This window comes from Balaenoptera acutorostrata, chromosome 15 (genome assembly GCF_949987535.1).
Source record: "Balaenoptera acutorostrata chromosome 15, mBalAcu1.1, whole genome shotgun sequence".
NCBI lineage: Eukaryota > Metazoa > Chordata > Mammalia > Artiodactyla > Balaenopteridae > Balaenoptera > Balaenoptera acutorostrata.
The window spans coordinates 30,630,142-31,206,857 of NC_080078.1; the positions used below are offsets into that span (position 1 = coordinate 30,630,142).

The window sequence follows — 576,716 nt, forward strand, 5'->3', positions numbered from 1 at the left end:
TCCTCTCTGTCTGGACCCCTCCTCCTTCCTTGTGTACTCTGCAAACTCTACTCACCCTTTAAGGTGTTGCTCAAAGATCCTCTCCTCCTTGACACCTTTCTGATTTTCCCAGAAAGAGTGAATTGCAGAGTCTTTTGTGCTTTCAGCTTCTTGGACACAGCTCTGGGATTCGTGGTTACCTTGTAACTTATTGATCTAAATGTCTCCCTGTTCATTTATCTGTCTGTCTGTCCCTTGACCTGTGGCTTCTCAGCTCAACTGTAAAATGTCCTGAAGGGTTTGTTAAAAAAAAAAAAAATACAGCCTTCCCCACTGGATTTGGACATAAAAGATTTCAGAGGAAGCTCACATCCTTATCCTTTTTATTGAGGCCCGATGATGTACCATCTCAATAATTCAAGAATAGTCTTCCGACACCTCCTGCACACAAACCCTAGGCCAGGTGTTGGGTATGAAGTGATGGACTAAACAGGTGTGATTCCTGCCCTCATGGGGCTTTCCCTGTAGTGGAGGAGAGAGAAGAAACGTACCAAACATATCATGGAATTAAGAATTAAGATAAGTTCTGAGAGAAACCAAGATAAAGGATAAGACCCAAGCTGTCTTAAGCTGGGTTCCTCAGAAACAGAGTCTGAGCTGTGGATTCCTGTGTAAGTGGTGTGCTGTGGGGATGCTCTCAGGAGGAACGGCAGGGAAGGAGCTGGGTGAACATGTGGTTTCAGGAGAAGTCCAGCTGTGACCTGATCCCAGGGGAGCTCTGGGGTGGGACCTGCCTCACAGACACTGTCCTGCCCAGAGACAAGGGGGCTGGGGCTCCCTGTCCCCCATCAATCATCACTGGCCATGGGAAGGCAAGGAATCTTGCCTGTTGGATCGTGGGGAATCCAGTCAAAAGATGGGCTAGGGATTTTGGAGAAGATTCCTTGCCTTTCTGTTGGTTATATAAACTCTCAGGGATTTCCAGGTGAGGCAGCTCTCTTCAGCCAAGGATACTCCTCTGGAGAAGGGAGTGGGTCTGAGCCAGGAATAGCTAATATCCTCAGCATCAGGGAGACGGTCCAGTGGACTGGTAACAGGGATGTGGAGCGGGGGGCACCAATACCGCTTATTCCCTAGTGGTCACGGAAGGGCTTCGAGGTGGTGGCATGTAAGGAGAGACGTGAGGGTGTGGAAGGTCTGCTGAGAGAAAGCCTGGTGGCATGGGGCGGGAGGCGGGGGAGTGGGGGTGGAGAAAAGAAAATTAGTGCTGCTGGAGGAATGAACTTGTATGGCTGGAATTTTCTGAGCCAAGGCAAGATTGGCCCAACATGAGGTCCCAGCATTGCCAGGGCCACATGAGCCACCGTGAAGAGTCTGGATTTTATGCTTCGGGCAACGGGAAGCCTTTAGAGGGGTTTTAGGTGAGCAAATGCCAAGACCTAATTTATGTTTCAAGATCTTTCTGGCTGCTGAGCAGAAAATGCATTAGGGTGGGGCAACAATGGAAACCTGCTGTGCTAAACACCTGGTAGGCATTCTTGCACATCCCACAATTGAGCCCCATTTTACAGAGGTGGTAACTGAGACCCAGAGAGGGTAAGCAAGCTGCCGAGAGGCACACAGTTAGCAAGTTGGCAGAGCTGGGATTTGATTCTAGGTGGTGTTGATGCAGTCTCCTACTGTAGGAGCATACTGTCTCCTTAGGGTCTGCCTCGTTCTTTATCCTGTCCCGGCGATGTTCAGCTCCATAAATGTTTGTGGAGTGGAAGAGTGTAGGAGTGACTGAATCTGAACAGGAAGGGAAAGAACAGCGGGAGTATGCTAGGTCAGAAGAGTTGAGAAGGTGGTGGTCATCAAAATTCTATGCTCCCAGGAGACATGCAAGACCCTAGAAAAGATGCTGGACTTAGCGAGTGGGAGTCATTAGTGGCTTGGGCAGGTTTGGGTGGCCCAGGGAGGAAGCCAGATTGCAGTGGATTAAGGAGTGAGGGAGCAGGGGTACTGGTCTCCTGATTCAGCCTCAGCAGTCAGGGCTCCCCTCCCACAGGTGCCGGCCCACAGGAACGAGTGCACCCACGTGGGCCACTGCATGCAGGTGGGAGGAAGAGGTGGCGGGGTAGGACGGAGGCCTCGGGCAGCATCAGGAGTGCACAGCCTGAAATGGAGGGCAAAGCAGTGTGGGCTGCCAAAGGACCAGGTGTGCTGACATCCACCCGGCTTGTGTGGTGGGAGTGGAACAGCGTGCAGGGGGCTCACTTGGGGGCAGGGATGCTCCTCTTCAGAGATGGCCGTGAGAAAGAGGGAGTGAAGGGAGGGAGGAAATGGTCAGCGGGGCAAAGGGGCCAGCCCCGTGGGGTTTTCCACAAGGTTGTAGAAGTAGTGATGCATAAAAGCTAATGTTTATTGAGGGGCTGCTACGTGCCAAGCACTGTGCAAACTGCTTCGTCTTCCTGATACCCTCAGCCTTAAGAGGAACGTATAAATAGTATTATCCTCATGTTGTAGGTGGGGAACTGAGGCCCAGGTTAAGTCACTCACTTGACCACGTCAGTTCATCGTGGTGCTAATGTGGAAGCCGGGATTGGCAGGCTCAAAGCTCATGCCCCAACCTCTTTTTGGTGCTGCTGCCTTCATCAAAACTTTCTTGTTCAAGTACAAACACCTTCCCAGGAGGGGGTGCTCTGTGGAGCAGATGGTGGTGGTTGTCATGATGCTCTGGCTTCTGCCCCAAACAGAAGGGCCCAGAAATCTCAGCACAAAGATGTTGGATTGTGGGGAATCCAATCAAAAGATGGGCTGGGGATTTTGGAGAAGATTCCTTGCCTTTCCGTTGGTTATATCAAAGACACAGTGGCTCAGAGAGGTTAAGTAACCTGCCTGAAGTCACAGAGGTAATTGTTGATGAGGCCAGGATTTGAACCTGGACAATTGTATTCTGGCACCTATAACCTTCACCAGTAGGCTGCTGGAGTGAGCAGACACTTCTGGTTAAAATGCAAACATCAACCCTGGGAGAAATAATGCACAGAGCTGTTCATAGCTGTTGCATGCATTTCAGGGTAAGAAGGGCACTTAGTGATCATTTAGGTGTGTGGAACCTGAAGATCAGAGAGGAGATATTCTTGCCCAAGGTTACCCAGCTAGGCAGCCAGGGAGCTGGCTGGGTTAGGAGCCTGAGGACAGATGTCTCTAAAGGGTATGACAGTGTCTCCAGCATGGGGCTCATTTCAGGTGGCCCTTGTCAGCTGATCACCCTGGTTCCGTCAGCCACGCTGGCTATACACAGAAGCCGGTCTTTATGGGCACGGACATTTTTATGTCCTTTATTCAGGCAAAACTCATTCCAGAATTTGAGTAACTTTGCACCTGGGGACACGCTTCATGGAGCCCCGGGCAGCTGAGTTGGTTCTCGCTGGGTGACGATGACTCACTTTTATTGCCCCATGGCTTTCGAGCCTGTGCCCGCTGCAGATAACCTTGCAGGAGGCTGCAGCTGCCCTGGAAGGTAGCCGCTCCCCGACGCTCTCCCTCACCCCCTCTGCAGCAAAGGTGGCATCCAGTCTTCTTATCCTGTGCCCCCCTCAACCTGTCTTCTACCCACCTCTATGGTGTCTGCAATCTGTCCCCTTGGGGAAGAAAACTTGCCACCATTTGGGCCCAGGATGAGTAATTGGTACTTAGAAGGAAAATAAAGATGCTAAACATGTCCACACATTTGTCTGGGTTACACCTGTGTTTCTTCAGAGCCTGATTTCACGTGGCCCAGAGTGTTCCCACTTGCTTTCTCAAGCACCATTTCCCACACTCCTCCGTGGGTTGGATATGGCTGGGAGCAGGAGAGACCCAAATTTGGCTTTAAGGCGCCAGATGATGAAGCTAACCAGACAGAAGGAAAGGTGACCCCCACAGATGGTGAAGACATGACCCAGATTTTGGGAGGCAGCCTTGCTTTCAGCCCTCCTCGGGGCATCTCATTTGTCAGAGTCGCGTTGGTTGGGATCTAGTTCTCATAGTGCAGTCGTCACCTGTGGTTGCTTATTCGTTTGACAAACAGGTAATGAGAACTCCAGCTTGTTGCTGGCGATGCTGCCGGGGACGGGACGCACAAGGTGCCAGCTGTCATGGAGCTTACGGTCCGGTGGGGGGGATGATTCTTAGTTGATAATACCAATTGTTACTGAATTACACCTGTGACTGGTGCTATGCAGAAGAGTGGGGATATATAAAAAGGGGGGGCAACCCAAGTTGGGGGGTCTTTAGGGAGTGTGTCCCCTTCCCAACTCACCGTCCTCTGTGGACTGCTCTGGGTGGCTCCCTGACCCTGCTTCCTTCGCAATGGAGGCAGATGGAGATGAGTCCACAGAGTGAAGGCGGCTGTGGTGGTTTCACCAGTCAGACCTGCTCCCCAGCAGCTATTTGCTGTGGGTTAACCTGGTAAGTGAGCGCATTTTCTCTATGCAAGTTCTTGTAACCCTATTCGGGCTGTGCTTGGTACTCAAGTAGAATGTGTCCCAGTTATAACTGATGACTGATGGCACTGGTGTTGTCTGTGTTTTTCTATCTGTCTGTCTATCCGTCTGTCCATCCATCCACCCACCCACCCATCACTACCCTCTCCCCCTACTTTTAAAAAATTTTTTATATAAATCAAACCTGAATGCTGGTAGACTATAGGCCAGGGTTATTCAGACTTGGCACTATTGATATCTTGGGCCAGGTAATGCTTTGTTATCCAGGGAGGCTGTTCTGTGCATTGTAGGATTTCGAGCCACATTCCTGACCTCCACCCACTAGATGCCAGTAACACCCTGCCTCCTCCCCCAGCTGTGACAACCAAAAAATGTTTTCAGATATTGCCAAGTGTCCCCCGGGAGGCACAATTGACCCCTGCTTGAGGACCCCTGCTGTAGGTTATTAACACACACCCCCCACTGCCACCCCAGACCACCAGTCTCACACTTGACCTCCTTTCCCAGTGGTTACCCCAGCTGTCGCTTCCTTACCTAGTCACAAACCTTCTTGTTCACACGAGGACCCTGGGCCTCCAAATGGGTGTCATCTTCCGCTGGGTTAGGGACAGAGCCAAGCCTGGTGCCTGGGGCCAAACCGACCGCTGGGTTGGCCTGACTCATCTGCACACGCGGCCTCCTGTCCTGGACCATGTTCCTGCGGATGTCCCCTGGGATTTCTGTGCCTCTGAGGCTTTCTCCCAGCTGCTCTTCTCCCCAAGCCCGTGCCCCTCTCCCAACTCTCCTTCTCCAGGGAGTTGTCATTTCCCCCACCTTCCTGGTAATGTTTTTCAGAAACGGATGTGGCTCTGGAGGATTTCACCTCCGGAAACTTTAAAGGGAGTTTATGTGACCGCATGGAGTTCTCAACAGAGAATTAGTGGTTCTATTAGAATTACAGTCATAGAACTCAATGGGACTGAGGGAAGAAACCCATATTTCATGGTGGAGGATACCTCTGCTTGGGGCCTCATTTAACCTTTAGCTCAATTCCTTCCAAGTCCTCTGGATGATATCCAGACTATCATCCCCTGATCCCCCAAACCCCTCCTTGAACACACAATTATTTACTAAACTAGATGACCACCTGCCAGGCTCTGCTCTCAGTGCTGGGAGTCAAAGGTATCCTTGCATTCCTGATACTTAAAGTCTACTGGAGGGGCTTCCCTGGTGGCGCAGCGGTTGAGAATCTGCCTGCCAATGCAGGGGACACGGGTTCGGGCCCTGGTCTGGGAAGATCCCACATGCCGCGGAGCAACTAAGCCCGTGAGCCACAACTACTGAGCTTGCGCGTCTGGAGCCTGTGCTCCGCAACGAGAGGCTGCGATAGTGAGAGGCCTGCGCACCGCGATGAAGAGTAGCCCCAGCTTGCCACAACTAGAGAAAGCCCTCGCACAGAAACGAAAACCCAACACAGCCAAAAAATAAAGTGAAATTCTTTAAAAAAAAAAATTTACTTAAAGTCTACTGGATTTTCTTGATTCTAAAATGCTCTTTATAAGATGCACCACTAATTTAAGAGTGGCCTTTTGGTGGTAAGAGGAAAGTAAGGAGTGAAGGAAGGAATAAAGGAAGGAAGATAGTCTATATTAAATGTACATACTTGAGGTGAGACGTTTCAGAAACATGAAAATATGCTAAGCTTTGATTTATTTGGGGGGGGGTGCTGAAGAAATATGCCTATAGTTGCAAAAATACAACTTATTTAGTAATAATATCCCCCAAAGTCCAGTAGATAGGGCTTCATGAAAGTAGGTGTATTATTTTGCTAGGGCTGCCATAACAAAGTACAACAAAGTGGGTGGCTTAAAACAAGAGAAATGTATTGTCTTGCGTGTGTTTCTGGAGGTTGGAGGTCTGAGATCAAGGCGCCTGCAGCACCATGCTCCCCTGAAACCTGGTGCAGAATCCTTCGTTGACTCTTCCTAGCTTCTGGTGGTTGCTGACAATATTTGACTTTTCTTGGTTTGTGGCTAACTCCAACTTCTGCCTTTGTCATCACATGGCACTCTCCCTGTGTGTGTTTCTGTGTCCACCTTGCCCTCCTCTTATAAGGACAACAGTCATATTGGATTAGGTGCCCACCCTACTGCAGTAGGACTTCATATTAACTGACTATGTCTACAATGACCCTATTTCCAAAGAAGGTCACATTCAGAGGTACTGTGGATTAGGATTTCAACATATTTTTTGGGGGGGAGAACACAATTCAATCCCCATAACAGTAGGTAGCTACTGTACTCTGTTTTTATTCTGTTTGTGATGGTATCTCTCTGTATCTGTCTTCTCTCTTCACATTTCCTCTTGCATGAGTGTATTACAGACCTGATATATCTTTTTATTTGCTCTTTTGTGAAGTACAGTTTTATCTTTAAGATTCCCATTGTACTATTTTCCTATGGCCGCTGTAACAAATTAACACAAACTTAGTGGCTTAAAACAACACAAGTTTATTAACAATTCTCGTCAAAAGTCCAAAATGAGTCTCATGGGGGCTAAAATCAAGGTGTCAGCAGGGCTGTGTTCCTTCCAGAGGCTCCAGGGAACAATCTATTTCCTTGTTTTTCCACCTTCTAGAGGCTTCGTGCATTCCTTGGCTCATGGCCCCTTCCTCCATCTTCAAAGTGCATCACTCCAGCCTCTGCCTCCTTCATCCCATCTCCTTTTTCTAACCTTCCCCTTCCTCTTATAAGGACCCTTTTGATTACATTGTGTCCACCTGGATAATCCAGGCTAATCTCCCTATCTCAAGATCCTTACTTAACTACATTTGCTAAATCCGTTTGCCATGTAAGGTAACATATTTACAGGTTCCAGGGATTAGGATGTGAACATCTTGGAGGGGAGCATTAGTCTGTTATTGGCGGCACCACACCCATGATGAAAAAATTTTTTACACGTACTCAAAATATCTCTTGCTGGAGAGGCAGGTCTCTCATACAAAAGATGGGAATAGGATAGGAATAAATACCAAACTAGGAGTTGGGATATCAACCTGTAATTGCTAAGGGGATTATAGATTTTGAACCAAGAATCAGGGCATAAGGTCTAACAATAAAACATTGCATTCAGAATAGGAAGGTCCTCAAATATCTAGGACATCTGGCACCATTGTTCAGCCACATCTTGTCAGTTCTTTCTTTAAACATTTTCCAATTTTCCCACTTCTTTCCATCGCTATGGCTACCCACCTGTCCCAGGCACCACTGAGCCTCACCTGGATGACTTCAGTGGTCTCCTAACAGGTCTCTGCAGCCACCCAGCAGTCCAAGGGGTCTTTCTTAAGCACACATTGCTCATGTTAGCTCTCTACTGACAGTCTCCAATAGGGCTTCATTGCTGTCAGGATAGTATTCAAATGTGTAAGCATGGCCCCCAGAGTCCTACATGATCTGGCTGCTAACCTAAGTCTTCTCTGCCACTACTGTCCCGATCAGCAGGTGCTCCAGGTGACCCCTGTCTCTAGCCTCTCTGTCTTTCCCCAACACTTCCTCTGCCAGAGACTATCAGGCTAACCCCCTCCTCATCAAGGACACCTTCCTGGACCACCAGAGAGGTTCTGCCTATCACAACGCAGACCCAACTTTGCTGTTAATTGCTCCTTTCAATCTGTCTACCTTGCTGGGCTTTAAGCTCCATGAGGGCAGGCCTTGTCTCTAGCACCTAGTTCAGTGGCTGACACTTAGCAGACCCTCAACACACAGTCACTGAATATGAGACCAGTGAGTTCTGATTTCAGCTTGACTGTGTGACTTAGAGCAAGTTTTATTCAACCTCTAGGAACTTGAGCTGCATCATCTAGAAAGGTGGGTGTAGAGATATGTTTTACATTCATCACAGGTATTTTCAGTTTACTATCTATCTATCTATCTATCTATCACTCTACCTATCTCTATCCCCTCTCTTACCTATTAATCTATCTCTATCCATCCATTGTTGAGAAGCACAGGTGAATGGATTGAGAAGCCTGGCTTTGAATCATGATTCTGCAGTTTTACTCTGTGTGACCTAGGGGTAGTTACTTAACCTATCTGAGCCTCACTTTACTCATCTGTAAGAATGGTGATACTTCTAGTACCAGCAGAGTTAAATGGAATGTGTATGTAAAGGGAAGGGCCAGGACAGAGTAGCTGCTTTAATTAGCAATTAGTATTACTGTTTTATTAAAAACATTTGACATGATAAAGTCCATTACAAATACTTTTCCTCTTTCAGAGACCTGTTGATGGGCCAGGCAATGTGGTTTACTTCCTATTACCCAAAACTCCATCTCTTCATCAGTTCCCTATGCCTCAGCACTTGTTCTGTTCCGGAAACTTGGCAGGTAGTGTGTGCAGTTATTTTCAGAAGAACGAGTGGGTAAAATCGGCAGCATTTCCCCCGGAGTGTCTGTGCCCAGGGAGTATGAGTTTATGGTGCATCTGCTTTGTGTATAAAAGCCTTGTCCTCCCCCAGCAACCCCTTCCCCCAGAGGCAGAGCAACTGGGGACCCAGGCTATTCCTTCATTCCCATTCCCTGCCAGGGGAGGGCTTGCTGACCAGCCTGCATAGTTGGAGGGAGGGCAACATCAAGGATGGCTTTGCTTCAAGGCTTTCTGGGTGAGCAGAGGAAAGAGGTCACCACTGGGGAGGGTCAGAGGCTTTGGAGAGACTTGAGAGCAGAGTTCAGGAGATTCTTCAACCTGAGATGATGATGAAAATGATAACGATGATGACATCGGATAATGATAATGGGATGGTGTGGTATCCACTCTTACTGATGGAGCTCACAATACCCAAGTGGGATCACTTTAATGCATCATATATGGGTGGGGGAAGGGAGTGTCTTCCTTGCTGCGCTGCTAGGTGTCCATAGGTTGCCTTGGTCTCATGGTTGTCAGGGGCTGGGGAGGCATGCTCTTGCAGCATCTACACTGAGCGAGAATGAAGACTTTGACCATGGGGCAGATGCCTGTCCTGCCCTAGAGGATCAGCTGAGGAGGGGTGGTCAGCAAGAGAGCCTCTGGTCTAGCAGAGGTCTTGGGCACCCAAGGGGTCTCTCTTGGCTTCTCACCTGGCATTTCCTGGGCATTGGTCCCACTCAAAACCATGCTTGGTTCGGGGCGTCTGGTCCTGGATCTTCTCTCTCCTCTCTGCCTCTCCTTCCTGCCCCACGCCTTTCACCTCCACACCCCGAGCCTGCCTGCCAGACTGTTTCGCACAGTAGCCTTTACGGCAGATCAGGAGGATCCTCTCTGACCGTTAACAGCAGAGTCTACATACTGTTAGCCATAGAAAGTTCCTCTTTCCTTAAGTGCAGGGAGGGCTCAATCTTCACAAAACACAAATCTTCTGATTTCTACTTTTGGTACTCCAGAGCTGAGTTTTCATAATTAAACGGGTCAATTCATCACCTGAACCTTTATTCTAGTCTACTCTTTTCATTTTGCAGGAGAGAAATCCAAGGCTCAGAGAGGGAAATAACTTGTCCAAGTCGGCATGTGGTTACTAACCAGCCAAGTCAGGATCTGAAGGTTGGCATTCCGACGCCAGAGGCTGTTGGTTTAACCACTGTACTTTCCCCCGTCCTTAGTGGCCTTGCTAACCAGCCTCTCTAACCTCTGGTTGCCTTACTGTTCCATGAGATAACACCTATCTTGCAGGGCAGTAATAATAGCAATGGTTGTAGTAGTGATGATGATGGTGATGATGGCCAACACTTACATATTGTTTCCTATTCGCCCCCTTCTAAGCATCTTTTATGTGCTGACACAATAGTCCTCTGCATGGGTACACTGATTGCAGGATTACAGATGATGAGTACAAAGCAATTAAAACAGGGCCTGACACACAGTGGGCTATAAATTGTGGGTCTTATTATTATTGTTATTAATAGAGACAGGACGTGAAGCTCGTCTTGGGTCTGAGAGGTCTCATGAAATCACTGCCTTCATCAACCCCAGCACCTACGTTTTGGAAGCTTTTCGAGCATATTCTCTCCAGTTTGGCTGTTGCATTCTCTTGGCACCTTCCAAAAGATAGGTATTCCCAGACAGTTAGCAGAGAGAAATTATTTTTCTCTTCAAAGAATTCCACTCTCCCCTTTGGCCACCATTTCCCTCCCTGTGTTGGGGAACAGAGCCTCTGATGGCAGCATGAATCTGGGGCAGGGCCAAAACATCACTGCTTCCCATACTGAAGGACCCAGGCGCTTCTTGATGGAAGAACCAGGAGGAATTAACCCCTGGGAGAGAGGAGCATCCTGAGTGGTCCAGCCTCCTCCTCCGGGCCCCACAGCTGTGAACACGTGAGCAACATGTCTCTTTCCCTTGGAGCTGCCTCGGCCTCCTGAGGCGAGGTGCAGGCCCCCTTCTGCAGGGGAGAAATCTGGCGCTGGGGAGGCAGCAGCCCACTGGTCTCTGAGAGCCAGCTGGCACACTGGGACCAGCTACAGAATTGAGTTCTGTTTTCTTAGGATCGGGTGGGAGGGAATCTGGGCCTCCAAGGCGATGGGAATAATAATAGTGATGTTGACAAGGACAATGGTAATAACAGCAGCTACCATTTAATGAGTGTTAGGCTCTTTGTTAGGCACTTTACATTCATTGTCAGATTTAACCCTTAAAACAACCCTGTGAGGTGGGCATCCTTCCCCCATTTTACAGATGGGGAAATAGAAGCTTACATGGCTTAACAGATGGTGTGCCCGAGATCATACAGACACCAAGTAGCCAAGTGAGGATTCCAACCCAGGTTTAATTATGACAAGCTGGGGTTCTCACTGTTAAACTATGTGGGTTTTGAGGGTATAGTGCCCCCCAATCTGTGGCAGCCGCTAAAGAGCATGGGCTCTGCTTCCTACCACCTGGGTTCAAATCAGGTTTCTCCTAGTCTAGCTGTGTCACTGTGGGTGGTTTGCGTAACTGAGCCTCAGTTTTCTCATTTGGAAAATGGGGGCAATGATGGTAATAATAGGGCCTCACTCATAAATCATCATCATGAGATTAAATGAGAGCATACTTGTAATACTTGGTGTCTTGGAACATAACTGGGTTTCTCAACCTCGACACTATTGACATCTAGGGTTGGATCATTCTTCATTGTGGGGACCTGTCCTGTGCATGTAGGATGTCGAGCAGCATCCCTGGTCTCTACCCACTCAGTGCCAGTAGCACCTCCCACTCTCTGTTGTGACAACTCACACCATCTCCAGACATTGACAGATGTCCACTATGGGGGGAGAAATTGCCCTTATTTGAGAATCACTGGCACATAGTACATGCCCAATACGGGATAGACATTTGATGATGATTATTCTGACTGGACGTTAAGCTACTGCCAATCTGGTCTGCTGGAGAGGTCCTTAACCACTTTCACAGCCAGGAAGCTGCTTCTTGAGGAAATTGGGAGCTGCTCCCTGGCTGGGACTGTCAGAAGGGAAAACCATCCCAGACAAAGAGCTGTGCTTTCTCTTTGGTGATAACAAGCAGTTTTTGCTCCCAGTTCGTTTTGGGGGGACCATTTAAAAGTACCTGGGTCTTCTGTAGCACCGTGGTAACACATAGGGACTTCCTTTAAAGTAGTTTGGGTTTCCTGTCATTTTACTAAATTAGGCTGCAATAAATGAGCACCTCTTGTATGCCAGACTCTTGCAATATAAAGAGGAATAGCTAGTACTTAGTAGGGCCTTAAAGTGTGCCAAGCACTGCTGAGTTTCCTGTGCATGTCATTACAGTTCATCCTCAAAACATCCCTATCATTATCCTCATCTTGCAGATGAGGACAATGAGACACAGACAAGCTAAAGCATCTTGTCTATGATTACACAGCCAGCAAGTCATGGAACAGCAGTTTATACTCAGGTGGGTCTGCCTCCAGGGCCACTTTAATTATCTGAATTGGACAAAATGTCCTATCCTGAGGGAGCTCCCAGCCTGGAAGGGAAGCCTTAAAGGTAAACTCCGGATACGATGGAAACCTGAGGGTAGAGGGAAGTATCTTAATCACTGTGGTCAGGAAAAGCATCCCCCAAAAGGCAGACTGCGTTTCAGCCTCAGGAGACTAGGTGATGAGTGGGACAAAGACATTCTAGCTGCAGGGACAGAATGTCCAAAAGTCCAGAGACACAGAACAACATAACATATGTGTCGTCAACTACAAACGTGCTGGATCCAAGAGTGTGGGGCAGGGAGTGTTGGCAGATGAGATGGTCCAGGGCCAGAGGGCACCAAGTGGAGGAACTAGATCGTCAGAGGAACCCATTACTCTCTGAAAAATATCCACGATGAACCAGGTTTGCAGAAACTGATAAAAGGACGGCAAGTACATGTTGGTTAAATTGAAAGGATGAAAAAAGCCAATGCCTTTAAAAATGTTGACCAAAAAACTTAGCACGAACAGAATTATACTGAGTTCGCGGGCCTGAGTTATCTGGGTCACTGGGTCAGGATTGCTGGATCATACAGCTTCAGGGGGCGCCTTCCACATTGCAGTCCGTGTCAGTGGTGCCCTCTGGAGCAGCACCGTCCACCAGCACTTTCCGCAGTGATGGAACTGTTCTATGTACTGTCCGTTATGGTGGCCGCTGAGCATTTGAAATGTGGCTCACGTGGCTGAGAAACTTGCGTTTTGAATTGTTTTTAATTTTAATGACATTTTATTTAATTTTAATTAAAGTTAAATTTCATTAGTGGCTACCATTTGGACAGCACAACACGAGTCTTACAATGCCCAGCATATGTGGCTCTATGTCATGGCTTTGATTTATATGTTTCTTGGGCAAACCACTTGACTTTCAGAACACTGTTATTTTCCTTTCTCTCATTGGGAATTCTAAAACATGCAATGGAACAAATTAATAGGCATTTCAAAGATAATTAATGGCTTGAATGATATAAAAAAGCCAAAACAAACCAACCAACAAAATCAAACAACAAACAAACTCACATGGCCAGTCATCAAGAAACATGGCACGCTTGATACCCACAGAACAAAAAGTATTGTCTGAAAGGCATTGGTGGAGGTGGACGTGGAGGTGGTGGAGGTGTGGGAATCTGTCGCTAACCACAAAGGATGACCTGCTAAGTCACAGTCTCCATTTCAGACCAATTGCAAGCATCTATTAACTAGGATCGACCACTGGAAATGAAATTAATGGCCCCAGTTCTTCACACTTTTTGACATGTGCCTTTGTATCCCCTCCCATTGAAGAATCAGAATTGTTCCCTGATTTGGGGTTTCGTCATGTGATTCACTTTAGACATGTGTGATGCCACCAGTAGGCTTTCAAAGTAATTGCATGATGGGATTTGCCATCTTGCACCTCTCTCTTGGCCGTGAGAAGAACTTGGATGGGCCCTCACCCACCGGAGAGGGTGAGAAGCAAGTGGAACAGTGCCACTGCAGCTGCCCTGTCCCAGTTCAGCCTCGGTCATCCAGACCCAGCCAGCCCCGAGGTACACAAGTGAGCTCAGCCTGGATCCGCCAGCCCCAGCCAACTCAGACGTGTGGGTTAAATGAATGACTTTTGTCATATGTCACCAAGGTTTTGAAGTTGTCCTCCAGAAAGGGCAGTTTATAGCCCTAGCAGCAGAATAGGAGAGGGCTCGGTGTTTGTAATTTATAAGGGCACGTTGGGGAAATTTGAGAGCAGCCAGATTGGGACTGGCATCTCTTTGAGTTTGTGGCTTGCACAGGACCATCAACTTGGCATCATGGGGAACCCCGTTAAATGTGGCATTGAGGGAACCCCAATACCCTTGACCTGCTTGATTGCCTCTAGCTGTGTAATTTCTGGCTGAGCTTGGGTAGTGCTGTTTAGAAAAGACAGATACATCTGCATTTTTAAAGTGCAGGGGGTGTGCCCAGCAGATGTCGTCTTTGTTGATAGCACGTGCCTCTATGGACCATCCCTGTCACCTGAGGGAAAACTCCAGCTCCATCACTTTGTAACTTTGAGACTCTGCCAGTCTACTTACTCTCTTGAAGCCCAGGTTTCCTCATCAGTAAAATGAAGGTAAAGCTGCAATTTAAACTGGCAAATCATCTAGCAAAGGGATTGAAATGTAGAAGGTACTCTACATATATTAATTTTGTCCTTTTTTTCTAAAGAGGAACAAGGCCTGAGGTGAGGTGGGAAATGGTTGCCAATTCAGTCATTTCCATACTGGTTCTTTGATTCTTGTATATCCCGGATGAAGTTTCACAGAATGTGATTAAATGAAAAATAATGTATAGGCAAATATATATATGTGTGTGTGTGTATATATACACACACACATCTGTATATATATATAGGTGTATATATATACATCTGTATATATATATATAAAGGTTTGTCCTTTATTATGAGATAATGTACTTTTGATTTATTATTTATTATTTTTTAGAGCTTAAAATCCTTTCTTAAGTGAAATATAGAATTTTGCTCTGGTAATGGCCAAGTAAGTGCTGGTTGAACTGATCTTGCCACATATAACGAATATAAACTCTGGATAAAATATTAAAAACCCAACTACCGGGCTTCCCTGGTGGCGCAGTGGTTGAGAATCTGCCTGCCAATGCAGGGGACACGGGTTCGAGCCCTGGTCTGGGAAGATCCCACATGCCGCGGAGCAACTAAGCCCGTGAGCCACAATTACTGAGCCTGCGCGTCTGGAGCCTGTGCTCCGCAACAAGAGAGGCCGCGACAGTGAGAGGCCCGCGCACCGCGATGAAGAGTGGCCCCCGCTTGCCGCAACTGGAGAGGGCCCTCGCACAGAAACGAAGACCCAACACAGCCATAAATAAATAAATAAATAAATAAATAAAAAATTTAAAAAAAAAAACCCAACTACCTGCAGGGTGATGGTAGTGGCTGAAACCCCAATAGAAAACCTGTACCCGAAGACCCAGAGGAAGAGTTATGGACAATTGCTCTCACAGGAAGAGAGTCAGAGATGGGGAGCCTCAGATCTGTAGATAAATTCTGCCCAAATCTGGCTGACTTTTGAAGCATCTTTGCACACAGCAAACCCTAAGGAGCCCAGCTGAGGCTAAAAGAGACGAACGGAGAACTGGGCTGCTTCCCAACTCGTAGAGTTTGCAATTTGGTTCCAACCAAGTTAATTGCCTCCTAAAACAAATTTTAAAAAATCAACACTCTTTGGGGGAGAAATAGAACAGAATCCAGAGTCTCCACAACATAACATTCAAAATATTTAGGATACAATCCAAAAATTACTTGAAATGCAAACAAATAGGAAAATGTGACCCATTCTCAAACGAAAAGACAGTCTGTCGGAGGCTGAGCCCAAGATGACCCAGGCGTTGGAATTAGCAGACAAGGATTTTTAAAGTAACTGTTGTAACTATGCTCCGCGATGTAAAGGAAGATCTGCTCATGATAAGTGAAACGTTAAGAAATCTCAGCCAAAAACAGAAAGGATAAGAAAGAAACAAATGGAGATTCTAGCTCTAGAACAAACAATATCCAAAATAAAACAACCAAGCAAAGGGTTCACAGCAAGAGGTTAACAGAGTAATGATGACAGAGGAAAGAGTCGGTGAATTTGAAAATTGATCAACAGTATTTTTGAAATCTGAATTGATGTACTTTCTCTTCATTTTCCATTCTCTCTCCATGCCCCTTACCCCAGTCTAGACAGATGGCTGGGCTATTTCCTAGGGGGAGGGAGAAAAATATATATGGGACAGTGTAAAGAAGAAAGTCTGCAAGTGCTTGACTTTAGTGTTCAAACATCTTGGCCTCTAGGATAATTAACAGGATTCAGAAGAATTTCCAAATGGTTGGAATAACTGGAGTTTAAGATGAGTGAGTCTTCTCCCTAGATTGAGGGGAGGGGAGGAGAGAGAAGAGGGAAGTTAAACAGAAATAATGGTGTATCCTGGGGAAAGACCAAGGTAAAGAGAGCTGAGGAAGGTCTTACATTGTCATTTAAATGCCCCAGTTCAGAGGTGACACATATCACTCATCTCACAACTCCTTGTGTGGAACTAGTCACCTTGCCCCACTCAACCATAAAGGGTTCAGGAGGTATTATCCCACCATGAGCTAGGGAGGCGGAAACTGAAAACATCTGGCAGAACAGTGCTGATGATCACCACAGTAGGTGTCTTGGGACCCAAATCTTCTCCCACTGGAGTTATTATAAATACATAAATAATAAATACATAAATCTCCCTGCCCCAGAATCTCCTGACTTTCGAACATTTTCCATCCAATCATCTTTCCCCAACATAGACTATTTCAGAAAGTTATCATCATGGGAGAAAACTAGATGATTCAAAGTGACTCAAGTTGACCTAAACTTGTTTGGGTTTTGTTGGGATCTCTACTTCTGAGGCAAGTGTGTTGCCTGATCTTGCTGGCACAGACCCATGGAGACCTGCAATTCATTAGAGTAGCTAGCTGTTCCCTCGTTCTGTATCTTTTTCCTTCTTGGCACATGGAAGATTTCTCACAAGATTCTTCCCTTATCTCAAGAGACCTTGGAAAACAAACCCACTCTTTCCTTCATCACCCAAAGATGCAGATGGGACAGTAAGTGTAGGGAGCTGTCTAGCTGGCAGGGAAAACAGTGGTGATGGAAAATCCCATCCAGGCCTCGCATCTCCCTGCTTCTTTTACCCTGTCCTATGCCTTTTCTCCATGTGCACATTATTCTTTTGGCACACTGAATGATGTATGACTTCTCAAATGCACCAAGGCTTACTGACTTTGCATATGCTCCTAGCTGCGCTGGGAATGTCCTTCTCCTCTCTCTTCCACGTAGGCTCCCACTGACTTATTCACTAACGAAGATTTATTGAACATCTACTATGTGCTATGCTACACAGCACCCTAGGTACTGAGGATACAACAGTGAAGAAGACATAGTCCTGCCCTCATGAGCTGATAGTCTAGTGGGGAGAGCCAGGCATGAAACAGAGAATATCCAGAGTAAGTGCTAAGAATGATGAAGATAGGATACTTGGAGAGAGAACTGATTTGGATGGGAGTGGGTTAAGGAATGAATGCTTGGCTGAGCAAGAGGCATTTAAGCTGAAACCTGGAACATGGACAGAAATTAGCCAGGTAAAGAATGGAGAAGAGCTTCCCAGAAATAGGGAACAGCATCTATGAGAGGCTTGAATCAGAAGGAGCTTTGTGCTTTTAAGGAAAAATCAGAGCATTCTGAACAAAGCAAAGGCCAGCATATCAAGGCTCAGCTCAAATAGGCTCTCTTCTGGGGAACCTTCTCTGACTCCTCTCTGCTCTCACAGAACTTGGGACATCCTTTATGCACTGTTAGGTCAGTATCACTTGTTTATGCCATCCAAATGCCAATCAGGGCTCCCTTGTCCCTTAGAAGCTCATTTTGTCACTCAACAAGTGTTTACTGAGCATCTACTATGTGCTGGATTCTGTAGACACATTGGTAAATAAGATAAGGTCCCTGCCTTCATGAGGCTTATGTTCTGGGGATAGAGAGATAATATACAAGTGATCACATGAACCAATAGTGCAAGTGCAGAGGATGGCAAATGTTCTGAAGAAACTGATACAGAATTGTGTGGTATAGATTGAGGGGGAGGTGCTAAAATACACAGAATGGTAAGGAAAGACTTGAGTAAGGAGGTGATAGTTGAGATGAGAACTGAATGATGAGAAGCACCTAGCCCTGGGAAGATCTGGGGGTTGAGAGAGTGGTCTAGGCAGAGCAGATAGCCAGTGCAAGGGTTCTGGGGTGGTGGCAAGATGGATCTGTTCAAGGAACAGAAAGAAGGATCTTATAGGGTCATGAAGGCCAGGATAAGAACTCTGGATTTTTTTTCTAAATGCAATGGGAAGCCATCAGAGGGTTTTAAACAGAGGCGTGACATGACCTGGACTCAGGGACTTCATAAATTTAGATGTCAAGACCTAGTTGCAGTTTAAAAGTTCATTCTGGCTGCTGGTGGGGAATTGACAGTGTAGGAGGGGGCAGACATAGAAGCAGGAGACCACTTAGGAGGCTACTGCCATCTTCCTGGTGGGCAGTGGTGGCAGCTTTCAAACTTGCCCCAAATGTTCCTGATTCCATGGCCTCAGATGGTTCAGAGCCCTCCCCATGATTGCTCAAGGGCTTAGTTCCTCGTGGTCTCTTCCACTCCCAGCCCCTGCATCTGCATGCTGGTTTGCTAACTTGCTGGAGATGAGAGGCATCATGTAACGCACCACACTGCTCCTGGCGCCCCCTCCATGCCTGGCATGCTCCTTCATTCTCTGCTCTGGGGAGCAGACACATCCCTCTCATCGTCTCATGCAGGGCAGTTTCATCCTCTTCTCTTCAGGTCTTGGCACCAGCAGCACTCATGCCCGTAGGTAATCAATTTTGCCCCCAGTGAATTTATTAAGACATCCTTCCAAACAAATATAGCACTTTCTCCAAAAGGAATCCTGGCAAATCAAGCGTTTTCAAGTTTGTGGTATGTCAGCCTCTCCAGTTAGCTGGACAGCTCCTTGAGGGCAGGGACTGTGTAAGAATAATATTTGTGTCCTTGGTCAAGTTCTCCCAGAATCGGACCCTGGGATGCAGATGCATTGCACGTGATTCATTAGGAAAGTACTCCGAGGAGAAAACTGACAGCAAGGGGATGGGGAAGCAGGATAGGGAAAGGAAAGTAGCCAAAGATGAGATTTCAGACCAAGTCTAGCCATAGCCTGATCCTGCAGGGAGCTCTGGAGGGTAAATGGTTTCTTAGAGTCTGACCCACCTCAAGTCAAGGCGGGCTGGGCTTATACACTCCTGCCCCCGTGAGTCATTGGGGATGTCAACTCACAGGCACTTCTACAGCTCTGAGATACGAGTGACAGGGATCCTGCAGCTCAAAGACAGTCCTTCCAAGAAGGTAGTGGGAGTGAACGGGGCACGTAGAAGCTGGGGAATGAGCACAAGAGAACTAGTAGAAGCGGTGGGTGGGGCACCAGTGGTGTCCGCTACACTCTCTAGCCTCAGTTCCCAGACCCTGAAGCAAGATGGGTGCTCCATGGTGTTGGCTGAATGAATAAGTGAATTCGTGTCCAGGGTTTCAGGCGGGTGTGGATTGTACTGGGTGCAAGGTGACTAGAAAGGCAGAAAACTCTTAGTGAAGAAGGCTCTTCCAAGCTTCAGGGACAGGATGTGGATGGGCAGGGCCTGGAATTCCAGTGACAGCGGCAGGTGAGGTTCAAATGCCATCATGATGCCATGCCCTATTCTCTGAGAATGTTCCAGTAGCAATCATTATGTTTGTGTGTTGTTTTGACATGTATGACTTGCTTTTCCATTTAATTTTCTCATTGGGCCCTTAAAACATGCTCATGAAAGAGATGCTTCATTTTGGATGAGACAGCTGAGGCTCAGAGAACCCACTAAGTTTCAAATACTGGAGGAGTGACAGAGCTGGGGCTTGGACCTGTCACTACAGGTGGTTGACAGTAACTAGCTTCCTAAGGATGCTTAAGACGATTATTTAATGAAGTTGCTCTTTCTCTGGGGTAGCTCAGTGTAAGGTAGAGGTTGTAAAATTGGTGGCCCACATTCTAATTCTCCGATGTGTTCTGGGTAGCACGATGCTGTGGTCTTAACCCTCTTAGTTGGGATTGTGGCAGCTGTCCCCTTTAGATGGATCATCCCATCTCCAGTTTTTAAACATTCCCCACCACTCCCTATAGCTGCGCTATCCAGTGAGGTAGTCAATTAGCCACATGTGCAATGTGACGAGTCCAAATTGAGATGTCCTCCTGAAAATTTTAATTTATAAATCTGGCTCCCATTGGATTTGTATTGGATAGTGCTGGCCTAGAATCTCCCACATCAGGCCAGCATCTTGCATTTTCACTGCCTGCCTGACTCTGTAGGCACATGAATTTGTAATCCCTGCTGAATGAGAAGGAAGTATAACCTGGAGGAGACTAGAGTTCAAGTCTTGGCTGTAACACTTGCTGTGTGATTTGGGGAAATTACCTTCCCTCTCTGTGCTTGGTTTCCTCATTTCATGATGAAGACTTTGGACGTAATTTCTAACTTTCTACAACTGAAACTTCCTCTCCCACACACCTCTGAATTTACCCTTTTGTGGTGGGATGCTGCCTGCCAGCTTTGAGCTGAGCTTTCCCTGCTGGCAGCCCCTCCTCTTGCCCTGATTCCCAGCACTCCGGCTGCTTCTACATCTTTGGGGAGCCCTGTTTCTATCAGGGGCCTCCCTCCTCACTCCACAGGGGGTTGAATCCTGGATCATTCCTGCTTGGCTTGTTGTTTACAAAATGAGAGGTTGACCATGTTTCTCTTTTTTGGTTAATAACTGCAATTTGCCCTCATTTAATTCACATATCTTAGCTACTAGTTTGCTCACCTTCAACAATTATTTTCATGCACCCTTGGGCTCATAAACCATTGCTCCAAGTGGTGTGTTGCCTATTTTAAGAACTTAATTTGTTTGTAATGTGCACATCAGCTGCATGATTTGTTTCTTGCTTGTAATTAACTTTTAAGCTGATGCCATTCCCCCACCAAAAATGAAACTCAAGGTAAAGTTGGTAAGATTAATCATGCTAGCTGCATCCAAATCTTCCAACATCTTCATCAGACTCAGCAAGTTTGGGGGAAATGATATTTTTTCCTTCCACTTCCATCTGTTACCCTGCCGATCTTGGAGCCAATCCATCCATTAGCGGGCTTGAGTGTCAGAGTTGGAATCTGACACTTTCCAGTTTCTGTACCAAGAAACTCCCTCCAAACCCTCTTACCCTGCAACTTGAACTCATCTCCTCCTTCCTGAGAGCGTCCCCAGACGCATGGGCACTGATGAATCATGAAACCCATTACTGGGTTGTGTAATACCTCCCCAGTTTCTCTTATTGCTGTTGCTGATTTCCATGGTCTTCTGCAATGATGTAAATCAGCAATGTCTTGGATTCATAATCTGCACTGCTGGGGGTAGTGATTGGGTTGGACAGAGCCAGCTTTATTAATCTTTCCATTTAATGACACCCTATCTGTGGGTCATGTGTGAAATCTATATTCCAGGCAACTTTCTTCTGTGGCTGAGCAAATTTAGAAATTAGGTTGTACTAGATTCATGCTTCTCAAGCCTTAATGTGCATATGGGTCCCTGAGAGATCTTGCTAAAATACAGATTCTGATTTAGTAGGTCTAGAGTGGGCCCTGAGAATCTGCATTTTAGCAAGCTCCCACAGAAGCCAATGCTGCTAGTCTAGGACCACACTCTGAGATGTGGGCACTGGACTGCAAGCCTGTGAAGACTGGAATCGTATCACTGGCACATGGAAGGTCTCCACTGTTTGCAGACTGAACGAGTGAATGAATGAACTACACTCAGGAATACAGATTACTCTCTACCAGATCGATCTAATTGGAATGAGATGTGTTCCTTCCTTATTGCCACACTAGCAAAAAAAAAAAAAAAAAAAGGTAGCAATTTTATATATGTCCCAACTTAGGAAGGGCTAAGTGTCATATGCCCATTTATCTCCTCCATATATGTGGTATTTATGTGTGTGCACACGCATATGTTTGGCTTTTGGCAGTGAATTTATAGTAACAGAACTGCTCTTCGCCATGCGTCTCTTTCTAAGTATAGCCTGACTGCCTTCATCTGAAAGGGCCTGCTTCCAGAGAGCCCTGCAAACTGAGAAATCCTTGTTCCTGTTTTTAAGATTCTTCGGAGAGCTGCCTGGTTCTCCCTCTGAAGCCCTGGCTTTTCCAACGTCCTTCCAGCTCTCTGATGACATCAGTGGAGGAGCTTCAGTTAAGTGCTGACTCTCTGTAATCCTTCTCTTGAATATCCTGAAGCTTCTATTATTTGTTAGCTACTACGGATGGGTTAATTTTTTTCTTGAGGCCAAGGTTGTAAATCCATTTATATACACACCGAGACTACTTTTTTGAAAGTGGGGGTCAGGACGTAAGATGGGATGAGGGTACTCATTTAAACAGACAAGAGGGCAGAACGCTTTAAATGGGATCCATTTCCTAATGCACCCGATTTTACATTTAGAATTTCGTATTCGCTTTCTTCAGGAGGTCCTCTAAAATGTTTCGGCTTTAGGATCCACCTGAATCTCTTCCTCCAAGACAGGCTGTGGGTTCTCCTGGATTTTCCCACCAGCCTCCCTGGACAGTTTTGGGCCCCTGAGGTTTCCTGACTTGACCTCCCCTGTGGGATGTGGGAGAAAGTCAAAAGGAGGAACTCAGAAGTTGTTATTTGCCCAAAGCCTCATGACTGTGAGACAGTAGAGACATTCCACAGACTCAGGCAGTCTGACCCAGAGCCAGCAGTCTTGCCTATAATGCTCCGCTGTTGTGCTTCTCAAATTTAATGTGCCAAGGACTCTCATGGGGACCTTGTTAAAATGCAAGGTGTGATTTGACAGGTCTGGGGTGGGGCCTGAGAGTCTACAGTTCTAACACGCTCCCAGGTGATGCTGATGCTGTTGATCTGTGACCCACACTCTGAGAACCATGATCTAGTGGTCTCACTCCTGAATGCACATTGAGATTTAAAAAAAAAAAAAAAAGGCCACCCAGAAATTCTGATTTAATTGGTTTGGGGTGCAGCAGTCTGAGCATGATGAGTTTAAACGTTTCCTGGATGAATCCAGTGTGTAGCAGGGCTGAGAAGCACTGTTTTGGCCTTTTGTTGAGACTTCATCGGTTCCAGGACCCTTCTCCCCCACCCCCAAGACCTCCACCCATCTGTTCTCCTACAGAACAGTGCAGTACCCCACCTCCGGGGCAGGGGAGACCGGACTGGGGCAGACTTGGGGCCTCCTCCCCAGCCCTTGTCCTGCCCTGGGCTGGTTGGTTGCACTGGAGATGCTCTGGGTACCATGGCAGTGGGGAGTGGGCAGGTGTTAGGCTAAGTCTGACCAGGTACACGACAAGGAGGGGAACAGAGGTCTCCCCTGGGGAGCCAGGAGACACTTCCAAGTTGTTCCTTGCTGAAATATTCATCTGCTTAGCTGAAAATAACTTCCTCATTGCTGAGGAGGCTACCAGGGGTTCCCCTCCTGCCAGAAAGGGGGGCAGTAGGGGCTCTGGAATTCCAGGAAAGTTGATACCACCAGACCAGGATGTGTCAGCAAGCCCTGGAATACTCACTGCCTAGGAGGCAGCTGTGTGGGGGCCTTAGAGCATCTCAGCCCCATCATGGATCCAGGTGATGAAGGTCACCTAGCCCAGCTGTTTTTCAGTGATCTAGATCTTTACAGGAGATGCATCAGGGGGTTTATTAATTTCCTATGGCTGTTGTAACAAATTAACTCAAACTGAGTGGCTTACAAAAAACACAAATTTACCTTACAGTCCTGGAGGTCAGAAGTCTGGTGCAGGTCTCACTCAGCTAAAATCAAGGTATTCTTCTTGAAACCTCCAGGGGAGAATCTGTTTCCTCATCCTTTTCAGCTTCTAGAGGCTGCCTGCCTTTGTCGACTCATGGCTCTTGCCTCCGTCTTCAGTGCCAGCAGCGGCAGGTTGAGTTCTTCACACACATCATCACTCTGACCTCTTCTACCTCCCTCTTCCACTTTTAAGGACTCCTGATTAATTGGACCCACCTGGATAATCCAGACTACACTCCCTATTTTAAAGTTAGTTAACAACATTTAATTTCACCTGAAACCTCAATTTCCCACTGCAGTGTAACAGAATACATTCACAAGTTCCGGGGATTAGGATATGATATCTTTGGGGGGCCATGATTCTGCCTAACAGGGGGTTGGGGGTCAGTCTGAGTGTGAGATCCCTGTTTCCGATCCCTTACTTCAACCAGACCATTTTTTTTTGGCTGCACCGCACGGCATGTGGGATCTTAGTTCCCCCCGACCAGGGATTGAACCCATGCCCCCTGCAGTGGAAGCATGGAGTCTTTACCACTGGACCACCAGGGAAGTCCCAGCCAGACCAGTTTTGTTAAATATGCAACCACGCAAAATTTTCTTTCAAGAGAGTATTCCAAGGCTAACAAGTTTTTTCAACCAGTGGTCAGGTCCCTCCCTGCTCCAAACAGGATCCCTGGATAAGCAGCTGGATATCACCTGGTAGCTTGTTAGAAATTCAGAACCTCAGGCCCTGCTCCAGACCTGCTGAACCAGAAACTACATTTTCGCCCAGACCTAGGGCAATGTGTGTGCACACTGAAGTTAGAGAAGGCCTGGGTTAGTCCCCTGTAACCATAGCTGCTCACTGAAACAACCTAGAGAGTTTTAAAACACACTGATGCCTGGGGTCCACCTGATTCATGGCCTGGGGTGTGGCCTGGGCACTGGGATTTTTCACATCTCCCAGGGACTGAGATTCTGCGAGTCCAATCTGGGAACACCTGGACTAGCCCAGTTTCCTCTGTGGGCAGAAGAGGCCATTTCCCGGAGAGGGAAGGTGACTTGCCCAGGGTCACTGCCCATCCCAGGAGAGGACTCACACTCTTGACTTTATGGATTGAGGATTTCTGCCCCTACTAAGAAAACAAAAACAGTAGCAACAATATCAGTGTCATTTTGGGTGGGAAGGGAGGAGGATCCTTTTATTTTTTCCTGCCTATATCCTTCTTTAGAGTTTGAATTATGTTGGAGTATATAAAAATGCTAAAGACTGGCTAAGAGACAAATCATAATGAAAACTCAGGGCTCTAATAGTGGTGACCATTTTTGGAAAACCCACCATGTACCAGGAAATTTGTACACATTTTTTCATTTAATCCTCATTGTGCCTTGGCGGAGTGGGAGGTAATTGCCCCATTTTGCACATTTTTGTGTAACCTCTAGAGTTCTGTCGATTAGGCACTGGAACCTAGCGGACAGCTGACCCCTTGGATGACCCACAGTTAGCTCTTGGCTTGGCCCCTGTTACAAGGCAGGAGGTTTGGGTGTGCAGTAGCCCCCAAAGATCTTGTCCTAATTTCCTGTCTCAGGAAGTTCTCCCAACTCATCTGTCGTGTGCTTTGTGGGTCACTGTTCTTTGACCATCAGCATCGGACCAGAAACAAGTTTCTGTGTGTCCCCTGCCCATCTCCTTTTTTTCTTTTCTTTTTCCTCTTGTCTGAGTGGAGGCATCAAGAAACCATCTGCCTTTGCCTTTATTAATTTGGTTCCCAAATAGCCTCATGGCACAACCATACATTACAGAGGAAACACTAGGAAATCTTAATTATTGTTATTATTAACTTTTTGAAGTTCACACCCAATGCATATCATTTACCTGCTTTACTGGGTTAGTCATGAGGATGATAATGTAACAATAAATAGCTAACACTTAGTGAGGCTTACTCCTTGCCAAGTTTTGTTCTTTACCTGTTTAAGCTCATTTAAATCTCACAAGCCGGGGAGACAGTACAATCATAGCCCCATTTTACAGACAAGAATATCAAGGCTCAGAGGAAATGGGCTGATGCTTGGAAATGGCCCAGTCCGTGGCCACAGGCAAGTGTGCAGTCATGGGTTTCCCCTCCCTCTCCCTCCCCTTCTCTCTCTCTCTCTTTCCGTCTCTCTCTCTCTCTCTCTCTCTCTCTCTCTCTCTCTCTCTCTCTCTCTCTCTTTCTCTCTCTCTCCCTGACAACAGTCTGGTCAAATCCCAGAGCTTCCTCAGAGGACACCCTGTTGAGGGTCCTTACTCTGGGAGACGTCAGCCCACTCTCTTCACCTCAGTTTCTCCTCCTAGGCTCTGACTTTCTCTCCGAGGTGCTGGGAGGATTCTGTAAATAGTTCCTTCGAGGTGCTGGAAGCACTGGGTGGAGAAACTCACTATAAATACCCGGCATTTATAATTAGTCTTTGTGGCGGCACAGTTCTGCATGTGGGGGAGGCAAGCACCTGCAGGGGCGGAAAGTCAAAACGCAGGGCCTGGGGCTCCTGAGAGCTGGCTCCATAGTGCCACCTGTGCTGGAGAGGACCCATGGGAGTGAAGCCTCCCAGACAGGAGCACGGCGGCAGGGCCCCCCTGCAGCCTCAGACAAGAGCAGCGGGGGCTGCTAAGGGCTCCCAGCTCCATTGCTCCCTGTCTGTGAGACCTCCTGCAAATTATTTTGCTCATTTGAGCCTCAGTTTCTACATCTGTAAGATGGGAATGATCATTCCTATTGTGAAGAGTTAAAGATAATGTGTATAAAGCTCCCAGTACTGGTGCATGCAGTAGGTGCTTAATACATGTCAGATTCTTCTTGTTCCTTTGTGTGCACAGCTAGGCAGACACCATCTCACTTGCATATCAGATGGGTTTCTCCTGCTTGAAGACTTTCTGAGACTCTCTATTGGCGGCAAAGGCCCCCCATGCTGCATCTTATCCCCGTGGTCCTCCTCTGAGCTGAGACTCACTTGCTCACAGCTGTCCACCTCAAGACTGTGTCCAGCATCTTCTGCTTTCTTCCCTGGGGCCTTTTCAGATGTTGCCAGAACCTGCTCAACCTATGCAAAAGTGCAGAAGTGCAGAGAAAAGAGCCAAGGGAACAACCATCAACCAATGGGGAAGGGAGCTGGTGGATAAATATGCTACCCTCCCTCCTTTAGGAGGAAATTTCTGGGAGGCTCCCTGCTTGCCTCTCAGAAGTCCTGGCAGCATCAAGGAACACCAGCAGTCATCTTGATGGTGAACATGTATCCATGGCTTTCCCTACCAAATCTTTCCACAACCTCATTCCTATTTCTTGAAATCATCTCCCATATAAACCACCTGCACTAAATCCTTGTCTCAAGCTCTGCTTTTGGAGAACCCAACTCATGACATCATCACACCTGGAATAAGATCCAAACTCCTCACTGTGACTGCAGGGTCCAACATTTTCATCATTCCTTCCTCATCTCCCATCTCTCTCCCTGTTTCCCACTGCCTTCCAGTCATGCCAGCCTTCCATCACCTTCCTTAAACTTACCAAGCATTCCCTCCTCAGGGTCTTTGCACATGCTGTTCCCTCCGACTGGAATGCCCTTCCCCTAACTCTTCGTCTGTGTCAGTCCTTCAGGTTTCAGCTTAAACATCAGTCCCTTAGAGAGTGTCACTCCCTCTTGGCCTCATCTCCTGCAGGTTCTAACCCCCTTTATTCTCTCTCACAACAGCCTGTTTCCTTTCACATATATGGATTTGAAATTGTATATTTATTTGAATATTAATTGTTACCTGTCTCCCCTACTAGGCTGTAAATCCCATGTAAATATGGATGGGCTCTGCCTAGTCCCATGGACTCTATAGCATCTGGCACAGCTCTTGACACAGGGGGTATAGTTAATAAATATTTATTGAATGAAGATGGAATGCAGGTTGGTCGGTTCCCCCTCCAACCCAAGCTTTCTCTATCTGTCAGACTGCGGGATGTTGGCAGAGGGCTTTTATGGGGAGTGGTAAGGAGTCAGGAAAATACAGTCTCCATCCTCACCTCCCTCGCTCCCACTTTGCCAAGAGCAGGGTCAGTGGTGACTGAAAGACACTCTCCAGTCTGGACTCAGGCTTCAGGAGGACATATCCAAGTGCTTCCTCCATGAACAGGAGATTTCTTACACAACTGACCCTGTTCCCATCTGGAGCATGGCTGGGTGTGACTTCAGGGGGCCGGAAGGTTGATCTTCACTGTCAGCCTCTGTAAGGATAGGGCCAACTTGCAGCTGGTCTGTGTAACTCTATGCTTATCTCCAGAGACACTGGAACCATGGACTTGGCCAAGAAGGGATGGGATGTATTAACCAGTGATTTATAGTGTGCTGTCCAAAGTCCAAAACCTCCTGGAGGTGCCGTGTACGAACTTGCTGCACAGTTTGTTGGAAAAATGTAGATGAATGGTGTGCACCTGGTTTCAGTTTATTATGCCAGTTACTCAGCCCAGTTTTGGCTGTGTGACCGGAGGGAGGCAAAACGAACAAATGTCTCATGGAAACTTATGCCTTGGCATCCCTGAGGCTGAGATCTCCCACATACAGTTAGGTGGTTCGTGGTCCGGAGACCAGGCTAGTTCTGTGTGACCAAGAGGGGCATTATGGATCTTCCTAAAGTTGCTCTGAGTTTCCTTTCTCTTATTTTCTGCATCCTTTGCTTGTAACGAAGTCTTTTCATGACTCTTGCTTTGCTGGAGTCTTGTGAGTCCTTTCAGTGATCTGACCCAGCATAGTTGCTGCAGCCTCTCTGGTATGCTGGGCCTTAGTTCCTGGTAATTTCCTCTCTTGACACTGAAATTGGAGAATCCTGGGATGTTTCATCTGGGAGGGCTCTGAGGGCTTTGGGACTGGCATCTGTTTCTTATGGATGAGAAGATGGAGCCGTGGAGACCCAACCTACATCTCATGGAGAAGAGAGAGCATCAGAAACCCAACCTGAAGGTGTGAATTGCCCATAATCACCAAGCAAGTTATACTCAGAGGAAAGGAATGTTACCTATAATCCCATCATCCAGAGACAACAGTGGCTAACATTTTAATACCTTATCTTTTAGTCTTTTTTCCTTTCATATATATAATTAAACATAATTGACATATATTGAATAAGCCATTTTACCCTTTGCCTCAATATTACATTATGAGCATTAGTTGACGATCTTATAAAGACTCAATTTCTTCATTTGTAAAATGGGAATAACAATAATAATGATAATAATACCTGTACCTATATTATAGGGTTGTTGTGGGGATTAAATGAGAAAATGCATGTAAAAGCTTTTAGCCCAGTGTGTGGTATATACTAAGTGCTCAGTAAAAATTATTATTATAATGAAATATTTAAAATCACAAATGGCTGCAGAGTAGTCTATTGAGTATGTCATTATTCACGTAACTATTCCTTTATTGAACCCACAGGTGATAGTTAAGAATCAGGTAATCAAGTTATTTCTCAACTTTGTTTTTTCTATGCAGCACTGTTACCTTCGAGAAAAGCAAAAAGTCAAGGCAGAGGCCACTGGAGCCCATGTGTTGCTGATAATGATGATCACAGCTGCAAAAAAAAATAAGGGGTGCCCTGAGCTACTAGACCCTCTGATGATGGGGAGACTGTCTCAGTTGGAAGTATCTTGGAGCTTAATGCAGAGCAAGTGCACAAAATCACTGTGACAGTGGGATGGGATGGGATTGACCGTGCAGATGCCCCATAGATGTTGGACAGAACAGGAGACCCAGGATCAAGTGGCCTGGGGGAGAGGTCAGCAAGGGTGTCTTGGAGCAGGTACAGCGGTGTTGTCACTATAGATTTATGTCCTGGTGGAAGCTCCTCTGAAAGCTCAACCTGAGACAAGGACATGGGTGCTGGTGTTTTATTTGGGAGAGGACCCCAGGAGGCAGGAGGGAGAGAGTAGGGGGTGTGTCCTGGGAGGGAGGAAGCCAATAAAAGGTGTGTTATAGAACTATGGACACCTGGTCCTTGGGGCCTTTGGGACCCTTCGAGGAGCCACTAGAATGTACTTCAGAATTGTCCCTCCAGAGCACGGGATCCTGGGCATTTATCCATGATGGTTGATGGTTGCCTCCGGGTGTAACTCCTCTGCAATTCCAGGCTGCCCTGTGCATGGAGACACAAGGGGCTGAACGTCTGTAGTTCTGCAAAAAGACCTGAGACAGAAACATGGAGGGATGTGGGAGCCTAGGAGGGATGGTGTCAGGTGCATGGGATCCAGACACGCAGCTGCCACTGAAGCTGGTGGGTCAAGAGAAGCTAGAGGGACGAGGGATTTGCTTCAGAAATGAGGATGACACGGTGCTTCAGTGCCCTCGCCCTGCAATTCCATGCCTTCCACTGTAGTCAGGAAATTCTCCCTTGTGTCCACCGTGAATCTCTCTTGCTGTGGTTTTTTCCTGTTTCCCTTTGTTTTAGCCTAAAAGGAGATGCAGAGCAGCTGGCTGTGGTCAGATGGCAATGCTAGAAAAGCTACAGATTCTTGGCAGCCCACCCCTCCAGGTTCACTTCGGGCTAGACCAGTGCCCCCAGAGGACCCCTCTCTCCTTTCCTGTTCTCTTTCTTAATCCACTTACACAGGATGTGAGCACCGAATGTGGCCTAATTGTTTGCTCCATTGGGTGGTCCAGATGCTAACGTCTCCCCTTTAATGATAGCTACAGCTGACATTAGTTATTTACTGTAAAGCAGGCCCTGTGCTAGGTGCTTCCCTCATCTCAACTCTGAACTGCCCCTGTGCTAGGTTCTGTTAATACCCCGTGGTGTGGACGAGGAGGCTGAGGCCCAGAGGGGTAGACGTTTCAAGCATGAGGTGGGACAGGGCTTCCAGCCATAACCACGCCAGCTGCTCCCCTCCCTTGGAGCAGGTGTTCATTCACCTCTTTGTAACATGCTGTGTGCTCAGATGCTCAAGGGGGCACCTTGGGGGCACTTTGTGTACCTGCCTGGTCTTGAGTAGGAAACAACTCTTAGCACTTGGGAAAGTGATAATCGAAGTAACATTAATAGTTACTGTACATTGAGTAACATATGCCTGTTACCTCTGCACCTGTCCAACCCCCATTGGACAGATGAGGAAACTGAGGCTCTGGGAAGTGGGGATTTACCCAAAGCCACACAGGTGGTAAGCGTGGGAACCAGGTATCAAACTCAGCCTGTTTGATTGCAAAGCCCGTGAGATTCCCCACTAGCATTTGCAGGGTGCCTTCCATAGGGGGGCCATAAAGTCCACAAACGAAGGTGAGAATGCATAACGAATGATTTATTGATATTAAAACACACACCCAAATAACTTCTGGTGCCGGTCCTTATGGCGTCCTTGTAAGGGCCTGGTGGGGGAGGGATTGAAACTGACTAATGGCCGTAGGTAACTTTGTCATAAGCACTGGGTGGTGAAAATGATGTTGAGGGGCAGAGGAAGTCTGTACCAAAGTGCCAGCTGGATCCAAGCTGAGAGAGAGGGTGGGGGTGGATGGAGGGTGATGCAAACTTGTTTCCTTTACAACAAGAAATGTGCCGGTTAGAGAACACTTGGCTCAGAGGACCTGAGATGATCTAGCTCCTCTGGCACTTTGAGGATGGGGCAACGGAGGCCGGGATAGAGGAAATGAACGTCTGAGACCCCACTGCTTCTCAGGGCCACGCCCACTGAATCCCGGCTCTCACGGCGCAAGCTCGCCACGCTGCCTGTGCCCCGCCTCCCGGATCAACTGAGGATGCGAGGGGATCTCTGGTGACCTGTGGGTCCTTCACTCCGTGGCTTCCTTGCCCCACTCCAGGGCTGCAGCCTCTTCCTGCTCCTTCCTCCCTCTCTCTGACTAAGAGAAGCCCTGAGGCCCCCCCTTCTGCCAACCGCCCCCTCTCCTCTGGAGCCCCCGGGCCGTGAGCGGCGGCTCCATGGAGAAGCAGGGCCGTGGGCGGGGCGAGCGGGATAATTATAATCTTGGAAGATTTGAATCTCAGGCGTAGAAGCAGGGAGGCAGTTCTTCCTGCCCGATTTGGGAGCTGGGTCTGAGTCAGAAAATGTCTCCCACAGCCCAGCCCCCTCAGAGGCTGATCTCACCTTGCCCTCCATACTGGAGCCAGACCTTGAGTCAGTTCATTCATTTACGTGTGCATTCATTCATTTACAAAATGCTGGTTATGTACTTATCACATGCCCCGCACTGCATGGACCCTTGAGATACAGATTGGAAGGGGGCCAGGGGCATGTCGCCTGGTGGTTACCAGTGTGTTGTCCGTCAAACTCCACAGTTTGCAATCCTGCCTCCACCATTTAGAAGCAGTAGAATTTTTTATGCATTGTTTAAGCTCTCTGTGCCTTACTTTTCTCATCCGAGAAATGGGTATTATAAATATCTCCCTTGTAAGGATTAAAGGAGAGAATACGCATAAACCACTGAGTACAGTGCCTGAAGCATGTTAAAAGCATACAAAATGTTAGTTATTGTTGTTGATATTTTTAAAATTTTTATTAAAGTGTTGAATAATGTACAGTTCCTATTCTGGAAAACTTCATAGTCTAGAGTAGAGATGGCAAAGAGGCTCACATTGTCAACTCTGATGGATTGATAGAGGGTGCTTGGAATACTGTATTAAGAAAGATTATGAGGATCAGTTAAGACCCATCAGAAAAAAGAGCATGATTGATTACCAATGCCCGCAACAGGTTTTAGATAAGGGCACATATGCCTAGTATCAGCTATCTCTGTTACTGAGTTAGTCCTGGAGAGGAGAAGGGAAGGGAGTGGCAGGGGTAGTAAGAAATTTAGAGGAGGATACAGTCAGACCTTACCAGGTATTTGAAGCAAATGTTGGAGGGGCCAAGGCTGTCTAAGAGCTGTTCCTATGCGGATATTCCTGAGCGTGCACAAGAGATGTGGATTCTTCCTGCTGCAGTGTGCCAAGAGCTTTTTGTCACAATATCCAGGTTTGAATCCTGGCTCTGGTACTCACAGGGTGTGTGGCCTTGGGCAAGCATTGGATCTATCCTGTGTCTCAACTTCCCCATCTGGAAGATGGGGAGAATGACCCACCTCTCACCACCCTTCTTGGATTTTGGTGAGGATTAAATGAGATAATACATGTTAAGAATTTAGAACAGTGCCTGACACATAATAGATACTCAAAACCCTCGTGATTAGCCATTGATATTTTGTTTGCCTTAAAGAACTGGGGGATAGGGAGGAGCTTTCTTTCCTTTATAATCCATTATCAGTCAAATAGTTCTACTCTAAGTGCTGGAAACGAGGATTAGTTGGAACAGTCAAGTTATTTAAAAATAGAGGATTAATAGGAAAAAGCTGAACATGTCAAACAACTGGTGAGTTGTTCAAATAAATTATGGTAGGTTATACAGCATTATATAAAATATGATTCCACTTTTTTGAAAAAGTATTAATTCATATATGACCAGGAAAAGATTTGGAAATCTGAACACCATAGAGTTAATAATGACTACCCCTGAGTAGGTGGATTGTGGGTGTTGATGAAAAAATTAATCAATAGTCGATCTAAAGAAGAAATAGAGAATTTTATTCAAGCCAACCTGAGGATTATAACCTCGGAGAGAGTCTTTCAGAAAATTCTGAAGACTGTTTCACTTGTTAGAAATCGTTATATACGTTTACACAGTTATTATCAAGACAAAGGATCATACATCAAAATGGCACACTGACATTTGACATAAAGTTCACCAAAGATACGTAGTCCAGATAAGCATGTATGAAGCAAGCAACTGGTCACCACGACTCCTTACAGGATTGGGAAAGGAATGTTAACTTCTAAGGAGTTATGTTGCTGGCATATGAAGAAGGGTAACGTTGATCTTTATAGTTGAGCAGGCATTCCTGCCTTGAAGAGGTCTGGTTAATGTATAATTCAGATGCACATTGCACGTTAGGGAGGGCTCAATATGGGCAGGGAGTATGTTATGCTTAAATTTTCTTGTCCTGCCTCAAAACATAAATTTTATTCCATCATAGGTTACCATAGGTACCCATTGGAGTTCTTAACAGAAGCCAACCTGGGCTAAATAAGCAGAAAAGGAATTTGTTAAAAGTATGTTGGGAGCCCCAATCCTCAGGTGAATGTCTCAGCTTTCAGGGGCATGACCTGAACTTGTCTGGTTGGCTTGCCCAGACCCCTGTGTGGATACCAGGAACTTGACCCTGCAACCACCATGATTCCTGAATGTAATTAACTCAACTCTGAACCCTAGGGGTGGCCAAAAATAATAATCTTTAAGACTAAATGGTCATTAGCTCAGAAGAACGTACAAGGTCCTTCTCTTCAACTCTGAGTCTTATGTTCCAACTCATGGAGTCCTCAGGTGGGCAGTTCCTCAATCTAGTTCACTTGGTCTCTGCTCCCTGGTGGGCAGGTACTTCCAGTTGAATTTCTGAGGCTTCCCAGTATTGTCAAGTCTCTTCATAGTCATGAAGGAGTAAAGTCCCCCAGCCCTTGATCACCCCTTTGGATTGGACCCTTTCTCTCTTCTCCTTGGAATAGGCCATTTGCCTTTCAAGCCCAATGAGTATCAAGACCATCAGACCCTTCTTCTACATTGTAGCACTTTTCAGTGTGAAAGGATTTTGGGGAGAGGGTTTATGGGAGAGATGGCCATTGGTCAGGAAGGATCTAGACATCCTCATGGAGGAGGAGGCTTCTGAAATGAACCTCAGGGGATAGCTGTGATATTCCAGGCAGGGATGAGATGGAGAGAGGGCAGTGCAGGCTAGAAGAGGGAAGCATGTGATTTGGGGAAAAGTGATTTTTTTGAAAACAGCTGAGTCGACACAGTCGTTGGTCTTGTTTTCTGTTGTATCAATAATGCCCAAGTGTATTGCTTGACACTCAGTAGGCATTTCATGAATATTAGATAAAGTAATGAATGAATGAATGAATGAATGACTAATCACAGGGATGGGGGAGGGGGAGATCTAAAGCCCAGCTGGGTGGTCATGGTTTAAATTCCCAAGGTGGGTTGTCATTGACTTTGGGCAACAACATGGTTATAATTCCCCAGTTGAGTCCTAAGTGATGCCAGCTCCTAGCAGTGGGAGGAAGGGGAGGAAGGAGCGCGCCCCGCTCTTGCCCCACCCAAGGCCGGAGTGAGAGACCTCCAACCAGCTAGTCCTTGTCTCTTTAACAGCCTCCAAGAGGCCAGGTTCTAATGCACAAGCCCTTAGGCAACTGGCTCTTGCCTCCCTCTCCAGGTTTACCTTCCTCTGTTCTTCACCTTGAACCTTTCTGAGAAGAAGAAAAGGAGCCCCTGATAGCTGGGAGGTGGCCTGGTATTCTCCTATGGAAGAGAAATGATTTCACAGATCACCAGCACCAGACAAGGTCACCTTGGCTGTGATGGGTTGAGACCGCTCTGCAGTTATGTCCGAACCACAGAAGTGACCAAACAGTCCCCATCCTGGCTAATATGAGTGACCGTTGAGCATCTTCTTCAGTTACTGTTGTAGCCTTCCTTCCCTGCTTTCTAGATAACATTAAGATACCCAATTATAGACACAATATTCTTTCGGTTAGTAGCAAGTCACCAACCCTAGTGGCACTCAAGAGAGGGTATTATACAGGGCGAAACACCAAGGGGTGGAGATCACGGGGGACATCTGAGAATTCTGCCTGCTGTGGCAAATCATTAAACCTTCATTTTAATGAGCCTACTCCCGCTGTGCCCCCAATGATTCAGGCAGGTGGAAGGGGAAGACCTATAAGGAGACAGTGTAACGGGGTGGAAACCCTTTCATATGGGTCCAAGTCCTCCATATGGGACTTGGGGCAAGTTACTTAAACTTTAAAAGTTTTAATATCCCCATTTAAAAAATAGGAGTCATCCTAATAAATGATAACAATAAAAACTACTTCATAGGGCTGTTTCGAAGGCTGAGAAAACACGTAAAGACTAGCTGGAGCAGAGTAAGCAATCAGTACATGTTAGGTGTCATCCTGTTGTGCAGTACTTTCTCCCAGCCCAGACTGGAAGGAAGGTTTTCAGTCCTTCCCGGCTAGATCGGGTGTCCCTGTTTGGGACTTCCACGGCCCCTTTGCCCTCTACCAACACAGCTCTTCTCTGTTTATCATGTCTTCCCCATTGGACCCAGAGTGCATTAAGGCAAGGTCCTGTGTCAGTTTTCCATAAGCTAGCTTTTGCTGCAGTAACAAACGACCCCCAAAGCTCAGCGGCCTCCAAATGAAAAAGTTTCCTTCTCACATTGCATGTCCATCGCGGGTTGGCAGTGGCTCTGCTCCATGTCATCTTCACACTGGGACCTGGCAGATGGAAGAAACTCTATGTGGAACAGTGCCAGTCTCATGGCAGAGGAAAAGAAAAGACATAGTGAATAATGTGTCAGCTCTTAAATCTGCTGGGAAGTGACACGTGTCAATTCCATCTGCACATGGGTGGCCAAACAAAGTCACATGGTCATTACTGAGTTTGATAGGATGGGGATGTAAAAATCTTCTTGTGGGAGGTAATCCCGAATCTTTGGCAAATAGTGTTAAAATCCACCATGTAAATCTTATAAAATTCATTTTATGAACAATAACATTACTAATAGCAGCAAAGTACTGGCTGCGTTTCCAAGTTCTTTACATAAATTAACCCACTGAACACTCATAACAACCCTGTGAGGAAGGGGCTATTGTTATTCCCATTTTATGGATGGGGAAACTGAGGCACTGAGCAGTTAAAGTCCCACACCCAAGGTTGCAGAGTTAGGTGGAACACCCCGGGTTGGGTAGGGAGAACCTCCAGGGTTCCCTCCAGGCTGGGAACCAAGTGGAGGACCAGGAAGGAGCCATAAGACAGAATTCCCAGATCCAGCTGGGGAAATGTGAGGCTCCTTCCTCCTCTCGCTGCTTCTCAGTGACCTGCCTTTGCACCAGGCTGCATGGGGCCCCATCCCTTCCAATAGCTCACATGCAGCTCCCCAGATGAAATTCTGTATTTAGGACCTGCTGAACACTGTAAAAATGTCAGTTAAGTTGATTTTAAAATGCTCCCAGTCTCATTAACAACAAACTATTAGTGTCGGTGCAGGCAGTCAGGGCTAAGAATAAATAATATAAATATTAAAAGGTTTCTGGTGTCATTAATTATCAATAATAAATTATACCCCACCCCCACCCTCTCTCTGGCTGCCAGGGATCCCAGGAAGAGTTATTACTAGAAGTCTGACATTTGGCTTATTCATCTGCTGTAGAGAAGGAATGCAGGCATTGAAGACTCAGGCCCCAGGAATCACTGCTCTCGTGACCAGTAGTCTGATGAATTTAAGTTGTTAGCAGTCCTGCAGTAGACCGTAATCACAGTGTGGGCCATAAGCCAGCTCTGACCCCGGTCAGGTGCCCTATCATTGTCTGGTGAATGACTAAATGAATGAAATTAAAGTTTTGAGCTTATAGTTGTACCTCTGAGCATGCATTTGGGCTCTGCTCCTTCCTGGCTGTGTGACCCTGAATGAGTCACTTCACTTCTCTGTGTCAGTTTCTTCTGCTGTGAAATAGAGTTGATAATACTAGCAGCTACTTCACAGGTTGCAAAGATGAAAACAGAATATGCGTGTTAAAGCTCCAGGCACATAATAAGTGCTCAATGAATATTAGCCATCATCATTATCTTCATCTTCATCATCATCATCATTTTAATTATAATTGCAACTCTGTGCTGGAGGAACTTAAAAGTTTTCTGGTTCATCCCCTCAAAGAAACATTCTGTAGCCATTAAAAATGATGTTTGCAGGGACTTCTCTGGTGGTCCAGTGGTTAAGACTCCAAGCTCTCAATGCAGGGGGCACAGGTTTGATCCCTGCTTCGGGAACGAAGATCCTGAATGCCTCATGGCATGGCTAAAAAAAAAAAAAAGATATTTGCAAAGACATTTTAACGACAAGGAAATAATGCTTACTTTAAGTTTAAAAAAAGCAGACTGCAGAATTTTATATGCTTTGTGATTGTGGTGATTTTAAACACAGACAAAAACAGGATGGAGATACATCAAAACATTATTGGTGATATTTTTCTAGGTAGCGAGTCTGGGTAGTTATTTTATTTTCTTCAGTATATTTTATGTAGGTTTTAATTTTTACAATAAGCATATCTTGTTTATTATGAAAATTTCCCAACTTACACAAAAGTAGACTAGTATTATGAACACCCATAAACCCATCACTTAGATTTAGTGATAGTTAACATTTTGCCATATTTGCTTAATCTTTTTTTTCTTTTGGATGAAATATTTTAAAGACACTGACATCATGATATTTTATCCCTAAATATTTCAGTGTGTATCTCTAAAAAAATGTTTTAAAATTTTCCTACCTAACCACAATACCATGACCACATTTGGCAAACTTAGGAATAATTCTTTCATGTTATCTAATACAGGCTTACATTGTTTCATTGCACTTCACTTTATTGTGCTTCACAGATATTGCATATTTTACAAATTGAAGGTTTGTGGCCACCCTACATCAAGCAAGTCTTTTGGCACCATTTCTCCAACAGCTTTTGCTCACTTCACGTCTCTGTGTCACATTGTGATAATTCTTGCAGTAGTTCACTTTTTCATTATTATTATATTTGTTATGGTGATCTGTGATCTGTGATATTTGATGTTACTACTATGACTCGCTGAAGGCTCAGATAATGATTAGCATATTTTAGCAATAAAGTATTTTTTAGTTAATGTATGTACATTGTTTTTTTAGACATAATGCTATTGCACACTTAATAGACTACAGTATAGTGTAAACATAACTTCTATATGCATCGGGAAACCAAGAAATTAGTGTGACTTACTTTATTGCAATATTTGCTTTATTTCAGTGGAACCAAACCAGCAATATCTCCTTGGTCTGCCTGTACATAATCCATATGCAAATTTCCCCAATTGTTCTTCAAAAAAAATTTTTTTAACAATAGATTTGTTTGAATCAGGATCCAATTAAGGGCCATACATTACATTTGGTTGTCATGTCTCTAATTCTTTGTAAATGGAGCATAACGTAGCCCTGCCTTTGTATCCATCATATTGACCCACACAGTTATTCTGTTGAAGGTCCCAACTTGTGTATTTACCTTTTCTTTGTGGTTGCATTGCTTTTGTAATATGAAAACAATGTGATTAAAAAGAAAAATACTCCCCTCTGTAGTTTCTAGCCATGCTCCCAACTGTGTAAGCAATAGTAATAACTACATTTTCCTTGTGCCAGGCATGGTAGTCAGCACTTTATACTATACTATTTATACTATCTTATTTAATTCTCATAATAAACTTGTGACATAAATACTCTTTTTATCAATCCCATTATATAAATGATGAAAATGAGGCGCACAAGTAAAATAACTTGCCAAGGCCCAGTTGTCAAGCAGACCAGCTCTCAAGCCAGCAAGCTTAACTGCCATGCGGTATTAAAAGAACTGAAAGAGGGACTCCCCTGGTGGTCCAGTGGTTAAGACTCCATGCTCCCAATGCAGGGGGGCCTGGGTTCGACCCCTGGTCAGGGAACTAGATCACGTGTGCCGCAACTAAAGATCCGATGCAGCCAAATAAATAAGTATTAAAAAAAAAGAAAAGAACTGAAAGAGATGCTGCAAACTAAGAAGGAAGGCAGGGAAACCAACTCTGCCTCCCTTGGGGATGCTGCGTGGCGACTGGGAAGCAGATTCCCCATGATGCTCAGGGACAGGTCTGCAGGGAGGCGATGGAGTAGTGTCTGCAATGATTAAATCTGTTCTTCTGTCAGAACTTGGAGCTGCTCTGGGCATCTCTAGGGTTTCCTTCTGCTTCCTTTTCTTCCATTCTTAGCAGATTGGAAGGGTCCTAGGAAGTTGTGCTGTTCCTTTTCTGGGCTTGAGAGTCCCTGGGTCTGTTATTTATAGGCAAGGAGACACCAGACCCAGAAAGCAGCCCTCAAAAGGGAGGCTCCACAGCTACCAGGGTAAAGGACCTGTGGATTCACCAACTATTCCATTCCTGGGTCTTCATTCATGAGTATTCTGGAAAATCAGGCAAAGTACATAGTGTGTTTTAGGAAAGAACAGTGGAAGGGGACATTCAAGCACCTGGGTCCTTAGGAAGATTTGCCTCTTCCATGGACAGGCTGTGTGTCTTTGTCTGTGCCACCCAGATTCCCTGAGCCCAAGTGTCCTGTATTATATCTGATTTAAAGCTGTCAGTTCGATTTGCATTGTGAGGTTGGTGTAAGGACTGTGTGAGGATAAGAGTGGGGGTAACGACGGAGAGCTCCTCTCCAGGGTGTACTGCAGGGGTTGCAAATTCAGATGTGCACACTGTCTAGGTAGGTAGCATGTGGTTCCCAGGAAAGCTGTCATGTTCCATCAGGACCCCAAAGCCATGGTTGACTGATTGATCAAGGCCTTGGCAACGGACCTAGGCTGCCCTGGGATATTTGGACTTGGGAAAAGAGGGTGGTGAGTCATTCTTTCCTGTGGGTTTAGGTCCAGACTAGGAACAGGGGGCATTGATATGAATGCTCTCTCACTATGAGGAAGACAGTTTGGTGAGGAAGGTGAATACAGTGAGCAAGTGAGAGGGAGAGAGACACGTGACACCCAGCTTCCAGTTGTTCTTGGGATCTGACTGCATCCCTGAGGTTTGACTGTTCAACCATTTTTGGCTTCTCTGAGCCAACCATTCCTCCTTTTCTTGGCTTAGTGGTTTTTGAGATTGTTTCAGAGGAGAAAGCTAGAATGTACAGGAGCTTGGAGACCATCTCCTGGTCCCTCTACCTCATTTCACAGCTAATGTGCAGCTTTGTTAACCACCTTGCCTCAGGTATCTGAGCAAGTGAGTAGCAAAACCAATACAAGAATCCAGGTCTCCTGACTTCCATCTGAGGGCCTCCCCCACCTCTCCACTCTGCCTCTTTTCTATCTGGGCAGCACATCGTAATGACACATGTTAAAAAACAGTAAGTCTTACTATTTATTGAGTATATACTAAGTTCTTCCCTGTGCTCAGTGATTCTCATGCATTATCTTAATAGCAACCCAGTGAAGAAGCTATTATTTTTCTCATTTTGCATAGTGGAACACTGAAGTTCAGAAAGGTTAAGCAGCTTGCCCAAAGACACACAGGTAGTATTCAAACTCAAGTTCTCGTGCTTAATCATGGTGCCCTGCCCTGTCTTTGGCTTCCTGCTCTACTGAGTGGCAGTGGCCACACACTCCTTAGAGCCGGTCCCTTGCTGAGTCTATGACTGTGCCTGAGCAGATCCAAGAGATCTGTCATTTCCTGTATCCTGTGGCCACTGGCATGGGAGTTCTTGGACTTGTATTATTTACCTAAGAATTTTCAAGGCTGCTTCCTGCTTAGGTAACAAATACATCTGAAAATATGGATGGAAAATTGGCTTTGCTTACCCAAAAGTGGGGAGAGCTCTAGGCATTCTTGGGAAATGTTGGTGCAAACATATGTGTGTGCAAAAGAGGCCCAGGTCTTTCTCATCAACCCCATGGTAGAGAAGGGAATTCTTGATGTCTCCCTGCTAAGGTGGCTTTGGTGCAGATCAACAGAAGTATGCCCTGTGGCGGACAGGGATGGCTCACTAAGGTAATTTCCAAGTTCACAGAGATGACAAAGGGCAATCTATCCCAAAGTTTCAACTTCTGATCATCAAGAACCACCTGGGAGGGACTTCCTTGGCACTATAGTGGTTGAGACTTCGCCTTACATTGCAGGGGGTGTGGGTTTGATCCCTGGTCAGAAAGCTAAGATCCCACATGCCTTGCGGCCAAAAAACCAAACATGAAAAAGAAGCAATATTGTAACAAATTCAATAAAGACTTAAAAAAAAACCACTTGGGAGGCTTGTCAAAAATGCAGTGTATCAGTTTTCTATTGCTGTGTAACACACTGCCCCAAATCTTAGTGGCTTAAAACAACAACAATTAGTTTGCTGAGGAATCTGCGACTAGGGCAGGGTTCAGCAGTCATGGCTTGTCTTTGCTGGGGCAGCTCAGCTGGGGACTGGAGGATCCACTTATTTTTTTTTAATAGCACCTTTAAGTAATTAATTAATTAATTAATTAATTATTTGGCTGTGTTGGGTCTTCGTTTCTGTGCGAGGGCTTCCTCTAGTTGCGGCAAGCGGGGACCACTCTTCATCGCGGTGCGCGGGCCTCTCAGTATCGTGGCCTCTCTTGTTGCGGAGCACAGGCTCCAGACGCGCAGGCTCAGTAGTTGTGGCTCACGGGCCTTGTTGCTCCGCGGCATGTAGGATCTTCCCAGACCAGGGCTCGAACCCGTGTCCCCTGCATTGGCAGGCAGATTCTCAACCACTGCGCCACCAGGGAAGCCCTGGAGGATCCACTTTTAAGATGACTCATGCACCTGGCTGGCAGGTTGGTGTGCTTGTTGGCAGGAAACCCTGCTAGGGTCGTGGGCTGCGGGCCTTGGTTCCTCTCTGTGTCAGGCTCTCCCTTGGATGCTTGGGCATGGTGACTGGGTTCCAAGAGTGAATGTCCCAAGAGAACAAGATGGAATTACACTGCATTTTTATCTAGCCTCAGAAGTCACTTAGCAACACCTCTGCTGTTCTGTATTGGTCAAGGGCGTAAAAAAGGCCACCTAGTTTCAAGGGTTCATAAACTCCACCTCTTGATGGGGAAGTGGAAATAGTGGTTGCCTCCAGGGAGGGAAGCTAGGTGGCTGGCGGGAGAGAAGAGAGGGAGGAGAGAAGGGGACAGTAGAGAGAGACAGATGAGAGAAGGGGGATTATGTCCCACTGCAGGGTTTTGGCATGCACATACATTACCTTTTGTTTACAACATGAATAAAAGGGCTGAGGTGGCAGGAAGTAGTGGGTGGTTATGTTGATGTGTGAGCATGTGTGTTTCTGTGCTCAGTCTGGGCAGGTATGGGTGACACAGTTAGAGCAACAGCTCCAGTGGGAAGCAAAGGAGAGTATTCCTTCCTGGCCAAAGCAGGGCCCCAGGCTCCAGGGTGCCAGTACCCTTAATCCCAGAGATACACTAGGCTTGACCTGGTCCATCTCTTCAAATGGAAAGAGATCCAGCTGTCCCCCAGGGGCTGCGAGTCCCCCTCTCCCGCCCCAGTGACAGCAGAAACACATCCATAGGCAGAAATCACAAAAATCCTTTACCCTTTCACTAAGAGCAAAACAAAACAAAACTCCAAACAGACAAAACAAAACAAAACCAAAACAAAACCTCCAAACCTCACAAATAACCTCATTCAAGAAAGAAAGCTGGGAAGTATAATACCCACTATTTATTAAAGACCCCACATGTGCCAGATGCTTTACCTAATTTAATTCTCACACAACCGTGGTTTTGCAGAAGAGGAAAGAAACTGAGGCTCAGGCCGGCAGAGTGACCTGCCCACACTCGCACAACTAGAGGCAGGTGCAGAAGTGTGGTTCCTGCCAGGTCCCTTGGCGCCCGGGTCTGGTTGGTGAACGTCAGTCTTTCCTCCTCTCCCTGTAGCCCAGATCCTTGGCTTTGCCTAATGAAGAGGAATGTTCTTTATGTAATTTGGATCTGACCGCTGGACTTGGCGACAATTTATTTTGTGACTTCCCAGTAAAAATGGAGTTCTTTTTTAGGAACAGTGACTCTCGGAGGGCAGAGCCAGGAATTTTAATTGGGTGAGAGGCAGCAGCGAGTGCTGGAGCGGGGAGTCGGGAAACACCTATTCCAGTCCTGCCTGTGTGACCTTGGGCAACAATACTAATGCTCATTAATAGTAATAACACCCTCTACTTATTGATCTCTTATTATGTACCAGGTGCTGTGCTGAGCAACTCAGTATCACCTGATTTAATCTTCGCAGCAGTCCTGACGGAGGGAGGTATAAATATCATCCCCATTTCGTAGGTGAGGAAACTGAGGCTTCAGGCGTTGAGCAACTTGCCCAAGGCCACCCAAATAGAAGGGTTACATCGGAGATTTGGGTCTGGGCAGAGGGCTTCCGGAGTCTGTGCTTTTACCATTGTGCTATCATATTGATACACATAGGAATACAATACAGACACTGATAGTGGCTAACATTATTGAACATTTCCACGTGGCCATACACTTTTCCAGTCACTGAATACAATATATCATTCAACCCCTAAAAGGACTCTGTGAAGTCGAAATTATTATCATCTCTATTTTTTCAGATGAAGAAACTGACTTCTCACGTGTTTAGTGAAGGGTTGGTTTTTCTCCTTCCGCCACATGGTGGTTGTCTAAGAGCTGTCACTTTCAGACAAAGGGTTAAGCTAGGCATGGACTCAGGTCATGTCAGGTGGAGGCTGGCCTCTGACGAAGGCCCTCCCTCTCCCTGTCAGAGAGAAGCTGGGGGGGGCGGTTTGCAGAGGAGGTTGGGCAGGTGCTGCTGGACCAATGGCTCACCTGTACCTTCTCTGGAGGCTTGGAGGCACAGGCCGCTCCCGGGGCTCACCTGGGCCTGGCTTCCAGCAGTCTGGGATGGGCAGCTGGTCTCCTTGGCAGAGCGGGCTACAGCCCGAGGCTCCTGGGCCCCACGTGGCTTGGTGAACTGTGCAAGGAAGGGAGGATCTGCCAGCGCGTCACCAGCCAGCTCCCCGCCGGGCACCATCTGGGATGCACTGAGCTGGAGAGCAGGGCGGCCAATGGCTGCCTCCTCTACCCTGCGGGCCTCACCTCCCCAGCACACAGCCCAGGGAAGGTGTCAGGATGTCAGGAGACAGAACATCCCAGGGGAACTTCTTGCTTAGTCCCAGAGGGCCCTATCTGACACGATAAACGAACATTTGTCAAACCTTTCCTGTGGCCGGCACTATGCTAAGTGCTTTGTGTGCATTGTCTCATTTAATGTACTCTTTACGCACCCCCATATTTACGTACTATGATTAGCCCCATTTTATAGGTGAGGAAGCTAAGGCACAGAAAGGCTGAGGGACTTAGCCAGGGTCCTGCAGCTGGTAAGTTTCAGAGCCAGGGTTCTGAGTCCACTTTTTAAAGCCTGGCTGGCTCCTGAGTCTTGGATTCTGATCTTCGCTCAGTCTCTTACCGTTGAGTAATTCTGTTCAGTCCCCTGCTCTTCGTGGGTCTTCAGTTTCTTCTTCTGTGTGTTGCAGGGTTGGACCACATTTTCACAGTGTGTTCATCAGCCAAGTCCCAGGGTTCTGTCAGGAGCTATGGTGTGGGTGTGGGTGGGGTTGGGGAGGGGATGAGGAGAAGCTGAGGATGAGCGTCAGACCCTCAGCATCTTCCCGCTTTTAACCTGAGAGCAAACGCCACTTTCCGCTGCTCTCTCGGTCAGGATTGTGTGGGAGAGGTGGCTACAGAAGGGGTTATGATAAGTTTGAATACTAGCAATTGCTGATCTGACATTCTTGTACCCCACGAGAGGAGGAAAATAAACCTCAGAGAGGGTAAAAGACCTGTATCTAAAGAGGACCAGCAAGCTAGTGACTTGCTGAAAGTGCAGGTTCTGGAGCCAGACACAAATGGTTCAAGTCCTAGCTCTGCCTATTACTAGTGGTGTCCTTGGGCAGAGTCAGTTCTCGACTGCTAGACAATCCTGTTTTACTACCACGAACTGCTCCAAGAGGGATCGTTGAGGCCCTGAGTTATTTCACTGATGGAAGAACTCAGCAACTGGGTCATCTTTCTTTTAACTCTTCACCCCCAACCCCACCTGCCAGCTCAAAGGGCCCAGGGCACCCAGACGCCTTTGGACCTGACCAGTTTATGATGCAGATAGCGGGGGTCCCCAAGGACTGTCCCCCCACCCTCCACAAAGGAATGATTTGTAGTGACTTTATATCTGGCAACCTCTACTGGAATTCACGCCCAACAGAGTTCATGGATAGGGAAAGGGCTGGGCTTGGGAGAAGAAGACATAATAAGAGGCTGTGTGTGACCCTTAGTTTTGATAATCCTTCAACCAATGAAGGATGAGGAGGTGGATGAGTCCCCTGATTCCTTGCCACCAAGTGGGATAATTAGGGGGCATAGTCTTCACGGTCTCTTAGCCGGTTTTCAGCTAGATTGGGACTTAGTTGAGCCCAGGTGCCACCCTCCCATTAACACACCCTTGATTGGCTTCTTTTCCCACTTCCTCCTGGGCTTCCTGGATCACCTCCCAAATAGATCAAGGAGGTTCTTAGCTCCTATCTCAGGGTCTGCTTGTGATACTGTGATTTATAACAAGACATATATATTTGGTCTTTGTTGTTTCTGGCACAGAGCTCCTAAAACCCTTGGAATTTCCTAAGTGAAGAGATTAGAAAGGTGTCTTTTGTTGGGTTAATGAGGCGACTTTCGGAAAGCATCTAAGGATGGGCTGGTTGCATGCCAGTGGAGCCAACCACGTGATTAGAGGGTTGGCTATCAGGGGAGGGCAGAGGGCCTGGAGATTGAATTCAGTCACCAGTGGCCAGTGATTTAATCTCTCATGCCTATGTAAGGAAGCTTCCATAAAACCCAAAGGCACTGCTACTAGGTCGGTGAACACGTGGAGTTGTGGGGAGAGCGGTGTGCCTGGAGACGGCATGGAAACTCCTCGCCCTTTCCCTATACCTTGTCTTATGTATGTCTTCATCTGACTATTGATTCATATCCTTTAATATTCTTTGTAATTGATGGGTAAATATAGTGAGTAAACTGGTTTCCTGAGTTTTGTGAGACACTTTAGCAAATTAACCAAACCCAAGGAGGGGGTCATGAGAACCTCTGATGTATAACCGGTTGGTCTGAAGCACAGATAACAACCTGAACTTGCCATTGGCATCTGCAGTAGAGGGCAGTCTTGGGGTTCAGAGACCTTAACCTGTGGAATCTGATGCTGTCTCCAGGTAGATAGTGCCAGAATTGATTTGAATCGTAGGACACCCAGCTGGTGTCTGAGAATTGCTTGGTAGTGTGGGAACTACCCCCTCTTGCCTCGCACTGGAATTGGTGCAGAACCTTTACTGCTCTTGGAGGGATCCGCATTAAGACATAGCCTTTCACGAACTTCACTACAGTGCTGGGGGAGGTAGGGTGATTTTACTCCCATTTTACTGATGAAGAAACTGAAGCCTGGAGAGGTTAATGACTTTTCCCAAAATGGTAGATTATAGGACTCCTGACTCCTAACTCAGTATCCTTTTCTCAGTGGTATACCTTGGTGCCTCCTAGCCACCTCTGATATAAGGGAGGACACTGGGTTGCTTTGCATAAAGATCAACAAGGAATGGAATCTTTTGCTGCTTTCTTCATTTTAGTTCTCAAGACTAGCAGTAGATTTGTTTAGAAAAAGCCTTGCCCTTTGATTAGAACTATTTTCCTTAATGGGTTATGGGAGCAGAGAGGGAAGTTCAGCCTTTTGGTTAAGATATTATGGAAGGGTTAACAAGTGCCTTGGTTGATCTCAGGGTAAAGACCTTCAAGAAAAGACACAGAATCATAAAATGTCAAATGTGGAAGGCAGCTTTGAGGTCATCCTGGCTAATCTATGCCTTTCTTTTATAAATGGGAGAACTGAGGTCTAAAGAGGAGAAAGTCCTTAGGGTCACCAGGTAACATGGAGATTAGGATCTGAGAGAAAGTAAAGGAAATACAGGGAATCAGAGTCAGGTTGTGCAAAAATCAGGACTCTCTGGGAACTTGCTAAGTTAGAAATGGCAAATTGGAGTCAACTTTATTCAGTGGATGGGGCTACCCAGAACACCTTGAACTGAGCAAGCTTGTGAAGGTCAATCTAAACTTTGAGAGAACCACTTGAAGAATTGGTTAGTGTTGTCTGCCTTGGCACGGGACATCTGCCACTACAAAAAAGACAAGGTCAAGAAGGCTGGGACCGTGGTTAGCTCAAGTGTTGGCACCCATAGGCTGGAATTTGGAGGGATGGTGAAGGTAGATCACCAGTGGCAAAACAATGCCTAAAGGTGGTGGCTAGTCTGGAGTTTAGGTTACTTCACTCCCCCACCCCCCAAATATTTTTTTGCTCTATCCTTCTCTCTCATACTGCTTTGATCCCAATAACCTTGTAGAATGCAAACACACACACACACACACACTCACTCACACATTTTATTTTACACAGCAGACAATTAAAGCAAAAATTCTGGACCCTGCTCCAAATTTTGTCTTTTAGCATTTTGTCTCTCCTAGTACTGAAGTCCCACTTGAGTCTCAGTTTCCCCATATGCAAAATAAAGGTGTTGGGCCAGCTCACTGATTCTCAGAAAGTATTCAAAGAAACAGTATTCCTGCGGGATGGTAGCAGCTATTACGTGTGATAGTTTTCCATGATTAATTTCTTTTAGAATATTGCCAGATTAATAAAAACATTTTTTAAACTGCAAAACATCTCAGATCTTTAATAAGAATTCACCTTAAAGTTACTCAGGTAGGCAGATTTCCCCAGACTTACTTGAAAACAGAAAATACACCATACACGATAGTCTTTAAAGGTCTTTCAGCTTCAAAATGCTATAATTCTTTACCGAGTTCCTCTGAGATGCATAATCAATGATTGGCTTGTTTTAGTTCTCTCCCATAGATACGATACGGTGGTTGATTTTTTAAAAATGTTTAAATTTTTTTTTATTAAAAAAAATTTTTTTAACATCTTTATTGGAGTATAATTGCTTTACAATGGTGTGTTATGGTGGTTGATTTTTAACCACATGTTTAAGTGGCTCAAAGCAAATGGCAACCCTGGGGGTCATTTCTTTAGTTGAGCATTCGAAGATAAATCAATTGAATTGAGAGCAACTGAAACAATTTGTTCCTTAAGACCAGACTAGGTTAGTTCAGTTACTTTAATGATGTAAATAATGTGATAAGAGCAAATGGCAAAATTGACTGCAGAGCATTGTTGACTAGGGGTCCTTTACTGGGGACATAGCCTTTGTCAGCATAGCTGCTATGAAGGTTTTCCATCTGAAAGTCTCAAGTAGCAAAATCCTACTCAACATCCTAAGCTGTGTGGTGGGTTTAGCTTTTCATCACAGCACAGGATAAAGTGGTCATGATGACATATACACTGTTACAGTCTCCATCCACAATGTGATGGAGTTCTAGGTACCTGACCCTAAGTGGTTCTCCACACTGGGGAGATGTCCAGCCTGGGGCGACTCCTGTTGCCTGTTCCTTAGACTGTTCCTTCAAATGAAGGGCTGGGTTCTTTCTCTGTTCAAAAGAGGTCACACCTGTTTGATCTACCTTTCTGCAAGTCTGGTCACTAATAACTTCAAACTCTCCATATCAGCAGTTTTCATCAAAGACTATTTCAGAGTCAGCACTGATATACAAGGATGGAAAGCACGGTGGTTAATAACCGGGGCATCATCAGACTCATCTATGGAATTAAAACAAATAAACATGCTTGGCCCCACCTGTGGAGATTGTAATAGAGAAGCTCTGAAGTGGGTGCAGGCATCAATATTTTAAAAAGCTCCACATATACCAACCCACATGTCCATCAATAGGAGACTGGATACACAAAGTGTGGTGTATTCATACAATGGAAGCTACTCAGCAATAAAAAGGAAAATGCTGTTGTTACGTGCAGCAACACGGATGGATCTCCCAGACATTAGGTTAAGTGAAAAAAGTCAGTCACCAAAAAATATACAATGCAAATTCCATTTATATGAAGCTCGAAAATAAGCAAAGCTAGTACATGGTGTAAGAAATCATATTGGTGGTTTCTACTGGGAGGAAGTGGAATTAACAACAAAGGGACACAAGGGCACTTTCTGGGGGTAATGAAAATATTCTATCCCTTGTTTTTGGTGATGGTCTACACAGATGCATACAACTTCAAAATTTGAACTGAATCCTTAAGAGATATGCATTTTATTGTATATAATTTATACCTCATTTAAATAGAAAAAGCCTAACTTCCCTGTAAGTCCCCAAATTAGGGTCCTGTACCTGTGCCAAAGTTCAAGAAATGATCATCTCCACCCAAGGGATGGGCCTAACCCAGCTCAGCCCAGTTACAGCCTAAAGAACTGGAACACTTTCCTATTCTCTGTCTTATATCACACAACTCCCCATTCTAATTTACCCTCCAGTATTTCTCCCATCCTTTCTCTGTCTTTTGGATGATAAAACTCTAGAGAACTCAACATACAACCACCAGCTTAGTAATAAACACATAGGTCTCCAGGAACTGTGCTTCTTTGCTATTTCCATTTCAGTAGCCACATCTGCATTCCTGGAAGTCCCTTCCCTCTCAGGCCACCTTGTAGTTTATTGGGCACCTACTATGTGCTGGACCTTGGTGGCTCCTTTACCAAGAGCTACCTCATTTTCTTTTCAAAATAACCCTGAGAAGTTGATCCTTTTTATTGTCCTCCCCATTTTCCGGATTAGCAATCAGGCTGATTAAGTGGAGGATGCAGGGTTAGAACAGTGATTGCAAAACCCCTTACAATTGAAGGCCTCTTTCCTTCCAGGGCCTGAGGGGAGAAAAGCAGAGTGTTGGAAGGAGAAATACAATTGAGTTTAAAAGGGGCAAAGGTCCTTACTTGGCATTGCTTTTCATGCCCAGTTACCAGAATTCAAGCCAGCCAGGCCCCACGCACCCAGGCAGTCCCGTGCTCTCTGGCTTGCCCCTGCTGGTAGCTTGAAAGTGACAGCCTCAGGGCGACTTTGGTTTGGTATAACTTAGAAAGCAAGAAAGAAGCAAGTGGAGGATACAGAGCTGTCTTTAGTTGTAGGGTCCGGGCTCCCTGAGATCAGAGGAGTGGGTTCCTGTCCGGGGGTGGCGAGGCACAGGGAGAAGCACTGGAGCAGATTGTGTGTGTGTGTGTGCGTGTGCGTGTGTGTGTGTGCATGTGCGTGTGTGTGTGTGTCGGCGCGCCTGTGCGTGGAGGGGGATCGCTGTACCCAGCGCGAGGCACTGGGGGAGGAGGAAGCGGTAGCGAAGATCTGAATAATTGATTCCTCAGCCGCCGCACCAGACACCCAGAGCGGGCGGAGAGCGTGGTTTCAGCACGACGGACAGCGGCGCGCGCCTCCGCAGGCGCCCCCGCCTCCAGCCAGCCGCCTCTCCTGGCCTTAACGCCGCCGCGCGCTCCGGGAGCTGGTGGCCGCTCTCTGCGCCGCTGCCGGGGGACTGCGAGGTCTGCCTCCGCCGGCCTCCGGGGAGGGCGGCTGCGGACGGGAGCCTCTTTGGCCCGCCTGAGCTCCAAGCCTGTCGGGCTTTCGCGGGGGCTGCTGCGTCTCGCCGACTGAGCAAGTCCCCAAGTTGGCGTGGGGGCGCCCCTGCCTTGCTCCTCCTCCTCTTCCTCTGAGGCGACCGCAGCAGAAGCACGCGTCGGGAGCCCGGTTTGCCAGTGCTCTGAACCAGGGTGGCCAGGAGCTCTCCGGACTCCCGCCGGGGAGTGGGAAGCTGAACGACTGGCGCGGAGCTGGCCTCGCAGCTAAGGGCTGGAGAGAGCCGCCTTCCCCCGCGCGCACCTCTCTCAGCCGGGGACCGCGGGGATCCCCGGCCACACGCGCGCGCGCGCTCCCACATCCACTCGCACACACACTCGCCCTCACACACGCACCAGCCCGGAGCCTGGGCTGCGGAGAGGGCTCTCGGGCGCGCTCAGAGGATCGGGCAGCTACTGTCCGTTGTGGGGCAGGAAGCCGAGCTCAGGCTCTTGGAGGGAGGCGCCGAGGGCTTAGCCGGAGCATGGCGTCGGGTGAGCGCTGAGAGTCGCGGCCGCAGCCATCAGCCCTGGAGATGACCAGGGGCGGCCACTGCTGAGAACTATGTGGAGAGAGGCTGCGGTGAGTGCCGGAGCGGGACGCGGGGCCTGGGCGGCCCCTTTAGGAAGAGGACGGTGGGAGGCCTTGATAGGAGGGGGCGGCAGGACCGCAAGAGGGTCGTTGCGTGGGAAAGATCGCACCTCCCTCGGGGATCCGGTACCGCGGGAGCCGGAGTCCTTCCCTCCCCCTCTCCTCCTGCCGGCACATCGCAAACTCAGCCAGCCCCCCCCACTCAACCCCCATTCCCTCCTCTTTCTCTCCCTACCACCCCTTGCTCAGCAGCTCCTGGCCGCACAACTCCCAGCAGCCGGCGCCGGGGAGGTGGCAGGGGCTGAGGGTGGAGGTGCCGTGTTAGCTTCTCGAGGGTGGCCAACCTGGGGCTCGGGTTCTCCTGTGCGCCCCAGAGTGGAGCTCTCCATTTCGGCCACAGGGTCTTAGGATCCGCACTGGGGGCGTCTCGGGCACGGAGCTTCAGCTTCGCATCTCCGGTCGAGACTCCTGTGCGCACAGAGGGACTGTGAGCATTGCAGACTGCAGCCTGTCCCCCGATCCTTCTCCCCCCGCCCGTGGGCTGACCCTGCCTCCCGTCTCTTCTCCGCCCTGGTAGAGCCCTGATGCAGAGCCTCCGGCTGGGATAGCCGCCCCCCGTGGGGGCGATGCGGACAGCGCGGGACAGCCAGTGGAGCGCGCGGGGGCCGCAGCATGCGGGAACCCGCTAAACCCGGTGGCTGCTGAGGCGGCCGAGATGCTCGTGCGTGCAGCGCGCCCCACTGCGTCCTCGACCTTCTCCGGCTACAGGTACGTCCCAGCGGGAGACCTGGGCTCGGCGGGCCAGGGAGAAGGAAGACTCGACCGGAGGAAGAGCGGGAGAAAGATTGGGGAAAGAGGGAGAGAGAAAGCGGGAGAGGGAGCACCGGTAGCGAGGCGCGGGAGGAGCACCAGGGGGCGCTGCGGCTCCGCGCTCGCGGTGCTCAGCCGAAGACCGCCGAGGCCGGTGCGAGTTCGCCCTAACTTCCCTTGGTTTCAGCAGCGCCCGGCCCGAGGGGCGCGCGCCTGTGCACGCGTGCACGACTGTGCTGGTATTTGCAGACAGGCGCGGCTGTGCACCTGGCGCGGTACATGTATGTGCATTGGCTGAGGACGTGTGCGGACTCCGGATGGCCGTGGGCTCCCCTATTGCGGCCTGCGGATGTGCACAGAAATGCGCGCGTGCCTGTAAGGGTGTGCAGCCCACTGCCCACGTGCACCTAAGTCTTGGTAACAGAACCTGAAGTGGAAAGCCTGGGGTGGTGGGTGGGGGAGCGCTGTACAGTTCACGTCCGCCGGAGAGCTTCTTGGGAGACAAGCTTCCCCCGCCCCTCCGCCCCCCCCCCCACGCACGTTCTTTGCCAGCTCCCACGCGTCGGTCCGCTGGGGGAACGTGCTTCCTCTCCGGAATTCTGCATTGCACATGGCGCGCGTGAGACAGAGTGTGTGTGTGTGTGTGTGCGCGTATGCGCGCGTGTAGGGGGCTGGTCCTAGGGCTGCTTGCACATGAGTGAAAATCGCTTCATGGCCCCTCTGCGCAAGGTGGGGCGGACCCTAAGTTTCCCCCAGGCACCCGGGATTCTCGGGCGCACAAGCGAGCGTCCTCACTCCCATGCGCTTAGGGTGTACCCTGCAGGAGAGGTGCGGGGTCTGCTGCGGGTGCCGAGTGGAGCAGGTGGGTGCTGAACCTCGCGGGTTCGCAGGGGGCGGGGTCAGCCAACTCGCTTAGAGCGGGAGCAGGGTTGCGGAGTCGCTCTGCAGCCTCCCCACGCAGGGGCTGGCTTGTAGTTTGCTCTCAGTAAGCAGGGGGCGGGGTGTGAGCTTACTTTCAGAGGCAGTGATCCAAGTGGTCCCACTTGGCGGGTGCCGTGGGAGATGTAGGTAGAGTCGGAGATGGAGAGGAGGCTGAATGCGAAGATGGATTTGGGGACAGATACGGAGAATTAGCTCGGATTGGAGTTGTGGATAGAGTTGAAGATGGGTCAAGGGACGTGGATGGCTTCGAGGATGGGGAATGGAGTCAGTGACTCCAACAGCTCTTGCTCGGGTGCTTTCTATACCTGGCTGCTAGAGCAAGGGGCTGGGTCGGAAAATCCTTCCGTCTAGAACCCTCGCACACCGCGGCCCTGACTCTTCCTCTCCACCTTGCAGGGACCGTAAGTGGCGACTATGGGCAGACTGGGTTATTGGACCCTGCTGGTGCTGCCGGCCCTTCTGGTCTGGCGCGGTCCGGCGCAGGGCTCGGCGGCGGAGAAGGGTCCCCCGGCGCTGAACATCGCAGTGCTGCTAGGTCACAGCCACGACGTGACGGAGCGTGAACTGCGAAACCTCTGGGGCCCCGAGCAGGCAGCCGAGCTGCCCCTGGACCTGAACGTGGTAGCACTGCTGATGAACCGCACGGACCCGAAGAGCCTCATCACGCACGTGTGTGACCTCATGTCAGGGGCGCGCATCCACGGCCTGGTGTTTGGGGACGATACTGACCAGGAGGCCGTGGCCCAGATGCTGGATTTTATCTCCTCACAGACTTTCATCCCCATCCTGGGCATCCACGGGGGCGCATCTATGATCATGGCTGACAAGGTAAGGCTGGGAGGTGATGGGCTGCCAGGACTGGAGCATGTGCCAATCATATGGTGGCCACCGCAGGTCTTCGGGAGCCCCTGGCCTCTGTCTTAATCTGAAAGGGGGTTGTGACCACTGACCCTGGTGAGAACCCAGGTCCTGCCTCTTCAACCTGGAATTGAATGGAAATGCTTTTTGCCTTGCTTCTGAAAGTTGGGTACTCAGAGACACCTTGGGTGTGCCAGGAAGAACTCAGGAAGTGCAAAAGTATGATGGGGAGGTGGAATGCTTGGAGATTTCCAGATAGTGCACAGAGATGAGCCGGGGAGCACATGAAACAATAAGGCTTATATTCCTGTAATATCAATTTTACCTGATTGTGTCGTGGAAAATGTCTGTTTTTTCCCCTCTATGGTGGTAAGCAACTAAAACTATTTTTAAAGGATCAAATGTGGGAATGTTGTAGAATAAAATGCAAAGTTTTTAGGTAAAGCAGAAAAAGGCAGAGAAATGTCATGTTTCCATAGACCTCTACAATTAGGGGAAATAAGGTGGAGAGTTTGAGAAGCCCTGGGCTAGAGGCACACAGGACCGTGTCTCTCCAGGGGAGTGGCTGTGAGTGGGGAGAACTGACTGCAGACCCAGAGCATGGAGGGTCTGGTGTTTTCCTACATGTTCCTTGGGAGGGACTGACAGGGGCTCCAAGGCCCTCAGCTGGAGGGGTTGGCTCCCAAGGATGGGTTTTGATAAGGTAGTCAGAGGGTGTCAGAATGAAGGAAAGTATGTCCAGATCTCTTGGCTTAGAGTGAGAGGGAGGGTCTTTCTGTGGACCAGCTGGGAGTGTTGCTGTGGAGAAGAGGGGAGAGAGGTTTGAAGATTTGAGTGAGATGTTTTGAGGGCCCAGTTTGAGAATTGTGCAGAAGTGCAGGTGGGAAAGGAGAAGCAAGGTGAAGAATGAGAAAAAAGGGAAGGGTTGGTGTTGTGGGTGCCCTGTGCCTCTATCTAAGCCCTGGGAAAGAAATGGGGGGGATCAGGAAGAGAAGGGTGAGTGTACTTGTGTGCCGTGGTCCCCAGACCTGAGACCTTCTTGTAGCATGTTCCTTAGATAGCAGGAGACATCCTAATGGAGCAAGCAGACATTTGTCATAGCACTTTTCTTCTGACACTCTCAAAGCACTTTTACATTCATCAGATCAGATTCTGCTTCTGCCTTAGCAATTCCCACCAGCTCCTTTGGGAACCATATTAATTCTTTCAGGTTTCCTGGGCTGCAGCACATTCAGCCGAAGTACACAACTGATGCAATATCTTATTAAACATTCATTTTAAATGGTTTGCATCCTAGCAGAATTCTATGTGTGGTTGAGTATTTTCCCAGCCATCTCTCAGTTTGGGGGGCTCCATTCTGGGATGAAAAAAGTAGGGAACAGCCATGTCTTGCCACTGATAAATGACCATTTCAGAACTGGCAAGGCCATTAGAGCATCCTGTAACTTTCAGATGAAGAGACTGAGGCATAGAGCAGTTAAAGGCTTAGCTAAGACCACCTGGTGTGTGATGGAACTAGATGTCTGGTTTTCTGGTCCTCTGGTTTCTGATGAAGGCCTGAAGAAGGAGAGGAATAGCATTGTCCAGCAGCGTTTTGGAGTGTGATTTTGGGATTTAAATATTACCACCAATTCCGTCTCCTTTCTGAAGTTTTGACGGAAGGAGCAACAGCCTCCAAAAAACAGTAGCCAATTTGAAAGTGAAATTTCTGAATAGACTAGGGCCCAGCACAATCATTGGAGAAATATGGTAAAAAATGAATTGGAGAAGTGACTTGAGGCTTAGGCTGAGCTGGCAGGTGTGGGGCTCAGGCTCTTACCTGACTTAGCCATCCAACTGTAGGCAAAGAAGCAGGAAAAGAAGTGGACTCATAGTTGAGCATCCCCTTCATATGTAGTGACCCTGTCCATGTCAGGCTCTGACTGACTAGACCAGCAGCTGCTCCTCCTTTGAAGGGGGTACTAGGAAGGGAGTTTTGAGAAGTCCAGGGGGTATGGGTGGAAGCATCTTCCCCTCCTGTAGAATGAAACTGCCTTATGGGGATTGGACAAGAGTGTGACCCCACTTAAGAGAAAAGAAGAAAAAGGGAATCAGGAAAGGGCAAGAGGAAGATGAGAAAGGACATTTTCAGAGAGGTCAAGATTAGAGAGGGATTTAAGAGGGGATGGAGAGGAGAGGAATGAAAGGGTCCATTGGCTCAAAAATGGTGAAAGGAACTGCATATTCCTCGTTATTGTTGGGGCTTTCCACGTTGGTCTTGATGGCAGGGAATCAAAGAAGTCAGTGGGATAACATTGGGTGTATGTTGGGTCCCATGTGTGGGATGTACAGGTGATGTTGAGAGGAGTTGGGTTAAAGAGTGGTATTCTGAGAAACCTGGTTGTGTTAAAAAAGGAAAGAGATTGTCTGAGATATGAACAGCCCTTCCTTCCATTAGTAACACATTGAGTTGGCTTGTGCCTTTGCCACCTGTTTCTTGCGGAGCTGAATGCTGAGTGCAGTTTGTTTGGCTCTGAAGGAGCGTCGTGGGCATTGCCTAAAACTCCCGTCTTGTTTGGTTGGATGTGCCGATGGTGTTATGACCACAGAATCTGAATCTCCCCAAACCGATAAGATCTCTCTGTCCCCTCTTAAGATGATGCTCATTCGGTAAAGCCCAGAACATACCTGTGTTGTTTGCACCCCTAAATTGGTAACATGATAGTGTCCCTGTGGATTAGAATGACAGTTAATTTGATTGTCAGTTAAAATGAGCCTCTCCCCCCAATTTTTACCTTTTCCTCAGTCTTCTTGACCCTTGAAAAAAAGAACAAAGCTTTGTAATAATTGAAAATGTGCTAAGTGGCAGATTTTTATGGTTTAATTTAATTTACAACGGAGATGTTAATTTTTGCTTTTATCACTGGGTGGTCTTGAAATATAATTAATTTAGAGGTGAGAATAACGCTTAATGTAGATAAAGTTCTAATCTTATCTTGGTTTGGCCATTTTGATCCCGTCCACATGAAATGCACTCTGGTTGTAGTAACAGCCCCTAGTAAATCAAGTGTAGATACTAGACCCGTACATTTCTGCTCAGTGTCCTCGCCTCCTCCTCCCCTTCCCCCCTTATTCCTAATGCTTCATGCAGAAAAGGTAAGGCTTACATTTTAGCTACATCCATCCATGTCAGTTACTGTGTGGGTTTTGCTTTATATATGATTTCTGTACATACCTCATCTCCTCTACTGGAGTGTAAGTTCCTTGAGGAAAAGATTTTTTAAAAAAGTGAATATGTATATATGTATATTTGAAATAATGATATTCCTCCAACACAGACAGTTTATAAAAATAATGTTTTTTCATTATAGAGCACTTAGAAAGTATATTAAAGCTTAAAGAAGAAAATAAAAATCTCCCTTTAAATCTTATCACCAGGGGTAACCACTGTGGACACTTGGGTCTATTTCCTTTTAAGCTCTATGTATTTAGTTTTAAGTTCAGGATTGTATTGTATGTACATATTGTTTTGTTTATTGTGCATTGAATCCTTTGGGCTTTCTTAGAAGATCCAGATTTTTCTTGAATTCTGGAAGAATCTCAGCCATTATCTGTTGGATGTTTCCTCTCTAACATTCTCTCTTTTCTCTGTCTGTGTAGTTTCTCAGTCAATTCTGCATGTATCTTAAACATTTTTTTAAGTTCTCTGTCTCTCTGTGCTATGTTTGTGCTATGTTTCCTCAATTCTATATTCCGGTTAGCCAGCTCTTTTCATTTGTGTCTGGTTTATTATTTTGCCTATCTGTGGAGTTTTAAATTTCAACAATGGTTCGCTTTATTTCTAAGATACATAATGGTCCCTTTTCATACCTTCCTGCTTTTGTTTTGTTTTGTTTTATGAAAAACTCTTTTCACTTTGTGGTTGTAAATCCCTTCTCTGTCCCTTTGAGGATTTAAAAAATACTTATTATGAAGTCTTTCTCTGATTGCTCTAGCATCTTCGCTTCTTCCGGTATGAATTCTTCCATTTTGTAGAGTCTGATCATTGGATATCCTCATATGTTCTCTAATTTTTGTTTGTGAACTTATTTTCGAGACAGTTTTATGGCTTCTTCTGCCCTATATCTGTAAGCGTGTGTGCTTGTAAACCAGAGCTCCTGTCAACAGCTCAGCTCAGAGCTCTCTTTCTGCTCTATATACTCTGTGATGCAGGCTTAGGTCCTCGTCTCATGCAGGTGATTTCATTTTGGCCCCGTGCATACAGGGGCATCCTTGTGGCTGTGACTTGTGGTGGATGGTGCAGACGTTCCATCCTCATTCACAGCTAGCAGCATGGTTCTCCGTCCAGTTCTGCCCCTTCTCCCCTGGGTGGGTGTTGGGACCTCTGCTCCCGTGGCTCATATCAGACCCATTCCCCCACGGACTTTGATTCCTCCTGAAATTGTAGAGCCTCATCTTCTGATTCATTTATTTTTAGGGAGTCCCCTCCATTTTTGATCTGTGATTCCCTTATTTTCAAGCAGCACTATATAAGTTGTGACATATCTAAAGATTTATCTATAAATTCTATGTCTTAGGAGCAGAAGAGGGGGGTTACTGAATGTGTTCACTCTGATTTTGACCCAGTTATATTTCACAACCTGCTTTTATTTTTTTTCAAACTTGATTATGTATTCTTGGAATTTTCCCTTATCATTAAATAAACTTCTCAAACATGATTTTAAATGGCTGCAGAATGTTCTGTTTATACCACAGTTATTTGAACTATTCTTCTATTTTTTTCTGCCTTTAGTAAGGTTGATTTCTGGTCCACATGTATGTTCTTTTTGGCACCTTGCACTGGTCTTGCTTTTTGCATTTGTTTCTTGGTAAATATTTGGTGATTGAATGAATCAAGTCATTGGTTTCGATGCCAGCTTACTGCATATTCTGGAAGAACTCACCATGCTGTGGGTCAGGGCTTTCCATGCAGTGTTTGTTCCCAAATGCTGACTGATTTCATAGGTGTGTGCCAAGTCTCCTCTTCTCTCTAGTGGGCAGATGATCACTAGCTGTCCTGGGGATTAGCAGAAACTGGGGGCTTCCGTACAAAAGGCCCGTGCAGCCCTGCTGCGTAGCAGCTCGTCTGCAGGAGGTCGGTGCTCTCGTAACCTGGCGGCTCTGAGCTTGGATGTGAGTGACGGGCCTTCCCATTAGACACAGAAAGCTCATGGAAAGTGGAGACCTGCACATCAGAATGTTGGTGGGGCCCGCTCCGCTCCTGCCCTAAAGGCATCAGATAGTTCCTGGGAGACCGTGGGGAGGCGTGTCAGATGCAGTCATCCACTCCTCCTCACAGAAGGCATTGGAGAGCAACAGGCATCACCCCGAGAGGCATGATTACCTTCCCACATGGCCCTCGGGGGTCACTGACAATCACTTGGACCCTTGATAGATGTGGTCTGGTGGGGTTGGAGGGTTCATCTTCTCTTTGGCAGCCTCAGATGGAAAGTGCTTCTCTAGGTAGGGCAAGGGGGAGAAAGAGAGAGAAAATGAGAGCGAGAGGGTGGAAAATCTCAGGTTTGTAATAGGGTGTTGGTGGCTTCTGATAAGGCCATCATGAAAAGGAACAGTTGTAATGTTGTTAACTAGTGTGTTTGGTTTGTTCTGCACTCCCCCTTAATTATTTAAATTTGAATTAGTTGCCAGCATTTTAAAGTTAGGTGATATCACATTTTTAAAAAAATCCAAATTTCATGCCTCTTTGGAAAAATCAGAAGGCCTGGTAACATTGGGTTACTTCTCCCCATGGTGATAGTTTGCTGGAGATGAATAGCGTCCGTCCCTCCTTAGATGGGGCTGGTGCTCTTCCTTTCTTCAGGCTCCAACTTGCCCACTTCACTCATTTATGTTACGGACTTGGTCCTGAAGGCACTGGGGTTTGAGACCCCTGATGTTGGTGAAGAAAGTAGGTGGTCTTTGTTAAGAGGGCCTTTCCCGATCATTCTCCTTGTCTCCCAGGACTGCTCCTTGGGAGGTGGCAAATTTGGGGTGTGCACGTGGCCGTGCTGCTACTTTCATGGCCACCATCACTGACCTACTGTAGCATTTTGTCCTTTTTGGCCACAGGCCTTAAACCCTTCTCATCACGGTCCTCTAGGAAGCCGCTATCAACCAACTCAAGTCAGAAGACCCCAGAATACCTTGGACAACAAGTCTGAGGACCTAAATTCCATTTCCAAACAGCAGCGTGACCTTGAGAAAGGCTCTTCAGCCTTCTCTACCTCAGCTTCTCCTTCTGTGAAATGAGAGTTTAGGGAGATATTATCTCTAAGCCTCTTTCTAGCTCTGAAAATTTTATCACCTTCAAGAAAAGACTGGGAAGAAACATACCAAAATGTGAGCCGTGGTTATCTTTGAGGGGTAGATTCATGGCTGTTTTCATCTTTTAAAAAATGGCATTATAGCATGGTTAATATTATAAGTTGGACCTTGAGTTAGAATGTCTGGGTTTAAATTCAGGTGCCGGGTGCTCACGGGGAAGTTCCTTAATGTCTCTGAGCCTCAGTGTCTTCATCTTTAAAATGGGGACAGTAATAGCACCTGCTTTTTAGAGTTGTGAGATTTAAATGAGATATTGGATACAAAATACGTAGCTTAGTGTTTGGCTCATAATAAATACTTACTATAGGAATGCTGCTGTTATTGTGTGGTTTTTGTTTTTCTCCAAAGTACATGTGCTTTTTAATAACCAGAAGGGTTATTATAATAAAATGATAATAGTATTATAACAGCCTGAAGGGTGATGTGGTGATGTGAGGGTATTCCCTGCAAGAAACTGGGAATGAATCTCATAGAACTCTTAGAAATGGAGAGTCCAACATGAAATGATTCATATTTTCTTAACTGGGACAACCAGAAGCTTTTTTTGAGTTCTTAAGACTTGCTATGAGCTTTATCCTGGCAAACGGAAGACTAAGTGTGGCCAGTGTGAAAGTGACTGTGAGAGGAGACCGTCTCAGTGACCTTTACCATAAATAACTACACCAATTGGAACACATGTTTGCACTGGGCTTAGGGCTTTAGGGTGTGGACATATATAGTTTCTCATTTTCTCTCTGCCAAGGAGAGATTAAGTGGCTCTGAGATAGCCTGAGGACCCTGGCAGCCCCAAAGATATTTGATTAAAGAATCCTTGTGATCTTATTCTTTTGCTCTTATTTTGTTATCCTTTCAAGGTAATGATTGCAAATCCAGTTGGTTTAGGGAAGGGGCTTAGATTCAAGAGGGCAATAGATTTTGATGGTAATGATCTGATTGCCTTAATTGAAATGATTACGGTGTTGGATGATGGAATTAAAATTCAAAACTGTCTTTCCAGAATGAAATGATGAAACCATACTACAGACTGCACTGAAGGGTTTAAGAAGGATGTACATTCTTACAGGCAGGGGGAGATGTGACTTTCCAACTCACTTGAGATTGATTTTTGTAAGGGTCATGAACCGGTGGACTGCCTGCTGAATGTGGCTCATAGATGCATTAGTATTTTATTTCACCAGCATAGTATTTTAAAATGCTTGAACTTTACTGTCTTTGGAAGAGGTATGCATTTTCAAGTTCCCTACAGCCCTCCTTGCTCCCTGTTATCTCACATCTAGCCAGATTCACATATTTATGTTAACTGCATGGTCTCTGCAAGCATTTGAAATTGTGATCCTCAATTACAGGGTTTTTGTTTAGTTGCTCATTTGTTTTGCATTGACCAGCTGCTCAGGAGATCCCAAGGAGTGATAGGGCTCTTAAAAAAGTAAAGGCCACATCTCCAGAAATATAATGTTCAAATCCAAAGAGGTAATATTTCCATTATACCTTCTCTGTTGTTAGGAGTGCCTTCTGCTCCAAGTCGCAGAATATTTGACCAACGCTGGCTTAAACTATTAAGACATTTAGTTTTATTGTTTAACAAGGAGCCCCAGGTCTAGTTTAGTATCGCAGTAACCCATCAAGGGCTCCGGTCCTTTCCATTCTTCTACTTTGCCTTCCTCAGCTGCTGGTTCCTCTTGGTCACAAGATGGCTGCTTCTGTTCTAGCCATCACATCTTCACATACCAGCATTCATAAAAGGAAGAAAAGAGGGAGAAAAGAAGTTTTCTTCTAGGCCCTCTATCCTTTCAGCAGAGCAGACTTCCTCTTACATTTCTTTGGCTAGAACTGGGTCATGTGCTACCCCTTGAACATCACTGATAGAGATTAATAATAAAGATTCTTCTCCAAGAATGGATAATTGCCACTGGAGCAAAATTTGCTTCTGCTAGCAGAGGTGTAGGAGCAGTGGCTAACTGGTACACCAGATGCTGTCTCCAGCAACACTAACACCATTATCTGTAGACTTGACTTAGTTCTTGGGGGTAATATTTGATGATGAATGTTGAAAAACTTCAGTGTGCCCAGAGGAAGAGCCTCCAGGGTTTTGTAGTATCTAAATAACATATGATAAGAGTCTCAGAAGAAATATTTAGGAAAGTTCAGCCTGGAGAAGAGAAATCTCAGAGAGGACGTGAGAGATGTGCTCAAATACCCCATGGGCTGTTACAAGGGTTATTACAACCCCCTTACAAATTAGGAAGGTTAAGTCTTATATTTAAAAAATTTTTTTGTTCTGGGGAAAGAACTGATTCCAGAGGATGAAATTATAAGGTTGTTATGAAGAATAAGCTTTGGCAATTAGGTCTCTAATAGAAGACTGTGATGTTTCATAGAATAATGTATCTGTTGGACCTGACTGAGCTGAGAATGACTGCCCATCTGTCAGGAGCAGGATAGAGAGTCAGACTCACATTGGCGAGATTGGATTGGGCCACCTCTTAAAATCCCCAAATCCTGGTACTTGAGGGCCTTGGATTTGGCTGAAAACCAACATCCTCACTTTCTGTAAGTGTGTGAGTAATCAGTATAAATGTGCCTGGCATGGGGGAGGAATTTATGATCCCTGCATCATCACCTCAAATCCCCAAAGGACTTTACATCATCCTGAAGGGTAGACCATATTTGAAAAGCAGAAAACCTATGTATATATCAACACACACACATATATAAATATAAACATGAGTAGGTCAGCTGACGTCATATTTACTAGTGGAAATGTTTTTGGCTAAGAAGCCTATCTCAGAAGACGATGTTTAGAATAATTGCCGGGCTTCCCTGGTGGCGCAGTGGTTGAGAGTCTGCCTGCCAATGCAGGGGGCACGGGTTCGAGCCCTGGTCTGGGAAGATCCCACATGCCGCGGAGCAACTGGGCCCGTGAGCCACAATTACTGAGCCTGCGCGTCTGGAGCCTGTGCTCCACAACAAGAGAGGCCACGATGGTGAGAGGCCCGCGCACCGCGATGAGGAGTGGCCCCCGCTTGCCGCAACGAGAGAAAGCCCTCGCACAGAAACAAAGACCCAATGCAGCCATAAATAAATAAATAAATAAAAATTTAAAAAAGAACAAAAAAAAAAACAATTTAGAATAATTGCCAATGATCTTGAAAAGGGAAGTTTTCGCAGTTGCATTCGGTTAGTCATAATTATTTATTAAAGTATATTCATGTTTTTGCACCTGTTACTGTGGTAATACTTTTGTACCCTAAAGAGATAGCCAGACCTCTCTCTGATTTTTCAGTTGCGTAATTATCCTTTTTTGTCTGTTGTACTCCCCTGTGTTTTGAACATTTGCTTATGGCAGAAATTGCTCTGGGTACTATTCCATTGTTTATCCGCTTTTTCTGTTTTCCCCTCACATCTCCCAAGGAAGAAACACAACCCCAAATTCTTTCCAAATGGTTTGCCTTTCCGTTCAAATTTTACAACTTTCCATGAGATGGGAATGGATATGTTTTCTTTCTAATTATTCATTTATTAGAAACAGGTACTCACGTGCAGAGTAAAAAAAAAATCCGAATAATACAGTGCAGCATTCAGAGAAAGAATATTTGCTTAATGAATGCACGGCAGATCCTCAGTTGCCCTATTTTCTCCATGGAGGTGATCCTGTTACCAATTCAAAGAGGAAAAACATTAATTGGAATGGTAGTTTGTTTCCCTTTGTACTTTTTTGCTGAAGTTGGTATGTTACAAGGATCCTTTCCTCCTTTAAATCTCACTGACTTGAAAGAGGTTAGTCATTTTCCATTGGTCCCCAACTGTGCCTATTTTTCCCAAGCAAAATAAAAACTCACGCTCAAAGCTAGGCCTACCTACTCACCCAAGGAATTTAAGATAATGTGGAGTGATTTTGGTGGGGGGGGGCATCATGATCACTTTATAGGCTAATGAGAGTTATGGGCCCTCCTCAGAGAAATGCATATTCAAGAGCATGCGTTCGGTATTCTGTGCAGTTTCAGGGGCACACACACCCTCAGAAGCCCATTCATAGGCTCCTTGGAATTGATTTACTTACTGCTTTATGAACATGTTCATTCTTCAAACATTTTTTGAGCCTGTAAACCTGGGCTCAAATGTTCTGTAGATATATCTGTGATCACATTATTTGCTTTGATGTATTAATAACTCAGAATCTAGTTGGAGGAGACTTGTAGTTAAAGCCCATAGTGATGCACTGATGACTGGGACAGTTCGGCCGCTGTGAGAATATATAGAAGAGCACCTCATTCAGAGGGCTGAGGGTGGGGGTTTGTCAGGGAAGATGCCCTAGAGGGCTGTGGTCTAGAGTCAAAGTCAACAACTATTGATCCAGGAGAGGCCGTGACCCACGTGCCTGCCCTGCAGGTCATCATCCAGCGCGGCAGAGGATGAGCCATGGAGTTGAGGAGGCCGCTTCCCTCCTCTTAACGTGGCCTTCAAGGCTGCCAGGCTCCAGTGATGCTTTGACAACTCCTGAATTCTCTTCTGGACGGCAGTTCTCACAATCAAAACATTGAGCTTTTTGCCGATTTCTATTCTGTTGTCACAAACAGCAAAATGTCTCCTGCTTTATCTTGTCTCTTCCACATTAGGAAATTCTTGCCAGGAAGAGTGAGTGGCATTTGAAATCCATATTGTTTTGTACGTCTATAGTCTTAAGGCTGAAGGAAAAAAAATCCCTTATTTTCCAAGTGAATTGTTCTAAAGCTATTTGTGGGGCTGAGGAAATGTTGTGTTGGTTGATGAGTGAACAGAGCCAGAACTATGGGAAGACGGTGTGAACTGTAGAGAATGATAAGATTGGTGTGGCTCTAGTGCCAGCCGATGGGCATGGCTTCCACCAACGGGATTTTGAAAATGGCAGGCTTGGGTGAAGACCCAAGCTTTAAGGTCAAATTGCACTTTAGTTAATTGCTGTTGGTTTTCGTCTTGGGTAGTGGTTACTCTTTTTTTTTTTCTCCTTAGTTACTCTTCTTTTTTTTTTTGTTTTAAGTTGAAGCATAATTGACATAACATTATGTTAGTTTCAGGTGAACAATGTAATGATTTGATATTTGTATATATTGCAAAATGAGCACCACAGTAAGTCCAGTTAACATTGGTCACCACACATGGTTACAAAGTGTTTTTCTTTTTTTCTTGTAAAGCTGTTCTCTTGAGGTGTTGCTTTTAATAGCAACAAATAGGAGGAAATCTAAATTATCAAATAAATCAGGATGTGTCCATAGAATAGAAAATGTAGCAGATAAAAATGGTTACAAATAATTTGTTATGCTAATTACATACTAATTACATGATACAATGTTAAGTAAATTAAAAGCTATGTATGAAGTTGTATAATCAATATGTATATTTTATATGTGTGTTTGTATATAAAGTATAGAAAGAAAGACCAGAAGGGTATGTATCAGAGAATTAATAGCAGCTGTTTGTGGATGATGAGGATGTGGATGTGATGATCAAAGGTGACTTTTATTTTCTTTATACTTCTCTGAATCTCACAAATCCTCTAACATGTGCATTTATTAGATTACTTTTATATCAGCTGTGGTTATTTTTTTAAAGTCCTTTACTGCTAATTGGTTTCCAGAAAGATTGGACCACTGACATTTCCAGTAGCTATGGTAAAGTATCTCTGTCACCTAACTCTGGCCAGCACTTGAAACAAAAATTTTTCTAATTGGCTCGGTGAAAATGTTATCTCATTGTTTTAATTTGCATGTCTTTTATGACACCTGCTGTGAAATATATTTAATTTAGTCACGTCACATTTTTATATTCCCTAGGTGCTGCACATCTTAACCTCTTTGATGTTTCTCATTGTGTAAATGGAAAACCTCAGAAAATGATGGATTCCAATATAAAGTACAGTGAAATAATTTGAATTTCTAAAAAATAATAAATATTTTGAAGACTGGCAGGGAGTTCTATGATTATTCATTCTTAGTCACCAGGCATTGCTCAACCGGTGTGTCTGTATCAATGTTGTTTCAAGAATTGCTTTAAAATGTAAAATTTCTCAGCAGAAAATCATTTTTTGGGACTTGACTGTTAAGATTTGGCAGGAGGTGAGGTACAGAACTATGTCCTAGTTGGCTGGAGATGTGCTCATGTCATAGGCTTTGTGGTGCACGGTGGGGATGTGAAGCCACGGTTTGTTCTTTTCTCTAGAAAAGTGAAGGCAGAGTAAGGACAGTAAGTGCCCTGCAATCTGAAAGGGATATTGCATGGGTGGCAGGGAATAGATGTTCTCTGTTTCCATGGCAGGGGTGGGTGCAGTGAAATGAATTTTAAATGAAAGTAAGAGGGATTTAGGGTTGATATTAACAGGTGTGGAGGATCTTCAAAGTATTTAACCACTAGTACAGCATGATCATTCTTGTGAACTGAATGTTTGCATCCCTCCAAAATTCCTATGTTGAAACCTAACCCCCAGTGTATTAGGAGGTATGGCCTTTGGGAGGTGATTAGGTCATAAGGGTGGAGCCCTCATGAATGGGATTAGCACCCTTATAAAAGAGACCCCAGAGAGCTCCCTGATCCCCTTCTGCCATGTGAGGACACAGTGAGAAGAGTTATGTCTGTGAATCAAGAAGCAGGTCCTCACTAGACTCTGAATCTGCTGGTGCCTTGATCTTGGACTTCCAGCCTCCAGAACTGTGAGAAAGAAATATCTGTTTATAAGCCACCCAGTCTCTGGTATTTTGTTATAGCAGCCTGAATGGATTAGGACAGTCAGTGTCGAATCAGAGCAGACTCCCCCTTCATGAGATCCTGGAGCTCTTGTTGTGCCAGGCATTAGTCCTCTAGTGACTGATTATGAGAAGGTGGGGGTGGGCGCGGTTCCTGAGGGAGGGGCTGAGTAGCAGAGGGACTTGAAGTCCCTGAAGGCTGTGGCAATCAGAACCCAGGCATTTCAGTATTTTAATAACCATCTCGGTTGTACCCGTATGTATCAGCTTGATATCACACTAGAGTAGTAGTGAGATCTCTTATGTCTTTTATGCCAAAGCGTGTGCAGTGGTTTTCCAGGACAGGAAAGAGGATGGCCGTCTCCTCTGCCGTATGTCAAGCCATGCCCTGAAATGGGGAGATGGGGCTGAAAACATTTCGAAGTTCCCTTTCTTGAAATATGGGTAGAAATGTGCTTTCTTCTTACTTGTACCTCCTAGCCCAGTGCTCTTCCCTTCTCTCCTGTGAGTTAATTGTCCACCTGTACTCCACAGGCATGCCTCCCTCCCATGGTAAGAGGCAGGCATGGGAGCTGAAGCCAGCTTTGCTTCCAGCACCCACCTCCCACCCCCTTGCTCCTTGTCTTCCAGGGCAAGACCTTCCCAAGCAACTCCTGTTTTCATTGGCATTAAATGAAAGGATCTGTTTCCGTCTCTGGTTTTGGGGTGTGATGTGGTTGCTTGCAGAAACACAAAAATAAACTTGTAGCCTACTGGAAATAGTCCAAGCGTAAGTGAGCTTTGTTAAAGACCAGCTTTCAGAAGATGGCCGTGGATGTGCCTTAGTGGGATCGTGTCCTTGATTGGCGTAGAGTCCGCGGCGCTCCTCCCTCCTCTAGAATGGGAAATTCTCCTTCCCCATCCTGGTGCGTAGAGGTTTTCAAATCCTAATGCTTTCCAGGGAAATGAGGCATGTCTCTGGCTTCATCTGAGGGTAGGAGGAACCTGGGATATTTTGGAGTTTATTGTGTGAGAGTGTTATGGGCTCAGTTGTGTCCCCCTAAAAACTATATGTTGAAGTCCTAACCCCCGGTACCTCAGAATGTGACTGTATTTGGAGATGGGGTGTTTAAAGAGGTAAGTAAGGTACAATGAGGTCATATTCAGGTTAAAATGGGTTCTAATACAATGTGACTCATGTCGTTACAAGAAGAGGAGATTAGGACACAGACATGCACAGAGGAAAGACTGTATAAAGACACAGGGAGAAGATGGCCATCTGCAAGGCAAGGAGAGAGGCCTCAGAAGAAACCCACCCTGCTGACACCTTGATCTCAGACTTGTAGCCTCCAGAACTGTGAGAAGATAAATTTCTCTTGTTGAAGCCACCTAGTCTATGGCACTTTGTTATGGCAGGCCTAGCAAACCAATACAGAGAGGTTGGGTGGTACTTCAAGCTTAATTCCAAGCCTCCTTAGTGCTCTAATTCTACTCCCGAACTGGGAGGGAGTTAAGATGTCCAGCTCAGAGCCCAGACCCCCATCTTCTCTAAGACTGACTTTGTTCTTCTCATTGTAAGGTTTCTGTCCTGGCAGCGGGGCTCCTGCATTGAGGAACTGAGTCCTTGTCTTGGGATCCTTCCTAGAACACCTCTAGGACGTCAGTGCTTCCTAAATAGTTTTACTCTAATAGCCTCAGGGAATGTGGCACACAGAAGAGCGGTCCCCCAAAGATGTCCTAATCTCTGGAAACTGTGAATACATTACCTTTATGGCAAAAGGCACTTTGCAAATATGATTAAGTTAAGGATCTTCAAGGGGGGATATTCTTCTGGATTATCTGGTGGGTCCAATGTAATTACAAGGATTCTTATACGAGGGAGACTGGGGTGAGAGATGAGATAGGATGACAGAAGCAGAGATTGGAGTGATTTCCTTTGAAGGTGGAGGCAGGGGCCATGAGCCAAGGAACGCAGGCAGCCTTAAGCAGCTGGGAAAGGCCAGGGGACAGATCCTCCTATAGAGCCTCCAGAAGGAACACAATCCTACTGATACCTTGATTTTATTTTTATATTTTTTTCCTTTTTTTTTTTAACATCTTTATTGGAGTATAATTGGTTTACAGTGGTGTGTTAGTTTCTGCTATATAACAAAGTGAATCATCTATACATATGTATGTATCCCCATATCTCCTCCCTCTTGCGTCTCCCTCCCACCCTCCCTTATCCCACCCCTCTAGGTGGTCACAAAGCACCGAGCTGATCTCCCTGTGCTATGCGGCTGCTTCCCACTAGCTATCTGTTTTACATTTGGTAGTGTGTATATGTCCATGCCACTCTCTCACTTCGTCCCAGCTTACCCTTCCCCCTCCCCTCATCCTCAAGTCCATTCTCTATGTCTGCGTCTTTATTAGTGTCCTGCCCCAGGTTCTTCATAACCATTTATTTTTGATTCCATATATATGTGTTAGCATACGATATTTGTTTTTCTCTTTCTGACTTACCTCACTCTGTAGGACAGTCTCTAGGTCCATCCACCTCACTACAAATAACTCAATTTCGTTTCTTTTTATGGCTGAGTAATATTCCATTGTATGTATGTGCCACATCTTCTTTATCCATTCATCTGTCGATGGACACCTAGGTTGCTTCCATGTCCTGGCTATTGTAAATAGAGCTGCAATGAACATTGTGGTACATGACTCTGAATTATGCTTTTCTCAGGGTATATGCTCAGTAGTGGGATTGCTGGGTCATATGGTAGTTCATTTTTAGTTTTTTAAGGAACCTCCATACTGTTCTCCATAGTGGCTATATCAGTTTACATTCCCACCAACAGTGCAAGAGTGTTCCCTTTCCTCCACACCCTCTCCAGCATTTATTATTTGTAGATTTTTTGATGATGGCCATTCTGACTGACACCTTGATTTTAGTCTAGTGAGACCCATTTCAGGCTTTGGACCTCTAGAGCTGTAAGAGAACAAATTTGTGTTGCTTCAAGCCACTAAGTTTGTGGTAATTTTTTCCAGCAGCCTTAGGAAACCAATACAGGGGGAAAGTCTGGTAAACATACCCTGGAGGGCAGGCTGTGCCCCAAATGCCTTCTCTCTGTGCTTTATCTTAGAAATTCATGGGGGTTATGCAGCCCATCTCATAATGTAACTATGATGTTATTAAAGCCAAAATAATTGTAAAGTGACTTGTCAGATAGATGTGTCAGTTTTTCCCTTCACCAAGGAGTCATGAGAAAGTGATGCTCTGGGAAATTCTACTGTATTTATTCTCTCTGTGTGTGTACTGCTGGGCCATGCATCCCTCTGTTGGAGAATCCTGCGAGAGTATGTGCTTTGAATCCAGACAGCTCAAAACCTGGCTCCTCAGCTTACTAGCTCTGTGTCCTTGGGCAAGTCACTTAACTATCCTAAGCCTCAACTTCCTTATATATAAAATACATGAATAGTAATACCAATCTTGCAAGGTTGTTGTGAAGATCAGTAATTACCTGTGAAAAGTGTATAGCACCTTGCTTGGCACATAAAGTAGAACCTGCTATGCTAACAGTAATATATCCTACATATTAACACTTCACATCCTCACAACAGCACGATGAAGTAGGTTTCATTATCATCCCCATTTTACAGATGAAGAAATTGAGGCCCAGAGAACTTAAGGTGTGTGTCTGAACGCACACAGGTGGTTAAGTGGTAGAGCCAGGATTTGAACCCAGTTCTAGTTTGGCTCTCGGGCAGAGTTTCTCAGCCTCGGCACTACTGATGTGGTGGCTGGAGTGTGTGTGGGGGGCTGTCCTGTGCATTGTAGGCTGTTTAGCAGCATCCCTGGGCTCTCCCACTCGATTCCGGTAGTGGGATCCTGCAGCCCCAGTTGTGACAAACCAAAATGTCTCCAGACCTGCTAAATGTTCCCTGGGTGAGAACCCTGGTTCTGGGTTTTGAGGTCTGCTCACTGTGCAATACCATCTACACAGTAGGTGCTTAACAAGTGAAGTCTTCATTACACTTTGGGCCCTATGTTTCACAAAACCTTCGAAGCTCTAAGTAGACAAGTGTCAGTTGATGTTCCTGCCTCTTTATCTAGCCAGCATCCAGTGGAATCTGTTCTTCTGTTTGGGGGTTGGTGTCCAGCCCTGGCAGAACTTTGTGTGCGAGAATGTTAATACTTTTCCATTGGCTTCCCTGGCAGCTGAGGAGTGCTGCGGCAGACTGAGTAAGGGCACTGAGCAGATTGCAAAAGGCATGGACGCTTGTGCACATAGGCGCTTAATACTCTTTTGAGAGGGATGATTCATGTAGCTCACACATGGCCTTACGGGGAGTTGCCTGAACAATTAATGTGCCTCTGCCAGATTCTTCACGAACAGAGTTTTCCCCATCGCTCTTGGACCTGGATGGGAAAAAAGAGTTAAGAAATTCAGGATACTTGGGGAAGAGAAAAGAGGAAGAACGAATTAATAATGAGCTCTCTGGTAATTTGAGCATTTCTCCAAAATACATTGAGATCAACTTTTATCTCGTAAACGAATCTATTAACTTTTATGGTTGATTTGGGTTAGGGTAATTGGTTGAAAGAACTCATTAAAGCAGCCAAAATCTATGGTTCAACTGCATGTAGGAAAGATTCTGTTCCCTTACCATACCTCTGCCTCTAAGTAGTGGTATCAAAAATACAAACTGTCAGCCACACAGCCATGACATGAGATCTAGATCATCCATGTTGTAGCATGTATCGGTACTTTATTCCCTTTTATGTCTGAATAATATTCCACTGTGGATAAACACACTTTGTTTAGCCATTCATCGATTGATGGACATTTGTGTTGTTTTCACCTTTTGACTATTATGAATAGTGCTGCTGTGAGCATTTGTGTACAGTTTTTTGTTGTTGAACACCTGTTTTCAATTCTTTCAACCTGTTTTGTTGTTGAACACCTGTATATACCGAACAGATTGCTGGGTCACATGGTAATGCTACATTTAACTTATTGAAGATTGACCTTTTTTTTTTTTTACTTTTTTTCCTACAGTGCTTTTCTTTACATCTTAAAATAAATTTTAAAAGGAAATGCTATAGCAATACAAAAAATAGAAACCAGTTTCCTCTGCCATAAATAGATGGCAACAGTAAACTAACAAACAAAATCTCTCTCTTACACACACACACACACACAAACTTAAAAGAAAAATAAAAAAGAGGAAACACAGAAGTGCTATTAAATATAACTAGGTGCTATTTCCTACTAAGGCTTAACATTTTAAAAGGGCATTAGAAAGTGTTAGAAAGGTGTTGAAGATCTATTAGCACCGAAATGAGACTTTCTCATCAACTAATTAGAACGACTGAAAGAGAATCAGGGTTTTATCCTATGTGCTTTAATGTTATTTTGTGCCTTGCTTGTGTAAGACAAAACCATCTCTGGTACCACATCTGGTCCTCTGGATCTGTCCATTCCTTAACTACCTGACTCTAGGTGACCACCTTCCTCTCTGTGTCACTGGGTCCCAATCACCTTTCACTGGGACTCTTGACTCCAGTCTTCGTGCCCATATGCTCACTATCAACCACCGCTCACACCACCAAAGGGGAGCTTTGAGCATATTAATCTCCACTCTCGAAGCTTTGATGATATTGCCATTATTTCCAGGGTAAAATTTAAACCCTTAGCCAGGCACCTGAGAATCGCCGCAATCTGCTCCTCATCCCCTTCCCGCTCTTCTGTCTCCCGTACTGTACTCATCAGGTGAACTCGGGAATCTTGCTCTTCCTTCCACATTCCCCCTCGTTCTGACGCTGTCACTGAGTTCTTCCCTCCCTCCTCCACCCTCACCTGTGTTGATGGACCTCTCAGTGTTCTTACCAAGATCAAATGTGATAAGCCTATGGAAACCCTGAAAACTCTAAAAAGAAATACAAATGCAAAACAGGTCATTGCTAGTCCTGCTTTGTCTTAGGTCCTTTAAATTTTGAGTGTGAAGGTGCGTTTTCCACTTCTCAGTTTGGAGGCAGTTACCTTCCTCTGCCTCCTGTGCCCCACAGACAGAACATCCTCCCATACGGCTGAACGTCTTCCTCTCTTTGTCCTTGCTGTAGCCACTTCCGTCTCCCCCCAGCCCCCACCCAGTGCCTGGTATATGTGGTTCGAAAGAGCAAATCTGTGTCCACCGGCCCGAGAGGCTGTCTTGCCAGCGTAGACCAGCAGTGAGAAAGCTGTAGCTGCACTGGCTCCAACAAATATACTTTCTTTCCTTATTTTTCTTCCCTTATTAGTTGCATCTTTGAATATTCTTTGTCTAATAAGAAGTGACAGTTTAATCGTTTGGGTTTTTTAAATTGATACTCTGCTACACAGCTGACCACACGTGATAAGGCAGGCAGCTCAGCCTCATGGCGTGATCCCCTCCCTCTTGCTCTTTGCATCAGAAGATTTGGGTGGAGCCATGGAACAGTTAATTCTATGAGTGACAAGAGTGTTGAAAACCACTGTAAGGCACAGGAGCTTCCCTGAGGAGAAGGGAGACAGGTGTGTGTGCAGGAACCGAAAGCACACAGTTCTCCCGGCCTCAAGGCTGCACCATCCCTTTTATTGTCCAGGGTCCCTCTGCCACTTACAGCAGACTTTCTGCGTGATTATTCACTGTCTTGTGAAATCTTTTGAGCCTTTGGAAAGAAGGTACCTTAGACACCCAACATCATAATCGTTGACAGCATCAAAGTCGCATAATTGAACAAAATAATCGACAGAAGGGATGTATTTAACTCAAGCCATTAAGCAGATGTGGAAGATGCGGCTCAGAGTGGTTCAAGGACTTGCTGAGGGCACCCTCCCTCCTGACTCCCGGTTCAGGTGTCTCCTGGTCCGTCAGATGGTGCTGTTGAAAGGACCAGCAAGGACATCCTTTTTCTGTGATGGGGGATCCTCAGTGCAAACTTGTCACTTACACCACATTGCCCTCAGATGAAATGTAAAACTACTGGCCGTACAAACCCTCTTACCCTGATTTCTGATCTCTGGCCACCTCTCTAACCTCCAGCCTCCATTCACTCCCCCCTTTTCAATTTCCTCTAGTCCTGCATTTCCCAGAGAGAGTTCATTAAAGCAGCCAACATCTATGGTTCCACTGCATGTAGGAAAGGTTCTGTTCCCTGACCATACCTCTGCCTCTAAGTAGTGGTATCAAAAATACAAAATTAGTTCCGGGAGGTGTTCCCTCCAGAGAAGAGTTTGAGCCAAAACAAGTTTAGAAGATGTTGAACATCAGGAAACCCTCGGATATTTACAACACATGTTATCCCATTCAAGGCTTTGAGAAGTCCTGCCCTATAGACTTCTTTTAAAATGTGTTTAAATTGTTTCCTAAATCGATTAAATCACAAAACTCCGCTTTTGTTTTTTATACAATGCTTGTCCTTGTTGGCTTGATAAAATATAATGAAAATAGTGCTCCAGTTGTTTCAATACGCCTGGCTTCTTGCCCGTGCTGCGGCCCTGCCTCTCTTTGGAACCCTTCAAAACTCATCTCAGAAGTCATCCCTCTGGGAGAACTTGCACCATTGCCCTCCATGGGATTAGGTGCCTTTCCTGTGCTTTTGCAGCTTCGGCATTCTGAAGCTGAGGATATTTTTGTTGAGAATAGGAACCATTCTTACCTATTTCCGTTCGTGTGTTCATTGAGTCATTCCATAAATATGTACTGCGCCTCCTGTGTCCTTTTGAAGGCACTGGGGATCCTGGGTGAATAGAACAAGCCCCTGCCCTCAGAGAGCTTACATTCAAGAGGATGGGGACAAAATATGAACTTGTGACACATATGTAATGTTAGATTGTGGTAAGCGCTAGGATAAAAGCAGGGTAAAGAGGCTGAGAGTGACAGGAGCTGCCCTTCAGCGTAGGGTTTTCAGAAAACCTGCATCAACTAGGATGGGTTAGGTTATGCTGCATAAACAATAACCCCTGCATCTTAATGGCTTATAACAATGGGGGCTTATTTCTCATTCATGCAACATACCCATCCAGGGGTCAACTCGGGGCTCTGCTCCACATCCCTCCACCTGGAGACCCAGGTGGACAGGGCCTGTGGCACATGGAGTGTGGCTGATTGTCATGGGCAGGAGAGAAGGGGTGTGATGAGTCAGGTACGAGCTCTTAAAGGCTTCAGCACACATCTGTTTGGCTACAGGTAACTCAGGGGGAGAGGAAGGTGCTCTCCTGCCTTGTGCCTGGAAAGAGGGGAGCTGGAGTGGTTGGTGGGCAGCATGAATGAATACACAGAACCTCTCTCTGATGCAAGGACATGTGAGCAGACACCTTAATGCGAGAGGAAAGGAGCCATGTGGATATGGGGGAGGGGCACTTGGGGTGGAGGAAACAGCACGTGCGAAGACCCTTCAGCACTCAGCACAGGGTTTCGCATCCAGTAGGTAACCAGGCGGTGTTCGTTGAATGTAACATCTTGAATCCCAGGACATTGTGCATTTGTGGGGTCTTTCTATTCCAGTTGCCCAAGTGGCAGATTTAGGCAAGTGTACCTCTGTAGGAACAGAACATATCTAACCAGCCCAAATAAGGGTTGTTTGATACTGGAGTCTCTCAGTTAAAGAACTTAGAGTCAGTTTACTGAACTTATCTCTGGCTACATGATTTATTTTGACCTGTCCTTTGTTTGAGGGCTTTTCCCTCAAGGATCTTATGTTCCAGCCACAAAACAAGATAGAAACAAGTAAGTCACTCTAACCATACAATGTTTATAAAATTCATATAAAGAGGAAAACAAGTGTTTACCCATGTGTGTACCTCATGGCTTTATCATACTTGAAATGATTTTATCACCGTCCTGATTCCCTGGTACACTTCAAGAAGGCAGGGGCAGGTCTATCTACTTAGTATCCCTAGCACGTAGAATAGTGCCTGGCAAGTGATGGCTGGCCAGTACATCCAATACTTGTGGACTGGTTGACCAAGGAAAGGGAAGGCTGCACATCTTTTAGAGTTTGGCTGTGGAGAGAGTGCTGACTTCAGCGCAATTGCCTGCCAAGAAGATGAAATGGATTTAACTAAAGGAAGAGTGAGTTTATCTGGTAAAGGCAGTGGTGAACTGAACACCCAGCCAAGAAGGATGATAAGGTAGAGAACAGTTTGCTGAGACCACAGGGAAATGAATCAGATCAGAGTGAGTGCTGGTGAGGAGGAAGAACAGGCTTGATGGATGAGAAAGATTTCAGTTGTGGAGCTGGGAGAAAGATTGCCACATGGTATCCATGGCGTTTAACCATAATTATGTCCATATTAAATGCTAACTTTGGCAAAAATAAGCAATTTGCCTGGGCTTATCCAGCCAGAGAGAACAGCATGAGTAAAGATGTAGGCGGCCAAGTACACGGTGTGTATGGGGAGCCATATGTAGATGGTGTGGTTGGAGCGTGGGGTGTTTGCATTTAAACCCTAACTCTTCGTGACTTTGATGCTAATTTGGGGCAAATGGAAATGGCACCAGCCACGTTCTTGGATCTGCCAGGTGTCTTGATTTTCCGGTAACGGCTTGCTCAGTCCGGTGGTCTTCCCTACTCAGACCACCACTGTACCAGCTTTCCTGGTGGCCACTGCCGGGGAGAAGATGTCTGAGATGGGCCGGCTCAGGCACGCTCAGTGACTCCTTCTCAGGATGAGTGACAAGTTCAGCATCTCTGTTGGCATGATGCGAAGTCAGCAGAAGGTTCTGAGTGTGCAGGCTCGGCATTTATCTTCCTGTTGGCTTGAATGAATGTCTCACCTGCAGCTGCCTCGATAAAAGCTGCAGTCTCTGATGAGGAGGGTTGGGGGTCAGTAGAGGCTGGGCTGCTTTCATGACTTTGACGGTTTTTGTTTGTTTGTTTGTTTTTAACAGGTTGGTATGTCCACCTGAAGAACCTGTAATGCCTTGAACTCAGAGGCTTTGGGGGAGCATGTATGTTAATGTTCCTTGAAAAGCTGAAATTACTGGACAAACACAAGATGGTAATGTCTGTGATAGTAATTATGATAAAGGCAGGAGGAAACTTTTAAGTTGGCTGGCTTGATTTCATTTTAAGGAAGCAAAAATGGAGGCTGATGATGTTGGCCAAACATTGATCTTGCAGAAAATGCCCTGTTTTCCTGTAGATAAGAGATGTTCTAGGGAAATAGCTCTGTGATTTTTGAATTGAGTCCCTAGGGAGTCCCAGAATTTTGGGGTAACATATCTGTACCTTGAAGGAACATTTGATTTTCATGCCCCATCATTTCCTTTTGTGTCATGCTTCAGTGCCTTGGTTACAAGTTGTTACCTGCATCTAGAAGGCCCCTCCCCACCCACTGGTAAAGTCAGGAACAGTTATTCACTTATAGGCCCCAGACACATTCTCTGGCCAGGAAAAGAGAGGGGAGCTCATAAGATTGAGAGGCTGAAGGAGCAGGGCCAAGGCAAGTCCTGGAGTTAGGGGAACAGAAACTACTCACAGTTCTTGGCAGGAACATGCTGTTTGAAACTAAAAAGGCTGTGGGACCCACTTTACATCCTGTGTCTCAGATCTTGACCAGGGGAAGCCATTTAATAGATTCACCAAGATGGTAGATGGCAACAAGGACCTACTGTATAGCATAGGGAACTCTACTCAGTACTCTGTAATAACCTATATAGGAAAAGAATCTGAAAAAGTAGATATATGATATGTATAACTGAATCACTTTGCCGTACATCTGAAACTAACACAACATTGTAAATCAAATATATTTCAATATAAAAAATTTAAAAAAAAGATGGTGGATGGCAAGAGTAAGGATTCCCCAAAGGCATTTATGGTAGTGGTGGTTGCTATGCCAGCAAAGAAATGAACATATGTACATTTCATGCCTCAGCTCAGTGGTCATCCCCTCTTGGGAGCTTTCTCTGACTTCTTTGTTCACTTAGCATATAACATTCAACAGATATTTGAGCATCTCCTATGTGCCGGGCATGTTCAAGGCAACCAGGTGCAGTGATAAACAAGATAGATAAGGTCCCTGCCAACAGGGAATTTACTTTCTAGTGGGGATGACAGATAATAAAAGAATGAATCACCATATAAGATAAATTCAGGTAGCCATCAGTGGTAGGCAAGGAAATAGAACAGAGTAAGGTGAGAGACTGGGGGTGGGTGAGCTGGCATATTTTCGACAGACTGACCAGAGAAGGTCTCTCTGAGTTAAGTAAGGGAGTGAGTTGTGTGGAGGATGGGCAGAGGGTGACAGCAAGTGTGTGGACCCTGGGGTAGGGGTGGGCAGGCTTAGCATGTTTGGGGAACAGACCAGGGTGGCTTGAGCAGACAGATAGATGGAAAGTGAGAGGAGACAGTTTCTGAGAGGTGGGCAGATGCAGCTCCCACAGGATTTGTGGGCTATGAAAAGAAGTTTGGATTTTATTCCAAAGTGTGATGGGAAATCATTGAAGGGGCTTAAACAAAGAAGTGATACGACCTTATTTATGTTTAAAAAAAATCACTGCGGCTGCTCTGTTGATAGAAGAAGGGAGTGAGGAGGGGAAAAGAGGGCACCTGGGAAGCCTCGTTGCAATAATCCAGGTGGGAGACAAGCCAGGAGAGCTTCTTGGGCTAGGAGGTGTTGGTGGAAGTGGTGAGAATGATCAGGTTTGGGATATGCTTGGAAGGTAGACCACTCTTACTTGCTGACTGATTGGATATGAGGAGTGAGAGAAAGAGAAGTCAAGAATGAGAGAGAAAGAGTGACTCCTAGGGTTTTTACTTACTAAACTTTTGCATTTGGGGATAATTTTAGATTTATAGAAAAGTTGCAAAGATAATACAGGGAATTTCAGTACATTCTTCACACAATTTGCCCGAACAGGTAGAACCCTAGAGTTCTAATGTGGTTAACAAGGTGGATGGAAGTCACTATTTGTTGAGATGGGGAAGACGAAGCGGGGGCGGGGGGGGAATGCCTCTAGCTCTGCTTTGGCCACATTATCATGTCATTTTACATCCAAGTGAAGATAGATGTCGATTAAGTTGGCTGGATAAGTTAATCTGGAACTCGGGGGAGAGCCTGGGCTGGAGATGCTGTTCCCTGCATGTGCATGGCATTTAATGTCATAGAACTTTCTACTTTTGTATATTTGGTAATTTCTACAGTGAAAAAGTCATTATACCTATGACTGATTCACTTTGCTGTACAGCCAGAAACAAATACAACATTGTAAAGCAACAGTACTCCAATAAAAATGAGTAAAAAAATAGTTAAACAAAAAGAATGATTAAATACAATAATAATTAGGTTAGGTGTCAGCATACTTTTCTGTAGGGACCAGTCAGAAAATATTTTAGGCTTTGTGGGCCATGTGGTCTCTGTTTCAACAACTCAACTCTGCCAGTATAGAGAGAAAGCAGTCTGGATGATACGTAAATGAATGAGCATGACTGAGTTCTAGTGAAACTTTATTTACAAAAACTGGGCAGTGGACTGGATCTGGCTCACAGGTTGCCAACTCCTGACATCTTTAGTGTGAGGTCAGGAGGATGAGGAAGAAGCAGCAAGGAGGCTGAGAGGGGGCCTCCAGGAGGGTAGCAGGAAAACCAGGGCAGCGTGGTGCCTAGGAAGGCAAGGAAAGGAGGGATGTGCGGCGTCCAGTGTTGAGTAATATGAGGACTGAGAATTGGCCAGCGGATCTGCCTGAGTGGAGAGACCTTCACGAAGCCCTTCAGCAGCGCAGCGGTGGCCACACCTGCCTGCAGCTGGAGAAGTAGAGGATGGTAAATGAAGAAGTGGAGGTGGCCATTATAGATGACTCTTGGATCATTTTTGCTATGAAAGGGAACAAAGAAATGGAGAATTATCTAGAGGAGTTATGGGGGTCAAATAAGGATTTTCATTTCTGCTTTTAAGGCAGGAGCTGTGTTTATATTTCAGAGTTGATCTCTTCCTTTTGCTGCAGTTGTACCTGCACACACTTCTATAATTACATCTTTCACACGGTCATTTGTTTAAAATCTGTTTCTTCTAGGAGAACAGGGTTTCTCAAGCTTGATGCTTTTATATTTGGGGCTGGATAATTCTTTGCTGTGGGAGGCCATCCTGTGTACTGTAGAATGTTTAGAAGTACCCTTGGCCTCTACCCACTAGATGCCAACAGCACCCCTTCCCCTGGCTGTGATAACCACACATGTCTGTAGACACGGCCATGTATCTTCTGGTAATATTATTGCTCCTAGATGAGAACCACTGATTTACAATGTGAGCTCCTAGAGGGCAGGGACTAAATGGACTCTTCTCAGTCTCTCTGGTTCCTAATACTGTGCCTGGTGCATATTAAGGGCTTAATAAGTATTCTGTTGAGTGAGGGGTGTTTGATTACCTAATGACAAAGCCACATCATACCTGGGTGACCCAATGGGGAAGGAAGGGAGGTGTCTAGGGAAGACTTCAGCATGCCTGATCTTTGTTGAGGGTCTAGGGTTTGCAGTTGCACTTGAGAGGGGTGTGTGGTTGTCCTCATGAGGACGACCACATACAGCTGTCATTTCTCATGCAGTTTCTGGACTGTCGAGGTCTCTCACCTCTTGCCTCCATCAGCAGCTTGGGAATGTCACTGTCATGTGGTTTCTCCACAAGCAAGTGGACACCAGCGATGGGGAACTCTTTATCTCAAGTGTGGCTATGAACTGTGGATTCTGTGATTCAGGCTAGTGCTTAGAAACCCCTGGAATCACCTCCCCAGCTCCTCTCCTTCACCTCTAGACAGAAACCCAAAGGTGAGTGGACTTCCAGAGTCAGAACAGTAATATGAATAACACTCACTCGGAAATAGCGCTACCAATTTACACTCTGTCTGGGAGCCTTCATTCTCCCACTGGCTCAGCACAACCAAGGGGTGTGTGTGTGTGAGCTGGTCTCAGCAGGAGCTGCAGATGACAAGGAATCACCATCCCCTGATGTGGGCTGACATGATGTCCTCCTCCTGAGGATCTTATAAAATGTTGTTGAATGAATGGAAGAGTGATATGCTTTTCTGCTCCCACCTCATCCCTGACTTCCTCGTTTCTGTGTCTCTGTTGCGTCTCTTATTATCCCAAAAGAGGGAATCTCAGGGTTCCAAGAGTTGAGTACTTCTCTCCCTCTTACAGACCTTCCTATATTGCCATCTCATGGTCTTTGCCATATCAGTGTATTATCTACCTCAGGGGTCTACAAACTATATAACCCATCCCCTGATTTTGTAAATAAAGTTTTACTGGAACATAACTGCACCCGTTCATGTACAGACTGTCTGTGGCTGCCTTCTTGCTACATCAGCAGAATTGAGTAGTTGTCACAGAGACTGTAGGACCCCAAAGCCTAAAATACTTAGCATTTGGCCCTTTACAGAAAAGTGTGCTGACCCCAACCTACATTTATTATTCAACCAAATATTTTAAATTAACTCAATTTTAAAATTATGATGATGAAAATGATCAAACATACAAGGATAGAGTGAAAATATAATGAACCCTCATGGACCCTTAATTTAGCTTCAACTCACAGTCAGTCTTGTTTTCTTAATACTCTCCTCCTTTATACCCACCCCCTTGATTATTTTAAAATGCATTGCAGGGATTGTATCATTTTATGATAAAATTTCAGTAAGTATCTTAAAAGAGAAAGACTCCATTTATTGAACATAAACATAATTTTGCTATTACATTTAAAAAAGTAATAATTCTTTCATATCATCAATTGCCCATAAATTGACTCAATGTTTTTAAACATAAATACCTACTTAAGTTTCATTCCGGGCAACAATTTGTTTGAAATTATGGTTTGGAAATGCTATTTATATTTTTTCTCATACATATTAGAATAACTACTGAATTATTAAAAGCTTTGAAGGAAAATGTGTCCATGTACCCTTGCCTTGGAACACACCGTGTTAAGGAGGCCCTCGGCAGAAAGTTCTGACGACTTGCTTTTCTGTTCGTGTGAAGGGTCTTGGCGTGTCCTCGTGTTACCATTTCGGCAGAGCCAGTCAGAGCCTGGAGCGAACACTGGGAACTCGCAAACCAACCATGAAATCTGAAGGAACAGCCACTTTATAGTCACCTTCACCAGCTCAACACAATTTATAATACAATTAAGACTGACAGATATAATTGAATAAACAGAAAATAGAATTAAGGTAATCTATCCTAAGTGTACCAAATTCCTATAATGAGTTGCTTTCAGCAGTTGTGGAAACATATAATTACCAAACAAATTACATGTTATTTTTATCCAAGAAGCTAATTAAGTGTTCTGTGTAAATGATGATGTGGTGGCACAAGGATCTTGATGTATTAAGTACCTAATTGGAAAAGGGACGGGACCTGAGAATTTTACATGGGAATACAGTTGAGTGAGATCATAGCAAGGGTGCCTGATTCTGAGGCAGGGGTTGTGCGAAGTAGGGAGGGATCTGGAGAGGTTTGGACGCCTACGGTTTGTTGAACTGATTGAATATGAGCCTGGGTGGCTGAAGTAAGTCAGGGCTCTTGCCTTGATGGAACCCTGGATCCTTGTTATTTGTTTGTTTTAAAAACTTACTCCCTTTTCTGAACTTGAGCAGTGGAGCTCCATTTGTTCCAGCTTGACTCTGACCCTGGGCTCTGCCTTCTTTGTAGCACTTTGCTGTCGTTTCCTTGAGACTCAGTAGATCTTGCAGTAGCTCCTTGCGGGGCTTGTGCCCTTTTGCTCTCTGGAATGTGAGGAAATGGGCATTTTGGGTTGTACACTTCTTCTTTCCCATATCTCAGAATAAGTAGCCTGGAAGAATTTTGCAGTGGAGCTTGGAGCTGGAGCCAGGTCCCCTGAACGCATCCCTGTTGAGTGTTACAGGAGAGGAGGACGCATCTAGGTGGAGGCGGGGAGGAGCGGGTGGAAAGCCCTCTGAACCAGAGTCGTAAGACTAGATTTATTGTCCCTGTCCTGCCGTTGGTGAGCTGTGTGGCCTTCTGCAAGGCATCGCTCCCCTCTGAGCCCTGGTATCTCATCTGTAAAGTGTGGAAAATAGCCCGTGGCCTGCTTAACCTCACAGAGGTGCTTTGAAGATGACACACTGTAATGCAAATGAACATTATATGTAAAGTCTAAATCTCAGCACAAAAAGAATCTGGTTTTGCGGCTACCAAGTCAGACAAGGTGAGTGATGTAACTGAAAATACCAGGAGTAGTCTTCGAGCCTGGCTAAATCCAGGAGTCATTGGTCTCTCCCATATCTCAGCTTGGGTTTTCTCTGTATTAGCTTCATTTTCAGGGGACATCCCCTCATCCCAATTCCCAGTGGGGCAAGATGGCCACCAGAAGCTCTTGTCCTTCATTCTGACAGTTAAATGACCCAGAGAAACTAGAGTGAGTGCAGAGTTTCCTTCCTGGTAGCTCCACCAAAAGACCCAGGGCTAATCCTGTCTGGACTCCTCTGGATCATGTGCCCATAACTGAGCCAATCACTGTGGCCGAGGGACGGAGTATACTGATTGGCTGTGGATGTCTGATTACAGGTCAGAGTTCCAGTTCTGCCAGGCCTTTTGAAATATTCAACGGCAGCCACAGATCCCTATTTCTCATCTGCTGGACCCCAGGAAGTTACAAATGGTTGCCTGCAGATGTGTTTGTTTTGCTCTTGCAGGAGCCTTAAAAAACATGAAGGTAGTTCACTGAAAAGTCTGAATCTAGAGTTCCTGCTAAAAAATCAAAAGCTCTAGAAACATGCAGCCTGAATTCCCTCATGGCAACATCTCATTTGAGCAGAAAAGTAGCTGCCTCCTTTCGCTGAGGTGGGCCATTCCAAGTTTACTACAGTCCCCACTACATCCTATTGTTACCTGGATGGTTTAGATCATTCATATCACCCATCTTGGTTCTGGGGCATTTGAATTTGCTATACCTGACACAGACCAAATCAGTGTTTTCTAAATCTCCCTCATGTTAAAAATAACCAGGGATTGCTTTTTAAACATACAACTTCTGGGGTATCCCTCTGACCTTCCATAACCACCACTCATTTTGACTCAGTGGGTTTGTTCAAGCCTGGATATTTGCCTTTTTAACAAGGTACTCCCAGGTAATTCTCATAAAGGCAGTCTGGAAACACTGGACTAATGTCTAAGCCTTGGTATTCAAAGTGTGGCCATTGGATCAGCAGGGTCTGTATTTCCTGGGGTATCTTGTTTAAATGGAAAATGTCAGTCCTGCCCCAGACAGACAATCAGAATCTGTACTTGAATAATATATCAGATTGGCTTTTGATTTGACCTCTCTTCTGTTTTCCTTTCAGTAAGTTTTCTCACCTACCCTCCTTTCCCCAGGCCTTTTCAGAAGAGCCAGTGTCCCCTGCCTCTCCCCACCTGGGAGAGCATTATGGAGACCTGTCCCATCCCTGGGGGATGCTCACCCCGACCTCCCATCACTGATAGATAACATGGAAAGATGCTCTGCGAATCTAAAGAGAAGTCTAAGCAGCTGGAGATCTTGCCTCTTGAGAGCAGGCAACCTTGACCCCCAGGTCCACTGGCCTCTGCAGATTCCAGGCCCCCAGGCCTGTCTCATGATCTCAGTTTTGACTCAGGCCGATCTGTGTTTTCTCCATCAAGTGTTAGAGGTATTTCACACACAACTGGGCTTAGACAATTTAGCCAAGCCTGTTCTATTTTCTTTCAGTTTTCTTAATTTTGAGGCTTTTTGTTTCCCCAGTGGAGAACTTCCATATGAAGAATTCTGAAATCCAGGCACTGCCAAGACTTAGCTGATGATGTTCTTTTCTCAGCATTCATTCATTCAGCAAACTGTCCTTAAGCACATCTATATTCAAAGCATTCTGATAATGATGGCATATTAAATATAAAAATAGTTGGCATGTACTGAAAATTCATTATGTGCCGGGCATTGTGCCAAGTGCTTTAAATATCTCATTTAATCCTCACGCTAACTCTGTGATGCTTTGGGTATTCTTAGCCCCATTTGGCAGATGAGAAAACTGAGGCTCATTGAAGTGAAACAAAGTACCCAAACAGCTGGTAAGTGATTGGACCTGGATTCAAACCCAGCTCTCTCTGACTTCTGAATCTGCATTATTAACCATGATAAGTCTAACTAACATGAGTTAGACTTGATGAAAGGAAGGCACTGTTCATGAAACGTTATCTACAGAGTTTTTAATTTTTATTACTGCCATGAGGAAGGGGCTGTGTCCACTTTGGTAATGACAAACCTGAGGTCTTGGAGTAGATTGGTCAAGCATTGACAGAGACCAGATTTGGGCTCTGGCTTGTTGCTCTTAATCCAAGGCTCTTCCCACCACCTCAGGCTGTACAAGCCACAGTCTCAAGGAGCTGGCCCCTCAGAGAGGGGCGAAGTCCTGTCTAGTACCTGGGAGTTTGTGACAAGTATTATGTGGCTCTGACAGGCAGATCCCAGGCTCTGAGGATGAAACAAATGACTTTTGGTTGAGCTGTGATGATAATACAAGTTCGCATTGATTCAGCAAGTACTTTGTGCTAAGCACAATACTCTCTCATTTAATCCTTTCAACAACCATGTGATTATCCCCATTTCATAGAGGAGGAAACTAGAGTGTATGTAGTGTCTCACACAGAATAGACAAAAGGCTCTTCCATAGGTCTTTTCTAGATAATACCCTCTATCCCTGGCTTCTGCTTACCAGAGGCTGGGGGGTGGGGTGGAGAAAAAGGAGAGATATTGATCTTTCAGTTATAAGATGAATAATTCTTGAGATCTAATGTACAGCATGGTGACTGTAGTTAGCGTATTATATACTTGAAATTTGGTAAGAGAGTAACATCTCAAGTGTTCTCAACCACACACACACACACACACACACACAAACACACAAATAGTAACTATGTGAGGTGACGGATAGATTTATTTGATTGAGGTAATCATTTCACAGTGTATACATTTACCAAAATATCACATTGTGTACCTTAAATGTGTATAACTTTTATTTGTCAAAAATAGACGTCAACGGATGTAGAAAACGAACTTAGGGTTACCAGGGGATAAGTGGGGGAGGGATAAATTAGGAGATTGGGGTTGACATATACACACTACTATATATAAAATAGATAACTAATAAGAACCTGCTTTATAGCACAGGGAACTCTACTCAATGCTCTGTAATGGCCTATATGGGAAAAAGAATCTAAAAAAAAAAGAGAGTGGATATATGTATATGTATAACTGATTTACTTTGCTATACACCTGAAACTAGCACAACATTGTAAATCAACTATACTCCAGTAAAAATTTTTTTTAAAATTGAGAAAAATAATGGACATCAAAAAAAGAAAAGAAATGCCCCATTTTCCCTTCTTCCCAGCCCCAGACAACCACTCCTCTACTCTTTGATTCTATGAGTTTTTGACTATTTTAGATTTCTCATAAAAGCGGAATCATGTAGTACTTGTCCTTCTGTGACTGGCTTATTTCACTTAATATTACATCCTCAAGGTTCATTCATGTTGTCACATACAGCAGAATTTCCTTTTTAAAGGCTGAATAGTATCCTGTTGCATGTATATACCAGTTTCTTTATTTATTCATCTGTAGATAGACATTTAGGTTGTTTTCACATTCGGCTATTGTGAATAGTGCTTCAGAGAACATAGGAGTGCTAATATCTCTTTGAGATCCTAATTTCCATTCTTTGGGTAAATACCCAGAAATGGGATTGCTAGATCATATGGTAGTTTTATTTTTAATTCTTAAAGAAACCCCTCCATTCTGTTCCATAGTGGCTGCACCATTCTGCATTCCCACGAACGGTGTGCAAGTGTTCCGATGTCTTCATATCCTCACCAACACAAAAGTGTTTTAGATAATCACCATCTTGGCAAATGTGAGGTAATGTCTCACTGTGGCTTTGATTTGCATCTCCCTGATGATTAGTGACATTGAGCATTTTTCACATATCTGTCGGCAATTTGTATGTTTTCTTTTCAGATAGACCTGATTTTATTCTAGCTCCATCATTTCTGCAAGTTACTTTATCCTCTTTGAGCCTCAATTTTTTTCTAAAATGGGACTAATACAACCTACTTACTAGGTTGTGTAGCATGCGCTGCTGGTGCTTGCTTTCCCATATCCCCGCAGTCCTCATGTCTGTATATCAAAGGCTGTTGACTATGAACACACGTGACTATCTGTGAGGTCTTTTCTGACTCTGGAAGTAGTTTTGGCCCACCTGCAGGGTGAGTGAAGGTGCTGGAAGCAGCCAGTGATAGATGGGGAGTTGTGGATAACTACTACAGTCCCTTGCCTCTTAGGTGCAACAACTATAATGTAAATATTTTATGCTAGGTTCCCGATGTCCCCAGGGATAATAAGGTTCAGTCGCCCACAGTTGTAGCTTGCTTAAAAATGCACCATTTACTTTTTCCTTTTCCTTCCCTGTCTCATTTCTCTTTTTCCCTACCAGTGTTTCCTGCGATCATTTCTCAGATAGGTGACTGGAAATTCAAATCTTTGTCTCAGTGTCTCCTGCTGGGACAACTCAAAGTATGACAGGTTATCATCATGTTCAAATTAAATACTGTATGTAAAGTGTTTAGTGCAGTCACCTGGCACGAGGTAAGTCCCAGTAAAGGGTAGCTGCTGTCATCATCACCGTCATCCTCATCGTCATCCTCATCATAATCACCACCATCACCATCACCATCACCATCACCATCACCACCACCACCATCACCACCACCACCACCACCATCACCATCACCATCACCATCACCACCACCACCACCACCACCACCATCACCATCACCATCGCCATCACCATCATCACATCATCATCAGTCATCATCATTCTGAAGGTAGAATGAATTCATTCTTTCAAGACATTTACTGACAGATTAAGTTCATCCAAAATTATGAAGAAAAATGTGAAACAAAAGGTCACCTGGAATGTGTGCAGCAGAAGTATTGAAATAGTTTCTTTTTTTAAGGAGATAGTTTATTAATCAGTGTTTTTAACCTTCAGTCCTTGTCTAACAGCATGGATAGGATAACAGGTCTACAGTTGGCTATGGTTAGTCAAGTGCCTCTTGCATCTTTTTTTTTTTTTTTTTTTTTAAATGTATTTATTTATTTATTTTTGGCTATGTTGGGTCTTCGTTTGTGTGCCAGGGCTCCCCCTAGTTGCGGCGAGCGGGGGCCACTCTTCATCGCGGTGCGCAGACCTCTCACTGTCGCGGCCTCTCCCGTTGCGGAGCACAGGCTCCAGACGCGCAGGCTCAGCAATTGTGGCTCACGGGCCCAGTTGCTCTGCGGCATGTGGGATCCTCCCAGACCAGGGCTCGAACCCGTGTCTCCTGCATTGGCAGGCAGATTCTCAACCACTGCGCCACCAGGGAAGCCCCCTCTTGCATCTTAATTTGGTTATTCTGAGTTATCCATTTTGCTTTTCTTGGAAGAAGAACTGGTTTCGTTAGAATCTAGTTGCAAGTGAACCTCACCTTTGAAGTTTTTTATTGATATGTGAGCTTGGTTTCCTAGTTGTGCGCTAGAGAGAGAATTATTCTTGGATTCTTATTGTTTTAGCCTTCATCTTTTGGAGAGGCGGGATTATAGGGTCTGTGCTGTGGATTATTAGGCTCCAGTGTTTACAGTATTGGCTTCCCAAAGTGTTGATGATGGACTCACTGAAGGGAAGGACAACAGAGAGCCTGCAGAATCAGTGGGGTTGGGTGGTGGAGCAGGAGGGGAAGGGGAGAGAGACGAAAAGTAATGATGAAAGGATAAGCCCATTTACTTATAAACTTACTCATTTGACTTATGTGTTCTTACTCTGGACCTGGGACATGGGACCTGGGGGAGGGGATATAGAAATGCATGAGAGGCTGTCTTGAGTGTTAGGAATGTAGCATGATAATGTATCGCACCTGTGTTGGTCAGTCTTATTCGTCAATTTAGTTAGGCTACATTTGCCAGTTATTCAGTCAAACACTAATCCAGGTGTGGTTGTGAAGTTGTTTTGTAGCTGTGACTAAAGTCTGTAATCAGCTGGCTTTAAGGGAGATTATTTTAGGTAGTCTGAGTGGGCTTGTCAATCGGTTGAAGGCGTTAAGAGTGCAGCTTAAGAGGCTTCCCTAAAGAAGAAATTCCACCTGAGGCTAGAAGCTTTGGCTCATGCCCAAGAATTCCAGCCTGTCCTACAGATATCAGACGTGTCTAGCTATTCCCCACAGTTATGTAAGCAAATTCCTTGTAATAAGTTTCTTAATATATATCTCCTACTGATCTGTTTCTCTGATTGAACCCTGACTTACACGGATTTTGGTGCCAGGAGTGGGGTGCTGCTGCAACAAATACCTACAAGAGTGGAAGTGGCCTTGGAATTGGGCAGTGGGCAGAGGCTGGGAGAATTTTAAGACACATCATAGAAAAAGGCTCGATTTTCTTGAACACATTGTTAGTAGAGATATGAATGCTAACACCTCTGCCACTGAGGACTCTGAGGAAGTGAGAAGTGTCGTAGAGAAAACATATGTCATCGTAGGGAACGCCTGAATCATTATCAACAGACTGTTGGTAGAAATATAAATGTTAAAGGTACTACCAGTGAGGGATAGCTAAGACGGAAATGAGGGATATGTTATTAGGAGCTGGAGAAAGGGAATCCTTAGGATAACGTGGCAGGAAGTTTAGCTGAATTGTGTTCTACAGGTGTGTGGAAACCTGAAGTTGTAAGCGGTGAGCTTGGATAGTTAGCTGAGGAAATTTTCAAGCAAAGTGTGGAAGGTACAGCTTGGTTTCTTCTTTCTACCTTTAGTAAAATGCTAGAGGAAAGAGATAGATTGAGGGAAGGACTGTTAAGCAAAAAGGATGACTTGGGAAATTCCCAGCCTATCCAAATTGTAAAAGATACTAAAAGTAGGAGACACAGTCAGGAAAGCTGCTCTGGAGAGAAAGCCAAGGATGTGACTGGATAACCTTTTATTAGTGCCTGGAAATGATCAGAATGTCACAGTATTTGATCATACTGTGGGATCTTTAAACAGATTAGGTGTGTGACTCTCAGCCATCTAAACAGAAGCCAGGGATAGAGTGGATTATTTAGAAAAGGTCTGTGGAAGAGCCTCTTGTCTAATGGAATGAATCCCTATGAAATACACAGGAGACCCACAAGGTTCTTGAAATTTCATACTAGTGGGAACATTGCCAGTTTGGTCTGAAGGAAACAGAGAGAGGATGAAATGAAAGAAGACCACACTCCCAAAATTCTACAGGCAAGAAACATACTGCTAAACTACTAGGCTGCAAACACATGCTACCTCGCGGGGGAAAAAGGAAGGATTACTCTGAAGGCAGTCATGAAACACAGAGGATTATCTCCACACTTGAAACCGAATGTTTGTTTGCCTAGCTGGATTTCAGAATTACTTGGGTGTGGTAACTAGGTTTTTTCTTTCCATTGTTTGTTTCCCTTTTAGATCAGGAATGGCTATAACTGGTATCCTATGCCTCTCCCACAACTGTAATTTGAGAGCAGATAATTTGTTTTCTAGTTTTACAGGGCCACAGATGGAGAGAAATTTTGCCCCAGGATGGATTATACCTGATTTAGATGATTGAGATGATAAGATTTGGGATTTCTGAGCTGATGAGGTTTAGATGAAAGGTTTGGATTTTGAGTTGTTGCTGTAACAGGTTGAAACTGTGGGAGATAGGGTGACGGTACTTTGCCCGTGGGACAGATGTGAATCTTTGGGGGCCAGAGAGTGGATTATGGTAGGGAGAATAAAGGCCCAGCAAAGATACCCACCTTCTAATCTCTGGAACCTGAGAATATGTTATCTTTTGTGGCACAGGGACTTCGAAGATGTGATTAAGTTAAAACTCTTCCCATCTTGGGGTGGGAAGCTTATCCTGGATTATTTGGGTGGGTCCAGTGTAACCACAAGGGTACTTAGAGGGAAGCCGGAGTGTGAGAGTCAAAGAAGGAGACGTGACAGTGGACACAGAGCTTAGGGTGCTGTGGCTATGAGCCAAGGAATGCAGGCCACCTCTAGAAGTTGGAAAGGCAAGGTTCTCCCCTAGGGCTGGGAAGGGAGTTCTGGGAAGCCCTGCTGACCCATTTTAGACTTCTGCTCTCCGGAACTCTAAGATAGTGCATTTACAGGGTTTTAAGCCACTGTGTTTGTGGTAACTTGTTCCAGAAGCAATAGGAAACTAATACAGTCTGCGGGCCAGCCTTCTGCTACACTCTTTAAATATATTATGTTGTTTAATTTTTTAAGCAGTCCTTCAGGATGTAGATATTATTATCCCCATGTTGTGATTGTGACAACTGAGGCATTAAAAGTTCAGATAGCTTGCCTAAAATGATAGAGCTAGTAAGTAGTAAGTCTGGGATTTACCCATGTCCAGCTGGTTCCAGTGTTTATGGACTCTTGAATGATAAATGCTGAAGGATGTGAAGTGGGCAAATGGGTAGGTTGGAAAGCCATGAAGACATAGTTCAATGTGAAGCTTTGCTGCATATGGTACGTGTGATGACCTAGTGGAAAATGGTATAGCAGATATTTAGATGCACTGGGGTCATATTACCTGGGCTCAAATCCAGCTTTGCCACTTTTGCTGGCTGTGTGACTGTGGGCAAGTTATTTCACCTCTCTGGACCTCAGTTTCCTCACCTATAAATGGAGATCATAGTGGCATCTTTCTTATAGGGACGTGGGGCTAAAAAGAGGATAATGTAGGTAAAATGCTTAGCATGGTGCCTGGCACATACTAAGTGCTCATAAATAAAATAATGATAACAGTAGTAGTAGTAACAACAAAACATCAAAATACTAATAACAATGATGAATTACTCTTCCTGTTATAGAACGCTAGGCAAAGTGATATCGGGGGGAGGAACACAGGATCCATGGCAGATAAGGGGCACAAGCACGTTACAAGCAAAGGGAAGAGCAGATTCTCCAAGCCTTTGCATACACCATGTTCCCCATGTGGACCTCTCTTCTCTGCCTCTTAAATTGGCTACCCTCTTATGATTCCTCATTTCCTGTTCAAAAGCCACTTCTCCTGGGAAGTCTTCCCTGATCTCGGCTGGAATGAATGCTCTTCCTCTGTGGGGTTATAACATGAGGTATTTTCCTATTCCAGTATGCTTGTTGCCCCCCCTAGGGGCCTGGAAACTCCCTGAGGGTAGAGGTCCCCTCAGTCTTTCTCTTATTTATTGCTCTGTCCTGGGGACCTCTCTCTCTCTCTCCCCCCCTCCCCCTCTCCCCCTCCCCCTCTCCCTCCCCCTCCCTCTCTCCCTCCCGTCCCCCTCCTCCCTCCCTCCCTTCCCTCTCCTTCCTCCCTCCCTCCCTTCCTTCCTTCCTTTCCTTTTTTTTTTGATTGAATGAACCACAATTCATGATGAGATTGGAGCAGTAGACCTGAGCCATGCCAGGGAGGGCTCCCTCAGCTTCCAACGTCCCCATGAATTTCCCCTGAGTTGGTTTGCTTTCTTTCTTTTTTTTTAAACTAATTAATTTATTTTTTGCTGCATTGGGTCTTTGTTGCTGTGCGCGGGCTACTCTTCGTTGTGGTGCGTGGGCTTCTCATTGTGCTGGCCTCTCCTGTTGTGGAGCACTGGCTCTAGGCATGTGGGCTCTAGAGCGCAGGCTCAGTAGTTGTGGCACACGGGCTTAGTTGCTCCATGGCAAGTGGGACCTTCCTGGACCAGGGCTTGAACCCGTGTCCCCTGCATTGGCAGGCGGATTCTTAACCACTGAGCCACCAGGGAAGCCCTGCTTTCTTTTTGTAACTGAGAACACCCCAGGGAGAGTCAAGGACACAGGACCTGCAGAGATGAGGCTGGTTGCCTAGCGTCTCCATGGCCCTTCACCATGGCAGCCCACTCTATACGCTGTTTCTGGTCTCATTAAAACCTGTTCTCCAGCAGGCTCTGTGTTTAGTATTTACTGATCGCCTACAGCATGCAAGCTGGTCAGTAAGTGTATTCAGGAGCCTCACTGCATGCCTTCTTGATCGGCTCCTGCCATCATCCCAGCTCTTGCAGTCTCATAGACGTGACTTTTTTTTTATCAGCACCTTTCTAACGAAGGTCTCAGCTTCGGAGATGCAGTAGCTGAAGTTCCATTTCATGTGCTTCTCCAGCCTCGAGGGCATTGGTTTTTATAAAGCTGCCTCCTTTCCTCTTACTCCTTAGTCCCCACACTTCTTCTCGGGATTGCTGAAGGGGAAGAAGAGCCCATGATTGGCTCTGAGTTCCAGCTGCCTGGTAGCTATGCCAGTGTTAATAGCATCTCTATTAGCATAATAGACTCCCCCAGCTGTTTGCTTTCTCGGGGATCTGCCTGAGCCACGCCAGCCACTTCTGAGCTTCCTTAATGAAGATATGACAGTGGGTGGCTGGAGACAGGAAGGTGGAGGAGAAGGGAGAAGGGGAGAGTCCCCTGGGTTATCTCCTTGTTACTCAATATTGTTGAATTGGATCCTCAACATTCCATCACGTGATGTTTGGATGCTGGGAGGGGAGTTAAATATAGAATTCCTCCTTTTGGCATTTCAGAAGGTTTATATAATGTCCTGTTTCTTTTGACACTGGGGAGGAAGCAGAAAGGATGGTTTGGACGATGGGTCTGTGTCCAGAGCTCCATTCAAAGCAAAGGCTACTCAGCAGCCTGACCCATCTGCCTACTCAGGGAATGTTCTGTGAATCATGTATGCAAAGATGCAGGTGTCCTTTTGAACCTAAGGATCTGCTTAGCTCAAAAATTCTATTAATTCTGTGATTCTACAAGTAGCCTTCACAGGAGTGGATGCTGAAAATAGATCAGCTGTGTGGCATGCCCTGAATTTGCCTGGGACTGATGTGATTTTTCCTTCAACTCTTGTCTGAACCAGGCTTGGAAATTCAGCTTGCTTTGTCATTTGGAGTCCCAGGGACCAGCATTCAAACCTTGCCTCCACCATGTCCCAGCTGTGTGGCTTTTCTGAGTTTCGTTTTCTCACCTTTAGCGTATCCCCAAATCTGTGCCTCCTTCTACCTTTCCTATCTTAGTAAATGACCCCACTTTCCATTTAGCTGTTCAAACTACAAACCTAGGAGTCATCTTTGATTTCTCTCTTTCTCTTAACTGCTATGTCCAAATCATCAGCAAGTGCCGCTAGCTCTGCCTTCAAAACGTAGCCATAAAATATTTCTCCATCTCCACCGTGACTCCCTATGTGAACCACTGTCAGTGGCAGCAACAACTTCCAAAGTGGTCTCTGTTTCCAGCCTTGATATCCTACAGTCAGTGCATGACCTAGCTGCCTGAGTGATTAAGAACGACAACAAAACCCATAAATCTAATCACATTCATCCTTACTAAAACCTTCCTACAGCTTTCCATTTTACCAAGAATTAAAATCAGTTTTTTGCCATGGCCTAAAAGGCTTGCCCTAATCTTCTGATCACATCTCAGACCAAATCCTGGTCTCCTTTTCTTTGGTCCCTTCTTTCTCTTCCTGGAGCAATCCTGAGCACCACCTCAGGACCTTTGCATTTGCTGTCCCCTCTGCCTGGGATTTTCTTCCCCCAGATCTTCCAATGGTTGGCTTCTTCTCATGATTCAAGTTTTATCTCCGTGTTGCTGCCTTTCACAGGCCTTTCACTCAAGTTCAGGTGGCCTCCATGCTCAACATTACTATATTGTCAGCTCTATTTTCTTCTGTAGCATAGGTCTATCTAAACATTATTTTGTTTATGTTTTATCTGACTCCTTCCATTGGGACACAATGTGTGTCCATTCAGAGCAGGGAACTTACTAGTCTTGGTCACCCCTGTATCTTATATCCTAAGAAGAGAGTTGTTCACATAATGGGTGCTTAGTAAATATCTGTTAAATGAATGGATAAAGAGTGGCCATGGACGGAACACATACACACTTATATATGCTTTGAAAATGACATGGTAAGAAATGCTGTGTTACAAGCTGGGAGCCAGACTTTCCATAGCTCTCCAGTTGCCTTGGGCAGCCTTGATCATATTTATGCTCCCAAGAAACTTTTTCTGCCTCTCGTTGAATAAAAATTCTTTAACTTTTCAGCTACCTCATGGGCCTTTGCATCTGTTCTGCATCTGTTTCTTAACAGACTAGCTTGGCACATGGTGCTTTTTAGAGACATTTAGCATGTAAAGATATTTATAAAGAAGGAATTCTCTTCTATTTTTGCCCAGTCATCTGTCGGAGAGAGGGGGAGCAGCAAGCAGGCACTCATGATTCATTCTCTTCCCTGGAGAGCGCTGCCATCTCCATCCTGGAGGGGTGGGACAGTGGAGAGGAGCGTGCTGCACTCCACGCTGCTTTTCATGAATGAGGCATCCACAGTGATGGCTTTGCCAGTCTTGACATTCCATACATCGGGCCTGTCCTTTATGGTTCACATTTTCCAGGTGAGTTCTTATTACAGCCACTGCCCTCAGAGTGTCTTTAAGAGAGAGGAACTGTGAGGTTGAGGGAGTACAGTCCACAAAACCACCCTCATATCTGGTATCAGTTGCAAATGTTGGGTTCCGCAAGACCACCCTCAGTGTCGATAATTCACTAGAAACTTACAGAACTCACTGGAAGCTGTAATATGGTTTATTACAGTGAAGGATGCAGACTAAAAGCGACCAAGGGAGGCACATAGGGCAGAGTCTGGGAAAGTTCCAAACGTGGAAACTTCCAGTTGTCTTCTTCCCGTGGAGTCATGGACGGTGCTACTTTCCCAGCAGGGATGTGTGACAACAGCGTGCAGTACTGGCAACCAGGGAAGCTTGCCAAGCCTTGATGCTCCGAGTATTGGGGTCTGTGGTTGACTGCCCACATGAGTGATTTCAGTCCCCAGTTGAGCTGATATATGTAACTCAAAGCCCCCACCGTAAATCCCATTGTTAGACTATATCCAGTGTTAGTCAAGTCCCCTGTGCAAACAAAAACATTCCGAGGGCTTACTGAGAAGCCAAAGGAAAACCCAGCCCTCTTTTGGGGAAAGGTTTAATTCTTCACTGTATAAGAGCTAAATACTCTTATGCATACTTCTGGTATGGACCTTTGTAGATAGCGATGGGGCTAACCCTTTTCTTATTCTAACACTTGAAATGATCCATTGATTCCACAAATATGTACTGATTGTGAGCCATGAGCCTGGTTCTGTGCTCATTGCTGGGGATGCAGTGGTGAAAGACACAGTTCAAGCCTTCAAGGGCCGGGGAGACAGGTAAACAGGCAATTACACATAATTATACAATTGTGCTAGAAATGATACTAAGGGTTCTTGGTGGAGGGGTGCCTATTCCAGCCTGACTGCTGGTGAAGAGGGGGTGATGGTTAAGCTGAGATTGGAAAGATGATTAGAAGTTGGCCAACCTGGGTGGCGTATGGAAGTGGGGAGGTGTTGTTTAGGTAGAGGAAGGTCACCTGCAAAAGGTATGGGGGTGAGAAAGCATATGCTGAGCATGAAGAGCTCCATGTTTCTTCAGATGCCACAGCTCACAGGTGATTCGCATTGAGCGTGTAGTCAATAAACACCATCGAGGACCCCTCCGTTTTGTACCAGTGCAGTCAGGTTTTGATATGAAGTTTCTGTGAGGGATGCTTGGCACCTGTTGCTGTCAGGAAGTCTTTTAGACTAAAAGGAATGGAGGTGAATGAAAGGGGTTGAGTGGGGCGGACGAATGTGAGCTTTGGTGTTTATAGTGACTGAGGGCATCTCCAAACCATCAAGAGACTGTCCTTTGTTTACGGTGACCTCAGCACTTCAGAGTGTGACTCAGAAGTTTCCCAAATCTGGTCACGGCCTCTACACAGGCAGAAAAAGAGTAGATTGATGCCGAAGGTTTGGTTTATAAATGGTGTGGTTTATAAAAGCAAAGGATTTCTGAGACATTTTTGGGCACGTGAGCAGGTGATTCACGGAGATTCTAGAAACCCTATTTCAAAGGCAGAGAATATTTTTGGCAGAATTAGATGGCTGCTTTGTGGTCCTTTCAGAGAATTCAAGAAATGCCATAAAAATTGATAGAAACCAGCCAGTGGGAGGGGAAAAATTTGGCAATGTTTGTCACAGGGTTAATATCGTTCATATAAAAAGATTACTTTCAAATTAAGAAAAAGGCAAATGCACCAGAAGAAAAACTGACCAGGAAAATTAGCAAGTGGTTAGAGGAGAAAAACACAAAGGTCAGTAAACCCCCGAGAAAATGTTGAAACCCACTAATAACACAAAATATTAAAAATAAAATAACCAAGACAATCAGAGAACCCAGAAGTGTTAAGAGAGACTCCAAATTACTTTTATAATTAAGGAAAGCAAAATCACAGGTAAGGAAGCAAAACAGGGCACTTGGAAGGGGCTTTCTCAGAGGCCTCCTACTTCATTTTAGTGGGAATCATGGGGTGGCAGGGGGAAGGGAGGTCTGGGCCCCTCCCTTCTGCGATTTGGCTGCTTCCTTGTCCGTATTTTGTCCTCACCCCGGCTCCCCTGCAGGTATGAATGTGTCAGACCTCCTCTGTTCTGAGTATGAGAGAACTCGCTGTTACCTAGTGAGCTGAGGACAGGGAAAGACTGGCCTCAAGCCTCCTGCTACCCCATCTCCTGCCCCCTCCTGCAGCATGCCTAGATTCCTGGCAGAGGAAGAAGGTACCCTCCCTCTCCTGTCCCTGGGTGTCTGAATCATCCCTGTAGTTGGTAAGGCATCTCTTTTGCTCTTGGCCACTCAGCCTTGTGTAGACAGACTTAGCTAAACAGTTGGGGACCAGGGGACTCGGGGAGCCGTGCTTCCTGGCTGCTCGCGGCATGGGGATTATAATTTAGCTCTCTTGCTTTGCTCTCGGCTTTCAGATTCACTGGAGGAGAATTTCTGCCTCTCCCTGTCCTGTCTTGGATTTGTGTAATTGAGGGAGGCTGCCGGGGGCAATTTCTGTCTGGGATGTACTTATTCCTTAGGAGCGCAGAGCCCGAGGTGGAGGGACAGGCTGGGCAGTAGTGTGTTTACTCAGCACTGTCTCTGGAGGCTCTGACTTCTCCTAACAAGGGTTTGGGGTGTCTCTATCCAGTGCCTCCTGGTACTTGCAGATAAAGCCGCATGTTCTTTGCTTCCCCTGCACGTTTGGCAATGAATCCAAAAGGCTTTAAGAAATTCCACACTGGGGTGGTGTCCCCAGGGTCAAAGACCTTCAATCTCTAGTAGGAAGCAGAAGGCTTTCAGAAGTCAAGTCCTGACCCCATGGTCTCAAGCCACCGTGGGGCTTGATTCCCTCAGTGTTCAATCTAGGGTTTGTAGGACAGATGTGTGGCATCCCCTGTTTATTGGCATCCCATGGTCTTTGGAATGACATCCAGTATCCTCACTGCCAGGCCCTGCGTGATTTGGCTGCCACCTGCTTTTCTTGCCTTCATTTTCTACCATTCTCCTCCTCCTTGTTTCTAACCCCAGAGCCTTTTCACTCACGGTTCCCTCTGCCGAGAATGCTCTTCCACTGCTCTGCACCTGATTGCCTTTTTCTTATCCTTCAAAACTCAGATTAAATATCTTTTTTCGGAGAGGCCTTCTGTGAAATCCTGTTAACTGCTCTCTTAGGAGCGTACCCTTCAGGAGCCTTACACAGCTCTAACTTTTATCTGTTCATTTATGTGATTCTGTCTCCTCCATGAGGTGGGCACTCCTTGAGGGTGGGGCCTCTGTCTGGGTCACCACTGAATGTCTAGTAGAGCAGCTGACACATGGGCCAACTTCACAATATTGTGGGCCACATGGAAAAACCTGTTGCATCCAGTAACTTCAATCCCCTGTATCTAAGGCCACGGAAAAGCTCTGCACCCAAGCACTGAGCAATCTTGTCCTCATTTATCATTCATTTCAGGTTAGCAAATAGCTTCTGTTCTCCTGGATGATCAAAGCATTATCCAGACTAAGTTGCCAGTTATGTTGGTTTCCTCTCCTGCTTGTCATTGTGCGTATGGAATTTTGATGGTAACATAATAATAACAGCTTCCATTTATCGAGTGCCTGCTGCATGTGGGGCAGGCACTTTGCATACGTTATCCCTGATCCACACAGCATCCCTGTACGGTAGGTTTTATTATCCCCATTTACAGATGAGTAAATAGAGGCTGTCAGAGACGAATTTGCGCACTGTGTTGCCTGATTCCAAAACCCACATTCTTTTTCCACCATACAACATGGTCTGGCTTTTGGAAAACATGCACACACAGCCCTTCTCAAACTGTAATGGTAGAATGAGCTGACAAGACCTTACTTGTTAAAAAGACTAAGCTGGTAGTTTGCACTGTGAGGGTCAGAAACTTTCAATTTCATATTCTCTGTGTCTGGGGACTCTCCTGAGTTTCCTCTGGCCGGGAGGGAGGTGGACCCAAGGGACCTGTGAGAGGAAACCACAGCAGCAAGAGCTCACATCTTGGCTGTTTGTTACGTGCCACGTGCTGTGCTCAGAGCCTTACGCCTCCTGCTGCATTTAATCCTCATGGCAACTCGATTTTTGCTGTTATTTTGCATACCATTCTGCAAATGAGGAAACTGAGGCACAAGGAAAGTTAGAAAGGGTATATAGCAGAGACTGGCGATAAACCCAGGTAATATGACTTCAGAGCTTGAGGGCTCAACCACCACGTATCTACTAACTGGTTAAGTAAAGCTTTCTCAGGCCCTCACTATTCAAGGTGTGGTCCGGGAACCAGCAGCTTCGGCATCCCCTGGGAGCTTGTTAGAAATACCTATGCTCGGGCCCCCGCCCCGGACTGACTGGGTCAGAATCTACATTATAACAAAGTCTCCCAGTGATTTGAGTCTGTGGTAAAGTTTGAGACATGCTGCTCCAGAAGCTGTGTGGTTGTGAAATAAGTGTGATATTCCCAAAGTCAAAAGCTGGAGATTTAGGGCATGTGGATTCTCGGAGACAACCTGCAGTTTCAATATCTTACAAATTATGGCATTAACGAGCCATTGCCTCCTTTGCTGGGGGGATGACTGATGACAAATTAATTTAGTACCTTCAACAAAAATAAAAGCAAATTGAGCTTACAAAGTTGATCCAGGGCTTTAAAAAATAATAATAAAAAGAGGTAGCTGCTGTCTGCAGGACACTATTGCCATAGTATTACATCTAAGTGACCAGGGAGCCCCTGAGCTAGGATGGCTGAAGGTGTCCATATTGCAGGTGAAGTTTTGGCAAATAACATCTCTACAGATGGGGGAGGTAATGACCGCATTAGGTCTGCCTGTGACTCACACATCTGCAAATATGGTGAGGACAAAAGGGGCCTTTGATCCAAGAGAAACTGGCTCCATCTTATTGTGTTGGGGGAAATACTTTGATTTCCTTCTTTGATTCGAAACACTGGCATTGTGAGCTATATATATGTTTAATCATTGTCACTCACTGGGCAGTTATTCAGCTCTACTTCTTTATCTCACTGAGTCCTTGTAGATGTTCCCTTAGACAGCTGAATCCTTACAGACAAGGAGAGGTGGGTTTTTTTGGTTTTGTTTTAACCTTTCGGGATCTATAAACGCCCCAAGGGCCACAGGAAGCTTACGTGGGGTTTACCAATGATGTAAGTGGTTGTGTTCGAGTCAAAGGCTGAGCGGTGGTGTAGAAGATGATTGACGTCGTGTACCCCTGAGGCGCCTCATTTTCGGGGAGGGGATATGCTGCCCGTGCGTCGTCCATCTAGCAGCGGACCCCAAGAAAGCCGGCGCCGTCTTCACCTTTGCTGTTCCCTTTCATCTCGCCAAGCTACATCTAGCAGGTTATTCATCTAATTCCTTTAAAAACATTTTTAATGCTCTTCATTTTTTTCTTTTGAGGGACAAAAAGAGCCTTTTAGGAAATAAGCATCAGGAAACTAATCAAAGCATAAACTTTCTGGGAGGAATCTGACAGCAGCATGTCTTTAATGACCTTCAAGAAGATCACATGCTCCAGGCAATTACAGGATCTGGGAGAAAATAGCTCCTTCTGAGTAGCCTAACCTGCTGCAGTGTTCCTGCACTTTGCAGCCGTCCCCTCCCACCCCCCTCTTATAGCTTCCTTACTAAGAGTCTCCTGAAAGAGATTTCACTTGGATTAATACTCCTCCAGCTTTAACAAACTGCCAAGGGGACAGCTGATGCTAAAAAGGGACCTTTTACAGGGTGCCAAGGTTTCTTCTGAGCTTTTTGGCTCTGGCTACAGGAGGTGTATAACACATTCTGACTTGGGGCCAAGTATTATTAGGGGATTTTGCTGCTTAAGCTCTCGAGTATGGGTGCAGTTGGAAAAATAACATGTTTGTCAATAGTTTACCCATTTCACAGCTGGTAGCGTCCAAAAGAAAGGGCATTGAATGAACTCCAGCTGGACTGGACTGAGGCTCGTCTAACATGAAGTTTTTCTGAAAAGGGTTTCCAGGAGCCTAGAAGCAACCTTTTACTTTATTTTAATTAAACCATGTTTCCCTCTTGTTTTTAGGGTTATGTGAGATGTTATGCACATTCTGCTTTTTTCACCTCTCTTTTTGCCTGACAGTATTCCCATTATTTGAAATCTTTCATACTGAGTAAAATTCACCAAGGCTGGTGTTGTATTCAAGGGTCGAAAGTTTCAGCATTTGCTCTCCCTCCTCTCCCAGGGAGAACAGGTTTCTCGTCGTGTCTGCCTGTGTGCTTTGCTATGAGCCATAGTTTAGAGAGACCCCCACATTCCTGTGCAATGAAAGAAACAGCATAATGATTTCAACTCAGGCAGAGTGGCCTGGAAACCCCGCCAAGTGCGGCTGGACCCAGCTGTGACCGCGCTTGCGTTGGAAGCCTCTTGCATTGGTGATATAGCAATGGATGAGCTTCTGCCTTTGTGTTCCAGGGTTTCTTGAGAGCTGCCTGATTTCCAGAGTCACAGGGATCCAGAACGAGACGTGTGGGCCCTGCTGGATGCTGTTGTTGTGAGCGATTCCAGGGGAGGAAGCTATCTGTGGGGTAATCTAAATGTTATTCTTAAAAGCCCCATCTCCTTCCCCTTCACAGCTGCTGAGACTGAGGACCAAGAGTTGGGATCCTCTAAAAAAGTATTCCCAGACAAGGTGGGCGACCGTCCCTCAGCAGGGATGCAAGCCCATACAAGGGGCAAAATGATTAGGTGACCTCTTGGGGCCTTGGAGGTAGTTTCATCCTGCTGGTAGCTCAGTTTAACTCCACGGTTGTCATCACTTGGGACAAAGGGTAGGAGCATGTGAGAGAGAGTGTACCAGGGAGGCCAGTTGTCATGGTTGCCAGCTCATAGCCCCTGCTTCCTGAGACTCCGCCCCTTCTTCCTATGCAGGGCTGGTTTGACCAGGATTTTGCACTAATTGAAGTGCAGTCAATCCACAGACTGTCTGATGACTGATGACTTTTGTGGCTGGGCTTGAAAAGAACTTGAGTGTGGGGTTTTGTGTTAGAAATCGGATAGGATTTTCCCGTTAGCCTAGTTGATACGGGAGCTGAAGGGATGCGGCCAGAAGCTGATCAAGGGAAGTCTGTGGGTGGGGACAGTAGGGTGAAGACTCCAGAGGGAGGCAGAAATAAGAGACCATGGAGAGGGGGAGACAGACAGAGACAGAGAGAGGATAAGAATACAGAGGTTTTCCAGTGGCAGTCTGCATGTGTCCTTACAAATAAACAGGTTTTGGTTTTTTTTTTTCCTTGAACTAACTGGGTTGGGTCTCTTTCTTTGGCAACCCAAAACACCTGCATAGGAAGAGGGAGAAAAAAAAGAGAGATCATGGGTGTATCTCAGATAGGAGATCTGTTTTCCCATGTGTTTAAATGTGGAGTCTTTCTGGTCTGCTCACCTCCCACCCATCCACCCACCTACATACACACTCTCTCTCTCTCACTTAATGAATTAAAAAAGAGAGAACTTTAATCAGGAGGCAAAATTCTAAGACACATCCAGAAAATTAATGTTTCATGAATTAGGAAGCTGAGAAAAGTGTCCACTGGCATCAGGACCCAGCAGAGTTTAGTAAGAGGAGGCCAGAAAAAGCGATGAAGTGATTAATTGATCAAGTTGGGGATGTGACCTCAGGTTACACCAGGGCTTTTCACCCTCAGTACTATGGACATTTTGAACAGGAAATTCTTCGTTGTGGGGGCTGTACTGTGTACTGTAGGAGGTTTTCCAGCATCTGTAGCCTCCACCCTCTAGACGCCAGTAATAATCCCCAGTTGTGACACCAAAAATGTCTCCAGGCATTGCCAAATGTCCTCTGTGGTGAAATGGCCCCTAGCACTGGGTTAGTCAAAAAGAAAGCCTTCCTTCCTTCCTTGAACAAGTTATTTCCTTTCCTGTTAAATCTACTATTTGTGAAATGTGTGGAAGCTATAGAAATGAATAAAGCACAGACTCTGACTTGTAGGCATTAACAGATTCCTGGAAAATACTAATGAGAACAGCTTATCAAATAAAGCTGGAACATCCCTTCCTCTTGGTTTTGAAGAACAGCAAAGATATCCATTTGTGAGGAATGGGTGAAGCACATTCTAATTCAAAGTACGTAAAGATAATGGTAGAGGCTTTATTAAAAATACCCCAGAATTTCAGTGGTTTAACACAGTAAAAGTTTGTTTCTTGTTCATGTAACAGTCTTCCTGATTGGTGAACGGCTTTCCTCCACATGGTGATTCAGGGACCCAGGCTTCTGCCACATTGTGGCTCTTCCAATCCCCAAGATCTCACTGTCCTCTGTTACCAGTCAGCAGAAGAAAGAATAAGGAGAAGGCATGCCCTCTTCTTAAGAGCCTCGGCCTGGATATCACTTTATTTATGCTCACTTCCCATTGAAAATTAGAATCCTGATGGTTTCTGATCAGACAGAATGAATCGATATTGAATTGCTCATCTTGACTCAAACTCTGTGATACTCTCTGGTCACGAAAATTCCCTAGGAGCCTGTTCATGTAGAGTTCTTTCTTCAACGTGGGGGGAGTCTTGCATAGAGTCCTCCTCTGTGTGCAGTTTGAGCGGGAGCTGGGGTAAGAAGCCAGGTCTCTGTGTTCAGCAGTCTGTCTCTCTTTGCACTTCTTCTCTCCTCTACCAGGATTGGAGACATGGATGGTGCATAGTTAATTTCTCTATCCCCAGTACCTAGCCCAGGGTTGGGCACATATAAAGCATTCAGTAAATGTCTGCAGAGGGCATGAAAGAATGAGCAATATTGTTCACACCTTTAGAAGCACACATTCAAACAAGGTTTTACTTGTTAACCTGAAAATTACAACATATGTGCTCGTAAAACTGTATCCCCAGCTCTACGCTGATGTCAGGGCAGGACGAATTCCAAGTACTGCATTGGGGGTGATCATACTTTATTAGCCAGGGATCTAACTGTCAGAAGTCCAACTCAGAGAGCTTTAAGATAAAAAGAGATATTTATTTGATCATATAACTAAAACGTTCAGGGTATTTGGTCTCCAGCAGGGCTGAATACAGATGCTCGACAATGTGATCAGGAACCTCTTTTTCTCAGTTTCTTGGTTCCGCTTTCCTCTATGTCAGACATTCTTTGGCGGACACTCTTCCAAGTGATGGCAAAGATGTCACCGGCAGGGGCAGACATTCATCCTTCAACTGAGCCACCTCAGGGAGAAGGGCTCCAGAGAATGTCCCAGGGTTGAGTTTCATTGGCCAATCTGATGTCATGTGCACATCCTTGCACCAGTCACCATAGCCTGCCTCTCATTGGCTGGACCAGGTCACATGTGCATTGATGGAACGAGGGGTTCCCAATGCACATGGATTGAGAGGTAGAGAGGGACAGTTCTTTAGGGAAACCTGGAAAGCTGTTGCAAAAAGCTTTGTAATCCCTGGAAAGTAGTTCTGGATGGGCAGAGATACCCGATGTCCGCTCTATTTCCAGTCCTCTTATACAGTGGAACCCTATATTTTGCACCTCACACTCTTGAACATTCTTCTGGCAATTGTATCTGATTAACCTCTTTTAAGTCCATTCCTGCTGTGGCCCCTGAGCTTCTTGTGGAGATTTCCCCCAGTTCAGAAGTGGAGCATATGGCTCAGGCCTGGGCCACTGGGGTGATTATATTCCCCTGGTCACAGTGAATAGTTCAGGGATGGTTAAGTGGCCCAGGAATAGCCGATGAGATGAAATCAGACTTTAGCTCAAACTTGAGTGAAAGAGATCCTTTTTTCAAAATTAACTTCTTATTATAAAAACTTTCCAGCATACACAAAAATAGAGGTAACAGTATAATAATACACAGAGGAAACTCATGTATCCACCACCCAGCTTCAGCATTTATTAACTTATGGACAATCTTGATTTATTATATCACCAACCACAGTGGATTATTTTGGAGCAGATTCTCAACATTGTATCATTTCATCTATATATTTTTCAGTATGTATCTCTAAAGGTAAGTGCTCTTGGGGGAAAAGATGGTATTTCCAATTAATACGGGAATCTAAAAAGATGTAGGGAATAAAGTTACTGTCGCCATCTTCCTTCCACTTTGAGGCAGTGACTGGAGCCAACCAGAAGATGGCAGAGTAGAAAGAAGAGCACCTAAGTCCTGATGACAGATTTTGGGCCCTGAATTCAGCTGTGCACGAAGTCAGTTTTACCACTGTTTTTTTTAAGTTGGGTGAGCCAGAATATCCCTTTTAGCTGTGTTGTTGGTGCCCTGCCCATAATGTCTTGGCCCACCCTGAGGGTCATATGAAGCTTAGGTGGACAGTTCCCAAAACAATGATGGCTCCTTACCGTGAGCATGGGTACCTCTGTGCCTAAGGGCTTTCTCTGGCCATAGGATTGTGCTTGGCTCCTGCATATGGCAGACCAGAAGTGGAAGGGACTAAATGCTCCCCAGAGCCACCCTCAACCATGGGGAGCAGAAGGTGGTGTATAGATATCTTGGCTTCCTCGTGGCTCAAGGAGACAATACTGAGGCATGTTCTCCACTGAGTGTCAGAAGGTCCCCTGTGGGATTGAGTCCCAGTTGCCCCAGCAGTAACCCTCCCATTAATGCACCTGTGTTGGCTTCCTTCCCCTTCCTGTCTTACTTTTCCTACTACATCACCTGTGGTCACCTCCCAACTAAACCACATTCCCATGATTTCTCATCTCAGGGTCTGCTTTAGAGAAAACCTAAACAGAGACATTCCCCTTTCCTCCAGTCACTCTCAAAAAAGGCAAAAAAGAGTCCTAAGTATTTATGCCCCATGTTTCCCACCCTCAATATTTGCTTGGAATATGAAATAATGGATACTTTTGGGAAACTGTGTCTCCCCTCAATGCCCATGGCCCAATATTAACAGAAGACGTTTCCAGTCTTAGGATCCAGTTGCAGAAGTCAGGCCTCAGGAATACCAGGTATGCAGTGAATTTCACCTGCAGCATAATAAAATCAAGGTGCTGTTGACCTGGGCACAACTGCCAGACTATGGTAGTTAATATGGATACCCCAGCAGCTTTGCCTGATGGTTCAGATGATGATTTACAGGGGGAGCTGGTCCCTGGGTGTGCACGTGGCAGGATGCTCTGTTTATCCTCCTTAAGATAGATTTCTGGCATTTTTGATGGGGGAACACAAAGAAGAGCTACTGTCTCTGTGAGACATTTTCAAGTGTCTTTCCTACTACCTACAAATTAAAACACATATGCAAACAAATACTAAGTTGGTGATAAAACAAGTAGCTTCAATAAAGAGACTTGGCAGGGTTTCTGGAGACCAGTTGTCTAGCATCTTGAACCTATAAGGAAATCACAAAGTAAGCTGAGAAAAAAAAAATCTTAGATCATCCAAACAACAGTCTCAAAGTCTATGTGCTTTATTCAAAGGAAAATCCTCTTAGACTCTCACTCAGGGCTGGGCTACTCTTCCTTTGCACACAATTCCAACAGAGGATTGGAAGCCCCACATTTGAAGCAGAAGGGAACATCAATAGTAGGGGCTGCAAACTCAAAAAATTAAAGGAACCAGCTGAGAATTATAAATAAGTGAAAAAAGGCAAGTGAACTGATTAACGCTACCTGGAAATGTGGGTCCATTGTTTGTCAGCTTGTCCAATTTTTCAGGGAAAACTGGAAATTGGGATTTTTTAAATGAAAATAACCCCCTTTTATATAAGAAATATTTTAACAAAAAAGTTTTAAAAACAATGTGCAGGTTTGATGCATGGGCGGGGCGGGGGCTGACTTTGCCCCATCAAATGAAGCATGAATTCTCCATTTTGCCACTGTTGCTTCTTCTTGGCTCCTGTAGGACACTTTAATTTGTGATTCCTGGGTGAGATCACTAGAGGTTTGAGCACAGGGTCTAGATTAGGCTTTGGAAATACTTGTTGGAGGAATCAGTGGATGCATAACTGTTTGCAGAAGTCATTCTTATTTTGGTTGAGTGGGCAGTGTTCTTAACTTCCCAAGACAAACTAGCTGTGGACATCCTGGGATCCATGTGGCAGGTGCCTGGGGACTGCTGGGGACACAGGATACATCTTCCTCTTCCCTCTCCCGTGTTTACACAATTGGCTTTCAAAGGTCATGATTCCTCTGTGGGCGATGGGCCGGCAGCCTCCGCTCTCTGCTTGGCTTGATTTGGTTCATTTCATCCAGGCTGGAACCTCCACGTCTGGAGTTTTCTCGGCTTTGCACAGCCATACCCCATTGGGCAAATGGAAAACAACCCCTTCAACTCTCTCTCAAGTAGCCAAGCAGTTCCCCTGTGGGGCTTTCCTGAGAGCGTATTTCAGCATCGGCATTGCAAAGCACAGTCCCATGAAGTCCTGGGGTGTAGTTTGATGATTGAACCAATTCTCCTTCTTAAGGTGTTCTTCATTCTTCAAGACTGTACTCTTCAGGGTCATGAGATGGTCTTTTAAAAATTTAAAAATAGGGACTTCCCTGGTGGCCAAGTGGTTGAGAATCCGCCTGCCAATGCAGGGGATACAGGTTCGAGCCCTGGTCTGGGAAGATCCCACATGCCACGGAGCAACTAAGCCCATGTGCCACAACTACTGAAGCCTGTGCGCCTAGAGCCCGTGCTCTGCAATGAGAAGCCACAGCAAGGAGAAGCCTGCGCACCACAACGAAGAGTAGCCCCTGCTCGCCACAGCTAGAGAAAGCCCGTGTGCACAGCAAAGAAGACCGAACACAGCCAAAAATAAATAAATAAATAAATAAAACCCCAAAAAACGAATCTTCTTTTAAAAAAATTTTTTGAAAATAATCTTTGTTGTATTTATTTTTATCTGATCCCAAGACTGTTATATGCCCATTGTTTTGGGAATATAGAATAACATTAAAATTATCAATAATCTTGTCACATGTATTAAACCCAAAAGTATTTTTCCTTCAGTTTTCTTCTATGTATGTGTACATTTGTGTGTGTATATATGTGCTTTAGTCTCTTCAACCTGCTATGACAGAAATACCATAAACTGCCTGACTTATAAACAACAAACATTTATTTCACACAGTTTTGGAGGCTGGGAAGTCCAAGATCATAGCACCGGTAGATCTGGTGTCTCCTGAGGTCAAGCCTCCTTATTCATGGTGCTGTATTCCCTGTGTCCTCACAAGGCAGAACCGGGAAGGATCTCTCTGGGATCTCTTGTATAAGGGCACTAATCCCATTCATGAGGGCTCCACCCTTATGACCTAATCACCTGCCAAAGGCCCCACCTCCTAATACCATCACCTTGTGTGTTAGGTTTTCAACATATGAATTCTGGGGGGACAGAAACATTCAGTCCATAGCAGTGTGTATATGTATGTATGCGTGTGTGTGTGTTTATGTACACACATACAGAAACATAAATATCAATAAATGTATATTGATAATTGAGAAAAATTTGAACATGAAGTTCGTGTCTGCTTTTTTTTTTTATCAAATTCTCTGTAAGCATCATTTTTAATGCCTTAATAAGATCATATCATCATGGTGCTTATTTAACTACTTATCCAATGTTGGATATTTTGGTTGTTTTCATGGAAAGTTTTACTAATATAAATAACATGGTGATAAACATCTTTGTGCATAAATTTTTATATTTCTCATGATTTTCTCAGCATAGGTTCCTCTTTGAAACAATTAAACTCACCTCTTGAGAGCCCCCAAACTGGCTAATGTCCAATAAATTTAATTAATTCTTTTAAGAGCTGAAGGAAGAGTACTCTTATTTCCACTTAATTGGTCAAGCCAGTAAACTAGCTTTTCTTGATTTCTTTCTGGATTAAAAGGTTAAGAAAGTTACTGTAACATACAAACCCTCAAATATCAGGGACTTAATGCAGTAGAAATTTATTTCTTACTCACCTGAAGTGTAATGTGGATGTTTGTGTTCAGAGGGCAGTTTTTTGCCAAGTGGCAATTTAGGGGTTTGGTTTCTTTTATCTTCTGGCTCTGCCATCTTCAATATGTGGACTCTAAGGCCACTGGGCACATCTGTATTGAGCTATAGAAGGGGAGGAGCCTAGGAGATTTTGTATGGACCATGTGTGCCTCAGAAGAAAATGGAGTGGGTTTTGTGATCACGTATCCAGACCCTGCTACATAATTTCACCTTACCTCATACATCTAGTCCCTCAGCAAATCCTGTTGGTTTTGTCTTCAAAATATTCGTTGACTTATCCACCTCAGCCTACATTCATGGGATTAACCCACTTGGTTATGATGCATTGCCTTTTGACATATTTTTAGATTTGATCTGCTAATATTTTACAGGGCATTTTTGCATCTATGTTCATGAAGGATATTGGTTTATAGTTTTCTTTTCTTATGATGGCTTTGCCTGGCTTTGGAATCAGGGTAATACTAGCCTCATAAAATGAGTTGGGAAATGTTCTCTCCTCATCTGGTTTATGAAATAATTTGTATAGGATTGGGTTTTTTTTTTTCCCCCTTAAATGTTTGATAGAATTCACCAGGGAAGGCATCTGGGATTGAGGTTTTCTTTGTGGGAAGGTTTTAAATTATAAATTCAATTTCTTTAACTGATACAGGGCTGTTCAGGTTTTCTATTCTATTATTTTTGGTAATTTGTGTCTTTGATATCATGATTTATGATGAGAAATATATAATTGGTCTTCCACTTTCTGGCATAGTGCTCATAAAACCCTTGGAATTTCCTAAATGTTGAGAGTGATAAAGGTATCTTTTGTTATGTTAATGAGGTGACTTTTGGAAAGCACTTAAGAATAGGCTGGTTGCCAGTGGAGCCAACCATGTGATTAGAGGGTTGGAACTTTCTGTCTCATCTCCAGACCTCCAGGAAGGGGAGAGGGGCTAGAGGTTGAATCAGTTGCCAATGGCCAGTGATTTAATCAATTTTGCCTATGTAATGAAACCTCTATAAAAATATCAAAAGGATGGGGTTTAGAGAGCTTCTGCATGGAGATTCGGGGAGAGTGGTGTGTTTGGAGAGGGCATGGAAGCTCTGTACTCCTTCTCCATACATTGCCTTGTGCATGTCTTCCATCTGACTGTTCCTGAATTATCTGCTTTGTAATAAACTGGTAATCTAGTAAGTGAAATGTTTCTGTGTGTTCTATAAACAGGTCTAGGAAATTAATCGAACCTCAGGAGAGGGGTGGTCATGGGAACCTCTGATTTATAGCCAGTCTGTCAGAAGTACAGGTAACAACCTGGGCTTGTAACTGGTGTCTGAAGGTGGGGGTGGGGGCAGTCTTGTGAGACTGGACCCTTTATCCATGGAATCTGATGGTACCTTTGGGTAGATAATATCAGAATTGAACTGAACTGAGTTGAAACCCTCCTGGCGTATGAGAGAATTGCTTGTTGGAGTAGCAGGCTTCCCCCCATTGAAACTGGTCTCAAAACACCAAAGAGTGTCTTTCAAGGAATTTGTCCATTTCATCTATGTTATCTAAATATTCTAAGTGGTTCATTATATTTCTTTATTATTTTTTAATATCTGAAAGGTCTGTAGTGATGCCCTCTATTTTATTTCTGCTATTGTCTCCTCTCTTTCTTGACCAATCTGTCTAAATTTATCAGTTTTACTGATATTGTTTTCAAAGAGCCATCTTTTGGTTTTATTGTTTTTTCTCTATTATTTTTCAGGAAGTTCTCAGCCTAAATGTCTTCTCAGGAGTTTGTTTCCGTTCTAGCTAAAGTGGCTTCCCCTATCTCTTGCCCCCCATTATTTATTTTCTATTTCAGGCACACATGTAATTATTTTATTTATTATTTGCTGATTATTTGTTTGTCACGTGCCTTCTTTGCTGTTATATAATTTTCAGATATTGGTGATCAGTAATTGGTCTACCTAATATGCTAACATGCTTTGGGAATTTCCAAGAAGGACACATATGGCAGTTTCCAATGTTGGATAGTACTATCTATAGTGGTTAAGAGGGCAGGCTCTAGAGTTGGCCAGTCTGAACTTGAATCCTGGCTCCACCATTCACTAGATGTGCGACCCTGGACAATTTTGTCAACCTCTTTGGGCCTCAGTTTTTGCATTTGTAGAATGGAAATGTAATGGTGCTTATCTTATCTCACAGTTAAAATGTGTAAAGTGTTCGGCACAGTGCCTGGTACCCAGTAAGAGCTTAATAAATGCAAGCTGCCTTTTTTTAGTTCTTTGAGAAGCATCTTGCAGAATAAAATTCTGTGGAGAACATTTTGGAAAACCGATTTATGCACTGGATGTTCACGATTTTGACATAAATGGCATGGGATCATCTGAACCATTGCTGCTAAGAGCTTGTGACTGAGGGAGCCTGGATGAACACCCAGAACATGCCAACTTGATGTGCGTTGGGGATCTCATGTGATTCCCCTGACAAGCCACAGGTATTTATTCCCAGCTTACAGAATGCTGATGCCAAGGATTCCACGCTACGATGAGGGTCACAAGTATCGTGAATCACAAAACCCTCTCTCAAATGAATGCTGATTCCTTTAGAGATGAGGGCTGTGTGTGCAGTGGCTGAGGGTCCCAGCTCTGTGATCTGGAGGCCTGGGTTTGATTTCTGGCTCTCCCACTTGGCAACTGTGACAGTGGACGGGTTGGATGAGGCATGCATGAGAAGGACCTAGCCCAGGGTGTGTCTGTTGCAGGTGGAGCGCTCCCTGAAACTCTAGTATTATCCCCAAGGACATCAGCTCTTCCCACCAGGAGGATGTTACCATGGCAGGCACTTTGCGTGTTCTGTTCACCTGTATCCTCACCACCTAGGCCAGTGTGGTCAGATAGCAGGCAGTTCAAAATACTTGTGAAATCGATTCTTCTTCTTCTTGTTTATTAAATCTGTGCCTCTGACTTCAGTGCCCTGAAGCGCAGCAGGAAAACAATACCCTCAATAATCTAGCCCTTGGTTATCTCAGCTGGCACCTGCTCATCTCACATGAGCTGCTAATTTTCCTCTCAGGAATCTTCTGGACTGCCAGGATCCCCGGGGAGGGACAGGGCTTTCAGGGATCTTCTGAACTCTGGAGAAAATAACAGTTCTTGTTCACAGACGCATGCCACCTTCCTTTGGCTCTGGTTTGCAAATTCCAGAGATGGTGCTGGGCTGCTGGCTAAGCTGGGCTGGCAGGAGTGTGGGCATTTAGTCAAAGGCTACAGGACACAGGCAGACTCAGCAGGACCCCATGAGTACTCCCCGGGCAACACCCTGCAGTGAATTTAAAGTTGGCTCATGGTAGTTTCCATACCAGAGTTGCATGAAAGAGGTTGTACGGATCATGTTCTCTGGGGGCTGCTGTCGTTGTTTATGCCCCTTGGTTTCCTTTGGTGCAAGCAGATCCACCTTTCTTTTCTTCTCCATCTTCTGACATGAACTTGTCCTGTTATGTACTGATGAAGCAGGGGATAGTCAAGGCCATAGGCTCGTGCTGAGATTTCCTGCCTGGCTCTTCCCAATACAGAGAGAACTTCCCTCTGTGTGGTTAGGATTGAAGTACACAGGCTTGTACTTCAACATCCCTTCAATAAGAAAGTCTGGTCCCCACCTCCTGCCACCCCACGCCATGCTCGCTAGCTTCTCAAAGTCCCTTTAGGGGTAGACTTTTCTGAGTTCGAAGCCAACTGACCTGTTTTCAAATCTCCACATGTCCATTTGTGAATGTTATGTTTTTAGTCCTGTTCCTTTGTCTTAATTTCTTTACCTGAAAATGGAAATGAAGGCAGTGTCTACCTTGGGAGGTTCCGAGGAGGAAAGAGTGATGCACAGGTTTAGCTCTCCATACACGGCCCATCTTTCCTACCTTCTTCTTCTCCCCTCAGGAGTGCCCCCATCTCCACTCTGCCCATTGCATTGCTGTTCACAAGAGTATTTTGCATTCCTGCTTCATTCTCCTTCTTTCTCCGGAAGTGAAGGAGCTAACTTCCCAACATTTCTTGGAATGCCCTTTTACTTTGTTAAAAAATTCCATTTCTTCCTGTGCCTTCACATTTGTTCATCTAACAAACATCATCTGAGCACCTTTTTTTTTTTTTTTTTTTTTACATTTTATTCATTATTTTTGGCTGCATTGGGTCTTCCTTACTGCACGCGGGCTTTCTCTAGTTGGTGGTGAGCGGGGGCTACTCTTCAGTGCAGTACGTGGGCTTCTCATTGTGATGGCTTCTCTTGTTGCAGAGCATGGGCTCTAGGCGTGCAGGCTTCACTAGTTGTGGCGCGTGGGCTCAGTAGTTGTGGCACATGGGCTTAGTTGCTTGGCAGCATGTGGGATCTTCCCGGACCAGGGATGAAACCCAAGTCCCCTGCATTGGCAGGCGGATTCTTAACCGCTGTGCCACCAGGGAAGTCCCCATCTGAGTACCTTTTAGGTGTCGGGCTACTTCCAGGCAGCAGGAATTCAGAGACAAACTAGTCATGCTCCCTGCCCTCAAGGAACTTAGCATCAGCCACAGAGCAGGAGGCTATAGCAATGCCATGTGTGATGGTGGGGTCAGCATGGTGGTGTTAAGGTGCTGGTATTTGGAGGTTTTTTCTTATTTTTAAATAAAAATTATTTTAACCGGAAAAAAATTTTTTTAATTAAAAATTAAAAAAAAAAACTTTCAAAAAGTTTTAAAAAGCCCCCAAATCAAAAAAACCTCTTCCACTAATTTCTTTCCCTACAGTGTTCATCATCTTGCATATTTCAGATGGGGATTTATGCATGCCTCATTTTATCTATGCTGTCTAGAGAGCTTGGGGGTACAAGTCTTTTTCCATACATAATTCCATATATAATAGGTGCCAAAAATTTTAACATAATGGCTGGTTATTTTGCTTTATTTATTTAGAATGTCATAAGGAATTCCTATGTCCTTAAAATTATTTATGTTTATAATGGCTGCCAAATGCTCTATCATATAACTTGTTTCACATGCATCTAAACCCTCCCATGGTGATTTTCAAACGTGGTTTCCTTATGTTTGTATATTTTTAATATCTCTATTAATGTTGGGTCAGCTGGTCTTAGTGCCCAGGCTTGAAAGCTCTCCTGGCCCTGATATGACCTTTAGATTTCCCCTCTCATTTTTCTGTGTCTGCAGAAAGACAGAGTACAAACTGTTAACTTTGGAGGTTTTTGGCAGCTTCACTAAAGGGCAAGGCTTTTTTTCTCTGGGGAATTGGCTTCAAGCTTTAACTGCCGTGGTCAGCATCGTTGGGTAAAGACCCTTAGGCCTTCTGTCGGAGTTTCAGAACCTTCTCACTTCCACTAAACTCTTTCTCTGGGCTTCCATCCATGGAAAAGATTCAGGATGAACTCTGGCTCCTCTGGGACCACGACTACAGGCACCAGACCCAGAGCAGCACTGCCTTAATCTTGGCAGAGAAGACCAAAGACTTTTTTGGCAACTAATTAAAAGTTTACTTTAGGCTTCTTTTATTTTATGCCTCTTCTGTGCCCCGTTGACACTTAGCAGGTGCCTCTGTTATATCGTTTATCACATTGTATTGTCTTTTTATTTTATCTTATTTTGGCTTGCTCATCAGTCTTACTTACAGACTCTGATCTCATGAAGGATGCGGAAATCTGATCCGTTTCTCTTCCTGGCACCTAGTGGAGCACCTGAATATACAGTGCTGTCTAAAATGTTGACTTGATTGGGACCCAGGGATCATTGTATTGATTTTTAAGGCTGGGCATTTATTTATTTATGGGTAGTCCTTGCACTTTTCCACTAGGGAATCAGGACTCAGTGTAGAAACTTGGCATTGTCATGTGGGTGCCCCAAAGAATCCAGTAATTGGAAAAAAATATATATATCACCATTCCTCCTTACAGCTTGGTAAAATCACACTCATGTATGCTCCCCAAACAAAGGAATACATTTAACCAAATGGAAAGCCAGTGGCAGAGCAGAATTAATGTAACTTACATATTTATTATTTAATTACTTCATCAAATCATTTATTCCGGTAGTTTTTTATTGGATTCCCACGAACTTTGGGGATACAAAGTTGAAAAGACTTTGTTCTCATCCTTATGCAGTGCTTACATCTGAAATTCTTTTAGCAAATATTTATTGAGTATCTATTGCTGTTTGAGGTGCTGGAGATACATCAGTAAACAAAACAGACAAAACTATTGAGTCTCATCCACAATGGGAGTACAGAATGATGAAGGCATGAGTGGTACTGTCATGCCAGGTACTTGGCAAATGAACAAAACAAAACACAAGTTCTACAACAAAAGTCCAAACAAACATTGTGTTGTGGGTTCTCTTCCCACTTTGCCCTTCCTTGTATTTTCCTTCTTACCCATCTCTTATTCTCTTTCTTTCTGGGGATTGGAAGAGGATGAGGAAAGAGAATTTCTTTAGGAGCTCTGAAAAATGAACGTTATATTTGGTGAGATTCCTTTGAGAGTCTAAAGTTGAAATATAAATAGTTCACACCATGTCTGAATCACTAATCAAGGCTGTGTCTGTCTATATACTTAAGCTGGTTAAAAGGAAAAGTTTAAACTCAAACTTCCTTACCCAGTTTTTGTACTCCAGCAGAACCATTTTTTTCCTTCCAGTTTTATTGAGATATAATTGAGATATACAGCATTATGTAAGTTTAAGGTGTTCAGAATAATGATATGATTTACATACATTTTGAAGTGATTATCACAATAACTTGAGTGAACATCCATCATTTCATATAGATACAAAATTAAAGAAATAGGAAAAAATTTTTTCTTTTCTTGTGATGAGAACTCTTAGGATTTACTCTCTTAGTAACTTTTATATATAACGTACAGCAGTGTTAATTATTTATCATGTACATTACATCCCTAGTAGTTATTTATAAGTGGAAGTTTGTACCTTTTCAGCAGAACCATTTTTGATGGAATTCAATCACACTTTTTTTCCTTGTCAACATCTGCCATGTATGGCTGTCAAAATACAGCCATATCTGTATTTTCTGACTTTGCACCCCTAGTTATCCTTTTATTGATCACCTGTTTTGTACAGTGCAGGGTGCTAGCAATGAGGGATGTGTAGGAATGCAAGACAGGTATAGTCTCAGGCTTTATTAACTTACAGTCTCATTGGACAAAAACACCAAATAATGAGTGAGGCATCAAATTATATTATTATAATTGCCAAAATTGCAATGACTGCTAATTAGAGGCTGCTATCAGAGGGGCCCTCAGGGTGGGGGCAGTGCTCAAGGAAGGCTTCTTTAAGATAGTAATCATTTCTAAAAGGTAATGAGGAGTTAGCTAGGTGAAGACAGACAGGAGAGAGTGGCAGAGAAGCAGAGCATTCTAGCATGTGCAAAGGCCCTGTGGTTGGAAGGACTATGGCCTCTTTAAAGAACTGGAGGAAGGCCAGAATGATTATATACTAAAGATCCAGGAATGGGAGTAGAGGAATGGAATGATGGTGGTGTTGTTAGAAGAGGTGGTGTCAGAAGAGGCCATGCAGGGGAAAATAGGCTACTTTGGGGAGATCCTTGAAGGGTTTTATTTAGGTAGTAAATAGACATGATCAGGTTTTTGTTTTTTTAAGAGAACTCTGGCTGCTGGATGGGGAATGAATTACAGGAGGCAACAATGGAAGCAGGAGGAAAGGCTAAGACGTTATTGAACTTGTCCAGGTAAGAGATTACAGGGAGTTAGGCCAGGAGAGAAAACAGAATAGTGGATGGATATAAATAATGTATCAGAGGTAGAGTGACCAGGCATAGGGTGTGAGGGAAAGGAAGGTGGCAAGAATGCCAGAGTTTCAGCTTGGACATCTCAGAGGGTAGTGGTGCCAGGCACCGGAGGGGAGCGTTAGTCTGAAGAGGGATAAGTAATGAGTTTTTTTAAAACACATTGGGTTGGAGGAGGCTGCAGGTCCTCCTGATGGAGATGTCAGGGAAGCAGTCTAGAGCTGGGTGGCAGGTGAGTATTTGGGAAGCTTCAGCCTTGAAGATAGATAAGATCACCCTGGGAGAGATAAAACTGTGGGAAGAGAAGAGGGCCATGGACTGAGCCTTGACTGATTGCTAAAGGGTAAGAATTGAGTTTATTTACCATTATATGCCCAGCCTTTCTCGTAGGCCATAGTTTTAGAATCAGCACAGATCTGTGAAATGAATGAACAAATGAATGAATGATGAATTTAATAGTTTTTTCAAACTAGTTTGTGTTAAGAGAACTGTAGTTTATAATTTTGCTTGGTTCCAGAGAGGGGGAAAAATTCCTTTGCTTCTGCCTAACATATTATGGTTTTTAAAGCCATCTCACAAATATTTTTATCATTAGCTATGCTCACTTCTGGGTTCCATATTTTAAGAAGGATGTTCATAAACTGGGCTTGTTAAGAGGAAGATGACTAGGGGAGGTGCAGGCTGCTGGAAATGGTTCACTAAGAATATCAATGGAAGGATAAGTGTGTGTGTTTCTGGGAGTAGAGAAAAATGGGGAAGGGAAATGATTTGGTAGCTTGCTGTATACAGTTATTTGAAGGGCTTCCATGTTGAACACGGAGCAGATATCTTCCATGTTGCTCTAGAATCTAAAGAAAGAGGTAGAGTCCGGAGGAGACAGAATCTGTCTCCAAAAAGAATAAGGAAGAACAATGGGTGGACTCATTAGGTTTGAGTTTTTTGTCATTGGAGGGTCATCAGGCAGGTTAAGCATATGTCACAGAGAATCCAGCAGGGATGCTTGCACTAGGCTTGATGGGTGTGTACGAACTTTCTTGTCCTTCAGATTCTGTGAGGTTATTAGGACTTCTGGCAATAGTCCCATGATATAGATAGGTATCTCTTCAGCTGCCTAAACTAGCATCTCCTTATACCCTCTCCCAATTCTAGAACCATGGCCATTGAATTTTTTTTTTAATTAATTAATTAATTAATTAATTTATTTTTGTCTGCGTTGGGTCTTTGTAACCGCGCGTGTGCTTTTCTCTCTAGTTGTGGCAAGTGGGGCTACTCTTTGTTGCAGCGTGTGGGCTTCTCATTGCGGTAGCTTCTCTCCTTGCGGAGCACAGGCTCTAGGCGCTCAGGCTTCAGTAGTTGCAGCTTGCAGGCTCAGTAGTTGTGGCTTGCGGGCTCTAGAGCTCAGGCTCAGTAGTAGCACACGGGCTTAGTTGCTCCGCGGCATGTGGGATCTTCCGGGATCAGTGATTGAACCCATGTCTCCTGCACTGGCAGGTGGATTCTTAACCACTGTGCCACCAGGGAAGTCCCTTGGCCATCGAATTTTAAGAAGAAATATTCTGGAGGTTAGTTAACACCCTGTTAGAATTGACTGTTAGAATTCTCTGCGGCTGTGATTCTCTTTGTATCTATTCTGGTCTCACTTATAATGGCTGAAATGATTGATCACTGCCCTTCAGATACTCATACATTTTCTGCTCTGAAAAATGTCTGCAAATTGCATCCTGATTGGTGCGAGTGTGTATTTTCTTGTCTCCATTTGATTTCTTTTAGCCTGAGACCCACACTGATTTTCAAGGCAAGGAGAGGTAAAGTGGACTGACATCCCTGGGTTTTCCTTGCTGGAAGATTAGGCTCTTGTCCCGGGTTTATAATTGGTATCCAAAATAATGGATTGAGATGTGCTGGCCAGAAGGAGAGGAGAACAGGCTAAATCACAGGCCCGAATGACCCCTGGGATTCCGGCCAAAGCCAGGGAGCAATCTTTCTTGGAACCCCAACATCCGCTCTTATTCAGAAAGCTTCCTGGTAATTTGAGACACCTTAATTAGACCATTCTCTTTCATAGCTCTTGGAGTTTTTAATCCTTTGAGACAGCAAACAGCTCTGAGTTGCTTAACTTATCTCTGTTTCTTTTATATGCTGCTTCAGGTAGTAGCTTTTAGTTCCTCTTCTCTCCAAGGTGTGCCTGTTGGACCCTCCAGGAAGCCGAGAGACTCAAGAGTGCAAGAGGTTTTAGGGAGCAGGGAGAGGGAGTGTAAATGCCTGTGGAAAATAAAATGAGGGAGGGAGGAAGCAGGATCGGGCAAGTGACAGTCTCAGACCACAGTGCACAGATAGTGAAACCCCACATTGGGCAGAAATGGCCAGGCCCCAGTACCTCCACCATGCTCAGTCACTGGCTGGGCATCACCTGGGAAGAGCGTGGCCTCAGGTCCAAAGCTGAACCCGATCCGGAAGGCTATAGTTGGAAGCTGTCAGTGACGTGTGTTTTTAGTGGCTGAACGATATGTTCTTTCTTGAAGGAAGATTCCACGGAGTGGTACCTCCTGGAGACCAGCACGTCTGTGATGGATACAAACTCAAATGATTAGGGAGCCTAGCTGAGTGCCATCAGCTGGGCCATTCAAGTTGGTTCTGTCCACAAATATTTATTTACACTTTCTGGATGCTGGTCACGCTGCTCAGCAATCTACTTTGCAATGAGGTGAATCCAGTAGGGACCATCCCTTCAAGGAACAGAAGGCCTTGCAGATGAAATGAGAATGTGGACAATCATTTCAAAAGATAAAAATGGACAAGGGTCTTAGGGGAGGTGCAGAGAAGATCGTGATTATAACAATAGCTGTCATTTATCGAATCCTCATGATGGGCCAGGTGCTTTCCATGTGTCCTCTCATTTCATTAAGGGGTGTGGGCATTATTATTCCCATTTCACAGATGAGGAAGTGGAGGTTCAGAGAGTGGAAGTGACTTGGCCGACATCATACAACCAGTAGAAATCCTCTGCATCTCCACTGTCACCTCTGTGCCCAGCACTCAGCATCTCTCGCCAGGACAACCGCAGGTCCTCAGGCTGCCCTCCTGCACGCATCTCAGCTCCTCTCTCAAACCTGTTCTCTCCACTGAAGCCCATGGGATCTTTCCAAATACAATCTGTGTCTCTCCCCTGCTGAAACCCCTTTGCTGGCTTCCTTTGCTATGGTGGTTAGAATAAAAATTGTCTCTATGATCGTCGAGGCTCTGCTTGACTGACCTCAGCTACTTCTCCTCCTGCCTCTCTTATCTGCCCCCCACTCACTGCACAAGTCCCGTGGGCCTTCTTGCAGTTCCCCACATGCTTGTCTGCTTCTTTCTGATGCAGGCCCTTAACACTTGCGACAGTTTGTGTCTATTTGCTTCTGTGATTATTTGACTAACTCCTGTCTCCCTGACTCCAAGCTCCGTAAGGGTAGAGAATTATCCATTTGTCTTCACCACTGTATCTCCAGCTCCCAGCACAGTGCCTCACCCATAGTAGGTACTCAAGAACTTTGTTGAAAAAGCAGTTGTTCCCATGTGGGTGTTTTGTTTTGTTTTGTTTTGTGTTTTTAACATCTTTACTGGAGTATAATTGCTTTACAATGGTGTGTTAGTTTCTACTTTATAACAAAGTGAATCAGCTGTACATATACATACATCCCCATATCTCCTCCCTCTTGTGTCTCTCTCCCACCATCCCTATCCCACCCTTCTAGGTGGTCACAAAGCACCGGCTGATCTCCCCCCATGCAGGTGTTTGAACTGAGAACGTACTGACTTCACTGCCATAGGCAAGCAGAGTTCCTTCTAACTGGTAGTGGGGGAGGGTCCTAATGGCATCCTGGGGGAAGTCGCATTGGAATCCACCCCTTGAAGCAAGTTACTTCTCTTCTCTCTCTTGGCCCCAGTAAACAAGCCAGCAAATCAAAACCTTAGAGATAGAAGGACTGGGTCAAAGAGTAGGAACAGATCTCTTCTGACCCATCCTACTCTTGGAAGAAAGCAGCTCCAGATAGTATCAGCCTTGTGAAAGAGGACTTCCACATTCTTTTGAGCCAGGGGAGCCTTGGTTAGCTGAGGAGGAGGGTGGGAGGGAGGTAGAACAACATCCTATTTCCTCTTCTGAGTTTTTTGTTTCCCCTAGTGCTGTATCTAGGTGCTCAGGAGACAGGGCCCTGAATTTGGAGCTCTGGTGCTTTGCATTTAATTACTGAGAATGTTCCTCTCCTTTAAAATTGTAATGTTGCTTGCAACATTAGGAGAAGTTCCTATTGGAATGAAAACACCGAAAGCTTTAGAGTAAGTATCTTTTATACTGAATATCATCTCAAAATAGGTAGTTGACTTTCATAATGGTTTTGCAATTACCCATAACGATGCCCTTTATAAGTCTTTAAGGTCAAGGAGGAAATCTTTGGTCAGATGCACAAGGAATTTTAGAAATCTCTTTGCTTTGATCCAAATTCCTGTGGATGGGGGAGTTTAAGAAGGAAAGTGCAGCTTAAGGATCTAACCACGTTTATCAGCCATCTCCTGTCTCCACTGCTGCCCATGTTTGGCTCCACAGAATCCAGAATCTTCCCACAGCGGCGGACTTGGTCAGGGTCCCTTTCTAGCCCCTGAGTTTCAGAAAGATTTCATGGGCCAGAAGGAAGGGCGAAAGCTGGTTCTGCTGGCCCCTCTGTTGGACCTAGTGTTCCAGTTTGGCTGGAGGCTCTGTTCCTTCCCTGATGCCTCATAGATTTGATCATGGAGGATGCAGTCTCCAAGATGCCAAGATGATATGTGTGATGTGAAAATTTCACAGGGAAGAGGCCCGAGTCCTCCTCCTCTAAGATTTCCAACTTCAAACATCTCCTCTACGATTATTTGTTTAATGTGTGTTTTAAATCACTCCCTTTTAAATTTAAGTACATTTGTTTTAAAAAAGCAACTTGGCATCAGAACCATAAATGGAAAACCAGTATCACTTCCCACAAATAGAAAGTAAGTGCAAAAATAAATACAGAGAAGACCAAACAGTGCTTTTTATTTCTAGCTGGAGACTGCTGCCTGCCTAAGGCTCTGAGCCCCAGGCCTGATCTCTTAAAAAGGGAGATTAGCAAGTGTTGTATGGTGTTTGGGACATTTTCCTTGACTTTTCAGAAGGGTTGAAACAGACTTGAAAGGGAGCCGCTTTCTCACCATGTGATTTGATGTTATTTAATTTTGTATCCTTGTACCAACCACCTAAAAATCATCACAGTTAGCACCACTATTACAGCCTCACACTTGGGAAAGAGTTTTAGTCTTTTCTAGTAGATGCCCTTGAATTAGTTAATTTTGTAGATTGGTTATTTCTTTCCAGGCTCCGGGGGCCTGGCATGAGAGTGATGTAGGAGAGAGGGGTTAGTTCAGTGAGTTAGCGGTGGTGGCAGCAGGGCTGTGCATGGGGTGCTAACCTGCAGGAGAAGTAAAGGAGTATCTGGCAAGGATGGGAGGATATCGGGCGTGGGTTGGCAGAGTGGAGGTAAAATCCACAATTTCACTGTTGTTCCTGGACTTTGTCCTTTGGGGACATTTAGGGAAGGTGATCTCGGGCTTGATGTCTACACCAATTTAAAACTTTTCTGAGTTCCTTTCTCTCTTCTCATTGGGTCTAGACCTTTGCTATTCAGAGTGTGGTCTGCAGACCAGCAGCATCAGCATCACTTTGGAGCCCGTTAGAAGTGCAGAATCTGGGAGGTCCCTACCCATACTGTGCATTTTAACACTATTCATAGGTGATTTGTATACATATTAAAACTGAAGTTGCTTACTCAGGATCCTGGCAGCATTACTTACAGTAGCCAAGAGGTGGAAACAACCCAGGTGTCCATCCATGGATGAATGGATAAACAAAATGTGGTCTATACAGACAGTGGAATATTATTCAGCCTTAAAAAAGGAAGGAAATCCTGTCCCATGCTACAACATGGATAAACCTTGAGGACATTATGCTAAGTGAAATAATCCAATCACAAAAAGGCAAATACTGTATGATCACACATGTATGAGGTCATCAAGTTCATAGAAACAGAAAGTAGAATGGTGGTTGCCAGGGGCTACAGGGAGAGGGAGATGGGAAGTTGTTTAATGGGTATAGAGTTTCCATTTTGCAAGGTGAAAATGGAGATCCATTGCAACAACAATGTAAATATACTTAACACTACTGAATTGTACATTTAAAAATGGTTAAGATAATAAATTTTGTTACTTTTTTTATTTTACCACAATTAAAAATAAACTAAAAATGAAAAGAGAAACACTATTAGTCACTTTCAAATAATTGAGAAGCAGTGTAGACTGTGGGTCTCAAACTTTAGTGGGCATAGCAGCCCACTTGAAGGCTTGTTAAAACACAGTTGCTGGCCTTCCACCAGAGTGTCTGATTCATTTTGTCTGGATGAGGCCCAAGGGTTTCCACTTATAACAGCTTCCCAGGTGATGCTGCTGCTGGTTGGGGATGTGTTGTGAGCTGTACTGCACTGGACTATTCACGCTGGTGCTCACCAGTTCAGAGAATGTCAGAATATAATTTTCTTCTAAGACCCATAGGAGTTCTCAGCCCAAGAAGCACGTTAGAATAACCTGAGGGGCTTAAACAACAAAAATAAAAACAAATACATGGGTGCCTGGGCTCCACACCTAGTGAATCTGATTTTATTAGTCTGAGATGGGACCTGGACCCGTATACTTTTTTAAACTGTATATTTAGATGTAGGTCAAGTTTATAGAAAGTCACATAGCAGGTGAGTGACGGAACTGAGCCTACAGCCCTTACCTCCTGACTCCCAGTTCTGTGCTTTTTAAGACCTAAACCCTGCTATCCCCTAACTGTTTCACGTGAAGTGTCTCATTGTTTCAGGGGTCTGACTCATTCACCCCATCACAGGTTAATGTGGCAAGGGCTGTGGGGGAGATGCCAATCAAGAGCATGACTGGGTCCCTGATTATAATGTGCCCCCTGCATCACACTTGTCACAGTGCTGAGCAGCGGGTATCTTCTTGTTATGGGCTGAATTGTGCCCCATCCAAATTCGTGTGTTGAAATCCTAATCCCCAGGACTTCAGAATGTGACGGTATTTGGAGATAGGGTCTTTAAAGAGGTAATTAAGTTCAAATGAAGTCCTCAGGGTTGGCCCTCATCTATCCTGACTGGTATCCTCAGAAGAGAGGATTAGGACACAGAGGTGTACGGAGAGAAGAGCATGTGAAGACACAGCCAGCAGGCAGCCATCTGCAAGGCAAGGAGAGAGGCCTCAGAATAACCCAACCTGGCTGACCCCTTGATCTTGGACTTTGAGCCCCCAGGACTGTGAGAAAAGAAATTTCTGTTGTTTAAGCCTCCCAGGCTGTGGTACTTTGTTATGGCAGCTCAAGCAAACTAATACACTATTCAGTAAGATCTTGACTTTTCAGATTATTTGACTGACATCTGGGCCTCAGATCTTGGGGATCTGGGCTAGGAAGACAGGAGACTTAGGTTTCCACCACACCTCTAGCACTCACTCACTGGGCAACACATCTGTCCTCCTCTTTAGGCCACATTTCTCATTTATAAAAGGAGAGAGGCCAAAATACATGAGCTGTGTGGTCAGAGGGCCCCAGGACCATCCCCTCCCTGGAGTCTTGGGCCCCCTAGGCAAAAGCCACATTGTAACAAAGTGTATCAGTTAACTATTACTGTGTAACAAACCACCCTAAAATTCAGAGGCTAAAAACAATAATTATCTGTTATCACGCACACACCTGTGGGTTGGCGGGAGTCGGCAGATCTTGGCTGGGCAGGCTCCTTGACGTTTCAAGTATGGGAATGGCTGGCTTAGCTCCTCCTTGAGCTTTGGGCTCAGTTCTGCTCTGGTGTGTTTGTTCTGTGACTTCGGCTGAGAAGGCAGCAGCTATCAGGGGAGGTTCCTCTTGTGATAATAATCCTGGCTTAAGAGAACAAGCAGAAACATATGAGGTCTCTTGAGGCCTAGGCTCTGAACCGGTCCACTGTCACTCCTGCCTCACTTTATTTATCAAACCAAGTCACGTGACCAAATGAAAGGAAAGAGGAGGGGAAATATGCTGTTTGCTCCTTCCATGGAAGGGACCCCAGAATCACATGATAAGGGATACAGTAAGGAGTGAAGAATTGGGACGGGGCTGCAATCTCCCACAAAAGACTCCCCCCATTTTTTTGGTTGTTAGGGTATCCCCTAAAATAGCCAGAGACTGTAGATCTTAAATATAAAGCCCGTTGATGCCTCTTAATTATATTATAGTCACTTGAGCTCAGGTGTCAGTGCTCTATGGCAAAAGGAGGAATGACACTGAATTTTAGCTGTGTGCCCAGCCCCTTCCACAAGTCAGGACTGAACTCAGTGGTCCAGTAGATGGGGAGGCCTGATGAGAAATAGGAGACACACCTGCAGCATGCCTCTGATACTTGAGATCTTCTGACAGAGAGGCTGTTCTTTTCAGGACCAGGCAAGACAAAAGGATACAGTTTCCTTTGGGACCTGCAGGCTGCTAGAACAACTGTATCCCACCGCCATCTGCCATTATGACACAGATACTGCCTGCGGTGGAAAGAAACTGTAACTCTTAGCTCCTTGCTTTTCTTCCTCTCAGGGTCTCAGAAGGGTGGGAGATGGCATTAAAATTTACTTCTCTTTTCCCCAAACCTTGCTATTTGGTGCCTTTGAGTACAAGAGGAAGAGGGCTTGAGAGAAGGGACTCTAAAGTTATCTGAAAAAAAAAAAAAGGAAAAGTTACCTGCTTTATTTGAATCCTAACTCCATTATACTAACTTGCTGTGGGATCTTGGGCAAGTCACTTAACCTCTCTGTGCTCGTTTCCTCATCTCTAAAAGGGGAATAAAAAAGAACTGACCTCATAGGATTGTTATGAGCATTAAATTAGTTAAGACACAAGTGCTTAGAACAGTGCCTGGCACATGGTAAGCAGTTCCTAACAGTTAGTTATTATTGAAGGCCAAATTATTGAGAGAAAAAATTGCCCATTTCTACTTCTCCCTTTGGTGCTCGGAAGCTATTATTTTATCAGACAAAGGAGAGTTCCTTCTGTTCTGACGTTCTAGAGAAGTGAAGACATGACAGTCTCCATCTACTGCTGCCTCATTTCCCTGGAGGCACAGGAGGCGCTGCTGTCCCTGGGTGGCCTAACTGCTAACGCAGGAAGGTCTCACAGGACAGTTCCTTTCTGCTGAGATGCAAATTTATTATTCAGCATGAAGACCGATTTTCCCTGGACTGTAAAAAGACTCCCTTTCTAGAATTGAAGAGATTAAAAATATATGTGTGTAGATATTATGCTGACACTATTGTGCTGTTTGTGTCACTTTTTTTTTTTTTTAACTCTTCCTAAATATTGCTTGGGCAGGATTATTCAGAGAGAAAGAGGTTAGAACCTCTCCAACTTCAAACACCACGCCTCTGACCAAACTCTTCTACCTCTTGTTGAAAGGACCAGGTTGGTGGTACAGTGTTTGTATGTGACTAGACTATTGGGTGGGCTGGTGGGGGCATAATTACTTTATTTTGACAGCTTTATTGATCCATAATTTACAAATCATAAAATTTACTTGTAAATTCAATTATTTTTTAGTAAATATGCAGATTTGCAACCATCACCACAAGACAGTTTTAGAACGTTTTTTATCACTCCTACAAAATTCCCTCAAGCCTGTTTGTAGTCAGTTATCTCTTCCACTCCCAGCCCCAGGCAACAACTGATCAGCTTTCTCTGTAGATTTGCCTTTTCTGGACATTTCACATAAATGGGGTCATACAATATATGACCTCCCGAGTCTGGCTTCATTCACGTAGCATAATGTTTTTGAGGTTAACCCATGTTGGAGCATGTATCAATGTTTCATACCTTTCTATTGCTAAATAGTATTCCATTGTATGGATATACAGCATTTTGTTTACCATTCACCAGCTGATGGGCATTTGAGTTGCTTCCACTTTTTGTCTGTCATAAGTAATACTCCTATGAACATTCATGTACAAGAATTTGTGTGGACATACGTTTTAATTTCTCTTGGGTAGATACCCAAGAGTAGGAGCTGCCAATCTGTCTTCCAAAGTGGCTGTTACCCTTTCACATTTCCAGCACAGCAATGTATGAGAGTTTCAGTTTTTCTATATCCTTGCCAATACTTGCCTTTTTTTTTTTTTTAATTTATTTATTTTTGGCTGCGTTGGGTCTTCGTTGCTGCACGCGGGCTTTCTCTAGTTGTGGCGAGCGGGGGCTACTCTTCGTTGCAGTGCGCAGGCTTCTCATTGCAGTGGCTTCTCTTGTTGCAGAGCATGGGCTCTAGGCACGCGTGCTTCAGTAGTTGTGGCACGTGGGCTCAGTAGTTGTGGCTCGCAGGCTGTAGAGCGCAGGCTCGGTAGTTGTGGCACACGGGCTTAGTTGCTCCGCGGCATGTGGGATCTTCCTGGACCAGGGCTCGAACCCGTGTCCCCTGCATCGGCAGGTGGATTCTTAACCACTGTGCCACCAGGGAAGCCCTACTTGTCCTTTTAATTAAGCCATTCTACTAAGTATATAAGTGATATCTCATTGTTTTAATTTTCATTTCTTTAATGACTAATGATGTTGCACCTTGTCACGTACTTATTAGCCATTTGTAGGTCATCTTTGGTGAAATATCTATTAAGCCTTTTAACCATCTTTTAACTGAGTTGTTTGTTTTCTTATCATAGAATTGTAAGAGTTCTTTATGTATTTCTTAATATATATGTCCTTTATCATATAAATGATTTGAAAATATTTTTTTCCAGTCTGTGGCTTGTCTTTTCATTTTCTTCTTGTGTATTTTGGAATGCAAAAGCTTTTAATTTTAATAAAGTCTTATTTACCCATTTCCCCTTTTATGCTCATAAAAAAATGGTGCTGTGTCTACGAACTCTTTGCCTAACCCAAGGTCATGAAGATTTTCTCTAACCTTTTTTTTTTTTTAAAGATTTATAGTTTCAACACAACGTTTTGAGTTAATATTCGTGCGTGATTTGAAATAAGAATTTGTGTTCACTTCTTTACCTATGGATTTAAAATTTTCCCAGCATCATTTGTTGAAAAGATTAACCTTTCCCTATTGAACTGTCTTGTTATCTTTGTCAGAAATTAATTGACATAATATAAGGGTTTATTTCTGAACCTTTAGTTAATGTTCCATCGATCTATATGTTTGTCCTTACTTTAATATCTCACTCTCTTGATTACTGTAGCTTTATAAAAAGTTTGAAACTGGGTAGTGTAAGTCCTCCAACATTGTTATTCTATTTCAGAATTATTTTGGCTATTTCATATCCTTTGTATTTGCATACAACTTCTAGAATCAGGTTGTCAAATTTTACAAGAAACCCTGCTGCTGGAATGTTGATGGAGATTGTATTGAATCTAATGGTCTTCCAATCCATGAACATAGTGTCTCTCATTTTATTCAGATTTTCTCTAATTCTTTTGGAGAATGTTTTGTAGTTGTCAGGGTACAAATCTTCTGCTTCTTTTGTTACATTTATTCCTAAGTATTTTATTCCTTTTGATGCTAATGTGAATGGACTTTTCTAAATATAGTTTATAGTATTTGTTCATTAGTTCAATTAGTGTTTTATGGATTCTTTAGGATTTTCTACATATAGGATTATGTCACCTATGAATAAAGAAAGTTTTACTTCCTTTCCCACCTGGATTGGATGGCTTTAGTTAATAAACTAATTAATCAAGTCATTTATGTTTATTTACTAAATCTCACTGACTAGAATCTCTAGCACAGTATTGAATAGAAATGGTAAAAGTGAACACCCTTGCTCTGTTCTTGGTCTTAGGGGGAAAGCAGTGTCTTTTACCATTGAGTGTGATGTTAGCTGTGGGTTTTCAGTAGAAGCCTTATATCAGGTTGAGGATGTTTCCATCTCTTCAAAATTCCAATGGCATTTTTCACAGAAATAGAAAAAACAATCTAAAATTCTTGCAGAACCACGAATCCAATGTGAGCCCCAAAGTTCTGCTACAGAGAAAAGGTGACTTGCTGGTGCTACAGGGCCTCTTCCATCTCATCGAGAGCATGGTGTTCCCTACTAAGCTGCCTTTATTTTTACTTGAATGCTTCCCCTGCTGTTTACTTTAATCTTATTTGGTGCAGCAATTGGAGACCATTCCCCCCAGTGTCTGTTGAGGGTTGGGGGTGGGTGTGGGTAGAGTACAGTGATATTTGATGTGACCCCAGAGAGTCTATGGTGGCAGTTTCCATGCTGAAGCTTAGAGAACCTACTTCAGGATAGTAAGATGAGTTTCTCAACCTGGGCACCTCTGCCCAGGGGCTGTGAGCGTTGGATGTGTAAACTACCTGTAGGTGGATGCATAGTTGTGTCTGTGTGTGCATGCACACATTTCTCAAGGGAGAGGGTGAAAGCGTTCATCAGCTTCTCAACGAGGTACGTGATGTCTCCAAACGGTGAGAGCCAGTGATGATGATATTGATACTAGTAATAATAAATAAACTTTACTTGAATGCTTAGGAAATGCTAGATATGTGTTAAGTGTATTATACAGATGCTCTCGTCTAATCCTGGTATCAGTTGGTGTTTAAGCTTTTTTATGTTGCAGTAACAAACAACCCCCAAATCTCAATGGCTCGCAAAACAAAGGTTTATTTCTTGCTCATAGGTCACGTTAGGTTAGTTGTGGCTCTGCTTCATCTCTTGGAGCCAGGACTCAGGCTGAAGCAGCAGCCTCTATCTGGGTCATTGCTGTCTCATGGCAGAGATAAAGAGAAAGGTGTAGACCGTGAGATGGGTCTTAAGGTTCTTCTTGGAAGTGGCATACCTCACTTCCACTCACATTCCACTGGCTCTGAGCCTGGCATCAGTGGGGACTCCAGTTGCCCAATGGGGAGGGATCCTGCAGAGAGGGGCAGTGAATATTTGAACAATAATGTAATCTACTAAATTTTTTATAAAAATCAATGAGGTAGATGGTGGTGATTATTATTATTGTTCCCTTTGCACAGATGAGGAGACTGAGGCTCAGAGAGATTAAATTTCCCCCTAGTGCTACATAATTATTAAGTGGTGGATCCAGGATTTAAGTGGACTCAATCTGGCTCCAGAGCCTGTGGCTTTAACCCCTGCATGATGCTGACCTCCAGGGCTATAGGAGCAGCAGGCTTCTTCTCTCCTCCCTCCCCACGCCTCAATCCCTGGCAATCCAAACACACCAATCTCTTAAAGCTTCATCACTCTCTGACAATGCTCAAGAGAAAACCACTTCCCTAGCTGGGTTCCCTGTTTCCCTAGGCCCCAGCCTTGGGACTCAATCTGGAGCGTCCAGCTAGGCATTTGTTTGGCAGGATTCCTGTCCGCTAAGAGCTTACCACTCATGCCACGTTGGGAATGTGCTGAGTATTTTTAGAGCTCGGCAGCCTTGCGGTGCTGCTTGCTCTTCCCCGCGGCCCGTGGATTAACCCAGGAGTGGCATATGCCCACGCTTTGCCCGCCTGGTCCTGGTACACAGTCCTCTGTTGCTGTTGAGAAAACAGATTGTCCCAGGTAGATACGCAGCCAGAATTTTTTTCTCTGCTTCCCTCCTTTTCTGAGCCACTCCTCCCCTTTGCATGGTGTAGCTTCTCTTGGGGACCCACCATGACTTGGCAGCTGCTTCTGAGCCAGCGAGGATGGTGGGATTTGCTCACTTGCAGTTAAGTCTGGCCAGGAAGCTGCTCGTTCTTGCCACAGATGTCTTATGTGTTTGTAGCTTTGCCTACTCTCCTGGGCAGTGTAATAAGAGGATTCAGAGGGCTCAAGAAGCAGTGATTTCTTTTGGCATCACTGCTCCTCCAAACTCATTATTCACATGTACCAAACACTCATGGCCCAGAAACTGGTGGCACTGCCACTGTAAGGCATGGTGGCTTTGATTTGCTTACTTTCAAAAGCTCCCGGTAAGGGTCAGCAATGTTGCAATTTGTTACAGAGCTGTAGTGAATCTCCTTGGGAAGGAAAGCTGGGGATTTGCATGAAACGGTACTTAGAGTATCCGGAAACATTAACTCAGGTGTGTTTCAATTCAACAAATACTTCCTGAGCACCTACTGTGTGCAAGGCATAGGATTTTGCTTCATGTAGAGGTTACAACCTTCCAGGACATACCTGGGCAGCAGATGAGCATACCCCCCAGTATAACCCTAGACTTTACATTGACAGGACATTAACATTTTTCATTCATTCATTCATTCGTTTGTTCATTCTTTTGTTCATTCTAGTGTTGTGGTTAAAAGCATAAACTTTGGAGCCTGACTGCCTGAGTTTGAATCCTTGCTCTGTAGCTCACTGGCTGCATGACAGGACAAGTAACTGATATGCTCCATACGTCAGCTTCTTCCTTTCTAATACAGGTCTAATGACAGTACCCAACTCACAACGTTGGTGTATGGATTGAATGAGTTACCACACATAAGGCTCTCAGAACGGGTCTTGGTGCATAGGAAGCGCTATCAAAGCATTGGTTACTCCACCTCTCATTCATTCAACAGATATTTATTGAGTGTCTACTATATGCCAAGTACTGACTTAGGCCCTAGTTACAGAGCAATGAGCCAAACCCAAATCCTTGCCCTTGTGGAGCTTATGTTTCAGAGGATGGAGACATAAAACAAACAAACAAATATATCATGCATCAGCTGGTGATGAAGTCCTGGAAGAAAAGTGCACAAGAGTCAGATTCTAGAGAAGTCAGATGAGGAGAGGTTAATTCCTAATGAGCAGAGATTATGAAAACTTCCCCAGAGGAGATGACATCCGCTGAGATGAAGATGTGGTTGTGTGAAGCATGCACACGATGTCCAATTCCAAAACAAGATTTTGCCGGGACATTGAAATATTCTCCTCAGGAGGCGTGTTTGTCACATCTCCCTTTTTCTTGCTTCCTTTAAATAGGGATTCCAAGTGAGGTCAGAAGCCAGGGCTTATTTCTGGTCTTAATGACCTGGGTGTTAGGTTCAGGGTTCCAGGAAGGCTTTTGTCCCACTGACAGATTCCAGGAGGGGACTCATGTCCTTGCTAGACTGGTATGAAAAGGGGCTTGCCCTATGGGAGGGACTGTACCAAGGCCCACTCTTAAGGCGCTGGGGAAAAGGTCAGGGACTGTGCCTGTTTTGCACTCTATCTGCTCACACAACTTTCGGTACTGAGTAGGTGCTCAGCAAACAACAGAAATATTCACTGGGTTCTTATGTGCCGATGACATGTTGCCAGGTTCTAAAGCACTTGATGTATGTTAACTTATTTAATTTTTACAACCAAAGTTCTGCTTTTATCCCCGTTGATCAGATAAAGAGACTGAGCTCAGGCTCTCCTGGGATATCTAACACACCATAGGAAGAGTCAGAGAAGGCTGCCTGGAGGCAGTGACTTTGAAGCATATCTTGAAAGACAAACAGTAGCTGTCCAGGTAGGAAAGGGGGTGCAGAGAAGCAACTTAAAGAGAGAGTTTGGTGAGTCGGCAGTACAGAATGCAGATTGGGGAATCGTGAAAGATGAGGGTGGAGAGGAGGGCACGGTGGACAGCATAAGGGGCTATGTACACCTTGTTCAGTAATTTAGATTTTTATCTTAATGGCATTGGGTAACCATGCTAGTAATTTCTGAAAGGGAAGTGTCCCATGATCAAACTGGCTTTACATAAAGGTTACCACTTAAACCCAGCAACCAACAGTTTAGCACTTAATTAAATACTGTCTTGCAACGTTTAATCCCATCTCCCAGCAGCCAGGCATGTCTTCTCATTCTCACGTGCACTAGCACCTGTTTGGGGTCTGGGATGGTGGGAATTAACACAGGGATTGTTGTGCCCTGCACACCTGTCAGAGATTTGCACACCCAGAACTAACTCCCTTTTGCATCATCTCTCCTCCAGCTCCTGCAAATGCCAAATAGTGGGAGTTTCTTCTTGGCTGAAGTTGTTGTTTTTTTAGGTTTGAGACTCAAACGTCTCCTTTGAAAAGACGGGTTTTTTTTTTTCCCTCATAGAGCAACTTGTTCCTCCTATGCCGGCAGAGTCCTCTTTTCCTTAGCACTTGGAAGCTTATCTAATCATGCTGTGATCATGTCAGCCCAGGGTGCCCATGGAGGCCTTTAATTTTCAAAAAGTGAATGACAGGCAAAGGAAATGGGCCAGTTAGGTTTTGAAGTCTTTTCTGGTTTATTATTATTAAAGGAGGCCCACATGGTAGGATGTCTAGTGCTAGTTCCTCATTTAGCTACCACTGACATCACCCCCACCTTGACCTCTTTAGGAATTGTTGGTTCTTGGCTTGTATATTAGCTGTGTAATGAATTACCCACAGATTAGTGACTAACACCTACTTATTATTTCACAGATTTTGTGGGTCAGGATTCCGAGTGTGGCTTAGCTGCATTCTCTACTCAGGGTCTCACAAGGTTGCCATCCAGGTGTCAGCTGTGGCTGGGGTCTCATCTGGGGCTCAGGGGCTCTTCCAAGGTCACGTGGTTGTTGACAGGACGCATGTCCTCGAGGCTGTAGAACTCACAGAGCCTTCCTTGTTCAAAACCAGCAATGGAGGGAGGGAGGGAGGGAGGGGGAGAGAGAGCGAGAAAGAGACTGACTCTCACTGCTTCCAGTCCCTGAGCACAGGGTAGGTCTCAGCCCACTTTTAAAGCTCTCACCTGATGAGGCCAGGCCCACCCAGGATAATCTCTCTTTTGATTAACTCAGTGTCAACTGATTAGGGACCTCACTGACACGTGAAAACCTCTTTGCTGTTATTGCATGGTGTAATATAACCACAGGAGTGATGTCCCATCATATTCACAGATTCCACCCATACTCAAGGGGAGGAGATCATACAAGGGTATGGGTCATTGGTGGTCATCTTAGAATCCTGCCTGCTGTGGCTGGTGACCCAAATCCAAGTGAGAGATTCTGTACTGTTCTTCCTGGTCTTTGGATTCAGCTTATGGGCTTGGAGAACAGCTGTTTTCCAAAGCCCTCTTATAATTTCATTTAAGAGGAGGTGGGTGTGACCATATGACATTTTGGATGTTTCAAGTCTGCGGAAGTGGAGCCACTGGATACAGGAGAAGCATCCCTTGTTTGCAGAGGCAGGTAAAAGCCACCTATTTCTAGGTGGGCTTTGTCAGAACTGATTTCTCTACTGGATAAAATAGACCAGCAGATTCGTAGCTCTGTGGAAAAGTAAGGTTTCTGGACGTTGACAAGTTCTGGAAGTGATGCTAACCTTAGACCTTCTGACTCCAGGTCCTCTTCTTTCATTTTCTTTCTTTTTTTTCCCCTTTCAGTTTTATTGAGGTAATTGACATACAGCAATGTATAAGTTTAAGGTGTACGGCATAATGATATGACTTACATATATTGCAAAGTGATTACCACAATTCGTTAACATTTGTCATCTCATAGGTACCAAAAAAAAAAAAAAAGAAAGAAAGAAAAAATGTTTTTTTCCTTGTGATGAGAGCTTTTAGGATTTCCTGTCTTAGCAACTTTCAAATATACCACCCAGCAGTGTACACCCCCCAGTACCTCTTTATCTCATAACTGGAAGTTTGTACCTTTTACCACCTTCCTCCAATTTCCCCCCACCCCTGGTAACCACAAATCTTATCCCTTTTTCTATGACTTCAAGTTGTGTTTTTTTTTTTAAGATTCCACATATAAGTGAGATCATATAGTATTTGTCTTTCTCTGACTTATGTCACTGGGCATAATGCCCTCAAGGTCCATCCATGTTGTTGCAAGCTATTTTCTGTCCAGAGGTCTTAGCTTCCCAATCTGAAAAATGAAGGAGTAGGGTCAGAGAGTCTCTGAGGTTCCCAGTCGTCTTAATATCAGTTCCACAGTATGACTCAGATCCAGGGAACATCACATTTGGAGTGTGCGCCGTTTAAGAAACAGGCAGGTGTGGGGAGAGATTCTTAAGCACATCTGAAGTATGTTCCCCTTCCAAAATAACCAGTTCCGGCTAGACGCTTTGTCGTCTTCTGCCTTCTGGGCAGAGAGAAGTTCTATTTGTATTTATAACTGTCCTCAGTTGTATTTGAAAATGGAAGAATGTGGGGCTTAAGGGCCCCCTGGGTTCACGGTGCTTGCTTTCTTAATGCCTCGATCATACTTTTAATCAGAACACATTTTGAGCATTAATCTTCAGTGCTTGTGCCTGCCATTTCCAGCCACTCGACACTTTTTCATAAATAAAGTTACAGTTTGATTGAATATGGTTTTTAATTAACTTGCCTTCACTTGGAGCAACTTTCTGGGAGCATATGTAAGGAGCAGAACTTCAGAAAGTGTGAGCTGAGGCTGACTTCTGAGAAACATCTCCAGGCAGTTCAGGAAGAACAAAGGAAGCCAGGCGAGCGGAATTAACCAGGTGCCAGGAACGCGGGGCGACAGCTCTCATTCCATCCCCACTCCCTGTCCCTTGTAATAAGTGTGCAAAGGCTCAGCAGTGGGTCCCGTTGCCTCATGGTGAACTCAGAGCTTGTGAAATCTGAGGAAATTGCTCCACAGCGGCTATTTATATTATTGGCGTTTAAACTGTTTATGGCATGTCACTCTCTTTCACAGTTGGGACTTTGCAAAAACAAAATGAAATAAGACCTCTGTAATTCTGCCTTCAGGCACAGCTCAGAGTTTTATGAGCAAGGGTGAATTCTGCAATACAAGATCTTCCAAGATCTTAGATGTAATAGAGACAAAGAAATTCGTGGGGACGGAATACACAAGATAGGAATTGATGAATGGGCTGCCCAAGCTTGGAGGGTGGAGAGGAGGCTGGGAACCACTTTACAAGCTCTTCAAAGGGCTGTTCAAATATGACAGGGGACAATATGTCAAAGGACAGCGTTTGACCTCCTTGAAGTGGGAGTTTGCATGGTGAGAGGGTCCCAGCGTTATCATCTGGGTACGATGCAAAGATGCAGGTGGGGGTGATAATGTTTTAAGTAACATCAAGTCAGAAGCCCATCCCTCCTTTCACGTTCTGTGTTCTGTGGTCTAGAGATGTACCCTGATAAATAGCTGCCGCCATGGAGAAATCCATCAAGCATGACTCATCTCCCTGTGGCAGGCACGGCGCTCAGCTTCCAAGAATAGCCTAGCCTGAGGGATCCAAGCTCGGAATCCCTTCCAACTTTCAGGGCTCTGAAATTCGGCGCCTACAGAGGTCTGTGCTTAGGTAACGGGGTGCAGATGGCTTGGTGTTTGCAGAGACAGTGGTTAATAGTCACCTCCCTTCCACCTTTCTTTTCTGCAAAATTCCAGGAACATAAAATTCCAGGCGGGATCACATTGCTTACAAAGGAAACCTAATCCTAAGGAGCCCTGACGGTGCATTTCAGTGGCCCAGAGACAAGGGGATCAGGAAGCCCACTCATTCATTTATTTGTTCATTCAACAAATATTTGCTGACTGCCTTGTGAGTGAGAACCCCAGCAAGAAACGCAACGCGGGATCTTGCAGAGGCGAATCTGATCTAAATGCTCAGCCCTGAATGTACTCTTCGCTGCTGAATCCTGGTAACCAGGCAGGGGAATGATTAAAAATAATAGCTGACATTTATCGAGCACTTACTATATGCTGTGTCTTAAGCACTTCACGTGAATCAACTAGACGAATCTTCCCAGTCATTCCATGAGTTAGATTCCGTAATCACCCTCGTTTGTGAGCAGTATGGCACAGAGAGCAGCCTTCTCAAGCTCATACAAGCCGGTAGGTAGCTGTGGCAGGAGCTGAACCTGATATGAACACACTTAAAAATCACAGTGCTACCCAGTGACCTTCTGTCACCTCCTCCCAGAATGTGCCAAGCTCTTTCCTCCCTGTGGGCTTTGCACTTCCCTCTGCCTGAAACATGATTGCCTTGGCTCTTTCTCATCCTTCAGGTCTCAGCGTAACGGCCAGCTCTTTCAGAGGCTTTTGCTGTCCACCCAGTAAGTTCTCTCCTCTGTTCTCTAGCCCAACACTTCATTTCCTTCACGGTCCTTATCATATTGTGACATTACCATGTCTGTCTGTCTGCTTTTATCCATATGCCCCTCCCCGCGGATCCCCTCTAGAATTTAAGCTCCTCAAGCCATGAAACTTGTATGTCTTATTTGCCTCCTTGTCTGCAGCCCTAAGACAGAGCCTGGCACCTGGCAAGTCCTCCGTAGATATTCGCTGGGTGGTCAGAGGAGGCACACAGGTGCAGAATATCCCTGATGCCTCCTTGTTAGAATGGATGAAGCCATGAGTGCAAGGCTGTGTGGTTACTGTTATTACTGTCATTACCGTGGCTGGTGAAGAGGAAAGACACCGGAGATGCAGAACGCACAACTTAACACTTGTGATTGCAATGCACCCTCGACCTGAGAGTCGCTCAGCGCCGGCCCCTTTCAGGGGCTCTGTTTCGGGAGGTTTCTGCATGGGTAACAGAGGCATCAGCTCCCGGACAGCTCCCCTGGCCCACCCCAGTCCCCTCTGTCGGCTGGAGGGGGCTGTGCCCTTTGTTCCCCGCAGCTGCTGCAGGCAGAGAAAGGGAGCAGATCCGGACCTGGGGCGGTGCCTCTGCCGGGCAGTAGTAACTGAGCAGGGAGTTGAGGACGCAGGCTGCCACCTCCTCGGGCACATCCCTGTGGCCCAACGTCCCCTCCTCCCAGGAACTCAGAGAATTCCCTTGTGCTGTAGGCTGTCTCCCTCTCAGGGCCTCCTTTTGCCTCCCCTTCGATTTGCTTTCTTCTCCTCTGCCTGGCTTCACCTGCCACTAGTGCATGCTTGTTCTAGAACATTCTACCTACGTGGAGTCTGAGTCTCACTTTGTTCCTATGTGAAATTGGGATTACACTGACTGATGGGGTGGTCAGGAGGATTAGATGGGGCTGTCATTTCCCCGGCACAGTTCCCAACACTTGACAGGTGAAACTCTGCTGTGCTGGCCCCATCCCACTAGTGAAAATAAACCAAAAATATCTTACATTTAATGAAGATGCTTCAGGCGTTAGACTAAGCACTTTATAATTATTATTGCCATTGTTGTTGTTACTAAAATGTGCATTTTTACAGCTTTATTGAGACCTAATTGACATTGCAATAAACCGCACTTAAGTACTGACATATGCATAAACTGATGAAGCCATCACCACAGTTTTATTCAGTTCTTACCACATCCCCATTTTACAGATGAGGAGACAGAGGCTTAGAGACATAAATACCTTATCCTGGATCACAAGGACAGCCAAAGGCAGAGCTGTCTGATCTGGGCCTGAGCTCCTAGCCTCTGTTCCACTGCAGCGGACGTTTCCCTGCTCAGGGATGTTGGAGGAGGCCTGACTGCTCACACTTTGGAGGTTTGCAGAGCTAAGGAGCCAGACAACCTGAGCTGTGTTAACTGGTCAGCTCACCAGCAGTGAAACTCTTGCCCTGCCCCCTCCACGTGTGAAACCATATCACGAAGCTCACTTGACGACGGGATGGGCAGCTCTGTGAGGGTAGAAGGTAGCTCACCAAGATGGACAGCACCCAGTTTTCCAGAGGGTGATCCACGTGCTGGATGCATCCACAACCCAGAGACCAAAGCCAGTCCCCTCAACTCAGGGCCACGTGGGAACGTTTTGGAAAATCTCACGGATGTTATTAGATACAGTGTCCCAGTCCTCAGAGACCCGGAATGCTGGACATGGGCGGGGGTCCTGGAAGCTGCAAAGGCACGAGACCTGGGCCCCGTCCACGGTGAGCTCCCCCCTCCCCAAAATCTCCTGGCTGTACTTCGGCTCCTTCAAACCCTTGCTATTTTTTGGAGGCTTTCCTTAGACTCCATGTGTTTGCTTAGATTGTTCTCTTCTCCACAGTATCTTTTCTCCATCTCCTCGACCTGTTTCATCCATGGAGTCAAGCTGCCTGGTTTAATTCCCTGCCTGCTGCTTACCAGCTGCATGATCTTGAACAAGTTACCTAGTCTCTGGGCTCTGCATTTCATCCATCATGTGTGTGTGTTACGTGCATTAAATGAGACAGCACATGACGAACGCCTAGCAAGATGCCAAGGCCAGAGCAAAGCACCCAGGAGATAGTGCTGCTGTCACTGTTGCTATTGGTGGTTGTTTTTCTTATTAACACCACACTTTGCCTAGCTGGTCCCTTTTCTTAGACTGACCTGTCCTTTCGTCCTCTCTTTCTCCTCCTCCTCTACCATATGACTATCTTATTGCTTGCCCTTCAAGGTATTACCTTCTCCAAAAGCCATCTCTGATATTGTTGCAGGAAGGGGGGACCCCTTCCAGGGCCGGGGAATGGGCTCTTGTCTAACACTCGGAAATGAATTGTTGGAGGAGACACACGTGCTGACAAAGCAAGAGACTTTATTGGGAAGGGGTGCCCGGGTGGTGAGCTGTGGAGTAAGGGGACCCAGGAGAACTGCTCTGCCACGTGGCTCGCAGTCTTGGGTTTTATGGTGATGGGGTTAGTTTCCGGATTGTCTCTGGCCAATCATTCTGACTCAGGGTCCTTACTGGTGGCGCACACATCGCTCAGCCAAGATGGATTCCAGTGAGAAGGATTCTGGGAGGTTGGTAGGACATATGGACTGGTGTCTCCTGTCTCCTTTTGACCTTTACCGAATTATTCCAGTTGGTGGTAGCTTGTTAGTTCTGCGTTCCTTACGAGGACCTCCTGTTGTGAGATAACTCATGCAAGTGGTTACTATCAGGCCTGGCCAGGGCGGGTGGTTTCGGTTAGTGGTTCCCCTAGCAACGTGACCAACCCTTTGGTTTAAGACCTCCTCTTCTGAGGCCCATTTATTCCTTCCTCCAATACGTATTTATTGAACAACTGCTGTGTGCTGGGGAGATGAACAAAGTGGACAGAAATCCCTGCTGTTATGAGTAGGAGGAGCGGAAGAGGCAGATGATAAATAAGATGTATGAGTAAAATATGTAGTTTAAAAGTAGCAGGTGCTATGGAGAAAAATAAATCAGGGAAAGAGGGTTTGGGGTCTGTCCCAGTTTAAATCTGCTATTTCAGGGTAATTACTGATAGTTTCAAAACCATCTCAGTTTGGACAATAATATGTTCACCTTGGAGACAAGGAATGTCAAGGATGAGGCTGTAGCTTTAAGTACGATGTCAAGGAAGGCCTCACTGAAGAGATGATATCTGAATAAAGGCCCAAAACAGGCGAGGGAATGGACCATTCATGTGCAAAGGCCCTGAGGTAGGGGCATTTGGGGTGTGTCTGAGGAACACTACAGAGTCAAAGACGGCTGGGGAAGGAAAGGAGCTGATGGCAGAAAGGTGACTGGAGGCTGGCTGGACTGTGAAGGGCCTTGCAGGACAGAGTAAGGTCTTGCCTGGGAAATCATTGCAGGGTTTTGGGTAAATAAGGGAGGCGGACTAACAGGGTTGCTGTGCTGGCCTCTGTGTTGATACTGAAGTGTAAGGAGGCACAAGTGGAACTGGGGACAGTCATCCAAGGGAGAGGGAACAGTGGCATGGACAGGCTGCTGGTGGCGGTGGTGAGAGTGGGGTGGATTTGCTGACGGATGGGATTCCAGGCGTGAGCGGGAGAGAGGAGTCAGAGGTGCCTCCAAAGTGCCTGGGCTGAGCACCTGGAACTGCTATTGACCGAGACGGATGGTAGATTTGAGATGCTCGTCAGATGTTGTGTTAGTTTTCTACTGCTGCCCTAAGAAATGTCCACAAACTTAGTGGCCTGAAATATTTCATCTCTTATCTCCCAGTTTTGAAGGCCAGACGTCTGACCCAGGTCTCGCTGGGCTAAAGTCGAGGTGTCAGCAGGGCTGTGTTCTTTCTGGATGCTCTGGGGAGAGCCTTTTCCAGCTCCTGGAGTCCGCCTGCCTCCCTTGGCTTGTGGCCCCTTCCTCCGCTTCCAAAGCCAGCAACATCGCATCTCTCTGTGCCTTTCTTCTGCAGTCACGTCTCCCTCACACCAAAGCTGGGAGAGGTCTTCTGCTTGTAGGAACCCTTTGCTTGTGATTATATTGGGCCCATCAGGATCATCCAGGATAATCTTCCCATCATAAGAGCTTTAACTTAATCGCAGCTGCAACTTCCCCTTTGCCACGTAAGGTAACAAACTCACAGGTTTCAGGGATTAGGGCCTGTCTGGGAGGCTTTCCTCTGCCATCCAGCACATACATCCAGCTGGAGGCATTAAGAGGCAGTTGGATGTTTACATCTGGATTTAGCGGGGAGCCCACAGTCCTCTTGACTCTTCCAGACTCACACTTTGTGTTTGTTCAGTCCCACGGCTCTTTCTCCTGCAGCCTCTGAGCCCTGGGAGGCCAGAACCTTTTTCCTCTTTGTATTTCTCAGAGCCACACCCCAAAGAGTTCTGGATAGTCTGTGACATGAATATAGTTTGAAACCAAATTTAAACCAAACTCATCTCTTACGCAAGGACCATGACATAGATCCTTGCTCTCAGGATGTCCACTGACCTCTGTTCTCCGCCCTGCCTTGCGTTGGTGGCCGGCCTCATCATAGCTGACGGCAGACCGTGAGCCCCCACCCCGAACTCCTTCCTGTTGCAGCTTCCAGGTCCCCACCTCCGTCACTCTGGGTGTGAACTTGGTACGTGGTTTGGGGTTCTGTGGGCTGGAGGCAGCAGATCTTGCTGCGTAGAACATTCTCCTGTGGATGGTTTTTGGGTCAAGGTCCAGTTCCGCAGGCCCCTGGATCCCAGAGTGAGTCAGTTTGCAAAGCTTAGCAGTGCCTAATGCAGCAGAGAGGGGAAACAAGCCCAGGCAGCAAGGAGAAACTTCCTGCCGGTGACTCGGAGGAAGGCCTGTGTGGTGGGATCCTCCACCCACTTTGCTTACTCACATCCCAGGTGCGGGGCTGGGAGAAAGGTCTGGTCAGTTCTATGTCTGAACGCGAGCAACATTCTCATTTTTCTGTGCCTTCTCATGGGCAGCTCAATGGGCACATTTCTTACTTTTGCAGATGGGTCTCAGAATGGACTCTGTCGGAACAAATGGGGGAAAAGGGGATGGCTTGAATTTCCTCACTGTCCTTCTAGGAGCCTAGAGACTTCGTCTGGTTCATAGCCCAGCTACAGGACCTCAGACAGCTCGTCTCTCTGGGTCTCAGTTTCCTGATCTGATGGTGTGTGATTGTGAAAATCACAATAGTCAACATCCTAGGTGCTTACTGTGTGCCAGGCGCAAGGTACGATTATTTTCCCCAGTATATGGAAAAGGATACTGAGGTGCAGCGACGTGAAATGACCGAGGTAAAGCCCCCAGCCAGCAAGGTCAGGGCTGAGATTTTTTTTTTTTTTTTTTTTTTTTAAAGCAGTGGTATTTTTTTTTTTTTTTTTTTTTTAATGAGGATCTTGAATCAGATGCGTATGTTTGATTGATTGATTGATTGATTGATTTTGGCTGTGTTGGGTCTTCGTTTCTGTGCGAGGGCTTTCTCCAGTTGTGGCAAGCGGGGGCCACTCTTCATCGCGATGCGCGGGCCTCTCTCGTTGCGGAGCACAGGCTCCAGACGCGCAGGCTCAGCAGTTGTGGCTCACGGGCCCAGCCGCTCTGCGGCATGTGGGATCTTCCCAGGCCAGGGCTCGAACCCGTGTCCCCTGCATTAGCAGGCAGATTCTCAACCACTGCGCCACCAGGGAAGCCCCATGAGATTTTTTTTTTTTTTTTTTTGCCCAGTTTTTTGTTGTGGTAAAATGCGCATAACATAAAATTTACCATCTTAACCACTTTTTTTTTTAAATTTTTTTTATAGCTACTTTATTTATTTATTTATTTATTTTTGGCTGTGTTGGGTCTTCGGTTCGTGCGAGGGCTTTCTCTGGTTACGGCAAGTGGGGGCCACTCTTCATCGCGGTGCGGGGACCGCTCTTCATCGCGGTGCGCGGGCCTTTCACTATCGCGGCCCCTCCCGTTGCGGGGCACAGGCTCCAGACGCGCAGGCTCAGTAGCTGTGGCTCACGGGCCCAGCTGCTCCGTGGCATGTGGGATCTTCCCAGACCAGGGCTCGAACCCGTGTCCCCTGCATTAGCAGGCAGATTCTCAACCACTGCGCCACCAGGGAAGCCCTTAACCACTTTTTAAGTGTATAATTCAGTGTTATTAAGTACATTCATTTTGCTGTGCAGCCGTCAACACCATCCATCCACAGAACTCTTTTGTTCTTGCAAAATGGAAACTCTGTACCCATTAAACACTAACTTCCCATGACCCCCTCCCTCTAACCCCTGGCAACTACCATTTTTTTCTTTCTTTTTAAACAATCTTCCCTTTCCCCTCACACCCTTGCCTCTGGTAACCACCATTCTACTCTCTATTACTATAAGTTTGGCTTTTGTTATTATTATTATTATTATTTTTTTTTAGATTCTGCCTGTAAGTGAGATAATGAAATATTTGTCCCTCTCTGTCTGGCTTATTTCACTCAGCATAGTGTCTTCCAAGTTCATCTATGTTGTCACAAATGGCAGGATTTCTTTCTTTTTTAGGCTGAATAATATACCATTTTTAAATCCATTCATCCATTGACAGACATTTAGATTGTTTCCATATCTTGGCTCTGGGGAATAGTGCTGAAGAGAACATGGGGTTGCAGACATCTCTTCGAGATGCTGATGTTATGAGATGTGAACCCAGGCGGCGTGGCTCCAGAGCAGGCGCTTCAGAGGATTCTGTCATGAGTGAAACACGATGTTTGCTATATGTATAGCGCTTAGCCCAGATAGCTAGTATCTTTTTAATGTTTTAAAAACTTTTCTTAAAAATCTTTAATTAAGACATAATTCCCATAACATAAAGTATCCCATTTTAAAGTTTTTAATCCAGTGGTTTTTTATTATATTCACCATATTGTACAGCTGTCACTGCTGTCTAATTCCAGAACGTTTCCAAAAACTCCCAAAGAAACTTTGTACCTATTAGCACTCATTCCCTGTTCCTCCCCGTACACCCCTGCCCCAGCCCCTGGAACTCACTAATCTACTTTCCGTCTCTTGGATTTTCCTATTCTGGAAATTTCGTATAAATGGAATCATACAATATGTGGACTTCTTTCACACAGCATGTTTTCAAGGTTCATCTACCTTGTAGCGTGTATCAGCACTTCATTCTTTTTTATGGACTAATAATACTCCACTGTTTGGACATAACCCATTTTGTTTATCCATTCATCATCCATTCATGAGTTGATGGACATTTGGGTTGCTTTCACCTTTTGGCTATTGTGAATAATTCTGCTATAAACCATTCATGTGCAAGTTTTTGTGTGGACACATGTTTTCAGTTCTTTCGGGTATATACCTAGGAGTGGGATTGCTAGGTCATATAATAATTCTATGTTTAGATTTTGAGGAACTGCCAGACTATTTTCCACACCAGCTGCACCATTTTATATTTCCACCAGCAGTGCACAAGGGTTCCTTTTTCTCCACATCCTCATCAACATGTATTATTTTCCATTCTGCTAATTTTACCTATTACAGTGAGTGTGAAGTTGCATCTTATTGTGGTTTTGATCTGCATTTCCCTAATCACCAATGATGTTGAGCATCTTTTCATGTGCTTAATGGCTATTATTTATATGTCATCTTTTGAGAAATGTCTATTGAAGTCCTTTGCTTGTTATTTAATTGCGTTATTTGTCTTTTCCTTGTTGAGTTGTAAGAGTTCTTTTTATGTTCTGGATAGTAGACCCTTATCAGATATGGTTTTCAAATATGTTCTGCCATTCTGTGGGTTATCTTTTCACTTTTTGAGAGTGTTTTTTTAATGCGGAAAGTTTTTAATTCTGATGAAGCATGCCTAGCATTATTGTTTATGATCCATTTCCCCCTCTAGCCCACATTTTTTTTTTTTTTTAAATTTTATAGCTACTTTATTTATTTATTTATTTTTATTTTTGGCTGTGTTGGGTCTTCGGTTCGTGTGAGGGCTTTCTCTAGTTGCGGCAAGTGGGGGCCACTCTTCATCGCGGTGCGGGGACCGCTCTTCATCGCGGTGCGCGGGCCTTTCACTATCGCGGCCCCTCCCGTTGCGGGGCACAGGCTCCAGACGCGCAGGCTCAGTAGTTGTGGCTCACGGGCCCAGGTGCTCCGTGGCATGTGGGATCTTCCCAGACCAGGGCTCGAACCCGTGTCCCCTGCATTAGCAGGCAGATTCTCAACCACTGCGCCACCAGGGAAGCCCAAGCCCACATTTTTATCCTCAGCCATCACAGTGGCTTAGGAATTTGTTAGTGCCGTGCTGGTTCTGGGGGTGGGGAAGAACAGACCAGCCTTCTGTGCTTTGTCAGACCCCAGACTCAGGGTGAGAGGGGAGGAGGGACAAGGACCGTCAAGCAGTCAGTCGAGGCTGGTGATCACTCTGGTGGTCACCATCACTGCCCCCGGCTTCAGGATCCCTTTCCCAGACCACCTCTACTTGACCTCAGAGTGTGATGAAACAGCCCATTTGAATCTTTAGAGGCAACAGTCTATAAATTTTTTTCTGTCTCCCCTGGGCCTTGCCTACAAGAACCTTCCACCTCTCTCTAGGTGTCAGGAATGCTCAAGAATTATGGGGTCTTGTCCCCGAGTTCCCTGAGCCTGCCTCTGCCTCTATCTTAGCTCATTTTTCCTCCTGCTTCTCCACAGCCGCCTTGATGAGAACCAGCTGCAGGCTCTGACAACACCCAATTCTGGAAGGTCCCAAACTTCAGAGTGTCTCGGAACCACCCAGGAAGCGTGCTATTAAACATGAGGATTCCTGGGCCATTCCCCAGTAACACTGAATCTGAATTTCTGGGGGTAGGACCCAGGGATGTGCATTTTTAACCAGATCTCCAGATGATTCAGGTGTTGGGGGTCCACAGACCACATCTTGAGAGGCACTGCCCTATTCTAGAAGCCTTCCCGCCCAAATCTGAGATCCCAGCGGTTCTCAAACTTGACTGCATATTAGAATCACCTGGGGAAACTTAAAACCTCTCCACATCCAGGTCATACCATGGACCAGTCAAATCAGAATCTCTGAGCCTGGGACCCAGGCATCAGTCGGTAGTATTTAAAGCTCCCCAGGTGGTTCCAAGGTGCAGCTAAGGCTAGAGCGAGAGGTTATATAACTACCTGGGACTGGAGGCCATCGCATTGCATGTGCTGTTTCCCTTTGCTGAGCCCTCTAACCCATCAGGTCAGCTGGATTTGGTAGTTTACTCCCTTCTCTTTCCCCCGCTGCAATTTATTTTTATTCTCTTGCTGCACACTGAGGGCACAGAATTGGAAGAGTGGAAATGTGCACACATCTCCAAGTTTGCTACAGTGGGGGTTGGCTGACCACACAGGACACAGACTGAGGCATCTTTGCTCACTCTCATGATGATGCTGGATTGACCTGGACTTATTGAGGGAGCCATTGATGTCACAGGCCCCCCAGATAAAGGGACTGTCACCTTCTGATCATGAACCTGTAGCACCAGGGTCTTTCTGGAAAAGGTTGTCCTACGAAGTGGTCAAGAGTGTGGGCTTTGGATCAGGTGGCTTGGTTTGAATTTTAGCTCTACCACTTGGGTGGGTGAGCTGCTGGTCCTCCCTGAGCTTCTCTTTCCTCATCAGTGCAATGGGAATATGTAAAAGTCTGAAGGGGACTTCCCTGGTGGTCCAGTGGTTAAGACTCTGCGCTTCCACTGCACGGGGCTCGGGTTTGATTCCTGGTCGGGGAACTAAGGTCCCACATGCCATGCGGTGTGGCCAAAAGATAAAAAATAAAAAACACATAAAAGTACTGAAGAATTATCTTAAGCAGATGAATGGATAAAGAAAATCTGGTGTATACATACAGCCTTAAAAAATAAAGAAGGAAATTCTGCAATATGGGACAACATGGATGAACCTGGAGGATGTTATCTTAAGTGAAATAAGCCGGACACAGAATGACAAATAATGCTTGATTCCACTTATATGAGGAATCTAAAATAGTCAAATTCTGAGCCTAGAGAGTGGAAGGGTGGTTGCCGGGGGCTGGGGGAGGAGGAAATGAAGAGTCACTAATCAGCGGGCATAAAGTTTCAGTTGAGCAAGATGAATAAGCTCTGGAGGCCTGCTGTACAGCGTTGTACCTACAATCAGAGTCCTGTATCGTGCACTTAAAATGTGTTAGGAGAGTAAATCTCATGTTAGGTGTTCTTCCCACAATAAAATAAAATTAAACATAAATAAATAAATGTGACTGAGCTTTCAGAAAGAAAGAAAATCGTGTTAAGAATTAAGATGATCCATGTAAGATATTTAAGCTCCACGGCTGGTGTCAGCTCCCCTCTCCTTCTCCTATAGGACTGCCTTCCAAGCAGCAAGACTGACAGGCAGGGCAGGGGCTTGGGACCATCTCAGCTACAGAAACGACGGCCAGGCGCCTTGTCCCCAGTGTTCCCCCGCACGCAGGCTCAGCCTCCCCACCCCTGTTCCACCCCAGCCCTGCCCTCAGAGACCTCATCGTTTGTTCTCTACACGACACCTGCCCAAACTCCCCGTCACTTCCTCTCCGAAGGCACAGACGTGATCACACCACGGAGCCCCATCCTGGTCGCCTCATGCACTTGAAGGTTTGCTCAGTATAATGTCTCAGTGTGCGGAGGGGCCTTTCTGGGTGTCAGGGCACCCAGAAGAGATACACGCCCATCTTCTTAGCAAGACCCATGCCTCGCCCCGTTCACACCAGGAGTGGTGTGAACTCTCCTGCTTGACTCTTCTTGCACTTGTAGGGTGTAGACTCTTTACTGTTCCCCCCAACCTCTCCTGGATCTGCATCCAAGTGACTGACAGTGAGGCATTCTCCTCAAGCCAATAAATACACTACATTGTATTTCTACTGACGTGATTTTTACAGCATTTCCAAGTTTATAATTTTCCAAGTCTGCATGATTATGTTGGGTTGGCCAAAAAGTTCATTCGGGTTTTTCCATAAGATGTTTTTGGCCAACCCAATACTTTTACAAAACGTCTGACCACACCCCCCAAGTTCTCATGCAACAGTATTCAACGTTCAGCCATGTGTGAGGCATGGTTGTTTTATGTATGTATTATTTAGACGGACTTCCCAGTTTCAATACCCTAAATTTTCCCTTCTGATCAACACCACCCATCGCTGGCCAGGGAAGTGTTGGATAGATGACAGTCGTTACTCTGGGAGGGTGCAGAGTCCTGTGATCTCCAGGGCAGGGCTCCCAAGTAGTTGCCATGTGGATGCTAGCTGCTCTCCCAAACACAGAGGAGTGGGGAGAGGAGGAGAAAAAAGGAAACCAGAACAGGCAAAGGGAGCCGACTCCTTGGAGAGGAAAGTGCCCCTGAGAAAAGCAGACAAGGGAGAGGGGAGCACTTGGAACACGTCTCTCCTGTAAACCGTCGGGTCCAGATGAGCTGTGTATGAGGTGGCCTGCAGAGCTGGCTAATAACCCCGCTGCCGAGTGATTTACAGCCAGTTCACAACATCTGAAAGAGGAGCCACAGAGCTCCAGTCAGGAGTGGAGGGAGAAGAAGTGCCTGCCTGAAATTTACTGCCCAGAAAATCTGATGAGCGGTGGTCACGGAACACGAAGGGGAAGAATTCACAAGTATCTCAGTGCCACCAGGATCTCGGGCCCCAGGGGGTGCTTGAAGTTTACGAACAAGTCATCTCAGGCCACGCCGGTAGCATTTTTTTTTTTTTTACTGTAATTACAAAAAATTACCATACAGGAATGTTATGGCGGGCTGCCTTCTGAGCTGTAGACCCCTGTTTCTCAAACCTTCATGTGCACGTGAATCACCTTGGACATGGTTCAAATGTAGATTCTGGTTCAGCAGAGTGGAGGGGCAGCCTGAGACTCTGCATTTCTAAGAAGCTCCCAGGAGAGGCAGCTGCTGCTGGTTATGGACCACACTGTGAGCGGTGGGGCTAGAGGAGCGCTTGGTAAACAGATGTAGGGGGGCCTGAGTGGAGGTGCCTCCTGGTGGCGTGGAAGCTGCTGGGGTGTCGAGAAAGCACTGCCGGCATCTCTGGGGCCTGTGTCCAGGGGAGGGCTTGGGGCTCCCCCTAGGTGACAGCCTTTCTGTCTGCCTCTCAGGTAGAGAAGAGAAAGATTGCCATTACGAACCTTGTCATTGAGCTTTGAGAAAGGGAGGAGGCGGGGTGGGGGGTGGACAGGCAGGAGGGAACCCACAGGTATTGAGTGTTTCTTGACTGTTTTTCCTCTGCTTCCTGCCCCTGTCTCCTCCCAAATCTTTCTCTCCTTAATAGTTGTACCCACCAGCCACCCCACTGCTTAAGCCTGGGAGCTGGGAGCTGTCCTTAGATTTTCCCTGTTGGGAAAGGCAGTTGTATGCAGCTTGCGTAACCCCTGCATGGCTGCTTAAGAGCAGCCTTGGGCCTCGAATGTTTTCCTGCAAAGAGATAACAAGACCTCGCAGCCTGTGCTGGACATATGTACTTGCTTGGGCATATCTTTCCCTGCTCTGAGCTTGATGTGGACTTCCTTGTTTTGCTTAAGCCTGTGTGTTGTATTGGCACCTGGCCAGCCCCCGCCGCTGTATCTGTTCCCGGCGGGGAGAGATTGGGATCTTTCCACTGCAGCACGAAGTGGGGTTCATGCGGCCACACCACTGCGTGGACTTCGGGGTGGATCCCGGACCATGGGGCACCAACCTATTGCATGGGATTGGATCTTGTGTGTTCTCACTCCTCTTCTGCAAGTAAGCGCTGGACCACACGAGCCCTGTGTGTGTGTTGCCTGTTCCCAGTGACCTCGAATCATGCACTGATCTCTTCCCTGAGTGTCACTTATCTGTCTTTCAACCTTGACTGCACAGCCTGACCCTCATGGAGCAGTGGACCATTCCTTTCTCTCTTCCCACATACCCAGCCTAGTGCAGTTTATAATCATTCTCCTTCAAATGCTTCCCCACCTCCACTGCCACCACCGTCTCCCGCCTGCACCTCTGGAACAGCCTTCTAACTGGTCTTCCTGCTTCCACCTTCATCCCTCTCCAATCCATCCTTCCCACTGTAGCTGGGTCACTTCTCTCCTTAACAGCCGTCAAGGAGACATCTCATGACATCTCGGCTAGAACCCAGGTACCTTCTCAGGATCTGCAAGGCCCTGCCTTTTTCATCCCTCTCCCCTCTGCCAGCTGAGTGCCACCAGGCTGCCTGTTCTGACACACCCCACGTATTCTGAGTCTTTGCATATTCTGTTCCCTCTTCCTGGCACCACCCTTCCCCCACCCCCAAATAAACCCTCCTTTTTCATTGCTTCCAGGAGGGCAGGGATCCTGCCTTTCTTCTCTACTGCTGAATACCCAGTGCCCGGGTCCAGGCTCATAGTACACATACAACGCATATTAGTTCAAGAATCGAGTGAATTAAAGAATAAATAAGCTTCAGGAAAGCAGAGGGCAGAGAGGAGTGCGTAAAAGAGGCTAACATTCACTGAAGCACGTGCTGTGTGCATTGCACACCTATCCTCTCATTTGCTCTATCCCACTGATTGCTACAAGATTAACCTTGCAGCTCAGAGATTTGGATTCACCTGCTCCAGTTACACAGCCACTGAGTAGCGGGCTTGCACCCTACTCGAGCTTAGCCTAGGGTTTCTTGACCTTGGCGTTATGAATTTGTTGTTGTGTAATGGAGGGGGGGCTGTCTTGGGCACTGTAGGGCATTTAGCAGTGTCCCTGGCCTCTACCCTCTCAATGCTCGTAGCGCCCTCCCAACTTCTGGCAACCAGAATGTGTCCAGACACTGCCAGATGTTCCTTGGGGACCAAGCCAGCCTCCAGGTAAGACCCGCTGGCTTGGCCCGTGGGTAATTTCAGCCTCCCCTGTGCTCCTCTACTTCGATCCCCGCCCTCCCAGTCCTCTCGGAGAGCTGCTGTTTTCTCGTGGACTCTCCCTCACCCCATCATTTCCCACAGGCCTCCTTGTGCATCACTCTGGCAATGAAGCAAACGGATGGTGAAGTTCCGAGTGTTGCAACAAACATTCGCTTTCCTGGTTTATTTAGTGTCAGCCCCGTGTTTCAGATGCTTGTGTCACTGGCATGGATGCTCACAGGCTATCTAGAAAATGTGCAATATATTTTTTCCCTTTGCCGAAATAGCACGTCTGAATGTTTAGCGTGAGATAAACTAGTATGTTTATGAGGAGATAACTTGTCAAAACAGACTCGTGGCTCCACCGCTGGAACAGCCTGGCCTCCTAGCCTTTCTTCATTCAGAGACAGAGTGCGCATTTTTCTTGGGTGTTTTATGTGGATTTAAAGTAAAAATTTACTTCCCGCCTTTTTTTTGACAGAGAAAAAACCCCAAATGCAAGTGTCTTTTTAAGCACAAGGGATGAAGAGAGAGAAAGGAATAGAAGAGGCATGTGTACATTAGAGAAAAAAAAATCCGAGTGAGTTCCTAGCCAGGAGACCCACTTAGAGGTAGGGCTCCCTTTTTGGCTTATTCATCCACCCACCCATTCCCTCCATCCGTCCTCCCAGCCACTCATCCATTCACCCACTTATCCATCCACTCATCCCCCCACTCACCCATGACCCCATCCACTCATCCATCCATCCATCTGTCCACGCACCCATCTATCCATCTACCCATCCACCCATCCTTTCATCCACCCAACTATCCACCCACCCACCCACCCATCCATCCGTCCATCTGCTCATCCAGCTGTCTTTCCATCCAGCATATTATGAGCTAGGATGTGTGCTGGTGCTGGGGGCTGGGCACAGATTTGTTCCCACTCTCTAGGTGTTTTTGTGGAAGACACACAAATCAGCAATCATTACATTACAACACAGGGTGTCATGTGCTGGCACAGAGGGAAACACAGGGGCTAGAGTAGCCAGAGGAAGACCACTTGGCCCAGTATTGTGGAGGGGTGGTAATCAGGGAGAACTTCCTGGAAGGGGTGAGCCAGGGATTCCATAGCAATCCTCTTTCTTCCTTCTAGCCACAGCAAATGCATTTGAGTGGAGAGTTGTTCACTTCCAGGAGGCAACTTAGAAGAGGGCAGAGGTTGAGCTGCATGTGCTTGCTGCGACCATTGCTAGTTTCTTCAGAGCCTCCCGTGTGCTCTGCATGCTCGTGGGTGGTCTCACTCAGCCCTTACAGCTGCCCTGTGAGGTCAGCGCTATTCAGAGGACGCTGAGGCCCAGGGAGGTGGGGGATGGCTGTACTTAACCTTTTAAGGTTGTTATAGCAATTCGGGGTAATGTATTTGAAGTTTCTGCTACCTGGCACTTGCTCCATATCATTGTTACCCACGCGGATCTCTCCTGCTAACGTAGCGACAGTTCCTTGGTTTTGGGCAAAGCCGGTTTCGGCCTCCATCCTCCTCTTCCTCCTCTGAAGAGGGAAGTGCCTCTCCTTACGCCCCTCATGAATCAGCCTGAGGATCCCTAGGCTAGAGTTTGGGGTTGTAGTTGATTTGCTTGGGTGGGGCCTGAGCCATCCCAGTAAGCATTCAATGGTGGTCATCAGTTTCAGAATACACCACCTCTCCAGCTTTGACTGTGGTCTGCATCCCCCAATCATGACCTTAGGTATCTGCATCTTTTCTGGTTTTCTGAGTGAGTATTTTGGTGAGGGCCACGTTCCCATTGCTTTAGAGCTCAAAGTGGATGATGAGGAGAGAGCCCTGATGCTTCCCCTGTCCCCCGGTTCCCTGCCAAAGTCTAGGGGTTGTTTCAGACTCCTTGGACTTCCCCGCTTTTTAACCATTTAAATATCTTGTAAGTGCACTACTCAGTGGCATTAAGTACAATCACATCATTCTGCAGCCTTTAACATCACCCATCTTCAGAACTTTTTCATCTCACAGAACAAAATTCCATATCCATTAAACTGCAACTCCCCCTTCCCTGCTCTCCGAGGCCCCTGGGGACCTCCATTCTACTTTCCGTCTCTGTGAATCTGACTCTGTTAGGTACGTCCACTAAGTGAAACCATACAGTATTTGTCCTTTTGTGACTGGTTTACTTCACTTTGTGTGATGCCCTCCAGGTTCATCCGTTTTGTAGCATGTGGCCAGATTTCCTTCCTTTTTAAGGCTGAATAATATAATACTCCATTGTACGGATGGTCCACATTTTGTGTATCCATTCACCTGCTGATGGACATTTGGGTTCTTTCCACCTTTTGACTCTTGTGGGTAGTGCTGCTGTGATGGGCTGGCCTTGTAAATCGGTATCAAAGCCGACAGCTACTAAGTGCCTACTGTGTGGCCGGCACTGTGGTGGACACTGCACGCACATTCTCTCGTGTAATTGTCTCAGTCCCGTGTGAGGTTGGCCTCTGACCACGTGTAACAGACATTGGGAAGGGGGGCTTCACACGGTTCAGTCACTTGTCCCAGGGTCTCCGAGTGATGGATCCTGGGTAAGAACACCTGTCCCTGGGAGGCTCATCATTTTATAAACAGAGTAAGTGATTGTGAGTGAGGTCTTATTCAGTGAGGAAAATGAGAAGGCCCACAGTTTGTCTCTGCTGTGATACCCCTGTATTTGCATGGCACTCCTTCAGCACAGCTGCCTTCAACAGGCCATTTGTACTGCACAAACATTGGCTAACCTTGAAACTCTCTGCTGCTCCTTCCCTCTCTCCTTTTTATGACAGAGAGATAAATAAGTAGGTGATCTCTCCAGAAGAAGGACATAATGAGACAGACAGGATCCAAGTCTGGGAAAGACCCTGGGGGCTGCTTCGTGAGCCAGTGCACAGCTAGCCCTCCCCAGAAGTGCAGTGCAGCAGAAGTAAAGACCCCCGAGAGGCAGAGAGGGGGACACATCCCAAACTTCAAAGGCTGTCAGGCTTCTGCTTTGATGCCGGGAGAGATGAAGTCCTGTGTCAGGACAGAGCAGCGTCTGCTTTCTAAAGCCTGAAGGGCGCTTCCACTTAGCTCCTAATACGGGGCTGCGGTGTGAGTGGCTGGGGTGTGAGGTGTCAGGAGGACAGGAGGAATGATTTCTGCTTATTGAAGCCATGATGTCTAAATCCATTTCCCAAAGCTCTCTCTCAAGGAAGAACCTTTAAGATATGGGCAGGTAACTTGCAGTGTGCTATTAGTTTAGTCTTGGTTTGGGATGGGGCTCGAGTAAACGATGTAGCCATCGTTCTTCCAGCTTAGCATTCTACCTGGTGGCCATTGAGATCTTCCACAATTATTAGCACTACTGAAGACCTGCTACATTCCAGGCTCCATGCTGGGTGTTTTATATCCATGATCTCATTGAATCCTTTAAAAGCCCAGTGAGGTAGGAGCTATTATTGGCCCCGTTTTACAGATGAGGAAACTGAGGTTGAGTAACTTGTGCAAGGTCACACAGGGAGCAAATGACAGCAATCTAAACATACATTAAATGCCCTTTGGGGGTGGGTGGCTCCTCGAGGCACCTTGGAGAGATGGGTAGTGATTAGCCTGAAGTAGAGAGACCTCTGTGACATTCGTATTAAATTGTCATAGATGGGGAAAGAAAACTCTGGCTTTAACAAGGAGCCCTAAATAGAAAGTCATAAATAAGGGTAGATACTCTGAGTTTCAGGCTCATTATTGTGCTGACAAGTTGTTTCTCATGTGGGTACCTCCACACAGTGAGTGGGCTCCTAGGTGGGTGGCAGAAGGGACATATTTATATAATGATGGTTAATAATTCTCCAAACTAATGCCAGGCAGGTGGGTTACATTAAAGTAAAGCACAGAACTCATTGGCATCTATGAATTCACAATTGCACCAGAGATTTATTAAATTCCTACTTTGTATGAGATGCAAAGTGTGAGATGCTGTGTGGAGAGCCTTCTTATATGTTATCACCAGACTTTGATGAATTTACATGTAATTTTTTGCATGGTCTCCACCCTTCTCGTTCATTTAAATTATTATGGAATTTCCAATTTATGTTACCTTCTGGTCTCTGAAGGTAAGTGATATTCAAAAAGTTTAGCAATTGGTCAGGTGTAGGTGCTGGTCAGTCTGAATGGATGGATGCCAGCCATCAGCTACTGGCTGGATGTCAATCGTGCTGTGAGGTATTGGAGGTTCCCCCTGGTTTAGTCCAAGGGATCAAATAGTAATTTGTGTTTCACCAAAGTGTGTGGAGTCCAAACAGAGACTGAGCCAGCTAGAGTCAGAGATTAGCATGTGAAGCAAAGATTTTCTTTTGAGACATGTGTATAATATTCCTGGAGTGGTGATAGCAGGGCCCACTGAACAGTGACATGACTTGATATGTTTTAGCTGCAATATTAACTCATCTCAAAATTTGAAGTACCATTAGAGGAAAATGCAAGTTTAAAAATGTGTATCAAGCTAAATGGGTAATGGAAAGGCAATATATACATACAATGGAATATTATTCAACCCTAAAAATGAAGTCTTGTCATTTGTGATGACATAGATGAACCTGGAGGACATTAGGCTCAGTGAAGTAAGCCAGTGGTAGAGGGACAGATACGGCATGGTGAATTTTTTGCAGGACAAATTTTATGCAAGGCACCTAAAATTGTCAAACTCATAGAAGCAGAGAATAGAGCCGTGGTTGCCAGGGGCCAAGGGGAGGGTGAAATGGGACTTGTTCAATTGGTATGAGTTTCAGTTGTGTAAGATGACTTCATTTAGAAGTCTGCTGTATAGGGTAGTGCCTCTAGTCAACAATTCTGTATTGTGCTAAACATTTAAGAGGGTAGATCTTATTTTAAGCGTTCTTACTATAAACAAAACAAAACAACACACACGAAACCACAAGGAAACTTTTGGAGGTGACAGACATGTGTGTTCCCTTGATATTGTGGTGATGGCATCATGAGTGTATGCATGTTTCCAAACTTATCAAATTGTATACATTCAATATGTACAGTTTATTGTATATTACTTATATCTCAGTAAAGCTGATTAAAAAATGTGTATCAAGGAGGCATGGGTTATAAAAGCTTGAGAAGGACTAATGTAAAGGCATGAGCAGAAGTAAGCATTGGTTCAGAGTTGCTTTTGGAATATTATGGAGCAAAACTGTTCATCTTTCTCTGGTCGATAAATAAGGTCCTCACTGAAGATGTTTGAGGATCTCTGTTTCTGGGCTTTGGGAATCTGGCCAGCTGTCAGTCCCCAGAAAGTGAGAATGCGGAGGGGCCAGGGTTGATGGTGTTCTGATGCATCAAAATGGGCAGAGATGGGGAAGTGCCTGGGACACACTAACCAGTATTCATGGAGTGTCTGCAGGTGCAGGGCTCCTGCACGGTGTTGGGGCTAGTGGGGGGTTGTTTGGAAAATAGAAAAGTCAGCCCCAGCTTCTCAAGGCATTTCTGTTCTAGCAGGAGAAACAAGACACTCACCAGTGAAGTCAGTTCAGTTCCACAGGTATTGATTGAGAGCCTACCATGGGTAAGAAAAACAGTCTGCTTGAGAAGTAACTTGAGAATCATTGCAAGATAACACATCAGTGTGAATCGAATGAAATAGGACAGAACAGTCCTATACATTTCGCTGTGAGATGCAAACCCCCAGAACGCTAGGCCTGCTCTGATTAGGCAAGGCTTCGAGGAAGAGGTGACTGTGGGTCATGGATATGGTGGCTGCCTCCTGGGGGAGCCTGAGAAGTGGGCTTTTGCTCCATTACCAGCTAGGCTTTGGGCAATGTGAGAAATGAAGGCTACCATATGTATAGAAGTTTCTAATGTTTTCACCACCTAATGTGGTTCTTTTTATTAGTTTGGCCCCTACGGACACTGTGTTTGGAAGAATTGTTTCTACTAGTCAAATCTACCTGTAACTTGAGACCCAGATCTTATATGCTTGCAACTAATGTATTCATTCAAAAAATATTCACTGGACGCCGAACCAGTTGATTTAGGTTTGGTAGTTTATGGCAGAAAACTCAAATTAACAATGGCTTAAGTGAGACAGAATTTTATTTCACTCTCATATAAAAGAAGCCTGGCAGAGGACAACTCAATGCCTGTAAGGTGGCTACACAATGAAAGGACACAATTTCTATGCACCCCTGGTCACCTCATGGTTCAGTATGGTTGCTGGAGCTCCAGCCATTATGGCTATATTTCGGACAGCTGGACAGAGAAAAGGGGAGAAAGAGGCAATAGGTGTGTATAAGCTGTCTTTTAATGGAGGTCCCCAGGAGCTGCCACATATACTTATCTTACATCTCACTGGTCAAAATTTAGTTACATGGCTAAACTTAGCTGCAAGTGTGCCTGAAAAGTATAGAATGGAGGCTTTGTTCTGGGTAGCCATAAGTCCAACTGAGACTTGGGATTGTATAATGAGGAAGAAGAAGAGAACAGATTTTGGGGTGGGAAGCTAGTAGTTGCTGTCAAAGGCGCCTACTAGGAGCCACACACCAGACCATGTACTAGAAGTGGTATGTGAGACAGTGATTTGCTCTGCTTCTAGCTCAGTGGTTTTTGAACTTTAGTGTCTGTCAGAATCACCTGGAGGGCTTGTGAAAATAGGTTTCTAGATGTCACCCCAGAGATTTCTGATTCATTAGGTTTGGAGGTAGGAGACTGAGAATTTGCATTTCTAGCAAGTTCTAGATGCTGCTGATGTTGCTGGTCTGGGGACCACGTGGATACAATGCCTTAGGTAAGGGGGTAGCAACCCATGGCCCATGGGTCAAATCCAGCTGAGTAGTTTCAAAAGAGACCCTGTAGCCTGCAAACCCAAGGTATTTATTATCTGACCCTTTATGGAAAAGTTTACCAACCCCTGCCTTAGATAAAAGCTGATTCTAAACAATCCCTAAGGAAGTGTGTATGGGACCCAGATTCCCATCCCATCCCAGCCACTAATTTTGTGTGTGCCTTTGGGAATCAACTTCCATTACCCTGTCTGAGACTCAGGCGCCTCACTTTATAATGGGGGCATTGGGAAATGATTTCAGAAGCTCCTTCTAGCACTTCTCTGATGCCAGCAGATAAGCTGATTTCACAGCTTTGCAAAATGGCAGGCACTAGCTGAATACATTCCATTTTGCTGCCGAGCTGGAGTTACCTTTGTGTTGTTTGTGAAGGTTTCCCCTTCACTACTTTTGGAGGAAACACATGCCTTTCTTCACTTTTGATTGACAGTTGACATTTGTCGGAGCCGACATTCATTAGTTCTTACTTTCCTCAGCCAGCTTCCAACATGTTCTGTTCATCACCGTGACTTTTTGGTGCCTTTGCCACTACTAGCCTTCTCAGAGTCAGAAAAGAGGCACTTAGAGTTTATAATGACATATCTCACACCACCTCTCTCTGCTCCAGAGTTATTTCACTGGATTTGAGAGTCTTTTTCAGAAACAACAAGGGAGAAAAGTCTCCTTTTGATGGCACCTAGTCAACCAAAGTGAGGCACACAGTCGACTGTGTTTAAACAGGAGTGAATGAGTGGAAATGAGTATATAGAGGAATCTATATTCATTTGGATTTTCGTAAGCATTGTGAACCAGTTTCTGCATTGTTTAGGAATTGTGTTTGCCAGTAGACAGGTCTGGAAATCAGTTGCTAAAGCAAAATAGAAGTTTATTTCCTCCTGGGCTAAAGCAGTCTGCGTGTGTGTGGTTCAGGCTGGCAGAGTGGCTTCACGGTGTCATCATAGATCTAGATTCCTCTGTACGCTGTTTTGTTCCTAACACACGGTTTGCATCATCGAAGTTGCTTCATGGTCCAAAGGAGCTGCTGGAGCTCCACAGCCTTTTGTCAGGACAGTGTATAAAATTTTATTTAATTCTGTGACTCTTTATTAGCTACAGGAGAAAGTCAGAAGTCCTTTCTCTGTTATTCAGGACCCTACATGGTCTGTTGTGTAAGCTCCTTCCTAAAATTATTACTACTGAACTTTAGACAGTCTTAGAATAAATTTTTTTCTGTCTTGCCCATTATCTCCAAAAGATATCTTCAAACTGCCCACCACGACTGCAAGCTGGGAAATGAGTGCTTCCTTAATTTTTGTACCCTAGATACCTCACCCTAACCCAGCCCTGACCCAAGTCACCATTGCCTCTCACTTGGGTGAATGCCCTGGCCTCTAAGCTGGTTGCTTCTGCCAACGATCTTTTCCTCTACAATCCATTCTCCACTCAGTGTCCAAGGAAATCTCTTAAAACAATGTAATCAGATCCTGTTATTCCCCTGCTTAAGCTGCCTCAGTACAGCCCCCTGGACTTAAAGTGCGACCCCAGCGACCCCCCAGGGTCTGTGAGGTCCAACATAACCTGGCAGCTGCCCCATCTTTGCTTTCATCTTCTACCTCTGCAAGCTCCTCTCTGGTCATAGGGCCTTTGTGTTCTGAATTTTCTGCATTGTGGTTCCCCAGGCTCTTGCGTGGCTTGCTTCCCATGGATTGTCACGCCAAGGGTACCTCCCCTCTCCCAACCACGTTTATTTATTTCTTTATTTGTTTGTTTGTTTATTTATTTTTGGCTGCGTTGGGTCTTTGTTGCTGCACGCGGGCTTTTGTCTAGTTGCGGCGAGCGGGGACTACTCTTCGTTGCGGTGCGTGGGCTTCTCACAGCGGTGGCTTCTCTTGTTGCAGGGCATGGGCTCTAGGCGCACGGGCTTCAGTAGTTGTGGCTCGCGGGCTCTAGAGCGCAGGCTCAGTAGTTGTGGCGCACGGGCTTAGTTGCTGTGCGGCATGTGGGATCTTCCCGGACCAGGGATGAAAGCCAGGCCCTCTGCATTGGCAGGCGGATTCTTAACCACTGCGCCACCAGGGGAGTCCCCTAATTTATCTCTACCATATAGCCCTGTGGACTCCCTTCCTGGCAGTTATCTCAATCTGTAACTGTCTTGTTTATTTACCTGCTTCCTGACTATTCCTGCCCACTAGAATATAAGCTCACGAGGGCAGAGACCACATCTGTCTTTTTGCCCCAGTGTGTTCCTAGCACTTACCACATTGTCAGGTGTGTCATAAGCACTCAGGATTTGGGGAACGAATGAGGGAATAAATGAATGAATCAGTGTATAAAGACTTAAGCACATAAATTAGGAGTTCTTATCCTGAGGTTCATGGGCCCTCAAAGGGTCTGTGGAAAGAATTCAGTGGTCTGTAAACTTGAAAGTGGGAAAATTACCTAGTTTTACTCACCCATAACTGAAAATTTTATTTCCTTTAATTTTGAATGGTAGCAACAAACCACGCTAATTTGAGCAGTTCTCTGATTTTTTTCACCAAGAGAAGTCACTTATATTTTCATATCACATTACCATGGTTGCAGATATCTTAGAATTATTGTTTACTTTCATCAAATTAACTTTGAAATGACAGTAGTTAGTAAACATAGTATAGATCTTGTTATCTAACATTTTAATGGGAACTTATATGCATATCACAAGTTTGTTTAAAAATATTGTTATGACTGTATTTTGATATAATTGGTTTCCTTTGTAGTTCGGCAGATTTTCAGTCATTTAACAGCTTTGTCTGGGAAGGAATCTGAAGGCTTCACCAGCCTGCCAAAGCGGTCCTTGGCACAAAAATGTCAAGATCTCTTGGAATGAATGAATGACCTCTGTATTTTTGTTTATTGAGAACCATTCTAAATGTAGACCCCTACCCCCGCTCCCTCGCCAAGCACCAATTACTTAAATCCCAATTATCCAATAAGCCTTTGAAGCCTGCACTGGGCTCCTACTGCTCTGAGAGTGTGTAGTGTTTACTCATTTATTTGGCAAACCCAGTAAATCCCTTATCCTGCATTAAGCCCCTTTGGGAGGTGATGTTTCACTTCTATGAGCCTTCCCAACCATAATTAGTGCCTTGGCCCCTGCAGTGTTATAGTCTTCTTCACAGAACTGAGTTTTATCCTTTGTGGAATTTAGCACAACTTATAAATACATATTTATTTGTATGATTATTTGTTTAATGTCCATGTATACACTGGGGAAGAGACTGCTCACCACCTAGTGGAGGCTTCAGAACTTCTATATTGAAGGGCCTAAGAGCCACTACTAGGTTGTGGGTGGCAGGGATGGCTTGGGAGCTTGCCTTGAAGCTCAATTTTCTCAGCAAGCCCATTGTGTTTATTTAGATTATATTTATACTTGGAGTCTGGTGATATTAATGGAGATATTAGCATGCATGGGAGGCAAAACCCATGACATTTTGCTACTGCCATTGTTACCATTGTATACCTAGCACTCAGAACCATGCCTGGCACGTAGACTCTAAATAAACCATGGATGGATGGAATGAATGGTTGATGAGGTGGATTCTTGGAGGGTTGGTTAGTTGGAAGGTTTACCCATTGGGGCTTGGAGAGGTGGAGAGGAGTGGTTGGTGGGAAGAGTTTCGTAGGGCTGCCAAAACAAAGTACTGCAAATTTGGTGGCTTAAAACAGCAGAAATTTGTTTTACCAGAGTTCTGGAGGTAGGAAGTCCAAAATCAAGGTATTGGCAGGGCTGTATTCTTTCTGAGGACTCTAGGGAAGGATCCTTCCTTGCCTCTTCTAGCTCCTGGTGGTTGCCAGCAATTCTTAGCCTTCCTTGACTTGTAGATGCATCATTCTAATCTCTGACATCGTTAGATGGCATTCTGCTGTGTATGTGTGTCTGTGTTTTCTCCTCTTATAAGGGCACCAGTCATTGAAATAAGGCCCACTCTCATTCAGTATGACCTCATCTTAACTTAGCTAACTACATCTGCAAAGATCCTATTTCCAAATAAATAGGTCATATTCTGAGGTTCTAGGTGGACATGAATTTTGGGGGAACACTATTCAACCCAGTACAGGTGCTTAGAGAGTTGACAAGATGGATGTGTGGAGCAATAGAAGGTAGTTGAGTAGGTGAATGGAGAGTTGGAAGGGAGGATCAAGGTCGTTGGAAGTGTGGAAGAGTGGATGGGTGAAGGGTTGTTGTATGGATGAGTGGAAAGATGTAGGATTGAAGGGATAGAGGGTGGAAAGTTGGATGGGAGGAAAGGTGAGTGGAGGGATGGATGATTGGCTGGTTGGATAAATGTATAGGTGAATTGATTAGATTATAAACATCATAGTAGAATTCGTGGCATATATGTTTATCTTCTCTTTATTACCTAGTATGGCAGTTTGCATTTAGGAAGTGCTTGTTAAATATTTGTTATCTGGTTTTCTCTGCACAGAATTTCTGTTCATCGGAATGACTACTGACAGCTGTCTTAGGCTGTGAACGTCCAGGGGAGAAGGGTATATGTGTGAATTTTCTTGATGCACCGTCCAGTCTGGATCTATGTCCAGCCTAGAATGTGCTTCTGGTGCCTGAAACAACTCTAAGAAAGAAATAACATGTTGGGTATAATTCCCGCTGTTCAGGAATAAAAAGTATATAAACACCACTATTTCTCAGTATATTTTAAAATCTTAAATATGATGTCAGATAAATATGCCTTAGGCATGCACAATTGCTTTCATTTTTTCAGATTGGATGGGGTAATGTTGCAGTGTTGGTGATTCTAAAGTTTGGGTATTGATTTCTGTTGAAGGTTTTATTTTGTCTAGGGAAGGGCTTAGTTGAATTGCAAGGCAGTGATTCTGGTTTTGTCTATTTAAGTGATTGAGTTTGCCAGTGCTCTTTTAATAAGAGGTTTGCAGGTTGGTGCCAGATGGATTCACTTCATCAGATGCCAGAGATCTTCTCAGATGCTCTGTCTGCTCAGAGCATTCATTAGCGTTGGTCCAGATATCTATGATGAACTCAGAAGTCTCAGAGGAGTCATATCATTGTGGTTGAAAACTTTTCTTTGTCCTTTAAAAGAAAAGATCTATAAATGCTAGAATATCTCAGACGTACAGAGAAGCAAAGAAAATAAAATAACAAACACCCATGTACCAACCATTCAGATTTAACAAATGTTAACACTTTTATCACGTGTATTTCAGATTTTTAAAATGTAAATAAAGGTGTTGTCAAATCCTGCTACCTTGGTTCCATTCCCTTCTCTCTCTCATCAGAGGGAACCACTAAGCGGAAGCTGACAAACGTGTTTTTCCATATGTGCATGCAAACCTAAAGAGTATATTGTATTCGTATTTTCAAGCTCTTTATAAACCATACTACATTGTATATATTCTTCGGCAATTATTTTTTTATTTAATTGTATCTTATTGAGATTCATCTATATTTAAAAATATAGCTCTAGTTTATAGCATACATTGTACAGATGTATACAATTTTTACTTACCCTTAAACTGAATGTTGGGTACCTATTTTTTGTTTTTTTAAACAAGAAACAGTGAAGCAATGAACATCCTTAAACATATGAGAGGTTTTCTTAAGAATGTATCCCTGTAAGTGGGGTTTCTGAGTCATAGGATGTGGGCATCTTCAGTATCACTAGAGATTGCCAGTATGTTCTGCAAAATGACTGAGCTAGTTTATGTGCTCCCACAGCCAAGAAGGAAAGACCCAGCTTTCTCATATTTTTTTCAAATCTTGGTATTATTAATCTTGTCCATTTTCGCTTATACGATAGGTGTGAAATGGAATCTTATTATTGTTTTCAATTTGCATTTATCTTATTACTTGGGAAGTTGAGCATATTTTCATGTCTATTGGCCATTTGGGTCTTCGTTTCTATTGGGGTGATAATTTTTTTCTTATTGATCTGAATGTATTTTTTTATATGTCATGGATACTAATTTTTGAATCTATTAAAAGTATTGCAGAATTTTTTTACAATCTCAGCTTTCAGTTTGTCTTCCAATTTTATGTATTGGGTCTCATAATTTAAAAAATTAAGAATTTTAACAGATACGAATTTATTGAACTTTTTCTTAATAGATTTTGCTTTTTGCATTTTAAAAAATATATATTCCCTACCCCAATGACATAAAGATAGACACTTCAGAATGTAAAGTTTTGCCTTTTACATTTAGATATTTATTCCACCTGGAATATATTTTGTATGTGTTGTGAAATAAGGATTTAATTTTATTTACTTTTCATGTGGAGAGCCAATGATTTCAGCACTATTTGTGGAATATCTCACCATTTTCTCCCAATTTTCAATGACTCCTCAGTGATATAATTCTTTCTGGATTCTCTGCTTTGTTCCATTGGATTATTTATCCTCATACCTTTTTCATACTGGTTGGGTTTTTTTGCATTAATGTAGCTTTATAATAAGATGATTTCTGAGAGGATAAGTCCTTCTGTCTTGTTTGTTTTAATCATAATTTCCTTTTCTCTTCATAGGCCTTTATCCTTAGCTATAAATTTTGCACTCAGTTTGTCATAGTCTATAAAAAATTCTATTGATTACATTCATTAATTAATGTGGTATTGAACTTATAGATTAATATAGAGCAAATCAGCATTTGATAGGAAATCTTCCTATTCATGGACATGGTGTACAGCCTTTTCACTTGTTTGGGACATATTTTAAGTCATTTAGTGAAGTTTTAAAACTTCATAACTGTCTCACATATTTTTGACATTCCTGAGTGCTTTATAATTTTTTAAAAAGTATTTTCAGTGTGATAGATAGCTCTAGCCATAGATAAAACATTTTCTATTTGATAGTTACTGGTGTGTAGGCACATTATTGTTTTCTGTATATGGAGGTTGTTTTGAAAATATTCTGAATTTATTATTAGTTCTCATTATTTACCTGTAAATTATCCTAGATATTTCCATGTAGGCAACCATATTGTCTGTGAATGTTAATATTTTCTTATCTTTCTAATGTTCTTATTTCTTAAATAATCTTTCTTGACTGATTACACAGACAAGGCCTGCCAGTTCAGTGTTAAGTAGAAGTAAAATATAAGGACTTTATGTGCATCATCTGATTTAATCCTCACTATTGTCCTATGAGATGTGTCCATTTTACAGATGGGATAAATGAGACTTGGACTGATTATGTGAATAGCCTAAGGTTACCCAAATAGTAGGTAGGCTTATGGCAGCCTGGCCCCAGAGCCTTGGTTCCTAACTACTATGTAACACTGCTTAAAAAAAAATAGCTTTATGGGGAACTTCCCTGGGTCCAGTGGTTAAGACTTCACCTTCCAATGCAGGGGATGCAGGCTCGATCCCTGGTCTGGGAGCTAAGATCTCACATGCCTTGTGGCCAAAAAAAAACAAAAACAAAAAACCAAAAAAAAACCCCAAACATAAAACAGAAGCAATATTGTAACAAATTCAATAAAGATTTTAAAACAGTCCACATCAAAGAAATCTTTAAAAAAGCTTTATTTAAGTGTAATTTATATATAAAAACTGTCCATATTTAATGTACACAATTTGATGAGTTTGGAAATATGCATACAACTGTGAAACCACTACCACAATCAAGGTAATAAACATATCCATCACCTTCAAGAGTGTCCTTGTTCTCCCCTTTTTGTGTGCAACGCTGCCTTGTAGTCTTCTCCTTGGTACCCCTAACCCTATGCAGCGTGCTCACCCCAGAGTAAGAGCTCAGTCCACCATGGCTGAGTCAGGAGATCTGGGTTTGAGTTGTTTCTGTGTCATTTAGCCAAGTACCTTTTGTCATTTGACCACTTTTGACTCATTTTCCTCCTCAGTTACCAAATGTGCAAGAAAATCCTTGCCCTTTCAACTTGACGGTCTCAGTTCTACCTACAGAATTAGTCCATGTGTCTTCATCCGCACTGCCGGCTGCCCTACACCGGGCTGCCATCATCTCTTACCTGGACTGCTGCCACAGGGGCTAACTGATCCTTGTGTTCTCTCTGCTCACCCCAAGTTCATCCTCCACCCCTGCTGAAGGGAACACGAAGCTTTTCTCAGGCAGCTGCACCCCGGGACCGTGTACATCAGGCCGCTCACCTCTCTACCCCTGTTCTCAGACGTTGCTGCATAAGCAATTACGTTCTCTTTAGAATTCTAGGTGATGCAAAGACTAGCATAGCATACAGGCAAACAGGTGACCTGGCTCAGAGCTTAGATTAGAACACCATTTGTCTTTTAAGGGCATGAGGTTGAGGTTTTTACCTGGAACTCTTTGAGGAGACCTCTGGCTCCACTCCTTCCTGGCCCTGATCAGCACCACAGGAGGTACGATTTAGATGAGGTGAAGGGGTCTGGTCTTGGCTCCATTCTCTCCCCAGGCCAATCCAACTTAACACAAGTTTTGGTCTCTTAAAATTCCCTGTGAACTTGTTGCTTTGCCTGCTCCAAAGACATCAGTGACTCTGCTCTGCTTGTGGCTTAGAGTCCACAGGAGAGATGGGATATAGCAGGAAAAATATAGGCTTTAGAGGTGCAAACGTTCAGACTCTGATCCCAGTTCTTCTCTTATTAGCTGTCTGTCTCTGGGCAAATTAAATGAAAATGGGAGATCCTTATAGGACTTTTGTGAATATTAAAGTGATATATGCAAAATGCCTAGAGAGTCTGATATGCAGCAGATGCTCAATAAATACACATTACCTTCGTTTTAGCCTGACATGTAAAGTCCTTTAGGTCAAATGAGCCCTTCAGTGGTATCCTCTGCTACTCAACTATGGAAACCACCTGACCCAGTCCAACTGATTTTCTTGAATTTGGAAAGTTCCAGGTGAAATGCCTCCACCCCACCCGTCCCCATCTCCTCTTTCTGCAAGCGTGGCCCTGAACTGTATCACAATCACCTGTGGGGCTTGTTCAACGTGCAGATTCTCAGGGTTCACCCAGACCCACTGTCTGATTTTACTGGAAATGGGACCCAGTGTCTGCATTTAGTAGAAGCTCCCAGGTGGAGACTTGCTGCCTTGACAAATCCTTCTTTACATCTAGCACGTGGCCCACGTCTTCCAGGAGGTCCTCCCCACCAGCCAGCCCTGGGTGACCTTGCCCTCCCCTCCAGCTGTGAGACAGATTGTGTCTTTGCCCACTCCTCTCCCAGGCAAGCCAGTGTCATTCCTGTCCCCTCAGGCAGATGGTGAGCCGGCTGAGCCGGTGTCTTGTTTCCAACTTGACTCTTCCCATTGGACAATAAGTAGAACTTAGCAAGAGCATGGCAGGGAGCACAGGCTTCGTACTTATCCAGGTTCAAGTTCCAGCTCTGATCTGATACACCTGGCTCAGCCTCCTCAGTCTGATTATTATTTTTTTAAGTTTATTTTTATTGAGGAATAATTAACATATAACTTTGTGTAAGTTTGACGTATACAACATGTTCATTTGCTACCTTTATATATTGCAATATTGATTATCACCGTAGTGTGAGCTAACACCTCTGTCACTCACATAATTATCATTTCTTTTCTGTGGTGGGAACAATAAGACCTAGTCTGTTAGCAACTTAGAAGTTTATAATACAGCATTGTTGTCTATAATCCTATGCTGTGCGTTATATCTCCAGGACTTATTTATGTACTGGTTCCAAGTTTGTATCCTTAAACAACATCTCCCCAATCCCCACCCCCACTTCTGGTAACCACCATAGTACTCTCTGTTTTTATGAGTTTGGCTTTTTTAGGTTCCACTTGTAAATGATATCATACAGTGTTTGTCTTTCACTGTCTGACTTACCTCACTTATCATAATGCCCTCAAGATTCATCAATGTTGTAGCAAATGGCAGGATTTCCCTTTTCTCCGTGGCTGAATAAGAGTCCACTGTGTGGATAAACTACATTCTGTGTATCCAGTCATCTGTTGATGGACACTTAGGTTGTTTCCACATCTTGGCTATTGTGAATAATGCTACATTAAGCATGGGAGAGCATGTATCTCTTCAATACACTGTTTTCATTTCCTTTGGATAAATACCCAGAAGTGGGATTGCTGGATGATATGGTAGTTCTGCTTTTAATTTTCTGAGGAACCTCCACACTGTTTTCCATAGTGGATCCTCAGTCTTAACTTTAAAGTGGTGTTAGCTTTGTCTACCTTGCAGGTCTTGAGGGGAAGATTAAATGTAATAGGTTCTTTGAAAAGTAGTTTCCTTTTCTCTTCTATTCCATATGCGGAATAGCTTAGATCATCACGAGAATACATCTATCATTAGGATTATATTTGTGTTATTTTCCTCCACAGTAAGATTTAATAGCCTCACAAATTTCCTGACAACATTGTTTTTGGTGTGCTTGATGTTGTCTTCTGGCCTCAATTCTTGTCCTTTAGGGACTTATCTTTTCAGTCCATTATGATTCTGCAGTTTTCCTACTGAAGTCATCAGTAAAACAGGTAGCTTGGGATCTCTCAGCACAAATGAAAGAGGTTTTGTTTTGTTTTGTTTTGTTTTTAGCATTTGATGGTGATCTGAGAAATGAAAATGCATCGTTATGATGTCCACATTGCTGCAAATGCAGTCTTTATAAGATATCCATCTAACTATGTCACCCCTCTGCAATGTAGACAGGTTTTGGGAAACAAAAACCCTACAAGGTTGAAGTGAAGAGGGGAAGTGAGGAGAGAAAGCCTTTATGGATTGAGATATTTTGGGCCACTTAGAGCACCAGCCCAAAGGGGGATGGACTATTGCCTGCCCATTCCATAACCTGGGGAACGCTCGTTTCTGCAGGGCACAGTGCTGGGGTATGTCAGCATTTGGGACACTGATGTCTCAGTCTGTTTCCCAGGACAGAGGGACTATTCAGCAGGTGAGGATCTATCCAGGTACATTTTTTGAGTATTAATTCAAGTTCAGAAATCCAGGCAGTTTGCAAGCAACACATCCCCAAATATGTCTTCACCAACGAAGGCTGGGCTTGTGCTTGGGGCAAGTGGGAGAAGCTTCCTTCTTGCTTTTGTTGACTGTGTTTGGAAATTGGTGGGCAACCGAAACTTATTCCTGCAGGAAAGTTCTAGGAATCAATGCAAAATACATGCCTGAGAATGATCCCTACTGAGGAATGAGGTAGCTGGGCTATTTATACTCCCGTGCCCATTAGTCATCAGTTAAAGGCTGTTCCAGGGTGGAGTATGCGTGGTGGATCAGAAGTGTCCAGGCAAAGAGGGGCCTAACATCTGCAGAGTTGCTCTCTAACAAAGATGCAGGTGTTGGTTCTTGGAAGTCAAGCTGGCCTTGCTGAAATGGTAAGAAGATCTGAGGGCATTTCAGTGGAGAACCAACAGCATCTACATCAGGTGTGGGACTCAAGTCTGTAAAACTATGGAACAAAGTGAGGAAGGCTAACAGGAACTAAGGTCCTAATTCCTAAAACCAGATAATAATCTTTGAACCAGGAACACAGTAATAAGCAAAGCTAACATGTATTAAGTACTAATGGTATGCCACGCATTTTGTTAGGCTTTTTGCACTCATTATCTTATTTAAGTCTGAAGATGCTCCAGAGAGGTAGGCTTTCTCATCCCCATTTTCTGGATGAGGAAGCTGAGATTGAGACAGTAATGCCCCCAGGCAAGTAGAGAGGGGAGCCTACATTTGAATCTAAATCTATGATCTATTTGCTACCTAATAATGGTTATGATAGTTTTACAGTTTAAAAATAAATGATTGTTTATGTAAGAATGTAAATTCCTTAAAGTCATGGAATAAATCTTTTCATCTGTATGTCCCCATTGTCTACACAAGTGTTTTTCAATGAGGGGCAATTTTGTCCTTCCGGGATGAATGTCCCCCCTTTGGCAGTGTCTGGAGACATTTCTGGTTGTCATGACTGGCCAGGCATGCTGCTAAATATCTTGCAGTGCACAGGATAGACCCCACAACACAGAATTGCCCAGCACAGAATGTCAAGAGTGCCGAGGTTGGGAACCTGATCTACACACGCTGAATATTTATTGTCCATCTTAGTGGAATGTCTGACTGTTGGGTGGTGACTGTAGATGTGCCGCTCTTCAAAGGGTGGAAGGGGCTGAAAATGAAATGATACTCGTGAAGACTTTAGAGTTCACCAAGCATTTTCATATGCACTATCTCATTTGATCATCATAAAATCCCAAAGTGCAGAATTGATGGGATTACAGTTGTAAAGATGAGGGAAATTAAGTGACTTCTGAAGATGCCAGAGCTGTGTGTATGAACTGCTGCTTGAACTTAGCGCTGTCTGACTCAGAATCCAGGGCTCCTTATCCCACACAGCTTTTCAGTGCATTTAAGGGTGATGTTTTGATCTACTTATGAGTGAGAGAGGCAAAGTGGGTGGTTATGGAGAAGACAGAAAGATGTATCAGTTAGGATGATTGTGGCTGCAAGTAATGAAATCCCAACTCAGATATGTTTCATTAATAAGGACATTGTTATCTCATGTAACAAAAATCTTGCGGTATGGCGGCCCTTGGGTTGGTTAAGTTACATTGGGGAGCCATGACTTAAAAAAATTTTTTTTCATCTTCTTCATCCCTTTTGTTGGCTGGCATCCTCGGGGTGTTTATAAGATGTGTGCTACAGTACCAGGTGTCAGATCTAGACATGTCAGCAACCAGAAAAAGAAGAGGGGCCTTCTATTTCATAGCTTCTTAAGAGTGAAAAAACATTTCTTAGAAGCCCTCAAGGTGCCTTTCCCTGTGTCTCATTGGTCAGGACTGGATTACATGCTTACATCTAAACCAACCAATCACTGGCTAAGGCAATGGGGCTACCATGTTGGTTTAGAGCAGTGGTTCTCCATGGGGGCAGTTTTGTCTCCCTCTACCCTAAGGACAATGTCTGGAGATATTTTTCATTGTCACAACTAGGTGTGTGTGTGTGGATGTTGCTACTAGTATCTAGCATGCAGGGGCCAGGGATACTGCAAAATATCCTACAATGCACAGGAGAGTCCTCACAGAAAAGAATTATCTGGTTCAAAATATCAGTGGTGCAGAGGTGGAGAAACCCTAGTGTAAGGCAAAAAGGATTTATTCCCGAGCTTCATGGAGGAGAGGTAGACATCTGAACAAAATGGAAGCTCCATCAACATGGAAGACGCAGGGGCATAGAACTTGGAAGGACCACTAAGATGATCTGCTGCAGAAGGACTTTTTGCACATTTTTTGTGACTAATGTCATAGGAGACACGTGCAGTTCTTTTCTGCAAAACATCTCTGGATGCCTCTGCCAGACAGTGCTGTGGCCTGAACGGGCCATTGGTCTGACCCAGTCTGGCGTTGCTTATCTCCCTCAGGCTTGCTGCCAAACCCTGAGGATAGGATGTCACCTCTGGCAGGAGATCAGTCAGGATTAATTGATGGTGAAGCTGTGCCCCACTTTGAACCTCTCTCTTCTGCAGCCTGAGCTGTGCAGACCAGTTTCCAGGAGGCCTGAGATGAAACCTGTGATGCAAAACGATGTGAACTAGCCAGAGACCCCTGGTGAACGTAAGGGAAGGAGGAATGTCTTTAACTTGCTTCTTTTGGGTGGAAAGAAATAATTTCCTAGGAGAGGGTATCTATATTATTATTATTATTATTATTACTATTACTGGTGTCTGTAGTTTTAAAAATGCCCCTTTGTCATATTGAACTCCTGGGATACATTTTCATAGGCCAAACCTTATCAGAAATCCCTGAGTCAGGTCTGCAACCTTGCAATGCAAGGCCCCAAGGGAAGCTTTGGCCAGTTGGCAAGGAGCTGTTGCCAACTTGAAGAAGACTATGACATCAACTAATGGTGCCCCAAAAATGTTTTTCAAAAGAGTTATTTTTGTACCATTTTCTGCCAGGTGATTATGTATAGTAAATGTTTAATTCAAGACCAGTTTCTTTGCATTGCTCAATAATTCATTGGTCGTTAATTGAGGAATGGGTAACCCATTTAATGCTTAACTAAACATAACAGTTGTCACACATTTTGTGCAAATATTTAAATGCTTGCCTTGAGGTTAGAGACACAATGGTGAAAAGAATCCATTCCTTGCTCTTGGAAACTCACAGTCCAAAAGAGAAGACAATTTCAAACATACTGTTGCATTGTAGTGGGCTGAGACCTGTGATAACTGTTACAGAAACACAGCAGACACTGGGTATCATTTGAATCAAAAATGTATTCATCCATTTCATCAAGATTTATTTGGAGAACAGTATAGAGGTGCCTTAAAAAAACTAAAAATAGAATTACCATATGACCCAGCAATCCCACTACCTGGCATATACCGAGAGAAAACCATAATTCAAAAAGACACATGCACCCCAAAGTTCATTGCTATTTACAATAGCCAGGTCATGGAAGCAACCTAAATGCCCACCAACAGATGAATGGATAAAGAAGATTTGGTACATATATACAATGGAATATTACTCAGCCATAAAAAGGAACGAAATTGGGTCATTTGTAGAGACGTGGATGGACCTAGAGACTGTCATACAGAGTGAAGTAAGTCAGAAAGAGAAAAATAAATATCATATATTAACACATATATGTGGAATCTGGAAAAATGGTACAGATGAACCAGTTTGCAAGGCAGAAATAGGGACACAGATGTAGAGAACAAACGTATGGATACCAAGGGAGGAAAGCGGGGCAAGGGTGGGGGTGGGATGAATTGGGAGATTGGGATTGACATATATACACTAATATGTATAAAATAGATAAGTAATAAGAACCTGCTGTATAGCACAGGGAACTCCATTTCACTGTACAGTAGAAACTAACACAACATTGTAAAACAACTATACCTCAAAAAAAAAAAAAAAGATTTATTGAGCTTCTACTAATACCAACTGTTGGTACTTGGGAATTGAAAGTATGTGATTTTTTACGTACCTGATTCCCCAAGAGCTTTTCAGGAGCAGATAATCATAAAGCAGTAAGTTTCCTGTTTTATTAAAGGTATATACAGAACACAATGATAGTCTAAAAGCAGAGTGACTTAATTTGGGGGTTTTGAGATTTTGTTAAGAAAGACTTCACAAAGATTGAGCAAAGGCATGAAGGAAAGAAGAGGTATAAAAGCAGGCAGGCAGGTCAAACTTGCCAATGCAGCAAAAAGCCATATCGACATGATTTCAAAAATAATATTGCAGCCCCTTCCTGTTGATCAGACAAGATGAAACTGTATATTAGGCACCCACATTATGCCTAATACTTTGATACCTAGATTCAGGAGCTGAGCAAGAGAAGAATTTGGCACAGGGATTTGATCTTAAGAAGCAGACAGCTGGGCTGATGGGGGCAGGTTAGGATGCTTGAAACAATTTGAAAACCCTTTAGCATTAAACTGTATGTTTCCGGTTATCAATGCAGTAGGGGTTCAGAGCAGGGAGCCTACACCATGGGCTAGAATGGTTGCAGAAGTGTTCCCAGCTGACATAAGTGAAGGTTGGTGGTGCCTTTGTATTCAGAAATAATACCTTATACAGTGAGAAGTGGAAAATCACATCAGGACCTGTCCAGCCTTGGAAGGCTACAGGGCGGAAGGCGATGCATGGCTCTGCAAAGCTAAGGAGTTAGCATTTCAGGTTTGGACTTGCCGCTCAGGTAGTCCTGGCTGCCTTCCTGAGTGAATCTTGGGGCGCTATCTCAGCATGACATTTTCGTTGTCAGCGTGGTGTGTTGGAAAGAATGTGGACTTAAAGAGTTCAACAGGCATGTACTGAATCCAATCTCTCACTAGCTCTGTGACCTGAGACAAATTATTCAACTGCTTTGAGCTTCAATTTCCTCATTTTTAAAATAGGGATGAGAATACCCAAATTGTTGGATCCTGGAGAGATTAGAAATCATCTGCAGGAGGTGTCATAGATAGTGCTTAATGTAAAATACAGGTAGCCCATTAAATGTAACTCTTTGAATGAGTTGGGATGTGTTTACCTACAAGTAAGAGAACTTTGACTCAAAGTAGTTTATACAGTGTATAAGTTTATTATCTCACATGACCAGAAACTCTGAAGTAGATCAGGCTTTGGAACTGGTAGATGCAGTGGTTCAGTGTCATCGTCAAGAACACAGCTGCTTACTTTCTCCACCCTACCATCCTTGCTTTTGGCTTCACTCCTAGGCTGGTACCAGAATGATTTCTGAGGTTTGGGGCATCACATCCAGCCACAAATGTCTGGTAGCACAAGAGAGACTTTGTCTTCCTCTGGCCCCCTTAGGAGTGAGTAAGTAAGCCTTCCCTAGAACCCACCTCTCCCTTAGCCGCTTCCTCTCACTGTACAGCTTTCCAGGATTGGATGAAATTCCTGAACCATGTACTGATGGAGGGTATTAGTTAACTATTGGTGTATAATAAATTATCTCCAAACTTACCATTTTGAAACAAGCACCTTTATTTCACAGATTCGGTGGGTCAGGAATTCAGGAGCAACTTAGTCGGGGGATTCTGGTTTGGGGTCTTTCACAGGTTGCAGTTATATAAAGACTGGACTGAGGCTGGAAGACCTGTGACCAAGATGGCTCAGTCCAGTGGCAGTGGGCAGGAGGCCTCATTGATTCGCTTTGAGAACCTCTCCATGGGTCTACTTGAGTGTCCTCATGTTCATGGCAGCTGGGTCCCTCCAGAGTGAGTGATCCAAGAGAGACAGATGGAAGCCACAGTGCTTTTGTTGATTTCATCTCAGAAACCACCTACTTTCACTTCTGCCGCATTCCATTCATTAGAAATGAATCACTGAGTGCACAGGAGGGGATCAGGCCCCACCTTTTGAAGGGAGAGGAGTGTAAAAAATTTGTGGACATATTTAAAAACTACCAAATGAGTACTGCAACAGAAATTCCATATTGTCTGAGAACAGTTTTCTCAGGTCAGGGGTAGAATGCATGTTGGGGAACCAACCACAGGTCTGCCATGCTATTACTGTTACTAACATAAACAACCCACTGGAGCGCCCACTGTGTGCATCTCATTGTTCTGGGTGCTGAGGCGCACACAGGGATGAGTTAGACATGGACCCTGGTAATTATGGTACAGAGGGAGTATAAGATGTGCTGGAATGACATTACAATACAGAAGCTAAATGGGCCCCAGGAGAGGGACAGATAAAGTGCCAGAAGGTGGGTGTAGATCACAGGCGGAAATGGTTTACTTCCAGTGAGCACATTCGTGGAGAGACTTCATGGAGGAGGTGTGATCTGAACTGAGCTCCACGGAAAAGGTCAGAGTTACACATTCAGCGATGGGGATTGAGATTGGGGAAGAGCATGATCATACCAAAGGTGTCAGCTAGCATTTATTGAGCACCTAATAGGTACCACATGCTGTGTGTGTGTGTGCGTGTGTGTGTGTGTGTGTGTGTGTATCTTTTAACCCTTATAACACTCCTGGGAGGCAGGCAATATTATCCCCATTTTCCAGATGAAGAAACAAGCTCAGAGATGTTAAAAGTGATCCCCCAGAGGACCTGTAGGTAGTAAGAGGCCCCACTCAGGTGCTTGCCTGAGGGATAATTGTGTTTCAGAGAACTTGGGGAACAATGTCTTGCCTTAAGAAACTTGGCTATCTTGTTCAAAGTCAGGCTTTTACATGATAATTTAGCTTTAGGGAGTAGATACAGCAGAGTGAGTAATCTCTTTATAAAAGAATTTGTCATTTTATTGAACCTTTACTGAAGATTCTCCGTAATTGTCAGGCCACACCCCACCCAGTGCTTTGAAAATATGATTCAAAATTTATTAAGATTAACTTTGCATACCTCTCCCCCTGGAATTCCTACTCTGCATTATACCTTTTGTAGGCTGGGTTGTTGGAACAATTAGCTTGTAAAAATTCACTTGTAAAACTGGGATAGTCTCATGAAAGAAGTGAGGTCTTTAAATTTGCTTTTTGTTTATTATAAAAGTGATAAGTTTTATTGAAGTAAAAATTAATTGTTGTTAATTAACACCTGGAACTCCTCCCACTCAGATAAGCACTGTGTAGGGGAAGTGCACATTGGAGGGAGAGGGGAATGAGTCAGCCGTGGTTACTTTGTCAGGATGGTTTGGTGTCAGGTAGAGGCTGGGAAGGGCTTACAGGAAGCACAGAGAAAACTCCCCTCCCCAAACCTGAGACGTAAGGGAACGTTACGGCCTGAGATTGCTCCTGCCAAACAGAGTCAGGATGCCTCACCAGGGGCACTGTGGGACCTCCCAGTCTCCCCCCCCATCCACAGCTGCATCCTTCCACAGCGCCATCCCACCACAGCTGCATCCCCTCCACAGCTGCATCCTCCCCACAGCTGCATCCCCCCCACAGCTGCATCTCCCCACAGCTGCATCCCCCCCCACAGCTGCATCTCCCCACAGCTGCATCTCCCCACAGCTGCATCTCCCCACAGCTGCATCTCCCCACAGCTGCATCCTCCCCACAGCTGCATCTCCCCACAGCTACATCCTCCCCACAGCTGCATCCCCCCCACAGCTGCATCCCCCCCACAGCTACATCTCCCCACAGCTGCATGCCCCCCACAGCTGCATCTCCCCACAGCTACATCTCCCCACAGCTGCATCCTCCCCACAGCTGCATCTCCCCACAGCTGCATCCTCCCCACAGCTGCATCTCCCCACAGCTGCATCTCCCCACAGCTGCATCCTCCCCACAGCTACATCTCCCCCACAGCTGCATCCTCCCCACAGTTGCATCTCCCCCACAGCTGCATCCCTCCCACAGCTGCATCTCCCCACAGCTGCATCCCCCCCACAGCTGCATCCCCCCACAGCTGCATCCCCCCACAGCTGCATCCTCCCCACAGCTGCATCCCTCCCACAGCTGTATCCCCCCCACAGCTGCATCCCCCCCACAGCTACATCTCCCCACAGCTGCATCCCCCCCACAGCTGCATCCTCCCACAGCTGCATCCCCCCACAGCTGCATCCTCCCACAGCTGCATCCCCCCACAGCTGCATCCCCCCACAGCTGCATCCCCCCACAGCTGCATCCTCCCACAGCTGCATCCCTCCCACAGCTGTATCCCCCCACAGCTGCATCCTCCCCACAGCTGCATCCCTCCCACAGCTGTATCCCCCCACAGCTGCATCCCTCCCACAGCTGCATCCTCCCCACAGCTGCATCCTTCCCACAGCTGCATCCCCCCCACAGCTGCATCCTCCCCACAGCTGCATCTTAGTCTCCAGAATGGCTTTTTGAGGAACAGAGGCAGATGTAAAGAGAATTAGAGGCACAAATGTATGAGTGTGTTGTATGTGTATCTGTGTGAGTGTGTGTGCAAGAATGTGTCGTGTTTTGCCTGTGATATGTGTTTATGTATGCGTCATGTGTGTGGTGTGAATGTGTGTGTTTGTGTGTGAGTGTGTGTGTATTTGTGAGTCTGTGAGTTTGTGTATACGCTGTAGGTAGGTGTGTGTGGTGTGAATGTGTGTGTTTGTATGTGGGGGGAGCGCATATGGTTTGCCTATGGTGTATGTGTTTGTGTATGTGTAGTGGGTGTGTGGGTGGTGTGAATGTGTGTGAGTTTGTATGTGTGCTGTGAGTGTGTGGCCTGTGGAGCAAGGGCTTCTTTCTCCTTCAGCCCAGCTCCTCGGCAGCTGAGAGAAGAGACTGATTTCTGTCTGGCGCCGGGTTCTCAGAGCTCTTGGCAGAGACGTTCTCCTCCCGCTGGCCAAGGAACCAGGAGCTGGGCCCTTGCGCTGACCCCTGGCCCTTCTTCTGGAGGTGCCCCTCCCCTGTCCCTCCAGCCTCTTCCCTCTGCTGCGCTCGGCTTTAGGGGCCCCAGTGCTCTGTAGGTGGCAGCGTTGGTAAGCCTGGCTCCCATCCTTGCTTCTGGGACCATTAGCTTTAGCAAATGTCTTTAAGACTTAAGCTTTCTTGCCTTAAAAAAAAAAAAAAAGTCTATCTTTTAAGGTTTAAAAAAGAAAGAAAATAGAAACCTAGAGAGTGTGGTTTTAACAAAACAACATCTGAGACCCCGGGGATGGAGAGTGGATTTGGTGCCAGGCTGGAGCGTGAGTCATATATGCTCCTTCTATGTTTGTACATTCTTATTCATATTCACCTTTGAGTGGTGAGTGTGAGAACAGCTGAGAAAACATGCTGGATTCAGGGAAACCTCTTTAAGTCCCGGCCCCAGGGGGCAGGACCACCCTCTTCCTGTCTCTTTTCCACTCACTTGCTTTTTCATTTACTTGATCCACAAACAGAATGGGAGCCCCCCTCCCAGGCAGGCCCTGTGCTAGCACCAGAGGCACATAATAGAAGTAGACGTGGTCCAGGCTGATTTGGGGGAGACCCAAAGTAAACGCACAGTGAATTTGCACTGTGAGCGATGTGGTAAAACATGGACATTGCACCATGGAACCTGGAGGAGGGGCCAGAGAGCCTCCTGGAGGCTCTGCCCTGAGTTTTAAAGGACCAGTTGGAATTATCTAGGCCAGGGGACATTTGGCAATGTCTAGGGACATTTTTGGTTATCAAAACTGGAGGTGGGGAGGAATTTCTACTAACACCTAGTGGGTAGAGGCCGGGGAGGCTGCCCACCACCCTGCAGGGCACACACAGCCCTGCGCAAGGCAGGACTATCCCAACCCCGAATGATAGCGGTGCCCTGGTCCAGGCAGAGCAGGAGGGAGAGGCATTCCAGGGAGTGTGGTGGGGACTGAGAAAAGCTGCAGGATGCTGGGCTTGCCTGGGAGGACGGCTAGGTGGCGGGTGAACTAAGAAATGGGAATTGAGACATTGTCATGTGCAGAATAATGAAGACCCTTGAATGCCCTGCTGAGGAGTTTGGACAAGGGGGAGCATTAAAGCGTTTTAAGTGGGGGAGTGCCATGGTCAGATGAGCTTTTTAGAAAGACCAGGCTGCAGACTGAGAGGCAGGTGAGATGGTGCGGGGCAGATGAGATGGTGCGGGGCAGGTGAGATGGTGCGGGCAGGTGAGATGGAGCGGGGCAGGGCTGGGCCTGCGGGGAGGCAGGGAGTGGAGGCTGTTAATGCAGCCAGCCAGCGGAGAGGCCATCACTGTGTTTCCATAGAAGAGCTTCAAATCCGTTTAGTTAACTCAGTGCGGTGGAATGTGGTTATGTAACAGGGTTGTTTTTATATTTCATGAAGAAAGCTACGGGAAGAAAAGCCTTGGTGAGATGTGTGTCCAGCGTTTCTCATGGCTACCAGTGCCTTTTCATTTAAATTACCTGCCAGGTCAGTGCATTGCATAATGACATGAGCCATTCACTTTTGCTCACCAGAGCAGAATTCTCCAGCAGCCCAAATTCTGATGCTTGGATTGGTGACGAGGGACATCTATGAGATGATGTGTCATCAAGGCAAGTGAGTTGTTTTTCTCCACAGTATGCATCCTCCAGGGATCAGAGGTTACCTGACAGGGTGTCAAGAGTTGCACTGTGTCCCCCTCCCAAATATATGTAGAAGTCCTTAACCCCCAGGACCTCAGAATGACCTCATATGGAGATAGAGTCTTTACAGAGGTGATCAAGTTAAAATAGAGTCATCAGGATGGACCCTAATCCAAAATGAATGGTGTCCTTATAAAAAGGGGAAACTTGGACACAGAGTCAGACACATACACAGAGAAGATGATGTGGAGACACTTACAATTTTTTAAATATAGTAAGTGCTAATGTTTTTATTATGGCATAAATGGGAGAGTGCTATCTGCAAGCCAAGGGACACCGGAGGCTACCAGAAGCTGGGAAAGAGGTATGGAAGAGATTTTTCCTCATAGCTCTCAGAAGGAACCAACCCTGCCAACACTGTGATTTTGGACTTTTCACCTCCAGAGCTATGAGAGAATAAAATTCTTCTGTTTAAACCACTCAGTTTGTGGTTCTTTGCCACATCAGTCCTAGGAACTGTTTACAATCAGAGTAAGCAGAGTGATTAAAAAGGAGGAGGGCCTCCTGTATTTCAGAGAGACTCTTGATCTCAGTAACACAAGGGAGGGGTTATTAGTGGGGAACCTAACAACCATTCAGTCACCACTTTCACCTGAAGCAGGAGGCAGAAAGGAAATTAAATTCCACAGAAATCTGTGGATTGCCTAATGCAGTCGTCCTCAAAGTGTGGTCCCCAGACCAGCAGCATCAGCATCACCTGGCAGGTGGCGCTGAGGGACACTCAAATCTGAGAGTCACTGGCTTAGGTGTGGCAGACCCTGGAGAAGGCAGGGGGTGCTTCGTGGGGGAGGCAACACCTGAGATGTGCCTTGAAGGATGGGTAGGGCTTCGGGAGGAGCCGGGGAAGGACATTTCGGATGGAGCAGAGGCAGGGAGGTGTGGAAGCATGAGGCTTATTTAGGGGAAATGGAGCAATCTGGTTTGCCCAAGGGGTAGAGTACGTGTACGAAGAGGAGTGTGAGGAAAAGTAAGTACAGACACACAGTGGGAAGTGAGGAGGAAGCCAAAGGTGTTATGTTGTATGGGATATGAAAGCCAGGATGAGTTGATGCCTAATGCGGAGACCTGGCAGGAGTTTCAGGACAGTTACTAGAATGATGCATCCATGTGTGATTTGTATGCGTGACACTCAAATTGGCTGAACCTTGTTAGGATGCTCCCAGCCAGCAAATCACTGAATACTCGACCAGTATTTCTCAAAGTGTGGGCTGCACACTGGTGCTTCTTGAGATGAATGGAGGGGTCACACCAACACCAGGTTAAATGGACTGAATCACAGACCCCCTTTTTAGTTATCTTCCAGTTTTCCAGGTTATGTCAAGGGGAGAGTCTTAGCTGGAGGTATCATTTCTCCAGCACCAGCTTTTCTCCCTTCTTAACAAAATCTCTAAGTAAGTCTCTGGCTAAAGGTTTTCTTCAGGCTCCTGTCCCCGCTAGAATTCACCAGCATTATTTTGTAATTCATTGTATTTATTTTTGTAGCTGCCTTTATGTCATGATGAATGACACTGGTTTTACGTTTATGGTGCTACAAATAAAGTTATATTTCAAATAAATTAAGTGAAAACTAACTTAATTTTTAAAATATTAAGTTACTAATAACAGAGGTGGCTCGCAGATAAGGCAAAAATCACAAAGATGGTTTTGGAATGATGGAAGCCGGGAAAACACCAGTGTAGAATATGAAAAGAAAAGTGTAAGTGTTAAAGAAGGGCATGGTTGTATGTAAGGAGGGTAAGGTCAAATTATAAGGGTTTTAGGGTTAGGGTAAGTTTATTCTTCATGCGGAACCACTGAAGATTTTTTTAGAGTGAATGTGATGTGATATCAGCAGTACATACGTGCGTCAATGTGTACATTTGTGTGTGTCTCTCTCTACACATATATGTGTGAATGTGTCTCTGTGTCTATACATCTGTATATCTCTATATATTTACATGTTTACATATGTGTCTATGTAAGTCTCTTATATACATATACATGCATATATACATACATGTTCATGTCTATATATATGCACATCTGTATGTGTAACTATATGTGTGTAAGTATATGCATATATATATGTGCCTATATATGTATATAAAATTTATGTGTGTATGCATATGTTGGGGATACCTCGAACTTGGGGCTCTTTAAGAATGCCAAGGGCCAACAAATCTCCTGAACAGATATTTCAGTTTTCTCTCACCTGGGGCTGTTAAAAGACAAGTGACTCCTTTATCTCTTGACCTTGCGCATTAGCCAGCAAGTCATGCTTCTTCTCCCCAGAGCCTGGTTCCGTCATCTCTGAGCCAGTTTTGACCCAAGTTGCTAAGCTCCCCTGATCACCAACCCAGCCTGAAGGCAGAGAATGATGGGCCGTTGCCTCTGGGAGCAGTATGACTTGGTCAGATAGCATGTAGAACTGTGTGCCCTTTACTCCAATAATCTCGGCTCTCATGGCAGCCTGGCTTCGGGAAGCCATCCACCTATGCCGAGGTTCTGGCCCATCCTGCAAGCGCTTCCGGCCAGTGTTGGTTGTTGTGCCTGGGGCAAGAGGAAAAAATAAAAAAGGGGCAGAAAGTGGACCCATCTGCCTCTGTCTCCTCTCTGCTCAGTGACCCGGCAAGGTGGGAGGAGGAAGATGCCTCCCGTCTGCCTTCCTCATGGTTGGCCGCTGGGCTGGACAGGGCTGCAGGATGTGCCTGTCTTGGGGGGCAGTGAACAGGCGTGGACTCAGCGCACAGAAGGCTGCGTCAGGAGGAATGGGGGGTGGGGGGGGACGGAGCTCTGGGGAGGACTGACGGTGGTATCCCCTTAATGCTGGTGGCACATGCCTTCATGTGGCCTGTCTCCCCTCCTGGACTGCACATGATGTCTTGTTTACATTTGCATACCTAGCACCTGGCTTAACAAAAGCAGAGCTTTCATTTCTGAGCAGTTTACATATGGAGTAGATATGACCATCCCCATTCATGGATTTGAAAACTGTAGCTTGGAGGGGTTAGGAGACTTGCCCAAAGGCATGAAACCTGTCAGGGGCAGATCACGGTCCTGGTTTAAAGGCCTCTCCAACCCTCTAGTCTCAGTTTTATCCTACCATATCTCCCTATTTATTTTCGTCATTGAATGTGTAGCGCAATTGCCAATTTTCTTACGTGTTTAGTGTCTTAGTGTCTGGCTGTCCACCCAGGCTCTGAGTGCCCCTGTCTCTTGGGTTCACCTTGTATCCCGAGTGCATGAGCGGCCCCATCACAGAGCCAGGGCTCCACAATATTTGTTAGCAGAATGAATGAATGAGTGAATGAATGAATGAGTAAGTGAATGATTTGAACCCAGGCCTGTCTGACTAAAGCTTTACTCTGCTGCTCTCTGCAGAGTTCCATGTGGTAGAATCTTGGTAAATGCTGATGGAATTGACTTACAGCCCAAAGTTGGCATGTCAGGTGAGGGCACCAGGTATATGCACCTGAGAAGGTCACCAGAACTCATCCATTACAGGTATAAAGATATGCCCAGGAGTGCAGGGAAAACTGCACCCATAGGTGCAGCCCAGCTGGGGCTTCGTGTGTCCTGGGAGCCTGGTGTGCTGGAGGGCATGACGTGATGATGGGTTCAAGGGACTCCTCACTGGGCAAGGACACTGGATATTGGTCTCTTTCATGCAGGTGGAGGCCTGATGTTCAGAGTTTCAGCTGGGAGTCAGCAGAACATGTGACGAAATCTTTCTAGGCCTCAGTTTCCTCATTTGTCATTTGTGTGTGACTTTACCGCTGCTGCAGGATGGTTCAGAGCATGGACTGGAGTTAGAATGCCTGGGTTCACACTCGGAGTTCACCACTTTCTAGTTGTGTGTCTACTGGGAAGTCCTCTTTCTCCTCCATGCCTCAGTTTCCCCATCTGTACAATGGGGAGACTGATAGGTTGCCAGGGATGAATGTGTTAATTTATATAAAGTACTTAAAATACACAGTAAATGCCCAACTTGCTGGTTTGATGAGAAGATCCTGTGAGATACTGACTTTTTTTTTGAATTTTTGAATTTTATTTTATTTATTTTTTTATACAGCAGGTTCTTATTAGTTATCCATTTTATACATATTAGTGTACATATGTCAATCCCAATCTCCCAAGATACTGACTTTTAATAGTGCAAAAGGCTACTAAAGAAACTCAGCAGACATGGTATCTGGATTAAAATGTCTGTGGAAGGTTTCGAATTCAATGGATCAGATGAGAGACCTAGAGGTGGGCAGGCCCGAGTACTTAAACAACCACTTAATTTGTACAGATTGTGCGCATTTCTATTTACGAAGCATCATCATAATTTATCTCATGGAGGCCTTCCATCCCTATGCTGTAGCTGTCATTGCCCGAGGCTCAGAAAGCTTTAAGTAGCTTATTTGAAAGTCATGTTCATTTAGTTATTTGTTCACGTATTTCTTGAAAACCTTCTGTGTGCTAGGCTCTGAGAGTAAAAATAAGAGTAAAAACTATGCTTTCTCTGCTCACCTGGAGCGTATAGTCTAGAGGGGGAGGGGCAGATATGAAAAAAGTGTCACCCCCATAAATATCCAATACCCTGTATTCAGTACTGTAAAAGCACGAGGACTATGAGAGCAGATGCTGGGGGTTTGGCCCACTCAGGGAGGCCAGAGAGATTGCCTGAGGATGTGGACTGAAACTTTGATATGAAGACTCAGAGAGGGTGACTGGGAGAGAGAAGAGTGTTCCAGAAGGTGGGAACAGCCTGGGCAAAGGCTCTGTGGCAGGAGGGACTGGAGCAAATGAAGGTCTGAGCAAATGCTGGAGATTCTGGAGGTTGGAGGGTGAGGATAAAGGTGGCAGGTGTGAGAGCGTACAGGGACTTGCAGACCATGTTGGGGAGTTGCATCATTATCTTAAGATCAGAGAGAAAGCAATGAAGATTTCCAAACTGTGGTGGGAGGCGGTGGTGAGCATCTGATTTACCTTCCAGAAGCCTCTTCTGACGGCCACATGGAAGACTGACTGGAGGGGAGCAGAGTGTGTGCAGTAAGTTACAGCTGCTGGGTGGCATTCATCATTCAGCCTGAGATAGCTGGTGCTCTATTGGAGGAAGACAGACGGCAGAGACAATCAGATGCATAGAGACTGTGTCGCGGAACAGTGTGGGCTGAGAAGAAGCACTGAAAGCAGGTGTCTCAGTCCGTTCAGGCTGCTCTAACAAATGGACTGGGCGGCCTGAACAACAAACATGTATTTCTTACAGCTCTGGAGGCGGGAAGTCCACGATCAGAGTGTCAGCAGATTCAGTTCCTGGAGGACCCTCTTCTTGGCTTGCAGATGCCTGTTTTCTTGCTGTGTCCTCACATGGGGGGGGGGAAGAGCAAGAGAGAGAGAGCAGGAGAAAGCTCTCTAATGTCTTTTAATGTATACTTTTTTTTTTTTACATTTTATTTATTTATTTATTTATTTATGGCTGTGTTGGGTCTTCGTTTCTGTGCGAGGGCTTTCTCTAGTTGCGGCCAAGTGGGGGCCACTCTTCATCGCGGTGCGGGGGCCTCTCACTATCGCGGCCTCTCTTGTTGCGGAGCACAGGCTCCAGACGCGCAGGCTCAGTAATTGTGGCTCACGGGCCTAGTTGCTCCGCGGCATGTGGGATCTTCCCAGACCAGGGCTTGAACCCGTGTCCCCTGCATTGGCAGGCAGATTCTCAACCACTGCGCCACCAGGGAAGCCCCTCTAATGTCTTTTTATAAGGGCACTAATCTCATTAATGAGGGCTCTACCCTCATGACCTAATTACCTCCCAAATGCCCCGCCTCTTAATATCATCACATTGGGGGTTGGGACTTTAACATATGACTGTCCCCCAGGACATGCAGTCTATAGCATCAGGGCAAAGAATAGAAAGTATTGGCTGCCGTTTAGATAGGAAAGACCTCTTGAAGTGAGGGTGGCAGCCATGTGAATGTCTAGGGGAAGAGCAGTCAGGTGGAGGGCACAGCATGTTCAAAGGCCCTGAGGTGGGAACAGACTCTGTGTCTTTGAAGAACAGCAGAGAAGCCAGTGGGCTGGAGAGAAGGAATAGAGGATATATTCAGCGAAGTAGCGGAAGCGGCTCATGTGGGGTCTTGAAGGCCACGTTGAGATTTCAGATTTTATTCAGGGAGTGACGAGAGGCCATTGGAAGCTGGAGAGCTGGGAAATGATGTGAACTGAGTGGCAGAAGAAATCTTTTCCTCTAATCCCAGGGACCCAAACCACCTTCCCAAGTTCAGATGTCTCCCTGGCCTCATGAATGTTAGCATATTTTTATGTCAGCAGCCACTGTTGTAGAGCCCCCCCCCCCGAACAGTGCATGAGACATAAAACCAAAGAGGCTTTACTTAAAAAAAATTTTTGGAGACAAATTATAAACTTGTTTATTGTCTTTCCTACTAGAATGTAGGTACCTTGATGGCATCGACTGTGTTTTGCTCACTGCTAACTCCCTTGAGGCTTAAACAGTATCTGAGATTGTAGATGTCAATAACTGCTTGCTGAGTTAATAGATGATCACCCTGCACTTAAGTTTCTAAGTAATGTCTCTTGGCCTGAGAGCAGAGAATCAGTGAAGAAAGAGGAGGGGGAAGGCTAGAAAGAAGAGAAAGATGGGAGAGGCCCTTCTGTAATTCACCAGTATAAAAGGCCAAAAGGAAAAATGTCTGATGCTTAAGACAGAATGCAAGTAGAAAGTATCCATGACGAAAACCTTTCCGTCTGAAAATGCCAGGTCCTGTGCAGGACCTTCCCAGGATGTGGATTTCCAGGTGCCAGCTCAATTACCCACGGTAGGAGAAAGTGCAGGCAGGAGACCACAACTAATACCCTCTGGGTTTCACCCCCCGACCCCCACCCCGTCCCCATGGCAATGGCGAGGCCTGAGCACATCGCTGTGGAGAGCTGTGGCCACACCACTTCAGTGCCTCCCAAAAAGGCAGCATCTCAGTTGTAAAGATGCTGCTCATGCAGTCACATCACTGTCTGGAGCAGAGGAGGGGGAAGGAAACCCAGAACGTGTCTATTACACTTTCTGCCAGAACTGACAGTAATATTGAGCGACAAGAGAAGTGCCATTGTATAATATTTAATGGTTAAAGAAATTCACCCAAGAACGTGAAAATGACTTGGAAAGTGTCTGAAATGGTTTCCTCTTGTCCGGCATAGCACCTTGCCCACGATCCGTTTCCACAACCAACAGTAAACTCCTAGAACTCAGCAGCCTCTGTGGAATTTCTACTTTGACTGGCTGCATTATGCAAACAATGAAAAAAACCATTGCATGAATAAGGCAGGGAACCTTTTAATCACAGATGTGGTGAGACATATGCTTCATCCCCAAAATAAATGTTGGGGCATTAACTTTTAAGTGTTGCATTGGGTTTTTCTATTTAATGTTTTATTCAGCATTTCTGTCCTCTTTTTAAAATTCTGTTTTTCATTTGAATCTACATGACTGCAGCCTTTGGGAAGATGTGTGATTAGGCTAGGAAATGTCCTCCTCAGGACTCCCCCTTCTGATTTTACACAGGCAGTAAAGCCCGTGGCCTGGATCCATGGCCCGCTCGGGCTTTGGGAAGGGAAGATGGGGTTGGGACCGGGAGATCCCTTCCTGTGTGTACGGTCATGGATGATCGGGGGACCAATGAGGACTGTTTATCATCGTTCCACTCTTCTCCCCCATGTTACTTGATTAACATTAGCTACAATGACAGATACTCAGCCACCCCCAATTTCAAAGGGTTTACCAGACTACAGCCCAGGGCCAAGTCTGGCTGGCTGTCTGTTTTATTTGTAAATAAAGTTTTGTTGGAACACAGCTACATTTGTTTGTTTACAGATTGCCTAAGGAAGCTTTCATGCTACAAGGGCAGAGCTGGGTCATTGTGACAGAGACTATATGAACCGAACCGTAAAGCTGACCATATTTGCTGTCTAGCCCTTTATACAAAAAGTTGGTTGACCTCTGACTTAGCAGTAAAGCTTATTTCTCACTCATCCAATGGTCCAATGCAGATCAGCAAGCAGTTTTTCACTGTGGGGCAGTGAAAGACCCAGTCCCTACCATCTGGGGCTCTGCCATCCTCTAGACTGTTCTACCGCCAGCCAGTGGAGGCAGAGGCGGGAAGGAGAGGAGAAGACTTCTCACCTCCTAAAAATGTTGGCTCACATCCTATTGGTTAGAACTAGTCACATGGCCACACCCAGCAAGGGGTGCTGGGAAATGTAGTCCTTGTCTGGGCAGCTGCCTCCCAGTGATAGCACCACACTATTTTTGTAAAGGGGAGCACACGTTTATTTTGGACAGATAGCTGTCATCTCTTTTCCTTCTATGCTGGATGCCTAGCTTTGGATCATCACTCTGACACTTGTTTACTGTGAAACTTCGGGGAATTTAATTAAACATCCTGCCTCAATTTTCTCGTCTCTGAGGTGGGTATGACACTAGTGCCTGCCTCATAAAGTTGTTGCGAGGAGTGAGTGGTACTACATGCTGTAGTCCATAGCACAGGTGTGGCGTGGGGCATACAGAGGACAAATGCCAGTCACCAGCTATGATGATGGCTTTCCAGTGACTCCACAGACAACCAGAAAATCAGCAAGATCCTTTAGTAATAGTTCCCAACCACCTGCGCTTCTCTGGGGGAAGCTGAGTGGATGTGAAAGGGGATGCCTCCTGGAGAGATTTGTCCAGGCCAAGGCCGTGGGGACAGGCAGAGGGTGGAAAAGGTCCTCTGTTCAAGGCACAATGCCTGGGAGGAGGGAGGAGAGAACAAGCAGACAGAGTGTTTTGTTCATGGGTGCAGCAGCATCTCTGGTTCTGTTCTTTACTAAGAGACGGCATCCCTTGCTTGTGACTCGTGGTGGCGAGTGTCTGAATGGGAAGGCACAGAGGCGCTGGGCCAGCCCCCACTGGAACTTCAGCACTTCCAGTAACACACCACAAGGGCCCCTCCTGTCTCATGAGGTACCCCTTTCACCACGGAAGCCAAAATAGTCTACTGATGCTCAGAGCAGCTCTGGTTGGTGGTAAGGGCGGGATTTATTGTTCCATTTTAGAGGTGGCAAGGTGGAATTACTGAGGGACAGGCCAACCTCGCACAGCTAATCAGTGCAGACCCAGGACTGGAAGCCATGCTCCTACCCTGCTCTTGTGATTATGGAGGTTGTTTCCGAGACAAGGCAAGATAGAACATTCCTTGGAGAGGAAATTCATTATATTCTAACATTGATATTCTAACACTGGTGTTCTTGCCGGCTGAACTGCTAAACTTTGCTGAGAAATCTTGGACAAGTCTCTTCTCTCTGGGTCTCGGTTTTCTTATCTGTAATATGGACAGCTTCTTTTTTTGTTTTTTTAATTAATTAATTAATTAATTAATATTTATTTTTGGCTGTGTTGGGTCTTCATTTCTGTGTGAGGGCTTTCTCCAGTTGCGGCGAGCGGGGGCCACTCTTCATCGCTGTGCACGGGCCTCTCACTATCGCGACCTCTCTTGTTGCGAAGCACAGGCTCCAGACGCGCAGGCTCAGTATTTGTGGCTCACAGGCCTAGTCGCTCCGCAGCATGTGGGATCTTCCCAGACCAGGGCTCGAACCCGTGTCCCCTGCATTGGCAGGCAGATTCTCAACCACTGCGCCGCCAGGGAAGCCCCTGGACAACTTCTTTTTAATATCCCTTACACCTTCATGCATATGCCAGGGGTTGGGGGCAGATATGAGCAACTCATTCTTTCATGTAACAAATACTATTTGAGAGACTTCTATAGGCTGTGAATGCTGTGAATACAGCAGTCAACAAAACAGGCAAAACCTTCTGTCTTCTTTGTGGCTACAATCTAGTGTGTGAAGTGGAGAGACAAAGTATTGATATGTAATATGTCAGCTGGTGATAAGCCCTAGGAAAAAACAGAGCAGGGAAGGGCAAAATAGAGGGTTAGGGTAGTGGTGCAATGGGGCTTCAATTTTAAATAGAGTCATAAGAGGGTTTCACCGAGAAGGAGCCATTTGAGAACAGACCAATCACATAGGAGAGGGTCTGATCCCCGCCAGGAACCTGAGGAAGAGCATCGTAAGTGAGGGAACAGCATGTGCAAAGGTCTGGAGATTCTTGCAGCTGATATGGAGAACCTGAAATGACCTGCTTTCACAGTTCTGCAATTTTTTTGGTGGGAGGAGGGAAGAGAGAGAAGAACAGATGTGGTTATTTTTCAACATGTCTCTAACTGAGTGGAGTTGGTGGTTTTTCCTGGGATCATTGTTAAGAGCTGTCATGGCCCATGTCTGCTGGGGGTGCTCTGCTTTCTGTGTTCGCTGCAGTCCCTCCCGGCGTGCCCGTGTGCTGAGTGGAGCATCACCAGTGTCTTCGGTTGACAGAAAGGGAGAGTCGGAGACTGGTCGTAGTGCTCTTCTTGGATCGGGGGACAAAGTGATCTGAAGATAGAATTTAGGAAGGTTTTGTTGTTTTTTTTGCCCCAAACCGCCTGGAAAAATCCTTCTGGCTGTGCTGGGTACATTGCACAGATCACATTCAAATGCAGAGAAAAAAGATAGAATCCACCCAAATAACAATAATAAATAATAGCAATAGCTTCCTGTACATGGTAGACAGTGCATCAAGGGTTTTATTTTATTTTTTCACATGTTGTTACTTCTGCCATGCTGGTGAGGTTCAGGAAGGTGAAGCGACTTGCCCCAAATCATTCAAGTAGTGAGAACCTAAGTCTGGATTTGAACCCTGCTCTCAATCACCAAGCAGTCCTTTGTCCTAGTGGCTGCCATTGGGTGGGGGATTCTGGAAGTCTTCTTTGCATCCTTCTGCCTTTGCGTATTTTTTCTGAGGTGGGTGTACAGAGCTTCTATAACCAGGAAGAAGGTTGGACTGAGAACAGTGATGATGTGGAACCAGACAGGGTTGTGTGAGGCGGAGAGGCTGCTGAGGGTTGACTCCAGGACTCTGGCAGCCAAGCTTGCTTTGCCGGACTTGCTTAAGCCACTTGCCTCCCTTTTTCCTTTGGAGGAAACTTCCACTGCCTTGGATACATAACATCATTGCAACTCTGTCCAAAGCCCTAGTCTGGAAGCCTCCAGGGTTTGCAGCAAGATTTCTCTGAAGCAAGGCTGTATCTCCGCCTGTGAGCCTGTGCATTCCTTAGCCTGCCTCTCACTGCAGGGTGACACGCTGGGAGGATGGCTCTTGTCAGTACTCTTGGGTGGACCTTTCCCAGGAGGCTTGTGTGTTTATTTTCACCCCTGGCGCTAATTGTTTTCCTGGAGTCAAATAAGAAGGCACGCTGACCTCCTTGCTTTAACACATTCCAGGAGTCCTGCTGCTTCCCCAGTCTGGCAGGTTTGAGACATAACACCTTTTGTTAAACCCTAGAGCCATGAGTTTCCTATAGACATGAAAGTTTTATGATTCAGCTGTACCTTTCCTTCTTAGCCCCTCTAATTCTCTGCATATCTCTCAATTTCCTCCTCCACTCTCTCTCCCTAGTCTCCTCCCTTCTCTCCATAACCTCCCATTTCTCTTTCTACCCCTCTCCCCTCCTCATTCCCTCTCCTCTTCCTCCTCTCAGTTCCTCCCCCCAGCCATATCTCTTGGCTTCCCCAGCCTCTCTCCACCTCATCTGTCATCTCCTGAAACTCATGGCTCATTCACTCTTGGATTATTTTGTGGGAGACTGTGTTTGAATTAAAAGCTCATTTCATTTCTTCAGAAAATGAGCAACCAACCAACCATATAGCTCTTCTGTGTCTACAGGTGGTCTCTCATGCCACTCAGTGACACCTACTTGACATAAAGTCATCGCTAAGCAGGGGGAGCTACTGTGCCTGCCTTCAGTGAGTGAGGAGTGGGGGGTAATGCTTGAGCGAGGGTCTTGCCACTGTTGTTTACTGTCCTCATCTTGATACCACTCTAACTCTGTGGCTTGAATGGGATTGCAAAGTGAGAGTCTGAACACCGCAGCATATTATGTGATTTCCAACAGGAAATAGGAGGCAGAGAAGAGGCAGTGAGGACATAGGCTATCTGAGTCTGAAGCACATCTTTGCTTTGAACTGTGTATGGCATCAGCAAAGTCTTCACAAGAGTCTATAATGAGTGACAAGTCCAAATGAATGGACAGGTATCTGATGGGAATCTGATGGGCTTAGTGTGAGCCCTTGTCTGTCCTGGGGAGAAGCTGGATGCCGTGGTGGTTGAGAGCAGGCCCTTGGGTTCGAATTATGGCTCTGATGACCTGCCATATGACCTTGGGTAAGTCATTTAACTTCTCTGAGCCCAAGCTGCTCTTCTGAGCAATGAGCACCATGACAGCTTCACACGAGTGAATTAAATGGCGTAGTGTGCAAAGTGCCTGGCATAAGGCCCGTGCTTAATAAATATGTCATCACTGTTTTCACTGTTTTGGGATCTCATTTGCTTTGTATGTAAAATTACACCAGTGCTCACTCCCAGGGCCGTTGGGGGATTAACTGAGATGCCATATGTTGATGACCTCTTTGGAAGGCCTATGGAAATGAGTGGATCTGTTGCCACTTGTATTATTTCTGTCTGCAGGTTTAACTAGCAAGACAAGAATGCCCATTTATATCAACATAACACTGAAAACTTTCATCTCACGAGAGGTCATTGAACCAGGGCAGGAGGAAGTACCAGAAGGCTCTTTTTGGACCTTTAATTCCACCATACCTATTTCTTTTATCAATAGTTATTGAGGACTTTTCAATTCTCACCATCAGTGGTAATAGTAGCAAATGGGCTCATGTTGGTGTTCCGATCCTGGTATGCCCCCTTACTGGTTTTAAGATTTGTGCCAGATTTCTAAGTAAATCTCAGCCTTAGTTTCTCATCTATCAAGTTGTAATCATAATACTGACTTTGAGGAGTCATTATGAAAACCATACTTATATGGACCCAGATAAACACAGACACAAGTGCCATAGAAAATTGCCAGTAGACCATGTGACATCTGTCCAATATATTCTGCTTGGCTTCTCGTGGTGTTTATGGAGCCAATGCCTTAGTTGGCTGAATTACTCCTGATTTGGAAATACCTCATTCTGTAGCTTTGGAATGCAACTGGAATACCAGGAGCATCTGGCAATCATCATTTTGTTTGTTTACAGTGTGGTATAAGGTTAGCTTGGGAGAACTCAGTTGGAATCTACCATCTCAGTGTCTTGTGGTGGTTCTTTCTGCAGCAGATTGCTGAGGTGAGAATCCTGGCTTCTCCTCTTACCAACTGCTGGGATTTGGGGCCAACTTTTTGGACCTCATTTTCCTCTTCTCTAAAATGGGGATAATAATAGATCTTACCTTATAGGATCATCCAGAAGGGCTTCTAGGAGGGCAGAGCCTGACATACAATGGGTGCTCAATAAATGTTGACCATTGTTTTAATGAGTACACTCACTTGCCTTTTGTTGTACCTCTCCCACAAGATTAAGCTCAGTGAGGGCTATCTCCAGCACCTAGGACAGTGCCTGAAATATAGTAGATGCTCAATAAATATGTGTTGAATGGATCCATGCTTGGTCAGTCTGTTCATGTGATCCGTCTTTCAATGCCTACATACCTTAGAGCTGGGAAGGCACAGGTTTCTTAGAGGACCCGACTCTAGTCTCCCTTCCCCCACCCACTTAGTGACTGGTCCCCATAGGCTGTGGGTATGCTTCTGTGAGGATTCTGGCAGCCACCTGCCCCTTGGTGGACTTCTTCCAGAGACTAGGCTGTTGAATCACAGCCAATTAGGACTGATTAGATGTTAATGAGTCTGAAGCTGCTTGGTAAGCTGTTCAGCACATACTCAGAGGTAAGAGGGAGAAGCTCATGGGACGTAGTGGCATCATGCACAGGCTACAGAAGCGCAGGGGCCTGACCGAGACCCACCGTAGCTCAGTGATGTGTCTGGACTCTGCAGCTGTGGTCCTCTGTGCTGGGGCTGATACAGGTATGATTCCTGCTATACCTGGCATGAGAGTAGCAAGGATAATAATGATGATGATTATGAGAGAAAAATAATGCTATTTACTGAACATTTAATAGAGGTCAAGCACTATGCATGGTGCTTTATATGTACTTAATTTTATTTCATCCTTAAAACATCATGGGTTACACTGTAATTATTTACCCTCATTTTGCAACTGAGTATTGGAATACTTAATTAATTGGCCTTACATCAAATAGCTAGTAAGCACATTTGATCTCTTGGCTCCAGAGTCCATGTTCTCCTTGGCTATTCAGAAACTCAATATGGAAAACTCTAATCTTACATTACTGAGCAGCTACTCTGTGCCTACACATTAAACTCCTACTTTGTACTGAAATCATAATATGCAGACCTTGAATTTTATATTTATTGGTCACCTACACCGTGAAAGGTGTTTTCTGCATAATTGATTTCTGGACTTCCTGGAAAAATAATGCAGGGCAGGTATGAGGATTCCCATTTTCTGGATGAGGAAACTGAGCCCAGAGAGCTTCAGTGAGCATGGAAGTGCATACAGTAAATGAAGGCTAGAGCCTGGGTTTCAGTGGAGGGCCACCTGACTTCAAGGTTGGTCCTGCTTCACTACACCAGTGCTTCTAAAACAACAGCAGTGGTGGGATCCACTTTTAAAAAACCTAATCCTTTATTGTCAGGTACTTTTGTAAAATACAATAAAAATATTTATTAGAAAAAATGATCTTATAATACCTGGACATTGCAGCAATGCCAGATTGCTATAAACATGTCTAGACAGTTAACTCTCAATTTCTGTTCCTCTTGTCATGGACCCATAATAACAGGTCCATGGACCACACTCTGAGTAGCTAACACTCCTTGAGACACACACACTGCTTCTCCACTACATCCTCTTTCTCTTGCCCTGCGGTTGCCACCCCTACACACACATCGCATCCCCAGAAAGTTCTCTGAATTAATTGTTCTGAGGTGGGCCCTATGCATCTGAATTTTTTAAAAGTACGGTACGTGGTACTAACATGTAGCCAGGGTTGAGGTGGCCTTTGAGTGTCTATGTCCATTATTTCACTTGAAACCTTTTTTTAAAGGATGCACGTGGGGATGATTCCCTATTTTTTCCATTTCTTACTGACTGAGAGCTGAGGGCCAGAGAGATTGGGTTCACAGTGGAGCCAGATCTAGTACTAGTGTCTCGAGTCCCAGCTCAGGACTCTTTCTGTTCTTCTGGTACCCCAGAGAAAGCCCCCTCCTTCCTACGAGACCCTGGAAGCCCATCTGCTTAAGGCCTGATTCAATGGGAGTCCTCATGCACTCCCAAGACCCCTGGCTGGATGGTGGTAAATGGAAAAGAATGAGGAAGTCGGTGCCCGGGCAGGAAGAAAATGTCTGAGCAGCTCGTTGAGGCTGAAGCTGCATCTGAAATTGTAGGGAAGTTTGTATACATCCTAAGTGACTGGAAGGGAAGCAGGGCTTGGACCAAGCAGCCTGTGGAGGGTTTTGTGATTACAGCATCACTGAGCTCAGCAGCCTGGCTGGCATGAGTCTGCTTCTCTCTCTTCTCCTCTTTACTTACACGCTACGGCAAACACGTAGAAAAATACAGAGAACTGTTTTACAACACTGACCGGCCTATCTCCTAGACTGAGCATTTACCCTTTTCTGGCCCAAAGTAGAGTCTATTAAAGTTTCCTTTAAGATCGGAGACTAAATGTTCTGAACCAGCCACCCATGGGGAAAAAGTACAATTTGTGGTTTCGGCTTGTGAGCCCAGAGCTAGCGAGGCTTTTGCTTTCTGCAAGGTGATTTCCAGCTCGGCCTGGAAGTCAGTGCGGGGTAGATGCAGGAGCCACTACGCCCGATGCCTGTAGTGCTGAGTCCTTTCTGGCCGGGGCTGAGGTTGCCCTGGCTGCAGTCTCAGAAGAAAACATTTGCCAAGCAAATGAGTAACAAAAAGGGAATTGGGGCATGGGGTGGGGGTGGTTTAATCCACTTGAGAGCAAATTCTTTTCTTGCCTTGGATAGATAAATTGTTTATATGCAAATAATGCTGATTAGAAATGTGTTTTATATTTACATTAAAGTGTGCCCAGGGATTTCTGCTTAGAAATAGTATTTTAGCTTTCCTCTTTGAAATGCCTCGCAGATTTTACCATTTCCTCTAGGCCATCTTTATGACAATATCTACCATTTACTGTGCTCCTGCCACGTGCCAGACTGTGATGGATGCTTTACATGCGTGATCTAATTCTAATCCTTACAACCAAATAATAATAATAATAATAATGACAGCAATGATTATAAAATGATAACAAACAATAGCTCTCATATATTGAATACTTGTCATATGCCAGGCATTGTGCTGAATGCTTGCTTTACCTACACTATATCTCATTTTATTCTCATACCTGCTACACAGGAAAGGACTGTTAGTCTCCCTGTTTTACCCATAAGGTATCAGCAGTGGGGTGATTCCCCTCTTTTTATTGTTGGGGCAACTGAGACACATAATCTGGCAATTTGTTCAAGATCACAAGCTTAAATTGGGATCCAGGTCTTTCTCAGAGATCCGTGCTTCCTTGGCCTTATCGGAGAATGGACCATCCCCATCTCATTGGATCTTGTTAAAAACATGTTTTCTTAAAAATGGAATTTTTTTGTTGGGACTTGGAGGGACTTGGGAGAAAAAGTGGGCCCTGAGCCTTGGTATAGTCCACAGTCACTGAATGCAGGCCCCAGCCAGTGCCCAGACCAAGCGTTTGGAGCTGTAGCTCTGGATGTATTCTCATTTGTGACAATCAGGGTTTCCAAAGCGTCTGTGCTTCCGAGTCTGGGACCTGGACAGTCAGAGCAGCCCAGAGATGAGAGGCGAGTTTCTTTCCTGCTCATCTTCACGGTGCCGCACAGAGCTGGGTACGCTGTTTACGGGCGAATGCAGTGACAGGTCGGCCGAGCGGAGTGCCGCAGCGCCAGCACAGCCACCTCCCTGGCTGAGTTCCCCTCGTGCAGCCTCGGCACTAGCGGGCCCGGAGGCTCCCCACTCCCTCTGTGAAAGTGTCCCCCAGGTGAACAGCCTGAAGAGCCTCCAGGATCCTCTCGCCTGTCTGCAAGCAAGTCTGGCTGCAGAGCGGAGCTGAGACCTGGGCCACCACAGTGTACAAGCGCTGGCTGTCCCTGCCATATGTAGGAGAGCTGTCCTCCAGGGGCTGGAAGGCATGTCAGCTATGACGGGATTGGTACCTGGCTGTGTGCCTTCTCGTGCTGCCCCCCAAACCCCACTTTCTTCTCTTCTGACTCTTTCTGGAAAACACCAGCCTCCCTTTCTCTCCCCTTGATCAGAATTCTTATAACATCCACCCATGTTTCACTTAGCAGGTACTTTATCATGTGCTGTTTTATGGTTTTGTAATTGAAATGGCCCACATGTTTTGCTTTGCTTCCCAAGCTGATTGAAGTGCCTCCTGATCAAGTCTCCTTTTAACAATTCATCTCTTTAAAATTGTCATCTTACCTTTTTATCTAATTATAAATGTGACATATACTCATAGTATAATAGAAAAATTTGGAAGAAATGCATCAGGGTCAGGACTGAGCTGGTGAGGCACTCGCCTTGGGTACAGAATTCAAGGGGGCGCCAAAAACTGTTATCAAAATAAATGCTATTTTAATGCAATACTTAAAAGGGCAGAAATTAATGTAAATAATTCTATGATGAGCTATATATTGAATTTTTAAATAAAAAGAGGATCCAACAGGACCAGGACTCAGTGCCAGCCAGGCAGATCAGGCAAGTGCAGGGCCAAATTCTGTCATTATTTCAAATTCTGATATTTCTTTCATCATGGATTTTCCTGCGTTTATTTTGATTTGTAAAAATGTGGCATTAAACTCTTATCTTTAGTGCTGAGTCTTTTGACACCTTAAATTTTGTACCCAAAGCAAGAATCTCATTCACTTTGCCCTGGTCCCAGCCCTGGTAATAATTAATGGCCAATGTTTACCGAGCACCCACGGGGTCCCAAGCTTGTTCTCATGCCTTGTATGTGCTCAGTCCACACAACAACCCCATGAACTAGGAGTTGATACCGTTCACGTTTCTCAGAGTAATCGTAGTAACTTGCTACTAACGCAGTTTGAAAGAGGCAGAACCAAGGTGCTAACCTAGGCTTATTTGGCTCTAGACCATTCACTTGGGTGATCATACCCTGCGCAGAAGTAATTTCTAGTCCTGCCGTCAGGCGTTGTCTCCCCCAGGTAGCTTCTGTGACCCCCAGACTCATCAGGTGCCCTGTGATGGGCATCCCAGCCCTTCCAACAGCGTGTGATCATTATCTGTTTACTTGTCTGTCTTCCTCATGGAGCCTCTTAAAGATGGCCATTTTTTCATCTTCCCCTGGTTACTTTGTGGCCAAAAGAGGAGAAGTTCATGGCATGCTTTGGGCTTGCTTACGTGCTCATGATTGGCTCTGGACTCAACCTCATTTGCCCCTATGGAAACACCTCTGCGAGGACAGAAAGAGTCATCTTCCTGCATTTGTGTTCATCCATCATGGTCCATTAACCAACGGTGGGCTGGGGCCATTTTCCAATATGACTGATGATATTTGAAGACTCAGCAGAGGAGGTGTGGAAGGCTCGTCTGGCAGACCAGCTCCATCCTGCCGCCTTGTGTAAGGGACACTGGTGGGGTCCGGGGTGGTTCTGGTTGAGTCAGAGATGCATAAGCCTACGTTGCCCTAATGTGGCGGAGAGCAACATAATCACTCAAAGGGGGGAGAGAAATTACTGCAAAACTGCAGCTCAGCTAAACTCCCAGCCTCTTGGTTATCCATTCCTCTCATAGTCGCTATGCCAGACACTCTGGCCCCAGCAGCGACCAGGGAGGAGAGGGCTCCCTGCCTTCATAAGGTGCATGATTTGTTGACTGCCGTCTGCATTGTGCACTGAAATGGGTTTGTGATTGGTGCACAGCTGTAGCCCCTTACAAGTACTAGATGCAGCGCATCCATGGAGCAAGAGTCCTTTGCTTTCCCATGCATGTGTGGAAATACAGTGTGCAGGAAGTAGAGGTCTGAACCTGTCCTGTCAGGCTGTGTGCTGAGCATTGCATGGGGTGATTGGAGGGAACACTCACCGTGAGAAGCCCACCGTCCAGTTGAGAAGCTGAACAACTCTCAAATATCCAAAGTGTCTTTCCTGACTGTCCCCTACCCTATCATAGGCTGGATTAGGTACCCCTGTGACCCCCTGGGCTTCCTTTTCCCAGGGCATGCCCACCATGTTACTGAGTGAGGGTCTGCATGGGCGCTCATTTCCTCCATCGACCATGAGCTTCCTCAGAGCAGTGACAGAGTTGTTTTACCTCCCCGTCCCCTGCGGTGACCAGGGCCTGGTAAACAGTATGTGCTCAGTAAATGTTTGTTGAAGGAATATAGTGAATGGATGATTGAGCAGGTGAAAACACTTGAGAGTAAGCTTATGCTGCAATGTTAAATGCATACAAATTAATCCAGTGCAAACTGCGTACGCAGGGCAAAGCAACTTCCCAAATGTAAGTATACTCGAAATTTGAAGTGCTTTCAGAATCAGCAGGGAGTCTTTTTTTTTTTTTTTCTTAAGTAAGCTAGTCATTACTAATTCGTCACTACTAATTTGAAGTAAGTCACCTGGAAGTAGGTCTCTGGTGGCATGCCACAGGTCTCTATACTTGGGTCTGTTTTATAAACATTGTGGATCGTTCAGGTCTATGGCTCTCTCTACATCTTCCCTCCTACCCTTTATAAGACTCCAATTATTTCTCATTTGGGCTGTTATAACACCCTTTGAAATGCCCTCTTACCTTTCTATCCGTGCATCTTCCCATAGATACTAGAATTTTTTTCTGAAATGCAAATGTCATGCTCCTATTAATAATCCATTACTCGTGGTTAAAATCCGTGTCACTTAATCTGCTGCCCAACTCCCTCCATTCATAGCCTTCTAGGCTTGTCTCTCTTCACTTTCACCTATGTTTCAACCACTTGAAATACTTGCCACTTTTTGAGACACCTTCAGGCCTTTGTAATGCTTTTCCATTTGTCTGGGGCTCCTGTCCCGTTCTCACCAGTTAACCCCTGCTATTCCCACAAAACCCAGCTTTCTTTAATAATAGCACTTAACACTTGGTTACACGGTCATCTATTTATGTCTCTGTCTCTCTTACTAGATTGTGAGTGTTTTAAGGGCAGGGGTCATGCTTTATTCACTTGCTTATCTTCAGCTGCCCTTTGGGCTTGGCTCACAGTAGCCACTCAGGCTGTGCTTGTTGACTGAATGAAGACCCAAGGTTTTCTTAACAAATTAGTAAATGCCAAAGCCAGGAGGAAAGAACATATAAAGGCCAGTGAAATCAAGCTTCAAATATAGGTCACTGGCCTAGAATGTGGAATAAAGTTGTCATTCAAGTGACATAAGTACTGAAGTCTTGCATATCATTTACAAAATTTATTCCACAAATGCTAGGTTGAAAAGGTGGTGGTATTCATCCATGAAAAAATGATCAAATGATGCTAGTAGGCCGAAACTTCCATTTCTGTTAATAATAAGGCAGAATATTGACAAGTTAGATTCTCCCACACATTCACCCACCCACCCATTTATTAGCTGGACTAGGCACCAGGGGGGATGATGAGCAAACATAGGTTTAGACCCTACCCCCCCAGAGTTTATCATCTAGTGGGGGTCACAGACATTAAACGGCTAGCCATAGTAACCGTGCATACTTACAGAGAGAGTGTTCTAGAGGAAAAGGGCATTCAGCAAAAGAGTTTGACCCAGATTTGTAGCCGGTCAGGGAGGGCTTCTTTGAGGAAGTGGTGCTTGAGCAAGATTCGAGGGATGAGTAGAAGTTGACTCAAGAGCTTGATAATTTCCAGAAGGAGAAGGAGGCTGGAGGGGGTGGTATGCCAAACCACATAGGGGTCACTTTGAGTGATTTTCTCTTTGCTGGACAAAATGTCTTTACCTAGGAAAAGATTGAAAAATTTGAAGCATAGTTTATATTATCTGCATTTGAGAAGATACAGAAGAGAGGCTGCCATGGTTTTGAGTCCTTGTATATGGCCTTTATTATGTTGAGCTAAGTTCCCTCTATGCCTACTTTCTGGAGGGTTTTTATCATAAATGGGTGTTGAATTTTGTCAAAAGCTTTTCTGCATCTATTGAGATGATCATATGGTTTTTATTCTTCAGTTTGTTAATATGGTGTATCACATTGATTGATTTGCGTATATTGAAGAATCCTTGCATCACTGGGATGAACCCCACTTGATCATGGAGTATGATTCTTTTAATGTGCTGTTGGATTCTGTTTGCTAGTATTTTGTTGAGGATTTTTGCATCTATGTTCATCAGTGATATTGGCCTGTAGTTTTCTTTTTTTGTGACATCTTTGTCTGGTTTTGGTATCAGGGTGATGGTAGCCTTGTAGAATGAGTTTGGGAGTGTTCCTCCCTCTGCTATGTTTTGGAAGAGTTTGAGAAGGATAGGTGTTAGCTCTTCTCTAAATGTTTGATAGAATTCGCCTGGGAAGCCATCTGGTCCTGAGCTTTTCTTTGTTGAAAGATTTTTAATCACAGTTTCAATTACAGTGCTTGTGATTGGTCAGTTTATATTTTCTATTTCTTCCCAGTTCAGTCTCAGAAGGTTGTGCTTTTCTAAGAATTTGTCCATTTCTTCCAGGTTGTCCATTTTATTGGCATATAGTTGCTTGTAGTAATCTCTCATGATCCTTTGTATTTCTGCAGTGCCAACTGTTACTTCTCCTTTTTCATTTCTAATTCTATTGATTGAGTCTTCTCCCTTTTCTTCTTGATGAGTCTGGCTAATGGTTTATCAATTTTGTTTATCTTCTCAAAGACCCAGCTTGTAGTTTTATTGATCTTTGCTATCTTTTCCTTCATTTTCATTTATTTCTGATCTGATCTTTATGATTTCTTTCCTTCTGCTAACTTTGGGGTTTTTTGGTTCTTCTTTCTCTAATTGCTTTAGGTGTAAGGTTAGGTTGTTTATTTTGAGATGTTTCTTGTTTCTTTTTTTTTTTCCATGTAAATTTGTGTTTATTTTTATATGATTGAATGAGTTTTGTATGAAAGTGAGAAGTTGTCTATAGCTAATGCCTATAAACAACCTGAAGACTTGTGAAATTCACGTTTCTTTTTTTTTTTTTTTAATCCATGTTTCCAGGGCATGAACCAGACATGGGCACAAACCAAAAGCCAAGCTGGGATAAACAAGGAGTTACTTTGTCCCTGGCTGATATGAGACAAGCACCACCAACCAGGCGCCACTCTACCCAGGCTAGGGACATCACGTTTCTTTTTTAAAAAACAATTTTCAAGGTTCTTTTTTACAATGAACATTTTTGATTTAAAATCTATTGTTTGTATACTTTCAGAGACTTTACTTACTTCATGATTAGTACCACCAAACAGCTGTACGAAGAATTGTTTCTTTTGTTAATAAGAGAAAAAGTGAATAGTGTTCATTATGTATGTGGAGTGTTGTTTTATGTGTTCGATTATAGCAAAGCAATCAGTCAGTGTTTTTTCTTTCTTTTTTTTTTCTTTTTTTTTGGGGGGGTTATTTTATTTTTGATTTATTAAACTCCTTTCCTAGTTTAAATCTATATTGCTTTCTTTTCTTCTTTAATTTCCTTTAAAGCAACCCCTTTGCATTTGTTTTTTCTCTGCTGCATATTAGATTTTAATCTTATTCATTTAAAAAGGTAGTTTGTTTTTCTTAGAAACTTTTTTATATTCATGTTTCTAAAGCGATAATAGAGGCAAGTATATAACTGAAATGTCACATTATCAGATATTAAGGTGTAAGGTTAGGTTGTTTATTTTGAGATGTTTCTTGTTTCTTGAGGTAGGATTGTATTGCTATAAACTTCCCTCTTAGAACTACTTTTGCTGCATCCCATAGGTTTTGGGTCATTGTGTTTTCATTGTCATTTGTTTCTAGTTTTTTTGATTTCCTCTTTGAGTTCTTCAGTGATCTCTTGATTATTTAGTAGTGTTTTGGTTAGCCTCCATATGTTTGTAGTTTTTACAGATTTTTTCCTGTAATTGATATCTAGTCTCATAACGTTGTGGTCGGGAAAGATACTTGATACAATTTCATTTTTCTTAAATTTACCAAGGCTTGATTTGTGACCTAAGATATGATCTATCCTGGAGAATGTTCTATGAGCACTTGAGGAGAAAGTGTATTCTGCTGTTTTTGGATGGAATGTCCTGTAAATATCAATTAAATCCATCTTGTTTAATGTATCATTTAAAGCTTGTGTTTCCTTATTTATTTTCATTTTGGATGATCTGTCCATTGGTGAAAGTGGGGTGTTAAAAGTCCCCTACTATTATTGTGTTACTATCAGTTTCCCCTTTTATGGCTGTTAACATTTGCCTTATGTATTGAGGTGCTCCTGTGTTAGGTGCATAAGTATTTACAATTGTTATATCTTCTTCTTGGATGATCCCTTGATCATTATGTAGTGTCCTTCTTTGTCTCTTGTAATAGTCTTTATTTTAAAGTCTATTTTGTCTAATATGAGAATTGCTATTCCAGCTTTCTTTTGATTTCCATTTGCATAGAATATCATTTTCCATCCCCTCAGTTTCAGTCTGTATGTGTCCCTAGGTCTGAAGTGGGTCTGTTGTAGACAGCATATATATGGGTCTTGTTTTTGTATCCATTCAGCTAGTCTATGTGTTTTGGTTGGAGCATTTAATCCATTTACATTTAAGGTAGTTATCAATATGTGTGTTCCTATTACTATTTTCTTAATTGTTTTGGTTTGTTATTGTAGGTCTTTTCCTTCTCTTGTGTTTCCTGCCTAGTGAAGTTCCTTTAGCATTTGTTGTAAAGCTGGTTTGGTGGTGCTGAATTCTCTTAGCTTTTGCTTGTCTGTAAAGGTTTTAATTTCTCCGTCGAATCTGAATGAGATCCTTGCTGGATAGAGTAATCTTGGTTGTAAGTTTTTCCCTTTCATCACTTTAAATATGTCCGGACACTCCCTTCTGGCTTGCAGAGTTTCTGCTGAAAGATCAGCTGTTAACCTTATGGGGATTCCCTTGTGTGTTATTTGTTGCTTTTCCCTTGCTGCTTTTAATATTTTTTCTTTGTATTTAATTTTTGATAGTTTGAGTAATGTGTGTCTTGGAGTGTTTCTCCTTGTATTTATCCTGTATGGGACTCTCTGCACTTCCTGGACTTGATTGACTATTTCCTTTCCCGTATTAGGGAAGTTTTCAACTATAACCTCTGCAAATATTTTCTCAGTCCCTTTTTTTTCTCTTCTTCTTCTGGGACCCCTATAATTCGAATGTTGGTGCAGTTAATGTTGTCCCAGAGGTCTCTGAGACTGTCATCAATTCTTTTCATTCTTTTTTCTTTATTCTGCTCTGTGGTAGTTATTTCCACTATTTTATCTTCCAGGTCACTTATCCATTCTGTTGCCTCAGTTATTCTGCTATTGATTCCTTCTAGAGAATTTTAAATTTCATTTATTGTGTTGTTCATCATTGTTTGTTTGCTCTTTAGTTCTTCTAGGTTCTTGTTAAATGTTTGTTGTATTTTTTCCATTCTATTTCCAAGATTTTGGATCATCTTCACTATCATTACTCTGAATTCTTTTTCAGGTAGACTGCCTATTTCCTCTTCATTTGTTTGGTCTGGTGGGTTTTTACCTTGCTCCTTCATCTGCTGTGTATTTCTCTGTCTTCTCATTTTGCTCAACTTACTGTGTTTGGGGTCTCCTTTTCGCAGCCTGCAGGTTCGTAGTTCCCGTTGTTTTTGGTGTCTTCTCCCAGTGGGTAAGGTTGGTTCAGTGGGTTGTGTAGGCTTCCTGGTGGACGGGACTGGTGCCTGTGTTCTGGTGGATGGAGCTAGATCTTGTCTTTCTGGTGGACAGGAACACGTCCGGTGGTGTGTCTTGGGGTGTCTGTGAACTTATTATGATTTTAGACTGCCTCTCTTCTAATGGGTGGGGTTGTGTTCCTGTCTTGATAGTTGTTTGACATAGGGTTTCCAGCACTGTAATTTGCTGGTTATTGAGTGGAGCTGGGTCTTAGCGTTGAGATGGAGATCTCTGGGAGAGCTTTTGCCATTTGATATTACGTGGGGCTGGGAGGTCTCTGGTGGACCAATGTCCTGAACTTGGCTCTCCCACCTCAGAGGCTCAGGCCTGACCCCTGACCAGAGCACCAAGACCCTGAAGACTAGGTTCACCTCTTGGTGGGTGTTGAGCCAGTAGACATAATCAAGCCAAAGAGCGGGAGGAGGAAAGATTTATTACTTGCAGCAAGTGATCTGTGTTGCTGTTTTGAGTAGATACTGCCTAATTGTTTCAGTGGATGCCCAGAGAGGAATCCCCATTCTCATGGGCTGGGTATTTGATCTTTCGGTTGTTACTGCTGGAAACAACCCACCCACTTTCTTGGCTCTACAGAACACAGGGAGGGGGGTGTTATTGCGCACTGTTAAAGCTTCTAGAAGTCTATCTTGCTAACCCCTGGGGTCACTGGCAGTCCGTTCCTTGTGTGCTAACCTGCTACATTTGTATTAGAAGATGGATTTCTCAGCATGATACAACCTAATTAGTTCTCCCGTCGGAAGCCAGCATAGGATGCTAGTTGGGGCACAGCTGCAGCATAGGCAGGAGACAACAAAACGTGGGAGTGGGGAGACACGGCCATGAAATCAGTCTCTCTTAGGAGCGGGAGCTGTCAGGGCTCAAGAGATCCGTTTTCCTCCATTACCTGCAGCCCCTGCCTCCTCTCGTAGAGTTCTTACAATCCTGCTCCCCAACCTGTTCAGGTTCAGCTCCCTTTCACAGAGTGCTTACTGTATGTCAGATGCTTCTGCCCAGGGTCAAGTTGAACTTTCTGAAGAGTCCAAGAACATTAGCTGCATCTCAGAGAGGGTGCAACAGAGGCTCAGAGAGGTGGAATGACTTGCAGAGAAGCTTTTTAAAAATGTAAATAAGACTAAGTCACTTCCAGCTTAAGACCTGCCAACGTAAAGCCTTCTGACGTTCTCACCTGGCCTCTGCCCATAGCTCCAGTTTAATCCTAATCCCTGTCTCTTCCTCTCATCTCAATCCAGGAACCATAGCCTTCTTTCTGCCTCTTAAATATACAGGCTCATTGCTAACCCTGGGCCTTTGCATTTCTACTTCCCTCAGTCAAGAACATTTAGCCCCGAAGTGATAGGCAGTTGGTTTCTTCTGGTCACAGCACAGATGTCACCTCCTCACGGGTGCCACATCTTTCTTGCCTGTCCCTTGCATCACACTCCCTCTCATTGCCCTGTGTTTTCCTGCACACAGCTCTTCCCACGATCTGAAAACATTGTTTTTGTTGCTCACATGTTTTATTTGTTGATGTGGACTTTGGGGTTGCTTTTTAAAAAACTGTGTTTTAAAATCTGGGTAAAATATTTATTTGTAGTTCCATGCAAGCCTTGACCTTAGCCTGGGAGGATGTGACCAGTGACCTCTCTGGTTCCAGTTGGAATGGTGTCCCAGGTTCCTGGGACCTTTTTGCTTAGATTGTACACTGAGGCTGGTTACACTGCATTTAGAGGGCTTGTCTTCTCTCACAGGAAGGAGGTAATTATTGCAACAACCTGCAGCCCTACATAGATCTTCACTGAAGGGGAAACAATTTGATGCTGGCCAAAGCTGTAAGATGAGGTTAAAAGCTATCCTTCAAGAACTTACGGTTTGAAAAATAATTCATTCACACAATCATAGTTTTGTGTAGGTGTGTATATGTAGGTGTGCACATGAAATAAACAAATTCAATACAAATACAACCATATCATGCCACTGAGTGAAACCTTCCCCTTTTTGTTCTCAGGTTGTAAAGTCAAAAGTACTTAACAGAACTTACAATGGAGTTTGCAAGGTGTCAAGTCACAGGTTTCATGAGCTTTATTTGGCCTACATAGTGTCCTGATTTAGCACCCAACATTCTAAATCTGAAATACTAGGTGAAATTCTGGATTTTTGGCTTCTCTTAAAAATTTAAAAGTTCTGGTGATACTGCATTTTGAAACAGCAATAGTGAGACAGATGTGAGTAGTGGCTTCTTTATCTAGGAAGGGTCTGTACCCTTCAGGTTGCCACTTTTCCCATCTGAACCACTTCAGTCACTTAAGTCACAGGATGGGAAATAGCAGGTAATGTGACTAATAAAAAATGATATATCCATGTTTGTTAATTCATGTAATTGCCCAAGTTTACCAGTAAAAATCTCTCTCTGAGAGAGAGAGAGAGAGAGAAGGTGAGGAGTCAACATTTTGAGATTACATTGGCTCAGAATAGTAGTAGCTTTTGATATCTAAATATTTCCTGCTACTTTATGCATCAAGATTTATTTAAAATAAGTGCTTGCACAGAAGTAATTACTTGAAATGATTACTTTAAGTGATGCACGTTGCTGGCTGTGATTTTTTTCAAATGATTATTTTCATTGGTTAGTGCTTATAACCTACATACTGGCCAATGTCCCTTGTGGTCCAGCCTCAGAACCGTGTCAAATTCAGAGACACAGAGTTAACAGTTATTAAAAAGAAATTCTCCTCTTATTTGTATCTTTCCAACAACATTAATGGGGATCTAGTTTATAATGCACTTTAAGTAACAATTCTTAAAATTACCTTTCCTCTGCACTTCTGCTCTCTTGCCCCATGTTGTAGGCTGGATAATAACTCACTAAGATATCCATGTCATGATCTCTGGACTCTGTAAATATGTGAATATATTACCTTATATGGAAAAAAGGACTTTGCAGATTGACTAAACTAAAGATTTTTAGATAGGAAGATTATCCTGGATTATTCAGAGGGTCCCAATGATATAATCACAAATATCCTTATGGGGAAAACAGAGGGAGCAGGAGAAGATGAAGGCATTTGATGGCTGAAGGAAAATGCTGTGCTTCTTGATTTGAAGATAGAGGAAGAAGCCATGAGCCAAGGGATGCATTGACTACAGCTCTAGGAGCTAGAGATGGATTTAGGGAATGGATTTCCCCCCAGAGCCTCCAGAGAGAGTACACCCCTGCTGACAGCTTGATTTCAGCCCAGTGCAACTGACTTAGGACTTCTGACATCCAGAACTGTAAGGGAATACATATGTGTTATTTTAAGCCATCAAGTTTGTGGTAATTTGTTATGGCAGCCAGAAGAAACTAATACATCCCAGAACTGGCCTCTTCCCTTGTATAGTCACAGGTCTCTCCATGAAACTTTTCCAGCTTCACTTTGATTCCCTTTTATGGGCAACAGTGAGGCAGCACACACAGGGAACTAGGACAGGAAACCACCTTCTTTCCCCTTTCCATGGTTTCTTCCCAGGAGGGACACAGAAAAATGGATCAGATGAGGCAGTGGAGATTGTGACCACATGATCTGTTATCCAGAAGGACTTGACCAAAATCAATGGGAGAACCGACAAGTCAGTAGAACTCAAAATCTTTCTCAAGAATTTATCCCTTTTATTAATAACTCATTTTCTTAATTCATAACTCAATTTCTTTGCTTTAATGACCTCATTCTTTGCTGCACAAGCCCACTCAAACTATTCCCTAGACTTTCCTCTGACATGGCCTTATCTAGACTACATGTGGCTCTTCCTTTAATTACTGTGTGCTTCATTTGCATGGGGTTTTACTCACTCTGATGTCATTAGTATAAAGTAGGAGTCTCATTGCTAAGGCAACCAGAAGTGGGAGCATGTACAATTTCAGCCTTGTCCAAGAACTCAGATCTGCTTGGTATACTCCCACTGTCTTCTTGGTTCTCCTGTCTTCTGTAGCCAAAATAATGCAAACCATTCCATGGCCATTCCTGTTCATATTTTCTCTTTTTGTTAATGGTTTGGAAAGTCTATACAGTCTTTCCCGAGTTCACAAACTTAGTTCTTTAACTTCTCCTAGCTAATTCTGATGTCTTTTCCTTTTCTTGTAACAAATTTCCTATCTGAAATCCCTCTATGATAATTATTACTGTCTATACCTTCCTCATGGGCTTTTCTCTTTCTTCCACTCTGTTCCTGATCACTCCATGCCTCCAGCATTGGAATTAGAAGCCAGTATTTCTGGTTTTGCACTACATCTTGACTGGAGCGCTCATAAGTGTATGGAGGATCAGGGGCTCCATACTCCCCGTACAGAAACACAGATGGAGGCCTCCAGAAATGTGGTCCTCATTTACTGGACTGCTTTGTATTCTCTTTCCCCTCAAACAGGCACCAAGAGCTATTTTGGGTCCTAATGTCCATAACTGTTAGTCACCACAGCTACACACTCACTCACTGGCAATATGCCAGATATTTCTAATAGTTATTGCTTAAAAGTTTGTTACATTTTACAAAATGTTGGTGAATTTTGACATGAATGAAAGGCCTCATGGTGTTCCGTAGAGAAATAACCTTTCTCAGAGAGGCCACAAAATGGTGGGCCCATTGGGCAATTCTGGTTCACAAATGGGTTGTCTTTGACCTACACAAGATCTTAAGTGTGAGTTTCCAACTTTTAAAATAGGAATACTTCACACAAAACCCTGACTTCTAGATTATTTTGAAATATGGAAAGATCTGGCAACATTAAGGTTGTTTTTTGTTTCTTATGGCCGCAGACAGCTGGCGTTGAGTAGTGGCTGCCCCTGGGGGTGAGGCGGCAATCTCTGGTTCATCTTGGTCTGGTACTTAAATCAACCCTACTTTGCTCAGTTTTGTTACCTGCCTGATTTTGGTGGGCATCTGAGTTTACAACTTCTCTCGTGGAGTTCCAGGCTCACAGGAAGAAGGTGCTGTATAGACGGCTACACTGACACCTCCATTACCCACCTGATTTGTAAATGTCTCTTTTCTATGTCTTGATACTGGTTATTTGGTCTCCAGAGATGAAGTGTTCATTGCCTTCCCACATAAGTATTCCTTCTGTAATCAGCTCTCCCTGGAAGAAAATTCTTCCACAGATTGAAGTAATGTTCTCATTTCTTACGTCATCCCACCCCTTGGTTGGAGTTATACTTGTGGGGCATCTATTTGGATTATTCTACTCCTCCCAAACTTGATTTCCACTGAATTCCCAAGGGCTTGGACCTACTAAGGGCTGTCAGTTCAACGTTTGTACAGTGCTCCTTGTAAAGCACCAAGAACCCTGATCCCTCCTCATCCTATAACATTCTTTATCTGGTTATTTGATGCCATTTGTAAGCTCATCTGATATGTGAGGCCATCTGAGAGATTTCTCAAGGCTCACTTGGGAAGACCCAAAGGAAGATATGTTAATTTTATAGTGATAATAATATTGATAACAATGTTGATAATAGTAGCTACCTTTTATTGGAAAACGGCTGCCAGGGTAAATCATATGCCAGGAAAAATGATTAATAAGCATCATTGTATCTAATCTTAATTAAAGGTAGGTGTTATCCTAGTTTACAGATGAGTAAACTGAGGCTCAGAGAGGTTAAATATATTCTCAAAGGCCAGATGTCTCCCCCAGATTCTTCCTCTGTCTTTTGGTAATTGCCATAGTTTTCCTTTGGGTTTCCACCCCTACCCCATGTGTTCATGTCCTTTGGAAAAGGCAGGCCATGTAACTCAGGCTTAAACCAATCAGAACAATTCCCATTCACTGGCCACAGCAATTGGTTTATTGATTAGTATGAGTCACAGTTAAGAAGAATGAGATTGGAGAATATTTGGTTGGGGGAGCTTCTGAGAACCTTCTGAATAGACCCTCTTCTTATTACCAAGGACACAGAAGAGCATGCATGTTGCTCTTGGAATGATTGACATGTTCCTATCTTGTGTCCATAGGGTGGTTTTAACAGGGAATGCAGAACGGAGTGTTGGAAAGGACAAAATCTTGATGGCATCATTGGTCCAACGACTCAAAAGAATCCTGAAGCCATCTTTGTCACCAATCATTCTAGTCGCATTAGCTGATAATATCTCTTTTGAAAATTAAAAAAAAAATTTTAATTTAATTTTTATTTTTTCAATTTACTTTATTGAAGTATAGTTGGTTTATAGTGTTGTGTTAATTTCTGCTGTACAGCAAAGTGATTCATTTATACATAGATTTGCATTCTTTTTCATGTCCTTTTCCACTATGGTTTATCACAGGATATTGAGTACAGTTCCCTGTGCTAAACAGTAGGACCTTGTTGTTTACCCATTCTATATATAATAGTTTGCATCTGCTAATCCCAGATAATATCTTCTCTATTGTTTAAGATAGTTTGAATTTTCTGTCATTTGCAACCAGGTGAATCCTAACTGGTAGATACACTCAGATAGTAAGTAATGAGGCCATGATTCAAACCCAGGGCTGTCTGGTTCCAAAGTCTATGCCATTTCTGCTCTTCTACGCTTGATTTAGATAGACCTTCTTTTGATAGAATCACGATCTCAGAGCTGGAAGAGACCCATGAGATCATAACACTCAGCCTCTGATCTTACAGACAAGGAAATTGAGGCCAAAAAAGGAAAAGTAACTTGTCCAAGTAAAGTGAGGTTCAAGTCTAAGGTGGGCTGACCCCAGTGCACTGCTCTTCACATCACAGCAACTTTATTCCTTTTTCTGTTAAATGGATTTTTCTCAGGGATTCAGATCCCTTGCCTGCAGATCATGGATACAGCAGGTGATGGGACAAACTTCTGGGGCCAACAGGAGTTTGGAGGTCACTTGTGAAGTCTGCCTTTTGTGTTGCAACTAAGACTAGGATCAAAGCCATTGGGATGAAAAGCTGAAGATACCCAGTATTGCATCCATTTCTGGAGAAAGAGAGAGAAGGGAGTGAGCAAGGGCAGCAGGGAAGGGAAAGAGTAGAAAAGGAGAGAGAAAGAGGAAAAAAGTGCTCATGAGATGCTGTCCAAAACATAGGAAGCATGATAAAGGAGAATAATCTTTGCCTTTCTCCTCAACAAAATGAAATCTGTGTAGATAAGATTGTCCACCATATCCAGAATGCTGCTTCTCTCTTCCCTGTTTCTCTCGATATTCCATGCCAAAGTACCTTCAAGGACTTTAGGGTCACTTAATAGAGCTTTAGGAACATAACTCAGTGCTTGATACTTCAAACAAGTGGCCCATTGGTGGAAAAGGAAAGAGATGTTGTATCAAGTAATTTTAGAGGAATTCTAATGAAAGGATATTGGATTTTTACCTTCTCTCTTGATAGCTGAGCCATGAATGCTTCTCATTTTCCTTTTAGGAGGACAAGAAATTTTCTTCTTCTGTACTAGTAGGAGTAGAAAAGAAGCAGCAGCAGCTAACACATGAGTCTTACCACATGTGGTCGGCAGAATAATGGCTTCCCAAAGATGTCCATGTCCTAATCCTCAGAATCTGTGCATGTGTTATTGCACATGGCAAAAGGGAGTTGGCAGGTGTGATTCAATTAAGGATCTTGAGATGGAGAGATTATCCTGGATTCTTCAGGGGGGGCCCAATGTCATCACAAGGGTCCTCAGAAGTGAAGGAAGGAGGCATCAGGGTCAGAGACAGAGGAGGAGATGTGATGACAGAGGCAGAAGGAGCAGAGTCGGAGTAATGAGATTGCTGGGAGGAGACGTGTCCCAAAGGATGTGGTAAATCCTAGAAGCTGGAGAAAATCAAGGAAATGGATTCTCCCCTAGAGCATCCAGAGGAACACAGCCCTGTGGACACTTTGATTTTAGCCCAGTGAAGCCCATTTAGAACCTATGACCTCCAGAATTGCAGGATAATAAATGTGTGTTGTCTCAAGCCACTAAAGTTATGGTAATTTGTTACAGCAGCAGATGGAAAGTAGTACGTCTTGTGACAGGACCTGTGCTCATTGTATTGCATATATTATTGCTTAATTTTGATCAATCCTTCATTTGTAAAGACGACAAAATACTGCTCAGAGAGGTAAGTTAATATACGTAGGGTCACTTCATTAGTTAAGCGGTTGAGTCAGGATCTGAACCTAGGCAGTTGGATACCTGAACCTGGGCCTTTAACCACTGCTCTCTGCTACCTCCCTAACATGGCTGGGAAGTAGTAGACATAAAAACGTCCTTCCTGGACCGTCAGGTGCCTGGGAGGCTGTCTTAAGTGTAAAGTTCTGTGCTGTTCTGAGGGAAGTACTCAACTCGTATCATAGGAATTGTGATACATTGGAATCGCTAACTTAACTTTGGTTGTTCTGTGGATGTAGTGCTTCCACTGGCTCTGACCCGACTACAGGGATAAGGATTCCAGGCATCCTTACGCTCAGCACCGCCCCCCCCCCCTAGTATTTTTGTGTTCCTCAGGTAGCCATCTAGGAATTCATCCCTGAGCAGCAGGAAGGGGAAAGCCATGCATGTCATTGGAACGGATACAACACCTGAATTTGGGGGCGCAATTGCGGGAGTATTGGTGACTATCATCAGAAGCATTCGTGGAGTTGGAGAGGAAGGTCGGAAGGGGTTCCCCACAATCCTGAAAAGGAAATAGAGCCTCGAGAGGGCAGGGTGGGAGCAAGGGAGAGAGGAGGAGGAGAGAGAACGAGGAGGGAGAAGGGCCGAGAGAGGGAGGGAGAGAGACGGATACTGAAATAAATTGAGGATGAGACAGAGAAAGAGATACACTACAAATAATACAAACACAGAGAAAAGAAGTAAGGTTTGGCAGGGCAATTTGCTGTTCTTTATTAAAATCAAAAGAGCGTCTACTCTGCGATTCATCAGGTCTACATTTGTTTTATTTCAGTAAAATACCCATAATGTAAAGTTTACTACTTTAACTACTTTTAAAGTGTGTACACTTCTGTGGCACTAAGTACATTCACCATGTTGTGCAGCCATCACCATTATCTAGTTCCAGAACTTTTTTTTTATCACCCAAATGGAAACCCCATACTTATTAAGCAGGCACTCAACATTCCCCCCTCCCCCAGCCGCTAGCAACCATCAATCTGCATTCCCTCTATATGGATTTACCTATTCTGGCCATTTCACAAATGGAATCATTCAGCGTTGTGTAAGGATTCTTTCATTTAGCATGTTTTTGAGGTTCATCCGTGGTGTGGCATGTAGCAGTGGCAACAAAAATAACCAAACATGTAGGTCCATAACTCACCTGTACCATGAGAAAAAAGAACTCAATAGAACAAAATAGGGTCTTATACTGATGTGGAGCGTTTTCTAAGACGTTGTTTTGGGTGAAAACAGCTAGTTATAGAACAAAAAGCATATCTGGTTATTTATGTAAAAAGTTATGAAACAGGGTGATATAATTCTATATATAAATATAGGCTCATAAATGCACAGGCAGAGGTTTGGATGGGAACACAACAAATTTATAACACTGCAGCAGTTGCTGTGGGATTAGGGGTGATGGTCAAGAGATCAGTGTTTGGATTTGCCAAAGGAGAATATGTTCATATATTGAGTGTGTACGTATAAATGGATGGAATTGAAAGAAAACAAGAAAAAGAGTGAAAGAGAGAAAGAGACCAACAATGCTGAGAAAAAGGCACAGGGAGAAGGCCACAGTGAGGCAGAGAGGCCCTGGGGTGGAATTTGGGTGAAATTGTTCATCACACCATTAACTCTACTCTTTGGAGCGTTCTGAACAGCATGTGTGGGGAGTGTTGAAGAGTGATGGCTTTCAGACTCCGTCTTCTCCCCATTGTGATAAACCGAATTTAACCATAACATCTCAAACGCTGGTGATTATTGGTTTGTTCCAGTGTTAGGACGTCTTAGAGGCCAGTTCAGGATGAAGCTACTGTGTTGGGTCTTACTCGGCAATCAGTGTTTCGATTTTAGAGAAAGTTTTTCAAGCTTAATCAAGTTGTTCTTTCTTTGTTGTCAGTATGATAAATTTTGAAGACGGTGGTGATAAAAAAAAAATTGTGATTTGCTTAAAAGAATGCAAGAGCATAGCTTAAGGAATTGTGTAAAGATTGGTGTCTTTTGCTTGAAACTTCATAGCAGTTAACTATTCAATGCATGAGAAATCATTTTATGAGTAAAAAAAAAAACCTGGTGGAGGAATTAGACCAGAAAAATGAGCAGTATTTTTTTCCTTATTAAGAACTGTGAATTCTGGTTTGGGATCCTCACCCCCCCATTCATTTACCCATTCTTCAGAATTACGATTATTTTTTATTGAAGTATACTTGATTTACAATGTTGTGTTAATTTCTCCTGTACAGCAAAGTGATTCAGTTATACATATATATATATATTTCAGATTATTTTCCATTATAGGTTATTATAAGATATTGAATATAATTCCCTGTGTTATAGTAAATCCTTGTTGCTTACCTATTTTATGTATAGTAGTTTGTATCTGTTAATTCCATACTTCTAATTTATCCCTGCCCCCCACCCCTTTCCCCTTTGGTAACAATAAGTTTGTTTTCTATGTCTGTGAGTCTGTTTCTGTTTTGTATATAGATTCATTTCTATTAATCTTTAGACTCCACATGTAAGTGATATCATATAATATTTGTCTTTCTTTGCTTGACTTACTTTACTTACTATGATATTCTCTAGGTCTATCCATCAGAATTATTTAATGAGTGGTTATTATGCACCAAATGCTAGGGAATTAAAAAATAGGCATGGCCTGTTCCCATGGATGGAGTTTATAGTGCACTGGGGGAGACAGATATTCAACAACAACCAAAACAATTATGTATATGTGATGACAGATCCTGACAAAGGAAATTCTGTGTAGACAAAAGAATTTGGAAAGTTACTTACAGGTGTGCCCACCAAAATCCACTCAGGGACTGATCACTTGGGAGAAGATGTCTAGTTGGATTTCCACACTGTGGCCTCAGGCAATTAATTTTCTCTCTTAATGATTATGGTAATGGGTAGTAGCAGGTCTTCTGAAGTTCAGTTTGCATTTAGTTGAACTCAGTTTCCTTGTGTGCCTCAGTCTGAAAGAATCTCCGTTTGGGAGAGCACAGGGAGTGTGCATCATAGCAGTGGGAGCAGAAGTGCTTTCACACAGTGCAACATTGTGGAAGAGACTGAGGCTAGCTCCTTCTGCAGCTGAGTCATCAAGGCAGAAAGAAGCAAGTGATGACGCAGTTGAATGTAATTGTTGGAGAGGACCTTCCACCTTGCATCACTGCCATTTTCTTGGTCGCCTTGCTTCTTCCCTTTCTGGCATCCTTGTCTTCCATCCTTTTATTACTTTATTTCCACACTTGTGTCTCCTTTCTTTCCTTTCTAAACCCTCCTTTCTCATTCTGTTTTCTTCTGTTCTCTTCCTTCCTTGTCTCAACCCTCTTACTCCTTGCTCTCTCTTGGTCCCTCCTGTTAGTCTGTTATTTTACCTCCTTAGTCGATTATTTTACCTCTTTGCTCACTCTTCAATGTACTTCCAACTCTCCTTGTTTCTTTTATTTCTCTACCTCCCTACAAGCCCCTCCCCCATTATATCTTAGATCCATTGAAGGTGCCAGGAGAATTCTACACACATCACTCCCTTATCCCTCTGTAAATGGCAGTTAGGGTCATAGGGACCACTACCTCTTGCACCGAAAAGGCATTCTGAGGATATAGGATTGGGGGAACCACTCAAAGGAAATTGACTGGGAGATGTAGAATGCAAGAATCATTAACTTTATAAGCACAGTGTATGGAGTGTGTGTGTGTGTGTATGTGTGTTGGAGGTGGGGAGACAAGGAAGTGGGAAGTGTTGATATCAGATGACGAGGACCTTGGGTGCGTTTATCTGTTTGGGAGATTTCATTCTGGGTCAGACTGGTTTGAAGCCCTCCTTCATTTGCTCACATCATTTCAAACTTTTCCCCCCTTGAATCGGTGCCAGTGTGTTTGGAAAGAGTGAGACTTCCTCACGATATCTCAGCCAAAACAACGACAACAAAATTCTAGTCTTTATTGAACCTCCTGAGGGGTCAACACCTAGAAAGTCTTTAAACAATCCTAGTTCCTCATTTTCTCTTCCGTAAACCTGCTTAAAAATCTCTCGTCTTTTGTTTGTTCCTCAGATTCTCTGGACTGTTTCTTTATCACCTACATCAGCTTAGCCTTACTTTCCCTTGTCCCTTCCCCAACCCTCCCCAAGTCTTCACATGCCCAGTTTCTTCTTATCATTTGGGTCCTCGGAGTGGCCTTGTCATGATTCTCCCTTGCAGTTATTTCTAACCTTTTGTAAGGTGGAAAAGATACCTTGGAGAATTTGTTGAAAACCAAGGACTCTCTTCACAGGAACATGCACATACATATAATAGTTTTCATTTTCTCCAATCTCAGGAGATTTTTTAGCTCCCTGAAGCCCATCTCTCGACCTTTTGGACATCTGTACTGCCAGCTCAGTCCCCGGTGGTGTCCCTCCTTTGTCACACACTATCATGTCAGCTTACGTTTATTTGCTTCTTACAAAACTAGCTGAAATTAGGTTGTTTGTTTGCTTATTTATTGTCATCAAGATCTTGGCCAAGAGCACCTCCATTACCACAGCAACTGGAGGCAATAGGAAACATTTTCAGGATAAAGACAATCCAATGACATGCAGATGTTGAGCCTAGAATGTGGCTTAATTTTTTTTTTGTGCTGTGGTGATGTAGGTGCCCCTGGCCTGAAACTTCATCCAGAAACTCTCGATGTTATACATGGTGGTTTCCATTTGTATTCAAATCCTTCCCTGTCTGTGGTCTTCTCTTCTATTTGCTCTCTGTCTATTTTGATAGAAGTCAATAGTCCCCTCTTCTTGCCCCTGCATTTAGATAAGCGAATTAACTCTCTAGTCTCCCCACTCCTTTGACACACAAAGGCTATCCTTTTGGGGACGTCAATCCTTGGGACAGAACTTAGTTAAGACAATGTTTTCTTCCTAATTGATTGGATCCCGTAGCTGAGACCCTCTCATTCCACCTCTCACCTGGGATTGTGGAGGGCTCCACCGTCCCCTGAACAATGACATTTTCCTTTATTGCCTCGGAGAGAAGGAGATAGAAAGCATGGGCACAGGCGAGATGAGACAGGTAACTCAAGTTACCTCCTCAAATAACAGAAAGAAACTCTCCAGGAGCTGATAAATGGGTTTTGTATTCTGACAGGGGCAAGGCTCTCTTCAGCAGTTTGCCTTGGGAATTGGAAAAAAATGAATCTCGTCATTGAAGAGCGAGAGTTTTCTTTTTTTTTTTTAATTAATTAATTAAATTATTTTTGGCTGCATTAGGTCTTCGTTGCTGCGCGCAGGCTTTCTCTAGTTGTGGTGAGTGGGGGCTACTCCTCGTTGCGGTGTGCGGGCTTCTCACTGAGGTGGCTTCTCTTGTTGCAGAGCACGGGCTCTAGGCATGCGGGCTTCAGTAGTTGTGGCTTGCAGGCTCTAGAGTGCAGCCTCAGTAGTTGTGGCGCACGGGCTTAGTTGCTCCACAGCATGTGGGATCTTCCTGGGCCAAGGACCAGGGCTCGAACCCGTGTCCCCGGCATTGGCAGACGGATTCTTAACCACTGAACCACCAGGGAAGTCCCTTCATTTTGTTTTTTTAAGTGGGAAAGGAGGAGTTTCACAGCATTACCCTTATTGCTGAGTATTTGTGCCAAAGATGTGAGATGATAGCACACAGGATCATATTCCGTATGGTGAATTTCTTCTTCCCTTGCTCCAGAGTGTTCAAGAATAAGTATCCATCTGCAATTCCTGTAAGATAGCAAATGGCTCTTTGCAAGTGAGTCGACATGAGCATGCAGCAGAACCAAGAGATTGCAGTGATGCTTCTGAAATCTGGGACAGTAGTGAGAACAACTACTGAACCCTTTCCTTCCACAAGCATCTACACTGACTCATGATGTACCTTGAGGTTTCTTGCCCCTGTTGACCTGGTACCTGGGGTCTTTACCAGGGGGTGGGAGTGGCGATGGGGCAGATTTAGGTTTTGGCCTTAGCTCTCCCTTTTGGCAGAGTGATTGGGTGCCTTTGAGGAGGTCAGCCAGTTACGCTGTGTCTTTGGCTCCCCACCTTCCATGCGGCATGGAGACACAGCCCACGTACAGGGGAGATTTGAAATGGAAGGGTCTCAATTCTTAGGGAAAACAAAGTAATTTTTTTAAAACTATGAGAGTTTATCATCATTACTTACTGAAGGAAAATATAGTGTTGGAAGCAAGACTGAAAGGAGATGTATTCGGGCTCGAGAATAGCTCCTGTTGTATTTCCTATTATGTCCTGTCACTCAGTCGAGCATTGCCTCTCTGTCTCAGATTTGTTCACTATCAACATTTCCCTGTGAACGGCATTTCACGTGGTTGCTTTGATTCCTCTTTGGCCTGATTTATTAGGCTTGGTTGATGCAAAGCTAACCTCTGTATGAAATCAAGAACAATTTATAACCTTCCCCATCAGCAAATATCCAGAACATTATTCACAATAAATGAGTTAGTTGGTCCTTTTCTTTGCCTCTGGTTGAAGAGGCTAAAGCAGGGCAGGTTATTTTAGCCATAGATACCTCTCCCTAACTTCAGGCACTGAGAAATATATTGACCTGTTTCTTACCTTTGATGGCTTAAAGAAATGGGACGCAAACAGTTTGCAGTCAACTGGCAGAGTGCAGCTGGCCCTTTTTCTGCTGAGCAAATAGAATATCTCATCCCTATTCCATCTTCACATGGGAACATAAACTCCCAGAGCTTCTAGATAGATTAATCCCTCTCTTCACTTCTTCCAGCTTTCTTTGTAAGCTGTCTTATCATCTGAGAGGCCTTCACATTAAGAACCATGATTACAATTTGAAATCACATCATTTATTTTACCAGTTGGATCATTTAGTAATTCAGAGCTAGACTTTGGGGTCAGATGACCAAGATTAAATTGTTTCTCCACCTTGGGGACGTCATTTCCTCTTTGGGAAGTATTTTCCTAATCTGAAAACTGAGTTAATAGTACCTGATATTAGATTATTGGGAGCATTAAATCTGATAACTCTTGTAACGTGCTGAGTGCAGTGCCTCATTAAGAAATGCCAGGCATTTGCTTTTATTCTATTTTCTTTTTAATGAGGACATTGGCATCTTATAAATATCAGGTCATTTGTTAAAACAAGAAAACTGTATTATCCAAAAACTACCTTACGAGCTCTGTTAGCCCAAATTTCCCTTACACTTGACCTTTATGAGAAAGAGACAGGTAAAAGAAATACCAATAGAAAGAACATTTTCAAAATTCTACCGCTAGGCAGAATCTACGATCAGCACTCATCTTTATCTCAACCCTATAATTTTGATCTTTGGGCAAAGATTATTGATGTTCAGGGTGATGGTACCAAAACCCTGCCAAGGTCAGCATCACACATCAAGATTCAACACGTATCAAGATATCATCTCCTTATTAAGGCAGAGAAATGGACCAACATATTAAGTTTTCAACATTGACTTGAAGGGAAAATATTGGTTAGTTATAGGATGAAAACTGTTAGCTAGATAGGTCTATTGATTATACCTTTCTTCCTTCTCATCTTTCTGGTTGACAACATTGGATTCTTGTTGATCTTGGGCTACATTATATCAAAAGTTGGAGTACTGTGGGGCTCTGTGGTGTTGTGTAAAGTGTTCTTTATTCTTTGTCCTTGTTAAAAATGTGTGTGTGTGTGTGTGTGAGAGAGAGAGAGAGAGAGAGAGAGAGAGAGAGGGAGAGAGAGAGAGGGAGAGGAGATAGAAGATAACCATTAGGGGTAATAGACTTGGAGGGAGGTTTCTGGTGATGTTCTGTACCTTGATTTGGTAAGTGGTTACATGGGTATGTTCAAATTGTAAAACATTAATTGAGTGGTAATCCATAATGATTTGTCCACTGTTCTTATGTCTTAAAATTTTACTAAAAATGTATCTGTGAGACATGCATGCACACAAATACATATTTACAACAAGGGCCTCTTTTTTTCCGTGTCTAGTGGAGACACAGTCCCAAAACATCTTGGCATCTCCTTCCTTCCATGTTGATTCTTGCTGCCGACAGGCCCATATTTCTCCTTGCACCTGGTATTCTTCCATTGCCTCCGTCAGGTGGTGCAGTGGGAGACATGCAGACTTCAGAAGCAGAGAAACCAGTGTTTGCATCTTGGGTGTATTTTTTTTATAAGCCTCAGATTTCTTGTCTGCAAAATGGTTGCTGTGAGGATTAGAGATGATTCAGGTAAACCGTTCTTAGTATTAGCCTTGCACTTTTTGGATTCATCTCTTGGGCAGACACAACTCCTTTTCAGCCCCCAGTCTGAAAAGACATTGACTTTTGTAGAGCAACCTTTTGATAGTTAGGAAATCGGTTCCATGCTTGGGAATTACCCCTTCTAGAATGGTTGTATCTACCCAACCTAGATCTGAGTTCACCAGGATCCTCCTAGAACTATTTAAGACCATTATCTCTGAACTGGGTAAGCAGAGTAAACAGATATCATGTAAGTGAGAACTTCTCTTTCTTTGCTTTTATTTAAGCCAAATGTATGCAACTTGAATGTCTAGTCATTTGCTTCTATTTGGGGTCATTGGTTTTATTTTCTCAGCTTAGCTCAAAGCGGGGGTGACTAGATATTTTTAGTATGCTGCTTTTTAAATATGTGTGGGCATATTTGTTTACTTTCATATGCCCTCATTTATTTTTGCTGCATTTGGCCAAGGTATAAAGTAGCCATTATCAGGTAGATACTATTCTTAGTGAATAGGCGGAATTCCACAGGAGTGCCTAATGATATACAAAGAAAATGACATTATTCTAGTTGCTTTTTTTCTTCTGAATTACAGATGGAAGTGAGTAGGCTATGATACGCAACCACATAACGAATATTTTAAAAAAAGGAAGAGGTAGCATGTGTTTGGGTCATCTTTATTGTTCTTTCACCAGTAAAGTTTTGAGAGCTCTGGGACAAGCCATGGCTGTTTTTTCCATAATTAGTAACCTGGTGGCAGGCACCAAATTATGTGCCCAGTGAAAAGTCAAGTCCCCAATACAATGTCTCCGAGTGGGGTCCATGGAACAACTGCACCAGTAACACCAGACATGCTGGTTCAAAATACAGATTCCTGGGCACCATATCCAGAGATCCTGATTCAGTGGGGCTGGAGTGGAACTCGGGTATATGCCTTTAAAAAGCTCATTTAGGTGATTCTGATGCTCACCAAATTATCAAATTACTGCCTCCCGCACTCTAAAAGTTTGGAGCACGGAAAATCCCTATGTGAGATTGTAGGGATTCTGGAAGAGGAAGAGTGATATCTAGATCTTGCAAGATAAACCGACAGAACTAGCATATTGGGGGATGGACTGGGAGTTTGGGATTAGCAGATGCAGACTGGTGTATATAGAGTGGAAGAACAGCAAGGTCCTGCTGTACAGCACAGGGAACCATACTCAGTATCCTGTGATAAACCACAACAGAAAAGAATATGAAAAAGAATGTATATATGTGTATAACCGAGTCACTTTGCTGTACAGCAGAAATTAACACAATATTGTAAATCCACTATACTTCAATTAAAAAATCTAGCACATTTTATTTCTTTAAAAAATCTTTTGGTTGTTTAAAATAGAAAATACTATGAAATGTAATAGAAAAAGATCACTTGTAATCCCATCACTACCATAATATTTTGTTTTTCAATGTATAGTTTTTCAACTTATTTTTTTCCTCATGAGTATCTTTTACGGTCGTCTTGTGCATGTTTGTGTCCTGCTTTTATTCACCCAGTGTCTAAACCTAAACATTTCCCATGTTATTACAACGTCTCCATAAACGCTTTTTTCTTGGTTGTAGAATATTCTATCTTTCTTATCAGTGTATCTTGGTACCCAGGTAGAATAGTGGTGTTGATGATTTCTATTTCCAAAGAAAGATGAACGCTGCTATTTTTCCTTCAAAGTTGTTACTCCGGCCAAATGATTAAGAACCCTCCATTTGCCAGAATCTACATGATGGTGATTACCTATGGTTTTAGCCAGATAATGACCTCATTCCAATGTATTTTCCTTTTAAAACACTAATAATCACTTCTGACGATGAAGACAGATAGGAACCAGAGGATAAATTGAAGTTTCTTCCCTTTCCATATGGAGAACCATATAGAAATGAACATGTAAATTATTTGGCCCCATAGCTGGATGTTGTAATAACACCATTTGGTTTATTCTTATTGATGGCAAGGGACTCGAGCTATCCAACTTAACTGAGGAGCATACTCAGAATTGGGCAAATCAGGCAACTTTTGCCAATAATTTAGTTTCTGGCAGAACCTCATGGAGAGTCAGGTTACTCTTTAGAGTGTGTGTGTGTGTGTGTGTGTGTGAACACATGAGTGTACATGTGAGGGAAGGCACACATACTGGTGTGTGTGCATTTGTAGCTGAAAGAATGTCTCATCAAGAATAAGCCTATCAGGGAAATCCTGGTGCTCCTTGGCTTGTGGAAGCATCACCCTGAGCTGTCTCTTCCTTCATCTTCACGTGGTGTTCTCCCTGTGTGTGTCTGTTTCCAAACTCCCTCTTTTCATAAGGACAGCAGCCATATTGGATTAGGGCCACCCTAATGACCTCACTTTAAACTTGATTTCCTCTGTAAAAACTCTGTCTCCAAATACGGTCACATTCTGAGGTAAGAGAGGTTAGGACTAAACATATGGATTCTGTGGGTGTGGTGGGGGATACAGTTCAACCTATAAAGAGGCATATTATTTAACAATAACCCTCAAAATATAAAGATAAATCATCCTACATATGAAAATATACACTGAATAATGGTACTGAAAAAATAAGAGAATTACACAGTGAAAGAGTCTTTGCCTGCCTACCTATCTATCTATCTATCTACACACACACACACACACACACACACACACACACACCCCTTGTATATGTATGTATAATGTAGTGGCTGCCTATGAAAGAAGGAAGAAATAGGATACAGTGGAGTAGAAGCTAGACTTCTTTGAATGTATACTATTTTTATAGATTTGATTTTAGAAATATTTAAATATTTATCTAATTATGAGAAATGAAATAAAAAGCAATTCCTAAGTATTAAAAGTAAAGTAAAACAAGTAAATCTAATTTTTGCAATAACCACACAGAAAAGAACTATTCCAAATGACTTTAAAACAGAACTTTGTATATACGACGTGGAATAATGCATCCTAAGGACAAAAGGAATAGCAAAAAATCTTGTTTTCAGTATTTTCAGGGATAGTAATAATAATATTGTTTTTCTGAGACTTGTATGCGTATAGTGTGGGATAAAGAAATATAGTAATTATGTTGATGGCATGGAGAATGAGCCTGTTGTCATAAGAGAAAGAAGAGACCTGTGAGATTGAATCCTGAACTTGAATAAAAAGTATCAGGATGAACTTATGATGTATTTTAACTTAAAATATGTATACTCTGGAATACTAGTCAACCTCGTAACAATAAGCGCCTCTAGAATCAGATTTTGGTTTCAAATACTATTTTGCATTGAGAGAAACCACTGGGAAAGTAGCTCTTTCAAGGTGTGGGGGCTGATCCTTCCTAGAGCATCATTTCAGAGCAGAGACCAAAGCAGTTAGAAAGACTGAAGGTCAAAAGAACCCAGAAGCCAACCCGAAGTCCCCAATGGCCAGAGATGGAACAATTTGGGCATTAATAAGGATACTAACATCAATATCAGATTTCACTTTCTATGTGTGCGTGTGTGTGTATTCATATACATACATATATGTATATCAAATGTCTCTATGTATACAGAACTTTATAGTTCCCAAGTGTGTTTGAATACATTCATTCATTCAGTGACTATTTATTGACTGCTTAGATGGCTGGTACTGCACCAGATGATGAGGATACAGTATGAAAAGACCCCAGCTTCAGACACCGATATACAGGAGAAAAAACTAATGATAGATTTTAAAAAGTGCTATGGAGGAAGAAATAAAAGCAGAGAGCCATGGTAAAGACTAATGGGCAAAGACCCTTCTCTAGAAAAGGAAGATGGCTCAGTGCAGGTGACACTTAAGTTGAAATCCGAAAGATGAAAAGGAGCCACTGAAGATGGGAAGAGTCAGGGGAAAAGCATTCCAGGATGAAGGAACAGCAAGTGCAAAGACGCTGAGGCCAGAAAAAGCTGATCACGGTCTGGAAACTGTCGAGGTCTGTTGTGGTTAGGGAACAGTGAGTGAGAGGGAGAGTGGCCCAAGGAATTCGATCTAATTTGGCTTTCAGAATAACCGTGTCGTCTGTCCTTATTGTTCCTCTCATTTCATAGATGGGAGAACCAAGGCAGCCCTCTTGTGTCATTGCTAGTAAGTCACGGAACAGAAGCTCGGATTCTTTTCATCAGACTGCAGAACTGGTGTTCCTCCAAGCAGATAAACTAAAACCTGTTATAGTCGAATGAGAGTGGTGAGAGTGGACATCCTTGTCTTGTTCCTGATCTTAGTGGAAATGCTTTCAGTTTTTCACCATTGAGTATGATGTTTGCTGTGGGTTTGTCATATATGGCCTTTATTATGTTGAGGTAGGTTTCCTCTATGCCCATTTTCTGGAGAGTTTTTATCATAAATGGGTGTTGAATTTTGTCAAAAGCTTTTTCTGCATCTATTGAGATGATCATATGGTTTTTATTCCTTAATTTGTTGATATGGTTTATCACATTGATTGATTTGCATATATTGAAGAATCCTTGCATCCCTGGGATAAACCCCACTTGATCATGGTTTATGATCCTTTTAATATGTTGTTGGATTCTGTTTGCTAGTATTTTGTTCAGGATTTTTGCATCTATGTTCATCAGTGATATTGGTCTGTAATTTTCTTTTTTCGTGATATCTTTGTCTGGTTTTGGTATCAGGGTGATGGTGGTCTCATAGAATGAGTTTGGGAGTGTTCCTTCCTCTGCAATTTTTTGGAAGAGTTTGAGAAGGATGGGTGTTAGCTCTTGTCAAAATGTTTGATAGAATTCACCTGTGAAGCCATCTGGTCCTGGACTTTTTTGTTTGTTGGAAGATTTTTAATTACAGTTTCAATTTCATTACTTGTGATAGGTCTGTTTATATTTTCTTTTTTTTTTTTTTTTTTTTTTTTTTTAATTATTTATTTATTTATTTTTGGCTGTGTTGGGTCTTCGTTTCTGTGCGAGGGCTTTCTCTGGTTGCGGCAAGCGGGGGCCACTCTTCATCGCGGTGCGCGGGCCTCTCACTATCGCGGCCTCTCTTGTTGTGGAGCCCAGGCTCCAGACGCGCAGGCTCAGTAATTGTGGCTCACGGGCCTCGTTGCTCCGCGGCATGTGGGATCCTCCCAGACCAGGGCTCGAACCCCTGTCCCCTGCATTGGCAGGCAGACTCTCAACCACTGCGCCACCAGGGAAGCCCTGTTTATATTTTCTAATTCTTCCTGGTTGAGTCTTGGAAAATTGTACCTTTCCAAGAATTTGTCCATTTCTTCGTGGTTGTCCATTTTATTGGCATAGAGTTGTTTGTAGTAGTCTCTTATAAACCTTTGTATTTAAACCTGTTCATAGTCTTAGTCTCCTCTTACCTCACTCTTCTTACAACCAGAGAGGTCAGTTTACGCTGTGCACGGCATGACCAGCGGGAGGGTCTTGTGTTGAAAAAAGAAGTGAGATTCCATATGCTTCTCAAACCAATGTCAGCGTTACTTCACAGGTTTTGCTGTAGGAGTAGGAAATGTGGGTACAACTTTTTAAATGTCTTACAAGTGTCTGTGGGTACATAGCAGAATCCACTGTCACATCCTGCTGCTCTCCCTCTGTCTTGCTGAGTAACCTGCCATTTGAGATGGAGAACCAGAGCCACGTCATGCCATCAGAACAGAGATTAAGACATCACTGGTTCCGGTGGAGCATCGGCTCGGCAGCTCAGAATACGAAGCGAGTTGCTTTCATCTTCTGAGAGACGCCTACTCTTGATTCCCTGTTTTCTCTTCTCCAAAGAGCAAAGTAATGAAAAGCCTTCTGGAGGAATGTTCCGACTGGCACAGTTGTTTTCATGGTGAACTTGACCCAGGTCACAGAGTGGGAGAAATTTGATGTTGTCACTGAGGATAGATCTTTTCTTTGGGAGGAGAAGGAGGAGGAGGGGAAGGAGGAAAAGGAGGGGGAGAAGACCTGTGGAGCACTATGCATACTCACGATAATCCTTACAAAAGCCCAGCCAGGCTAGGAATTGCCAGGCTAGGAATTATAACCACCTTTCTACAAATAAGCACACTGAGGCTAAGTGAGGTTAGAAGACCTGCTCAAGTTCACACAGACAAGAAGCTGAACCAGGCCTGTGCAGCCCCCATTCCCTGAATCACACAGCTTCTCCATGGATGCTTTGAAATGTGAGTGGTTGGTGCTTTGCAGTGTTCTAGAAATGTAGCATCCAAAAAATGTAGCATCCAATTGTTTCATGTTGCACAGAAGAGGCTCAGAAAGGTGAAGAATGTGTCCAAGCTCACGCAGCTAATAAGCAGCAGAGCCAGGATCCAAATTCTAACTCCAAGTCCACTGCCTTCTCAAACCATTGCTGCCTTGTTCTTGCCAAAGCTCTTTTTTCTTCGATACCTCTGTGGTCAAGGTCCAGGATCAGCATAATTGAGAACCTCCTTCTTTTGTGAATTAGAAAGGATTTTCAGTTTGCTTATAGTTGGGACTGAGGTTATAAGAGGTATATATTCACCAAAGTCTACTTCCCTGGGGAAAGTCAACAGATTGAACTGAAGTGTGTGTGTGCGCGCACATGCGTGTGAGGAGGGATAGAGGGAGGACTGGGAACATTTACATATGTGCCAGTGTTGGGGAAGGAAAAATTCTCCTCTGCTCTTTCTAGGTTCTTCGGGCTGGTCTAAGAATTAAATTGACATGAGACACATTAACAACAGAAAACCAGATTTAATTGCTTATGTACGGGGGCTCCATAAGAATACAGGACCCAAGGACTAGTCAGGCAGTTGAGGCTTATATGTTATCTGCGAGGAGAAGAGGATAGGGGTTTGGGACTTCAAAAGAGAGGAAGGCAATTTACAGGAAGATGCAAACGAGCAAATGTTTGCTGGGCCACCTACAGACAGAGCGAGGACTTTGATCAAACCAGCCTTGCTAGGTTCCTCCCTGTCTACTACACCGAGTTCATATACTGCCATACACCGAGTTCATAATTATCTGTTGTAATAGTTCTTTCTGGAACAGGTCCTCTATCTAAATCCTTTTAGGCAGTTAGGAGGAAGGTCAAAGGTTCTTCCCGAATCTTTGGGCCTTGATTGCTTTAGCTCGAAGCAATTCGCATGCCAAAGAGGCACGTTTTGGGGCGGCAAATTTTGCTCTGCTACAATAGTTAAAATTCAGTGGCAGAGTTGCCCAAACATGTGCTTGAGCTCTGCCTTCAACTCTCAACCGTGGAGTGGGTGGTACGCTATACACTGAGCAGCTAGACGTGCACACAGCTCTTCTTTACAGCCTGCACACCTGCTCCAGGACACGTAAAGGGCTTTACGCAATACCTGGCAGATGGCATGCCGTGAATGCTATTAATTTTTATTATAATTTGCTCACTTAGAATGAGGTAAATAATATTTCCTCAGTTTTACAGATTAAAAAATTATTTAGAGATTTAACTAACTTCCTAAAATCAATCAATTAGCAAATACCCAAGGACTCAAATCCAGATCTGTTTACGGCTTGAACCCGGGGTCTTGCAGGCCGGCTTCATGTTGAATGGGTGCCATGTAACACACTGGTCGATTAGGGGTTAATCACCGTGCTCCATTAGGGAATGCAGAGAGTTAACTTCCTCTTTGTTGTTGGAAGCAGAGGCAAGACTGGACGAAGTTCATATACAGCAATGAGCGGAGCCTAGGCAAGATAAACTATTCTGTATTCCACTAATGTGGCAGCCTTTCCCTGATAACACATGGATTTCGAGATCTCATTCCTCACCCAGTGTGCTGCCAGGCCGGCCACCTGATGGATAGTGGCTTCCCTCCGAGGGATGAATTAGCAAGTCATGCCCGCTGAACAGCTTCAGAGGACCTGCATCCTTTGTGAGGTGGGGGGATGTAGGGGCACCTGCCTGAGATTCCATTACTGGAATTGGAGCGCTCCCTCCCAGTTTTCTGTAAATCTGCTGATGACATCAGTCGTGTTGGACAAACAGACGTGGCTCTGAGTATTCCTGGATGCTGATTGCTCTCGGCACACTGGTCTGGGTCCAGGTCTTAATTTATAATGATGACTGATGGATGACGTGGGAATGCCAGTGCCATTGAAAGAAAACTTTCATGTTATTCATGGTTCTCCTGAAACGAGAGGCACAGCAGGGCCAAGGGAGGAGAGCTACCTGGTTTGGGTCGGGAAGCGGAAGCTGGGAGGAGGGAAAATTTCAGGACAGACCTTTTATTGGGGTTTCCAAGGGAAAGGCAAGACAGTGTAAACAGCTTGGGACTAGCTACTTTGAATAATTTTGGCGGGCTCTACACTATAGGGGTGTTGTGTAGTTGCCCAGCACCTGGTCCTTGGGTGATTAAGGCAGTATTGCCTCCTGGAATTTATGGGCCAGATGGAGGCTGTGTGGCTCCAGATGGGTTTGTTTGCATCAGGGGGCGCTCCCGAGTCCTTGCGGTATCGAAGAATTGGAGCGCCCCAGAGGGTGCGGTTTCTCCCACTAAAAACTCAGAAAGTCTGTTAAGGATGTCAAAACGTCATACTATATAGAAAATTTAAAATATGTATAATATACACATGTAACTCTGAGTTGGTTCAGGATTTTGGACCTTTGGGTTTTCTGTTGGGTTCTAGCAAAGGATCAGAAGATGGGGTGTCTGATAGTCCCTTGTTTTGTGACACGAGACCAGTTAGTCTCCCTTGCACATATGAGAGAGTTGGGTTGCATCAGTGTTTCCCAGAATGTGGGATGCGTCAGGTGAATAAGATGCTTTTAGGTAGTGTAGCCCCAGCATGAAAGAACGGGGACTCACAGAGTGGGCGTGCACTAATGCTGGGATATAAGAATATGGTTTGTTTTATTTTTATGGTGAGAACTTATGTAAGTGACAGTTTCCTATTTATGCTAGCTATAAAATTTCCCTTAAAATAGCTTAATTACATTTTAAAAGTTGAGTTGATTTATAGACAAATAATAAGTAATCCCAAATATCTGTGATTGAAGGGAAACTGTGATTATGGAGTTGTCTGTTTCTCCCTTTCGTACTTCGTATGTTTGGGGATTCTATTATTAAGTGCATACACATTTATGAATATTCCATCTTCCTGATGAATTGACCTTTTATCATTATGAAATGTCCCTGTGGTAAATATTCTGTGTCTTGAAGTCTGTTTTATCTGATGCTACTACGGACGCTCCAGCCTTCTAACGCTTACTGGCTGTGTGGTATATCTTTCTCCATTAATTCACTTTCAATTTGCCTGTCTTTATATTTAAAGTACATCTCTTAAAGATAGCAAATAGTTGGTCTTGCTTTTTCTAACCCATTCTGATAATCTCTGCCCTTTAGTCCAGTACCACTAAATGTGACTGTGGATGTGTATGGATTAGGTATACCATTTTATTACTTTGTCTTCTGTATTTCTCCCGTTTTTTATTCTTCTCTCTTCTGTATTGGCTTTCTATTGTTGCTATAACAAATGACCACAGACTTAAGGGTTGCAGGACTGAGGTTTGCATTTCCTTGCTGTCTGTGGGTTGGGGGCTGGTCTTTGCTCCCAGAGGCACCCACTTTCCTTCTCAGGCTTCCCATGTGTCCCCCTCCAGCAATGGCTGGTCTTGTCCCTCTCACCCTTTGACTCAGTGAATCTGACTCCTCTGCCCCATCTCTCTGATTTCAGCTGGAGAAAGTTCTCTGCTTTTAAGGATATGTGATACATTGGGCTCAGTGGGCTAATCTCCTTTTTTTAATGTCCTTAACTACTTCTGCAATCTTTTTTTTTTCATGTAATGATATATTCATAGGATCTAAAGATTAGAGCATGGGCATCTTTGGGGACTATTCTGCCGGCCACACCTACCTTAAACATTTTTTTTAGGATATTTTAGAATTCCATTTTAATTTACTTGTTGGTTTTAGCTATGTTTCTTGCCTTTTTAAAGCGATTGCCCTGGGGATTACATGAAACATTCTTAGCTTTTCACAGGCTATGTCAGTTTATATTGTACCACTTAAGGTAAAATGCAGAAATCTTTTACTGGATGTACCCATTTACCACCGCTCAACATCCTTTAGGCTGTGGTGTGATGTCCACAGAATCTATATACATTAAAACTTGCAGGAGACAATGTAAGAAATTTTGCTTTACACAGCCATATGCATATGTATTTTTTAAATTAAGAGGAAAAATAAACTTCTACACTTACCCAGATATTTACTGTTTCTAATGCTCTTCATTTGTTCCTGAAAGAATCTGGGTTTCCCTCTGGTATTATTTCCCCTCAGCGTGAAGAACTTCCTTCAGCATTTCCTGAAGTATTGGTCTATTGGCAATGAATTCTCTTAGTTTTCTTTTATTTAAAAAGTCTTTAACTTGCTTTCATTCTTTTTTATTTTTCAAAACCTAGGACTCATTTTATTTTATTTATTTTAAATTTTTATTAGAGTATAGTTGATCTACAATGTTGCATTAGTTTCTGCTGTACAGCAAAGTTTATCAGTTATACATATACATATATCCACTCTTTTTACTTACTTCATTCTTGAGAGGCGTTTTCACCCAATACAGAATTCAGGAGTTTTCTTTCAGCACTTTAAAGATGTTATTCCACTGTGTCCTGGACTCTACTGTTTCTGTTAAACCTGTGAAACTTTTGAGTCATCGTTTTCTGTATATAATATGTCATTTTTTTCTTCCTAATTTCAAGATTTTATTTTTCTTCTGATTTTCATTAGTTTGACTATGATGTGCATGGTTTTCTTCACATATATTCTGTTTGGGGTTTGCAGAGCTTTTTGAATTTGTAAATTTAGGCTTTTCACCAAATTTGGGGAGCTTTTAGCCGTCATTCTTCAATATTTTTTTCTATCCCATTTTCTCTCTTTCAGAGACCTTGCTCTGCTAATTTTTTAAAATGTCTCTCATTCATATTGAGTCATTTCTACTGATCTATCTTGAAGTTCTCTGATTCTTTCTAATGTCATCTCCATTCTCATATTAAGTCCACCCAGTAAATTCTTTATTTCAGATACTTTCTATTGGCCACACAGTCATGAGGCCAACTAGATTCAAGAGGAGGAGAAAGGACCCATCTGCCATTGGTGAGGTGGGGGTGGGGGCTGGCAAGGAATGTGTAGCCACCTTTAATTCACCCCACTTGACCCTGCCCGCCCCTCTCTATCCTTGCCACCATGTTGTTTGTTCATGCCCTCATCATCTCCTTACAGGACCTCTGAAATAGCTTCTAACTTGTCCCCTCCTTCCTCCAGTGTCCCTCCAGTCTTGCCTCTCTCAAAGGTCTATCTGCACAACTCCTTGCCTTCTTGAGAAAGCCTTCCTCTGTCTCCCAGAGGGAGTGACCTTTCCATCTCCATACTTTAGTATTTACCACATCGTCCTGCAATTGTAAGATCTGTTTGTCTTCCTCATCACCTAGTCTTGAGTTTCTCAGGGGAAGGGACCATATTTGATACATCCAATGTTTCTCCCATTGAGAGTTCACTGGCTGTGACCTCCCTAAGGTTGGAGACATTGACTGCTTTGTTTACTATATCCCCAGAGCCTAGCCTCGTGCCTGGCTCATCAAGGATGCTTAATACATATTCCTGAGCTAGAATGATTTTTTTTTTTTTTTAATTTCACACAGTTAAGGCAGAACCAGAACTGGATTCCAAATTTGTTTTCCCTCTAGGTTAATTCTTTTTAGGGCTCGCCAGCAGCTGAGTGAAATTCAGCAATCCTCAAAGCCTCTTTTCCTTAGTATATCCAGCTTATATCTTTATCCACATATCCCGAGATCACTTTCTTTCATGTTTTAAAATATAAACTGAGTTTAACAGGGTGAAAAGGGTTGAGGATTTTCCTGCATTGGTCTCTGCTCCAGTCTCTCTAATGGGCAATGCACCAAGCACTGCTCTGTTTATTAGTTTCAAACTTGAAGAAATCCACTCTGAACTCCAGGAATAAGAAGCATACTGTATCATATACTTGTTGCTTTGGACCATGAACTTTATAGGTTAATTTCTTCTGGAATAGTGTAATAAAGGGAGAAAAGAGTTAAATGATTCACCTGGGGGCCCAGGAGGTTGGATCCTGAAGGCTGAAGTCATGTGCTCACTCAAACTTTGAATTTGAACTTCTTTTTCTGTATCAACTATTCTGTTGCTTGACACAGAACAAGAACTCAGTGGATGTCTTTGGCATTAAAGTTGTCTCTACCTAGAGCAATGATTCTCAAACTTTAATGTACGTAACAGTCACCTGGTGAGCTTGTTAAAACACTGATTCTGGGCCCCACTTTAGAGATTCTAGTTCAGTAGGTCTGGGTCCAAGAAGATGCATGTTTATTAGGCTCCCATACGATGCTGATGCAGCTGGTCCCTGGCCACTCTTTGAGTGGAAAGGCTTTAAAGCAGTGTTTCTCAACAGTGGAACTCGACATTTTGGACTGGATAATTCTTTTTTTGTTGTTATTATGGTAGGAACACATAACAAGAGATCTAGCCTCTTAACAAAATTTTAAGTCTACAATACAGTGTTATTAACTATAAGCATTATGTTATAGGCAGATCTTTAGAACTTATTGATCTTGCATAACTGAATATACCCATTGAACAGCAACTCCCCATTTCCCCTCCCCCAACTCCTGGCAACCACTGTTCTACCCTCTGCTTCTGTGAGTTTGACTATTTTAGATTTCTCATTTAAGTGGTATATCATGTAGTATTTGTCCTGTTATGTAGCTTATTTCACTTAGTGTAACGTCCTCCAGGTTCATCCATGTTGTCACAAATGGCAGAATTTCCTTTTTTAAGGCTGAATAGTATTCTGCTGTATGTATATGCCATATTTTCTCTACCCATTTATCTGGTAATGGACATTTGGGTTGTCAACATATCATGGATATTGCAAATAAATGCTGCAGTGAACATGGGAGTGCAGAGATATGTCTTTGAGATCCTGATTTCAATAACTTTGTTCAGTTTCCAAGAAGTGGGATTGCAAAACCTGCATACTGTTTTCCATAGTGGCTGCCTCAATTTACATTCCCATCAACAGTGCACCAGAGTTCCCTTTTCTCTACATCCTTGTCAACACTTGGTATCCTTTGTTTTTTCGATGACAGGCATCCTAACAGGTGTGAGGTGATATCTCATTGTGGTTTTGATTTGCATTTCCCTGATGACTAGTGATGTTGAGCATCTTTTCATGTGCCTGTTGGCCTTTGCAGAAATGTCTGTTGAAGTCCTTTGCCCATTTTTAAATCAGGTTATTTAGGATTGTAGGATTTTCTTATATATTTTGGAAATTAACCATTTATCAGATATAGGGTTGGGAAATATTTTCTCCCATTCTGGAGGTTGCCTTTTCACTCTTGATTTTTTCCTTTGCTATGCACAGGCTTTTTAGACTGATGTAGTCCTATCTATGTTTGTGTTCATTGCCTGTGCTTTGGTGTCATATCCAAGAAATCACTGCCAAGACCAATGTCATGAAGCTTTCCCTCTATGTCTTCTTCTGGAGTTTTACAGTTTGGGGTCTTAGATTTAAGCCTTTTATTCCATTTTAAGTTGATTTTTGTGAATGGTATAAGATAAAGATCCAATTTCACTGGATAACTCTTTGTTGTGGGGAGTTTTCTTGTGCACTGTAGGATGTTTAATAGTATCTCTGGTCTTTACCCATTAGATGTCAGTATCATTCTCTCCTCTGAAGCTGTGACAACTAAATATGTCTTCAGACATTGCCTAATGTCCCCCCAGGGGGGAAATCACCCCCTGTTTAGAACCATTGCTCTAGGGTTTTTGGTCTGGATGGCCCATAGATTAATGTATCATTCACTGAACAGGTTCAGGTGGTGGATTATAAGGCTAGTTTTAGAGTCTGTTGAATTCAAGTGGCTTATATGGTACCTTGAATGCCCAGTCATTTGTATACAGAAGCCAAATGGAATGATCAGGCCTAGAAATATGGATTTGAGATCCATCAGCATATAGTTAAAATCATAAAGAGTGTATAAAATTTCCAAGTAAATGATGCACTGAGAGAGGATAGAAAACAGAACCTTCGGGAACACCAACTCTTGAAGAGTTAAGTGAAGGAAGAGGTGCCCATAAGAAGGAATGATCAGGAATGTAGGAGAAGGACAAGGAGAAGGAAGTGTCTCGGAAAACAATGGAGGAGAGTGGGCAAGGAGAAAAAGAGAGGTAACAGTCAGCAGAAGAAAGATTCACTAACACCAGGTCTGAAAGACTGCTGGGCTATGTCCCGGGCTAGGTCTACCAGACATAGACTCCTGGGCTGTGTCTACCAGAAGGTCATCTTGAACACAGAGACCCGTGCTGTCACTGACCACAGGTGGCTACTGAGCAGAGTAAATGCAGCTAGACCGAGCTGAGGTGTGCTGTGAATGTAAAATTCACACTGGATTTCAGCTTGCTTTACTGTGAAAAAGAAAGAATGTAAAATATCTCATTAATCGTTTTTATAGTGATTACACCTTGAAATGATAATATTTTGGATCTGTTGGGTTAAATAAGATACCTTATTAGAATTGATTCCACCTGTTTGTACAATAAAATGTGAAATTACCTATGTGGCTTGCATTGTATTTTATCGGACAGTGTGACACGGAACAGAATTTCCGTGGAGGAGGACGGACTAGGAAGAGCTGATAGTTGAGGAGGGCGTGGGAGGGGAGGAGGCACAGTGGGAGAGTGGACTGCTCTTTGGGCAAAAGGGAGGACAGGTGGTCACATTGGAGAGTGTGGATTGCTTGCCCTCGGGCAGAAAAAGGGAAGATGAGAGATGGCATTGTTATCTAGGAGAAGACACAGTGCCTCAAAGGGTGTATTTTTAGGAAGGGAGAGACTTGGACAGGTTTGAGGCCAAGTGCAAGAGAGTCAGTAGAGGAGAAAAGGTGGTAGATAAGGAGAGAAAAGAAAGAACAAAGCAAGACAGGGCTTAGAGAGATTGTCCTTGAACCAGGTGAGTGCAGTGGAGGGAGGAGGAACTTGTCTCTGTTTTTAACCCCCTGAGCCTCATTCTCCTAAAAAATGGGGGCGAGGATTATGTCATAATAATGCCTCCCCACAGGGGTGTTCTGGGGTCTAAATGAGATAGTAGATGGGGAATCAACTTTGTAGGTGATGAAACACCATAGAAAGTATTTCAGCCACAGTCACCAAGTGCCTTTCTCTCTGACAGCTTGCTTCCTTGGCCTCCTAATGCATTCACAGTTCATATTCTTTATTGCCACAGCGTTGCAGGAAGAATTCATTCCAAATTTCCAAACGTGGGACATACTCAACCCAGAATCTACTGCTAACATGTGGAGCACGAGTGACTTCTCAACAGTGATGGGCGTTGGGTAGCCCTTGTGCAGTGGTTCTCCACGTGTGTCCCTTGGACCAGCAACATCAGCGTCACTTGGGGACGTGCCTAGGAAGTGGACGCGCTCAGTCCCCTGCCAGCCCTGCTGCGTCAGAAACTCTCGGGGCAGGGCCTGACAATCTGTGTCTTTAACCAACTTTTGGGGTGATTCTGGTTCAATCTAAACATTTAGAACACTGCCCTAGTGAAATCAAGTCACTACCCTTTTAGTGCAAGGATTCTCAAACTTTGGGAAACTAGTTAAAATTCAGATCCTGGGCCTAGGAAGCTGCATATAAAAGATCCCAGGATTATTCTGAGGAGCTACCATATATATTGTAAAGCAGGGGTCAGTAAACATTTTCTGTAAAAGGCCAGTTAGTAAATATTTTAGGTTTGGCAGACAAGGAGGCCGCATGCTCTGCGCTTGTAGTAGAAAAACAGCCACAGACAATACTTTAAGGAATGAGTGTGGCTGTGTTTCTGGGGCCATATAAAATGGGCTGCTTGGTGGATTTGGCCAGTGGGCCATAGATTGTCAACCCCTGCTTTAGAATCTAAGTATCACCCTTGGTTGTGATACTGGTTTGCTCATCTTCCCATCAGTCATTCTCTTTCCATTCAATCAATCATTCATTCATTCATTCATTCTTTAACACTTCTTACTGGATCCTGACTGTGTGCCAGACACTTACCTAGGACTGGGAGATTGACAGCTGATTTCCGTGCTCTCATGGAGCGGGCAGTCTCACCTACTGTGGGGGGATGTTAAACAGTGTCAAAATCTATGCAGTGTCTGGTTAAAATGGGGGAGAAAGTTTACTAGCCATCCAAAGAACTTCTATTCCATAGCCCCAGTCCAACATACTTTATGTTTAGTTTTCTGGCTTTCTAGCTGCCCAACTTTGAATAAAGTTGAGGCAACCTTTGGGATCATTTTTGGTTCCACCCCACCAGTTGCTAGGAGTTCTTTGCAAATGATTTACAGAACACTGATCACCCAGCACCAGGTGACAGCCGTTTATGAGCCAGACTAGACCAGCTGGTTGATATGACACAGAGGGATAGGAGAGGAATATCTTCTAGCTGTTGGTATGGAAGTGCTGAAACATCATGCAGTGTTTGTTCTGCCAGCATACGAGCATGCAACAGATAGTGTTTAGTGAGAAAGTTTTTATTAGAAACTTTTGCCCAAATGGGAACTCTAGATTTGTGTATCTTTTGGAGCAGTTCCTTAAGACCTGAGCATTCTCAGGATTTACAACTGATTTGGTTCAGACTTGCATGCCTCCTGACCCCAGAGGCTCTGGCATTTTCTTCTCATATTCCTTTGAATCTGCTGTAATAATAACAATAGTAATATCATAGTAAGTAACCATTCCTAGGCACGTATTGTAAGCCAGGCATTGTGCCAAGTAATGACGTGTGTGTGGACAGAAAACCAGCTCCCCAAAGATGTCCACATCCTAACGTCTGTGAATATGTTACTTTAATGGCAAAAGGGACTTGGCCATTGTGAGTAAGGTTAAGGACCTTGAGGTGGAGAGATTATTCTGGATTATCCAGACGGTCTCAGTTTAATCACATGAATCTTTAAAAGTGGGGATGGGCTTCCCTGGTGGCGCAGTGGTTGAGAATCTGCCTGCGAATGCAGGGGACACGGGTTCGTGCCCTGGTCTGGGAAGATCCCACATGCCGCGGAGCGACTGGGCCCGTGAGCCACAACTACTGAGCCTGCGCGTCTGGAGCCTGTGCTCCGAAACAAGAGAGGCCGCGATACTGAGAGGCCCGCGCACCGCGATGAAGAGTAGCCCCCGCTTGCCGCAACTAGAGAAAGCCCTAGCACAGAAACGAAGACCCAACATAACAACCAATCAATCAATTAAATAAATAAAAAATCTTAAAAAAAAAAAAAAAAAAAAAGTGGGGAACCTTTCCAGGCTGTGGCCAGATGTGAAGACAGAAGAATGGTCAGAGAGATGCTACCCTACTGGCTTTGAAGGTGGAGGAAGGAGGAGCCATGAGCCAAGGAATGCAGGTGGCCTCTGGAAGCTTAGAAGCTGGAAGAGGGCGCGGATTTCCCCCTAGAGCCTCCAGAAAGGAATGCAACCCTGCTGGCACTTTGATTTTAGCTCAGAGAGACCCTTTTTCTTGGACTCTGACCTCCAAAACTCTAACATAATAAACTTGTATTATTTAAGCCACCAAGTTTGTGGTCATTTGTTACAGCAGCAAAAGGAAGTTAATACACTATGATCTCATTAAATCCTCAAAACTATTCAGTTACCTACTAAGGATTAGTCACATTTTGGGGAGGAAGAGGAATCCAAGGCTGAGTAATTGCACAAAGTCACATATTTATGGAGTGGTAGAGCCAGGATTGGACCGTTGGTTCTAGAGCCACAGACTTCACGTCAGCTCCACAGTATCAAACCCTACGTGGATCTCGGAGCATCCCCTGACATTTCATGCAGCTCCACTTTTGCACCCATGCCTTTGAGGATGCTCTCGCCTCCTCCCAGCATCCACCTGGGAGCTCTGCCATGTCTTTCAACTCTCAGGCTGTGTGTGTCTCCAAATTCACAGTCAGGCCCCAGGGCCCCTTCCTCCTGTGCATCAGCAGCACCAGAGAAGTCCACACACCCCATCTCAGCACTTACCACACAGCATGGTACCGACGGCATCCGTCTTCCCACCAGACTGTGAGTTTTCTCAGTTTCTGCATCACACTACCTCTCTTTTGTTGCAGGAAGGGGAACCCCTTCCAAGACCCGAGAGTGGGCTCTTGTCTAACACTTGGAAATGAATTGTCTGAGGAGACACACGTGCTGACAAAGCAAGAGACTTTACTGGGAAGGGGCGCCCGAGCGGAGAGCAGAAGGGTAAGGGAACCCGGGAGAACTGCTCTGCCACGTGGCCTGCAGTCTCAGGTTTTATGGTGATGGGGTTAATTTCCGGGTTGTCTCTGGCCAGTCATCTTGCTTGGCCCATAGTTGGTGGCTCAGGGTCCTTCCTGGTGGCACATGCACCTCTCAACCAAGATGGATTCCAGCGAGAAGGGCTCTGGGAGGTTGGTCATCTCCTCCCTCTTTTGGCCCCTCCCGAATTCTCCCAGCTAGTTTTCGGTGGCAGCACCACATTCCTTATCAGGTCCTCCTGTTGTGAGACAACTCAGGCAAGCGGTTATCGCCATGCCTGGCCAAGGTGGGTGGTTTCGGTCAGTGGTTCCCTAACACTTTCACCAGGACGTAACACTGTGTCTGGCCCGTAGCCTACTGAAATGCAAGCCCCATGAAAGCAGGGAGATTTGTCCATGATTGCTGTGTTCCAGTGCCTAACACAGTGCCTGGCACATAGTAGTTACACAATAAATATCTGTTTAAATGGATGAATTAATGAATAGCAGGTGCCCAATAAACATATAGAGACTGAGAGTTAATAAACCTGCAGTAATTGTTTGAGTCTTTTATTTTTTCCAACAGTACTTTATGGAGGTATATATGGAGGTATAACTTACGTATAATATAATGCACAAATCTTACATGTACAACTCAATGAATTTTTACATGTGTTTCCAACTGTGAAATCACCACACAGATCAAGATGTAGAACATTTCCAGTGCCCCAGAAAGTCCTCTTTTGCTCCCTTCCCATCAACCCCCAAATGAACACCTCTCTGAATTCAGTCACTGTAGATTAGCTTTGACTGCTCTTGAACTTTATATAAAATTTCTGTTCTGTTCTGTTGTTACGTTATAAGAGGGATTGTATAGTATGCCTTCTTTTGTGGCTGGCTTTTTTCACTTAGCATAATGTTTCTGAAGTTCATCCATAATGTTGAGTGTAGAAAGTTCTTTACTGCTGCATTTCACCTGTGACTCCCGTATCATTAGATGAGTTCCCAGCCTGGAGGGTGGGCCTCCAATGGATGATGGTTCCTTATTGACATCTGAATGGTATCTGGTGATTCGGGCTTGGAATGCCTTCCTCATGGTCTACAGCTTCAGTGAGAAAGTGGTTCTTTGTACATAGTAGAGAATTAATGAAGAACTATTAAGTAAATGAGTTCATGACAAGTGCTTCTCCACCTAACATATGTTGGGGGTTTACTATATAGAAGGCACTACAGAGCTGAGCATTTTGCATTCATTATCTTATGTAAATGAAAACAACAGCGGCAGCAACTCACTTGAATGGTAGATATTATTATCTCTAGTATATAAATCAGGAAATTGAGACCCAGAGACTTACATATTGGGTCCAAGTCATACGTCATATGATTAAAAAGTGATAGATTAGTTGATTCCAACAAATACATTCCCCTCACTTCTCTGGGCTATATTTAAAGTTAATTGATTTTTCCTTTAAAAAATAAACACAGAAGTTAATTACAGAAAATTTGAGAAAAACAGAAAAGCCGAAGGAAGAAAACATAAAGGCATCCACGTGCCACCACCCCAGGACAGTCACTATTAATCTTTTTTAGGTTTATTATCTTCTTTTATTATTTTCTATGTATAGTGTATTATTTGTTTGTTTAATATAGTTATGATCACGGTACACCTGCAAAATGATATCTTACTTTTTCACGTAACTTCTTTTTCCGGCTTGTTATAAACTCAGTGGTTGTGATGATTTCATTCAGTATTCATTCAACTGATGTTTATGAATTACTTGCTGTGTGACATTGTTTGTTGAGCCTCTCCTGTGTTCAGGGCACTATAAAGCTTGTGTTCCTTATCATTAGGGTCTACTGTCTCCTACCTGAGCCAGGTTAGTTGGGTCCCAACCAGGAAGCCACACTGTTGCCCTCTTAGAGTATTGACACTGCTGGGTTATGTGCCTTTAATAAATTCCTAAGTTTGCTGCTTTGTGCTACTTTTCTAATTAATAAAAGAAGAAAACCACAAGAACACCGTCCACAATTCCCTGCAGATTCCCTGGGCTCCTTGCTTTAGCACAGCAGGAATCCTGCTACAGATTGGAGCAGGGACCACACTGGAATACATATCACAGGAGAGAAGTTCGGATATCACATACCGAGAGCTCTGGTTGCATATTTAAATACTAAGGAGGCTTGCTCTGCAAATAGATTGAAGGGATTCCAAAAACTGAGTGCCATAACTTGATTTTCAGAATCAGGTGGAACCTGCAAGCCTGTTAAGAGCTCTTACTGGGGGAGGTGCAGGGCGTGAGGAATTGAAATAGGAAGAGGAGGTACAATGTCAGGTAATTTCACCCCACGTTCAGAGATGAGAGCTGGGGGGTGGGTCAGGGATGGGCAAATGAAGCCAGATTGTATATCTCTTGGGATGTTTTCTAGAAGGCTGTGAATTATTTGAGGCAGATTTCAGAGTGCTGCAACAGATGAATGCAAATCCAGCCTTTTTCTGTGGTCCAGATGGTTACTCATCCTTGTGATGCTCAAAATCAAACATTTGAATGGAAACAGTACTTATGGGGCAGCACAGAGCCAGACCACACTGCTCCTAGCAGTGTTTCAGCGGCCTGATGGAAAGATAATTATAAAAATGCATGCTGTGGGGCATAGGTTGAACATTTGTCTGTATGAACATAAATTAGCACTGATTCTTTTCTTTTTGTGCCTTTTCAGTACCAACTCCTCTGTGTTCGTTCATTCATTCAGCAAAATCTATCGATCGCCTCCTGTACGTCCACGCAGGTGATACAACAGTGGGCAAGGCCATGCCTGTATGGACTTTATAGTCTGTTGGGGGAGTTTATGCTTTAGATATTTGCTGAGAACCTACTCTATGTGGCTTGGGAAGAGGTGGTACTATGAGCTATTCAAGTTCTAAGTTCTGCCCTCATGTAGCTTGTAATCTGAAATGAAAGTTAAGATATGCAACAGATACCTAATACATAGCAAATATTCGTCCCCCGACTCACTGTAATTCTTGATAGTTCATTTTGGCAAAATACTTCCATTCCTTGGGTCTGTCCTAGGGCCAATTTGAGGACCAGGTGACTCAGAATCTGCTTAAAAAATACAGATTCCTGTACCACACCTCAGGCAGTGCACCAGATAAAATCTCTGGGAATAGGGCCCTAGACGACCATGGGTAAAATCATGGAGCTGGGCGGGGAGGAGGCGTGGAATTGAACTAATATGTGTGTGTGCACATGTGCATGTGTGCATGTGTTTGCGTGTGAGTGTGTGTGTGGTCATTGATAGGTGTGAGGGGTCATCGATAATAAGTTTGGCAACTTACAGTCTGGTTTGCCAGTAAAAATGGATTTAGAAGCCCAACATTGCCCAGTTTGGCAAGGGGGAGCCATAGTCCTGTGGCAAGCCAGCTTTCAAGGAGGGTGTGTTTGGTAGTAAGTTCAAGGTGGGCTGGATGACATATAATGGCAATTTCAGTTACAACTAAATGTACTGGGAGCTCATTGCATGCCAGCTGCTTTCACATCATCACCACCTTTAATACTTGTAGTCTCTTATGCAGAAGGTACAGTTGTTATCTTCATTAACAGAGGAGGAATCCAAGACACAGAGAGGCTAAGCAACTTGCCCAAAGTCGCCCAGCTTGGAGATAGCAGAGCTGGAATCCTAATGTAGTTTATCACCGCTCTTCCTTCCCAGTATAACTGAGAGGAAAGACTAGACAAGAAGCACGCACCATCACTATGAAAATTGAGCTCACCTGGCCTTCGGGGAGGATCTTCATCTCCTTGGCAGATGTTGCTCATGACGGTGACCCATGTCACCCTCTGGACCCTAAGAGTGTGGTTGCTGGAACCTCCCGGGAGAGGTTCAGGTGATGTTCTCCTGCCCAGGTGTACAGACGGTTCTCAGATGAGGCTCAGAGAGGCCCAGGGGCCACCTCTCTGAGCCACCTGGCCCTTCAGAGTTGTCACTGGTCATCGTTGGGTTGTTAAATCATTCAGTTAACGAGTTGGGATTGCCCCATCCCTTGCCCCCTTTCCTGTGGTTGAGAATTCTGGCCCCATCTCTAGGTATGATGTGATTGTATCATCGTAGTAATCTCCTTCGGTCTAGGAACTGCTCTCAGGGTGTTTATTTGCTTCATTTCTCCTATTCCGGCTGCCCAGTGTAAGTAGAGTACAGTTGTGGATTGCAATTTTGTTCCTGATAATGTCTTACAAGGTGAAGTGGAGTTTCACAAGGGGAGGCATGAAAAAGAAGGTTCCTTGAAGGAAACCACAGTGTCTGAACCCAAACGCTGAGGAGTGCTTTTAGAAGTGAAAGACCTTGTTTCTTTTTGGGTGACCCATGGGGCAAGCAGTGGCCGCATGGTGCAGCAAAAGCAGCCCTGGGTTTGCAGTTCAATCCTGGATCCACCGTTTATGAGCTGACCCTGGGCAGTCTTTTTTATTTTTTTTTATTTTTATATTTATGGCTGTGTTGGGTCTTCGTTTCTGTGCGAGGGCTTTCTCTAGTTGTGGCAAGCGGGGGCCACTCTTCATCGCGGTGCGCGGGCCTCTCACTGTCGCGGCCTCTCTTGTTGCGGAGCACAGGCTCCAGACGCACAGGCTCAGTAATTGTGGCTCACGGGCCTAGTTGCTCCGCGGCATGTGGGATCCTCCCAGACCAGGGCTCGAACCCGTGTCCCCTGCATTGGCAGGCAGACTCCCAACCACTGCGCCACCAGGGAAGCCCCCTGGGCAGTCTTTTTAACTCATCTTCCCCATGAACAAAATGAGAGTCTGGTGCCAGGTAGTCCTGGTCCCCTGAGCTGAGAACAGGCCGAGGCAAGGAGCACACAGGGCCAGAGTGACAGGCCAATGGTATTCCCAGGGTGGAGGAAGTTAAGAGCATTTTGTGATCACAGAGAAGCAGAGGAGTGCTAATAAGGTAATTAGCACCTTTCCTCTGATTAGCAGCCAGGGAATTATTGAAAGAGATTAAATAGAAACTGTGAAAAGATCCCTGGGCAACTGAGAGGTAAGAGAAAGGTAATAGCCTGTTATATGTATAAAGGGATAAAAATATGTTTTATAAGCAGGGAAGGGGTCTTTCCCACCCTCACCCTGATGTCTTCCATTGAGACCATCACACTTGCTTCCTACCACAGGGCCTTTGCACATGAAGCTCCCTCTTCACGAGAGGCACTCTTCCTTCTCCTCTTTGCTTAGGTCACTCCTACTCCAGCATCCCTTCCTCAGGGAAATCTCTGACCATCTAGATTGTTCAGTTTCCTTCATTGTGGGTTCTTAAAGCACCATAAACTTTTCCTTCAAAACCTGAATGTCAGTAGCAATTTTACATTCATGTAACAGTTTGATTTATGCTCGTCTCCTGTCTGGACCATAAGCTCTGTAGGTGCAGGTCCCATGGCTGTTTTTATTCACCATTGGATCCCCAGCCTTCAGCACAGTGCCTGGTACAGAGATGAATAAATAGTAGGATGAATGAACAAATGAATTAAAGAAAGACACAGTTAAGTGATACTTGGCATCTGGTCCTTTGTAAATAAAGTTCTAGGAAGTTGGTAAAACTGGCACTATTTGTTATTCCCATGAAGAAACTGAGGCTCTGAGGACCAGTGAACTGAAGTGACTTTTCCAAGACACACACCCCAGAAACCAGGATTTATATAGAACCCTTGAGAATCCAAAATTTTATTCATCTTTGCTTTAAATGTGGGCATTATGTTGCATATTGGTAAAAGTAGTTTAAAAATTTTAGAAATTAAAATGAGCAAAAATCAACAACAAAAACAAAAATGAAAGACAGACAACAAAGCCCATGGGACAATGGACTCCAGCATCAGATTTGTTTGAAGAATGTCCACCTGTTGCATTTAACTTGCCTGGCACATACCTCTGTGTTTGCCTGATTCCAGCCCCTGGGAATAGTTCTGCATCTTGATCACCACTTGGAGCAAGAAAACCTTCAGAAAAACTTTCCCAGGATGACACAGACAACGTTAAGGAAAGTTGTGGAAGTGATGGTAGGAACAAGCTCTCAGTGCCTGTCTGAGAGCTGTCAGTGTGATACATAAGCTGCCCAGCATTTCTGCCCAAAGGTCGTGCAGCCTACTAAGCTTCCTGGCTTGTTGAAGTTGGAGGTGGAGATAGAATCTGAATCAGCAGTGTCTTCCTCGGTGCTGTGTGACTCAAGGACCTAATTCACGTGGACACACCTGGGCAAGACTCCTGACCTCATTCAAAAGAAGCCAGTAAACCAAAACAAAGCCAAAAATTGAATCAGGCTTCTCTGTGTGCTAGGGATACAGTGATTAGTAAAACAAAGGAGAAAAAAATAAAATAAAATATCACACACAGTTCCTGCCTTTATGGAGCGAATGTTGCAGTGGGGGACACACACACTCAAAAAAGCCTATGAATACATATTACAACCATATTAGTGCTATGAAAATGCAAGAAAGAGCAGAGAAGAGAGGAAATTTACCTAACCGAGGTGATGAGGGAAAGCATCCCTTGAAAAAATGATGATCTGGCAATGAAATATGAAGGATGAGGAAGAGATTGAGAAGGAGGGAGCATCCCAAGGGAGATGGACCAGCACAAGCAAAGGCCCTGTGGTGAGCATAATGGGGCTGAGAAGTCAATGAAGAGGGAGGGGAGGAAGCAAGCCCACGCGTGGCCTGATTCGAGCCTGCAGAGGCAACAGGGCCCAGGCTCTTCTGGAATCTACAGGCCACGCTGTGTTCTGTGTTGTTTGTCCTAGGAGCCATTTGATGCTGAGTGGTCAGTGCCAGAGTGGAGATAAACTCCGGGTATTGAGAGGGTGAAACCATCTTCTGACTCAGGCAATTGGCTGTAAGGATTTATTGAGTGCCCACAGGGATGACACCAAACTCACCCCCAATCCCAGCCAGCCAGCCTGCAGAATGAGTGCATTGTGATCCCGGGTGAGGGAAACCACACTGTCACAGTCACTATTTGCATAATAACCATGGAACAAATCTACTACCACTTGCTACAAAGTTACCACTCATTGCCAAGGTGAGCAAACCGGACACTGGCCTGGAAGAAGGAGGGCTTGGACTATTAGCAAATCCTGGGGCTCGTCCCACAGTCTGTCTTGCTTCATGGATGCATCTCACCTGAGTGTGGAGAGAACTTGCATGTTGGGCAGATAGATTCATTTAGAGGCAGAAGGCTCATTAAAATCCCAACTTTTTTGTACCTGCAGTGCCTCTGTTTTTCTAATTTGTACCCTGAAAGTCTTGCTTGGCAAGGGATTTTTAAAAATGAAGAGTTGGCATTTTTATGCCAGGACCGGCCGATCACTGTGTCATATGAACTTTAGAAAAAGAAGCACCTTTGTGGGTTGTTAACAAGCTGAGTGCTCAGTAGGCCCTCGGTACTCTGTTCTCTGTGTCCCGTTCAATGAGAGCGTGCTGGAATCACCCCCAGAAGAAGGCAACAGAAAGGCACGCGGAGTGTGTGAGTTGCAAAGAGCAGCCTTCTCGACTCCAGAGAGTGTCCGCGTGGCTGTCTGTCTCAATCTGCTGACTGTGCTCAACCTTCACTTCCTTTATGTTCTTGGGAGGAGGACTCAGCTTTATGGGTTCTCTGCAGAGAAGGGGCATCCAGGGTGAAGAGCTGAGGGGCCCCGTTCTTCAGCATTGCAGGTCTCTCACAAGCATGCACTTTGGAATTATACACAAAGGAAGACATTCAGTTATCATTATTTAGCATGCAGGAAGTTATTTGGGGACTTTCTGTGTTGTCCAGTGTTTCTTTGTCCCACATGGGAGGAAAGGTGTGGAGGACCTGGTGGATGGGAAAAGAGAAGAAGGCAGAGGGAAGGGCCCCCTGACCCCACGTTGAATCCCGGCATCAAGGGGATTCTCCTCTTGGCCTCAAAATATCTTTGTGCTGAAAAGAAGCATTGTTTGCTTAGAAAGTGTTGTGCTTCTTCCACTGTCTCCTTCACTCCTGTGGATGGCTCTGAGGTCTGGCTTCTACTCCCTCCTTTCACTCTAGAGCCCCCAGTGACCCTCTCCCGGCCCTGTGCAGCCATCCAGTTCAGTCTTTGTCCTCCTGGACACTTTAGAGGCCCCCCACCCCTCCCTCCATCATCAAGCTCTCTACCCTCTTGGCTTCTAAGACTTAAAACTCCCCTGCTTTCTCCTTGTACCTCACCTGCATGCCCACTCGGTCTCCTTTCCGTGTATCTCTCTTTCTGCTAGCTCACGCTATCTGATTTTCTCCTAAAGTCCTCAAGGCTCTTCTCTTTCTGCATGTGTTAGGAGATGTCAACACAGCTGTCAACCCCCTGCAGATGGACGATTCCCGAATCTCACACCCCAGCCCTAACCTCTTTCCTGATCTGCCTGCGTATCCCGCTGCCTGCTGGGCTTCCCGACATGGAAGTCTCACACGCATCCAGTCCCTCACCGCATTCCGTGTCTGGTTCCCCCTTCTCCTCCTGGTGCCTGCTTGTCTACCTTGCTCACTCGTTCATTCAGCAAACATTTACTGAGCCACTACTCTATGTCAGGCATGGTGCTGGGAGGCAGGGATACAACTGTGTGGAAGAAAGCAAGGTCCCTCACCAGTTCCCCACCTTTGTAAGTGACATCTCATTCACCTGGCCCTCCTCCTCACGTCCTCCCTCTCCTCCACACCCCCGGCCCCACCAGTCCCATCAGTTTGTTGCCAAAGCCAACAGGATCTGTCTCCTAAACATCTCTTGAATCTTTCTCCTCCTTTTAATCTCCACTGCCACTATCCAAGTTCAGGTCTTTCTCTCCTTTTCTGGGATTGCTTCTGTGGCTTCTTGACCTGCTCTTCCTGCCTCTATTCTTTCCTCCCTCCAAGGCGTTCTTCATGCTGTAGCCAGGGTGGTCCTTTCAGAAGACAAAAATCTGATCATGTCACATCTCTGCTTAAAATTCTTCAGTGGATTCTTCTCATCAACCGCAGAAACCCTTAGCTCCTCATCTCTTTTTTTTTCACTCCATTTCTGTGTCACTCCATCCTCCCTTCCTCGCTTCTTCCCTTCCTCCCTCCCTCCCTCCCTCCCTTCCTCCCTCCCTCCCTCAATCTGCTGGCCATTACTTCCTTTATGTTCTTAGGAGCAGGCCACAATTAAATTTTATTTGTTCTCTGTAAAGAAAAAGGGAAGTCCAGAGGGAAGAACTGAGGATCCCCATTCTTCAGCATTGGAGGTATATCACGAGCATGGCGCTCTCTCTCTCTCTGAGTGAGTCTAGGAGGTCAGTGAGCCTCCCCTGCCCCAAGCCTCAATTTTCTTATATATAAAATGGGAAGAAAGAACTGTCTTCTGATTTCTCATGGTTTCCACGAAGGTTGCAGAAAGTATCAGATACATGGGGGTGAAGGGCTGGGCGGTCAGTGGGCGAAGTGTGTCAGGGCTTCCCTTGCCTTTGGGACCCTGAAACAGGAGTCTCTTTTGTGTTCAGTGATGTTGGAGAGGACAGACCTCCCTGAGCGTGAAGAGCTGACTTGGGGTCCTGTGGAACCTGCACTGGTTGTAGCTGGGAGGCGCCAGGGCTGAGCAGGAACGCAAATGGACCATCATCAGTTGTGTACAGTAATTTGGAACCCTTTTCAGAAGCTGACATTCAATTTTCCCTTTTATGTCACTTCTCCAGAGAACACTCAACCTATCAATTTTTCTGTTAAAATATCTCCCTTCTCACCCCTTGTTTCCGTTCCTAATTCCTTTTGTGCTTGGAGTTCAACTGTGATGATGAACTCTGGTCGCATTAATTCATACTCTTTTTTTGAGCTTCAAATAGGTCTTGACTTAGCCCTTGTCAGGAGGGAACAAACAAATGTTAGCTTTTTGTCGTGTGCCTCTACATAACGGTGCACGGGAGAATTTAGCATTGCCCTGTTAAAGAGGCCTCTGGTATTCTGTGTTTGGTCCGCTGGTCTCCAAGGGTATGAGAGATGAATAAGCCTGATGCTCTTAAGATGCCTAGGTCTACATACAGTCCAGGAAACTCTGTATTCTGTTAGCTTCACAGGGAAGTGATTAGTAAGCAGAATATTATACCCAAGTAAAGTGGGGTAGATAGGGTTGCTAAATAATTTGGCATTAGTTCAGGGCTCATACATCTGCTGTGGAAACATTACTTCTAGAGGAAGAAGCCAGCAGTGACCAGCACTGTGCTGAGAAGGGGTGATCTTTAGGCAATAGTTGAATGTATGCCACAGGAGCTTGCCTTGGGTCGAGGAAAGAAAGCAAACATTGATGAAGAGGAAGGTGCACATTGCCGGCGGTGGAGAGCAAGGGCTTTGGAATCCAGCAGAATTCAAATTAACTCACTTCGACATTAATACCGCCAACTCCCTGGGCTTGTGCTAATGATTAAATCAGTTAATGTGGGGAAAGGGACTAGCATGGAATAAATTAACCAGTAGATAGCGGCCACTGTGGGTCAGGTGCTGTGCTGACAGGTCTGCGTACATGACCTCATCTAATCCACCAGGGAGGTGGCAATTGCTTTTCCCATCTCACAGTGGAGGAAATGGAGGCTTAATGATGCTGAGTCGGTTTCTCAAGGCCACAGAGCTGGTCAGCTGCAGAATGGAGGTTTGAACGCAGTGTGTCTCATGCCCCAAACCTGTGTGCCGTCCACTGCAGCAGGTCACCTCCTGCAATTCTACCGGGTCTGTACTCTTGCAAAACAATTATACCATCCTGCTTGAGTGTGTTAAAGAACAGGAAGAACCAAGCCTGCTTGCTAGCCCTGTCTAGAGAAGGCTGTTGTCACAGCCACTGAAGCGTATGCTCCGTGACGTCGGGGGTGACGGATGACCACAAGGCTGCTGGGGGATTTCGGATACCCGGGAAGAGCAGGAACGTGTGGATGGCCGCCTGCGCCCTACTAGACTCCCAGGAGGCCCTTCCTTCCAGCTGGGCCAGTGCCTCAAGCGACTGTGAGGTCCGAGGGCTCCCTAAGGGACCCCCTCACACCAGCTGCAAGATTGAAGGGACCTAGGAGAAGCATCCAGCCTCAGCTGCAGGCCCTGCTTGCCTGCTTTATTAGTTTGTCTTGGTATTTTTAAAAATGGTGGTAAAATACATATAACAAGATTTACCATTGTAATTCTGTTAAAGTGTGCAATTCCGTGGCACAGCTACCTGCACAGTGTTACACAACCACTGTCTATTTCCAGAACTGTTCATCACCCCAAACGGAAACCCCACGCACATTAGCAGTCCCTCCCCATTCCTCTCTGTCCCCAGCTCCTGGCAACCACTCACCTGCCTTCTGTCTCTCTGGACTTGCCTGCTGTGGACGTGCCGTGTAAATGGAGTCGCACAGGAGGTTGCCTTTGGTGTCTGGCTTCTTCTGCTGAAGGTCTGTGACGGCGGAGAGGGCAGAAAAGGGGGCTTGGGAGTGAGGTAGGGATTGGGAAGGGAAACAGGGCGTTCCTGGGTTTGGATAGAGAGGGTTATCATTTTGTCTGAACCTGTTTGGTTCCTGAGTTCTGGAGAGCAAGTAGCAGGAGTTCAGACAACATGAATACCAGCCCAATCCCCCAGCCCCAATTTGTTTTCTGCCTTCAGATCATGAGAGTTCGGGTAGCAGAGGATTCCTGTACTTCAGACACTCAGATTTGCCTCCCAGCTCCCTCATCTCACCCCCCCTTTCCAGCAGGACCCACTTAAACCCCGCCTCCCAACTCCATGCCCATGCCCATGAGTGAGCCACTCTTTCTCACTGAATATTCATTCATTCCTTCCTTCCCTCTCTCTTACCCACAACCCCCTTCCTTCCTTCCTTCCTTCCACCTTCCCTCCTTCCCACCCCCCGCTGACTTACACCTTCAGCTAACGTGTTGTGTTCTGAGCCCCACTGTGTACAGGAGCTGGCCTGGTGCTGTTCCTGCAGAGAGGAATTGGCATTAATCTAGTTGCGTGGAGACAGATATTTAAATAGACACTCTGAATACCTGGTGACGAGATCAACAGTTGAGGCCTGGACAGTGTGTTCTGGGAGCACCGTGGGGGTGAAGGGGGAGGAGGGGAGAGAGGAGGCGGCAGGGGCTCGCTCTCTACCCACGGGTGGCACACCTGTCCCCACCCTGCAGTTCACAGAGCTCCTGTGAGTCACCACGTCATGGATGGCCGGGCACCCCTCCAGGGAACCAGAGTCCCACTAGGTCCATTTTATAGGTGGAAACACGGAGGCTCAGAGGGACTCAGCCACTCACTGTAGTGTGAGAGCAGCAGGGCCAGTGTGCAGGAGGGGGCGCTGCATTCCCGGGGAGTTGGTTCCCACCAGTAGGTGGGCGTGGGCAGCGCCCGAATGGTAGCGACCTCTCTGTGCTCGCCTGGTTTGGGGTGGCCCCAGCTCTCCTGGGAGGGGGGTGCTTCGCCCGGCGCCTCCCCTCTAACTCTTTCCCGCACAGCAAGCTCTGACTCACAGCCTCTGCCTGAAAGTGCTTTGTCGGGATAAGATGATGGGACTGACAGGCTGTGACATGTGGCTGTCTCAGCTGGGGAGGCCGATGGAAACACACGGGGGTGAGGATGTCAGACAACAGACACCGTCTTGCATCCCTCCCCACTGTTCCCTGGAAGACAGAGGCCGCCTGGCATCATGGCTGAAGCCTGCTATGAGGTCAGACCTGTAGGTCTGAACCTCTGCTCTGCCAGCCCCTGGGGGACCATGGGCCAGCAGCATCAGTGTCACCTGGGAGCTTGTTAGCAATGCCCCGTCTGTAACCACTGAGCCCAAGTCTGCAGCGGAGCAGGAGCCCCCAGTGGTTCCTACGCTCATTAAAGTAAAGAAGCATCTCTCTGTATCCTCAACTTCCTCAACTGCAAAATGGGAACAGGAATATTAATACCTTTCCTGAAAGGTTAGTGTGAGGATTAAATGCACTAAAAGCTCTCTGCGTGGCTGAGGAGTCATCCTGATTTGCCCAGGACCTAAGGGCCTCCAGGGATGGTGGGACTTTCAGTTTTAACACTGGGATGAGCTGTCACCTGCTCTCAGCTCATGCCTGGTGCACAGTAAGAGCTCCTTTGAAGGGGTGGTGTCATTATTAGGACGTTTAGGAAACGTGGGAAAGAGCCACAGGGGAACTGTTTGTATTCTCATTAATGCTGTGCTCGTGGGTTGTAGCGTCTTGGGGCTTGGCTTTCATTGTCATCACTGTGGTTGGTTTTTTCCTGATGACAACGGCCACAGTAATCCCAGCTCTCATTCATCAAGCTCTTGGTATGTGCTGAGAGCTATACGTGCATTACCTCAATCACAACAACCTCTTTCAAGTAGGGACTAAAATTCCCTCCATTTTGAAAATGAGAAAATGGAGGCTCGAAGATAGGACATGTTTTGCCCAAGACCCTGACATTAGCAAGAAGAACCAAGACTTGAACCCTTGGTCTATTTGGCGTCAATGTCTGTGCGTTTAATAACATGCACATCCAGATTACCAAAGGAAGAAGCAATTTCTTCTTGAAGCTCAGCTTTCAGAGTTGTTCATAGACATTTCTTAGGGAACAGTGGGGCATTTTGAAGAGGACATTTCTACTATAATGTTTACCTCCAGGGCCTGCCCCTACCAAGTGTTATGGGAAAACCTGAGATTCTCCTTTTTCCAAAAATAAAGTTGCCTCCTTCAGTCCCCTCTGTGTGTGACAGCCAGAGACGGGAACTTAATGAAAGGGACCTGTTTGCTTTTTCTCCTCGCTGGAACGGCTTAATGACAAGTGATTATTATTGGTGGCAACTTGTCATGTCTTTCATCTGGGTCATGGCAGCGTGGCTGTCAGACTCTCTGAGAGGAAACCAATCTCAGCAGCATATGAAAGAAAAATGAAACGAAACAAAATACCCCCAAAATAAAGGAATGATGAATAGCCCATGCAAGGAAGGGAGAGATACGTGGAGAGAGGCAGCTGCCCTGGGGAAAAAACAGGATCAGAAAAGAGAAGGATGGTGAAGGGAAACGCTCCACCCTGTAGCTTGGATGCTTCTGATTTAAATTCAGAAGATGAGTGAAGAATGAATCACGTTATTCTCCATTTTTTTCCCTAGCTAAAGTGACGTCAGAAATCTTTGGTTGCCAGTGACAGAAAAACTAATTCAGATTGGCTTAAGTAAAATGAGGTAGTTAATTGGCAATTAATTGGGACATACAGTGACAGCAAGGGTATTGGCTTCAGGTATGTCTTGAACAAGGTGCTCAACAATGATGTCAGGACTTGGTAACTCTCCTCCTTTCACCTTTGCCTTTGGCTCTGATGACTTCCTTCTCAGGATGGTGTATGGTGGCAGGATGGCTGCCAGAAACTCTGGCTGAACATCCTTCCAGGTTCAAATCTAACAATAAGGGAAACTGTCTTTTCCTAGTCACTTTTCGCACAAATCCTAAGAATCACTCTGATTGTACCAGTTAGGACATGTTCCTACCCCTGAACTAATTGATGGCACTACGAGAATTGGACGGGCCAATGGGTTTGACTGAGAAAGGGGAAGGGATGCCTCCCCATGGAAACTCACTACGACCAGTAAAGGAAGAACAGATGCTCAGTGGCCAGAATGGCGCATGCCCATGATGTGGCTCAGGGAGGCTGCTTGTTCTTCGTTAAGAAAAGGAATCTGAAAAAAAATAGCTTCAGGTGCACAGAGAAAGTTCAGTAGCCCGGTTACAGTTGGGACCTCCAAAAAAAGATGCTCTCATGTACTTGGGTTCATCAGCTCCTTGGAGACCTGCCTCAATGATCTGATCAGGTAGAATTTCCCTCTGGCTTCCTCTGTGAGGATGGCTGGACCTAGCCTCAGACAATCTATAATCGCTAATGACCCTGTTTGGAAGCCTTGAGTCAGATGCTCACCCGCAGTTTGACAGAACCCCAGGTGAAGCCAGCTTGGGCCTTTGCTGTGTCCTCGCATAGAAATAAGGGCCTGAATCTCAGCAGGTGTCTCCTCTTGGCCAGCCCTGCTAATGATCTAGAAAGCAGGACTGGGTCAAAGAGCAGCAATCGCCATGTGGTTCTGATGAATGTAGAGTATGTTGGGCTGTCCTAAGCTAGTTGCAGCTGGAATCAAGGAATACATCTCTCCGTGCATGTGTGTATTCTCTCCTCCAGCATTGCGATATATGTTAGAGGGAGGGCTTGACTCTGGATGATGAACTGGGACAAGCTCTGGAAGGCCCAGGCAGACGTGGGAGTCCTAGCCACACTATTCAAGGTTAGGGTACCAGTTGACTAAACAATATAGCAAGCATTTATGCACCTTACTGCATCTTCAAGGGAGGCTCCCCTCTTGGCACAGATCAGAATTCCAAAGGGAAGAACAGGGCTAGCTCACATGAAATTCCAACGTCCCCAAAGTCCCAGATCCTCTCCCAGCTGCCCTGCTGGGAGATACTAATGGTGCATTTAGCAGAGGAATTGTTTGGAACAATATTACTCAGCCATAAAAAGAAACGAAATTGAGTTATTTGTAGTGAGGTGGATGGACCTAGAGACTGTCATACAGAGCGAAGTAAGTCAGAAAGAGAAAAACAAATAATGTATGCTAACACATATATATGAAATCTAAGAAAAAAAAATGGTCATGAAGAACCTAGGGGCAAGACGGGAATAAAGATGCAGACCTACTAGAGAATGGACTTGAGGATATGGGGAGGGGGGAAGGGTAAGCTGGGACAAAGTGAGAGAGTGGCATGGACATATATACACTACCAAACGTAAAATAGACAGCTAGTGGGAAGCAGCTGCATAGCACAGGGAGATCAGCTCGGTGCTTTGTGACCACCTAGAGGGGTGGGATAGGGAGGGTGGGAGGGAGACGCAAGAGGGAAGAGATATGGGAACATACGTATATGTATAACTGATTCACTTTGTTATAAAGCAGAAACTAACACACCATTGTAAAGCAATTATACTCCAATAAAGATGTTTTAAAAAAAAATTGATGTAGGAATTAAATCCAGACCCCTTGCCATGATCTTCAGAGCGCTCACTGTGTGATGTGGCCTCTGCTTCCTGTCCTAACTCACCTCACCACCCTCTCCTTTGCTGATTAAACTGCAGCTGTTCTGATCTTCCTTCTGTTCGGGAGCCTGCCAAACCCTTTCCTACCTTTGTGCACGAGGCTCCTTCTGCTTGGAGGGCTCTCCTTGCCCCCACCTCACTCCTCAGCTTTGTCTGGCTGACAACTCCTCCTTCACGTTCTTTTGATCAGCTCTGATGTGTCAGACCAGATGATCGGAAGGGGTGCTTCTCTCCACTCCACCCCTGAACTGTTGCATCATCTGATTTCCTTGAAATCATCCTACTGATTTCCTTCTTCCTTGTCTATCTCCTCCCATAAGAATGTAAACTTCGTAAAAGTGGGGATCTTCACTTGGGTCGCCTCCTTCCCTAGATTCCCTTCCCTAGAACAATGCCTGGCACACAGTGGGAGTTTGTTATAGTGACCAAATGAATGAAAGGCAATTAATAGATGAATGCCTCTTCCTAGAGCAGAAGTTCTGGCAAGTCAAATACTTAAATACTTAAAGTACTAGTCTCCCTTTCTGCCCACTGGCAGCCTTGCAGACTCCGAATGCTACTCCCAGTTTCATTCCCAGAGCTGTGGCTCAGTGCCATGCAAGGTGTTGAGGAGGACTCAGAAGGGCGTGGGGTCCTGCCCTCAAGAATTCTAGTCTGAAGGGCAGGCGAGATGCATGCTTCTCAGCAACTAGGCAACCACACACAGTCAGGGCTGAGGGCTGGGCTGTAAAGATCAAGGTGCCGGAAACTCAGAAGGTTAGGAATATGTAGGAAGTGGGATAGTAAGGAACCCGTAGTGGATGTGAGACTTGAGGCTTGACATTCAAGGCTACCATCTCCACCACTAACACCAACTCACCTTGACTGAGCCCCTCCTATGTGCCAAGTGCTTTATGTACATTACCTCTCAAAATATGCACAGCAACCCTTTAAGGTGGTGACTGTTACTATCATTCCCATTTTTCAGATGGGGAAATAGAGGCTTAGGTTAAAATACCCACTTCCAGTAAGAAGCAGATCCCAGGCAAGCTGTCAGCAAAGCCATGTTCCTCCTGCACATTCCCCATCCTTTGTGGGTTCACTTTGCAGAAAACGCTTCACACACGATGGCATCAAGACACAGCAAAGAGAGCACCAAATTAGGAGGTGAGAGACCCACCATGTCTGTTACTGATGTCCCACTGATTTACGTGAAATTTGGAACAAGTCATCCAAGATTCTGGAGCCTCAGTTTCCTCACCTTGAAAATAGGGGAGTTGGACTTGGCAGTACCAAGTCTTGCTGTTCATCAGCACTTTCAGGGGCAAATGCATAACCTCGGGCTCCTCAGCGGAGATTCTGATTCAGTGGACATGGCTTGGAGCCTGGAAATCTAAAGGTACAAAAAATTCCCCAGGTGAGCTGATACATAGATACAGGGTTGGATACTGAAGGCTTGGATTAGTGTTTTCAATCTTGGCTGCACATTAGACTTACCCAGGGAATTAGAAATATCCTGGATTCCATCTCAGACCAACTGGATTGGCATCTTTAGGGGTAGGACTGGTAGGGGTGGGAGAGCATAAGCTTTAAAGTTTAAAGACTTTGGGGCTCTTAAAATGTGGTTAGTGTCACTGAGAAGCCAAATATTTAATTGTATTTCATATTTTAAATTTCAGTGTAAATAGTCGTATGTGACCAGTAGGTGCTGTATTGGAAACCCAGGACAGAATGAGGTTGAAGGCTTGGTCGCTCTGTGTGGCTCATTCCTTGCTCCACCCCAAATCATAGTGCTCTTCTTTGTAATTGTCTTGCCTAGTACCCATCCTTCCCACTCTAGTCTAAGAGACTATTGCACGGACTCTGAGTTAAGCCTGTGTTTATTAACTCACGTGTTCTCCTGGTCTCTGAATCAAAGCACTTCAGCTACCTTGGACAGCTCCCCTACCTAGGGACCCAATAGTCACCAGAAACCGAAGATTAAACTTCTCATTTGAAGAGAGAGGAGGATAGAGCGGAGAAAGATGTTGTTAGGTTACTTCAGACGAATGCCAGTGGATTTGCTCCTGAGAGAAGCAAAATGGGAAGTAGAACACAAATCATAAAATGGTCCAATGAGTGGAGGTTGCTTGGAGTGGAATTTTGTGTTTGTGGGTGGTGGAACTGATGTGCTTTTGGGGAATGGCACCTGGGTATGACTTCCCCACTCTGTTCCCGTCTCCTGATAGACAGTTGATGTGAGATCATTGCTACTGGTTGCCCATTTCTGAGGGATTTTCTTTTCTAGTTGGGTGCCTCAAGAAAGATTAAGTGGTGATATTCATCACACACACACACACACACACACACACACACACACACACACACACACACACACATACTTCTTCCTGTTCTGCATACCTGGAATCAGTATTTCCCAGTAGCTAAGCAACCAGATTTTGGATTTGGATCGCCTAGTCTTGGATCCTCCCGCTGCCATGTACTAGCTATGTGGGTTGGGCAAGTTACAGTCTCTGAGCGTGTGTTTTTAATCTGTAATACAGGGGTCATAATAATACTTCCTACTGTATGCCACATTGTGCTACATATAGAATAGACCAAATTAATATTAATTTTGATAGTGACCATGATGATGGTGATGATGAGGAGGAGGAGGAGGATGGGTGGATATGATGGCTGTGATGATCATGGATGGTGATGATGGTGATGGTGATGATGATGGTGATGATGATGATGGTGATGATGATGATGATGATGATGATGATGATGGTGATGATGATGGTGATGATGATGAGGAGGAGGAGGAGGAGGAGGAGGATGGGTGGATATGATGGCTGTGATGATCATGGATGGTGGTGATGGTGATGATGATGGTGATGATGATGGTGATGATGATGATGATGGTGATGATGATGATGATGGTGATGATGATGATGAGGAGGAGGATGGGTGGATGTGATGGCTGTGATGATCATGGATGGTGATGATGGTGATAGTGATGATGATGATGATGATGGTGATGAGGAGGAGGAGGAGGAGGATGGGTGGATATGATGGCTGTGATGATCATGGATGGTGATGATGGTGATGGTGATGATGATGATGATGATGATGATGGAGGAGGCGGAGGATGGCTGATGAGGGGATAAAGATCCTCTAGTGAAACAGATCCAGCTTATATGTATGTATATGAGAATGCTATTCATGTGAATCCTCAGGCTCATCAAGTTTGACACTTTTACTTTTCCTCTCATCCATGGAAAATGAAATAAAATATGTTTAAAAGCTCAGTTAATACACAATAAGAGTAGCAGAAAGTACCTCGGGGCTTAGCAGGGCAAAAAGCAAATTCCCAAGGAGTCCTTCAAGATCTTTGTCGGGCCCCTTGCAAGATTGTCCTTTTTTTGGTGCTCACCCTGACAGGCAGAGGAAAATAAGCTAAAATAAGGGTGCAGGGTTGACAGCAGCAGCCAGTTTTCTCTTGCTTCCTGGGGATGAGTTTCCTGCTCATTTATTTTCTCACCCAATATTTCCTGGGCCCCTACTGTGTGTCAGACATGGTGCTAGACTTTGAAGATACTAACTTGAATAACGCTCATCCTGCTGTTGAGAGGAGACAGAGAAAAACAAATAAATCAGCTTTGGAGTCCATATACTCAGGTCACAGAAATTCAGTTTCAGTTGGACTGGCATGGAGCACGAGCCTTGGTGTTTTTTTTGTAACTCTCCAAGGGATTCTGTTGTGCAGCCAGGAATGAAAGCTACTGGTGTGTGCAAAGGAACCTTGGATGGCATCTTGCAGTAACTGAGCTGTTGTCGCGTGGGGCCGTGTGGATTTTAAGGAAATCATTCAACCTCTCTTCCTGTGTCTTCATGAGAAATACCGTCCAGAGGGTTATAACCACCGGCAGCGCCTCATCTCTTAGGTGGTTGGAGTTAAAGGGATAATGAGCGTGGGTGTCCTTTAGAGCTTTATAAATGGGCAAGTGAAATTAAAGTTGGTTTTAGACTCTTTTAAACATCAGACCTTGATACCCCTGCAGTCAGGTCTCACCCTGGGGACTCAGCAAGGTCTGGAAAATTCTAGAACCTCACTGATCCCGGGACTGGAACACAGAGTTGAAAGCAGACACCCAGAATCCCACACCTGCCTTCCTCCCTGACTCTGTGTTTAAAACAGTTTGTTCTGCTTCTGCAGAGCGGTGAGCTTGGGGAGGGCACTGCTTTTGCTTCAGAACCAAAGTGGGTGTCTGAAATCTGTTCCTCTCCCCCGGCTGCACACTGCCAAGGAAGCCGGTGCCAGAGGTGGTCAGACTGATCTGTGGAACCCGAAAGGGCGGGCTGTCATGGCGGGAGGAGGTAAGTGCGGGAGGGTCAGCCTCTGCTATCCAGCTAAGAACCGGGAAGAACGTGCAGGACCTTGAAACAAAGGGCCATTTGGCGTGTCAGATGCCAGGTCCTGGGAGTGCGGCCAAACACCCCCATCACCCCCTGCCAGTCCCTAAAACCACCTTAGAAAATCCCAAAGCTAAACGTGAGCCTCTTCAGTGCCTCGCTGTGCAGTTATGTTTTGCAAATAACTACTTGCTTTCATCCCTCCGAGGGGTATACAGTAGACACCACAGTGGTTTTGGAAGCTTAGGTTTCAGATGCCAATGGAAGTGAAAGTGGTGTAGGGTGACTGCATGAGGTCCATAAAGGACATTGGCGATGGTTTCTCTCCAAAGTGTGACTCATCACTTCCTTTTCCTCATGCAGCTCCCTTGGGCTCAGGATGAATGGGCTGGTTTGAGGAGGGAGGAGGGAATGTGAAATTAGCATGTCAGTAGATCTGGAGATACCATTTTTTAAATAGGATAAGGATCCGATCCCCTTAGGTTTCTGGCAGTGTCCATGTGGTCTAGAGGACAGAGGATGAGAGGGGTCCCTAAACTGTTGGAGTCAGACATGGATCAATGAGCCTTTTACTCCTTCTGGTTCATCCTATCCTCACAGCAACCCTATGGGATGGTGCTCACGATGCCCATTCCATAAGCAAAGAAACTCAGATCCAGAGAGTTTAGGTAATTACCCATGGTCACACGGCTAGTTAATGCAGAACCAGGACGTGAGCTCAGGTCTGATAGACCCCAGAGCCCGTGTTATTCCAACTATGAAGTTTGACTGGTGTGCATGGAGGGGTAAACTAGAGAGTCTGAACTGAATGTGATAGGTCTGGGGGAGCCACTGATGACTATAGAGGAGAGGAGTGGTGTGATTAAAGCTGTGCTTTAGGGATTTCAGTCAGGCAGCCGTGAACAAGGCGAGTTGTTGAGATGCTCAAGTCAGGAGTGAACTGCGTCTTTTAGAGGGACAGGTATCATAAACCCCTGATGTGAGACACCAGAACTCCTGACCCAGGGCGAAAATATTGAATAATAGTGGGTGAAAATAATAGTGACTACATTTGTAGAGCACATGATATTTGATGGGTACTGCACTGGGTGATTTTATACAGAGAGATCATTTAATTCTTACAACTTGATGAGGAAGTGCTATCATTGGCAATAGGTTAGTGAGGGGTGAAAAGCTTGGAATCTTTCAGGCAGGCAAACCTGCCTGAAAGATTCATTACCTGTGTGATTCTGAAAAAATCATTCTACCTCTGAGTCTACTTATTCATTTGTAAAATGGGGATAATACTAGTACCAGTTCAGCAAGATTGTTGGGGGTGGGATTAAATGAGATACGACATAGAAAGTGTTGAGCCACATGACTCTTACAAAGTACTCCTGGCATGTTAGCTGGTATAATTATTACCATTGCCATACCCATTGTACAGATGTGGAAACTGAGGCTTGGAAAGGTGAGGTGATTCTTCACAAGGCTACACAATTTGGATTGGTACCTGGGCAGTCTGATCCCAGAAGTTACACTGCTATCCGTTCTGGGGGGAAGAGATTAATGGGGATCAGAAGAGGGTAACAGGAGAGATTCAGCTTGGGCAGGACAGTGGGGATGGCACAGGGCAAGAGGTTTGTACATACTCTTTCACAGGGGGCTTGTGCCAAGCCAGCTCTTGGCTATTGAATGGCTATCCCTATAATTATCTATCTGCTTTCTGAAGTTTAATGTGTAGCCATGTCCTCCTTTCTCTACGTAGAGAGCCAGATAAGGCTGCATTTGCTTACAGCTCTGCTCTGTGCTCATGGGTACACGTACATGGATATAATAATGTCTAACTCATAGTACATAGAGCAGGGGTGTTGGAGCATCCCAAACACCATCAACTCCCACATCTAGCATGTTTGACCTCCACCTCTTCACCAATACCAGTTATGCCAAAGAAATGGGATAACTGGTAATAGGTTGTCTCAGAGATCCTTTTTATTGGGTTCCAACTGTGCCCTTAGCATATGTCCGCCTGAGAACTTTCTCCGTTCCTCACGTGCTCAGGGCAAGATGCTGATTCCATCGCCTTTTGCAGTCATAATGTAAGTCTGGTGACCGGCTTCCTCAGAGGCATCCTTGCTGCATGGGAATTATTACATTTCTTTTGTAAGTAAGCTTGGAACTTTTCAGTCCATCCCAGGAGACACCTGACGGTGCTTGAGGTTGATGACTCTGATTGTCTGGAGACTGCACTTCCGTGCCGCCTCCTGCTCGTGGATTCTTTATGTTGTTGCCTTTCGGGGTATTTCATGAGGCTCTATGGGCAGCTGTTGAGGCTCACAGGACTTATATATTCTCCTCCTTATCAATAAAGGACACACTAAAGATATCTGGGCCTTGGATGGTGACGTGGTTCCTCAGGATAGTGGGATGATAATGTTGAAAGTTTTTATTTTTCGGACATGACATTCGAGAGCCATGTAAAAAAAATACAGCCTTGGATACTGAATTCTCCCCTTTCACTTTGTGTTTACACCAAGGACATTTCTCTTGAGCTTCACTCACACATTCATTCACTCATGCACTCCCTCACCATCTCCAGACGGGTCGTGTGCCAAGGCTTCTGCCAGGTTCTGGGGACAGAGAGTTGAGGCCAGCAAAATCCCTGCCCTTAAGCAGTTCACCGCCTTGTTGAGGCGTGATTTAAAGTGATTAATCAATCCAAGAATATTGGATTTCTCCAAAAGCTACTGTAGGGGAAAAGATAGTTATCCCAAGTCTTTAAATGTTACCCCATTTAATTGATTTAATTAGGTAAAATTCATAGAACTGTAATGTTGGAAGGGGCCCAGAAGGCATTTATTCCTGTTTTTTCTCTCTGCCTTCAGGCCATGCTGCACTCAAATTATCCCCCAAACTCCATGCACTTTAGAAAAGGGGGGTGTTTCTAAGAACTATAGCTTTAGCCCTTTCAGATAAAACTTCCTAGTCAGTGAGCATCCACAGGGAAGATTATGCAGACTTGTTGAAAGACTTGACATGCACAGCTACTAAGTATCGTTCTGAAAGACATGAATGGAATCATCCACTCTTCACGTACACACGCACACACACACGAAATGGAATCCCCATATTTGTACAATTGAGGGTGTATTAAATGCACGTGGTACATACAGAATGCAGAATGCAAGCATGGCTGCAATATGATAAGGACCCTTTGAGAATTCTTTCAGTTCCCAGAAAAAAATATATCTCTGCATTTGTCAAATCCTGTTTTGCCATAATACAGAGCCATACTTTCTGTTTAGTTGGCATTTTTGCACCATGCCAGTGGGTCCACGACATGGTTTAAGCGCCTACTCTATGCAGATCTTCAGTGATCCCAGGAAGGCTGTGGTGGTATGTTGGGAAAGGGGCTGGAAGTGGAACCAGAACCTGAGTTTGGATGCTGACTAGCCATGGACCATTCTGAGCCTCATTTTCCCCAACCAGCAATACCAACTTCATAGGATCATCACGGGATTTGACGAGTTAAGGAGTGTGCAGGTAGTTTGGAAATGGTGCAACTGTGGGCACCACCCACTTTTTTTTCTAAATGGAAGTTTGTTCTCATGATCAGATCATGACTTGGGGAGATGTTAGGACTATTAGAGACCCTTTAACCCAACACAAGTAGCCATGTCACTTCCCAGTGTAAGAACATTTGGCATCTTGCCCTGATGCTCAGAATAAGGTCTAACATAGCCTCTGAGGCTGTACGTGGTGGGGTTTTTGCCAAGCTCTTCAACATCATCTCACCCCCACATCACAGGCCATCATGCATTTACCTCCAGTTCCTGGAACAGTCAAGATGTATCTTCAGGGCTTCTCTGACTATACTGTCCACTGGTTTCCCCTCTTCTGTACCTGATATTCCTTCAACACCCCCTCATGCCTCTCTCGGCTCCCAGCCCATAGACGTTGCTCTTCACTTCCCTTCCACGTCTGTGAAGGCAGAGGCCGTGTCTGTCTGTCTTATAAATCATCATTTCCGAAAGCTCTAACATGTTGTTGCCATGTAATTAGGCGTTCAACAAATATGTATTGATTGAACAGAGAGATATCCACCTAGCATTTATCATACTCTATATTACACAGGAATCTAGAGTTCAAGTGACAGAAACTCTCCTAAAATTGGCTTAAATGCACATGGAACTTGTGCCTTACATAACCAACAGGTCCAGAGTAAATGGCTCCAGGCGCGACTGACTCCAGATGCCCCAAGTATGTCATCAGGAACCTCCTTCTATTTCCTGATGTTGTTTTATTTCTATCGGCTTCATTTTCCAGTCATGAGCTTGGGGGCCAGATAGAGTTCATTCTGTTGGACCCTTCTGAACCCAGAGGGGTGGTGGTGGGATGAACTAGAGGAAAATGAAGCTGGCAGAATAACAGATGTCCTTCACTGTTCCGGGCTGTGGGCTCCAAGTTCAGGGACCTCTCTCATCCCTGTGTTTCTAGTATCTGTTCCAGAGCCTGGCATACGGTAGGTGCTCAGGAATGTTTGTGAATGAACAGATGTGGGATTTATTTTCCCTCACTTCTAGGAAGGAGCTTCTTTAAGCCAACAAAGACAGTTGGTTGTGCATAAACTGCCTTCGGCCTCATCCTCTGTTTTGCTTTCTTTTTACCTGTTGGCAGGATCCAACGTCTACCTTCTTCCAGTTTGGAGCGTCCATCCAGCAGCAAGCCACCGTCATGCTGAAGATCATGCAGGATTATGACTGGCATGTTTTCTCCCTGGTGACCACCATCTTCCCTGGCTACAGGGACTTCATCAGCTTCATCAAGACCACGGTGGACAACAGCTTTGTGGGCTGGGACATGCAGAACGTGATCACACTGGACACGTCCTTCGAGGATGCAAAGACACAAGTCCAGTTGAAGAAGATCCACTCCTCTGTCATCTTGCTCTACTGTTCCAAAGACGAGGCCGTCCTCATCCTGAGTGAGGCCCGCTCCCTCGGCCTCACCGGGTACGATTTCTTCTGGATCGTCCCCAGCTTGGTCTCAGGGAATACGGAGCTCATCCCCAAAGAGTTTCCATCGGGACTCATTTCCGTCTCCTACGATGACTGGGACTACAGCCTGGAGGCAAGGGTGAGGGACGGCCTGGGCGTCCTGAGCACCGCTGCATCTTCCATGGTGGACAAGTTCTCCTACATCCCCGAGGCCAAGGCCAGCTGCTACGGGCAGATGGAGAAGCCGGAGGCCCCACTGCACACGCTGCACCAGTAAGCGGGGCTCTTTGCTTGTCCCCCAAAGTGGCATCAGAGTTTTCTCGTTGTTGTTTGTTTAAATACTAAAAACGATATGAACTCATTGCTGAAAATGTGCACTGAAAATAGAGAATGTTGTGTGTGTGCCTGTGGGATTTGTTGGTTTGTTCTCCTCTCCCCTCTTCCTCTTGTCTCATCTCCTTTTGTTTTTAGTAACATCATCCTTGGTTTTCTGCAACTTACTTTTTTTACTCAACAATATACCCTGGAAACTTACACTTGAGATCTGTTTGTCTGTCTGTCTGTCTATCTATCTGTCCTCTATCTATAGCTATATCTTAAGTATGTGTGTATATATAGATATATGTATGTATATACATGCCTATCTATATACACATGTATGAATATATGCAGATGTAGGTATACATACATGTGCATGTGAATGTGCACAGATATATGTAGATATACATATGTATGTGTATATATAGATACGTATGTATGAATATCTATGTTCTTTGTAAACTGCACATTGCATTCCTCAATAGGGATATACCATGATTTATTTATCCAATCTTCATAATAATAGAAATTTATGTTGTTTCAGATTTTTTTCCATTAGAAACTAAACTGCAGTGATAATCATCCTTACCTGTCTCTTTGTGCACACGTGCAAGTGTTTTTCTAGGGTTGATTCTAAGAAGTAGAGTTTTGTGGTCACGGAACAAGTGCATTTTAAAATTTAAGTGTCTATTGCCAAATTGTCCCACAAAGTAACTATATGTTTTATGTTCACACTAGCATTTTGTGAAATCACTCGACTTCCCACATCCTCACCAACACGTTACATGTTGGGGAAAGTGCCCACACTGGTGCTCCTAGTCTCAGAGTTTGCATCTGAATGTCCTTCCTTCATATGGCCTAAGTGTTTTTGTAGGCTGTTGGAAATCTTGGCAAACATCACTTTTAAATCTGCATTGTATTCCATCATATGGCTGTATCATAATTTAGTTAACTACTCCCATCTTGGTGGACATTTAAGTTAAATTTTATGTTTCCGAGAAGTGTCATTGTTCTTTGTGGGCCGTCATTCTGGCTCAGCTGTTGAGATTTAGAATGATCACTCCTACACCCATTTTGCATGTGTTTGCCTGATGTTTGCTGATTTAATCCATGCTCATTCTTCAGATAATGAGCAGTGTAGCACCATGATTAAGGGACTGGGCTGTGGAGTTGGACTTGTTAGGGTTCAAACCTTGTCTTGTCCACTTTCCATGTGACTTGGACAATCATTTTACCTTTCTGGGCCTCAGTTGTTCATTGCAAAATGGTGGGGTGTTTTTGTTTCTTCTTTTTTTTGTAATTTTTATTTATTTTTGGCTGCTTTGGGTTTTCGTTGCTGCGTGCAGGCTTTCTCTGGTTGCGGCCAGTGGGGACTACTCTTTGTTGCGGTGTGCAGGCTTCTCATTGCGGTGGCTTCTCCCGTTGTGGAGCACGGGCTCTAGGCATGTGGGCTCAGTAGTTGTGGCACGTGGGCTCAGTAGTTGTGGCTCACGGGCTTAGTTGCTCTGCGGCATGTAGGATTTTCCTGGACCAGGGATCACCTAGGCGGTGGTTCTCTCACTTCAACATGCATGAGAGTCACTGGGAGGGCTTGATAAAACAAGACTGCTGGGCCCCATGCTCAGAGTTGCTAATTCAGTAGCTCTGGAGTGGGCTCTAAGAATTTGCAATTCTAGCAAGTTCCTGGGTGATGCCGATGTTGCTGGTCTGGGGAACATGCATTGAGAACCAATGTTCTAGGGGTTGTCCTGAGTATGAAATGAGGTGATGCATGAAAAGTGCCGCTTAGCATGGGTGCCTAGCACCTGGCAATTATTTAATGACTGTCAGAGTGAGCAGTGAAGTTGTTTTGGTCATCAGAAATTATAGTCAGCAGACCAGGTGAGTTTGTTATCAGTAGAATAACATGTCACTCTAAAATGTCTCTGGAAGGTTTTAGGACTCTGAATCTACTGCAGTTCAGGGATAATCTCTGGTCTGCGGCTAGTGGGGTGTGTGTGTGTGTGTGTGATGGAGGAGGTTTAAAGATTTTACCTGAAATTGACATTTATCTGAAAAATGAACTCTTAGGTTAGGAAATCATGGTCCTTTGAAATTTTCCCTTCCTCTCTCCTCTTTCCCTCTTTAATGATCTTGTTTCTACGTCGCTACTTTCAGCATTTTTAATAATTGTCCAGGTATCAGGAAGGAACTCGGATAAATTGGTATGAGTCACGGGAGTGTCTTACAGAGGCAGGATTGCTGCCAGCCCAAAGACAAGGGCTGCACTAATGAATTCTTACTTCCCATAATAAGTGCCCTGCAGCTGGAATATTCGTATAATTCTGATGGAAACATAACTCAATTGTAGGGCAATTGAAATATACTATATACAAGAAGAGGAATTTGAGAAGGATAATTGGCAAGACATTCAGATCTCTTTCCAGTGACCACCCTGAATTCCACTCCTTAAAAAAAAAAATCCTACTGCTGTGAAATCCTGGTGTGCTATTTCCGGGAGTTACGCTTTGAATGCAGCAATGTTGTAGGTGGTATTGCAGCCCCAGAGAAGTAATGCATTAAGCGTGGTAAGCCGTCATCCACCGCCTGGTTTTAATGAAACATCTCTCCACCCTTGGAGCACTGGTGGCGCTCAGCCACAGTGTGTAGGGCTCAACCAGTGTGTGGGTTCCTTGCCACGCTTCCCCACTAGCACAGGGTTCCTTAAGCCCACCCAGGAAAGAGTGGGACCTTGCGAAGCAAGACAAGGACCAGGAGCTGGAGAAAGCCCCAAGAAGGCAGTTTTTAAGAGAAAAGGATTAAGGGCACTATATCTCTATCCTCCATCCATCACTCCTTCTATCCAGTGAGCCCTGTGCTAGCCTCTGGAATCATACATGAATTAACATATAACTTCTCAAAGAATGTACAGTCTGATGAAGATGGGGGAAATTCGTCTAAAGACAAACTCAGGTAACGAGGACTTTTTTAACATAGAAAAAAAAAATAGTACAAAAAGTGGAGTCTAGCAAGAGGGAGGAGATATGGGGATATATGTGTACGTATAGCTGATTCACTTTGTTATAAAGCAGAAACCAGCACACCATTGTAAAGCATTTATACTCCGATAAAGATGTTAAAAAAAAAAAGTACAGAGTCTGATGAAACACCCACCCCCATACTCACCCCAGAGAACAAAGTGAACATGTCATATTTGTTTCAAATTTTTAAAAGAAATAAAACATTACTGCTAATGTAGAAGTCCTGATTATACCTCTCCCCAGCCCCACTCTTCTCCCTTTCTCTCCTTGAGAGAGAAAAACACCACAGTGAATTTGGTATGTATCTAAATCCATGTGCATGTTTTGTACTTTTGATACAGATACAGTGCGACCTTAGACCCAATGGGTAGTTCTTTTTAATATCATAAGTGGTATCTAATGTGCTGGAATTTCCTTTACCTCAACCTATGACTCAAGCATGATCTATGAGGACACATATAAAACTAGTGTATTCATCTTAGTTGCTTTTTTGTATTCTGTTGTATGTGTTCTATCTTCTATTTAATCACCCCCCTTTGATGGACATTTAGGTTGTTGACAGTAAGGAATCTTCAGTCCGGGTAGCTGAAGGCAGAGAACACATGTGTCTGCAACCTGATTCGGACCCATCAGCTTGAGTTAGGAGTTCTCACTTAAAGCTTTAAAAAGTTACATTTTCAGCTGGTTTAAAAAGTCTCATTTTGCAAAGCATCTGTAAACAGATAGCTCTCATCGCTCCCACTCTGCAGTAGGGAGGATGCAAATAGCTTCAGAAGAGGTTCAGATGAAGTCACACCTGATGGTTTCATGGTGAGTTGCTGAGGGATCGGGGGTCCTGCTTTGACTGGTTGAGTTCTACATCTTGGGGCTAACTAGGTGTGTCCCTCAGTGGCCCTCATGGACGTTACTTGTAATCTTACACACAGAGTTTGTATAGTTAAAATATTGTCACAGTGGTTTACTGCTCACAGTGATGGACCAGGTACAAAGGGTCTGCTTGCTGGGTTAATGATCCTACCATGGACCTGTGTCTGTTCTTGTTTCAGAAAAAAAAAAGTGGGGAAAAGGGGAAATGTTCTTTATGTTTAATATTCTGGTTTTACAGAAGGCACTTTGAAAAGAGCAGTCAGCGTTTTCCAAAGTTCAAAAATAGCTCAGCCATGTTATGTAACCGCCTCCTTGCTACTGCTGAGTTATTAAACATCTGTTCCTTCACCAAGCACAGAGCACATCGCTGGCAACTCCTGGATCTGTGAAGGTAAACCATTACCTGTTTTGTTGGCATGGAACCTAGGCTGCTCTGTCCAGTTCTGTCCCAAGAACGTCTCCGGTTCACTAGCGGATGGGGCCCCTCCGGAGGCAGCACGACATCATGGTTAACAGTGTGGGTACTTGGGAGTTCCCTGGCCGTGCAGTGGTTAGCACCACGTGCTGTCACTGCTGAGGGCCCGGGTTTGATCCCTGGTCAGCGAACTAAGATGCCACAAGCCGTGGGGTGCAGCCAAAAAAAATTTGATGAAAAAAAAGTGTGGGCACTGGAGGCAGGCTGCCTTGTTTGAATCCCTGATCTGAACTCTCCTAGTTCCAAGACTTTGGGCAAGTCACTTGATTCCTCCAAGTCTGCTCCCTCAGATGTAACATGGGGATAAGAAAACTGTTGTCCTGTAGGCTAGAGCCTGGCATATGGAAAGCAATTTATAAATGGTTCCCATTGTTGATAAAATGTGTGTGCACATTTGTGTGATTCCTCTTCCACTTTTACATTTATTAAGGAGGAGGTCATAGAAGGGAGAAGGTGGATGTTTTTAAGACCTAAACGCTCTTGCCAAAGGATTAGCTTGGGAGCAGCGTGGCTAGTGGGAAGAAGGGTAGAGAAAAGAGTGGAGAAAAGTTCACAGGCTGAGTGCCAGCTTGGTTTTGAATTAGCCACATACTTACCAAGTATAAGTTACTAACCACTCCGAACTCAGGCTTTTTTTCTAAACTGCCCGTGTGTGTGTGTGTGTGTGTGTGTGAGCGTGTGAGCGAGAGAGAGAGAAAGAGAGTCATTTCTTCATACTGTAGGAGAATTAATTGAAAGTATATATGTAAAACACTTATCACTGTGCCTGGCATGTAGTAGGCATTACACAAACAACTGTGAAGTCATTCTTCTTTTTTTTTTTTTTTTAAAGGCCTTAAAGATTTTTATTTATTTATTTATTTTTGGCTGTGTTAGGTCTTCGTTTCTGCGCGAGGGCTTTCTCCAGTTGCGGCAAGCGGGGGCCACTCTTCATCGCGGTGCGCGGGCCTCTCACTATCGCGGCCTCTCCCGTTGCAGAGCACAGGCTCCAGATGCGCAGGCTCAGTAGCTGTGGCTCACGGGCCTAGTTGCTCCGCGGCATGTGGGATTTTCCCAGACCAGGGCTCGAACCCGTGTCCCCTGCATTGGCAGGCAGATTCTTAACCACTGCGCCACCAGGGAAGCCCGAAGTCATTATTCTTATGATGATGATTATCATCATTATTATTACTTTATACCTGTTATACTGCAAGCTGTACACAGACAGGGAAGTGAGAGATGGAGGTATATTTCAATCTTGTTTGTTACCGATTGAATTGTGACTCTGTGTCCTGTGGCTCGGCTCCCCTTTCAGTTGTGGAGGAGGATGTAGAAGTCACTGCGCTGGAAGTCAAACAGAAGTGCTCAGGTAGATCTACAGCCCCAACCAGGGGAAAAAGGACATCTTCTTTGGGAGAGCTATGAATTAGTATTAAAGGGAAGTTATTTGGTTTTAATTGATGATACCTGGCTTGACCATTTATGTGTTCTACATTAACTTCTTGATTTATAAAGTCCGGCTTCTGCTTTAAGAAGCAACAGCATTGTAAATTATCACCCTGACAGGAAGGGAAATGGAAGGAAGATAGATAAGTGAGAGAGAATTTAATTCATATCCAATTTACATTGATACTTTTTTCAATCTTCCTTTCTGAAATATCCATAGGAAAATTTCCTGGTTCAATGACCCATTAAGAGACTGATCTGAACCTGGTTGGCATATTTTTATTTGATAATCAGAATTATCACTGTTGGTTTCTTTTTTAATGCCAATAAAGAAGCCTGCTCAGTTACAATTCTCTGAGTTATAACTTCCCTGGGTGAATGTGATAACTCTATGCAAATATTTATCTGTGGGGTCAGCATATGCTCGGCAAACATTTCTGGCGATGACACCAGGTACCCAGGAGACCAAGCCATACTCTGGGCCTGTGCTGTAAATCTGACTGGGGGTCTGGACTCAGGAAAGGGGGAAAAGACTGAGTCTCAAAGAGACATGTAGTGAGAGAATCCAGCGGCCTGTACCAAATTAAGAACCCAAAGCATATTCCACAAGGCTGTGTGACTTTGTGGAATGTGGTTTTGGATAGTGCTTTGTTCAAACCCTCTCATTATCTGGGTTATCCTGGGCAAGTTACTTCTTTGAGCCTCCATTTCCTTGATTATATACAGAGATAATTCCAACCATACAGGATTATGGTGACACTTAAATGCACATAATATACTTAGCCAAGCATCTAGGATGTAGTTGGCACCCTGCAGATGTTAATTCTCCCCCTTCCCTTGTCCAGATGCACAGCTTGATCTGACACCTCTTGTGTCCTGATGGACCCACGAGAGGTGGGCTGTGCTCCCTGGGTGTTCAGCCTGAGAGTGAAGTCAACAGCCTCTCTTCAGCATCATCTCTGTTTGTGGCATCTCTCCTGGAACACCACCGTCTCTTTTTTGGCTGGAAGTCAAGAGCACCGTATGCCAACCCTGCGATGCAAGTCAATCATTTCCAATTGGCATCCAATGAATAGCTCGACAAATGGTGGAAACCCAATGCTGGCAACTTGAAAGGGTCAGAAATTGTCCGTGCCTTTACCTTGAAGGAAAGGTGGTTTGGGTTGTTTTGGGGTCACACATAAAGCATAAATATTGTTCAAATTTGCCTTAGGCCAGATGCAAATCTTTGGATTTTGGAACCAGCATGCCAACAAAAATATGTATTGATCTTTTTCCTCCAGGGTTGAATACTAGGGAAGCTTTCATTTTGAAAACTTGTTAATTTGGTGATATATACTAATGATTTGCTGCAGCTTTCTTCTGTGAAAGGATTATGCAAAGAAAAGCACCATCTTCACTACTCTGGTGCCTGCTAACAGAGAGTATATTGGGAGCAAGGGGTCTTAATGTGTAAGCACAGGGACCAGTTAGGAGATTAAGACCTAAATCTGTGTAAGGCTATAGATTCAGAGAGAAGTGGGTGGGCTTATGCATGTTTTGGAAGTAAAATTAACAAAACGTGATGGATGGATAGGAAATGATAGAAGAGATTGAATAATACTTCTTCACTTGTACAGCTGAATAGATGGCGGTACCTTGCACAAAATTGGAGAAGAAACAAATTGGGGGAGAGTGAGACAGGAACAGCATCTAATTTCAAGCATGTTCAGTTGAACATACTTTGTAGACATCCAAGTGGAAATCTCATGTAGGCAATTGGAGAAAAGAGTCTGAGTTCAGGCTGAAAATCTAACACACAGGTTTTGAGCTTACTGATGCCAGTTAAAACCTCAGGATTGGGTGAGATCACCTAGCGGAGAATGAAGACTCAGAAGAGTGACCAGGTTCCAACCTTAAGGAACTTCGACATTAATTGGTAAATAGTCCCTGAGGGGAAGGAGAATACTGGAGAAGACGAGTTGGGCTGTGAATTTCGGCTGCCTTTTCCCCCTTGGAGACTCTCTATTCTCAGCCTTGATTTGTTGTGGAGCCTGGTGGGTGTCTGTACAATGTCTGTTACATGCTAGACATCGTGACAGGGGCTATGGACCTTCCAAAGATCTATAATCTACAAGCATTGTTAATCTATCTGGGCTTAGTGCAACCTAGGAGAGTTAAATAATCTGACCAGAAGTTTTAACCAATATGTGGAAGAAGTAAAATTTTATCACATGATGAACTGCCAAGCAAATCATCAGAGCAGTGAATGCTTTGAGTTAAAGGAAACCAATACCATACTGGGCTGGATCCATGACATAGGTGGTGAGCCAAGCTTTGGGTCTGAAGAGATGAGGAGGTCATACTCAGGGAGGGGGAAAAAACCTCTGACTTTGTCTCATTCTTGACATGATCTGGAAAACATCTGATGCTGCACCGAAGTTAAAAATCCTTTCCACCACAAGGGAGGAGCATATGGCAGAGTGTGAAGGGCCAGTTCATTTATAAGCTGTCCTTTGTTTGCTTTCCTGGAAGGGTGTCTGTCTATGCCCCTCCTCCTCGTATGTAGGACAGAAGCCCTCCTTGTCATTCCTTCCAGGTGGGAGCTAGACAGCCAGAACGGGCCTCTCCACCTGTTCTTTGCCTTTGTCCTCTTGCTTTCCTGCTCCCCCCTTCTCCTGCCTCCGTGTGGATGCTGCCTGCCTGCAGGTGTGACTGAGCCCCCGTGCAGGCTCTTGGTGCCTCAAAGCCTGGCATGGATCCCAGGGACGGAGGAGTCGCTGTCAGCTTGGTGTTGCTAGCTGGGTTCTGCGCGGGCAGGGGAGGCCAGCCACATGTCTACACAGGCCCGGAAGTTTGGTGAATGGACTGGCTGATCTGCTGATGTCTGGTTTACCCTTGGCCAGATCCCCGTAGCCAGCTCCTGAGGGTTTGCATCGTCTGATTAAAGCCTACCCGAACACAAGGAATAAACATGTATCGCTGTTTCCTGCACAGTGGAGGACAGCTGTCCTGAGACACGTGCTCATTTCCTTTTCATTTCCATGCCTGTTAATAAAAGGAAGTTTCAACAATTTAATTAATACATCATTACGTGTTGGGAGGGAAGGGAAACTTCAAGTTTCATAAGTTACATTATGGAAGCATATATATATATATATATATATATATATATATATATATATATAGAAGTATAGTTGATTCACGATGTGTTAGTTTCTGGTGTACAGCAAAGTGATTCTGTTTTATACATATAATATATATATAAAATACATATATTCTTTTTCAGATTCTTTTCCATTATAGCTTATTACAAGATATTGAATATAGTTCCCTGTGCTATACAGTGGACCTTGTTGTTTAATTTGCAGCAACATTGGATGGACCTAGAAATTATTATAGTAAGTGAAGTAAGTCAGAGAAAGACAAATATCATATGATATCACTTACATGTGGAATCTAAAAAAGTGATACAAATGAAACTATTTACACAACAAATAGATCCACAGACATAGAAAACTTATGGTTACCAAAGGGGAGAGGGGAGGAGGTATAAGTTGGAATCATATATATTTTAAAATTGGATGTAATGGAAATGTTAAAATACTCTAATGATACAACCTACCATGTATTAAGTCCCTCCTATGTGCCAGTCACTTTAAATACATTATCTTTTATCCTTAGGTAAGAGTTAGGATGTTTTTGTTGCAGGTAGTAATCAACTAAATTCAGTTACGTGATTGAGTTATTTGATTGGAATTCTAGAGACAGGGTGGACTTCAGATGCAGTATGCTCAAGGTTCTGGTTCTTTCCCCTGTGATCTCTTGACTCTGCTCTTTTTTTTTCAAGATGAATTAATGTCAGAATAATTTATTTAAAATCCATATGCAATCACACAGCTAAACTTCCATAATTATCTCTTCTGGGATAATAATAAAGAATTTGTCCAGTTAAACTCTTCCCTTTGGTAGTTTAGAATCTAACATCCTCTTATTGGATGCTTAGGTAATTAAATGACAGCTTCAAATATAAGATCTTATCATAAACATATTTAAATTTGGTTTCAATTAATGAAATGCAAATGTGTAATTTGGGATTCGGATGAAATGCAAACATTTGTAATTTGGGATTTAGGACAATTCAACTCACGGAAATATTTTTTAAAAACTTCACACTCTGTATTTTATTATGTGAAAAATTAAACAATTTATCACAACATACAATACTTTAAAAGTGTTTCATGCCTACAGAATACTAGAGGTTAGTAAGAATCCTCTTCCTACATAAGGAGACCTCTAAAATGGCTTTATATTTTTCTACTTAGGATATGAACTTGACTCTGCCCTTTGAGGAGTATAGTCCTTGTTCTCAGACTGCTTCCTTCATGACCTTAAGTTTGCTGTCAGCAACACCTCAGATGACTTCTTTGTTCGTGGCCAAATTAGGTCATGTGCCCATCTTTGGGCCAATAATAACCATTTTGAAAATGCCATGTACTGACCGGCTTAAATCTGGACAGCTGACCCAATCCCTGAGAAGGCAAATAGGATTAAGTTACACCAAACCAGACCTACTCTTAGAACTGAGATGGGGTGAGCTTCCATTCCTCCAAATCCCATGGATTCTTATAGGAAACATGAAGTCTCAACAAATGTGATTTCTATTAAGAATGAGGAAGAGGGAAATGGATGCTGGATAGATTACCAGAAGGGCAATTATAAATCATAACTCATATTACAGGTGAGGAAATCGGGGACTAGAGAAGTTACATAACTTGACCAAAGCCACACAGCTAATACAAAATAAAGCCAGACTTCAAATCCAGTTTTGTTTGGATCTAAACTCCACTACACTACTTTAAAAACTTGCAAGTTGACTTGAAGTTGTGGTATTTCTTTTTTGACTTGAATGTTTTTACTGTTTTCAGAAGTTGAATAAATCCCAACATTTAAAACTTGTAAGATTTCACAAAAAATTATATGTTTAGCTAATCATGAAAAATATGAAAAGCTGATAATGATAATCTGACATTCCTATCTGGAAGTCTTAAAAGTTGGGGCTCTAGATGTTGGGTCCAAACCTTCACTCTTCAGGGAGAAGCTGGAAGTTGTAAGTTCCCTCCTGATTGTATATTGCTGTGCTGGGGGTAGAGTATATGGCGAGAATGTGTCTCAGCCTTTCCTACACATTTGGATGTGGGTATTTTGTTGTTCATTTGATGTGTAGCTCGCTCAGCTAGTTTCTGGATTTCTTTCAGAAAGAATTGCTTCATAGCTGTAGATTCAGTGTACCCATGGGAGGAAGTGAGTTTGAGAGCGTCCTATGCTGCCATCTTGTACCAGAACCTTCCTCCTACCTGGGGATGGTCAACTGGACATGGGAAATGACCTTTAGATCAAGAAGGGCCTGCCCAATTCACCTTAGTCCCCACCTGGACTACTTATTCATATTACCTCCATAGTCTCTTTCAGTGTTTTATTTTATCATAAGATCAGTATTTATTACTTTTATCATAATCATCATTATTTATAAGCATTGCCAAAACAAGACCTTGATGAACCTTAAGACTGGTAGATATTCAAATGAGTGATGACAGGAAGTTTCGATATCTCACATACAAGGATCACCTCCGGGACTAAGTGGTCTTTTTTGATGGCCCTAGATCATAAACCTACTTCTCTGTTCAACTTAACAGGTGAGAATTTGAGTTATTTGTGCCAAGTGGCTTGCCCAAAGGCAAGAACTGATTGAATTACCTAAAGAGAGTTCCCACTCATCAGGTTGGATTAATTTGTAGATGTTCCTCTAAAACTAGAAGAAAACATTTGTTCTGGTAGGGGGTGGGGGTAGGTGTCCAGCTTTTCTACAATATCCTGAAATTTGTCAAATAAACAGTAAACGAGGGAGTCTGATAGAACCCACGCTACTTGTGAAGGATCGTTGCTGAAAATGTCAGTGTATCATCTAAACCTCGTGAAGTCTATGGTTCGAATCTGATTTTTCTTTTCTATGGCTCAGATTCATAAAATATATTATTAGTTGTAACAAATTATTTTCAACTGGTGTTATAACATTAAAATGTACATTACTTCTCTATGCTTTATTACAGATGAGGAAAGTGAGGCCTGGAAGACACAGGGTTCATTTTTCATTAATGAGAGACTGGCTAATGGCAAAGACATGCTAAGCCTAAGTTTTCTTTGTCCCAGACCCAGATGTGTTGCTCTACTGAATCAGTCCTCTTTCCTTCTAGGTCCTCTGTGATTAATGATAATAATGTGGTGATGAGGATGATGATGATGGTGACAATGAACTCCAGGGACCTTGTCCATTTTATCTGTGTACACCAGTACCCAGCATAGTGTAGACACTTAAATACGTGTTGAATGAGTGAATCATATAATTGCTAACACAGCGCTTGCTCTGATCTAAGAATTTTTACGCATTATCTTGTATTCTCACAGCTCCATTTTTGCTAGAGAAAAAAAAATCTCAGAGAGAAGATTGACTTTTCCAGTGTCACTTAATGGTAGAATCAGGATCAAGATTGCCTCTCTGACTTTAGCATCTGATCCTCTGATTCTCTGGCCTCTCAGGGAAAGAGGACATCCTAGGTGTGCTTTCATGAGTCCCTAGAGGTCTTCCATTGCCGTAAAGTGCGTACAAAGATCCTCCCGTTGTGGGCGGGAGTCATTTTGCTTTTCTTAGAAATTAATTTATCACAAAAATGTGATGCATGGGATTTCATTTTGTAAACCACAAAACCTTCCTGAAAGTGTTAATAATATCCTCACCATCAATATCAGTTATTATTATTGTCATTATCATAGAGATTGATATTTGGCATTGCCAAGAATAAAGCAAGTGGAGATCAAAGGGGAGAAGCTGATCTTTCTTGGGAGAATTTTTGAGAATAGTCAAAAGCTCAATTGCAGAGTCATCAACTCTCTTTAAATTAGTTCTAGAATGAGTCCCTTCAGATTTTGTGCCTCCCTGAGGAATGCCAGTAAATATTAATTGGATGCAAAGAACTGAGCAAAAATGTCAGCAAGGGAATCTCAGTAATTCTGACTAGGCAGAAGGAAGGAAGTAAAAGGTAGAAAGGGAGAGGGAAGCCAATATTTAATTTTGACACTGGGTGCATGCCAGGTCATAATGGGATTATCTGCCTTGATTTTTTTTTTAAATAATCTTATTTGTAATAGGATCCAATTTTTTAAAATAAATTTATTTATTTTTGGCTGCATTGGGTCTTTGTTGCTGGGCACAGGCTTTCTCTAGTTGCGTCGAGCGGGCGCTACTCTTAGTTGCGGTGCGTGGGCTTCTCATTGCGGAGCGTGGGCTCTAGGCGCATGGGCTCAGTAGTTGTGGCTCATGGGTTCTAGAGCGCAGGCTCAGTAGTTGTGGCGCACCAGCTTAGTAGCTCTGCAGCATGTGGGATCTTCCTGGATGACCAGGGCTTGAACCCGTGTCCCCTGCATTGGCAGGCGGATTCTTTTTTTTTGTTTTGGAAAGCAAAAGGGTTTTTCTTAACATCTTTATTGGAGTATAATTGCTTTACAATGGTGTGTTAGTTTCTGCTTTATAACGAAGTGAATCAGCTATACATATACATATACCCCCATATCTCCTCCCTCTTGCGTCTCCCTCCCTCCCACCCTCCCTATCCCACCCCTCTAGGTGGTCACAAAGCACTGAGCTGATCTCCCTGTGCTATGCGGCTGCTTCCCACTAGCTATCTGTTTTACATTTGGTAGTATATATAAGTCCATGCCACTCTCTCACTTTGTCCCAGCTTACCCTTCCCCCTCCCTGTGTCCTCAACTCCATTCTCTACGTCTGTGTCTTTATTCCTGTCCTGCCCCTAGGTTCTTCAGAACCTTTTTTTTTTTTTTTTTAGATTCCATATATATGTGTTAGCATACAGTATTTGTTTTTCTCTTTCTGACTTACTTCGCTCTGTATGACAGACTCTAGGTCCATCCACCTCACTACAAATAACTCAATTTTGTTTCTTTTTATGGCTGAGTAATATTCCATTGTATATATGTGCCACGTCTTCTTTATCTATTCATCTGTCAATGAACACTTAGGTTGCTTCCATGTCCTGGCTGTTGTAAATAGAGTTGCAATGAACATTGTGGTACCTGACTCTTTTTGAATTTTGGTTTTCTCAGGGTATATGACCAGGAGTGGGATTGCTGGGTCATATGGTAATTCTATTTTTAGTTTTTTAAGGAACCTCCATACTGTTCTCCATAATGGCTATATCAATTTACATTCCCACCAACAGTGCAAGAGGGTTCCCTTTTCTCCACACCCTCTCCAGCATTTATTGTTTGCAGATTTTTTGGTGATGGCCAGTCTGACCGGTGTGAGGTGATACCTCATTGTAGTTTTGATTTGCATTTCTCTAATGATTAGTGATGCTGAGCATTCTTTCATGTGTTTGTTGGCAATCTGTATATCTCCTTTGGAGAAATGTCTATTTAGGCCTTCTGCCCATTTTTGGATTGGGTTGTTTGTTTTTTTAATATTGAGCTGCATGAGCTGGCAGGCGGATTCTTAACCACTTCGCCACCAGGGAAGCCCTGCCGTGATTTTTTTTAAATGTTCTATTCACATATATGCAGGAAGGCTAAACCATTGGCAAACATCTTCCGCTCAGTATAGGAGATGGGGAGGAAGCCATCATGCCTGCCTCTAAACCATTTACAGATCTTGAGTTTAATAAATCTTATGCTTTCAAAGCAGAGCATTTCTTAAATAGACTCTGAGCACTGAACATAGGACTGGGAGAAAGTGTCTTCAGCCAACTAGGTGAAAACAAAACAAGAAAACAAAGAGAATAAAAACAATTCCCTGGCATCAGTTACCCATGTTCATCTACTGATTGCCTGGATCTCATTTTTTCATTCATTCATTTCATGCATACATGCATTTGTTTTCATTCATTTACCCTTTCATGTATGCAACACTTAATATCTGTCTCAGTCCCACAGTATGTGTGTCATATAGCGTCATACAGTGGTGAACAAAACAGGCAAAGGCTCCCCACCTAAATCTCCTATTCTAGAGGGGAGACCAAAAATGAGTGAATAAACACATAATATCAAGTTGGTATTGACATGAGATGGGAAGAAAAATAAGGTAGGGTAAGGGGATAGAGGTAGACCAAGTTCTGTAAGATCTTAGGCCATGGTGAAGGTTTCGGGTTTTGTTTCAAGCATTATGGGAAGCCCTTGGAGAGTTTTAGCAGGGCAGTGAGGTAGATGGCTGCAGTGGCCCCTGAGCTGGCACAGGTCATATCTGGAGCCTCATTTGCTTTTTCTTTGCCCTGTGCCATTTCATTTCCTATTACTAACAAGCTTTGCTTAGTGTGGAGCGTAGGTGATCTCTCAGATTCCTTTCCTCTCTTCCCCCGTTATGAAGGCTGTGGTGGGTGAGTCCTATTTGGCCACAGCCAATTTGAAAAAAATCCCATCCATCTCATTATAGCAGTTGGTTCTGGAATGGACATGTGATCTAAGTTGGTCTAACAGAGAGAACTTTAGGACTATTTGTTGTATGGTCATTGTTCAGATGTGAGGCCTGGAATTTCTGCTGCCGGTTTTTTACCATGGAAGAAATCAGGCTGAGAATAATGGTGACTCATACATGGGCCTGAACTAGAGAAGTATGGTATGGAGAACAAGCCAGAGCCATGATCTAAGCGTACGTGAAGTCCACCCTATCACTGATCCTTTCAGATATTAACCACCAGACTTCCTTAGTGGTTTAAGTTGGTTCAAGTTGGCTTCTGCTAATTACAACCAAAAGAACTTTGATGAATATGCATATTTGGCAGCTAATCCGTAATTTTAAGCTAAATAGTTGATGCATTATACCCTTTAATGTGGTTGCCTTTCTAAAGCTGAATTTGACCAACAAGGGGATATTATAAATAAAAATCTTAGAAAGATTGTTTTACCCAGACAACTATGACTCTTTACTTCCATACAGAAAACTCCTTGATGGGCATAATTTGTGCTTGGTATATGTTTGTAGTCTTTGGAGGATTCCAGTCTGATAAATCCCACAGAATTTGGAATCAAATTCTAGATTTTTCTGCCACTTATTAGCTGTGGAACACTGAAGAAGTAACTAAGTCCATCTAGACCTCATTTTCGTCATCTGTAAAATGGAGATAATGCTGGTTCCCACTCAGTGGGGCGTCTGTAAGAATTAAATAAAGCATGGAAAGCATGTGGCTCAATGCATGGGACATTTTAGTTCTTGTAGAATAATATAATTCTCAGAATGACCAAGAAAGTGGAACAAAAATGCCACCTAGATGGCAGGATTGCTCTGCATATAATAATGAAGTGAGTTTCATTATTCTAACTCCCTGGGGCTTTTGAAAGAAAAACAGATTTTTAAAAATTTAGAAAGGCATTCTTATTAACTAATAGACCAGGGGGGAGCAGTCCTTAGAGAGGAAATGAGAGGGAGGCAGTGGTGAAATTGTGGAATAGAATGCATTAGTATTGCTGCTGACTTGCTCCTAAACAGTAAATAGACACAGAGAGCCACATAGCCATGTCTTTCTAGAGGATTTTTTTTTCTAATATAAGAAGAACTTGAGTCCTACATAAGAGTGAGATGTTACCATATTTTATATAATCTACGACTCCAACAATTATAAAAGATCTTTATTTTAAAAAGGATAAAATGCAAAAGTCGGGCCTCTTAAAACTGATGCAGAAGAGTAACGGTGCCTGCCACTTCCAGCACTCTAACTACTTACAAGGCAGGTGAGATCCTCATATTACGTATGAGAAAATGGGGACTCCGGAAGGTTAAGTGACATTTCAAAGTCATATCATTAATGGGCAAGAGTCACAGTTGCATTTGTCCATTCATTTGAAGCATTTATCTAGTGTTCAGTGTCAATCCCTGCAGGGGATACACCAGTAAATACAGGAGTGTGGTCCCAGTCTTCATGAGGTTGCAGTCTAATAGGGAGTGTAGACAAAAATGAGAAGGGAATCAAATAAATAAAATGATTACACTTTATTATGGCTGCTGAGAAGGAAAGATAGTAGGCACTGAGATGGAACGCATCAAGGTTGGCAGGAGCACCTCTGTAAACAGCGTGGAGAGAGCATGCATCTCATAGAGGATGAAGAACTAGACATGCAAAGAGCCAGCGGAAGTCATGCCAGGCAAAGGCATGAACAGAGTGTGCCAAGCCCCTGAGATGGGATGAAGTTTATATGGAAATGAGAAAAAAATGGTATCCTGGTGGACTCAGTTTCAGGTCTTTCTGACCACTAGGTCACACCACCCCTGAAGAACAGGCCATTGAGGATTCGAAGGGCAAGAAAGACCATGGAGCAGTGGCTGTCCAAGGGATACTGACCACCTCCTCACACCAATGACTTAATCCTCCAGAAGAGAATCCTTTCGAACATTATCTGACCAACCCCATCCCTGTCCTGTTAAAGCTGGAGGAGATATTTGAAGAGCTTCCATACGAGACGTGTGGGGGAGGGAGAACCACCTTCATGATATTGCAAAAGGGACGCTGATGGAAGAAGAGCTGGGGGTGGACAATGCTTGTTGACTTGAGCCATGCCCTGGTCAGAGTTGCGTCACGGGCCGGCTCTCCCTGGGACACTAGGTGTCTCTGTTAATCCACATAGCGGAAGGCACATTGCTCTTGTCCTGCTATGGCAGCAGCTCTTAAAGTTGTGCCTTTTTGTCCTGAATGGCTTCACCTTAGAACCTTCCTTTCCACCAGGAGGTGATGAAAATAAGGGAAGGATGAGAGAAACCTCCATTTACAAATGCCTGCAAGTCTAGGGTGCATGAAGTGCTCCCACTCTCAGCCTCTTTGTCCCCATGAGAAGTTGGGTGGCACTTTAACGTAACATTCCATTTTTCTTTTTCCAAGGACTTGCCATGAAGCTTTGGTCTCTGTGGGAGGATTTATGGCTAATAGGACCATCATTTTGCTTGGTTCCCCTTCAACATGGACATAATGAATAGTTATTACAATAGTATTGTATAGACGTTTTTAGATTCAAACACAAAATGTCCTTTAATCCTCATAACAATCCTATGAGTCACGTGAGATTATTCTCATTTAACAGATAAGGATAATAAAGCTCATAGAGGTGATGTGATATAATCAAATCACACAAAGCCATTGACCTAATTCTTATGCCTCCCAGATCCAGAAGATAAAGGTAGCTGAGGATTAGAAGATGTGATGCTCTTCTACCTTTCTCAATCTCAGGGAGGAAGTGAAGATGTTGATTAATAACTAGTTCTCCAACAGTTAGCATTTATCGAGTGCCTGGAGCATGCCTGGCACACTGTGCTAGGTTCTTTCTGTTTATCAACCAATTTAACCCTCACAACAACTTCATGGAGTAGGTGCTGTTATTATCTCCATTTAGCAGATGAGGAAGTTGAGGCTCAAAGAGGTGAAGTAACCACTTACCCCAGTTTACCTAACCAGAAGGTTGCAGGGAGAGTCCACAAACCCTAGCAGTTTAACTCCAAATCCAGTACTTGTCATCACCACTTAAGTTGCCTCTAGTGGTGACATACTTCTGTTTTAAAGGAGTCACACAAATTTGTCGCATTGAGCACACTTCTGCTGTGACTCTTAGTAAAAAAAAAAAAAAAAAAAAGTAAAAGTTTTAGGAACAGGATGCCATTATGCTGTCTCTTACCACATAGGCAAAGACAAGCAAGTAATTGGAGCAGTTGCCTTGATAAATAATCAGACTGTAAAGCTGCCATCATAGAAAAATTTGTTCATGTGTATTTTCTACTTTAATCAGAATGTTTGGATGGTTGCCTGGGTCCATGCCATTCTTCCTAAGGAAGGGTGTTGCTGTTATTAAGGATAGTAGACTCCGTTCCAGCTTCCCAATTTTGATGTGTTTCTTAACCAGTTGATTCCTATTTTCCTGACTCGTGTTTTGCTGTCAGTTTCAGCTTCTTCCACTGGCCTTATTAAGAATTCTGCATAGTCAATAGGATGCAAATAAATGGAAACATATGCACCTCCCTGCATGTGGGAAATGCCGCTGTTGGCTGTCCTGCTGCTTAGCTGCCTTTGCAGTGTGATGCTTCAGCTTCCAATTGAGGCTCTGCATCTTTGGGGGCTGATCTGACTGCTACCGACAGATCCAGGTGATGGAGCTAATACGGCATTCACGGCAAGTTCAGTTCACAGGCCCCTCCCTCAGCTTTGGATCTGAAAGCCCCTTAGGCTCCAGTTCCTTTCACTCTGGGCCCACTTATACATCTTCAGTGAACCTGACTTCTGTGCCACAGCTGATCGTATGCTCTGGAGCTGGTTGCTGAGCTTGTAGGTGGGGAAAAGGTTCTACTGTGTTTACCATGGTGGGGACGGGGTCAGACTGTGCTGCTCAGAAGCCAGGTCTGATATTGAAGGCAGGTGCAGACCTGTCAGCCACACAGCTGGGTGAGTTAGCTCTAGTAGACAGTGTTGGACAATTCTGTTGTCTGAAATAGAAACCAGTATGGTGGCAGGCTGTCCATTTGCCAAATGGTGCCCCTGCTGGGCTGGTTTAAGTCTGCCTTTCTTGTTGGTGCATCTGCTGGGTTTGGCTGCCAGCATGTTGGAAACTGGCAGTTCTGTAAAGTTTTATTTTCTTTCTAGGTGTTTCTGTCAAGGAGAGAAATACTAAAATTTGCCATTTTTAAATGATGATTTGGCATTTTTGATTCCTGGCTCTACTTCAACTGGAAGAAATTAATCTCTGTTATTATGTTAATATTGGAAGTGCATTATCTTTTGGACTAAGAACGATTTTCTACTTTTCTTACAAATCATAGATTCTCAGGAGCCTCTGTTCTAAATTGTTTCCACACACTTGGTTCCAATGCCCCCACAGCATGGATTTTTGTAATTTTTTTCCTTTCTTTTTTTCTTTTGAAAATCAGCTGCAAGTAGAAAGGACCCCAGTGGATGAAATACAGTAGCCCTCCCAGAGAGGAGATGGAGAAAATGTTTTCTCAAACTTCAAGCCCACACCGATGTGATGGGCCTTCTGCAGGTTCAGCAGGCTTTGAGGACTGAGATGGGAAATGCAAACGTAACCTCTTAGTTAAAGGCAAAGCTAAAACAAAGGAGCTCTTACCAAAGAGCGTTTCTATGACTGAAGTGCAAATGAAGCGTAGAATAGAGCTCCTTTATGGGATATGAGACCCAGTTTCTGAAACATGTGAACACTCTCTTGACTGATGGTATTAGCTGCTTCGTTGGGGTATGAAATGCAGTGACTTACGTTCAACACGCAGCACTGTGCCTGGCACATGTTGAACTCCCAGTTTAATACCATCATTAATAATTCCCAGGTAGAGGGGAAACATAAAGAAACTGGTTTCGATTACTTCTTTGACTTGAAATACAGGATTGCCTACCTCATTGTAGTGAATGCCTGTCAATCTTTACATAAAGCTTCCTGGGATAGGATCTCCTTCTGAACATATTCTGAAAATCCCACATTCTGTCTGGAGAAAAGAGCGAAGAATCTACAGGTGTGCTTTTGAATGGAAAGGAGTCTTTGTGTCTAATATACATGAGCAATGGCTGAAGAATCCTCCGAAGGGACTTTCAAGGGAGACACAATACTTGTCTTCAGAGTTTTAAAGTTTTTTTAGTCTCCTTTGCTTACAGTGGAGAATTAGAGCCAGCAGGTTGAAGTTCCAAGGAAATAATTCTGGTTCAGTGGAAGGAAGTCTTTGCTAAACACTTAGTTGGAGCTGTCGGTGAAAGGGACCCTCCTAGGAAGTGGGGAGGTAGCACTCAGACACTGGGACCCGCCCAACAGTTGGGCAGCTGTCTGTCAGGAAGGGGTTCGGCAGTGTGCTGGGGTCAAGTGTGAAGGCAGGCAGTTCTGTCAGTTTAGATAAATAACCTTAAAACCCTTCTATGTGGAGACCGTTTGGATCCGTTGATTTCTTTGCCTTAGAGTGTTCCACCCACTTGTGCTGAATGTTCCACCCACAGCCATTGCTGCCCTGTAGGTGTGGAATTCAGTAGCCTTTGCCCCTTGGCTCAGATTCCCCCTTTAATTGTGCCTGTTAATACCAGTGATAACTAATATTTATTCTTCAGTTACTATGTTTCAGGATCTGCACGAAGTGCTTTGTGTGCATTGCCCTTTAAGACGCCATATGAGATGAGTATTATTTTAATTGAGGTGTAATTGACGTATTACATTGTATTAGTTTCAGGTGTACAACGAAAGGATCCGATGTTTGTGTATATTGCAAAATGATCACCATAATAAGTCTAGTTAGTATCTGTCACCATACATAGTTATGAAATTTTTCTTCTTGTGACGAGAATGTTTAGGATTTACCTCTTAGCAACTTTCAAGTATGCAGTACAGTGTTATTAACTATAGTCATTGTGCTGTACATTACATCCTCATAACTTATTTATCTTATCACTGGAAATTTGTACCTGTTGACCCCTTCACCCATTTTGCCCACTACCCACCGCATGCCTCTGACAACTACCAATCTGTTCTCTGTATCTATGGGCTTGGTTTTCTTTAGGTTACACGTGTAAGTGAGGTCATACGATATTTGTCTTTCTCTGTGTGGCTTAATTCACTTAGCATAATACCCCAAGGGCCATCCCTATTGTCACAAATGGTAGAATTTCCTTCTTTCTTATGACTGAATAATATTCCATTGTGCATGCGTGTTATGTGTGTGTGTGTGTTTAAATTTCACATTTAAAAAAATCCATTCATCTGTAGATGGACACTTAGGTTGTTTCCATGTCTTGGCTATTGTGAATAATGCTGCAAAGAACATGGGAGTGCCGATACCTCGTCCAGATCCTTTTTCCTTAGGATTTAACCCAGAAGTGGGATTGTTGTACCAATTTACATTCCCATAAACAGTGCACCAGGGTTCCCTTTTCTCCACATCATTGCCAATACTTGTTATCTCTTGCCTTTTTGTCTTTTTGATAATAGCCATTCTAACAGGTATATGGTGATATCTCTTTGTGGTTTTGATTTGCATTTCCCTGATGATTAGTGATGTTGAGCATCTTTTCATGTACCTGTTGACCCTTTGTCTTCTTTGGAAAAACATCTGTTCAAGTCCTTTGTGCATTTACAAATCAGATTATTAGTCTTTTTGCTATTGAGCTGTGTGAGTTTCTTATTTTTTTTGATATTAACCCCTTATCTGGTATATAGTTTTCAAAGATTTTTCTCCCATTCCATAGGTTGCCTCTTCATTTTGTTGATCTTTTTTTGTTGTTGTTGCTGTGAAGAAGCTTTCTGTTTAATGCAGTCCCACTTATTTATTCTTGTGCTTTTGGTGTCTAGGCTGACCTTTCTGCCAGAGTGATTGTAGAAATGATTCTTGGATAGAAGCTTAGATCTAAAAAACTCTGGGATCTCTGATAAACCTCATATCCCAATTCAGACTACTTATTGTATCTTTTGAATTAGCTCAGTCTCTATTCAGCCAACTACTTATTTTCTTTGTTACTTTTTTAAAACCAGTTTTTTTTATCATGTTAAAATACATATAACACAAGATTGATCATTTTAAACTGTACAATTCAGTGGTAATAAGTACATTCACAGTGTTGTTCAAACATCACTACTATCTAGTTCCAGATAGTGGTTCCACAGATAACTAGTTCCTCTATCTTTTTCATTACCCCAAACAATTCCTCTCCCAGTTATATACCCCAAAGTATTAAAAACGATATTCAAACAAAAACTCGTACACGAATGTCGATAGCACCACTATTCACGATAACCAAAAGGTGTAAACAAATGTCCCTCAACAGATGAATGGATAAGCTTAATCTGTATATCCATAGAATGGAATAATATTCAGCCATAAAGGAATGAAATACCGATACACGCACCAACATGGATGAACCTTGAAGACATGATACTAAGTGAAAGAAGCCAGACACAAAAGGCCACACACCATATGATTCCATTTATATGAATATGTTTATTACTTTTTTCATAACTCTAAACCCTCTGTGATATTTTTCACATAGTACTTTTTATTTACATTGATTTACTTTTTTAGAGATAAAATTTCACTATAGTTTCTTCCTAAGCAATGATATCTATGAAATAATGTGTCTGATTTGGTAGTTCCACTTTCAAATATATCTTAAAAGAAACAAATTTAATCCTACAAATAAAGTTAACCTATGCACCATCGAAATGAATCTGTGTGCCACCTGAAACGTACACTTATGACATTTCGGAAAACAGCCTTTTGGTTCGTCTTGGCAATCAGTTCCTTCTTCTGCAGTGTCAGTTGTTACTTCTCCTTTTTCATTTCTAATTCTATTGATTTGAGTCTTCTTCCTTTTTTTCTTGATGAGTCTGGCTAATGGTTTATCAATTTTGTCTATCTTCTCAAAGAACCAGCTTTTAGTTTTATTGATCTTTGCTATTGTTTCCTTCATTTCTTTTTCATTTATTTCTGATCTGATCTTTATGATTTCTTTCCTTCTGCTAACTTTGGGGGTTTTTTTTGTTCTTCTTTCTCTAATTGCTTTAGGTGCAAGGTTAGGTTGTTTATTTGAGATGTTTCCTGTTTCTTGAGGTAGGCTTGTATTGCTATAAACTTCCGTCTTAGAACTGCTTTTGCTGCATCCCATAGGTTTTGGGTCCTTGTGTCTCCATTGTCATTTGTTTCTAGGTATTTTTTGATTTCCCTTTTGATTTCTTCAGTGATCACTTCGTTATTAAGTAGTGTGTTGTTTAGCCCCCATGTGTTTGTATTTTTTACAGATCTTTTCCTGTAATTGATATCTAGTCTCATAGCGTTGTGGTTGGAAAAGATACTTGATACGATTTCAGTTTTCTTAAATTTACCAAGGCTTGATTTGTGACCCAAGAACGATCTATCCTGGAGAATGTTCCATGAGCATTTGAGAAAAATGTGTATTCTGTTGTTTTTGGGTGGAATGTCCTATAAATATCAATTAAATCCATCTTGTTTAATGTATCATTTAAAGCTTGTGTTTCCTTATTTATTTTCATTTTGGATGATCTGTCCATTGGTGAAAGTGGGGTGTTAAAGTCCCCACTATGATTGTGTTACTGTCGATTTCCCCTTTTATGGCTGTTAGTACTTGCCTTATGTATTGAGGTGCTCCTATGTTGGGTGCATAAATATTTACAATTGTTATATCTTCTTCTTGGATCGATCCCTTGATGATTATATAGTGTCCTTCTTTGTCTCTTGTAATAGTCCTTATTTTAAAGTCTATTTTGTCTGATATGAGAATTGCTGCTCCAGCTTTCTTTTGGTTTCCATTTGCATGGAATATCTTTTTCCATCCCCTCACTTTCAGTCTGTATGTGTCCCTAGGTCTGAAGTGGGTCTCTTGTAGACAGCATATATACGGGTCTTGTTTTTGTATCCATTCAGCCAGTCTCTGTCTTTTGGTGGGAGCATTTAATCCATTTACATTTAAGGTAATTATCAATATGTATGTTCCTATTCCCATTTTCTTAAATGTTTTGGATTTGTTATCGTAGGTGTTTTCCTTCTCTTGTGTTTCTTGCCTAGAGAAGTTCCTTTAGCATTTGTTGTAAAGCTGGTTTGGTGGTGCTGAACTCTCTCAGCTTTTGCTTGTCTGTAAAGGTTTTAATTTCTCCATCAAATCTGAATGAGATCCTTGCTGGGTAGAGTAGTCTTGGTTGTAGGTTTTTCTCCTTCATCACTTTAAATATGTCCTGCCACTCCCTTCTGGCTTGCAGAGTTTCTGCTGAAAGATCAGCTGTTAACCTTATGGGGATTCCCTTGTGTGTTATTTGTTGTTTTTCCCTTGCTGCTTTTAATATGTTTTCTTTATATTTAATTTTTGATAGTTTGATTAATATGTGTCTTGGCATGTTTCTCCTTGGATTTATCATGTATGGGACTCTCTGTGCTTCCAGGACTTGATTAACTATTTCCTTTCCCATATTAGGGAAGTTTTCAACTATAATCTCTTCAAATATTTTCTCAGTCCCTTTCTTTTTCTCTTCTTCTTCTGGGACCCCTATAATTCAAACGTTGATGCGTTTAGTGTTGTCCCAGAGGTCTCTGAGACTGTCCTCAGTTCTTTTCATTCTTTTTTCTTTATTCTGCTCTGCAGTAGTTATTTCCACTATTTTATCTTCCAGGTTACTTATCCATTCTCCTGAATCAGTTCCTTCTTGAATGTGATCCACACAGCTTTCAGACTCGAGCTGTCCAACATGGCAGCCACTAGCCATATGTGGCTATTTAAATTTAAATTCATTAAAATAAAATAAAATGGAAAATTCAGTAGATCAGTCACACTCTCCACATTTCAAGAGCTCAGTAGCCCTAGGTGACGAGCAACTACCGTAACGGACATCACAGATGTATGAATTTCTATCCTTGGGAAAAATCTATTGGATGGTGCTGTCTAGAATTGGCTTTCATTCTTCCCGTTGCACTAGGGAGGTGCCCCATCTCCCAGGTCCTGTGCGTAGGTCGACCTCTCACTCAGCATCCGCACTTCCCACCACTGTTCCTGGCTGACCATTCATCCCCAGCCAGCTCTGAAACTGACCTACTTTTCCAGTGTCACCAGGGAGGGCTCGTTGCCAAACCACAGCATGGGACCTCTTCCCACTGGTCCCCTTCCTGCTTGCTGCATGACCAGCTCTGGACTACCTCCATCTTGCCTCTCTCCCTTTCCCTCTCTCTCTTGCCCATCCTACTGCTGTGAGGATCTCCTCCCACAGAGTGCTTTCCAGCTTTCCTGAAGGGCCCTGCTCTGCTTCAAACTCCATTTTGTTTTATTATTCTAGTGGGAGAAAACATCACCCCTCCTTTTCCCAGGCTTCTTTCTCCACTCCTTTCCCTGTCTACCTTTCTCTCCCTTCCCCCCACTTTTCCTTCTCTCTAACTTCTCTTCCTTCTTTTTCTCCTTACTACTCTTTTGTTTCATCTTTTTCTTCTTCCTACTCTCCCCACAATTATTTCCCAGTAGTTGTAAAATTAATCCTTTAAAGTGATGTGGAAAACAAATAGGAAGAGGAGTTATAAAAAAAAGAGCTGTATTCTTTCTATTATTTATTTTAAAAACCCAGCCATCATTGATCTAGCAGTTCTTCTTTGCTCTTTAGGAAATAATTACATTATTTTCTTTCCCATGAAGAAAGTGATCTAGCAGTTATGGGAGAAGATAGGACTATCAGGGCAGGGCAAGATTGCAGAGCTGAGTCTTCTGGGGGGCAGATTTCCACACCAGAAATCCATGGCAGGATGTGAAACATTATTACTGCTGAATTTACACAGGGCTGTCAAGTTTCATTATGAGACTGGGGAGCCTTTAGACTGCTGTTCAGGCCAGGACATATTTAACTCTGTCCTCATGGTTCTGAGGTGTCATCCAGCACACCGGGACATTCTCTGTGCTGCTGAGGCCTCCAGCTCTGGCCAGATGAAAATCTGATCTTGTTCATTCAGCACATGGTCACTGATCACCTACCATATGCTGGACGCTGTGCTCAGGGTGCAGGGCGTGTGGCACCAACGCAGACAAGGCCCATGATGCCCAGGAGTTTACCCTCCAGCAAAGGAGATGATGTGTAAGTGTGTGAAAAACTCTGCAACAAGGTAGAAAGGGAGCTGCAGAGGAAGTGATGAGAGTTCCAAGGAGGGAGATGAGGCTGGAAGCTCAGTGAACATTCTGGAAAGAGGTGAACTCTGTGCTCAGTTTTGGGGAGTCTGAATATGTGAATATTCAGGGGAGAAAAATCTTTGTATTCATTGAGACTTTTATGATATTAAATTATAGAAAACCAATTCTCAGTAAGTTAAGAAAAAACAAAACAAAAACAAAAGGATGTATTGGTCTATTCAACTGGAAAGGCATATATGGGGTGTATGTCTTATCTCCATATCTTGATCCAGGTGCAAATGATGTCTTCAAATCCCTCTCTCTCTCTCACTTTTTCCCTTTCTCTCTCATGTTTCTCTCTGTTGTGGCTCACTGTTTCATCCCATTGAGATGGGAAAGAGCATCATTTAAATAGGTGTGGGTTCACATACTTTTGTCACGGTATCTCCTTAAGTCAAGAGAGGCAGTATTCTCTCTAGCTGTGACAGAAAATTCCCAGAGAAGGATTCTGATTGGATGAACTTGAGTCATGTGCCCATCTCTGAACCAATCACTGTGGCCAGAGATACTCCTATTGGCCAGGTAGGGGAAGATCTATCATCAAGAAATGGTCATAGCAAGAAACATCAGCTTTTACTGTTTTCCCAGTGGAAGAAAACGTAGGAACAGATAGCCAAGAAGTGGGAAATCACAAGGACACCATGAGTGTTTGGGTCTGCTCCAATGCAGGGTATGTAAAGAGCAGTTTTAGAAAGTAAGGTTGAAAGTTAAAGTTGGCTAAGGAGCATGGATTTTAGCTTTGGACATTAGGGAGCCATTTCAAGCTTTTGAGTAGAGGTGTACATAATTGGAACTGAGGTTTAGGAACATTTATCTGGCAGGCAGGCTTCAAATGAGTGTAAGGGATGATATACAGCGAGTCTAGAGACCAGGTAAGATCTTTTAACAGCCCAGGTAAAATGTATTATTTAAAGTATTTAGGTAGTAAGTAACAGAAATTAACTCTCACTAGCTTAATTAAACAAAAGGAGGTAATGAAGAAGGAATGATAGAAAACACATTGGGACTTTACTGGGGGTATCTTGAAAAATCGAAGTAAATATTAAGCAGCCAAGGTTTGGAAAGGTCAGAAGGTGAGGCAACATTTACTGATGAAGGAAATTTACTATCACCTTGGTCCTGATCAAATAATTTCTGGTCTCTGTCTCAACCATCAAGTTTCAAATTCCAGAAGAGAGAATCTGATGGTTCCAGCTTGGGAGAGGTGCACTTCCCTCTCCCACTGGATCTATTTTTTATGGCCAAAGTAGAGGAGAAGAATAGATGTTCAGGTGTATATAGTGGTTGGAGGGGGGGGGGGGGTTGATGCTTTTCCAAATAAGGGAACTTATTGTGTGTCAGTAAGCCACCCTACAAAGATGCAATCTTTTTTTTTTTATTGGAGTATAGTTGCTTTACAATGTTGTGTTAGTTTCTGCTGTACAGCAAAGTGAATCAGCCACACATATACATATATCCCTTCTTCCTTGGATTTCCTTCCCATTTAGGTCACCAAAGAGCAATGAATAGAGTTCCCTGTGCTATACAGTCTGTTCTCAATAGTTATCTATTTTATACATAGTAGTGTATATACGTCAATCCCAATCTCCCAATCCATCCCACCGCTCCTTCCCCCCTTGGTATCCATACGTCTGTTCTCTACGTCTGTCTCTGTTTCTGCTTTGCAAATAAGTTCATCTGTACCATTTTTTTTAATTCCACATATATGTGTTAATATATGATATTTGTTTTTCTCTTTCTGACTTACTTCACTCTGTATGACAGTCTCTAGGTCCATCCACGTCACTACAAATTACCCAATTACGTTCCTTTTTATGGCTGAGTAATATTCCATTGTATATATTTACCACATCTTCTTTATCCATTCCTCTGTTGATGGACATTTAGGTTGCTTCCATGTCCTGGCTACTGTAAATAGTGCTGCTATGAACATAGGGGTGCATGTATCTTTTCGAATTATAGTTTTGTCTGGGTATATGTCCGGGAGAGGGATTTTTGGGTCATATGGTAGTTCTATTTTTAGTTTCTTAAGGAACCTCCATACTGTTCTCCATAGTAGCTGTATCAATTTACATTCCCACCAACAGTGTAAGAGGGTTCCCTTTTCTCCACATCCTCTCCAGCATTTATTGTTTGTAGATTTCTTAATGATGGCCATTCTGACTGGTGTGAGGTGATATCTCATTGTAGTTTTGATTTGCATTTCTCTAATGATTAGTGATGTTGAGCATCTTTTCATGTGTTTGTTGGCCACCTGTATGTCTTCTCTGGAGAAATGTCTATTTAGGTCTTCTGCGCATCTTTTGATTGGGTTGTTTGTTTTTTTGTTATTGAGCTGCATGAGCTGTTTGTATATTTTGGAGATTAATCCCTTGTCGATTGCTTCATTTGCAAATATTTTCTCCCATTCTGAGGGTTGTCTTTTCATCTTGTTTATGGTTTCCTTTGCTGTGCAAAAGCTTTTAAGTTCCATTAGGTCCAAGGGATGCAATCTTGTGAGCTATGTGGGCATAGAAGGAAGCAGGGTTTTTGCTGGAGGAAGGAATATGAATATTCCTAAGTTTGAATTTAGAACAGAGAATTCAAATGAGTGGTTAGTAGATGTGCTACATTTCATTTACAGTATTATTTTAAAATTAATTTACTGAATACCTTTAGCTGGGGTTTTCATCATTCTCTATAATCTTGTATCTGGTCTTTTTCAGCCCTTGATGTTATCTGTCCTGTCTCATACCTGGAAAGCGTGAGAGTTTTTGATTCCTTCCAAGAACTCAACTTGGTATTTGCCCAGAAAAAAAGCAAGTAGAAATGGAGCAATGGAAGACTAATCAGTATTCTGATAGATTCGGTCCCCCTGCTAATGTTCCTATAGCATCAGGGACTTTAGTTGCAAATATATTACCATTTATTGGAGTTATTATATAAAACCTGTTTTCTCCCTAAACTGTAAGTGACTTCAAGGGAAGGAACACAAGTTTTTTACCTCCCATTTTATCTCCTGCATGTTGCTGGCATATAGTATAGGTACTCAATTAATATTTATTTGAATTGAGGATGTGTTTGATAAGAAATAAATTTGAGGCCTTTCGATAGATGTGCTTTTGAGGTGTTGCTTACTGGACCAAACTCTTAATTTATGGTCCATAACTTATGATCTTGGTTTTAGCACTGAATGTTCCATGCCCCAGGAAATCCCTCAGTTCTGGGAAAACTGAGATAGTTGTTCATACTACCTACAGATGTCAATCCTACTTCTTAGCCCTAGCACCGCAAAACTTCTCATTAACGCTGTGTGGTTGTTAGGCACTGAATGTTTGCATTCTCCCAAAATTCACATGCTGAAGCTCTAATTCCCAGTGTGATGTTATTTGGAGGTGAGGTCTTCGGGAAGTTGTTATGGTTAGATGAGGTCATGAGGGTGGGGCCCTCATGATGGAATTAGTGTCCTTAAAAAAGAGGAAGAGACTAGAGGTCTGACTCTTTGGCCATGTGAGGACACAGCAGGATAGTGTGTAAACCAGGAAGAGAATCCTCACCAGGATTCGAATCTGCCCAGGCATGACCTAGGACTTCCAGTCTCCAGAACTGTGACATATAAGTGCCTGTTGTTTAAGTCACCCAATCTATGGTGTTTTGTAACAGCAGCCTGAGCAGACTAAGACAGTGGTGTTTTACCCCATTGACATAGGAGTGAGGTGAGACTCAGAGGAGTTGGATGATTTGCTTAAAGGCACAGCGTCAATAATGGAGGGTTTAAAACTCAACTCTAGCTTGCAAATCCCTAATCTGCTCTTCTCTCTACCTGACAGTGTTCCTAGAGTTAAAAGTACTGAGTTATGTACTCTTGTCCTCAAGTACCTTGTAACCCGGCAGAGGTGATATAGTTGTACAGGTTATGAATAACACGGAGGGGACCCCTTTGCATCGTATTCACTGCAGATTTGTGTTTTATTTTCACAGTTCCTCTGGCAGTTGGTAGTATCAGATTGTATTAGTCAGGGTTCTCCAGAGGAACAGAAGTAGTAAAATATTTATATAGAGAAAGACATTTACTACGAGAGATTAGCTCACATGATTATGGAGGCTGAGAAGCCCCACGATCTGCCATCTCCTGGGCCCCAACCTTTCTCCTCTGCCTTAGTTACCTCTTCGGGTCCCCAGAGACCCACCGAGCACAGGTGAACACGCTCTGGACAGATAGAGAAAGTGGGGCTCATTGTCAGAGGGCTAGAGAATACGATAGAGACCTGAGACTTTTCCTTCCCTCAGTAAATATGTACTGAGCAGCTTCTCTCTGCCAGGCACTGTTCCAGGTTCTGGAAAGGGGGTACAGCCGAAAACAAGATAGACAAATCCCCTCTTCTCATGGGGCCTAAGGTTCCAGGATGGGGGGATACCCAGCGATTCTTGGATAAAGTTGCACTTTCAATTGATTCACATCATCTCATTCTGCACATTTGGGGAAGGTGAGAAGTCAACATCCATGTACATCTGCCTGTTTGAGATCCTGAATAATTTGACAGCATAGACACAGGTGATCCAGGGAGTTCATAGAAACTGCTTGTCATGTTGCCTACTTTTTTCCAGCTCTCTTGGAATAGATGCTCATTGCAGGGGATGAATCCATTGACCCCTGTGCCAGCCAGTTCCAATGGTTAGGTGAGGCAGAGCCATTAGAGGTTCATGGTGATATGTTCAGTACTATTTTGATAGTGTTACAAAATACTATCCAGAATTTTAAGAATTTCCACGTCCCCCATCATGTTCCTGAAAAAACCACACATATAAGGAGCAAGAGATCCTGAGAACCGCTTTATTAACGGACACTCAGGCTTCCAATAATTCCTGATAAAGTAGAATTAGGGCATGCATCTTAGATCCTACTCTATAGATCCTGTTCCCACTGCAAACCTTTGGCCAAATGGGTCAAGCATGTTGTCTAGTGATGGGGTAGATAGAATGGTCACACTTACAGAGAAAGCTTTGCCCTAACTTACTCCATGTTTTAGACTTAGAAATTGTATTACAAAAGATAGTCGGTGGGGCATGTCCTCAGAGGGTCACCTTTGGCTCAGGTGTGCTCACCAAGCAGAGAGGGGAAGCCCAGGAGTCGTGAAGGGCAGGCTGGTACCTGGGTCAGCACTCTTGCACCATAGCCTGGTCCAGGGGTACCTGGGGCTCTGAGTAATCAGATTAGCTTGGGGTAGGGGCCTACAGGGTTCATTGCCTCCCTTGGAAAACTGGGATTAGCAGTCAAAATGATCCTCGAGCATCTAAGAGAAAGCCTTTTAATTTCAAATTTTAGAAGGAAAAAAGATAAATATGTGAAACCATGACACCTACTACTACCCCCGCTGCCATCATTTACCAGATACCATTATGTGCCAACATTCTGCTGGCCACATTACATACCTCTCCCATTAAATGTCATCTAATGTGATCCCTATAATTACACAGAGATGTGGCTATCATAACTTGACTTTTACAGAAGAGGAAATGGATGCCCTGAGAATTTAGGAGACTTACCGGGGATTTGAAGCCACAGAGCTGCATGCTAACCCAGGCTTTCTGATTCCTAAACTAAACAGTCGTCTTGCAGAATTGCTTCTCTACAGTTGTTGCACAGGAAATAAATGTTGAATGAACAAGATCCCAGCAGCCTATGCCTGCTCATTCATTTGTTCATTTATTCAACAAATACTTTTAAGCTCGTACTGCAGGACGCTCTTTTAGGTGTTTTAGAATCGCAGTGATCAAAAGAAAGATCCCTGCCTTTTTGGAGCTTACCACTCCTGTTCTAATTTTTTTAAATTAGTATTGCTTAGCCAAGACAACTAACATTATTATTATCATTTTTTAATTGGCCACAATGGAATTTGAGAAAGAGTAAATACTCCCCTCTCTTTTTTTAACCCAGTTTTGTTTCTTTGTTTTGGGGTGTTTTTTTTTCTTCTTTTTCATTATGCTGTAGTTACTGAGTCCGTTTTGAATTATGCTGGCCTGGATTATGCAGATCTATGTGTTGGAGTTATTACATTTCTGTCCTGACATTTAAGTCTCAGCTCTGCGGTCATGCCTTTGGTAATCATTCAGGGGAAATGAGAAACCACCAATGAATATACGAAATTAAGAACCGGGGCAAAGAGGAAAGTACACTCATTAAGAGACTTGCTGAAAAGAAATGGTGTGAGGGCGTATTCGGGGAAGGGGTGGTGCAGGAGTTGGGAGTCAAAAAACCATGAGTTTGCTCTAAAGAGAGGATTCGTGCCCAAAAGGGAATGGTTAATGGAGGATGAGAGGGTGCTGAGAAAGACATCAAAGTGGAAGGGATTTCAAACCACCAAGAGGAAGATGGAAAGAGCCAAACTATTTTGTAAAAATGAGAATGTCTTGAGAACTGAAAAAGGGTAAAAAAAAGTGACTCTGTTTTCAAAAACATGTAAATTAAATGACAAATGAAAAAAATGGTGACACCAAAGCAGTTTGAGGAGGCATTTAAGGGATAGTGCGATTCAGGAAAAGGCCTGGGGAACATGAGAAATAGCAAAGCCGATGGAAAATTAACTGAAAATTGAGACACACTGAATGGGTTCTGGTGGCATTTATGAAACAGTAAGAGAATTAAAGTCTGAAGGGAAATAGTGAATAATAATATGTCTAGAGAACATTACAAATAATCAGATTTGGGAAGTTAAAGGAGACTTACGAGGCAAAAGAGAGAAGAAAATAGGAATCTGGAGGAATGAGACACTTTAAGTAATAGTTAAAAGAGCTTATGCAGCCCATATACGGTTGGCCTTTGACAAAAAGAAAGAAGGATCCTGGCAATGAGTACCCAGAATGGCCGCAATAAGCATGGCTTTAAAAGGGTGAGGTTGCATTTGGGGTGGGGTGTTAAGAGATATGACAGGGTGGGGAAAAAAATACATGGAAACTTTCTGTAAAGGTTAACTACTATTTAAGCAGCAGCTGTGTACCAGGCACTGGGCCAGCCATTTTATATGCACTATTGCTAATTCCACCCACACACCTGGGAGTGAGGGATCTGCTAGGTTAGACCACATGAAACCGTCATGGTTACTTGCTACGGTTTAACCTGATCTGTTTTTACAAAGAAGGAGATGGAAGCTCAGAGAATTTTAAACATATGACCCCAAGTGGCACAGCTGGGGCATAGCAGAGGCAGGCTTTGATCCCAACAATTGCCAGCGATAGCAGTTCATTCTCTTATTCACTCTGCGCCTATTTATTTTAGCACCAGCCATGTGCCAGGCACTCTGTTTGGCGCTAAAAATACAATACAGAACAAGGCATAAGAGGTCCTTGCCTTCATGATGCACACCGTCCATCTGCTGGTTAGAAAACAAAATGAAACACCAAAGATGGTCCAGAACAGCTGTCCAGTAGAAATATAATGTAGTCACTTACCTCAAATTATCTGGCCACACAATGAACAAGTAAAAAGAAGATGAAATTAGTTTTAATAATGTATCCTACTGCGACCAAAATGTCTAAAATTTTTCAACATGAAATGAGTATAAAATTGTCGATGAGCTCTTTTACACTATTTTTTCATACAAAGTCTTCCAAATCCAGTATGTCGTGCCCTTATGGCGCATTTCTATTCAGACTAACCACGTTTCAAGTACTCCGTAGCCACCGGTTGTTGGTGGCTTCCATATTAGAGCAGACCTAGAAAGAACTTGATAGTTCTGGCCCAATTTCTTTGCAGTCATAATAGAGGGAAAACAGTCCACCTGTTTTTCCATGTTATTTCTGATCCCCATACACCAACAATTCACAGGGCACAAAATGCAAGCAGTAGAGAAATGTTTCTTTCACCTGGACTTCAGCTTCATACACCTGAGGCTGTAGATACCAAAGGAAATTTGTAGGTATGTGCCTCACATAATTTACATATTTTCTGTTATGTATTTCACTGATTAAAAAAACAACAACAACTTGACACTTTACCATCAATGGACGATAATAACACATAAGTGGAACCTCTGCAAACCATCAGAGCCTCCGCCATGTCCACGTTTTGCCAGCATGTCTTCATGTGTTTGTTACTCCTGATGGAAACATCGAAGATGTAATTCGAAGCTTAACAGCAGCCAGAATTTCTGATATTTTATCTGATCACTAAAAGTTTTGTAATCAATTTTCAAGAGATAAACAAAACAGTGATAAGATTTTACTGTTTAATACAAGTGCCCAGCAGGTGTTAATGGGGACCAAGCAGTGGGGTGTATAATGGTTTTTCCCTGGGTAAAGAATTCTGCTCTGGAGTAAGTTTAAGTGGGAAGAAAGCCTGTGGAAATACAGATCATCCTTCCTAGAAATTCGATTGGGGAATTGAAGGTAATGGGTACTTGCTCCCTGCCAGCTTCATAATGAAATTACTGTTCAGCAAATATTCCTGTTAGAGGTGTTTTTTTTTTTTTTCCTTCCCAGGGGACTGAAGACTTTTAATGGGAAGGAAGAAAGAAAGAAGGAAAGAAAAGAAAGAAGGAAAGAAGGAAGGAAAGGAAGGAAGGAAGAAGGGAGAGAGGAAAAGAAGGAAGGAAGGAAATAGACAATGTTAACATAGAGTATGTAGACTCATTGGTCCAGAATACTGATTCTTAAAGGAACAAAGAAGAATGTGGAGTGTGAGAATTTCCATATAGTTGTTTCCATATAATCTGAAGAAGATGGATTGCATCTAAATAATGTCCCTGCTAACTCCATCTGATTTCACTACAAAATGGGAGAAAAGGAAATGAGCAGGGGAAACAGAGATGGGGAATTAAAGAAGAGGGAGATTTAAGTAGATTCAACTGGCATATCAGAAGAAGACTGGGTGCTCAACAGGGCATGCTAGCTCCTAGATTAAAATGGTGACCGTGACATCGGTTCACACCACATAACCCTGTGAATGGCTCTCCCTCGGGCCAGGGGTCCAAGTCAAACCCAAAGCATTTGTCCTCTGGTCTGCCGTTTCCAAACACATATCAAATTGGATATTTTCAAACCTCTTGCTAATGGACTAAATTTTTCAGTTTCACCCACATTTGGGGTGTTAGATTGACCCAACCTGAACTCTGTTCACTTCAAATTATTTGTATAATCAAAAGTTGGCTTGAGAGCTTATTGGATTCAACAAAAAACAACAAACAAACAAACTAAAACCCTCAATGAATCAGCTGGCCTAACTATGAGTTTTGGACTGCAGATCCAGAGTGACTTGGTTACAGATTTCCTACCAGCCCAGGTAAAGTCCACTGGTGGGCTTTGTCTGCAATTTTTATGCTGAAATTCCATGGACAGTGTTCCATCGTGACATTTCATGGGTCTGTGCCCTTGGCCTTGCAGTTTCCTCCATGCGGTGAATCACTCCTCTACTTAAAACCTTTCGTGATCCTCATGGCCTTCTGAACAAAATCCAGACACTTTAGGTCCCTTATGATCTAGCTTAAGGGATGCTCTCCAGACAAATCCCACTGCCTGTCAGCTGTACTAAGCTATTTCCCCTAGCGTGTCACTTCCTTTGCTGACTCTTGTTTGTTTAAGATGACTCCTCTGCTCTGAATGCTCTTCTCCGCCTCTCCTCAACCCCTTTACTCTTGAAGATTCCCAGGAAGTCCTCCCTACGTTGCAGAGATTGCGTTAGGGTCCCTTCCTCTACGTTCTCATGACTTATACTTCCTGTGCATTGGCGCACAAGTGGCCTTCTATGTACTGTCATTGTTTATGTGTCTGTGTCACTGAATTGTGAGGATGTAAGATGGGGCACAGGCACTGTGTTTTTTATTTCTGTATTTGTGGGACTCACCATAGGCCTGACACACAATAGACATTCAGTAAATTGTTGTTGAATCGGTAAATTATCTTCCTAGGAGATGATCAGCAATGCCTCAGATGCACCAAATAGAATCGTGATTACCCTTTGCTTCTTCTAGAATAGCAGTGTTTGATTTTTCTGTTTTTAAACAAACAGTATTTTGTTAAAAATAAAAGCTATTTGCAGAAAATTTGGAGAATACAAAGATACACAAAAGAAAATGGGAAGTACCTGGGATCCTTCCATGCATAGACAAACCCTATTTTTATCCTCTTTTCTGCTTGTTTAACATTAAATAGCAAGCATTATCTTCATGCCATTAACTTGTCTCAAAAACATGATTTTTTAAGGACTCAAACAGTCCATTCAGTGGATACACAAAAATGTTCTTTGCCTTTTCCCCAATTTCTTTTTTTTTTTTTAAGATTTTTAGAAATTTCATGTAATGTCTGAAACATTTATATTAACATATTTCCATACAAATAACCCAAAGAAAGTTTAGTATTAGTTGTTTTTTTGTTTGTTTGTTTGTTTGTTTGTACTGCAGGTTCTTATCAGTCATCAATTTTATACACATCTGTGTATACATGTCAATCCCAATCGCCCAATTCATCCCACCACCACCCCCCACCACTTTCCCCCCTTGGTGTCCATACGTTTGTTCTCTACATCTGTGTCTCAACTTCCGCCCTGCAAACCAGTTCATCTGTACCATTTTTCTAGGTTCCACATAACATGCGTTAATATTCGATATTTGTTTTTCTCTTTCTGACTGACTTCACTCTGTATGACAGTCTCTAGATCCATCCACGTCTCAACAAATGACTCAATTTCATTCCTTTTTATGGCTGAGTAATATTCCATTGTATATATGTACCACAACTTCTTTATCCATTTGTCTGTCGATGGGCATTTAGGTTGCTTCCATGACCTGGCTATTGTAAATAGTGCTGCAATGAACATTGGGGTGCATGTGTCTTTTTGAATTACGGTTTTCTCTGGGTTCCCCAATTTCTTAACCTTGTCCTTGGAGACCTGATTCTTCCCCCATAGGACACAGTCAGGTCTTCTGCACTGTGGCTGCCCAGGGGCAGACATGTGACCAGTTGGGCCAATCTCTCTTTTTGGAATTATTTTTGTAATCTAGTCCTCTTCCTTAATATTTTACCTCTTTAGCTACTTTTGTTGTTAAAGGAATATAATGCAAGAAAATGCTATGACTTTGAGGTACCCTGTCTTTCTGGGGAGGTCTCTGAATGCTTCTAACCACCATACTATATTTACTGAGTGTCCGTGAAGTGGTGTGTTTTCTTGGACGTCTTTAACAACATCATATTTTTCTCACGCTGCAAAGAGATGTGAACCCCTGAGAACCCTCCCTCCCAAATCCTGGGAAATGAGCTCTGTCTTGCTCTGCATCAGAGCCGAGCCTGACTACAGGCGAGGTGGTTTTGAGGCGGGGGTGTGGGAGGTAGAGATAAGAGTATTGTAAGACAGACAGACATCACCTGTGATGAAGACAACTGCACAGTTGTTGTATGGGGCAGACATCGAGGAGCCATCCTTGATGCCTCTCTCTCCCCCACCCTCATATCTAACCCATCACTAAATACCTGCTAAATATTTCTCCACTTGGTCCTACGTGTTGCTGCCCCTACTCTTCCTTCTCCTCCTCTTTTGGGGCCACAGTGGGACCAAAGCCGACATTATCTCTCACCTGAATAATAAGAGCACTGTGACTAACCCCCCTCTACCTACTGTTGTCCCCTGCAAACCTATTCTCTACACAACATTTAAGTCATATTATATTGATAGAAGAAAAGTCTGATTATATCACCTCCTTGATTAAAATCTTCAGTGTCTTTCTATTGTTTTAAAACAAAGATAAAACTCCTTAACATGGCCTGAAAAGCTTTGCACTGTCTGCCCCTATTTACCTTCTCACCCACACCACACCCCACATTTCCCTGTCTCTCTTTGCTTTGGCCTCACTGGTTTGCACTCAGTCCTTCATAAGCACTACCACAGGACCTTTGTACATGCTGTCCCCTTTGCCTGGAATGTGCTTACATCTTTTCTTATCTACTTAATGCTGACTCATCCTTCAGGTCAAGCTGCACTTCCTTATAGAAGCCTTGCCTGACCCCTGTTTCACTTTCACATAGCACACCCCGCCCCCTCTATTGTAGCACTTGTCATAGTTCGGTGATTAACCAATTAATACCTGTCCTCTCCCTTAGACTATAAGCTTTAAGAGGGCAGAGATCATGTCTGTTTCTTCTTTATTGCCAACCAACTAGCTGAGTCCTGACATGTAGCAAATATTTAATAAATATTAGTTGAATGAATAATGAATGAATGGGATATCATTTCTTTGACATTGTATACCATGTGGTTTATGAGCAAGCAGTTTCCTTTAGGGAAGCTTGTTAAAACATGCTTTCAGATCCTCCTGTAAGAAGATCATTTGAACAAAAGTCTATAGTCTGGCAGGACAAATATGTTCCATCCCCTGTGCTTTCTGCAATAAATTACTAATGCCTATACAGGATTGGGGATTTTGGGAGTGATTACAGGCTCATGAAAAAGAGTGCATGGAAATTAGCAGAGCCTGTGTGGGTACTGATGCTTCCACAGATAGAGGCTACTTGTGATGAGTTTACACCTTCTCAGTGTTATACTGATGGTGGCATCCACTTATTTGTTTGAAACCTTTTTAATTCTTCCCTAAACATTTGTTTTTCTCTTCCTCTCTCTAGATTTATGGTCAATGTGACATGGGATGGCAAAGACTTGTCCTTCACTGAGGAAGGCTATCAGGTGCACCCCAGGCTGGTGGTCATCGTGCTGAACAAGGACCGCGAATGGGAAAAGGTGAGCATCCTTCTGTGTGCCGAATACAGGGGAGGCAGGAAAGGTGTGGGCAGCAAGGGAGCTCAAACTACTCCTTTTCCCAAAGTATTTCCCTCTGAGCAGCTCCACATGTCATTCCATGACCCTTGATGGAACAAGGCAAACAGATACTGTAAGATGGAGATGCTTTCCCTGGGTGAACTGTGGCAGTTGTGTGCTGTTCTTTGTGTTGGGTTCTCAAATCTGAGTAGGAAGTGTCCTTGAAAGACTTAAGGTAATTTAAAAGCAGTGAAGTTTGGTTCACATCATTGCAGTAGCAAGTGTTCATTATCTGGCAGTGATCACACCAGTTTGCCTAAACCTCATAATGGGGTACCATATTCACACATTTTGCCCTATGAATGAACCCCTTGTATTTTCATGTACTTAGTCTTTTGCTTTGAATCAACTCATTTCCAAAACTTAAATGTATCACTTCTGCAAATCATGGATTGGAGAGGGTTGTATTTCTTGTAAAGCACATTTCCTAGAACATATATAATAACTATAAAAAATATTAAAAATCAATGTGCAGGAAAAACTCATCTGATGTACCACACAAGCCATATACTGAGTCAGAGAGGAGAGATTTCACAGGGAATTTGTAGATGATCCCATGCATACAATGGCAGTATCTATCCCAGTGGCATACCCCCTCTCCCATAATTCAGCCCTCAAATTAGTCCGCATAATATCATACAGAAAGCAGAATAAGAGGACTGAAAAGGAAAAGGACTATATTGTTATTGTGTCTTTCTGGGCAAGCAATGCATGGTCTCTAAACTACTTCAGCAGCTCGAAGTTTATTTTCATTTTGCACATCAGATGGAGGCCTGAGAGACTTAGGGGTAGGAAGATACAGGATATAGTGTGGAAGTCATATTATAATTAAATAGGATCAGAAGACAGTACTGTGCAAACGGAAGCATTGACTTTGGGACAGGGGGTCAGTGACAGATTCCTAGAAGGGACTTCTGAAGTAGAAGCTTCACAGATTTTTCTGCTACATCCAGCAGCCACAAAATATACTTCCTTCAAGTACACTTGAAAAATTCACCAAAGTAGACTATATTCTGGAGCCTAAAATGAGTCTCAGTATATTTAAAAGGATTAAAATATGCACAATGCATTCTTTGACCATAACAGCATTAAAATAAAAAGTAATGACAAAAATATATATAGAAAATACCCAGATGTTTGGAAATTAGGTAACATGCTTCTAAATAACCTATGGGTCAAAGAAGAAATCAGAAAAACATTAGGGAATATTTTTAATGGAATGACAATGAAAACACAACATATCAAAATTTGAAGAATAAATTTGATGATGTGCTAAGAGGGAAATCCATAGCTTTCAATGCTTATAATAAAAAAAAGAAAAAAGGAAAGTGTAAAGTCAATGATTTAAGCTTCTACATTAAGAAGCTAGAAAGAATAGAGCAAAGTAAACCCAAATGAAGTAGGGGAAGGAAATAAATATGAGTAAAAATCAACACAGAAGAATACAAAATATAGAGAAAATCGACAAAGCCAAAAGCTAGTTCTTAAAAAGATTAATAAAATTTCTAATTCCTAGCAAGAGTGATCACACAAAAGAAAGAAGACACAAATACTAATAATCAATCCTAAAAATGCAAGAGGGGATATCACAACAGACATTCCAGAGTCTACAGACATTAATATGATTTTAAAAATTATGAAAAATTTATGCCAACAAATTTGATGATGTAGACAAAATGGGCAAATTTCTTGAAGAACCACAGTTTCCCAAAACTGTCAGAAAAAGAGATAGACAATCTGAATAGCTCTAAATTTGCTTGAGAAACTGAATTCATAACTAAAAGCCTTCCCATTTAAAAAACAAGAAAAACTTTGGGCATAGATGGCTTCATTGTGAAGTCTATCAAATATTTTAAAAAGAAATTATACCAATCTACACAGAGATTTTCAATATATTAGTAATCATAGTTCAGCAATATATTGGAAAAGGATACTACATCATGGATAGGTGGGCTTTATTCTAGGAATGCAAGATTCGTTTAACATTCTAAAAATAAATCAATGTAATTTACCATATTGACATAATAAGGAGAAAATTATATGGTCATCTCAATAGATGCAGAAAAAGTATTTGACAAAATCCAATATTCATTCTTGATAAACAAGGGCAATTTCTCAATCTGATAAAAGTTATCTATGAAAATCCTATAACTAACATCTTGAATAATGATGAAATAATGAAAATAGGCTCACAAATATGTATTCAAATGATTTTTGATGAATAATTATAACAATGGGAGAAAGCAGAGCCTTTTAAATAAATGGCGTTAGATCAACTGGATAGTCTTACTGAAAAAAAAAAAAAAAAACAACCCTTGACCCGTAGCTCACACTATACACAAAAAATAACTTAAAATAAATTTCAGACTTAAATATAAAAGCTAAAACTACAAAGTTTCTATAAGAAAATATAGGAGGATAATTTTGAGATCTGAGAAAGCATGCAGTAAAAGTAATAAACCAGACTCCATCAAAATTTAAATCTTTGCCCATATAGAGACACTGTTGGAAACTGAAAAAGAGAAGCCACAAATCCAGAAAAAATATTTTTTAAAATATATCTCAATCAAAGGACTCATATCCAGAATATATAAAGAACTCCTATAAATCAATAATAAAAACAACACACAATTAAAACAGGAAATTGACTTAGAAATTTCACAAAAAATTTTACTCAGATAGTCAATAAGTATATGAAAACATGTTTAACATTGATGATAATCAGAGACATGCAAATTAAAACCACAACGAGCTACCACTTCATACCCTCTGAATGGCTCAAATGAAAAGGACCAACAATACCAAGTGCTGGTAAGGACATGGAGCAACTGAATCTCTTACATATTGTTGACGGGGGTGTAAAATTCCAGCCACTGTGGAAAACTGTTTGGCAGTTTCTTATAAAGTTAAACATACACCAACCTTATGATCCAGCAATTCCACTCCTAGGTATTTACTGCAAAGAAATTTAAACATATACCCAAAAAGTAATATTTATATAAGACATTCATAATAGCAAAACATCAGAAAGAACTCAAAGGTTCATCAACAAGGATATGGGTAAATACATTACATATACTCATAAAAGGGATTGCTACACATTAATAAGGAATGAGGGGGCTTCCCTGGTGGCGCAGTGGTTGAGAATCTGCCTGCCAATGCAGGGGACACCGGTTCGAGCACTGGTCTGGGAAGATCCCACATGCCGGGGAGCAACTAGGCCCGTGAGCCACAATTACTGAGCCTGCGCGTCTGGAGCCTGTGCTCCGCAACAAGAGAGGCCGCGATAGTGAAAGGCCCGTGCACGGCGATGAAGAGTGGCCCCCACTTGCCGCAAACAGAGAAGGCCCTCGCACAGAAACGAAGACCCAACACAGCCATAAATATAAATAAATAAATAAATAAATAAATAAATAAGGAATGAATTGGTAATACCCACAACAGTGCGGATGAATTGCAAAAACATTATGTTGAACAAAAGAAGCCAGACACAGAAGATTATAGTGTATGATTCCATTTTTATGAAGTTCAAGAAGAGGCAAAACTAGTCTATGGGGTTAGATATCAGAATGATGGTTGCTTTTTTGGAGGAGGGCGATTAATAGGAAAGGGGCACAGGGGACTTTCTAGAGTTATGGCAATATTCCTTGTCTTGAACATTTGTCAAAATGCATCAGACTATCACACAAGATTTGTTTGTTTCATTGCATGCCATTGTATCTTAATTAAAAGATATATTTTGAAACTGTTCAAATTGAGATACCCTGCACAATTAATTACCAATGTTTACAGAGTTTTCATGCTTAACTCCCTGACATGAGTACTAGTTTTGACAACAATAGCCATTGTTTATTGAACGCTTACTTGATTTTTTCTTTAGGCGGTACACCCAAGCTCTGAGTGACGACTTGGTTTATTCATTCATTCCACAAATGTTTATTCAGTGCCTGCTATGTGCCAGGCACTAGTCTTAATGCTTGGAATCTATCAGTGAACAGGAGAGACCAAACAACAATTTCTGATTCATGGAACTTAGACTCTGGTGTGTGTGTGGAGAGGGATGGGTTGGGATTTTGTGCACTTTTGTGATGCTTGAGGAAAGCATTGGATTCTGTCCCCAGGTGTTACCTCCGCTCTTCCCTCTGGTATACCCTGTAGCCCACTGTCCTACGTGGCTCACATCTCCATGTCTCAGCTGGTTCCTTTATGTATCTGGGACTTTGAACATGCTTTTTTTCTTTCTTTCCTGTAATGCTTCCCTGTATCCTTACCTTACTTTCTTTTATTCATCCTTCAAATTCTGGCTTCTCTCTCCTCTTGCAAATGGAAAGTCAAAATGCAAGTTATTTTTTCCTTGCCCATAATAAGAGGTAGAGAACTTGAGCCTTTCTGCCTTTTGTTATTACATTTGGAGTTACTTTTCCACCTTTTGAAGTTACACACTCTGAGGATCACTTTTGCAGCTGTAAAATCATTCTCGTTGGTTGGATTTAACCAGTCCTGGGTCAGGCTTGGCTCACATCTGTGAATTTTCTGTGCTGCCTTTGGACCTATCTCATTTGCCAGGGAGCCTGTGTACAGGGAGGCCACTGTAGTGCAGGTGATAACATTGCATAAAAGAAGGCAGCCCTTGATAGGCTCCGTTTCCACATACAGAAAATACCCTTTTAATACTTTGTGTGTCCTCCTTCAAATTTCTGTTGAAATATAGCAATTTCCCAAAAAGGCAGCTCGGGGAATTGCTGCCGAGTTGAGCTTAGAATGTACAAATGCTTCCTGTAGTTGGTCTATTCTCTCAGCGCTCAGGGGATCCAGTGCTTCAGAAATAACTCCTTGTGCTTCTGTCTCGAAGAAAGAGGAAGCCAGTGGAGCAGGTAGATACCAGTCATGTTATCCTTAAAGCCGTCCCCCAGCAGCACATGCTGGTACAGCCGGTCAGCAGAGGGGAAGGTCTGCAGAAGGAGGGAGCTGTTGTTCTGGGACTCAGAGGAGATTTCTCTTCATCTCTGAGGTCACTCAGTGGAGTCACTGGAAGCAGCATGTAGTGAGGGTGTCTTGGAAAACGTGACAAGCCCTTAGAGGGACGTGTGCTTTCTGCTGGGCCTTTGTGTGCAGCTGGCGTGGATTATTCCAGTGCTGTGCACAGTGCCCGCTTGTGTTCAGCAGACACAGAACTCAGGTCTGAGCAGACTTTCCTCTTGTAAATTGGGACTTCCATGCCCTCTGCCTCTCCTTTTTTTTTTTTCGATGGCTTTGCTCTGCACTGGAGCTTAGTGGGTCCAAGCCTTCCCAGAGATGCTTGAAAATAATACCCTGGTTACAAGCCAATTGGCAGCCCAGGCCAATACAATAAACACCCTCTGTGGGCCAACTCTATGGCCAACATTCCATCTGCACCAGAGTGAGGCAAGGATGAATAGGATACCACCCCTCTCCTCAAGTAGCTCATTACTGAGCCATGTCTGGGGAGAGAGGGGTGGACTTGACTTGGTCAAATGGGTAACATTTGACCAAGGGTGGGGACACTGAGTAGAAGATTGGATTTCTCCATGTTGAATCATCTTATTAACTACTTGAAAAAATGCTTTGGGAATAATTCTATTTACCATTTTAGGGTTACACCAGTTTAAAATGAAAAAAATATGTGTGTATATGCACGTGCATATAACATACATACAGACTAGCTTTAAAAAGCATATATATTTAGAGAGAAAGAAAGAGGGAGAAAGAGAGAGGGGGAGGGAGAGAGATTTAAAGAAAGGTTTTTAAAGCAGTTTTGACTTCAAGCATGAATGGGACAAAAATCATAAATATTAAAATAAAACCACCCTCTTCTTTTCTAGAGAAACGCTAATTAAAGATGGTAGAGATGCCCCAGAAGACAAAAGGGAGACCCCATCATTACGTCTTCCTGAATGAAGGGTCCCATTCCCGTCTCTCTGATGCGTCTGCTTCCGTCTTTATTCTCACCACTCTGTTTGCATTCTCTTTGGTGCCCTTGATCTCAGTTGCTTTCCACACTGTGATGACTCCCAGATCCCTCTCTCCAGCCCAGATCTCCTGATCTCCAGACTTGGCACCGGGACTCCCTTACACGGACAGCCCATAGACCTCCACTTCATCTTGTCCAAAGCCAAAGTCACCATCTTCTTCTCTCAAATATGGTTATTCTCCTGTGTCCCAGCACAGAAAGCTTCATTCTTATCCTCCCAATGTCCTCCAAGCCCTCATAGTCACTTGTCGTCTGCTCATTCTCTGTCTCAGTTCCTGTCTCTTTGAACACTTTCCTCTTTTTGCCAAGGGCACCCCTTCCATTGATTCTACATCTGGATAATCCAAATCAGGCTGTGTCCTTTCCACTTTGTACAGACCTGTATACTAACTCCTAAGAGTGTCAGCAGCTTGCATTATAATTATTTGCTTGCACGTTCATCTTCACTTCGACTGTGAGCCCCATCAGGGAAAGGTCTGTTCCTTCCACATGCTTCTTTGGCTGCACCACAAGGTGCTATTTCTAATGCCTAGAAGGGCCTCTATACAATCTGCTGGTAATGCTGACTTCAATCACCATTTACTAAGAGCTACTCTATACCAAGAACTATGCTGAGAGTTTTATGTCCATGAGCTCATTTAGTCATTTCAACAACTCATCTACAGTAGGTATTCTTATCCTTGCCTCATAAATGGATATTCAGGTTCAGAGAGGCCAGGGACCTGCCTCAGATCCTGCATGTGGTAGAAGCAGGATGTGAATGGAGGACTGCCTGACCCCACAGGCTGCATTCCTAATTCCTACATCGTACTGAATTACAGCTGGTGGGAAAGCAATATTTTAGAGGAGAAATTAAGGGAGTTCCTCCTATCCTTAGAGTGACACCCACCTCCTTATTCTCACTGGATGCAGCAGATTTCACTGAAACCCAACCAGTTGGAACTTGGGGTATAAGCATTTATCACGTCTCACAGGCCGTCTTTTTTGTTCTACAGAAGTTCCACCTTCCAATCTGGCTAACTGAAGAAGGGGTTGTACCCTGTTCCTGTGTCTTGTGCATAATGAAGCAGATGCCAGTTAAAGAATTCCTAGTACAGATACGATAAAGGAGATCTTAGAAAAAGCTAAGATTGATCCCCATTTCTGGCTGTGGCATATCAGTGTGTTACCAGATCTATCGAGGCTTTCACCCACAATGGTGTATGCATGGGGTGCAGTTTTCCTATGGTGGGGTCTCTAATTAGAGAATGTCATAACTCTCTCGCTTCTAAATCATTGTATTTTAACTACCCCTCCATCACTTTCCCACCACATTTAACCTAGGTGGCTTGGTGAGTCTCAAGAACTCATGTGCAGAAGATTTCTAGTGTGTGTGTTTGCTTGTGTGTATGTGTGTGTGTATATCCGTTATCTGCCAAAAGGTTCATCCTGCTAAAAGATGGAAGTATTTATGCAAACAGTATACTTGGCATCTGCATACACATACTCCAATGATTACGTTGAAGAAATCACGGAGGAAAATTATAATTGAGAGGACACCAGTAAGTTACAATTGATAGAACAGTTGTGCGAATTGCTAAAACTGAAGTGCATTGTTTATACGTCCTACAAGCAGCTGGAAATATATTATGGCTTCTACTATGTGCTCGCTTTACTTAGAAGAACGATGGCAGTGCATTGATGAAGCCATGAATTCTGGCTATGACTAGCACTGAGAGAATACTGTTTGTTTTCAGGTTTTCACTTTTTCCTTTACCACTGTATCTCTGGTGCTCAATAGCTGTGACTCAATAAATATTTATAGAATGGATACAAGAATGAAAGGATTTTTTTTCACGAACTTCCCCAAAGGAGGAACATCTTTTAGTGTGGTCATTTTACATGTGTGGTCCTGTGGGCTACTCATATCAGAGTAATCATGGGAAAGATGTAAAGGTGCTAAGACTTTTGCGGTACTAGCACTACCTCAAACCTACAGAATAATCATTTCTGATTCTGCTTTTTCATAAGCTCCCCTAGCAATGCCCATTAAAGATACAGAACTACTGCTTTAGGACATGGATTTACTCTTTGTTATCTTGAAAAAATGGTTTCATCTAGGTCATCCTGGCTATCAAGATTTCCTGCTTCCTGTCTTTGTGCCTCTTTCTTCCTTTGGAATACACAGCTTAGTGGCAATGCTTAAGAGCAGTGGTACAGGAGAAAAGGAAATAAGGAAATTGGAGTCCTGTAGCACCTAGAGTAATCTCTGCTGAATGAGACAGTAACAGTGCCAAGTGAAACGTTGTTTATGGATGTAGTATAGTTCCTATCACCTGGTGTGGCCTCAACAAATATTGAGTTATTAAATAACTGATATTTTAGTTAAATCTGTCCCCCTTAAGCAGAGATGGTTGAATTTGGGGTATATAACCCTAATTTATTCACACTTTTATTCTGTCAAGCAAAATTTCCTGAGTACCTACTATGTGCAAGCCATTGTTGAGGGTTGCAATGAGACATGGACCTGCCTTAGAGTGTCATAGGGCATGAGGAGATGGTCGTAATTGCAAGACAGTATGAAATGTGCCACAGAAGGTGCTCTGATAAAAGTCTATGATGTTTGGAGAAGGGATATATTACATGTAGGCTGGCTGATCAAGGGCATCTATACAGAGGACTTCTAATTTGAGCAGGGTCTCAGATGAGACCTTCTGAACATGTGTGGGGAGGCCATTCCATGCAGAAGAACCATTGAAAGCCAAAGTCCAGAAGTAAGCGTGCTCAAGGCTCATTTGAGAAAGAGTTCAATGTGTTTGAAACATAGCTTGTATGGTAGGCAGAATTCTAAGAATGACCCCCAGTGACCCTCACTCTTCTATAATCCTTTCTTCTAGGAGGATGACCTGTGAATATGACGAGATATGCCTTCTGTGATTGTTACGTTAGATAGCAAAAGGAGTTTTTCAGTTGACTTTGAGTTAATCAAAAGGAGTGGTATCAGGCTGGGCCTAACCTAATCACATGGGCCTTTTTTTTGGGGGGGTGTATAGTTGTTTTACAATATTGTGTTAGTTTCTACTGTACAACAAAGTGAAGTAGAGTTCCCTATGCTATATAGCAGGTTTTCATTAGTTATCTATTTTATACATGTTAGCTAGTATATATATGTCAATCCCAATCTCCCAATTCATCCCACCCCCCCTTTTCCCCCTTGATGTCCATAGGTTTGTTCTCTACACACGGGCCTTTTAAAAGTAGAGAGTTTTCTGAAACTAGTAGCAGAAGAGGAAGTCAGAGAGATTTGAGCATAAGCAGGAATTGTCTGACTGCTGGATTGGAGGATTGAGAAGGCCACATGACAGGGAAGCAGGTGGCCACTAGGAGATGAGTTTAGTCTCTGGCCAACAGCCAGCAAGGAAACAAGGACTTCAGTCCTACAACCTCCAGGAACTGAACTCTGCCAACAACCCGAATGAGTCTGCAAGTGGATTCTTCCCAGATCCTGCAGCTATGAGCCCAGCTGAGTGACAGCTTGGTTTTGGCCTCATGTGACCCTGAGCAGAGAACCCAGCTGAGCCCTGCTGGACTTCTGACCTACAGAACTGTGAGGTCATAAGGGAGCATTGTTTCAAGTGGCTATGTTTGAGGCCATTTGTTACATGGCAATAGAAGACGAAAGCAGATTGTTTAAAGGGCAATTATGGGCATGAAGGACCATACTGGAATTTGAATTATAGACTGTGGGATTTTATTCAGTCACCTTTGGGGTACTGTTGAAGAGCTTGAGATGGGAGAACAACATAAAAATAATAATAGTAATAGCTAATACTCGTTTAGTATTGATAATACACCATGCAGGGTGCTAAGTGTTCAAATATATAAACTTATCTAATGCTCACATGAACACTGTGATGCAGATACTACTATTGCCCTCTTTTACATATGTAGGGGATAAGGCCCAGAGAAATTCAATAACTTGCTCAAGATGACAGAGCTAATAAGTTGCAAAGCCAGGATAAGAACCCCATAGCCTGTTCTCTTAGATAAAAACTAAACAACTACTTCAAAAATAAAATGGTGATTGGCATGGATCTTGGGGAAATTTTCTAAGGGGCTATTTAAGTAGCTCAGGTTAAAGGGAATGTAGGTGTAAACTAGAACAGTGGCAATGGCATCTGAGAAATTTCAGCAACAGAACTGAAAGCACATGGCACTGACTGTATGATTTGCTGAGAGATTCATGAAAGAGAGAAGTCAGAAAGATTTTAAAAAAAATTTTTTTTCGGCATGGGTTTGTGTTTAGGCATTTCTGGACTGAGTACTTCCAGAAGAAATTTGTCATGCCTGTAAACGACGTGGTTCATCTCTCATCCCTTCCTCTCCCCCTCTTTCCCTTTCTCTCTGTTTCCTTTATTCTCCAAAATCCACAGCTAAAATCAAGTGCCCTTTTGTAAAATGGGTTTGGTAATATCACCACCTTAGCAGAAGCTGTGTGAAATTTAATTTGTTTCCTTATATAATGATCATTAAGTTTCTCAAATGATGTAAGCCACAAAGAGGGAAAATTAAGCCATTACAAAAGATTTAAAATTATCCTCTGACTTCCCTAGAGTCACGCATGGTGACTGTTTTAAATACCTACACGGTAGAATTTGTTAGGTCACAGTGGGGAAAGTACAATAGGTCTATAGCAAATTAACACATCAAACTGAAATGAGTGATGCCACCTCCTTGTATGTGTGTGTGTGTCTGTGTGTGTGTATGTGTGTCTGTGTGTGTGTATGTGTATCTGTTTCTGTCTTGCATGGTTCTTTTTTTCTTTCTTCCTTTCCTTCTTTCCTTCCTTTCTTTCTTTCTTCCTTCCTTCCTTCCTTCTTTCTTTCTTTCTTTCTTTCTTCCTTCCTTCCTTCCTTCCTTCCTTTCTTTCTTTCCTTCCTTCCTTCCTTCCTTCCTCCCTCCCTCCCTCCCTCCCTCCCTTCCTTCCTTCCTTCCTTCTTTCTTTCTTTCTCTTTCTCTCTTTCTTTCCTTCCTTCCTTCCTTCCTCCCCCCTCCCTCCCTTCCTTCCTTCCTTCCCTTCTTGCAGTTGTAATACAAACCTAACTCCAAAAAGAACAGCAGTTGAATCATGCTTTTCTGCAAGGCAATAGTCTGTTAATAGTTTTCTAGATTTCTGAAATTTAAAAAAAGCAGTTCATAGAAAAGACATCTCTATGGGAACATGCCTTGATGGGAATGTTGATGATAAAGATGATTGATGGCGATGATGATGATGGTGCTGTTGATTGACGGTGGGTCATGATGGCAGCAGCTGCCATTTTTTACACTCCTGTTATATGCCGGACACCAAGCAGAGTGTTTTCAATACATTATCTCCCTTAAATATCACAGTATTCGCTGCACTTTCTCATATATAAAAGGGAGGTAATAATAGTACTTACCTCATAGGGTTGTTGGGAAAATTAAACAAAATATTATGTCCAGTGCTTAGAACACTGACTGGCACATAGTAGATGATCAGTAAATGCCAGCTCCAGTTATCATTAGAGCTCCATATTATAGGAGAGAAATTGAAAGCTACATGGAATGAATGACTTGCCCAAGGTCATATAATGGTGAAGGCAGAATTTGAACGTAAGCAGTATTACAATAGAACCAGAATCAACCAGTATGTCATCTGGAGTATCCATCTTTACCCAACTCACAAACCCAGTTTGATAAGGAAGCTGTCTGAGAGTGAAGGGGCATAATTAAGCTGACAGATGGTATAAATGTAAGACAAAAGCTAAAGCCTTGACAGCTTGCCTTGCCATCAATTATGAAAATGAGTGAATAGATTATTGAAATGATCTCAGATGAGTAAATTATTCAGAGAGCCTCTCAGTTGGAAGTATTTCTAGAAAGTCCTGAACAGACAGATGAAAACCATTTTTTTTTTCTGACTGGGTCATCAACTCTTCTGTGTTGTAAGTGAATGCAAAGCCCTGAGCTCCTGTGATAGAGGGGAAAGAGAGGGAGGGAGGAAGGGAGGAAAGGAGAGAATGAGAGGATGAACACCAGGCTTTGGTCTCAGTGCTGCAGAACATAGAACAGACTTCCTCCGTTATCTAAGAGAAAGTTTTTTTTTCTAACTATGTTCCCTGGAATGCTAGCTTCTTTCATAGTGCCACAGGGGTCTCTGACTGGATAGGGATTAATGAGACAAGATCCAGCTATAGCCAGAGATGGTAAAGCTTCATCTGATTGGTATATTGGTGCTCCAAGCAAGCTTTCTTTTGGGGAAAAGATACAAAATTTCTAAAATAAGTTTGAAAATGAGTAGAGTAAGGGGATTGAATTTAGACATCCTCTGAATATAAGGCAAATAAATGGTAAGCATTTGTTGAGCACCTATTATAAGCCAAACCTTACAACATTGGCTTTATATTTATTATTTCACTTCGGCTACAGTGATAACCCTATGATGTAGGTGGTATTCTCTGATTGTTGAGTAGGGAAGACCTGGAGATATTCAGTGACATTTTTTCAATAGCTGAGAAAATATTCAAATTTAGGTCTTGTGAGTCTCCCAGGCCAATGCTCATTCCGCCACTTGACACAGTTTCTAGGATGAATGATGGGAATTTTCATAAAGGACCTAGAGATTCTTGTGAATATTATCTTCCTTGGAGGTTGAGTGGAGGGAATGAATGACAATACCTAGCCCTTTATGTAGACGCAAATCTTACTCTTTAGGATACATTAATTATTAACAATGAATGTCCCATGTGATTGATCTATATGTTTATTTATCTGTCCACCCAGCCAATCATCCAATGATCAGTCATCTATATGATAAACCATCAGTCCGTTCATCCATCCATCAACCCATCTGACCAACCAACTTTCAACCATCCACCTGGTCAGCCACTCTCGACCCCCCACCCAATTACCCACTGCTGATCTGTTTGCCATGTACCTACTCTGTGCCAGGCTGGGGGTAGGTGTGGGTGAAGCCAAAATGAATAATACAATGTCCCTGCCCTCAGGAAGGTCACAGTCTAGTGGGAGAGACAGAGAAATGAACTTTCAGTTGCAACATAGATGGGTGTTGATAGTAGAGGTAAGCCCAGGGCACTGCAGGACACCTACCCAGCCTGGGTATTAGGAAAGGGATGAGAAAAGGCTTCCTCGAAAGAGCTAACATATGTCCTGAGTCCTAAAGGATGAAGAAGAGTTATCCAAAGGGTGAAGATCATTTGGCCCATTTTATTAACTGAATCACAAACATTTGAAGCCCCTTATTATTTTTTCCTCATTTCACAATTTATCCAGTTAGCTAGCTGCAGCTGGATTGCTTCCCACCCACCTACAACCACCAGACCTCCATGATTTGCTGTCTGGACCTGCTCTCTACTTTCTTAGCATTGTGTCTGTCATGTTTGTTATTTCCCTCGTTTACATGCTGATGGTGCAGACAGGAATGACATTTGTCTGTAAGAAAAGAGGCAGAACAGTGAAGAGTACTACCCCAGCAATCTGCTGCTGGCTACAAGTGGCTGTGTCAGGCTGCCTTCTGTAGCTGCAGTTTGGTTTTCTCATCTGTGCTATTGGCAGCAGAAGCTGCACTTCCCACTACGCTGTTTTTCTTGGCTTTGGAGCCTGGGTTGGGCCAGAGAGAAAGGCAGATAGAAAAAGATTGAATATTCTGAGTGTTGATCTCTAAACTGTGAAAGACTTACTGTGCTTTCTAGATGCTGAAAACGAGAAAATTGGCTATCTGATACCTTGATATATTTCCCCACATTTTAAAAATAATTAATAATAAAAAATAATAATTTCTGTGTCATAGTTATAGCCTAGGGGCTTTATATTCATTACTTTGACCCCTTTTAAACAGATATTGACATGAGTACTATCATCCCTTCCCCAGTTTATATATAAAGAAAATGAGGCTCTGAGAAGATTGATGACTGGCCCAAGGTTACAGAAGCAAGTAAGTAGCAACTTCTAGATTCCAGCTCAGGTCTGTCAGATGATAAAGTCAATTTTATTTTGATGACACCATATGGTAGAGTTGGGGGTTCATTGTATATTGATAGTGAAGGTTGTGATTGCTTTAATTATGGAAACCTACCTTGGGAGCCCCCATCCCTGCATGGTGGACATGCTGTCAGTATTTGCAAGATGGGCTGTTAGAGGTACAAGATTCCCCACTGAACCAGGCATCTCTTCCTGATCTTAGCCCAAAACATTCTAATGAGTTGCCCATTTGTGAAAATCTGCCACATAATCAGTCTCTCACATCTTTGTGCAAAACCAGTCAGCATTCCTCTGTAAACTTAAAGCTGTCAATCGCCCTCCACTTCTGCAATATGCTGTGTGTTCATTCCTCATTACACCGTCATACGTTCATTATCTGTAGCCGTTGTCTTTTGAAAATGTGTTTTAAAACTCATTGCAATCATATCTATAGAGTTCTTGGAGTCTATTTTCCTTTCCTTCCATTTGAATTATAATTCTGCAAATTAGAAAGATGGAATGGACCTGTTTGAGAAGGAAGGAGGTAGGGGCGGAACCATCTTGATTTCTCTCAGTGTGCAAATAAAGACTCCATTGGAAATGCATATGAGGAAAAAATCCTGAAGTTGGGAAAAGACAAGAGAATCAATTCTCATTCCCTTGAAGGGAGTTGTAAAATGACTTGAAGAAAACAATGTCGCCTTGATTATGCTGTGTTTAACTTTAAAGTTGAAACAGACAGTCTGAGTTGGAAGAAACCTGATTCTTCGTATCATTCCCCACCATACTGGTCTCTGTGTGCACAGCAGATTATAGTTGATGGCATATTTTTTCTTTCCACGATTAAAGTGTGTTTGAAGAAAACAGGACAGGCAGGTACGAGGTAGAAAAGGAGAGCAAGAATTGGATTTGGATAAGAGATCCTGACAACCACCCCTCCTAGAGGAAAAGCAGGAACGTTTACCTTGTTTTAACAAGTGAGGAGCTGAGATTCAGACAGAGTAAGAAACTTGACCAGGGTTCCTTGTCAGGGACTGTACACATCTCTCTCCACAGATGCTTTCGAGTTGGTGCCTCGAATCAACACAGAAGGATTTGAGTTTCATTACCAAAATGACACCCTGACCTTTGCATTCAGAAATTGTCACCTTGTTGACAATGGATGAGGATTCAAAAATGTGGGACACCCATCCAGTTATACTATAAATCAATCAGGACAGAAGTTGGAGACAAAGATGTGTCTAATCCAGAGCCCAAATCCCAAATCAGTGTCCAAAGATAAGGGAGTGGTACATGCAGGCAAAGCCAGGTCAGCACCATGGTCAGCAGAAATGGGCTGATGCCCTCGTTCCCGCTTCATTGAGCCTGGCACTGGTTAGTAGCTGAGACATTTAGGAGAGAGAGAGGTGTTTGATCAATTTCATAGGCGTTGATAGTTCTGAGACCCAAGTCAACCCTGAAAAGTTGCCATTCTTTGTATTTCTCAGATAATCAGTGTCTCCATCAGTAAAACGGAGCCAATGGTAATACCTACCCTGTGGGGTTTCTGTAAGGATATTAATCCTACCATTTATTAAATGCTTCCTGTATGTCAGAAAGAGCTTTAGATACATGATCTCTCTTAATTCACACAAAGTCTTATGAGATTGGTACTATTATTATCCCCATTCTATAAATGAGGAAACTAAAGAATACAAAGAACTGGTTAGTTTCCAAGATCTGAACCGAGTTTTGAACCCCCATTTTTCTGATTCTGAAACCCATGCTTTGACCACTAAGTTCTGTTATCTTCCTCAATCAAGTTCTGAAATGCAGGGGACATCACCCAGTGCTGTGGGAGGTAGAGGATACAAGTGAGAAAAGCACGCAGTTTGTTTTTCTGATATATAATAATTCCAAATAGTGGAAACAAAGAGCCTAACAATTTCTGAGCATTGACTGTGCCACAGGCCCTGAGCCAAACATATTACATACATTATCTCATTTTATGTTCGCCAGAACCCTAAATGGTAGATTTCATAATTATTTTTATTTTACAGATGAGAAAACTGAGGCTGGAGAAGTGAATTAATTGCAACACGGTCACCCAGCCACTTCATAACTTGGGGGGTTATAAATAACATGTAAAATATCCAGCAAAGGGCCTGGTACATAGTAGAAAAACTTTAACAAATGGGAGCCATTATGCACAGTACAGTATGGATTTTTTAATGACAATTATCAAGAGTTTTTTTCTTGTTGTTGTTGTTTGTTTGTTTCTGCATTTTGAGTGGGTTTCTGGAAGCCTACTGCTGGCATTCTCTTTTCTCAGAGGAGTTGGGCTTCAAGTTTAAAGATGAACATACTAAACAATCATTGCATTTGTTTTCTCTTTGAGTCCCATTTAAGGAGTTGAATACTGAAATATAGGCAATTAAGCAAGTCCTGGGCCAGCAGTCAGAAAACTGTCTCTAGTTCTTTCACCTATTTGCTCTCCTTATCTGGTCCACGTTACTTGAATGAACATTAGTTTACTGCTCTGAAAAATTGTAATAATATCTCCACCTTTATGTGACTCTCTGCAATGAAGGCCAAATGAAGTGAGATAATAAATAGCAACTTGTAACCCACAAAGGGCTATATAAATTCTGGGGATTTTATATTATTAACCTCATAATGACATTTAGCACTCTGGCCAGGATGATTCTTCCAAATGTGTCTTGGAAATGTATCTGAAATTTCCTTTTTCTACTTCTTTTCTTTTTTCCCACAGTACAGCTTCTTAACCAGTTGAGAACTCAAAAGTACATTCATAAGGTTTCATTTTGGGGCATAAAGATCCAAGAAAGCTTGGGTTACATTTATAGTTATGAAATTAATAGTATGCATTAATTGTACATAACCTCAAGCCAGCAAATGGAATTAAAAATAATTGTCAGGCCTTTGGATTTATTGATAGAGCTAACATAACACCAGGCTGCTTTTGGCAAGACCTTCTCTGTGTGCAGAATTATATTAATAGGCACTATCAGTTCTATCAAAAATGGAGAGAGTAAGTGAAGAATTTATCTGTCTCCCTTTGGGGGAAAAAAGCAAGTGTATTTCCTAAATGACATCTTGGTATATAAGACCTGGGCTTGGAGTTTTGATAAAATTAATGCCTTGCTCTCTCCTGTTCTGGAGATAGTCTGTGCCCTACATTTAGAGTTTAACTTCAATCTCAAGAGGACCTGCACATTGTAGATGGGATGGAATTAACCTTGACTGAATACCTACTATGGGCCAGGCTGGGCGTTTCACATAAAGGAATTAATGTAATTCTTACAAGAGCCCTGAATATAATAAAACACCCAATATTGGTTGAGCAATGGTGACCATGTGGCAAACAGAGTAATAACTGCTTTGTAGGCATGATTTTATTTAATTCTCACAGCAATCATGTGATATGATTACTCTTATCATACCCACTTTACTGGGTGAAAGAAGAAACTAAGGCCCATGAAGGAAACAGTAAACGTAGCCAAGTTGCACAGCTAGTAAGCATAAGAGCTGATATTCAGGCTCGAGTTCGGCCAACTCTGAAATCCACATTTTTTTCAGTACATATTACCAGAAGAAGACAAATAAAGTTGTGATTACAGGAGGATAATAGTTATGGCAGTCATGTTGGTATATTGATCTATTCAGTTGTTTACTTACTAAACGTTTATGTGTTTACTCTGTGAGGGGCGCTGGGCTGGGTGTAAGGGATGATAAGAGCACAGCCCCCACCCTCAGGGAGCCCGCTGGGGCGGACAGGACGGTGTTTGGGTACTTATGGTACTTGATGAGATAAGCAAAGAGGAGGTCACCCAGCCAGTTTTGTGGGGTCATCAGGGACTGCTTCCCAGAAGAGCTCTTCTCTAGGCTGAGCTCTGAAGTGCAGGTAGGAGGGTGCCAGGCAGAGAGTGGGAAAGGGTTTTCTGTGCAGCGGGGGCGGGAGCGTGTATGGATGCCTGCCACTGAGAGGGGAGCTCAGCGTTCTGAGAAGGCTGTGATCAGTGCTGGGGGATTCCTGAGTCCCTGTATGGGGGGCAGGGGTAGAACAGGGATTTGGCTGTCAGAAATGAGGCTGACGTGAATGCAGAGAGCTAGAGATGCCTGGGAATGAGATAGATCATTTAGGCTACGGTCAGGCATGTTCACTTGATTCCAAGTGTAGTGAGAAACCATCCAAAGGCTTTAAGGGGGAGCGTGGAATGATCACATATGCAGAGCTATTTAGAGTGACAGCTTGGGCTGCAGCTTGGAGGATAGGCTGGGAGGAATGCTATCTGGGGCAGGGGGACAAGTCTTGAGGTGATGGCAGAAACCAGTGACAGGTGAGGACCAGGACTGAGTGGTGGTCTGACTTAAGGAAGAAGTGGACAAGGAAAAATCAAATATTAGAACTATCAAGGCTTGGCAATTGATGGAATATAAATGAGGGTGGAGGGAGAGGGGTGAACTAAGGAATATTTCCAAGGCTGAGATTTCAAGAAGTCATATTGGCACATGGGAGAATAATTGTGCATTTTTTTTAAAAATTGAAGGTAAGATGATGAGTTCTGCTCTGAGCCTGTTGAGTTTGAGGTTTCCTGGAGGCAGTAGAGAGGAGCTGGTGAAAGACAACCATGTCTGAGAATGGTCAACATAGAGATGATAACAGAAGAGTGAGTAGTCAATGCCTGAGCATGGAGGTCTGAGGGCAGGAGGGAGGGTCAGGACATGTAAAACGTGTGCAGAAAAAGAGGAGCTTGCATTTTGGCGGAGCTAGAGAAGTCAAAGAGGTGGGAACTAGCCTGGAAAGGGTAGGATCATGACTGTCTAGGGCAGAGAGACTCAAGGAAGATGGGAGTGGGTCTCAGTGTCAAATAGATGCACCCGTTAGCTTTAGTGATGAGAGGGCCCCTGGCGATCTTGTTGAGGCCAGTTTTAGAGGAGAGGTTGGTGCAGAAGAGGACTGTGCCCTGCTCCCAGATGACGGGATTAGTGGAGAGAGGCCTCTGTCAGCAGTGGAGGAGGGGAGGAGGAAGATGTGTGCCAAGGCAGGTAAGTTTGTAGGTATGCAGGTTGTCCATAGACCATGAAATCAGAGGCAGATTCATCAGCTGGAAGTGAGGATGGAGCTGGCAGAGTTGCACTTTCTTATGGGCAGATGTGAAAGTTTGAAATACTTCCTAGGGAATGTAAGGTGGCCAATCAGGAAAAGGGAAAAGAATTTTTGGTCAGAGACGGGGTCCTCACATTCAAAAGAGTATTCATCTATGCGGTTACGTGATGCTGTCCACCTATACTCGGTGGTTTTCAGGTGAGGAAGTGGTTGGATTGACTGAGTTGGCAGAAGGTGGTACCAGGGAGGTGTGACAGGAGGACAGAGTGGGGGCAGGATAGTTGTGGATATGGCAGGACATGTACTGATGTGGTAGATGGAGAGGTCTGGGTTGGAATGGGGAAGAGGTGAAGGCTTGAATGAACAGATCAACTGGGAGGAAAGAGAGGGCCCTGGGACCGTGGCCAAAATGATGTTGGAGAAGAGACATGCGAATAGCAGTGTGAGAGCACTGTGGGTCTTTCTAAATTGAGAATCATTGAATCAAGCAATTCTAAGTGCATTTCTCCTCATGGGAGTGAGTGGCTGAAGTGGGCTGGAGATGGCCTATGGAGAGGAAAGGTCAATAAACTGACCTCTCACTTTATCCAGATAGTCTGGCAAATGTGAATGTATTCATGAAGGAAATGATACAATCATTTGATAATAGGACAATTCCAAAAGATGTGGGAGCTGATAAATACCAACCATACATGTATGAAGTCACTAGTATTATCCCCAAGTGCTAAGTCATCAAGGGATCCCAAGGCCAATTGCCAGTTTGAACTCAAATGCAACCAAATTGCAATGTGCACATAGCAATTTCAGCTTACTATCCAGGGGCTTCTATAATCTTGTCCCACTGTATCCCTTTATTCCTCTTTCTCTCTCATCCCCTTTGTACATTGTGTATTTCATCCAATTTGGGCAAATTCCTAGTCCACAAACATGTCCCTTAAGCTCAACTGCTATGCTTTTGTCCACACTATTCGTTCAACTTAGAAGTCTCTTCTCTCCACACTGATTTTCCAACTCCTCTGCCTGTTCTACAGCTTCCCTCAATTGCCGTTCCTCTCGTAAGGTCTCCCCTCTCTCACCAGATCTCCTCTTCCACTTCTGATGCTCCCTTGCATCTACTTCAGTTTCTGTTTTATTTTATAACTAATTCTGAGAGCATTGTATTTTATTTTCCCTATTAGTTGGTGGGTTGCTTACACACAGAGACTTAGATCAGGGCTTGGTAAACATTTTATAAAAAAGACAGCTAGTAAATATTTTAGGCTTGGCGGGCCATACCGTCTGGATGGAAAGTACTCAAATTCTGCTGTTTTTAGTGTGAAAGCAACCGTAAACAGCATATAAGGAAATGAGCATGGCTGTGTTCCAATCAAACTTTATTTATGGACATGGAAATTCAAATATCGTATCATTTTCACATGTCACAAAATATTATTCTTTCCATTGTTTTCAACCATTTAAAAATATAAGATCCACCCTTAGCTCATGGGCTGTATAAAAACCACTGGCCCTTGGGACAGAGTTTTCCAGTCCCCAGCTTGGAGTCAATTTACTGCTGTATCACCAGTGCTAGGACAGTGTATGGCACGTAGTAAGCACTCAATAAACATTTGTTGAGTAGATTAACCAAAGAGTCAATGTAATCCAACCTTATCTGACCGAAAACCTAGAGAATAGCTTAATAGCTTTGCTTATTGGTCGTTAACACTCAGAATCAACAGGAATCTTGGGCTTCCACCTTTGGCTATACTTTGTGTGAATCTGAAAAGTTTTAATTTAACTAAGGTGACATAGCTCATAGGCATCATCACTGAACTTGAATTTGAGTCTTCTGACTCCAAGTCTAGGGTTCTTTTGAACTATGAGTTTGCCAGTATGATTCAGTAAGAAATGCCGAGTAGCTCCCTGGATGGTCACCAAGATTTTCATTTCATCCGAGTAATTCTATGGGGCTCTGGCATTGTTAATTAGTGTCCAAGATGAGGATAATCAGTTTGGATGAAATTGGATTGACAGTGGAGGGCTACTTAGGCTCAGTTTTCTGAAATAGCAAGTCTTATCTGGCCCATCCCAAGGGGATCCTTGTCTCCTACACCACCTTGTAATAATCATGTTTCTAACAGTGGGCAAAGCTGTGGTTAAGCTTATTACTGTTCCCTCACCATTAAATCTTCTGTTGGCTTTAGTGTTTCAAAGGATCCTCTCACTGGAATACTTTAGGACTCAGACAAGCCTGGAGCAAAGTAGTTTGGGGCCCGAGCTGAGCAAAGAAAAACGACTGTCAAAATACCATCTTATTTAAGGAGAATTGAAATTCTGATCCGGGTGCATTTCATCACAGGGATGGATTTCACCCACGCACAAGTGCTTTCGTTAGCATCTTTGTAATAACCAACAGGGCCTCAGGCACCAACCCCTGGCTCGCCCTTTCATTTAGAAGGAGGAAAACGTCCATCTCAAAGACTTAAATGTATTATTTTGCCCCAGATATGAAAGAATAAATGCCCATCAGAGACCTGACACCAAGTGTTCCAAACCCTTCAACTTTCACAACCCAATAACTTTTCACGGTCGAGAGGATTAAATACTTTGCAACTGATCAATACCCCCAGGTGTTATAACCTTATTTTAAAACTCTGCAGACACTGTCAATGAGGTTAACTTTGAATGTTCAGGCTGAGATCCAAATGGAATTGGCTTTTTTACATAATGCTGAGTGAGGAAATCCACGAGCCTTTGGCCCGTTCTATCCCTTAAGTCAGGTTTGATGCATTGAAGTCTCCTTCTTCCTTAGTCTGTAATTTAATTACCTGGAACTTATCTCCTTTTATAAATTGTTACACACTCAGCCCCCAGTTTTTTTTTACCACTTTGCAAGGTTTTCATGGAAAAAAAAAAGTTGCCCAAGAGTAAGAGGAGGAGTCACACCTGTATTCATATCCAGCTTTGTCATGATCTTCGGGCTGGTAAGAATGACTTGATAATCCCAATGAACGAAGGGCCCTCTCAGCTATCAGCCCAGCTCTGGAGGGCTCCTGACTACCTCCTAACTCTTACCAACTCTGCCAAGGAAGCAAAGAGCTGCTAAATATCCTTCAAGTAAATATTCAAGAAAGAGCTATTTACTCTGCCAGATTGCAAATGGTATTTCATTTATCTTACAAGTAGAAACTACACTGATCTTTGAAATTTACTCAGAAAAGTACATTAGAAGGTCAAAAGAAAAACCTTTTCCGTATTTCTAAATTGTCTTTGCAAAGGTGTTAAAAAAAAATAATCGTGGTTATCACTACTATTATAATAGAGAGTCCTTAGGTCAAGTTCTCGTCCAATAATAGGTGCTTATCCTCCCCCACTCCAGGTCCTGTGTTTGTCCCATTTTCCTTCACACCTCCTCCTGAAGTGTTTTTGCAGACCTATAGGCATCCTGGTTTTCTTCGCCAAGGCAACAGCCTTTTCAGGAGTTCAACTAAGTTTAAGTCCAAATTTTGATGATAACAGATGCAGCAATGTAAACAGAGTCACATCGTCTTGGCCGTCAGCATCTCAGGTACAACGTGTGACAGAGGCAAGATGGAATCCTCCCTTCTAAGGCCCCTTACGTAATGGATGGAGATTACCACAGAGGCGAAGAAAAAGTCTAATCAGCTATTAGAGCCCTAAATTACATTCCTCTTGGTTGAAATCCCCAAATTACCTAATTGTCACGCAGTTCACATTTGAGCGGCTGATTTTTTCCCTGATCTATTATTCTAATCGCCTTTTGGATGTCGATGTTAGCAACCTCAAGCCTGCAAGGGCTCACTGCAGCGCTGCTGTCAGAGACATGAAGCAGGGTGGAATTCAAGGTCCTTAGAAGAATCAAGTCACAGGTACACTGAGGAAATAACTGGCAAACATGAAAGAAAACCACATGATAGCCACGTCTGGCTGTTCTCTCTCCTCCTCCTGTATTTCACAGGGAGAGAGCACTTGCCCCTCTCCAAAGGGGACAGGCCATGCATCTGGGGAGGCTGAGCTCAGGTATCCCAGCTCCTCGGGGCATCGCTACTCGCAGCGGGGTCTTTCCAGTTGATCCGTAGAATGTTCCCTCATTTCCCTTGTTTGCCTTGATATTTCCCAGAGCAAATCTGATGGCAACCTTGGGAATATCAAACAGTGGTGATGACCCCAGTCTCTCAAGTCAGATGGCCTGAGCTCAGCCTCCAGATGCTCTCTCTTCCTTTTTTGATCTTGGGCAAGTCACGTCAGCTCCCAGTTTCCCAATCTATAAAATGAGGGTAACGATGACCTTTTCCTTACAGGGATGTGAGGGTAAAATGAGAAAGTGCATGTTGGGGTGGTCACAGTGTCTCAAGACATGCCAGTTGTTATACTTATTCATTATTTAATAATTATTACAGCCCATTGGAGGGCTGACTGATACAGAAGTTACATAATGAAGGACTCCCAGGAGAGGGTTCAAAAATTAATTAGTAATTGTGAGAGGGCTCCTTTTTATTTTTTGCTGATTTTTCAAGTCTCTAACGTTAAATGATTCCAACATGGAGCCAAAGGAGAGAAAGAAAACACTATTAACTGTTTAGCTAAAGACCGGGACACATCACTTTTTAAGATCATGTAAATAATTAAAAATAAACCAAAGAAACAGAACTTCTCTCCATCCCCAGGGACCTGGGAACAGAGGAACTTTGTAGAACTGGAGATAATAAATGAACTTTTGAAGAAAATGGAAGCTCATTGTTCCAGAGACTTTCACTTTTAAATCTGAGCTTGAACGAGCATTGGGCTCTTCTCGTGTTGAATGAACCTCAAGAGGAGAATGGAAGCAATAGGCAGGTTGTTCGAGGAAATAACGGTGATCAAAACACGTCTCCATGAATTACCAGATCAGTGCTGAGTCCTAAGACAGCCAATGCCGTTATCCATAAAGACATTAGATTATCCTGAGAGCAGTTATTATAGGAGGAAAAAAATCAACTGCTCCAATGTGAGCTGTATAACAATCAGGCAATTCTGAAATTTCAACTGAGAGGAATTTAATTAAGGCTCTAATAGCTGATTCAGCTCATTTAGATCTGCTGGCAATTGCTACTGGTTACATAAGAAACTCAGGAAGAAAGATTCCCATCTTTTCCTTCTGCTGTGTTTAATCCTGCTGGTAGCCATACGTGTGACCCTTTAGGTGCTCCTCTTAGATCACCCAGAACAGAATGAGCTGGGATCCTGGTTAAAAAGTTAGGTTCCCAAGCCTCATCCCACATTTACTGATGCATACACTCCAGCGGTCTAGGAGTCTGCATTCATTCACTCATTCATTTATTTTAATTGAAGTATAGTTGATTTACAATATTGTGTTAGTTCTAGGTATATAGCAAAGTGATTCAGTTATTTATATATGTGTATTTTTAGATTCTTTTCCATTATAGGTTATTACAAAATATTGACCTATAGTTCCCTGTGCTGTACAGTAAATCACTGTTGTTTATCTATTTTATGTATAATGGTGTGTATCTGTTAATCCCATACTCCTAATTTATCCCTCCGCCCTCTTTCCCCTTGGAGTCTGCATTCTTAATCAACCCGCAAGGAGAGGTTCTTATTCCTGCTAAAGTCTCATAATCCCACTACCTTCAGTAACTGCATTTAAGACAGTGCATTCAAAGGAAGCAGGTGCTTTACTTTAACACCTGAAAAGCAATTCTTAGTTTCACTCTGCCAGTGGCCATCTGAGACCCCAAGGCACTGAAGACAAAGTAGGTTTGGTCCACACCTGCTTTTCAGCAGTTTTGTTGTAGAAGCTTGTTTGAATATACCATGCAGGGGAAATCTGGGGTGCAATGTGACATCTGGTTTCAGCAGACTCTAGCTGTCTTGAACGAACTTTAGATTAGGTCTTGATTCACAAAAAATCACTAGACTCAACTGCAAACTACTCCAGATAGAGCACATTTCAACTTAATATCAAGTCAGGGTTGTGTCTCAGACATCTTTGTAGTAGTTTCCAGGTCAATCAAATTCAGATCTACTTTTGGATTCGAGCAGCAACCGAAGACACAAAATTACTCATGTGTAAACCTGCTGTTAGCTCTGCGTTTGCATGCAGAGGCGTGGAAGTGATGCTAACCGGTGATGCTATTTATGCTAAATATGGACTTTAAGTCATTTTAAATTTCCTTCATGGACATTTATCTTATGTCCTTTAGAAGACTTTATATTTCAGGTGGAGAGAAATTGGCCTCCTGTTTGCTTTGTTTTTCTCCTGAAATTCATCTTCCTGAAGAGTTAATTACTCACATTTTCTCCAGCTTGGGAGTAAATCCCTGCTTATTATCTGGAGTGAGATGTTTTCCGGTGTTTTGCACATGTGAAGTGTTTGTTTTAAGACCTGTTTCCCCCTTGGTTATGAAATCACTCGGTGAGCTAACCAGGGCCAGCCAAGCTGGAGCACAGGCAGCGTGAACTCTGCTTTCACTGTCGGTTTTAATAAATTTCATCTCTGATTTTTAATTTTGCAATCCCTATTGTCTTGTCTCCAAGGAGAGAATCTGAGTAAACAGGCGACTCTCCTCTTTTAACTTTGAATTCTGAGTAAAAATTGATGCCGTGCTGCCATCTGAATCGAGTTCAGTTCAGCAAATATTTATTGAACTGGAATGTGGTGAACACTGTACTACAGCCGATGTGGGTCATGTTGTGTGAAAGGCTGGCCAGGCCAGAGATTCTATAATACAGGGCAAACTGAGCCCTTAATCCCCACCCCCGTACAGTTACACAGTCGGTCTCTAAGTTGTATTGATTCCACCACTTTGGGATCCTGTGAGTTCATGCCCCCTCCCCATGCGGCCCTATGCCAGACTCATCCAGATTAATGCAGCTGCCTCCTGACCCATCACTCTGCCTTCAGAATCTTTTAGGCACAAACCCTTTCTCTGCACTGCACTGGGAAGAAGTGTCCTAATACGTCAGACTGATTGTATCCCTCCTCTGATTAAAAATCTTCAATAATCCCCATCCCCATCCCTCTACACAAGTCCATTGCCCTGTGAACAAAGATAGAACTCCGGAGCAAGCCACACACCAGCTCTGCTGGTCAGTTCCTTTAGAAGCATCTTTGGTTTCCTTGCAGAGCAGGAAGCTCTCTGCTCCAGTAGTATCCTGTGCGCACCCCAGCATGGCAGTTACCGCATTTATTATCTCATGTTATCTCATGGCCAGTGTGCTTTAACTCCTCTTCTCTAACCAGACTGGAAAGTCTGAGCACTGGGACCAGCCTGCACTGTTCACAATTGTACCCCAGAGCCTCCTGCAGTGCCTGGCACAGTGTAAAGCCCTGGACGCATGTGTATTGAGCTCATGAATGAACAAGCGAGAGAATTCAAGGGAAAAAGAGAATGCTCAAAACCGCATTCCAGCTGGAGTATTAAGCTGCAGGGGAGAGACGGTATTTGAGCTGTGCCTGGAAAGAATGGGTAGGATTTCAGTCAGTGGAGATGAGAAGGAGAGGAATTTCACGTAGAAGTAGTGCAGGCAAAGGCGGGGAAACGGGTGTCATTCAGGGTGTGTGTGGTGAGAGTGAAAAGTGTATGCGTCTGGGCTTCCCTGGTGGCGCAGTGGTTGAGAATCTGCCTGCTAATGCAGGGGACACGGGTTCGAGCCCTGGCCTGGGAAGATCCCACATGCCGCAGAGCGGCTGGGCCCGTGAGCCACAACTGCTGAGCCTGCGCGTCTGGAGCCTGTGCTCCGCAACGAGAGAGGCCCGCGCATCGCGATGAAGAGTGGCCCCCGCTTGCCACAACTGGAGAAAGCCCTCGCACAGAAACGAAGACCCAACACAGCCAAAATCAATCAATCAATCAATCAATCAAAACATACGCATCTGATTCAAGATCCTCATTAAAAAAAAAAAAAAAAAAAAAAAAAGTGTATGCGTCATTGTGGCTTAGTATTGTGCGTGTGTGTAGAGGTGTGAGTGTAGGTGTGTGTTAGGCATGTGTGTATGTGTAGTTGTACGTGTGTGGAGGTGAGTGTATGTGTGTATTGTGAATTCAGGTAGGTATGAGTGTAGCTGTGTGTTTATGTATAGATGTATAAATATATGATATATATATGTGTGCATGTGTATGGGTTTGAATCCACTTATATGTGGATTTTTTTCAGTAGTAAATACTGCAGTACTACATGATCCCCCGTGGGTTGAATCTGCAGATATGGAGGAACCATGGTTATGGAGGACCAACTATATCTTATACACGAATTTTTGACTGCACGAAGGGTCAGTGCTCTTAAACCCCACGTTGCTCAAGGGTTAACTGTATACAGATATGCATATACATATATACGTACACACATGTGTGAGTATGTGTAGGTGTAAGCGTATGTGTGTTTGAAGGTGTAGATGTATATGTTTTAGTGTGAGGGTGTGTATAGGGTGTACAAAAGAGAAGTCAAAAAAGGGATAGAAAGAGAGAGAGGAGAGAGTGTTTTGAGGTTGATGGGACCTATACTGTAGGGTCCATTAATGTAAGAGGAGTCTGATTGGTTCTGTGAGCAGTATGAGTCATGGAAGGATTTGAGTAGAGGTGGATCTATGATCTTGGTGTTTAGATACACGCTTTTAGGGAGTGGCTTGGGAGAGAACAGTTGTGAGGTGATTTTAACTGTCTTTTGTAAGCATTTCATGAATAGATCAAATACGATCAAGCACTCATACCTCTTTGAAAGGAGAGTCACAAACATCTATTAACCTCATTTCTTCCAGCCTCTTGCAGCCTCTGTGACATCGCTATGGATTTAACCAGACCTTAAGGGATGAATATTAACTTACGACAGTTTCTGGAGATGAAATTATCTTTGCTCTGAGAAAATATTGGCTGAACGTTTTGATAAGTAATCACTGCGCTGTCACAAAACACTTCCTAGGAGCTGAAGAGGAATTAGCTTTCTAAAAGCACAGCATTTAAATTTTATTAATAAGAACAGATAAAAAAATCATTGCAAAGTTAATTTCCCCTTTCTACATTTCTTTTAACAAAATCACTTTTCTCCATTAGCGGTCAATTATTTTTCTTTGTCCTCAAAACTTCAGTTTATTTGCTGAAAACATTTAAAGGTTTATCACCAAAATTCAGTTTATTTTTCATTTTTTTTTTTTTTATAAATTTATTTTATTTATTTATTTATTTTTGGCTGTGTTGGGTCTTCGTTTCTGTGCGAGGGCTTCCTCTAGTTGCGGCAAGCAAGGGCCACTCTTCATCGCGGTGCGCGGGCCTCTCACTATCGCGGCCTCTCTTATTGCGGAGCACAGGCTCCAGACGCACAGGCTCAGTAATCGTGGCTCACGGGCCTAGTTGCTCCGCGGCATGTGGGATCCTCCCAGACCAGGGCTCGAACCCATGTCCCCTGCATTGGCAGGCAGATTCTCAACCACTGCGCCACCAGGGAAGCCCCCAGTTTATTTTGAAGGTAAAGTTTTTTTTCTTCTCCCACACAACCTAGTTGGGGGAATTTGGGACTGTTTTCAAGTCCAAAATTCATGATAGAGATAAAAATCATCTGCCCACACCTTCTTCTTGTGTATAGGGTGTTTATAAGAATTAAAATAGTGCTAAGAATAGTGCCTAATAATCTTTGGACCTAGAGATTATCGTACTAAATGAAGTCAAGTCAGACAGAGAAAGACAAATATATGATTTCACTTATATGTGGAATCTAAAAAAACATGATACAAATGAACTTATTTACAAGACAGAAATAGACTCACAGACATAGAAAAGAAATTTATGGTTACCCAAAGGGAAAGAGAGGGAGGGATAAATTAGGAGTTTGGGATTAGCAGATACAAACCACTGTCATCTAATGTTACATACTCTGCTAAGTGTGGTGTGTTCGTTCATTCCATCAATACCTATCCAGCTGTACCAGGCCCTGAGTGAGAAGCTGTGGGCATAGAAACCAACTAATATACATATATATTAATATATATAATATAATATATATATATATATATCCCTGCTAGACTGAGGAATCACAATCTAATGAGTGAAACATATACACAAACACATAGGTTGTTGAGGTATAATATTGTTAAGCAAATGAAAATCAGGTATTTAAATCAAATCAAGGATTTGTGAATGAAATGTTATGATGTCTGAGATTTCCTTCAGTATAATATGGGAGGAGTGGTTGGGAGCATAAATGAAACAAGATTGGCCATGAGTTAGTCATTAATGAAGCTAGATAATGGGAAAATGGAGATACATTCTAGTATTTTACTTTTGTATGAGTTAACATTTTTCCATAATAAAAAAAGAAAAAAAAAAGAATGGAGGGGGCAAGAATCTTCCACTTTTGGGCAAGTTATATATGGACCCATGTTCATGATGATTTCTTCATTTCTTTTTCCATTCTGGATAACGGACTAGATTAACTCTTAACGGCAAATCTCAGCTCCTTAACTGGACCTGCAAGGCTTTGCATCCTCTGGCCCCTGCCAGCCTGCAGGGCTCTTCCTTCCTCTGTTCCCTCTATCCCCTCATCCACTCATCTTGGATTTCCAGTCTCAGCTTAAGTGCCACCTCTTGGGGAAGACTTCTGTGATTTCTTTCCCCCTTTTTCCAGTCTTAGACCCGTATTTTATTTCTTCCTCCCAGTTTGTATGATGTATATTTTTATGTGGTTATTTGACTCATGTTTGTCTTCCCAATTAGCATAAAAATTCCTTGCAAGTAAAAATTGTGCTGCTTGCACTACAGTACCCTTAGTGCCTAGCACAGTGCTTGGCACCTGGTAGCCACTCAGTAAATATTTATGGAGTAAACGAATCTCTATTAAGCCTGTCTACAGACTCCAGACTCAGTAATAGTGCTTTGTAAATAGGAACATAGGAGGGGAAAGCGAAGGATGTCTGTTTCTCCCCTATCTGGTATATAAAATCCTGGAGTTGAGATTTTTGGCGTTTGGAACAGGAGCCTATCAGCCTCAGAGAAGGAGGTAAGAGCTCTCAGGATCTAGGGCAATGTTTACACAGAAGCTTCAGCTCCTAATCAAGTTTTCCCACCCACCACTTGCTTCCACCCTCCTTGGCTGACCCATGGGTGCTTACTTAGACATGTTGGGAAGGGAGAGAGGAACTTAGAGGAGATTTAGGAAATTATTGCACTCTGGGAACTCATAAACCTTTGCAGCCTCTCTCTCCATGAGTCAGCCTTGGGCTGGAACCTTTGCCTGCCTCCCATGGTGTAGGGTATGTGACATGGTCAGTGACATCACCAAAGATTCTGCTGGCTAAACGGGCTTTGCCTCTATTTATGTTACCTTAGGACTTTAGGAGCTGTCTCCACAAGGAAGAAAGGGTCTTGGAGCAATAACATGATTACTGCAGATCAATTAATAGAAACACTAGTCGGAAAGCACCTTTGGATTCACATAGTTCCATGGTATAGCTCTGGATCCACCACTTACTAGCTGTGCAAGTTTGGGCAGTTTACATAATCTCTCTGTGCTTCAGTTTGCTGAACTGTGATGCTGGAATAATAATCCTTACCACGTGGAATTTGTAAGATTAAACTAAGTGGTAATATTGGCACATTTCCTGACTACACAGACATGCTCAAAAGTGACATTGTTATAAGTATAGCATCAAATGCTGTGGTGGAGATGGGAACAAAGTTCTCTATTACCAGGGAAGACAGGAATGCTTTTACAGATTAGGTGATATTTGAGCTATATCTTAAATGCTACCTACAATAATAAAATAATAGCAGCTGCCATGTATGTTACATGTTAAGTTCTGTGCTCAATGCTTCAAGGACATTTTTGGCTCATTCAAATCTCACTACAGTTCTGAAAGCATATCCTGTTGCAATCCACATTTTACAGACAGAGAAAGCAAAGCTCAGAGAAGTTAAGCAACTTTCCCAAGGCTGCTCAGCTAATGGGTGAAGCCAGGATTAGCACTTAGTTCTATGTGACTCCAAAAGCCATTGTCTTACCCACTGAACTGCCCAGGCTCTTTTGAAGGCTATGTTTGAGTTTTCTAAGGGAGATGAAAAAGAAAGAGATGGGTATAACATGTTCCAAAAGGAAGAGCTTGGATATCTCTTTATTTTTTGCATGTTTATTATTATTGGCTTGGTCTTTGTCCGGCAGCCGACTGATGGTTACAACAAGGCAGGAATCATTCTGTTTTATCCCTCATTGTTCCTGGGCTGGTGTCAGCACGCACATAGCTGGTGTTCAATAAATCTATGTTGAATGAATTAAGAATTTGATGGGCTCCACATTCTCTCCAGCCTGTGTTACATCACAGCATGAGGAGATGAACGTGTTTGCTTGACCAAATTACTCTACTGCCCTTCCTAACTTAAAAAGGAAGGTATCAGTGAAGCTGGACAGTTTTGTAATTGGCCACACGGCATGTTTCTCTACAAGCAGCAAACATTTTCCAGTCCGAATGATGATGTCATCTTCCAGAGCACTGATTGCCTTCTCTCCCGCCACCTATCACCTCTCCTGGTGTCCAGCGTGTCTGAATTCTCTTTAAGGGCCTGAGATTCATTTCTGGTGACACTTACATTACAGGAGGAGAGGTGAGTTGGTCACATCAACACAGACAAGGCTGGACTTGGCACTTAGGTCTTCAGACGAGGTATTTTCCTTGAGGTTTGTGTTACAAATAAAGCGCTGACCTGTGGTGTCAAGCAGTCGCACGTGGGAGCAGGAGGAGGAAGCAGAAAGTGCAATGCTGGGGGCAGCTTTCTCCCCGTGTGTACGCGAAGAGTGCCAATAAGCTGTCAAATAAAATTAAGGTTCAAAACATACAGCCTTCAATTTGATTTCACTGAGATGCCGACAGCTGCTCAGAGGGAACACAATCGATTCTGTTTCGACAGGTCTTGATGTACAGTAAGCAGTAAAAGTCTCCACTCTGTGCTGGATTAATAAAAATTCACCTGAATTTCAACTTAAACAGAACCGTGTCTGAGCTTGAAGGGAGCGTCTCGTCTGCTCGCCCGCTCTCCCCCCCGTGTTTGTCTCTCCCGCCAGCCCTCCCTCTTTTCTGCTCTTGTTCTTCATCTTCCTCTCCCCTTGCCTCTTTTTCTCTTTCTTAGCACTTTTTAAATCTCTCTCCCTCTCACTGACTCTCTTCTATACTTAAAAGGGAGAGTTTGGAGTCCTTACTACGTGCTGGGCACTGCCCTGTATGCTTTTCTCGAATTGCCTTCTTTAATTCCTACGACATCCTTATAAAGTAGGTGGAACTGTGTCTATTTACAGATGAGAAAACAGATGTTCATGGTGATTAAAAGCCTGCCTGGGGCTGTACAGCTAGTAAGTGGCAGATGTGGGGATTCAAGCCTAGACCTCTGATTCTAAAAGTCCTTGCTCTTTTCATGACATTAGTGGTCCTGAGCTCTGGCAGAACATCACACTCACTTGGGGATCTCCAGCGGCATCAGTGCTTAGGCACCACCCCCATATTTATTAGTCTGGGGAGAGCCCAGGGCATGGGAACTGCCCAGTATTCTGCTTTCCCTTTGTCCCCATCTTTCTTAGCATATAAACAGAAGTGTACACCGAGGTAGGTAGCAGAAAAGCCCTGAAGGTGATGGGGTTCCTCTCCCATACCTCTTACGGGGGAGGACTCACCTTTCTGGAAGCCAGTGGTGCAGGAAAGCACAGGTGTGTCTTTCTCTTTATACTGCAGGTGGGCAAGTGGGAGAACCAGACCCTGAGCCTGAGGCACGCCGTGTGGCCCAGGTACAAGTCCTTTTCGGACTGTGAGCCAGACGACAACCATCTGAGCATCGTCACGCTGGAGGAGGCCCCCTTTGTCATCGTGGAAGACATAGACCCGCTGACTGAGACGTGTGTGAGGAACACTGTGCCGTGTCGGAAGTTCATCAAAATCAAGTGAGTCCAGGGATGCTGTCGGTTGAATGTGCCCAATCCTTTACAACAATAGCCTGTATCACTGATGACAGTGGTATCTCTACAATAATAATAGAATGTAGTATAAAATATACTCTATTATAATAGGTGCGTATAAAAATAGATTTTTTAAAAGACCTGGAACTACACCAGGTGGTTTGCATTCATTTGATTCCAGCAACGGCAATACGAGGTGCATGGTTTTGCCCTTTTTTTTTTTTTTTTAGAAATTCACGTTCTTTTATTTATTTATTTATGACTGTATTGGGTCTTCGTTTCTGTGCGAGGGCTTTCTCTAGTTGTGGCAAGTGGGGACCACTCTTCATCGCGGTGCGCAGGCCTCTCACCATCACAGCCTCTCTTGTGGAGCACAGGCTCCAGACGCGCAGGCTCAGTAATTGTGGCTCACGGGCCCAGTTGCTCCGTGGCATGTGGGATCTTCCCAGACCAGGGCTCGAACCCGTGTCCCCTGCATTGGCAGGCAGATTCTCAACCACTGCGCCACCAGGGAAGCCCCGGTTTTGCCCATTTTAAACATGATAAAAACTGAGTTATGAGAAGATTAAGAAGCACGTTCAAAGCCACTCAGCTAGTAGATGGAAGAGGCAGAACTCAAACACTTGTCCATCTGACTCCACCACCATATTCTTAACCAGTATGGTGAATCAACCCTCCCCTTCAATCTTTCCTAGAATAATTATTTCTTTTGTATTTTTCTGGTTACTCCCTCCCCCAAACCATATCTACCACTTCCTTCCACCTCTTTTCTATTTCCAAGATCCAAACTTTTCAGAATTTTCAAAGCTTCTCTCCATTTCGGGGTCAACATCCACCTTACAAGTGACTTTCTGATGTGCTTAAGGTGGAGCTGATCTCCTGGGGATCTCCTAGGTCACCAGCAATAAACCAGCATTGCATCTAAGTCATTTCCTCTTTTATTACTATTGAAGAGGAACTGACATTTTTTATCAGATCCCCTGGTGAAGGGTTCTCCCTAATCTATAAACCCTTTGGAGATACATAAAGCTTCATGGCCAAGTCCAAGGCCCTGAATTTTGTCTTTGTAATGCAAACATAAACACAAATACCACCCTTGTGGAGGATTCACAAAAGGAAAAAGCCTACCGTTGGATGGAAATCTTTTTTTTTTCTGAGTATTTTCTGATTGCCTCCTTTCACCTGTACAATTCTTGCTTGCCCTTTAAGTCTTAAGCACTCCCTCCCCAAGCTAGGTTAGCTCTCCCTACTTCCACAGTACCCTGGCTGTGTCTCTATGTCTTAATCCGCTCAGGCTGCTATAACAAATTACCATGAGTGGGTGGCTTAAACAACAGACATTTATTCCTCACAGTTCTGGAGGCTGGGAAGTCCACGATCAAGGTGCTGGCAAATCTGGTGTCTGATGGAGACCCTCTGGTTTGCAGACGGCTGTCTTCTCCTCACCTGGTAGAGAGCAGAGGGAGAGGAAGCAAGCTGTCCTGCTCCATCTTATAAGGGCACTACTTCCATTTAGGAGGGTTCCACCCTCATGACCTAATTACCTCTCCAAATACCCTCACACTGGGGATTAGGGTTTCAACATATGAATTTGAGAGGAACATAAACATTCAGTCCATGGCACTCTCTAGCTATCTTTCTCACTTGTTTTTATGGCTTACAGTTTGTCTGTATTTCCCCCAGAGTATTATCTGCCTAAATATAGGGAACGTGGCTTATTAATCTTTGTGTCCTCAGGGACAAACACAGAATATGACACCCCAATGTTGATGACACTTGAACGGAGGGTGAATGGATACTTTTCCTCCCATGTTCCAAATTCCAACCTAAGTTCTTATTATACAAGATGCAAATCCCCATGGCTCAGTGCTTTGGATAAAGATAATTTTTTAAGAATATGATTGCTAAATGTATTATGAAGGTGCATTTCGGTTTGGAGAAATTTTTGTATCAATAAGCAGCATTTTTGGAGTTGAAATTCTGATGGATTATTCAGTAAATAATCATCAGCTTTTTTTGGAGTCATCAGCCTCTTTGGGGTTGAAATTCTGAATAGATTAGTCAATAAATAAATACACATGAAGCATAGTTTCTGTGTTAGTCACAGTGCTGGGCATGGGGGATGCATCAATGAACCGGGAAGGATCTTGCAGCCAAGGGGTGCACATGGTTAAAAAACTACTCAACCAATAAGGGAACAGGGCAGCTCCACATTAGGATAAACCCTGTGAAGGATCTGAATAAGATGGTGTGATAAGGGAGTCACTTGAGGTATGCGGGGCTCCTGCAGCTCACAAAGGTAAGATTTAAGGTGACATGTAAAAGAGGAAAAGGAGCCAAACATGTGAAGAACTGGGGAAGAGCCACCCAGCTAGAGGAGCAGGTGCAAAGGCCCTGAGGGAGGAAAGAGATTGGCGAGTTTGGGAAACAGAAGGAAACCTAGTGCAGTACTTGGAAGTGATGAGCTGGGGGAATGACAGAAGGGGTAATGTGGGAAAGTTGTCAAAGGAGGTTTTGACTTGGGTGGTGTTCTTTGAGCAGAACTTGGTCAGATGAAGAAAGCAGAGTGGCTGGCACAAAGCAAAGAGTATAACCCCACTGGGGCACCTCCTTTATGATAACAATATCTTCTCTGATTCAATAGGGCCAATCAAGTAGGGCATCTTACGCTTCACACTCAGTCATTGGAGATTAAAGTCTTTAAAATCCAAAGACTTGGAGCTGAAAACAATAGATCACCAAGTCCTGAGTCACAATGGTCTGGAGGAAATGAACCTCCAAATAAATTACTGTCTTTAAAAGAATTGACTTTTCAACTGAAGAATAGAAACAGATTAACAAGTTCAAATTCACGATTTGGGTTCCTGTGGGAGGGGGTGGCTTGCAATTTTCCTTTTCCCACTTGGGGACATGAGAATCGTACTGTGCTTCTAGGTGAAATTAAAGTCTTTGATTTACCTGAAAGCAATAGAAAATTACTAGGATCCAGTAATCCCAACATTAACACAGATTAGATCAACTGCATTTCCTAAAGGTAACATCTTTGAGGCAGGCTGATTGGTTCCAAAAAGGATTCCTGTTGGACAACATGATTGTGTTTGTTTTCTTGGTGATATTCTTTCAGGGAAAACCCTTTGTCTCTCACTTCTGGTAAATGGTGGGGTCTTGAGGGCACACATCAGTCTTCTAAAAAATCAGGTAGTCGGAAATGAGCTGAGAAATCAGACTTTTCTTCTAACCTGTTAGTTGAGTGTTAAGACGTGAAGAGAAAATTGAGGAAAACTTACCTGTTTTGATATGTAGGGATAAATGGCTATACTGCCAGTTAATCCCCTAAACTGTCAAATCGTTGGTGAAAAGAGAGGAAATATATTTTTAAGTACCTATGTGAGAGGTGCTTTAGATACCTTATTTAATATTTCCAACTATCCTGCAAGGTAAGTATCAGCCTTCTCAATGCACGAATAAGTAAACTAAGGTCTGTGAATGAAGAGACCCATCCGAGTTTCCATGCTTGTCAAGGGCAGACCCAGGATTTGAAAGCAGCTCTGTCTGACTTGCAAGGCACATCCACTGGCCACACTGGGAAATTATAGAGCCAGAGAATTGATGATTTATTGGATCCCTTTCCCCATATTTGTTTTTATGAGTCTCCCTTTCTTTTGGGTGATGGTGGAGAGCAGAGAGATTACATGGGCACCATTTCTCAGATGCTTGGGTAGTTGTCATAACCCCTCCTACACACACACACGCACACACGCACACGCGCACACACACACTCACACACGTGCACGCACACACACACACACACACAAGGTTTGTGATAACAACCAACAAAAGTTCCCAGTATGGTCTGTGTTTCCATAATGCCCATGATAAATTCAACTAGTTCACTTTCTTCTTGTCTTTTTCATCCTGTGTCCCCAGCGTCTAAATCCATGTCTTACACAGAGTAGCTGCTCAGTGGGTGCTTGTTGGGTGAAAATGCATCAATGACAACTGGTTAACTAGAATACACCTAGTATTAGGGGACATGGGGGGAATAATTAACTCATAAACTGGCTGAGGTTCCAATGAGGTCAAAGAAGCAGATAGGTCACTATATGGCTATGACCCTGAATCTTAAACCTGGGGTATTTGTTAACTCCTTTCCACACTCTCCCAGGAATCTTGACCAGGTGAAGGAAGAGGCTGTAATAGAAGAAGGGAAGGAGCAGACAGTGAAATAGCTGCAAATGGAAAGAGGTGGTAAAGAGGCATCGATGCATGGCCTATGGTGGCCAAAAAGAAAAAGAGAGACTTTGATTTGGGCACATTTTTCAAAGAGCCACAGATACCAAGAAGAAAATCATATTTGGACATGCCATTAATTTAATGTACTTAGGACATATTTCTATCATGTTTATGGCAGTTATAACTCCACCTTGACCCTTTCTGCTCTGGGAAACTGGTGGAGAGAGGGAAGGTCCGTACTTCCTGTTGTACTACAGAGTTAAGTCCACCAGTCATCATCTGTAAATGCATGCGGATGTGGCCTTCCACAGCCCCCCAGACTGAGGGCAGCAGAGTCTGAGCAGGTTGTCCAGCTGCAAGGCTGGAGAGTGAAGTCTCCATCGTGGTCCTGGCTGGCAGATGCAGGTTGGTTGAGCAGAGCTCAGAGACAGGATAGGAGAGAGCAATGGTGAAGACAGTGATTCAGGATAGGTGATCTGTGATCCTGAGATAAAGAAAGCATGAAAAAAGGTATCATTCTGCAACCTACTTCCATTACTCAAAGTTATATTGTCAAATCTATCCATATTCTTGGATATAGATATATACCAATGGTGCTTAATGTGTGTGTGTGTTTATCCAATTATATATGTAGTATATACTCACTGCAGATAATTTTGGGGGAAAAAAACCTAAAAATATGAAAAAGATAAAAAACCATTTCTTACCATTCAAAAATAGCTATGCTTCATATTTCATTGTTTTTCCATCCAGATACTTCGTAAGCTCATCTGTTTTTATATAGCTATGACTACTCTGTATGTATCACTATGTAACCTACTTTTATCATAAGATATGGAAATGTAAGTATTTTCCTATTATCCTGTTAGATTTCCATAAACATCATTTTAGTGCTTAGATAACAATTCAGTATGTAGATGTGTCAACAATGGAATATTGAGGCAGCACATGTCCTATGAAATACGTGACTCAGCGTCTGAGCATGGTACTAATGGATGCCCCAGGGCAAGGTGGAACCAAGTGCATTGCCCAGAGAGGTCTTGATCTTCCTGTAGCAGTTGTTTAAATAGTTTTTGTTATCACTTGGGAAGACCCCTGTTTCCTTCCCTTTTAAAAGAATTTCTGGTTTTTCTGAGTGTCCTTTGAGTATGACTTTGTCAAGTAAATAAAGCAAAGTGGCTGGCACAAAGCAACGAATGTAACCTTGGTAGATTATGATAGGTTTTAAGACAGCAATGCCCTCTGTATTTTAATAGGGGTTTTTCCTGATCAAGGACATTGCTATTTAACAGTGTCACCTTTTACACTTCCTCCACGTAGGTAGGGAGGGAAAATGTTATGAATGAGCCTTCATTTGCAAGATGACTCGATCAAGAGACATTAAGTCCACAGACTCAGGCACAGAGTAGACCCCAGGTCTCCTGATTTTTAGCTGATAATTCTTAGTTTTCCTCAGCAAGGAGAGTATCTTTCCTAAGTAAGTAAGGCATCCTTTCTTCTTCCCTTTGGTTGCCAACCTCTATTTTCAGTGAAAGGATAAAGCAAAACTCTCCTTGCTCTGAGAATTTCACATCTTCCTCTCCTCCATTTTCCAATAAGTTTTTATAATTCAGTTTAGATTAGATGACTAAACTCTGATCTAAAGAGGTTGTATGTGTTATAAGCTTTAAAAAAATAAGAGGTAGTAACTCTCATCTGCATAATGGGGATGTGAATACTACCTAATTTAGAAAAATGTTGTGAAGATTAATCCAACAATTAGTATAAAGCATTTATCACAGTGCATAGCAAATAGTAGTTACTCAAGAAATGTTACCTGTTGTCATGATTACTGTCATAATTAAGAACACTTTCTACTTTTGCTGTCATAAACTCACTGAACGTCCTTGTAAAAGCCGCTTCCACATTTGGGGCCTCAATTTCCCATGTGAAAAAATAATAGAAGAGTGTAGATAATGACTATGAACACATTTTCCAGTACTAATACTCTACCATCTTGGGATTTTCTCTACAGCAATTCAACCAATGAGGGCATGAATGTTAAAAAATGCTGCAAGGGGTTCTGCATCGATATCCTAAAGAAGCTTTCGAGAACAGTGAAGTTTACCTATGACCTTTACCTGGTGACTAATGGGAAGCATGGCAAGAAAGTTAACAATGTGTGGAATGGAATGATTGGTGAGGTAAGTTATCTTTTCATCCCAAGGGGCCTCATTCAGACTTAGGGCCCAAGGTCCTCAGGGATGGTGGGAAGGATAAGTAAAGGGATGGTTCTTTTTTTTTTGCCTTGTGTCCAGGTGGTGTATCAACGGGCAGTCATGGCAGTTGGCTCACTCACCATCAACGAGGAACGTTCTGAAGTGGTGGACTTCTCTGTGCCCTTTGTGGAGACGGGAATCAGTGTCATGGTTTCAAGAAGCAATGGCACTGTATCACCTTCTGCTTTTCTAGGTATGTGAACTTCGCAGTCACTATTGCTTTCCTACGAGGAATTATAGGTATTTTGTCTTGTTTGCTCGAAAGACAGGACCAGATAGGACCTAGTTCAGTTCCAGGTAACCACGTCAGCATATTGAAAGCATGTTGCATTTGAATTACCCCAATTTTCCCCCAGTTAACATCTTTCATTTATCTTTAACTTGGAAATAGCTGCTAAAAATACAATCACATATTCAGATACCGCCCTTGGTAGTGTAGAATATAGATTAGTAGATATATTGCTTAGAGCCTTGAAAGCATTTAAAAAATAAACCTGTCTGTCCACAGTTAATTTAAATCAGCTCGTAAACTTTTATTCAGCAGCCACGTACCCATCCTCCGTCCCTCACTAGAATGACAGTCATTTATTTACTGGATGTAAGAGTAAAAATAATGATGACTGTGCAGTGATTTATACCAGTACTCTGATAAACAACACAGAAGCAGTCTGAAGAGGATACACTGTTTTAAAATTAATGGAATCATATTTTAAATGTGACTATCCTTTAAGCTGAATGGTTTATAAGAGAAGAAATTCTTCTTACTCTCCTTTTAACTGTTTCCTAGATTTATGCTTTTACACAAAAGGTTTTTATTTTTCAAAGCCAGGTAGTTCTGTTTTTTTCTATCATCTGGTTTTCTTGAGCACCTATGCATTAGGTAGCTTGGCTGGTGTAGCTGAAACTGCATGGAACATAGCCAAGCATTTTTCATTTTTTCTTTAAAGGAAATCATTGTGTTGAGCATTTTGTCATCATAAATAGTTTTTGATAGTGACTGTCTTGAAGATCATGGGATTCAGATTAACTTGCCCTTGGCATTCCCATGTCAGTGGGTTTGTCCCAAATTGGGAAGGTTAAGACAAACATTGACCCCTAGAAGGAAACCGCAGGAGAGAGTGAAAACAGTTAGATTAGGGTCAACTGAATTTCTTACATTTTTCCAAAGACAAAAAAACTTTGTTTATTAGAGAACTAAAACTGCAGACTAGGGCCCATCTGTGGATGCCAGCTCCAAGCCCATAGCCTTACTCTTCCACTGTCTTCATTTATACGTGGTGTTAGCATCCAGTGAAGCGTTCTATGCTTCATTCTCATGAGTGAAATGTTGACTAACAGGATTTTGGATACCGCCTTACTCACAGAGACGTATGGATGTACTGTTTTCATTTTCGATAATCCATTTAAGCTGTTGAAGTGCTTACGACTCACTGGATTTGATTTTGCACTCGCTTCAATTTTTGTAACCTTTGTTGGAGTAACATGGACCTTGACAAAGACACACCTCACTATGTTCCTTCTGTGCCTGTGTCTGATATGGATAATGATGCCCGTATCTTAATAAGGGAGCCTCACTGGATCATGAAAAATACTGCTTACTGATATTGACAACACAAGCAGAATGTTAATAATTATTGGATATACTCTCACTCATAGTCACTCCTAATCGTCTTTTTCCCCATTCCCTATTGGAACCTTTAACAGAGATCTTTGGTCCTAGAGGTTGGAGGAAGGGAGTTCGTGGAAGAAATGGAAAGAGAAAGTTGTCCACTTATCTTCTTAGTGAGCTAGAGAGAACTTTTCGTCCAGTTCAATCAAAGAGGAAAAATATATCCATTGACTTGTCTCATAAATATGAGTCACTGATACTGAATCTGGCCTCAACCCAGTTTCCCTAGATTTTTATCTTATCTGCCTTAGTAGAACATTTCCATAAAAGTCAAGTAGTTTTGCTAAATTTAGCTAAACCTCTTTCCCCCTACTCTTCCTACTGTATCTTTAAGAATAAAATAAATTGTAGCCAGAGGGAGCTATTTTCAAAGCTGTTTTTACACAGAAGGCTTAATATTTTTCCTGGTCACTAAATTACATCCCTATTCGAATGACTGTGCACCCCCTATTTACGGTCATTATCTGCAGGTTTTGAAAGTCATAATGAACCATGCTAAGCTACATTTTTCCATTCACTGGCTCAGTCATCTGGAAGAGCCAGACATTCAAAATCTGATTGCATTGCTCTTCATTATTTCCTATTCTCTCTCCTTCGCAAAATCCATGAACTCACATCGGAAACACTTGCAGGTAGTGCCTCTGAGCTTTTGTGTAAAAATGTAACCAGTGATTCTTCAAGGACAGAGATGATGTCTCTGGCAACGTTTCCATTCAGTTAATTCTTAAGACTTTCCAAGTAGGTTGGAGTCTTTGATCCAAAAAAATGCTGAGCTGGAGTCTCTTCTAGATTAAAGTTCCTTCATGGACAGATGTTGAATCTGTTGAATCTGTCCAGTAGAGGATGTAATCCAGAGCTATCTAAAATATTTCTGGGTCACATCTTAGACACTACAGACAGTAGCTCTTCATTGTTCTAATGACTTTCTTTGTTGTGGGGTGTGTGTGTGTGTGTGTGTGTGTGTGTGTGTGTGGTGTCTGGGAATAGCCATCCTTCATGGCACTCATAGGTACCTAACTTAACTAAAACCAGAATACTACAGCAGAATGTCTCTGCCATTCTCACAAGTCAAGGGACAGATGTTGTCACTTTGAAGTGAGAAAACATCTGGGATCAGTTTCTTGATCAGTTCCATCTGATTTTCTGACCAGTTAAGTGACTAGGACACATCAAGTGCCCAGTGAAGTCCACTGAAGGCTTACAGATTCTGACATGTGAGTACAAGAATTCAGTAAGGATTTCCCCTAATATTTTTAATAATGTCATCATAACCTGCAGGGAAAAGGAGTTATCAGATTAATAAGTGTGCATCTTTTAAACTAGGATGCCTTTTTCAGGACCCTGGACAGCACACCACCACCACCAATTCTGGCTTTAACCAGGGAACCAAGCAGCTGTTCCATTTAATTTATTATGTGTATGCAGTGTGCAAAGCACACCACCGAATACTTTACATGTGTATGCTCCTTTACTCATTACAATGATCCTCCTCTGCTGAGACACACTATGCCATCAGCACATCCAACTTGGAGAATTACTTTAACATCTCTATTTTTGAATATTAAGTAATTTTTAATCTCCTAATTATTCATTTCTTTCTCCTGGATACACCTTATTACCAAATTGCTGTGATTTCAGGGACACGATATTGTTTGTACTCAAGTTAAATTTAACTAAGATAGATTTCAGTTTTAGTCTCATTGGTTTCTTTGAGCTCATCTTGGCTTATTTAAGTCAAGTAAGTTGTCTTGGTACCTGTTGCTTCTTAAAGTATTTGCACTATCAAAACTGCATTACAAAGTATTCCTTCAGGTTTTAGAATTATCCAATATCGTTAAAGCTTCAGACATATTAGTTTCTTATTATATATTAAGCTCATTACATTGGAATTTGTGCTGAACTCTAGCTGTGTTAGGTAGTCACAGACTTTAATAAAAAGGTGGCCTGCTATCAGCCTAGTTCTTTATTATTATTACTAGCTTCATCAGAAAACAAAACAATTTAAAAATAATAAAATGTGTACTATTCGAGAGGTATTATTGGGCTTCTTATATTTTATTCTTAGAAAATGTTTGCTCATGATGAAAAGGATTATAAGTTCATTGGTGTCCAAGCGCAGTTTCTTCCCAATGATGCAATCAGGTGGAGCTATGTTCATTTTAAAAATTTTAGTCTCTGTTGATTTTCTAGCAAATCTATGTCATACATGGATAAAATGTCTCCTTTCGGCTCACTTTCATGTCCTCAATCAGTTTGAATAAAAATGTTAATTTGTTTTACATAGTATCTCTTACCTTTCTAAAGTGATCTAAGATTTAGAACCTTGTGTCTTGGCCTGCCCTTCTGAGACACCCACATGAAAATGAACTGATGAAAACTGTTTTTAGGGGAAATAACCATCTATCCATCTACTACTTCATTGCCTCTATCTTTAAACGATGCGTTTTCATTGAATTCTCGTGTGAATGTAATATCCTCAAATGACTTTTCAATTGCGTTTAACCATTACCAACCTCAACCAGATTTTTAAATTGTAGAGATCTCATCTGTCTGAAGCAGGAGGTGAAATGGAGAGAGTGGTAGTATTTGGGGGCAGACTATGACATTCCAATATTCCTGTCAATCCCACGATTTTACGATCCTTCTCTACCAGGTTATAATTCTCCCTTTACTTCTAGAATTCCTGCACGTCCTCCCTCCAGCATGTTAAGATGAAAATGAAAATAAAACTAAAACTCATGCTGATTTGCAGGTGCCTTATGTTTGACTCTTTGAATCTAGTCTTGTTTCTCTTTAGCTTTGGTCCCCTGGATGATTCTGTAATTCCAGAGGACCCTGTAGCCTCTTTGTTTGCATTTTAACTTTCTCCCTTGGTCTTATCATTATATTTTGTTTTTATTATCCTTGACGTGATTTGTCAAGTGTCATATGCTTTTCTCTGTTTTTATCCTATGATGTGCATTCTTATAAAATACCTCAAATATTTTGTAGAAGAGAGAATGATTTAAACGTAGGAATAAACAATGAGTAGCTTCTTTTGAATGATCAGAGTCACATCAGAGTGGGTCTCTCAGTGAGCCTGCAAATGGACCTCCGGGCTCCCTGCTGGCCCTGGTTGTGAGCGGGCGCTGACTGACCGCGCTTCCGCCCTCTGGCTGTTTCTCCGCAGAGCCCTTCAGCGCCTCCGTCTGGGTGATGATGTTTGTAATGCTGCTCCTCGTCTCCGCCGTAGCTGTCTTCGTGTTTGAGTACTTCAGTCCTGTTGGATACAGCAGGAACTTAGCCGAAGGGAAAGGTGAGGCTGGCTTCGTAAGCATCATTCAGAGTCAGTGCTATTTAATGTACTCTCAATGAAGAGTTCAGATCTAGAACACATTCTCCTATATCGCCTTGCTATACCATCGTCTAAATCACGCTGGTCATTGATATTACTTGCAGTGCCATACAAGTATGGGTTATTCCCTTCTACTGAAAAGAAGGATAAAACTTAAAAATGAGACATTTTAATCTTGCCATAATGTGGAGTCAATAGTTAAGTGAAAAACTACTGATATTTGCTGAGAAAGCATATTTGAAAAAGTTTTCTGGCAGTTTTCAAAATGTGCATCAAAACGAATGTTAAAACTACTAGTGAGTCTCAGCTTCAGTCTATGCAAAGAAAATGGTTTTATAGAATCTAGGTTAAGAACATTCTCCAAACTACCGAATCATGCTCACATTGGTTTGATGATAAATATAATGATAAAATGGTGACTTTCCCCAAACAGTTACATTTTCCTCTTGACAGTGCCTGACCTTAGTGCATTGTACTTGATAAAGTGGCAATCAGTAAGTAGAAAATTGAATTGAGATGCATTCATTGGCCATAAGTTTTTAAGAGGCTCCCACACGAACCACATACATAAACACATTACACAATTTTGAGTGAATTTTTCTCAATGCACAACACATTCTAAGTAGAGGGTATCAGAAGGGTGCCAGGACGAAATCTCTTTCCTGAAAAGTGACTTTAGATGGTGGAAGACGGCAGATCTTCAAGGTACAGTTATTCAAAAACAAGGCACTTTAATTTGCCATATGTTCTTTCTGCTTGGAAGATTCAATATTGGAAAGAGCCAGCAGGTCATGGGGATCTATTGGGAACTTAGTTTTACTGAAACCCTCCTGCTTCTTAACCACTGAAGAGCGGTGGTTACCACATAAACCACCTGCCGTCAACCAAATGTAGTTAAAATGCCACAAGTAATCATGTTGTGCTTAAGTGGGAGAGTTGCCAGCATTTCACTAAATGGGTAATGTAATTAACTAGTAAGAAGCTTTCCAACAGCGTGGGTCCTGAGGCAATGTTCTATGGGTGATCATACCGCAGGAGAGTAGATATTTACGTTTGCAAAACCAGAGTTTGTGTTGTTTGTGAATTCGTGCGTTTATTTGATGAATATTTCCGGAGTACCTGGTACCGGAGCAGGGGTTTAACGTGGTAAATGGGATGGAGATTTCCTCATCCTTGGGCAACTGAGAATTTAGTTGTGGAGACAACACGTAAACATATAAATGAATAATCGCAGATTGTAATAAATCTCAAGAAGAAGGGAGAAAAGCCAAAGTGAAGTGATGGGATATGGGCGCTTCTTAAGTATGATGGTCAAGCAGGGAAGGGCTTTAGGAAGAGATGATGCTTGAGTTGAGACCTGAAGGATGAGAAGGATTCAGTCCTATGAAGAACTGAGGGAGGAGCATTCCACGCAGAGGGAACAGCAGATACAAAGGCCTTGGCATGGGATCAATCTTGATATGCTCAAGAAACAGAAAAGTTATGAGTAAGTGAGGTAGACAGTGGTATAAGATGAAGTCAGAGGGATAGGCTGTCGACCGTGGTAAGCATTTCAGATTTTCTTCAAAATACAATGGCAGGGAAGAGGCAAAATACAAACCTGTACTGTGTGGAAAGGTCACTTTCTATCTATCTATCAAGACGATGGGAGGGGTGGCAGCAGTGGAAGGAGGCAGACCAGTTAGGAAGGTGGTACAGTTTTCCAAGAGAAAGAATTGCAGTGGTTTGGACTTGGATGGAGAGAATGGAGATGGAAAGAAGTGGATACATTTGAAATATATCTTGGAAGATAAAAAACTATCCAAAGGCCACCACGTGCAATAATTTCTCCTTTGGCTGAAGCACACGCTATTGTGCAGGAAGGAACCTAGCACGCAAACTCCTTCCATCACCTGGAGGCTTTTTGTTTTCTGCTCATCCGCATGTAGAAACCCTCAGGAAATGACAGCTACTTATTTCCTTGTACAAAATAGCTTTCTGTTACATCTCATTGTCCTTTATGGGGAAAATTATATGACCCAGTAATAGTCTTCATGAATCAGGAATTCCCAAACATCTTGGACAGCTCCCTGCAACTGCCCATTTCTGATTCCCAAATAGCTGTCACTTCTGATCAACATGCATCCCTAATAAAATTAAGTAGTTCATGAAGTTTACTGGATTGACTCCAATTATTTTTTACTAAGAATTCTCAGCCTCTTGGGAATAAGCCCAGAAGATCATAAAATTAGGCAAAGAAGAAGAGGAGAGCTTGAGACTGAGAATAATAGAATTAGTTGCCTTCTCTCTAATGTGTTGTATATGGATATTGTAAGTATTGCGATAGCCTGAGTTTGGCCTCCCATGTGCGGAAAGCTTGCTTCCCAGCTAGGCTCTCTGCCCAGAACTTCATAACTTCCATCAATCTGGATTCACTGCTGCCACTTTATTTATTGCCCACTCTGTGTGCATCGCCAACTGAAGTCTAAGTAGATCATTTTTTCATATCTTCATTTACTTAAATGACATAAAAACCTTCTGTTAAAGGAAGACCCTTTTTCCCATGAAATGAGGGCATAAATTGATTTTTTTCCCCTTGCACAAAAACAGACTTGAAAGCTCTAACGTGTGTGTCTTACAGCCTGCATATTCTCCTGCCCAATACATTTTGGCATATTGTTCTGCCTCTTTAGTTAAGTCTGTTGCAAGGAACACTTAAGAATCTTAAAAAAAAAAAGAATCTTAAGAATATGCTAAGGGAGAAAAAGTGCTGTGATATCAGAGTTCATTTTCCATGACCCTGCAACCAAATGTCTTCCATCTGTGAAGTGTTAGAAGAATTAAGCTCTATTGTTCTGTTCCTTAATGTCTCCATTTGGAGAGTGTTTTAGTTTGGTTTAATTCCTACATTGTGCACATCTTACATCTGAGTTTGAACAGGAGCCATTGCTAGGAACAATCAGATTAGAATATCAAGCATCAGTCCCTCTGAATTGCATGGTTCTTATACGAAAGCACATCTGACGAATACTGAAGCAGCCCCCATGCACATGTTTTTGTAAGGCTCTGCTTCCCCAAATGGAAATCAAATCCACATTTAAAACAGGTCATAACACTACTTCTAATTCAAACCCATGTTTTGCATAACCATTTTCTTCCTTCCTCCCTCCCTCCCTCCCTTCCTTCCTTCTTTTTTCCCTTTCTTTCTCTTTCTTTCTTTCTTCCTTTCTTTCTTCCTTCCTTTCTTTCTTTCTTTCTTCCTCCCTCCTTCCCTCCCTCTCTCTCTCTTCCTTTCTTTCTTTGTCTTTTTAGAAATGTGGCAAAAAGCCAGGTATATAGAAGTGTGGGGAGAACGCTAGTTTTTGAAGAAAAAAGGGCTCATGGTGGCGTGGTTCTGGGGCAGTGGCGGGCCGCGCTCTAAGTCCGTCTTCTGGCAGCCGTCAGCGTTGCTGGAACCACTGCGTAGTATCAAACACTCACAAGTGTGCATTTTGAGGAGGCGCTGACAATGTCCTTCCTGTCATTTGCAGCACCCCATGGGCCTTCTTTTACGATTGGAAAAGCTATATGGCTCCTTTGGGGCCTGGTGTTTAACAACTCCGTGCCTGTCCAGAATCCTAAAGGGACCACCAGCAAGATCATGGTGTCCGTGTGGGCCTTCTTTGCCGTCATATTCCTGGCCAGCTACACGGCCAATCTGGCTGCTTTCATGATCCAGGAGGAGTTTGTGGACCAAGTGACTGGCCTCAGTGACAAAAAGGTAAGGTCACTTTGCTTTCATCTCTGCCTGAGGGGTTGATCTTAAACGTTCTCCCCTCAGAGGAAGTAAATTAGGCTCCTATCATCCAAACCCATCAACTCGAAGGCACAAAGCCAGAGGATTTTTTTTTCCCTCTTAACTCAAATGGGCATATTTCTAAAAGCTTCAGGAACGGAAACTTAAGCTTAGCTCTCCTAAGTCTTAAACTGTCCAGATCTAATTTGGAAACGTAGTTTCCCCCGGTGGTTGTTTCTCATATTTATATGATTGTGTTGATGATGCTTACTGAGGTCTGTGACTCATGTTACAGCTTAGGCTGGAGCTCATCTTGCCAAGGAGAGTATGGTGTTGAGGAAGATCCATTAGCCTTGGATCAGGAGAGACTTGGGGTGAAGTGGGATGCTCTCGGCTGTAGGTACCTCCTAGTTTTGTGACTTTGTATGAGTCTCTTACATGCTCCATGCCTTGGATTCTCTGACTTGAAAACAAAAGTCCTCTGTAAGCCCTACCCAGAGACAAAACTGACAGCTCCTTTATACTAGGTAGCCAATCAGCCCCTTCACCAGCACTCCTGACTCACCGGAAATTTCTTCAAGGGACGCAAAAGGAGCAGGGAGGTTTTTCCTTTCCCTCCGGTTCCTTTTACTCAGACTCGCCTTCAATCCTGCCTCCTGGGGCTGTGCTTCCCACATCAGGGAGATGGGAGTGGTAACACCTGCTTTCTCCATTCTCCTTTGCCATGTAATGAAGTTTGCAGGGTGTGAGAAGCTATTCAGAAACGTACAGGGAGGAAGAGGTAAACTGGGTATATCCTTCTATTGACATTTTAGTTTCAGGAAACAAACTCTGACTTGCTAAGCTCAGCAGTGTGGGGACTGCAGCACTGCAAAGATTTTCTGTCTTGTATGTGGGGATAATTTGTCTCTTTATAAATTCTCACTATCATGTCTTATTGGCATGAGTCTACATATATCCTTTCAGCATTCATCAACAGACTGCTGAATAGAAAATCAGCCCATGAAAAGACCTAACAGCTTATCCGTGACTTACACGGTGGTTGAAAGAGGTACAGAGAGGCCTGTCATCAGAGAGCAGGTGAGGGGCTGTGGTGAGTCACCATCACAAAAGCGCCACCAACCTTATGAGCAGTTGGCCTCTGATGGCTCCTCCTTGGAAATGCCACTTAAGTAAATGCCACTCTCTGCAACATGGCGACAAAGCCCTGTATTATCTGGCCCATCCCCCCATGTCCCCTCCCTCTCGCTTGCTGAGGTCCTCTCTCTGTTCCTTAGACACTCCAAGTGTATTTCTACCACAGTGCGCTTGCACTTGCCATGTCCTCTGCCTGGAATGTTCTTCCCCCTTTATTCTCATGGCCGGCTTCTCCTTGACTTTCAGGTTTTAGGGAAACTATCACCTCTTGGGAGAGTCTTCCTGGTCACCATGGTGAACTTGGCAGCCTGAGCTTGTGCTCCCATGAAACTTAAATTCCAGTAGGAAGAAATAAACAACACACAAGTAAATGCAATGGAGAAGAAAATTCCAGGCAGGAATAAGTGCTGTAAAGGAGATAAAACTGATGAGATTAAAATTGACTTGGGGGAAGGGGATGTCAGGGTTATCTGGCACTTAGTAGATGCTCAGTGCACACTTGTTGATTGAACGAGAAATGCATGGTGTGTTGGATGCTGCGGGCACCCCGCCTGGGGCCTAGGATCCCTTTCTCAGTTCTGTGTGCCCAGCCTCACCTTTGCTGGCAAAGGTTCATACCAGGGACCTTCAGAGGATGATTACCTTGGGGCACTGAAATGGTAAATGCCTGGATTTTTTTTTTTTTTTTTTTGGCCTGGATATTTTTATGTCCCCCAAATCTTGCAGTTGCCTGTAACCAGTGGCTAACCAGTGTGAGAGTACAAAAGCCCAGCTGTTCTGTTGCTTCTAGGCAAACTCAGAGGTGCAGTTTACTCCCCAGAGCTCCCTGCAGGATCAGGCTGAGGCTGAGACTTTGCTCATGGTCACACCCTTGGTTGGCTTCCTCACCTTCCCTAACCTTCTTCCCCCATGTCCTTCCTGGTTTCTCCTGGAGCCCTTCCTTAATAAATCATGCTCACCCAATTCCTTGGCTCACCTAAAGCACATGGCATCTGGGAGGCAGCAGAGAAAGCCCTACACTCAGAGTCAGGAAAGTTGGGTTCCTTTTCCTCTCTGCCACATACTAGCTGTGTGATGCCTTTATTGTTGTGTAACCTTGCTGTGCCCCCTAGTTCCTCTCTGAACATTTGGGAATCATCGTTGTGGTAAGGATGGAAGGAGGCTGCACATGTGACTGTGCCCGGTAGCCTGTAACTGTTATGTGATTCCATCACGTCATGGGAGCAAATGTACAGTTCCTAGAATAAGTGACCAGAGGTACATGGGAAGCAGTGGGAAACCAAGTTTTGGATGAGAAGATTCTTCAAGAAAGTAGTTGGCAGCATATTTTGCTTTTTGTTGCTATTTTCAATAGCAAGGGGGAAAAATCCCTTGCTACCTAGTTTTGGGTCTAATAACATGACTGCTTGTGGGAAAACTAATTAGAAACACTAATAGTTAGACTGACCTTCTCTGACTTGGAAACATCTAGTAACAGATACCATATCCTCATGAGATGCAGCTCAGTTTCCATGCTCAGAGTGTTAGCAGCAAGCAGATAGCTCTTAATTAAATGTTTGATACAATTAGATAAACAGCAAAATTCCTAGAGTAAATAAGCTAAATGCTCCCAGAAGATTAATGGCAGATACACCAAGAAAGTCTGCAAAATAAAAATCTATATTGAATCAATTTATTTTAATATGTACACAAGTGTTCTTTTTTCTTTCTTTCTTTCTTTTTGTCATGAATACCTATGTAACAACTCAGGTTTATAATACTTCCAAGCCATTTGGATACTTGCTGTGAAAGAAGCCCACGGTGTGCTCAGATGAGCTTGGGGTTAAATTGTACGTAGGTGAATTCATGGGTAGATGCTCCCCTAGGAATTATTAAAGAAGTTGGAATGTTGGTGGCAACCCTTCCCAAAATGTTGGGTGTTACTGTGGTTGGTGAAATCCATCCCTGGGAGGCAGGCTAATGTAGTGGAAAAAGCAACACCATAGGGGTCAGATGGATCTGGATTCAAATCCTGACCTTGCCATATAGTAGTTGTATGGCCTTCAGTGTGGCAGTATCCCCACAGCTTAATTTCCTGATAGAGGGGGTTTAATACCATTCTGGCGAGGTTGATATGAGGATTAGGAATAATCCTCACACTGTGCCTGGCACATGGTAGATAATCCTACTATAAATGGTATTTCTTCCCTCAACCCTCCTCCCACCCCCCTCCACTACCTCTCCCCTCTCCTCTTCATCTCCCTCCTCTCCCTCCTCATGACCATCACTATTGCCTAATTCGAACCATTCCTCACTTCTGGGGTCTGAAATATTATTGCACGGAGTTGGCCTTTTGTGACGGCAATGGAGGAAATTCGGGGAATGTACCTTGTGGATGAGCCCATACATGTGTTGTCGTGCAGTTGTGCTGGGTGAGCCTCGTCCACCATTCTTATTGGTTGAGTGGAGGCCTCTGAGCCTCTCCTCCCTCTTAAGGACCACAGCAGTTTGATGCTACATCCAGAAGCATGTGGAGCTCACCAGTGGGAGAAGACCTTACTAGAAACAGGGGCTCTAGTAGCCAGACATTCCTTACTTATGTCCACAGAAGATAGATATTTTTTAATAGTTGTGTATTTTTTGGTTCACAAGAGAAATAAAGAAATGTCCTGATTAATTGCCACATTTTTCCTAGAAGTTTTACTTCCCAGACCTGTATCTCTACTTCGTCCATCATAATGCACTTACTATGACTTATTCGCTGGAATGACTCTCAGACCTGTCCACATACCAAATGGAAAAAAAAAATGTAGAATACAATCCTCTGATCTTCTGTTCTCTACATTGGAGGGAAACTGGATCCTTTATTTGACTAAAGTCATGCTGGGTAACAACAGGTGATAAGGTGATGTTTATCAAGCATTAGGGGATACCATTAAACACTCTAATTGCAAAAGCAATCTTCAGTTTACAGATGGAGAAACAGAGGCTCAGAGAGTTTAAGCAACTGCCCCAAATGTCTCAGTTCCAAAGTAGCAGATGAAAAGCCCAAGGCCAGGTGCAGCCAGTTAATATGAACCATGAGGGCAACGTTGAGAGAGAAGCTGTGAGGAGTTCTGCTGACTCTGGGCTTCATGATTACGTTGCCCTGTGGTCTTGTTGATGGGGGAGACCTCTGCACCACCCCTTCCTGCGCTGGAGCCCACATTCGTTTCTTCCTGCTTTCACGTGGAACTCTCTGGGAGAAAGTTGCATCAGAAATGATTCCCCTAAGAAACACAGAGTGTGCCCTCGACGCTACGCCCTGGGATTCCGGCAATGAGTCATCCTTGCCTCTATTTTTCACACTGTAGGTCGTGACTCTTTAGGGAGTCATGAAATTAATTTAAGAGTTGTGACCATTAAAATAGTAGATCACCATGGATTACATCAGAGTATATCCTAAGTAGAAAGTGTGTGTTTACAGGGTGGAGATGGAAGATGTATTGTGAGTCATGCTTTAAAAAGTTTGACAGCCTTTAGTTGAGCGGGAAAGGTTCCTAGGGCTGGGTGCCAGGCTGAATTTAGTGTGGGTGAGGGTACAATCAAGGCCAGAGAGGTGTGGAAATTCATCACCGAGGCTGAATCTCTGTCTCTATCGCTGTGCAAACCAAACGCAGGGAAGGAAGGGAATCTAAAAGAGCTGCGTGTCTCCTCTGCTACAGATGGTGAGTGAAGGGGAAGGCAGTTAGGCAAATAGGCCATCAGATGTCTCGGGAGATTGGGAGCGGCTGCTACAATGACCAGATTTATGAGCAGTGCTGCTGCCTCTGTGCCCCTGAGCCGACAGCTGCTGTGCAAACAGGCCTGGGCTGGTGCCTCCCGCTTTCAGGTGGTGCGTTGAGGCACTGCTTGCCTGAGTGAGTGCAAAGAGCATTTGCTGTTCACACACACACACACGCTTGTACACACACACATGCTTGTACACACACGCTTGTACACACACGCTTGTACACACACACACGCTTGTACACACACACACGCTTGTACACACACACACTCCCAACACAAGACGCCCAGCAGGAGGACCTTGTCTGGACAATGCATGGCCACTTCCCGCAAATCCAGTTATGGCTGCTTATTAGGCAGCAGCATGCCTAATTTAAGGGGAGCGATCTTCAACTGGAAAGTTTAATTAACAGTGAAAAGAAGTGTGAGTCTAGAAAAAGGAATAGTGTTTTTGATTAGCCTGACTCTTGAGTAAACTTGGACGCTTCCTCTGGCAGTTCTCAGTTCCGTGGAAGACATGCTGACGTGGAAATCTGAGAGACCTCTGGATCCCAGCCCTGGTTCTGCTGGAGATTTGCTGGCTGTCCTTCCCTCTCTGGGTCTCAAGGTCCTCACCTCTAAAAGAGGAGAGGTCGCTAGTAATGGTCTCAGAGGAATGATAGAGTTCAGACCTTAGGTTTGAAATCTGGGCTGCTGTTTACAAGGAGCATAATCTTAAGTAGGTCATGGAATGTCTCTGAGCCTCAGTTTCTTCATCTGTAAAATGGAGCCTCAAAGATTAGCTACCGGGCAGGGTTGTTGTGAGTATTAAATGAGCCAGTGTTTGCAAAGTTTTCAGCACAGTGCTGGCCCCCAGCAAATCCTCAAAACATGTTAGTCATTATAACCATCACTTTCTAGTTCCAGAATTCCATATTTCATAGAAAAATGAGGCCAAGGTTACTTTTTTGCCCACGATGATGGCAGAAATGACGAGTAAGAGTAGTTTTATTTTTGAGTGCTTACTCTGTTGCAGGCGCTATTCTAATTACTTGACAAAAGTTGTAGTTTTAGATCTTCCCATTGACCCCATAAGGGAAGTACTCATGTGTTTCCCACTTTGCAGACGGAAAATAAGTGGAGGCAGCGGGAAGTAAGGTGGCTTCTCTAAGGCCCAACAGTCTGTAAGGGATAGAACCTGACTTTGGAACCTGTGAGGCTGAGCTCACACTTGTAACCATTGCCTTGTGCTGCCTCTAGATTTTAACTGTATTTCTGGGACTTAGACCTAGTTCTCTGGACTCCCAATCTGGTTAGGTTGCCCCAAACACTGAAGGTGTGAACAGATGGGGAGCAAAGAACCTTTTCTCTACCCTTCTAGATAGTTCTGCCTGGTCTAAGAATTAAATTGACATGAGGCAGATTAACAGGAGAAAATCTAACTTAATTTCTTACATACGGGAACCCCACATATATGAGAGGTTCAGAGACAGAAAGGTAAAATGAGGCAGATGTGGCATCCTGAGCTAAGGAGTAGGCTAGGGCCCTGGGGCTCCAGAGGGGAGGAGGGTAATTCACAGGATGACGAGAAGAGCAGACGCTGAGTAATTAAATGTTTGCCTGTCATAGGTCATAAAATGTTACTTCTGGTAATAACTCTTATTATGGGCAAGGCCCCCAATTTAAATGCTTCAAGGGAGCAGGGAAAGTTCCTCTTGAGCCCACAGGGTCTCAATTGCCTTCAGCTCAAAATAAAGCATGTGCCAAAGTGGCACGTCTGGGGGAGGGGCTAAATTAGGAGTTTGCGGTGAGCAGATACAAACTACTCTGTGTAAAATAGATGAACAACAAGTCCTACTGTATAGCGCAGGGAATTATATTCAGTATCTTGTAATAAACTATAATGGAAAAGAATATGAAAAAGAATATATGTATTCTTCTATATATATATATATATATATATCCATATTTGCTGTACACCAGAAACTAACACAACCTTGTAAATCAACTATGCGCCAATAAAAATTTTTTTAAAAAAGAATAGAAAAATTCAAGGCCAGATAGCTTCACTGGTGAATTTTACCAAATAGTTTTAAAGGAGAATTAACACCAATCCTTCTCAAACTCTTTAGAAAAAAATAGAGGAGGAACACTACCTAACTCCTTCTCTGAGGCCAGAATTTCCTTGATACCAAACTAGACAAAGGAATCACAAGAAAAAAAATGATAGACCAATATCTTTTTAAAATATTGATGCAAAAATCCTCACCAAAATACCAGCAAACCAAATCAAGCAGCAGCATACAAAAAGAAAAATATGCCATGACCAAGTGAGATTTAGCCCAAGAATGCACGGGTGATTAAACGTATGAAAATAAGTCAATGCAGTACACAACATTAATAGAATGAAAACATAACCACATGATCAAAGCGGCACATGTTGGGGAGGCCTGACCCCCTTCACAGACAACATCAGCCAATCAGGGAAACCCAGTAGAGCATGGGCAGTGAGCCTTGATGGAGGCTCAAGAGGCCATACCAGGCATGGGCATCACCGGGAAGCTAATGGTTAGTATGGACTTCAGCTCAAGAAACGTTCATGGAACCTGCCATTATGCCTGGGATGTGTTAGGACCCCAGTAGGTATTGCAGGCGTGCATGAGCGAATGAATGAATGATGGCTGGAGAATGAGTGAATGACATAGAGTCTTTGTACGGGAAGAAAAATAATTGTCCCTCTACCCTTCCAGGTTCTTGGTGGAGACCCCCACCCTCCATAATAAATGACAGATTTAACAGGAGAAAAACATGTATACCATCTGTATATATGGGAGATACCCAAGAAAACTGAGTAGCTCCCCGAAATAGCCCAAACCACCAGCTTAAATACTATCTTCAGCTGAAGACAGAAGAAAGATGTAGGGTAATGGGAGGCGTGATGGGGGTGGGGGGAGAAGGAAAGGCCAGTTCTGGGAGGAGACCAGGAAGAGCACAGTAAACAAGGGTATGGTAGTGATGCAGGTTTAAGTTGCTGCCTTCTCCACTGATAAGAGTTTTAGAGATTTAGTCATCCTCTTCCAGACACAGAGAGGAAGACACCCTCACGAATATAAGATTTTGCCTCTTCCAAAAGAGTTAACTTCTACTCAGTTTTCAGAGTTTCTCCTGTGTCTGACGTTTCTTAAAAAATAACCAGCCCCCAGATAATCCGTTTGCCAAAGAGGCGTATTTCGGGACTGGCAAATTCTGCTCCCCTTTGTCATTTTCTGGGTGAGGTAAAAGAAATTGTAAACGGGGTCCAGGGAAGGGAGTGATTGGTGAGGATCTCAGAAAATTTCATGATAAGGCAGATGAATGAACTGAAGTCATACATTAATTCCAGCTTAATCAGCATTTCCTGAGCACTGCCCGTGAGCCTAGGACTAGGCCGGTCTCTATAATGGAGACGAAAAATTCCGTCCAACAGATACCTGGTGCACACCCAGCCAGCCCCTGTGCTGGGCACTGAGGAGCAGTAAGGAAGAAGACAGACACTGTTTCTGACTTCCTGGAGCTCCCAGACCAGTGGAAGGTGTGATTAAGTAGAAAGGAAGCACAAAAATGAGTGGGTTTTTACTGTCCTGTGCTAGCGCGTGCATATGTGTAACTCCTGAGGCAAGACAGAATGATGGCTGATTCTTCCTCCTCCTCCTTCTTTCTCTGTCTCTCTTCAGTTTCAGAGACCTCACGACTATTCCCCTCCCTTTCGATTTGGCACGGTGCCCAACGGCAGTACGGAGAGAAACATTCGGAACAACTACCCCTACATGCATCAGTACATGACCAAATTTAACCAGAAGGGAGTAGAGGACGCCTTGGTCAGCTTGAAAACAGGGTAAGGATGACGGTTTCTTTTGCTCTGCAGGCCTGCCCATCCACACACCTTACAGAAAATGACTGCACGCCTTGCCTTTGCGCTTGTCTGCCCCCACTGTTGTATGTTCTTGAGAGCCGAGCCGGAAGTCAAGGAGGCCCCCAGTTGAGGGCTGCTTTTGCTAATCTGATGAGTATCACAGGCTTCCTTCTGAGTTGTGTTAAGAAAAGGCAAATCCAGGACACTTTGAAATGCAGAGAACCAGAGAGGTTTCTTAAACTGATAAAGAAGTTGGTCCAACTCAATGGGATATTTTAGCCAATAGGGAGATCTAAGGAGATGGAGTTTATTTAAAGTGGTGAAAACAAAGTACTGTAAGTTTTTATCTGATTTTAGATAGGAGTTTATGGCATGTAGCTTTCTGTGAAAACTGAGTGTCACGTTGAGGAAGAAGAAAGGAAATATGGAGAGAAAAGCTGAGAACTCAGTCTTTCTAAAGGTACAGCTAACATTTCCGTCTACCTGTTGGCATTGTGGAGGATAGCAGACACGAAATAACTGAAGCTGTAAACAGAAGACCTGTTTTATTACCTTGGACAGTTCTTCAATCGCTCTCAGCCTCATACATAAAATGGGAATAATGATAGGACCTAATTCATAGGAGTTTTATGAGGATTAAGAGAGAAAATTTGCTGTAAAGCATTTCGGACAGTGCCTGGCACAGAGATAGGACATAACTGCTAGTGTTGTTATTTGGTGTAAAGGTTAAATTCTATTCCATGGACTCTTCAACGTTTTGAAAAGTCAGGGAAGTGTGAAATGTGGTTTTGAAAGGGTTCCATTAAAAAAGATTCTGTTTTAAATGAAAGGATTGTTTATTAAGGAAAGTTTTGCTTATCCAGAAAATTTACTTACGTGGACCATCTCAATTGTCAGGGATCCCTGGCAAGTAAAACAGGATGTAGTGCGTGCTCCTTGCCGATTAATGCACAGCTTCTTCCTGTGGGCTGTTCTGCAGGCCCATTGCGAAGGCCTTGCTGCTTCTTTGTGTCTGGTGGGGCAGAGGGGGCCCCTCTAAACCATCAAGCCCGGATCTCTGCATAATTTCCAGGAGCTTTGGCCAATGACATTTTGTCATTTCAGTCTCTTTGGAATCTCTTTGGTATCTCAGCAGGGGCTGGGACAGCATTTATTTAGAAGCTGAACCCATTTCTTATCGAAAACTCATTCACACACTGCTCATTCTGGCTTGGAATGACTTTTTAAAACTTTTTACTAAAAAGCATAACAAAAAATGCAGAAAAGTACAAGTATTAAGTATACTGCTGGGTGACTTTGTCCAAACTGATCTGACCATCCAGGTCAATTAACAAGATGTCACCAATCCCTACAACCTCCCACCCCCCCCCACCCCCCCCCCCCCACACACCCTCTTCCAGTTACTGTCTTCGTGAGTCGTCCTCACTTCTAAAGCAGTAGGTTCTTTTGCCCTGTTATTCTAACATATAATAAAATCATACCGTATGTTTTCTTTTTTGTTTGTCTTTATTTGACTCACCATTCTGTTAGTGAGATCACTGCGTGTCATTCCAGTTCTTTCATTCTCATTGCTGTGTAGAATTTCACTGTGGGGATATACCACAGTGCACACATCTTTTCTAATCTTGATGAATGTTTAGGGTAGTGTCCCATGTGGGGCTATTATGAGTAAAGCTCCTAAGGGCTTTCTCCTACATGTCTTTTGTTGTACAAGTGAGTACATTTTTCTTGTTATATACCTAAGAGCGGAAATTGCTGAGCTATAGAATGTGGTATGTTCAATTTTAGTAGATACCAGAAAAGACAAAGTTTTGATGACTTTGCAGCTTAGCCATGGGTATGGGTTTTTGTTTGTTTTCACTGTGGTCTTTTCATCGTATATACTGTTGCTTTGGACAGACCATGAGCATAAATGTGATGACAATGGTTAGAAAAAATGGTTGAAGGCTGGCTGTTTCCCTCCTCATCCATCTGCCACCCAGAGCACAAAATGGGTTGTTTTCTTTCTTTTTCACTTTTTTTAAATAATGCAAACAAAAAGGAGTAGAGAAATAGAAACCGTCCCTGGCCATAAATTGTGCAAATTGTTCTCGGGAAGCCATATAATAGTTATAACATCCATCTTAGCAAACTTGGGCAGATGGTGGGTTTACCCTATATTCAATCTCCCATGAGGGGGATGCATGACACTATTACTTTAAACTCAGAAACTAGAGCTAAAGGGGTGTGAGTCTTTTCTTTTTAAGAAACAACTACATGCGCCCTTAGGGGTAAGGACGTTCCTGCTCGTTCCTGGAGAGTCTGTCTCAGTGGAGTTAGTATCAGGGGAAGCCACTTACATGTTTAACAGGCTTCTCAGTGAATTATTTAAGTTGTTTAAAGTAAATTTTGAATAGATAGTACATTTACATGATTCAAAAATCAAAAAGTAGTATATAAAAAGATAAACAGTGAAGAGCCTTCCTTCCACTCTGTTCCTTATTTGCCTAGTACCCTCCATAGTAGCCACATTTACTACTTTCCTGTGTGTCCTTCCAGATCTTTCTCTGTCAAAGCATAAACAGCTACAGAGTTATTTTTTAAAGATTTGTAGTCTTTCATCGTGTGACTGTATCATACGGTATTTAGTCAGTCTCCCACTAATGGATATTTAGGATATCATTTTTTGTTGTTACAAACAATACTGCAGTGAATATCCTTACCTATGTGTCACATCCAATGTCAAATAAATTTCTTGGACTGCTGGGTCAAAGACTACACGTAGTAGTAATTTTGACAGACATTGACAGATTTCCCTCCCAAGGAAATTCACCTTTACCATCAATGAATGAGGGTACGTATCTCCCCAAAATCTTTGCCAACACAGTGTATCATCAATCTTCTAAAATTTTGCTAAGATGATAGGTAAAACATGTGCCAAAATATTTTTTAATATGCACCATCTTATTATCAGTAGATTTTTACCAAATGTAATGAAAAGCCTTCTGCAATTCCTTTTTTGAAAGTGTGCCTTATTTTTTTCTGTTGATTTGATGGTTTTTCTTATTAATTTATCTATTAGAGAAATGAGCCCTTTATTTGTGATGTGATTACAAATGTTTGTCCCGGTTATTTTGCTGCTGTTAGTTTGTCTTTTGAGCTTGTAGATATTTTTTTTCCACGGAGATCTATGTTTTTTGTAGTCACACCTATCAGTCTTTTTTATGGCTTCTGGAGTTTGAGTCGTAATTCAAAAATCCTTTTCACTCAGGTTACAAAATAATTTTCTCCTGTTTTCTATTTTGGTGGCATTTTTAATATTCGGAATTTTTCTTGGTGTGGAGTATGAGAGATGAATATAGCTCCTCAAATGATTATGAGAACCAAAATTTAAGAACTGCCACCACCAAACTGCACCAAGATCTGACAATCTCTTTGTGTTGATCATATCTGTTCATCATCCCGAGACTTATGTCTTTCAAGTGTCTACTTCACCACACTTAGTTGCCTTTTCCCTCTCCCATCTCATTTGCTTTTAAAATTTTTCTTTATGAAATACATTACTTTAAAATATGAAATGTATTATGAAATAATTTTACAAGAGTAAATATCATGAGGGTTTAAGGAATAATAAAACAAACTTCTCATGTAATAATAATACTAAACTCCAGCTTTAAAAAATAGTCATTCCCTTCTTTCACCTTGTACAGCATCTCTAGAAGTTTGTATCCCTCTGGAAGGTGGAGGGAGGTACCCTATGTGTTTCTGAATTGTTGAATTTCGGGATATTCCTACCCCCAATACCCTTAAATCCAGTGAGGCTTGGCTTAAAAAACCCAGAGCATGTAGCTCAGCTACTGGGTCCTGCCCCTCCACCCACAAGTCTCAGTGATATCTGTGGCTTAGTGAATATATGTTCGTATACACCAAGGTCAGTGAAATGGGGAAGCTTCTTTATGGGTTGTAACTTCCTGGAAGAGTCTGGGACACAAGGGGGATTTTGCATTATGGTTGAATGAGGGTCCCAGCTTGGTTTGAGTCTGGGCTCTATCATTAGCTAGCTGTGGCCTTAGACAAGTCACGTCACCTCTCTGAACCTCAGTTTCCCTATCTAAAAAGTGAAAGGGCTGGATTCTCCGATCTCTGAAATAACTCTGAGATTCTTTTACTTGTGTCAACACTTGAACACTTATTTAGAACTTTCCAAAACACAAAATCCAGACAAACCACAATTATAAACAGCTGTCATTTTTGCAGAAAGGATTTAGAATAATTCTCCAAAGCTGGGTGTCTCCAAGCCTGGCCAATGGACCAGCTCTACCTGAATCAAATGGTTACTTGTAAAAACGCAGATTTCTGGACCCAACACAAGACCTTCTCTTTAGTGATGGAGCCTGTGAATTTGCATTTTAGCAAGCGTGCTGCTGCTCCCGGTGATTTGATACAAGCTAAAATTTGAGAACTACTGTTCTAAAAGAGTTCAAGAAATACATTACGCATGTAAAGAGTAAGCCAGCCAATATAAACATGTAGCTTATCTTCGGGACGCAGAATCACCTAAGAGCATAGGGACAGAGAAACTTGAAACTAAGTTGTTAAGTATCATTGTTTGTTGAAATTTATAATAAATGGAGATAAAGTATCCCAGAAAATATCAAGTAAATCAGTGAGAAAGTAGGATTTGCACCAAATGTTTGTTGTACAGACATTGATAGGTGAGGTTTTCCAGGAACAGGTCTGTTCTGACATGTGGGGTTCTCCTGAACCAGAGGTGGAAGAGCATTTCATGACCCCAGGTTTCTACACCAACGTTTCGCAAAGCGTCACCTGAGTCTGAATCAGTAGCGGTGCTAATAAAGATGTGGATTCCTGAGCCCCACTGAGCCAACAGAACCAGAATCTCTGGGGCAGAGGCCTGGGAATCTGCATGCTTTAACAAGCTCTTCAGGTGATTCTGATGCACACTAATCAAATTTTGGGACCATCTGCTTTAGAAGAGGGAACTGAAGCTGAAATGAGTGGAGACAGATTTAGATTTATAAATGCTCAGTCATCAGAAGCTGATGTTCTCCAAGCAGTTTTGGCAAGTAGGCAAAACTGCAAGCATAGCACTTATGCCAGATTTAAATTAAACAATCAACATTCCTACAACTCTGAAGAGGCTAATATTTGAAGACATAGTGGGATGGTTTATGTTTTTTATTTTAACTGATTTTCATGTCCAATTATGTGTATGTAAATTTATGAAAAAGTCCCAGTTTCCTTTAGAAGCTTTAATTTTCGGCCTTCAGGCCCCCCAGTCCCCTGTCTGATTTCATTTCCAGCCCAACAATGTTGGGAAACAGACGGGCATCTTTTGCCTTCTCTTACATTGAGTAGTTTGGGAGAAGAATTGGAAAGGAGGGTTGCCTTTTGCCAATAGGCATTTTTCTACAAGGCCCAAACTGTATAATGTGTCTGTAAAAATAAAAGGATGAGGGTGGTCACATCTATTTGCAAGTGTCAGAACTGCCTTTATAGAAAAGGTGAGCACTGAACCCTGTCCTAAGACGCAGCCTCTCCAAGCCTGCAGGGGTGAGGAATCCCCGTTTTGAGAGGTTAATTCATTGAATGTTGAGAGATGGTGTTCTGTGAGGAATGGACAGGACCAAGAAGAGGAAGGGCTCAGCATGAGCAGAGGCGTGGAGGAACACAAATTTACGTTTGGATGAGTTAAGTCGGCAGTGCCTTTGGGACAACATCATCATATTTCATCTCTGCATTGATTGAAACCGAACAATCTGTGAGATGCAGCTCCAAGCGCTTCACATGCATAATGTCATTTAATCCTCAGAACGCTCCTAAGAGCTGAGTACTATCACTCCTATGACCTGAGCACTATTACTCCTATGACCTGAGTATTATTATTCCTTTGAGCAGTGTACTATTACTCCTATGAGCTGGGTACTTTACTCCTTTGAGCTGGGTACTTTACTCCTTCGAGCTGGGTACTATTACTCCTATGAGCTGGGTGCTTTAAGAGATGAAGAACCTAAGGGTCTCCAAGGTTAACTAATTACCCAACACACTGTTTAACTAAGAACTTACATTGTAGAATTATTGACTGTAGGAGTTAGGCTTGCTTCCCAATTTGGCAATGCCGGGGAGGCAGCTGGATATATGAGGTCAGAGCTCAAGGGAGAATTGGAGACTGAAGTTACATATTATATTACTGGGGAGGAAGAAATGTTCCTCTACCCTTCTAGATTCTTATGGCCGGTCTGAGAATTAAACCGACGTGAGGCATATTAACAAGAGAATATCAAACAGAAGTTTAATAACGTGTATACATGAGAGAGACCTGAGTAACTCTCCAAAATGGCCAAACCCTCACCTTAAATACCATCTTCAGCTAAAGACAAAAGAGGATGTTGAGGGTAGTGGTTTGGGACTTCAGAGGGGAGGAAGGCAATTCACATGGAGATGGAAGAGCAAATGCTTGGTAAATAAACACTTGTTGGACCAGGCAGAGACAATGTAGTACACTCTGATCTCTAGGCCCTGCCTAGAGTTTTCCTCACCACACTTAGCCCACCATATTCTCTGCTGACAGCTCTAATCTGGGAACAGCCCCTCAATCTAATTCTTTCAGGCAGTTAGGAGGAAGGTCAGAGTTTCTTCTTGAGTCTTTTGGGCCTTGATTGTTTTCAGCTTGAAGTAATCTGCATGCCATAGAGATTCTTCGGGGTGGCAAATTTTATATATATGTATATATATATATTTAATATTGTATATAATATACATGTATTATATAATACATAATTATCAGTTGACAGTCTGGGAGTTGATAAGATCATAGCATCATTCTTTCCATCCTCAAAAGAAACTGGTCCAGGGATGTTGAACTTGCCAAGGTAGACCAGGAAGGCATAAGGATGCTCTTTGATGTTGAGTTGCCATGCAGAGCAAGTTCTTTCAAGGGTGCCATCCAAGCACGATTTATGAGCTATATTTTGTCAGTCAAGCAGAATCCCACTCAGAGGGTTCATTTCCAGATGCTGAGTTCGATAACAGGCGTAGACCTCAAGGTTCAGTGAGCTGTTGTCTTAACTGGAATAGCATCGTCTCCAGAGAACATCGGAGCTACAGTGACCTGGTTTCTGAGATCCACCCCCACACTGCAAGTAAAGCTCAGAAATAATTGCTACCACATCAGAGAGGTAGGAATTTTACCCTTAATAAAAACTCAAGGAAGCAGAGACATCTTTTTTGTACTTGAAATTATCTCTTGTGAAACTCCATTAAAACTATATTAATGGATGTTCAAGGCCACCCATAAAGTATTAAAAATAGAAAAAAGTGGGGGAAAAGTTGAATAAAATGGGATCCCAATTCTGTAAAGATGGAAAGAGAAGGAAAGAGAGAAAAGAAGAAAGGAGACTGAAATGAAATACATCAAAGGTTATCAGAGATATTGCTAGATGATGAGGGTTGTGGGCTTCTTTCTACCCCTTTTATACTTAACACATTTTCTGCAACAAAAGTATTACTTATAATAAGAAGAAAAAAAGTTTCTTTTGAACATAATTCTTCAGTTCTTCCTGCATTTCCTTCGGGTATTTGTACACATGTTCATAGTTTACACACATTGAATCGGTGTCCATGCAAATCTGTTTGACTTTTCTCAGTTAAATCTGTATGGTTTTGTTGGACAATTATCACATTTAATGACTAGGGGATATTTCACTGAGCTAGAGGAAGAGTAATTAATTTAACTTTTACTGCTGTGCATTTTCATCATACCTTGTCTGGCATTGGAGGGCCCTCCAAGAAATAGTTATTTCAGAAACCTTGCTGATACCATTATTGTACCAATTTGTTCACAATGTCATCCTACCTCATTTCTCAGACTTCTGTACCGTAAACAGCATTGTTTTTCTTCACTGTAAGGTTCTTTTATCTTGTGGACAACGCAAGTCCTGTAACTACTTGTAGTGTTCTTTTTGCTTGGGCTTCTACATAATTCGGAGCTTAATTTATGATCTTCTGTTAGCAACTACGGAGAGCTTATGGCCTGAATATCTGCTTTCAGACTTTCCCTAAGCCCTTACCTGCTATTCCATCTCGGAATTCAGTTCACTCAAATTGCTTTATCCATATGTTTAAACCTTCTTCTACTGCAGTTTGAATAACCTGCCTGAATTGTTTTGGGAACTAAGAGAGGTATTTCGAACTGACAGATACCATTTACTGGGAGCTTACCTGTGTGCCAGGTACTGTTCTGAATGCTTTGCCTGCAGTATCTTATTTAAACCTCATAACAACCCTATGAGATAGTGATTATCATGATTTTCATTTACAATCGAGGAAATAGGCACAGAGAGATTAAAATAGCTCGTCTGTGGTCACACTTGCTCCAGAGCCTATGCTTTGAGTCACAACTTAAAATACTAAATATGAACATTCCCGTAACAGTGCACAATTAGCCTGTTTCTAATTACGCAGTATTACACAAAACCAAGAACTAATTTTGTTCATAATTTAAAATGTCTCTTTTTCCTTTGAAAGTCTTGATACTGCTTTTAAAATGGTCAATATTTCTTCTTTCATTGAAATGGAGAAAAAAAATGAACTCACAGAGGAAAACCAACCAAAAAAAGGATGTATTCCTTATATTCGGATACATGTGGTTAGGAAATTCTCCCTGGGGAGACTGAACAAGCAGGAGCTTCCTGGCAGATTCCATCTCCTTGTCTCCTTAGGAATCACCTCTGCTTATTGATTGTCAGATGCACATGGAGACTTCAAATATGTCATCTCATTTCATCCTGATTCAACTCTGCCAAATAGGTGTTGTCTCCATTTTGCAGAAGGTGAAACTGAGGCTCAAGGAGCAGAAGCAACTTGTTCAAAGGTTACGTGATTGGCAGAGCTGGCATTCAGACTCAGCCCATCACCTCTTTCTACTCATGACATCTAACTGTCTGCTTGTCCTGACAAGTGAAGGATTCTGGGAAGGGTTGGACACCTTTGCTATGAGGCGTGTGAGGCGGAGTGGCGGGGCGGGGGGGAGGTGGAACCAGGGAAGCTGGCGCTCCTGCCCATCAGTGGCTCAGATTTGGAAAATCTCAGTAGTGTGCTTCCTTCCTCTCCACTGTGAAAACTGTAAACAAGCTCCCACTGACCCAGGTGCTGAAATGGTCTCGGTGTTAAAGCATCAGCCCTGTGTGCTCTCTTGCTCTAGCACCAGGGAGGAGTGAGTTTTCCTGGTGCCGGGCTAGCTCAGGCCATGGGAGGCCTTAGCACAGGTTGGGAGATGCTGTCCATACCCCGTGGTGAGTGCCTGGGGCCTAGACAGCAGCCTCTGCCTTAGCAAGTCCAGCCTCATTCCATCAAGGGAAATGCAGGTGGAAGAGCAATAGGAACTCGGGTACCATGCCTCAGGTTTCCCCACTGTGGTAGTTCCCTGTGGCTGCCATAACAAATAACCACAAACTTGGGGGTTTAAAACAAGAGAAATGTATTCTCCCCTAGTTTTGGAGTCCAGAAGTTTAAAAGCAAGGTATGGGCAGGGCCACACTCCCTCCGAAGGCTCTGGGGAGAATTGTCCTGTCTCTTCCTGCTTCTGGGGCCTCTTGGCTTGTGGCAGCATCATTCAAATCTCTGCCTATGTCTCCATATGACCTTGTTCCTTGTGTGTCTCCTCTTTTTTCTAATATATTTATTTATTTATTTTTGGCTGCATTGGGTCTTTGTTGCTGCATGTGGGCTTTCTCTAGTTGCGGCGAGTGGGGGCTACTCTTCATTGCGGTGCGCGGGCTTCTCATTGCGGTGGCTTCTCTTGCTGCGGAGCACGGGCTCTAGGTGCGCGGGCTTCAGTAGTTGTGGCATGCGGGCTTCAGTAGTTGTGGCGTGTGGGCTCAGTAGTTGTGGCGTGTGGGCTCAGTAGTTGTGACTCGCGGGCTCTAGAGCACAGGCTCAGTAGTTGTGGCGCACGGGCTTAGTTGCTCCGCAGCATGTGAAATCTTCCCAGACCAGGGCTCAAACCCATGTCCCCTGCATTGGCAGGCGGATTCTTAACCACTGCACCACCAGGGAAGTCCCTCCTCTTCTTATAAGGGATTTTTCTTCTAAGTCATCAGATTTAGGACCCACCTAAGTCCAGGATGATTTTGTCTTGAGATCCTTCACTAATTACATCTGGAAAGACCCAATTTCCAAATAAGATTACATTCTCAGGTTCTGGTGGATGTGAATTTTGGGAGGACACTATTCAACCCAACACAGTCCCTTAGGTACCAGTGTGACCTCCTCTGACAGGTGTCCGACGTGAGCACTGCCGCAAAAGGCTCTCCTCCGGGGTCTGTGGGGGAGGCCTCACCGCCCAGCGCTCCACCCGAGTATGCGCTGTGGGGAGTGACCTTGTAGTGCACCCCAATGCCCAGTGCACATGAATGCAGTGCGGGCTCTTGGGTGTAGACCGCCACCATTGGGCAGTGCGATTATCATGCTAGCCGGTGTCCATCCCTGCTTCCTAATCTCAGTTGCTTAGCTGTCCTCGCTCTGTGCCAGACGCTCTTATAAGCGCTTTGCCTATAATTCTTCATTTAATCTTCACAACCGCCCCGTGAGGGTTGGTACATCCAGCATCTCCACTGTGTACACAGAGGAACTATTGTCGGGGGTGGGGGAGAAATTTTACTCGACTCTTCTAGCTTTTTCCTGGCTGGTTGAAGAATTAAATTGACAGGAGATAGATTAACAGGAGAAAGGCAAACAAAACTTTAATAACATATATACATGGGAGAGACCCAGGAGAACTGGGTAACTTACCAAAATGGCCCAAGCTTCACCTTAAATACCATCTTCAGCTAAAGACAAAAGAGGATGTTGGGGGTGGGAGTTTGGGACTTCAAAGGGGAGGAAGGCTGTTCACATGGAGACGGAAGAGCAAATGCTTGGTAAATAAATGTTTGCTGGGCCAGCAGAGACAGTGGGACACAGATGTCTGATCTCCAGGCCCGGCCTGGTTTCCCCCAACACACTTAGCCTGTATTCTTTGCAGACATCTCTGGTGGTAGCTCTATTCTGGGAACAGACCCTTCATCTAAGTTCTTTAGGCAGGTAAGGAGGAGGTAAAAAGAAAGGCTTCCTGAGTCTTCGTTTCTTAAAAATAATCAGCCTAACTTAGTCCTCATGCCAAAGAGACACAGTTTAGGGTGGCACATTTGGCTCCCCTGCACCGTCATGCAGAGGTTGAGTCCCTTGCCAGGCAAGTGCGTGTAAGCTTCAGAGCTGGGATTTGAACTGGCTGTAGCATTTATGCCCTTAACCACTATGCTGCATTGCTTCTCATTAAAAAATATATTCTCATGGTAAAAAATGCAGATAAATAAGCATCCATTTGACCACGTCCCAATCCCAAATCACCCCCACCCCCACCAGGTAAGCACTGTTACCTGTCTGATATACGTGCCGTTTCTCCTAGACCTTTGTTAGGTGCATTTGCATATATTTATATGTTCACACATAATTATAAAATTTTGTTCTGTGGGATGCTATCAAACTCTGTGCAGTAAGGCACAGTTTGGTTTTCAATTAATAATGTGTTTTTTTTCAAGTGAAATTAAATTTATTTTGAGCTAAATTGTGAGATGTAGCAAAAGCAGTGCCTACCGTGAAATTTATGCCATCAACCAAATACACTGGTAAAAAAATAGATGGGTAAACAATAATACAAGCATCTACCTTAGGAAAAAATAATAAGAAGAGGATATAACCACAAAGTAAGCAGAATAAAATTATAAAAATCAGAAACGAAATTAATGTAATTGTGGAGAATTGAAGGAGAAAAAAAATTTTAAGCTAGTTCTATGAGATTTTTTTTTTTTTTTTTTTTTGGCTGCGTTGGGTCTTCGTTGCTGCACATGGGCTTTCTCTAGTTGCAGCGAGCGGAGGCTACTCTTCGTTGTGGTGCACGGGCTTCTCACTGTGGTGGCTTCTCTTGTTGCAGAGCACGGGCTATAGGTGCGCGGACTTCAGTAGTTGTGGCACACGGGCTTAGTTGCTCCGCAGCACGTGGGATCTTCCCGGACCAGGGCTTGAAACTGTGTCCCCTGCATTGGCAGGCGGATTCCTTTTTTTTTTTTTTTTTTTTCACACACACTGTATTTTATTTTTACAAGAGATAAATAGACTGACACCAAGCATTGTACATGGATGACCACAACAAAAGCAACAATGACTGCAATTACCAAACACGAAACACACTCATACTATGTCATAATATTGACATTCAGTCCAGTAATCCTCCACTGTAACAGCTCCTTTACTTTGCAGTGAAAATTAATTTGTATAGTTTTTGCCTCTGAGTCCTTGTGGGATTTTTTTTTTTATTCAAACAGAAAGTCACAAAAATTATAATCATCCTCATCAGTTCACTCAGTCCCATGTAATTAATTTTTTCTTCATCTTGATCTTTTGTTAGCACTTTTATGAATTCATACTATCAAACTCAGTGCAGTAAGGCACAGTTTGGTTTTCAATTAATAATGTGTTTTGAAGCGCCTTCCATATCTGTAGGTGTCTTTTGCCTTCATTCTCTTTGACGGCTGGAAAGAATTCCATGGTTTGCATACATCACAGTTTATTAGACTGTTTCCCTCCGGGGAGCTCTTGGTAATATGGGCACGTTAAAACTCCATGATGAGTCCTCTATGCACTTCTGCAAGTAATTCTCTAGGAATGATCTCAAAAAGTAGAATTTCTGGGTCAGAGTATTTATACCTTCTAGAAGAGGTTAGTCTTATTCAACTGATGGATTGATTGATTAATTGACTTATTTTCTGAGTGACCCCATGGTGCAGAGCATCAACTTTGGATTGAGAAATACCTAGCTTCATATTCTGACTCTGATAATTACCAACTGTGTGACCTTTGGCAAATTGAATAACCTCTCTGAGACTGTTTCCCACATCTTTCAAATCCTGTCTCCCAGATTCCTTTGAGAATTAAATGAATTGACTTAGGGAAAGTAGCCGCACTGTATCAGACACATAATAGGGTTTCATTAAATATTGATTGTTTTCCCAGTCTCTCTCTCACTTTCGTATATTTTCTGGCCTTTGAGAGGCCCTGTCTTTCAGTCCTAGTGTGTGGCAAGTTTAGCAGGATCATTGTCACTGCCAGTAGTGTGCTGTGATGCTTAAAAGCCAGCATCCTGGATCCGAATTCCCTCTCTGCTAACGTTCAGCTGTGGGACCTTAGACAAGTTAACTAACTTCTTAGATCTCGTTTTTTTTGTTTATAAAATGATGGTAAGTATGATTCCTTCACTTAGGAAACATAACTTAGGAACTTGCACTTAGAACTGTTGTAAGGATTAAATGAGATATGCAGGCAAAGAGCAGTGGCTGGCACATAGTAAACATTCAGGAAAAGTCTGAACAAAGAAAACATTCTCTATAACATGAGCATTTTTGATAATATGCTGTGCACCATGGAATAACTGCAGTAGAATGTTTACTCTGATCCCAACCCTTGAAGAGTATCTACTAAGAAACTCTATAAAAGATTTACATGTCAGCAGGAATCAATACTTTTCCTATGGCAGAACATGAGTGGTAACATGAAGAAAGAATAATAGCATTTGCATAGTGCTTTATAATTCATCAAGCAAATTTATAGCCGTTCCTTCCTTCAACCAGAGTACAACCACATGGGAGAGATTGTTTCGTTCTGGTCAGATGGGGAAATCAAGGCTTAGATATGTGCACAGACTTACCCAAAACCCCACAGGAGTGCTCTCTGACCCCACATCCCACCTGAGGACATGCGCTCAGATTTGGGAAGCCCTGCAGCAGTGCCTCGAGGATGCGTTGCTTTGGCAGGTGCTAGACAGGTCTGGAAGCACTGACTCTGAGGAACACCCGGGGCTGAGACCTCCAGGCTTCGGTTTTCTCTTCTGAAAAATTAAAAGATTGCATTACATGGTCTATCAACAACTTGGACAAGGTTAGTTTGTTAAATTCCATGTTAAATTCAACAGTAACGGAGAGGGGATTTTCTGTATCATTTTAACCTTTTCCTGTTGTGTGGTTGTTAGTCAGTAGGCAAACTGTATGTTTGTATTGTGTCTGCCCTTGTTTCCTTTCCTTCCTTCCTTCCTTCTCTCCCTCTTTCCCTCCTTCCCTCCCTCCTTCCCTCCCTCCCTCCTTCCTTCCCTCCCTCCCTCCCTCCTTCCTTCCCTCCCTCCCTCCCTCCTTCCTTCCCTCCCTCCCTCCCTCCTTCCTTCCCTCCCTCCCTCCTTTCTTCCCTCCCTCCCTCCTTCCTTCCCTCCCTCCCTCCCTCCTTCCCTCCCTCCCTCCTTCCTTCCCTCCCTCCGTCCTTCCTTCCCTCCCTCCCTCCTTCTTTTCCTCCTTCCTTTGAAGCTTCCCTCCTTCCTTCCCTCTCTCCTTCTTTCCTTCCTTCTTCCCTCTCTCTCTTTCTCCATCTCTCTGCCTCCCTCTCCCTCTCTCTTGTCTCCTAGTCTCTCCCTGTAAGTCCATCTCCCTGTCTTCATTCTCTCCCTTTCTGTCTTAACCTCTTTCTCCTTCTCTGTCTCTTTCCCTCACTCTCTCTTTCCTGTTCTTTCCTTTCTCTCTTTCTCTCTCACTGTCTTCCCATTTTCCTTGGGGCCTGCTTCCATCTGTATTTTTCCCTCCCTCGTTTCCTCCCTCCTTCTCTGCCTCTCTCTGTCTCGGTCTTACGATACTGCACAGAATTTTCTCAGTTAAAAAATGAATATTCACCATCCATCTTTTTTACCCAATTCACAGTGAATATTACTGGAAGAATTAAACAACACAAATTAAACTGACAACAGCAAAAATCACACAGAGTGAAATTTGTTATTGACTACAAAGCCATAGACAACTTGAATCTTCTTGGCCAATTTTGCCTCTCTGAACAATTTTGACCCAGAAGAATTGGACTTGGTGGCAACCATACCCACAAAAGAAAACTCAAAATGGCAGAAGTTATAAATTAGTAAAATTTATTGTGGTCTAAATGCTGATCAATGAATCAAATCCTTATAAAATTTCAACACAAAAGAATTGATCCCAGTGAAAGTAGTTTCCAGAAAAATTGGAAACAATTCAACTATGCTATGTGAGACATTGATCTAGGAATTAAATTAATGTAACAGACTTTGCTCTGAAAAATGCTTCCTTAGTGAAAATGCATCAGTGTTGGTGTAATTCTGACTTTAAAGTTTGTATTCACGAACTCAGAGTCATAATGTGATTCTAGGCCATTTTCCTGAAGCCTGTTTTAGACCATCCCGTGCTGATGTCAGGTACAATCTCTGTATGTATTGAGTGTCTCCTGCCCAAGCAGGCACATTCAAAGGTATCCTCAGTGCTACCACTTCTTGGCCCATGAATGCCGTTCACCCACCCGTAGCCCTGTGTCTGGGTGCTTGATGATGATCTACACCGTCGCTTCTCAGCACAATGACGTCATCACTGCCCCAGCAACGTCCTGAACTTGCACCAGGGTGTGCAGTTTCCAAAACACCTTCACTCCCATTTCCATCCATCCTGTATCCAGCCCTGTGAACGAGCTATTATTCCCCCATCGTACAGATGAGAAGACCGAAGCTCGAAGAGGTCCCATGACTGGGTCTCATTCATAGAGCTGGCAGAGGTGGACCTGAACCCCATCCACTGTTCCACAGTCGCCCAAACACGCTGACTGGCCTGAATTACTGGCTGACGTGCTCCTCTTCCTAGCAAGGCTTTGGTGTGCCCTAAAAAAATACATTCAGTTCTCATCAAAGAGATTCTTTTTTTTAAATTAATTAATTTATTTATTTATTTGTTTTTGACTGTGCTGCGCGCGGGCTTTCTCTAGTTGCAGTGAGCGGGGGCTACTCTTCATTGTGGTGCACGGACTTCTCATTGCGGTGGCTTCTCTTGTTGGGAGCATGGGCTCTAGGCACGTGGGCTTCAGTAGTTGTGGCACTCGGGCTTCAGTAGTTGTGGCTCACGGGCTCTAGAGCGCAGGCTCAGTAGTTGTGGCGCACGGGATTAGTTGCTCCGTGGCATGTGGGATCTTCCCAGACCAGGACTCGAACCCGTGTCCCCTGCATTGGCAGGTGGATTCTTAACCACTGCACCACCAGGGAAGTCCCCAAAGAGATTCTTAATTCTCAGTAGTGCTTTAGACTAGACCTCCAAAACAGACACACATCACACACACACACACACACACACACACACAGACACACACACACACACACACTGGTTTCATTAATTCATCAGAACAAGTCAGTGTCTAGTTAAAGAGTTCTTGAATGTTAATGAATGAATAATTAACTTTAACTGTATAATTAGCCTTTAAATGTGCTGAGACCCCCAGAGAGCATCTGAGAACATGCATAAGGAGATGATGAGCTAAAACCGGAAACTTTTGATTAGGAAATGTCAAGCCACTTGACAATACAAGTCCCTTTCCCCAAAGGGGCCATGCCTTGACTGGGGGCCATGGTGTCCCCTTCTGTAGGGACAGTCAGCTTTGCCGGTAGACAGCCTTGGGGCCAGGAGTGAACGTTCAGGCCATCGTGTAGGTACAGTAGAGACCGACGGAGGTAACAGGGTCAGATCTACACGCTCCAGGAAGCTGCGGCAGCTGTTCAGAGCCGTCAGAGAATCTGGCAGGAAGCCGCTCGGTTAAAGTGGCATGGAGCGCACATGACAGTCCTCCTTACTTTGCTCCTTTGCAATTTACAGAGAGGAGGTCTTATTTCCCCCTGTCATTCTGAGTTACTGTCATTTTTTATCATTTGCTTTCCTTGAGGGCTGCGGGTGACAGGGAGAGGGTGGCAGCACCCACACAGCCTCCGTGATGCCTGGGGTGGGGTGGGCACATCACACAGCCAGCCCAGCACGGCATGAATTTTCAGACTCCGGTTCTGTTCCAGCCCTTGCACTGGGGAACCGAGATGTCGTTTCATTTGTCACAAATGTGTGGAGAAGTGCTCGCCCTTCTGTAGGGAGCAGAGGCAGAGAGGTGGGCTGGGTGGGGCCTCTGTCCCCATCACGGTTCTCAGACCGGACCTTTGAGCCTCACCCACCCAGTGGAAGAAGCACGGAGCCAGTGGCAGCCATGTGGCCTGGTAGGAGCTGGGAAGGCAGAGACACAGATGGTCTCCCCTTGAAAAGCAAGAGGAGAAAACACCAAGCAGAGAAGCATCGCTGTGTTCCCTCCGGGTGAGCCCTCAAGCTTCCCGCTGACGGCTCTGGGTTCTGAGGGGCTCTTCCCTCCAGCGCCAGCCTCTGATCTCTGTGTTGTTCCAAATCCAGTGCTGCCAATTACGCTGCAGCCTAAGATGTCACTCGGTCTCCCACCTTCGCAGCTCCAATCCCCCGAACGCCTTTGGTCTAAATTGGGCTTCAGGTGGCCTTTTTCTCTTTCTGACCCCCTACCCTCAACAAGAAGCTGTGGCCATCTATGCCTAAATGTCTCCCAGACATGTAGGGTAGGATGTGTTGAGGGCAAGAGATGTTTTCTGTGGAGGTGACTCCAGACCTTACACGGCTATGCATCTCCTGGGAAAGAGACAGATGAAACTGAACGACCCACCAAATCTTTTAAAACTGACGGCTCTGCTCTGATCCTTCCACTTTTTTTCATAACGCTGGGCTTCACGTAGAGCTGTAACCCCCAGTCTGAATCTCAAAGCAGTAGACAGAGCTGTTTCCATTTATTCCACAAGTCTTATGGGTAACATGGTCACAGTAGTTAGGTCTGTGGCCTTTGTCATCAGACTGTGTTAAGTCCAAATGCTGCTCTGACACTTACCTAAGCTGGGCAGCTGTGTCCCTCACTTTACCTCTCAGTGCCTCCGTTTCCTCATTCCGTGGGGACGGCAGTAGTGCATCCATCTTTGCTCAGTTGAAAGGAGTCAGTGAAATGAGATAATGCATATAAAGTATTCAGGACTGGATTTGTCCCACAGAATGCATAAAAGTTGTAAGCTCCTTTGCTGTAAAATCTGAATTCAATGGAACGCATCTGTGTGTCTTGAGCACCTGTTATGTGCCGGGCACTGCGCACACATCTCCTTATATAACATCGCTTTATTCCCAACAGCCCTCGAAGGGCAGGTAACGTCTGCTCCACTTTGCAGCGAGAAGAATGAAGCTCAGAAATACAGGTGCCTTGTTCAAAGTCTTTGAACACAAAGCCCACTCTTGAGGATGTCAGTGAGTTTTACATCTTTTCTTTTCAGCAATGGGAACATTTTTCCTTCAGTGGGAAAGAGATCAAAGGCACAGGTCTTTGAGTCAGAGCAAGGAGAGCCCAGGGCCCTCGCTCCCTCCACCTCCCCCGCCCACCGGGAGCCACCGTGCCGGCCACTTCAGTAGCTGCCGGCCACGTGTGGCCATTTACACCAGAATCTAAATTAATGAAATGAAATAAAATTAAAAACTCAGGTTCTCAGTTGCACTAATCACATGTTAAGTGCTCAATAGCCATAGCACAGATATGGAGTATTTCCATCATTGTAGAAAGTTCTTCTAGACAATCCTGCCAAAGAGGGTTTGTGTACAGAGTTTGGAAATACTGCCGATGAGCTTCAGGCTGCCTCAGCCTCTCAGAACCCCACCTGCTCATAGACAACACGGGAGAAAAATAATAATAATGATAAATTTCCCTACTGGGCATTTGTGAGGCCCCGGTGGGACAATGTATGTAAAATGCTGTGCACTTTTGTCAAGCATTGTACAAACAATGGCCTTGTCTATCAGACGGAGCTGTGTAAGCCCCAGGATGTTTTTAAACATGCAGGTATCTGTGGCCATTGCAGTTAGACCCCAGCTCTCTAGAATCATCAATGGGGGACAGAAATCAAAGTCCGCATGGCCCTGTGGTTTCCTTCATGTGTTGTCCTCACTTGGGTTCTGACGTGGCCCTGAGACCACAGAGAGTCTCCCTGGCCAGACCGCTCAAAGAGCATGGCCGCCAGCCCACCCAGACATGCCAGCGTGTGGTTGCTTTGCTCGGAATTAACTGTGTCTTTTGCAGCTGTCCTCCCTCTGACTTGATGGCATCTTGCATTTGCAAACTTTGTTTTCCGAGAAAACTTCCCTTTTTCTTCGGGCTCATCCGGCTGTTTTTTGCTCAGCTGAAGATTTGTCATGAAATATGGTAATGATTTGCAGAAATCTGTGCCTGTCCATAAAATATGAATTTAAACTGCTGTTGGGCAACTCTCGTATGAGTGCCAGGTACAGTTTTAGATTTCCATTGCAGAAATGCATCAGTGTGTGGTGGGTTAACAGGATGGGGAGGACTTCCACCCCATGAATACCAACAGATGGCCTTAACATTTGAATACCTATATGCACCTGTGTGTATTTATGTTTGTTTTTTGAGGAATTGAGAGAAGAGAGTTGCAGGAGTCTTAGAAAGTGTTAACAAAACCCAGGTTCTCGCCATCCCCATGGCAACATGAAGTATTGAGGTGGCAAGCACCCCAGCTTCATTAAGAGTACACATGCTGTCCATTTGTCCTGAAGTCCTCAGGGTACCCGTGTTATCCAGAGTCTCACTTTCCCTCTTGAGACTGACAGAAGGTGACTCTTGGCTTGCAGAACCGTAGAATGCCACAGTTCAGAAGGACCGCAGTGACAACCTCACGTCACCGATGAGAAACCAGCAGTGCAAAAGGAGGAAGTGACTTTCCGAGGTGGTGCCATCGTAGATGTAAACGTAGACTAGAGCTCAGACCCCTTCCGCCTGCTCCTCCACTGCTTCTGTCACACGCCGTACAGCCGTCGTACACAAACCAGCCTTTAGAAACTCCCCGACCTGCCTTTCCACGGATCTCAGCATTGCTGGCTGTCCAGAAAGCGTGTTTCCTCTTGGTTCGACAGCTCTGTTTGCCATTTCTGTTGACAATGCCCAGTTTTTCCCCCTCTTCCACTTGGATGATCTGATCCCCTTTTAGTACTCTCAGAGTATAAAACCAAGTCTCCCACCCTACAGCCCTGAGACGAAAGCTTCAGAGTCTTTCTGTTGGTGAGACAAGCCTTGGAGTCTTGCCCCATCTCTAACCATTACAGAAACAAAAAATTAAAATGAAGAACACAGCTGTAAACCTTCCAAATAGTTTTGTTCTCATAGGGAGTCCTTCAGCAGCTGTCTTTGGAAGGATGCAGCATTTTACATCCTCTTCCTGCCACTTTTATTTTATTTTATTTTATTTTATTTTTGCTTCACTGTTCTATGTCTTCTTGTTAGGGAGTGAAGGGCAGTAAAGTTGAAAAAGTGTCAGGAAGTTGAGTACTCTCCCATTTAGTTTTCCTGCCTACGTTAGACTTGAGATATCCATCCCCTGTATTCAAGGTTGATCATTTCAGCCTTGTTAAATAACTTTAAAAATTGGAAACAACATACATGCCCACCAGTAAGGATGCAGGTCGTGAATTAGGCACAGCCGTGCCTTTGAGGGGATTACTGGATGCTTGCCTTTTGGAGGGTGCTGAATGGAGGGGCAAGCAGGACCTCTGAGGTGATGGTCTTGTTCTCTACCTCAATCTGCGTGGTGATTTCAAGGATGTACACACATGTAAAGATTTATCTAGTGCTTTATTTCATATAAGGTATACCTCAATAAAAATAAATGTACCAAAAAATTAAAAAGAGTGCTCTGTTTACTGACATAGAAATACACTCACTATGTGTGGGGTTAAACGAGAAAAGAAAGCCATTGGTGAAATGGTTTGCGTGGTGTAATTATATCTGGAGAGTTGGAACAGGGTTGGCAAACTATGTCCCATGGGCCAACCTGTTTTTTGTAAATAACCTTTTACTGGAACAGAGTTGAATTCATTCATTTATGTGTTATCTATGGCTGCTTTCATGCTGTGTGTTAATTTCCTAGGGCTGTCATAACAAAGCATCACAAACTGAGAAGCTTAAACAATAGGAATTTTTTGTCTCATACTTCCGGAGGCTGGAACGCCGAGATCAAGGTGTCAGCAGGGCTCTGCTGCCTCTGAAGGCACTTGGGAAGGATCTGTCCGGGCCTCTCTCCTGGCTTCCGGTAGTTCCGAGTCTTTTGGCAGCATAACTCCAACCTTCACCTGGCGTTCTCCCTGTGTGCATGTCTGTGTCCAAATCTCCCCTTTTTATAAGGACACTGGTCATATTGGATTAGGAGCCAACCCTGCTCCATGACCTCATCTTAACTAATTACATCTGCAATGACCCCATCTCCAAATAAGGTCATATTTGGAGGTACTGGGGGGTTAGGACTTCAACATATGAATTTTGAGGAAACACAGTTCAGCTTCATGCTACAATAGGAAGCTGAGTAGTTGCACCAGAGACCAAGCCTAAACTATTTATTATCTTGCCTTTATAAAAAAAAGTTACCAACCCCGGGTTTTTTTTTAATTTTTTTTTTTTTTTTTTTTTTTTTTAAGGATTTTCTTTTTAATTAATTAATTAATTTATTTTTGTCTGTATTGGGTCTTCGGTTCGTGCGAGGGCTTTCTCCAGTTGCGGCAAGCGGGGGCCACTCTTCATCGCGGTGCGGGGACCGCTCTTCATCGCGGTGCGCGGGCCTTTCTCCATCGCGGCCCCTCCCGTTGCGGGGCACAGGCTCCAGACGCGCAGGCTCAGCAATTGTGGCTCACGGGCCCAGCTGCTCCGTGGCATGTGGGATCTTCCCAGACCAGGGCTCGAACCCGTGTCCCCTGCATTAGCAGGCAGATTCTCAACCACTGCGCCACCAGGGAAGCCTAATTTTTTATTTATTATTTATTTATTATTTTTATTTTTGGCTGTGTTGGGTCTTCGTTTCTGTGCGAGGGCTTTCTCTAGTTGTGGCAAGTGGGGGCCACTCTTCATCGCAGTGCACGGGCCTCTCACTGTTGCGGCCTCTCTTGTTGCAGAGCACAGGCTCCAGATGCTCAGGCTCAGTAGTTGTGGCTCACGGGCCCAGTTGCTCTGCGGCATGTGGGATCTTCCCAGACCAGGGCTCGAACCCATGTCCCCTGCATTGGCAGGCAGATTCTCAACCACTGCGCCACCAGGGAAGCCCACCAACCCCTGTTTTAGAAGGGGTGTGTGTGTGTGTATGTGTGTGTGTGTATATATATACACATGCATATAAAATTTGGAAAGTTGTTCACAAATTTGTTAACAGAGGTTGCCTCTGAGTTATGGAATTATAGGCAATTTTAATTTTAATTGTATTCTTAATATTTTCTGCATTATTTGGGTTTCTAAAAATTATTATGTAATATTTTTTATAATATAAATGAAACACGTTTCATAAACATGTTTCTTTGGGCAGGAAGAGACATTCCTATTTAGTCTCTCTCCCCTTCCTGTGCGAAACCATCAGATTCCCTTGTCCCTTAATGGTTTATTTTGTTCTAATGCAAACCTTTCTAAATAGGCCACTGTTCTTCACTGTTGGGAGTGCTAAGGGCAAAAACTTGCCAACCAGCAAATTCAACTGTTTACTCACTTGGGCATAAGGATTCTTCATGTCTTTATTTAACTGCCTCTTGTAACTTCGAGAGAAAAGGTTCTGGCTTTTATCTCCTCATTAAAAATAGATCCTTTTATGATGATGGGATGGAGCAGTCATGAATCATCGTCTCCCGTGTGAAAGAAAGTGTGTGATGCTGGATCAGGCCTTAGGAGCTGGGCCCTGAGACGGTACCTCGCCTTCCCCATGACTCCCTGGTTTCTTGTCATTGCAGGAAACTGGACGCTTTCATCTATGATGCTGCTGTCTTGAATTACAAGGCTGGGAGGGATGAAGGCTGCAAGCTGGTGACCATCGGGAGTGGGTACATCTTTGCCACCACTGGTTATGGAATTGCCCTCCAGAAAGGCTCCCCTTGGAAGAGGCAGATTGACCTGGCCCTGCTCCAGTTTGTGGGTGATGGTAAGACCTTGGTTGACCCCCTACTTCTGAGGGACTTGAGACCCTCACACTCTCTGTTTTCTAACTGGCTTTCCCGTAGATCTTTGGGTGATGAGTTTGCTCACTAAAAGTATTTATTGAGTGCTGATCACATGATACCGCGATTCTTTAGTTTGCTCGTAATGGAAACCAATTACAAACAACTCAGTAAATTAAAAGGAGTTTATTTTAAGGATGCAGAAGTGTCTATCTCAGTGAATTTAAGAAAGAGTTGAGCAAATAGGTTCAGAGGAAAAAAACAAGAACCAGGGCAGTCCTGGGGCCTCAACAGCAGGAATTCATAGGTCCTCTCTGCAGAGCAGTGGTTCTCAGTGCGGGGCAGGGATTTTGCCCCCCAGGGGATATTTGGCTGTGTCTGGAGATATTTTTGATTGTCATGACAGGGAGGCTATTTGATACCGGCATCCGTGGGTAGAGGCCAGGGGTGAGGGATGCTGGCAAACATGCTACAATGCCCAGGACAGCCCCCCACATCTCGAAACACAGAATTATCTGACCCCAAACATTAATAGTATCAGGGTTAAAAAAACTCTGCTCTAGAGCAGTGACATTATGTAACAAGGCTACAATAAGTCCCAATCTCTATTTGCCAAATTCTAAATTTCAAATTCCAGAGGAAGGATTCCTGATGCATTTTGGGTCAAGCACTCTTTCTTGGACCCATCAGGAGTGAATAAGGGGTGGGGTTACGTTGTACTAACACAACAGCTCCAACTGTTATCCTATGGAGGAATGAAGGCGAGGCAATCTCTATAAAGGGAGCAGTGAGCAGAAATCCCATGGGTTTCCACTAGAGTCCACCTCTTGGCTGCCTATCATGCAAAAAACGACTGTTTCCACCCTCACGGGGCTTACAGTCTAATGGGATGATGGTACTTCTCTACTCATAGCTGGTGATCTCACCGCAGCCCATTGTTCCCTAGCATGGTTTTTAGAATCCTCTCATGGCTCACATGGCATGCTAGTTACCCTTGGACTTGCCAAAACGGAGACAGGAAAAGCAAAGGCAGCAGAGATGGCAGGTGAACCCTTAAAACTTGAGTAAGTGTGAGTAGGCAACAAAAGCTCAGGGCATAGGGCAGAAGCTGCCTTCAAGAACGGTGGAAGCTATATTCGGAGATGGTGCCAGGACAGGCTACGCCTGTCTAGAGCTGGTGGAGGGCAGTCTGGCAACCACCGTGGCCAAATACGGTATTGAAAGGGGCAGAGGTTAGTGCCTGTGGTTGGTGTGAATTTGAACAAAGTGCATAATGCCTTACAGTCTCTACGCCCAGAATTAAACCCTGGATTCTCACAGTGCCATCAGGAAATCTAAGTGTGTTTTATATTTCACTCCCAAATGAAAGCATCTGATTCTTTGAATTCCCTATAGGGCATTTGTACCTTCCTCAGATCAAGAGCCATGTTCTGTGCTGTGTCATAGTGATTTGTGGCTGTGTTGCTCAGCTGTAGCTGTGAAATCGTGGAGGCACACGACAGTAACGTTTGTTTTGCTCGTGGGAGCACAGGTTGAGTGGAGGAGCTCTGCCTCAGGCCGCGGTGGCTCTCCTGATGCTGCAAGGCCATGGGTCATCTCTGTGGTCTCTGTGCCACCTATGTTTATTCTGGGTCTCAGGCTGAAGGGGCAGCACCTACCTGGGAAAAGCTCTTCCCTTGGCTCTGATGGAGGCAAAGGAAAAAACACCTACCTGCACGTGCACATTTCAAGTCTCTGCTTTGTCAGATCCACGTCGGCTAACACCCTTCTGTCCAAAGTAAGTCCTATGGCCAAGCCCAAAGTATACTCTGGAGGTATACTCTGCCTTGTGTGGGAGGAGTTTGGGAGTTAGACGACAAGGCATGTGGACACAAAGAGGAGTGAAGCACCCCTCCACCACAGTGCTTGACTAAGCACCTCCACGTGGAGTGCAGTTCTCAGCAAACGAAAGTCTTGTTTCCAGCAGTAAACACTACAAAATCTTGAACATGACAGGTAACTGGTCAATGAAGGATTGAATGGATAAGTACATGCATGGATGAATGGTTGGTGTCAGGATGCATTTCATTTGACAGGAAACTTTTAAATATGATGGGTAGCTGTCAAATAAGTCAGTTCTAACTCTACTCCTACCTACCACTGCTGTCACTCTTGCAGCATCTATTATGAAATAGCAACATATTTGGGGAATAGAATATGCCAGTCACCATACCGGATGCATTACATGTGTTCTTTAATTTAATATTCGTTAACAACTTTATGAAGTTAAATATTGCTTATACTCATTTTACAGAGGAGGAAACTTCAGCTCAGCGGACTTGTGAGTCCCCTAGTGAGTAAGTGTCAGTCACTACTTAAGGGGCCTTACTCTGGATGGGGGTCAATCCTGTAAGACTCTTGTTTCATTCAGTTCTCTAGGATGTCTATCAAAGTTGGCTAATCAGATGCTTGAGACATATAGATACTTTCGGAAGAAGTAATTTAGTGTATGTGTGAACAATATCTATTGTCCCATTTACAAATGCTTCTGTGAAAGGGGTAATTACTCATCTTCAACTGAATGCAGAAATATTTACCTGATAAGGTTGTCATGAAGACAAAATGAGAGGTTCTATGTAAAGAGCTAGCTAAGTACAGCCACCTGGAAATAGAAGTGGTTCAATAAATGCTGGCTGTGACCATCATCGCCCCCAGTGCCATCAGTACCATCATCACCCTCCTCCCCCTCCCCCTCCTCCTCCTCATCGTTGTTGACCATCCACAAATCCAGTATTCAACACAGCCTGTTTAGTGTCATGGTTTTGATAATACGGTCAAGTTAGCATCATGGAAATGCGGCGCTGAACAGAAAATGTCCTCTTTGTGGCAAATAAAAAAAATAAAAAGTAAAGGCATCCAGATAAGCCAAAGATGTGTTCTTTGTACGAGCAGAGCATCTAGATTCTTAGAGATATTTTCTGTCCCGACTCGTGGCTTTCCTGGTCAGACTCTCTGGGATGGGAAATGTGTCTTCACAGCTTCATCTTTAGAGACCACCCGGGGGCAAAGACACTGGAGAGAAAATGACGTTGCTCCAGGGGGCGTCTTAAGATAATCTTCGAGGAAAGCCATGTCCAGTTCTGAATGTCTCTCTAGGAGTAAATACATGAATTAACACATCTGCATAAATATTTCACTTACGCAGCTTCAGCAGGATTAATTATGCTTTGAAATTAGACCTGGAAAGAGCACAGTGCTGAGCGGTCCCCAATTATTATTCATCCTCTGGAATGGAGTGTTTATCTCTTGTTATAGAGTAGCTTCGGTGGACGATTACAAGTCTGATGAGTGTGAAAAGTATAAAAAATTTTCCTAATGAGCTGTGTAAATATAACCTTTGAATGGAGTGTTTGGTTATTGTGGAAACCTCTTATATGAAACCTGCCAGGCATTTCCCTAGGAAACGGGCTACTGATCTCCCTTAAGAGACGCACAGGATCCCAGTAAGACCTTTCCTTCCTTTTCCTGTCTAACTGTCGTGTTCTTTCTGAAACGGTGGAGTGCACCATGGGGACACTCAAAGGTACTTTTCAGCATTGATCATCAATACCCAACGTTTACTGAGAAACACACATTCTCAGGCACTGATGTTCCAAGAAGGCGATCTCATGGCCTTTTCCTTCTTTCTTTCAAGGATCTTACAGTCCAGTTGGTTGCCAATGTATGAAACTAAAATATCTAATCTCAAGGTATAAACATATTTGTAATAATGCATATATATATATATATATATATGTTAATATATACTATATATGTGTTTATATATACACATACATATATATACTCTTTGGTATCTTGGGTAGGTGAGAGAATGCTCAAGGAGAAATATGAGATATATCAGTTTTTTTTTTAATGGAAGGATGAAAAGACAGAATAAGTCATAAAACAAGTAAGATCTAGACAAAGATTAGAATAGGCCAGAGTTCACAAAGCCCCATTCATTAACTTATCCAGCAACCAGCAAGTAGCTAGTGGGTCCCTGTTATCACCCTGGCACCTAAAAGTTGACAGCTGAGTGAGAACATAAAGAATGAGTAAGTCTGGGACCTAAAAAAAATGGCATTTCTGGTTTCAAAGGGGAGGTTGAACAGGAGATCTCTTAGGCCCCAGCAATCTCACAGATTTCGTAATTTTTTTATGTGATTCTGGAATTTGAAGAGTCAGAAGGAAGATCATAGAGGTTAAAGCACTTTCGATGTATAGAGGCCAGCAAAAAGATATTAGGGAGAACAAGATGATATAATAATATTATTCAGAAGCAAGTGATGCTGAGAAAATAGAAGGAAACCATTGATTTTTTTAAATTTATTTATTTTTGGCTGCATTGGGTCTTTGTTGCTGCACACAGGCTTTCTCTAGTTGCAGCGAGCGGGGGCTACTCTTTGTTGCAGTGCGCGGGCTTCTCATTGCGGTGGTTTCTCTTGTTGCGGAGCACGGGCTCTAGGCGCACGGGCTTCAGTAATTGTGGCACACAGGCTCAGTAGTTGTGGCGCACGGGCTTAGTTGCTCTGGGGCATGTGGGATCTTCCCGGACCAGGGATCGAAGCCATGTCCCTTGCATTGGAAGGTGGATTCTTAACCACTGTGCCACCAGGGAAGCCCTATCATATACTTCTATAAATTATTTATATGGTGTATTCCATTGCACTTATGTTTAGGTATATATGATAGATATCATATGTAAATATTTGAAAGATATGACACATGTATCTCTTGTATTCATATTGTATTCTAGGATAACCAACTCAACCTATTTTGCTGGGACTCTCCCAGTTTTAAAACTAGCTAGTGACCCCAATTATATCATATTTGGGCATATATGATAAATATCATATATGAAATATTTTCAAGATTCCATCTATATCATTTCAGTTGGATAGGTGCATTGGGTTCCCTTTGTCCCTTTTGTACTGCAACTTTGCAAGCAATCGCTTTAAAGACTCATTCAAATTGATAACAAATCAGAAAGGACCCCACCCTCTGCTCTTGTGTCAATAAGGAACCTTGCTGCAATAGACTCTAGAGCTTTGGAAAGCACCACGCCAGGATAAGATGCTCACAGGTCTTGGAGTGGGGGAGTGCTGGGGGGGTGGAGAATCCCACTCCCTGCTTCCGGGTGGGTCAGTGTTAATGTTCCTGATTCCTTTATTTGTTGGCGGCTCTTCCACTGAAACTCGCCGGATGGCTTTTGATGGTGAGAGACCCCGTGCTGCCAGCCAGAGTCGAGGGTGTTTGTGTGATTGCAGAAGTTCTTTGTGTAGCTAATCAGGATTCTCATAAGTTGCTCTGAGCCACGGGGTGGGTTGCTAATATCCTCAGCACTGCCCTCGTCCGGCTCCCCAGCTTAATATTTTGGGCCAACGTCCGAGTCTCAGGGAGAGCTGGACACCCCTGCAGCCTGGGTGGTGAGGCACCCACGCTTCCACTCTGAGGATGGGCACATCTCTGCGTGGCCTTTGCAGCCCGTCTTCTCAGGGCTGGCTTCGGAAAGGTGTGGCGTGTGGGTTGAGGGAATCACTGAAGGCCACCTCACTCCTAAATACTTTCCCTGCTCAGCTGCCTACAGTATCCGAAATTCCACCATTTGGCATTTTTTTCAGGTAAGCGTGGATTTTTCCATGCAACCCCCTTTAAAAATGGAGTCCCTTCTTCCATCTTCTCCTGAACCCATTTCCTACTCTGATATCTGACCCATCCTTCAGCCCATGTACCCCTCCATTTCCTTAAAGACTACAGCTCTAGGTATGCTTATAAACTATAAACTCCTTTAGCTCCATGCTTATAGCATTCTTGTGGCATTTAGCAAACCAACACAAAAAAGGGGTGCAATGGAAGGTTCTGCGACTTCCTAGCTGCATGGCCGATCTGTTTCTCTGAGTGCCAGGTTCCTCATCTTTAAATTGGAGTTGTTTAAGGGTTGAGTGTGAGAACAAACATAAACTAGTCCGGTGCTTGGCACACGCTAGACACCTACTCCCTGCTGGCCTCTCCACGTCCCCTGTCCCCTGCCGTGCCCCGCACCGTAAGTCCCTGGAGGGCACACGCTTTCGCGTCCATTCTTTTTTTTTTTTTTTTTTTTTTTTTAATGCTATTCTTGTCTGCTTACATTCTTTTTTTTTTAATGTATGTATGTATGTATGTATGTATGGCTTTGTTGGGTCTTCGTTTCTGTGCGAGGGCTTTCTCTAGTTGTGGCAAGCGGGGGCCACTCTTCATCGCGGTGCGCGGGCCTCTCACTATCGCGGCCCCTCTCGTTGCCGAGCACAGGCTCCAGACGCGCAGGCTCAGTAATTGTGGCTCACGGGCCGAGTCGCTCCGCGGCATGTGGGATCTTCCCAGGCCAGGGCTCGAACCCGCGTCCCCTGCATTGGCAGGCAGATTCTCAACCACTGCGCCACCAGGGAAGCCCTCGCGTCCATTCTTGTTGCCTCGTTTCCCCTAGGACTCATTCCTGAGCTTCGCACATAGTAGGTGCTCAAATAGAACTCCGTGGATGAATGAATAAATGAGTGAATGGATTTGAAAACACCACAGATATACTTTTGGGGGGCTTATGTCATTAATTAAATATCTTCTCTGATGAAGGGGGTGTTTTTTTCTTTGGGAAGGACAGCAGGTGTCTCTAGGGAAGAGACCCAAAGAGGCAATCACTAAATCACTGTCTGGTCTGACCCCCACATTCACTATAAGACAGGCAAGTTCTTCTGTTGTCTAATTTGTGTGCTATAGTGGGCAAATATCTCTGTTCTACTTTTTCTCTTTAAGGCAATTTTTCTGGGAGAGATAATCAGCAAGATTATATATTCCCTGGCTTTTAGAACCGGAGTAGATCATAAATCATTGGTAAGTTTGTGGTTTGTGATCAAGGAGGTGAATGAGAGAAGGAGTGTTTTCCTTAGGGTTTGGCAAACTATGACCACGTCTCCAATCCAGCCACTGCCTGTTTTTGGAAGTAAAGCTTTACGGAAACACAGCCACACATACTCATTCAGGTATTGTCTGTGGCTGCTTTCGCTACCATGGCAGAGTTGAGTTGTTGCAACAGAAGCTATAGGACCTGCAAAGCCCCAAATATTTACTATCTAGCCCTTTACAGAAAAAGTATGATGACCCTGGTCTTATACTGTCTGGAGAAAGACAAGAAAGGCAGAGAAGACTTGAAATTGTAGGTTCTTCCGAGGGAAGGGAAAAGATTTAGATGGAAAAAGGAAGAAAGAAGGGGCAGATAGGAAAGAGGGGCAGTGAATATGAGGGGAAGAAAGGAAAGAAGAGCAGGAATAAAATGATAAAGGGATAAAGGAGAAAAGAATGGTCCAAAAGGAGGGACAGAGGAAGAGACAGGGAAAAAGAGGAGGAGGAAAAGGAGAGATGAGAGGGTAAAGAAAGGCAGGATGGGGAGAGGAGAGACCAGAGAGAGAGGTGTGCTGGGACTAGTCAGGCAATATTCAGCCTGGGCACCTAGAGCAGGCTGGTTTGTTCATCTGAGCCATTAGCCATGTTGCAGATGACACTGAACAAGCCTGGCAGCCGTCCGCTACCCCTTCTCGGCTCCTTGGTGGAGCTGGGCACATACCCCTGGCTGACTCACTCCTGCCTCGGAGAAGTCTAATCTGTCTCCCGCTGGCCTCCCCTGCCCTCAGTTCTTCATGACATAGGTCCCTGTGTCCTCAGATGACTCAGCAACACCCTATGTCAACCAGCAGCCTCGGACCATTTAAATAATGGTCAAAATAAGAATAAAATAAGAATGGGGGATCTGTGGGAGAGGAGGTGCTTTGAATCTGGGAGCTTACTTGGAGGGGGAAGAGACAGTTTTCCATGTCTCTAAATGGAAGTCATTCGAAGCTACCATTATCATTGTTATTTTTATGGACGTTTATACGACAGGTAACACAGAGGGATAACTATGGGTCGTAAGATAATCTGTCTTTATATGTACTAATTTCATGCAGTCCTCGTGGTGATTCAGTGACCTGAGTTACGATGACGACTCCCTGTCTACAGCTTGAGGAAACTGAGTCACAGGAAGGTTAAGTAATGTGTCAAGCTAGTAGGTGGCCCGTCTGACCTGCGCGAGCCGGCTCCAGGGCCTTCATTTGAACCATTATGCTGTATTGCTTCTCCTTTATCTGCTGTCACCCTCCCAGACATCTCATAAGGCAGGAGATACCACCTGCGAAGGGGCAAAGCTGTGATTTAAACACAGGTGGGTCAGCATCCAGCCTCTGTTCCTTCCTCTTTCACTGAAGGAACAGCATGGTTCGCCTGTAGGTGATACTGGGCAAAATAACTTGGCGACAGGGGTTGAGGGTGGGAGAGAAAGTGACCTACGTTTTCTCCATCTTTCCACGGAGAAGAAGACTTGTCCATGCCCCAGGCACTGGCACCATGGGGACAGGCTCAGCCTAATTTTTGAGATCATTCAACCCTGGCAGTTTGGGGAAAACTCAGGACCCAGAAGCAAGAGATGAGAAGGAATGAAACAAGGACAGGATGTAATTAAGAGGAGTCAGATGTTTGGCCCCGATACAGGCTTGCAGAGCAGCCTCTCCAGGTTCACAAAGACCGTCTTGGTTGCTGGTATTGCTTGCTCCCCACATCCCCACAGAGATTCTCGGAGCTGCATAATCCCCAGCATTTCAGAAAGTTATTGTTCCTTGCTAAACGTATTTTAATCAAATTGAGACTTCAGAGGTGGAAATCACAGTTTGGGCTGAGCAGGGCTACTCTGTAAATCACAAACTTTGTAATCAAGTTAGCAAAGGCCAGGGACCGTAGACAAAGCCCCCCAATTTATTCACACATTTGCTCATTCATTCATTCATTCTCCCTCTAGACATTCATCAACAAAGAATAACTGAGCAGCTTCCAAGCTCCAGGTGGTGGGACATAAAAATGATTAAAGGCTTTTGCTGTATTGCCTTCACAGTTACCTTACTTATAAAGATGCTTTTAGCACTTCTGTGTTCATCAGACTCACTGGGGGAGCCTGTTGAAAGTACAGATACCTAATTTTTCACCCCACAGGGCATTTTTACATCTTCTCTGGGTGATTCTAATACACGATAAGACTTAAGAACCACTCTTTAGAATAACAGTATTTAGCATTTAGAAGCCTCTTATTCTCTGATTAGCAAGTACTGGATATCAATGTCAGTGGCCAATAGACCCCACCCATTTGGAGTCTATGAAGTTGGATGTTGGCCCTGTGTTTTATTCATCCTCCTTCTCTCAGGTCTCTTACTTGAGTTTCCATATCCAGAGACCTTGGTGATTGTGAAAACCCAAAGAAGAAATGGTGTGGAACTTGTGTCAGCCTGCACGCTGACCACAAAAAGGAACATAGGAGATACTGGGTTAGACTGTAAACAGAAGTAGTCAAATAGGCTTGAATGTTGCTCATTCAGAAAGGAACAAAATAGACATGAAAGTGTTTGTTGCTTCCAAAGATTTCGTTGTCATGTATTGACCATAATAACAGCATTAAAAAAAAAAAAGCAGGCAAGACTGAAAGACCCACATTTGGGCAGAAAATGAGCCAGTGTTTCTGTTGATTGAATTAGATACGGAACCAGGTTTGGCTTGGATGGTTGTCCTGATTCCTGACACATGCAGATGTGGTCTCATTGGAAACCACCAGGGACATGTGGCCAGAAACCATTACTGATGAGTTGACTGAGTCTAATTTTTTCCTATGGATTTCATTAATGCTCCCACTCTATGTGGGTGACTTTTACATGCACCCAAACCTCATTTATACACAAAATAGCAGCTTTGTTTATATATATATATATATATATATATATATATATATATATATATATATATATATATATATATATATATATACACACACACACCCCCAAAGGGGGTGATGATTAAAATGACCATTTTGATGCCCAGCAACTAAGTCACTTTGAGCTTCCTGTGACCTAAAAACTAAGTCCAGGGCAAACTACTCATTCGGAAATGAAATGTTTTCAAAGGAAGAAATGTGTCAATCCTAAGAGTAGAGTAGCAATAAAGGACTTAACTGCTTCTTCACTGGCCTGTGACCAGATGGTACCATAAAAATTAGACTTGTTTATCTCCCTCCCTCCTAATTTTAACTAGAGACATATTTGGAATAATAATGGAACAGCACTTACTGAAGAAACAGATAAAATCCATAAATATCCTGGAGAGCCATTGACTCTCCCTTTCTTTTAAAGCTCGGAGGGTTTTCATCTGTGTAAGTTCACAGTGAATTTCCCGATAGGTCTCTTGAGATCCAGAGTTGCAGTGTTTATTATCAATCTGACAACAGGATTAGAACAAGGTCAGCGAAGTCATCTTCCTCCTGATAAGCAGTGAATTGGTCAAACCAGGGAAAGTCAAATGCCAAGAGAACCATCAAAGGTGAAATAAGACATGAATGGTTTGCTGGTAAGTCAAACACTGATGTCACAGACCCTTATGTAGGATTTATGGGGTGGATAAACAATGACCTCAAGTCCCTCTCAGTCTACCTTTTTTTTAATAAATTTATTTATTTTTGGCTGCGTTGGATCTTTGTTGCTGCATGTGGGCTTTCACTAGTTGCGGCGAGCAGGGGCTACTCTTCATTGTGGTGCACGGGCTTCTCATTGCAGTGGCTTCTCTTGTTGCGGAGCACGGGCTCTAGGCGCGTGGGCTTCAGTAGGTGTGGCACGTGGGCTCAGTAGTTGTGGTGCATGGGCTTAGTTGCTCTGAGGCATGTGTGATCTTCCTGGACCAGGGATCGAAGCCATGTCCCCTGCATTGTCAGGCAGATTCTTAACCACTGTGCCACCAGGGAAGTCCCAGTCTACATTTTTTTAAACACTTTAATTTGGAAAGGCAATATAATATACATATAAAATCACCCCAACCTACTACCTTAACATAATTGTTTTCAATTTATATATTACCTTCTGAACCTTGTTACTTACAGACACATTTCTTTAAATAATTATTGGTTATATATACTTTTATGTTCTACTGTTTTCATTTACCAGTATATTTTAAATATTTTTGCTTGGCGTTATATAATCTGGTCCTCACAATTATTTTAATTTTTGCCTAAAATACCATAATCATTATCAAGCCATAATTCATTACATTATTTTCCTAATGTTAAACACTTCATTTTTTTCCTAATGTAGATAATGCTGGAATGAACATCTTTCTGCCCATTGTTTTTCTCTTTTGAATTGTTTATTTGTAACCATCTCTTAGATGTAGATTTTGAAGGGTTAATGGCTGCAAACACCTCTAGGAGCCTCACTCTATAGTCTCATATTAATGCCCCAAAGCTTTGTCTCCATTGAAAAGTGCTTCTAATAATGAATCAATGGACCAGTTTTACAATAGCCTAGCAGCATCGAGTGTTATCATTTGTTTTGATATTTTAGGAGGTGCAATGTTGCCTTAATTTGAATTCCTTCAAATACTGGTGAAAATGGGGGAAAAAAGTGAGTTGTCTTTTCATCTTTTGGGGGCATTTAACTATTTTTACATACAAATTTTAATGGACATTTTGTATATCCTGGTAATTTATTACAACTTTGGTGGTACCATTTCACACAAAAAGAGTCATAAATGTAGCAGCTTGGCATGCAGTTAAGAACAAAGGCTTTGGGTTCAAATATAAGAACTGATCTTTACCAGCTCTATGACCTTGGGAAATTTACTTACCCTTTTTAAGGGCCAGTTTCCTCCTCTTTCAATTGGGGATTGTAATGGCACCAATCTCACCAAGTTAAATAGTATAATTGGTATATACCCATCAAACAGTAGGTACCCAGTAAATATCATAGATGATAACAATGATTAAATTGGGATTTATTCTTGTTCACATATATATTATTTTTTAATCATTTTATTGCCGTTTTTGATTGCTTAAATCAGGATCCTGCAAATTATGGCCCACATTGGCCCATTGCCTGTCTTTGTAAATAAAGTTTTATTGGAACACATCCCATCCATTCATGCACTTTGTGTTTTTATGGCTGCTTTCGAGCTGCAAGGTCAGAGCTGAGTAGTTGTGACAGAGACTATATGGCTCGTAAAGCTGAAAATATTTACTAATTAGCCCTTTACAGAAAATGATTGCTGACCTCTGGCTTAAATTATAAAAGCAAAACATGTTCTTGTTAAATAATTCCAATAATATGGAAGAATTTAACATAGCTCATGCCCCTTCATCCTTTAAGACATCTTTGTTAAAAAAAAAGTTCATATTTCTTTAAAAATGAGGTTTTTCTTTTCTGTTTAGCAAGTCAGCTTCCTTCCACTTTCTTGTTATTCCCCCTCTTGACCCCCAAAGTGGAAGAACACCTTAGACCCCTACTACGCCACTCTTCTTTTTTTTTTCCCCTTCTGTGGACTGTAATATACAGTCAACCTTGGTATCAGTGGGGACTGGTTCCTTTGGTTCCCTCAGATACCAAAATCCGCAGATGTTCAAGTCCCTTATATAAATGGAGTAGTATTTGCATATAACTTATGCACATTCTCCCACATACTTCAAATCATCTCTAGGTTACTTTTAATAACTAATACTATGTAAATGCTATGTTAATAGTTGTAAATACAATGTAAATGCTATGTAAATAGTTGCGGCTGCACTGCAAATCCAAGTTTTTCTTTTTGGAACTTCTTGGAATTTTTTTCTGAAATATTTTCAATGTGTGGCTGGTTGAATCCGGGGATGCGGAACCCGTGGATACAGAGGGCTGACTGTACATTCATTATATTGCACAGATCTCAGTACCCAGTTAAATTTTTGTATATCTGTGTAACTGCCACCCAGATTGAGATCTAGAACATGACCAGCACCCCAGAAAGGTCCCTTGTGGCCTCTTACAGCCAATATCACCCCAAGAGGTAACCGCCATTCTGCCCTCCATGGTCATGGGTAGGTTTTGCCTTCTTTTTAACTTTAAATAAATGGTGGAATCATACAACATATATTCACTTGTGTCTTTTATGACATGGATCCATATTACTGCATTACTAATTATAGCTTACTGTTTTTTTCATTACTACATGGTATTCCATTGTACGAGTACACTGGAATTTATTTATACACTTGCTATTGATAGACATTTGTGTTATTTCTCATTTTTGTCTGCTTTGAACATACTTGCACATATTTTTGGTGCATGTAGGCACTTAATTGTTGAGGAATACACCAAGGAATGAAACTCCTGGGCCATAGGATGTACATACACTCCACTTCAGTAGATACTTCTAAAGTTTTCAGAAGAAGTACAACCAATTTACATTCCCACCAGCAGTGCATGTGGCTCCTCTAATTTCTTTTTTTGTTGTTCTTTAATTTAATTTTTATTTTATATTGGAGTATAGTTGATTTACAATGTTGTGTTAGTTTCAGGTGTACAGCAAAGTGGTTCAGTTATGCATATACATATATCCATTCTTCTTCAGATTCTTTTCCCATACAGGTTATTACAGAATATTGAGTAGAGTTCCCTGTGCTATACAGTAGGCCCTTGTTGGTTATCTATTTTATATATAGTTGTGTTTTTATGTTAATCCCAACCTCCTAATTTATCCCTCCCCCCTCCTTTAATTTCTGAGTGCCCTATTTCTGCCATCCCTGAGAGAGGTAAGGCAGGCTTGTATAACTGAATTCTCGGTGTGTTCCTCAGGGTCTGTGTGGTTGGATGTTGTTGTATGATCATAGCCAATAGTTGAAAGACCCAGATTCCATTCCCAGCTTCTTTATCTGGACCTCAGCTGCATCGTAGTGGAATGGGAGGAGAGGATCGTCATGTCTGTCCCACACACTCTCCTGCGCTGGAATCTGAACCTGACTACTCCCCTACCCCACACACTCTCCCAGGCGCCTCTGGCCGTGGGCTCAGCCCCATCTGGTACTTCATACTTGGGATACAGGAGAGGAAGCCAGAGGAGCACCACCGCCATTAGCAGGGAGAGGAGGCTCTCATCAAATCGGGACGGGCGAGCTCTCGTAGGGCACAGCCCAGCCCTCCCGCTCACCCCGCCACGCTCCACAGAAAGGGAAGCCGGGTCTTCTTCACCTTAGTTGTGGATAGCTCTGACAACAGGTACAGGATCCTGCCTATAAGGGCCCCATTTCTCCCTTTCTGTTCTTCTCTTTCCTCTTTCTTCCCTCTGTGCTCCTCCATTTCCTCTCCTCTTTTCTTTCCTTTTTACTCTCTCCTTCTCTTTCTCCTTCAAGCCACAACCAAGTCTTGAGTGCCCACTGAGCTCCCTGCACTGTCCTAGGCATTGGGAAATGCAGGTAAAATGGACAATGGGTGTGATCCCTTTGCTTAAGGATTTTACAGTCTCAGAGAGCTTGTTGATAGCACTTCAATTAAAAAGGAACTGAAAGGCAGTGATGTCATGTTACTTGCTGAAAGAAAGAAGATATTTCTTGGCATTGGTTGTAGGATTATTGCTATCTTTTTCTTTTTTTTTTTTCTTACATTCACAGCCTTTTAGAATACAAGGATCTTTCTGTGATATTAAAAGGCCCTCACACTCTTGCACAGTGAGTCATAGGATGTGAGGACTATTGATTGAGAAAATGTGCAGTGTCAAAAAGTTACTATGAATCCATTTATGCTCACAAGTGCATACTCCTTTAAATGTATAGCAACTTGACCATCTATAGGTGTGTGAGGCAAATTGGTGAACCTGACTCCAGAAGGGCTTGGTACACACAGGATTTCCTGGACTTCTTGCCATTTTTCTGCAGTCTTACTCCAGAGAGTTATATTTCGCCAACTCCACCCTCTAATGGAAAATTGTGACCATGTACGTTGTTTGATGCTTGATGGAGTTGCCCAATCCTCTCTCCTCTTTTTCCTTTTTCTTCTTCGAGAGACACAGGTCAGGGACCTGTGTGCATAAAATTCCCCAACACCAACTTGCATGGTTGATCAGGTGGCCTATGAGATCTCAGCCAGGTGGCGACAAGCAGCAGTGAGTTCTGCGACACTTGAGCTCCATCCGTAGAGCAGAGACCTCAGTTGGAAGGTGGTGCTAAAACATTTATGCCAAAGACAGCCGTGTCTGCATCTAACTGGGTACATTTAAGCCTAGCCCTATTTTTATTTTGGTTTTGTGACTTCTCAGCATTATACAGAAATGGAATATTCTGACATTTAAATAAGGGAGATTTATCTTCCAAATTCAGTCTATTTGTGTCCAGAATCTTGTACTATTCCTCTCCTCCCCCCAAAGGTACTTTTTTCTCTCTAGCAAATTGTTCAATTTAGAGATCATGGATACAGAGGTCCTAGGCTCTGGAATGCCATTATTTCCAGACCCAAGGTCATCTGGCTTTTAATCAAGAGTGTGGGATTAGCGAAGCCAAGGCCCCAAGGTCAGTGATCAGAAGGTCTGGCTGACCTCACTCTGTTCCAAAGCCACAGACTACATCCCAGCTCTGAACAGCAGCTTCCTTCCCGGGCGATTGGTAAGGAAAGGACTTGGTCTCAGTGCTGCAGCCCCCCAGCCACCGTCACTCCCAAGACCACAGCTCAGAGCTCACAGAGACCGGATCTGTTCTCATTGAGAACATAAGCCTGTTGATGAGGGTGCCCTATATTTTCCTACAAAGCAAGTTGTTCCTGTGCCATTTCCAATTCCATTTGGGCTTCTCAGAAACCCCAAGTGGCCGGTCCCTGGGGAAAGACATGAAACAGGCTTGAAACGGGGTCAGTTTCCCTCTCAGTGTTCACAGCAAACCCTAACGGGATCAACAGCAACATCCCCCTGATGTCTTCAGGCTATAGATGGAAGGTGCATCTCTGGGGGGGACCACTGGACTCTGTCACTGGGATCTGTGATTGGAACTTGCTTTCCCCAAGAGTCAGCCTTGATTTCTGTGTTTCAGAAACGATTCCTGACCCCTTTGCCTGGGGTTTCACAGATTCCTTCCTCTCCTTGGCTCTTGCTGATGCTCAGACCAGTAGATCACAAGCTGATCGAGGAGAGGAGACCAGTGCAACTGGTAGATCCAGAGTAAATTGTTATGGGTGGTGGTGATATTAATAACAGTTTACAATGGATCCTCATCAGCAATTTCTTACAGGTGACTTTCTCCCAGTCACTACAAAGCCTGGGAGCAGGAGAGTTTAGTCTGCCTGTACTGCCTGCCTCTGAGACCAGGGGAGGACCCTGACAGATCTGTATCACTGGGATAGAATTTAGTGGTGACCTTCTTGCACACTATAGCACCATTGTTCAAATTTGCCATTCCTCACCCACCTGTAACAGCCAATCTTTTTTTTTTTAACTTTTTATTTTATATCAGAGTATAGCCGATTAACAATGTTGTGATAGTTTCAGGTGCACAGCAGAGGGACTCAGCCGTACATACATATGTATCCATTCTCCCCCAAACTCCCTTCCCATCCAGGCTGCCACATAACATTGAGCAGAGTTCCCCGTGCTATACAGTAGGTCCTTGTTGGTTATCTGTTTTAAATATAGCAGTGTGTACATGTCGATCCCAAACTCCCTAACTATCCCTTCCCCGCATCCTTCCCTCCTGGTAACCATAAGTTCGTTCTCTAAGTCTGTGAGTCTGTTTCTGTTTTGTAAATAAGTTCATTTGTATCATTTCTTTTCAGATTCTGCATATAAAGGATATCATTCGATATTTCTCTTTCTCAGCCTGACTTACTTCACTCAGTATGACAATCTCTAGATCCATCCATGTTGCTACAAATGGCATTATTTCATTCTTTTCAATGGCTGAGTAGTATTCCATTGTATATATGTACCACATGTTCTTTATCCATTCATCTGTCGATGGACATTTAGGTTGCTTCCATGTCTTGTACCAGCCAATCTTACACGTGGTTTCCAATCACAGGCCAGGACTGCAAAAACATGGACAGCAAGTGAAGAATCTTGGGTCTACCAGGCATACAGCTAGTCTCATCCAATGGCTCCACTGTTCCCAGGACACCCCAGATCCCTTAGCACAAAAGCTGAGTCATTTGCCATCCGGCTCCTGCCCTTCAGGCCTCTCCTTTGATGGCTTCTTTCTTCTCCCAAATTTTGAACCACCCTCTGATGTCAAAACATTCCATGTTTCTTGCTACCTCCAGCCCTATGCAAATTCAGTCGTCTCATTTTGCCATAATTACTGGTTTGCATGACTGTCTCTCCAGCAGGACTCTGAGCTGGTAGAGGCCAAAGACTATGTGTTATTCACCTCCGTGAAAATACAGAGATGCCGACCTCGCACTAAGTGCTTTAGTAATGTTCTTTCTTCAGTGGATGAACGAGTGAGTGAATGAATGAGTGAGGGAGTAAGGCACAACCCAATGAGGTCCTCAGAGACCCCCAGAGCGTTCGCTTCCTCAACTAGAAATGAAACAGAACATCAAACCCAGCTTCTCAAAACCACACACTGTTTCTTTCCATACCATCACTGCCTAGGGTCAGGGGCTTTGGCCAGAAACCAAGAAAAAAAAAAAAATGTAGATGTGTGCCTGCAAGGGTATATGTGTGGGCTGATTTTAGAAGATGTATTTCAGCAAATTCTCAGGCCCTGCACAAAACCTAAGGGGTACAGGTTCAAAATGGACTTTTTACAACCGACCTCGGGGGAGGAATGCTGAGGCAGTCTGAAGGCTGGTCACATTGCATGCTATAAAATCCTTTCCCGAAGCAATCCCCTTAGCACTCAGACAGCCTCGCAGAATAGAATGAAATCTAATCTGAAAGGCAACTGCAGTCCCTCTGGAAGCGCAGAGGACGAGTCTGAGGGCAGAGAAGGAACTGATTTCTCTGACTTTGGACATTGCAAGTTCTTATTGGAGAGCTAAGCCTTCTCTCTGGACGTGCATTCTTGGAATCATAGACTCCATGAACTGGAAGGGCTCAGGGTGGGGTATGTGATCCACGCCACCCACCAAGTTCCCTGGCTTCAGGCAGGAAATAAAGATCTCTTCAGGGATACATACTGAGTAATCAAGGTGTGCCAGGCACAATGTATGCATGCAACCTCGCTTAATTCCAACAAAACTCCTATAGGTAAATACTGTTGTGCTGCATTTGGTAGCTGTTAGACCTGGAGCTCAGAGAGACTGAGCAAGTTCCTTAACCTCTCTGTGCCTCATCTGTAAAATGGGTGGGACAGTGACACCAGCCACATTACGTTGATATGAGGGCTGCCTGGGTTAATCTGTGAAAACTCTAGTATAGTGCCTGAAGCAGAATAGAATTTATGTAACTTTGTTAACTAAAAGACTAGAAAAATAGGTAAACGAATGGTTGAGTGGATGGATAGAGAAGCAGTATCGGAACCAAGATCAAATGGATAGTGAGTGTTGAAGGCGAATTGATTGCAGGCAGTCTGACCCTAGTTCTACCTCCTGTCACTGTCTAGACCTTAACGGGATGATTCGACATACTCCCTAAACCCTTCAGGGAAGGGTACTCCCTTTTGTAGTTTATTCTAGTGTTTTCTACCTGAAACATTCTTTCCTGTGATTTGCTGGATGATGTCTATTTGAATCTTCTTTTTTTTCAAATATGAAACCCATGGCTTCGACCTTGTGAGTGGATAGATAATGCTGTCTGCTGGAGAGAGAAAGACAGTGTGGCCCTGGCTGCAAACCCAAAGCTGTGCAGGCCCCGTCTGCCCACAGGAGCACCTTTAGCTTTTGTCTTCCCAGCAAGAATCAGTCTGCTTCAGGAAAGACGTTTAATTTTCCCATTTCCCGGCTCCACTTCATAAGAGCACGTTGACAAAGATCATGGCCTCTTTGTAATGGGAGAAACTGACATGGAAAGAGCAGCACAGGACTGCTTCCTGGAAAAAAATGGCATTTGCTTCTTCTCCCTAGCCGAGGACATGCAGACTTCCCAGCCTTTTACGCTCAAGCCACTGCAAGTTCCCTTTTGCTCTGTTATCTCCTGTATTTATGTGGCAGAAAAACTCACCCAACATATCTGACCTTTTTGTTTGCAGTGCTGCCCAATTGAAGCCTGGAGATATAAGGAAAGAAACAGGAACAGAAAATATGGATCCAATGCTTACTACGTGCTGCAGGCCATGAGAAATATCAAAATCAAAAAACGTGGTCCCTGATCTCCCTCAAGGAGATTACAATATACTTGAGTAAATTAAAAATGAAATCAGAAAGTATTTGAACTACAGTTCAGTGCACTAGTAGAAAAGGCCACGAGGCAGGAAATGAATGTCTGGAAAATGATTAGAACAGGTTGTAACTGGTGTTGAGAAATGTGCGTTTGCTTCCCTTTCGGGACGTGGCCCTGGGTGTTTGTGCAGAGGTGTGCAGAGGGGTTTGCACAAAGGGCAGAGGAAAAACCTTTATATTTACATCCTGAAAGAAATCAAAATGATGTTCCTTCTACCGAGACTGACCCTGTTACAGGCATCCAAACCTGGCTCTCTTTGGGACAACACCAAAGGGAAAACTTGCTGGGAATTTGACACAATGTGGTGAAAAGACCCATTTTTGAGTCCTCACAAACTCCAAAGAGAGGGAGAAGGTCAATAGCATGTAGTATTTTTGGAGGGATGGCGTCGGTGTTTTGGGGCGAGGAGGAAGCCATCATGTAAATCTTGAAGCACATAGTGGGCAGCGAATCTGGACGAGTTAATTGTGGTGTTGGGTGGAGAGTGAGGTCATATTGCCGAGTGTCCCATGACATTTGTGACTATATGAAAGCACTGCAGGCTGTTGGAAGGAAAGGAATTGAAATCAAGATATCCCTTCCCACCTCTTTGCCTGCACCATTGATCAACCAGCACCCTTCCTTGTGGGTGAAGAATTTATGAGGATACATTTCCCATTTTTTCTCCCGTAAATATGTATGCTTTTAAAAAATCATTATTACAAAAGTTATACTCGTACAAATGGTGGTGGCACAGTAGAAAACTGACTGATATGGGACCCCTTCATGCTACAAACACATAAAAATGCAGAATTATAGGTGTGCGCGTGCGCACACACACACACACACACACACATACACATACACAAGCCCACAATGCACAGCCAAGGTCAAAAGAAAGAGAAATCCTTAGGTGTCAGAAACAGAGGGGCATGGGATATTCTCATGGTACGTTTCAGCTGAGGTGCCTACAGGGATACAGGCAGTAGGGATGGAGCCTGGGGCTTTAACATCCACGTGGGGACCCTGAACTGTGCAAGGAGGGTAGAAAATGATACCACTGCATAAATCTGAGACCGTCAGTGAGTCCATGAAAAGGAGACTAGAAAAAACTGTCCATCAAAGCAAAGAAAGTACAAGGAGGTTGCCATCCATTTGAAGCTGAGTGAGAAATTAAAACCCAAATGAGTATGGAGATCTAAGTGTATATTACTTAAATGGTGCAGTAATTACAGTAAAATTTATTTTATACGAAAACTGGTACTTTGAAGGGCCCTGGAACCATGGCAGAAGCAAACCCAGGACCCCTCTGTAGGGACATGCCTGTAGCCCAGGATGCTTGGGAGTCCCATGGGGTTTAGGGGGAGAACAGCTCTGCTGAAGATTAGCTCACAGTCAAAAGTTACAAATACCACAAGAAAGTAATCCACCATGAAAGTCAGCATGCACAGCAAACAGAAGAATCAGAATCCCAAGAACTAAGGGGGCAGGGATGGGGTGTGGGGCTGAGAATAATCTGAAAGAATGTAGGTGTGAAATTATTAAATGTATAAAAGTTTTAAAAGTCATAACAGAAGAGTAGGACTTTATGATAAAAAGAACAGGCAGAATTTTAAAAGAGCCAGATGAATGTCACAATTAAAGTAGATTAAAAATGAAAGCATAAAGCCAAGTATTACTAATGAGGGAATTCATGAACTAGAAAATAGATCTGTGGGAATGAGCTAACTGCAGGATGGAACAATAAAGAAATGGAAAATATGAAAACAAAGTTAATAACCTGGAAGATACAATGAGAAGATCTAGAATATTTTAAACAATTTCAGAAGAAGAAAAGATAGGATTATCATGTGTCATTAGGGAATTGAAAATTAAAACAATGTGATACCACTACACACCTTACTGGAATGGTCGAAATCCAAAACACTGACACGCTAATCAGTGCTGGTGAGGACGTGTCACATGAACAGGAAGCTCATTCATTGCTGGTGGGAATGTAAAATGGTGCAGTCACTTTGGAAGACAGTTTGGCAGGTTCCTACAAGGCTAAACATAGTCTTACAATACAATCCAGCAGTAATGCCCCTAGGTACTTATCCAAATGAGTTGAAAACTTACGTCCCCACAGAAACCTGCACATGAACGTTTATAGAACTTTGTTCATAATTGCCCAGACTTTGAAACAACCGAGATGTCCTTCAATAAGTGAATGGGTAAACAAACTATACATCCATGCAATGTAATATGGTTCAGAGATTTAAAAAAAAAAATCTATCAAGCCAGGGAAACATATAGAGGAGCCTTAAATGCATCTTTTTAAGAGAAAGAAGCCTGTCTGAAAAGGCTACATACTATATGGTTCCAACTATATGATGTTTGGAAAAGGTAAAACTATAGAGACAGTTAAAAGATCAGTGGTTGCCAGGAGTTGGAATGAGGGGTGAGGAGGGATGAACAGCTGGAGCACAGGGAATTCTTAGGGCATTGAAACTGTTCTGTATGATGCTGTAACGGTGGATACATGACATTAAGCATTGGCAAAACCCACAGAACTGTACAGCACAAAGATTGAACCCTAATGTAAACTGTACACTTTAGTTAATAATAATGTATTTGGTTCATAAATTATAAAAATGTGCCACATCAATGCCAGATGTTAATAAGGGAAAGCAAAGGAAATGGAAAGAGGGAGTGTATGGGAACTCTCTGTACTTTCTGCTCCGTTTTTCTCTAAATATAAAGCTATTCTAAAAAATAAAGTCTATTAACTTAAAAGAAGGTAAGAGTTAAGAGCTGAAGCAACAATGGGTGAAATTTTTGCAGAATTAAAGTTATGAGTCATCAGATTGAAGAATCACACTGAGTCCAGAGCAGAACAAATAAAAACATTCACACCTAGATTCCACACCAAAGACAAAATGAAATTCTCAAAAGCAATTAGAGAGATAATACAGATCGCATAGAAAGTAATGACAAATAGATTATGAGCTGACTTCTCAACAATTACAGTCCAGATCAGAAGGACGCTTAATAACATCTTCAAAAGGTCAAGGAAAAATAATTGTCAACTTAGATTTCTGTGTTCAGCCGAGTCATTCAAGAGTGAGAACAAACCAAAAGCAATATACACAAATTTTACAAAACCTAAAAAAGAGAGCAATGTGAAACCAATAATTATGATTACTCTCTTCAAAAGAAAATCAAACATTTTGAGTATTTCCTTTATTTTCTCTTGCAGGTTTTTTTTTTTTTTACATCTTTATTGGAGTATAATTGCTTTACAATGGTGTGTTAGCTCCTGCTGTATAACAGAGTGAATCAGCTGTATGCATATGTATATCCCCATATCACCTCCCTCTTGCATCTCCCTCCCACGCTCCTTATCCCACCCCTCCAGGTGGTCACAAAGCACCGAGCTGATCTCCCTGTACCATGCAGCTGCTTCCCACCAGCTATCTATTTTACATTTGGTAGTGTATATATGTCAATGCTACTCTCTCATTTCGTCCCAGCTTACCCTTCCCCCTCCCCATATCCTCGAGTCCAACTCCACGTCTGTGTCTTTATTCCTGTCCTGCCCCTAGGTTCATCAGAACCTTTTTTTTTTTTTTAGATTCCATATATATGTGTTAGCATACAATATTTGTTTTTCTCTTTCTGACTTGCTTCACTCTGTATGACAGACTCTAAGTCCATCCACCTCAATACAAATAACTCAATTTTGTTTCTTTTTATGGCTGAGTAATATTCCATTGTATATATATGCCATATCTTCTTTATCTGTTCATCAGTTGATGGACACTTAGGTTGCTCCCATGTCCTGGCTATTGTAAATAGTGCTGCAATGAATGTTGTGGTACATGACTCTTTTTGAAGTATGGTTTCCGCAGGGTATATGCCCAGTAATGGGATTGCTGGGTCATATGGTAGTTCTGTTTTTAGTTTTTTAAGGAACCTCCATACTGTTCTCCATAGTAGCTGTATCAATTTACATTCCCAACAACAGTGCAAGAGGGTTCCCTTTTCTCCACACCCACTCCAGCATTTATTGTTTGTAGATTTTTTGATGATGGCCATTCTGACCGGTGTGAGGTGATACCTCATTGTAGTTTTGATTTGCATTTCTCTAATGATTAGTGATGTTGAGCATCCTTCCTTGTGTTTGTTGGCAATCTGTATATCTTCTTTGGAGAAGTGTCTATTTAGGTCTTCTGCCCATTTTTGGATTGGGTTGTTTGTTTTTTTGATATTGAGCTGTATGAGCCGCTTATATATTTTGGAGATTAATCCTTTGTCAGTTGCTTTATTTGCAAATATTTTCTCCCATTCTGAGGGTTGTCTTTTCGTCTTGTTTATGGTTTCCTTTGCTGTGCAAAAGCTTTTAAGTTTCATTAGGTCCCATTTGTTTATTTTTGTTTTTATTTCCATTACTCTAAGAGGTGGGTCAAAAAGGATCTTGCTGTGATGTATGTCATAGAGTGTTCTGCCTACGTTTTCCTCTAAGAGTTTTATAGTGTCTGGCCTTACATGTAGGTCTTTAAACCATTTTGAGTTTATTTTTGTGTATGGTGTTAGGGAGTGTTCTAATTTCATTCTTTTACATGTAGCTGTCCAGTTTTCCTAGCACCACTTATTGAAGAGGCTGTGTTTTCTCCATTGTATATTCTTGCCTCCTTTATCAAAGATAAGGTGACCATATGTGCGTGGGTTTATCTCTGGGCTTTCTATCCTGTTCCATTGATCTATATTTCTGTTTTTGTGCCAGTACCATACTGTCTTGACTACTGTAACTTTGTAGTATAGTCTGAAGTCCAGGAGCCTGATTCCTCCAGCTCCTTTTTTTTTTTTTTTTTTTTTTTTTTTTTTTATTTTGGGCTGTGTTGGGTCTTTGTTTCTGTGCGAGGGCTTTCTCTAGTTGTGGCAAGCAGGGGCCACTCTTCATCGCGGTGCGCGGGCCTCTCACTATTGCAGCCTCTCTTGTTGCGGAGCACAGGCTCCAGACGCGCAGGCTCAGTAGTTGTGGCTCACGGGCCTAGTTGCTCCACGGCATGTGGGATCTTCCCAGACCAGGGCTCGAACACGTGTCCCCTGCATTGGCAGGCAAATTCTCAACCACTGCGCCACCAGGGAAGCCCCCTCCAGCTCTGTTTTTCCTTCTCAAGATTGTTTTGGCTATTCAGGGTCTTTTATGTTTCCACACAAATTGTGCAATTTTTTGTTCTAGTTCTGTGAAAAATGCCATTGGTAGTTTGATAGGGATTGCATTGAATCTGTAGATTGCTTTGGGTAGTATAGTCATTTTCACAATGTTGATTCTTCCAATCCAAGAGCATAGTATGTCTCTCCACCTGTTTGTATCATCTTTAATTTCTTTCATCAGTGTCTTATACTTTTCTGCATACAGGTCTTTTGTCTCCCTAGGTAGGTTTATTCCTAGGTATTTTATTCTTTTTGTTGCAGTGGTAAATGGGAGTGTTTCCTTAATTTCTCTTTCAGATTTTTCATCATTAGTGTATAGGAATGCAAGAGATTTCTGTGCATTAATTTTGTATCCTGCAACTTTACCAAATTCATTGATTAGCTCTAGTAGTTTTCTGGTAGCATCTTTAGGATTCTCTATGTATAGTATCATGTCATCTGCAAACAGTGACAGTTTCACTTCTTCTTTTCCAATTTGGATTCCTTCTATTTCTTTTTCTTCTCTGATTGCTATGGCTAAAACTTCCAAAGCTATATTGAATAATAGTGGTGAGAGTGGGCAACCTTGTCTTGTTCCTGATCTTAGAGGAAATGGTTTCAGTTTTTCAACATTGAGAACGATGTTGGCTGTGGGTTTGTCGTATATCGCCTTTATTATGTTGAGGTAGGTTTGGTTCTCTCTATGCCTACTTTCTGGAGAGTTTTATCATAAATGGGTGTTGAATTTTGTCAAAAGCTTTTTCTGCATCTATTGAGATTATCATATGGTTTTTATCCTTCAGTTTGTTAATATGCTGTATCACGTTGATTGATTTGTGTATATTGAATAATCCTTGCATTCCTGGGATAAATTCCACTTGATCATGATGTAATATCCTTTTAATGTGCTGTTGGATTCTGTTTGCTACTGTTTTTTTGAGGAATTTTGCATCTATGTTCATCCGAGATATTCACCTGTAGTTTTCTTTTTTTGTGCCATCTTTGTCTGGTTTTGGTATCAGGGTGATGGTGGCCTTGTAGAATGAGTTTGGGAGTGTTCCTCCCTCTGCTATATTTTGGAAGAGTTTGAGAAGGGGATAGATGTTAGCTCTTCTCTAAATGTTTGACAGAATTTACCTGTGAAGCCATCTGGTCCTGGGCTTCTGTTTGTTGGAAGATTTTTAATCACAGTTTCAATTTCAGTGCTTGTGATTGGTCTGTTTATATTTTCTATTTCTTCCTGGTTCAGTCTCAGAAGGTTGTGCTTTTCTAAGAATTTGTCCATTTCTTCCAGGTTGTCGATTTTATTGGCATATAGTTGCTTGTAGTAATCTCTCATGATCTTCTGTATTTCTGCAGTGTCAGTTGTTACTTCTCCTTTTTTATTTCTAGTTCTATTGATCTGAGTCTTCTCCCTTTATTTCATGATGAGTCTGGCTAATGGTTTATCAATTTTGTTTATCTTCTCAAAGAACCAGCTTTTAGTTTTATTGTTCTTTGCTATCATTTCCTTCATTTCTTTTTCATTTATTTCTGATCTGATCTTTATGATTTCTTTCCTTCTGCTAAGTTTGGGGTTTTTTTGTTCTTCTTTCTCTAATTGCTTTAGGTGTAAGGTTAGGTTGTTTATTTGAGATTTTTCTTGTTTCTTGAGGTAGGATTGTATTGCTGTAAACTTCCCTCTTAGAACTGCTTCTGCTGCATCCTGTAGGTTTTGGGTCATTGTGTTTTCATTGTCATTTGTTTCTAGGTATTTTTTGATTTTCTCTTTGATTTCTTCAGTGATCTCTTGGCTATTTAGTAGCGAATTGTTTTACCACCATGTGTTTCTATTTTTTACTGTTTTTTTCCTGTAATTGATATCTAGTCTCATAGCGTTGTGGTTGGAAAAGATACTTGATATGATTTCAGTTTTCTTAAATTTACCAAGGCTTGATTTGTGACCCAAGATATGGTCTATCCTCGAGAATGTCCCACGAGCACTTGAGAAGAAAGTGTATTCTGTTGTTTTGGGTTGGAATGTCCTATAAATATCAGTTAAGTCCATCTTGTTTAATGTTTCATTTAAAGCTTGTGTTTCCTTATTTATTTTCATTTTGGATGATCTGTCCATTGGTGAAAGTGGGGTGTTAAAGTCCCCTACTATTATTGTGTTACTATCGATTTCCCCTTTTATGGCTTTTAGCATTTGCCTTATGTATTGAGGTGCTCCTATTCTGGGTGCATAAATATTTACAATTGTTATACCTTCTTCTTGGATTGATCCCTTGATCATTATGTAGTGTCCTTCTTTGTCTCTTGTAATAGTCTTTATCTTAAAGTCTGTTTTGTCTGATATGAGAATTGCTACTCCAGCTTTCTTTTGATTTCCATTTGCATGGAATATCTTTATCCATCCCCTCACTTTCAGTCTGTATGTGTCTCTAGGTCTGAAGTGGGTCTCTTGTAGATGACAGCATTTGTACGGGTCTTGTTTTTGTATCCATTCAGCCAGTCTCTGTCTTTTGGTTGGAGTATTTAATCCATTTACATTTAAGGTAATTATCGATATGTGTGTTCCTGTTACCATTTTCTTAATTGTTTTGGGTTTGTTTTTGTAGGTCTTTTCCTTCTCTTGTGTTTCTTGCCTAGAGAAGTTCCTTTAGCATTTGTTGTAAAGCTGGTTTGGTGGTGCTGAATTCTCTTAACTTTTGCTTACCTGTAAAGGTTTTAATTTCTCCATCGAATCTGAATGAGATCCTTGCTGGGTAGATTAATCTTGGCTGTAGGTTTTTCCCTTTCATCACTTTAAATATGTCCTGCCACTCCCTTCTGGCTTGCAGAGTTTCTGCTGAAAAATCAGCTGTTGATCTTATGGGGATTCCCTTGTATGTTATTTGTTGCTTTCCCCTTGCTGCTTTTAATATTTTTTCCTAGCTTTAAATTTTTGATAGTTTGATTAATATGTGTCTCGGCATGTTTCTTTTTGGGTTTATCCTGTATGGTACTCTCTGTGCTTCCTGGACTTGACTGACTATTTCCTTTCCCATGTTAGGGAAGTTTTCGACTATAATCTCTTCAAATATTTTCTCAGACCCTTTCATTTTCTCTTCTTCTTCTGGGACCCCTATAATTCGAATGTTGGTGCGTTTAGTGTTGCCCCAGAGGTCTCTGAGACTGTCCTCAATTCTTTTCATTCTTTTTTCTTTATTCTGCTCCCTGGCAGTTATTTCCACCATTTTATCTTCCAGCTCACTTATCCATTCTTCTGCCTCAGTTATTCTGTTATTGATTCCTTCTAGAGTATTTTTAATTTCAGTAATTGTGTTGTTCATCACTGTTTGTTTGCTCTTTAGTTCTTCTAGATCCTTGTTAAATGTTTCTTGTATTTTCTCCATTCTGTTTCCGAGATTTTGGATCATCTTTACTATCATTACTCTGAACTCTTTTTCAGGTGCGTTGCCTATTTTGTCTTCATTTATTTGGTCTTGTAGGTTTTTACCTTGCTCCTTCATCTGTAACATATGTTTTTGTCATTTCAGTTTTTTTTGTTTTTTTTTTTGATGTGTGGTGCTGTATTCCTGTTTTACTGGTTGTTTGGCCTGAGCCGTCCAGCACTGGAGTTTGCAGGCAGTTGGATAGAGCTGGGTCTTGGTGCTGAGATGAGGACCTCTGGGAGGCCTCACTCCAACTGATGTTCCCTGGAGTCTGAGGTTCTCTGTTAGTCCAGCAGTTTGGACTCGGAGCTCCCACCACAGGAGCTCGGTCCCGACCTCTGGCCTGGGAACCACGATCCCGCAAGCAGTTAAGCACCACAGACTGGGAATTGGTAAATGCTCTTCTAGGAAAGGATGTGTTATCTCATTTCTCCTTTTGTAAATTATACTACTTTCTCCCAGAATGAAGTCTGAAGTGGACACTTCTCTGGATTTGAATCCCATCTCTTCCACTTTTGAGCTAACTGGCTTAGGACAAGTTTCTAACCGTCTTTATGCCTCCCTTTTCTTATTTCTCCAGCAGCTGAGCATGAGATTTTTTCTTTCCCTGTATTCCTGCCAGCATTGGTCTCTAGCCTCACCAGTTTTTGCTTTTTTATAATCTCTGCTAACCCAAACAAATCCGGGGCTCCGAGCCCGAGTTCGGCAACGCGGGCCTTGCCCTTCCCCAGGCAGCTTCAGTGCCCTCACTTAGATGGTTAGGCCACACCTAAACAGCATTCTGTTCTGGGCCAGGACGTCCCTGCCTCAGGGACTAGGCGCCAAGGTGGCGCATACTCCACGCCCAGGAGTCCTGCGGGCGGCTGCAGTGGCCGCAACACCGGTCACCTGACCGGCTGCAGAATGAACACCCGGGCAAGGACCTGCGCACGTCATGGCGGCAGCAGCGGCGGCTGCGACTTCCCGGCTCCAGACCACGCCTGCCGCACACCTCTGCAAGTGTTTTTTATTGAAGTATAGTTGATTTACAATATTATATTAGTTTAAATTGTACAACATAATGATTCAATATTTTTATGGATTATACTCCACCTAAAGTTATTATAAAATAATGGCTATATTTCCCTGTACTGTACAATATATCCTTGTTGTTTATATATTTTATGCATAGTAGTTTGTATTTCTTAATCCCATACATCTTTTATGTCTTAGAGATCATATGTATATACAATATAGTCGTACTATTCATTTAACATTCTATGCCTCTTCCTTGATTTTCACTGTTTTTGAAGGATAATTTTTAAAGACCTGAATCATAGCCTAGTGAATTGCTAGACAGTTAGTATAATTACTAGACATTTAGACCAGAGAATTTCCTCCTAAATGACAACTGGATAAAATGTGCATAAAAGAGAGACAAGATAATGCCAACCGTGCCTACTTTTTTTTTCCATTGCAAACCCCACCTGCTTCTTTAGCTGCCTACTGAAGTGGGGAGGTGTTTCGTTTGCAAGGGGCCATTCAGAGCCGACTGGAATGTTTCTTCTCAAGGAACACTTTGTGCCCCAAGTGCACTACTTGGGGTGACTTTTTGGAATCATCTTGGATGTTCTAAAGGAAGAGGAAAGAAGAAACAAATATATTTGAGGACAACTGTGTACCAGGCACTGTGTTACACACTTCCTTTACAACAACCCACGAAGGCTCCTATTTAGGAGAACTTACCATGAGTCTGGCACTACATTTAGGAATTTTGCATATGTGAGCTCATTTGATCCTCCCTAGAACTCGAGGGAGTATACACTATTATAATACCCATTTCACAGACAGGATCACTGTGGCTCTGAAGTCACACAGCTAGTATATGACGAAGTCAGAATGGGAATGTGAGTCTTTCTAATGTAGGCTTCGGCCAGCTTATCCCATGTCCTGTTCCAGGCTTGGGTGGGTGTTGGGGCCGGGGATAGAGAAAAGCGGGGTGGGAAGAACATAATAATGATGACCAAGAAAAAAAAAGACAGAGACTGTGCCAAATTCTCTCTATACATGATCTCACTTCATCCTCCTACAACGGTATTACACAGATGTTGTTGTCATCATTGTCTTCACCCCGCAAGTGAGGGAATGCAGACCAGGAGAGCTCAGTCACTCTCACTGAGGTTGCACGGCTATAAATCACACGTGTCTGTCCTGAATGCAGGGGTGTCCGCCCTACAGTGCATGCCCTGCTCCTTACTGCCTGTGGCTCTTGTCTTCTGTCCAGGGGAGATGGAGGAGCTGGAGACCCTGTGGCTCACGGGGATCTGCCACAACGAGAAGAACGAGGTGATGAGCAGCCAGCTGGACGTCGACAACATGGCGGGCGTGTTCTACATGCTGGCGGCTGCCATGGCCCTCAGCCTCATCACCTTCATCTGGGAACACCTCTTCTACTGGAAGCTGCGCTTCTGCTTCACGGGCGTGTGCTCCGACCGGCCGGGACTGCTCTTCTCCATCAGCAGGGTCAGTACCCCTGGCGGCTACTTCCCTCTGCAGCAGGCAGGTCCAGAAAAGCACAGGCCTTCCAGAGACTCAGGGATTCTTGACTCCTGGGTGGGGTGTGGTGTCTCCACACCCTCCCCTCACTCATCAACCCTTCTTGGATTTGTCGGAAGGGTACCACTTTCTGTGTTCATAAGCCAGATGCAAGCTAGAGATGGAAGGTGAATAGGTAAGGCAGGCCGGGCGTGAGAAAAATAGCAGAAGTGAAATTAAAAATAGCAGCTGAACCCTGGTGTCAAAGGGAGAGAACAATGGAGAATGTGGAGAATGAAGACAGATTGCGTAAAACCCACCACACCCAAAGGGGGCAGTCGTCCTCCACTCCTGCTGAGTATGGTTTTAGCGGAAGGCAGGGCCAGTCTTATCAGGTCTTCCAGTTTTTAAAAGAGAAAGCAGTCATCTGAGTATATGTGAAAACTTCCAACTTTTAAATACTAGTAACTAATTCCATTGACAAATAGAAAAACACACAGGCCAAACACAGCCAGTCTGTGGCCTCCCTCATGAGCACCCAGATATGCTCTAGGACATTATTAAAATTCCTATGTAGGATGTTACGATGTTTGCATGCATTCCAACAGATCACGTGTGACAAAACGAAATCTACATGCAAAGCCATGTTGTGTGTGTGAACGCAGCTAACAAACTACAAAAGCTTTTACGATGTAACAGAGCCTGAAATGAAACATAGGCATGAAGAACCACGAGAAAATGCACACACATCAAACAGGAAACAAAATACACATTCAACACGACATAAACCACAGCACAGAATACACACGCCATAGTAAGTGCGCTCATGTGCAAGCCACGGAAACCTACTTACATGCTGCACAATATGGCGTGTGTGTGGCCATAAACAGGTACACGTGGCATAATTCATCAATAACGATGACAACTGTGGAAAATGCCTATATTTATAGGTACATATATGTCCCTGGCACCCTATAAGGAATTTATACTCATCATTTCATTTAACCTACAAACCAATTCTGTGAGGTAGGTACTGATATTGGCCCAGAATTGGGGAAACTCAAATTTATGAGGTTAGAGGAATTACCCAACACCACACAGGCTTGCTGGAGCCAGGATTTGACTCCAGGTGGTGTAGTAGCAGCCAGAGCCCACACTCTTACACAAGCAACAAACATCAAATACAAGCAACACAGAGATTTGATACAAATCATACTACACAACATGTATGTGTACACAACTCATATAATATATATTTTTACTTTTTCAATACAAGCTAGTCACTTACTTGCATCACAATAAAAGCACATACGTATATATCGTTCACTTATCTTCCGACACAGTATAACATTATGTATCTATCCACCTGGCAATCAATCAGTCATCCATCCATCCATGCATCCATCCATTCATCTGTCCATCTGTCCATCCATCCATTCATCCCTGCATCTATCCATCTATCCATCCATCTATTTATCTACCTATTTCTTCCATTTACTCACCTTGGAATTTTTTTACTCTGAAAGAGTTTAACAAATTAGATTTGAAACATGGTGAAAAATACATGGTTAGAAACATTTAATTTTATATGCTAATGTTTATTGGGAAAATGAAATAACCATCTAAAGAGGAACTTGTGTATTCTTAGTATTTGGTGGTTTTAAGAGATCCAGAAGGTACACATGGGCTTAGTCAGGAGGATTTATTTTCTCCATTCAGTGGCACTCTAAACTTGAGTTCTATGCAAATACATATTTCCTAATTAGCTTGATGGCCTCTAAACACACAGATTGCTTAAAAATAACAACATGCATGCATATAGCTAGGTATTAAGCCAACTTTAAGCTAATTCTCTTCACCAGTTACTAAAGGCTTTCCATATCCAAATGATTCTGAGATTGCCGTGAGCAAATGCACACTATTGCCTTTACTTGTAAATCCTGCTTGTTTTTGGAAGAGTGTTCCCTCTGTCCGAGACATCATTAAAGAAGCCAAGTTAATAGGATTGTCACTATGAGAAATGGACTAAATCCCTCGCTCCCATTCCAAGCATCTTGAGGGCCGGGGGTGAAGGGGGAACTGGGCACAGCTTTGCTGTGTTGTGCCTTGACAAGCTGGAACTGGAACTTCTGTCTCCCCCTCCCTAGAGGAGAGAGGACCCCATGTCCCATGGGACACAAATGCAAACCTCAGATGCCTGCCCTCCTGGCACGGCCAAGGGTGAAGGCCAGAGTTCACAGAGTCATTTATTTTACATTAGAACCAAGTCTCTCCCACAGCTGTGGCCTTTGTTTATTATGACTTACAAAAACGCGTCCTCTCTTCTGTGGGATGCTCTTAACTTTTGTTTTCTCTCCGCAATGCTGTCCCTTTCATGTTGAAAAAAATATTCACTGTCACCAGCAAAAAAGAACCACCTCGGTTGTCTCCAGAGACATGAGGAATGGGAGACGTAGCAAAGCCGGAGACCAGGGAGGTGGAAACCGTGGCATCTTCCCAACGAGCCCAGAGGAGAGCTTGCAGCAGCTTCTGGCTGACCCACAGCGGGGACCGACAGAATAGAAGTCAGATACTGTCTTAGTCCCTTCGGGCTGCTATAACAAAATACCGCAGACTGGGTGCTTTATCAACAATAGAAATGTATTGCTTACGGTTCTGGAGGCTGGAAGTCCGAGATCAGGGCGCCAACGTGGTCGGGTGAGGACCCTCTTCCGCGTTGCAGATTCCCCCTTGTGTTGAAGGGATGAGGGAGCTCTGTGGGGTCTCTTTTACAAGAGCACTTATCCCATTCAGGAGGGCTCCTCCCAAAGGCCCCACCTTGGACCTCATGACATAAGCACCTACCTACCACTGATACCATCACCTTTGGCACTAGGATCTCCGCATATGAATTGGGAGGTGGGTACACAAGCATGCAGACCATAGCAGACACTTAAGGGATCAGGCCCAGGCACCAGGGAACCGAGGAGGACAGTATCGCCCCAGTGAGAAAGGGGGCGGGGGGTGGAACAGAGCAAACTGTCTGGAACGACACGTTGAGTCTTCAATGCTAATTTCATCTGAGCCCATTATAGGGCCGAGAAAGCATCTTATTTCCACAACCCATAAAAGGTAGCCTGAATCTATGAATAATAGAGAGGAGGAAAGAAAGAACCCTGCAAGGAAGAAAGAAACTCCAGCCCAGGGATTTGGCTCCTGAGGTAGGGTTTAGGCAACTTATCTAATCAGAAAGCTGCAGTGGCTTTCCAGAGCAAACCTGCAGCTTCGATCAAACGGGCGCTGTGTGCTCATACTAGGGTGAGGAGAGAGAGGTGAGGTGACAAGCAGGGAGGGCACATCGGGGATGACTGAGCGGCTCACCCACTAGCATTTGTGGAGCCCCTTCCATGGCAGGTGCTTTGCTTGCCTTATCAGATCTTGCCCTCGTACCCATCTTAGAGTGTATGATTCCCATCTTACAGATGTGGAACTTGAGGCTCAAAAAGATGTAGTGGCTCAGCCAAGGTCACAGGGCTAATAAAGGATGGAGCTGGGGCTCATTTCCAGTGGGTTCCAGGCCTCTGGCTCTTGCCATCCTTCTGTAATACACACCCCCCCCCTCCTCATCAGCACACCTGGAAGATGGGTCAACTTAGCTGGAGGACACTGTCATCCAAACCTGGGGTGCAGGCACCACGTTGACTCCTTCCCGAGGCTTCGCCAGGCAGATCAGCACCTGGGAACTGCCTTGGCTGTGTGGTGTGGGTCCCAGGGGAAACGAGGGCTGAGAAGAAGCAGCCAGCAGCCGTCCTCTCTGCCCCTGGAACGTAGCTCAGCTCCCTGGCCACTGCTGTGGGCCTCCTGCGAGCACAGAGACAGCCAGCTCACCGCGGCGGGCCGGAGCACACCGCCCTGATGGTGGAGGGCGGAAGCAAGTTCTCAAAGTCTCTAAAAGGAGGAGGCGAGCTCGTTAAAGTAAAATTGCAAAGTTAGAAAAAATTTAAAAGCTGGTGTTTTCGTAATGCGAACAACAGGAAAAGAAGGCTCTGATCTTGGCTGATTCAGACATGTAGGAGACACACTGATTTCCACCCATAGTAGCAGAATCCCTCTAGGTCATTGTAGGAGATTACTACATTACTAAATTGGGCAGGGAAGGCACACGTTAACATAAAAGATTCAAAAGCACTGTGCTATGTGAAATACACGGTGCGTTTGTATGATTTTGATGTCCAGCAGCCCTGGAAGCAGTGAGGAGACACTGCTTCCTGGGAGGGAACAGGGAAGGAGACCACACAGCATCGAGAGAAAGACTAAAGGTAAGGCTGCAGCAGGTGGGACGTGCCCGATGCCAGGGCCTTGGCCTCCGGGAGCCTTCACCGTGCAGCCTGGGGTTGAAGGGGGTCAGAGAAAGAGAAGCTCGAATGCACAACTGTAGGCTTTTCTGTTTACTGTTCCTTGACGGAGTGGAGACTGTCTCTAGAAAACTACAAGGAAAACGCAGCAGTGCAAACAGGTTGAGGCTGTCACAGTTCTGTGAGCCTCCCTGCCGGTTCAGTGCGTCCCCACCATGGGGAATCGATGGAGACGCTGTAACAGAGTCCAGAGTTACCCACCCATAGTCCCCACTAGTTTATGCCAAAGTCAGCAGCAGCTACCGCATCCCTTTTACAAACAAACCCCTTCTTGGGCCGGCTCCCTGTCAGTCTTGGGAGGACCGGGTCAACTCCTGCAGCCTGGACCGAGTTCCCTTTAGGTACCGCGGCCAAAATCTGGGGGCAGGAGTGGGGAAGGGAGGAGCGCAAATCACAATACCACTGATGCTCTTTTGCCTATTGTAGAATGAGTCAAGAGCTCTGCCCCTGAGTTACTTTCAAGTAAAAGTAAGCAGTTATTTTTAAGACAGGATGAAGGTGGAGTGGAAAACAAGAGATGTATGGATGGGGGTGCTTATATCTGAGCTGCCCCCGAGTCCCTCCGTCACTCAGTTCCCTGGGTGGATTTAAATGCAGCATCACCGTGTCCTCAGGACTCTCCACTCTTCTTAGTAACTAAAACTCTAACTGTGCTCAACAAATTCGCACACAACCAAAACACAAAGAATATATATATATTGAGTGGGTAAGTGAAAAGTCCAAGAAGGGAGCTCCAGGGGTTCAAGTCATATGATGTCTTTTTATCCCACCATCTATGTCTATTCCTCCAAAAAATGTCTGATTGACCACACATGGGTCTCAGGTCTTCTTCTTTTTGTCTGGGGGGTGGAGCTGGGAGAGACTGTTCCAGAGGTTTTAAATTGAAGTATAATTGGCTTACAATATTGTATATCAGGTGTACTACATAGTGATTCAGTATTTTTATACATTATGAAATAATCACCATAATAACTTTAGTTACCATCTATCACATACAAAGTTATTAGAATATTGTTGACTATATTTTCTATACTGTACATTATATCCCCGTGACTTATTTATCTTAAAGCTGAAGATTTTACCTCTTAATCCCCTTCACCGGTTTCACCCATCCGTCTAACCCCCTCCCCTCTGGCAACTACCAGTTTTTTCTCTGTTTCTATTGAATCTGCTTTTGTTTTGTTATGGCTGTTTATTTATTTTGGTTTTAGATTCCACATATAAGTGAAATCATATGGTATTTGTCTTTCTCTGTCTGACTTATCTCAGCATAATACCCTCTAGGTCCATCTATGTTGTCACAAATGGCAAGATTTCATTCTTTTTTATGGCTGAGTACTATTCCATTGTGTGTCTGTGTGTCTGTGTGTACCTACCACATCTTCTTTTCTATTCCTCTATCGATGGACACTTCAGTTGCTTCCATATCTTGGCTACTGTAAATAATGGTGTGATGAACATTGGGGTGCATGTATATTTTTTTAGTGTTTTTATTTCCGTCAGATAAATATTGGGTCTCATGCTTTAATTGATAGCTTCAGTGTAGGGGTAGCAGTAATTCCCCAAAGGAATCAATGATTGGTGATCCTTGTATGCTGACTCAGTTTGTTTGTCAATAGCTGACTCTCTGGTATCCAAAGTCCAAAGATGATCCTGGGAAACTTTAATAAAAGTAAGGGTTGGTGACCGGGGTGTTGGGAGGGTCAACCAAATCCTTACGTGCCAGTTTGGAGATGCTGAGACCCTCATAGTTGTATGAGGATTAGTGGATATTTTTTCTCCTACTCCATGTATGACTATTGGCAAAAGTGTAAGATAATCTTGATAATCTAAATAAATCAGATAATCTAAAAGCGCCAGAGCAACAAGATAAGCCTGATGCTTTGCCACTGGTCTCATACATTTAAGAAACATTATCAGGATTCAGATTGGATTTCACTGTTTCTCCAGGACTCCTATAAGAAGGTCATGCTCACCTTTGCAGGTACAGTTCAGGCGTGAAATGGGTTCATGTCCTAGCTGCTGCTGATGGCGTTTTGTGCTCCTCCCCACAGGGCATTTATAGCTGCATTCACGGGGTGCACATTGAAGAAAAGAAGAAGTCTCCAGACTTCAATCTGACCGGATCCCAGAGCAACATGTTAAAACTCCTTCGGTCAGCCAAAAACATTTCCAACTTGTCCAACATGAACTCCTCAAGAATGGATTCCCCCAAAAGAGCTGCTGACTTCATTCAAAGAGGATCCCTCATCATGGACATGGTTTCAGATAAGGGAAACTTGATATATTCAGACAACAGGTCCTTTCAGGGGAAAGACAGCATTTTTGGGGACAACATGAACGAACTGCAAACCTTCGTGGCCAACAGGCACAAGGATAACCTCAACAACTACGTGTTCCAGGGCCAGCACCCCCTGACTCTCAATGAGTCTAACCCTAACACAGTGGAGGTGGCCGTGAGCACGGAACCCAAAGGGAACTCCAGGCCCCGGCAGCTTTGGAAGAAATCCATGGACTCTCTACGCCAAGACTCGCTGACCCAGAACCCAGTCTCCCAGAGGGATGAGGGAACCGTGGAGAGCAGGAGCTACTCCCTAAAGAGTCCCAGGTACCTTCCAGAAGAGGTGGCCCACTCGGACATCTCAGAAACTTCGAGCCGGGCCACGTGCCACCGGGAGCCTGACAACGGTAAGAACCACAAGGCCAAGGACAACTTCAAAAGGTCAGTGGCCTCCAAATACCCCAAGGACTGCAGCGAGGTCGAGCGCTCCTACCTGAAGACCAAAGCGAGCTCCCCCAGGGACAAGATCTACACCATTGATGGGGAGAAGGAGGCCACTTTCCACCTCGACCCTCCCCAGTTCGTCGAAAACATGGCCCTTCCCGAGAACGTGGACTTCTCCAGTGTCTACCAGGACCACAGTGACAGTTTCCGCAAGGGGGACTCCACACTGCCCATGAACAGGACCCCCCTGCACAATGAAGATGGGCTCCCCAACAATGACCAGTACAAACTCTACTCCAAGCACTTCACCTTGAAAGACAAGAGTTCCCCGCACAGCGAGAGCAGCGACCGGTACCGGCAGAACTCCACGCACTGCAGGAGCTGCCTGTCGAACCTGCCCACCTATTCAGGCCACTTCACCATGAGGTCCCCCTTCAAATGCGACGCCTGCCTGCGGATGGGGCACCTCTATGACATCGACGAAGACCAGATGCTTCAGGAGACAGGTAACCCAGCTTCCCAGGAGGAGGTGTACCAGCAGGGCTGGCCACGGAACAGTGCCCTCCAGTTCCAAAAGAACAAGCTGAGGATTAGCCGGCAGCACTCCTACGATAACATCCTCGACAGTCCCAGGGAGGCGGACCTTAGCAGGCCCTCCCGGAGCATAAGCCTCAAGGACAGGGAGCGGCTTCTGGAGGGAAACTTGTACGGGAGTCTCTTTAGTGTCCCCTCAAGCAAACTCTCGGGGAACAAAGGCTCCCTTTTCCCCCAGGGTCTGGAGGTCAGCAAACGGAGCCAGTCTCTCTTGCCAGACCACACCTCCGATAACCCTTTCCTGCACTCCTACGGGGATGACCAACGCTTAGTTATTGGGAGGTGCCCCTCGGACCCTTATAAACACTCGCTGCCATCCCAGGCGGTGAATGACAGCTATCTCCGATCGTCCTTGAGGTCGACGGCATCATACTGTTCCAGGGACAGTAGAGGCCACAGCGATGTGTATATTTCGGAGCATGTTATGCCTTATGCTGCAAATAAGAATAAAATGTACTCTGCCCCCAGGGTTTTAAATTCCTGCAGCAATAGACGCGTGTACAAGAAAATGCCTAGTATTGAATCCGATGTTTAAAACCTTCCATTAATGTTTTATCTATAGGGAAACATAGGTAATGGCCAACGTTCCGGAGGATAAATGTTGGATGTCCAGTAGTGCCCTGCAAAGAGGAAGAGGATTTAGGAAGGTATTTTTCTGTTGGTTCTTTTGCACATGGCTCCATGCCATAGTCTTCCACTCAAGGAGTCTTGTGAGGTGTGTGCTGAGCACGGCAGATACCAGATAGGTGAGTCCTTAACCAAAAATCAACCAATAAAAGGGCAAGTCTCCTGGACATGCCCGCTAGGTATGTTGGCAATAATGACGCGTTGGATGCCGATGGTGATGGGATGATTTCCTATATTCCAGATTCCATTAAGACCAGTCCACCATGTAATTTCCTCATCAGAAATGCCTAATGGTTTCTCTAATACAGAATAAGCAATATGGTATGCATGTAAATCTGACACAGACAAAACAAGAATGCATCTGCACTGTAGTGAGATTGACATGTGCAAGAGATTAGGAAGTTTGGATTTATAACTGGTCCAGCTTTATTGTTATGCCTTCCATCACAGCCCCGGCCCAACCCCAGAACTCCAGGCTCCCCCAAAGAGTAGCAAATCAGTGTGTTTGTGGTCACTCTGCTAGCTTCACTGCAGTCCATTTCCAAGACACATCTGGAGTAAAAGGCCAGATGGGCCCTCAGGCAGAGAGCTACAAGGATCCCTTTGGATGTCGATTTGTGTATTTCACAGACACTCTCTCACCCTTGGCTTCGATGGTCTTGTTCAGAGCTGCATAAACTCACATTTGTATCTTCAATATCGTGTAAGTGTGGATCTTCTGTCTATGACACAGCGGCCGTTGTAGTTTATCCCGAAGACTCCTGTGTACGTAAGTTTGCATTTCCCCCCTTCTGGTGATGACTCAGGGTTGTATAGTATCTGTTACCCTTCCCCCGCAAGAGTAACCATCACTCGTTCAGTCCCCGAATCACCATGGTGGCGTTTCATTGTGTGTTGCTGTTCCCAGTGTGGTGAATGTGGTGGCATGTGCCAGCAGCCATATGTGTACTGTGGTCCTTAAGAAGTAAAAAGCCATCCGTCTGCTGAAGGCCAGCATGACTGTAACGTCCTGAAATTCAGCTGGACACTCGTCCCCACCCCCAACCTCCTTAAATCAAAAGCCTTCAAAACATGAGAGACACTCATGCATCTACCCCAAGCAGCCTCCAAATTGTGGATAAACTTTAGTGGGACAAGCGATTTCTCTCTTCTGAAATAGTCACTCTGTTGGAGGCAAACTGCCTCACTAGCACCAACGGGAGATGAAAAATTCCTCAAAGCATTTGTCATTTCCGAGTCACCTCCATTCTCAATCTACTCAAACCTGTGCGTAAATGATATGAGATGATACTCATTTTGTAAACCTTGGGGGAAGGGTAGGGAATCTTTATGCGTGAGAAGCTCTTAGCACAGTGCCTGGTACGTGCAACGTGCCCCCCAAAATTAAGGCAGTTGTTATGACACTTCATCAGACAAGAATTTTCTAGTTTAAAAATTAAATATGATAAAAACCACAGCAATATTAATTGAACACTTTATATAGTTCTAATCTAATAATTAGCGTGTTTTAAATACATGAATATCCCTGAAATGCTTGGGCTAAGTAACCACCCATTTTGCAGGGCACCTGGGTCTGTTATGGTGTCATGTTACAGAAGCCCTAGGCTAATGTAAACGATCCTGACCATTTCCTGGTTTCCTCCTGCATTTTGCTCGGGGTTCCCGGAGGAGGGGACAGAATGGCAAGTTGAAAAGTTATCCTGTTTCTTTTAGTCATGCTGTGTTCTGTTTTGTAGGCAATGCTTTCCCATGAGTGGGCAGGTGCCAGGAATAATTCTCTTAGAGCTTGAGGATTCATTGAGCGGCTCCCTCTTTGAGAAAGTGCACCTGACCTACAATATTCCTATAGTGATGAAAAGTGGTTGCAGTAAAGTTCAGGGTCAGTGGTAGAGAGGCAGAGGGAGGCAGTGGGTAAGAAAGTCTTTGAGGTCGAGAGGCAGAAGGGGCCAACTAGGTGCTGAAGACGAACGCACTTGAATGTTGCATTTTATTTCTTGGATGTTGCACCTTTACTGCCTCAAGACCCAACAATGGAGAAGCCTAGATTGAAAGACCCGGAATAGTCCCCCCAATTTCTAATCTTAGACACACCTGTGACCGTATCATTTTTTAGAATTTACTGCCTTTGCCTTTCCAGTCCATTCTAGAACTATACAGCCCCAGCCAGGATCACCTCCATTTCCTCACAAGACTGGCATGTCTTGACATGAAATGAATTGAAAGGTCTCCCCAGAATACAGAACAGCAGTACATCGCCAGTCTAAAGAGGCTGTCTGTCTTCCTCCAGTGTCCTCCAAACCAGGGAGCTGCCAAATATGGCAGAAATCTCCAGGGAGAGTGAGAATTACACTTGGAATTATCCCATAGATCAAAAACCCTTCTTCTAATAACAGCATTAGTTCTGCTATTAACCCCATGACTCTCTGGGTATAGAAACTAAAAACATGGCTTTGGGAAGAACCGACAGTAATGTAGTGAAAAAAAGTATACACTTCAGGGGCTTCCCTGGTGGCGCAGTGGTTGAGAATCTGCCTGCTAATGCAGGGGACACGGGTTCGGGCCCTGGTCTGGGAAGATCCCACATGCCACGGAGCAACTGGGCCCGTGAGCTACAACTACTGAGCCTGCGCGTCTGGAGCCTGTGCTCCACAACAAGAGAGGCCGCGACAGTGAGAGGCCCGCGCACCGCGATGAAGAGTGGCCCCCGCTTGCCACAACTAGAGAGGGCTCTCGCACAGAAACGAAGACCCAACACAGCCAAAAATAAATAAATTTAAAAAAAAAAAAAAAAAAAAAAGTATACACTTCCTTTAATACCTAAAGTGTTTTTAAAAAAATAAATAGGATTGGATGCTATGTAATAAATACCATTTCCTTCCTCCACGAATTCACTGACTCTTAGTAGTGATGATCCCAAACTTAAGACAATTGACCATTGATGGGATGGTCCCTTTCCAAGTGAAAGATAGTGATGTTGAGCTATTCAGAGGTAATCCAAGTCATTTCAGTTCTTTGGAGAAAGAGTAGCAGGAATATAACATCCAACAGGAAATCACACCTACAGTACAGGAGGTGATAAGAATTACATAGGAGGCCCTGAACTATGGGTTCATTACAGAGGGTTCCTCTGACACATCTAGGCTCTGAGTCCTTAGATTTGTTGATGCCAAGGATCCAGAATCTCCGAACCCAAATGTGTGCCGGAGTTTCCTCTGCCTCAAGTCGGAACTGGCATCCGTAATGATATTGCATTAACTCCAAATGGTTTTCTCTCCTTGAGAAGGACCCAACTAGTCCTCAGATAAGTAACAGTATGCACATGAAACCAACTTAAAATATTCTGTGTATGAGGAGAGTCTTCTAGGATGTGAATTCTACTCTGGGAAACCTTTGGGTTTCTGGAAAATTGTTTCCGTTATCCTTAACACCTGCAGGTTCTTAGGCCACGTCTAGTTTTAATGCTCTGAGAGGGCAGGTCACCAGTGGGTCTACTTTTCTGCCAGTGAGGCTTCCATGAGAGGTGCCGGATTATAATCACCCTACTCATTACTCTTGTGTCCTTTGCAAATCTCACTGCATGTTTGTAGCCAGCACTGTCTCATGGATTATACCTGGTTTTCTCTTCCCTGTTTCAGAAGGTGCCTGAGAAGTGCTCATACGTAGGTTCTCTGATGAAAGCATTAAAATTCACCCGTTGCAGCAAAATCAGTCAAATCAATTCACGCCTATTTTCAGGGGAGAAAAAAGAAAATTACACCTTGTTTACAAATGAAATAGTTTCACTTAAATGGGACTCTAGCCGAGGCAGTTAGTCGAAGGATCCGCGGCAGCCACGCAGTCATGCATTGTTTATTCTATTTGCTATGTCTACCACTGATGTGTATTTAATACTCTGCGTCCTTCTCAGGAAATGACAAATGCCCCGAATTCTTTGCAGATGGAATTGCTAATGAAAAAGGAAAAAAAAGTTGGTGTTAATTAAATGGTGATTAAAAATTTATCTCCTTTAAACTTAAAAAGTGCAGCCTTAATAATCAGTTGTCATATAAATAAATAGCTTGCACTGAAATCCCTTGCGGTTTAAGACCTAAATAAATACTAAATTGAGAAACCTAAATATCTTTCAGAAGAGCTGAATATATTCATTAACTTTATGCAAACCCTGTACTGTTTCTTTGTGCATAACTGTTGTGTATGAATTCTTAAAAGGGGGACATGAGGTGTTTCTGAAATAGAGCCTGTTTGTATTAAGCACAGCTAGAGTAGACATAATTGGACTTCAAGGGAAAGACCCACACCAACAAAAACCAAAACTGAATAGGTGAAAGCTAAACTCAGTGGTTGGTATTTAATATGACTTAAAGGCAATTTTCATTTGAAAAGCAGTGTTTATTTTCACTTGAGATAAAACTAGACCTTTCTGGATACCCCATCTTCTCTTGGTAAACAGGGTTGCAAGTGCTTAATGAGAGGTTATGTGGGGTCTCTACTTGAAAAGTTCTCCCAATATGCAGTTGCCCTTTTCCATTCAATCCCTTTACATTATTCTTTGTTCATATCTTATTGTATCAGAGGAGGTCAGCTTGCCACTTGGTAGAGGTCGGAGATGATCAAATGCACTTATCCTGTGAATATAAATGCTCATGTACACATGTATATAATATACATGCTTGGTTACTACAATTCACAAGTAAGTGTATTATCCAAATAAAATTGTATATAATGTAAAGTTTATGTTAAAATTTAAATGGTGATAATGATATTAACACACAGAAAACCCATTCTGGTTATTGATGGGATGATATTTATGTAAAGAGGGCACTGTTTTTTTTTTTTAATTATCTCAGTTCTAGGGAGGATCATGGAGCCCAAGTGGGATTTGGGTGTTGGAGTTCTTGGCCCCTTATTAAAAAAAAAATATCTGGGGTTAGGGGTGTGGGATGTATTCTGCTCACTTTCGCTCTGGAAGACAGTGCTGATACGGGCATGCATGTGATTTCTGTAAACCCATCAAAGGGCACATTTCCTGTTTAAACTCCTTCTCCTCTTCCCCCACCCACACTCTTTCTGTGCCCAGAAGTACTCAGTATAGTATCAGCTAAAGGTGCCTGCCCAGAACTTAGAGAACTACACCAAGGTTTGGGGGGGAGGGGAAGGGAGATGGGAAAATTAAGAGAAAATGACATTCCAAAGGGGCGGTAGTCATCTGTATAAGATTGTCAGGTTGTCAGGTCTAGAACCCGAGACTTCCTGGTCCAATTCCTAGCTTGGTCCCCCTTTCCAGGCTAACTCGTTCCTAGGTTTCTCACAGGAGTTCTCCCCTGAGTACCTCTGGGATCAGAGCCAGAGAACCTAAGAGAACTGACCTGGCTATCTTTGCCTCTTGCCTTATACAGACCTACGCATCCCTCTCTGAATTTGATTTTCCTTTAAGCTCCCCAAAACCTCCTGCTTCAGAGTCCTGGAGAAGAGAAACTTTTTTTTCAGGGACCTACCTATTCCCTGGGAAGAGTTGGTAAGGGATATAGTTTAAAACCTCAAACCAAGGTTGAAAGCTGGCAGTGATCACTGCGATAATATTGTTATATTTCTCATGAGCCAGGGATGAACAAAGGACACTCGCTGATTAGCTGATGGAACCTGACTGAGTATCCACTCTCCTTTTAAGGACAATTTGGGATTGGGGAGCTGCGAAGGGAGTAGAAAGTACAGTCTCTTCCCATAAGTAGTGTATGGTCTAGAACTTCAGTTCCCTAATGCAAAAGATAGCTGAGGACCCATGAAATGCAAACATAGACTACATGAAAAAACTGGAAATGATAAATAAAGTTTGTGTCAGGAGATAAAAATTTTATCTGATTCCATGCTCAAACAGACAGACAGACAGACAATCCCTTCCCTAGGCTCACTCCCAAGTAACTTTAGAGAATCTAGTTGTTGTTCCTGGAGATGCCCTTGATTATTTCAACCTTCAAAGACAGTACTTAGGGAACCCAGGAGCATCTGATCAGGTGAACAAACTTGCCCTTCTCGGTTTTTGCACAGGCAGCCTTGGATCTGGTTCCATTCAGTTCTCCAACCGTTGCCAAATCATGCCTCCTCCCAGCTCTGCTTTATGACATGTGCTTTAAGAAAAGGTTGTGGAAAAAAATCCTCAAAGGATTGGGAAATAGACCATGATGTAAAAAGACTATTTTCTGAAACCTTTTTTTGTTTGGTTTTGTTTTTGACTTGTGAAGAATACTTTGGATAGTTCAGGGTATAAATGTATCAGGGAGGGAAGTAGAGAGAATTCCTGTTGAGTCCCAAGTGCCTCGTGTTGTGGCTGGCAAAAGAGAACACATCAGGTGCCTGGAGAGAAGATGGGACAAGGAGATGGCAAAAGGGGTCAAGGTGTGTTTCAGAAAGATGGTGGGGTGGAGAGGGAGCTTATTTTTTCTCTGTCCATCCTATTCTGTACATTACTGGAACTTTGGATTCTCTGTTCATCCCAAGGACACGCCTTGGTTCAGCACGTGAATTTGGAAATACCAAAATATATCTACATTGAGTGTAGACTGTATTCTAGGCGTGTCCTAGAATGCAATCCTCAAAATAACCTTAAGGATGTTAAGTATGATTGCTCCCACTTTACAGATAAGGAAACAGGCTCAGATTGGTTTCAGCCTCATCAGCCACAGAATCTGCTAATAAATCTGTAATATTAGGCATAGTCTCAAAGTGCCTGATCTCCTCCAGGGAGGTCAGAATAGAAGTCAGGAAAAGAGATATTCTGTTTTGAGGTCCCTGGGGCTATTGCTTGAGTTTCAGCCTCTGTGGTGAGGAAGGTGGTTGGTGTCCTACCCCTCGTCGTCTGGTTTGGGGTGTGTTGAAAACTCCCGGGACCCCACCTCTGTTCATGGTTCCTTCTGAGACTTGAATGCTGTCTGTGTCTCTCCCCTGAATGCTTGCACTCAGCACTTACTTGTTTGGTTCCTGGGGAGTTATTTTCTCTACTTAGCATGTGCCTAATCTTAAATATCCCCTTCCTAATATCTCTTCTCTTTCTTAGTAGACATCAGGGATAATTCCATTAAACATATGCAAATAATATGCTCTCACATATGTGCAGTTGCACACACACACACACACACACACACACACACTGCCTTGTGGCCCCCTTTAAAGCTCTCCTAAACATTGTGGCCCATTTTCAGAAAGGGCATGCTCTCTGCACCCTCCTGTTGCTTGTCTTTGCCAAGCAGACGGAATGAGGTTCGGAGGTGTGACAGGGAATTGGAAATAAAGTTTTTGCATAAATGATCAAGAGTTTGGTAATCAAGTATGACAGGGGCAGCTATTAAGATTTTTTTTCCCCTTCTTAGTCTGTTCTATGTTTTTCAAATTGTCTTAGAGATACTTTCCTGGTTATTGACATCAAGATAAGTGTTGCACCACTGAATGCTTGTTTGGTTTATCTCATTAAAGAATGTCGAATTGGAATATTTCCACCAGGCTTTCTAGGAGCCTAAAATGATGTAGTGTGTAGTCTGTGTAGGCGAGATGACCCTGAGGCAATGATGCATTCCTTTCTTGAACCCTGCTCCCGTGTTCTAAGCCACACCTCTCTCTCCTGGCATTTCATTTACTGTGAGGTGGGACACATTAGGACCATTTTATAGATGAGGAAACTGAGTGGGGTTTGAAGGAATGTTTTCAGGGGAGGTTCTGTGATTACATCCCCCTGGAGGGTCATTTAACCTAATGTAAGGTTGTCCTAGTCCCTGAGAAATTCTCTAGCCCTTTACATCTTTCAAGCTGGCAGTAAAGTCTCTTAAGACAGAAAGGTTATTATTATTTAATAGCTATTTTGAAATCCTGTTGGGTCTACAAGTGCATGACAACATTCTCCCAGGGATGCTGAGCTTTGCAGAAACTGGAACACTCAAAAGAACAATTTGGCCAGTGGTATCTCTTCACTGGGGCTGTATTTCAAAGCACACAACTCTCCAGGGAGCAGGAACCAAACTGTTGAAAATGGAGTCGTTTCTCAGATTAACCTCCTCCAAAAAAGTGTCAGCAGTACATAGAAACAAACAAGACCAAACAGATTATCACTCATAAATCCCTCTTATCTACTACATTTGTGAAACAATGAGTTTGCATTTTTGCAATTCTGAGAACATTCCTCATCAGCAGTAGCCCTGGGTCATAACCTCTTCCAGTTAATTCTCTCTCACACCTTTGGGAAGGATTTAAGATGAGCCTTCAAAAGGATGTTAATATAACAAGTAGCCAATACCACAGCTGCCTTTTAAATTAATAAGGTTAATTGTTCTCCAGCAAACATAAGTTTGTCTTTGACATTTTAAATGCTTCTCATTGATCTGACATTTTGCTGTTTCAAGCTTTTAAAGGGCTCAAATCAAAGACTATTGATAGCTGAGCAAATAGTGAAGGTCCAGAAATATAAAAACATTGTCAATTTTTCCATGAAGAACAATCATAGGCTTTTGAATTCGACCGAGGTTTTTACATTAGCCATCTAAGACTTATTGAATTATTTCTATTCTCAGTTAAGCTAATTCAAACAAATGAACAGTATTGACTTTTCAAATCTATTTTTTTTTGAATCTTTAGTTTGTAAGGTTTGTAGACACAGCTCTGAGGCCATGACCATTAAGTAAATGTTCCAGGGTAGAAATTAAAGATTCAGATGACTATTTTGGGTCAAATTCAGGTGATCATCTTTGAAAATCCTGATGGATTTGGGAAGATGAAAGTGGCACTTGTAACATTTATGTTTCTCAAATTTTTCCCTGGGAAAGGATGTCAATTATTTATTTTTTTCAAATAGAAATTAGGTCAAGAATAACATTTTCATAGAAAATTCAGTAAGCTACTCAATACAACTAATTACATGGTTAGATATGGCTCAGATGCCTTCCAAGCCTGAGGGTCCCAAAATATTTCTTTATCAGTTGTTTTTAACTATGAATCTTAATCTTGTTCATTCCCTTGCTAAAACAAATTTAAAAGCATATACTTTCCAAATTATGTAGTCGGGATAATTTAATGTAGTATATCACAGTAGAATGTGCATTTGTTTATGTATAGTCTATATATTTCAAGCTGAATATTCAGAAAGAATTAGGTGAGTTAATTGGTGGCTTGAAAAAGAAGCAGATCATAAACATCGTAAATAATGGCCTTCTCACCCAGAAAAAGAGGGTAAACTATCCACCTTTCACTCGTGTTATAAGACTCGTTGCATAATAATACACAAGCTGGTCATTACCCACAAGAAAGGAATTGAATTAAGCAGCTTGATAGGTCCGTGTCTGAGTTCATTTTTAACCCAACATGGATGGGTTTGAAGTCCTTATGCAGAGGGTTCCCATTCACAGCTACATTCAAACACAGTCTAAAACCCACATCAGAAGTGGCTCTATCTCTTGTAGGGAGGAGCCCCAAGCAAGCTGTGTTCTCTACTCAGTGGTTTTCATTTGGGAATAAGATGTTCACTTACCAACCGTAACAGTTTATACCTGTCATGTTTCAATCCACTGCATGAGGAAGTGCTAATAAGTGTATTAAATATTTCCAAGCATAGCTACAAAATTACACGTTTGCTTAACACCTTTCTATGATAGAGGGAGTATATACTATGGTTGTCTCCTTGTAGTACGTCTTTTATTTTTGTTCAGCGTGTTATCAGCTGTCTTAAGGAATGGGGTTTGAAATATGTGTGCGAACTGATATGTTCATAACTCCCGAGGCAACAAAAGTGCCCAGTCATATCGTGTAAAAATGTAAATACAGGAGAATTTCATTTTTCTAATAAAGATAATTTCTGCCAATTGATATGAAAATGAGAAATGGAGTTGTGGTCTTTGTTGTTGCTGCTGCGGTTGAGGATGTCACTAACCTTTTGGGCGGGCTTAGTGTTTGTACAAAGGGGAAAATCACGTATTTCCTCCTTTGTGCAACGGAGGAGTGGAGGGGGGAGCCTGGAATTGGGAAGAATACAGGACTTGGCTTCAGGGTTTTACTGGCAAGCTTTGCCACTGTCGCTAACCTGGATCTCATCTTCCTGTGCAGTTCCCACACTTGTAGCATTGACTCTGATAATGTTGGACTTCACCGAGCCCTGTGACTTATGTTTCTGGAAAAAAGTGATGGTTAAAGACCTCCTCTCCTTTTGTATCCCAGGCAACAGCTGACTGCAAAGGACCACCCTTCTCTATATGACTTCGATATGACCCCTGGGTGCCCCCCTTTCTCCATGCCAAGGCCAGACACAGAGCCTCCACATTCCCAATCCTTGCCTCATAAACGACTAGTGGACATTCTCGTTCCCACTGATCAACTGGAACAAAATGCTTGTTGAGCAGCCAGAGCCAGCACACGACGACGTCCTCCTGGGAACAGGCTGGGCTCAGACTCTTGGGTCTGCTACTACCCAATCCCACCACTCCCGTTCATCTCACATCCCCACACCCTGTTCTTTCCAGTTTTGTTTACTCCCCCCTATAAAAGAAACGCCCTTTTTACCTAACTCTTGAGACGCCTGCAGAGCTTATAGTCGGAGCATTCTCCCTGTTCCAATAGCCCCCCTCCCCCTATTGCAATTGTCCCTTTCTCCTCCTTGCAAGAATTTTTCTGTAATCAAGTCCCTCCTTACTAAATCTAGATTTAATTTTCATGTGACAACTCCCATCCCTAGATCAAATGACATTTCTAAAGAATCTGACCTTGTTCGCTCTACCTCTCCTTTACTTAAAATCTTCAGCTGAAAACAAATGACCCACAGGAAAAGCCCGGATTCCATAGCCCAACACACAAAGTCTTCCACTCCCCACAAACCCCTTCCTACCACGTGCCGTATGCACCTAAGGTCTCTCTGCTCCTCTCCAAAGACACTATGAGCTCTCGGGGTTCCATGCCTTCACTCGTGCTATTCTTTCTTCCTGGAATGCTGGTCTCCTCCACGTCTCCTCATCAACTCCTAATCCTCCTTCAAGTTGTATCTTCAGTAGAAGCCTCTTCGTAGTCTTTCCAAGCTCTCTCCCAGCAGCAGAGTTAACACCTGACTTCTCCGTGAGCCAGCCCCTTGCACACCCATCTGTCACATGATTTAGCAGCCTTTACGAAACTTTTTAGTGTGTGCTATCTCTCTTTAGAATGTGAGCCTTTCCAGGGCTTTTCATATCCAGATGAAAATATATAATTTTTCATCTTTGAATCCTAGCACCCAGCCCAGCATCTGACAGAGAGTGGGCATTTTTGGATGGGTAGGAGAATAGCTAATTGGAAGATTGGGTGGCTGTTGGGTGGGTGAATGGCTGGATGGGCATGTAGATGGAGTGCCTTGGAATCTGTTCTTGGTTTACTTCACTCTCTGTCTTATCTACTGTATTTTACCCAGACCTTTGACTATAAATGCCACCGATTACTTCTACGTTTTTATATTTGGGCCCGACCTCCCCTATAAATTCTAGACTCACATATCCATATCTATATTAGTAACTCCACCTAGAGATCTGAAAGACATTCAGATCCCAAAATATCTTAAAAGGTATATTGGGCCATCCCCCACCCCCAGTAGAAATCTTATCCTCCCCCAGAGTTCCCCAACTCAGGAACTGGCACTGCTACTGAGCTGATTTCTCAGGCTAAATACCTTCTGGTCATCCTTCAGTCCTCTTCCTGACCCTGCCCCCACCCCTTACATTCAGTCCATCCACCAGCTCTGTCTGCATGACCTTTAAAATATATTAAGACTTCTACCACCGTCACCCAGATCATCACCTCCATTTATACAAATGCAACTGCTTTCTAACCCATCCACCTGCTTCTTCTCTGGCCTCCATGTCTCCATTCTCCATACAGAAGTCAGGATAATCTTTTTTTTTTTTTTAACATCTTTATTAGAGTATAATTGCTTTACAGTGTTGTGTTAGTTTCTGCTGTATAGCAAAGTGAATCAGCTATACGTATACATATATCGCCATATCCCCTCCCTCTTGCATCTCCCTCCCTCCCTCCCTCCCTATCCCACCCCTCTAGGTGGTCACAAAGCACCGAGCTGATCTCCCTGTGCTATACAGCTGCTTCCCACTAGCTATCTGTTTTACATTTGGTAGTGTATATATGTCCATGCCACTCTCACTTCGTCCCAGCTTACCCTTCCCCCCTCCCCATGTCCTCAAGTCCATTCTCTCTGTCTACGTCTTTATTCCTGTCCTGCCCTAGGTTCTGCAGAACCATTTTTTTTTTCTTTTTCAGATTTCATATATATGTGTTAGCATACGGTATTTGTTTTTCTCTTTCTGACTTACTTCACTCTATGACAGACTCTAGGTCCATCCGCCTCACTACAAATAACTCAATTTCGTTTCTTTTTATGGCTGAGTAATATTCCATTATATATATGTGCCACCTCTTCTTTATCCATTCATCTGTCAATGGACACTTAGGTTCCTTCCATGTCCTGGCTATTGTAAATAGAGCTGCAATGAACATTGTGGTACATGACTCTTTTTGAAGTATGGTTTTCTCAGGTTGTATGCCCAGGAGTGGGATTGCTGGGTCATATGGTACTTCTATTTTTAGTTTTTTAAGGAACCTCCATACTGTTCTCCATAGTGGCTGTATCAGTTTACATTCCCACTGACAGTGCAAGAGGGTTCCTTTTTCTTCACACCCTCTCCAGCATTCAGTGTTTGTAGATGTTTTGATGATGGCCATTCTGACCGGTGTGAGGTGATACCTCATTGTAGTTTTGATTTGCATTTCTCTAATGATTAGTGATGTTGAGCATCCTTTCACGTGTTTGTTGGCAATCTGTATATCTTCTTTGGAGAAATGTCTATTTAGGCCTTCTGCCCATTTTTGGATTGGGTTGTTTGTTTTTTGGTATTGAGCTACATGAGCTGCTTGTATATTTTGGAGACTAATCCTTTGTCAGTTTCTTCGTTTGCAGATATTTTCTCCCACTCTGTGGGTCCTTTCGTCTTGTTTATGGTTTCCTTTGCTGTGCAAAAGCTTTTAAGTTTCATTAGGTCCCAGGGTAATCTTTTAAAGACACTAATTAGATCATGTCCCTCACCTGGTCTCAAGCCTTCAGTACCTTTGCATTACAGTCAGAATAAAATCAAAATTCTTCCCCATTCTAACTCCATGTTCCAAACTCTTACTATAGTCCACACTCCAAGAAAAAAGACGAATGTTTCTCTTTCCTCTTGCCTCATTCCCTGTCTTTGGAGCCTCTCCTTCCCTAGCCTTTTCTCTTTTTTTGGAGCAGCCAAAGATGGGCCATTTCCAACACATTTTCCATTAACTGAAGTGGCACTAAATACCATCACTGCTCTGAAACTAATCGGCAATTTGTGAGATGCCTTTACACCCATGTAGCCCCATTTGGGGGCATAATTATTTCCTAATTAGGAGGCGATTTATACTTGTTACTTGGGACATTTGCTTCTGCCAGTGACGAGGCTATCCTAAATGGCTCAGTTCTCTTTTTTTCTCCCCCAAGATTCTGCTGGCTGAAGCCAGATGACCAGACAGCCAAGCAAACTTAATTAACAGACAGTTCTGTTCCTGTGGGAGGGAAAAGCTCAAATTTGCTATCATTCTGAGGATAAAACCAAATATGTTTCTCTTGGAAGACCTTGTAGTTTTCCGCTAGAAACGGAGTTTGGTGGGGGCTGTGTTACCTTCTTTTCCAAGAGTTCTGATGAAATTTATTATTAAAGTTCACTAAACTAACCCATCTTTGTAAAAACCCTTTTAAAATCTTTAAAGCCCTCCTTTGTAGCAGGGATTATAGTCCCCATTTTACATATTCAGAAACCAAGGTTTAGAGATTGAAGTGACGTCCTTAAGACCATACAACCAGGTCGTTGTGAAGCTGGGGCCAGGGGTGAGCACATGTCAGCTGGACTTCATATCCCATGATTTTTCATCTCTACTTAGTGCTCACTATTACCTAGATTCCAATAGTGTCCAGGCAGGAACTGCCTCTGTGTCCCTGATGCCTTATATGCTGTAAATGTCCAGTAAGTATTTTTAAATAAACAAGAAGCAGAGAGAAGAGCCAGGAAGTCTGAGTTCTTGGCCACATCCTTACTGTATGACTTTTGTCTTTTCACTTCTCTTCTCTTATTCTCATAGTCTTCTCATGCATATCTGCAAAATGAAGATTTTCAGCTCCAACTCTGCCCTCTTCCTAGGCATGTGCAGAGGCATTGTCAACTATACCATATATCAATAAAAGATAACTCCTTCTGTACTATTTTTAGTTCCAAAACTTAGGAGTTGTGTTCAGGGTATGTCCAAAGAAAAACAACTTCCAGTGATGAAGTCCATACCATCTGACCTCTGCTTTTCTGGGGACAGAGGGTATCTCTCCCTGGGGGTGAGAATGGTCCAAGAATTAGAGGTTATAGATCAGGACTTTCCCCTAAGGAAGCAGATAGAGAAGTGGCCCCTGGCTTTGTTTCTGAGCTCTCCAAGGTACTGAAAGTTCCAAGGATGTAGGTGTCAGGTCTTTACTACTCTCCTTAGACAGCAGATAGAAAAGGGGTGCACATTTTTGCTTCTGGAAACTCCAGGGTGCTAAAATTTCTGGGGCTGTGTATGCAAAGCCTTGTGCACTATGGTTCAACAAAACCTTCCATTCAGTGTGCAGGCTGGCAGGAGCCAGGGGGAGACTGCGCTATGACTTTCCATTTGAAAGTCTTTACCCCCCTTGAAGAAGTGTCCAACTCTCCCCTACTTCCCACCACCCACTGACATGCCAGGGGGTTCCAGAAGTTTTCTCTTTCTTTCTCTTGCCTTTCTCTCACTTTGTCTCTGTTCCTGCCTGAGGAAGAAGCAGCAGCCTTGTTTTTCTTAACTCAGCGATACTGCAGGCAACCGTGCATTCTAAAGGGCAGCCCCCTCCTCTTCCATTTCCTCCTGAGCAGATAAGACATCCCAGTCCCCAGTTCAGAGGCCGGGCCCCAGGAGCTAGTGGCATCAGATGTGCTCAAAGATTTTGTTACTTTTGACTGCTTGTAGCCTTTCATCCAAACAAGAGCCAAGGAATACAAATGTACAGGAAAGGATAGAAGGAAGAAGGGGGTCATTCTCTATCAAACAGCACCCAGATCCCCCTCTGTGTCCCCATCACCAAGCACAACGAGAAAAAGCACACAGACTGCCACTTGAAAATTTATAATGCTGTGTTTCAAGAATGTGACTGATTACCTGTGGCCTCCCTGCTGCGCTCAGCGTAACTTAAAGAAGCCAGGGTCCAATCTGACTCACCAAACCATAGCATATTCGGCTGACTTCAAGACATACAGACATCATCAGAATAGGGAATGTGGAGATACGAGCCTATTTCAGGGCAGTCAACGTGCCCAGGAGGCTTCAGAATCCACGGCATCCCAAAGCCACTACCATGGGTTAAACCATAAACCAAACTCTACATCTTTCCCAATCCCCTCCCACCATCTTAACAACTCACATTCCATCATAAGCTGCAGGGGAGAGTAATTTACAGGAAGTGTGAGTATTGGTATTGCCTTCAGCAATTTTCAATGTTGGCCGTAAGGGATAAAGCTCAGGGTCATAAAGCGCACAATTTTTCATTAAAGATAAGTAAAATAACAATGCAGATACATATTTTCAGTTGCCTCTTGGATATCTTGAAAGCATCCCAAATGCAACATATTCAAAACCAAATGTATCCCCCTCCTTTCACCAGCGCTTCCTTCCCTTCTAGAGTTTTCTCAGAGCAGAGCGTCATCAACTCCCACTCACCAGGCCAAAATCATGACAGTCTTTTGACTCCTGTCTCCCTCTCCTTCTTCCAGTTTTGGTTCATTTCCCTGTCTGTACCTCCCACGCGCCGCCTGCTCCCCATCTTCACTGTCTGATTTCCATCTCTCATCTTCTCCTACATGAATTATTGTGACAGTCTAATAACAGGTCTCCCTACCTCCAATATTGACTCACCTTTAATTCTTTCTCCATTTACCGGCAATGGGAATTGTTCTAAAATAAAATTCTGGCCATGTCATTCCCAACTAAAAGTCTTTGGATGACTCCCCATCACCTAATAGTGTAAAGACCAAGATCTCTGGCATGCCTGGCATGGAGTGTCCTGGTCTGTTCTTGCTGACACGAATTCTCTAACCTTAACTCCCACTACTTCCTTGTACACAGATGCTGATCTAGCGAAAACAAACCTTTGTCCTTAAAAATACTGTTTCCTCTTCTTCATGAATATTCTTTCACCATCTGACAAATACATAATTATCTTTTATGTCCCGGCTCAAGTGTCACCCCCATGAATCCTTTCTCGGTTCACCCAGAGTTAGAGGCACTGTCTTCTGAACTCCCATGATTTTTTTGGACATTTCTCCATTGTAGCATGTTATTTGTCCCTTTATATGTCTACATTCCCCTACTGTGAGGTTTCCCTTAAAGACAGTAGCCTGTGATCCAACAGACACATTAGTAAAGATGCTAATCATCAGGGAAATGCAAATCAAAGCCACAATGAGATATCACTGCACACTCTTTAGAATGGATATCATCAAAAAGACAAGAAATAACAAGTGTTGGCACGAATGTGGAGAAAAGGGAACCCTGGTTCACCTGCTTCTGGTGGGAATGTAAATTGGTGCAACCACTATGGAAAACAGTATGGAGGTGCCTCAGAACGTTAAGACTGGAACTACTAGATGATCCAACAATTCCACTTCTGGGTATATATCCAAAGAAATTGAAATCAGGACCTTGAAGAGACATCTGGACCCCATATTCACAACAGCATTCACAATAACCAAAATATAGAAACAACTTAAATGTCTGGCAGTGGATGAATGGATAAAGAAAATGTGGTATATATACATGCAATGGAATGTTATTCAGCCTTAAAAAGGAAGGAGACCTTGCCATTTGTGACAACATGGATGGACCTGGAGGACATTATGCTGAGTGAAATAAGCCAGACACAGAAAGACAAATACTGTATGTTCTCACTTGTATATGAATCTAAAATAGTCATACTCATAGGAGCAGAGAATAGAATGGTGGCTGCCGGTGGTGGCAGTGGGGGTGGGGAGGGGGGAAGGGAGACATGTTGATCAGAGGATATGAAATCTCAGTTTTGCAAGGTGAATACATTCTGGAGATCTACTTTACACATAGAGCCTATAGCTAACAATACTGCACTGGATACTTAAAATTTTCCAAGAGGATAGATCTTATGTTAAGTGTTCTTAGAATAACAATAGGGGCAGAAGTAAACTTTGGAAGTGATGGATGTCTATAGCCTTGATGGTGGCAGTGGTTTCATGGGTATGTACTTATCCCCAGACTCATCAAGTCGTATATAGGAAACATACACAGCTCTTTACATGTCAATCATACATCAATAAAGTGTTTTTTTAAGATAATGAACTGTGTGAGGCACAGGAAAATGAACTAGAGATAATTTGGAAGTCAGCAAGATGCAGATCATAATTAAAACTGTGGATGTGGAGGATTATCTAATGTTAGCCCCACAAAATGCATGTTGCCATGTGTCAGCACAGGTGGTAATATAGGATAGGGCTTAAGAGAGTGCTGTTTGGAGGCAGACCAACCTCCAACATTTCCTGCCATTATGACCTTGAACAAGGTAATTAATCTTTCAAAGACAGTTGATTTTTCTAAAACTGAGAATAATTATATTACTACCTTCTAGGTTTGAGAAATTAGAGATAATGCAAAGAATGAAATGCCTATCACAAAGGGAACACTCTAAAATGTTAGCCATTTTTAGTTATTTATTCATACTTCAAATTACTAAAGACCTTCCCTTTTGCTCAGTCCTGAATAAGAGGCCTCAAATAGTTTAGAAGATGGTCTATAAACTTGTTAGTCTCTTGGACCCTCCACTGGTGACTTGAAACATTAGTCTTTTTTGTTACACATTGTAAAGTTTTAAAAGTTGATTAATTTCACTTTCCAGTACTAATTTTCCTCCTTTTTCTATAGAGCACAGTACACTCACCCAAGTGTCACCTACAGTCTTCTCTAATGAAGGACTCTGATAGCACTTTGAATTAGCTAAGTTGCTATGCCAGGTCTGCCCATATACCAAGTTGATTCAAGACATTCCTTACATTTTCTTTTTGTTCTGCCTGAACAAAAAAGGAGATAATGATAATCTGAGGGGATTATCATTTTTTCTATACGATGTTCTCTTACTTTTCCAGTTGAGGCTGTTATCTGATGTGCTAGACTTTTAGATGGACACATGTCTGCCTTTGTTAAGGATTGGTTGAAATTTTGTTCTCTCTTTCTTTTTATAATGTAACCTTGGAAAGCGTTGTTGAATGAACATTAGCAAATAAAGTTTGAAATAACATTGATTCCTTTGAAACAAACAAAAAAACTGTGGTTGTGGGTGAGACCACTTGAGAGAGTGTGTTGGATTTGTACTGTGTCACCTTCCTGGTTAGGGGGGTTACAAGAGATATGGTGGGAGATTTGGAGGGAGAAAGCAGTCATTGGTTTTTATGCTTGGAAGATCAGGGTAGTGCATACATGTTGCTGTTTATCTGACTGGCTCACCTCGTTGGGGTGGGGTCGCAGGCTGACCTGCTCCACCCCGCCCCCCGCCCCGAGTCCCCCTTCAGCTTCTCCGGCTCCAGGTCCGGGTGTGTGCTGAGTTCCATGACAAAGCGTGTCAGCTTCTCGAGCAGGACTCCATGTCATCAAGGTTGGAGGCAGTGAGAAACTGACACAACTTCTGTTCTCTTATCATGAGTTCCAGGCTCGTTTTCATGGGTTCCACGATGCCCTTGCTCTTCTTCTCCCCCATCATATCAATCTGCCCTTCCTGATGGCCTTCCTTGGAGACTTCAATCTTCACCAGTAGATGTGAAGACAAGAACCTTACAGACACTGTTTAATTGCATGAGGTCAAATCCCTGTAACAAATCTATCATCTGTCTCTATATCTACCTATTAACTATCTATCTATCTATCTATCTATCAATCCATCTATCTCCTAGTGGCTCTTATCCAATTGGACCCTGACTACTACATAATTTGGTGCCAAGAATGGGAATGAAAACCACATCACTTATCTATTGCTACAAAACCAATTGCCCCAAAACTTAATGGCTTCAAACAACAAACACTTACTACCTCAAAGTGGGTCAGGAATTTAAAAGCAGCTTAGCTGAGTGGTTTTGACTCAGAGTCTCTCATGAGGTTGCAGTCAAGATGGTAACTAGGACTTCAGGCATCCGAAGGCTTGACTGGGGCTCAGGGAGCTCTTCCAAGCTCACTCACATGACTGCTGAAGGGAGCCCCCAGTTCCTCACCACGTGGGTCTCTCCACAGGGATGCCTGAGTGCTCACAACATGATATCTGACTTGTCTAGGGAAAGCGAGTGATGAGAGGGAGGGAGAGAGACACAGAGAGAGAGAGAAAGCTGCAACACCTTCTATAAAATAGTCTCAGAAGTGAACCACCAGCTCTTCCATCATATTCTATTTGAGGGAAATGAGTCACTGAGTTCAGCCCACACTCAAGAGGTGGGGATTAAGCTTCACCTCTTAAAGGGAGTATCAAAGAATTTTTGGCCATATTTTAAAACCACTATATATAGAGAGAGAGAGAGGGGGAGAGAGCTGAGTGTAGGAGAGGGCCAAGTATGTCTGACCTCATTTATCCAAAGTGGTTCAACTATTTTTTCTGTCTCTCATCTTTTGCTGCATGTGGGCAGATCTTGCATGCAGCCAAGCTCTGGAAACAGAAATTTCAGTATCAATTGTACCCTTCCACCAAAGTTTTGAAACTCTTCCTAGCCTGGAGATATTTTCTAAACCTATGACCACACACTAATGATTGTATTAAATTGCACCCTTATGGTAAACACCAAGTTGAATTAAAACCCAGTAGATTCATATTTGTCAAATGAATAAATTGACTGCATCATTCAAATGCCTGTTCATTTCCTCTTATATTCATTTATTAGGTATTCATTGAGCATGTATTATGTGAGACATACAAAGATGAATAAAATGGGACTTCCTTGGTGGTGCAGTGGTTGAGAGTCCACTTGCCAATGCAGGGAACACAGGTTCAATCCCTGGCCCGGGAAGATCCCACATGCTGTGGAGCAGCTAAGCCCATGCACCACAACTAGTGAGCTTGCGCTCTAGAGCCTGTGAGCCACAACTACTGAACCCACGTGCCACAACTACTGAGCCTGCATGCTGCAACTACTGAAGCCCGCGCACCTAGAGCCTGTGCTCTGTAACAAGAGAAGCCACTGCAGTGAGAAGCCTGCGCACTGCAGCGAAGAGTAGCCCCCGCTCGCCGAAACTAGAGAAAGACCGCGTGCAGCAACGAAGACCCAACATGGCCAAAAATAAAAAAATAATAATAAAAAAAAAGAAATGAGCACATACAGCAAAGGCTCTTTAAAAAAAAAGACGAATAAAATATAATCCCTATCTTAAAGGGGCTCTCATTTTGCTAAATGTCAATTAATCCCTTATACGAGGCCTCAAGAGCTCTCAAGGGTGAATTTGCCTTAAGCTCTTAAGAGCAGAAGCCCAGCTTCGCCTTCACAGGGATGACTTCTTGAAATTCTGGATCAGTGCCTTAAAGAGGGTAGGCCCAGTGTTCCTGGGGTGAATGCCTTGGCTAGAGGTAGGGTGTCCTCCCCTTGGGGCAGCCATAAGCTGGATCTCTCGGGGGCAGATGGGGCAGGTGGCACCTGCCCAAGGTGAGACGCTGCAGAAAGTCAAGGGCTGGGTCAGAGTGACTGTGTCTTTAGCCCTTGTGACATACATGAGGATTGAGTCAAAGCGAAGGTGACGTACACAAACCCCAACTCCTCCTCCTGCCTTACTGGGCAGCTATTTTTGGAGCAGGTGCCCTAGATTTACGCCACGTCACAACCAAAGTTGTCACTTTAGAGCAGGTGGGGGAGGTAGAATCAGACTTTCAGCTTAAAGGGCCAACGGAGGTTGTATAGCTGAGTGTGGTGAGCAGATCTTCCACGTGCTGTTCCATAAGTGGTTGTCTAGCCTAGATTTGGGAGAGCGTGTCACACGGACAGTTCATACAGTATTTCCAGTTGACTCGCACCCTGGGGTCTTTCCCCGCTATGTGCTCTGCTTAGAAATAACACCCCTACCATGTTCTGGGACAGTGGCTCTTTGGGACCCAGTTGCAAGAATTTATCTTATCCCAGTTAAATTATAACTTATTGAGTCACTTTAGATCCCAAACTGTTGCCAAATGCCTCCCTCTTCCTTTGTCTTGGGACCAGTCTTGGATTTGGCGAACAGCTCTCTACGCCCTCGATCCAATGAGGAAACGATTAATCCTCCTCCCTCACCCACAGAACAATTAATCACAAAGTCCCTGCCCATGTCGCCTCCTAAGGGTTTTTTTTAATCTGTCAGCTCTTCTCTGACTCTGCCATCGCCGCTGTGGTCCAGGCCTCCATCATCTCATCCTGGACAATGATGGAATGTTCTCAGCACCGGTCTCCCTGCTGCTTCCTTCGCAGCCTGTGCTTCACAAAACAGCCAGAGTGAAATTTTAATAAATGCAGATCGTGTGACCTCCCCGTTTAAAAACGCTCCATGGATATCCATGGTTCTTCCGGTGAAGACCGAAGCCTCTACCGTGATCTGGAGGCCTTTCCTGGTCCACCTCTGCCTTTCTCTCCAGCGCACTCTCTGGTCGCGTTCCCGGCTCCCTGAGCTCTAGCTCCACTCAGCTGCATTCAGTCCCGAGCACCCTGTGAGCTCCCTGCGGAAAAGGGAATCTGGGCGTGCTGTCCTCTACCTCCTTCCTCTGTCTAGTTAAAGCCTACAACAACCTTCAGATCTCAGGATGGTTAAGAGCACGGACTCTGGAGCCAACTGCCTGGTCCAGCTCTGCATGTGCTGGCTGCGTGACCTTGGGCACACAAATCACTTAACCTTTCTGGATCTCAGTTTCCTCATCTCTAAAATGGGCACACTAGTAACAGTATATAATAGGGCTGCTGTGAGGCTAATATGTAAAGCATAACAAGAAAGCTCAGTGTCTCGGCACATAGAAATGCTATAAAAGCATTAATTATTATTACATAATAACAATTATAATTACTCAGGAGAGCTTTCTCCAAGCCCTCAGACTAGGTCAGGGACCCAGGGTGTGTGTGTGTGTGCATGTGCGTGTGTGTGTGTGTGTGTGTGTGTGTGTGTGTGTGTGTGTGTATCAGGGACTCTCTACTTCCTCAGGGTAGAAATTATTTCAGTTGTAATTTTGCATTTATTTGGTGATTATATGCAGTATACCAGCCTCTCCCACTAAATTGTAAGCTCCACAAAGGCAGTGCCTTGAGTCACCTTTTACTCATTTCAGTGTCTGGCCCAGTTTCTGGTACTTCTGGAAGTTCAATCAGTATTTGCTGAACGTGTGTATGTGCCTTGTTGAACACGGTAGGCATGTCTTCAGGCTGATTGTGGCTCTTTGACCTGTCTATTAACCCCTCTACCCACACGCACCCTAGGATACTATCCTTCAGTCAGTTACAAGTCTTCCTGGTGGCTTGGTCATTAGTTTTCCATCCCACTTTCAAGGTTACAGGTGTAGAAGAAACAACGCCAGCCTCGTGAATGGGGAAGACAGATTCAAATCCCAGATCAGTTTCTTTGTATCTCCAGAGCGATCCTCTAACCTCTTTGAGCGTCAGTTTGGCTAAGTTGGGAGAAGGGGAGAAGGGGGAGAGATAACGTTAGCACCTGCTTTAAATAATAAGAGGATCACTAAATAAGATGACAAAACGGACAGTTATGGAGCAGAAACCACATTCCCACTAAAGGCCTTAATCTTTTATACAATCGTCCCATTTAATCCTCACAACCAAGCTCTGAGGCAGGTGGCATCATTTTTCCCAGGCTGCAGACGAGGACATGGAAATCTAGAGTCATTAGTATCTTGCTCAAGGTCACATGGGAAATGGAAAAAAAGAAAAACCACATTTGAGCCCAACCTGTGTGGACCCAGGCCTGAGCTCTTCATCACCTTCCCTTTGGCCTCACGCACAATATTTAAGAAGCGCCTGGTGCGGGTCGCGTGGTGGAAACAGGTCGAGAGATGCTGGAGGTGAGAAAGGCCTACAGGAGGAGGCGTGGCCAGCACTCTGCTGCATAGACACATTCATTCTCCGCCTTGTGCAGCCCCTCAACACCCACTGACATCCCTCAAGATTATCTACAGACATCATCAACTACTAAGTATCAGGGTCTAATCAAAAGAGAGGTTTTCTAAGAGTAGCTTTTATTTTCTCCACACCACTGGCTAATACTGTCCCCCATCTACATGGTCTAATCAGAATTCTTGCTGATTTGAAAGCAAATATAATAACAATAAGAACACCACTTATTAGCATGCAGCTTAGAAAGTGGCTCATCCCAAATAGTCTATTTTTTTTTCCACATGAGAAGTTTGGAGATTGTTCAGATAAGCCAGCTATTGCTTGGAGGCAGGAAAGTGGAGGAGTGTCTGAAATCAAAGAAACCCCACAGAGAGTTATCAATGATCTGCCTTTTGCTGCTGGGGGTTTGGAAGGAGATTAGGAAAGCATGTGGTGTGAGTCAAGGAATTACAGAGTTGGGGGCAGAGGCTGGGAGATCAGGGAGGGGTCTTGGAGAAAAAGCAGCCCCCAAGCCTCCTATAATTTGTAGTGCCTTTATGACACACCCAAGGTATTAGCACACACCATTTCTTTTTTTTTTTTTAATTCAAACAGAAAGTCACAAAAATTATAATCATCCTCATCAGTTCACTCAGTCCCATGTAATTAATTTTTTTTTTATCTTGATCTTCTGTTAGCACTTTTATGAGTTCATCAGTTTTTCATTAGAGTTCTGAAAATGCTTATTCATTCAGTTCAGCAGTACAGTCAGTTACCAGAAACCTGTACTTGTCAGAGTCTTTTCCATGAATTCCTTGAAGATGAAACCCTTTTATAGGAACATATTTGCAAAAGCATCAGAGTACACCCAGAACTGTCTGTAAATGACAAAAGACTTAAAAATGACCACGGTTAAAGATTTGATGAAAGTTCATAATAATGCAATTGACAAGGAAATTTAGTTATTTCTGAGATATACATTTTAAAGTAATAACTGGAATTATGACTTATAACATTATACCAGAACATATAAGATTTTTAGAAATTTCATGTAATGTCTGAAACATTTATATTAACATATTTCCATACAAATAACCCAATGAAAGTTTAGTATTAGTTGTTTTGTTTGTTTGTTTGTTTTATACTGCAGGTTCTTATTAGTCATCAATTTTATACACATCAGTGTATACATGTCAATCCCAATCGCCCAATTCAGCACACCACCATCCCCACCCCCCTGCTGCTTTCCCCCCTTGGTGTCCATACGTTTGTTCTCTACATCTGTGTCTCAACTTCTGCCCTGCAAACCAGCTCATCTGTACCATTTTTCTAGGTTCCACATACATACGATATTTGTTTTTCTCTTTCTGACTTACTTCACTCTGTATGACAGTCTCTAGATCCATCCACGTCTCAACAAATGACTCAATTTCACTCCTTTTTATGGCTGAGTAATATTCCATTGTATATATGTACCACATCTTCTTTATCCATTCGTCTGTCGATGGGCATTTAGGTTGCTTCCATGACCTGGCTATTGTAAATAGTGCTGCAATGAACATTGGGGTGCATGTGTCCTTTTGAATTATCGTTTTCTCTGGGTATATGCCCAGTAGTGGGATTGCTGGATCATATGGTAAATCTATTTTTAGTTTTTTAAGGAACCTGCATACTGTTCTGCATAGTGGCTGTATCAATTTACATTCCCACCAACAGTGCAAGAGGGTTCCCTTTTCTCCACACCCTCTCCAGCATTTGTTGTTTGTAGATTTTCTGATGATGCCCATTCTAACTGGTGTGAGGTGGTACCTCATTGTAGTTTTGATTTGCATTTCTCTAATAATTAGTGATGTTGAGCATCTTTTCATGTAGCACACATCATTTCTAATCCTCATAAAAACCTTGGAATGTAACATTCTCCTGTTTTGTGGATAAGGGAAGTGGGGTTCAGAGAGGCGGGGGTAACTTGCACAAAATTTCCAAGGTTGTAAAGGGCAGAGGCAGAATTCAAATAGCTTTGTCCCCCAGTTCATTGTCCATGGTGTGTGTGTGTGTGTATGTATGTGTGTGTGTTTAATTACAGAGCCCATGAGGCTCAATCTCCTTTCCTCAATGTATTCTTTCTCCCTGTATTCTGCCTATGTCCCCACTCAGCGTCATGGCATTCAATGCAAGCTGCAGGCTGACAACTCTCAAATTCATGTTTCTAGCCTAGACCTCCCTTGAGAGCTTCAGACTTGTAAACTTTTTTGCCTACTTGACTTTTCCATTGGCTGTCTAACTGTAATCTCAGACTTAACACCCCCCTAAACTGAAACCTTCATCTTATCCTAAAGCTCACTGATTCATCCTGCAGCCCTCCCCACTGCAGAGGTTGGTACCACCATCCTTCAAGCTCAAAACAGAAAGCAGAGAGCCTTTCTGTGACTTTGTTCTCTCCGCCTCACACATACCATTACACAGCCCCACCCTGCCTTTCTCCCTCCATCCACCTCATTCCATTTCTCCCTGCACCACTGCAACAACTGTGGTCTCTCTGCTTCCACTTTTGCCTTTCTCTTCAACCTATTTCCTACTCATCCCTTAGAATGAATTCCACCTCCGTCAATGACCTTTAAGGCATGATGTGATTTAACCTCTGTCTGAATTGTATACCCTTCCAGCCACACTGTCCGTCCTTCAGCTTTCTGAGTATATCAGCCTTCTTCATGAATTGGACCTTCCACAACCGGCATTTAACCTTCTAAGACTCCTCTTCTCCTACTTTCACCACTGGCTCTTATTCACTGTCTAGATCTCAAAGTAAATGTCCTCTTCTCAACAAGACTCTCCCAAACCACATAATCTACAGTATGCAAGGCATTCTTCATTTGCCAGCTGTTTTAATCATTGGCTCTTTTTGCTTATTGAATCTTCATTAATTATTATTCTTTACAACAACTCAGTGAAGTAGGCATATTTCCCCCTCTTTTCTGAGAAAACCAAGTTATGGGACAGTTTTGTAACTTGTCCAGGGTCACAGAGCTAAGAAGTTGCAGAGCCAGAACTTGACCCCAAATCATCCTGACTGCAGAACCAATACCCTATCCACTGCACTGTGCTGCCTGCCCAGCCCAATGCTTGGGTTCACAGTAGATGTTCAATCTAACATACGTCTCTCTTTTTTCCTCCGGTTTCTTATTCAGTGAGTTGCAGCTTAACTGAATGTGCACATTACCAGCCTTCTCTGCTCTGTTCATCTCTCCTGTGCTAGCAAAAACAAAAAAAGAAAAACAAAGAAACCTGGGATTCTTCAAATAAACTCTCAGCTTTTTCATAATGGGAGCGTAGAGGGAATGCCATTCTTTTATTTACTAAACAATTCTGAGCTCTTTGTCTGGGGCTCTTTCACTTTGATTGTTCCTATTTTTTTAAATGTGCTTCCCTGCAAGACCTTGGAAAGAGCCATCTGGTTCCCATTCCTTTACAGCATAGAAATGTTCAATACGGAGAACAGCAAAGCAACGTGACCTAGACTAGGAGATCAGGAAAGTCATCTATGATGAAATGAAGGCTGAGTGGGAGTTAACTAGGTGAAGAGGGTGTAGAAGAGCCTGTGCAAAGGCACTGTGGCAGAATGGAGCATGCCATGTCCAAGGAAGGGGAAGAGGGACGTGTGGCTGGAACGCACAACTGCTCTCCATTGACCACCCTGGCCCACGGCGCATGCATTTGGTTGTGCAAAGGATTTTGTTCAGGCGGACGCGCTGGGAAACACTTAGATGGTAATGGTGAGTATAAAAGAATGGTAATGATCGTTGCTTTGAATGCAGAATGGTCTCAGTGAATAAATAGCCCTGTCGATGTCCATAAACTGGAACGGATATGTAATCTCCATCTCTGCCCATCTGGCCATTTCAAATGTCCTGTGGGGAAAGGAAAAGGAACGCACTGGCAGAGTCACCTGAACTGGGGCTCTTGAACAGTGCCCACCTCTAGACGAGGTACGGTGATGTGGACAAGATATGCCACACAGACTGTCACCGAGCATCTAGTCGGGCCAGGCAGACTGTCACCGAGCATCTAGTCGGGGCCAGGCAGACTGTCACCGAGCATCTAGTCGGGGCCAGGCAGACTGTCACCGAGCATTTAGTCGGGCCAGGCGCTGCATTCAGGCCGTTTGCCTGTTGTGGGGTGTAATCCTGACGCTAAAGCTACGGTAAGGTACTGTTATAACGCACTTCGCAGACGGGGACGTGAGGCCGGGCAGCCCTCTCACTACGCCTCTCACGACCCCAGCTTAGTTTCTTCGCGGTGCTTGCTGCTGTCTGGAGTTACCGTGTGTATTTTGGGGGCGCTTGCTCTTGCCTCCTTGCACTCCAGTGCACGCAGCTGGGGGCAAAACCGAGTCTCTTTTACCCACCACTGCACCCCCAGAACCTGCTGCGGCACAAGCAACCGAACAAAGGTCCTCAATAAGGAGTTTGAAGGGGGGTGACGTCATGGAGATGGTGGAATAGGAGACTCCGGACTCTCCCCCGACCCATGGGTGCACGAAGAAGCAGCTACCGAGCGGATCAACTTCAGAGAGAAATCCAGAAACTACTGAAGAGACTCCTGCACACGGGGTGACTGAGAAGATTCTTCAAAATGGGTAGGAACAGCTGAGACATAATCTCGCCATAAATCCCACCCCTGGCCCAGCACTGTACAACCAGGAGGGGACCTCCAACTCCCAACTTGTCACTGAGAATCGAAGGGTTTGGACACCCATCTGGCACTCCAACTTTTCCGGCTGCTACCCTAGGGACTGGCTCCCAACTCACGTGTCTCTGGAAGCTAGTGGCCCGGCATTCGCTGGTCCCCTGGGATCACAGCGAACAAAGTTGAGGCTTTAAATGGGGCGCCGAGCACTTCCTGTTACTCCTCCTCATAGCTGGCTCCAAAATAAAGCCCATGGGCATCAAATTGCCAGGGGTGTCTGTTAAAATGCAGATGTCTGGGCCCCGTCCATCTGTACTGAATCACAATCTCTAATGACGAGCTTATTGAGTGAAGAATAAAAAAGCTTATTGCAAGCTCTCCTCAGCCGAGGCACATGGATCTTAGAGATTTCCCCTGATTCTATACTTTTCCCCTTTCACTCACCGGAACTCTATATCTAAATCAATTCATAGCAGACAAGCTGTCCTGGAACACAGGAGAGGGAATTTTAATGAGGGACGTCCTCCGGCTTTCCCCTTCATTGTCAGAAACCTTAAAAAGCGTCAGAAATGGGGCCCATCAAGGCAATGAAAATGCTCTTTATATGCAGGCGTAGCCCTGTCTGCAGAAGGAGATCAGGTTCAACAATTAACCCACACTGGTCAGGCTCTGGGAGTAATTTCCCTTCTTACATTTGAGGCTGAATCTTTGAGAGGCTCAGGGGTGGAGTAGAACACTGAGTCCAATTTCCAGCTTCACTGCTTCCTAGGTGTGTGATCCAGCGGTCAGTTAGCTAATCTGAGCCTCACTTTCCTCATCTGTAAAACAGAGGTGACAACCAGCTCCAGGACGGTGGTGAGGATAAAGGGAAATAACAGACCAAAGTGCCCGCTGTAGCCACTGGGCAGGGGTATACTTCATAATTACTGCTGTATTTTTTAAAAAATAAAGTCTATCATTATTTGAATACTTACTAGATATCAGGCAGGCACATTGCCAAATATATTTATTATAATATTTATTATAATATATTTATAATATATAAATACATATTTTTATATTTATATATTACGCATATATAATAAATATACATATATTACGTATAATAACTATAATGACATTTTATATATTGGTGATTATATATATAAATATAAACAGAGAGAGAGATAGAATAATACCCTCATGGGTAAGGCTTCAATATCCACCTTTTACACCCAAGAAAACTGAAGTCTGAGAAGTTTAGTAACTTGCTCATGGTCACACAGCAAGTAAGGAGTAGAGCAAGGACCCAGGTGTTTGCAGTCAACATTCTTCCTCTTGACCAAGGGGGCTATACTGTTTTCTCCCTCATTACCTTTCTCTTAGGGTAGAGTTCAGAGGAAAAAATAATAACTGTCATTCTGGAGTGTTGGTCCCGATTTGTTCAGCTTTGCAGTAGACGTCCTGTGTATTAAAGAGATTAACCCCCCCCCCCCACCTGCCAAGCAGCTGCCGTGCCCTGATCCCCTGCTGTCCTGGCCAGATGCCTCCTGGTTACATGTTGTTTAAGACACTGGTTCTCACATCTAGCTTCCCGATAGTATCTTCTGGAGAACTTAAAAAAATACTTATCCCGGCCCCAATCAAATCCAGATCCCCGGAGCAGGACCTAGGCATAAATCTCCCCAGGTGATTTCAAAGTGCATTCAAGGTTAAAACTTGTTTAGAGATTTCTAGCTTGGTCTTCCAACAAACCCCAGCTCAGATGTGACAGCGTCACTTGCAGGAAGCTCCTTAGCCTTTTTAAAATGACACCTTAGAAATGAGTTTATGGGATGACTGGGGATGCCTTTACGGTTATTGAAAACATCCTTGGTTATCTCAGAATAGAAAGGGAACTCAGTTTCCATTTTCTCAGCAAATCTCAAGTGAGCATCTTCGAGGCACATGGGCTATGCTGGGATCCCCCAGGCAGTGGGAGTGGGAAGAAGCAGCATTGATTTGGGGTCAGACAGTCCCAGCTACTGGCTGTGTGGCCCTGGGCAAATTACTTCACCTCTCAGAGCTTCGATTCCCTCTTCTAGAAAATGCAGCTCATAATGTGTACCTTGTTAAAGTGCAGAGATTAGAGACCATGTTAAGAAACAGTAAACTGGACTGTGCCTGCCACATAGCAAGTGCTCAATAAACAGGAATGACGAATAGTAATAGTTGTCATTTATTACGCAGAGATAGTTGAACGATATAATGTTGCTGTTTTGTAGGTCAAAAGCAAGTGTCATTAGTTTCTTAAGGTTCAGCCTCACCCACTGCGCTGTGACTTCATGTGGACGAAGGCATTCAGTCCTGACAATGGCCTTGTACTACCCCCATTTCATGAATGAGTACACTGAGTCCTAGTGAGGTTAAGCAATTTCCCAGGGTCACACTAGTGAATAGCAGTGTCTGCCTGGACTTCGTCTCCCAGAAATTTCCACGCTGATTCATTCTCTTCCTTCGGGTTTTAGCTGAGTCACTTCTGCAGAGGGGACTTCCCTGACCCCTCCGCTACAGCCCTTCCCTGCCCCCTGTCACCCTCCCAGCTTTGTTTTTCCTCACATCACTCACTTCCATCTGCTGTGTTCTTGCTCATATTTTGTTTCTCTTCCTCAACTTGACTTGGAACCTTACGAAAGCAAGGATCCTATCTTAGTGACAGCTAGAGACCCAGCACCTTAAACAGTGCCTGGCACACAGTAGGTATATAATAAATGCTGATATGAATGATCAAAGGAGCCAGACAGTCTGGTTCAAGTTCTCAGCTGCTGCATTATACCACCGCTTTTGCATGGCTATCACCAAGGTCCTATCACTTTAAGATTTGATGCTTAATTGTCTTCCACATAAAATAGAGCCCAAAACTTGGAGGAAGAATCTGGGGAAGGATAATCTGCCTCCCCCAGTGTGGGATCTATTTTCCCGCCCCCTCGATCAAACGCATCATCACAAATGTGCGCACAGATGGAGACACGTCATCCGTAGCTTACATTGCTTTTGCTCCAGAGTTGGGGGTGGGGGACTTGATCATAAACTCCCAGGCAGAAAACCATGGCGACCATCCTCTGGTTCTAATAAAGGTTTGATGAGTCAGTGTCTTGAATGACTATAGCCAAATTGAGTCTGATCACATTCATTTTTAAAAGGCCATGTTTCAGCCACATAATTTTATAGGAATAATCGTTCTGAAGGTCATTCCCAGCATCATTTCACACAGGTGAAATGTTTCTGGTGTTGATCAGGAATGCTGGGCGTACCTTCTCAGAGGGGGTGAAGTGTGAGGGGGATCCATCCCTCTATCAGTGTGTCCTGTACCAGAACACTCACCATTTATGTCAGAGAACCCCATAAGAATCACACATGATGCCTGGCCAAGTGTTTTCCAGCATCTTCAGATCTCCTTCTCTCCACAGGCTGGGATCCTTGAATCTCCAGCTTCAGGCTCTCTGGATAGAGATATACAGTAATGAAAAGAACATTGTGTGTAGGGTCAGACATTTGAGTCTGAATCTTGGCTCTGCCTCCTCTGAGCTGTGTGACCTTAGAGAAATTGCTTAACCTCTCTGAGCTCTGAGTGTCAATGTTTAGCAGGAAAAAGTGTCCTTGAAGTCCTTCCAGAAAGAGAGGCTAGAATCGGATGCCATAGGTGTCACTTTCAGAGCCCTCATATTATCAGAGAAGCCCAGGTCCTGTGGGTCTGAGAATAACTGGTTAGTACCACTGTGTGGGCTACAAGTAAAGTTTTACTCTTCTTTATTTTCTTGCCTGGGATGCTTACGCAACACTGTAATACATCTGCTCCCCAAAGTTAGTTAGAAATACAATCTTTAATTTTTTTATTTTTTTGAATTTTATTTTATTTATTTTTTATACAGCAGTTTCTTATTAGTTATCCATTTTATACATATTAGTGTATACATGTCAATCCCAGTCTCCCAATTCATCACACCACCACCACCACCCCGCTTTCCCCCCTTGGTGTCCATACGTTTGTTCTCTACATCTGTGTCTCTATTTCTGCCTTGCAAACCGGTTCATCTGTACCATTATACAAGTTTTAAAAATCACCTATAATCTAACCAACCACCATTGGGTGTTTCCTACCCTATATTTTTCTGTGAAGATATAAAGGGAAAATATTATTTTTAAGATCTAGCCAGGAATTTCTTTTAGTGTCTGAAATAATGCATTGGAGAGCCATTTGCTGTAGAAGATGAGCTTGTGGATATCGGTGTCCTTCAGGAAGAGAGAGAGAGAGAGAGAGAGATGCTCCTTGTGTAGAATGAGAGAAAGGTATACGTAGCTCTTCTCTTGAGAGGGAGTGGTAAAGAGAATAAAAAGAGAGGAGAGAGGCGTTACCAAGACTGTGTGCAGCTATGGGCTAGTGGAAATCTGGGGGAGAAGATGGACACTTGAATGAAAAGGAATACATATATTACCCAATTTCAAACTGTTTGTCAGTTTTCTTTGTATGCATTCAACTATATTACATTCACCGATGCTCTCTATCTCTGTGTGTGTGTGTGTGTGTGTGTGTGTGTGTGTGTGGCTTAGTACTCAGGAAAGCCTGAATGTCAATCACACTGGTTCAGTGAAGGCTGGAATGGAGGCAGTCTGAGAGCATCAGGTTCCTGAAGACACAGGTGACCTCAAGACCCTAACCGCCCCTTCTTCCCAATAGATAATTAACTGGAAACCTGGACCTCCATGGGACATGACGCTGCATGCCCACATTGATCTCACCTCGATTCCAAGAGGAAAGAGGGTGCGTGAGAGTGTGAGGGGCGAGTGTATGAGAAGTAGGATGCTTTGGGCTGGTCAGACACACAGCTAATTGCAGGCAGCAATTTCCTTATCCACGCCCCCTCCTCATCACCACAGACTCTGCATTCACTGATATGCATGGCAATTTTATTTTGTAGTTGGGGAAGAAAGGAGGAGTTTTGATTAAGGATCTTGGAAAAAGATCGATGGAGCTATGACTGAATTTCCTTATGAGGTAGGGCTGTTGGAAACCCCACTCAGACTTGCATAAACTGAGAGAGAAAAAGGGGGAAGGGTGGGAAAGAGAGAGAACTGACTTGGCTCATATCTGAATAATTCAGTAATATTGGCTTCAGGAATGGATGGATCCAAGTGCTTCGGTGCTGTCACCTCCCTCTATCTCTGGTCCCCGCTTTCCTCTGTGTTGGCTTCATCTGCAGATGTGCTTTCCTTATGAGGTGACAAGATGCCACCAAGAGTTCCAGCCTTTTATTCTAGCCACTAAGCAACCACCGGAAAGAGAGCTTCTCTTCCCCAAGACATCTAGCTAGAGTCCCAGGACTGGCTCACAATGGCTCTGACCAACTTCATTAAATCTGTTGGTGTGGACAAGAGATAGAATGTGTGTTATTGGGAAGGTGATTCCCAAAGGAAGGTTGGGGTCCTGGAAGTTGCAGAGGACTTGAGGCTGGGCAAGCAGAAACCACAGTGTCTGTTTCTGCCCTGGTTCCCTGGATTGATTTTGATCCCTTTCATTAAAATCCAAAAGCCATCCTCTCCCTCCTCCCCAAGACCTAAGCCTCTTTCCTGACTCCTTTTCACACAGATGCAAAGAAAAAAGGCTCCCAACCAGCAGCAACAAAGAATGAGTGCAGTTCAAACATCAGGTCCAACTCTTCACCCCATTTCCATCTCTTCCCATTAACTGGCTTTGAGCATAGACCTGGGTGTTCATCTCTTACAAGAGTGGGACCTCAGCCCTCTCAGAATTGGAGAAAGGGGTGGAGAAAGGGCATGAGGCTCCAATGGCGTGGAGAGGCTCGTCACTCCTTGGTTGGAAGAAAAACTTAGGCGAGGGAGGACCGATCCATGGAAGCTTTGCTGTTGCCCTGGAAGCTGCTGGTGTCTGTGCTCGGGGAGCTCTGGCTGCAGTTAACTGAACCCAGGGATCAGGAGAAGGAAGAGGCAGAGACAGAAGATCCCAGGATGTTTTGCAGACTCTGAGTGACTCAGGAGCAGAGGAAGTTAGTGGCTTTCTTTATGGACTTTCAACCTGTCAGGCAAAGATGACCCTACCCATGAGGACTGGTAAAGGGGAGTGGTGTGCCCATTGATAACGTAGTGTTCCCAAGCCTGAGCTCTGGGATTTCCTTATCCATAATATGTGTGTATGCTAGATTGATTTCAAAAATGTCCCTGAGTCTTCACCACTCCCGGCATCCATAACTTTGCAATGTGACCTTGTAGTTTCTCTGATCAAGATGTGGAGTCTACTTCTTCACCCGTTGAATGCCAGCTGGCCCCAGCATTTGCTTTAGTCACTAGGATGTCATGGAGGTAACAGCACGTGCCAGTCCCCAGCTGAGGTCTTAGGAGGTCTTGTGTGCTTCACTGTTGTTCTTGGAAACTTACCCAGCGGCCATGTGAACAAGCCCAGGCCATCTTGCTGAATGATGGGTGACATGTGACCTCCACCCCAGCCAACTGCCAGCCAACCACCAGGCATGTGAGTGAGGTCATCATGGAGCAGCCAGCCCCAGCCAACTGGTCAACCAACCATAGACTCAACCAGTCAAGATCACTCAAACGTTTTAAGGTACGAGATGATGGGGGTCTAAGAAATGAGGGGAAAGCAACCCTGGGAGAAACTTAGATGGCTAAGAGAACAAAGTAAAACAGTTCCCTCCTCACTCCCCACATCTTATTTTGAGCCTCACATCTGAAAGCAGAGGCTTGATATCGCAACAAGGCTTAGCCTATCCATCAAAATGATCAATATTCCAAATTGGCATCCACACACCCACAAACTTTTCCTTTCCTGAACAATGCCCTGATTCACATTAGCCCAAGAATGGAAGTCTGTATCCTTTCCAGTCCCAATGAGTCAATGTCTTAAAAAATAGGTATATATTTAGGATTTCCAAAAGAGATAATGAGCAATTGCTAATAATTATTTGAAGCCATTAGAGTTGGGCCCAGCACAATTAATGCTACTGTTGAATTTTGATAATACCAGAAAGATAATTTAAGCTCAGTGCAAGGATGGATGCCAAGACATGCTCAACAATTGAACGAAATTTTCAAACATACAGATGTAATCTTTTCAAGCAGCGTGAATTCAAGTGAATTGAATTGCGACACAATGATGGTTTCTTGTACATTTCCTAGAACGTTCAGAATTGAGAGGCAGATGTTTTCAGGGAGGGAACAAGCTCGGAGGAGTCTGGCCTGCTTCCTCAGGAGCTGGACGGGGTGCCGACATGTAGCACCAATTCAGACAAGAACAGTGGCTGCTCTTTGAGTCAACTTTGAGTCGTGACTTCTGTATTCATTTCCTGGGCTGCTGTAACAAATTACCACAGATGTGATGCCCTAAAACAACAGAAATGTATTCCCTCACAGTTCTAGAGGCCGTAAATCCGAAGTCGAGGTGTCAGCAGGTTTGCTTCCTTCAGGAGGCTCTGAAGGAGAGTCCACTGCATGCTTCTCTTGCAGCTTCTGGTGGCTGCTGCCAATCCTTGGCATTCTTTGGCTTCTAGATGCTGTGCCCCAATGTCTTCATGAGTCTTCACGTCACCCTCTCCTCTGTGTGTCTTCTCTTCTTCTTTTTTCTGACAAGGACACTTGTCATTGGATTTAAGACCCACCGTAATCCAGGAAAAAATCATCTCAAGACTGTTAATTATATCTGAAAAGACCCCGTTTTTCAAACAAGGTCACACTTCCAGGTTGTGGGTGGGCGTATAGTTTGGGGGGCCACCGGTCAACCCACTACAACTTCTAAGGCAGGAGGCTCCTGCCCACCTCTGACTTCGTCTCCTACCAAGCTCCCCATCATTCCAGGCACATGGGCCTCATGACTGTTCCTCAAACACACAGGCTTCATTCTTAATCAGGAATGCTGCTCCCTCTTCCAAGAATGTTATGCTGCCTTCCAGCCATTCGGGTCCCAATTCCAGCGTCTCCGTCTCAAAGTGACCTTCCTTGATTGCTCTGTATAAACTGACACCCCATCTCCAGTCTCTCTTCATGACATTCTTCTGTTTTACTTTATTCATGGCATTTGACACCATTTGAAATTACTGTAGGTATCTGTTTATTTTTTCATCTCCCTTCACTAAAATATAAAGCTCCATGAGATCAAGGACCTCCCTGCCGTATTGATCGGAATAACATCTCTATCAATCTGAGCAATTTCTGTCCTGTTGTAGACACTCAATGACGAGTTGTCGAGTGAATGACTGTATATGCCACACTGGGTATCACAAAGTCAGGTTCATAACTTGAGAAATTGTCTGACCTTCTGAAATGAGAGGAGTTTTCCAGAATGAAGACCTCAAGTTATGGGTCAAGGAGAGAGAACTCTCATCCACAGGGAGAACGGAGGTGTGGTAGAGCCCAGGCCTGACTGTGTTTTATAAGCACCATCATGTGATTCTAATGGGGCAGCCAGGATTGAAGACCAGTGATCTAAGACAGTCACAGCAATTCCATTCCTTTTGTCAAGTGATTGATATAGTAATCTGGGCATGTGACATAAACATGGTCAACAAACCATGAGGCCAAATCAGCTGGGGATATTCTGGGAAAGCTTTTCTTCCATTTAGAAAAAGGACACAGAGGGAGATTGTTTTCCACCCCTGGGTAGCACTCTCCTTGTGGAATATAGACCAGACCTCCCCTGTGCGACTATAGAGAGATTTCACTGCACGTGTCACTTCTGTAGTTTTTCTATCAGTTATCCTATTGACAGTCATATAGTAGAGATCTAGTCTATTTTCCATCATCCAAGGACATGGGCTTTTCTGCAGGGTTCCATGGTTGAGAAACTAAGGAGCATAATGATGAGCATTTATGTTCTTTCCCTCTTTTTGGTATGCCAGCATCAGAGGAGTTTATTCTTACCTCGTGGCCTCAAGATGACTGCTGAAGTTCCAGGCATCACACAAAGGCAGTGCCACCCAGGGTCAGGAAAGAGGTTGTAAATATCTCTGTTTTTCTTCTCTGTGGACCCCACTTTCCTATAGTCCATCCCCAGCTGACTTAGACTTCAGGGTTCATTGGCCAGCTTTATGTGTGCACCGAGATAAATATGATGCTGTTGGACAATGATTCTCTGGGAATAGGAAAGTCAATAAATAAAGACTCCTAAGTATCAGAAAAAAAGAGCCCTGGATTTGGAGACCACAGTGACCTGGGTTCAAATACCAGCCCTGGCTCCTTATCCACTGTGTGATCTGGTGGCGTCCCAGGCTGCAGCTTCCTCTCTGTAAAATGGATAAATGGCTCTCCTGGTCTTAGTTCTCCTTAGCACTTTCTCATGCCTGAGAAGCCAGAACCCAGAAAACCTCAGTGTTCTTTAGGCACCTTCGATTTTTCTCTTCAACAAGCCACTCGGAGATGCCAAAGGAAACCAATTATTAAAGAGAATTACCTCCCAGGCATGTAAGCATGTCCTAATTTACTGGTTATAAGCTGGAAAACAATTTCAACCAGGTGGAGGTGCCCTGCCCCTGACACTGGTCACCAAATTGTTGCCATCTTACTTCTCTGAAGGAGGCTCTGCTATAAGATATTAGAGGGAAAAATACGGGCTCTTTTCTACCCTTTACTCCAAATTCTGCTCTGGCTTAAAAGCCTTAAATATTTTCAAGTGCTTAAAAAAAATAAAAACCTCCTGGATGGACACTCTTAATATATCTGTGAAAGTATGCCTCAAAGAGGGGATGGACTTGCACTTGCGAGGTTAGAACATGTCATATCAAGTGAAATATAAAAATCTGAATCCCCAGCCCCCTCCCAGAGCACTGCCGTTCTCACTTGTTTGTGGTGTTCAAGGAAAAGCATCTTTGACTTCCTCTCTTAAAGCGACAGTGCCCCATCAGCACCTGCAGGATGAGCCATTAAGGTCTCATGAACCAGCCAGCAGCACAGCCCCCAGCTGCTCAGAGACCACCCCCGCCCTTGTCCTGGCAATTCTCACAGATCCCGGATCTCATCCAATGGACTTCAGCAAAAGTTGATTTATCACCGCTAATGTGAGAATGTATTTACCGCTCGCCAGGCGCTGTCTAAGTATATTAGCAATCACCACTGAAATTTACATTGAACGTGCCACGTGTGGGACATGGCTTCACGTGCTTTATACATACATTTACTGCATTCTCATAGTAACCCTATTAGGTTCTGCATTTGAGGAAACAGGCTCAGAAAAGTGCAGTAAATTTCTTGAGGTTTTTCAACTAGGGAGGGGCAGAGTTGGGTTTCAGACCCTGATGCAAGTCACAAATGTATACAATTACATAAGTTAATGTACTTCACATGAATATAAATGTACTATACGGAGACGTGTCTTGCAACAGCCTAAACTTTGTACCTAAACTTTCTGTATGTGACAGTGTGGGAGTGAGGAAACTACTCTTTTATTTTTAAAGTGTAACCGAATTATACTGTTATTTTATTTCCAGGAAAAAACAAAGGCTTTGAGTTCTGGGCAATATTGCAGACACTTACTTCTACCAAGTAGAAGCCATTTCCTGTCCAGTCACAGCTTTTGCTCTGTAGCTGGGAACACGATTCCTGTTTACTAAGTGCTGACACACTTTACTATATACTACAGTACGGACTACAGTGTCGCTTACCAGATAGACACTCGGGTAGAGCTGGGATTTGAACCCAGGTCTCAGGACCCCAAAGGTCCACTAAAAATGGTTTCTTTCTATGAATAGGACTGTTCTAATATTCCAGAAACGCTTTGAGGGCATCTGCTATACCTAAGCATGTATCAGACAAGAGAGGAGCGGAATTAAGGCTGCGAGATGGGCTTGAGGGTTCACACAAATGCTTACTGGGCATAGACTGTGCTAAGCACTGGGATAAATGCCACAGATACAGAGTTGGAAAATTAGACACAGTCCTTGCCCCGTGGAGTCTAGTGTGGAGGACTGTCGTTAAATATAGAATATAATGGATTCTATCATTTCAGACTGTGAAAAGAGCTATTAAGGAAAACAAAAGGGAAGGTCTCATTTAGCTGGGGGGGAGGGAGAGGTTAACCAGGAATGTCTGCTTTAAAGATATGATATATGATGAGCCCTCAAGGGTGGGGCGCCGTTTGCAGATGGAGAGTGAGGTGGAAGTGCATTCCCGGCAGAGGTTAACAGCATGTGCAAAGGTCCTGAGGCAGACATGAGCTTGGCACTTAGAGGAACAGAAGGGTTAGTGTAGCTGTACTAATATTGAGAGGGTCTAGGCCACAGGATGATGTTAGAGAGGTGCACTTCTTGGAGTCCAGCTAGGGAAACAATGCAGGAGGTCCTGGCTTAGGCTGATCAAGAAGAAGCCAGTGCCTGCAGCAGCACACCCAATGAATTAGCACCTCTGGAAGTCACAAGGAAGGACCAGGGAGGAAGATGAGCTGCAGACACAGAGCAGAGCCATGAAGGTGAGCAGATTGGAGGGGCTGGCCTTGGTGAGCCAGCCAGCATCATGCTGTACCCATACTAGCCCTTTCTTTTTTTTTTGGTATATTTTTATTTTATTTTTTCATTTATTTTTTTTTTTTTTTGGCTGTGCCACGCAGCTTGTGGGATCTCAGTTCCCCGACCAGGGATTGAACCTGGGCCCACGGCAGTGAAAGCGCCAAGTCCTAACCACTGGACCACCAAGGAATTCCCCCTTTCTTCATCCCTGATTATCTCTGTGACATTAGACCAGACTTTGGTGTTTTAGGGTCTCCCTGTCTCTTAACTGGCTGCATTTTATTCAAGTCTGCCATCGTGACCTTCAGAACACAGATCTGAGAACGTCACTCCCCAGCTTTCAGGAGAGAATTGAAACTCCTTAGGTGAGCACACCAGTCCCTTGGTGATTTGGGGCCTGCCCACCTCTCACTGCGTGACTCTCTCCATCTCCTGCAACCTATAGCATTGGAGCTCCACCATTGTTCCTTGGGATTCCATAATGCCTTGCCTTGCTCTCACTGATGGTTGACTAGATTATGCCAAAAATCTTTTCTAGCTCTAAGAACCCAAGAAAGAAGTGCAAACTCTTTTTCTGACAATGGACATAACAAGCATGAGTCAGTCACCCTGCTTCACTGTTGATCAATGACAAACCCATTGTCATGTGTGAGCTCCGTGTCAGTCCCCACTTTCATTAGAACTGTTTGCCCTCCTTTGTTGAGACACATCTGTAACACTGATGTGTTAAAACAAGTTGCCTAGAGAGTTTCTCTTGTGTGGAGATGTGGTCATAAGGTATATTGAGTTTCTGTTCTCTTCCAGGGGCCGAGGAGTGGTTGGTTACCGAGGGGTATTGGATGCCCCCAGCCTGCTCCCTCGGTCTCTCTAATTTCTGGGGAGTAGCTGGCAGTATTGCAATTGCTTTGTAAGGGAGACTTTCTCAAGGAAGGAAGCAGCGTTCATTACAGAGAGAGCGCACGAGGCAGGGGAGTGACAGGAGACTCTGGGAAGATTTCTGAGCTGTGAATGTCAGGTTGTCAAGAGGCTGTGGAATTAACTGGAAGAGGAGCACGCTGGTTGAATTACTAGTGAGGTTTGGGTTCTCTCCCAGCTCGGGTGATCCTGGTGGCCTGCACTGCCCAGTTAAAGGACGCAAAAGCTCTAGTATGAAAAGGAAGAGCAAAGCTCTTTGTGGAAACTGTATGTCCCCACAGTCAGATCTTCTTGTGACTTAGCTCTCACTGGCTATGAAGAGCATCAGTGGAAACTTCTGAACTGCGGGGGTACTTCTGAGTTGCCCTGCCCCCCACCACTGCACCTTAGTGGCTGCTCCTCGTCTGAGTGCTCCCACCACCCATTCCTGGACTCTGTCCCTTGACTTCTATCTCCTCCCCCGGTTCCTCGTGGCCACTGGCTTAGTTCACTCTTCAGCATCCTTCAGCCAGGTTACAGCGTTGCCTTCTGTCCGGTCTCCTAACTTTGTTCTATTTATTTCTTCTATTTGTTCTCCTTCCTCTAACTTAATCATTCCGAGTTAAAGTTCTGCCATCGTACCCCTGGGTTCATAACTCCTGGTCTGGCACTTTCCTCCATCAGAAGACCTATGCACTCTCTTATTTAACATCCTTATTGAGATGTAACTGATATACAGTAAACCACACTCTTTCAAGTGTACAATTAGAATAGTTTTTTAAAATAAATTTATTTATTTAATTTATTTATTTTTGGCTGCGTTGGGTCTTTGTTGCTGCGCGCGGGCTTTCTCTAGTTGCGGCAAGCAGGGGCTACTCTTTGTTGCGGTGCACGGGCTTCTCATTGCAGTGGCTTTTCTTGCTGGGAGCATGGGCTCTAGGCGTGCGGGCTTCAGTAGTTGTGGCACTCAGGCTTCAATAGTTGTGGCTCACGGGCTCCAGAGAGCAGGCTCAGTAGTTGTGGCGCACAGGCTTAGTTGCTCTGCAGCATGTGGGATCTTCCCAGACCAGGGCTCAAACCCATGTCCCCTGCACTGGCAGGTGGATTCTTAACCACTGCACCACCAGGGAAGCCCACAATTAGAATAGTTTTGACATGCATATCCACCTGTGAAACCATCACCACAATCCCGATCATGAGCATATGAATCCCCCCCAAAAGTTTCCTCTTGTCCCTTTGCAATCCCCTCCATGCTCCCTCCCTCCCATCCTCAGGAAAACACTGGTCATTATAGGTTGCTTTGCATCTTCTATGATTTTAGATCAATAGAATCATACCGTGTGTGCTCTTTTTTTGTCTTACTTCCTTCACTTGGCATAGTTATTTTTGAGATTCATTGTTGCTGTTGAAGATACCAAAAGTTCATTGCCTTTTATGGCTGTACAGCGTTGCGTCATATGGATGATAGATTTAGCACAATGAGTTCATCCAGTCACCTGTTGATGGACAGCTGGGTGTTCTTGGTTTGGAGCTATTGTATAGGAAGATGCTATGAGCATTCATCTACAAGTCTTTGTAGGGATATACATTTTTATTTCTTTTGAATAAATACCTAGATGTGGAATGGCTGGGTCATATGGTAATATATTATCTTCGAGTAGATCTTGAACAATTGCATATTGTGTTGTAGGAAAGGATGATACCTGTGAACTTCTACATATAGTTGTGGGATGCCTCCAAGTGCTTATCATGCAACCACAAAACACGTACTTTCTTCTTTCTTTATCCTTCCCTCAACCCCACAGGTTTCTGCCTTGCTGGCTTCTTGCCTTCAAAACAGTTTATGAAGGAAGAATCCAACTTTTCTTCATGTCTCAAGACACTGTGTGTACTTGGAGCCATCCTCCAAGTAATGGCTCTCTCTCCGTGGTTCCAGGATAACATTATAAGAGACCACGTTGGTTTCCAAAGGGTGGGACAGGCTCACTGCATATTTATCCTGTTACAGGAATCAGAAAGGAAAATACGCATCCATTTCGTAAGCATCTTCAAGTTTGACCACCTTCTCCAGGCAGCAAATATTCAATAGGTCAGTGACAGCTCTGGAGCCAGACCACCTGGATTTGAGTCCTGGTTTGTGTCATTCTCTAGATACGGGACTTTGTGCAAGTTACATAACTTCCTGTGTCTCAGTTTCCTCTTGGACACAACAACTTGGTCTGCTCAACAAGTTAGCAGACCATGGGGTCTTTCTGAGGGTTAAAGGTGGAAAGCATAGCGCCTCGCACACAGTCAGTTCTCTTGAAATGGTATCTATTATTGTCAGTGTCCAGTCTCCTTCCAGCCTAAGCTGTCGTCACTGTGGCAACCCAGGTAACAAAAGGGATCAGAGGTGAGGTCACCTTTGATGCTCCCAAAGTTTACAGCACCACCATTCCATTCAGCACTCTGCTTTGAAGATGCCTTGTTAGTCTATATTTTTCACAATCAATGGCCCTAAGCACCTATATGAAGGATGAATGGAAATAACACAGGTATGTTAAAGCAATTAGTTGGGACCACAGAAACGCCCAAAGAAATAAAATTAAAATTCATTATGTTAGTGCATGGGCATTCATGGCCATTTTCCTTGAGATAACGTCAAATATCTGCCAGAATGTTGGTGAGTAGGGGGGAACACTGCAGGAAAAAAATCAAGATCTTCCCCCATACCGATCCTGTTTTATTAATACTGAACCTCGATACAAATACTGTTATACACAGGTAACCCTGACTTATTAGTATTCTTCAGCACACGGCACCTCTGGGAACTTCGCCGAGTTCAATGATACTGTGAGGCTTTGGGAATATCCAGCCGAGCAGGCTGGCTTTTGGGGATGAGGAGCCTTTTGAGCTCTGTCTGCGCTTCGTGGTTTTCTGTATCCTCCACAGCTGGGCGGTCAGCGTTCCCTTCTCTCACCTGCTTCCTCTTGCTTCTTCTCGTCTCCTTCTTCAGTTGGGTGCAAAGTGTGACATGATTCGCCTCCAGCGCAGACCTCAGAGGCTACAGTTTGCTTTGAGCAATATTGGTGACGTTGTTTTTTGGATCCTCTGTTGTATTTTGATGTTGAGGTTGCTGGTTCAATCTCTACTCCTCACTGGGGATTTGAATAAGCAAGGCTGGTGTAAAAATAACCACTGGTATATGAACATCATGTCATGTTTGTATAACGAAGGGCAGGGGTTTTATTTCATTTGAGATTCTCCCAAGAAAGGGAAAGGTTACAAATAGTGCCAGAGAGGCATTTTCAATGCAGGGATGGGATCAATGACTTAGATCCCTCGATCGTCTAGTCAAGGAGCAGTGAGATGCTATGGAATGAATGGGGGTTTACAGCCAGACAGAACCGGATTCCAATTCCATCCTTAGCTCCCCACCAACATGATGGGGAGGCTAGTCCCTCGTCCCCAGAATTTGGGGTTTAGAGGCTTATGGATGTCAAGTGCGTGGCACTCGAGGAAGCTGGACACCTTCATCTCCATCCACTGGGGCAAAGCATACTTCCTCCCTTCCTGAGGTCGTTTCTCTCAGCTGCCCAGTGTAGGGACAGAGCCCAGACATCCTAGAAGCAGACCTCACGAGGGCAGAGTTCACTCTGGTTCCCAGAGCCTGGCCCTGCTGCACAGTGGATATTTCATAAGCAAATGGTTCAAGGGTACCAGGATCTCGGATCAGGCTGAGATTGTCATGTGTGTTGCTGGTACTTACGGGAGTAGGTGAGGATTTTTTTTTTTTTTTTTTTTTAGCTGTTTCAGTCCTAATTAAGACCGTGCTTGATTGAAATTCACAACCTCCCAAACACATGTCACTATTCCTACTTCCCCTTTGCAGGTTCCTTGCGAAAGCTTGTCTCGCTCTTGTTCTTGACAGCTCTGCGTCTGGCTGAAATGGGTTCAGCCCAGCCTCCCTCTGCCTGTAACCTGGGTAATTAACTTCAGTCCAAGCTGCAGCTCATTATCTCCATGCAGGTGTTAACTGAAGCAGCGCTGACCTCTTAGGAGCTCATTAGTCAGATGCCAGAGGTAGAACGTAGACTAGGATTGCTGGGGCCTCCGTGACAGTGCTGTGGACCAGAAGTCTCTCTGTTGGAGTACTTTACATCAGCATGTTTAAAGAATAAAATAGCAATGACCTGTCATGTCTTGGATCTCTCCCTATAGGATGCTTTCTTGCCAAACTTTCCCTTGGCATGGTGCCACCCACTTGTATTTAGGGACCAAAACACAAGGTGAGAAATAACCCGTAAACCGTTTCTGTGTTCGCTCGAAGGCTGTTGTTGACAGCCACGCTCGTTACTTAACACAGGGCCTTCCCTCTGAGAAGCCCTCGAGAAATTCTTTTCGGTTTTCAGTACGAGAGACAGTTGTACGTTTGTAGGGCAGCCGATGGTGGAGAAGTGCGGCTCAGTGCAATGAGAAGGGGGCAGGTCTTGGAGAGAGCAGACCTGGATGTGAATTTCCTCCTGACCACTTTCTAACTCTCAGCTCTCAGGTTGGGCACCTCTTTCATTTTCCAACGCAGAAGATAATACTTAGCTTACATTTTGTCGTGAGGATTAGATGAGGTAATATAGGTAGAAGCCCAGTACTTAGTTTGTACATGATTGATGGTCAGTGCCACTGTTGTTTGCTTCAATGTATAGACATGAAACTCATAACTAATTGTCTTTGCCTCTTCTAGATGCTGGGAGGTACAGAAGCAAATTTGTGGCCAATCTCCAGCAAATACCTAGGGCTCCTTGGTGTGGATTTTGTGTAACAAATCTTGCTCCTGGTTCTCTCCCCCTTTATTGTTTATTCGGTTGGGGTGTTTTCTGTTTGCATATTTTAATTAATTGGTTATAATTTATTATACCTGAAGTATTGCATATATCTTTCATACCTTCCTCAAATCCTGTTTGGAATAAGCTGAGATTGAAACATTCTAATACAAAATGAAAGAAAGAAAGAGAGAAAGAGAGAAAGAGAGAAAGAGAGAGAGAGAGGGAGGGAGGGAGGGAGGGAGAGAGAGAGAGAGAAAGAAAAAAAGAAAGAAAGAAAGAAAAAGAAAGAAAGAAAGAAAGGAAGAGAGAAAGAGAGAGAGAGGGAGAGAGGGAGGGAGGGAGGGAAAGAAAGGAAGGAAGGAAGGGAAAGAGAAAGAAAGAAAGAAGGAAGGAAGGAAAGAAAAAGAAAGAAAGAAAGACCTTGGCAACCTCTGGCATTCAATTTTAAGTAATCAATTTTAAAAATTTGAAGGAAAAATATCAATATAGAGGCTATCAAGAAAATGATTAATGCCAAAAATGGAAGGTATCTTTTGGAAATTAACCCTTTATCTGATACATGGTTTGCAAATATTTTTTCCATTTCTCACGTTGCCTTTTTACCCTACTGATTATTTCATTTGATATGCGGAAGCTTTTTAGCTTGATGTACTCCTACTTGTCTATTTTTGCTTTTGTTGCCTGTGCTTTCTTTAAAATTTATTTTATTTTTTTATTTTTGGCTGCATTGGGTCTTCGTTGCTGCGTGCGGTCTTTCTCTGGTTGCGGCAAGCGGTGACTTTTCTTGTTGTGGAGCACGGGCTCTAGGAGTGCAGGCTTCAGTAGTCGCAGCTCTGTGACTGAAGTCACAGCTCGGTAGTTGTGGCTCGCGGGCTTAGTTACTCCGCGGCATGTGGGATCTTCCCGGACCAGGGCTCGAACCCGTGTCCCCTGCATTGGCAGGCGGATTCTCAACCACTGCGCCACCAAGGAAGTCCCCTGTGCTTTTTTAATAACCCAATTAAAAAGTGGATGAAAGACTTGAATAGACATTTCTCCAAAGAAGACATATAAATGGCCAACAAGTACATGAAAGGATGTTCAATGTCACTAATCAACAGGGAAATGCAAATCAAAACCACAATGAGATATCACTTCACACCTGTTAGAATGCCTGTCATTAAAAAAAAAAGACAGCAAGTGTTGGCAAGTTTGTGGAAAAATTAGAACCCCTGGTCCACTGTTGGTAGGAATGCAAAATGGTGTGGTCACTATGAAAAACAGTATGGAGGTTCCTCAAAAAGTAGCCAAGACATGGAAGCAACCTAAGTGTCCAAGGATGGATGAATGGACAAGGAAGATGTGGTACATATATACAATGGAATATTACTCAGCCATAAAAGAGAATGAACTAATGCCATTGGCAGCAATGTGGATGCACCTAGATATTATCATACTAAGTGAAGTAAGTCAGACAGAAAAGACAAATATCATATGATATTACTTATATGTGGAATCTAAAAAAGATGATACAAATGAACTTATTTACAAAACAGAAACAGACTTACAGACATAAAAAACAAACTTATGGGGCTTCCCTGTTGGTGCAGTGGTTGAGAATCTGCCTGCCAATGCAGGGGACACAGGCTCGAGCTCTGGTCTGGGAAGATCCCACATGCCGCGGAGCAGCTGGGCCCGTGAGCCACAACTACTGAGCCTGCGCGTCTGGAGCCTGTGCTCCACAGCAAGAGAGGCCGCGATAGTGAGAGGCCTGCGCACCGCGATGAAGAGTGGCCCCCGCTTGCCGCAACTAGAGAAAGCCCTCGCACAGAAACGAAGACCCAACACAGCCAAAAATAAATAAATAAATAAATAAAAATTAAAAAAAAAACCAAACTTATGGTTACCAAAGGGGGAGGGTGGGGGGCAGAGATAAATTAGGAGGTTGGGCCTAACAGATACACACTATTATATATAAAATAGATAATCAACAAGGACCTACTGTATAGCACAGGGAACTCTACTCAGTATTCTGTAGTAACCTGTATGGGAAAAGAATTTGAAAGAGTGAATATATGTATATGTATAACTGAACCTCTTTGCTGTACACCTGAAACTAACATTGTAAATCAACTATACCCCAATATACAATTAAAAATTAAATTTTAAAGGAAAAAAGTGAAAAATAGAACTACTGTATGATCCTGCAATCCCATTTCTGGGTATTTATTCAAAAGAATTGAAATCAGGATCTCAAAGAGATATTAGCACTCCCATGTTCATTGCAGCCTTATTCGCAATAGCCAAAATGTGGGAAACGACCTAATGTCCAATTGATGGATGAATGGATAATGAAAATGTGGTATATACATGCAATAGAATATTATCCCACCTGGAAAAAGAAGAAAATCTTGCAATGTGTGACTACATAAATGAACACTGAGGACATTATGCTAAGTGAATTAAACCAGTCACAGAACGACAAACACTATATGACTCCACTTATATGAACTATCTAAAATAGTCAAACTCAAGCAAAGAATAGCATGGTGGTTGCCAGGGCCCGGGGCAGGGGGAAACGGAGAGTTGCTGATCAATAGGTATAAACTTTCAGTCATGCAAGATGAATAAGTCCTAAAGAGCTGCTGTACAACACAGTGTCTATACACGACTATACTGAATGTATCCTGAAAAAAAAGTCTCTCAAGGTGGTAGATCTTATACTCAGTGTTCTTACCACAGTAAAATTTAAACAAAGAAGAAGGTGTCTGCCTTTTATTTCTTCTCTCCCATTAGGGGGTTCAGGATATATCTCCCTATTGTCTCCCTTAAGATTTTTTTTTCTTGGAAACATATTATTTGACACAAGTTGAGCCAAATGCCAAAGTTTTTATTTTTTTTTATTTTTTTATTTTTTATTTTTCCAAAGTTTTTAAATCAAGGTTGTTTGGCTCCTGTTCTTACTCATCCATTCTCCTCATTTCCTTCTTTTTGGGCGATTTTCCTTTCATATACACGTATTACAGCCCCATCATGGTAGACGCCTAGGACTCTCCCAGCTACCAAATTCATCCAGAGGTCGGATTAGCCCTGGGGGATCCTGGGCAGGTCACTTACCTTTTCTGGGCTCATCTTCCTTAACTTCACCCTCATCACCTGTAAAATGAAGCTGATAATTTCTTCCCTATAGACTATTCATACTAAAGGCAATAATATGTTTGAGACTATCTGGCAGGTACTCAATAAAATATTATTTTCCTTTCTCTTAGTTTCCAAATCCTGGATGAACCCAATTGTAGAATTTCAAACCTGATCTTGTTTGAAACACCTGTTCCTCCTTGCCTGATTTCAAGTCATTATTGGGTGAGCTCGATGTCTTTCCAACACTAATACTCTGGATCAGTTCCCATTGTACTAAACTAGTTTCTGCTGAAATTATATGATGATAAGTTGTGTTTCAGATAAGTGGTTAGTCAGCTTGGTCATCATTTGGCTGCAACACTGGCCTCTACTGTACGGAAGCATAGCCCCCGATTGGGGTCCATCCAGCCCAGAAGGCTATCTCTGATGGACACAGGGAGATTTACAGCCTTGTACTGTCTTGAATCTACAATGCCTAACTCTTTCATTATAATACTGAGAATAACTAATATTGAACACTTAGGCATAGTGCTAAGTCTATGCATTTTACATGCATAATCTCTTTTACCCCTTGTGTTAGTTTTCTATTGCTACGTAACAAATTACCACAAATTTAGTGGCTTAAAACAACAAACGTGCATTCTCTCCCATCTTCCAGGGACTAGGATTCCAGGCATGAGTTAGCTGGTTCCCCTACTCAGGGTTTCTACTCAAGGCTCCACTCAAGGTATTGGGCCATGCTGCCTTCCTATTTGGAGGCTTGACTAGGGAAGAACTCACTTCCTATTTCCCTGAGGTCGTTTGGAAGAAGTCATTTTCTTGTAGTTGTAGGATTGATGTCCCTGTTTCCTTGCCACCTGTCAGCCAGGGACTTCTTTAAGGTCCAAGAACGTGTTCTCTAATCTCTATCACGGTCCCTTCCTGTCATAAAAGAGCAGCTTAATTCTCCAAGATGAGCAGGAGAATCTCTAGCTCCAGTTGGCGGGACCTGTTGGACCACATTTTATTTTTTTAAATAAATAGTACAATTTTAGATTGGTTCCTTTTTCATGTATTAGATGGTGCCTTGTATAAGGTAACACAATCACAGGGGTGACCATCCCACCCCCTTTGCCATGTTCTGTTGCGTAGAAGCAAGTCACAGCTTCCTCCTCACTCAAGGGAGGAGATTCTGCAAGGGCGTGGATGCAAGGAGGCGGGAATCATGGGGTCATCTTGGAATTCTGCTCGCCATACTCTTCATCACTACTCTCTACGGTGGGTATTTTTATGACACTCATTGTACACAGCAGGCACTGAGGCTTAAATACCTGCCGAGGTTGCTCAGCCATCTCAAGCCTAAGCAGTAGCCTAAGAACAGTTTAGTGCATGTTATAAACAGTGTCTAGGAATTCCAGGGTGTTTCCACACCTGCCTGTGGGTAGAAAGTTAAAGGATGGAGAGCCTTGATCTTAACTCTGTAACTCGGGAACTCTTCTGTGTAAACAATGTTTGCACAGTATCTTAGCCAATGTTTGCACAGTATCTTAGCTACAGCCCATGTATCCTGGCCTTTATTTCAACTTTGTAAGGACTGGCACTTAATCCGATCAAAGTTTGGAAGCTTATTTCTCAACTAAAGCAAACGCCAAGAAGTCAGATAAAACAGCAAGGTTTTAAACTTTTTCTTCAGTTTCTAAAATGAAAAACCACGTGGAAAGGAAAAAGTAGTTCATCTGGGATTTAAACCACTTGAGGGTAGTGGTTTTATATTAAACTGTAACTGGGATGAAAAAAAAAAAAAAGAAGGCAAAGGATTTGCTTAAGGCCACAGAGAACTAGTAAGGGGCAGAGCCAGTACTGACGACAGATGGAGAAGACATAGCTTGCTTGCTTGCTTTTTTCTTTTTTAATTTCATTGGAGTAGAGTTGATTTACAATGTTGTGTTAGTTTATGCCGTACAGCAAAGTGAATCCGTTATACATATACATATACCCACTCTTTTTTAGATTCTTTTCCCATATAGGTCATTACAGAATATTGAGTTCAGTTCCCTGTGCTATACAGTAGGTCCTTATTAGTTATCTGTTTTATATATAGCAGTGTGTACATGTCAATCCCAATCTCCCAATTTATCCCCCCCTTCCCCCCTTGGTAACCATAAGCTTGCTTTCTTAATTCATTCTTTCTTTCTTCTCTATTTCTTTCTCTCATTCTTTCTCCCTTTATGTTATTTTCTGACCTTGAATCCATTGCCCTTTTCACCCATTTGGCAGCAAAACCTCACTTTCCTTTGGGTAACACCTCTTCTCTCAGTCACTGTGATTCAGGTTGAGCTGGTCCTTCCTAGGGATCTATAGAAATGACCAAACAATTTAGGCTTGACCAATCAGAGAAATGCAACTTCATGACCACAGTGATGGTTGAAAGTAGGCATATAACCCAAGTTAAGTCAATAAGAGTTTGTGAGAATCTGCCCTAAAGCTTTTTCTGGAATTAAGGAAGGCAGGCTATCTTTCTGATAAGGTCATTAAAGAGCTGGGATGGGAGTCAGGAGCTGCTGGGGACCATCCCCCATCATACGCAGAGAGTCATCTTGAGAATGAAGCCAATATAGAGAAAAGTATGTAGAGAGAGACTCCTGGTGTTGCTGAGCACCTTGATGGAGCCATGCCTGAAGTTAGTGCAACTCCTAGAATTTGAAGACAATACATTTTTAAGCCAATACATTTTTGTTCCACTCCTTAACCGAATTTGAGACGGTTTCTAACATGACCAACTAAATGAATCCTAACTGAGGCAATCTCCTGACTTTTATTTTAGGGTTCTATCCCTTGCATTTGTGATTTAAAAACTCACTGACAATTAAAGACTTCAGAGTCCCACTCTCTTCTGTAATAATGTTAGAGCTTTCCATCCTAGCTCCGTAGTCATCTTAGTCACCCTTTTCTCTGTAGCCTGAATGTAATAGGACTTTCTTGACATCACATGAAAAGGTATCAAGTCACTGAGCTATTCCAGTGGGTTGGAAAGATGCTTGGGTGAATTAAACTTTTTCTCCTAAAATTGACCAATGTTTATCAGACCCTTTGGCTCCAAAGGGAGCCAAACTATGGGGTAGATTTCTTCCAGAAGTAAAGTGCATATAATTACTGAATTCTTCTCTGGGTCTCAGTTGCCAGCTACATGTCCCTCATTTTTCACAAGTACAAAATGGATTGTTTTCCTTAAGCATGTTACCTGCATTTGGCATGAGTAACTTCAGTTCTGTCTCTTTTCCAAAATGGTTATCTGAAAAATTGGAGTGATGGGTCAGGATTCTAAGGCAGCTGTGTTTTCAAAGGATAAGGCACAAAGCCAGAGAAGGTGGCGATTCCCCTCACAAATCACTGTGAAAGAACAAAGGCTTAGAAAGCAATGAATTGGCTTAGGTTTTTATTGTTTTATTGATCAAAATTGTATTGGGACTTGATGATCCAATTCCAGCCTTTAAGAGCTGCCATCAATCACCATTATCTGAGAAAGGAGAGCATAAGCTTTATGCTTGCAGGTAATAAAATGATTATACAATATCGGCACATGGTACTGGGAGAAAAATGGGCCTTAGAGAGAGCACAAACTGGGTTCAAATTTTGCTTATGCTTATCTCCAGCTGTATGCTCTTAAGGAATTAATTTATGGAAGCCCTCATAAAAGGAGATAATACTTATTTCATAAGTTATTTGGTCAAACCTGTAAAGTAAGAACAGGGTTTCAAACTTGAGTTACCCTGACTTTAACGAATAAGCCCATAACTATTTCTAGTTTATAAGACTATTGCCTTGCTCTAAAAACAGCCAGGCTCTTTCAGTTCCAGGTAAGATGGGGTAAGTACACAGTACCTGCCTCTCTGGCTGAACAGAGTGACAAAGCCTAGGCATAATGTAGGGATCAGGTTATGAGAACTCTGAAAAGTAAAAAGTAGCAGGCAGATTGGAGGATAGATTATAATAGGAAGTACCACCAAATCATCTGTAAGTTTAGCATGTTTTTCCTCTGGAATCCCCTAGCATGGGCTCAAAGTAGCCCCCAAACCAAGATGTGAGCATGAGTGAAGACAGAGGGAGCTCTGGGAGATGTCCTTTAAGTCGAGCTCTAGGGACAGGAAAGGGGGTATCTGGGCTGCAGCAGCAACAGGGAGCTTAAAGCTCTTGAGAAGGAAATTTCCTTTCTGATTGAAGAAGCTGTGGTCCCAAGAAAGTAAAAAAAAAAACTTGCTCTTTTCCCCTCTATCCTCATACTACCATACATGGGAGTGTTCAGCAGAGTGAGGGAAATAAAGCCCAGCCCTCTGGATGGAGGAGCAAAATGGGGGTGGGGGGGGAACCAAGAAATCAAGAAGTATTGGGAAGATCACAGAGGGATAGAAGCTCAGGAAAACATCTCCATAATGTTGTTTGAACTACTGGGCTCAGTTGTGAGCTGCACATGTGTGGATCTGGTTCCTTCCAGTGAAATAGACCACTGGCTAAATCCCAGACTGCCTAATGGGTGGCTCATGCAAGAGTCAAATCCAAATAACACTTCAAAGGCTTCAAAAGCGGAGGTTACACTGAAACAACAACCAAGAAAAGGGCAGTAGGAACTTGTAGCCTCAACCCAACAAGCTCAGTTGTTCATTAAAACAAAATTATCAACATCCTCAATAAGATTTAAACAACATTCAGTCTTGTAAAATAGTATGAGGATACAATCCAAAATTACTCAGTTATGAAGAATCAAGAAAAACTCAACTTACATGGGAAAAGACAGTCCAACAGATGACACAGATGTTAGGATTATCTGAAAAAGGCATTAAAGCATCTATGACAAAGAGTGCTCTATTAGGCACACATTGTTGAAATGAATGAAACTATTAAAAGTTGTAGCAAAGAAACAGAAGGTATAAATAAGAACCAAATGGAAATTTTGGAACTGAAAAAATATAATAACAAAAATAAACAAGCTCACTGAAAGGATGCAATAGCAGAATGAAAATTAACAAAGGACAGAGTCGGATAGATTAGTAGAAATTATCCAATCCGAACAACAGAGAGATAAGAGTTTAAAAAACCGAACACAGTCTCAGAGACAATACATGCATGTCATGAAGAACAGAAGAAAGAGTATGGAGTGGGAAAAGATATTTCAAATAATAATTGCCGAAAAAGTCCCCCACACCCACATAAATGTACCGAAGCTTGGTGAACCTCAAAAAGGATAAACCCCAAAACTTCATAGTCAGACAGATATCATAGTCAAACTTCAGAAAATTAAAGACAAAGAAAACTCTTGAATGCAGCCAGAGGAGAAAAATGTGTATTATTTATAAGGGAACAACTTAAATGTCTATGAATTTCTCATCAGTGGAGGTCAAACAGTGGAGGTCAAAAGAAAGTAGAATAATATTTTTAATGTGCAAAAAAAGAACTGTCAAACTCAGAATTTGATATACAAAGAAAATATCCTACAAGAATGAAAGTAAAATAAAGACATTCTTCTACGAAGGAAAAGTAAGAGAATTTGTTACAGCAGATCTTCTCTAAAAGAATTGCTAAAGGAAACTTTGGGCTAAAGGAAATTACAGCAGAAAGAAATTTGAAATGTTGGTAAAGAAGGAAGAACAACAGAAATGGTGAATCGGTAAATACAATAGACTACTCTTCTCCTCTTGAGTTCTTTAAAATAGATTTTATTTTTTTAATTCAAAAGAAGTGAATTCATTTAATGTTACCTGTATAAAATCTTAGCTTAATTGCAGAAAAAGGTTAGATGTTTAGAAATGCCTATAGTTACTATAAATATTCACAGAGATTTCCGAGCGGCAAGAAAGATACCAACCATGTGGTGGGTCTCACCAATAGTTCACACTCTTTTTTTCTGTTTTGACCCACCAAGTGGGTTTTGTCCAACCCCAAGCCATGGGCATACCCATAAAATAGATTTATTGAAAGCAAATATAGTAACATTGTCTAGTGGGATTTTTGATGTATGTAACTGTAATACATAAGACAATACCAACATAAGGAGGAAGGGGGAAAGGCCTGTTTGGCAGTAATATTTCTAAATTTCACTTGAAGTGGTAAAAACTGAATCTAAATGAACTGTGAAAAGTTAGCATTTTTAAAGAAATCACTACCAAAAAAAATTATACAAGCAATATGGTCAAAATCACAATTTATAAAGTGGGGAGGGGTAATATAGGGGTAGAGGATTAAGAAGTACAAACCATTATGTATAAAATAAGCTACAAGGATATATTATACAACACAGGGAATATAGCCAATATTTTATAATAAATATAAATGGAGTATAACCTTTAAAATTGTGAATCACTATAGTGTACACCTATAACATATAATATTGTCCATCAACTATACTTCAATTTTTAAAAAACACAATTTATAAACTAAAATGGGATGCTAAGAGAGGTTCAAAGGAAACCTCGAGGAAAATTAGAAAATATCTGGAACCGAATGAAAATAAAATACAGCATATAACAACTTGTGGGGTAGAAACAGAGTAGTGCTTACAGGGAAATTTATAACATTAAATGCCTACATTAAAAAAGAAAAAAGACCTCAAATCAACATTCTGAGCCTCCACTTTAAGAAATCTGAAAATAATGAGCGAGCTCTCCCCAGGCAAAGAGCACAGTGCTACTATATTTGCTTCCAACAAGGAAATGGTTAAGAGTAGCAATCAATGAACTTGAGGACAGAAAAGGAGTAAGGAAACGTAATGAAACCAGAAGATGCTGTTCTTTGAAAAAAATCAATGCATTTGAAAAATCTCCAACAAGACTGGAAAATAAAAATATGAAAAGACACAAATCACCAATGTTAGCATTGAGGGGCTAACACTACAGACCCTGCAGCTATTAAAAGGCTGAGATTGGAACCCTACAAACAACTCCATACATGTAAATTTGAGCACTTAGATGAAACAAACCAATCCCTTAAAAAGTACAAACTATCAGACTCACCAAGATAAGATAGATAACCTGAATGGACATAGGTGCCATAGGGAAAAAAAAAAAAAGAAAGAAAGAATAAAAAAAGCCTTCCAAAAAATAATCTCTTGACCCAAATCTAAAATTTATGTGAAAAGTCAAAAAACCTTGAATAGCCAAAATAATTTGAAAACAAAGAATAAAATTAGAGGAATCATATCACCCAGTTTTAAGACTTACTATAAGAAAGTACAGTAATCAACACAGTATGAAATTGGCAAACGGACTGGCATACATAGATTGATGGGAGAGAATAGAGAGTTCAGAAATAGACCAGCATAAATGTGTCCAATTGAATTTTGGAAAGGTGAAAAAGAGACTCAGTGGAAAACGATATTCTTCCAACAAATGGTGTTAGAAAAATTGGACATGCATGTGCAAAAAAAAGATCCTTGACCTGCACATCACATCTTATACAAAAATTAACTTAAAGTGAATTATAGATCTAGGCGTAAAATGCAAAACTATAAAAATTTTAGAGAAAAATATAGAGGAATATATTCATAATCTGGGGTTAGACAAAGAGTTATTAGACATGATGCTAAAAGTTCATGCCATAAAAGACAAGTTGATAAATTGGACCTCGTCAAAATATAAAACTTTTGTTCTGTGAAAGATGCTGTTAAGAGAATGAAAATACAAACTTACAGACGGTGAAAGTTTGCCAATCATGTAATCAAGAAAGGACCTGTAACTGGCACAAAACCAGAAATATAGATCAATGGAACAGGATAGAAAGCCCAGAGGTAAACCCACGCACATATGGTCACCTTATCTTTGATAAAGGAGGCAAGAGTATTCAATGGAGAAAAGACAGCCTCTTCATTAAGTGGTGTTGGGAAAACTGGACAGCTACATGTAAAAGAATGAAATTAGAACACTCCCTAACACCATACACAAAAGTAAACTCACAATGGATTAAAGACCTACATGTAAGGCCAGACACTATAAAACTCTTAGAGGAAAACATAGGCAGAACACTCTATGACATACATCACAGCAAGATCCTTTTTGACCCACCTCCTAGAGAAATGGAAATAAAAACAAAAATAAACAAATGGGACCTAATGAAACTTAAAAGCTTTTGCACAGCAAAGGAAACCATAAACAAGACGAAAAGACAACCCTCAGAATGGGAGAAAATATTTGCAAATGAAGCAACTGACAAAAGATTAATCTCCAAAATTTACAAGCAGCTCATGCAGCTCAATATCAAAAAAACAAACAATCCAATCCAAAAATGGGCAGAAGACCTAAACAGACACTTCTCCAAAGAAGATATACAGATTGCCAACAAACACATGAAAGAATGCTCAACACCATTAATCATTAGAGAAATGCAAATCAAAACTACAATGAGATATCATCTCACACCAGTCAGAATGGCCATCATCAAAAAATCTACAAATAGTAAATGCTGGAGAGGGTGTGGAGAAAAGGGAACCCTCTTGCACTGCTGGTGGGAATGTAAATGGATACAGCCCACTATGGAGAACAGTATGGAGGTTCCTTAAAAAACTAAAAACAGAACTACCATACGACCCAGCAATCCCACTACTGGGCATATACCCTGAGAAAACCATAATTCAAAAAGAGTCATGTACCGCAGTGTTCATTGCAGCTGTATTTACAATAGCCAGGACATGGAAGCAACCTAAGTGCCCATCGACAGATGAATGGATAAAGAAGATGTGGCACATATATACAATGGAATATCACTCAGCCATAAAAAGAAACGAAATTGAGTTATTTGTAGTGAGGTGGATGGACCTAGAGTCTGTCACACAGAGTGAAGTAAGTCAGAAAGAGAAAAACAAATACCGTATGCTAACACATATATGTGGAATCTAAAAAAAAAAAGTGGTCATGAAGAACCTAGGGGCAAGGTGGGAATAAAGACACAGACCTACTAGAGAATGGACTTGAGGACACGGGGAGGGGGAAGGGTAAGCTGGGACAAAGTGAGAGAGTGGCATGGACATATATACACTACCAAACGTAAAATAGATAGCTAGTGGGAAGCAGCTGCATAGCACAGGGAGATCAGCTCGGTGCTTTGTGACCACCTAGAGGTGTGGGATAGGGAGGGTGGGAGGGAGGGAGACGCAAGAAGGAAGAGATATGGGGATATATGTATATGTATAGCTGATTCACTTTGTTATAAAGCAGAAACTAACACACTGTTGGAAAGCAATTATACTCCAAAAAGATGTTAAAAAAAAAAAAGGAAAAAGAAAGGACCTGTATCCAGAATATATAAAGAACTCTCAAACTCAACTGTCAAAAAACAATCCAGTTACAAAATGGGCAAATGATTTGAACAGATACTTTACTGAAGAGGGTAGATGGAAGGCAAATTAGCACATGAAAAAATATTTAACGCTATTAGCCATTAGGGAAATTCAACTTAAAACCATGATGAGATACTACTAAACACCTATTCAGATGGCTAGAGTAGATAATACTGCCAATATCAAACACTGGATTCACACAAACTGATTAGAACTCTCATACTTTGCTAGTGCAAATGGAAGTTTTTTTGACAAACAGGGTGGTAGATCTTAATGAACTTAAATGCATACTTAGCATATGACCCAGAGTTCCCACTCCTGGGCACTTATCCTAGAGAAATGAAAACTTATGTTCACCCAAAACCCTGTTTATGAATATTTAGTGGAGCTCTGTTCATAATGGCCAAAACCTAAACAACGCAAATGTTATTCAATGAATGAACAGATAAACTGGGCCGTACATCCACTCATACTGGGATACTACTCAGCAACAAAAAGAAGTGAACTACATGCAACGGGCCAGTTTCAGAATGTAACATACTATATGATTCTATTTATATGACGTTCTCCAAAAGACAAAGCTACAGGGATAGAGAACAGATGAGTGGTTGCCAGGATTAGGGGTAGGAGGAGGGTGGGATGTGAAAGCATGAGTGAATTTGGGGCAGGTGATAGATCTGTTATGTATATTGATCATCATAAGCTGAATGCTTGTGTCCCCCCCACCAAATTCATATATTGAAGTTCTAACCCCCAATGTGATGGTATTTGGAGGTGAAGCCTTTGGGAAGTAATTAGGTTTAGATGGGGGCATGAGAGTGGAACCCCTAGGATGGGATTAGTGCCCTTATTAGAAAAGAAAGAGACACCAGAGCTTCCTCTCTGTGGCATGTAAGGTCACAGGGAGAAGGCACCATTAGCAAGCCAGGAAGAGAACCCTCACCAGGAAACCAAACTCTGCTAACACCTTGATCTTGGACTTCCAGCCTCCACAACTGCAAGAAATAAATGTCTGTTGTTCAAGCCACCCAGTCTCTGGTGTTTTGTTATAGCAGTCTGAGCAGACTAATACAGTGATTGTGGTGGTGGTTATACAAATGTATACATGCACTAAAATTCATAGAACTGTACACCAAAAATACTGATTTTAATGTATGTTAATTTTTAAAATTAAATTAAAAATTTAATTTAAAAAAAGTGTAAATTTAAAGAGCAATTGACTATATCACCTGTCATGGAGAAGGATGGAAATGATGAGAATTCTGCTTCTGGAAATACCTTAACAAGAGAAAAATATAGTATGACCAACAGCAAACATTTACTGAACACGTTCTTAGCAAGAACTGCAATGTTACTCCATTTTATCTAACTTAATCTTCCTAACAACACTAAGATATTGGTCCTCTTATTATCCCCATTTTGCAGATAAGAGAAACTGAGGCCCACATTAGATGGCTTGCCCAAATCCATGGCTAGCTAGGAAGTGGAGCAGTTGGTATTTGAACTGAGGTCTCACAGACTCTAGGGACTGGGCTTTGTGCCAGCCATATTCTACTGCTTCTGGGGCTCCAGTATTCTGCTTTTCTCATTTTAAAATCCTGCATGTAAACTAGGGATGGTCTTGCCACTAATAAACATCATCTCTGCTTTGTGATAAGTGCTTGTCTCACCACTGACCTCTGGTCCATGAGAAGTGCAAACTCTGGCTGAGGAAATTCTCCTATATTGATTTCCCTTGTTTTCTTTCTTTAATGTGGCTGTTAAGTTCATTTTAACAATGTAATCCATCATGAGACGGCCAAACCTGAGTTTTATTGATGCAACAATTAATTAGTTGGCTGCCCGGTCCTGCGAAGTTTATTGTGGATGAATGGCTGGCCTGGCAGGGAGAACCATGATACAAATCCAGCAGATGAGCTGAACATACTGCTGACTTGATCACTCTCGAGATGTTATCAGGGGCAGGTCCCCCGCCTTGCATCTGGGCTGGCTGGGAGCTGACACCGCACCGAGAGCCGTTGAGGGTACCACCTCCATCAGCAACAAAGCTGGGGGCTGGTTCTTCCTGGTCTTTTCCAAGCTGGGTTCTTGGGCCGCATTAGAAAAAGATCTGTGACCTCGTAAGTTTAGGATTTATCCTCATACTGGAGTAAGGCTGTGCTGTGTAGTGGACAAGAGAGAGAGGGTCACACTGCTTGGGATTCAATGGTTGACCCTTACTAGCTGGGACAATGGACCAGTCATCCTTTTTTTTTTTTTTTAATTTATTTAATTTATTTAGTTATGGCTGTGTTGGGTCTTCGTTTCCGTGCAAGGGCTTTCTGTAGTTGCGGCAAGTGGGGGCCACTCTTCATTGCAGTGCGCGGGCCTCTCATCATCGTGGCCTCTCGTTGCAGAGCACAGGCTCCAGACACGCAGGCTCAGTAATTGTGGCTCACAGGCCTAGTTGCTCCGCGGCATGTGGGATCCTCCCAGACCAGGGCTCGAACCCGTGTCCCCTGCATTGGCAGGCAGATTCTCAACCACTGTGCCACCAGGGAAGCCCCAGTCAACCTTTTTAATAGCTTTATTAAGATTTAATTTATGTACCGTGCAATTCATCCATTATAAGTCTACAATTCAATGATACTCAGTATATTTACAGAATTGTGCAACCATAACCACGCTCTAATTTTAGAATATTCCCATCACCCCAAAAGAAGCCTCACACCCATTTGCGGTCATTCCCCATCTCCCATTCCATCACCCCCATCCCTTAGGCAACTAGCTAATCTACTTTTTGTCTCAAAAAATTTGCCTTTTCTGAAAAATTAATATAAACAATAGAATGTCTTTTGTGCCAGACTTCTTTCACCCAGCAAAATGTTTTGAGGTTCATCCATGTTGTAGTATGTATCAGTACTTCATTCCTTTTAATGGTTGAATAATATCCCATTGTACGGATAGACCATGTTCTGTTTATCTCTTCATCCATTGATAGACATTTGGGCTGTTCCCACTTTATGGTTAGTAGGAATAACGTTGCTATGAATATTCATGTACAAGTTTTTGTATAAATATATTTTCAATTCACCTAGGAGTGAAATTGCTGGGTCATAAGGTAATGCTGTATTTCATACTTTGAGAAACCGTTACATTATTTTTCAAAGTGGTTGCATCATTTTACATCCTTACCAGTAATGTGTGAGGATTCCAATTTTTCCACATCCTCTCCAACGCTCCTTACCGTCTATCTTTTTTATTTCAGCCATCCTTATGGGTGTGAAATGATATCTCATTGTGGTTTTGATTTGCATTTCCCTGATGGCTAATGATGTTGAGCATATTTTCATGTGCTTATCGGCCACCTGTATGTCATCTTTGGAGAAATGTCTATTTAAATATTTTGCCAATTTTTAAATCAGGTTGTTTATCTTCTTATTATTGATTTGTAAGAGTTCTTTATATATTCTGGGTACAAGTTCCTATAGACCATCCATTTAACACCTCAGCCTGTTTTCTCTCCAGGCTATATATCAGTGTTTCATCCCAGGAAATACATACTTCTGTTTTCATCTTGCCTGTACTTCTTCTCTTGTTTTATAATCCTTCCCCATCAGAGAAGGGATTTGATGTGATGCACTCACTACCTCAAGAGGGCAAAACCCCAGACACAACACACCTAGAGCAGAATCAGCTTTCCTCAAAATCAGACCTACCGGTGTTCACTTTCAAAAGACAGATTTCTCCTCCTCTACTTCCCATTCTTTGAAATATTTTCCTTGTCCCCTCACCTCCCCCCAGAACACTCTAAATTTGGAATCAAAAAGCCAGATTCTCAAGCCCTCCAAGAAGGCATCAACGTACCTCAGAAAGAGACAAACTTAGAGTTTGACTGCTCTGCATTCAAATCCCAGCCATGTCACCATCCAGCTGTGTGTCTCCAGGCAAATTGCTTAACCTCTCTGAGCCCAACTTTCTTCACATATCAAAGAGAAAATAAAATTTAAGTTAGTGCTGAAATGAGTAAGAGCCTAAAAAAAAAAAAAAGATTGGGGAATTAAATGATCACCTCAAGTGTGTACTAAAAGTTTTAAAAAAAGAATTTCCTCTGCTCTGGGCTCATTTATTCTCATAGCAATTCAGTGAAGTGGGTGTTATTATGCCCATTTTATAGGCAGCAGAAGAGAGGCTCAGAGAGGTGAACTCACTTGCCCTGTGTAACACAGCCTGGGAGAGACAGAACCAGGATACAAACCCAAACATGACTCTCTCCAGACCCTCTGCTCTTCTTAATGAATTGCAGAGGGACCCCACTCTAAGCTATCACCCCATTAGAGTTATTTAGAGAAAAATGAATGAAATCAGTCAAGAGCGTCCCTGCAGGGGTCGTCTGTGATGTGTTCACTTTGTGTGGCTGATTTAGTCTTATTGGGCAAAGGCACTGTGCTAGGTAGGATACAGAATCAGAAGGACCTTCTGCTTTAAAGCCATTGAACAAATAAATGCAAAGTGATTATTTCATTACACTCTGTGCTAATCGAAGTGCCTGCATTCCAGCTCCACAGTTCACACCTTGGATTCTTTGAGCATCAGTTTCTCCATCTGTATCCTGGGTAGGTTAATTCCTACCTCACCAGTCTCTGGTGAAGTCTAGGGATATTACTAGCATGAGAAGGTCCTGCTCTGGAGCTGGCATCCAATTAAGGACTGCAGGGGCGATCGTCCCGAACTCCAATTTTCCAGTCATCGGCTTGCAAATATTCTGAGCTTGGCTCTGGGTCGTCTTGAGGCTGAGGCAGCTCCCTCTCCTCTGAGCTGCGGCGGTCCAGCTGTTCACGGAAAGCGGCCGGTGTGACTTCATTAGGAGAAAAAGCAGCCGTGACCAGCACGCGCTGAGGATACCGCACCTCCGCGAAGAGCTGCAGAGAAATCGCGGTGCACATGATTAGGGTTTTAAGGAAGTCTCAGAATAACAGACCTCACTGGACTTGGTACTGCTACTGCAGAGAAGGGAAGATCTGAAACCATCCGGGGAGGCTTCCGTTAATTAGATTTTAAGGTTCTTTCTGAATAAAGCAGGGCAATTGTTCTTAAAGGTGTATTTAGTAATAGGCCAGAGCTTGCCTGACGTGGGGCGGGGGAGGGAGCGTTATATAATGAATGCAGTGACAAATCCTTTGCTCTGTCTCTGCTCTGTCTTTACTTACAAATGGGAATTTTGTTTGACCTCCAACATTTGGTTCTTCAGGGGAAATTACGCTAGTGCGTGAAAAGGTGGAAAATCTGTAGATGAAAAATATTCGTGCGTTGTAGAACAGGTACAAGCCCAGACTCTGTAACATGGCATCCGAAGACCTTTACAGTATGGCCAATGGATTTCTTTCCTGTAGTTATTAGCAGGGAGCCGGAGCTTGGCTGCTGGGGTTCCAATCCCCACTCTGCCTCTTAGTCGCTGTATGATCTTAGGCAAGTGACTGAAGCTCTCAGAGCCTCGTTTTCCTTGCCTGAGAAATGGGGATGAATGCACCGCCTCATGGGGCTAGGAGGAGGAGGAAATGCAAGTGGTCAGCAGAAGGTCAGCACACAGCAGGGTTTGGGAGGAGAGCTGTCTTGTGCACTCACTGCAGGAGGCTTGGAAACATCCCTGACCTGCATCCCCTCGATGCCAGTAGCACCCCCTCCCCCACTGCGGTTGTGATAACCCAAAGTAGCTCTAGGTATCACCAAATGTCCCAGGCACACAGTAAGGGCCCAATAAGGGTTATCCTTCATCTCGCACACCTGCCTCTAAAACCCTCCTCCTGAATCCAATGACCTGAAATTCCCAGCACCGGAATGTGCTTTCTTTCTTTCTTTTTTTTTTTTAACATCTTTATTGGAGTATAATTGCTTTACAATGGTGTTAGTTTCTGCTTTATAACAAAGTGAATCAGTTATACATATACATATGTTCCCATATCTCTTCCCTCTTGCGTCTCCCTCCCTCCCACCCTCCCTATCCCACCCCTCTAGGTGGTCACAAAGCACCGAGCTGATCTCCCTGTGCTATGCGGCTGCTTCCCACTAGCTATCTATTTTATGTTCTGACAGTCCTCTGGGCACTTGCTCACGCCCTCCCTTCTGCCTCAAACTCCCCTTTACATCTTCTTTCCTGAATCCTCCTGTGTCACCTCCTCCAGGAAGCCTTCCTGCTTCCCTTCTCCCCACTCCAAAGGTTGGGGTGCTCCCTCCCTGGGCCCACAGAGCGCCAAGTGTTCCATTCACTCACTCATTCATTCCTCTGTTTGTTCATTCAAAAAATACTGTGCCTGGCACACAGTGGGCACCCAAAGAAGCACTGATTACACAGGATTCTCACAGCCAGGTTGTGTCTCCCTCCCACACAGGACTGTGATCCTCTGAGGTCAGAATTGCTGGCACACAGTGGAGGCCAGTGCAGGGAGTGGGGAAGGGGGAGCGATGGCCTGGGGTCCTTCCCAGTAGGACTAAGAGACCAGCAACCCCGGTTTCACGCCGTCTCCCTCCTGCCTCATTTGCTTCCCCAGCACAGAGCCCAAGAAGCAGCAGGAGTTGCATCAGCCCCAGTAAATAAGACCCGCTTCTTAAAAACATCATTAGAAACTCATTTACCACAAGCCACCAAAGCCACGTGAGGCAGAGAAAACTGACCCCTCCCCGCCATCTTCCTCTTGTCCCACGTGCTCTCTTCTTTTGTCTATTTTTTTCCTTGTGCTTTGCTGACCCTCCTCCTTTGCAAAGAATTATTGCCACTGCTCTTTGCCGCCAAGTCCCAAACCATCGAGCGCACAGATCTGTGTGTCGCTCAGGGCGAGAAGTTTGTGCCGCTGAGCACATTCTCTGCCCTTCGCAGGGTTTTCATTCCAACACCCCAAGATGCTGGAGCCCAGCCTTGCTCACTTGTCAACTCTTAGACTTACTTTCTCCACATTAAAAAAATGCACATACGGATTTTTAATAGAGTTTAATTGCTTGCATTTTCCAAAACTTTATCTCTTCCCTTCCCAGTCCTGGTCGGTGCTATTGGTTGCCTCTGAAAATAATTGTTTCAACTTATTTGAAAATTGTCTTAAAAATAAATTTCAAAAAATTTTCCATTCAAAGAAATTTGCCATTCATTCAAAACTGTCTTAGTTTTCAGCTGGGAGCCTGCCCAGGGTCTCTGTGTCCCTGCTGCTACCCTTCCTACCTCGAGAAGAGGGAGCAAAAAGAGGTGGAGAGTGATGGCTGGGGACCTACCCTGTGCCAGTTCCCTGGAGACGAGGACTCAGGAGCCCATGCTCACGAGTGAAGGCTCTGGGGCACAGAGAGGTTATGCAACTTCCCAAGGTCACACTGCTAGTGAGTGACAGAGGCAGGATTACTAACAGAACCAGCTTCTGGAAAACTCTACTGCTGTCATTGCCTCTGTCTTCTTGCTCCAAATTTTTTGAGTCCTGATAGTATACTAATATCTCCTGCAAAGACCCATCCCGAGAAGGAGCAGTGGAAATCCTTTGCAATCTGCCAATTGTAAAAGGAAATTCTAGTCTCCATCCTCCTAGGGCTGCTTTGAGGATTAAATCTCCCAAGTCTAAGTTTGCTCAGCCGGGCACCCAGAAAGCACTTTATAATTATTAGCGGGCATTATGATTTCCTCCTTAAAAAGTATCCATCTTCTGTCCCATTCTCTAGACTCTGCCTGGCGTGGTAAGATTTCTAAATGGTGAGTTCTTTGAGAACTGTGTCCACGTTAGGACCCACCAGGCTTTGAGTGTGCTGCCTGGCACTGCACTCAGAAAATGCTGGTTGAATTGAACAGCAGCCCCGGTAACGGGCTCAGAGAGTAAATGGTGCACTAGTAAATATCTTACCCTGCCCAGGCAGTCCGATGCCTTGGGCTGTCACAAATGCACCTCTAAAGACTGTAATGGATCAAGTTAATGGCAGAAATATAAGACATGGTAGCAGGTGAACAGGGAAAATATTTGAGTGTGAATGGAAATTTTTTGTCTCCTCAGATTATATTATAAAGAGGATCAAGTCTTTTTTTATGTGCATTGCAACCGTTCTATTTTTAAAGTTAGACTTTCTAACATACTGTCCTGAAGTTCTACCTTGCGCTAGGCACTGTGATCTGGTGCTGTTGAGGATAAAGGAGGATGAAATCATATTGTTAAGGTGAAATGAGGTTCATGGTAATTTAATAGAAATTACTCAGTGAGCACCCACGTGTGGGTCTCTCCTGTTCAGCTTCCTGGGAGGTTTTCTCCTGGCCTCCCAGTGGGATTATGTGACTCATTCTGGCCAATGAGTTGAAAGCACATGTCCCATCTCGCTTCTGAGCTGGACCATTCATTTGCCTGGTAAGACCCCCCTGCTCTCTTCAACATGATGTTTGCTCATCAATCTGGGACCCTAAGTGATTAAAGTGCACAGAACCCTTCTGCTAACTTTCAGTGGGCACGCAGCATGTGGGAGAAAGAAACGTTTGTTTTAAACCCCTGAGTTTTTCTCAGTTTGGGGCTGTTTGTTACTGCAATATAACCTAGCCTATCCTGACTCACACAAAATAGCCATATATTAGATCCTTGCTGTGAGCCAGACCCTGTTAACTGCATTAGAAAAATTAGCACATTCAATCATCATCATAACCCCATGAAAAGATTCTTCTGTATGTTTCTAATTGATCTTTGAAAATTGAGTAGCCCAGGGTTACACTGATAGTAAGTAGAGGGGCCAGGGTGGACCCAGGTGGTCTAACTCCTGAGTCCTTGTTCCTTACCCCTGTGTGGTACCACGTTGCTGCCTCTCAAATAAATCAGTTAGTGCTGTAAGAGGGCTAAAAATGAAGCCACCAAGAATTAGGAACAAGGAGAGATGATCCAGCTGGAGAGGAATGGCAATGGCTTTGGTGGGGGAGGTAGAGTGGGAAGCTCCTCTTTGGAGCACAGACTTCAAAGGGGCAGACAGACTCTGTGGTGGTCCCGGAAGTCCAGCCTCCTGGTTGTCACATCCTGTACAATCCCCTCCCTTTGAGTGTGGGCTGGACCTATGATACATCCTAGCCAAAAGATAGAGCAAAGGTGAAGGGATTTTACAGATGTAGTTAAGGTCTCATATAGGTTTTTGATTTGAGTTCATTAAAAGAGACGTTATCTTAAATAGGTCAGATGTAATCAGGTAAAAGCCTTTAAAAGGGAGACAGGGCCCTCCCTGAGCTGAGAATTCCTCCTAGCTGGCTTGATGAGGTGGGCAGCCATGTGGAGGAATGCTATATGGCAGGGAACTTTAGGTGGCCTCTATGAACTACAGGTGGCCTCCAGCCAACAGCCAGCAAAATGCTGAGCCCTCAGTCCCACAGCTGCAAGGAAACTAATTCTATCAACACCTTAATGAGCTTGGATGGGGATTCTTCCCCGGTCAGACCTCCACATGAGAACACAGCCTGGCATATACCTTGATGGCAGCTTTGTGAGACCCTGAGCAGAGGACCCCACTAGGCTTTTCCCGGACTTCTGGCTCACAGAGAGAGTGAGATAAGAAATTCATGATGTTTTAAGCTGCTAAGTTGATGGCAATTTGCTATGGAGCAATAGAAAAGTGATACAGAGCCCAAGATGGGGACATGGGTGGAAGGACGGTGCAAGAGGCAGGATGAGAAAATGATGAGGGCCAGCAACTCAGCACCTCCAGAGCCAGGTGCCTGAAGGGAGGAGAAGCTCAGGACCTGCTGGGGGAGAGCCTTCAATGGCAGACCAGCATGGCTGGAAGACTTTTAGGTGGAAAATGAGAAGGCTTTGTAGGCCTTTTGATGTGTGTTTGGCGAAGATTGACCTTGAAATGGTGATGTGGTGTTGGGACGTATAGTGGATTGAAAGGTGACCACCCCCCCCAAATAAAAGATATGTCTACATGCTAACTCCAAGAACCTGTGACTATGACCTATTTTTAAAATGGAGTCTTTGCAGATATATTTAACTTAAGGATCTCAAGATGAGATCACCCTGGATTACTTAGGTAGGACCTAAATCCAATGACAGGTGTCCTTACAAGGGCAAAGCCTAGAGGGAGATGAGACGGACAGAAGAGGAGAAGACACAGAAGGACAGAAGAAGGCTGTGTGAAGACGGAGGCAGAGATAGAAGGATGCATTTACAAGCCAAGGAACACCAGGCTTGCCGGCAACCGCCAGAGCCAGGACAGCGGCTCGGGATGGATTCTCTCTCAGAACCTCCGGGGCAACCAACCCAGCCAACGACTTGGTTTCACACTTCTAGCCTCCAGAGCTGTGAGACAATACGTTTACGTTCTTTTAAGCCTCCAATTTTGTGGTAACTTGTCACCACAATCCTTGGAAACTAACGCAAAATGATTTGGAGGGAAAAGAGAGAGAAGGAACAAAACAGACAGGAAAACATTGCACTGGTCCACACATGAGGTGTGACTGCGCCACACCAAATAGTGGGGATGGGAATGGTTGAAGCCAAGAGGAATCTACACCCCAATTTTCATATTTGACCTCCTATAAGTTCCCCCTTGTGTATTACACATACAGAAACTCATTTATTGAACCCTTATTATGTGCCAGGTACTGTACACATTGCATTCATTATTTCATTCACATAACAAAAACATGTTAAAATAGAGATGATTATTACTCCCATTTTATGGAGGAGAAAACTGAGACTCAGCGGTGAAGTAATTTGCCGATGGATAGAGCATGTGTAAGTGGCAGAGTTGAGATTGACATGCAAGTGCATCGTACGGAAAGGGCAATGCCTTGAACCCAGTGCTATACTGTCTCTGAGCTCTTTCTTTCATCAAGACGCAAGAGGGAAGAGATATGGGAACATATGTATATGTATAACTGATTCACTTTGTTTTAAAGCAGAAACTAACACACCATTGTAAAGCAATTATACTCCAATAAAGATGTTAAAAAAAGAAATGACCTTCTTAAGAAAAAAAAAAAAAAAAAAGAAGAAGCTTCGTAAAGGGTTCTTAGATGTGGGAATTCAAGGAATCCTGGAAACACAAACGCAGGGCTTGGGTCTCTGCCTATGTCATCCTCTGGGTACAGTCAGAGTGCTAATTAGCATTTGTTTATTGCTTCTAATTACCCGAGACTCTCTGACAGTTTGAGTTCATGAATGCTAATGTAAGGGCAAAGTCATGAGAACTTGGAAGCAGAGGGCTTGGGCTCACAGAAACAAAATGTTGTGTTTTAGCTGTACCAGTGGCTTTTGGTAGGGCAGAGTGACGAAGACATGGGGTTCAGAACAGGGATTGAAATGAAGAGGGCCACTGCCCATGTACCTCCCATCCCAAGAGCTCTCACCTCGGTGGAATTATTCTCTAAGCAACCCAGCTCAAGTGGGTTTGAAAGATTGATGTCATCTTAACATTTGTATTGCAAAAGGTTGTAGAGTACATCTATTAGTTTTTGCCTGTCCGGAAACAATTTCTCTTTCCTCTGGTAATAAGACTTTGATTTTGCTTGGAAGCCACCCATCCCTACTTTCAGTTTATGTGATTCTGATGGGGTCCAACTCACATCCCAGACCTTGGCTCCAGGAAGGGTCATGTGGTTCAAACCTGGCCAATCAGCAAATTCCATCCCCTTGGGCTCAGTGATTGACTCGGGAATAAGCCAATGGGATTCAATTCCAATTTGTTGGCAATGCTGGGAAGAGAAGTATGTAAGTTGTGGATAGATCCCGTAGATTTCAGGCTCAACTATATCCATAGGCTCAGTTGTATAATCAAGACTCTGTTGTTCTCCATCTCTGGTCCAGCTTCGCTTGATGTTGCTTCATTTTTAGGTTCATTCTCTACATAGGGCAGGAATGCTGGCCACCAGCAGGGCCCTTCTCTGACTTTGCATCCATATGTCAAATTTCACAGAACCCTTGGTCACTCTACTTGCCTGTACAGTCCACCCCTGGGGTGATCACAGTTGAGGAAATGAAGTCCTATGACAAGTCCAGGCCATCTTTGCAACTGTGGGGAGGTGGAGCAGGCAGGCTCCCTGAAGCTACTCCCAGTGGAGAATAAGGAGTTTCCTTAAGGCAGGCAAAGTCCAAATGCCCTCCAGCATGCCTTTCAACTGTGAGTGGCTTCCTATCCTTTGCAAGTGTCCAGAAATTTGAATTTCTCATTAGACTTTTCAGACTTGGAAGGGCACAGTGGCTTCTCTGTCAGTGGTGTCATTGGCCAAATCTCACTCCTTGGAAGCCTTACAATCCAGTTTATAAGCAGGTGTTGATTACATGCTAGCATGCTACTGCCAAGACACAAGCTTTCAGGCTGATGGGCTCACCTGGGGCAAGGGGATCCTCAGGGACCCCCATGACCCTCCTGAAAAAGGAGACAGAAGGAGATGGTGACTCTTTCTGTTCTCAGTCACCAGCCTGGGACAGCCTCTCTCCCTCTTCCTCTTTCCTCCTGTCTTAGGTCCATCCTCCACATTACCGGCTGAGAGGTAATTCCCAGCTCTGAACTGCTCATGTCACTCCCCTTCCTAAATGCCAGTGGGTCCCCATTTTACTAGGTCCAAGTCCAAGGTTCTAACTTGGCATTCGGGGCTCTTTCCAGCCCAACCAGAACCCACCTTTCCAGTCACATGTCCTCCACACTTTTCCATCTTCTCCTTTTCCCCCATGGCTTGTTATGCTCCAACTGCAATGAGATATTTTTTGCCCCCTCCATGTGCAGGCTCTCTGGTACCTCAGGGTCTTTGCACATGTGATTGCCTCTGTCCATGAACAATCTTTAAAACTCCCCTCATTAAACCAACACTGTATTATAATCATCTGAGAGAAGCTATAAGGCAGTGCCTAAGAGCATAGACCCTTGAAATCCAACATCCTGCTTCTACCACTTACTGGCCATGATCTTGCTCAAGTTAGCCTCGGTTTCCTCATCTGTGAAATGGGTGACAATGCTGGTACCTCCCTCTTGGAATTATTGTGCGGTTTAAATGTGGTAGATGATCTAACACACTTAGAGCAGCGCCTGGCACGTCCCAAGCACTGTAGAAGCAACTGCCGTTGTTTTCGTCCATTCACATTTCTGTCTCCTTGTAAATTGTAAACTCTTTGAGGGCAGTGCTGTGGTTTCTTCCCCTCTGTTCCCTCTGTGTTTCTTTGCTCTCTTTTCCTCCGTCTGCTGCAAAAAGAAACTGGGTTTCTGAGCAACGTGAGTATGAACAATCCCCGGTTTCATCATGGGGCAACTCATCCAGAAGCAAATCTCAGCCAACAGGTGAACTGAGCCAAGGTAGGAGGCTGGAGTTGTGGGAAAAGCATGGTTATTTGGGGCCAACCGGCGTGTCACACCAACTGCTAACCTAGTGGCTAGGATGGACCATTCTAACAGGTGGCGGTACAGAGTTGACAACATGTTCTCATGCATACCGGCGCCTGTACAGGGAGAGGCAGAGTATGGGGTGAAAGGCAGGGAGTGACCCTGGGAAAAGCGATTAGGGGAAGCAGAGCTCCTGTGACCGCAGTGTGCCCGAGTCCTCTGTCGGGCGGCTGGAGGGGGGCCAGTGTGCCGAGCAGTATTTAACTGCTCCGCTCTTGCTTCCAACAGCTGGGCTATAAATGCTCACACTTCAGACGAAGAATAAGCCATCGAATCTGAAATTGTGTTTCGGTAAAAATAAAAACAGGCTGGGTTGGAAGACAGTTGTGTTGCCTTTTGATTCCCCCCACATACACTTTTATTGCAGGAATTGCATGGCTGCTTCTCCAGCTGTGATAACTCAGGAATAATAAGAGCTCTCTTCAGTCTTAAACAGACCAACAAAAGAACTTATTCCTTCTGATCTACCTGTTTGTGGATATTGAGCGCAGTGATAACTGGCATTTATATATTGCCTTTCATATGCATTATCATTGGATCCTCAGGGCAGCTTTTGGAGGTAGGTGTGATAATCATCTCAGTTACAGATGAGGAAATGCAGGATCAGAGAGGTGAAGCAACTTGCTCAAGATCACACAGCCAGGGCATAAGGCAAGATGGTATAAAGGAAAGAGCTCCACTTTGAGGTCAGAGAGATCTGGGTTCTAATCTCTGCTACTTAACAACTGGGTGACCTTGAGTAAGCTATTTCACCTCTCTGAATCTCCATTTCCTAGTTATTAAAATGGCATTGTAATACCCACTCGATAGATTTATTATAAATTGAATGAAATCGTATGTGAAAAGGTCTTAACATCATATATACTGCTTAATAATCCACTCTTTTCCCCCCTCTTCATAGTGTTGAGTAGGGTTGGAACTTGAACCCAAACTAACTGATCACCCAGCCCATGTTCTTTTCACCTCTTCATGCTGCCTGGAAAGTTGACTGTCTGCCACTATGATAATACCATGCAGGGGTGAGGTAATGCCTTCTTGTAAATTGCAACACAGAGAGAGAGATCCTGGGTACTAGAGGAACCTGCATTTATTCACTGTTCAGAGAGTGAGCCCTGTGGGGATTTAGGGGTACAGGGAGTCCAACTTTGAATATTACCTACATGTTAAATTGTCTGTGGGGAAGCCAAGTAGCACTGTCTAATTTAAGATGCAATGTCAGTGAGAGATGGACTCACTGAGCTGAAGCTTGGGAAACCAATCTGAGCTTTGGCTGCAGATTTATGACTCTTTGTTGTACAAGGGGCCAGGATATAATACCTGTTTTCATGACTCTCAAAGGTAGTAGAGATGAGTTGTGGCGAGGACAGAAATAATTATAGTACAATATAAAACATGTGAGCACTGGATCACAACAGATAAAAGCAGACAAGACTCCTATCCTCATGGAGCTTAGGTTTTAGTGCAATTTAATAGACGTGAATCAAATTTTCATTCAAATGGACACTAAAAATTGAAATGCCAGGCTCTACAACTGGATCTATGATGTCTCCCAAACTCATTCATTTATTTATTCATTCTTACAAAGGATAATTATTCTGCTCCTGCTGTATGCCAGAGTCCATACTGAAAGCTGGAGATACAGTGATGAGTAAGGGAAGATACAGTCTCTTCCTTTCATGGAGCTTCTAGTCTATTGAAAGGGACAGATAGTAACTCAGTTTTGTGTAATGTACATAAAATCACACCTGTGACAAGGGCTATAATGAAATGGCAAATGATATTAGAAAGTTTTAACCTAGACAGGTAAGTTGGGGAGGACTTTCCTGAGGAAATGATGGGAACTAAAGAATGATAAGATATTAACTAGGTGGAGAAGGTAGAATGGAGAACATGACAGAACAGCATGTGCAAAGGTCCTGTGGTGAGAAGAGCATGTGCATATGAAGAATTGGCAAAAGCCACTGCTCCATTCATTGAGCAAAAACCTATCATTGTTTCTTCATCTATAGCATATATTTGGGCCCTATTAATACTTAGCTACTTTGATTCTAAGATGCCAGTGTAAGTTACCCCATTGGTTTAGTAACATTGTTTTTTTTTTAATTAGGAATTTTTCTTTTTGCATTTATAATATTCTCTTAAGAGTTTATTATAAACTAGTGTCACAGGCCACAAGGAAGTAAAAGGACTATGTACAGCCTTACGGGAAACAGGCAGGGAGCTGAGGAGGGCCAAGATGAGTCTAGGGCCTTGGTGGGCGCATTCCTGGGGGAGGGGGCCCTGTAAGGGAAACCAGACAATCCGGTGAGACTCTGCAAACAAGGGCTTAACAAACAAACAGGTGTGGTAACGTGGCCCTGGGGAATCGGGCCCATGCCTCTGTGGAGCTACTTCCATAATTCTGTGGCCAAGGTCAAAGAAGGCCTCGCATCCCTGGGGGAGGGGGCCGCATGCCTGGTGGGGGCATGCCCATTGGAGTGCCTCATCCAGGGGCCCTATTAATACTTAGCTACTTTGATTCTAAGATGCCAGTGTAAGTTACCCTCTTGGTTTAATAACATTGTTTTTTTTGTAATTAGGAATTAAAAAAAAAACTAGTCAGAGCTTCATTACCACATTCAATTAGTGCATGAATTTCTAAATAAACTTTTAATTCTGGATTTTTTATTGAAATATAGTTGATTTACAGTATTATATTAGTTTCAGGTGTACAACATAGTGATTCAATGTTCTTTTTTTTTTTTTTTTTTTTTTAAAATTTATTTATTTATTTATTTATGGCTGTGTTGGGTCTTCGTTTCTGTGCGAGGGCTTTCTCCAACTGTGGCGAGCAGGGGCCACTCTTCATCGCGGTGCGCGGGCCTCTCACTGTCGCGGCCTCTCCCGTTGCGGAGCACAGGCTCCAGATGCGCAGGCTCAGTAGTTGTGGCTCACGGGCTTAGTTGCTCCGCGGCATGTGGGATCTTCCCAGACCAGGGCTCGAACCCATGTCCCCTGCATTGGCAGGCAGATTCTCAACCACTGCGCCACCAGGGAAGCCCTGATTCAATGTTCTTATAGATTTAAAGTTATGAAATATTGGCTATATTCCCTGTGCTGTACAATATATCTTGTAGCTTATTTATTTTATACATAAAGTAGTTTGTACCTCTTAATCCCCAATCCCTATCTTGCCCCTTACTCCTTCCCTCTCCCCACTGGTAACCACTAGTTTGTTCTCTATATCTGTGAGTCTGTTTATGTTTTGTTATATCCATTGGTTTGTTTTATTTTTTAGATTCCACTTATTCCACTAGATAAGTGATATCATACAGTATTTGTCTGTCCCTGTTTGACTTACTTCACTAAGCATAATAACTTCTAGGTTCATCCATGTTTTTGCGAATGGCAGAATTTCATTCTTTTTTATGGCTGAGTAATATTCCATTGCACATATATATCCATTCATCTGTTGATGGGCACTTAGGTTGCTTCCATATCTTGGTTATTATAAATCATGCTGCTATGAACTTTGGGGTGCATGTATCTTTTCTTGTCTTTTTTTTAAAATAAATTTATTTATTTATTTTTGGCTGCATTGGGTCTTCGTTGCTGTGTGTGGGCTTTCTCTAGTTGTGGCAAGTGGGGGCTACTCTTTGTTGAGGTGCGCGGTCATCTCATTGCGGTGGCTTCTTGTTGCGGAGCACAGGCTCCAGACGCGCAGGCTCAGTAGTTGTGGCTCACGGGCTTAGTTGCTCCGCGGCATGTGGGATCTTCCCGGACCAGGGCTCGAACCCGTGTCCCTTGCATTGGCAGGCAGATTCTTAATCACTGCGCCACCAAAGAAGTCCCACATGTATCTTTTCAAATTAGTGTTTTCATTTTCTTCAGATATATACCCAAGAGTGGAATTATTAGTACATATGGTAATTCTATTTTTAGTATTTTGAAGAATGTCCATACTGTTTTCCACAGTGGCTGCACCAATTTGTATTCCCCCGGCAGTGTACAAGGGTTCCCTTTTCTCCACATTCTCACCAACATTTGTTATTTGTGTTTTTTGATATAGCCATTCTGACAGGTATGAGGTGATATCTCATTGTGGTTTTAATTTGCATTTCTCTGATAGTTAATCATGTTGAGCATCTTCTCATGTACCTGTTGGCCATCTGCGTGTCTTCATTGGAAAAAATGTCTGTTCAGGTCTTCTGCCCATTTTTTAATAGAGTTGTTTGGGGGTTTTTTTGACATTGAGTTGTATGAGCTGTTTATATCGATATATTTTGGATATTAACCCCTTATCAGTCATGTCATTTGCAAATAATTTCTCCCATTCACAGTAGGTTGTTCTTTTGTTTTATTGAGAGTTTCCTTTGCTGTGCAAAAGCTTTTATGTTTAATTATGTCCCACTTGTTTATTTTTGCTTTTATTTCCTTTGCCTTAGGAGACAGATCCAAAAAAGATATTGCTACGATTTTGTCAAAGAGTGTTCTGCCTACTTTTTCTTCTAGGAGTTTATGGTTTCTGGTCCTATGTTTAGGTCTTTAATACATTTTGAGTTTATTTTTTGTATATGGTTTGAGAAAATGTTCTCATTGCATTCTTTTACATGTAACTGTCCAATTTTCCCAACATCACTTGAAAAGATTGTCTTTTCTCCATTGTATATTGTTGCCTCCTTTGTTGTAGATTAATTGACCATAAGTGCATGGGTTTATTTTTGGGCTCTTTATTATGTTGCATTGATCTATGTGTCTGATTTTGTGCCAGTTCCATTCTGTTTTGATAGCTGTAGCTTTGAAGTATAGGACAAAGCTCCCTGAAGTATAGAACATGTAGTATAGGACATGCTCCCTGAAGACAGGCAGCATGTTGCCTCCAGCTCTGCTTTTTTTTCTCAAGATTGCTTTGGCTGCTTGGAGTCTTTGAATAATTTTAGATTTATAGAAAACACATAAATTTTAAGATGCATTCAGAACTTAAAATGTGAAGAAGATGCATCTTGGAATTGTACCAATTTCTATGATTATGGCAATCACAGCTAACATTTATTGAGTTTTTACTATGTACCAGGCACTGCTAAGCGCTCTTGATTTAAAACTTAGACAGTACAGATGGAGAAACTGAGGCACAGAGATGTTAACTTGTTTTCCCTGAGTCACCCTTTTAGGATTGACCAAGTCAGGACTTGAATGTGGGCGGTCTGGCTCCAGAACTGTATAACCACTACATATGACCAAGCTTTACATGTTTGACCCAGCTCCAATTTCCATGATGGGCTTTTCTTCCATCAGCTGCTTTCAGGGATAATTGATGAGCTGAGTGTCAGTGGATGAAGCTGAAGGGGGCTCAGTCCTTAGCCAATGACACATCCCATGCCCTTGGGCATTCCTCTCTGCCCTCTGTGCTCACTTCTACCATGCCATACCAAGTACAACATGGAAATGCCATAAGTTCCCTGGCCGCAGAGGAGAAGATGGGCACCTCCAGGCTCGAGACCAGCCTGGCCACACTGGCTGCACAGATCTGCTGTGTTAGTACCGAAAACGGACTTTCCAGTGAACGCGGAGCTCAGGGGCTGTTGACGGCCACATAATTATTCATGCTTTTGTCCAGATAATCAGAGTCATCCTTCAATCTCATTTATCTTGTCTACCCTTGTGCACCATGAGAGAAAGGTAGCCATTACTCATGGCCCAACTGTTGATCTCTTTTGTTAATTTGTTAATCGGTTTTATGGTAACTTTGGTGGCAGATTTAAAGTAAATAAGAGAATTTCGCTATAAAGGAGGTTAGAAAAAAATAGAAGTTACTCTTGTTCATTCTCAACATATGAAGGACCCTGTGACTAAGTATAGAGATAGCTGTTACCTGCAAGGTATGAGGGTCCCCATATTCCTTGCTTGCCTTAATGCATGAATTTTCTATTCTTCATTTTTCCTCTGGGTAAAGGCATTTAAGACAGTTATACATTTTACAGCTCATACAGAGCCCTGTAGCCTATAAAGGTGAGAGCTTAAAAATGTGCCTCTGTCCTCAGATTATCTGGGATTGAACCCTAGCTCTATTACTTTCTTTGTGATCTTAAGTCACTTAAATTCTCAGTGCCTCAATTTTCTTATCTGTAAAATGAGGTTAATAATAGTACATACCTTGTAGAGTTGTTGGAGGTCCTAGTCCATATTAAATCTTCAATAAATGCCCTGTTCATTCTCCTCCTTCTCATTATAATTATTTTTATTGTTGTTATTATTTTCAATATGCTATTTCATTAGATCTTTTCAAGCAGCCTGTAATAAAAGGAATAGCATCATTTAAAGTAGTGTAACCCACTGAGAGAGGAATAGTGCTTGCTATTCTAGCACCCTAATAGAGGGATATTGTCATCTGTTCTATTCACTTAATATCCCAGCAACTTTTTAATCGACTTTATTGAGTTATAATTAACATTAAATAGAATGCTCACATTTTAAGTGTATTGTTCATGAACTTTTATCAAATGTATATACCTGTACTATCAAGACACAGAAAGTTTCCATCACACTCAGTTGTTTCCTTGTATCCCTTCCCATTCAATCCTCCTCCCCCAGCCTCAGTCAACTATTGATCTTCTTTCTGTCACTACAGAGTATATTCGTCTTTTATAGAATTTCATATAAATGGAATCATGCAATATGTACTCTTTTGTGTTTGGATTCTTTCACTCGGCAGAGTGCTTTCCAGATTCAATTATGTGTCTGTGTATCAGTAGTTTGCTCCTTTTTATTGCTAAGTAGTATCACATTTTATGGCTATAACAGAGTTTATCTGTTCAATGGTTGATGGACTTTGGGGCTGTTTCCAGTATTTGGGTGTTGTGGATAAGGTTGCTCAGTAACTTGTGCACAAGCCCAAATCCATATGGAATATATTTTCATTTCTCTTGGGCAGATACATAGGAGTAGAATTGCTGGAGAACCACAGAATCTCGACCACAATATTTATTAAGGACTTCTCACTCCTCCAACCGCTCATCTCTACTAATACTTACAATTTTTTTTTTTGGCTGCACCGTGAGGCATGCGGCATCTTAGTTCCCCGACCAGGGAACAAACCCATGCCCCGTGCATTGGGAACTTGGAGTCTTCACCACTAGACCACCAGGGAAGTCCCCACATTCTTTTGTTCAGGACTTTTAAAAGATTAAGAAATTAGAACTATATATAATTTATCAGAAGTTGACCTGAACTAATTAGTAATACCCAATAATGCATATTAATGTAGTGGCTTTCTGCTAATGACTTCTGGTCCTTCTGTTCTGAGAAATAGTGACTCATGGAACCAAAGTAGGAAGGTGTCTCTCTCCTGGTCCGAGCAGTGTGACTGTAGTAACTCCCTGACATCAGAACATGTAGTGCCGAGGAGACACAGATTGCAGTGAACGACTTCAGTCAGTCCTTCACAGGCTTCCAGAAAACAGCCTCTCGCTCATGGAAGACATGTCCATAGACCCTCTAGGAAGCAAGGTGCTACCCCATTGATCCCTGGATGATGCCAAAGCTTGTCCTTGGTCAGATTCCACCTGCTTCTCCAGGTCCTGCCATCCTATCCTTTTAAAGTCAACTCCCTTCCCTAATGCCTTTTCGTAGAATATGCAACAATGTCAACTTTTCTCTTCTGTTTTATTCCGTATTCCACTTGAATCCCACTCCCCATTTCACTTCCCCTTTCCCATGGACAAGCTTTCCAGTGCAGTCAATGTATATCATTCCTCTACATATGTTCTTGCAAAATGTTACTATTTGAGGGTTGGATGAGTCACCTTGACAGAGACATTCCCACCGAAATTGCATTCAGTTAGTAGCTCACCAAAGGAAAACAAAAGTGTTTGTAACCAAAGGAAGGGGGAAGGATTCCTGAACAGGGGGAACCAGTAGGTATCCACTACAGTCCTCTCCATCCCAACAGGATCCTTCCTGCAGACACTAGTGATCCCTTTAGGTGTTTAGAATTTTAGATACTGTGTCCAGGTGTAGCAAAAGGCTTCAAATAAATTGGGAGGGGAGACTTGGAATAAGGGGAGCCTAATAGATGTCTTTTAATCAGACCTCTATTGAGTACCTCCTGTGTGCCAGATACTCTGGAGTGATGCAGAGAGGAATCAGTGCTTCCTTTCTTTTTAGAGCCTATGGTCTAATGGAGGGAGACTGACATGGAAAAAAATGATCTCTTCTACCAGACACATTATTATAAATGGGCAAAGGTCTATGAAATAGAAATAAGGGAGAGGTTAATTTCGGCACTGGGGTGGGGAGGGAGTTGGAGAAGGCTTCCTGGAGGGGGTGCAATCTTAGCTGAGCACTTATGTAACAAACATCTACTGAGCATCTGTCACAGGTGCTTGGGATTCTGCCGTGAATAAAAAAGATCAAGGCTGTATTCTCATGGGGTTTCCAAGCAGATTCTAGGGAACTGTGACTTGCCCCTGTCAACCCCTCCAGCAAGATGCCTCCTCTAGCCCCACCCCTACTTCTCACCTGTGTTTTAGCCACGTGGTGACAAGTCATTAGCAGACAAATGACTCCCATTTTCTCCTGCATTCACGAATGAGCCCATGCTGCTCTCTTGCCTGAGACCTGCTCCCTGCCTGCTCTCTATCTAACCAACAGTTGCTAATACCTTCTCCTCCAGGGGGCTTCCTGGAAGCTCTCTCTCCTCCCCTGCCTTGGCTTTGTCCTGCCTCCTCTGTGCTCTCACAGCCCCTGTGTTTTCTCTCCTCCATAAGTTCATTGATTACAATATGAGCCTTGATTCCCCTCTCTGTCTCCTTGAGGGCAGGGACTGCATTGGATTCATCTTATTTCCAAGTACGCGTTTGCTAAATTTTTGATGAATGAATGAATATTGGGGGAAAACCTAGTCTGAAATCTATGTCTTGGTTCTGGTCTTGCTTCAACAATCAAATTACTGTGTGACCTGAGATAAATCCATTGCCCCCTCTGATCCTCTGTTTCTTCATCTGGATGTGAAAATCTTCAGGGTCCTCTCTTTAGTTCTGAGCCTCTATACACCTCCTTCTCTCTTAAGAAAATTATAAGTGTCTTTGTGGGAAAGTACAAAGGAAGAATGGCAAACTTACCCCAGATCCCACCATCCAGAAATAACCATAGTTCACATTTGATGAAGGTCACTCCAGACATCTTTCTAAGGTCATGTACTAATAGATGGGAGATGAACAGATAGAAAGAAAATGATAAAAAACAGGATCATTGTATCCTGACTTTTTGAAATACGATGTTAAATTAATCTTTCCCTAGATGTAATAGAAGCAAAAGAAATTGAAATGAAACTAAAGGACTTTCTGAACCCCAAAGTCCCATTATTCTGACATTAAACACTTAACAAAGCTACAGCCCAAGAAATACCAACAATTTAGATACAAAGAAATTTCAAAACAGAGGGTAGAACAGATGTCTTTTAATTCTGACCATGAGATCTCAGACCCTAAGCCAGAAGAATAGGCTGCAGGGTCCCGATGATTCGGTTCCAGCGGGCTTGCGAAGGCCTGATGGGTGACTAGCTGCCCAGCCGTGGTCCATAATTTATGACAGCACCGCACTGACCCAAACTCTTCTGCTTGAGGAGCCCGGTACCCGAGGCTGTCAGCCGGGGCTGTCAGCAATCCAGTGGGGCTGGGGTGGACCCTGCGAGCCCCCATCCTGGGGAGCTGGCATGTCTGACTGCCTGATACATCCTCCCCAGAATCCAAAATGCTTGAGGGCGGATGGGCGAGATCTGGAGACCACGTTCTGATTTGACTCCAGGGGGCGGTTCTGGCAATAAATTACACATGTGGCGGAAATTCACCCATCTTCAGGTCCCAACCCCTCTTGGCTTTCATAGACAGATGAACTCACAGTCTGATTTTATCTCCTCAGACAAGGTGGCTGTCACAAGAAACAGGGATGCCTTGACTCTTGCAGCAAGAACATAGGACAGGACACCAGTGGTGGGATTTTAGGGTCAGGCAGGAAAAAAAAAAAAATGGTGGCATCACCATAGGGCAGGGTAAGTCCCAAAGTTCTGGGTCTGAATCCAGGATCTGCCCTTTACTAGCTGTGCTCATTCAGGCTAGTGTCTTAACCTTTCTGGGCCTCAGTTTTCTCGCCTGTGGATAGAGCTGAGAATAGTAATGATTGCTGAGGGTTGCTGTGGGTATAAAGCAGCTAGCACACCCAGGGTTCTTGCTAAATTAAATCTACTTGTATGACCTTAACAAGTTAATATGGTCTCTTGGTATCTCAGTTTTATCGTAATCAGTATAATAACAATATGGTGATAATAGCCAACCATGAAGGCCACGTATTGGATTCTTAGTGTGTGGTGGGCACACAACAAAGAGGTAATTGACAAGAGTTTAATGAGGTGTATAGTTACAAAAATGGGGGTCAGGTTACGGGGTATGGTGAAGTACCCCAGAGTTGGCAAGAGTGGGAAACCATAAACTATTCAGCCTCCAGGGTCAGGAGAAGGATGGGCTCCAGGAGCTCAGGGAGCAGCTGTGGCTGTAGGAAAGGGCGGCCCAGCAGAAGCACAGCTTTTTAATTTTTGTTTGTTTTGTTTGTTTGTTTGTTTGTTCCCCCTGGTCCCTCCCAAGGCTGCGGGGAGGGACCAGGGGAACAAACGCACTTTCCAGTTTCTGCCGTGGCTCCTGAGGGCCAAACCCACTGAAAACCAGAGGGCAACGGAGCGAAGGGTGATGCGGTCGGAGGGGTTTCCGCTCTTGGAGCACAGAGAGGGTTGAGCAGGGTGAAAAGATCCCCAGCACAACTCTGCAGGCTTTGTCTTATTTCATCCTTGCCACGAGCTAGAGGTCAGGACTGTTGTACCCCTGTTTACAGGTGAAGGGACTGAGGCCTGGAGAGTTTAGGAGCCTCATCCAAGCTGCAGTGTGGCGAGTGGCAGAGCTGGTCCTCAGACCTGGGTCCGTGTGAATCAGGAGCCACCCTCGCAATTATTTCTGTTAGCGATGCTGACTGTCCGAGGTGATCGGCATGCTTGGGATGATCTCATGAGAAGAAGATGAGGCAGGAGAGGCACGGGACACACGGAGGGGCTGACAGGGCCGTCCTCCACTTAGCCACCAGGATGACCTTTCTGAGACACACACCTGAAGCCGCCTCACACCCACTCCTTCCATGGCTCCCCATCGTCCTCATGAAAAAGTTAAGTCTCTTTCCTTCTCTTCCACAAGCTTCATCTTCTTCCACAGCCAGCCAGATTCCCCAAGCTCCAGCCACATGGAAACATAAACTAATCTCTACACTTACGGCATCTGTGGCAGTCAGTGTTCTACAGAGAAACAGAACCAAGCTAGAGACAGAGATATACATATGTGTATTAAGAGATTTATTTCTAGGAATCGGCTTGATGTGTGGGGGGCTGGTAAATGTGAAATCTATGGGGCAGGCTGGGAGGCTGGAAACTCAAGCGGGAGCTGATGCCGCAAACTTGCGGCAGAATTTCTTCTTCAGGAAACCTGTCTCTCTCCCAAGCCCTTACAGCTGATTGAATGAAGCCCACCCACATTATTGAGGGTAATCCCCCTTCTTTAAAATCAACTGATTGTAAGTCTTAACCACATCTACACAATACCTTCACGGCAACTCCTAGATTAGTGTTTGATTAAGTAACTGGGTACCACAGCCTGTGATCACAGCATCCTTTCATGCCCCCACACCTTTTCAAAAGCTGTCCCCTCTGCCTGGGCATCCCTCCCAGCCTTCTCAGTCTTGTGAGCCTTAGACGCACTGCCCAGATGTCCCCTCCTTTGTGACGGCTTCCCAGATTTCCCCAAGCAGGGTGAGACCCCCTCTCTTGACCCCCATAGCACCCGAGGCTCAATTCTGTCTCAACATTTATCACACAGCACAGCAAATATTTACTTCTATCCCCTCCACCCCCCAGCTAGACTAGGTGGAGGGTGGGTATTTTTTCAACCCAGTGTCCCCAGCATGTAGCACATAAAGGGGGCACAATAAATATTTGTTAAATGAATCAATTTCTTATAGTCAAGAAGAAGAATGTGAAGGAACAAACCCTGAAGCTCCGTGAGGCATGGGGAGCTTTCACCACACACAAAATCCACCGAGATATACATTTCACCCCACTCAGCCTTGATCTCAATGTCTTTCCTCCCTGCTGCTTAGAGCTAAGTCAAGGCAGGACTGCCACGGGGCCAGGTGAGTCATTAAACAGTGTGTGTGGGGTTGGGGGCAAAGGCAGGCATGTCTGCAGAAAGTCACCAGGGGCTGCTCTCCGCGAGAGGTTTCTGCAATTGGTATTCCACAGCATGTGCCATTTTTCAGCTTCTTGCTGGAAAGCAGCAAGTAATTGACGTGGTTGTAAATCATTCCAGTGCAGCTGTCCCAGTGATAAGTGCCTGGGAATTGGGAAGGGACGTGGGGACGTGCTCCTGCCCTCGGGAGCCAAGCAGGCTATTTCCGAAGCTTGGCAATTTATGCTGAAATGCAGGGGTCTTGGTCCTTTGGCTCCCGAATGAACAGGAGGCAGGGCGACTTTCATTCTCATGGTGGGCTCCACAGGGAGAAGATGCGAGGGGCCAGATCTCCTGGGGGAGTAGGTGCTTTAGCACCCTGGACGTGTAGCCACCTCAGTAAGAAATCCACTTCTAAGCTTGGTCAACCTTAGAAAAAATTTTCAAACTCCCTCATATTCATTCTATTTACATGTAAAATGGAGACAAAAATAGTAGCTACTACGTAGAGTTGTGAGGATTAAATGAATGCTATTAAAGCATTTGTAACAGTGCCTGGAACGTGGCAACCACTCTATAAATGTTTGCCATCGTCACCATCATGACTATATCAGCATCATCACCACCATCACCACCATCATCATCACCATCATCATCACCGTATCATCATCACCATCATCATCACCATCATCTTTGCTATTGTCATCATGATTGTCTTGTCAAATGTTTACTTAGATCCTATTACATACCAGGTTCTATACTAGGTTCAGAGAATTCTAGAGATTGAAAGATATGATCCTCTAACAGGAAGTCGGGCATGCAGACATCCACAGGTGCTGCAACAAACGCTTGTTCAAGGGAAGCGGCACAGGGAAGAAATAGATGAAGACTTCCAAGAGGAGCAATGTTTGAACTGACTCTTTAAGAAGGTCCAAGAGAAGAAGAAATTGGTAAGGCAGACAAGAGGGTGCTGTGTACGGTGCAAGATAACACTCCAGGCAGAGGAAGGGCATGGAGACCCTGATCTGCAACGTGCAATCAAGGTGCTATATGACCCGGCACCTAACCTGATCAGGGATATGTGAGCAGAACTGATGGCCCCTCAGAACATCGCTAAGTTGCATTCATGGCCACAGAAGATTCCTGGCCTTCAATACACTGTAACATGTGTTCTAAGTAGGTGAAAGTTTCTGCTGTAAGCTGTCTTCACAGCCTCACTCCATCATCTCCATAGAAACGTTAGATGGATAAATCCCAGGTAAACGGTCCTGGATTCCTTCTTCCACCCATAAGCACTAACACGAAGGAAAAAATGCTACTCAAGTTTCCTCTGTATTTTGGATCTCCTCATTCACGTAATTGTAAGTGTAATATTAATAGCTCTCACTGAATGGGCTTTCATTTTCTGTGCCAAGCACTCTTCTAGACACTTAATATACAACATATTATTAAACTATCAGCAGAGTCGCAAGGAAGACAACGTACTAAGCCTACTTAATAGATGAGAAAACTGAAGCTCCAACTGGCACGTCCAAGGCGATGCAGGCAGTGAGTGGTAGACCTAGGATTCGAATCTCATTCTGCAAAATTAATCTTTGGATTACTCTAGAGCTACAATGTCCAATGTGGCAGCCACCAGACATGTGTGGCTATTTACATATAAATGTTAATTGAATCAAATTTAAAATTCAGTTCCAAGTTTGCACCAGTCACAAAGTGTTCCATAGCCGCATGTGACCAGTAACTACTGTACCGGGTAGTATAGATGTGGAACATGTCCATCATCCAGCAAGTTCTACGGAACAGAGCTGCTCTACGGGACTCGCAACACCCTTCCTGTATCTGCCTTGTGCTATCAGGAGATCATGCCTTGTTTAGCTGGAGCTTTGCAATATCATACTTAAGACACTCCAGAGACCCACAAACCTCCCTTTATAAGGTTGCCACCCAGGAATAACCCATTTGAAAGGCAATTAGGCAATATAAATCATGAAAGTTGCGGTTAATCAAAGCAAAAGGCATAGAAGGAAGACATAGGATGGGCAGCTTCTCCAAGTATGGAAACTGCTCAGAGAAAGAGCAGACAAGCCCCACGAGCAGTGACCCATCCACACCGTGCACTCTCCCCTGGCCTCAGAACCACAAAGTAGGTTTCATAACATTGTCTGATGGCTTTCCTCCATGTTCCTGGAGTTTGCCCTCGACAGCCCTTCATGGATATTAACTCACTTAGTTTCAGCATGGGTCTGGACCTACTCTGAGCCGGGCACGCTTCAGGCTCCGTGGAGGAGAATCCATGTGGGATTTTGACTTCACACCTTGGCTGTGAGAACTGGGCTCAGGTCTGAGTCTCCATTTCTCTGTGGTCTGGCACAAGTCCCTTTGTAGCTCTGGACCTTGGTTACCCAACTGGAAAATGAGATCTCAAAAAATGTTTGTCGTGATCAAGTCATCATCATGATATATGATGATATGTGTGAAAATCCCCCCACAGGGTGAAAAGTACTGCTCTGAAGGTCATTGTTCGAGTTGAACTTCAAGGTGTTTCCTATGGTACCAGTGAGTGTCAGACGACAGTCTCAGGGAAGGAGGGGAAAGGTTAGTTCTATTTATCTGAGTCTTCATTTCACATATGAGAACAGGTGGACACAGGCTAAAATGACTCTTTTTTTTTCTTAACATCTTTATTGGAGTATAATTGCTTTACAATGGTGTGTTAGTTTCTGCTTTATAACACAGTGAATCAGTTATACATATACATATGTCCCCATATCTCTTCCCTCTTGCGTCTCCCTCCCTCCCACCCTCCCTATCCCACCCCTCTAGGTGGTCACAAAGCACAGAGCTGATCTCCCTGTGCTATGCGGCTGCTTCCCACTAGCTAGCTATTTTACGTTTGGTAGTGTATATATGTCCATGCCACTCTCTCACTTTGTCACATCTTACCCTTCCCCCTCCCCATGTCCTCAAGTCCATTCTCTAGTAGGTCTGTGTCTTTATTCCCGTCTTGCCACTAGGTTCTTCATGACCTTTTTTTTTTTTTTCTTAGATTCCATATATATGTGTTAGCATACAGTATTTCTTCTTCTCTTTCTGACTTACTTCACTCTGTGTGACGGACTCTAGGTCCATCCACCTCACTACAAATAACTCAATTTCGTTTCTCTTTACAGCTGAGTAATATTCCACTGCATATATGTGCCACATCTTCTTTTTTAAAATGACTTTTGAGACAGAGCCCAGGTAGGCAGAGAGACAGAGAGACTGGAATCCCAAACCCCCACATCTTCTCTTCTTCTCACTTTAATCACCTTTCCATCCTCAGCCAAGCTGGGAATCCCTCTCTGCTTTCAGGACCCACAGGCTCTGTGTGGACTTTCATGATCGGAGGTCAATAATAAAGGTCCTGGAGATCATTTATTGATCACTTATCATGTGCCAGATAGTGAACACACATACTAGTGGTTAAGCTCTATGGACACACCCTTATTGTACAGAAAGGGAAACATCGTAGAGAGGTTAAGTTCACTGTGCAAGGCCACACCACTGCTAATTGGTGGAGGAGCTGAGCAAGCCCATGTTGTTCTGACTCTAAAGGCATTTCACAGCTCGCTGTCTGCTAGGGTGGCACCGTTTTGTAATTGCCAAGGGCTGCAAAGATGGTGGGGAGAAAGGAGGTCAGCTGTCTGCACCAGGGCAGGGCCCTGCTGGGGCCCCTTTTCCCAGGGCTGATCAAAATGTCCAGCAAGACTGACCACCCTGGAACGTGCTGTTTTGCCAGAGGCCTTTGGTCTCTGCAGCTGGCTGGGAGAGGACTGTCACTGACTGTAGAGCAGAGCTTCCTAGAGGAAGAAAATAGAGAGGTCCCTCGGGAGCCTTCCCAGGGCACTGAGAAGCTCCCTCCACTCCAAAGCCTTGAGTTTCCTCCTCTGTTGGGATTTCCTTAGCTTTTTAATTATATTTAACTGAATTTTTCAGTGAAAACACTTCTGGAGGAATTTCCTAATTAAACGAAGAAGCAGTATTCCCGCTTAGAGAAGAAACTAAAATCCCACACTGACCTTTTAGAGAGATCAAGGCCAGTTTTACTCCGTTACATCCATTCTAGCTGCATCCTCCTCCTCCTCCTTCTTTCCTTCTCCTTCTCCTTCTTCTTGCAAATTTGCACCTCTGGTTTAGAACAAAGGTAGTAAACGTATCTGAGGATTAGAGGATAGAATTTACAGGAGTTTTGGGCAAAGTCCTCACCTTTTGCATGTGTCCTGGTTGATCAGCGCACCTGTGGTAATTTCTAGGCTGTGATAGTTTCAATCTTCCAAACAAAGATTATGCATTCCCTTGTATTACAGCATTAGTCCGGCTTGTAATGGCCACTTCCGTTTCCATCAGTGGTTGCAGCCTCTGCCTCCACAGCCCTTGATGTGTCTAATAGATGTCCAACAATTATTGGTTAATAACGCTTTGTGTGTCTTTCATAACATTTAACACCTCCTGACCTTAGTTTTTGTGCCTTTCATGTTCTCTGTCACTAGAATTTAAGCCATAAGAAGACAGAGATTTGTTTCTTTAGTTCAGTGCCCTGTCCCCAGCCCCAGGAAGAGGCACTCCACCAATATCTGTTGGATAAATAAAGCACAGAAAAGCCACAGTTAACCCTCGAGAAGAAGCTGCCCATCTCAAATCTCAAATTCCAGAGTCAAGGTGAGAAACGAAATGGAAGGTGCTACTTGGGCCCTGCAGGGAAAACAAATTAGGGCCCTGTGTATCCAAGCGTGGCAAACAAAGCTGCCAAACAGGAGTGCTATCATTAGTAAATAGTTCATCTACAACTTGTGAAAATCATCTCTCACAGCGCTTGGCAACCACTCTGGTTGCATTTCATATGCATTTTCTAATTTAGTCCTTCACAGCTGCTGGGTGTGGTAGGTTATTCTTTTTAAAGGATCTCTTTTTGTGGAAATACATGCCCATGAGAAAACCAAGGTATACAGAAGTGAGGGAAATTGTCAAAATCACAGGGTTGGCAAGTGGTGAGGCCAGATTCGATCTTTCCTGCCCACCCTGCTCTACTACCTCCCTCAGCAGTAAGAAAATCAGCCATTGATAGCTGTAATATCATTAACCAGAAAGGGGCTTAATATTCAAATGCAACTGAAGTGACCTAAGGTAAAGGACAAAAAAATAAATAAAATAAAAATAAAAACAACTCACCTCCCTCTCCCTCTTTGTGTTCTAACAAGCATCTCTATGCTTCTCAAGAACTAATCCCTTTATTTCCATAATTGATTCTTTTTTTTCCTCTTTGCTTTTCCAGCTAAGTGCTGTAAAATATGTTTTACTACCTGTGCTTTTCTTCTTATCTACCATGTTAAAGCTGTCTTGACTGGGGCCTAAATTTCCCTTCTTTGTTCTCTGAAGTCTCTCTATTGTAGGATTTTTTATAATGCAGAGCCCGAGCTCCAGGAGAACAGGGAGCTTGTCTAATCGGTCCTCCATTCTATCCATCCCCGGAATCTACATCAGTTCCAGGCACAAAAAAAGACACCATAAATATGTCTGAATGGACAAATAAGGGCACTTCAGATGCAGGTAAAATAACACGGCCTAAAAGATGATGGGATGAAGGAGGAAAATCTGTCTTCATTGAAGTCAGGAGGTCCTGGAAAGGTGGAAACTAGCATCTATTTTGTGAGGGACCCCCGGCTATGTATTATAATACTAGAAGGGGCAAGATTGGGAAGAAACTGGAGACAGTATTGTAATGTGGAGTGAGTCTGGCGCGAAGCCAAGTATGGTGTGCTTTCCAGAAGCTAAAAGAATCTAAGGCCAATCTCCTTCTTTAGTATGGATATAGGGGAGAGTCCTGGTATTGGTGACCACATCCAGATTGATCCAACACAGAGAGAAATCTCAACTGGGTCTTTTAAACTCCAATTTATTTCAACAAATTCTCCCCAAGTCAAGTTCCATCTTTGCCTTGAGTAAAATAAATGTAGTGAACCCTTTGAAAGCGACTTATGAAGATTTAGATGTCTGAGATCTTGGCTAGTGAGAGTCAGCCTCAATCCTGAGTGGATGATGATTTGTCTGTTCTGCTGCTCTCTGATCAGAGTGAGTGGCACTAAATGATTTCCCATTCCTATTTGAAAAAGGATAGGTCACCAATTTTGTTAGTTTCCAAGAGACCACCATCACCCTGACACCAAAACCAGACAAAGATGTCACAAAAAAGAAAACTACAGGCCAATATCTCTGATGAACATAGATGCAAAAATCCTCAGCAAAATACTAGCAAACAGAATCCAGCAGCACATTAAAAGGATCATACACCATGATCAAGTGGAGTTTATCCCAGGAATGCAAGGATTCTTCAATATATGCAGATCAATCACTGTGATACACCATATTAACAAATTGATGGATAAAAAACAAATGATAATCTCAATAGATGCAGAAAAAGCTTTTGACAAAATTCAACACCGATTTATGATAAAAACTCTCCAGAAAGTAGGCATAGAGGGAACCTACCTCAACATAATAAAGGCCATATATGACAAACCCACAGCCAACATCGTTCTCAATGGTGAAATACTGAAAGCATTTCCACTAAGATCAGGATCAAGACAAGGTTGCCTACTCTCACCACTATTATTCAACATAGTTTTGGAAGTTTTAGCCACAGCAATCAGAGAAGAAGAAGAAATAAAAGGAATCCAAAGCAGAAAAGAAGAAGTAATATTGTCACTGTTTGCAGATGGCATGATACTATACATAGAGAATCCTAAAGATGCTACCAGAAAACTACTAGAGTTAATCAATGAATTTGGTAGAGTAGCAGGGTACAAAATTAATGCACAGAAATCTCCTGCATTCCTATACACTAATGTTGAAAAATCTGAAAGAGAAATTAAGGGAACACCCCCATTAACCATTGCAACAAAAGAATAAAATACCTAGGAATAAACCTACCTAAGGAGACAAAAGACCTGTGTGCAGAAAACTGTAATACACTGATGAAAGAAATTAAAGACAATACAAAACAGATGGAGAGATAGACCATGTTCTTGGATTGGAAGAATCAACATTGTGAAAATGACTATACTACCCAAAGCAATCTACCAATTCAATGCAATCCCTATCAAACTACCAATGGCATTTTTCACAGAACCAGAACAAAAGATTTCACAATTTGTATGGAAACACAAAGGACCCCAAATAGCCAAAACAATCTTGAGAAAGAAAATGGAGCTGGAGGAATCAGGTTCCTTGACTTCAGACTATACTACAAAGCTACAGTAATCAAGATAGTATGGTAATGGCACAAAAACAGAAATACAGATCAGTGGAACAGGATAGAAAGCCCAGAGATAAACCCACACACATATGGTCACCTTCTCTTTGATAAAGGAGGCAAGAATATACAATGGAGAAAAGATATCCTCTTCAATAAGTGGTGCTGGGAAAACTGGACAGCTACATGTAAAAGAATGAAATTAGAACATTCCCTAACACCGTATACAAAAATAAACTCAAAATGGATTAACGACCTAAACGTAAGGCCAGACACTATAAAACTCTTAGAGGAAAACATAGGCAGAACACTCTATGACATACATCACAGCAAGATCCTTTTTGACCCACCTCCTAGAGAAATGGAAATAAAAACAAAAATAAACAAATGGGACCTAATGAAACTTAAAAGCTTTTGCACAGCAAAGGAAACCATAAACAAGATGAAAAGACAACCCTCAGAATGGGAGGAAATATTTGCAAACAAAGCAACTGACAAAGAATTAATCTTCAAAATATACAAGCAGCTCAATATCAAAAACCAAACAACCCAATCCAAAAATGGGCAGAAGACCTAAATAGACATTTCTCCAAAGAAGATATACAGATTGCCAACAAACGCATGAAAGGATGCTCAACATCACTAATCATTAGAGAAATGCAAATCAAAACTACAATGAGGTATCGCCTCACAATGGTCAGAATGGCCATCATCAAAAAATCTACAAACAGTAAATGCTGGAGAGGGTGTGGAGAAAAGGGAACCCTCTTGCCCTGTCGGTGGGAATGTAAATTGATACAGGCACTATGGAGAACAGTATGAAGGTTCCTTAAAAAACTAAAAATAGATTTACCATATGACCCAGCAACCCCACTACTGGGCATATACCCTGAGAAAACCATAATTCAAAGAGTCATGTACCACAATGTTCATTGCAGCTCTATTTACAGTAGCCAGGACATGGAAGCAACCTAAGTGTCCATCGACAGATGAATGGATAAAGAAGATGTGGCACATATATACAATGGAATATTACTCAGCCATAAAAAGAAATGAAATTGAGTTATTTGTAGTGAGGTGGATGGACCTAGAGTCTGTCATACAGACTGAAGTAAGTCAGAAAGAGAAAAACAAATACCATATGCTAACACATATATATGGAATCTAAAAAAAAAAAAAAAAGGTTCTGTTTAACCTAGGGGCAGGACAGGAATAAAGATGCAGACATAGAGAATGGACTTGAGGACAGCGGAGGGGGAAGGGTAAGCTGGGACGAAGTGAGAGAATGGCATGGACATATATACACTACCAAATGTAAAATAGATAGCTAGTGGGAAGCAGCCGCATAGCATGGGGAGATCAGCTCGGTGCTTTGTGACCACCTAGAGGGCTGGGTTAGGGAGGGTGGGAGGGAGATGCAAGAGGGAGGAGATATGGGGATATATGTATACATATAGCTGATTCACTTTGTTATACAGAAGAAACTAACACAACATTGTAAAGCAATTATACTCCAATAAAGATGTTAAAATAAATAAATAAATGAAGTTATTAGGGTGGTCCCTAATCTGACTGGCAGCCTTATAAGAAGGGGAGATTAAGACACAGACACACACAGAAGGAAGACCATGTGAGGACACAGTGAGAAGACGTCCATCTGCCAGCCAAGGAGAGGGGCCTCAGAAGAAACCAACCTTGCCGACAGCTTGATCTTGGACTTGTAGCCTCCCGAATTATAAGAAAATCAATTTCTGTTGTTTAAGCCACCCAGTTTGTGGTGCTTTATTATGGTAGCCCTAGCAGACTAATATAGCAAGAGATAAGGAAAAACATTCCTGACCAATGGATCAGATGAGCTAAGGTCCAGGGTGAGAGAGAGCTTCACACTGCCAGAATCTGAGTGGCTGGAGGGTAGAGTCGGTGGGGGGGCCAGGGGTTGGGGGGGGATGGAGCACAGGAAGCTGGGAGACAAGCACGCCCTGCAGGCACGGGGAGGGTCTCAGCCTCTTTGAAAAGGGCTGTGAGGAACCATGGGAGGACTCTAGGCAGGGTAGTGATGGGATCAGACAGTTCTGGCCCCGGGGCGGACTGAGACCCTTAGGCTGTTTCTGTGAAGCAGGGAGGGAGGGGAAAGGCAGCAGGTGGGGCCTGCTGACTTCCGGGTGGACGCACCGATGTCGTCCTTCTGAATACTTCCTGGGATAGGGGGAGGAAGGGCAGGGCTTCTCGACCTGGACACCATCGACATTTCGGGCCACACAATTCTCTGTGCACTGTAGAATGTTTTACAGCATCCCTGGCCTCTATCCACTAGATGCTGGGAGCACCCACCCCCGACCAGTTGTAACAACCAAAGACGTCTCCAGATATTGCCAAATATCCTCTGAGAAGTGCGAAATAGACCCCCCTCTCCCCCACCGGTTGAGAACCACTGAGGCAGACTGGAGTGGTAATAAAAAAAGTCGGTGTTTCTCCAAATGTGGTTCTCAGACCAGCAGCAGCAGCAGCCGGGAACTTGTTAGACATGCAAATTATTAGACCCCCAGAAACCTACTGAATCCAAAACTGTGGAAGGCCGGACCCATTAATCTGTGTGTGAACAAGCTCTCCAGGTGGTTAGATTTCTAAGTGTTACAGGGGGACCCAAACCAGATTTGGAGGGAAGGTCGTGGGTGCTGGTGAGAGGGTTGGAGAGCTCTCTTCACTTCAGGAAACAAGGAACTTGCATCGTGGGCTCCCATCCTTGGCAGTGCCTCCCCCTCCCCAAATGTTCCCCTCTTTCCTTTACACTTTCGGCCCTGTGACAGCCCTGCAGGGTCAGAAACGATGAAGACACAGTCTTTACCCTCCAGAGTTAAAATCCCGTGGCATGATATTAATAAGCTTTTTTTTTTTCTATAAATTAATAAGGGTTTTTTTCCCATATAATGAAGGAGCAAACATTTGTTGAGTGCTAATTTGTGCCAGAAATGGTGATGGCCAATCTCATTGTCTACTCAATCTTTACAACGGTATGAATAGGTTATTATTAACAAACTCACTTAACAGATGATGAATCTTCGCTCAAGGTGCAAAGGAAGTAGCTAAAAGTCAAATCGCTGGCAGGTAGGTGACTCTCAAATGCACGCTCATCTGACCCCAGAGATTTTAGACTTTTCTCTACATCAAGTACAAAAATGATACTTATCCCCAACGATGAGAAATATCATAAAAACGAGCAGAGTTTTAGAAGTCCTCAGAACTGAGTAAGAGTAGAGGGAAAAATACACAGGGCAGCAAAAAGGACTCAAGAGGATGTAACGGAATCTCCAGTCTAGAGTGCAGCCAGCATCAACTCTTTATCAAAGAGAGAGACAAGAGAGGCCACGATAGTGAGAGGCCCTCGCACCGCGATGAAGAGTGGCCCCCGCTTGCCGCAACTAGAGAAAGCCCTCGCACAGAAACGAAGACCCAACACAGCCATAAATTAAATAAATAAATAAATAATAAAAATAAAGGAATTCCTTTAAAAAAAAGAGAGAGAGAGAGAGAGCAGCTTGGGCAAACATTTGGAGAAGCCTTGAAGCAGAAATGGCAAATAGGCTGAAACAGGGGGCGTGACTAAGTGAACTTTCTGGTAGGAATAAGGCAGAGCCTTCAGGGAGGCTGAGAATGGATGCACAGGACTGGGAAAAAAAGAAGGTCCTTGATATGGCAGCAGAGTCCAGGACACTGAATTTAGGGGTTTTGCAGCCACTGCCTCAGTCATTCAGTAAGGACGCATATAACAAGACATGACACATGAAAATACAGCTCTGCAGCTGGACATAAATTGGGTCTAACAGGACTGGGTGATTCATGGTATCCGATGTAGCATCCTATTACAAGGCAGTGCGCATGATGAAGCTTCAGCCCCATAATTCAACATGACGGCTGAAACGTCCAGAGAAGAAGCATTTGTATCTACATCAGCTGTGTTAATCTGGGTGGTAGCTGTCTGAGGGGGACATTATCAAGAAAGGAGCCCTAGCCAAAGCTGGCAGGCAGGAAGCTGGCCAGGGAAGGAGATTATAAACATGCAGGATGAAATTCCAGGACCGTATCACAGGGCTGTTAGTGATCATAAGAGCCAGCCTTTATTTGTGCCAGGCTAGGAACAGTCAGAAAATATATGTTCACTGTGAACAATCAATGCATTATCTCATTTAATTCTCAGAACAACCTAAAGAGTTAGGAATAATCCCCACTGTACTGATGATCTGAGAGTTGGGAATATTGCCTAATGGTACCATAGCTAGAAGGTGGCAGAGCTGGGATTCCAAAGAAAGATGTCCGATTCCAAAACCCATAGTTGCAAACACTCCACTCTACTTCTCCTAGCATCTAGCTGGAGTGCTTTGAACACAGTAGGAAAAGGATATGTGTGGAATACATGAATGACTGTGTGATTTTGAAGAGATGATCCCCATAGGCAGGTGATTTTGATTAGGGGCCTTTGCTGGTCGTATGTCCACAAATGTATTTTGTTTAGCCCACAGAAAGCCAGCCCACATACTGTTTTAAAAAATAAAATTACAACATTTAAATATTGGAATATTCTGCATAAAAATCCAAATTTCTTGTGACTTTGGGAAGACTGGGAAATGCAGCAATGCCAGGCTCACTTGGCAGCCCTCTGTTGGAGCTGAGAATGTCTGTCCTCTCTGATTTGCTGCACTCCCCACTCCTCCTTATCACCTCTCTAAATCCAAATGCTCCTTGACATTTATCATTGCATTTGGGTTATTTTCCTTTCAGGATAATGAAGGAAAAGGTGAAATATTTATTATGCTCATCTCTATCAAACACAGTAAAACAAAATATAGACTGAGAGGACCACACATTTCAAAAAAATTTGGTATTGTAGAATTGAAATATATCCTATGCGTTTAATACATAAATAGAGTATGTCTGTGTCGAAAGCATGCATCTAACCCAGGCAGCTTCACTCATTTTCATTTCCAGCTTGATCTCTATATGGATTTGACTTTCAGCCCCTTGTCTAGACAGTCAGTTTCAGTAGCCCAGTAGCACATGGGATCGTGTCAATATGAGGTTTAGTCTATTTGAGAGCAATCAGGGAAATCTATAACAAATCAGGACCAGTCATTTGGTTGTTGCTCTACATGAATTTAAGGATTCATATGTATTTCAGGACTTAGATCTTGAAGCCACCAGTGATCTATTGCATTTGTTTTTTGGAGCAGAAATCTATTGTAAGATAATGATAATAAAAACAACAAATACTACCCTCTATATTGAGCTAGCTACCATGAGCCAGATATTTAGTGAGTTCTATACATATGCTGTATCATTATTTTAAGGATCACAATCCCCCTGAAATGTAGGTATCATTTAACCTCAGCTTTTTCAGTAAGGTAGTTGATGATCAGTCAAAGTTAAGATACAAACTCAGGTCTAAGTCCAAAGCCCAGATTCTTTTCACTATCTTACACAGCTTTAACTTTGTCTGATTGTAATGTGGCCAACGCTACTTTCCTTTTTAATTTTTTTCTGAGGTTTGCTTGCTGATTTTTCTTTTATTTGTCAGCTTTGTCATTTAAGACACTTACAAACAACATCACTTGGATTTTTAAGACGATTCTTAGAAGTTTTTTATAAGGACGTTTTGTCTTATAGTAGAAAAATGCATCTATTTGTATTTATTGTCATAGCTGATACACAGTTTTATGTGTATTTGTTCTTTCTTTTATTTCTTTTGTACCTCTGCATAGTGAAACATGTCAGAACTCTGTACACAGCAGGTAATCAGTGAACATCTTGTCACAGGGAGATGGTCAACATCAATTGGGAGAGAAGATTTTAAGTTAAGCAAAGTTGGGCCATTCATTGCTTAGCCCCTGGGAGTTGTAAAGGTGAGGGTATCCGAGGTTTGCATCTTTTTCTTCTTATTCGCTCCTCTAAAGAGACTGAAGGAGTTTCTTGTCCAGAAACCTTAATAAATATGGTTGAAAATTCAGGGAACATTACAATGCTATACAAGCCTCCCAGCCCATGGAAACCACCACTCTACTCTCTGTTTCTATGGGTTTGGCTTCCTTAATTCCGCATGTAAGGGATATCATACACTATTCATCTTTCTCTGTCTGACTTATTTCACTAAGCAGAATGCCCCCAAGGTCCATCCACGTCATCACAAATGGCAGGGTTTCCTTCTTTCTCCCAGCTGAATAATATTCCATTGTAGGTACATACCACGTCAACATCTTCTTTAACCATCCATCCATCCATCCATCCATCTTTGGCCCTTTTTCTTCCATGCTTCCTAGCAACCTTCTCTGATGGACATGAGGATGCCAAGGTTAGAGGGGGGAATGGGGAGAGGACCAGAGCAAAGGAGAAGCAGATCTCATCTCTAAAATCAATATTCTCTCCTCCCACCTCTTCTTCCCTCCTCCCGTCACCATCTCACTCTCTCTCACTGTCTCTCATTCTCACTCTCATGCCTTCGCTTCTATTTCTGCTTCCTCCCTGCCTCCTTGCTTCCCCTGCTCGACTCCCTCCTCTCTCCCTTGCATGGGTCATGAGTCCAGCCTTTGAAATGCTCTTTGTTTGAAATGTTCTATGAAAAACACTCTTTAATGAAATCACAAATAATGGCTCTGAGAGGTGGAAGAAGCCAGGACATCCACTGACGCTCCAGCCACGACAGCCTCGGGGGCTCCAAGTGAGAAGGGGCGGGGGGTTGGGAAGGGGATGCGGAAGAGGGTGTGTGTTGGGTGCTGGCTTTTGACAGGACTGAACTGAGGCTTCCCCTTGGGGCGAGCGCCATGGCTTCCTAGGAAAAAGGCTGGTTGAATACAGACACATATTTTAACGGGACAGGATGTCTGCCGAGCTCTGAGCACCAAGCCTACCTCCTTCCCCAGCAACTTAGATGGGTGGGGAGCAAGAAAAGCTCTCCCAGCCAGCCTCTGGGTCTAGCCAGTGACCAAGCTGAGGGCGTGGACAGCCCCCCAACCCCTGTTCAAAGAACCCAGGCTCCTCGAGTGCCCTGGTGGCCAGCAGAGACCCCCTCTCATTCATCTCTGTTGCAGACCTTACTGGTTGTTCCCTGATCTACCCTGCCCTTCCATCCGATGTCTTTGCTGGAAGACTCTCCACCCCACGTTTCTTCTGGATGTTCACCCTTCTCTGAAAACCGTGTTCTCAGGGAAGTTATCTTTGAATTTACCTATAAAACACACAATTCTTAATTGCTCAGCCTGATTAATTTTTATATATGCAAACCCCTGTGAAACTAGAATGAGATCAAGCTATTGAAAATTTCCAACACACCAGAAAATTTACTGCTGCCCCCTTCCAAGTCAGTACCAATCACTCTTCTGACTCCTACCACCATGGATTTGTTTTGCCTGTCCTTGAACTTCATATAAATGGAATCATACCATGTGTATGCTTTTGTGCCTTCCTCCTTTGCTGCACGTAGTGTTTTTGAGATTTCTTCATATTTTTGCATGTAGCAGTCATTCGGTTTTTTTGTTTTTTTTTTTTAGGAAGGAACAAACTACGATTTGTTCATTTTTTTCTATTGAGAGAGGTCACATTTTAAATGATGTAATGCTGATATTTGGAAAATTCTCAGTAGAAAGAGAAAGAAAGTTCATCTTACTGAAGCAAAAATACTGTCACTGCTGTGGTATCAAAACTTGCTGCATCTGTCTTATTCTATCTCAGTATGTTGGCAGGGAAATGTATACGACATCTCTGGGATTTTTTCCTGTAGAAGCAGGCTGGCCAGAAGGGTCTGAAGCCAAACTGCTGGGCAAGGGACTCTCTCTCTAAGCTGTACTCTGGGTACAGGGAGCTGCCAACAAATAACAATGAAACAGACCAAGATGTCATAGAAAAGCGTGAACCCAGACAGACCAACTGGGTTCAGTTCCTGGAAGTTGCTCTTAGCTATGTAACATTTAGAAAGCAACTTAAGAGTTGTAGCTCTCAGATTCCACATCATAAAGTGGGTTGTATAAAACAGACTTCATAACATTGTGAGGTTTCAGTGAGGCACTTGACACATTGTATGGGTTTTTTCTACTGGGGAAAAGATCAAAAGGAAACTTTTAATTTTCAGGGAAGAATTCCATGACGTATTCTAACACAGGGACATTGAAATTCTCCCCGGGACTTGTGGAGTCGTGGCTATTGTCTGTGTCTCCCGCAGGACTAGACACCAACAAAATACACACGCCGTTCTAGTTTACATCTGGGGTCTCCCGCCGGGTACTCTCTGCTCTCATTCTGTCCCTTCCGACCAAGTTCACTTGCCATGGAATCCCATTGTACCCTGGCACCCCCTTTCTCTCCTGCGTCACTTCTCCACCTTAATTGGATCGTCCCACTGGTTTATAAATTAGACTTAATGGGTCCCACGGGAAGTCCTTCTCATTCTCTCCAGGTAACACCCAATTTCTCTTCTGTCCTTCAGAGCAAAGTTCCTCGAGAGGGTTGACCTTACTCACCATCCTCACTTCCTAACTCCTTATCCTCTCCTCAGCCCACTCCCCAGTAATGACTATTACCAAACGTTGACAATGACCTAGATCTTGCCAAAGCCAATGGGGATCCGTTCATTCATGCAACAGCTACTTATGACCATTTCTTCTAGCAGTTTGTTCTGGGTTCTGGCACAGATCTCTGAACAAAGACAAAGATCTCTTCCTTCCTGGAGCTTACCTTCCAGAGGAGAGTAAAGAAGTTGAAAGCCATCATTTCTTCCATTCTCTCCACAGCACTTCTTTTTCTTGAAACACTTTCCAACTGTATGACCTTGGGCAGGACAACCTTTCAGTGCCTCAATTCCCCTCCTTGTTGGAGGAGATCATTGAAAGGACATGACTGAGAGCAAGACCTGTGTAATCGCAGGCTCCTTGCCCCTCCCCGTCCTTGGAATGTACGTTCTGCCCACGTTCCCGCAGTGGGAGCCGTTTTCAAGGATGCGGCCTTGAGAGAAAATGTGTGAAAACCATCTGGGTGGTTTACATGACTGAACCCTGTTAAGACCTGTATATAAACTGTTAAGATTCTGGCGGGTGGGTGTGGAGATCTACTCACCATCCAAGAAAAGCCATATATGTAAGTTCCCTTGTTTACTAACCCTGCCACCTACCAGTCTGGAGTGGCTGCCTCTTTCTTCGTTCTGTCTTTGCCCACTGTGTACAGGGGCCAGTTTGTGAATCCTCTGTAAGATGCAAGTGATAAACTCTACCTGGGAGGGTTCTTGGGAAGATCCAGGGAAGTACGACACGCCCAGCGCCTGGCACACACACATGCACAGAAACGACAGCTCTAGCTCCTGATTTTTTGTTCTTTACCCCACAAAATCTTTAATAACAAAGTATGGAACTTCATATTTGTTATGCTTGTAATTATAAAGTAACCTCCACAATAACATATGCAACGGAATTAGATTGCCTACAGCTCAACATGTGTTTTTTTTTTTAACTTCCAGGTTTCTGGTTTCCACCAGCTCTCTGATTTACAGACTTGTAATCATCCCTTTCTGCCTGTCAGCCCCTGCCAGCCCAGGGACAGCCTTGGCTTGTTTAGTCAAGACCTTCAGAGCTTAACAGCCTGGCCTGAGGCCTTGTTCTCCCAGAATCATATCTTGGGTCTCTCACTCTCTCCCTTTCTTCATTCCCTCAACTTTTGATTTTGATATAATTTCAAACTTGCAGAAAAGCTGCAAGATGAGTGCCAAAAAAATCCCAATGCCCTTTAACCATTTTCATAACATCTTGCCCCATTTTCTTCACCATTCTACATATGATGGATTTGAGACGTTGGAGATGATCATGTCCATCATTCATTTTAGTGGGTGTTTCTTCAGATCAAGAACCTTCTTTTTTGTAAACACAGCGTCATCAAATTCGAGAAATTTATCATTGATTTAATACTATCGTGAAATCCACCGTTTATATGTTGTCAACTTTATCCAAAATGTCTTTTACGGTCCCCACCCCACTCTACAACACCATCCAATCCAGCATTTAGTCGTCATGTCTGTTTAGTCTTCTTTCATCTAGAATGTTCCTCACTCTTTCTTTGCCTTTCTTGATCCTTATATTCTTGGAGAGTTCTGATGGGTTATTTTGTAGAACAGTCCTCAAAATCTCTCAGTTAATGTGATGTCTACCAGGTTTCTCCTCTGTATCTTCACCATTTTCCCTTTAAAATTAATAAATAATTTGTGCATAGATACTTTGAAACTCTGTACATATTCCATTCCTTTACCAAAGCTTCACAGCAATGGTTTAGCGTTAACTGGTGATTTTCTAACTCCATCAGTCCTTCTGTATTTATTAGTTGACATTCAACCACAAGGCAGAGCTTTTCTTTCTTCTCCATGGGCTTATTTATTCGTTTACCATCTGTGTCATTATGGACTCATGGATTCCTATTTTATTCAATGACTTGTAATCTATTATCATTATTTATTTCCATACTCAAGCTGTACCAGATTGAGCCGATAGGAACTCCTTCATGTCGATGCCGTTTCCTTTTGACACTGCCACATCATTCTGGAGCACGTCCTTACTTTCTGGCACAAAAAGGAATTCCAGGCTCAATTTATACTCTCCCTTCCCCAGCCCTGGATTTGGCCTTTTTTCTCCAAATGATCCAAGTGCCTTTCAGAAGAGAATGACACTTGGAAACCAAGATCTAGGTCTAAATGTGCTCACTGCTGCTACTATAGCATTGCTGCTATAGCATCTACTCAGCAGACAGAGCTAGAATATACATATATGTCTACACACACACACACCTCTGTATTAAATAAAAACCAAGAGTTTGTACTGATATTTCTAAATCTAATCCAGTGGCACAAGAAACATTCTAGTTTTCCCCCTTTCTATACTTGCAGCTGCTTTTTCTAACAGTGAGAAAACTAGATCTCATTATCTTCAAAATATTTACTCTTTTGCTCAAGCCCAGGATACACAAAATGTAGTTTCAGAATTGCTAACTCATGCCGCTATAAAAAACAAACCAATTAACTAGAGTTCAAATTTTGTTTTTAATTCCTCTTTTGGGTAATATTCACATAAAATGAAATGCACAAATCTGAAATGTACAATGTGTGAGTTTTGGAAAATGCACACATCTGTGTAACCTGTAATCCTGTCCATATATACAGCATTTCCATCATGCCAGCAAGTTCCCTTGTGCCCCAGTTTCCAGTCAATTCCCCACAAGAGGCAACCATTTTTCTGATGTTTTCCATCATAAATGAGTTTTACATGTTATAAAACTTTATATAAACGGAATCAACCAGTATGTTCTCTTGTGTGTCCAGCTTGTTTCTCCCAGCATATAGAAGTGATTTATCTATGTCATTATATGTATAAATAATTCATTCCTGTTTACTGCTAATTGTTAGTCCGTTGAATAAGGATGCTACACACTGTTACTACATTTCCTTGTTAATGCTTCTTTTGGTTATTTCCAACTTGGGGCTATTATGAAGCTGCTCTCAACATTCTTATACAAGTTTTTTGGTGGATGTATGTTTTCATTTCTCTTTGGCATATACCTAGGAATGGAATTGCTGAGTTATTGGGTAGAAAGTGACAATTCTTCCCAAAGTGGTTGTACTATTTTACACATCCACCAGCAATGTATGAGAGTTCCTGTTGCTTCCCACCTTTACCAACTTTTGGTGTTGTCAGTCTTCTTTAGTTTTAGCTATTCAGGTGAGGGTATAGTGATATGTCATTGTGGTTTTAAATTTGTATTTCCCTGGTTACTAATGGTGTTGAGCACTTTTTCATGTGTTTATTTGAAATTTGCATATTTGTTTGTAAGAGGATATTTAAGGCTTTGTCCATTTTTAATTGGATTGTTCATCTCTTTATTCTTGACTTGCAGGAGTTCCTTACACAGTATATTCCGATGCAAGTCATTTGTCATGTATGTGTTTTGCAAATATTTTTCTACAATCTATGTTTTCTTGCTTCATTTTCGTAATGGTGACTTTTAATGAGCAAAATTATTTAATTTCGATAAAGTCTAATGTATCGGTATTTTTTCTTTCTCCTTTTTTTGTGTTTTACTCAAGAAAATTTTAACCACTCCCAAGTTGTACGGATATTCACCTATATTTTTTCCTAAAATTTTGTACTTCTGATTTTTATGGTTAGGTCCATAGTCCATCTCAAATCGATATTTTTGGTACAGTGTAAGGAAGAAATCAAGGTTTATTTTTCTTTCCCTAATGAGCTGCTTTGGGGTCTTTGTTTAAAATCATTTAACCATTTCAGATGAGTCCATTTTTGGAGTCTCTGGACAATGATTTAGTATTCTTTCATTTTGCCAATATCACAACGTGTTACAAAGTAGCTTTCAGTCCACTAAGTCTGGAGCTATAGATAGATGGTGACAGTTGCACAGCATCACAGTGTAATTAATGCCATTGAACTGTACAGTTTAAAGTGGTTGAATGGTAAACTGTATGTTATGTGTATTTTACCACAATAAAAAGAATGTAATGAAAACTTTTCAATTCCTATTGTCCTTGACCTCTCAGGGAAATTTTGCTCTGTTACCCACTCTCCTTCTTCTTTGACATCTTCTCATCCCAAGACTTCCAGGACTGAAGGTGCCCATCATTCTATTATCCTCCCCAAACCCCCGTCTCTCCAGTTCCTCTTCTCTGCTCTTCATGTTGCTTTTTCTCAGGACTCAGCTCTCTCCTCTCTCCTCTGCTTATTCTGAGCGTGTTCCTTGGGAGATCTCACACGATCCCATGACTGCCCTTCCACTCCCATCTGTATCCTCAGCCCAGTCCCCTCTTGGAGCTCTAGATCTTTATTTGAAGCTGTCTCTTGGACCCCCTACTAGGTTGTTCATCCAACATCTCAAGTCCACCAGGTCCCAAACCGAACTCAGCTTTCCTCTCACTTCCTCCAAATCTGCTCATCCTCCAGTGTTCTACCCATTTTACTCACTACCTGTGCTACCTTGGGAAGGTTCCTGAAGTTCATCTTAACTGTCAGGGCCATGGCCAGAAAAAGACAGTCATGGAAAAGAGGGGATTGGGAAAGAGCTTAATGGTGGAAGTCTGTGCAAAGGTATGGGTGGGCTTAGCAAGCCTGGCTAGGGATGTTGAAGCACCCTGGGCCACCAACCACGGAGAGTCATCGTCACAGCAGGCATAGGAGGAGGGAGCATTTTCCAGAATTCAGCAAGAGCTGGAGGACAGCGCTACCTGACACAGACCGTGGTCTTCAGAGAGGAATTCAGTGTCTGCCAACCCACCGCCCACCGGGGATGGAGACGGGAAGAAATCTCTCCAGTGGCTCTTCCCTCTCACACCCCAATCTCCAGCTGATGCCTCTTATTGGCTGACCCTAACCAGAAGCCAGATGGCCAGGGAACCTGGTTCAAGCAGTCCATAGAATGCAGTCACCAGATCAGAGGAGACTAGAGAAGGGTGGAGAATGAATCTGGAGGGACAAACGGAGAATATCCAGCACACTCACTATGCCTCCTTTTTCTCATGCATAAAACTGGGATTAGAATAGTACCTACTTAATGGATCCTTCATGAGCAGTAAATGCTTTATCATATATAAAGCACCCAGACACTGTCTGACATATGATAAAAACTCAATGAATGTTTGTTACCGTGTTTCTTTTCTTCCTTCTCATCCACCTGACTGAACTAATCCAAAAAAATGTTTTGAACAAAAACTTCTAGCTCCAAGAGAAGGCAACTGTCCAAAACGTGTCTAATAAGTCCTGGTTGTCCCAATTTGTGCAACAGTATGTCTTGTTTATCGACATCTGTTCTTTCTGGAAACTGACAGGTAATTTTCTTACCATTTAGCCACTGATTTCTCATATGCAACAAATATATAAATGCATCCATCATCCACTGTGAGCTGACTTTGAGCAGACCGTGAAACCCAATGGCCTGTTCTGATGATTTCTGGAATCCATAGGTGAACTCAGATTCATTTGCCTTGAATTTTATGAAAAGCTCATCTTTTATCATCATCTCCTGTTAAGCCAGCCTTGTATTAGTTGCTTTAAAGTGTTACAAAGTGTGTAATTATATCTATAGGAATATGCTACATTTAAAGTACAATTAGAAAAATAACAAGTATGCATGATGGCAAATATGAAACAATCACAATCCTATAAAGTGCATAAAATTATCTGTAATTTCCCTAGCTTCAAAACACTGTATCCATAGTATATTATGCTATATGTTATCCATAATATGTTGAATATTATATATTACAGTATGTATTACAACATAAAAGTTTCTGAGTCGGACAGCATAGATTAAAATGTAGGTTCTGTCGTATACTAATTCTGTGACCTTGGAAAATGGATGTATCCTCTTTAAAATTCATTTATCTCATTGCAAGATGAGGACAATGATGCCTAATTCAAGAGGTTGTTATGAGGATCAAGTGTGAAACTATATTATTGGGGTCCAGGGCCGGCCACCCCAAAAAGTGCCTTACTGGCATATTGATTATTTTGAATTAACATTACTTAAGAAATGGCCAATGCAGAGGTACACTCTGACCGTCCTCTTTGTCTCTCTGAAAGCAGGAAGTAAATCCCTGCAAAATGTGCCCTCCCTCCCTCTGGAGGTAGAAGAACACCCTTATCGTCAGAGAGAGGGAATTCCATCCAAGAAGCCTACATCAACAAACCTTGTCACTTCTTTAACTGACTTCCCCAAGCCCTAACTCTGTTTAGATTCTTCACCAATTAAGCACCCAAAACCTAAGTTTCTTTGTCCTGTCAATTCCTCACAAATTTATTGTTTCTTTGTCTAAAAAATAAAAAAGCTGCCTGCTTTGGCCACTTCCTAGGTCTTATTTCTATGAGACCTCAGTGTGCACAAATTAAAATTGGTTTCTTTTTCTCCTATCTTATTATCAGTCCAGCCACAAGAATGCAAGAGGGGTAGAGGGGGAAATTCCCACCCGCCAACAATATGTGAGATGTCTAGTACTGGGCCCAACACATGATTTGTGCTCTGTATATTAAAGATTTCAGGGAATTCCCTGGCAGTCCAGTGGTTGGAACTCCGCGCTTCCAATGCAGCAGGCACAGGTTTGATCCCTGGTCGGGGAGCTAAGCAAGGCATGGCCAAAAAAAAAAAAAAAAAGTAAAGATTTGATTATTATGGAAAATCATATGGCTGTTTATCAAGATTTAAAGTTTGTGTATGGACTATTACTTTGTTTTCCAAAGAGTTCTATCTGGAAGAAGGAATGCTGGGTAAATAGAAAACTTTACAATTGGGAAGGAGATTTTACCCGGAGGGAAGGAGCGATTGGGCTGCGTGTCTCCTGGGTGTTTTTACTGCAACACGGCCTCCTCCTGATTGTCACTGACTACAGGCTTCTCTAAAGGCAGAGGTTTCTAGGGAAGGCCTGTCTCAGCATCTCCATCCAGACCAGCTCTGGGAAGGCCAGTAGCCATATTTCTTCCATTTCTCACTGTCAACCCAAGGGCTTGGGGACACTCTGATCTCATCTGTGTGGCACTTCTCAGGATGAAACGTCTTTGGGCATTTCACACATGCAAAAGAATAAGGTCAGAAAAGAATCCCGAAAAGACCCTGTGTTGGGAGTCAGTGTTAGGATGAGAGAGCTCTCTTCTGTCTCAGATCCTTCCGGGGATAAGCTGAGGCATAAGTTAAATCAACAGATAAAAAAAATGAAATGAAATTTTAAAAGGTCTGAGGAAATGGATTTTGTTATCATGGTCCCTGGACCAAACTCTCAATTTAAAAACACCCAGATAAGAAGGTGGTATTAAATCAGAGTCATGAGTGGGTTACAAGAAAATAATCATAATAATGGTAAATATAATAACAATGACTAAGGTTTCTGAGTGTTTACTATGTACTAGGCATCATTCCACATGCTTTCCATATATGAGTTCTTAAATCTTCAAAACAATTCTGTGAAATAAGTGCTATTATTTTCCATATTTTTCAGATGAGGAAACTGAAACAGAGACGACAATAAACTTGCCCGAGGTCACACAGCTAATACGTGGCAGCGCTAGGATTCGAACCCAGGCAGCTAATTCCAGTCTGGAGACAGCCCGCCTCTGACCTTGGCTTCTCTCCCAGATGAAAATGTGGCCTTGCTGATGTGAGTGTAGGTAAGTAACAAGGAGTCTCTGATATTTGTAAACACCCCTTTAAATGGAAACACATAATATTATCAGCATAAGTTATTCTGGGTGGCGGAGAGATTTCTGTAAACCCCAAGAATACAAAGACAATGGCACCAAGATGATCATGCTGTTTTCGTATTTCGGCAGGGACCTACCTGTTGAGACACTGTCATTACTAGGCAAGTGTCACATTAGGTGGACAGGGACCAAGGAAATCCCTGCCCTGGTTATGCTATGACTGTTCCTGCCCTATGCATTCACTCTGCACTCTTGAAAAGTTCTAGGATTTTGGCTAATAAAAGTTAGAATTTATCGTAGGTCTGTGTGTGCACCCGTGTGATATATAACCCACTGGAAATCCTGCAAATAACTGATCCTGTGGGCCCTGTATTGTTTTTTAATTTTATTGAAGCATAGTCGATTTATAATTTTGTGTTAATTTCTGCTGTACAGCAGAGTGATTCAGTTATACATATACATACATTCTTTTTCATATTCTTTTCCATTATGATTTATCACAGGATACTGAATATAGTTCCCTGTGCTATATAGTAGGACCCTGGTGTTTATCCATCCTATATATAATAGTTTGCATCTGCTAATCCCCAAATCCCAATCTTTCCCTCCACCACCCTCTTCCCCCTTGGCAACCACAAGTCTGTTCTCTGTGTCTGTGAGTCTGTTTCTGTTTTGTAGATAGCTTCATTTGTGTCATATTTTAAATTCCACATGTAAGTGATCTCATATGGTATTTGTCTTTCTCTTTCTGACTTAGTATAATAATCTCTTGTTGCTGCAAATGGAATTATTTCATTCTTTTTTATGGCTGAGTAATACTCCACTGTATATATACACCTGTGGGCCTTTTAGAGCCTGTGGACCAGCAGCACGGGTAGCCCATGGGAGCTTGTTAGAAATGCAGAGTCTCAGGCCCCACCCCAGACCTTCTATAATGAGTGGAATTGTGTCACCCCAAAAGGCGTGTCCACCTAGTACCTCAGGAGGTGACTTTCCTCTCTCGCTCGCTCGCTTTCTTTTTTTACAGAAATTATTTTCTTGTTATTATTTGGAACGAGGGTCTTTGCATATTATACTAACTAAAGGATCTCGAGATGAAATCATACATCCTGGTGTTCTTAGAAGAGAAGGAGAGGACACACAAATACATGCAGAGGGACGAAGGCCGTGGGAAGTTGGAGGCAGAGTCTGAAGTGATGAATCTACAGCCCAAAAAACACCCAAGATTGCCGGCAGCCTCCAGAAGCCAGGACAGAGGCAAGGAACAGATTCTCCCCAAGAGCCTGTAGAAGGAGCCAACCCTGCCCACATCTTGATTTCAGACTTCCAGCCTCCAGAACCCTGGGGGAATAGATTTCTTTTGTTGCAAGCCACCCAGTGTGTGGGGCTTTGTTACAGCAGCCCGAGGAAAAGAATATTCTTACTGACTCAGATATTAAACACTTGGCTTAGCCAAAATTAAAAGTTTGACTATAGATGCCCAATGTGATGTACATTTAAAAAAAAACAATATTTATTTTTACAAATCCCTGAGTGATTCACATGCACATTAAAACTTACGGAGCACCGGCTAGCATTTACCAAGTATGTTGACATCTATCACAGGTTTTCAATCTGTTCGAAGGAGCAGGTCCGCCCATACCCGTCCCCGGGCCAATAGACCTGTCGGAGACAAAGCCCATTGTGGCTCTAATACATGTACAAGTCCCCCCGATGCTTTACAGAAGCAGTGAATAAGAGCAGGGTCCCTGGAACCTGAAGATCTGAATCCCCATCCTGCCTTTTCTTAGCTCTGTAACCTTGGGCCATTTAGTTTCCTATACCTCGTATAATACCGGTACTTGTGTTTATAAGGTGATTGTCAGGAATGAGTTAACACACATAACACACATTACGACAGGGCCTCGCACAAGCACAAAAGAATCTAGCTGTTCTTCTGTGAGTCTGTAGCCTCACGTTGGTGAGTCTTGTCTGTGGCACTTTATCGATGAAGAATTGATCCATCCCAAGTCCTGTCTGTGTCTAGCACATGCCTCATCTCTCGATAGGCACAAGGCCCTTGTTCAATCTATAATGACCAATCCACTGAACTCCCTTTCCCCCTGACTTCTCCAGGTCTGAAATTCCTCAGCTGAAACACTCATTATGTCCCATGAAAGAACAGTTGCTATTTCAGCGTAGCTTTGATTCTACTCACCTATCCGCTCCTCTGATTTTGCCGCCTTCTTTCAAGTTCACACCTGCACAGACCTCATGCCTGCCCACCTGGCTTAGTTTCCAGGTGGCTGTACCTGACCCATCTGTAGCCTAGTACTTAGCCCCAGGCATTAACCGGAATTACTTTGAGTTCAGAGGAAACATAGAAGCTACCCCACTTTTACAATGAGGAAACAGAGAGGGGCGGATGAAGGGAAAGACAATTGAAATGTACGCACATTAATTGAGCCCCCTCTTGGTGCCCAATGCTGTAGCGTTTGGCCCACGTGATTTCAGTTCATCCACAAGGCAATCTTACTAAGTTGGTGTTCTCGTTCTCCGTATACCAATGACAAATGTGAGATTCAAAAAGGGCTGGATAATTTGCCCAAGGTCACACAACTGGAATGCGGTGAATCCAAGATTGGAAACAGACCTTTCTATTTCTAAAGCAATTTTGGTCGTTTCATTAAATCATGTGACTGAGCTGCCATGTGATTTATCCAAGGTCACAGAGCTCACAGAGAATGTTGAGACGTGGATGCAGCTCTCTTCCCCACTCTCCCTTCTTCAGTTTGGTCAGTTGCAAGACCTTTTCAAATATATGGTTTTATCATCTGCTCAGGTTATAAAAATGTTTGAAATGCAGATGCTTCATTCCTGTAGCAGAAATATTAAATGTTGCTCAAGCAAAAGGCATTATCTGATAAAGCAGCTACTCAGAGTTTGTCAAATCCAAGCATTGTGATAAACTAGTGCTTACCATAGAGAATGTATTTATAAAACCACGAGAGCCTATCAGAGTGGATACTAAATCCCCTTTTTCCTATCTTTATAGAAAAGTTTTCCCTTCGCAGCAAACAGAAGGGCACCAGGGCAGAAGGGAGAGTGACACTGCCTCTTTTAAGTTTCCTGTCCAATTTAGAGGTCACTCCTGCGAGCCAGCCATCCCCTTCCTGCTTCTTTGAGATATGAGGACGTCAGTCTGGGACCAGGAAAGAGAGTTAGCTTTTTCCTAGTGCTCATGTTTGCTGACCTTCGCTTAACAGGTATTTATGAGCTGTGCCTATTTCCAAACTGCGAGACTGGCAGGGATGATCAATATCATGGCAGTGTGCACCTGTTGAACTATTATGTGCTGAGCACTGTGCAAAGGGTTTTGCGTGAATCATCCCATTTGATCTGCCAGCAATCCGATGAGGTCGATTATTTCATTACACCCATTTTACAGATGAGGAGACCGAGGCTTAAAGAGGTCAAGTGGCATGGTGAAGGTCGTGCAGCTATAATAGAATATGACAAAACTTCTCAAACTGACCTCTTCCAGCAGAACCTTCTGAAGACCCCAGAGAGTCCTTTCCTTTTTCAGAAAGAAAGGTTGGTTGGGGCATTTATCCATTAGCTCCCATTCCCCAGTGGTTGAGGGTTGCCCCTAGGAGTGTTAATCCCCCGTACTCCCAGGCTTGCTTGCGCTGGGGCCAGGCAGTTTTCTGCAGCCCTTGGAGAAGGTCCTGGGGCAGAAATCAGAAAGACACACAGTGCATGGTTTTGACTCATTCCAGCTGAATATATTCGGGGGTACTTATGTGTGTTCAAGGGAAGCTTGAAAATGTGTAAGTCTATGACAATGTGGGTCGATACTATAGCCAACTCATATGTAGCTACTTACATTTAAATTAATTTATATTAAATTTAAAATTCAGTTTCTTATTCACACTAGCCACATTTCAGGTGCTCAAGAGCCTCATGTGTCTAGTGGGGACACTATTGGGCAACGTGGATATAGAACATTCCATGACCACAGAGAGTTCTGTTGGACAGTGCAGGGCTTCCAGTCACCATTATCTGGTCACTCAATCCCATCACCATGATGGTTCAAGGACTTTTTCTTGTCAAGGACTTTTCAATTGTTGAACACCTACTGTCCATTGAGCACCAGGGATAATGCATTCCATATATCATCTCCCTCAATCCCTGAAATTCTAGAAGTGAACAGTACCCTCTGCCCATTTTACAGCTGAGAGGACTAGTGCTTTGAAAGGTCAGGTGACTCACCCGGCGTCACGCTGCTTGGGCTGTGGTAGAGCTGTGATCTAAGACCAAGGCACTGGACTCAAAACCAGGGCTCTTTCTGCAGTGAGCATTTGTTTCTCACTGCACACCTTGCTATGTGTGTGTGAAATCTCCCATAGGCATCTTGAAATCAGTCTCTAACCGTGCTTCAAACCTCTACATCCCAGATGAGTGGTCGGATGCGGGGCAAGCATCATGTCTCGCCATTTTGACTCGTATGTACCGCCACACCTACACATCTGGTTTGCAGATGAGCGTTCTCCGGTGCAAGAGATGGATAAAATGCCAATGGTCTTTTATCTAATTAAACATACATATTACTCGTAGAAATATACGACACAAACTAAAACTGACAACTGTTAAATCTGCACATGGTAAAATGTGTTACAGTAGAAAAACTGATTGAAGAATCGCAGCTTTTTGATAACACTGAAAATCTGCAAAAGCAAAATGATCCGAGGAAAAAATTAGAATGGGTAGAACGCTTGAAAAAAAGTAAAACTGATAGCAGCAAAAACTGAACTGACTGGCAAAGTCTGTTGCTGATTAAAAATTGTTGGAATGGGAAGTCCCTGGGGGTCTAGTGGTTAGGACTCCGCACTTTCACTGTCGAGAGCACGGGTTCAATCCCTGGTCAGGGAACTAGGATCCTGCAAGTTGTGCAGCGTGACCAAAAAAAAGAAAAAAAAAGAAATGTTGGGAGACTCAAATATTCTTGACAAAACTTAGACATGCAAAATTTTACCTGAGAATATTTAATTTGATAAATAAAAAATTAGTAATTTTTTTAAACGGCAAACACTAATCAGAGCTGTCTTATGGATCAGCCAACATGATAAACACTTTGTATGGTTTATTTTACTTAATTCTCAAATAGACTGGGGGACTGATATTAATGTTACCTTCATTTTACAGTTGATGAAACCGAGGCAAAGGGAGTTCATGGAACTTTCTCAGATCAATCATACAGCTCGTAAAGGCTGATGGTGAACTAGAACCCAGGAAATTTGTTTATAATGTTCACGTGCCTCAATATTTATTTCACTTTACCACACTTTTTATTTGGTTCCTTTTTGGTTTTTTCTTCTGTGAAATTATTTTCTGCACCTCTTTTGGTTTATATGAAATATTTTATATTTAAGAATTTTAAAATATGTGTTTGGACTTTGTATTTCAAAATAATTTTAAACAGAAAAATTGTAGAACTAGTCTAATTGGAACAATTTGTGAATGTGTTGCAGACATGATGTCCCGTTATTCCCAAATATTTTAGTATTTCCCAAGCCAAAACATACTCTCCTAAATAACTACGTACAGCCATCTAAATCAGGAAATTAACATTGATAAAACAGAGGAATGGATAAAGAAGATGTGGTACATATATACAATGGAATATTACTCAGCCATAAAAAGAAATGAAATTGTGCCATTTGAAGAGAGGTGGATGGACCTAGAGACTGTCATACAGAGTGAAGTAAGTCAGACAGAGAAAAACAATTATCATCTATTAATGCATATATGTGGAATCTAGAAAAATGGTATAGATGAACTTATTTGCAGAGCAGAAATGGAGACACAAACATAGAGAACAGATATATGGATACCAAGCGGGTAGGGGGGAGTGGGACAGATTGGGAGATTGGGATTGACATATATATCCTACTATGTATAAAATAGATAGCTAATGAGAACCTACTGTGTGGCACAGGGAACTCTACTCAATGCTCTGTGGTGACCTAAATGGGAGGGAAATCCAAGGAAGACGGGATGCATGCATACATGTGGCTCATTCACTTTGCTCTACAGCAGAAACTGACACAACACTGTAAAGCAACTATACTCCAATTAAAAAAAAAATCATTAAAAAAAAAGACTTCCCAATCTGTGATTCATCATTGAAATTCAACAGCTTTAGGCAATATCTGGCACATAGTAGGTGCTCAACACATAGTGTTGAATGGGTGGGTGATGCATGGACATGAGGAAACCAGAGCCACAGTGCCAGCCCCTGAGCCCAGCAAGACTCCTCTGTTAACCCAGGAAAAAAAGGCAGATAAACCCCGACCCCCTCCCTGTCCCGGTCACCCTTGTCCCGGCATCTCAGCTTCACTTTTAAAGGGAACCCTCTTTTGTGGAATCAGCCCCCTTGCTGCAGATGCATTCATTAATTTTGCTACTTAAAGATCCAAAATAATAACTTGTCTTTTCCGCTTAAGGAGGTTCATCCAACCCCCAAATACGTGTGGTTTTTATTTGTTCTTTTTTCAATTATAAAAGCAATATGTGTTTACTGGAAAAAATGTGGGAGATAGAGACAAGTATAAGAAGTAAATTTAAACATCAATCACAATCCCTCCATGTACTGTTGTTATCATTTGAGCGTTTCTGTTGCCACCCTATTTTATTAGGTTGTTTCCTTTTTTTTTTTTATACAGCTCATAAGTTGCAGAGCTCTGGTAAGCGCTGCCTACATTATAAAAAGGATTGAAAATATTATTTTCAACAGCTACATAATACCCCGTCACATGGAGTATTATGTACCATTTTATTCTCCTATTGGACTTGTAGCTTATTACCAAAGTCTCTTTTTAAAAAAATTTTATTTATTTATTTATGGCTGTGTTGGGTCTTCGTTTCTGTGCGAGGGCTTTCTCTAGTTGTGGCAAGCGGGGGCCACTCTTCATCGCGGTGCACGGGCCTCTCACTATTGCGGCCTCTCTTGTTGCGGAGCACAGGCTCCAGACTCGCAGGCTCAGTAGTTGTGGCACGCAGGCTCAGTAGTTGTGGCTCACGGGCCTAGCTGCTCCGCGGCATGTGGGATCTTCCCAGACCAGGGCTCGAACCCGTGTCCCCTGCATTGGCAGGCAGATTCTCAACCACTGCACCACCAGGGAAGCCCCCAAAGTCTCTTTATTACAAATAATGGTTTCTTGAACATCCTTACAGATGCATACATATTTGTTTTCACTTGTGATTATTTCCTTATGATAAATTCCTACAAGTGGAATTACTGTGTCAACAGGTAAGAACATTATTCTAAAGTTCAGGATATATATTAGCTGCTTTTCAGAATGTTCGTAAAAATTTCTATCGCCTATGGAGAGTTTGATGATATCTGTAAATGACATTTTCTGGTTTCTTCGTCCTTTTAATGGGAACTGTTCTCCTTGGCTAAAAGGAAGAGTTCTAAAAATTGGGGGAAGAGTTCAAAAAGCATTGTTGGTCCCTGACAGCAGAATCCCAGTTGGCATGCTTAGATGCCCCACATCCCCTGGACTTTTATCCCAGAAGAACAAGACCAGATTTCCCAAGGGGGTCTTCAGGTGGATGTCTCAACCCTCTGCCTGTCTTTGCTTGAAGAAAGGGGGAAACTCTGAGGATGGACTTGGGGAGCAAGAATCAAATGCTCACATTGGTCTTGTAATTTCCTCAAGTCCCTGAAGATGCTGTCAGCCCGGGGCGGATTCTTTCAGAAGGATCTGAGTACTGGGGCAGCCATACAACCAGCCACCAAGAGGGGGCAGGGGAGGGTCGGGGTCTCCTCCAATAAACACACATTGTTTTTATAATTGAAAAAAGAACAAATAAAAACCACACGTATTTGGGGGTTGGATGAACCTCCTTAAGTGGAAAAGACAAGTTATTATTTTGGATCTTTAAGTAGCAAAATTAATGAATGCATCTGCAGCAATGGGGCTGATTCCACAAAAGAGGGTTCCCTTTAAAAGTGAAGCTGAGGGCTTCCCTGGTGGCGCAGTGGTTGAGAATCTGCCTGCCAATGCAAGGGACACGGGTTCGAGCCCTGGTCTGGGAAGATCCCACATGCCGCAGAGCGATTAGGCCCGTGAGCCACAATTGCTGAGCCTGGGCGTCTGGAGCCTGTGCTTCGCAACAAGAGAGGCCGCGATAGTGAGAGGCCCGCGCACCGCAATGAAGAGTGGCCCCCGCTTGCCGCAACTACAGAAAGCCCTCGCACAGAAACGAAGACCAAACACAGCCATAAATAAATAAATAATTAAAAAAAAAAAAAAAAAGTGAAGCTGAGATGCCGGGACAAGGGTGACCGGGACAGGGAGGGGGTCGGGGTTTATCTGCCTTTTGTTCCTGGGTTAACAGAGGTGTCTTGCTGGGCTCAGGGGCTGGCACTGTGGCTCTGGTTTCCTCATGTCCATGCATCACCCACCAATTCAACACTATGTGTTGAGCACCTACTATGCGCCAGATATTGCCTAAAGCCCTTCAGAAAAGTATTGCAAAGGACAGGTGGGGGGAGTCATTTTTGCAACTGGACCTGTTGCTGGCCTCGAATATCACTTCCCTCTTTTCTGAACACACACACCTGTTCTCTCCTGCAAGCTGCTTTCTTTGGACTTTCCCACCTGCATCCTACAGGTTTCCCTGAACCTCTTAGTCCTGCCTCCTCTCACCTCCCACCCTGAGCAACTTACTTCAAGAAGAACCAGTGGCTCAGAAATTATCCCAACTGCTGGGCTACATTCCTCTTGACAGATCTGCCCTCCTGAGCCAGAGACCTTAACTAACCTACCAGGGCATCGTTATGTGTCACTAACCCTTTTGAAGGGCATCTCAACCCCAACTGCTCCATCAACCAGCTTCCAGAAATTACAGAGAATAGAAATGCTAGCTGAGGTGTGGGCTGGAGGTGATCCAGGTTATGACTGAATCAAAGGACCTTTGCAGAGCCTGGGGCCAAACCTGTTAGTGCTCCTCCAGTATCCAAGCAACCCTCTGCATTTCCCATCCTCCTATGCAGCTGGCGTGGACCATGTGCCTAGTGCCGGCCAATGAAATGTAAGAATGATTAGCAGTGCTGGAGTTCAGACATATGACACTTCCAGGTTGAGGCATTTAAGACCTTTCCAGCACTCTCTTCCCCTGCCACAGTACCCACGGAGGCTGTGTGTCTTGATACATCTGGGTTCGTGTAATAAAAATTTTTGCGCTCTGAGCCACTGAGATCTCAGCTAACGTTAATTATCTAGTATAACAGCAACTTCAATTACCCTGATCAATATGGAAGCACAAAGTCAGTTTGAGGTACTGGTATGTTTCCATATGTTGGTTAATAACAAAATCTTTCTTTGACTGGCTTCTGCTGTCCCTTTAACTTTGGCCAAAAGCCCTGCAGGCTCAGAGCCCAAGATGAGGTTTGAGTGACATCTTCCTGTTGACAGCTTGAGCCAACATAGCATCCTCTACTTTGGGGACTGATAGGAGTTAGAGTTTATGAGGAACGATGGGTGAAAGTGAAACTAATGGATGTGAATTGAGTCCCACAGTTCTGGGTTGAAATTTTGATTCCACCACTGACTGGCTGTGACTTTGTGCAAGTTGCTTACCTCTTCAGCCTCAGTGTCTTTATCTATAAAATGGGACTAGTAATAGTACCTGCCTCATCATACATTTGATGTGAAGATCAAATGTAATAATCCATGCAGAGCACTTAGCACGGTGCTATGAGACATTGCTATTTGACAGACGAGGAAACCGAGCCTTAGGTGAGGTGATCTGGCCGTGTCACACAGTGAGTTATTTGCAGAACTTGGGTGGGAAGCCAGCCCCGTCTTGACTCCAAGGCTGGTCCCGTCTCCTCTGTGCCATTCTGCTTCCCTGTCTCCTCCCCTCCTTGGAGGGCCTTCTGACGGCTTGCGGAGCTGCTGTCTGTGGGATGGGCTGCGGCGTGAAGCCATTATGTGTGGTGTTCGTTTGTGTCCCAGCCTTGGGCTGAGCTCCCTGCTCAGGTGTCTGGACCTCTTCTGAGCCACAGGGAAGGGATATTGAGAGTTGATAGGGCTTTGCCATCACTGGAGAGAAACGGCTGAGACAGAGATTGTCTTCGAGCCCATGCGTGATGGTGAATGAAGAACTTTGAAAGTGCTCCTCAGACCCATTTAAAACAACAGAAAGACACCATTCAGACAGAATTCCCTCTGCCAAGTGTGTCTCCCATTAAGCCTTCCTTTGTGTGGGCCCAGCAATGGGCTGTGATAACCTAGGCTGGTGAAAGGGAACAATATTCCTCTGAGGAAGAGCAAGATGGCATTTCTCTGAGACGCCTTTTGTTAGGTGAGCTGTCATTGAAATACGGGGACAAGGGCCATGATAAGCAAACAGGTACTGAGCACAGAGTTGTGTGAAGAGGAGATAAAGAGGGGAGCTTTCTGAAGAGCCCGCAGGCACTTGGCTCTGAGAAGGATTTCTATGATGTTGCGGGAGAAGGGTGAGGATGGAGCGGTGAACACGCGACTGCCACCCAGGACCCTCCCTGGAGGTACCGCCTCTGGGCAGCGTCAGTAGCCCCGGCAGCATTGCCTCCTCCTCCTCACGGTCATCACCACCATCACCATCACCGTAGGTACCATTTTGGAAGCACTTATGATGTGCTGGGCCGTCACGTCAACTCTCTCGTGTTATTACCATGACACTCATGTGCGGTTGTTCTCTTTATTTCTATTTTACAGGTAAGGAAAACGAGGCTCCAAGAAGGTAAGGAAGTTGCCATTAGTCGCATGGTATGTAGTAAAGAATTCAGCCTTGCGCGGAGAGAGGTGTGGTCTTTGCCCTTGACTTCCGACAGGTAATCTCTAAGCCCTTGGAAGGGCAAGCCTGGAAGAGTGTCTCTGTTTGCTTGGGGGCCTTCAGTCACACCATGTGATTTAGGGTGGAGACTGAGTCACACAATATCAGCTCAACCTCCAGAAGCCTGGAGACTGGCATCGGACACAAGGACGGTCAACCAAGCCTATGAAATTGAGCCCCAGTAACACAGAGGCCCCAAGACCCTGAGGCCTGGGTGGGCTTCCCTGCTTGGCAAGGCTGCACGTGTATGGTCACATACGGATACCTGGACCCCATCTCAGTCCTACCGAAGGAGAATTTCTAGGAGTTAACGTCAAGGAATGTCTACTGTTTGGTTTTAATAAAGTCTCCGGTTGATTCTAACAGGGTGAGCCTGGGACCAGTCCATAGATGCGGGGAACCACACTGCTTCGTGAAAGCCCTTTGCTCCCTGGGTTCAAAGGCATTTTCCCAGTCAAGCGTTTAATTCTCACATGGGATGAATCCCCCAAACGCCTTGAGGGTGTGGAGAGTGTCTTCTTATTTCTGCATCCTTCACATCCAACATAGAGATTGGCACATAGATGTTTGTCAAATAAAAGAATTAATATATTTCTGGTTTGACATGTTCATAACTAGCTACATTATCAGGTGCAAATGACTGTGAAATAAATTAATACTTATTGCTATTATTTAATAATAAATAATTAGTAAAATTATTAATATTAATTCGTTACTTTTAATTTTATTTAAATTAAATATTTGAGGGACTTCCCTGGTGGTCCAGTGGTTAAGACTCTGCACTCCCAATGCAGGGGACCTGGGTTCAATCCCTGGTCAGGGAACTAGAGGCCACATGCCGCAACTAAATATCCCATGTGCCACAACTACATGCCACAACGAAGACCTGGCACAGCCCCAAAATAAATAAATTAATTAATTAATTAATTATTTTATTAAAATTGATTAAAATTAATATTAATTTTGTGTGATATGAGGGATAGTAGGAAAAAAGAACTTAATTGACCTAAATGTACGTATGGAACCCACCCTGAGACTGCCCCATCACAGGGACAGAGCCTCAGACAGACCCACGTCTGTTCCGATTTAGAGGAAGGAGAGGACCTGGGTCAAGGAAGTGTCAGGATATACTGAGTGCCCCTCCTGCCCCCAGAGCCACGCCCGGCCCTCTGTGCATCAGTTCATTTCCTCCCCACATAACTGCCCAGAAGGGCCTTTGAACCTGCTGTTTTCTCAGCTTAAAATGCTTTCTACACGGTCTTGGCTTGTATTCATCCTTAGCATCTTAACCTCAGGGACACGAACACACCCTCCAGGTCCCTTCTCTCTATTCTACGCTCTCAGCAGATGTCACTCCATCTGTGGGGCCGAGCTCTTCGAATTGTATCTGCTCATCTGTGCGATTCTTCTTCCTTTTCTTCTTAACTCTACTGTCTTGAGCAAAGGGGACTTTTCAACTAGGACAGGGATGGTATTTACTCCCTACACCCAGCACAGCACCTGACACATGGTAGACAGACCTCCACAGACCTATTGCTGAATGAATAAATTATCCCTCAAGTTACAGGTAAGACTCAGGGAGGAAAAGTCTTGCCCGGGGTTGCATGGCCAGGAAGCAGCAAAGCTGGGGCAAAGGCTTCTGGATTCTGCTGTCTTTGCTCCCTTCTCCCGAACCCCCACCTCCTCCTCAAAGGAGTGGGAAACTCAGAGCAGGCCGAAGAAAACCCTTATCAGGGGCAGCTGCCATCTGACAAACCGAGGAGGCAAGAGCTGCAGAGAAAGAATAAAAGGCTATTTATTATCCACTGGGTTTCACAGGGAGACTCACTTTAGCAGGTTATTTCCCAGAGACCAAAGATTTTGACCCCTACATTGAGGGAAGTGTCACACAGGATAATGCCGGTTTATGAACTGCTCCCCTGGCCTTTGGGAAAGTGGAGACTGTAGGAGAGAGACTTTAAATGGGGTCAGAGAGGACATTAAAAATGGCATTCGCCTGAAATCCAGGCTCTGACTACCACACCTCCATTTCTAAAGGGAGGAAAGGCTATTCATTCAGTTCAGCAAATCTCATTTTACTTTCCTGAAGGCAGTGGGATATAGTGAGATACACAAGGGCTTCGAGGGCAAAGAGGCTGGGGATGGATCTCAGATGTGCTGCTTACGAGCTGTGCAACATAGGACAAGTTGCTTCTATTTGCCTGTCACCTTGTTGGGAATAGGAGAAAAATGCCTACCCTGCATGGCATTGGGAGGATATTTAATGAGACAAAGAATTTAAAAGTACCTAGCAGGGTGCCTATCACGGGGCAGACACTCAGGAAATCTTAGGTCTCATTGAACGAAATGTACCCGTTTAAATTGAAGCTTCCATTGTTAGAATGAGGGCAGACAACTGGGATCATGGGAGAAACAAGTGACCTTTAGCGTCTCCCCCAAACAAGGATACCATGGTTCTCCTTCATGTTTCTTGCCTGTCTTTGGGTGTTAAGCTTCTCCGGGATTTGTGTTTTGGATGTAATCATTTGACAGCAAAGCATGAATAAATAGGGGTTGTGGCCATTAAGCCCTTCCTAGGACTTTTCCAAAGTGAAGATAAGTAACCTCTTCAGGGTCCTGAATCACACAATCCAGTTACTTATTCAGTGTGGACAGGCCTAACAATAGCTAAGACCCTAGCGGTCAATACTTACCATGAGACAGACAATGGGATTAACATCCAGACAATGTATTAATATCATTTGATCCCCACAAGCTGAAAAGGTAAATACTGTTGTTATCCCTATTTTACAAGTGAGGGAACTGAGGCTCAGAGAGGTTAGGTAGCTTGTGCAAGATCACACAGCTGCTAAGTGATGGGACTTGGATTTGAAGCAGGCAGTCTAACTCCACAGCCTTTGCTTGAAGCTCCTAGGCTGCACCCCTCCCAACTGAGCAGGCTTCTCCTCTGTAGCAAGTCCTGTGATGTTTAAGCTCAGAGATGTTGATGCAGAATCTGGCCTCTGTACACTGACACCGAATTAAATCTCAGAGACAAAGTTTTGGGTGAAGTTGAAAAGAATAGCTTTATTGCTTTGCCAGGCAAAGGGGGCCACAGAGCGGTAACGCTCTCAAAACTGAGTGTCCCGACCTGGAGGGGGTAGCGAGGAGCTTTATAGTAATGGTTCAAAGAGGAGGGCGTGGTCAGCTCGTGGACTTTCTTCTGATTGGTTGGTGGTGAGGTAAGCGGGAGTTGGCATCATCAACCTTCTGGTTCCAACCGGTCCTGGGTCTGCGTGTTGTGTGGCAGCATACTGTTAACTTCTCCCACCTGGTGGGGTTTCAGTATCTGCGAAACAACTCAAAGATATTGTCATGTGTGTCCCTTGAGTGGGAACCAGGACTCTGCCCCCAGGGCTGCACTATTGTTTCTTGACTGCCCCTCCCTGTCTCTGCAGCCCCTCCCTTCCCTGCTTAACAACTGTTTGAACCTGCCCATTGGAACTTAAGTTGCTTAAGTTGCTTAACATTTTAAAATTTGTTCCGAGCCCAGTAATTTAAAAAAAAAAAAAGTTTTTTCATATTTGAAATTTTTCATTTATGCTTAGTCTCATTTTAAGCAGATTTCTGATAGCATCTCATCTAGTGTTTTTTTTTTTATCCTGTGATTTTTTTTCCCAAGATCAAAGTAGTTTTTGAAGAGATGCATTTATCTAAGATTTACAAATCAATGGATTGGGTCCCATGGGGGTGGGGGAATACTAGCCATAGCAAGGGATTCTAAAACAACTAATCTGGGCAGTGGAAAGAACAAAAGAAATGCATGCGCAGATGCACGGCCAGCAGAGACTCTGGGACAATGGTGGGTTTCAAGCTTTTGGTCTGAGCTCATATCCAAATCTGTTTTAATGGCAGGTCCTGGCGTGCTAAGTTAGCACCTCTCCTCTGCATTTGAATGAATATTGTTTTCTCCATGGGGCTTTGAATTCCATGGAGACTTGTGTCACACCTGAGTGTCCCTCTCCCAGTAGCTGAGAAGGGCAGCAGGTCGGGGGGGGGGGGGGGTGGATCACAGCTGGAGCAGTTGCAGCAAATTGCCCGCCCATTTGTACACTAGGCTGACGCTCAGTGATGTTGCATTTGTTCTTGGAAAGTTAAACCCCTCCTCGGTTTGTCCAGATGCTGCTCCTATTCAGCTGTGTTTTTATTAAGCCCAGGCAGCAGCAGGAGAAGAAAATCCAAGTCATAAAATGCAAGGATGCATGTATTTCTCATAAAATTACTCCTCAGACAAGTTATTTTTTAAATACAGGAAAGAATGATCACATTTCCCCATGACACCGTGCTGTCAAGGGCTGGGTGCTGGAAAGATACAAGAGATATAAAACACACAAGCCCAGTCCCCCAAGGAGCTTTTATGTCTATTTCCCCCAAATTCTGCAAACGGTTCACGGTATTGTTAAAAATAAATAGCCAGCATTTACTACTTATTACATGTGTCAGGAAGGAAGAAATTTTCCTCTGCCCTGCTGAAAACGTGCACCTCAGATTAGAACTTGAACCCACGTGCCAGGACTCAAACATGGCCAAAACCCACGGTCTTCCAACTGAGATCACACACCTGGTTTCAGGACTTAATGAAACTCAGGTTCTTGATGTGTCATGGCAGAAAGAATTCAGTGAGAGACAAAGTGATGGGTAAGCAGTGGATTTAGAGAGAAGCACACTCCACAGACAGAGTGTGGGCCATCTCAGAAGGCGAGACCGGCCCCAGGGTATGGGGTTGTCAGTTTTTATAGGGGTGGGTAATTTCATAGGCTAATGAGTGGGAGGAGTATTAGTGGAAGGGGCAGGGATTTCCAGAAATTGAGCCACCGCCCACTTTTGATCTTTGTGGTCGGCCTTGGAACTGTCATGGTGCCTGTGGGTATGTCATTTAGTTTGCTGATGTGTTACAGTGAGCGTATACTGAGGCTCAAGGTCTAGTGGAAGTCTACTTGTCCGCCATCTTGGACCCATTTGGTTCTAATCAGTATATGTCGTGTCCTCGGGCTGTCATTCTTTCAAAGGTTGTGCCCTGCCCACTTCCCTCCTGTTTCACGGCTAAGTTCTTCTGGCTGGTCTAAGAATTAAATTGACCTGAGGCAGATTAACAGAAGAAAATCAAACAAAAATTTAATAACATGTATAGATGGGAGAGACTCAGAACAACAGTCACTCCCTGAAATGGTGCAAGCCCTCGCCTTAAGTATCATCTTAGACATATCATCCTAGAAAAATGAGCTGAAATTCCAAATATGAGGCTTGGGATCTAAGGACCACATATTATGGCATGGAGGGAATGAGTCAGAGAGGGAAGGGACTTCTTAGGGTCTGGAGTATTCTCAGAAACATCCAGAAAAGAGTAACTGCCACAACAAGGCACGTCACTTTGGAACTTGGCTACAAAATGATACCAAGGGGCAAAATACCGGAAAATTGTGAGACTTGTGCTCTAGCCTTGGCTCTGTGGCTGTCCCTCTTTCTGTCGCTTAGGCAAGTCACACCCCCTTTTTGAAAAGTTGCCTCTTTTGTCAAACTACAGGGTTGGACAAAAAGATCATTGTTAAAAAGAGGCAGTTTCACATGATAGTTTAGAACTTGGGTTCTGGGGTGAGAAGCCCAGGTTCAAACCTAATCTAGTACATATTACCTCTGTGACGTTTCCTTACATTTAAAAAACAGGATAAATTAAAGAGCCCATTTCATGGAGTGGTTTTGAGACTTAGATGCTAAGTATAAAGCACTTGGTAGGATGCTGGACTGATTGATTGTGTGTGCCTGGTGAATGTCATCTATTGCTATTGCTAATAAATACTTTTCAATAGAAGAGGGGAATCAACGAACAGACCAGATCTGGGATTCACCAAAAAAAGCATCCTGTATCTGCTGAGATATCCTATATCTCAGGTCTAGATGGGGCAGCCTTCACCACTTAGCCTAGAAAAGTCCCTGCCTCCCTGAGAGAGCCCTGGAGAGGGACAACGGGATCATGGTGGATCCAATACCTAAGAAACGCCCCACGTGGGTCTGGGCGTTTCATGTCATCTTTACATGAAGATGAGTATCATACTAGACAGCCGTGTGTACCACTTAGAGAACAGTCCTGAGCACTTGGCATTGAACAGAAGGAGAGACTGATTTGTCATTGAATTCATTCAGCCTAAAGCAGGGGGTAAGAGCAGGCATTAAAAATGGGATTTAAATCGGAAGAGCAACATTGACAAGGGCCAGGGCAAAAGACCCCCCAGCAGCAGGACCGTCCTCCACAGACTCTGCGTGGGCAGAGCCTGGGGCGGGGGGACACAGCTGCAACCCACTGGGTGGGGCAGATTGAAACCAAAGAGGTCAAGACACCAACCTCAGATTCTCAAAGGAAGGAAGGATGCTTTGTAGGGTGCCGATGTGAAGAAGCATGATCCCTGTTGGGAGGAGGAAATTTCTCCCTACCCCTCTAGAGGTCTTGTGCCTGGACTAATAATAAAATTGACACAAGACAGAGTAACAAGGGAAAAAGAAAGAAATTTAATTTGTGTGGGTGGAAATCTCACAGAAATAGGACCTAAGAAGTGCCCAAAGCAGGCAGCTTTTTATACAAAGAAATACATTTGTGAGAAATTGACACAGAAACTCAGGTTTTGGTGCTTAATTGGTAAGTAATTTAAGCCAGGTTTGGGCTTGGGTAGTCAATTAGTAAAGAAGTAACAAGGTTTGTTTATACAGGCTTCTCAGCACTGGATTCTTTATCTCTGGTGATAAGGATGTCTTTGTACCTCCTGGTACATGGAGGGAAATTTTCACGTGGGAGATGTTTTTCCTGCTTTCAGGAGGACAAAGAAGGGGGTCAGAGTGACCCTCTCACATCAACTCATTCTTAAGTAACTTTAGTTCAAAATAATCAATATGCCATTGAGGCACACTTTGGGGTAGACTGCCCTGGGCCTGCAAATCTCCAAATGCCTGAGACCAAGAAGCATGCCCAGGAAAGGTGACCTCATACTATTGAGCTGAACGGATGATAACAAGAGCTACCATCCATCCCTCAGCACTAACTTTATGACTATGTAAAGCTCTCCATGAATATACTATCTCATTAAATCCTCTCACTACCCCACGAGGCAGATACTGTTAGAATCCCTGTTGTAGAGATGAGAAAACTATGGCACAGAGAGGTTAAGAAACTTGCCTGATGTCACACAGCCAGGAAGGAACTGAACTGGGAAAGAATCCACTGGGACTGTCTGAGGTAAGAGCCCCATGTCATAACAGCCACGTGACACCGAGGCAACGCCCAGGAAAGCAATGAAAGAAGAGAATGGATGCATGCCTGGATTGACCAGGAAATCGAGGTGGAGGAAAAGTAAAGCTAGAGAATCAATGAGAGCTAGGGAGTAAGCTTAATTCATCAGTCATTGCCATCAACTCAACTACAGGACATAAGGCACTAGATTGAGGCTCTTAGCAGTAGGGATAAAACCACCACATCTCAATGCCGTAAAATAAAACCCAACTCAGTGCCAAGGAGTCCTAGACCCCTTTGCTTGCTTTTTCATTTTATTCTTCCAGAGACACACAAAAAAGCTCAAAGGGTCTTTCTGCGATGAGGAGCTACCTTTTTTTTTTTTCATTCGAGGTTATACAGACACGCTGATATGCAGAGAAAATAATTTTCTAGATAACTTTTCATCCTTACTTCTCTTTCCCCATTCCCACCCCACAAAGCCCAGCATCCTGGAATAACAGTTAAAAAAAAAAAAAAATCCCACTCCCTTGTAGTTGAATGGCTGTTCTTAAATTTTACAATCAAGTTTGACATCTACTCGATAATAATAACAATAACAATAATTTTTTTAGCACCTAATAGATGTCAAGCCCACGTGTTTACCAGCATGAGCTGATGTGATTTTAACAGCAGCTCCGATGTGGTAAATATTATAGCTTGCATTTTCCCAGTTGAGGAAACAGGTTCAGGGAATTAGCAATTAGGACACGGAGAGGAATCCAAACCCTGGTGGGCTGGACACCACAGTCACACCCTTCCCACCAGTTTTCTTTAAGCCTGTAGTTCTCAACCTTGACAGCCCATTATAACATCCTGGGAAACTTTTAAAAATAACCAATGTCTGGGCCTTTATTCAGATCAAAAGAATGAGAATCAATGGGGTAGAGGGATGGCATTTGAAAAGCCCATCGTGTGATTCTTGTTTTTAATTGGGGTGAAATTTGCGTAGCATAAGATTACCCATTTGAAAGCATACAATTCAGTGGCAATTAGTGCATTCACCATGTTGTGCAACCACCACGTCTCCCTAGTTCCAGAACATTTCCATCATCCCTAAAGGAAGCCGCACCCCCATCAGCCGTCACTTCCCATCGCCTCCTCCCTCCAGCCCCTGGCAACCAGCAGTCTGCTTTCTGTCTCTATGGATTTGCCTATTCTGGATGTTTTATATAAGTGGAATCATACAATCTATGACCTTTTGAGTCTGACTTCTTTCATTTAGCATCACGTTTTCAAGGTTCATCCAGGTTGTGACATGTGTCGGAGCTTCATTCCTTTTTATGGCTGAATGGCGCCGTAATTACGGAGAATCAGGGTCGTGTGCTGAAGGGGAGCGTGATTTACTACCCCAGGGTGTGTCTCTTTGGCAGAGGGATTATTTTGGGCTAATTCGTTTTGAGAGACGGCAGATGTAGGAGCAGCTCTGAAAGCGGAGTGGAGATTACCCTTGCGTAAGAGACGTTTACACGTATAAGGGAAATCTCCAATTGTGAGGGCGTCTCCCTCTCTGTATCAGGAAGAGAAGGACGACCCTAAGTCTATCAGTGAAGAAGGCAATGACTTAAATCTGCACCGCAAACAGACCCTTGTTTTCTGTGCTTTTCCTGGTCACCTCCCCAATCTGGCTCCCCCATCCCCCCCCTCCCCGACCAACATCCTTTGTCTTTAGCTGGAGATGGTATTTAAGGTGATGGCTTGAACCATTTCAGGGATTTGCTCAGTTTTCCTGGGTCTCTTCCATGCATACAGGAGATATACGTGTTATTAAACTTCTGCTTTTCTTCTGTTCATGTATTTTATTACAGGGAGGTCTCAGCCAAGAATCCAGAAGGGCAGAGGGGAAATTATCTTTCCCCCCATCACAATACTACCCCCCACAATCACCATGTGAGGTTTGGGGGAGCACATGTTTGTATTTTCGTTTTCAAAGGTGAGAAGCTCAGGGAATGTGATGTGTACAAAATCTCAGGAAATCTGTCTACTCTTTTTTCCCCAAGCCAGTGGTATTATCACTACATGGCCTTTCCTTGACCAGACTCAACAAATAAACCTCTTCTATAATATGGGGGTTTTCTCCCCTCCGTTTTTGTTTCAATAACACCCACATAAAGCTCAGACAGACCCCCCAGGGTGCCGGTGATGCAGGTGTTGGAGCTGAGGAAAGGGCTGGCCTCTTGGACCCTTATGTCTTGGCTGCTCATTTACCCACTTATGAAGATTTAAAAGCCCTTGGCCATCATTCCTTCCTTCCTTTCTTCTTTCATTCATTCCACAATACTAATCAAGTGGCTCCTTTTGTGGTGCTAGTGTTTTCTTTGGGGCGGGGGACCAGCAGTAAATTATGCTCAGAGACTGAGATTGTCTTTGCCAGTAATTTATTTAATGCAGTTTCACTGCGAGAATTATAATAAATAGCATAGAGGAGAATGTCTCTTAATAAGCCAATAAAGAAATAACATACTCCAAACTAATAATAGGTTAACAATGCACTATTTTTCCAGGCCAGGGGGAGATGAAAGAAATAAAGCCCAAATTTAGTCGAGGTGTACCCTCTCTATGAGTTGGTTCTTGGGAGAGGGGTTTAGCCAATTGCAAGCTGACTCCAGCTTCTGGGGCAGAAGAAAAAGTCCCTTGTTGCTGGAGCACGTTGCTAGGGAGAAAAGGCACGGATGTTGGCGGGCAAGGTGATTTCCCTCTGGAGCTGCTGCACGGTTCTCACCACTGCTGACAAAGAGTCGCTTTGCTCAAGCAGGAGCTAATGCCCCAAGGTCTTTAGAGAGCTATTTAGATCAGCAAAGGGTCGCCTTGCCCAGACGTAACACTCTCGAGTTAGGGTCAAACCTCTTGGTAGTTAAGGCCCCCTGGTCATCGTCACTCCTCCACGTGGTCTCATCCATAAGCCCCCAGCAGGGCTCTCAATAGCTGAGCTACTGCACGGTCATCGACAACCACAGATATCGACAATGGACACAGCAGCGTAAACAATTTCCTCCTTAGAACAGAACAACTGCATTCTTAGACTTTTTTTTTTAAAGTGAATTTGACATCATATCAAACCAATACAGAACCGCTAGTAATCACACCACAGCTGGGGGTTATAGAGGTGAGCAAGATAAACCCGGACCCTGATTTTGAGGAGTCAACTCTCTAGTAAGAAAAGGCTGAAATCAAGCAAAAAAAAAAATGTACCAGATACAGGTATCCCCCACTTTGCAAAAGATTGCTTTTCACCACTTTGCTTTTATGAAAGACCTACATCACTACCGTAATAGAGAAGAACAGATCTGACTCCATATTGCATCAGTTTCTTTTACTTTTTTGTATTCTATTGATTTGCTCCACGTTAGTCACTAAAGGGATGCTGACTGTAGCTTAAAGTATACATGATGGCTCACCTCTGGGAACCCTGCCTCCCATGCCTGAGCATTAAGCTAAAATACCTCTGTTTAACCCACAGGAAGCATCTTGACCAGGCCCACCTGTGAATGACTGCAGAAAAGAAGCAATTAACACATCCCCTTGGGAGTCTGGTAGGAAATACCTGTCACCTTTTTACTTTACCTCCTCACCTCCCCCCGCCCCCTTCATTCTAGGAAAGAAACTAGCATCCCAATGCTGGCAAGATGGTTCTCTGGGACACCAGTCCATCATCTTCTCAGGCTGCTGGTTTCCAAACAGTCGCTATTCCTTGCCCAACGACTCACCTCTCAATTTACTGACCTGTCACGTGGCGGGCATTACAAGCTTGAACTCGGTAACAGTACTTGTTTTTGCTAACTGAAAGAAATCCCAAGAGGATTTCTGCTTTTACGAAAAAAGGTATATAATTGCTTCTTCCCTTTAAAGCCATTTCAGCTTATGAAAGGTTATATAGGAAAGCCCTGCTTTCGGATAGCAGGGTTAACTTGTAGCTAATTGTTTACAGGAGAGAAGGATGCCACAAAGAAGATATACAGCATCCTTGAGAGGACGTGATGGGGAGCTGACTTTGTCTAGGGCTCAGGGCAGAGCTTGTCCAATTTCAGGTGTATGTGTGCTTCAGCAGGGACCTTGTGAATGTGCAGATTCTGACTTGCAGATCTAGGGTGGGAAGGGGAATCTGCATTTATAACAAGCCCTCAGATTATGCCAATGCTGCTGGTCTACAGGCCACACTTTGAAGCAGCGATGGGTGAGTTGGGGCCTGGGGGATGGGTAGCAGTTAACCAGGGATGTTCCCCCTGCTGAATGAACCCTTCTGTCACTGCATTTAGAAGGAAGAGCCATTCTCTGGCAACCTTTCAGTCCTGGACCTCAGCCTGGCAGACACTGATGGAGAAATAGTTAGAGGTTCAGGGGTAGAAGGGCAGTAGATTTCCCAATTTTTAAGAGATATTTCATAAAGTCCTTGCTATAGGAGGGTCTGGAGACATGAAATTTGTGGAGACTGAAGCAGCCAGCCTTTTAGAGAATTTCTGGTCCCACCCCCTCATTTTAAAATTAGAATCTGGGACCCTGTCCATCCTTTGGTATTTGTTAGCATTTACTGGGCACCTGCTGTGTGGCAAGTCCTATGCCATCCATGTTGTTCATTTGTGCAATTCTCAGAACAACCCAGAAGGATTAGTATGAATATCTGGGGTTTATAAAGAAGAAAATATAAATAAACACTTATCTAACACCACACGACTAGTAAGTGGCACAGCTGAATGCAACCCCAGTCAGCCCAGCTCCAAAGCCATGCTCTTTGCACGGCATCTACTGATCTGAATCTTTATTCCGGCATCTGCTTACTTTTGAGCCTTGACTTGGGTAGAACACCTGGTGCTGGGATAGAGTCAAGAAAATGGGGACGAGGGGGTGGCGGATGGGAGGGGCTGGCTTCATCTCACGAATTACAAAATGCTTCTCCTACCCCATGCTCTTGCCACAAAAACTCTTCCAGAACTATTTACCGTGATGACAACTTCACCTGGGACTTTTCAGTAGTGAATTTGGGAGGAAGAAAAAAAAAAAAAAACTCGAAGTAGCTTAAGCAATGTCCCCATGTGCCCCTCTCCCTGGCCCTTTTTCAGTTTTCCTTGTTTCTCCTTGGCTTTATCCCTCTTGCTGTCGGCAGCTTGTATCCATGAAAGCCATGCCAAGGAGTTCAATTTTTACCTTCCAGAAGACAGGGATTCGTTTTGTAATGTCTCCCTTATCCCAATCCTGGCACGCTCACGGGCAATTGAGTCAAATGGCTCATTTACTAGGAAGTTCATGACAGCAAATCAGACCACTGGCACTGATTCAAAAAGATAGATTCCAAGCCCCAAATTGACCCTCGGGCACAGAGTGTCCCTTATCAAGCCAGTCTTTTCTGGACCAGCCTTGGACAAAGGAAGCTGGTAAATTAATTAGAATCCGAGCTCTTTGGAGTAAAAAGTGATCATTTTTCATCGTGGCTTGAAGGACACCATTTATCTGGCAGGTCTCCACTCTCTTCAGAGTCGATGGTCAGAAATCACCAGGAGCCTGACAGGTGATGTCACGGGAAGGACACAGGGTGTGCAGTTAGATGGAGTTCCTTCCTCTGAAGCCAGCATCCTGGGCACATCAGGTCATCACCCAGGACCTCACCTTCCCAATCTGTAAAGTGGGATGAATCGTAAGTCCTGCTTTGACTCATTGTCCAGGGGGTTCTGAACACTGTGTGTGAGGCGTCCACAATGTCCCTGATCCGTAGTGGGCACTCAGCAAAGAGTGGCAGCTCCTGGGGCAGCGTCTGCGTTACCTGGAAGAAACTCGCTCTTTTTTAGCTGGTGCTGCTCTGATATTCAGTATGCAGCAGGCACTGCTCTAAAAGCTTCACATGCTTAACTCATTTAAAAATTCACGGCCACTTTTTCTTTTTTTTTTTTTTTAATAAATTTATTTATTTATTTTGGCTGCATTGGGTCTTTGTTCCTGTGCGTGGGCTTTCTCTAGTTGCAGCGAGTGGGGGCTACTCTTCGCTGAGGTGTGCAGGCTTCTCATTGCAGTGGCTTCTCTTGTTGCAAAACACGGGCTCTAGGCGCGTGGGCTTCAGTAGTTGTGGCGTGCGGGCTCAGTAGTTGTGGCACACGGGCTTAGTTGCTTCGCGGCATGTGGGATCTTCCCGGACCAGGGCTCGAACCCATGTCCCCTGCACTGGCAGGCAGATTCTTAACCACTGAGCCACCAGGGAAGTCCCCACAGCCACTTTTTCATATGGAAGTGTTATCATCTCCATTTTATCAATACATATGGTGAACCTGAGGCTCAGAGAGGTCACCCAAGGTCATAGAGCCGTCCTTGAACCCCAGGGTCTCCGCTCTCAAACAGGACACTGTAATGATTCTACTGCTTAAAATTGGAGGTACTGAGATGGGAAAAATAACAAGAGCTGATCTTCACTTACTGCTTGAGATCAGCCGGGCACCTTACGTGGTTCATCTCATTTGTTATAACCCAATAAACTAAGTCCTGTCATTACTACCATTTTACAGATGATGAAACTGAGGCCCAAGGAGGCTAAATAGCTTGACCCAGATTACACAGCTGGTAAGTGGATTCAGATTCATGTCTGAGTGAAGAACCTGTGTTCTCAGCCTCTGCTACTTGGAGTCCTAGACAGGCTCTGCTCCCTCGGTGTTCCCTCTGGGCCATTGAAGGAGCTGCTGGCTGGAGGGGCCCTTGCTGGAATGACCTCCCAAGAGTCCCGGGTCAGGGTCAGCTGCCTGTGCTGATAGACTGAGCCGCCCCAAAGAATGATGGTGCCTGAAGATGCTCAAAGATCATCGCATTTAGAACCCATTCTACAGACAAGTAAACTGAACTGAGAGAAGACCCTTGCCCAGCAAAACCAGCACTGAGTCCTCCTTTCGGTCTACCTTCTCTTTAAAAAAGGAAACTTTCTAATATTCTCTAATACTTATTCTCCAAAAATGTCTGAAATATGGGAGAAGATTTAAGTCAATATATAATAACTGTAGCATTTTTTATAATAGTGACAAATAACATGTGAACCAATTCAATGTCCAGCCATGCAGATTGTTTAAATACATTGTGTTGGTATATGGAAATAACTCAAGTATCCATCGACAGATGAATGGATAAAGAAAATGTGGTCTATATACAATTATTACACTATTTAGCCTTAAAAAAGAAGGAAATCCTGACATTTGTGACAACATGGTTGAACCTGAAGGACATTATACTAAGTGAAATAAGCCAGACACAGAAGGACAAATACTGCATGATTCCATTTATATCTAAAATAGTCAAACTCATAGAAGCAGAGAATACAATGGTAGTTTCCAGGGACTGAAGGGCGGGGGAATTCAATGGGTATAAAATTTCAGTTATGCTAGATGAATCGGTTCTAAATAAATACATAAATAGATAGATAGATAGGTAAATAGATAAAAAAATCAACCAACCAACCAACCAACCAACCCAAGGACCCTCTGGGAAGTGCTGGATGAGTCTATTACTTTGATCAGATTGATGGCATCACGGGGGTTTGCAAATGTCCAGACTCATCAGATTGTACACATTCAATATGTGCAGTCCTCTGCATAACAATTATACCTCAAAAAATCTGGTTTAAAAATCATAGTGGGGCTTCCCTGGTGGCGCAGTGGTTGAGAATCCGCCTGCCAATGCAGGGGACGCGGGTTCGAGCCCTGGTCTGGGAGGATCCCACATGCCGCGGAGCGGCTGGGCCCGTGAGCCACAATTACTGAGCCTGCGCGTCTGGAGCCTGTGCTCCGCAACAAGAGAGGCCGCGATAGTGAGAGGCCCGCGGACCGCGATGAAGAGTGGCCCCCGCTCGCCGCAACTAGAGAAAGCCCTCGCGCAGAAACGAAGACCCAACACAGCCAAAAATAAAAAAAAAATAAAAATAAAAACCATAGTGCATCTACACAGTAGAATATCGTGCAGCTGCTCTCAATAATGTGTGTGAAAAGTTTATCATGGAGTGGGAACTGCATGTGAGGTAATGTTAGATGAAAAAAAAAACATCAGTGGACTTCCCTGGTGGTCCAGCGGTTAAGACCCCGCACTTCCACGGCAGAGTGCACGGGTTCAATCCCTGGTCAGAGAAATAAGACCCGCATGCTCTCTGGAGGGCCAAAAAAAACAAAACAAAACAAAGCAAAACAAAACAAAAGAAAACTAAGCGTTTCTTCTACTTTCAGTCAAAACCCTTCTTGTGCTCCTGGGACTACCGAATTCTGTTTCCTTTAAAAAACAAAATCAGAGCTCAAAACTAATAGAGGCCATAGTCATTGCCTTGGGGGGCTGGGGGTCACTTGATTACTCTGCTTCCTAATTATGTCCCATATTGTCCGGTGTTTGATCACTCACCCAAAGAGTGGCTTTTACCGCTGTAACGTGCCTTGGCCTGTCGCCTGGTCTCCACTTGCACTGTCAATACCTTAGCCCAGGTCACCTTCACCTTTCACTTGGGCAAAGGCAGCAGCCCCCCAGCCGGTCTCCCAGACGTGAGGTCTGCCCCCTTCATTCATAACTCACGTCGCAGCCACCGTGATCTTTATAAAACATGAACATGACCGTGGTCTTCCCTCGCTGAATGCCTCGGGTGGTTCCCCACTGCCCTCGGGACAAAGTCTGAACTTAACGTGACACCCAACTTCCCTCCGCAGTCTGATTGCATTTTCAGCATTTTCTGTCTCTCACTCTACATGCCCGCCAAGCAGAAAGTTCCGCAGCCCCTCTGACCTTCCAAGCTCCTTCTAGCCCTGGGACCCAGTCACATGGCCTTCCTCCCGCCTGGCACACCCCCCCCCTTCCCTCCACTAACTTGTCCTTCTCATCGGCTTAGCTGTCGCTTCCTCTTCACAGCTTTCTGTGTCCCCGAGACTAGGTCAGCACCCCTCGCTGGGACTCCATGCTCCCCCTCCCCCATTCATGGTGCCGCTTTTATTTTGTTGTAATTATCTGCCAAGATGCAACCTCTGCAGGGGCAACGTCTTTCTTCAATTCCAGCTGCAAACACCAGTGCATTCAGTAGGCACTCAGTTTTGCTGAATTGATGCCTCAGACAATACAATTAGGAGGCTGGTTTGGGAGTCTAAATTACCCAGTTATTTGAAGGGAAGGAAACTTTGGGGGGAAAGCTTAAATGACCCATATCTGTTGTATTAAAGGAACCTTTCCTCTGAAATGTAACTGTCTTTCCTTCTGTGCTGTAAGGATTTATCCTCTCCATAATCTGAAATGCATACAAACCACCAGGTGGTCAAAGAAACATTTAAAAAATACAGATGCCCAGGTGCTACCCACAGGGATCCTAATTCAGTAAGTCTGGGATGAGGCCCAGGAATCTATATTCGTAAGCAGTCCTATGGGGGGCTTTGACACACACACCCACCCAACTTGGGGTACCATTACAATATAGATGAGCCCAGCTTTGTGCTTGGCAGTCGGGAGCAGGTCTGTTGCCTCCCAATTCCTTTCTTCTCGGGTCCCACATTTTCTACCTATTGAGCGATACCTGTGAATTAGCTCCCAGAGCTGGAGACCCATTCTTCCTTGAGCCCGCTTGTAACAGAAATGTACACCACGCCCATCAGACTGCAGAGTGGATGATCCTTCCTGCTTATTAACGATATTACGGAGGCAGCTGGCCGACCACATTAGTATGACAGGTCTATTTTCATATGGAAAAGAAAATTATAGAGAGGCATAAACATTTGCTAACTAGAGAGATGTTATTATAGCTTGTAAATTGCATTCAGATGTTCAGTAATACTGGAGTTAATGGATTTCTGAGAGTTCTCCAGCAAGCCAGCCCATCTAAGAAAAAAACCTTTCTTTTCTGTTTTTATTAAAAGGGTGTTGCCCAGCCTCCCGAATCGGCAAGCAGGGAATCCTGAGTCTCCAGGGGTCTGGGGCCTGCAGGGGGACAGCACTGCCTCTGCTTCCGTTAAGTGTAGGACAGTCAGGGAAGCCCCTCCTGCATCCTTGTAGAGAATTACAAGAAAAGAATTACCGACCCAGGACCTGTGCTGAGCACATCTCATTTTATCCTTCCTGCAACTCAGTGAAGTGGGATTATCTCCTTTTTATCGATAAGGAAACCGAGGCACAGAAAGTTCAGGAGTCTTGCTTAAAACCTAACAGTTGATAAGTACAAGAGGTGGGATTGGAACTCATGCCATCCAACCTCAGCACCCAGACTCTGAACCAGCAAATTCTAGATGCCAGGCTTAAACAGCCCTGTGGGGCAGCTACTGTCGTACCCATTTTACAGATGCATCTCCAGAGGCTCAAAAGGTCATTTGTCCAAGAGGTGGAGCCAGAATGTGAACCAGATCTGTATGACTTACCTGGACTGCCGGTCAGCAGATACTGTTTGAAATCTCCTCCATGCCAGGCTCTGAGTCACGCAGTTGTGTGGGGACACAACAGACACCACCCCAGCTGCAGGATTTACACTCAGTGCTGCTCTGGGACTCCCTCTGGTGTGGCAAGCCTGTGGAAAAGAGGTCAAGGATGTTGCTGTTGATGATGATTTTGTTCTCCCTCCCCTCACTCTGCTTATCTTGATCCACATCCCTTGGTCACCAGGACACCTTGTCCTGGCCTCCATCTAGAATCTGACCCCAATAGTCCTTCCCACTTCACCTTGAGGGCCACTTTCTGGGACATGAACCCATAAAATCCAATGATGATCAGCAACCCTTCCCCATTGGGCAAGCCACTGACCTTCAGAACCAGAAGATTCTAGGACATCCTGTTCATTCTTTGCATTTGAAGATGGGGAAACTGAGACAGAGGTGATGCATCTAGAAGCCAAGGAACACCAGGCATTACCAGCAACCATCAGAAGTCAGGACAGAGACATGGAACGAATTCTCCAGCCCTGCCACCATCTTGATTTCACACCCCTTGCTTCCAGAATTGTGAGCTAATAAATTTCTATTGTTTTAAGCCACCAAATTAGTGGATATTTATTACAACAGCCCTAGGACACTGATATACTTGACTTGCTCCAAAAGGTCTTTATAGGGTTCATTTAATACAAGAAAAAATAAGTTTAAGGAAAGGGACATGGAGAGTAGTAGAAAAGATGGAGCTAAGCGCCGTCTACACAGACCAGATGGAAACGGTGCTACCGATGGATGGTACAGTTGGATTCTGAGCTTCCTAGTAGCTGATGCAAAAAGAAAACCCCAACATCGTACGTGATCCACTGCACCTATGAGAAACAAACATAGTCACACAGAATGAGCACTGAGACCCAAGTGGAGTAAAGTATCCCCTAAAAAGAGAAAGGATCAGCTGTGATTTCTCAACATTCTTAATGAAAGTACCTAGTAAATATTTGTTGAAAAAAATCAAGACTTTTCCCCACCGAGGAAACAGTTCCAGGAACCCTTAAGTTTCAAAGCATATACTAAGAGCGGAGAGAAACGGACTAGTGTGTCCTGGAGATAGATAGATTTTCAAAATACATAATATTGGGCTTCCCTGGTGGTGCAGTGGTTGAGAATCTGCCTGCCAATGCAGGGGACACGGGTTCGAGCCCTGGTCTGGGAAGATCCCACATGCCGCGGAGCAACTAGGCCCGTGAGCCACAATTACTGAGCCTGCGCGTCTGGAGCCTGTGCTCCGCAACGGGAGAGACCGCGACAGTGACAGGCCCGCGCACCGCGATGAAGAGCGGCCCCCGCTTGCCGCAACTAGAGAAAGCCCTCGCGCAGAAACGAAGACCCAACACAGCCATAAATTAAAAAAAAAATACATAATACTAAAATATTAAACAGGCCTCCGTGGGGCACACTTCCTGCCATTTCCTGTTCAGACCCTGGGCAAGCATCCTGAGTGGCAGCTGCACACTCCTCCCCAGAGGCAGCAGCAGAAAAGCCAATTGTCTCAACCTGCCCTCAGCAGCTCAGTAGGGACACTGGGCCCTGGGCTAAGCAGAGAGTCTGCCCTCCCACAGGCTACTTTTTCCGTCTTCCTAGAGGGACACTGCCTCTAAATTCATTTGTTTCTTTACTTATAAATTCAACCATGCATTTGCTTGTCAGATGCAAGCCTGGACCGAGGTGCTAGGAACTCAGTGATGAGAAGAACAGATCGGACGGGATGGGACACAGAGCGCTCAGTGCAGTGGCTGGAAAACAGCGATGCTCAAAGATCATCGTCACCTTTCTTCTCTTATTTTCTTCCCCCAACAAACTTTGGGAGCTATGAGGCTTGCTGGGTGGTGTGGCCAGGGAGATTTGTAAAAGGTATATCATTCTGTTCAATCCTCTCAATGGGTGAATGTTGGGTCACATGTTTTTGAAGGCTGGATGATCAAACCTCGGCTCCTAAGAAGGGCTCTGTAAGCCTTTACTAAGTAAATGAATGAACAAATGAATATAAGACATCAGTGCTTATTTTTAAAATAAATTTCTTGTTTCTTTAAAAGTAATTTTAGTGAATAAAAGTAATACATGCTCATTGTAAAGATTCAAACAGTACAAAGTATATACAGTGAAAATAAAGTACTGAACCCATTACCGATCCCCTCCTCAGTGCTCCCTAGAAATAGTCATGTTAATAATGAAACTGAGTAGGACCTGTGGGGCGCTCCTGGGTACAAATCCTTTCTGTGTCCCCCATTTCTTCCTTGTAGGAAAAAAGGCTTCACTCAGCCTCCTTGACCTTCCCTGAGTTCCAAAGGGCATATTCAAACAGTTGCTAATCAGAAAAGGCAGGGAAGGCAGAAACAGGGAAGGAGCCGTCAGGAAACAGTAGTGCAGGGATCAAGCAGCACCCTAGTCACTCCTCAAGGGATGCACATAACCGTGTATCTCTGAGTTCTTCTCCAGGAAGGAAGGCCCCCACCCAGGTGGAGAATGTTGACCTCAGGCTGAGCACACGCACATAGACCCCAGCCTGGTTGGAACCAGAAGGCTGATGACTGAGATTCCTGGAACACCGTGTTACCTCCCCACCAACAAACAGCCTGCATCCTTCACCCCAAATTTTGCCTATAAAAAGACCCAGGAAGTTAGGGTCTTTTAAGCACAAGTTGCCCATTCTCCTTGTTTGACCCTGCAATAAAAGTTTCTCTGCTCCAGAGTCTGAGGTTTCGGTTTGTTTGGCCTCACTGTGCAACGGGCACACGAACTTGGGTTTGACAACAGTTTTAACAGATATTATCAAACAGCGCTCCAAAATATTTGCATTTTTCACACTCCTTCCTACAGTAGGTAAAGATGCCTATTTCTTCACACCCTGGTCAAACCACAAATGACTGGCCTTTTCAACCTTTGCCATTCTGCCTCCTTAGTGATTTGACAGTTACTCATCATGCCCGCATACAAATCCTTCTGAACAAGAGAGACATTCTAAGCTGTAGTCATGAAATTAAACACCTTTCATTAAGGGCCAGGTTCAGGGTAAATCGAATCCAAATTCTGTACCAGATTCTCAGCTGTTAATTTTTTCACTGATCTGGGCTGCCTTCTCTAGGTTGGGGCTTAGTGAGCTCTGCTCAGATTAGAAGCTTGGGTGTTATTTGCATAGCCTGCGGCACTGAAGAACAAGGCCAAGGGCACCACCATTAATTAGGTTGTTCCAACACGGAGCTCTGTTGGCTCATCCAGATGTGAATCATATTTTACACTCTTGTATTTTCCCCTATGAGGTATTGTTCCCGTACGAAGGAACAATTCGTATGTCCTGGAGAGGGTTGAAGATGGAAAGTGTCTGGAACGATTATTGCATCAGTATAGAGTCAGTTCCTGGGGCCACATTGTGCATAGTTCAAGGATTCCCGAGGTAGATGAGACTTTGAGAAAGTGGGCAGGTCCATGGCTCTGCTTCTCGGCTCGAGTTAGGGAATTTCAATTCAACCCAATTCAATAGAAACGTGTGCAGCCCTAATATTCTGTGTTAGGCTCTGGGATGCATTGTGAGAATACATGGTAAGCTGAAACAGACATGTGCAATCCCCAAGTTAGGGTCTGTGTAGCCTTTAGTTGGGTTAAGGAGCTCCATTAACTGTCTAAAATCATGTACATAACTATGCATGTATGTGTGTGTGTTTATGTGTGATTGTACGTACTTTCTGGGAAGAAGGCCCATAGAGTTTACCTTATTGTCAAAGATCTTTCCCTTAAAAAACAAAAAAACGAAAAAAAACAACTTATGAATCCAGGAGTAATGGTGTATCTACCTTCACCATAAGGACTTTTGGAGCCATTTCCAGGATTTTTATCATCTCAACACCCACGAGGTTCTTGCTTTTCTCCAACTGCAGTACACCCTGCTTTGCCATGCCTCCATGCCTACTCCTTTACCATTGGAAACAAAGTCTTCCAGTTCTTAGGGAAATTATGCTAAACAATGCAGTGATTGGTGGGTACAGAGGGTACCCAAGTCTGGGTAGTAAAGGAATTAAACCATTAAAAGTTCAGAAATATCTTTTCAAATTAGTGTTTTCGTTTTCTTCTGAAAAAGACTCAGAAGTGGAATTGCTGGATTGTATGGTAGTTCCTTTTTTGGTTTTCTAAGAAACCTCCATACTGTTTTCCATAGTGGCTGCACCAATTTCCATTCTCACTAACAGTTCGTGAGCGTTCCCTTCTCTCCACACCCTCATCAACACTTGTTTCCTGTCATTTTGATAATCTCTATTCTGTACCCCTATGTTTGTCACAGCACTATTTACAACAGCTATGGTATGGAAATAACCTAAGTGTCCATCCACAGATGAATGAAAAAAGAAGGTGTGGTGTATATATATATACAATGGACTATTAGCCATAAAGAAGGATGAAATCTTGCCATTTGCGGCAACATGGATGGGCCAGCAGAGAACAAACTGGTGTTTGTCAGTGGGAGGGAGGTGGAGGGACGGATGAAGTAGGTGACGGGGATTAAGAGGTACAACTTCCAGCTCTAAGATAAATAAGTCATAGGCATGTAATGAACACACAGGGAATATAGTCAATAATACTGTAACAATTTTGCATGGTGATGGGTGGTGATTGGTCTCACTGTGGTGATCATTTCATAACGTATAAAAATATTGAATCACTATGTTGTACACCTGAAACTAATATCATATAGTATGTTAATTATAACTCAATAAAAAACAGTCAGAGACAAAGACTGACTTCTGAAATCTGATGCTACTCATACGCTTTTCTTCATTCACTCACTCATTTGCCCACTCGGTAACCAGCACAGGCTCTCATTTACACACACACCATCACACACTTGCTGCCTTGTTCACTCACCATTCAGGCAACACACACTCATTTGTCCACTTTCACACTCATTCACTCTGTCACATACTCACGCAGTCATTTATTCATTCTTCAAACCCTCACAGAGGACATACCATGTATCAGGCAACCTTGAGATTATAGAGACAAATGGCCCACGTCCCTGCCCTAAAGGAGGTCATAGTCTAGAGGGGAATCAGATGCTCAAAGTAAGAACTATAATACATTGTCTTATGTACCGAGAGAAAATGCTGTGGGAAGGGTCCGTGGAAACTGCTGAGAAGACTCCAAGGTGCAAGCAATGGACTCTCATCCTTGGGAGCAATGCGGAACGCTTCACACGCTGGGTCTTGAAGAGTGACTAGGAGTTTTCTAAGCAAAGGAGAGGAACAGGCACTCTAGGCAGACAGAACAGCATGATCCAAAGTCCAGAGGTGGGGAAATATCGGAACCTGGTATACATTTAAGAGAGCAACATCTTCTTTCCCCAGTTATAACCTGATTTGTTTTGACCTGGGAGTGTGACTACTTTGGAGAGAAAGTGCTCAGCTAATGAGCCCACAGAATATTGTGCAGCTCCTGGTGACGGGGCCCCAAGACCCTGGGTGTTTGTTTCCCTCAACATTATGTTGATTGGTCTCTAGCTGTTCCTTTTACTTGATGAACTCACTCCAGAAACACATATGGCCTTCAGCGGTGGTGACAGAAGCCCTGCCCGCAAGTCACTGATTTACTGTGAATGAAATAATCTCTTTCCATCAATAGGACTTAGTTTATGGGACTCCTTCTATGATTGAGTGCCTGCCCTTCTAGCCTTTTCCATGGCCCTGCTCTTTCTCCTTCCTGGAACTCCTGGTGCACAGGGGGTGGGACAAAGAAAAGCTCATAAACAGAAATTACATTTAGAAGAGGTGAAATGTACAAAAGTACGTGGGAGTCAATACTCTTGGCAATGACCCATATAACCTCATTTTCAAAGAGTGGCCATGTGAAGATCTTGCCTAGAGACACTTCAAGTGACTCAGATTCACGGAAATTTTGTTTAACTGGGGAGACAGTATGACATGTGGTGTAAGCTCATGGACTCTGGAATCACAGAGGACAGAGTTCAAATCTTGGCTCTGCCACCTGTACATCCCAGTCAGGACTCACCGGGTGCAAGTGACAGAAAACCCAGCTGAAGCTCACTTAGGGTGGCGAGGAAAAGGGTCGCCTCTCCAGCACTGAGGACGCACCATGCTCTTTATCATCACCAAGATTTTCAAACACTGTTTGTTATCCTTCGAATGGTCTCCATTTTCCCAGCCCTCCACGGGGTTAACTCTTACTTACCTCTTTAGACCATAGCTCAGACAGCACCTCCTCTAGTAGGCTGTAGTAAGCCACTCAGATTCACTTCCAGCTACTGGGATACAAGTGACTGACAGCTCTCACCTAAGTCTCTGTCCAGGAAATGTCTTCAGCCAAAGAGAACTATCCCACCCAAAGTCACTCCACATTCCTGGGGCCAACCCACATCCAATAATTATTCCACATGGCTGTATAGCAACCTGACCTCTTCGTCTCAAGGAAGTACAACTCTTGGGGCCATCCCAGCTCCAGAGCTCGCTTCATCCAGAGGGATCATCTGAAGCCTTAGTGCTCTTACATCACAGTTCAACCCCTCCTTTGCCTGATTCCACTTCCCTCACTCCCCAAAGGTGCTGATCTCAAGGGCATTCCCTGAGAACTCTTCTGCATGAAAATGTGCAATTCAGAATCTACTTCTTGGGGAACACAATGGGAGACAGAAGCCTCCCTCAACACCCCATAAGACTAGGTCAGATATCAGGTCCAGGAAATTTTCAGCTGCATGTCACCAAAACCCTAACTCAAAATTACTTAAACATTTTGATATTTATTGTCTTCCATGGAGAATCAGAAGTACAGGCTTCAGGGTTAGTCGATTCATCAGCTCAATGACATCTTCAGAGACCCAGATGCTTCTCCTCCCTCCACTCAACTGATCTTAAGTGCTGACTTCATCCTCAAGGTGTTACAAGATAGCTGCAGCAGTTCCTGGTGTCACATCTATACATGACCATGCCTAGAAGCAAAAGAGAGACCATCTCTTCTAGGAAACAATACGATCTTCCCAGTATCCCCTCAGTAAGCCCTCATATCCTCATTGGCCAGAGTCAGGTCACATGCCCACTCCTGAACAAGTCACTGGCAAGGAAGATCAGGTCCACGTGGGGATGGGGTCTCTGCCCCATGAGGGACTTGGCCACAGGGGAGGCTTGGATACCTGAAGGATATGAAGACTTTGTAAGTAAAGAAGAGGGAGACTGGATGAAAGGTGGACCACCCAGAACAGCATCCTCCTTTGCATCCCTTGGCAGGCTACCCTTCCCTCTTATAACACTTACCCTAACGCAGTGAAGAAATCTGCTCACTCCCCTGTCTCCCTCATGAGACAGAGCCCTGTGTGATCAGACAGTTCACCTGTCCCTGCCAGGCACTGGAAGATCCAGTGACCAGTACATCAAAGCCTCTGCCCTTTGAAATTTACATGCAACACACAAATTGAGGGCACAGTGTAACATCAATGCTAAATACTAGGAACTGAAATAAAACAAGAGAAGGTAATTGGAGTGATTAGGGTTCTTCTTCAGAAAGTGTGTTTCGGGGAAGACTTCTCTGATAAAATTACATTTGAACCGAGACCTGGATGAGGCAAAGGAGCGAGCCACATCTGTGCTAAGTGAAGTGCTCTCCAAGATTAGTGAACAGTATGTGCAAAAGCCCAGAGCATGATTGCCTTGTTCACAAAGAAACGAGAGGCCAGTGTAGCTGTCAGGAAATGAGCAGGGGCTAGATTAATGCCACCTAATAGAATACTCACAAATGTAATTATCAATTTTCTAGTAGCCACACTTTTTTTTAAAAGGTGAAAATAACCTTAATATATTTTATTTGAGTCAATATACTTAAAATATTATCATTTCAACTGTAATAATGTTTGAAAGTCTTAATGAGCATTTTCACATTATTTTCTTCAGATTGCCTTCAAATACAGGAATACACGCCCACTGTGTATTTCACACTCACAGCATATCTGAATTTAAACTAGCCATATTCTAAGCGTTCAGTAGCCGTACGTGGGCAGCATAGAACAAGATCATATAGAACCTACTGTGCAGCTTTTATTCTTAATAAGATGGGAAGCCATTGGACGGATTTGAGCAGCAATGTGGATTCATTCACTTGTTTTAAAAGGATTGCTGTGGCTTTTAACAGAGATTTTCTCCTATAGGCATCAAAGAAGGAAACAGAGAGAAACAGACTCACAGACATAGAAAACAAACTTACAGTTACCAAAGGGGAAAGGGTGGGGAGAGATAAATTAGGAATTTGGGATTAACAGATACACACTACTATATATAAAATAGATTAACCACAAGGACCCACTGTATAGCACAGGGAACTATATTCAATATCTTGTAATAACGTATAATGGAAAAGAATTTGAAAATATGTATATATATAACCAATCACTTTGCTGTACACCTGAAGCACTGTAAATCAACTATACTTCAATAAATAAATGAATTAATTTTTTTTTAAAAAAAGAAGCTATGCTTGAGTGACAAAAAGCAGCAGGGAATAACCCCTGTCCCTGAATGCAGAGGTGGCTGGACTCACAGTTGGGATGACCTACCCTAGATCCGTTCCCATCCCATCCTTCCATTTGCACCGGGGGTAGGGGGCGGTGTTTGACCTCCTGCAGATGGAATTCCCGTGAGGGAGGCTGGCCTACCCCGTCATTTGCTCAGCTGTCTTCATCTAAGAGTCTTCATTTGCCGATCCATAAAGGAAATCACAAATGGTAAGTGCTACAATTAGTGGAAAGTCTAGAAAACCAAACCAGACTCTGGGATGCTGGTGTCCACCCTGCATATTCTGGCCCAGTGCTTCTCAGGTATTTTCAGCTTATGGATCTTGTCCTCCGAAGAAATCGTCTACTAAAGTCCAAATCAGGCAGTCTTCGACCTACAAATGGGTTCGGTTCTGTGAAGCTTTTTGTGGGTCCGTTTGTGCCAAGATCCCAAGACCCCGCCATGAGTGACAGATGCACATCCTTGTAAATAAAGCCAAGCTCTATGTGCTGAATCGTCTTGTTCTGTTCTGTTCCCAAAGAAGCTTCATTCAAAGTTGTTTACACATTGACCTTCTTTTTATCGTAAATGAGGCGTGAGTCACCTTCATAAATAAACCATGAGACCTAGAGGTTAAATGGTCCCACACAACAGTTCATGCCATCAGCTGATGCTGGGCAGGGCGGACCCGCCTTTGCTCTGGTGGGTAGCTTTGTTCCTTTCTAGCAATTTCCATGTTTCTACATTGAACTGCTGCTAAAACAAATAAGGGCAGATCAGAGTGCTGTTGAGCCAGACCTGGTGGGCCGTTCTGATATTTTGTCCTTCAAAGTGGGCAGCTATGATGAACATAATTTGAAAACCCTCTTACTGTTACTGTCTAATGTCTCCAAGACTCTAAGCATCAGGACTTCCCTGGTAGCGCAGTGGTTAAGAATCCACCTGCCAATGCGGGGGACACGGGTTCGAGCCCTGGTCCAGGAAGATACCACATGCCGTGGAGCAACTAAGCCCGTGCGCCACAACTACTGAGCCTGCGCTCTAGAGCCCACGAGCCACAACTACTGAGCCCACGTGCCACAACTACTGAAGCCTGTGCGCCTAGAGCCGGTGTTCCCCAACAAGTGAAGCCTCCACAATGAAGAGAAGCTCACACACCACAACGAAGTGTAGCCCCTGCTCGCCACAACTAGAGAAAGCCCGCGCACAGCACCCAAAGCTAAATAAAATAAAATAAAATAAATAAAAAACAACAACAAAAAAAACTCCAAGCATTCACATGCGCTCTCACAGTTTTTCAACAGTTTTATTGAGGCATACCATAAAATGAACTTGTTTTAAGCGTACTAGGCAACGGTTTTTAGTAGATATATGGAGTTGTGCAACCATCACCACCATCTAATTTTAGAACATTTCCATCACCCAAAAAAAGTTGCTTCCCTTTTCCATGCCCAGCTCCAGTCAATCACTAGTCTACTTAGTGATTTGCCTTTTCTGGACACCTTATATCGATAGACTCAAGTGCTGTGTGTCATTTTGTAGGTGGATTCTTTCACTTAGGGTAATATTTTTGAGGTTTATCCACATTGTAACAAATATCAGTACTTCATTCCTTTATACTACCCACTCTCACAATTTTCGCCATATCCAAGTGCCACCTATCCTATTCTTTACTATTTTCTTTAAAATCACTGTTTTTAAAAAGCAATATTGAAAGAAAACTTAACATTAGTACTAGGAATGGAAAACCAATACTGCTTACACTAATGGAAGGGAACTGTAAAATAAAATAAAATGTTGTTGTGGATTCTATCTCAATAAAAATCAATCAATCAATCAAACCTTATTTAATTCTAGTGGGTTACCGACCTCATTGTGAGGTTCTAAGCCTGAGACCTTGTTTCAATGCTTTAAAAGGAGAGATTAATGAGCGTCATGTGGACTTGATTTGTTTGTTTGTTTGTTTTTTGTCCCCACCATGCACGGCTTGAGGGATCTTAATTCCCCGACCAGGGATCGAACCTGTGCCCCCTACAGTGGAAGAGCAGTTTCCTAACCACTGGACCGCCAGGGAATTCCCTGGACTTGATTTAGATGGCAAGATCCTTGGACCCAATGCTCTAAATAGATGAAACTTTAGGGTAGGATCTTGGGAGAGTTTCTCTATTTTCCATGTGGGAGGAATATAAGTGACTCGTGGCTAGAGGGTGGACTGGGGTGGGTTTTAAGATATGCCCATGAATTTTTTGTGACTTACCGTCAAGGGATGGGGTCTAATTCCTCTCTCTTCAGATATGGGCTGGCCTCTAATGAAGAGAATGTAGCAGAGTGTTGCTGCATGGCATGTAGCTAGGTCATAAAAGTGATGTAGCTTCCACTCCATTGTCTCTCTTGGAATGTTCATCCTCATGACCAAGCCACCATGTTGGGAGGAAGCCCAAGTCACGGAGAGGCTACATGTAGGTGTTCTGGCTGCCCTCCCTAAGGTCTTGATCAACAGCCAGCACCTACCACCAGACGTGGGTGAATGAACCTTTAGATGATTCCTGCCGCAGCCTTTGAGCCACCACAACTGATGCCAGGAGGAGCATTAGCAAGCTGTCCCCCCTGAGCCCTGCCCAAACTACAGACTGGGGAACAAAATAAACGTTGTTTTAAGCCACACACACACAAAAATGAGACAAGCAGACACTTGACCCTAATCTCTAAGGGAAGCTAAAACTTCCCTGGAGAGGTAACACGATAGAGTGAAATGTGTGATAGAACTCTGGTCGTAGAGAGCAATGTGGGTGGGAAGATGATTGGAGAAATCGGAGTGAGTGGAAGCCGCCTACTCTAGGAAGGGCAGATGAACTAAAGTGTACACTATGGAGGGCAAATCTCAAATACTGGGGGCCGCTTTTATTTGTTTGTTTGCTTTGGCTAAATGGAGTGTTGGAGTTTCCCGCGTGACTGAGTTCCTCCAGCAGGAGAAATGATAGCTGCTCCTCAGGGCAGTGCCTTACCCTCCCCTCACGTATTACACACCTTTCCTCTAAATAGATGCTAAACAAGGTGGAAGGACACTGGTTTGAAGGGCCTGCTCCGTGCTCCCACATGTCTTAATCTGGCCTTCTTTCTCCATTGGTTTCCCCAAATTTTGAGAATATCCTGTCTTAAGATACTCTTTCATTGTCCAAACAATCTAAGGCAAAGTGTACCGTAGGCAGTAAAAAAAAAAAAAAAAAAAAAAAGGTGTTAAAGATCCGTTAGCACCAAACTGAGCATTTCTCATTGAAGTGTAAAAAAGGATGGCAAGATCATTGAAAAGGGAAATTATCTTGTAAAAACCTATAATGGAGTATAATCTGCAAAAATACTGAATCACTATGCTGTATACCTGAAACGAATAGAGTATTGTAAATCAAGTATGCTTCCATTACAAAAAGGAAAACTTTGGTTCTTTAAAGCTTAATTTGAAGAACAGTTGTTTCACAGTTATGCACAAGACCTTGGCATGGTACACAGTCATGAAACAGAACACCCTTCCTCCTCTTCCCGTAACTGCCTCTGGACCCCCAAACCCTGGATAGTGCTATAATTCAACTCCAACATGTGATAAATAAGCTAACCTATTCACTCACTGAGGGAATGCCTTGGAACCTGACCACTGCTTTTTGACTTCTTTCATGTTCTGAATTATAAACACGTCCACCCCGGTTGTTCCCCAATTAAAATCTTTCAGTGGCTCCTCATGGTGCTCAGGATAAAGTTTCATCTCCATCCGTACAGAGATATTTGGTGTTGTCTTAATGTGCCTTGGTATTTCACACCACGTAGGCTTTGCACATGCTGTTCCCTGTGTTAGAGACACACTTTTCCTTACACTTCCCAACATACAGCCTACTCCTCCTTGACACTTGCCTAAGCCTTGCCTCCTTCAGATTTACTAGGTTACGTAACCCTGCTCTGTGCATCCATAACTTGCTGTACTGTGAACATCCCGTGTTAATAATACTTTACTGGCCTTCCAGCTCCCTGAAGACCACAGACCTCTCTTCTCTCCATCTCCAGGACCTTGCCCAGTTGTCAATTTACCTTTGCTGCCTGAATGACCTTGAAAGGAACCTATTAAACACCAATTGTTTTTAAGTTGGAAGCAGTGATAAACGCCACATCTTTGGTAAACTTCTTAGCTCACGCCACCGCTTGTATTTTAGTGGTGTTTGTTCATTTTGTCTCAGCTTCCTTTTGAAATGGCCTCCCAACCTTGAAAACATGCCAAGCAAGGTGATTTTGCAAGCACACTCACAGCGTGCACACCTCAATTCATAGCTCAAAGTCTTCTCTCACTTCCTGTTTCTCTCTTCTCTCTAATTCACGGTTATCGGTAGCAGAAATAGCAAGTATTCCATCCTAGGATTTTTTCTCTCAAACAGGAGCATTCTTCAGGAAGTTTGGAGTGGTTCTGAGCAGAGAAGGCAAGAACGCACCGTGTTGATGGGGAGAGGTTCCCTGGCAGGGTAGAGAGAGCCTGGGTTTGGAATCTAAGGCCAAAACCCCAGTGGTCCACTGGATCCCACCCCCTCCAGCTGCTCTGGGAGAGTATTCCTGCAACTGCCCCATTTCTTTCCTTGCATCATAAAATCATCCCTCTGCTTTTCATTTCCATCAGAACACAAATGTGCTACAATATTTCCCAGCTGGAGAAAAATCATCCCTGGTCTGTCCAGAGACTGTCCCATCTGCTCTCCTTTACTGCAAACCTGTAAAAAGAATCGTCTCCACTCAATGTTCTGCCCGTTCTCTCCTGCTTTCTTCCCCACCTCCCCACCAGGCTACTCCGCCCAAGGTCACCAGTGATATCTGATGTGCTAAACCGATGTAAATCCTCAGTTCTGATCGAACCCAATTTAGCATTAGCATTTGATGCAATTAATTGCTCCCTCCTTGAAATCCCTTCTTCGCTTGGCCTCCATCCTGATTCTTGGGTAACTTCCTACGCACTCTCTACGCCTTCTCAGTTTTCCCTGGTTCTTATCCCCCTGTGCTCTAGGTCGAAGTGCTCCATGCTGTCCTCTAACTCATTCTCTTTTTTAAACTCCCACTCCCTAGTGGTTTCAACCATCCCATGGCATTTATTACTGTCTCTATGACAACACGTCCCACATATTTATCTCCAGCCTCATCCTCTTTCCATATCCATTTGCCCCTTCATGTCTCCTCTTGGATGTCAAGCAAGCATCTTTGACTTAACGGATACAAACCTGAACTCTGGACTCCACCCTGCCCCAAATCTGCTTTGGCCAACATCTCCCCATCTTAGTAAGCGACAACTTCTAGTTCTTCAGACAAAAAATGTCAGAGGCATCCTCGACCCCTCCCTTTCTCTCACGACACACTTGCAGAATAGCAAGCAGGCCTTTGCTCATCACATGAGCAAAATAGGCCAGATCTCGGCTGCCACACACACCCAGCCAAGCCCTGGTGGGGCTGGCTGCACGCCACTGCCGCCATCACCACCCAGCTTCTGGAACAGGGTTAGCGATGAGTGATGGAGGGGACAGAAATAACTCCCGGGGAAAAGGAGGTTGGCATTTCTGGGGCAGGGCTGCAAGGCTCTGGCAAGGAAAGCAGAAAGGAAATCTTGTTCTTCCTCTGGGTCAAGGCTGATGATAGCTATCATCTGTCCAGTTGCAAGAGTCACAGCCTATTGATGGATCAGAGTAACGCTGGATGACAGACATGGCTTGAAGGCAGAGGGGGCACCCAGCTGGGTCAGGGAATGAGCACTGGACTTGGAGCCCTGAGCTCCAGCAGTGAGTTCTGACCTAGCCTTGGGTTTTGTGTGATGCTAAGTCACTTACTTGGGTCCCCAGTTCCGCCACTTGCTGTCAGCCTAGTTTCTTCACCTCTGAGGTGCTCTTTCCTCGTCTATGAAATGAGATCACACTTCGCAAGGCTTTTGGGCAGGTTAATGAAAATAGGGTCTTCTACACAGAGGCACGTCGTGTGGTTGGTTACTGGCATACTGTAGGTATGCTTCCTTTTCAGAGTCTCCATCCCTTATCTATAACGTGGGGGGAACATTGCACCTACTGTCCTAGAAGTTGCTATAAAGGTGTTTAAAAGGGCTTTATGAGGAGGATGTAAGATGTCATTTTATTACTCTTTTATCATCTTGAGTGTCCTAGGCTGCAGAGAAGAATCTGTTCATACAACAATCAGCATATGAACATCACGCTCTTACTATTCAAGTCTGTTGTGTGTATTCTGTCTCGCCAACAAGACTGTACGCCCCACAGTGGGCAGGGACCACCTTTGCATTTGCTCAGTCTTGTCATTCCAATGCTTGCCATTCAATAAGCAGTTGGGAAAGGAAGGACTCTCTAGTGCCTTGAAGGTTTCTTTTCTTCTACCCCTTTTTACACATGTAGTTTCATGAGGAGTCTCCCAACTTCCTGCCCCCGAGGAATCCCCAGGTTAGGAAGAGAGACAGACTTACCCAGCACCTACTCGTGGTGGGTGTCTGTGCTTGTACCTGCACTTCTTTTAATGAAAGCCCCTAGACTTCTCTTTGGACAACTCCTCTTCCTCACTCTCAGACCACACGGTTGGGGGATGGAGAAGGACTCACCCAAGAACTAGCTAATCAGTATATTTTTGTTCCAAATGCGGTGATTGGTGTAGAGACAGTCACATGACCTGGGTCAGACCAATGAGACGCAGCCTTGGGATTTTTGACTTCATCTGTTGAATAAGTGAAGCTCTTTGCGTTGGGACTATAAGCAGAGTAGAGAAAAGGGAAGAGAGACTCTGATGAACCCCTGATGACATCATTTCAGTCTCTACCTCCAGCTGTGTCTGAAGTCCCCAAACTGTTCAGTTACAGAAGCCAATGAGTTCAAATTCTCCTTCTTGGCTTTAACTGCTTTGAGTCAGATTCCAATCACTTGCAACTGTAAGAAGGCAGACTAATTTCTAGCTAGGATACACAGTGGTGATGGCACTGCAGGTGGAACAAAAAAGTAGTGTAAGAGTGAGTAATTGTGTCTGAGGGCACCAGTAAACACGGGTGACAATTGAAAGGGCAAATGAAGTCTCAACCAGGCAACCTCACTCTAACCCTCTCTTGCTGCAACCTAGGTTCTATTCACTTTACATGTAGGGTGTAAACTCCCCATGTTCTGATTTGATATGTACACAATATTGAAGAAGGAAAGAAGAGAGAGTTGAGGAAATGACAGCCTTCAGGGGAGCAATATCATTTTAAATGTAAAATTGCTGAGTGTTGACAGCGGGAGTATGTAAATTATATACAAACTGTATGCATATTTAACTTGCAAATCCCTTGTGACCTTCCTACACTGTCTTCCACACACCTGGTCTGAAGCCCCAGGAGGAAATCCTGGTGGGAACTTTCAATCAACAAGTATTTATTTAATTAGCTCTTATTCTGCAACTCTGCAAGGTGTTAAGACTACAAGACTTGGTCTCTGCCCTGGAGGAGTTGGCAAATGAGCCGGGGAGAAGGGAGGAACCACAAGAGACAATTAGTGCATAATAGAAGACAAGATGTAATTAAGTGCTAAATGCTGGGCTGTGGATGGGAAGCAATTGTGTGAAGTTGCAAAGAGGCCAATTTCAGCTCAATGCAAGTGAGAACTTTCTGGTAGATGGACCTGTCCCTCAAAGATAATGCAAAGCTTGCTTGAGAGAGACTTGAAATCATAGAAATAATAATAGCAATCATAGAAATGGGAGTCATACTAACAGGGTTTGAATCCCGGCCCTGTCAACTAACCATATGACTTTGAGCAAATGCCTTTGTTTCTTCATCCGTAAAATGGGCCTTCATAACAACCACCTTGCAGAATCATGAGCATTAGGAATGCTGCAGGGAAAGCATGGGAGAAGCCCGGACCATCACAGAGGCAGTAGGACGTCAACAAGTAAGGGTCAGGTGGATCTGAGTTCAGACCCCTAGCTCTGACATTGTTAAGCTGTGTGGCCTTCGGTGAGTCATTTAACCTCTCTGAACATCAATAAATAAATGAGTGATTATTATTATTATTATTGCTATTAGTATTGTTGATGTGCTACCACCAATCTCGTTAAGATGCTGAGAAGATTCTTGGGGCAGCCTCTGGTACAGGTCATTCAAAAAAAAATTATGTGTATGTGTATATGCACACACAAACACACATATCTGTACTTGTGCGTGCATGTCTCAAACAATCAAGCCCCGTCCTCTGTCTTCTTCTAGAAGCTTCCCAACAGCATGTGGGTGACCCCAAGTCTCTCTGATGACTGAACTATTTGAAAAATGAAACCAATCAAAAAGCACACTTACAACTGCATCCCAGAATCACTTCTCCAGAACTCCTACAGGAATGCCCAAGCAGACACATTTCCTAATATTTCCACCTTCCCTTTAAAAATCAGGCTGTGTTTTTCTTAGAAAATAACACACACAAACTGAGGAGTTTTGAGACACTTTATAAAGGTATAAAAATGTCAGTTTAGATCACCCACAATTTCTCCATCCACCCACAAATAAACACCACTTCCCAGACTTATGTAGACAAAAGCACCATAGGAATCTCTGTGAGCTAAACAGCGCCCAAGGCACGACCACAAAATATATTCTGAGAGTATATGAACTCGAGGGGAAGTATCAAATCAGATGCTGAGTTACTATTTAAGAAGTACCTGGAGACTTCCCTGGTGGCACAGTGGTTAAGAATCCGTCTGCCAATGCAGGGGACATGGGTTTGAGCCCTGGTCTGGGAAGATTCCACAAGCCACAGAGTGACTAAGCCCGTGTGCCACAACTACTGAGCCCACGTGCCACAGCTACTGAAGCCCCCATGCCTAGAGCCTGTGCCCCACAACAAGAGAAGCCACCACAATGAGAAGCCCGCACTGCAACAAAGAGTAGCTCCTGGTCTCTGCAACTAGAGAAAAGCCCACGCACAGCAACGAAGACCCAATGCAGCCAAAAATAAATAAATAAACAAACAAATAAATAAATAAATTTATTTTTAAAAAAAGAAGTACCTGGGAAACTGCAATGAGATACTGCTACCTTCCCACCAGAATGGCTAAAATGAAAAGACTGACAACATCAAGTGTTGTCAAGGACATGGAGGAACTGGAATTCACACAGTGGTGGGACTTTAAACTGGTACAATTTCTTTGGAAAACTGGAAATACCTGTTAACACTAAACACATGCTCATCCTGACCAAGTGATGTCAGTCCCATGTACTTGGCTGTTATGGGCTACATTGTGTCCCCGCAAATTCATATATTAAAGACCTCACTCCCAATACCTCAGGATGTAACTGTATTTGGAGACAGGGTTTTTTTTTGTTTTTGTTTTTTTTTTAAATATTTATTTATTTATTTATTTATTTATTTATTTATTTATGGCTGTGTTGGGTCTTCGTTTCTGTGCGAGGGCTTTCTCTAGTTGTGGCAAGCGGGGGCCACTCTTCATCGCAGTGCGCGGGCCTCTCACTATCGTGGCCTCTCTTGTTGCGGAGCACAGGCTCCAGATGCGCAGGCTCAGTAATTGTGGCTCACGGGCCTAGTTGCTCCGTGGCATGTGGGATCCTCCCAGACCAGGGCTCGAACCCGTGTCCCCTGCATTGGCAGGCAGATTCTCAACCACTGCGCCACCAGGGAAGCCCTGGAGACAGGGTTTTTGAAGAGGGATTTAAGGTTCAATGAGGTCATTAGGGTGGACTCTAATCCAACATAACTGGTGTTTTTATAAGAAGAAGAGATTAGGACAGAGACATATACAGAGGGAAGACCCTGTGAAGACACAGAGAGAAGAAGGTCATCTCTACAAGCTCAGGAGAGAGACCTCAGAAGAAACCAACCCTGATGACACCTTGATCTGGGACTTCCAGTCTCCAGAACTGTAAAAAGATAAATTTCTGTTGTTTAAGCCACCCAGTCTGTTTACTTGGTTATGGTAGCCCTAGAAGACTAATACTATGACCAAGGAAAAGGAGAATCCATGTTCACTAAGAGACTTACACAGTAATGTTCACAGTGGCTTTATTTCTTTTTTAAAATTTATTTTCTATTGAAATATATTTGATTTACAAAGTTGTGTTAATTTCTGCTGTATGTCAAAGTGATTCAGTTATACATATATATATTATACATTCTTTTTTTATATTCTTTTCCATTATGGTTTATCATAGGATATTGAGTATAGTTCCCCATACTATACAGTAGGACCTTGTTGCTTATCTAGTCTCTATATAATAGCTTACCTCTGCTAACCCCAACCTCCCACTCCACCCCTCCCCCAACCCCCTCCCCCTCGGCAACCACAAGTCTGTTCTCTATGACCATGAGTCTGAGGCTTTATTTCTGATAACCCCAAACTGGAAAAAAAAAAAAAAAACCCAAATGTACATTCATAAGAGAATGAACGGAGAAGAAAAATAAATTGTGATATGTTCATGTAATAAAAAAAGAACAAACTACTGATTCATGCAATGACATGGATGAATCTCATGGGCAGTGTTGATTGAAAGAAGCCTAATACATACTGTCTGGTTCCATTTATATTAACTTT

General features: G+C 43.7%; 1 protein-coding gene and 1 non-coding gene across 3 annotated transcripts; one reads left to right on the top strand and one right to left on the bottom strand.

The window, feature by feature from the left end:
* Positions 1–51,303: 51,303 nt before the first annotated feature.
* Positions 51,304–423,523, top strand: GRIN2A (glutamate ionotropic receptor NMDA type subunit 2A). Of its 2 annotated transcripts, XM_007188412.2 has the most exons (14): positions 51,304–51,598; positions 52,185–52,375; positions 53,756–54,187; positions 264,056–264,648; positions 303,780–303,894; positions 336,760–336,965; positions 343,228–343,396; positions 343,511–343,664; positions 348,310–348,435; positions 351,984–352,213; positions 360,805–360,965; positions 383,708–383,895; positions 413,963–414,201; positions 420,662–423,523. In XM_007188412.2, exons 3-14 carry the CDS (start codon positions 53,774–53,776, stop codon positions 422,459–422,461), a joined length of 4,395 nt encoding a protein of 1,464 aa, XP_007188474.1. In that variant the 5' UTR covers positions 51,304–51,598; positions 52,185–52,375; positions 53,756–53,773; the 3' UTR covers positions 422,462–423,523. The 2 variants fall into 2 exon arrangements, with proteins under 2 accessions (XP_007188474.1, XP_007188475.1); XM_007188413.2 differs by lacking the exons at positions 51,304–51,598; positions 52,185–52,375 and adding an exon at positions 52,774–52,834.
* LOC114235430 (small nucleolar RNA SNORA48) lies at positions 201,733–201,867 on the bottom strand. The gene has a single exon (XR_003621609.2). It is a non-coding gene; the product is annotated as a small nucleolar RNA SNORA48 (small nucleolar RNA).
* Positions 423,524–576,716: the final 153,193 nt, after the last annotated feature.

Coding starts and splice junctions, on each gene's coding strand:
- GRIN2A (XM_007188412.2), top strand. CDS start 53,774: ATGGGCAGACTGGGTTATTGGACCCTGCTGGTGCTGCCGGCCCTTCTG. Junction 303,895..336,759: donor AGGACCGCGAATGGGAAAAG/GTGAGCATCCTT, acceptor TTTATACTGCAG/GTGGGCAAGTGGGAGAACCA. Junction 360,966..383,707: donor TTGGTCAGCTTGAAAACAGG/GTAAGGATGACG, acceptor TTGTCATTGCAG/GAAACTGGACGCTTTCATCT.